Consider the following 567623-nt stretch of genomic DNA (forward strand, 5'->3'; position numbering starts at 1 on the left):
GTTCAGGGAGTAATAATTTTTGAATGGAAGGAACTTGAACAATTTTTAAAATTGAATGGTTTGTGACAAAATAGCGTATGAAATTCGTTTATAATGCGGGATGGTCAGTCACTAAAAGAAGTCGATAAACTTTAGTTTTTTAACTAATATCTATTCACGTTGGATTGAACATCAGTGGTGCAAATGACCCGACCTGTTACTATGACAACTCATATGAAAGTTAATGCCAAATGTGTGCAATTTGCACCACTAATGTTCAATCCAACGTGAACAGGATATACAAGATGTCTAATATTTCTCTTTTATCTCAGTATTTCGACTTAATTATTCAACTTTTATTGCGTTACATTTTTGTTGAAATGAATGTTATACAAGTTTTAGGGCAAGTTGTACGTACGGGGTGATTCACGAATAGTGTATTTAAATTGAAAAACAGCAAAGCACTCGTATTCTATGAGAGGGTAAATTATATTGTAGGAATAAAGGTGCTAAATCAGACACTATTCGTGAATCACCTTGTATAAAGCAAGATCAGGGTTAAATTGGGCTACATTGTTGTATTGTTGTTATAGAGTTGTTATGCAATTTAATCCTGATTTTGGTTTATACAACTCGCCCTTAGAAACATTGTTGCATGCATTTGGGGCACACACCCTACTTACAAAAAATAACCAAAAAAACAAGAATGGTTTTATTAGCCATCTTGTTTATTAATGTTTATTGATACTAACCGTTATATTATTATCATATTCTCCTGCAATTTTAAAATAATTTGGTTCGGCAGTGTTGCTGTTTATAAGGCTGTCCCAGAACTGGCTCCCCAGAGAAAACAGACATGTGCCGACAATAAAAGAGACTCTAAATTGACTGAAATAAATTTTCTGCTAGCTCAAATTATCGAGTTATAAACTTTTTAATTTCACCAATCCCGAAAGCTCATCCTCAGGCATTACTAAAAAATCCGATCGGTTACTAAACAACAACAAAAAATCTCTGATATCGCAAAAATCAATAAAATGTTTGGGCAACTGGAATTTTGACGTTTTCTGATATAATAATTCGTTGACGTTTATCTATCATCAACATTAAGACTTGACAATTGTAAAAGATAATAACTTCGAAATAAAACAATAAAAATGGCGATTCTAAAAAGAACCATTTATTTGAATAGGTAAAAATGTTAAAGCAGATGTTCGAAATGACTACCATTCATTTGTATGCATAATTGTGCTCTACGTAACAAACTTATTGTAGTAGCGTTAGTTATCATTTCTTCAGTAACTGAAACAAAAACCTCCTGAATTCGAACTCTCAGATCAGCCTCTGAATTTATGAGCCGCCGATAAAAAATGATAGATTTCAAATAACCGCAGAGAAAAAATCTAGTGGATTCAGATCTGGAGACCTGGCAGGCCAATGATGCGGTCCCGCTCGACCGATCCAGGGCTGTGGATATTGGTTATCTAAAATTTCCCGTACATTTCTGCTAAAATGTGCTGGAGCACCATCATGTAGGAACCAGTCATGTTCCTTGATAATTTGTCGAACATTTTGTACCACTTCAAGAATTTGAACTAAGGACCGACCTGACTTTTTCTTAATGATGGATTGTGATTCCCTAAAATTAGGCACTAAAAGAAAAATCTCCGTACCAGTGGCGTCGCGTTTGGCAATAAAGCGGATAATTTACCTATGCTGACAAATTTAAATGCTGCTCTTGTTTATCTTATAAATTATTTCCATTATCTTATAATAATAATAATGAAATGCACAATTATAATCTCAACGTGTAAAATTCATGAGGTATCATTTTTTGTTAAGTAGCGTTTGAGACCATAAATTGTCTACGCCCATGCTTTGACCGCTTTTTTGCATATGATTTTGCTACGACGTGACGGATAATTTGCAATGCTTGCTTTGATTTGGATTCTTTTTGATCACTTTGTATATTATTATATCGTATGATCAAAAAGTCTTTGGATCGCGGTAGCCATTAAATGTAAAAACCATCTATAGAATTATTTACTTCTACTGACCGTAGTTTTTATGTGTACTTCAAAGTAGTGCTAATCTCTCACGGAACTCGTTTAAACATAAACGAGGCGAATAAATCCAATCACCATTTTCACCACGATTTCCATTACTGTAGTATGATTTAATAATAAAAATGGTATGTTCTCTTTGAAACATTTTGAATTATAACCTGCTAACTTGAAAGTTGTCAAATAAATGTCAAAAATCATTAAAATAAATAATTTCCTAGATAACTTGTTAATAATTCCACGGCTACTCTGATCCAAAGACTTTTTGATCATACTATACGGTGAGCGGCAAAAGTATGGAATAAATTCATTAAAAATTAAACAAAATTGTTTTCAAAAAAATCTTTGGACTGGTCGATTTTAGTTTATAAAAATACATATTTTAATAGAAAATAAAATTCCAAGCAGTCATTTGTTTTCGAGTTATGACGTCATCGATAGTTTTTTTAAATAGAAACACTCTATTTTTTTTCTGGATTCTGATAGCCCTTTGAATTGTCTAAATGACGGTATAAAAATTTTGTTATCTTACATAAGGACATTTTTGAGAAAAAAAAATAATAAAGTTGGAAAAAATAAATTTAATAATGTACAAAAAGAAGTAAAAAAATCAAGTAGGTAAATCAAACAGTCAAATGTTACTGTCAATTTCATTCGTATGTGTTATTTGTTTTACAAAACGTTTTCGAAAATCACTCATTTAACAGAAACACAACGTATAGAAATTTTCATTTTGATTGGATGCGATAGATAAAACGGCAACAGGGGGAATTTCTTCATAAACTTCCTTATTGTCAACAAGCTGCAGGATGGCAATTCGAACATTTAATTCCATAATTTTAAGTACTTAGTAACACAGTTTTTGACTTATTTTTGTTCGTTATAAAATTTATTTTTTCCAACTTTATTAATTTTTTTCTCAAAAATTTCCTTATGTAAGATAACAACATTTTTATACTGGCATTTAGACAATTAAAAGGGCTATCAGAATCAAGAAAAAAAATAGGGGGTTTCTATTTAAAAAAACTATCGATGATGTCATAACTCGAAAACAAATGACTGCTTGGAAATTTATTTTGTATTAAAATACAGAGTGATCAACAAGAAACCAAATCAAGAGTGCTACCTCATCTTTTGTTTTATCGAAACGTATTTCTATCATTGATCAGCCGCTTTTATTTACTTGCTGTAAACACTCGTTTTGTTGGTTGCCTACCTCTCAAAAATCTATTATTAATTGCCTTTATAAATTTTTTGTAATTCATGAATAATAGATTTAAAAGCAAGTTATAATTAATTATTATTTATTATTGATTAGGGAAAAAACACACAGTTACACAAAATTCCTTCATAAGGCACAATCTTGAGTTACAAAATTTTAAAAATTATTATTTTTCACAATTCTTTGTTTTGTTATTTTCTGTAAGTGTAAAAGTTATTATTCTCTCATTTTTGGGTAATTGAGAACTTACTCGTATTTTTCTAGCAATGTTTAAAACATTTAAATTACTCCAAGGTCAAAAAATAAGTTTTCACAAAAACTGCTCAAAATGTTCTCCATTGTGGTCCAGACAGAATCAAACTCGCCTCTCATAATTTCAAAAACCCTTATGAATCTGTCAATTTGTTTAGGGTAATGTGTGGGTTTTATTTCTTGCAACACACAAAGGGAAACAAATTAATATCCTTCCTAAAAATTTTCTGATAAGTGCCATAACACAATTTAACTTGCTGTCTTAAACGCCTTATGAAAGTTGAGGGATGTTCCTTGATAATTTGTCGAACATTTTGCACCATTTCTAAAATTTGAACTAAGGACTGACCTGACTTCTTCTTAATGATGGATTATGATGTGCTAAAATTAGGCACTATAATTTTAAGACATTGATAAACTTGTTGATAACCAATACCATCAGGTTCGGACATCTGGCTTGAAATTCTTCGGTGTAAGGGGGTACAAAGTAAGGCCAGTCTTCATTTTCTTGTTTCACCCTCTTTCGAAAATAATCTAATAAAAATGCCTTCTCTTTAATGGTAAAACCCATTTTACAACTTATTCTGGGATAATTATTGCTTACAACTTCAATAAACGTCTGTAAACTTTGCCGAAATAGAAGATTTGTTTTCTAGGTTAAATCACTTAAATTGTCAACAACAACAACCTTGGATTTTGAAATGTGACATTTCAACGAAGCATCTCCGTACCAGTGGCGTCGCGTTTGGCAATAAAGATGATAATTTACTTACTCTTACAAATGTAAAATGTTGCCCTTGTTAATCTTATAAATTGTTTCCCTTATCTTATAATAATAATAAAATGCACAATTATAATTCCAACGTCTAAAATTCATAAGGTGTCATTTTTTATTAAATAGCGTTTGAGACCATAAATTGTCTACGCCCATGTTTTCACCGCTTATGTGCATATGATTTTGCTACGACGTGACCGATAATTTGCAACGCTTGCTCTGATTTGGATTCTTGTTGATCACTCTGTATGTATTTTTATAAACTAAAATTGACTTGTCCAAAGATTTTTTTGAAGAAAATTTTGTTTAATTTTTAATGAATTTATTCCATACTTTTGCCGCTCACTGTAGTATCCAAATTAAGCTAATATTAATAACGGGTGTTTTTTTAAATTTGGCGTCGTAGTAGGCGTTAAAGAGTTGATTGTGAATGCACTATTCGGGTAACGGATCACGGATCAGCTGTTTAAATCTTACGCTTTTATACGAGGGGTGCGTTCTCAATCGACTCTCCAACGCCAACTTCGACGCCAAATTTTAAAAAACACCCTTTATAGTTAACAAATTATTAACTTGTTATCATTTATTATCTATAGAATTGATATTTACATCTTTAGAACTGCTAAACGATGAACTCAGGTTGTCTGAGTAATTGCTGTGATCGGGTGAAAAGTCTCCCTCTCTCGAGTACTCTTCTCCACTGTCATTATGAATAATAATATAGGCAGCTAAAAATACAAAAATTTAATAGGGAAGTAGGAAGTACAGTTACGATCACGGAATTTCGTCAGTTATTTTACTGTCAATTGGAAAAAAACTTGTGTCGCCTAAGCTTTATTGTCATTATGACTGATATCCAAAATTTTTGTGACAGAAATTCTGTCATGCACTTTTGTTTTGATAAAATATTCAAATCATTTTTGGAACAAAGTTGGAAGATTTTTTAAACTATCGGATAGATTACAATTCAATGTCCTAAACTGTAGAAAAAAATTGTGAAAAAAATATTTTTACAATTTTGAATCAATATCACGACATTTTGTCATCATTTTGAGTGCTAAAATGAGCTACTTTTGCGCACTAGTGCTAATATGGACTTTCATTTTGCAACGATTTTTATATGTACAACAATTTTATTCAGAATTAAAATAAAAATTACAATTGGTTAAATTTGAAAAACAAATACCAGAAGTTACACGCGTCAGATATGTGAACATTCGAAGCTCCCGAAGACGATGAAGCAGTAACAGTTTCATTAAATTTCATTTTTTTTTCAATCTGAACATTCGAAGCTCCCGAAGACGATGAAGCAGTAACAGTTTCATTAAATTTCATTTTTTTTTTCAATCTGGGTGTTTTCCTGATCTTCTCCACCTACTAGCAACTTGCCGATCTTCTTTTTATTCTCTAAAGAATCATCTACGTATCTTTCAACTACATTTGAGGATTTCCAGGCTCCATGTCTTTTTATAACCGACATATCAGCTCCTGCATTAGCTAATAAAGACGCTGAAGTTCTTCTAAAGCAATGTCCAGTATATTCTAGGGAGTTCCAAAAAAATTGCAATAATACTTGGGAGACCACCGAAGGTATTGATGCCCACTGGTTGCACGGTACATCTTCTCTTTTTATAATTTATAAAAAATCTGGCATGAGGAGTATGAGATGGGCGCAGTGTTGCATATTTGCGAACCATATCCACCAAGTTTAGGTCTTTGAAATTTCCTTTTGTTACTGTGAACTCACGAGGCACTTTTGTTTTAGTGATCGGCAACATAATTTTCATAAATTCTCCTAAATCTTCTACATCATTTACTTTTAAATTGAGTAATTCTTGCCTCTGACAAGCTCCCGTAATTCCTATTATTAAACCCACCTGAAAACAAAAAATAAATAGTAACCAAACTTATACGACAAAAAAAACTCTTACTTTTTGCATTAAGTAATCTTCATCATTTGCTGTTGTAATAAACTTTTCAATATTTTCATTACTGAAGCTTTTGGATTTCTTGGCGCGATATCCTTCACTTTGTCGTTTCAAAAATGCGATCAAATTTGTGTATTTACTCAAATCAAGGTTTTTGTTGATTGAAATCATGGTTCTTAACATGGAATATACACTCCACAACGTTGAGGGCATCACTTTCTCATTAATGCAAATTACTTTTTGTTTAGACCTCCATTCTTCGAAACGGCTGTATGTTGTCTCGTAAGCGACGCGGGTTTTCTGGGGGATTAAATTTGAGACGGCCTCTTGTGCAGCAGCTTCAATACGCTCTAGAACGTTGTCTTCTTCTGAATCACTCATTTTTTTTCCAAAAACAGTTAAATAATCGCAAACTTTTAAAAATGCGACAATCTTCAGATCGTTTTCGTTGTTTATTATAAAAATGCCAGTAACCAACCAAATATTTTCAGCCACCTATCTTTTAAATTCAATTTATTCGCGGTAAAAATTAATATTTTACTTAAATTTTGGCAAAATTGTAAAACACCTTGTATGCAACTCGTTGCAATACTTCGCTTTTTTCGCACACGACGTGTTCACGTCTAGTGCGAAAAAAGCCTTCGTATTGCAACTAGTTGTATATAAATAGCTATTTAAAGCGCGCCGGAATAATAGTAGGTACGTCGAGCGGGCGCCAGAATAGCGTTGCCGTCGGCTCAACCAGCACCTGACCATCTCCACTTTTGACTTTTGTCACTTTTATTTAAAAAATAAACAGCGAGATCTTCTCGAAGCTTTTGGAAAGCAGAACATGTAAACATTTATTGATTAAAAAAAAAAGAAAAAAAACGTTAACGCACAAATAATTCAACAAATTAACAAAAATTATCAATGGAATTGTTCAAAGTGTTTTCCTTCGATCTTGAAAATTTCTTCTGGTATTTTGTAATTGTCGCACTGTATCAAGGGTCAGTTATTCTTCCCCTTAATTCCTCCACAGTTTCTGGTTGACCTCTTATGAGGTCGTAAACTTGTGTTCCTAAATGCCCCCATAAAAAAAAAATCGAGTGGTGTAAGGTCAGGACTTCGTGCAGGCCAACTGAATGGTCCACCCAACTATCAGGAAAGGTTTCATTTAAAAACTCTCTGACGTTGGCAGCACTATGGGCTGGTGCTCCATCATGTTGAAATATTATTTCTCCGTTGTCTCTTAAAGCATCCAGCTCCGGGCCTACCTCCATTTGAAGGAGATCCAGATATCTGTGCTGGTTCAAATTTCCATCAATAAAAAACAGCCCTACTAAGATGTTGCCTAAAATTCCAACCCACACGTTAACTTTTTTACGATATTGCGTATGTTTTTCTTGTGTTCTGTAGGGATTTTCTCTTGCCCAAACCCGTCTATTTTGTTTGTTAATTTTGCCATTCAACGTGAACGAACTCTCACCAGAAAATAGAATTTTATTTAAAATATTTCGTCTTCATTAATTTTTTCCATCCAGAATTCACAAAATTCCATTCTGGGAAAGTAATCACGGGGCAACAGTTTCTGCACATTTTTAATGTAAGACTTGAGTTTTTCAATCTTCAGGGCTTTAAAGCAGCTGCTTCTTTCTTGACGCATGAAATTCTTCTGCCAGATTACTAAGAGTGGTGGTGTCTTCTTCAACCGCCAAACAGAGATTCATTGTTAAATCTTCTGTAACAACATTTGAATTTCTTTTCGGTTTTTTGTGCCCAAGATTTAAGCAACCTGTTGTACGGAAAGCATTGTACCATTTGATTATAATAGTTTTACTCGGAATAGAGCGATCAGGATATGCAGTAGCAAAATTCTGGCTGATTTCTCTACTGGACATACCTACCTTTAATGAATGCTGTTACATGCTGAACACGTTCTTTAGTTGTAAAAACTGACATTTTTTAACAATTATTATTCACAATAACTTGTTAATAAAATGTCATGAAGTGAATAGTACATTTTTGTTCGCATTTCGCCTACTACGTTTTTTGTCAAATTATTTATTACGTCCATTAATTTCAACTTTGAAGAGTAAAATTAGTTGAATAAAACTGCTTGTCGTTGTTCAAACAGTATGCATTACGTAGTCTTATTAATGATTTATTACAAAAATAAAAATCAGCACCAAATCTGCAGTGGATCATAAGTTAACAGAGTGCCAAAAAAAGTCCAATTTACACAAGAACGAGTTGAATACAACGTTTTTTTGTTCGAAGACCCCCTTAAAGGCTCCAAATCGCTTAAAATCTTTAAAATTAACTTGACGTTTCGTTTTGATAAGTTGTCACAATTATCAAAATCCGTTCACATAGGAGAAAATTCTCCAATTGTGACAGTGTCGAACAAGTTAAATTATATGTAGCGTCAAAACTTTCCTACTTATTGGTTTGCGATTTAATGATAACGTTTTTTTTACCAGATCTGATGATTCCAAACATACATTATCTAAAACTGGTTTTACAATGGTTCTAATAATAAAATCACACGCTTTGTTTTTATGGTCTAAACACTTAAAAATAGGATTTTGTATTAGGAAAGGATACAAAAATGTTGTTAACTCTTCACAAATATTATCGCATTTCAGGTGTGGAAGAGTTTTAACAGCAATCTCAGATACTTGTTTTACTAGAGTCACGAAAATACCACTTCCATTAGGATATGTTAATCCTCCACGGTCCTGTAGAGCTATAAGTCTCAGTAAAGTTCCGGGAAGAGCAGTAGAAACCATCACAGAAATTTTTAATAGTATATCCTGCCAAAAATGCTACAGGGGCAGAATAAATGTTTGGATCTGGATCTGCGAAGTGTTTACTTTAATTTTGAATTTGAATACGAAGTTAGATTGGTAAAATTAGATCCCCATGGTTAACATTTGTTTTACTGCAATTTGGAAGAATAGTGTTAACACTCATCATTATTTTGTGCAATATTTGAGGATTTTGAGGCTTTTACAATCCCACAACGTAAAATTTGTCTCCATGCGTATTCGGCTGTTCTAGAATCTGTCATATCGTTGGATCCACCCTTTAGTCTTACATGGGAAAAAATAGCTTCTACTGCATCAGAAGTAAAAGATCTGGTCAATACATAATAGAATCCAACTTGAGAAAAAAGATATTTGACGCAGCGGTAGGTGCTATTAGAAGTAAATATCAAAGCATGTGCAGTTTCCTTTGACAAGCCACGCATACCTGCATTGTTAGAGCTATTCTGAATCTCGTCAACGTAATTTGGAAAGGTAACATGGAGCCAAAATAAACGTTCTGAAATATCCACGTATGATGCTATGTTGCTGTCTAAAGAACGAATGTACTGAGTTTTACTGGATACATTGTGAATTTGGAAGAATGCGATGGGTCCGAGTTGTCACTTCTTGACAGTTGGTATGAAAATCGTCTACGTTAACCAATGAAATAGACGACAATCTTTCGTTGCTAGATGACGGTTGTTCCATTATTCACCACTGGTTAATAATGAAAAATTATTTACCTGTCACTGGGCCAACGTAGAAAAACGAAACTTCTCAGTGTTCTATGACAACCGATAACGCTAGACTTTATTACTAGTAGTGAAAAATAGTATATTATATACCAAGTTGGAGAAGTTAATGATTATAGCCAGAGCGCCAAGATTAGAGCCCGAGGCGCGCCGAGGGTTGTAAGGCACGAAGGCTCTAAGGGACTTCTCCACCGTGGTTTATATACTATTTTTTTCACTACTAGATACGTTAAAACCCTTTCTGAAAATAATTACACTAGTTTACAAATAATTATTTTTTATATACTTTTTGTCAAAACCTTGTTTTTATGTTTAGTTGCCTTCTATAAAAGACAAATGATAGTCAAAATTTTCTTATCACCTCACAGTTTTTTGCTAAAAAATATAATATTTCTGCTTCTCTGCACGAATGCCTGCGATTTAAAGTGCATTGTTTTAAGACATCTGGTATCAGAAAGTGTCCTAAATTGTACAAAATGTATAATAGTAGATCGTGTAAATTACCTTCTGATCGTTTTTGTTGCGTTTGTGGAAAATTTATATTTGCAAAAAAAGAAGACCTATATCAGAAGCACTGAAATCAGGATATCTGCATTAATTTGGTTTTGCAATAACACATCAAGAGAAGAAATGGGTTTCACACGTTTTTTGTGAAAGCTGCAGGATAACTCTCACACGATGGGTATCTGGACAAAAAAAAAATCTTCGATTTGGAGTTCCAGTATTTTGGCAAGAGCCCGTGAATCAGGAAAACGACTGTTATTTATGCATGACACCGACTTTAGGTATAAATTCCAAAAACAAACATAAAATTCTTTGTCCTGATGTTCTGTCTGTCACAAAGTCGATTCTACATTCAGAAATCCTACCCCATCGTGTTTGTCTTTGAAAGAAAAAAATGCTTGGATATCTTTTAAAAATTTTGTCAAAGGATTTTTAGGAAATAAAAAGGATAACTAATATCAGGAAATTGTCTCGCAATTATTGCAAAATTATCACTAGATGGCACAGTGGTCCGATAACCCATAAAAACTGGGCAAAATTCCTAGCGCTCAAAATACTTAATTTTCATTTGTTGAAATATTTATAAGTTGTAAAATGTATAGAATTTATTGGGAAAAATTGATGCTTTAATATTTTTATGTACCTATTTAAATTAATTATTAGTTCATGTGTAAGGTCCCATTTAGAACCCACAAATTAGATTGAAAAAGTACCTATTTAAGATAGCTAATTGCTATTCTGTTTCAAGTATAATAGAATCTAGAGGCATTAATAGATTTTCGAGTTCCTGTTCCTGGTCATCCATATCATGACTATTTGCATTGCCGTCATCATCCTGCTCAATAGTGGGTTCTGCAAATAAAGCAACTACTTCTGAGGGCAACAGTAACTGCTGTTTTTTTCTTAATCTACTGCTCAAGCTTGCACTAGATACAAGTGGATCAGACGTTTCAAGAGACATGTGTTATACATATGAAATAAAGGAAATCAAATTATTATATTATTACCTATTAAAAACATCTGTCAAATTGTGAATTCTACTGTCCTTCCTGGCATGCATTTCTCTGTCTTTCTTATAAAATTTATTTCTAGATTCAGCCGCATCTTCTCCAAAATTTCCTAGAGGTAATATACTGTTTAATAAAATTTCTTTCCCATGAATTAAGACTTTATGGACGGATGCAGGCATGGGGTACCAATCATAAAGCTTCATGTACAAGTTTCCTGTTTCGCTGCAGTATTCTCCAAATAAATCTGGATTTAATGGATACTGACAAGCAAGAGCAATCAAAATATTTTTGAATCTTTTTATTAATTGTTCATCCACATCTGTTACTTCGGCAAATTTTTCTGTTTGGTTAAAAGCCCTACGTGGTGTATTGCCATCATTTGTGGTACCCGATCCGTTAGCTTTTGGCTTATCAATATTGAGCCCCATTTGTTCCCAAAATCTTTTTTGAATTTCTAATTTTCGTTGCCTAAATGTAATTTTTTGAGCTTCACCCCTGACCTGCCAGGTTCTCAGTTCAATTCTGTATGCAATGTGTAGGATGCATTCGAAGAACCGTATCCACGCATGCAAAGGACTTATTCCATATTGTAATGTGTGGGGTCTTGCTTTAAAGACTGGCGAACTAAAATTGGTCGTGCTTTGAAAAGTTTTGGGCGTTGCGCCGCAGATGGGACAAGCTTGGGAAGATTTGGTGTCAGTCAAAGCATTGAGGACTTTGCCATCAATTAGAGTCATATGCAAATCAAATCGTATCCGTAACCATTTTTCGTTCGAAAATATTATGTCCGTGTGTTGAAGACATCGGATTTCCTCATCTAAACTGATTTTTTCTTCTAGAATATGTTCTCTACTTTCTTTAACGTATTCGATTTTTAATGGTCTGCAAAACCGTATAGACTGCGGCGTGTAATTATTCCATAAAATTGTGTTAGTATTAGTTGCAATTAACCGCAGAGGAATAACTGTTGTCGCAAATATACTAGAATCATTTCGTTCGTTGTCATTAGAAGTAAATTTCTGATTATAATTTGAAAAACCCGAGCTTCCATCAAAACCATAACTAAGTACTAGAGTTGCTTCACAAAACGTTAAGTTCTTGTTGTTAAGATACTGCTCAATTACGCTGTTTTGTAGCTGAACAATACGTCTAACCGTACGATCTAAAAGATTACCTAAAGGTACTTTAGCTGTTGTTTCACTAACAGTAAATCCACTTATTCGGCACTCCATTTTTGCTTTTAATATTGTTGCATATGGTGGGTATATGTCCGCATTTCTTTCTTTACTTCCTATACGCATATTCATATATTGACTTTTGCTTAAATTATTATCTAATAAAAAGGACAAAGCTTCATCAGGGCTGTAGGCAACGGGAAGTTTTTGTGGGTTTGATAAAGTTTTTCTTATTTTAGAAGATAGTGAGGGAATCCGTCCCATTTGCTTTAAAACAGCAGCTAAATCTGAATTTCCGGAAACTCTTGCTGCGCTACTAGCAGCATGAACCAACATATCCGGGTCCTGATCGCATTCTGATACTATTTTAGAAACTAGTCTTCTTTTTGAGCGATCTGATTTTTGATGATAAGAAAGAGATGGACGGCCAACAGGAGCAGATGAAGATCTGGATTGCACAACAGGATGTTTAGGAGTATTCAAACACATTTCGAAGTAGTTCGTTAACCATTTTACATTTTGGCGAGAAAATCGCTCGAACGTTCTCTTACATCTAACCCATTTGGTTTGAAATTGTCTGCACAATCGTCTGCTCCTTTCAAAAATTAATTGTTTTTCGTTATGTGACATATTTTCTTTGTCCGAAAATTGATTTATAATATAGGCACGCACTGCGGAATCCTCTCTGCCTGATGAATGCCAAACTTCGAAAAGGGTTTGATAACTTATGCGTATGGCGTCTGAAAATGGAAGATTTTTGCTAAAGGGGCACCTCGGGGCAGGGAAATCTTTTACAAAATTTTGTGAAAGGGTTGAAACTACTTTTTGAACTAAAAATTATGTTGGCCTTCCTTGGCCAATTTAAAAAAAATTCTGTTAAAAACCATGAAAAAATGTCGTTATGAACAAGTCCTCAAATTTGTTTGTAAAAGCTTTTTATTCTGTTCTAATTTATGGCGGATATAATTGTAACATAAGGCTTACCTGCTTTTATATTATTCATGATTTAAGACAAGATATCAGTGGCGGCTGGTGCAGGGAGGGCGCACAGGCATTGCCCCCGCAATTCAAAATGGGAAAAACGGGAGAAACAAATATTATTAATTTTTTGAAAGAAATGTATTATTGTTTTGTTTGGATATTGTATACCGATGTTCCTATGTAGATATTTGCATTCACCTCAAAGTTTAATTGAACGAATTTGAGCCGATGCGCTCACCTTATACATTTAATTCTTGTGGACGGGCAAGCTCAGTGGCAGCCACGTAGCTATAGGTGGGCCAGGGTGGGCCCACCCGTGTGCCCACTTCGAAAAACTTAAGATACACATGGAAGTTTTGAAAGAAAAATAAACTAATTAGTCATTTACGATAAAAGTGTGATAACTTTAACAAATTGCAATAATATGCAAGAATCTACCGCACACAAATGTATTAAGTAGTTGGTATCCGATTTCATTTCTTCCTTATCGAGGCTGACTAATTCGGCTCAACAAAAATTGGTTCCGATTACGTACTGTCGAATTTGCAGTTTTAGGAAATGGTTCCACGAAGTTTGTATTATACAGAGTGATCAACAAGAAACCAAATCAAGAGTGCTAAATCATCTTTTATTTTATCGAAACGTACGTCGTATACTAATCAGACACTTTTATATCATTGCTGTGCACTCGTTTTGTTGGTTGCCTACCTCTCAAAAATCTATTATTAATTGCCTTTATAAATTGTTTGTAATTCATGAATAATGGATTTAAAAGGAAGTTATTATTAATTATTATTTATTACTGATTAAGGAAAAAACACACAGTTACATAAAATTCCTTCATAAGGCACGTAATCTTTGGTTACAAAATTTTAAAAGTAATTATTTTTCAGAATTCTTTGTTTTGTTGTTTTCTGTAAGAAAAGTGCTAAAGTTATTATTCTCACATTTTTGGTTAATTGAGAACTTACTCGTATCTTTTCTAGCAGTTTAATTAAAACATTTAAATTATTCCAAGGTCAAAAAATAAGTTTTCACAAAAACTGCTCCAAATGTTCTCCATTGTGGTCCAGAAAGAGTCAAACTCGCCTCTCATATTTTCCAAAAACACTTATGAAGCTCTCAGGTGAAATGGACTGCCAAAATTCATTTATGGTGAAAATTTCTTTAAGGTAATGTGTGGGTTTTATTTCTTGCAACACACAAGGGAAACAAATTAATAGCCTCCTTCAAAATTTTTGCAATAAGTGCCATAACTCAATTTAATTTGCAGTCTTAAACGCCTTATGGAAGTTGAGGGATGTTCCTTGATAATTTGTCGAACATTTTGCACCATTTCTAAAATTTGAACTAAGGACTGACCTGACTTCTTCTTAATGATGGATTATGATTCACTAAAATTAGGCATTATAATTTTAAGACATTGATAAACTTGTTAATAACCAATACCATCAGGTTCAGACATTTGGTTTGAAATTCTTCAGTGTAAGGGGGTACAAAGTAAGGCCAGTCTTCACTTTCTTGTTTCACCCTCTTTCGAAAATAATCTAATAAAAATGCCTTCTCTTTAATGGTAAAACCCATTTTACAACTTATTCTGGGATAATTATTGCTTACAATTCCAATAAACGTCTGTAAATATTTCCGAAATCGAAGATTTGTTTTTTAGGTTAAATCACTTAAATTGTCAACAACAACAACCTTGAATTTTGAAATGTGACATTTAAACGAAACATCTCCGTACCAGTGGCGTCGCGTTTGGCAATAAAGCTGATAATTTACTTACTCTTACAAATGTAAAATGTTGCTCTTATTTATCTTATAAATTGTTTCCCTTATCTTATAATAATAATAAAATGCACAATTATAATTCCAACGTCTAAAATTCATGAGGTATGATTTATTATAAACTAGCGTTTGAGACCACAAATTGTCTACGGCCATGCTTTGAACGCTTATTTGCGTATGATTCTGCTACGACGTGACCGATAATTTGCAACGCTTGCTCTGATTTGGATTCTTGTTGATCACTCTGTATTTATCTTTATGGTCAATGACTAAGACTGTTTTCGTCTTTTAGTCTTAGTGTAGTCGAATATTGAGAAGTAACTCGGTTACGGCGCGCTTTTCTTCGTAGTCTTATTCGTTGTTTAAAATTTTCTTGAAAAATGAGTGATAAGCGAACTCTGCACGACTATTTTTCTTCTGGTAAGAAGCAAAGAATTAGTGATGATGAAAGTCCAGTTCAAGATGAATTACAACAACCATCGACTTCTCGTACGAGTACGATTCCAGTAGAATGTCCCGTAATAACTGAAGTAAAATTAAAATCTGATTCTGATTTTGATTCGGATGACGATTCTATTGCCAATGATTTTTCATCTGAAACCGATCTGGATGATGACGATGATGAAAAATCAGAATCAATCGAATTTACCGAATGGTTACGTCGTGGGAACGAGTATAGCGCTACCTCAAATGCAGAAAAGGATGTTAACACTAAAAAGTCACCTGGACCAGCTGATCTTTCCCAAAGTCCTGAAGATGAACCCAAACAACCCGAATTAATATTATTTCCTCGTACAAAATTTGGTAATAAACAAAGACAGTTCAGCAGCGCTTGGTACAAACTCTATCCAACTTGGTTAGAATACAGTGTATTATGTGACGCCGCGTTTTGTTTTGTGTGCAGACATTTCTCGGTTAATCCCCCTGAGGTGTTTGTTAGTACCGGATTTAAAAACTGGAAAAGGGCCTTGGAAAGAGATTCTGGATTCAAAAAACATGAGGTCAGCATGGAACATAAAAATTGCCATTTAAAGTGGATCAATTATTCTAAAATAAGAGCAAACGCTGAAACTTCGGTTATGAGTCAAGTTAACGAGGCTCATAGAGCATTGGTAGAAGAAAACAAAGCATATATGACAATTGTCACTGATATTCTAATTTATACTGCAACACAAAATATTGCTCAAAGAGGAAACCGAGAAAATCTGGAGAGCTCCAATCGTGGTAACTTTTTGGAATTATTGGATTTGTTTGCAAAGCATAATCTGGTTGTGAAAAAAAAAAATTGTTGAAGAAGTTTCAAGAAATGCAAAATACACCAGTGCTCAAGTACAAAACGAGATTTTGTTTATTTGCTCCAAAATGATATTGGATAAAATAAGTGACGAGATTAGACGGGCCTCATGCTTTGCACTAATGTGTGATGAAACAAAAGACATTTCTAAGACGGAACAGATATCAGTGGTAATCCGATATTATTTAGATGGAACAATTTATGAAAGGTTTATTGGTTTTAGAGCAGCAAAAAATTTGGACGCTAAATCATTACTATCATATATCAAAGAACTTTTAAACCAATGTGGTGTGGATATGCAAAAGTGTATTGCCCAAACTTATGACGGTGCTAGTGTAATGAGTGGCCGTGTAAAAGGTGTACAAAAACTTTTTCGCGACGAAGTTCCTAGAGCAATATATGTACATTGCTATAATCACAGATTAAACCTGATCACTGTGGATATTTGCAAAAACCTCTCTCACGGTAAATTATTTTTTGACTTTTTGGAAACTCTGTTTGTTTTTATGTCTGGTTCTGCAGTCCACAGTCAATTTATTGAAACTCAACGACAAATTAATCCTGAAAAGAAACCTGTTGAACTAAAAAGAATTTGTTACACAAGATGGACCGCACAAGTTCATGCTTGTTCGGCAATTAAAACTCTAGTTACAGAAATTCTAGTTTTTTTAAACAAATTAATTGCAGACAAGAGTGATCGATCCGCAGAAGCTATTGGAATGTTGCATCAAATTGACTTTAACTTTATTTTTAACTTGTGTATGTATTATAAAATCTTAAATTTATTTAAAGGTGTAAGTGATTATTTTCAAAAAGTAACGTCGAATTTAAGTTCAGCAAATATTCTTTTAAAATCTGCCGAAGACACTTTCAAAACAATGAGGAGTAGTGACGATGAATTTTTATTAATATACTTTGAGGCAATTAAAATTAAAATGCCGAAACGATTTGAACATTTTGTTGTTAGTGAAAATATAAACATTGAAGACGAAGTGCCGATTGATCAGAGACAATTTAAAACGCGTGTGTATTTTCCTACAATTGATCTAATTTTAATGGCAATAAATGAACGTTTTAATAAATGTGCAAGTGTCATTAATGCATCTAGTGCTTTGCATCCCGAAAATGATGACTTTTTAAGTTATGAAATCGTGCGGCCTCTTGCTGAACATTATAAAATAGAACTTGACAGCTTAAAGGCAGAATTTACCATTCTTTGTAAAACTATAAAACAATATGAACTTGAAAAAAATATTAAAATTTCGAACATTATGCAGCTATTGGATTTATTAGAAATTTATAAAATCGTATTTCCTGAAACTTACAAATTAACAGTGATCACACTTACAATACCAGTGTCCCGTGCCGGTTGTGAACGAACATTTTCGTGTTTGAAGAGGTTAAAAACATATATTAGAAATAAGATGACCAACGAAAGACTAAACCATTTAGCTATTATAAACATAGAACGTTCGACCGCTAAAACTTTAAGTGCAGACGAAATTATTAAAAAGTTTGATGAAATGCATCGTAATAGAAGAATTATTTTACATTAGGTGAGCTTTTTTTTTAACTTTTATATGATTCTGTTGGCCCACCCAAAAAAAATTGTGGCCCACTCTGGGCCCACCTATTTTTAAATCCTAGCTACGTTGCTGCTCAGTGGAAACCCTGTCTGCCTTGCCATTTCTATACGCTTGAAACACAACCACTAACGTGATATTTAATATGTGTCAACAATGCACATTCGGGCCAGAAGCTGGTCGGCCCGAGCCAATTAGAAAAGATTTAATGAACGAGAACAATTTCGAACTTCCACGACACTTGTCGAATCACCCTCAACCGTCGATTCATATGATTTTGTCCGTTAACCGTTAGTTTTTATTGCAAATGCAAATACAGTTGCAATAATTTCCTGCTTCACATAAATGTGGATGTTTGCATTTTAATTTAGAGTGCACGTGTGCTGACATAAAGTGACAATCAAATAGACACTTGTAGTAAGTGATTTAGTTATTAGTGTAAAGTGTAGGTTAGGTAAGTTACAACAATGAATTCGGTTGCGTCGATTAAAAATCTTAAATCCGCCGGGGTTGGACTGCGTTTTGAAGATCACGTAAACATTAAACCGTTGGGGCCACCTCGTCCGAAATTGCAAATTCAAAAACAGTATTCGGTTAAAGGTAAAACCGTTTCTCGAAATTTTAATCCTAATATGTACAAACATGCAGATTGGTTGTGTGGTTGTGATTTCGTGTGTTTATTAATGGGGTCCAGTGATTTAGACCCAGCATGGGTACAGACCGGCGTAACAGATTTAAAACACTTAACTGAAAAAATAAAAAAACACTCTGTCAGTCATAAACATCTCTGTTGTTCGATTGAATTTGCTACTTTGGGTCACGTTGATATTCGAAATCAACTCAGTGCAGCTTATCGTTTTCAGGTACAAAAACAGAATGAACAAGTTAAACAAAATAGATATATTTTAGGAAAATTAATAGATTGTATAAAATTCTGTGGGGCTTTTGAATTAGCATTGCGGGGGCATGATGAAAAAACAGACAGTAATAATCCAGGAATTTTTAAAGGTTTGATAAATTTAATGTCCGAAATAGATGTAGTTTTAAAATCTCATATTGACAAATCTAAAAATACTGTTTTCTCAGGCTTATCAAAAACGATTCAGAATGAACTTTTAGAGTCAATATTGGCAGTAACGCAGACTTTAGTTAAGAAAGAAATTGATGAAAGTGATTATATCGCAATACAGGCTGACGAAACAACAGATAATGCAAATATTTCTCAATTAGTATTTATAGTGCGCTATGTCAAGAATGCACGAATTTACGAACGTTTTATGGGTTTTATAAAACCTCCAGGGCACAGTGCAGAAGATGTATCTCGCGTAATTTTGAAAGAATTAGAAAATATCAATATTGACAAAACACCTGACAAATTGATAGCGCAAAGTTATGATGGAGCTGCGGTAATGAGTGGTCAGAATAATGGGGTACAAGCCAAAATCAGATCCATTTACAAAAGAGCCATATTTACTCACTGTTATGCTCATCAATTGAACTTAATTTTAGAAAGAGCTGCACATCAAAATAAGCAGGTCAAAGTGTTCTTTGCAGACATTGATGGATTTTCAAGTTTTTTTTCTCGCTCATCTAAACGTACCCAAATTCTTGATTCCATTGTAGGAAAAAGACTTCCGCGGGGGTCAAATGTTCGTTGGAATTTTAGTTCTAGAGTGGTTACTACCGTCTTTAAATATAAAGAAGAGTTAACAGAGTGTTTGAATTACATAATCGAAAACGAGGATGACAAAAAAACTGTACGCCAATCGACTGGTTTGATAAATTATCTTAAAGATGCTGATTTTAATTTTTGGCTTCATTTTTTTAACAAAATTTTACCCCACAGCATGAAAATGCAAAAATATATTTCAGATTTTCAAAATGCCATTCAAAAAGTAAGGAGCGAAGTATATTATGACTATTATCAAAACGATAATGATGATGCCGCGATTCAACCAGCAAAACGACAACGTTATTTAGATAATAATAGACAAATGGCTCGAGAGATTTGTGACGTTATAATAACTAATATACTAGATAGATTTAGTGTTAATGATTATTTGGAAGCTTCTTTGTTATTTGAAACACAGTTATTTCAGGATTATGTTGTAAATTTTCCTGAAAATTATTTCACTTTAACAGTCAAAAGATTTAATTTAGAACCTGCTGCATTAAAGCAAGAACTGTCCACTCTTTATCGTAGAGAAGAATTTTATACTGCTAATGGAGCGCTTCACATATTGCAATTTCTTTGGGATAATAACCTTAATAATGTATTTCGAGAAACGGTAAAATTGTTAAAAATTATTTGCACTATTCCGATGACAACGGTCGAAAGGGAACGTTGCTTTTCAACGTTGAAAAGAGTAAAGACATTTACGCGAAATTCAATGGGACAAGATAGACTTTCTGCCCTTGCAATGTGCTCCATAGAGAAGGAACTTATTCAAAATACAGAAAATTTCAACGAACTAGTCACAAACCATTTTGTCTCTCAAAAGAATCGGCGTTTTGATTTTAATTATAAAACATTTCATTAAAAACAGATAATAAAAACACTAAGAAATAAATCAATTTATTCCATCCTAAACGATAAAATGGTATTTTATCTACTGTTTTCTTCATGGTAAAATGAAGTTTTATCGTCTAGAAAAATAAAATAATTACATTTTCACAAGTTTCTTTATTCTTTTTTAATCAAAATTACAAACGTCTGAATTGAAATAACCGGAAATAACATTGTTAATAAAAATTAAATGTGCACTTTTTAAACACTTTTCCACCACATTTGACAGTATTCTCGTTAGCGACATCTTTGCTTTTGATGAAGTTAACGACATCCTCACTTTTGATGAGGTTAGCGCCACTGCAACCAGGTAATTCGTTTGAAAATCCTTGACAATTCTTTGTGCTGCTTGTTCCCATCAAAATTCTGTTACAAATTTCCTTCTTATTTTCAACTGATTCATCAATGTAGCCTTCTACAACCGAATTCGATTTCCAGCCACCATGTCTCTTCATCATGAGCGTGTTAGCTCCAGTGTTCGCCAAAAGAGTAGCACTTGATCTCCTAAAGCAATGACCAGTGTAAGATTCAGGTAATGGCAGCTTTAAAAATTCCGCTATCATTCGGGGCATCTTGTAAAATGTGTTAATTCCCACCACTTGCTTTGTACATTTTTCATTGCGATAACCCAAAAAGAAACTCTTGGTTGGTGTATTTGCAGGTCTTAAATCACTATATTTTTTGTATAAAGCCAACTTGCTAACTCCTATTTTCGTATTATCCACAATAGTAAACATACGCTTCTTATTCGTTTTTGTTTCGGGAACTTGTATTATCAGAATATTATCTCGATCTTCGATATCGTCAATTTTCATTTTGTGTAATTCATCCATTCTGCATCCTCCGCCGATTCCCGTGACCAAGGCAACCTTTAGATAATTTACTTAATATTGAGTGAAACTACCATAATAAAAACACTTACCTTTATCAACAAGTAAATCTTATCAGGTGCATCCTCCAAAAATTTGTTAAAATGTTCCCTCTCTAACACATTTGATTTAATCGGTGTGTAGGTTGAGTATTCTCGCTTAAGGAAAGTCTTCAGACTTAAAAATCTAAAAAAATAAACGTTTTAATTATAATATTCAAAATAATCATTCTTCTTACTTTGATATGTCTACTTGTTCCTTGATCAGTACTCTTCAACTTTGAATAACAACTCCACAATGTTGAAGCCTGTAATGATTTGAATACATTACTTTTCCGCCAAATATTTGAACCTGCGCAAAACGGTAACAAATGTGGTCGTGATCGTCATCGAATCGGAGGAGCCCTACGTTGTGATTTTCTTTTGGCGGAAAAGGTTCGGAATGCAAACGGTGAGGGTTCCAGTTGGAAGAGTGCCGCAAATAAAACACACATGTGAGGGACGCAAAATACCTTTTATTAAAATGCCTGTAATAACTTTGATGAAAAAGAAATTGAAACGAATACAAAGGACAGAAATTAAGTTTAACGAAGTACAAGAAATAAACTAGTTGAGTACATCACAAAGATTAACGACAAGATGAATGCAACAATATTTAAAATAACAGAAAAACGGGCACATGACAGACAAAATGACAGTTTAAAGCTTGCAAAACAAGTAAACAAATTATAAGGCAGTTATTACAGACAGGGACGGATGAAAAACCCTCTTCAAAAACCGTATCCCAGGTATTACTCATATTTTACAATTCGATTAATTACAAAAACAATGTTTAACTCGGAACTACGCGGTCAAGGTACGCCTTCGGGAGCTTAGAGCTGGAGGTAACAAACTTTCGGCCACGAGGGGACTCAGAAGAATTATCTGAATCATCTTGAAATCAAGCGACGTTTATAGATATTCGGGGTATTAATGAACGTCAGACGATTTCGCCGACCAAGTAAGAGTGACAGAGCGTCTCGGGGTTGTACGATTAGCATCACCAAACAGCATAAGCGAATATTTAGCTCCACCGTCCCCAACCAACCGTTTCCGGACAAAACCCCGAAATCTCTATAACCTCGACGGAAGCTTCACGAAAACATCCCGCCGCCGCAGATGCGAAGACCTAGGTCCGTCTCCGCTAACGGTTTTAAATAACCGTAGCTTCCACAGAAATTTACTAAACAAACCCCACGACTTCCTGATTGTCACCTAGCTCCCATAGGGGCGCACTTACAACATTTTACTTTAACCTTTCCGAAATCTAGCAACAACACAAAGAAAAAAAAACGAGTTTAATTCAATCGAACAAGCGTAACATTTAAACGACGAGAAAATTCAGCAAAACAAAGCGCAACATTAAACAATGATAAATAAACAAAACAAAACGCAACATTAAACCATGCGCAAATAAAAGGGGACAAAACGCGAAGTGAAATAACGATAAAATAAAAAACGCTTTAACTGGCACAAATATCGGTCAGCAGCATAAATAACGAATACAATAATCGTTGGTAATGTTAAACAAAAAGAAGAAAATGGCGGGTCGAGTGCCGTTAAAATAAAATGTTAGTGAAGAAAAAAAGAAAACAAAATGGACGCTCGCGGTTCGGACGACGGCTCCTAATTTCCGAAATTACAAGATTACAAAAAAAAGGACCTCCCGGGAGAAACTTAGGGATAACGCTTAAATTTAACAAATGGGCGCTTCTTAAAGAAACAGCATGTAACAAAATGAAATCTACAACATACCCTTACCACGTGGTCCTGGTCCCAAAAACAAAAACAAAGGACAACGAACGTGAGATGAATAATTACCCGTGTGGATAAAAAAGGAAACTGCCGGGTTCTTCACGGGGACACAAAAATATTTACTCGGGACGGTAGAGTAATTGGTTCGGATTTAACTTACAAATTTGAGAAACTTGGATCGCTCTTCGCAAGGTGTGTTCGTTTCGAAAAACTAAACAAAAGTGCCCTACCCCCGTCAACCACCCGCGCGGGCCCGTTTCACCCCCCGCTATATTTCCGCTCGTAGTGCCTACTCTAGCCGCTAGTACCTTCACATTTGGCGCGCTGTTGTGGCGGTACCGGAAATTTAAATTTAAATTTTAAACTGGGTCACTACAAGCCTTATACTTTTTTACCTTTTCTGCGAAGTACGATAGCAGGACTTCTTCTGATACACCTTTTATGTTTCTGCTTTTCCTCCAGGCACAGAAAATATTGTATTCTTTTTCATACAACGATACAGATTTTCGCGGCAATAAATTTTCAATAACAGATCTGGCTTCTTTAATAATATCTTCAGGAACATACAATTCATCTTCATTAAGGAAAGATTGGGCCATTATTTCCTCAAAAATGAAACACTTTCACGACGCTTTCACGAAACTGCTTTTAACTTTGTTGATAAACAAATTATCTCGGTAACCGACTCCCATGCCAACAGCCCCCGCTTTGAGTTTCTAATGTTTAACATCCATTGTTGTTTTTCTGTTTTTGACGTTTTTTTGATTGTTGAATTTTTTTGACGTTTATAATTGTCATAATCAAAATAATTCAGTAATTCAATCGAAGTAATGGAGGATGGAATAAAATTTTGTATTGTACACGACGATAAAATTCACCATTATCTTCTCGAGCGTATTAGCCTCTCGGCTTACGCCTCGAGGCTTAAACCGCTCTCGAAGATAAAATAAAATTTTATCGTCTTGTATAATAAATAACTATTATTGTGCCCTTTTGATTTTTTTTTAATAAAGCTCCCTGATTGTGGATTAGGCCTATTGGGGAAACCACATTTAAAAAAAACGAGCCTTACACTCTACCTCTTGGGTGGTGAGGAAAAGTGTGTGCCCTCCCTTCTGATTTGGTCACGAGCCGCCACTGCAAGATATGACTATTATTATTACCAATAAAGTACCAATTCTAAAAGATTGCGCTCAGTCATCAATTCAATCACTTGACAAACTGATCATTTTGACAGTCTACACATCAGTTTCGGGTCAAAGCCGACTACTATTTTAGGGTGAAGTAATTGATTTGGTTATCGTAGATTAAGTTAAGGTAGAAATGACATGTTTTCAAAGAAGTTAAAAATATCCTCTTTTGGCCACTTTTTAGGGGTTATCGGATCACTGTGGATGGGTGTAAATATGTCTCTTAAAATACATTTCCTTCACTCGCATTTGGACTTTTATCCTGAAAACTTAGGTAGCACGAGTGACGAGCAGGGCGAGCGGTTTCATCACGATGTGAAATTTTTTGGAAATCGGCACAAAGGCTTTTGGGATGAAAATATGTTAGGGGATTATTGTTGGTATGTTCTAAGGGAAACTGCTGCATAAAATTATAAGAAACAAAGTAAAATAGGTCATTTTTGATTTTGTTGATTTAGGAATTACTCTTGTATTATTATTGCTAATGATTAAATAGTTCTTTAACTTGACGTAATAGAATTTTTTGAATAATTTTTCTAAACTCAGTGCCCCAAAATCTACAAGAAATTACAATTTTCAGCTAAGGTATATAAACCGTGTAAACCAGTGTTATTAATCAAATTATTTTGTCGGATGCGACGGGTCCGAGTTGTCACTTCTTGACAGTTGGTATGAAAATCGTCTACGTTAACCAATGAAATAGACGACAATCTTTCGTTCCTAGGTGACGGTTGTTCCATTATTCACCAGTGGTTAATAATGAAAAATTATTTACCTGTCACTGGGCCAACGTAGAAAAACGAAACTTCTCAGTGTTCTATGACAATCGATAACGCTAGACTTTATTACTAGTAGTGAAAAAAATATTTTTTTTGTAATTTGCCTCCATTTTGATTCTCTAATAGACATATTAACGAACGCGACGTCATCATCTGGGATGTCCTTATAGCCATTATTTCACGGAACATTTTACGAAAATTTTTAGGTTGGCAAAGCTTGATCCGTCATATGTGTCAGTTTAAATTACAAAATGTGCAAAGAATTATTTATCAGAATTTATCAGGGCACAAATTCGCGACTGTATTTTTGGCAATTTCACGTATTTCAGCGGGCGTACATGAAAGATTATCTTCCATATTCGTGTTTTGTGACAGAATTTGGATAAAACAAAAGGCGACTTTGAAGACTTGATCAAATTTTCCTTTTAAAAATTAAGACATTACCAACCGCCACAAAAATCCCTAAATCGAAGAAAGTAAACATTTTTGTTTAAAAACGGCTTAAAAAGGGAAAATTACAAAAAATAGTATAAAAAACTCGTTTCATAAGACCGTGAAGCACTCATTCTTTAAATAACTCGTGGCTAAGCCACTCGTTTTTTAATCTTGAATTCGTGCTTCAAGACTGGTCTTATGAAACTTGTCTTTTAATATACTATTATACAACTGACATTAAAAGTGACGTTTTTAGTGGAAGCTAATTTGATTAAAAATTGCTCTTTATAACTTACCGTGTTAAAAGTATTTTTTACACTAGTAAAAAAAAAACTTTTAACACTAGTTATTTTTTATTTATTTATAAATGTTAAAGTGGCTCTATTTGCCGCTTTTTCAATATCTGCGGGAAATCTGTCGTCGATATCGGCATCGTTAACGTCGTTTTCTTTGCATTCCATGTTTACGAATGCAATAATGTGAAATTGAAAGTGTTTTACAAAACGTATTAAAAACTTTTTTGACGTTTCTAATAAACAAATGTCAATACAAGACTAGCTACCTGATTTTTGCCGCAGAAATTAAAATAAACATCAAAAATACGACTGCGTTTTTTAATGGAATGCAAACCAGTTGTATAAAAAATAGATGTATGATGGACGTGTTAAAAGTGATTTTATTTTGTTCGTGGGGTTGGTCAACTCGCTGCGCTGGTTTCCCAATCTACCCCACTTACAAAATAAAATCTCACTTTTAACACTTACATCATAAATAACTATTTTATACAACTGACATTAAAAGTGACGTTTTTAGTGGAAGCTAATTTAATTAAAAATTGCTCTTTATAACTTACCGTGTTAAAAGTATTTTTAACACTAGAAAAAAAAAACTTTTAACACTAGTTATTTTTTATTTATTTATAAATGTCAATATCAAGTTTTTGACTTTTTTTGGAGTGTACCTATAGTGACATACCTTTTCAGTTGCCTGTACACAAAATCTAGTTATAAAAACGTTAACAAGAAAAGTTTGGTTATGCCATAGATGGTTATGAGCTACCGTTCTTTTTTATCATTTTTGCGAGCGTTAAATAACACCGCTTAAATAAAAACTTATGTGAAACAATTTATAAAATATCAAACTCATCAAACAAAACTGAACACCAACAATGAACAAAAATAAGATGTATAGTAAATTCAAAAAACTCCTGAACTGTCAAAATTTAATTTTAAATAAAATCCTGGTTTTGACTGTACTTGGATATAAAAAAATTTCGCTAGAGTGTACCGACATCAAAATCTAGTTGCAAAATATATTTAGGTTATGTTTTCATTTTTAATCATTGAACCACATTGAACTAAAAATGTTTTGATTCATTTATTGCTTCGAACGCTTGAAGTGAAATGCAGCAACTAAATGCATTAGAGCAATTTAATAAAGTTTATAAATAAACATGCGACAAACTGAAAACAGGTAACAATTTAAACAACACAACCAAAATCATCCAAAATAAACTAATCTGTTTCATTTATTCAGAAGAAAATTATTTAACACTTGATTAACACTTATCTCTCCAAAATTTTAATTTGTGAATCACAAGAACGAACATCAGTTCTTAGTTAACAATACTAGAGCGGCACAAATTTGTAATTTCTTCCCGTTATTATCACTTTTTTGTTTGTTCCTCATAATAATTTCTTATGGTCCCCTTCTCTCGCGCTAGTAGAACCACCCTAGTTCGTTTTGAACTTTCCATTTTCACAAAATACACTTAAATAATTTTGCAATTTATTTGACAGTCAATTTAAACAAATGAATAGTTTGAAAAATGAAAAAATCATAAATAACAACTGGGCAATATGAAAATAACTAGTGATTTAACCAACCTAACAACTGCAATTTTGATTTTGACAGTCCAGATGTTTATTGAATGGACTTTAGGTAATATTAAAGTTAATCAGAATCTGACCATTCAAATTCACTTGCAGAGTCAGATTCCACAAGAGATATAATGATTGGAAGAATATTGCTAATAGAAAAATTGCCCATGTATTGCCGCCAGTCATCCTTTACAATTTTTTCGCAGTGGTCTACACTTTTTTTCCACATATCAGGAGTAAAGTGTAAAAGAGCTTCTTCCCATACTCTCCTAACTGTGTTTGGAGATTTAGCCTGTTCTTCATTAATATGTTTATTGTAGTATGATTTTGTGAAAGCCCAAGCTAATTCAATTGGATTGTACTGGCAGTTGTACGGGGGGGAGTCGCAATACATCATACCCATGAGAATGTAATAGAGTATCAACTACGTAGGATTTTTTTCCTTGGTCAATTAAAGGTTTGATTAGTGCCCACGGTTGTTTTTTGATGAAACTCTTGTCGAACTCAATGTTCTTATTTTGTAACCAAGCTCTCATATCCTCATTATTAGATGTTGAGGTGATACGCTTGTCACTTCTCACAGAATGATAGGGTGCGTTGTCCATTATGACTATGCATTTTCCAGGAATTTTTTTCAAACTAGGTATTAATTGTTTTTCAACTCATTCTTTAAAAACAGCCCCGTTCATGGTTTTATGATAGTCTCTGTGATCTATGCGACTTGCTACAACCATCCAGAAAGCCCTTCGTTTTGTATCTTTTTGGGATTTGCTTTTATCTTAGATTCATGGATCCACATGTGAATCCGACTATCATTTTGGTAGATCCACGTTTCGTCAAGAAAAATGAACACTACCGATTCATCTTCTGAATACTGCATATATTTTTTTAGAAAAGACAGTTTTTGGGCCTTAACATATGGTTGTTCACAAAGTATTCTTCTGCCATTGCATTTTTTATAACGAAAACCCATTGATTTTAAAATTTTATGAAGTGTAGAACGACTTTTCGAAAATTCTAATTCTGTTCTGGCATACGATAATAAATCATTTAATGTGCAAAACTGATTTTTCTCTTGGAACCCATATATTTTCCGGGAAAGTTCTTTTTTTAAGAAATGGTAGTAAAAATCATTAAAATTATCTTTCTTTTTTCTTCCACCCTTATTGGCATCCGTTAAAACCTCCCCGTTTTCAAACTTCTTTAAAATCTCGCGTACCTGTGTTTCACTGACCTATAAATTATAACGTTTCCAAATTTGTGTAGAAGCGTTAATATTATTTGACCACAAAAAATTTTGCGGCCAATTTATACAGCTCTTTATTTAAAATTCCTGGAGTTAATTCTCTCCTTTCCAAACAATAATTAATAATAATACCCTGCTTCTCTCTGGCCGCTAACAGTATTCTTTTACGTTTCCTATCTTCTTCTTGTTTTAGCCATTTGGTCTAAGTATTATTTTGAATGAAAGAAAGCGAACCAAAATGAAAAAGTCAAATATTTATTAAACCTAACTTCAAATTTGAAATTTCAAATTTTTATGCCAACGTTAAAGTAAAAATTACTAGTCTCAGAACGGCAGTGCGGCAACTTACAAACACTTTGACAGTGCGGGAGTTTAATAAACGGATAATACCTACAGTCCATTCCATGGCCTCCTAGATCAAAAGAGACAAAGTCTCTTATAAGGCCAGTCGCATCGTAGAAATGTCTGTTTTTAAATGTCTCTCATTGACATCCCTTATAGTAGCTCCCTCTATTCTTCAGTCATGTACATTACGATAGGCGGCTAATTTTGAAAAATCAAAAATATTTGTCAATTTATTTTTACAAAATGCCATACGTAAGAAAGTGCTGCATAAAATCGTGTAATTCAAGTAATCCTGATGATAATGTTTCCTTTCATGCTATGCCTGCAGACGCAAATTTAAATTTATTGTGGAAAAATTTTTTACTAGAGAACACTGGTATGTACTATGAATTTAAAAGTGTAGAGTTTACTTCTCTATTTCGTAGACATGGACCAGATAACGGACTCTGCAGTTATATGTAGTCAACAATTCAACATTTTACTGCAGATAGTTTTGTACCAAAAATAAAACAGCGTAGACTAGGCAAGGGAGCAATTCCTTCCTTATTTAATGTTTGTTAAAAGTGAATTTTCAAAAATTAGTTTAGTAATATTTTTGTAGTTTTCAGACCAAGATCCAAATTTTCATACTGGTTCAGATCTTCTAAATTTAATCAATCCACAAAAATGTATGGAAAACATGTATAAATACTTCCAAGTTCATGATGTGAGCAATAGAACACAGTATATTCATAAAAGAGATCCGAACACGGCCCCATATACCGACGTTCATGATGCGAGACTTATTTGGTTAAATGAAGATTTTCCAAAATTTATTAACGATATTCAAACAACTTCAGCAGGAGCAAATATGAAAGGTTTAACAAAGGAAACGGCTGAAGCACTAATATTCACAGCAAGAAGCACATATCTTTGCGTGAAATATTTAATCCACGATCTTAACTTTTTTTATGTTTTGACAAGATCTTTTAGTTCGGATGCAGTTGAAGCTTTATTTTCAAATATTAGACTCCGAGGAGGTAGCAATGACCTCACAGATTGTAGAGCAGCTGAGCATGCAGTTCGACTAATTTTAAAGAATGGATTGATGAAGAGTGTGACTACATCTAATCTAAAATTTGGTCTAGAATACACTAGCAATGCAAAATTAATAGAAATTCATAATTTAAGTGCTCAGCCTAATGAAATTATCGTAGTATTACCCGACAACGTTATTGAAAAGTTAGAAAAATTACAAGCGTTTAGATATTCATTTAATAAAAATTATGTGGAAATAGGATCAGCAGCCACAGCTTTCCTATGTGGCTATTTAATTTTGAAATTGAAAGAAGGTGTAAATTGTGATATATGTTTGTCGACTTTATGTGATCCGTCACCTAACAAGAAAAGTCCCTTGTTAGAATTAATTTACAATCAAGATAGAGGAAATTTAAATTATCCAAACGAACGATTTATAAAATTAGTAGAATTTTTGGTCCAAATTATACAAGAAATCTTGCCATATCTTCCACATAAAAAAGTCGATTATATTTTGAACAAAATTTTAATTTCATACCTTTATATAAACCCCAAAATTCATAATTACACTGTTTGCAGTATAATAATAGGTAAATTAGTCTCTCCGGTACTAAGTAATTATTGTAATTCGAAGACACAATTTTTTAAAAAGACAAACATTCTTACCAAAAAAAGGAAACTTATGAAATTAAATTAATTAAGAAACTAATTTAGAATTACATAATCATGATTATTGTTTACTAAATAATTTTTGATAACTGGCTTATCTATTGTAATTAAAAAAAAATTATGATGATTTTATCGTTCTCATATCAGAATCCCAAAATTTATAGATTCTTACCAATCTAACCTTACGCTGCCAATTACCGAGCGATCATTTAAAAAAAATAAATCGAGTTTGCTTTGGAGCCTATGCTATAGCATGGGTTGCCATAGGTAACATGCCGACTCGATTTATTTTTTAATTGATCGCACCGTATTTGAGGTTATATTATTGAAGATAGGCAACCCTCCAGACCCCTTATAGTGCTGCCCTCTTAAAAACACGAAAAAGGCCTGAATCTAGCTAATGCGGCTGGCCTTATAAGAGACTTTGTGTCTTTCGATCAAGGAGGCCATGGTCCATTCCATTTAAGAATGCAGTAGATGTCGCTTCGAATGGAGAACGTTTCACACTATCAGATATCAAAATTTGACAGTAGTATCAAAAATCGAACGTTGCCTAGTGTAAACTTTTCTCTCATTTTGACCAATCAACAACGGGAAAATAGTCCCTATGCTATTCTACACTGCATACTTAAATGGAATGGACTGTAGTTTATTAATATTTATTTCTACAAAAATTATATTAAACCGATATTATGCAATGATCTTTTTTAATTCCTTATTTTTCTGACTATTGTTATCAATTTCACTACATTCTACCCGTCTTTTCCTGGTTGTGTTTTTTTGGTCTAGTATATAATTTAAATAATTCAATCTTATCATGGTCCTTTGTTTAATAAACATAGTAATTTTGTTTGAAGACAGTTTCCCACCCAAGCTTCGTAACCAAATTCGAAACCAACCCTTTTCCCTTGCGTAATGATATTGGCACATTAGTAGAATCTGTACCCTCATGTTTATGATATTTATTAAAAGTCTCATCCAATAAAATTGCTGTATCTAACCATTCCGGGCTTAGCTTTTTAATACCCCCAAAGACAGATGTTCTAGCCAAGATGATAGAGAATAACCACACTCTTGTTTACTTTCGTAAGTAAAAACACCAAGATTAGGATGTGTAGATTTAAACTTATATGCTACCCATCCCACCAAGTGCTCTATTGCGTCAGCCGCAGTTTCTCCATAATGGGTAATTTTTCCAAGGCTTGCATTTCCTGATAAAGTGGAGGAATCACTACTCGATGACAAAGATTTATTTTCCGTGTACTCGGCAACATCTAATGGTTGTTGTTCTACGTTCACATGACAAGCTTGCAGAACCCTTGCCACTACATATTCTTCTGGGGCAACATCTACAGTATTGGCATTGCTCTGGACAACACCAGGATTTTTACCTAAGTATTAATAAAAGATTACAATAACTCATTTTTGGCATGGATTGGTATTCAAACATACCGAGAATGATTAAACGTATTCTGTAAAGCGCATTCAGTGTAGTTGGGTGATCATCAAGTCCACCGCAGGTTCTTAATTGAGAAAAGAAATTATCTAAAGAATCCTGATTTACCTTATGTGTAAGAACACATGTGTGATAAACCGTATCTCTCATTCATATCCTTTCGTAAACATTTTAATGATGCCATTGATGTAAGAATTCCTTTCTGAAAAATTTTAAGGCTTCTTTTTCCAATGCAGCGCACGGTTTTTACGGTGTTATACATTTGATCGAAAATGATTGATTTTCTAAATGTAGTCCCTAACCACTTTTCGAAGGAAAAAAAGGAACTTCTGGTCTGTATGTGTTCATGAGATCAAACCAAGCATTGACTAATTCAGTAAAATCTCCTGTACTAACTACTAGTTGTTTGTTCACGTTGAGAGTGTTTCACGGAGCGTCTTGCACAGTACTTCGCCGTATAATATGGTACACAAATTAGTCAAATCTGTCGTCTAAAACCTACCAAACATAAAGCTACTTTGTAAATGAATAGTTTTACCCTTTGTTTCCAATCACTTAAGAAATTATATATAATTTTAAATTATACTTTACACAAAATACTTTCACTTTTGCTGTTCACAATCATAATTAATAACAACTACAGACCAATGAAAAACTAGAGGAAATTTGCAAAACAACTGTCACTAGTTGTGACATTTTACTAGTTTTAGGCCCGTATTCACCAACGCCAGTTAAAGTTAACTGTAGGTTAAAATATACGAAAACATTGTTACAGCAATAGGTAACTAAAGTAACGAAGCATTTTAACCTACAGTTAACATTAACGGGCGTTGGTGAATACGGCCGTTAGTTTGGTGCAATTAGGCCCAATTTTATAATCAGGCCGTTAACGGCCTGTTTGTTAAAGTGAACTTTAAAATAAAGTCCACTTTAAGTAAGCACTAAAGTCAAATGCATTTCATAAAACGATAGCAGCATTTTTTAACTAAAGTAACCTTTATCGATTCCGACAACCGTCGAGCATTATGTTGGTATGCCTGAATCTTCCGTTGTTACTGTATCCACTTCTACGCGTCTTTGTTTCGTGTTAACCACGTGAGAAAGTAAGGTTCTATTTTGTATGGTTATTGTTAGCCACATTGTCGGTTTTGCGGGTTTTTGCGTTTTTCTATTTATATTTTTCAATAATTATGGCTAGTGCCAAGAGAATGCGCTCTAATAATTATAGAAAAGAGGAAGAATTGTTATTGCTAGAAGAAATTAGCAAATTTTGATTTGATGTAACAAAGCCATCACAGTTGCTTTTGTAATCCGAAATCTGTCAAAGAAATCGAGATCATCATAGTGTTCAAAGTAATTTTTCCTTTGTCTGTAGACTTTCGTTCTTCTGACAAACAAAAATTCTTCATCTTCTGATGATGATGAACTTGATGAATTGTTGATTACGTCCATACTTTTTATACTAATCACAAATTTTAACACTGCAGACTGCACATCCAAGACGGCGAACTGTCATGTCTGCTCCACAGTGTGCTTACTTAAAGTTCCTTTAAATTATTTAAAGGCACTACAATGTCACTTTAAGTTAAAGGTACGTTAACGCGCCATTAAAATAAAGCCTACGATTATGAAACTGTTTCTTATACATAAAGGGACTTTAAAAATTTAAAGACACTTTAATTTTATTATGAAATTGGCCCTTAGATATACCCAGTAAATAGTTACAGTAGGTGCCACGAAGGTGGCACGGATATTGAAACTAATTGTCGCCAATTTGATAATTATAAGTGAAACACAAATGAAGCACAATTTATTAAGTGTAATTTTCTAATTACATATAATTTAGTTGTGCACACCGTCATTCACAACTATGGACCAAACTTTGTTAATTATAATTCGTAATTATGATTTATAATTATAAGTGATTGGAAACGAGGGGTTAGATACGCATAAAGTAGGAAAATGACTTGATGCTGGTGTTGCCCTAAACCTAAAGAGTACAATATAATAATTAGCATTTTCTTAAAACCCTACTAAGGCATTAGTTAAATGATTACTTGACTTAAATTTTCGCAAAAAATAAATTGAGTACACTTGATTTCAAAAAAATAGCGTACACCTAATATTTCCCCATGTAATGTTAGCTTTGTTTCCATGGTTACATTAAAGTGACAAAAACCCGAATCATCATTAAACTAGAAGGAAGGTAGCGTATGAAATTCATGTTGTCTAGGAAAATATTACAAAAATCGCTCCCAGCACTTGTACGCTATTTTTTTGACATAAAGTGTACTTAAAATTAAAAAAAAATGAAATGTCCGCAATTTTTTGAGCGGCAGTGTAGAATCGGCAATCAGATTCATTTGGAGACCCTCATCACTGCACCATTAGAGACGTACACGGGGATATTTTATTATATGACATAATGAGATTGACTCGAAACACATATTACTCTTCCACAGTCAATCCTCGATTTTGATTATTTTGAGTAGTATATCGGGTGTCAAAAAGGTCGGATAAACTTTTTAGCACATATTAAGTATTATTCATAGATTCCGAAAAAATAATAAAAAAATTGGTCCTATCTTTTTTTAATGGTATATGGCCTCTTTAACAGTTACAGAAAAAAGACTTGAAACTAAAAATTCCTTTGTTAGATCACTTAAGTATGGTATTAGTTGTATGGTTTACATTGTCATAAAAGTATTTTATGGAATTTTTGTATTCTATCTAAAAGAATAGTTTGATTTTAATCAAGTTAAAGATAATGGATAGTAGTATACTATACTTTTTTGTTCGACACTGTCAGAATTTGAAAATTTTCTCCTCGTGGACCTTTAAAACTCTCGTTTCACTCGAGTTTTAAACTGGTCCACTCATGCCAAAAAAAGCCCAAATTACACGCGAACTCGTTAAATAAACTACTATTATCCACGACTACTAAATATTTTTGTTGAAGGTTTTTTGTTGGAAAATTTTGTTACATTACATACATATTTTTAGAAACACTATTATTTTATTCTAACAAATATTTCATACAATACATTATTGTTCATTTATACACAGTACGTAGTTATCGAAAATTATAATAATCGTATAATATCTCATAATAATTAACACAAAAATCTATGTATCACGTATCTAATCTTACAAGATGATGCTTTTTATTTATAGTTATTATTAATTGTAATATGTGAACAATTGGTCAAGTTAATCGCAGGGATAGAATTAACATCAAAACTAATGTTTTGGTGATTTGTCGAAACATTTGAATTATATGTACATTGATTCGTTTGGTTTACTTTTGGTTGAATTGAAGATGATATTTTGTTGGCCGTATCGGTTTTATTTTTGACGGATTCGTCTATGTAGCCTTCTGCTACAGCGGTGGACTTCCATCCACCGTGTCTTTTGAGAGCAGTAATATCCCCGCCTGCGTCAACCAGTATTGTTGCAGAAGATCTGCGGAAACTGTGCCCAGAATATTGTTCTGGATTCGGTAATTTGAGGAAAGCAGCGATATCCTTCCCCATTTTTGTAAATTTGTTTATCCCAATTCACTGAGTTGTACATTTACCATTTTGGTAATTTAAAAAGAATGTGTCACTGGTTACATGACTTGGTCGAAGACTTATATATGTCTTGCATATTTTGTAAAAGTTATCCGTAACCCTAAGGTTTCGGCAAATTTTTGTCTTGGTATTAACCAAAAAAACTGATCCAAGATCTTGTAAATGGGTTATTTTCATTTCATACAACTCATTACTTCTGCATGCACCCATTACTCCCATTATTAAAGCAACCTTAAATTACAGAATGTAATGAAATAACTATGTGAAAGATTTACTTAATATCTTACCTTTGTTGCTAGGTATTTATCATCAGATGCTTTAGTTAAAAAGTTATTGATATCTCCGCTAGAAAAAGTTTTCGCTTTTTTAGGCTGAAAACCTTCTGATTTTCGTTTTAATAATGCTCGTAATTTTTTATAATTTTCTAAATTTATATCTTGATGTAAGGTGATCGTACTTCTAAGCATTGAATAATATTTAGGTCCATAGCGTTGAAGATTTATATTTTGTGGATAATTCAGTGAAGTATACCAACAAAGTTGATTCAGAAAATCAAGTGGTTTTCTTTTCCTTTTGCCAGTTCAAAAAAGATTCATAGGCCATATTATATACTTTCCTTGACTTTTCCGGCAATAAATTTAATGAGGCAACTTCAGCAGCTTCTCTGATTTCTGGTGGTGTTAAAGAAAAGTCATTTTCATTTTCTATATCCATTTTTAGTTTGTTTTTTTAACACAATTTAACACAAAATATCAAAACATTGAGAAATCTACGCACACGATAGTAGTTTATTTGACGAGTTTGTGTGTAAATTGGGCCTTTTTTGGTACGTGTGGGCCATTTTAAAACGCGAGTGAAACGAGCGTTTTAAAGGCCCACGAGTTCCAAAAAAGGCCCAATTTACACACGAACGAGTTGAATACAACTTTTTTTGGTTCGACGAGACCCTTAAAAGCTCCAAATCGTTTAAAATCTTTAAAATTAGCTTGACGTTTCGTTTTGACAAGTTGTGACATTTATCAAAATCCGTTCACATAGAAGAAAATTCTCAAATTCTGACAGTGTCGAACCAAAAACAATAATGTTGACAGGTTTGGGTCAAATTTGTTTTGTTTCAAAAGCTAGTTCGATTTATAAAATGTTTCGAAAAACATGGTATGTTAAGAAACAGATATACGACACACACATTCGAAGTTGGTGATGGCTCTGTGTAGATGCTGATTGCCTTCCAACCGCGAGTCCCGGTTTCGAATCTGGTCAAGAACAAATTTTTTTTTTAATTTTTTTTTATATGTACAGAACTGAATTGAAAATATTTAATGGTTTACACGATAAAATTTTAAAAACCAATAGTTATTTGTAGCAAAACAATATAATATTATAGCTAAATCAAGGAAGCTTCTGACAGCAGTGATTAATGACTCATTAATCACTGCCGTGATTAATGGGTATTATTAAGGTCGAGCAAACAGACGTATAAGGGGTACATTATACAATAGTCGTGGATAAAAGTGCTTTAAATGTGCAGTAGCATATGACAACATTGTCACAACATTCTATGGTTTCTTTTTCATTGTTGTAAATTTCTGGTTTCCAAGGAAACATTTGAACTTGATGCTAATTTCGACTATCGCTATTGAGGTAACATAGCGCAATGTTGCCGCTTTGGTCATTACTTTTTAAAGAAGTACTGGCTACACGATGTTTCCACAAAAAAAAATTCCTTCAAATTAGTGATCTCTGAAATACACCCCCCCCCCCCTTTGCTTAAAAGTTTATCCGACCTTTTTGACACACCCGATATACTTAAAGTTGTCTCCTCGAACACAATATCTTGTAAAATTTCTGGTGTAAATAACCAAATCTTCAGTGTCACCTCCATTATTATCTTCAACTTCCTCTACAACCCTATCTTCCTCAAGCAAATTATTCAGGTCGTTTTCAATATTATCATCATTCGAATCAATCAGATCCATCAGGTAATGTAAAGTGGATCTCGTCGTCATCGTCGTGGGTGGCGGCCACGAGGACGTTTTCGGCTATTCAACGTCGGTGGATTCATTTGAATGTAACAAATCAAAAACGACGTTCTGGAAAGGCATTGGTAGGCACAGATTAACATGGTGAACTTGAGGTAATGAATGCCAAGCTTCAGTGATGGCAGCCAAGAGCTCATCCCTATTGTGAAAAAGCACTTCTGCTCGTCGTAAAAAAATTAACCAAAAGTCCCTACATAAGAGTTGAGATTTGCGCTGCAACTAGGCCAGTCCAGGCCATTTATGTTATGGTTCTCGCATCTTTCTAGCACCCTGCGCGCTGTATGAACTGCTCAGTTGTCGTGCTGGAAGATGAAATTCCAGTTGGGATAAACAGCCTGCATAGAAAACGGCATAATGTTGTAATGATTTGAAGACATTACTTTTTCCGCCAAATATTTGAACCTGCGCAAACGGTAACAAATGTGGTCGTGATCGTCATCGAATCGGAGGAGCCCTACGTTGTGTCTTTCTTTTGGCGGAAAAAAAAAGAAAAGGTTCGGAATGCAAACGATGAGGGTTCCAGTTGGAAGAGTGCCGCAAATAAAACACACATGTGAGGGACGCCAAACTTTTATTTCATTTAATTATTTGATCCGCAATGACTTTGAATTTTTGAAGCGAGCAACGCAAGATGGCAACAAAACAAAATATAAGGTATACACGAATAAACAGCATTAAACGATGCAACACAAAATACATAATTTACCAAAATCGAAATAGCAAACGGTGAATTTTTAAAGAAATAAAGACAAACAAGAAATTAGACACAATGCCAAATCTCACGTTGCACTCGCATACGCCAAACGAACCGACAAAGTGGATTTTTGAATTAAGGTGAATGAACGAATTTTTCCCGACAAAACACAAAAATAAACAAATTATAAAACGCGGTTATTGCAAAACGGGACCGATAAAACCCCCATAAACAGTATCCCAAAGGCGGAATCTTTTCAAACTTCATAACAAATTTTTCTTAAACACGAATTATAATAAAATATTTCATTTCGGTACAGTTGAGATACGGGGACGCGCGATTTCGTCACGAGCCGTTTAAATGGAGATACAACAACTACAGAGTACATGTGTGAACATTACTACAACCTCTAACGCATGCGACACCTCCACGCCCTATTTCTACATCCGCATGCCGGTCGGAAGGGAGATGACGGGACACACAACTTCCATGTGTGGACGTGAATCTCACGCGTAGGTTCGGAGGGGACGAGGCACACAACTTCCATGTGTGTACGTGAATCTCACGCGTATGTTCGGAGGGGAAGAGGCACACAACTTCCATGTGTGTACGTGAATCTCACGCGTAGGTTCGGAGGGGACGAGGACAAAAGGAAAGGAAATTACGCTGAGCGAACGAAACTACAACGTGCAGTGATCTATATAGTCCCAATCATCAATCAATGCCTATCGAAGTGCGGAACATTTATTACAGCCCGTGACGAAACGAACGCTGATGTCGCTCTAAACTGCTTTCCCAATTACATGACACAAACTTTTCTTCCGATACGAACAAATTATGATTTTAACAAATTTGTGAATTTAGCATGTCAGAATTTAATATTTACAATGCTGTTCTACCTGCAAAACATACCTGTAACAACAAAACACAGTCCTGGCTCGAACAAAGATTAGTGTAACGCGTGAGACAAAGGGAAAATGTGGCGCCAAAATGGGACAGCGTCAATATCACTGATTTGCACCAAATCTCACGAGAAAACACTCCGTCTGTTAATTCGCGAATGAAAAGCGTTTAATTCAACAGCGGATGGCAGTGGGAATTAGCAAAAAACACGAGATTTTTAAACAAAACACTCTGCACGCACAAAACACGTCTTGCCTCCGGTGAGAGTGGAAAGAAGAGCGCGCTTTTTTTTTCCCACCATCCCTTCCGTCACTTCTTGACCATGGCCTACTGGATTCCATTTTTGGTAAACAAACCAAGGCCTACTTGGTAGCCGTGAAATGGAATTTTGAATCGGGGCACTACAATGTCTTCGAGAACCCTAATGTAAACATCACTACTCAGTGTCTCTTCCACAGGGATCATTACCCCAGGACTAGCAGCGGAAATCCATGCCCAGACGTTGACGCGAAAACGACCGCTACGTTGGATAATCTGGACATAAGGTTCTTCAACCCGACTGTTCCTGGGTCTGTAAACTCTTAAGCGGCCATTTGGGCAAGATTGAAAGACCTTTTCGTCAGAAAAACAATCTGTCTCCAAAATTCTTCGTGCTGGGCTACATACTGAAGGGCAAACCCCATCCTTATTTTTCGATGTAATGGGGCTAAGCCTTGGCTTTCTTGCTGCAACGTGGCTACGTAGTCCAATTTCTCTTAAACAAACGACGGCGGCGCCGTACCGTCCAAACCGATGCAGGGAATTTGATTTCTCGCATTACCTGTCCAGCGGTGGTGAAGGGCCTCTCTTGTGCAAAGGTCTCTATTCGCTCATCGTCAAGACGTGTGGAAATTCGTCGTTGCCCTGACCCTGCACATCGTTCTAATTGATGGTCTTTCTTCCAGTTTCTAACAATTCTACAAACTGTAAACTTTGGTATACCCAATTGTTCAGCAACGTACCGATAAGACATGCCATCATTTATCATAGTTGTTGTTCTACCTTTATCAAAAGAAGAGGGCATTTGGAAAAGGAAAATAGGAGTATAATTTATCAAAAGAAGAGGCCATTTGGAAAAGGAAAATAGGAGTATAATGTTATTAAACGTATAGAGGGCCGAAAAATTAAGTTAACGCCCGCGGACGAAGTTTGAGGCCCGACGAAGGAAGGCCTTTATTCGTCCAAGGGCGTAAAGGTCTTTCGGCCTGAGGTACTATTCCGGACACGGAATCTTGGCCACGACTGACATTTAACTGACAAATATGTGTGAACTGGCCTTTATTGAATATAACCCAACTTTTGACTCGATAATGCCATTTCCCTGCTTTTTTGATGTCACAAGAAAAACTTCAAAGTGATTTTTAATAATTATCATTTATTAATTTTACATCATTTTTTTAGAAACGTCTAAAAAATGTTGGCCAAGATTCCGTGTCCGGAATAGTAGGGTTGGCTTCAGAAAAAATGGGAACTGTCAGAAACAGTTCTGTCAGATTTTATTAAATTTGTATAGTTTGAAACGGCCTTTTAGAATTTAGGTTAAAAAAACTGCACTTGTGTGTCAGAAATACTACTGTCAAACAGACATAAATTGACAAATTAAATTTCCAATTCACATTAGGTCAAATTTCATTTCCCGTTTTTTTTTTTGAAGCCAACTGTACGTACAACGTTTTACGCACAACTACTCATCAATGTTAATAACAAATTTTAAATTTAAAAAGACCAGCCAGCAAATATAATCAAAAAATCGTCGTTGTCTCTGTAGACAAATTTCCCATTTGCGGGCTTTTTGCTTTGGTTTACAGCCCGCCGGGCCTGTAAAGTTACTTTACCGCCCGCCAGATGTAAAATTGAAGTTTCGTTCATGGTAACTAAAATGTAAACCAACTTTTCTAATACAGTTGTGCTGAAATGTCGGCTGCTCTATTTTTCATATCTATTAGATCAGCGACTTTTGCGTGGATTGGTAACAGACATTGACGATTTGTATTTAAATTTGAAAATAATCTAATAGCCTTGAAACAAATTCAGTAATATCTGTCATTTGTGTGCTAAATGTTTAAAATGTTATATTTGCTAAATTTACTTCGTAGCTTCACACTTTATCTTGACGCCTGACGTGAAGCGGCTGATCTTGCCAATGTAACAAAGCTAAAAGTTACCAACAACAGTTTAATAATACGATCCATTATTAAACTGTTTTTCATATAATAATGAGCCCATTAGTAACGCAAAGTTGCTAAAATAAACTTTTAAACTGTCAGCACGAATACTGTCAAATAATTAAAGGGAAAATGACAATAAAGCTGGAACTACATCGAATTTTTTTAAACTGACAGAAATTAGATGTCACACTTTTTGTGCTCCTAAGAGTACAGTGCATAAAAATAAAATCCGTCGAAATCGGTCGAAATTCGCATATCGCCAATGAAAGCCTGGCTCGTGTCAATTCTCATCATTCTGCACATAAATTGTGTTCTATGAGGTGAACTACACGGGAAGTGTATTGTTGTTAATCTTATTATTGTTCAAGTGTTGTTTTTTTTAAGAATTTCAGCAAGAGAATATAGTGAAGAATAGTATGTATGGGAAAGAATTCATTACTAAATACATCTCTGTGTAAAGCGTGCCCCAATGACGTCATGACTGGTTCTCTTTGACTCGTTTTTATTAACAAAAAATCTCGTGATAGGCAAATTTCGACCTTTCGACGAATTTTATTTTTATTGTGTACCTCACTGTAGCAGGCAAGCACATAATTTTTTTGCATATCGTAATGAAAGTAGCACTTTTTTAAACGAAAAATGGTAATGAAATCATTTTATTCCATCTCCTTGATTGTCAAAACATACCTACTTTTTTTTATAAATCATTTTAGGTCAAATTGCTCAACCTACAACAATATGCAAAAAAATATCGTGTACAACACGTCTCTTTTTTTCACTCATTTCAATTCATCACACTACAAATTCGTAAAAAAAAGTAAGACTTTCACAACTAGTTGTACAAATAACTATGTACTCGTACGTATTATCCGTTCACCTGACATCCGCACTGTCAGTGTCATTTTTTTTTAATCCAAATTAGTCGAATGTACAGTCGACGGACAAATAAAACTGGGACAAAAATGACAATCACATAAGTCAAAATTTACAAATTTGCATCGTTTAATTACGGCTTTATCACAAATAGGTTAACTTTGGTATGACATATTATATAGACACTGACAAATATATTGACAATTCAATGGTCTGATTTACACAGATTAAATTTTAAGTGTCCCAGTTTTATTTGTCCACCGACCGTACCATCGTGATCATAAAAAACGACTACAGTTAACTTGGGACGCCACTGAGATTTTTTGTAAATTAGGCTGAGTGAACGTACTGAGATTTGTCAAAGTTTGTCAACCTCAATATTTAAAATTTTCAAATCTGTGAAAATAAACCCGCCCGCAACACAGTGCTAGTGGTAACACCCAGTTCGGCAGCAATGTTTCTAATGGTACCACCATCATGTATTGTACCTTTATTTCCAAAACAAGAATAAAAAATTGTTTCACAGTCTAGGACTATGAGGGGCATGATGACCAACTCAATAGACTGGGACCAACGTGACTTCCGAATCACGAGATAGAATATAGCCTTTTTTTCCGCCCTGGATCGGAATCGAACCCGCGACCCTCGCGTCCCTGAGCCGAAACGGACTCCCTTAGGCTATATTCTACCTTAAAATAAATAAATACAACGTAAACTACAACAATTATACCTAATTACAATGAAAGATTTAAGTGCGACCGAAACCAAATAGTCTTCTACGTTTCTAAAGGGATAGTTTTCAGCCAGAACTTTCAGCCACTTCTTAGCTGCACGTACAATCGATGGACAAATAGAACTGGGACAAAAATGTGAATCACATAAGTCAAAATTTACGAATTTGCATCGTTTAATTACGGCTTTAGCATAAATAGGTTAACTTTGGTATGACACTGACAAGTATATTGACAATTCAATGGCCTGATTTACATAGATTAAATTTTAAGTGTCCCAGTTTTATTTGTCCACCGACCGTACTTGCAGTTAGGTTTTTTTGGTTCTCTGATGCCAGCGTGGTGCCGCGTAATGAAGGTCTCTGTAAAACTTTGTTTCTTCTTTAAATGCATCAGTAACTTGGATACACAGCGGTGATGACAGTCCAAACTAAAATGAATTGTGCCATGCTTATTTAGAATTATTTGTTTTAGGCAAGTCACTTTGAATTCTGTCATACATATTCCAAATGTTAATTTCAAATCTTGATCGTACAGTTGCGGCCGTTGAAATCTCAGACAGGAAAGATTTAAACACTCTGTATAAATTCCGAAATTTGATTAGCGTAAACAGGATTGTCATCAAGGATTATAAAGTCAGTGTCAGTATTTGACATATTAGGTCAGAATCGCGCGTAACTTTTGAAATGCCGCAATTAACTGATTTGCAAAAATGTGTTTGACCGAGGGACGGTGTGAGTATAAGAGCCATTGCGAGAGAAATTAATGTGGATAATGTTTGAGTGACATTTTGAGAAACGTCACTTTCAATACCATTTACAAAGCTAAAAGTTTGGCGTTGTCAAAGTGTCTGAGTTTTCAACGGCCGTAACTGTACATTGAGAATTCTTCTACCAACATAGTAGTTTTCCCAATAATCTCTTAACGGTTTCAGTTCGTCCGGAAAATTTTCAGTAATGATTTCGAAGGCAAATTATTCATCCTTTACAGGAACATAACTTAGTGCTAATAACATCTTACATTTTTTCTTATGTTCTCATTTTCTCCGTAGCATTCCACTAAATGCGATTTTTGAATTTTTTCCAAAGATTTTGGGCCAGATGGAACATGCATCCTGTAATTTATACATTTGGAAAAACCTCATTTATGGCGTTGATTCCGGATATTTCAAAATCGCTTCAATGCTTTCAGGTCTCAATTTCCATCAACTTCTCTAATACTCTCTTATACGTTGCCTGTTGTTTATTGTTTAATAGTACATATATCATAGGTAGAGCTCTGTTGTTGATCAATGCGTGAACAGTATACACTTGAGTGAAGAATTGTGGAGCTACCTCAAATATCCCATCAACGCACCAGTGTGGAAATTCATTTAGAAGTGCAATATTTCTTGCCGTGCCAAACATGATGATTCGATTGTTGTCATTATTACCAGAATCGTACAGTAAAAAATGTTTCCCTCTGTCGGTTTTTTTTTGTACTCTTCATTAATGTCAATTTCTGAAATATTCTTATTTCTGGTTGTATTTCTTGTAAGAATTTTATTTCTCTGACGCTGTATAGTACGTCTTGCAATCGTAACTTTGAATTTGGATACAAGCTTTTTCCGAAATATTACTGCTGCATGCTTGAATAATAGCCCTTGGCCTTTCTTCGGATGATACAAGCAGACTTTCTAATTTTTTCCCTAACAATTTGTGCTTCATTATTTGCTGGATCCGGACCGTGATTGTGCTCATTTGTTGCCTTCTTGTAATTTTCTCCCGTCACCAACAGCCTCCCCTTGCAACCAATTTTCGTGCATCGCCACGAAGTGGAATTGAAGCGCGCCTTACCTTTTCTACCGTCTGTCCATTCTCAAACTCGAACATAGGCAATTAACATTGTATTGAACGTTTTTGCTGATTCCTGCTCGCCAATTGAACTTACAGGTAAGGTAATGGTATCAACAGAAAGACAAAATTGTTGCGCTTAAAATGATACTAATAATAAGATGAAAGGTGCTATTTTTATTTTAAAATACTAATTTAAAACTTGGCGATTTTTAAATATGACATGCCATGATTTTCAAATTGGACAGCATTTGTCAAAAAATTTAGTGATTTGTTGGGTTAAGTCAGCGAATTTTGGTAAATTACTGTCAAAATTATTTACGGAAAAATGAATAGTTACTCCATACAGATTAAGACCAATTTCTCTATTTCTTTTGAAGTAAGTTTATGTAAATCGCGGATACTGAATATCCTCAGGAAGTACAAATATCATCCCTAAAAGACACAGTGTCATCAACAGATTTTTGCTGTTGATGAAGAAAGTAAGAGTGAAACCTGTTATGAAATACAGGAGCGTGCTAATGATCGTTGCTTTCTGTCGACAATCTGCTTCACAGACGAATCTACTTTTACACTAAATAACGAACCAAATGTTCAAAACACGCGATATTGGGCTCAAGAAAACCCTCGAGTATACTGGCAGACACAATATTCGGACACCCAATAAACCTAAACCAAGTACCTACAATTATGTTAACAATAAGCAGTAACCACAGCCATAAATCACTAAACTGCCCCTGGAATTTTACAATACGGTCTATCGTAAGAAATTCTTATAAGCGTGTTTGCAATCTCCCATTGATTTACAACCAACCGACCCTTCCTATTGTGGGACTAATTATGGGCTCTTGGCTTGGGTTTATTGGGTGTCCGAATATTGTGTCTGCTACAGTAAATATTCCTACTAGAACTCGGTATCCTCAAAAAATTCATATCTGGGCTGGGATTTTTAATAACATTTGAAATAAAGGGAAATTTAAATTCAGCAAATTATTTAGATTTATTATTAACTAAGGTAGGAACTGCATTGTAATTTTTTCAAAGAATTTATAATAAAAACTGCTTAAATTGTTAATTACTTTAATATCATAATTTAATTCTTTAATACATATTATTGATGTATCGAAATAATGGCATAATATCTATCAACTGAATGCACAGTGTTAATTGCCTATGTTCGACTTTGAGAGTGGACACCCGGTATATCTGTACCCATCACACAGCAAGAGTTTACCGTTTTTTTTTTTGCGACTTTATATATTCCATTGGCTTTGACTAATTTATTTTGTCGCTGTTATTTTGTCCGTAGCTGTTTAGTTGTAGACCTGAGTAATTTTATTTTAAGTTCATTTATTTTTGCGCTATTATGTCGCACGCTTTTTAGTCGCGTCGCTTTTTGTCGCGCGATATTTTAGTTGTTCGCTGTTTTGTCGCACGTTTCTAATCACTTTTCGTGCCAAGTGCAAATACAGCACGCGTGCTTGACGAATACCGTATGTTTCAAAAAATGTCTGGTCAAGTAGGTTCTGACACACAAAAGCACACAAAAATGTTGGCGCAACTTGAATAATTCAGGCGGAAATATGTTTATCACAATAATTGTTTTGAACGAACTGTCTTAAAATGACAATTTCAGGAAAAGCTTGAGAACGGTTCTTTTGAATTGGGGTTGGCGGCAAGATTTCATAATGTGTTCTGTGATTTCATACTGGAGTGCGTTCATAAATACACCAAATTGTTGAGCGAATGACGTCAGAGTAATGCAATGATACGTCCAAAGTACATAAACAGTATAGGTATGCTAGACTCGCACAGTGACACTGCGCATGCCCAGGGCTGGCAGTTTGTTACGTCACTGTTGGAAAACAAAGCCCCAAACTCGTCGTCTGTGCGTATGGTTCAAATGTAATTTCGGCAAATTACAACAAATAATGTTAAGGAATTAAATTATGCCATAATAAAATCATCTGAAACGATTTATTATTATGGATCTGGATGGGAAATCCACAACCCATTCGATAGCTATGGTATTATTTCAAAAATCTGCTGGCTCTTCTTCCACCATGGCAATACAAAGGGAAACCAAACGTTCTCTAAATGAATGCAGTAATATTCAATTTGAACAACAGATTTGTCATTGTCAAAAACCAAATTTTAGTCCAAGGTATTTCAAGAAACGTGATGAAACAATTAGTTGGAATGAATTTAACAACTTTATTTCTACAAATAAGGTTCTCGTGTCATCTGTTTACTGCTTACCGTTTATTAATTCACCGCCAACTGAACATGACACAATATACTCCAGGCTTTTACATTTAACTAAAATAACTGAAACCCTAAATCAGAAACATCTTGTAGTGACAGCAGATTTAGCAATATACTCTAAGGCTCAGGAAATTTTGTGGCTACATTCTGATACGTTAGGCTCAAAGATCAACATGCAGTTAGGTGGTATGCACCTTACAATGGCTTTCACAGCAAGTATTGGTATATGGAGATGGAGGCCTTATAAATATTTTTCGTGCCGCCGGCCGGAATTTGGTAAATTACAGATCTCGAAATCGTCCAGAAACACATGCATTGCCGGCCTAGTCCGGCTAAAAGTAGGGATTTTGAGTTGTCATCGGTTTCGGTTGGCATTTGTTATCAGAATTCTATCAAACGTCAATGTTTGTTCTGTGGATGGCTCGTTAAAAATGTTTTTCTATTTATAACAACGTACAAACTACAAAGAAGCAATATTTAACTAAAATGAATTAATTAAAATTACGTTTCGAGTCACTTCTTGAATATGGGCTGGTGTATTTATTACAACAAATGTTTCAGGAAAATGTCAAAAACAAAACAAATTAATTAAATTTAATTAATGTCAGGAAACAAGAGCGATGTTGATTTTAAAATTTAAATGTTTAAATGTAAGTGTTGCCAACACAAAAAAAAGTTCCTAATACCAATTATTAAAACAAGTGCTTTAACTTCCATTTAACAAAAATCCGCAGAAGTCCGCATGAAAAATTTTGTGTATCACACGTCCAGAAACTGTTTTGCGAGCATTCGTACTTACAATACTCGTCTATCGACTCGTATTGCAAACCGTACTTATGCTCGCAAACGTGCAGTTTCTGGCCTTGTGATACAAATAACTATTAGATAACTCCGGTCTATATGCTGAAAATACTTGTCGTCAAATGCTTCAGGGAAAACAATTGACCCGTGGCTGTCGGGGTTTGATATTGTCTGGAGATGCTCTCACCAGATCATTCCTAAAAGTAATGTTCGAAAGGGCAGTGGAAGCTAAGCATAAAGACGAGACAATATTAATAAGGGATTAACTTGTGATGATGCACTGTCGGAATTAAAGGAAAATTTAGATGAAATTCAGGAGACCATTCAAAATTTTAAAATTTATGGATGCCAAATATCCGACACATTCAAATACTGGTTAACATTTTTAGACGCTATCGACATTTTATTACAGCTATTAAGAGCTGAAAGAGACGCAAATTTTCAACTGCATCTTAATGCCGTTTATGAGACTTTGCCATACTTAGTAGCTGGTGGTCGTCATACGTATGCCAGATATGATAAGATTAAAAACTACTCATCCTGATTTCTACGAATATCTGGAAAATGGCAATTTTGTTGTTAAAAGGTCCTCAAACAAGAAGTTCAACTGTGTAGCATCAGATATGTCTCTTGAACAGACAATTAATAAAGATTGTGAAGGTTCCAGTTGTGTTATTGGTTTTACACAAGAAGAACAGACTTTGACAAGATGGATTGTTACACGACACATTGTTGGTGAATATGCAACAAAATTTGAAGAGGTAATAGAAAAGTCAACTACAGAGAAAAAGTACAGCAATACTCTGAAAATACGAGATGAAAAAGATGTCAAGCAAATCTTATATGTTGTAGAAAATTCTTGGATCAATCCGTTTAGTCTTAACGCCTTATCTAAATTAACTCACATAGCATCTGGAAAAATAGTTCCCGACAATATTGAGAATTCCTTAACTGAGTTCAAAATTAACGCTAAGTAGTTGTATGTGGCAAATTATGTCGAAAACGTTCTCACAGTAAACGCTACTGAAAGCTTTTGGAAATCCTTTAAAAAACATAAAATTGATACATTTAGTGACACCAAAATAAATTACAAGAAAAAGATAGCAAAGACATCCACGCTAACATCTGAATTGATATTTCGTAGAATTTTGAGTGCAGCTCGCCACAGAGATTTGGATTTCAGTAATCTTCGAAAATACGAACTCACACCAGTTCCATCATCTTTGTTTTTTGAAGATGGCTCTATGAGAAAATCACCAAAAGCCGAGTTGGGCAAAAAAATTAAAAGTTTTTGTCAACCTTTGTTTGAAATCAAAGATAGATTCAATTCTTGCATTATTGATGCCATGGGTCTACTCGTATTACAAGAAATTCCTAAAAAATCAGTAAAAACCTATTCGGATATAGGAAATATAATCTTCAAGAAACTTTTAGATTTGTTTAATAAAGACTGCGAAACTATTGTTCTTGTCTTCGATCGTTACAACATTCAAAATTCTACAAAAAATTATGAAAGGGAACGAAGAGGTGAAAGTGCAGCCCAAACTTATAATATAGTAGGTTCCAGAAATATTGTAGACTACAATAGTATATTAAGTATAAAAAACGGTAATGACAATGTTCGGATCGAAGACAATTGTTTGGAGGCGGAGCTTGCGACGACTCCAATATTGTCTGAGATCCGTACATTGTCATTAACGTTCGTCATGCTTATGAGATTTTTTGCGCGATTGAATATTTATTACAAAACATTCCTAACTAAAATGCAATGCGATACGACGCCCTTCACATCGTGTTGCCACAATGTCGATTTTTGTATCGCGTTTCTAAGGCAATCTGCAAACAACTACCGCCATTGCAGTTTTTGTGCGCAAATATCGCCAGTTGTGTTGAAAAACAAGCAGTAAAATGAGTGATATTAGTGATTACGAAAACGAAGTGGATATTGTAGAAGAAATTTTGAATGTGGGGTGCGTCACAAATAAAGAATTTTTGAAACTAACGACCTCAACGTGTAATTAAGAAGACAAGGAAATTTTGGGGTATGAAAATTTTGATAATACTAATGTCGCGGCAAGTTTGCTAATATTATTTCATTGCAGCGGCAAGGAATGCCGACCACAAGAGCCGTGTGAGTTTCCAGAAAATGCTAACATCTTGTCTTCAACTTCTGTCTACATAAATCAAGAATTTTCGAAACCAACGATCTCAATTTGTAATCAAGAAGACAAGGAAAATGCGGGGTATGAAAATTTTGACAATGCCAATGTCGCGGCAAGTTTGCTAATGCTATTTCATTGCAGCAGCAAGGAAAGCCGACTACAACGGCCGTGTGAGTTTCCAGAAAGTGCTAACATCTTGTCTTCAACTTCTGTCTACATAAATGAAGAATTATTTTCGAAACCAACAACCTCAATGTGTACCTAATCAAGAAGACAAGGAAAATGCGGGGTATGAAAATTTTGACAATGCCAATGTCGCGGCAAGTTTGCTAATGCTATTTCATTGCAGCGCCAAGGAAAGCCGACTACAAGAGCTTTATGAATTTACAGAAAGTGCCCCCACATCTTGTCTTCAACTTCTGTCTACATAAAAATTATTATAATAATCGATTAATGTTGAATAAACTTTACTTACCGTTCTAGAACACCAAAAATTACTTACCATCGAGTTTATCGTTAGCAACGAGTAAACAGAGCTTACCATCTTGGAAACAGACGTGGTAAACAACCAAATAGAGTACAATCGCGCAAAAAACATTTTTGCAGTCTTTTGGCAACAAAATGGCTTTGATAGAATTCTATCCAGTTATATCGAAGAACAAGCCACTTTCAAATTACCTCCAAACAAAGAAATTATCATTGCTGGTGGGTATGATAACAACGAAAATTGTTACACAATTACATGTGAAGGGGTTAAAGAACTTGTACATTTAAAATCGAATCATGAAGAAGCTGATACCAGGTTAATATTACATCTAATAGATAGGGCAGAAAATAAAGATAGAAGAGTACTCATAAAGGCAGATGATACTGATGTTCTAATACTTCTTTTATATTACTTCTGGGACAATTAATTGATTCGCGAGTGTAATGTATTTTTATTGTTTTCAAATGTCATAAATTCTCATTGTTCTCCTTTGTAAACTTCCTCCTAACTGCTCTAAAGCAAAAAATAGCAGATAACCAAACGTTGCCCTATACAACACATTCAATGTGACATTTCTTGAAAAATTTGTCAAAACTGTCAAAAGCAAAAGCGAAATCATTTTTAATTTGGAAGCTTTGGGGACGTCGTTTCAAACAATAAAATTTTGTATGCAACTCGTTTCTGTGCAAATTGGGCTTTTCTAATTGCCCGAGAGGCCAGATTGAAATACGAGCGTAGCGAGGATCCATTAATAATCAATCCTAAACTTTTTACACTTTGAACCCACTTGACATTTTCATTATTAAGTTTAATGGTAAAATTAGATTCAATGGTTATGCGTTGCTTCTCTGATCCTACTGTTAAAGCCAAAGTCTTCCCCGAATTAAGTCGCAAGCCATGGTCCGTTGTATAAGCAGCAATGTTAGCCAAATCAGAATTTAGATGATTTATAGCGTCATATGCATGGTCAATATGAAATGAATATTGCAATTGAATATCATCTGCATACATGTGTAATTTGCAATACTGTAAGTATTTTGGCAGATCATAAGTGTATATCGTCTTCCATTTAAATAACTTTTCATAAATCTCAAAGTACCAATATGTTTTAGCTTGATCAGTAAGAGATCAAAATGAACAAGATCAAATGCTTTACTTTGATCGAGCAAAATTAAAATTGAGGGCTTTGACTTATCCATCGCATGAGCTAAATCATCAGTTACGCGTAAGAGAGCTGTCCGAGTGCTATAGTTACCTCTAAAACGAGACTGTATGTCAGGTAGTATATTATTTTGATCCAGAAAATTTACTATTTGCACAGCCAAAAGCTTTTCAAAAAGTTTCGATAATGCGGGCAAAATACTGATTGGGCGCAAATCGCTAAATGATATAGGTGATGTCACTTTAGGAATGGGAATTACATTTGCAGTTTTCCATATTTTTGGGAATTCGCCAATTCGAATAGATTCATTAAATAAATTTCTGATTGTGTCTATGCAATACGGCATTACCAAGTTTAACATTGCAATGGAAATATTATCTGCACCTGATGCGTTAGTTTTTATTGTTCTCAAACTTTTTAGCAAGTCATCGTTCGTTATTTCTTTAAATGAGAACATGGCGCTGCTACTTAAAGGATTGTTGCTATAAAAATTTGCCGTATCCTGATTTATTATACATGAACCTGCAACGCTCAAAAAGTAGTTATTTAATTCCTCAGGCTTGCAAAGTGAATCTGGTAATTGATTCTTAATCTTATTTTTAGTATTTATACCCCAGTCTGATAAGTTTTTCCACAGTTTTTTTGCATCACCTTTACAGGTCTCCAAAATATATTTCATGTAAGCTCTTTTTTCACGGTTAATTGCAGCATTTACATAATTTCTCAATTCAACATAGTATTTACGACTTTCATTCGTCCTTTTCTGTAGATATTTTTTGTATGCCTTATTCTTCTCTCTAATCATTAATCTTAAATTGTAAGTTATATATGGCTTATGATTCTTTTTTTTATTAAATTGTTTTGGCGGTGCGTGTAAATCAAACAATGTAATTATGGATTTATTCAAAAAATTCACCTTATCGTCAATACTATCAATGTGAACTGTATGGGACCATGGAATGTTATGCAGTGCATCAAATGCAAAACTGCCCATATCTATATTTTTGATGTTTCTATGAGCAATTCACAAAATACCAGCACATGATCCGTGCACCCTATCATATCCAGTGTACCGCCATGTGTGCAACTCAATGAATTGGACAAACATATTACATCTATAAGCGATTCACTGTTTTCAGTAATTCTGGTTGGCTCACTAATTACCTGATGCAAATAAAAAGAGTTCATAACGTTAACAAACTTCCGTAATTCCTGTGACCTAGTATTTAAGAAATTTATATTTATGTCCCCACTAAGTACCGAGCGATCATTTAAAAAATAAATCGAGTTTGCTTTGGAGCCTATGCTATAGCATGGGTTGCCATAGGTAACACGCCGACTCGATTTATTTTTTAATTGATCGCATTTAGAGAAGATTCTACATTTGCATTTGGAGGATGAGAACAACCCCAAAACCAATTTTTTGCTTTCTAAAATAAAGAATTACCCACAACTATTCAAGGACCCCTTCGGGAGCCGACTTGTAACAAATTTTAAACTTATAAGATGACTTCACATAGCAAGCAACCCCCCACCACGTCCAACCCTATCTACCCTGACAATATTATAGTTTAGTACAGGTCGACCAGAACAGCTTGGCGAGTGACGCAGTGGACCGAAATCCCTCCTACTAGCGAAGCGCACTTGTCTGTTGGGTCTGGAAGTGTTTAGATCGTGTACAAACGGGCGAAAATCAGCGCTTCAAGTGAACAGCATGTCCGGGCTGTTTTGAGCAGATTTGCTTCATTGAGTGTACCGTACCTACAACCATAGCCATATCCTTGTCTTACAGAGACTCGCTCGTTTCCTCTTGTGCGCATCTCATACGCCAAGCTATTCTGGTCAAGCTGTATATGAATAGATGTATCCAAAACGTCCTGATTTAGCCATGTCTCCCCAACACCAATTATGTCGAAGTTACTGTGCAATCCCGTTTCCTTAAATGTATTAAAACAATTACCAGTCGACCTTATATTTACAAACCCGATCTTAAAGTTTAGTTTTTTGACTTCAAAATTACTGGATTTCCATTTATATATTTCACATATAGCCCCTCTTCTCTCTGCTGCGTACGTTCTCGTAAGCTGCCCAGAGTCTTCTTCAGCTGTTCCCGTTGCTTGGCAGTCTTATCAGTGGTGATACTAATATTAGGATAAGCATCATGAACTTTGCGTTTATTCTTCAGCACCTCAAATACGTGGTCGCGCGATCTTAATACGATTTTTAAGGGCTTGTCCAGATTTCCCCTTTTTCCAAGTCTATACATATGCATTAATGGAATCTGTCGGTATATCAGGTGCAATATTGCTAATAATCTCCGTTATGATACGTAGGTCAGCTGCACGTCTGTTAGCTAGATTTCCGGTTTGCTGTTCAGGGACGTTAAACATTATCAAATTTCTTTCCCTTTGCTGTCGATCCGTTATCTCGCCAATTATTTTTTCTGCTTCGTCTGAATTCTTTTCTTGTTTTAGCTGGATAATCTCATCTTGCAAAGATTTATAATAAGAGCCTCTAGTCGATTTATGGCATCAACAAATGACGTGTATTGCGTATTCTTCTTCTCACGACAGTCCTCACACTTGTAGACCACACCTGGTATATCGCGGAACGCACTCAGTTGTTCCCTGGGAAGTGATAAACACTTTGCATGATAAAAGCATGAACAAAAACCGCACTGCACTCCAGGCGATTTTGACCCCAACTGATGATCACATATCTTGCAAGAACTCATATTTCTTGAAAACTGGCGGATTATGATTACAAATGTTGAACAACAACGTAGTCTTTCACCAATTTCACTTATTTTTACAATAATTATAATTGTTCTCTCTTCCTTTTCTACTGGAAACGTTAAAAATGCTCGGAGAGAATTTTCAACGAGTACATTCGTCACACTTTCAACTACACACTACACTACAATAAAAGATTACAAAAACCAAGACGTTTAAATTTGAAATGTATACCAGCTGTCAATAATGTCCATAAAACAAACCGAAATAGGTACAATTCACAGTCTTGAAAATTTTATGTAATTTTTTTTTTTACAACTGAAACAGTTATTGTTGCTCACCCTGTATTAGATTTTCTAAAGCATTCTTTCAATTTATATTTTTTTTATGTAGATCTTATTACCATTGTTACCTACGGATCAACAGTCACGTTTTTATGGTCGACAAATTAGATGTTTTTCAATATGGATGGGACATAAAAAACGGAATACTTTCACCGATCACTGCGACTCAAGAACCAATTCCCTATGATTTGAGAGAACTCCTAGATCTGTTCTGCACTGAAAAAAATGCGATTCTTCAAAATGTCTGTGTGTCAAAGAAGGGATTTTCTGTTCTTCAGCATGTAAATGTTCCCAATTATGCCAGAATATTTGCAACCAAAGTGTGCCCGATGAAAGTGGTGATGAAGACGGTGCTGATTTTTAAATGTATGTTGCACAAACTAAACAAAATAAACTATACAGGCTGTAACAAAATTGGCGTACAAACTACTTAACTACCTTATCGAGGATGTTTAAATGTAGGTACATGAAAAAAATATGGAAAAAATGTCTCCGACAAAAAATCAATTATTTTTATTATTATTATTAACGGTAATAAAATGTAAACAAAGATATATTCGTACATCATTACCTTGCAATGTTACCTGTAGAGGATTAGTTTTTGTATGTGGTTTTATCAAGAGTTTTTGTATTATTATTTCAACAGTATGTAAATAGATGTTATTCTGGGCGGTTGTGTTTCTCTGAATGCTCCACCACCCACGGCCTATATAGTAGCTATTAGCAAGGAGTAAAATATCCTACAGTGGCGACGAGGATTATTATTTATTACGGGCTCGTTCAGCAGTGGAAGTGAGATCAGGCGGTCAGAATGACGAAAGAAGGGCCGAGGTCATCATACTATGGCCAGTTGCGGGAATTTAACCCGGTAGTGTCAGATTGGACAGTGTACAAACGGCGCATGGACAATTATTTTATTGTGAACGCGATTACGGATGACAACTTTAAGCGTGCAATGTTATTAACAGCACTAGACGAAGAGGCATACAAACTAATTTTTAATTTGTGTCTCCCGACTGCACCAGAGGACAAGTCGTTTACAGAATTAACCGAATTGTTCGATAAACACTTTAAAACGTGTGAATCCGCATTCGTGGCACGACAGAGGTTTTATGCAGCAACGAGGAATTCTCAAGAAAGTGCAGCTGAATTTGCAGCAAGACTCCGAGGGCTGGCGTGTAAGTGAATTTCCGGAAGCGGTTCTGGATATGACACTTCGTGACCGGTTCATCATGGGATTCGGTAAAGGACCGGTGCAAGATCGGCTATTTGAGGAGAAGATTTCAGTTTCTTTCGCTGAGGCCGTTAGTGTTGCTTCCAGAAAAATGGCAACACATTCCCTTCAACAACAAGTGCAAGTTAAGTTGGAACCCGAAGTTTTGAAGGTGTCACAAGGCAAGGGGAGCAGTAGGTTCAAACCACAGTTCAAACCTTCAGTCACTCCAGGAGCCCAGAAAAGTGCAAAAGGCGAGGTTAAGAGTCTGCAATGATGTAAAGTATGTGGCCGAGGTAATCATATGGCACAGGATTGTCGGTTCAAGGATTACAAATGTCATGTATGCGGGGTCCAAGGTCATCTGGTTCCGGTTTGCTCCAGGAAGAGAGACGGACACAGGGTCCAAAACTATATGGAAGATCAGGATGAGTCGATTTTTTGTATTAAGTCAGATGGTTTAAAACCCATTTATTTGCCAATAACGATTTTTAACAAACAATTTTCGTTTCAACTCGATTCGGGGGCGAGCGTTTCGGTTGTTTCGGAAGAATTTTGGCAGAGTAACCTTGAAGAGGTAGCATTAGAACCATCTAAACGTAATTTGTTTGTGTATCATGGAGCAAAGCTTGATACTATCGGTTGTTGTCAAATCCCTATAGAATACAATAACGTTGTAAAAGAGATAGAGTTATTTGTAGTCAGAAATGGGAGAGTTCCTATTTTAGGGCGAGACTTTATGAAATTGTACAGTATTGAGTTTATACAGAGTCAAATTAATAATCTCAGTTCGACTAATTTAGAATATTTAGTTAATAAGTATGACGATGTATTTTCAGAGGGATTGGGTACCTTTAACAAAGGGGTGATTACCTTGAAATTGTTAGATGAGGAAGTTACACCGAAATTTTTTCGGGCTAGAACGGTACCATTCGGATTGCGCGATAAAGTAGAGGCGGAATTAGATAGGTTAGTGAAATTAAAGGTACTAACTGCGGTGAATTTTTCACAATGGGCGACGCCTATTGTTCCTGTATTAAAGAAAGATGGGAGTATACGCATTTGCGGTGATTTCAAAATAACAATTAATCCTGTGTTAGAGATAGATAAATTTCCATTACCGCGCATAAATGATCTATTTGCAAAGGTGCATGGGTCGTGTGTTTTTTCCAAAATAGACCTGTCTCAAGCGTACAACCAGTGTCTACTGGACGAAAAGTCAAAAGCGTTGGTGACGATATCAACACATAAGGGTTTATATCAATATACGCGTCTTCCATTTGGAGTAGCATCGGCTCCAGCCAAATTTCAGAAAATTATGGAATCATTGTTGGCTGATTTGGAGGGAGTAGTTTGTTTCTTGGACGATGTTTTAATTTGCGGTAAGGATAAACAGGAGAGTGTGCAAAGAATTGAAGCGGTTTTGAGCCGTTTGCGTGAAAATGGATTAAAGGTATCGCCAAGTAAATGTACCTTTTTTCAAGACGAAGTTAGTTATTTGGGGTACAGAATTAACAAGGTTGGGTTGCATCCTTCGCGAGATAAAGTCGTTGCAATTAATCAAGCATCAATACCTGCTAATATCACTCAGTTAAAATCAGTTTTAGGTATGATTAATTATTATGGGAAGTTTGTACCAAATTTATCCACAATTTTGGCTCCGTTATATGAGTTATTAAAAAAGGGAACGACTTGGAAGTGGACCAAGGAGTGCGACATTGCGTTTAAAAAAATTAAGGAGATACTAACATCGGCGCAAGTGTTGACTCATTATAACCCAGACTATGACATTAAATTGTCCGTTGATGCGAGTCCCTACGGTTTAGGGGGAGTAATTTCGCACGTGATGCCAAACGGTAGTGAAAGACCCATAGCGTATGCATCTCGAACTCTATCTAGTAGTGAAAAAAATTGGAGTCAGATTGAACGAGAAGCATGTGCTATTATTTTCGCTTTAAAAAAATTTCACCAATATTTATATTGTAGACCATTTACGTTGGTAACGGATAATAAACCGCTGATAGCAATTTTTCACCCAACTAAGGGTATTCCACAATATTCGGCGAATCGGTTAAGGCGCTGGGCGATTATTCTTTCGAATTACCAATACAAAATTGAATATGTCAGATCGGATAGGAATTCGGCCGATTTTTTGTCACGCGCATTACCAACGAAAGGCGATGTCGATGACCATGATTCGGTGGAAACTGTCGAGGGAGCAGTAAACCACATAAGTGCGAATGTTGATTTAGACGAAATTAAAAGATCAATGAGTTTAGATAATACCTTAACAAAGGTGGTTAACTTGGTCAAGAAGGGTTGGCCCGGCTCGGTTAAGAAAGATTCGCAGTTGTGGTCTTATTTCAACATTAGACACCAGTTATCTCTGGATAAGAACTTATTGTGGTGGAATAATAGAATAGTAATTCCGTCCGGGTTAAGAAAAAAATTACTTTTAAGTCTGCATGAGTCGCATTTGGGCGTAGTCAAAATGAAACAGATTGCAAGATCTTATTTTTTTTGGCCGGGGATTAATCGCGATGTTGAGCGTGTAGTTGAAGCTTGCGAGGGTTGTGGGCAAAATCAACAACACCCCGCAAAGATCATATTGCATAACTGGAAGTGGCCTAAAGAAGTATTCAGTCGTATTCATATCGATTACTTAGGACCTTTTTTAAATAAACATTTCCTAGTAATTTTAGATGCTCATTCGAAGTGGGTGGAAGTTTTTCCCACTACGAATATCACAACGAGTTTCACAATTTCAGCGTTATATAGTGTTATAGCAAGATTTGGTATTCCTAGGTTAATTGTCTCCGATAACGCTACAAATCTCGCTACAAGTTCTGAATTTCAAGACTTTTTAAAGGCATTTAACATTAAACAAATCACATCTGCCCCATATTTTCCCCAAAGTAATGGTGCGGCCGAAAATGCCGTCAAAACAGTAAAGAACGCGTTAAAGAAGGCTTTCGCAGTTGTTAAAAATAGTAGTTTTAATGTGAATGAGGTACTTAATAAGTTTTTATTCGATTATCGAAATTGTGCACATGCAACTACGGGGTTTTCTCCTGCATTTCTGATGTTTGGTCGGAATATTCGCACACGTTTTGATATAATCTGCGATGAAAACGTTGAGCTTGCGGTTAAAAAGAAGCAAGGTATTCAGGAATTTCATTTTGGGGGGCGACAGAGGGCAGAGTTGCGAGTTGGTGACAAAGTAATGACGCGGGATTACAGGGGAGACAAGGGAACCAAAGTTTGGGCGAAGGCGATTATTAAAAAAATTATAGGAAAATGTACGTTTTTGTGCCAAGTAATTGAGACAGGGGCTATCTGGAAAAGGCACACCAACCAGATCAGGAAACTGAGACTGGAGGGTAGTTTGCCAGTTTCCGCACCTCCAGCTGAACCTGGAAGCGTGTAGTCGGCTCCGGGTAAACGGGAAGCTACGTCTCCAGCAGGGGTGTTTTCGCCTGTTAGGAAGCGTCTTAGACGGGAAGTGCGCCCACCGCAGAGACTTATGTATTTTTGAGACTTATGTATTCTGAGTGGAAAGTGTATTTGGATAGCAGGGGAGAGTTGTAGAGGATTAGTTTTTGTATGTGGTTTTATCAAGAGTTTTTGTATTATTATTTCAACAGTATGTAAATAGATGTTATTCTGGGCGGTTGTGTTTCTCTGAATGCTCCACCACCCACGGCCTATATAGTAGCTATTAGCAAGGAGTAAAATATCCTACATTACCGTAGTGGATTTAAAATAATTTTTTCGATTTCCAAATCTTCTAAATTCTCTATTATGCAAAACTAGATATTGGTAGTGAGTGATCTTGTACTTTGTGATAATATGTACGATTAGACGTAGCTGTCATGACAATTTCATACATATATTTCAAAATAATTGACCTGTTAAGTGCCACTTTCAAAGACCGCCAAATCAACAAATAAGTTCAATAGAATTTTTTTAACATTTTTCTGACGTTTACCGTAATCTCTTCTACACCGTAGTGCACCGTTAGTACGCCATTTTTGGGACACCCTGTATATTACAAGTATATTACAAGTTTCATCAAATGCTAAAATTGAAAAATAAAATGTCTTTTCAAAAGAATCATAAAAGAATAGATATTTATTTATTTTTATCTATTTTTATAAAAAAAAGAGTGTGTCGTAAAGACGCACGATAGAAGTGAAACTTTTGTATTACAGGAAAATCAGAATATTGTAAATTATCACTGATAGATGCAAGAGGCGGTGGCTGAGCCGAGATGCTAGTTGCTGGTTCATTGTCTTTATTATTTACACCGTTTTTTTCACATTCTGAACTGTCACTTCACTCGTACGTTTTCTCTCACGCCACGCTCTTGTTCTTTCTGCGCCTGACTTAAGCATATTTACAACAAAATTGTATATTTTAACGATAACACTAAACAATATCTATCAAAATGCGTAACTCATTGTTCATTTTTAATTAAAAGAGAGGACATTATCGACAAATGCCGTGAGTGTGACAAAGACAGAAGTATGTATACACAATTTTAAGGGATGTTTGTATCGTCTTAAACAGATTATTATAATTTACATAATTAATTAGACTCCAAATTAAGTGAGATGGAAATATTGGCGCAACCGTTGTGCGAAACAGTGTTTACCCCCACCACTTTTCGTCACACAAAAAGGTTGCCGATCAGAATTTCAAACCCCCCCATAAAAAGTTTCACTTCAAAAATTATTTTCTCAAAAAGTATACGGGCTACTGACTTAATTCTTTTTTTAAAAACTTTTACAATATCTTAGTTACATTTGACTCGCTGCATGTGTATCGAAATTTTCAACATTTCACATAAGTCCCAGCAGAATGAAGTTTACGATGCGCATTTTTGATTAATCTAAATTTATTAATTATTTTTTTCAAAACTATCGATATTTGCGAAATTTACGATTCACTATTGGAAGCGCTGTACTTTTTACTACAAATATACAGAAAATCATAATTATAGCTTCAATGGTTGAATTAACACAACGTTAAATGTTACGAGAAACGTAGTTTTTCGGACTACACCTCAACTACGTATAAAGGCCGTTTTCAAAGTTCCGTCCTATAGGGTAATTAGAGCCATATTTGATTCTGCCTATTCGGCCTAAAATGCCCTTTAAATACCTATTTTACCTTTTAACTGCCTGAACATGCCTAAAATGACCAAAAATCAATTTCATTTTTGCGGTTTTTTCCCAATTTTCGAATTCTGGGAAGTTTACGGTATTGAAAATGTAAAAGTGGTACCTCAATAAAATTTACAATGCTTTATGATTTTAAAATTTAAGGAGATGTAATTACTGAAATGTACAAAGTGCAGTACAATACAGGAATTACTTTTTCGCTTTTACGGTTGGGACCATGATGTCAGCGGTAAATACTCCGACAATACCTAAGTACCACAAACCATTAGACTGGACTGGCATAAATTACAGAGTTTATCTGTTTGCCTCTGTTCGAAGGGGTGCAGGTATACGCGGTCTAATGTTTTCTGATACTTAGGTATTGTTAGAAGCTTTAACGTTTATAAAATGGTCCTTGCCATAAAAACGAAAATTAAAATCCCGAAGTGAAACAATAAGAGAAACCTTAAGGGTGTCATTTTCTAAAAATTTAAGAAATATAAAATTAACCATCTCCTCTGAAATTTGGTGGGAGACGTAAATATAAGCATTACAAATTTGTCATTTCTCGTTTACTTTATCTCCGTGCAGTGGTCGTGTTTCTTGTGAACCTGTTTAAAGTGAACATAATGCCGAAACAAAAAATTAGTTTACGCGAAAAAATATTACAGTGGACAAGCAAGAAAGATTTATATGAAATAAAATCAACCCGAGAAATGTTTTGTAAAGCTTGTGGTAAACTGGTAAGTTAAGCATAATTAAAAATATGTCATTTTATATTTTTTACTTATTTGAAAATTTTATTTTTTGTAGTTTATATGCGAAAAAAAATGTCACTTGCAACAGCATGAGCAAACGGCCATCCATAAAGAGAACATTATGACACCGCTTCGGCAAACGTTGCTGACACAGAACTTGGAGGAATCGGCAAATAGTACATTCAATATGGAACTTTGTAACGTCTTTTTAGCTGCCAATATACCATGGCACAAACTACAAAATCCTGCGTTTCAGAATTTTCTGACAAAATATTGTGGTAGAAAAATTCCGGATGAGTCTACTTTACGGAAAAATTATTTACCAAAATGCTACAAAGATGTATGAACATACTATCTTTTAATATTTAATTTAAAATTATTTTCACTTTTAGACTATTGACCGCATTCGGAATGAGCTGGATCCTTTTAACATATGGGTTTCAGTTGACGAAACAACAGATGCACTTGGGCGATATGTGGCGAATTGTCTGGTTGGGAAACTTTCAGAAGATGAACCTGGAAAATCTTATCTTTTGGCGTCTAAACAATTAGAAAGAACAAATCATGAGACAATAGCTAGATTCGTAAATCAATCTTTAGGTAAGGGTTTTTCACTTTTTTAAATTTATTTTGATTTAAAATTTCTATGCGTAGAAATCTTGTGGAGTACCAGAGTTGTTGCTGAAAAGTTTCTTTTGTTTGTAACGGATGGAGCACCATATATGATAAAATCTGGTAGACACCTTAAGGTGTTTTATCCAAAAATTGTGCATGTCACATGCTTAGCGCATGCTTTAAATCTAGTGGCTGAAAAAATTCGCTATCAATATGAAGATGTGGATAATTTAATTTCGAACGTGAAAAAAATTTTCGTTAAGGCACCTTTGAGAGTTGAAATGTACAAAGAAAAACTAAAAGAAATGCCACTGCCTCCACAGCCAATTTTAACACGATGGGGAACATGGCTTCAGGCTGCTATGTTTTACAGCGAACACTTTGATTCCATTAAAGAAGTAAGTATATAAAAGATAAGCAAATTAATTGATTGTTAAACTGTTTTTAACTACTCACAGGTTGTCATGTCCTTTGATGGAAGTTCTGCTGTTGCTATTCAAAAAGCACAGTCTATAATGAAGAAACCCGGAATAAAAAACCAATTAATTTATGTTCGCAGTAATTTTAAAATAATCTGCGAAAGTATTACTCAATTGGAAAAAAATGGGTTACCTTTAACCGATTCAATCAAAATTGTTGAAAACGTATTTACCTCCCTAAAAAAATCTCCAGGCCCTGTAGCAGCAGTAGCATTAAAAAAACTTGAAGATGTTACTGAAAAAAATCCTGGATACAAATTTCTTCTAGAATTGGCAAGAATTTTTAGAGGTGAAGATGTGCCGGAACATGACACCAAAATGGAAGAAATTTATTACAAATTTGCGCCCATTACCTCTTGCGAGGTAGAAAGAAGTTTTTCAAAATATAAGTCCATTTTGGTGGATAACCGACAATGTTTTAAAGTAGAAAATTTAGAGCAATATCTTGTATGCAATGTAAATACGTAACAATGTAAATAACTAACAAACTTGTAGTATTGTATATTAATTAATAAAAAATAATTAGTAAATATCTTGTTGTGTGTACCTACTTAAAACTTTAAAAACACATTTTTTAATTTAATTAACCACAACTTTAAGGACCTAGTATGGCTTATTTTCAGTTTTTAAGGGACTATTTGCAGTAGTTTAAGGGACTATTTTAGGCACCTATTTCCGACTTTTTAATTGCCTAAAATCCGGGCCCTAGTGATAATAGTATATTATGATACAAGTTTATAAGGAAGCCTTTAAAGCACGCGCGACGAGTTTAAGAGCACGACGCGTAGCGGAGTGCTTTAAAGGCCCTTATAAACGTGTATCATACGCTATTTTTCATTATACCTGCACTACAATCTAAAATTATAACAAAAAAAGTAAATTGAAATACCTTTTCTGAAGTAATCTGTGTCATTAATCGTTGATATAGAAATGATCAATTGTTGTTGTTTCGTTGCTATTATAAATTTTCTATAAATGTCTATTTATCATTGTTCAAAATGTAGGTGAATTTGGTGTTACCTAAGCAACCCTTAAAGCTTTGTGTTTAAAAGGCCCTTTTTCGCACGCATTTTAGTGTCAAAAACAGGAATTATGATTCAGGTATAATAAAAAAATATTTTGACTATCATTTGTGTTTTATAGAAGGCAACTAAACATAAAAACAAGGTTTTGATAAAAGGTATATAAAAAAATTAATTATTTGTAAACTAGTGTAATCAGTCGTTTACCCGTTGCAACAGGTTTACGCAGTTCTTTTTTGCTTCCGTCAGTCCATTCGTATCCATATTGTAGTGTATTCCATTACTATTTTCCTGTTATCTTTAGTTTTTTCCATCTTCAATACATTTTTAACTTTTCCAAAAAAAAAACGTTCGAGTTTATTAAAATACCTTACCCAAATCCCATAAGTTTAAGTAGTCTTCTGAAAGATGATTTACTACCATGGAAGGGAACTCCGGGGTCTTTGATTTTTTTTTTATTTGATTTCAGAAAAAAATTGTGAAATAGATATTAATCTAATGGCACGTAAGCACTGAATGGCATTTGGTTTACGACCTGCCTTTCTTCGAATTTGTGAAAAGATGTTTTCCAAGGCATCTTGAGTGATGCGGGCACCTAAAACAAAGGCATATCCCTCACTAATAAGATTCTCACACAAATTTATACCGGGTTATTCTAAATGATTGTAGTCGAATTAGGCGTGAAAACTTAATGTAAAATTTATGGTTGCCGCTCCACATAAAAAAATCATCAAAATGATGTGTTAAATTGGGTGCAAAACAACTCAATATTTTTAAAATTGATTGTAGAACAACTCAATATTTCTGGATTCAATCGTTAATTTAACAAAAATAAATAAAATCCTCAACACCGCACTTTTCACCTAAAAAATGACAGTGACAGCGACACAACTGACAGTTCACATGAAAGCGGCAAAAACGTAATAACATGGGCATGGCCTACTTCGACTACAATCATTTAGAATAACCCTGTATATGACAGTGTTGAAAGTATTAATCCAGAATTTAGAGGTTTCCAGTAATTCTTGCAGCCAAATGTGGTGTGGTGGACAATGTGTGCAAATCCACGTAAAAATTCAACATTTTCCTCTAAATTTGCTGCAGTAACTGAACAAGCTTTTTTCCTACTTATAATTAGGGCATGCCATAAAGAAATAATATTTATAAACCATGCTGTTGTCAAGGCATTTCTACTTAAAAGTCCCAGTGCAACTGCTGCTTCTATCCCTGCTGCACTTCTTAAGGAAAAGAATTTGATTCATTTTTGCGTAATGATTATACAACGAGCACACTTTTATTAGTATTTTCATTATGTCATTACAATGACAGTTTAATGTAGAAGTATATTTTGTGAAAGATGCATCGATGTAATATCATCCTCCATTAAGACTGTTCAAAAGTTGCATGGTATAAAATATTTACAATCATCATGGATGAATTAATGAATATTCCATTGCTTGAAAATTTGGAAGTGGCAGAAATTGATAATGAAAACGTTCGTGTTCCGCGTACTCCACATAACCCCTTTCACACAGATCTCTCGACATTCAAACAAGAGTTTTAGTTGCCCTAAATTTTTATGCAAGTGGAAGCTATCAACCAATTATTGGATGTAGCAAATACTTAGATGTTTCCCAACCATCTGTTTGTCGTGCAATCAAAGAAGTTACGAATGCCTTAAATAATCCAGAGATATTTAACCGCTGGATAACTTCGAACAATTGAATAATGTTAGATTACATTTTTCACAAAAACATGGATTTCCTGGAGTAATTGGGTGTATCGACTGCACCCACGTTGCTATAGTATGTCCACCGGGCCATGATCCTGAACATCCTGAACATCTGTACATGAATAGAAAAAATTATAGTTTTCCCATTTATAATTTGGTTTTATGGCAGTACAATTGTAATTATTAGGGGCTGGGGTTGTGGTTTTGGCAATAGTGAAGATATTGTAACCTGGTCAGACAACAGACCTTCTTTTACAGTCCTAGGATTTATGGCGGTAGTTGCCTATTGTCGGGGTATTTAACTCCCTGACAACAGGGCTGGTAGTAAAACCAAATTAGAAATGGGAACACTATACCACTCAATTAACGTCCAATTAATCTGTGACGCAAATTTGAAAATTATTAACGTAAATGCAAGATTTCCAGGAAGCACACACGATGCCTATATTTGGGGAAGATCTAATGTACAACCGTTTTTAAGAAATTTGCATTCAGCGGGTCACAGGGATTACTTCTTATTGGGAGATTCTGGCTACCCTCTTAGGACATGGTTACTGACTCCACTCGAAGAGAACTATGATCCAGGCACTCCGGAATACAACTATAATGCGGCTCATAAAAACACGAGATGCAAAATTGAATGTTGTAATGGCGTCCTCAAAAATAGGTTTAGATGTTTATTGAAGCACAGAGTTCTGCATGTAAAACCCGCTAAAGCCTGTAAAATAATAAATGCTTGTATAGTTCTGCATAACATGTGCATTCAGTATAATATTCCTGTGCCAGATGACAATGACATCAGAGACGTTGACTTTGGTATGATGGGCGGAAATGCAGATGAAAATGATAATGAAAATGAAGGAAATGCCTATAGAAGAATTAATCCAGAACTTGCAGAGGGCCGAAGAGCAAGAAGACATTTAATTCTCAATAATTTTGTAAACTAAAATTTATTACAAAAATTCCTTATGTACTCGAATAATTATAAACAAATAGGTATAGGAACAAGTAATATTATAAACTCCTTTATTTAACTAATAAATATACAACAAAACATGTAAGAAGAACGCTCCAGTCTATATTAGGTAGGTAACTACAACAACACTGGCTGATCAACAAGATGTTCCAATGAATTGCTGATAGGTTGCAGCGCTGTAGTCTGCCTTTCTTTTGCCTCTACGCTTCTCCGCAGTAACTTCAACTTTGTTTCATAGTACTTTTCTTTGGACTATAATTTTATTTTCAAATAATTTTTGTATTCTAAGCTAGCATCGGCCGAATTTGATAAATAGCTAACTTTTCTAGTTTTCTTATGTCTCTCTTGTATTAAATCTAACTTTGGTTTTTTTGAGTTGGTGTAATAAAAAAAAGTTTTCCTTGACTACTTTTTAACTTGTATGTCAAGACTTTGCAACAGTGATAAATTGTTAGAACCCATAGCAGACGATAAACCTTTAATCTGGTGCAGCCTATGACATATGTATATCATTCCTTCGTGTACTGACACCAGTGATATCTACAGCTATCACTTGCTTCCACTTTGTGTTAAGACCCCGTAACAGGAAAACAGTTAAATGATTCCCAGTTTTAGCGTTGATATCACTGCTGTTGCCTAAGATTATTTGTCCAAAAAATAAAGCTTTGTTAGTATCATAACATTTTTGAAAACAAACAGTACCTACGCTGTTAAGCAATTCAAATTCAAAATTTATAGTTATTTATACATTAAGGGAGGTAAGTAATATTTACCTCCCGAATTGTTTATAATATTTTTTTCCCTACCGGTTAGAAATGTAGGCTGTGGATACCTCATTTGAGATGAGAAAATTCAACTTTCTCGCTAAGGTAAGAAAGTTAATCATGAAATGTTTATGGTAAAACCGTACCAAAATACAAATGTCAAAAGTGAAATAAGTTATTGATAAATGAAAGCCAATTCAATAAAGCAAGTTGGTAGATCAATCATACAATCTGGAAAATAAACAGATAAGCTAAAGTCCATTCAAAAAACATCTGGACTGTCAAAATCCAAATTGCAGTTGTTAGGTTGGTTAAATCACTAGAGTGGTTCTATTGGCGCGAGAGAAGAGGGCCATAACAAATTATTATATTATAAAGCCATACCTTCAACAAAAAACGTTTCTGATTTTAACCCAACTGTGGAGAAACAGCATCTTGCATTGTGAAAATGAAAATCAAATTAAAGCCGATTGGTTAACTACGAGTAGGTATATGCCGTTCACGATTATTTTAAACCCGCGATATTTTTTTGTTAGATTGGCGTCAGGTCCTGTCATATGATGTTTCGTTTTTAAATATTCGCATTGTTGTCAATTTCGTCATTAATTTAATTAATAAGAATTTACCCAGAACTGCCCTACAAATATGTATGTTTCATTTCAATTACAATTTTACGATTATTGTTCCTAATGCGTTCAATTATTTAAAAAATGTAACAACTTGGGAGCAGTGTTCGGTTGAATTATAACCTAAAATAGATTTATTAAGACAAATCACAATACTGCCAACTAAAATGTCAGATTTTCATAGATAGTCCGAATTTGAAATAATCGTGAATGGTTTATATGTGGATATTATAATTGATTTCATATAAATGTTCATCAAGTGAGCTGTGCATTTGTAAAAGCACCTTTAATTTAGTTACACTACAAAAGTCACATTTATGAAGGTCATGTCCAATAAATCTTTACATGGTAAAAATACAAAGACAAAAACAAATAAGAATTACTTTAATTTAATCAGTAAAAAGACGTAACATTGCTTTTGAAATCAGCAATGTTAAAATGGACAAAAACTGAAAATTAGTCAAATGGGGTTCGCGCAGAGCAAGCAACTTTGAAAGTCAAAGTCACTAGCTTTAGCTTTAATACCAACAGAAAATCAGATTTTCATGGCTTGCTTAGATGCACATTTATTAGTGGAGTAACGTTAGGTTTTTATTTCGGAACCGGTAGCAAGAGCTCGGATTTGAACGAAATTTTTTTAATGTGTTATAAATAAAACATATTAAAACCTTTATAGGTTAAAAATTGCCGCTCATTCTTTGTTTCATTAATTTATTGTTTATTTATAAGAACTGAAATTTTTCAGTTAGAAATCGTTATTTTCGCAAGAAAAATATTAGAGAACAATATAGAATGACTTTGGGAAGAGTATATTGTTATATTGAAACTTGTTTGGAATTAATTGTATGTGGAAAAAGAAGAACAATAGGCAGATGTTCGGTAGCCCGGTGTTGACCGGCTCAGATAGAAACACGTTCAGTTTGTCTTCTAGAGTCGCATAGTTAGCATTTTTTGAAGAAAATAAATAATTATTTTTAATGGATTTTGACAAAAAAGTGTTTAGTAATACCATGCGATCGAAAATAAAAAAAATCCAGAGGTCCGTGAGTAATACGCTTCAGTTGGCAACACGTAAAAATGTAATTCAAATGTCATCAGATGTCATTACAATGGAGAACTGTCATTATTAATTATTGACTATTAAAATATGTTCACTTCAAAGCAAAAAATTTTCATTGTGCTGTGTTACTTCAGAAACGGCAAATCGTCCTATTCAACACCTCTAGTTTTCCAGGAATTTCAACAAAAGTTTCCGGACTTTCAAGACACTTACAGTGGAGAGTAAAAAAACCAGACATAATTTTTGACATAACAGTCATAAGTGTGAAACCGCCCTTCCTACATTTAAACTTATTTAGACTGATTGTGACAGTTTAGTTAATAACTGTGCTGCAATCGTGTCAAAAATAAATTACTCTAGGATTTAGGGATATTCGATACTAGGTTGCCATAAATTTGGTTAGGTTGGGGCTATGTGGTTTCTGGTGGCAGACAAAAGATATCTCAAAAATGTAAGGCTGTGGCTAATTCCTTGTCACTGTTGCAAATTAATGACTAATGCCTCGGTAAGTGATAGATGATTTTTCGTTTCACAATCAATTTTGGTGTCTGTCGGCATATTTAATTGAACTTAATCCCTCAATTCATAGTAACCAACCTTAGGCATACAAAATTACTTCTGAAAATTCTAGTTACACGACGTTATTTCTCTAAAAGTTCGAAATACATATAGGGAGTAATTTATTTTTGACAAGGTAGTAGGTACGTCTGATCAATTCTTCAAATGTTCCAGTTGTCATAAACTGTCACATTGACAATAAAGAATGGATTATATTGAATTTTTGAAAATGTCACAGTTTTGATGTCCGTTTTTTTTACTCCTAACTGTACCAACAACTTGCCTTGATTATTTTGTTTTTTCATTCCTGAAAAACAACGTGTTCAAAAATAGGCCACTGTAATTGCCCACCATCATCAATTTTAGATGAAAATGACATAGAAGAGGATGAAGCCGGAGAAAATATTTTAATTTTATAATACACTCTTAATAAATTTTTACTTTCAGCATCTTTTGTATATTTTTTACGAATACCCGTCACAATGATCGTTTGAAGAGTTCTACTCACTTTGAATTTTAAGTAATTCATTGTCTTAGAATTTTTTTTTGGTATCATGTTGTATTGGTAGGTGCTATTTAAGTTATTCTTTGCCAAAGAATATCCGACGAATGGGTTTAAAATACGACTGAGGTACGAGGGCGTATTTTAAAGGATGTGAGTGCAACAAAGGAACTTTTTACACGTACTCTTGCAATATTTTATCTACGATCGTGAGATCATCGCACCGGTTTCAACATAAATTTGTATAAAATAATTATTATTGATTCAATATTTTATCAATAACCAAAGTCGTTAAGCAACCTACTTCTAAACAATGTTTCTAACAAATTGTATTGTTGTATTTTGACAGTTCTGTGCCATAAAACCGTGTACCAAAAGTTTTATGGCACGATTCCGTCAGTTCACTAAACGTAAACTTTGACAACGATTTTTAGTGCAAAAAGTGTACTTGTTACGCGATCGCAGATTAAAAAAATTAAATCCACGCATATGAAATATCATACAAATGTCAACTGACGGTCGTGTTATTCTAATAGAGTAGAGCGTCAAAAATCCGAACGTTCGCTAATCGCTAATCGCTAATGTTGCTCGATCTACGATCTCGTGGTGTTTCCGGGCAACACGTCTCGTATAATCGAGAATTTTCAATCCTCTCGTTGTATACGGGTAGACTATATCATGAATAAAATAAATAAATAAACAGGTTCCCGAAACCGACTGGGCGCATTCAGTAGCAGAGCGATTTAATGTGACGGTAATGTGACGGCTAGCGCAAAAATTTTTGTAAGTTAAGGCGGCGAGCGAAAATACAAAGGTTGGTATATTCGAATATACAAAGGTTCGTATATTCGAGATCGCCCTGGTTACTACAATAACCGCTGTAATACATGGTAACTAAAGAAAATCAAAGATTCTTATTGGTTTATAAAGTAATGAATGATATAGTCGTATGTATACATATAATATTTTCACTACTGTTTAGTAGTAATATTTGATAATCCGAACCACCCTCAGTCCTAGTTAGTTCGGATTATCGACGCTCTACTGTAATAGGACCACCCAACGGCCGTTTTATTGTGACAATATAATTCATGTATTACGTGATCATGAATGATCCAATGAAAACGCGTAAAGTCCCTAGTTGCATGGCTATCACAGCGATAATAAAAAAAAGAAAAACAAAAATATCTTATTTACTTTCGTCGTTACGATTTTTGATTGAAATAAATTTGTCAGTTTGACAAATAAATGAATAATTTTGTATTTCATTCATTATATTCATCGAATATAACACGTGGTATGATTAATCATCGATGATATTAAATTCGTGAAATCGCCAGTTCAATTTCACTCATAATATCATCGATAATAATAATATATTTTATATATTTACCACTAGTTATATTATACCTGATAATATGACCATCCGACGGTCGTTTTATTGTGATAATATGACCATCCGACGGCCGTATTAAGTAATTTATCCGTCCGTCCGACGGTCGCGTAGCCACTCCCTTATTTTAACGGAACGTAACGCGAAAACTCTCTAATGTTTAGTTTTTACCTGTTTTCAGTTTGTGTGTGTCACCTTCTGTTTTTCTTTGTGTTTTTTATAAACTTGATTAAATTGCTCCAGTTTTTTTAGTTGTTGCATTTCGTTTCAAGTGTTCAAAACATTTTTAGTTCAATGATTAAAAATGAAAACATAACCTAAATATATTTTGTAACTAGATTTTGACGTGGTACACTCTAGCGAAAAAATTTTATACCCAAGTACAGTCAAAAGCAGCATTTTATTTAAAATTTAATTTTGACAGTGCAGGAGTTTTTTGAATTACCTATAGGTAGTGTTACGTTATTGTGTTCTCCAAACTACTACAACCACAAGAGAAAACTTAAATCTCCCAACTTCACTGGGGGAAATTTAAATAACGATTTCGAGACTGATTGGTTCCAGGTCCGGCACAAAAACACACTTACGTCTCGAGAGCAAGACTGTCGAAGGTAGAAATGATGCTTCACAAACACGGTGTTATACCAGGTGTTGGACAGAAACACAGATGTAATAATAATGGTGTTTAATTTTCGTTCCTAGCTTTACAGTCGACAAATAGCTATTTAACTCCAACTTAGATGCCGCTGCGGGCGAAACACAGTCGTCTATGTAAAGTGATACTAGGATACAACCCAAGTGTTATTCCAAAATGAACAAATTAAAGTTTTGACCTTTGAGACTAATTTAAACTAACCAAAGTTAACAATATAAAAGCGAGGTTAGAAGTGAACTGAAGGTTCCCAAGATAACACGCTGAAGGCGCTTAAATACTAGTTAAATTCACAAACAGTGCCGGTACTACCAGGCTATATCTCAAAACTTACAAATGACAAATCAATGAAAATTAAACGAAAACTTCCCTTACACCGGGCCTGGGGCTTGAAATCCAAAAAGAGTCCCTGGAAGAGCGAGCTGGAGGAAGGTCCTCCGAGTCCTTCTTCCGCCGCTGGTCTATCACGCCGTCCGTATCCTCGGAAAGTCCTCGGGGTCCTTCCTCCCCTCGACCCTTCCTAGGAGAAGGCGTAAATTAGTCAGGTTTAGCCCCGGTGTAAAAAAGGATCAAATGATAATGAAAGTGATAAGGATAACAAAAAAACTTCCGAGAGCCAGCGAGCGCGTCGTCTCTGGCGAGGTCACTCCAGGTCTGATAACGTAGATCTACGTAAAAGAAAAGAGCCAAGATGGCGGACTGCTAAAAGAAAGACGCTGAAGGACCTTGCCAGATATGAGTTGCTCCTGGACTCGGGTTCCTCGGCCAGGGACAGTCCGGCGTGAGGTCCTGTTCTCTGGTGGGATCCTTGGGGATGACGCCGGCCCAACAGGGTGGTGAAATTAATCCGCTTAAGCGTAGGGTCGATGACCCTCGTGAAGGAAGCCTTTATCCGCCGCGACGTTTCGGTTGGAATTCCTCTAGGACGGTTTCCCAGCCGATTTGGTCCTCCTCCACGGGTTCGCCAGCACCTGTTGCACACTGAAAACACCCCCTAATCTCCCCCTTTGAACACAACACTCACACCCGGATCGGTCGTAACCTCTGACCACCAACTAGTCGAGAACCTCCGACATGGCGTCTGTTCCACCTTTATATATTTTCCCCTCCTCTCGCCGAATTGACGCGGCCGGTACCGGAAGTCGGGGTCCGAGAGCCCGTTCTGGAATGTTCTAGAACTTTCTCGCCTTTACGATTTACCGCGAAATTTAAATCGTAACAGTAGGTACTACAACTTCTAAAAATTAATCTAATTTTTTATATTTTTTAGGTTAAAATGCTACCTAACCATTGAATAAAGTGACCAAAGTGTCGATAATTTATAATTTTGAGATTGTTCTTGGAAGTAAACTAAGACTTCATTTTCACTTATTTTAGTCACATTTCTTGTTTTACACCATTTCTTGAAGTCATTATAACTGTTATTATATCTGGTTTGCGATTTTTCCGGCAACAAATTTCCTACGGTGGCAAGCGCTGCAGCCCGAATGTGAGGTAGTGTGCAAGAGATATTATCTGTATCAGACATTGTAAAGTCGAGATTCTATACTGAAATTAAAGTTTAAGATATACAGTGAGAGGCAAAAGTATGCAATAAATTCCTTAAAAATTAAACAAATTTTTTTCAAAAAAAATCCTTTTACAGGTCAATTTTAGTTTATAAAAATACATGTTTTAGTACCAAAGAAAATTCCAAGCAGTCATTTGTTTTCGAGTTATGACGTCATCGATAGTTTTTTTAAATGGAAACCCCCTATTTTTTTTCTTGATTCTGATAGCTCTTTTAATTGTCTAAATGACAGTATACAAATTTTATTATCTTACTAAGTAAATTTTTGTGAAAAAAAATTATAATGTTGGAAAAAATAAATTTTATAACAAACAAAAACAAGTCAAAAACTGTGTTAGTAAGTACTTAAAAATATGGAATTAATTGTTTGAATTACCATCCCCCAGCTTGTTGACAATAAGCAAGTTTATGAAAAAATTCCCCGTTTTAGTTTTATCTCAGCACCCAATCAAAATTAAAATTTCTGTTAAATGAGTCATTTTCGAAAACGTTTTGTAAAACAAATAACACATACGAATGAAATTAACAGTAACATTTGACTGTTTGATTTACCTACTTGATTTTTTGACTTGTTTTTGTTTGTTATAAAATTTATTTTTTCCAACTTTTTTATTTTTTTTCTCAAAAATTTCCTTATGTAACAAAATTTTTATACTGTCATTTAGACAATTAAAAGGGCTATCAGAATCAAGAAAAAAAATTGGGGGTTTCTATTTAAAAAAAACTATCGATGAAGTCATATCTCAAAAACAAATGACTGCTTGGAATTTTCTTTGGTACTAAAACATGTATTTTTATAAACTAAAATTGACCTGTCCAAGGATTTTTTTGAAAAAAAATTGTTTAATTTTTAAGGAATTTATTCCATACTTTTGCCGCTCACTGTATAAATAAATGTTAAATAGATTACTTTACCCTGTTTATATCAAATTTTCGAACAAACGTCAAATCTTCAAATGCCATGACAAGTTAATTAAGCAAATAACCCAGCCTACTATTCAATTCTCAAAATTTTCGTTTTAATCAGAAATATAACCATCCTTTTTTGACTTTTTTCTACGAAGTTGTGCGGGTAGGGAAAAATAGTATTCAAACCTTGTTAGGAAAGTGCTCTTGCAGACCTTGGGCACTTACAAACCTCGCCTACGGCTCGGTTTATAATCTTTGCCTGCGGTCTGCAAGAAAGCACTTTCTTACCTTGGTTTGAAATATACTATTTTTCACCTAAAGTTATTTTGAATTGCATAGTTTCTTTTTGATTGATTTATTTTAAATATTTGAATGATATATTTTATAACTAATTGATATAAAGGGAGTTCCCGTTAATAAAGGTTATTGTTATTATTATTATATTTATTATACAGTGCCTTTTTTTTAACGCTGGCCATAGGGATTTAGATGCTAAAAATTTTAGGGTCTGTTAATGAGCTTTTTAGTAGGAATTTTTAAGTGAAATTTGGTAGAATATTAGGTTATGTGGGGTTTAATATATTCGCTGTTTATTTAACAAAGACTTAAATACAAGTCACAAAAGTAAGCAGTGTATCTAGGAGAGAGGTTAGAGAAGTTGAGTCCCCGCGGAAACAAAACTTCGTATTAATTCATAATAATAATAATTTGTCTGACGTTTTACGGAGTTCGAGTCCTAGACTCATCTTTCCCCAATCTGACTGGCAGGCACCTACGCATGAAATGGTAGGGCTGTGTGACAGACTTGTCAAGTATCGAGTTACCGTACCCCCTAGCTGGTCGGCCTCCAGTTGCGAACCCAGCAGGTCGAGAGTACGGAAGGGGGGTTGTTTGAGAAAACAAATCGCGAGAAGAAAAGGGGGCTGCAGAAGGCGTCGTCGGAATGCTCCCGCTTATGCGTTACAACGAGGGGAAAAACTGCAGAAAAAAAACCCTCGTCGGAGCCGAAGAAGAATGGGGGAAACGCTCAAGAAAATAATTATAGACGAGACTATAAAAATAAACCCGGTTTGCTTACACTTTTACCTGGTCCTTGGAGCTGGAGATGGTCCTGGTGTGTGATCTGAAACATACTCGAGAGAGTTCAATTAATAATTTGTTTACAAGAGGCTACGCGTTACTGCGGAGTTCTGAAACAAAAGCAACAGACGAAACAACGCGGGGGACAGGAAGTGGTGGTTGCACTTCAGTCCTGTCGGAGGAGCAGACACCTCGGCCGTTTGTGGCGGAGTGGCAGGTGCTCGTCGTAATCGACGGCGTCGCGTACAAGAGGATTTGGGTGTTGGGCCGCATTCTCAAAGATCGTATTAATTCTGGCCGGGCGTCGATCTTTTATAGGCGTCGATTGGCGCCGTTTTGACGACGGTTGATGATGTGGCGTCGGCGGGAAGGTTTGACCAATGGAGGCTGTGACGGAGCGTAGTGCCGCAAGGTACTACTAGCGACACCACGAGGGTAGTAGCGGGGCGCATTTGTACTACCAATTTGGCGTAACGGGTAGTATTTGAATTTCCCTACATTTAGTATTTTATAAATCAATTTCAGTTCGGCCCATCGTACAAAACAAAATAATCAGGAAATTAGAGCAAAAATAAGTTTATTAAATTTACCACGTGGCTTGCCAAGTAGGCTGACGTAATGTAAACTCAACAAACGTCAAACAGTAACAATTTTCAGTGGACACCTTTTCAAATAAAGAAATGATTTAATGGGAGAGACATAAACATAAAACGTATGAAATCATAATTACATCAAAATAATAGTAGATTACATACCGAGGTGGGAAGTGTTTCATTCCTGTCGAGAGCTAAGATAGTTTACCAAGGCGTAGCCGAGGTGAACTAATGCTGGAGACAGGAATGAAACACATTCCCACCGAGGTTTGTATACTATTTTATTCGGAATCATTACATTTTTAGCAAATAAACAATTTATTTGATGCAGTTTCATTTCTACTGTTTTTCGACTTTCAGTAAGTATGCCACTGGAAAAACCTTATAATAGGGTGGAAAGTGGCCTATTACTGACCAAGAGAGGGAAGTAAAGATAAAAAGGAATGGTTAACTACCCGCCCTCGTATAAGGTTAGGAAAGTGCATATTACAATACGATTCCGAATAAATAAAATTCTACTTCAACAACTTTAATTATTTTTGAATTTTCATTTCATAAATTGTTCAAACGGTCTTCCATAGGCTGCAAGACACTAACCAAGACAATCATAAAAATGTTGTGGAACATTTTGTAACTGTCTAACGATTATAAAACCTTCTGGTCAAGAAATAATGAAATAAATTAATAGTTATTTATGATGTAAGTGTTAAAAGTGAGATTTTATTTTGTAAGTGGGGTAGATTGGGACTATTCAAGAAGAAAGAACCTGAGGTAACTCCTGTATCGGACATAAGGTGCAACAGGAAGACATCGAGCGAAGGACCGGCATCAAGCAAATCTAAAGTTCGACTTCGACAGCTGAGGACTTTGAGGCAACTGGTTCACCCCCAGACGACTGGCAATACTCAAGAACACCAGGTTAGTGGACTGAGCATCCCGTCTGATTCCCTTTCTTTTCAAAAAAAAAAAAAAAATTCAATTAATTCAAAATATCGAAATTTCTTTTGCAAAAAAAAAAATACATTTTTTCGCTTATTGATAGGTAATAATAAATAATCAATCGAATTTTTATGAGCACAGATAGCGACACTGATTCGAGTATCGAATTAGACCATTTAATCGATAAAATAAAACATTTAAGAATTCCCAACAACATTATGGCACCAAACAATGAAAGTACCTTCAATCTTCAATTGATAAAATTACATGTCGATACAGTTCCACAGTATCACGGTAATCTAACAACCTTAGAAATTTTTATTTCATTATGCGACCATTTGTTCAATACATTCGGCACAGACCCAACAATAGCTTCCTATCTATTAAGAGTAGTAATAGGAAAATTAACAGGTAGAGCCCAAGCTCTAGTAGCAACAAAAACCGAACTAAATAGTTGGCCCTTAATAAAAAGGACCCTAAGATCGTGCTTTGGAGATCAAAGAAATATCGACTGTTTAGAACAAGATTTAATCTTTTTGAGACCTTTCAAAAACGAGTCACCTTTGAACTTTGGACAAAGAATTCAAACAGTACGTAGCCAATTATCAGCTAAAGTCAATTCACTTAGTGTATTAGAAATGTCTGATGCAACCAAAACCATATATCTAAAACAATATGACAACATGGCACTTAAGACTTTTATTCGCGGATTAACAGGTACATTACAAAGTATTATTAGACTTCGAGATCCAAAATCCTTAGAAACAGCGATGAATCTGGTTGTCGAAGAACAAAATTTCACACAATTACACACAACATCCACCATCACAAATAAATCGCTTAACCCCACAGATTCAGATGCACGAAAGAAAACCTCCCCAACCTTCTTTTAACAACACACCTCACTTTACTCCAACTAACATAAGTTTACCTTACCATATGCACAACAATCAAACTCCACAAAGACCTTCTGTTTGTCTCCAGGGCACTTAAGTCAGTTTTAGTTGACTTAAGCCTACCTAAACGAAGAGCTTTGTTCGATTTTCTCCGTGATCCACAATTCGTTAAATCAAAATTGACTTACCTTTTTTTGCGGACCGCGAAGAGACCATGGACCGATTGGCATGGGTGGAATTCAACGATAATTTTGGACTTCGGTGCCACTTCAATTAAGTGGGTTTCACGACACGAGACGATGAGTACGAAAACTAGGTGTGTTCACAAGGACGGTCAAATTCGAAGTCTCTGTTTCTTCCAAAAATGTCCCTCACTCGCGGGGGAGGTTTCGTCAACCCCGATTTTGCACGAAATTGTGAATCGGTTAACGCGCAATAACCAATGACAGAGGGTGCAACTATTTTCGAATTGAATTTTTAAAGCTAACTTAAACTACGCGCTAAAACTAAACCGAACAAAACCAAACAAAATGAAAAGAACTAAAATTAACTATTTACAAAAGCCAACATTCTGCCCGCCAAAAATGCGGTGCATTTTTCTATTACTGCGAAGGCAGAGGGCACAATTTTACGACAGGCCGTCGAAAGCTGCCGCCGTTTGTTTTGACAGTCGCGACACGGATTACGCCATCGGCACCGGGATGGATGTCTTCTTGGATGTACGCTACGCGGTTACTCACGAATGTTTTCCATCTATGAGGGGATGAACGGAGCCAACCTAAGACGATCATCGAATCGGTCCAGGCGGTCACAGAAGCAAAACTACAAACGCTTTCATAGATGGAGCGCACATACTTGATTAATTTTGAAAGGAGTTGGGCACCGCACAATTCCAATTGGGGTAACGATCTACGTTTCAAAGGTGCAACCTTTGTTTTGGCCATCACGAGATTGACAGACACCTCATTATCCGCGGTGGTAACACGCAAATATACCGCTGCCGCAAACCCTATTTCTGAGGCGTCGCAAAAACCATGTAGTTCGCACGAAAGCTGCGACCCGATTGACAAGTGGCGATTTATTTTTATCTCCGACACCTCTGGTAATTGAGCGAGGTACTGTCCCCATCGGTCAATTACTTCTTGTGGGGGAACATCATCCCAGGACAGTCCAAGATACCATAGGTGTTGTATTAAATGTTTTGCAAAAAAGGTTAACGGAGCTAAAAAACCAAGCGGATCAAAAATTCGGGCAACTTCGGACAAAATGTTTCGTTTTGTGCAAGCACGATCTTTCAAATTTACCTTAAACGAAAAGGTATCAGGAGAAGGTAGCCATTGCAGGCCGAGAATTTTGATGGGCGAATTTGATTTGTCCTGATCGAATTCGAGAGTGACCTGGCGTAGATTCGGATCAAGATGATCGACGACGAGGGGCGAGTTGCTTGCCCACTTTCTTAATTCGAACTGTCCGATTTGCAACAATTTTATTAGCTGGTCTTGCAATTCAAGGGCCTCAGCCGTCGAATGACAACCGGTGACAATGTCATCCATGTACACGTCGGTGCGGAGAATTTCAGCTGCGCCAGGGAAGCGCCCTTGTTCGTCATCAGCTAATTGTAAAAGTGTACGAATTGCTAAGAAAGCAGCCGAACTAATACCGTACGTTACGGTATTCAAAACGTATTCTTCTAATGCGTCGTCTGGAGACGAGCGCCAAATAATACGCTGAAAGTCGCGATCTTTTGGAGAGATTAAAATTTGCCGATACATCTGGCGGATATCGGCAGTGAACACGACACGATGTAAACGAAATGTTAACAACACCTTGACGATATCCTGCAACAACTTGGGTCGAGAATACAAGGTGTCATTAAGTGACTGTCCCTTCGACGCTTTGGCGCTGGCGTCGAAGACAACGCGCAATTTTGTCGAACTGCTGTCCGATCTCAAGATGCAATGATGCGGGATGTAATAATTTTGAACCGAATTTTCAGGTAGCGGAGTTGCACGAGACATGTGATTCGAATCTAAATAATCCCGCATGAATTGGACGTATTCTTGTTGCAAGGCCGGGTTTCGAATTAAACGATTTTCCAGCAGGAGAAATCGACGTACCGCAATGTCGCGGGAGTTTGGGAATTCCGTTTTTTGAATTTTGAACGGTAACGCGACCGTGTATCTGCCATTTTCACCTCGCGTCACAGAAGCCGCATAAAGTCTTTCGCATTGAATATCATCGGGATTCGCGAAGCTTTCGTTGGGCACTTCCTCAACTTCCCACAAACGTTTCAAAGAGACCTCTAATGGTTCCGGCTCCATTATGGTGCAGTAAGTGTTTACCACCGATGGAACGCGAAAATCTACTGGGCCGTTTATCACCCAACCGAATATGGTATTTATCGCGGCGGGCTCACCTGGGTTTGTACCCAATAAAACACCAGGTCGAAGAAGAGTGGCATAAACGTCACCACCGAGAAGCATTTCGACACGATGTGGACTATTAAAGTCAGGGTCCGCGAGGTTCAAATTCGAAATGTGTTTCCAACGACTAATGTCCACGGGATTGGACGGCTGATCGCCGGTAATGTTGGGCAACACATGCGCAATGATTTTTTGCTGCTCGATTGAGGAATTGCGGGGCCGAATTAAACACTCTGAGAATCCAGGAGAAATGGATTCCGCGCCTGGATTAATTCCCTTCACGTGCATCTTCGAAGGTGTGAACCGCAACCCTAAACGACGAAGACATTTCTGCGTTATGAAACTACCCTGACTACAATTGTCTAGAATGACACGGACGCGATGAAAATTGCCACGCACATCTTTTACCTCGATGACCGCGGTTGCTAGTAAAACAACTTTGTTACCGATCGAACTGGTCAAGGTGGTTAATTGCGAGTTGGGTACGTTCGGCGCTGACGAATTTGTTTCGATCGAATTTGAACTGGAGGGCTGCGAAGTTGTTGACGAATTTTGAGTCGAATTTTTGTTGAAATGAAGCATAGTGTGATGCTTTTCCATACAAGAGCGACACGACGATTTTGACGGACAAGATTTTGATTGGTGAGACGAACGAAGGCAGTTGATACAAAGGCGCCGTGACTTTACCACTTCGAACCGTTGGCGAGGTGTTTTTGACACAAAGTCCGGACATTTGTATATGTGGTGGTCTCCTGCACAAACGGAGCAATTTGTCGACGGCGACGACGTGTCGACGAGCAAAACCGATTTTGTTTTTGATTTGGGATTTGACGACGCGATAGTTGTCGACGATTTTGAATTGCAATTCCCTAACGAATCAAGTACTCGGCACTGGCTTTCGACGAATTCGGCCAGCTGAGTATATTTCGGGACCTCGGCTGGTCCTAACGAGCGAATTTCGGCCTCAAACTGTTTCCGCGTTTCGGGATCCAGTTTTTCGAGTAAAAGTTGTAGCCACATGAAATCCTCTAACGAATGCGATAAATTTAGGGCCAGCAAGGCTGAACGATTTTCCGTGAATTTGTCGATTGTTTCACGTAGTCCCTGTGACGATTCTGATTTCAACTTGGGCAATGCCTGAATGTTGTTCCAATAATGATATGACAACCTTCGTTTGTTCTCATATCGGTCGACAAGAGCCTTATACGCTATCGGATAGTTTTCTTCTGACAACGTTAAAGCCTTCACTAAGTTCAAGGGTTCCCCCGACAAACAACTAAGTAGATATTGAAATTTTTCAATTTGTGCCACGTCTGCCCGAGAGTGAACCGCGTTGTTAAAGAACTGGATAAAAGAACTCCACTCACTGAAGTTGCCATTAAAATTGCGTAACGACAATTTCGGCAGGCGTAAGTTTGACGACGACGAAGTGCTTTGATTTGTTTCTGTTGACGCTGGACGATCGATTTCGGGAAAATGATTGACATAAATGGCTTCGATTTCATTGAACGCTTCAAAAAATTCCCTGCGTATTTGTTCTTCCGCGGCGAAATCCGGTTCAGATTGGGCCGCGGTGTGTGCAAGAATTGCCGAGTGCAGAGGTTCAAATTTCTCAAAAATCGATTGGGCGCGAGCGAACCGTCTTTTTAACAACGCACGTAAAGAAGGTTGTTCCTGCGAAGATTTCGCAACCTCCCAAATTTCAAACATTTGCGTCTTCAAACAATCCCGTTGGGCGCGATTCTCTTTTGCCTTTGCAGCCATTGTTGCTGATCAATTGAATACCAAAATTGTGAGTTTTTGCGATAGAATGCGGTGTTTGCGAACGAACAAAAGAAAACAGGTACTTACAATTGAACCGTAATAAAATCGACGCCAGTGAGACGGACCTTTTCCGGCCAAACCCCAAGTTGTCGAACAGATGTTGGGAAAACCCAGGTAGTTTCCCAGAAAAATGTCGAATTTTTTTTAACGCAACGCTTTCGAAACAAATAATTTTGTTTGTTTGGTTTTGTTTTAAATTGATTAAAACAATTGACGATAAATTTGTTAACTAGGTGACGACGATATGACTAAACAAACAAGGCGAAAAGAAAATAGTTGCACTGCGCTGGAGACCAATGAACGAATTTTGAAAATTTTGATTGACAATTTTAACAATGAAAAGTCACAATTAAACGACCAATTATGACTAATCCGGCTCGAAGGACCAAAAAATGTTTGTCTCCAGGGCACTTAAGTCAGTTTTAGTTGACTTAAGCCTACCTAAACGAAGAGCTTTGTTCGATTTTCTCCGTGATCCACAATTCGTTAAATCAAAATTGACTTACCTTTTTTTGCGGACCGCGAAGAGACCATGGACCGATTGGCATGGGTGGAATTCAACGATAATTTTGGACTTCGGTGCCACTTCAATTAAGTGGGTTTCACGACACGAGACGATGAGTACGAAAACTAGGTGTGTTCACAAGGACGGTCAAATTCGAAGTCTCTGTTTCTTCCAAAAATGTCCCTCACTCGCGGGGGAGGTTTCGTCAACCCCGATTTTGCACGAAATTGTGAATCGGTTAACGCGCAATAACCAATGACAGAGGGTGCAACTATTTTCGAATTGAATTTTTAAAGCTAACTTAAACTACGCGCTAAAACTAAACCGAACAAAACCAAACAAAATGAAAAGAACTAAAATTAACTATTTACAAAAGCCAACACCTTCACATAACCAAAACCAACAATTTAATCGACCCCCTATACGCGAAACACCGATGTACCAATATCCTAAACAACAAAATAATTTTCCTAGTCAACCCATTAAATTCACAACTCGACCGACCCCAGAAAAATTCTTTACAAACACCCAAGTTTTTGGCCGTCCAAAAAACGTCTTTAAGCCAACGGGGCAGGTACCTAGTAACAAACCCGAACCGATGTCGACAACATCCAGAAATCCCACTATTCAACGCCCATTCCCGAATCAAACTTTTACCGCAAGACCAAAAAAATTCATCTCAGAAGAACTATTCCATCAGGAAAACGATTTTTATAGCACCGATGAGCCGAGTACATCGACTAATAGGAGTCATAATTACGATTATCAAGAACAAACAAGTCACAACGAACAATATCCACATAATAACCAAACGGACCCTGACGATTACTTCTGCGACAACGAAGACACACAAAACCCCGACGATGACCTTGTACAAACCACCATCGACGAGTATCAAAATTTTCCACTAGTTTACGATTCAAATACGACGACGTGACCTGCGAAGTAAATAATTCAACCTGTTACAATTCCCTTCCTTACATCCAACTTTCATATCCACCCGTAAAACTGCTAATCGACACCGGATGTTATAAATCCATAATTAGACCCGGAATAGCAGAAAAATATTTCCCCTTCGACATCTATCATGAACCCTCAAAAATCAAAACCAGTACGGGCGAAAAACCTATTCGATTCAAGGCAAAAACACAAGCATTTCCTGAATTAAACAACGATAAAATAATAGAATTTTTGTTATTTGACTTTCATGAATATTTTGACGGAATTTTAGGCCTGAAAGATTTAAGAGAGATGAAACTGTCAATTAACCTCGTGGATAAGATCTTAACAAACGGTATAATGAAAATTCCATTCTATTATAGACAACCCGACGAAACCTGTCACACAGTCAGTGTAAATTCACACGAAATTTTGAAAACGAAACTCCCGGTCAATTGCAACAACGGCGACGTGATTATATTGGAACAAACCATCAACGATTTATACATTCCTGAAACTTTAACTACTGCAAAAGATGGATTCGCACTGATGGAAATTCACAATAGGACTGATTCAAGAATTGACCTAATTTTATTTGAACCATTAAAGACAGTAAATTTTTCAGAGTCAAACAAAGAACGTTTCGAAATCTTTCATGTCGAACAATTTTTTCCTGAAACAAAAAAACGTATGTGTAATAAAACTTCAAGAATAGAAAACTTGATCAGAACCGATCATCTTAACATTGAAGAAAAGGAAGCAATAACATCACTTTGCCATGAATTCTCAGACATATTTCATAAAGACGACGACAAACTTACATTCACCAATCAAATAAAACATCAAATAAAGACTTCGGAGGAAATTCCTATCCATACAAGGTCATACCGGTACCCATTCGTTCACAAATTGGAAGTAAAAAATCAAATAGACAAGATGCTCAAAGATGGAATTATCAGACCGTCACAAAGTCCATGGAGTTCACCCATTTGGGTAGTACCAAAAAAGATCGATGCAAGCGGAAAACAAAAATGGCGTATCGTCATAGATTCCAGAAAAGTAAACGAAAAGACCGTAGACGACAGGTATCCACTACCAAATATCACAGATATACTCGATAAACTTGGAAAATGTCAGTATTTTACCACCCTTGACCTCGCCTCCGGATTCCATCAGATCGAAATGGATCCAAATTCAATATCTAAAACGGCGTTTAACGTGGAAAACGGTCACTATGAGTTCGTTCGCATGCCATTTGGTCTGAAAAACGCACCCGCAACTTTTCAACGGGTAATGGACAACGTTCTCAAAGAATTACAAGAAAAAATTTGTTTCGTTTACATGGATGATATCATAGTTTTTTCAACCTCGCTTCAAGAGCACATTTCCAATTTGAAACTAATCTTCAAAAGATTACGCGAATGTAGACTTAAAGTTCAATTAGATAAATCCGAATTTCTCAGGAAAGAAGTAGAATTCCTTGGTCATATCGTCACGCCCGAAGGAATCAAACCCAACCCAAAGAAGATAGAAGCAATACAACGATTTCCTATACCGAAAACAGCAAAAGACATTAAATCATTTTTGGGATTACTCGGTTACTATCGACGATTTATAAAAAACTTTGCGCGAATAACGAAACCATTCACCACCTGTCTAAAAAAGGGCGCTAAGATTGAACACACAGACGAATTCTGCAGAACCTTCCAATTCTGTAAGGACATTTTATGTTACGATCCGATTTTACAATACCCAGACTTTAAGAAACCCTTTATACTCACCACCGATGCATCGAATTTCGCCATTGGAGCAATACTGAGCCAAGGAAATATAGGTACCGACCTACCTGTAGCATACGCGTCTCGTACACTAAATCCAGCTGAATGTAACTATAGTACCATCGAAAAAGAATTACTCGCAGTCGTGTGGGCAACAAAATACTTTAGACCATACCTGTTCGGACGCAAATTCGTTATCGTCACAGATCACAAACCACTTCAATGGTTATTTAACCTTAAAGAGCCAAATTCGCGGTTAGTGCGATGGCGCCTAAAATTAGAAGAATTCGATTATAAAATAATGTATAAAAAAGGAAAACAGAACACCAATGCCGACGCATTATCAAGAACAGAGATCAACGCGATTGAAAACGACAACACTTCTTCAGTCATTGCTAACGTCGGAGATACCACACAAATGATTGACGAATACTTAAAAAACGAACACCTCACTCCAGTATTCGAAAATCCATCATACATGGATTCTCCAATTCCACCTCCAGACCACTTGCGTAACGATGATATAACATCGAACATCAGCAAACCAACTCCATCAACAACGTTGAGCAATTCAGTCACTCACGGTTCTAAGATTAATATAATATCTAATATACAGATAAAACCCCCTGACAAAAACCCTTCAGATAATGAAACCGTTCATTCTGCGTTAGAAAATCCAGTAATTACCATCCCGATAACAGACAAGCCCCTAAACCACTATAAAAACCAAGTAATATTATTTTGCTCCAGAAACATACTAAAACCAAACGTTCAACAAACTACAATTTTTAATAAAAATCGCCTAACGATATCGTTACCTACAAACAACATCGAATCCCACATAATTAACGTAATAAAAGAATACGTTGATTCCAAACAGAATTACACCTTGTATTTCAAAACCCTAGAATTAGCCGATATTTTTAACAATGTAATTCAAAGCTGCTTTAAAAATTCCTCCTTCAAATTCACTAAGAGTACAATACTACTACAAGACATCGTAAATTCAGATCAACAAACAGAAAAATTAATATATCATCATCAAGGTAAGACCTGTCATAAAGGAATAAACGAAATGAAAACCTCAATTGAACGCAATTTTTATTGGCCGGATTTAATTAAAGATATTACCAATTTTGTTAACAACTGCGTGACTTGTCAAGTGAGCAAATATGAAAGAAATCCTCTAGTCTTAAAATTCAATCTGACTCCCACTGCTAGTAAACCATTAGAACACATCCATATCGATACATTCAAAATATCAAATAATTCATTTCTGACAATTCTCGATGCTTTCTCTAGATATGGACAAGCCTACCACATAGCTTCCTTGTCACCGATTAACATAATAGACAGTTTACTGGTCTTTATTTCCCATCACGGATTACCTAACAAGATCACAGCAGATCGCGGCGGTGAATTTAAAAACAATTCATTAGAAAACTTTTGCGAATTACACAAAATAGAGCTCCATTTTACGACTTCCAAAAACTCCAGTAGCAATTCGCCAGTCGAACGTTTTCACTCAACGTTAGCGGAAGAAATTAGATGCCTAGAAATACATAAACCCCACGAAAATATCACTTCTCTAATGAATTCCGCAATAACAGGTAACAGGTCATACACCATTCGAAGTTTTAAAAGGGCACCTAGAGTCGACTCATCCATTCGACCTAACGGATGGAAAAATAATATCAAATTACATACAAAATCATAAAGAAAAGACTAATATTATCTACAATCAAATTAAAGAAAAGTTAAATAATAATAAAGAAATTTTAATAAGCAAACTTAACGAAAACAGAGAAACACCCAAAGAATTCAAAACAAATGACCCCGCTTACATAACCACAAAAGAACGAAATAAAGCCAAACCTAAATTTATCAAAACGAACGTATTGTCAGATCAAAACGACAAATTGGTAACACATAGAGGTACATATCACAAATCTGCCACGAAAAACCCTCGGAAAATTCATCAAAAGGCCTTGTTTCAGAGAACGATTCAACATGATCTTCCTAATAACAATCCTAATAACATCGGTGAGCCCACTAATGACGAAAGACATTGAAGTGACACCAGTCGAGTCACATGTCCTCCCCTTCCACCTAGGACCAGGTAGAATAATCGAAAACCAACACACCTTCATCCATTTTATCGATACGAACTCACTATCAGAACTATTAGACGACACTATCAATCAATTCAAAACAATCAACAATACCTTTAATAGCACAACCCCTTCTAAAACAAATATCTACAAAAACACATTAGAAAACCTACTAACTCACACTAACCACATAATCACCGAAGCAAAGATTAAACTAATTAATATCAAACCCAACACGAGAAACAAACGCGGACTTTTAGACATAATTGGAAAAACGTCAAAGTTTTTATTTGGGACTCTGGACTCCGATGACGGTGAAAAATTTAATAAGGCAATTAACACTCTGCTCAATAACGATAAAATTCTTAGCAAACAAATCGAGTTACAAACTTCACTGAATAGTCACCTGATAGATAACTACAACAACACTATTAGTACTCTTAATAGAAATCAGTTATTAATGAAGACCAATCTCAACAACTTCCAAGACAAAGTAAATAAAGTATTCGAAGATGTAGCAGCCTTTACACGAGCACGAAATATTATTGAACAAATTCTTTTAAACTGCCAAACTTTAATAAGGTTCTTAGATAACTTAGAAAACGCCATAATGTTTGCCAAAATTAACACACTTCATAACTCTATTATTTCTACTTCGGATCTAAAGAAAATGCTCGAAACTCTGTCCAAGTTATACGACCAAAACAGAATTCCAACATTGAAAAACTTTATTTCTTATTGCCAAATCGCAAACACAAAAGTTTCTTTTTACGATAATAGAATTATTTTTTCAATCTACATACCTCTTCTTAATACAATCAATTTTGACTACTACCACCGATATCCGATCCCCCAAACCAATCATATCATTTTACCTCCAAAACCTTACCTAATATTCAGTCCAAGAACTTATCAATACGAAGACAAAGAATGTCCAAGTGTAGAAGGAACCTTTTTCTGCGATAACAAACTGACCTATAGCGAAAAGGACTGCATCACATCCTTCATGCAGAACTTGAAGAGCAACAATTGCCAATCCATACCGGTGTCCATAAGCAATACCATCATTGAACCGATAAAGAAGAATTTTATCCTGATTGTCCCGCATAAACCAATAAAAATCAAGAAAGTGTGCGAAAACCCCGGATACAAAATCATCGAAAAACCAAGCGTGATTCGCATCCCCCAACACTGCAAGATCACATACGAAGATTCAACATTCGCAAACGAAGAAAACGTCATCAGCGGAGAACCATTCATCCTACCTCAAATCAAGACGGAAGATGTATCAACATATTCCACAGTTCACCTTCTAAAACTCCATCAGATCAAGTTGGACGATATTACGAAACTCCAAAAAGAAGCAACTCTGGACCGTTCAACTCTAACGTCCAATCACGAAATTGTAACCCACAGCATCTCGACAATCTCTCTAATTGTTGTTCTAGCTAGTTGCAGTTTTGCAATCTGGACCGTCATGACAACAAAAAGGAACCTAAAAAGGACCACCCTCATCTCGAAAAAGGACCACTCTACAACCACATACGAGCCAGAGAAACCAGAAAAACAGCCTTCCGAAAACAACACCTCAGTGTTATTTTCCCACTTAATCAGGGAGGAGTTATATTAAGAAAACATATACACTATCATATAATTAGGATAAACATGTATAATCGTATCACTATAATAATATGTATATAAGTAATCTTAGTATCATAGTATCAAAGTGCAGACCATCCGTCAAAAGAAATTATCATACCATACAATTATAAATATGTGCATAATCGCATCATTATATGTATACAAATAATCTGAATAGACCTTCAGTCAATACTAAACCTATATACGGGGTGATCAAGAAGGACTGTTTAAGTTGGTAATACTGAATTGTGTTTTAAATCGTATAACAGGAGTAACTTTCGATTGTTGATGGCTTGTCGTTGTTAATGCTATACCTACATCAGATATTTGTCAAATAAACCAACAAAACATATCCGGTTGCAGCGTTGTAAATAAACGAATTAAAAAATTTTCTTAATTGTACTGCCAACTTGTCCTTCTTGATCACCCGGTATATAACGAACAATTGTTAACTAATACAATCATTCTTGTACTCAAGTCACTGTAACGCTGTAAAAATAAATAATTTTTTCTTCTTAAAAAATCTCATAAACGTAATTAGCGCAGCGAGTTGACCAACCCCATGAACAAAATAAAATCACTTTTTATACAACTGGTTTGCATTGCATTAAAAAACGCAGTCGTATTTTTAATGTTTATTTTAATTTCTGCGGCAAAAATCAGGTAGCTAGTCTTGTATTGACATTTCTTTATTAGAAACGTCAAAAAAGTTTTCATTACGTTTTGTAAAACACTTTCAATTCCACATTATTGCATTCGTAAACATGGAATGCAAAGAAAACGATGTTAACGATGCCGATATCGACGACACATTTCCCGCAGATCACGTTGAAAAAGCGGCAAATAAAGCCACTTTAACATTTATAATATATATATAATAATAAATAATAATAAATAAAAAAATAACTAGTGTTAAAATTTTTTTTTTACTAGTGTTAAAAATACTTTTAACACGGTAAGTTATAAAGAGCAATTTTTAATCAAATTAACTTCCACTAAAAACGTCACTTTTAATGTCAGTTGTATAAAAAAGTACTTTTTTCCGTAATTATTTTATTCTGTAGTATAAAATAAACTTAAATTGATTTATAAAATACTAATCTAATATTCTGCCAAATTTCACTTAAAAATTCCTGCTAAAAAACGTATAGTGTGTCTCCAGGGCACTTATATGAACCGGTTGTTGATAATAAGCGTACCTAAGCGAAGAGCTATGTTACGGGATTCGCGATTCAATAAATTCAAAAACGACTTACCGTTGGGGCCGGACGTCTGAATTTTGTTCGTGTCTCTGTACGTGGTGGAACCTGCTCTACGCGACTCAAACTCCATTGCAAGTGTGGAACTTGATCGGTTTTGATTAACACGAGAGTACTGGGAGTTACTTTGGTCGAGGCGCTACTCCATTTGGATCGTTGTTCTAACGTGTGCAGGTACTCCCAGTGATTCCAAAACTATTGATGCATCCGTTGGAGGAGTTGCCAACGGGAGAGACGATTAAGTTCGATTGACAGAAGGTCAGGCTCCGGCAAACAGGTAACGGGTGCCAACGTTAAAAAATGTCCAGGTGTAAGCGCGGTCAAGTCGTTTGGATCTGAACTAATTGCCCAAAGGGGTCGCGAATTAAGTACAGCTTCGATTTGTGTCAAGAGCGTGTACAGTTCCTCGAAGGTTAGGATCTGTTCGCCAATTGTACGACGCAAATGAGTTTTTACCGACTTGACTCCGACTTCCACAATCCGCCAAAGTGTGGCGCGGAAGGTGGATTGAATTCCCAAATTATCTGCTCTTGTTCTGCAGCAGCTTGCATTAATTTTTGGATTTCCCGGGCCGCTCCCTTAAAATTGGTTCCGCAATCGCTAACTATTCGGGTGCAACGACCACGGCGCGCTATGAATCGTCGAAGGGAAGCTAAAAATACCTCGGTGGACAGAAGAGAAGCTAGTTTTAAGTGCACAGCCTTAGTTGTGAAACACACGCACAGACACAAATAGGCCTTTGTGGACTTTGCCCCGCGACGACGGATTTGGGTAACAGCAAAGGGACCAGCAAAATCTACGTCAACGCATTGAAATGGTTTTAGCTGTTGCACTCCATGAGAAGGTAACGGGGCCATTGGTTGCGTAATGGCCACAGGGCGGACCCTGAAGCAGACATTACAGTTGCCTATCACCGAACGGATAACCCTTTGCGGGGATAAGATCCAGAAGTTTTGCAGCAACAAAAAATGGAGGGTGAAGATGAACTCTGTGGGCGTGTTCAATCACAAGTTGCGTGAAACGATGTGACCGCGGAAGTAACGCAGGGTGTTTTGCGTTGAAACTTAATTGGGAGTTAGAGAGTCGACCTCCAACCCGTATAATTCCGTTTTGATCAAGGAACGGAGCTAGTCGCCGAATCGGCTTGGCGCATTGTTGGCTGTTTTCCAGTTTGCGGATCGTGTCTTCAAAGGCCGAACGTTGCGTATGCTTGATCAAGACGTTCATCGCGGTGGCTTGTTCGTCGAGCGAAATTGGTCCGAAACGACGATTCGAATTTGAAGAAACACGGCAATTGTGAACTAAACGAAGAAGATGCGCTATGATGATTTTGATCCTTGACAACGACGAACAATTTTTAATTAGGCGGTCTAAGGCGTCTTCTTCGGTGGCGATTAACAAAATGGTGTGACGGGTTTCGCTGTTAATCATGGCTTCTTCAGGGAGGGAAGCCGTCGACGGTTCCTTGGCCAAAAATCAGGGTCTTGGTGGAGCCAGTTCGGGCCGCGCCACCACAAATTGTGATTTTTCACTTCGTCGGGAAGTAGGCCTCGCGATGCGCAATCTGCTGGGTTATCACTAGACCGAACGTGACGCCAGCATTCCGAAGGTACCTTGCCCTGAATGTACGCAACCCGATTGCTCACGAAAGTTTTTCAACGATGAAGTGACGCCCGCAACCACCCTAAAACTATCATCGAGTCGGTCCAAGCGGTCACGACGGTGATGTTACATTTGACGTACAATGAACTGACATAACAAAGTAGTTTTGCCAGCAGGTGAGCACCACAAAGTTTTAATTGGGGCAAAGACCGGCGTTTTAGCGCGGCAACTTTTGATTTGGCCATCACCGGGCTTATTGACACGTCACCGTTAACGTCCCCCTAACCACGCGTAAATACACGGCCGCGGCGTAGCCCATCTCTGAGGCATCGCAGAATCCATGTAACTCGCACGAGAGGTGTTGCCCAATAAATAGGTGACGCTTTAATTTGATTTCGGACATCCCCGGTAATTGAGATCGATATTGTTCAAGTGCGGTCGGTCGGTTTTACTTTGAAAGAAAAGACATCTTGCGATGGTAACCACTGTAGACCGAGAATCTTCACGGAGGCAACTGAATCTCCGGAATCAAAGTCGCGAACGTCCTGCCGGAAAGAGGGGTCCAGGTGTTCGATTAGCGGGAGGGCGTTGCTCGCCCATTTCCTCAGTTCAAACTGGCCACATTGTAGCAGCTTAATTAATTGCTCTTGCAATTCGAGGGCGTCTTGGACCGAATCGCAACCGGTGACGATGTCGTCCATGTAAATGTCGCTGCAAACTACGGCTGCCGCTCGAGGAAAACGCGATTGTTCATCGCTCGCAAGTTGTAGGAGCGTACGAATGGCCAAAAAGGGGGCCGAACAAACTCCGTAGGTTACCGTGTTTAGGTAATAATCTTTCAGCGCATCGTCAGAAGACGATCGCCAAATGATGCGTTGGAATTCCCGGTCGTCGGGTGCAATCGATATTTGACGGAACATTTGGCGAACGTCGGCTGTAAAGACAACTCGGTGGAGGCGAAAATTGAGGAGCACCCTGACGATGGGTGATATTAATAAAAATAAGCAAATGCTTCTAAGCATTTGCTACTTAGCATTAGCATTTGCTTTAAAGTAAAAGCTTTTGCTTCTAGCAATTGCTTGTTTTGGTATTAATAAAGAAATCCTCTTGACGAAAGCATATGCTAGTGGCTTGATAAGTAATTGCTTGCCGTTCAACGCAAGGCGTCAGGAAAATGTATCCAAAGTGGTGCCTTGTCTATAATTTTTCCCGTGACAAATTTTACAACATTCGATACAATTGGTTGACTTACTTCCATGAGTTCAGCTACCCCAGTCTGAGATCCTATAAAGTGTTTAACACTATTTATTACTCTATGAATAATTTTATTTTTTATACCTGAATCAGCCACATATCGCAACAATATTTTTATTTTCATCACCGAAGATAAAGCACCACCACGCGTTTCGTCATCGTCATTCCCAAGAAAATCAGCAATCCACTGAACACTTTTATTTCGGAAATGAAACCATTTTACATCATCTTCTCTTGTAATGGTATTGCCTTTCCTTTCTTTGTAAAATTTACAGTTTCTTGGCACTTGAAACATACTTTTATGGTGCTTTAACAGACGATTTATAACTACTAGTGCGACACGAAGGAGAATGTCATTTATCCTAGCAATTGCTTACTATTTCAAGCAAATGCTAAACTTTATTAATAGTAAAAGAAGCAAATCCTTATATCGTCAAGCAAATGCTTTCTAAAACGAGCAAAAGCATTTGCTAGTCAGGTTTCACTAGCATTTACTACACTTTTATTAATATCACTTAAAGCAATTGCTTATAAAATAGCTAGCAAAAGCATTTGCTACCTTTTATTAATATTGCCCAATGTCTTGCAAAAGCTTCGGTCCAGTATGCAAGGTGTCATTCAGGGATTGACCATTGGCGCACTTGGCGCTGGCGTCGAAAACTACACGCAACTTCGAGATAGCACTGTCCGGCTTTTGCACGCAGTGGTGCGGTATGTAGTAGCTTCGCGCTGTGGTGCCCATCGCGGGTGGCGCCAACGAGATATGACCCGCTTCCTAATAGTCCTGCATGAACGCGACATAATCCTTTTGAAGAGCGGGGTTCCGAATTAACCGATTTTCCAGGAGAAAAAACCGTCGCACTGCAATTTCTCTGGAATTTGGAAATTCTCTGGCCGATGTTTTGAACGATAACGCGACCGTGTACCTGCCGTTTTCACTCCGAGCTACCGCGGCTGAAAATAATTCCTCGCATTGCGCGTTGCTAGAATTTGCGAATGTTTTTTCCGGTACTTCCTCTAGTTGCCAAAATCGTTTCAACGTGAACTCCAAGGAATCCGAATCAACCGTGGTGAGACATGCATGAACCACCGACGGGGTGCGAATATCGAGGGGTCCGTTTATCACCCAGCCGAACACGGTGTTGATTGCAGCGGCTTCACCGGGGCGGGAGCCTAATAAAACTCCTGGTTTTAAAAGACAGGCGTAGAGGTCACCGCCGAGGAGCATCTCAACGCGGTGGGGAGTATTGAAATCCGGGTCCGCGAGTTCTAAATTGCAAAGGTGCTGACATCTACGGGACCGGCCGGCATATCGCCCGCTAATTGGGGTAGCACATGGACATTGATGGTTTTCGATTGGTCTGGTTTGTTTGGCGGCTGGATACGGCATTCAACAAATCCGGGGGAGGTTGACTCCGCGCCAGGGTTAATTCCTCTCACGCGAATTTTCGACGGTGTGAATCGCAGGCCTAATCGACGAAGATATTTTTGGGCAATAAAGCTGCCTTGACTGCAATTGTCCAAAACGGCTCGAACGCGCTGAAAGTGACCTCTAATCATCCTTTACTTCGATCACCGCCGTTGCGAGAAGCACAATTTTGTTTTCTATCGCCCTAGTCGGCGTTGTTAATGACGAGTCAACAGCTGACGACGACGACGATGTACCGGTGACGCGGACGGTAGCGTCGACGATGGCGCACCGAGAGTGGCCGGATTGGCGGACGATTTCTCGAAATGCAACAAGGTATGATGCCTCTCTTTGCACACACGACACGACGACTTCGAATTGCAAGCATTAGCATTATGTGCAGGGTGAAGACAATTGATGCAAAGTCGTCGAGACTTTACAATTTCAAACCGTTGTCGCGTAGTTTTCGGCGTAAACTCCGGACATTTGTAAATGACGTGCTTTCCAGTTCCCAGTGCACAATTTTGAGGTGACGAGTCTACTATAAAAACCGATTTCGCTTTCGACGTCGTGTTTACCTGACGAGACGAATTGGTTGTATTCGCAGGTTTCCGAGGTTTTCCTAGCGAATCCAAAACGCGACACTGACCTTCGATAAAGTCCGCCAATTGTTTGAATTTTGGAATCTCGGCTGGTCCCAGTGTACGTATGTCCGACTCAAACAATTTTCGAGTGTCCGGGTCTAATTTTTCCAACAGCAGTTGGAACCACATAAAATCTTCCAGCGATTCTGCAAGATTTAAAGCCATAAGGGCGAACCGATTTTCTTTGAACTTATCCGAAAGCTTGCGTAGTCCGGACGCTGATTCGGATGTCAATTTCGAAAGCTGTTTTAGCGTGTTCCAATAGTGGTATAATAGTTTCCGCTTGTTTTCGTACCGATCTACTAGAACAGCGTTTCTCAAAGTGTGCTCCGCGGAGCCCCAGGCCTCCACGAAAGATGCGTAGGGGCTCCACGGCCGCCGTCTAGTGCCCACTGCACCCTAAAGCTCCAAAGTTTATCCTCTCAAGAGTATGAAAAAGTAATAGACTTGATTTCCAATTCTACACAATAACTGATATTCGAAAAGCAGTGTGCAGCAGGATTTTGGTGCAGCCTAAAACAGGAGTATATAGAGCTGTCAAAGAAAACTGTTATCATCCTTTTACCCTTCGTAGGAACATATTATCCGTTCACTTGACATCCGCACTATCAGGTTGACAGGATGTTGGTAATTTTTTTTTTTTTAGTAGTCTTCCCCTTTCACCACTCCTGGCCCATCAGGTACCTTGCGGTCGGCTAATTGTTTTTTCCTCCTTCTCCCCTATTTTTTCCTTAGGTGGTGCGGCGGGCCTCGGTACTTTCCCCGGCCACCCACGCCCACCCTCTCCTCAATTTTTTTTATAAAAACAGCGACATTTCTTGACAATCTGAAGGAAAGTACTCCAATTTTCGTAGTCACCCTGTATTATAGCACTGACTAGTAAAAAAAAATTTTTTTTATTATTTAAAATAAACAAGATCAGCCCCCATATCTTCAAATCTAAAAAGTATAGAATTTTTAAATTATTTTCTAATTATTTTCTAACATGTGTTGACATTGCCCCATTGTGTGGTTCCGCGAATTTTGGGGTACCCGGGATAAGTATTCTTACTAATTTCCTTTATTACCATTTTTACTTTATTTGTTTTGGAACTAATTAGATAATGTGTTATGGGCTCCGCCATCTTAGATTTGACTCTATAGGGGCTCCGCGTTTAAAAAAGTTTGAGAAACGCTGTACTAGAGCATTGTACGCGATGAGGTAATTTTCCTCAGAAAGAGTTATCGCTGTTACCAGATTTAAAGGCTCCCCCGTCAGGCTACTAATCAAATATTGAAATTTCTCAATCCGTGCTAACTCCGGCCGCAAATAATTGCATTGTCGAAGAATTGAATGAACGAGGTCCATTCGCTAAAATTACCGTCGAAGGTACGTAATGATAATTTTGGCAACCGTAAGTTCGAACACGTTGACGAAGAGGAGTTGATCGAGTTGGGACTGGATGCGGGGCGCTCTACTTCCGGAAAGTACCGTACATATGCCGCGTCAATTTCGTCAAATGCCTCGAAAAATTCCATCCGTATTTGTTCTTCGGCTTCCAAATCGGATTCGGGTTGAGTGGCGACGTAGGCAATAATCGCGGAATGTAGTGGCTCAAATTTTTCAAAAATTGATTGGGCTCGTGCAAAACGTCTTTTTAGCAGAGCTCGCAATGCTGGTTGTTCCGTCGCGGATTGAGCAACCTCTCGAATTTCGCGTAATTGATTTATCAAGCTGTTTCTCAACGCAAGGTTTTCTTTTGCTTTTGCGGGCATTGTTCCAACTTTGTTTTGATGCGATAATCCGAAATGGGTAGTCAGGTAGCAAGGGAGGTAAGCAAAAGGGTCGGAAACAAGTTATAAATTTTCAACAATTCCACGACCGATAGGAACGAAATTACTACCTCTCTTTCGGCACTTGGCGAACAAATGTTGGAAAAACCCGAAAAGTACAATGAAGTACGTTGGTAAAGTGGAACCAGAAATATAGTGTTTTTATGGACTCTGGTCGATAATTTCTTTTACAATTTTGGGGTCACTTTTATTACCAACTTGAAGAGAGTTATAAATCTTCTATGACAGATGTTTTTGAGCCGTCTGAAAATGGACCATCGGAGACAAAGGTAGGTAGAGCCCAGTCGCGCGACGAGTGCCAGAAGTTTATTGCCCTGCCATAACTGACCCTCTCAAGTTAATGTACTCCATCCCTCATAAAAACACTATATTTCTGGTTCCACTTTACGTAGGTACCGTTATTTTTCAATTGATGATTTGCGAAACGAATGAAATGAGAAGAAATAGAATTAAAATACGAACTAATGATAGTGCTAATCTACTTGCTAGACGAAAGTGGTCACACTGCGCTAGAGACACTTAGTACTAAATTTTGAATTCAGTAATTACGACAACGAAACAAAACAAAAACAAAAAAACAAATTGAATGCTATCCGGCTCGAACGATATTTTTCAATGTATCCCATTAATGTCATATTCAGAAGTAAATGTGGTTCTAGCTGCTTGTTTGAAGAGCCATGAAGAAGTCTTGACATATTTCATGTGTCACAACTCTTAAATTATGCCTCTTTTTCTTTGTAAACTAATCATATTTAAGAAATTCGTAGAAATGCCATTTTGGGGAATATAAGAGAGTACAGAAGGATTCTTTAAATTACATTGTGTCTATTTCTTCTCATTTTTGTTGTCTTACATTTAATATTCAAAGTGCATAAATGATCCGAACAGTTTTTGTTATTTTTGCGGAGATTTAGCTATTCAGCAGTATAAGTGAAATATTACGTGTAGAATAGAAGAAGCGTACTATACTTTTATTAAAATTAAAAATCATGACAAATCTTGGATTCCCAAATATCTATTGTGCACGTTGTGCTGTTATAAGTTGGTTGAGTGACCCGAGCACTGTTTTCCCATTTGACGTTCCTATGCTTTGCCATGCGTAAGGGGACCATGCAATGGATTGCTATTTATTTTTTGCTGCAACAAATTAGTTGGATTTTCTGTCAAAAACAAGAGAAGCAAATTGCATATCCCAATACAAAAGGAAATGAATAGAAAAAAGTTCTAATTACTATCCCTCCGCCACCCGGCGGCACGGCAATTTTGCCGGAGTACATACACTATTACGGATATTACTATCAAGTAATAGTTCAGTGCTTCTCAACATAATTACCGGCGTCTCGCCTAATAATTTTATTATTATGAGTAAAATTTGTCTTCATTCTTTAAGTTCATTTGGTTTCAAAACCTGACGTGCTAGAAGTAATTTCTTTTTAACATTATAATTAATACTGGAAACTTAAAATAAATTGTATACAGGGTGATGAAAAAAAAAGTGCCCACGACTGAAACTTAAATGTCCTTTTCTGTCGAAGTATTGTGAAAATCAACACAAAAATGGTCTAAAAACATTCTTTTAAAAATTAAACAGCTTTCCTAACAGTACAGCTAAAATTCAAAAATTGAATGTTGCAAGATTGAACAAATTTGGCTTTTCGAAAGTGCCATCTTGTGACACTTTGTGTAAAAGTTGCTACCACATTTCTGGGCGCTCTGTACATACGCAAAGTGAGTCGTTTTTTGTGCCGGTCAGTGTAGTTAGGGTGTTTTTAGATTCGCAATATCAATATTATTAAACATACAATTTGTTAATCATCTTGGTAATATAATACCGTGCCATCAACAATTACTTAGACAATTCCACTAAGAAAATTTCAACCAATCAGCTTGTAGTATTTTGAATCATTGGACCAATTAGGAACGAATTACACCGATAATTTAGCATGGTCCTAAAATTATCGAAAAATTATCGCTGTAATCATCTCCACCATCCAAAAATTATCATATACAGGGTGATGAAAAAAAAGTGCCCACGACTGAAACTTAAATGTCCTTTTCTGTCGAAGTATTGTGAAAATCAACACAAAAATGGTCTAAAAACATTCTTTTAAAAATTAAACAGCTTTCCTAACAGTACAAATTGGCAATATTGCACTTTTTTTTCAAAAAAATATTATATTCACGTACTTCGCCGTATCTAAGAAACCAATGCTGATGACAGATTCTGTCACCTGCAGAAAAATAAAGCTGTCATGTGGATATGAAACAAAATTTTAATTTACAATAAATTGAACAAAAAGGTAAATGTTTCAATTAAATCAAATAATAGCTGTTCGAAATTTCTCCCACCAACTTCTATGCACAATGCTGCTCTTCGAACAATGTTCTCTTGAACCCTTTGAAGCATAGGAACATTTATGGTATTAACTGCTGCGTTGATTCTTTCTGTTAATTCCTCTAAGTTAGCAATCGGCGCAGCATGTACAAAATTATGGAGGTGACCCCAGAGAAAGAAATCACAAGGATTAAGGTCAGGTGACCGGGGGGGCCAAGCAATCGCGCCACCTCTACCAATCCATCTATTTGGATAAGTCTCGTCACACCAATCCCCTACCAAAATGTGGAGGGGCCCTATCCATTTGTAGCCACATTTGCCTCAAAATTGCAAGGGGCAAATCTTCAAGCAAAACTTGAAAGTCATTTTGTAAAAATTGTAGAAAATTTTCTGCATTCACTCTGGCAGGTTGCGTAAAAGGTCCTACGAGGTTATTATCAATGACCCCAGCCCACAAATTAATTCCGAAGCGGTGCTGATGTGCACGAGGATGCACAGCGAAAGGATTTTCAGTTGCCCAGATATGATTATTATGTTGATTAAAAATGCCGTCTTGAGAAAAATATGATTCATCTGTCCATAAAATGTTTTGAATAAACCTAGGATCGATTCTGTGACGTCCAAGTAGCTATTCACAAAATTCTACTCTGAGGGGATAATCACCTGGACGAGGAGCTTGCACTTTAACATAGTGATAAGGATGATAATGTTCGTCAGCCAGGATACCTTGTACCGTGCGATAGTCTACGTGAAACTCTCGCGCCAATCCTCCTATACTTCGTCCTGGCGCATTTTCAATTGCTTCCAAAATAGCTTCCTCCAAAGCTGGTGTTCGAACTTCACGAGGCCTTCCACGATTTACATAAAGAGGCATTATTTGGCCGTTTTCTCTAAACCTAAATCTAGACTTCAACAATAAAATTATTAGTAAACGGTTAATCATATAGATTTCTATTGTCTAAAAAGGAAATCTTATATCTTAGCGAAGAGTGGACAAATTTAATTTTGGATTTCGAATTCGTGTTTAGTTAAAAAATACTTTATAACGTGCAGGTTAGCACGGGCACTTTTTTTCATCACCCTGTATAAAAAGTGAAGAAAAAATAAAAAAAATAAAATTTGTTGTCCTGTGTTATTATTGCTTAATTACTGTTAGAGCGTATTATAACAAACAACATAACGAAATCTAACCAGGATATAGAATTATTCGCTTCAGGTTGAGTTTTTGGGAGAGGAAGTTGGACAGATCTTCTGGCTTGCCACAGATTCTTCAGCGCACGATCCACGTCATAAGTGAAAATCTGATCCAAAAAACCATTTACTCAGTGCTTGCCTCTATATTTTCTTCTTCCGGGTGATTATGAATAAGCTCACTGCTGATCACATTCGTTGGTTCGAAACCGAAGGTTTACACTTTTGCAGGGCAGTTTGATTTTTTATTGACAACCCCACCGAATTTCATCGTCGTTTAACTTCCTTGCCACACAAAACTTAAAATTATTCACTACAAGCAACTGTTTCTGTTATTTACAGATTCACTAGCAAATATTCAAATGGAACTAAAATTAGGATTCATTTTTATAATTAGTTGTTGGCCGGGTGGCCCGACTCCTTATCGGATTAGGCGGTGCCCGGATTGGGGATACTTGGGGGCCGATAAATTTGAGCGAGGATTATCTCAGGTACCGGACCCAACTCGGATACGCCCGGCCCACTCATGCCAAAAAAATGTTGGTTGTGGTGGATCCGCAACCAACGTGTGTGGCTTCAGAAAATAACTACACAACGTGTAAAGCGTAACGAGATAAAGGTTTATTAAATAAAATGTGTATTCAGTACAACGTATTGTGATGGAGTGTTGCATCAAGATGGCTTCCTTTTGCGCGTGCGCGTTGTCACGGTATATGCGCGCCGGGGTGCGCAGAACGCAGAATCGTTGAATCGCTTGAATATTCCAACACCCCTCCTCAACGATTATGCTCCTTTAATTGATGTTCCGTTTTAAATCCACAAGTTGGCATGCTTCTCGATGTTTTTTCAGTTTCACAGCCCCTAGTGGCTTCGTCATCATATCGGCGATCATCTCAGCTGTTGGACAGTATCGTATTTCGATAATTTTCTTCTTTTCCAGGTCCGTTATAAAATGATATTTCACGTCGATATGTTTCGTCTTGTTTCTAGACTCTTCGGTTTTTATCAACTTGACGGCGCTCTGATTGTCTTCGTAGATCCGGATCGGCTTGGTTTGTTCTATGTGAAAGTCCTCGAGTAGTCTACGTATCCATAACAGCTCCCTGCTCGCTTCTGCTATGTACTGGAGGGCCTTTGATTTGATTTTGGAGTATAGGCAAGGGTCCGATGTGCTCTGTTTGAAACCCAACTTGGTGAGAGCTCCATACAGTTTTTCATTCCATACTTTCGCAGCTTGTTTTAGTCCATATATGCTCTTGTTGAGCTTGCAAACTAATTCTTCCTTTGCGTCAACGAATCCCTCCGGTTGTTTCATATAAATCGTCTCCTTTAATTCTCCGTTGAGGAATGCAGTCTTCGCATCGAAATGGTGAATCTTGAGTTTTCGTTGTGTTGCTATCGCGAGCAACAGACGTAATGTTGTTGCTCTTACGACCGGTGCAAATACCTCGTCGTAATCTGTTCCGTATTTCTGGCTAAAGCCTTGCGCTACAAGTCGCGCTTTATATTTTATCAAGCCAGTGTTGGCATTTTTCTTCCTTTTAAATACCCATTTACAACCTATTGTTTTTCTTCCCTCTGGTAACGTGGTGAGCACCCAAGTGGAGTTTTCTGTCAACGCCTTCATTTCGTCATTCATGGCTCGTATCCAGTCGTGTTTGTCCACTCCGCTGAGTGCTTCCGTTCGGTTTTTCGGCTCTTCGTGATCCCTTACGATGTTCGCTTGAGGTTTGAATCTGTCAGGAGGTTGTCCTTTCGTTGGTCTTTCTGAAACTCTGACTTCTTGATTATTAAGATCATCGAGATTACCTTGAAAAACATATTCCTCGTCCCCAGTCGGTAGTAATTGCTCCAGCACCGAATCCATAGCTAGACTTTGTGTTTCTTCGAATTCGTTTAACGACTCTGATGATTCGTTTAACCCTTGATCCTGTTCGTTTTCGAGTTCGTTTTCAGAGATTATTTCTATATCTTCCGAGCAATTTACTTCCTGTCCACTTTCTGGAGTATTCTCATCTCTGTTTTCGACAATTTTTCTCCTTTCTGTACTTTTGTTCTCCTGACTGCTCCCCTTTTCGTTTTCTTCTCTTTTCAAATCTCGTTCGATAATTTTTACGTCACGACTGATGGTAATTTTGTCGGTCGCGGTGTCCAGCATTCTGTAAGCCTTCGATTCAGCTGAATATCCCACAAATGTGAGTGATATCGCTTTCTCGTCTAACTTTCGTCGTTTCTCGTTCGGTAGATGTGCATATCCCTTGCAACCGAAAATATGCAAATGTTTGACGTCGGGCTTTCTTCTGTTCCATAGCTCAAACGGCGTCTTGTCAACTGCTTTTGATGGCAGGATATTCTGTAGATAACACGCTGTGTTGACTGCCTCTGCCCAGTATTTTTTCTCCGTTTCCGCGTCGATTAACATGCACCTTGCAGCTTCCATGAGGGTTCTGTTTTTGCGCTCCGCCACGCCATTTTGGAAAGCTGAGTAAGGTGCTGTATATTGCACTTTTATTCCCATCTCCGTAAGTGATCGCTGTAGTTCTTTCGTGATGTATTCCCGTCCATTGTCGGACCTGATGACCTTGACTTTCTTTTCAAACTTGTTTTCGGCATATTTGATGTATTCATTGATGAATTTTGACACCTCTGACTTAAACTTTAGGAAGTACCTACACCTCGGTAAATCTACTGTAATCATCAATCATTGTCATAAAGTACCTTTTTCCACTTGGTGTTGCGTTCTGCATGGGTCCACAGAGGTCTGTATGAACTAACTCTAGTAGGGATGTTGCTCTGGTTGTAGCTTTCTTCGGAATTGGACATCTTGACATTTTTCCTTTGATACAGCATTCGCACACTTCCCTGATTCCACAATCTTGTATCCTTAAGCCCGTTGCCATCTTCTTTATCTCCAGCTTCTGAACGTCCTCAGGGTGCCTGTGTCCGAACCTTCGGTGCCAACTGTGTTGACAATTTGGTGTATGCTGGTTTTGTTTGACTGCCAATGATCTGTGAGGAACCCTCAATTCATACATATCAGGCGATAATTTTCCCGTGGCTATCACAATGTTGTTTTTAGAGATTTCGCATTGTTCATCCGTGAACCCTACCGAGTGGCCTGTTTTTGCGAGCCTTTTAACCGACAGTAAATTTTCTGTCAGATCTGGTACATACAGCACGTTTTCGAGGCTTTGACCGCTTCATCCTTCCCATTGAGGCAATGCAGTTCACCTCTCCCGATTCCTAAGACTTTTGCGCTTTCACCGTTGGCAACAGTTACGTCTCGCATCTTCCTTTTCTCCAAGGTTTTTAAAAAACTCTCATCGTTGCTCATGTGGGTTGTAGCACCCGAATCGATGTACCAAACGTCCTTCTGATTTTTTCTTTCATGAACGCTGAAACAAACGGAACCTGATCGCTCACTCTTGTCTTTAACCTCATTGACCTTTTCCCTTTTTTCATTGTTTGCTTTCCATTTTTTGTATTTGAAACAATCTTGTTTGAAATGTCCCGACTTTTTACAAAAGAAACATGATCTATCGGACTCTCCGACTGAATTTTTCTTCTGCGATGCCCTCAACGCTGTACTTGAATCCTCTGAATCCGGAACGCCTTTTCTCCTTTTATATTCGTCGATTAGTTTACCTTTAACCACGGTAATATATATAGACAGGTATTCCGTCAACAGTAGCTCGCTATGTGAAATCACGGCATGCGAGTGCTCGACGGTGTGCGAGAGAGACAAGTTATGAAAGATAGCTATAAGGAGTCTCGCTCTTCCATTAGTTTCGCGCCTAAACTGCACGTATTCGGCAATTTTCATTGTATTTCATTAGTTATTATTTTCCTCCTGGAAGTAATTCGGATCGCTACATCAGTCATGAAAACGTGTTTTGTGCCTATGTGCAAAAGTGGCTATATAAGCCAAAAAAACATTGAAAAAGTATCATTATTTCGTGTTCCCAAGGACAAAGTGTCTGAGTGGCAAAGACTTATTCCACGCAAAGACAAGGTGTTAACTAGCAATCATTTTATATGTGAAAAACATTTTTGAAAAGAATTTATACGTCGTGAAGTAAATACCGAACTGTATTCCGTAAGTACCATTTTTGATCAAGTTTTTAATCTAATTACGAGTAAGTATTGTGGATACATAAGTATGTACAGTAGGTCAACAAATTAATGTTGTGCAGTTCCTACGAACAATTGGAAAACACCTCTTTTTTCTATTTTCTTTTGTATAAAACTGTGCTAACACGGCTCTATATCAACGAGTCTTTGCAATAATCAAATTAGCATTTAAAAAAAATGGAAGTTTAAGTGTAATTGCTCTTGATTGTGACGGCAAGACGACATTACTTTTTTGACACAATACTGACTTGTTGTTTTGCAAAATTGTACCGTATGTTTCAAAAAATTTCTGGTCAAGTAGGTCCTGCAAAACAAAAGCATTAAAAACGTATGGCGCAGCTTGTCAAATAATAACTGAACTGTCAAAAACGTCATTAATTGCCGTAATAATTTTGTTCGCAAAATGTTATCTATGAGAATGATTTTCACTCCTGAACAACAGATATTCATGATTGAACCTTATCTTTCCAATGGTCACACACTTCACACATTTCAAGAAAGTGACAGTGTTCAGCAGAAGTGCTCGACCCAAAGTTCGTACTGAGGAAAATATTGACTGTCAAACGTGGAAGACAAACCCCAATTATCTCTCAGGCAACTGTCGCAGCAGACTGAGTTATCAGTGTCAATTTGTCAAAGGATTGTTCGAAAAGATCTTGAAGATTCAGTAACAGCTGAAAGGTACCGAGACAACATTCTTGATGATTTCACAACCAACTCCAACTGGCTCAAGGGTATTTTCAATAAGACGGGGCTACAGCACGGGAGACTTCGTTATTTGTGGCAATTTTTTGATGAAATCCATCGAGATCTCTGACCTGCACTTTCAATGTGCATCGAAGCTGAAGGCTATCATTTTCAACACTTGCTCTAGAGTAATTTAAAACACATTTATTGTTAATTGTTGTTTATTTATTTAGTTATTGTTGTTACATTACTTCTTTACACATATTGCCCGGGTTTATTTGCTTTTGTTGATGTTGTTGTTGCGCGGCCGTGCCGGCTACATAACCTAACTTTAATCCGAAGCAAATAAGCGATCGTCTGCGCCTCCGCGGTACTGCAATATGAAATCTTGGCGCCAACCCCAACGGCCAACCCCAATTCTCGTAGAATCGTAGGGGAAAAGAACCGTTCTCAAGCTTTTTTTGAAATTGCCATTTTATGACAGCTCATTGAAAACAATTATTGCGATAAACACATTTCCACCTGAATATTCAAGTTACGCCATACGTTTTTAATGCTTTTGTTTTTCAGAACCTACTTGACCAGAAATTTTTTGAAACATACGGTATTATACAGTGAGCGGTAAAAGTATGGAATAAATTCATTTAAAATTAAACAATTTTTTTTTCAAAAAAATCTTTTGACGGATCAATTTTATTTTATAAAAATACATGTTTTAGTACGAAAGAAAATTCCAAGCAGTCATTTGTTTTCGAGTTATGACGTCATCGATAGTTTTTTTAAATAGAAACACCCTATTTTTTTTCTTGATTCTGATAGCCCCTTTAATTGTCTAAATGACAGTATAAAAATTTTGTTACCTTACATAAGGAAATTTTTGAGAAAAAAAAATAATAAAGTTGGAAAAAATAAATTTTATAACAAACAAAAACAAGTCAAAAACTGTGTTAGCAAGTACTTAAAATTATGGAATTAAATGTTCGAATTGCCATCCTCCAGCTTGTTGAGAATAAGCAAGTTTATGAAGAAATTCTCCCTGTTTTAGTTTTATCCAATCAAAATTAAAATTTGTATACGTTGTGTTTCTATTAAATGAGTCTCATTTTCGAAAACGTTTTGTAAAACAAATAACACATACGAATGAATTGACAGTAACATTTGACTGTTTGATTTACCTACTTGATTTTTTGACTTGTTTTTGTTCGTTATAAAATTTATTTTTCCCAACTTTATTATTTTTTTCTCAAAAATTTACTTATGTAAGGTAACAAAATTTTTATACTGTCATTTAGACAATTAAAGGCGCTATCAGAATCAAGAAAAAAATAGGGGGTTTCTATTTAAAAAAAACTATCTATGACGTCATAACTGGAAAACAAATGACTGCTTGGAATTTTCTTTGGTACTAAAACATGTATTTTTATAAACTAAAATTGACCTGTTAAAAGGTTTTTTAGAAAAAAAATTTGTTTAATTTTTAAGGAATTTATTCCATACTTTTGCCGCTCACTGTATATGAAATATTACATTTTTAGTACTCGTTGTCGTACCCTAAATTAACAGACGATGCTGTTCCTACAATTTTTCCAGGCTGTCCCTCCTACCTTAGCAGAGAAGTTAACAAAAGAAGAATTATCTGTAAAACAGATTTGAATTTGTCAAGAAAAAAAAAAGTGAGAACGGATAATTTAGAAGGTAGTTAAATATCTTTTGTTGAAAATAATACTCGTCAAACTCTTTTATCGCACATTATAGGTTCTGGTTCTACAGAAAGTAATGAAAATAATACAAATATCACATCATGTTCATTATTTCAAGATCAATTTGAATCTATATTTGTCCAAATTTTACACAACTTAAATTCTATAGTTCTTCCTTCACCAGAATGGGCTATTCAATATGTCAGAAACGAATATCACAACTTAATTTGTTTTTCTGAATTGGTTATCACCGAAAAAGACAATACGGTTGTTAGAAAGAAGCTTGTATTGAGCAACTCCGATATTAAAATCTTTATATTTAATTACGAAATTAATCAAGAGGTGATTTTACCGAACAATTCCATAATTACACTCAGTACTTTTACAGATATTGTGGCCAAATTTAACAATCTTGTTGTCTGTACAGGAGGACTGCCCTTAAAAGATGCTCCATCTAATTTCACTAATTCTTTATATGTAGAAGACCATTTTGCAAAAGTTTGGCGCCATAAAGCTTGCTCATATTTTTTGTCTGCAGTTAATGATGCCAGTAAAAATACCACATGTGTATTTTGTGTAAAGATTAAAAAGGCTGTTAGGGATTTTAAATATTGTAAAAAAAAAATGGAAAAAAAAATACCAAGGGTACGAATGGCATTCCAACGTGCAGCGAATTTGCGGAAAAGGGCTAAATCGCTTAAAGTAAAACATCAAAAAATATTACAGGAATTAAAATCGGCCCGACAGAAAATTAGAGCACTGGATGAAGATGATATTTTAAACAAAATTAATAAACTAAATATGAGTGCTGCCCAAAAAATGCTTCTGAGCGAATGCATCAATGTATGCAAATACAAGCGTAAAACATCAAGAAGATATACATCAGAATGGTTGTTACTATGTTTGCTGTTGTATATCAGAAGTCCAGCTAGTTACAAATTTTTACAAACTAATGACATACTACCTCTCCCAGCAATATCAACAGTAAAAGGTTATCTTTCTAGAATCAATTTGAAATGTGGTGTGGATGATAAGTTTTTCGAATTATTCAAACTAAAAATGCAAGAAAAAAACAAGTATCAGCGACACGGAATTATTATTTTCGATGAAATGCAAGTAAGAGAATCTATTGAATTAAACGTAAAAAATATGAAGCTGTACGGAGTACAAGATTTTGGCGAAGATAATGTTCAAACTTCTAAGACATCGGATCAACGTGCTAATCACGCCTTAGTTTTTATGTTTTCTTCTGTAGCTGATCAGTTTTGCCAACCTGTCGCAATATATGCAGCAAAAGGTCCAACAAAAGGTAACTGATTATTGCAATCATAAGAAAACTTGAAAAGCATGGTGCGATTATCGATGCAGTGGTCTGCGATGGGGCGACGACTAACAGAAAAATGTGGAATGAGTTTGGAATTTCTGGAAAAATTGATACACCTGTTAATAAGATAACACACCCATCTGATGATAACCGATTTCTTTATTTCTTTTCAGACGCCCCACATTTGATTAAATGTTTACGCAATAGACTTCTTGATAAATCAGTACTTCGTGTAAGCATTAATAAAAAGAATTACTTCTAAATTGAATTTTGGATTATTTTAGACACCAGATGAAACTATCCGATGGAGTTGTTACGAAACAATGTTATTTTTGGATAAGCAATTACCTGACAACTTACGGGTTTGTCCAAAAATAACTGACATGCATATAAGGCCTTCAAATCTACACAAAATGCGGGTGAAACTGGCTGCTCAGGTATTTACGAGGGTATTCATAACTTATGATGGTTTTACTTCTAATAATAAACCAGGCAAAAATGAATAGGGAATTTTTCCATTTTTGAATTTTTTTATAAATACAGTTTAAAATTTGTAATGAAATGTGTTAGAATTATAAATATATACACATTAAATGTAATGTTTCAAGTTCCTGTAATATTTTAAATTTATCTAGTGTGTAAGAATACGTGGGAGGATTGGTGCAATTATTTTGCTTTCCAAGAAAAATTGTGGAATTCCCTATTCATTTTTGCCTAGTTTAATTTCGATGGGATGGGTACCTACCACGGTTACCTACATATATATTTTTACAATATTTAGATATTCAGCAATTCGGTCGCAGATGGGCTCGAACATTATAAAAAGAAGAGCAACAATTTAATAAACTGTAACGATACTATTTTGTTCACAAAACGAATAAATGATTTATTTGATGCGCTAAATCGACGATACTTTGCAGAGGCCATTCGATTGAATAGTAAAGATTTTGAAGTACTTTTTAAACTATATGTATTTCAAAATAAATTATCACTTTTTCTTTAGGTTTTGGAAAGTAATCTAAATTATTTAAACGCCTGGGAACAAATGCTTATAGATGGTCGAATTAAACAAGATGAATTTTTATCTAAAAGTACAGCTGAAGGCTTTAGAGTAACAATTTTATCTACTATCGATCTATCTCAATACTTGTTGAATATGGGATTTAAGTATGTATTAACATCTAAATTTAACCAGGACCCACTAGAGGTGAGTATAAGAACATATGACACTTGAAATAAGCTGCATGCAATTTAATAGTAACTTACACAATTATTATAGTAGAGTTACTTGCACGTTATGTTCTTAACAATTTATTGTAGATAAAAACAATGTCTACTGCATTTGAATGTTTCCATGATTTAATTTTTTTGATTTTTACCATGTAGGTTCAGTCAAAGTTGAAAAGAATGTTACCCCCATTGAACCAACCCCAGTCGGCATTATGTTGTTTTCGTCAATTTTAAGTTTATAAATAGTTAAAAATTACGAAACATACAGGATTCACCTTTACCTGAGGTTTAAATTAAACTGCATGGATTTAATTTATAAAATCACAATTATTTTACAATAATAACATCAATAACAGAAAAAGATCCTGTGTTAGGGGTGACAGTCTTTTCTACGCCGACTGTAGTAGTGGTATTTTTTACTGTTTGTACATTTCAGTTTGTTATGTTTGTAATGCACAGAATGTGCGTTTTTTTTTCAGAATTCGATAATTTATTTTTATGTATAAATCAAAATAAAATTGCACATCATTTTTTAATAATTTTAGAAATTTTTTGGCACCATTCGTCAAGCAGGAGGTGCAAATGATCATCCTACTTTCACCACCTTTCTTCAATTATACAGGATGCTTTCCGCTTATAATTTGTTGAAACCCCCACAGTTCGGAAATTGCACTGTTTTGAATTCAATGGGATCAGAGGAACCAAAATTAACTTTTGAAAAATTCAAAAGCATTTTTTCTAACAATAGGGACAATCATTTAGAAAAACTGTCAAGACAAAATTAATACTTTTCTAGAAGAAACAGATGTAGATGAAGAAGAAGCAGTTTTACATACCAGCCATGTGGAGGATGTATATCCTACCAAGGACACCGTGGATTGTATTATATATTATTTGACGGGTTTCGTTTGCAAAAAAGTGTATAAACAATCACAATGTTCGACTTGTCGTCAAAATTTGTATAAAACAGTACTGCAAGAAGCAAATGTGGTTGCTTCTTTAACAGAAATTAAGTCTCGAGGTGGATTGAACCATCCAAATGTGAACATTTTCAAATTTTTTCAACGTGTAGAAGCAATATTGAAGAAATATATTAATGCGGTTGATGTGTTTGACCGAACAATAGATGATGTTTTTTCGAGTAAAAGTTTGTTGATTGAATTTCCATGTCAAAGACATCAGGAAGATATAATTTCTAAATTACTCTATTTTTTTGTGTGTATGAGAATAAAACAATTTTACAAAACCGAATTTAAAAACTGCAATAAACTTTCATCAAAAAAGAAAAAAGAATCGAGGCTTCAATCACGGTAATTAAATTGTATTAAATTTTTCTAATCCCACCTCCACCCGGCGGCACGGCAATTTTGCCGGAGTACATACACTATTACGGATAATACTATCAAGTAATAGTGCAGTGCTTATCAACATAATTACCGGCGTCTTGCCTCCACATTTTGACTTTTTTGTGTTTTATGTTCTGTGTCAATGTTAAGGAATTTCCTCACGATATGACATGAGTATAATAATATACCTTTTTGAATTTCAACCACCGTTTTTCGTGATCCTACACAGTTGCGAGCGAAAAAACGTATTTAGAGGAAAGTTAGCGTCTTGGAACCTGGAATTCTGTAGTTCTTGCGTCGTTTTACTTCGAAATGTACAAGTTCCACGACGAAATTCCGATTCGCACTTAATTTTTCGTGATCCTACACAGTTGCGAGCGAAAAAACGTATTTAGAAGAAAGTTAGCGTCTTGGAACCTGGAATTCTGTAATTCTTGCGTCGTTTTACTTCGAAATGTACAAGTTCCACGACGAAATTCCGATTCGCACTTAGTTTTTCGTGATCCTACACAGTTGCGAGCGAAAAAACGTATTAAGAGGAAAGTTAGCGTCTTGGAACCTGGAATTCTGTAGTTCTTGCGCCGTTTTACTTCGAAATGTACAAGTTCCACGACGAAATTCCGATTCGCACTTAGTTTTTCGTGATCCTACACAGTTGCGAGCGAAAAAACGTATTTAGAGGAAAGTTAGCGTCTTCGAACCTGGAATTCAGTAATTCTTGCGTCGTTTTACTTCGAAATGCACAAGTTCCACGACGAAATGCCGATTCGCACTAAGTTTTTCGTGATCCTACACAGTTGCGAGCGAAAAAACGTATTTAGAGGAAAGTTAGCGTCTTGGAACCTGGAAATCTGTAATTCTTGCGTCGTATTACTTCGAAATGTACAAGTTCCGTGACGAAATTCCGATTCGCACTTAGTTTTTCGTGATCCTACACAGTTGCGAGCGAAAAAACGTATTTAGAGGAAAGTTAGCGTCTTGGAACCTGGAATTCTGTAGTTCTTGCGTCGTTTTACTTCGAAATGTACAAGTTCCACGACGAAATTCCGACTCGCACTTAGTTTTTCGTGATCCTACACAGTTGCGAGAGAAAAAACGTATTTAGAGGAAAGTTAGCGTCTTGGAACATGGAATTCTGTAATTCTTGCGTCGTTTTACTTCGAAATGTACAAGTTCCACGACAAAATTCCGATTCGCACTTAGTTTTTCGTGATCCTACAAAGTTGCGAGCGAAAAAACGTATTTAGAGGTAAGTTATCGTCTTGGAACCTGGAATTCTGTAGTTCTTGCGTCGTTTTACTTCGAAATGTACAAGTTCCACGACGAAATTCCGATTCGCACATAGTTTTTCGTGATCCTACACAGTTGCGAGCGAAAAAACATATTTAGAGGAAAGTTAGCGTCCAAGAACCTGGAATTCTGTAATTCTTGCGTCGTTTTACTTCGAAATGAACAAGTTCTACGACGAAATGCCGATTCGCACTAAGTTTTTCGTGATCCTACACAGTTGCGAGCGAAAAAACGTATTTTGAGGAAGGTTAGCGTCTTGGAACCTGGAATTCTGTAATTCTTGCGTCGTTTTACTTCGAAATGTACAAGTTCCACGACGAAATGCCGATTCGCACTAAGTTTTTCGTGATCCTACACAGTTGCGAGCGAAAAAACGTATTTAGAGGAAAGTTGGCGTCTTGGAACCTGGAAATCTGTAATTCTTGCGTCGTATTACTTCGAAATGTACAAGTTCCACGACGAAATTCCGATTCGCACTTAGTTTTTCGTGATCCTACACAGTTGCGAGCGAAAAAACGTATTTAGAAGAAAGTTAGCGTCTTGGTACATGGAATTCTGTAGTTCTTGAGTCGTTTTACTTCGAAATGTACAAGTTCCAAGACGAAATTCCGATACGCACTTAGTTTTTCGTGATCCTACACAGTTGCGAGCGAAAAAACGTATTTAGAGGAAAGTTAGCGTCTTGGAACCTGGAATTCTGTAATTCTTGCGTCGTTTTACTTCGAAATGTACAAGTTCCACGACGAAATTCCGATTCGCACTTAGTTTTTCGTGATCCTACACAGTTGCGAGCGAAAAAACGTATTTAGAGGTAAGTTATCTAAATCCAGAATTTTTAAATTTTTAAAAAGAGATTGCGGTACTATTCCCGTTGCTGAAATTACAAGTGGTAAAATCGAAATTTTTTCTAAACACCAAAGATTTCTCATAGCAACGGAGAGCTCTAAATATTTATTAATTTTTGTGTTATATGTCTGTGTTATATTATGTGAATTTGGAACAGCTATATCTAAAAGATATGCTTGCTTTTGTTGTTTATTTAAAATTATAATGTCTGGTCTGTTATGCTGAATATGAATGTCAGTTAAAACTGTACGATCAAAATATAATTTGTAATTGTCATTTTCTAAACAACTTTCTGGTTTATAAATATAATGTGATTGTGTATCCTTTATTAAGTTGAATTTAACTGCTAAATTCATGTGTATAATTTTTGCGAATATATCATGACGTTTTTATATTCGCTTTGAGCCAAAACGATGCAAGAAGAAATGATGTGTTCAATGGTTTCCCCTTCAGTTCCGCAAATCCTACATTTATCAATGATCGATTGTAAACCGCATATGTGTTTTTTATAATTTCTTGTATTTATAACACGATCTTGTATTGCAAATATAAAACCCTCAGTCTCAGGATGAATATACCTATGTATTTATTTTATCATTTATTGCTGTTTTATTTCGTCCCATTTTACAATAGAATTAGACGCTATTTGTCACAAAACGGTGAAAAGACCAAGTTCCAAAATGTGTACATAAACAACTCGTTTTTATTAATTTTTATGGCGACTTGGTACGCGACTCTGCAAACTCCCTATGGCTATCTCTCTCGCACACCAGTGTCGAGTGTTCGAGTGCCGGGATTTCGCGCTCGTCGGAATACCTGTCTATATATTACCGTGCCTTTAACGAACCCTAGCGTTAGCTCTGTATCTGGTCTGCTCTCTAATGCGGTAATCAATGTACTGTAAGTTTCAGGCAGGCTACTCAGCAGCATGGCCACGAAAAGGTGGTCCTTTATTTCCTCGCCAAGCGCCGTCAACTTATCTACCAAATCTTGCATTGTTGTAACATGTTGTTCCATGTTACCTGTTTCGCTCAACTTTAAATTGCAAATCTGCCTGAGAAGATATACCTTACTTGTTAGAGTCGATTTTTCGTGATAATTCTTTAATGATTCCTATGCCGCTTTCGCCGTCGTATCTTTACGTATATGGATGAGCTGCGAATCCTCGACGAGTAGCCCTATGGTTGCTCGTGCTCTGTCATCCCTTTTCTGCCATGACGCAGCTGCCGTTGTGTCCGCAGGTTTGTTCGTGCTAACCTGACTCCATAAATCTTCCTTCATGAGTAAGAGCTCCATTTTAAATTTCCAAACGGAGTAGTTGTCGTTGTTGAGCTTCGTTGTGTTTGCACGAAATAAGTCTGCCATTCTTAACCTTAAAATTTCCACGTGCACCGAATTTTACTGTACTTTATATTCACTTAATTGCTTAAATCTCGCCTTGGCCCATAACCTGTTGGTTGTGGTGGATCCGGAACCAACGTGTGTGGCTCCAGAAAATAACTACACAACGTGTAAAGCGTAACGAGATAAAGGTTTATTAAATAAAATGTGTATTCAGTACAACATATTGTGATGGAGTGTTGCATCAAGATGGCTTCCTTTTGCGCGTGCGCGTTGTCACGGTGTATGCGCGCCGGGGTGCGCAGAACGCAGAATCGTTGAATCGCTTGAATATTCCAACAAAAAATCCTAATTTACATACGAACTCGTTAAAAAAACTACTAATTATGAATGAAAAATTTTATAATTGCGTTAAAAAATGACACGTTACGGCACATTTTTTAACCTAAAATGCGTGCAAAAATGAACCGCTATGGCACTTTTTTTAACGCTTCTTGGCCGATTCCAAAATCACATATTTTATGAACGCAAACGAATGAAAAACTTGCACTTTTTTTGACAGACGTTAAAAAAATATTTTTTGAACTCATTACCTTCAAAATCACATTTCGCGACCGCATAGAATTTTGAAGCACTAGTGCGTGAAATCGACGTTAGCGCATTAGTGCGAAAGATTTTGGATTACTTTGAAGCACTAGTGCGCGAAATCGACGTTCCAAAAAGCATTCGCCCTTTTTGAGCATTCTGAAAATAATTTGACTTGATAACAATAAACTGTGGTTTACAAAACGCCATTTCTCCAATTTGGATGATGAAAATTTCGAAAGAGTGAAAATAAATCGCTATTAGTTCGATTGACACTTTGGCAAGCGCATGGACAACCGCCACCCTATTCACAAAGGGTATACGACAAATCAGACAAAATGTTCCTTTCAAAAAATATTGTACGAACTTCGATGCGAGAAAATTTATTCGGCACATTCGCGCAAATGAAGCACTCGCTTCTTCGTCGCCTGTGCCTCAAATAATTAATGCGCTCATGCACGAAAAAAATTATACGTTATCCCAAAATGTCTAAATAGTTTTTATTTCCTTTTGATTCAAAGCAAGAACTTACAAAAGTTTCTAGAAATTGTAAGTTTCTTTTGTTTTTATGATTTTTTATCATAAATTATTCCAATTATGTTTGAATAAAAATACATACTTTCAAACCGACTTATTTATTTTAATTAATTATTATTATTATTAACCGTTTGCGGTACACGGTAGCAAGATGATTCTCGGTTATTTTTCTTTGTGTACCTTTGAAAAAAAAAAAGATTGTCGTTGACAATTTAATTCATGTATAAAAAATCTCATAAGGCGCTGTGATTTTGTCACTTTGACAGCGGATAAAAGTTTGCCCTAACTTTTATCCGGCAAAAACACTCAGGTAACTTATACCTTTAGTTGCTAGGCATCTAGTACCTTTAATACCAAATAAAAAAAATAAATTTGTATTGTTCATTCATTAAATTGTCTCGCCGAATTACACTCGAGGTTTCATTTAGTCAGGAAAAATATTTATTTGCAACGCAAACTATTTGCTTGACAATTAGACTCGAAAAATTGGCAGGCCGTCGTGCTTTTATCGTGCCAATTTTTCTCGTCTAATTGCTAAGCAATACGTTTTCGTTGCAAAAAATATTTATCCGACTAAATGAAACCTCTTGTGTAATTACAGTCGAAAATATCGGGGCAGCCCAAACCGATAATAAACTTATTCCAAGTGACAAAAGGGGTAAAAAGGCACGATAAAAGAAAATTTAAAACATAAAAATAGGAGAACATATCTGTTTTTTTTACATATTTTACATCATTTTAAGAGACTCGCAATTTTCTAGATAAACTTATATTTTCATAGAGATTTTAACTATAATTTCAGGCGTGGCTTAAAAAATTTCCTATTATGAAGCACGCCCCGATTCCGTTTCATATTTAACATTTTTAAGAATGGAGTTGCAGCGGGATTCCTGTTGATAACAATTTAATGTCAACTTTGTTTTCAAAATAATTAGGTCTTTTTAAAAAGGTGCCGGAAGGCCAGCATAGTCTGTAACATCATTTCCAATAGAACATAACCTTAAAACTGATATCACGTAAAGGTACTTTTGAAGAACAAGAATTCCACAAAAGTACCTTTACGGGAATTGAAGAATGATTCGGAATCCGGCTTTTTTATTTGTTTGTGTTTGGGATCATTTCAAGGAATTTTGAGTATTTTTTAATCACCAATCAAGTAAAATCGGTTGTAAAAAATATTTCGCCAAATACTAAAGGGGCCACCCGATCCCGTTTCATAATTAACATTTTTAAGTATGGGGTTGCAGCGGGATTCCTGTTGATAACAATTTAATGTAATGACAACTTTGTCTTCAAAATAATTAGGTCTTTTTAAAAAGGCTCAGAAAGGCCAGCATAATCTGTAACATCATTTCCATTAGAACATACCCTTAAATCTGATGTTACGTAAAGGTACTTTTGAAGAACACGGATTCCCCAAAAGTACCTTTGCGAGAATTGAAGAATGATTCGAAATTCGGCTTTTTTATTATTTTGTGTTTGGGATAATTTCAGGTATTTTTAGTATTTTTTTATCACTAATGAAGTACCATGGGTACTGAAAAATATTTCGCCAGATACTAGAGGGATCACCCGATCCCCTTTCATATTTAACATTTTTAAGAATAGGGTTGCAGAGGGATATTTTGTGATAATAATTTAATGTCAACTTTGTCGCTAAGGTAATTAGGTCTTTTTGAAAACGCTCAGAGAGGCCATCATACTCTGTAACATCATTTCCATCCAATAGAACATAAATTTAAAATTGATATTTCGTAAAGGTACTTTTGTCTTCAAATTCGTGTTCTTACACGAATTCCCCAAAGGAACTTTTGCGAGAATAAAAGAACGATTGGAAATCCGGCTTTTTTATTCGTTTGTGATTAGTATTTTTAGTTTTGTCACTTATCAAATAAAATCGGTTGTAAAAAATATTTCGCCAAAAACTCGAATACAGTAAATAGCATTTTCGTCGATTGTTGACAGTTTTTATCCATTATTATTATAACTATCAACGTTTAGTGACGAAACATTTTGTCGCAATCTCCCTTTTAAAATATAAGTGTTTTTTTCGCACGCTTATTAGTTTGATTCAATGTCAACGATCCTCAAATTATCTTAAAAGCCTCGTGCTTTTAAACCCGTTGCCGTACTTTAAAGGCTTGCTGTATAATAATAGTATATTGGGATATAAGGTTAATAACTACATTATAACAGAATCGAGAAATAGTTGGAAAAATCGAGAAAAATTCGAGATTTTTCAACTTACGAGATTCAGTTATGGCATGGCACTTACTAACCGTATATCCCACAACGTTTTTCGCACAATCGCTTATACAAAAAGAAATGGCTTCGAAGTAATTTTTTTGACAGGAATATTTTGAACACATTAATGTCATTAATGACTTATCAGTTATCACTGTGTGATTATTGACTTACAGCATTAGGGTTGTACACTTCTGTTCACTGAAAAAGCATACACTTACATTTGGCTTGTGTAAATCAGATTTACCATTACCTGATGTCACTGTCATTGTCAGTGGCAGGTAATTGAAATAATTCGATTTCAGTCAGTAAAAGTGTACTTAATGCCTCCTCTAATGTTACTGTTATCAACATTATTCTTTATTTTTAAGGTTTATTGTTGGTTCTTTTAAGTCTGGTATAATCAAAATTGGTTTGTAAATTCTTACCTGATAACTTAATATGGGTAAACATGGAAACAAACATCAAGTAAATTTACACAGCCAAAAAATCGCAAAAATCTCTCTCAAGACTTATATGCTTTTTCCGTGAACAGAAGTGTAAGTTCAACTTTCAGATTGTGTCAACAACAATTTATTTTAAGTAGCTATAACAACACGATTGCGCGAAATATACTATTTTCGTTGTCCGTTTTATAAAAATTACAATATGTAATAGGTATATGATTTTATCGAAGAAATCATTCCTTCACCAAAATCATTGAATAATGCATGAGGTTTCATTAATGAATGATTATGATAGGTAACACAACAACCATTTGACGACCTACCATATACAGGTGTCCCAGAACTCGCGGATCAAACTTAGAGTTCGTTTTCCTTGATGGTAATGAAGGTAAAAAATGTTTAAAAAAATATTCAGGGTGCAACAGCTTTTTAGTTATGAATTAATCAAATTGATCTAATTTTCCCTTTACGAGAAAATTGAGTACCTTCCCTCAATTACCAAGCAACGTGTAATTCGTATGAATAATAAAATTGTTTTCAATATTTATCTGGTCGACTTGTCGGAACAGACGTCAAAAGTGACAGCTACTTTTGAAATAACCAAAAATAGGATAATTTCGCCAAACGCAGGCGAACAAATGTATAGAATCTTCATCAGGGAACGCAAGAAGTTTCTTCTTCCAGTAATGAATGAAATATGGTTTGTTATAATTGAAAATTTCCAGAGGGGTATGATGAATTGAACCTTTATTGATGGAAGGTAAAATGGCGACGTAGCGTCAAGTGAGTAATATTACTACCTTAAAAATCTTAGTAAAAAGTGAATTATCCAGGGTCTGTGAAGTGAATCGGAATCACAAGAAATTTGTCCTGACTCCTGTGCATCCACTCTGCGTCTGCAACGTATTAGCGCAGCTACACGAGCAGGACGCGTCATCGTCGAAATGAAAGAAAAGACTTTTAGGGACATTCTTGACATTGCAAAAAACTGGAGTTACACGTAGGTTTTGAACAACAGATCAAGAACACTGACAGTTCTGAAAGAAAGAAGACAAAACTGGATTGAACTAACCTATTATTTTATTTTAGCATCATTATTAGTAAAAATTTAAGATCAAATTTTATAACTTAAACGATGTAGAATGCAACAAATGAAATAAAAAACATGCAAAATAAAAAGAATAATTTATAACAACTGTCTAAAATGACCACCTTTCATATGAAGGAATAGGCGAGCTCGTTTTATTAAATTTTCCCTTGTCACTCGTAGCATATTCGTCAGTGTTTCGTGAATTTGGTCATTCAGTTCTTCTAAAATATCGATAGGTTCGCGGTAAATATAGTTCTTCAAATTCACTACTTCTACCGTCGTCATCAAAGGTCTGAAGAACAGCATCTTCAGTCTCTGGCGTTATAACTTCTCGCGGGGGACCACCAATTTCTTGTCATGTAGGTACCAAGGACCCAGTGTCTCCAGCGCGATCCACCAACCGAAGAAACACGTTATGGCAAACGTCGTGGAAAACGTATTGCATATTCTCTTGCATCCTCACGTGCATTGGCGCCCGCACTCTCCATAAAGTATGAGCATTCCGGCATACTCTGCAGCTGTATACAGGTCGACCAGAACAGCTTGGCGAGTGACGCAGTGGACTGAAATCCCTCCCATTAGCGGAGCGCACTTTTCTGTTGGGTCTGGAAGTGTTTAGATCGTGTACAGACGGGCGAAAATCAGCGCTTCAAGCTTCAAGTGAACAGCATATCCGGGCTGTTTTGAGCAGATTTGCTTCATTGAGTGTACCGTACCTACAACCATAGCCATATCCTTGTCTTACAAGAACTCGCTCGTTTCCTCTTGTGCACATCTCACTCGCCAAGCTATTCTGGTTAAGCTGTACATGATTTAAATACAAAGTTTGACAATTTCGAATTAAATTATATATAATTTGACGTTGTCAGAATCTTCATAGTTGCCCAAACATTTACTGGAAATTCCATACCATTCTTACTTGAATTATGTTGCTAGGCAATTCAAACTGTTGGTTAAATTTACCTGAAATTCAAATTAACGGCGTCCTTCTGATTGGTCAACCTTAATTATTCATTACAAATAATCGACTATACCCTGTACTTTTTTTAAACCCAATCGCTTTCAGTTATCACCAAAGAAAACGCACTCTAAGTTTGATCCGCGAGTTCTGGGACACCTGTATGTACATACTATGAAACGTTGGAAATATCTATTTAGTTTTTAATATTTAAATGCATGCGTATAACGGGTGACTATTAAAATTTTCACTTAGGGTTGGCTATGAATCATTCTTTGTTTTCCGTTGCATTTAGCGGTGCACACGAGTTCCCGTCAGCATAATATTTTATACCTGGGCTTCGACATAGGCCCTTTAATCCTGCACACGAATTCCCGTCAAGGTTAAAATGCACCCGAAATTCTAGACTCGAATTCCCGTCAGAAAAAAACCTTGGTTATTGAAAGCACTGTTACGAAAGTAAGATTCAATGATGAATCTTCTATGTTCTGAAATAAAAACCATTTTTGCGTTAAAATTCGGTTAATAGTGACAGTTGTTTGAGTTTTATTAGCTGACTTAGCAAAAATACGAAAAATCTGACACTGTCAAAGTCACAGCCGCCTCTTATCTAAGTATATAATTGTTGATCACATGGTATTTGTAACTTTTTAAAATTTTAAACATTTTTTTTTGGTCCACGTAATGGTAAACAATAATGGTACCTGGCAACGGCTAGAGGGGTAGGTAAGTAAGGGATTGAAGCGCTCTTTTACCCTTGACGGGAACTCGAGTTATGGATTATATCAGTTGATAATCAACTGACGGGAATTCTTGCATTACTTTATGACAAGAAATAAGTCAGACGGGAATTCGAGTGCGCCCGCATTTAGACATTTCAATAAATGTTTTTTCTCTTAATTTGGTTGTTTCAATTGTACTGACTGACATTTGTCGTTCGTTCTTGCGTGTGTCTAAAGTAACAGAAAAAATAAAAACTCGTTCAAAGCCAACTCCAAGTAATTTAGCGTTATCTTGTTTCCGACGGCGGACGCACAATACAGAATGTGAACTTCTTAAAGGAACAGTGAAGTTAAAAAATGTCATTTTTGGAAAATATCGCTAAAAAAATATTGAAGTCTATAAATAATATTTTTGTAATTTGCCTCCATTTTGATTCTCTAATACTAACTCTAATATTAACGAACGCGACGTCATCATCTGGGATGTCCTTATAGCCATTATTTCGCGGAACATCTTACGAAAATTTTTAGGTTGGCAAAACTTGATTCGTCATGCGTGTCAGTTTAAATTACAAAATGTGCAAAGAATTATTTATCAGGATTTATCAAGCAACAAATTCGCGACCGTATTTTTGGGAATTTCACGTATTTCAGCGGGCGTACATGAAAGATTATCTTTCATATTTGTGTTTTGTGACAGAATTTGGATAAAACAAAAGGCGACTTTGAAGACTTGATCAAATTTTCACTTTTAAAATTAAGACATTACCAACCGCCACGAAAATCCCTAAATCGAGGAAAGTAAACATTTCTGTTTAAAAACGGCTTAAAAAGGGCAAATTACAAAAAATAGTATAAAAAACTCGTTTCATAAGACCTTGAAGCACTCATTCTTTAAAATAACTCGTGGCTACGCCACTCGTTTTTTAATCTTGAATTCGTGCTTCAAGACTGGTCTTATGAAGCTTGTCTTTTAATATACTATTATACAGTCTGTGCATTCTCAAACTCGAACATAGGCATTAACATTGTATTGAACGTTTTTGCTGATTCCTGCTCGCCAATTGAACTTACAGGTAAGGTAATGGTATCAATAGAAAGATAAAATTATTGCGCTTGAAATGATACTAATAATAAGATTAAAGGTGTTCTGCAATTTTGCAAGTAACTTTTATTTGTAAGTCCATTACAGAGGGCGGGTGGTCGCCGTGGCGCCAAAACACCTGCAGTGTAATACCTAATCCTTGGGTCAGGTAAAATTGTCATTCTCTGTACATTTGTGAAGCGGCACAGACGTGTCCAGTAAAATTAAATTACATTTTTTATCTCTATTGCCTTGTTAATTGTACGGAAAGCAACCCCCAAGTCCAAATTCAACGTTAAGAAAAAAGCAGTGCAGTTTTTTCATTTAACATATGGTCCTTCGAGCCGGATTTGTGAGAAAAGTTCCCAATTTCAACACGGCAATATCGAGCCAGAGTGTCTCGATACGGAAGAGAATCACGTGCAGAGAATCAATCGAGGCTCCAGGTTCAGCGGCAGCAGTGTAAGCGAAGAAATTCCACCACTCCCCACCTGGACATCATCATCGTCTTCGAAGAGCAACGTGAGAAGCAGGTCCAAAAATCCTAGTGGTCCACAGTAAGTCCTACTTCCTTAACGCTTTTACCTGTTTATTGTTTGTTCACAAGTCAATCAAAGCCCTTGTTTAATATGACCGGACAATTACAAAAGCTCGTTCAACTACGCGGTAGACTTAAGAGCCGTCTCACGTTACTTCACAATAAATACATTTCGACGAATGCGTACAAAGCGGAATCGTTATCAATTTTGAATAATCGAATTGCGGGAGTAAAGTCACTATGGCAAGAATTTGTAGAAGCTCAGACGCAAATTGAAGATCTATCAGACGATCAGGATATAGAACTAGAGGAACGCGATGAATTCGACACAAAAATCTTAAAGGTCTTAGATGTTTTCGAGAGCGAAATTTCATTACGGTCTTCAGGGTCCGTACCTGTAGAAAGACAACCTTCAGCACCGTTATCCAACAACTTTCACTCGATACCGTTACCGAAAATCGACCTTCCGGAATTTACGGGCAAATTCGAGGATTGGTTACCTTTCTACGAAGTATTTAAGCCGCTCATTCATGAGAACCCTTCTCTAGACGACACGCAGCGTCTATTATATTTAAAATCGTGTTTAAAGGGTGAAGCTAAACAAGTAGTAGTTTCACTAAAAACAATCTCTGAAAATTACGAAGTAGCTTGGGAATCATTGCGGGAGAAATTCGAAAATAAGCGCATCTTAGTCCAAAACCACGTAAATGCGTTACTTTTTAGTTTAGAACCGGTACCGAAAAATTCACCTTCAGCAATTCGTAGTTTACTAGAGGCGGTAACGTCACATACCAAAGCACTTAAGGTCCTTGATCAACCGGTAGATCACTGGGATATTTTATTAATACAAATCATGATCTCAAAGTTAGACGAACACATTCAACGAGAGTGGGAAAAATCTTTAGAGGGAGACAGTGTTCCGCGATTGAAACAATTAGTTGAATTGTTAACAAAACAGTGTCGTCTAATGGAGTCAATGGCAATAAACAAGATACACATAAATTCAAAATCTAAGGCATCGGTGAAGACAACACACATAACGATTAACACGTCAAAATGTCCATTGTGCGAAAATCAACATAAACTTAACGCATGTCCTAGTTTTTTGTCTCTCTCGATCGAAGATCGTATTAAACAAGCCAGGACTCACAAGTTATGTTTAAATTGCCTACGGGAAAATCATGTAGCAAAGAATTGTTTTTCAAAATCATGTTGTCGCGAATGTAACAAAAGGCACCACAGTCTACTACATTTAGAAATGAGAGCATCAAACGATACGGAAACAGCGAATGTTCAAGTAGGTCCGTCAAACGCCAGTTACGTGTGCAAATTTTCTTCTTCAGAAGTATTGCTTTCAACCGCATATGTAAATGTAAGAGATGCAGGTGGAAAATGGCAACAATGTCGAGCACTCTTAGATGTTGGGTCACAAAGTAATTTCATTTCTGAAAATTTAAGCAACTTAGTGGGAACATCATTCAAAAATGTAAACATGCCAGTCTCAGGTATAGGTTCTCTAAACCGTAATGTAAAAAGGGTAACACAGGTAGAGATCAGTCCTCTCAACGACAGGGACAATACATTCGACTTGAGCTGCCTGGTAATTCCTAAAATAACGGAAAACTTGCCGGTAAAATCATTCGACAAGCGCCGACTAAATTTGCCAAATTTACGACTAGCGGACCCTTCGTTCAATAAAAGCGGTCCCATCGATTTACTACTTGGGGCAGATGTTTTCTGGAGTGTCATGTTACCAGAGTCAGTTAAAGCAAATCATAGCCACCCACATTTGCAAAACACTCAATTAGGTTGGTTAATAGGTGGGAGCATTGCAGAATCCCAATCAAATTTAAAAACGTGTGCAAATTTAGCAATAACACTGCAAGACCAGGTAGCCCGGTTTTGGGAAATTGAGCAGGTAACAACGACGGGTCCGCCGCGCACTCGGGTAGAAGCTTGGTGTGAGGAACATTTTTTAAAAACATATGCCCGTGAGCCAAATGGAAAGTTCGTCGTGCGTTTGCCATTCAAACAAAACGTTTCAAAATTGAGAGCTTCCAAAGACATTGCTACAAAGCGGTTCTTGCAACTTGAGCGAAATTTGATGAGACAACCAACGTTACGATCGGACTACGTAAAATTTATGGCGGAATATTTAAAGTTAGGACACATGTCTCCGGTAACCAATATAGACGCGTTTCGGTGTTACCTTCCACATCACTGCGTGGTCAAGGAATCAAGTACCACGACCAAGGTACGAGTAGTTTTTGATAGTTCGTGCAAAACTACTCGGGAATTTCACTGAACGAAACTTTATTGGTAGGGCCTACGATCCAACCGGATCTAGTCACCATATTACTGCGATTTCGATCACACCAATACGTTTTGAGCGCAGACATTGCAAAGATGTATCGCCAGGTGTGGGTCCACCCAGATGACAGGCGATATCAAACTATTTTGTGGCGCGAAAACCCAAATCAACCAATTATCGAGTATGAGTTAAACACGGTTACTTATGGAACGACCTCAGCTCCATTCCTGGCAATTAAAGTTTTGCAACACATTGCACAGCTACATCAAGATCAGTATCCACTCGCATGTAAACACATTCTGGAAGACTTTTACGTCGACGATCTGTTGACAGGTGCAGATTCGATAGAACAACTTCAAAAAATTCGTACGGAAATTACTCGCGTAGTAGCTGATGCTGGTTTCGAGCTGAGAAAGTGGAATTCAAATGATCCATCCTTAATTGCAGAACAGGCATTGGGTCCCACTTCACAATTAATAATTGACAAACAGGATACAAAATCCCTAGGTGTCACGTGGAATGCACACAAGGATGAAATCAAATATTCATTTCAGTTAAAGTCAAACACTACAGTAACAAAACGATCAATTTTATCAGTTATTGCGCAATTATTTGATCCTTTGGGGTTATTGGGACCTGTAATTCTAAAAGCGAAACTTTTACTACAACAAATTTGGGCGTTAAAACTCAATTGGGATGATCGCGTACCGGAATCCATTGAATCTACCTGGTTGTATTTTGTAGACAGTTTACCTGCAGTAAGCTCCTTGTCAATTCCGAGAAATATAAAATGTATAGTGCTTGTAACTTCCTAAGGAATTCTGACTTAAGCCCTAAATAAACCGAACAAAGACCCTAGTTGAAGAAATTTATTGTCATATTGTGCCTGTCAATCATTAGACGGTCTCCGACAAATATTTTGAGTACTACCCCAGGTAATTTTTTTCTCCGAGACCTCCTAGTGATTGACAGGTACAATATCACAATAAATTTCTTTAAGTAGGGTCTTTGTTCGGTTTATTTATGACTTAAGCCAAAATTCCTTACGAATTTAAAAATACTATAGGGAGCCCGTAAAATTAGAAATTCATGGTTTTTGCGATGCCTCAAAGGACGCCTATGGCGCGGTAATTTACATTAGATCTCTGGATGCAACAGGAGTATACCACAATAATATATTGTGTTCAAAATCACGGGTTGCTCCTTTAAAGGCTACAACAATTCCGCAACTGGAGTTATGCGCCGCGTTACTTTTAGCAAAATTGTACGTTAAGGTTCGAAACTCAATCAAACTAAATATCGATGGCACGTATTTCTGGACCGACTCAACCATTGTTCTAGATTGGTTGGCGGCTGAAACAATGAATGAAAAGATTTTTGTAGCAAATCGTATATCAGAAATCAGCACCTTAACGAACCCAGATCACTGGCACCACGTAGCCGGAGTCGAAAACCCAGCTGACGCAATTTCGCGCGGTTTGTCACCAACAGAACTAGTCAAGTCAATTTCGTGGTGGCATGGTCCAAACTGGTTAAACCAAGAGACGTGGAAGGAAGGCTTAGTCAAATGCAAAAGAGATTCGCGACCTTTAATTACATTAACGGTAACTGAAATGGAGGAGTGGCCAATCTTATCAAAGTACAGCAATTTTTCCAAACTTCTCCGGGTAATAACATATTGTCGACGGTTCATTCACAATTGCCGCGACGTAAAGAACAAATTAACTGGCCGTATAGAAATTTCGGAAATTCACGAAACAAAACTAGTCGTGTTAAAAATTGTTCAGTCAGGTGTTTTTTCCACCGAATTAAAATGCTTAAAAACCAAGGGCAGTGTAGGTAATAAAAGTAAACTAAAATCATTAAACCCCTTCCTAGATGAATCGTCAGGATTAATTAGGGTAGGTGGACGACTGACACACGCTATTTTAAGCATTGATAAAAAACATCCAATCGTGCTGCCTCATAAACATCATATAACGAACCTACTGATAACGGAATGTCACAAAATGCAGTTACATGGGGGACCACAAGCTACTCTAGCGGCAATCAGGCAACAATATTGGCCTCTTGGTGGAAAAGGAGTTGTAAAACAAGTAATTCGAAGGTGCATACAATGTAAGAAAACAAATCCTCCGATTTGTCATCAACAAATGGGAGATTTACCTGCCACTCGAGTGCAACCCTCTCGACCATTTATCAATACCGGGGTGGACTATGCAGGTCCAATTATTATCAAAGAAGGACGCGGTCGCGGAAAACGGTTAATAAAATCTTACGTTGCTGTTTTCGTCTGTTTTTCTACAAAGGCCATCCACCTTGAATTAGTTAGCGATTGTACTTCGGATTCTTTTTTGGCGGCATTTCGTCGATTCATTAGTAGGCGAGGTAACGTGACGACAATGTATTCCGACAACGGGACAAATTTTGTTGGAGCTAATAAAGAACTCCAAACGTTAAAGCAGTTGTTGAAGGATAGTCAATTCCAACACGAACTGTTCTCTGAGTCGTTAAAATATAACACAAACTGGAAATTCATACCAGCAAATTCACCTCATTGGGGAGGTCTTTGGGAAGCTGGAGTAAAATCGGTCAAGGGTCATATTAAACGAGTTGTGGGCGATACTAGTTTAACTTTCGAAGAAATGTACACATTTCTAACTCAGGTAGAAGCGTGCGTAAACTCCCGTCCCATAACACAGCTATCCACAGATCCCAACGATCTAATCCCGTTAACCCCTGGACACTTTCTCATTGGAGACCGACTAACAACAGTGTTGGAGCCAGATCTGACTCCAATCAGACTCAATCGTTTATCAAGATGGCAATTGGTCCAACGATTGCAACAACATTTCTGGAGGCGTTGGTCATCGGAGTATCTGCACCATCTTCAGCAGCGGTCAAAGTGGCAGGATAAGACAGACAAACCTTTTAAAGTAGGAAGTTTAGTGTTATTGTGCGACGACAATCTACCTCCATTACAATGGAAGCTAGGTAGAATTCAAGAACTTCACCCCGGAAGTGATGGTTTAGTGCGTGCGGTAACGGTAAAAACCTTAACTGGAAGTGTGCGCCGAGCCATAAATAGAATAAGCATCTTAATAGAATGACATTAGTCACATATTTGTAATTGCTTCTTTGAACCCTGTTAGTTATTAGTTAGATATTAAGAATTTTTTGTTTGTTTGTAAATCACTTTCTTTTTTTGTTTGTTTATGTTTTGATTGAAAGCGGTCCTTTCAAGGGGGCCGGTGTGTTCTGCAATTTTGCAGGTAACTTTTATTTGTAAGTCCATTACAGAGGGCGGGTGGTCGCCGTGGCGCCAAAACACCTGCAGTGTAATACCTAATCCTTGGGTCAGGTAAAATTGTCATTCTTTGTACATTTGTGAAGCGGCACAGACGTGTCCAGTAAAATTAAATTACATTTTTTATCTCTATTGCCTTGTTAATTGTACGGAAAGCAACCCCCAAGTCCAAATTCAACGTTAAGAAAAAAGCAGTGCAGTTTTTTCATTTAACAAAAGGTGCTATTTTTATTTTAAAATACTAATTTAAAACTTGGCGATTAAATATGACATGCCATGATATTCAAATTGTCAAAAAAATTAGTAATTTTTTGGGTTAAGTCAGCGAATTTTGGTAAATTACTGTCAAAATTATTTACGGAAAAATGAATAGTTACTCCATACAGATGAAAACAAATTTCTCTTGAAGTAAGTTTATGTAAATCGCGGATACTGAATATCCTCAGGAAGTACAAATATCATCCCTACAAGACAGTGTCATCAACAGATTTTTGCTGTTGATGAAGAAAGTAAGAGTGAAACCTGTTATGAAATACAAGAGCGTGCTAACCATCGTCGCTTTCTGTCGACAATTTGCTTCACAGACGAATCTACTTTTACACTAAATAACGAACCAAATGTTCAAAACACGCGATATTGGGCTCAAGAAAACCCTCGAGTAAATATTCCAATTAGAACTCGGTATCCTCAAAAAATTCATATCTGGGCTGGCATTTTTAATAACATTTGAAATAAAGGGAAATTTAACTTCAGCAAATTATTTAGATTTATTATTAACTAAGGTAGGAACTGCATTGTAATTTTTTCAAATAATTTATAATAAAAACTACTTAAATTGTTAATTAGTTTAATATTATAATTTAATTCTGGTAATTGTTCACTTTAACTACTTCTGGAATTTTCGCGTTTTTTCTGGCTAGACACCCTCAGGGCGTCCTCCTAGATCGTGTCCCACCATTCAAACCTTGTGCAAATGCCTTTTTTTTCTCTTGTTGTGTTTCAAGGTCGCGTCAAGGTCGCGCCAAGTCTTAGTATAACTAAAGGGTAAGGAAAATTTTCATTTGCACAAGGTTTGACTGGTGGGAAACGATGTAGGAGGACGTCCTGAGGCTGTCTAGCCAGAAAAAACGCGAAAATTCCAGAAGTAGTTAAAGTGAACAATTACCTTAATTCTTTATGTATCGAAATAATGGCACAATATCTATAAACTGAATGCACAGTGTTAATTGCCTATGTTCGACTTTGAGAGTGTACACCCGGTATAATATCTATAATAGCTATTTATGTAATAAGTACATAATATAGGTTTTTGTGGACGAGTCCTATAGTTTATGGCAGAGCGAGCTTGCGAGCGAGGCTAATAAATAGGGCAAGTTCACAAAGCCTAATTATGTACGAATTACATACAAAGCTTTATGTTCGATTGTGAAGTTAAGTTTCTTTTAGAGACAAAATTAATAGATTCTAAAAATTACGATAATTTCGAAGTGTTTTGTTTTTGTTTCTGTGGTTACGAAATTATTTATTACTATTTATTTGAAAGCGAACAGTGTTTGTGTTTGAAATACGAACTGAAATCGTCTTTATTTCTAGTTGTAATAATGAGCAAAGTAAGTGAAATTGCGGCAAAAGCTAAAGAATCTTGACTGGAAAGTTTTCTATTAATTCTATTCATTCCTGATTTAAATAAAATCAGGAAAATTTTGACGTTTATTTTGAAGTAATACCCAAAATTGACAAGCGGCCGTTTTACTATCTTTATGGACTAGTCCATAAGCAGATAGTTTGTGGACACTAAACGATATCATAAATCATGAATTATAATACAATCGAACATAAATAATATTTTCTTAACTAGCTGAATATCGGAGTTATCGCTTCGTTTAGTAATACGCTGACGTCACAATTGACACAACTCGCACGGTCGCTCATTGAATCTCATGGAATCTTAGTAATCTGATCGATTTACATACATCGATTTTTTTCTCCTACTTGAATTACTCTTAACAACCGACCACGCAGCAACAAACCATCTTAATTGTTCCTGCGCTGCGTTATTATTGTAATACAATTAATCAGCATTCCTAATTCAATCATAATTATAAAAAATACTACCTTGGTTAGGTGCAGATTTTTTCTTTATTAATTAACGTAAAAACAAGTACGATTTTATCGCAAAACTGCATAGATTTGCATTACTGACCGACATCAACCGACTGTTCGCTATGCAGAGCAGAGCTGGTGTGTCAAGAGTGACGTCACGCGGTAATTAAATTACTGATTTTGAACGGTTTATTTCTCACAGATTTCCGGGAAATATACGAAAATATACACAACTTAAGATTCTGCATCTATTAAGTAAATAAAAAAAAGGGCATTTTAACTTCACCGTTCCTTTAACAACCCATTTGTTCTTTCGCCCTGAAATACACCACTTTACCACCTAAAGGGATTTGTAATAGGGAATTACTAATTACCTAGTCCTGTTATTAATTTAACCATATATTCAAACACCATAGTCACTTAGGTTCTTGTTATGCCTAAATTATCTATATATTAATACGTGAAGGAAAACCTTTGTACCCCTTTTTAAGCAAACTGTGCGCACGGAGGAGTGTGAAATTTGGCATGGTTAAAGGTTATATGGAGGAGAAGTGCAGAATAGTTATTTAAGATATAAGTGTAAAAAGTTATCCTTTATTGCACGAACGGGTTTAAAATACGACCGAAATACGAGGGAGTATTTTAAAAGATGTGAGTGCAACAAAGGAACTTTTTACACGTATGTCTTACAACATTTTATCTACGATCGTGAGATCATCACACCGGTTTCAACATAAATTTGTATAAAATAATTCATTGTGTTACAATATTTTTTAGAATTAAGAAAAAAATAACACAGCTGCATGACCCCGGCGTTTGACCCCGAATTAGCTACCCCGCTTTTTTTTCTGTATGTGTCGTTCTGCTTCATTTACACCACGTTGAGGGTGTAAAGGAACCGAACTTTATTTTATGCTAGTTGGTAGATTATGAATTATTGTCCAGATGTTGCGGACTTTGGTGCATTCTTAGGATTAGGTAACTGCAACTGTCTTAATAAATTTTTTTGCATGAGATCGACCCCAACGAAGGGTCTCAAGTTTTGTAATGGCCCGCCTATAAAGTGGGAGATTTTTGTGTATATGAGACAGTTCAGAATTAAAGTTTGTTAAGGAAACAAGTCTTTGATTGCATTTTCTCCGATACGCCTTACACCTTATTTGAAGTTTGAGTTTCACTGGATCCTGACAGAGAAGTGAAAAGCTCAATATTAATTGATCAGAAGTGGGTTAAATATTTTTTCTTTAATAATTGGTTCAATATTTCATGAATAACCAAAGTCGTTTGAGAACCACGTCGTTTAGCAACCTACTTCTAAGCAATGTTTCCAACAAATTCGATTGTTGTATTCTGACAGTTCTGTGCCATAAAAGCGAAAAATCGTGCTCTAAAACTTTTAGAGAACGATTCCGTCAGTTTCTCTAAACGTCAACTTTGACAACGATTTTTAGTGCAAAAAGTGCCTACTTTTTACGCGATCGTAGATAAAGATAAAAATTTATCTATACAGGGTGTTTGAAAATTGCTAGTACAAAAAAATACTGGTAAATGGTGATGGTGAGTTAAAGTCATCGGCAAAAAAAGTTTTTAATAAAAGTCCTCTAGTTTTCGAGATAAAAATTACTAAAAATTGGGTTAAAATTGTTAGTACCATTGTTAGTTGCCAAAATCTTGCAAAAAAATATTAATTTTTCATATTGTTGTATAGTCCTTCATTATCACGCTTGGTTACCAAGGTTTAAAAAATACTGCCCCGCCTGAGGCGTAAAATATGCTGGGATAGGGTTACTTTATCCCTTTTGTTAAAAAAAATTAAAAATTGTTTTTTTGGATTTCTTAGGGCTTCTAGATGCCAGAGTTTTTTTTTTGTACTAGCAATTTTCAAACACCCTGTATATTAAGGCTAGGGCCACACTACAGACTTTTCATCGGCCGACAATTTAGTTGGTTCTTAATAAGTATGAGAACTTATGTGAGTGCGCACACTAAAGCGGTTGTAGTCGGCCGACAGATTGATCGGAAAATAGTTGCAAGGACTTCCCGATTCCCTTTCAACAAGAAAGTTGGCCAACTATTGATAGAGCATGGTGTACTATGCGGGCGCGCACATTCACCGACTATCCAGTCGGTGATCCACACATAATTATTATGCGTCCAGTGGCTCTCTGCAGTGCAAAAATTTTGATTTTTAATTTATGATTATGAAAGTAATAAAATAAAACGTGTTCAATTGAAAAGTTCATCAAATTGGCTTTGATCTTTGTCGCTATCTTTGTCTAACCGACTTAATTTACGATGTTGTTGTCTTTTAAAAAATAAAGTCAAAGTCAACTTGATGAACATTTCAATTGAACACTTGTTATATTGAACTAAAGGTTATTTGCAACCTATAAAAAAAATATGTCAAATCTCATATTTAATTCATATCGTGTAGATTTTATCAATGGTGCATAAGCAGTCGACCGATTAATAGTCGACTGTCTGCGCACCAACAGCCAACCAAACAATTTAGTTTGCCTTGGTTTGCCTGGTGTGCGCGGAAGCTACCCAATCGGACTAAATTATCGGCCAATTATTTAGTCTGTAGTGTGGCCCTAGCCTAATACGTGAAGGAAAACCTTTGTACCCCTTTTTAAGCAAACTGTGCACACGGAGGAGTGTGAAATTTGGCATGGTTAAAGCTTATATGGAGGAGAAGTGCAGAAAGAAATAAATGTATGTATAATATACAGGGTATCGCCAAAACAAAGACGAGTCCATAGCTCCCTTATTTATAGGAGGATTTTAATTATCTGTACACCAAATTAAATGGTTGTGAATAGACTACAAAATGGCCTACTAAATTCACGTAAAGCCCCAAGGGCTTCAACGTTAAACTGTCAAAAAAAAAATTTTTCAAATATGAACATATACTTTTTTATTCTGAAAGCAACGATGTATGACATGTATTATCTCAAATAAGAAAAAAAAAATAAAAAATAACGCTAGGTACCTTTTAAAACAAACGACGAGCACCAATCGAGAAGCTATCAAAATTCATTACAATGTAAATTAAGTTATCTGGAAAAACAAATGACAAATAATAACATATGGGATTGCGCAGAGCGCAGTTTAAGCATCGACGATAGTGGCGTTTATAAAACTTTTTTTTTGTATTTTTGGTATGTACCTAGGTATGATACATTGTTCTTTTCAGAATAAAAATCTCTATCAGAATTGTTAAAACATTATGTGTTCGCATTTGAATTTTTTTTTTGACAGTTTAGCCTTCAAGCCCTTGGGCCTATTCTATATTCTATAACTGCTCCACTAAATTTTAAATCCCGTTAAATTAAGTTGTCATAGCAATGACCAAACGACCCTATATGTGATTTTATTAGAGCTTTTTGTAGCCTATTCACAACAATTTAATTTCGTGTATAAATAATTAAAATCCTCCGATAAATAAGGGAGTTATGGACTCATCTTCTTTTTTGGGAACACCTGTATGTTAGAAATACTTACATTAAATCAAATTAAATAAAACATTCATTGTTTACGTTCATACACTGTAAAAAATTAGGGAACTAAATGTGGAGTGAATTTGAGCGAATGCGGAGTGGATGATTTGTAATTGATTTAATCCCCCTGCAGTGAAATCCACTCCAAGAGAGAGTTTATTTACATTATTTATAAAAAAAAACTCTTCGAAGTGAAATACAAAATTCTTTGATTCTTAGTGGTTTACCACCACATAAGTTAGTATTAAAAATTAATTGCATCGTTTTACTGATCAGAAACTTAAATACAATCATTTTTTCTATCGTTCGTATTTTTCAAATAGGTAATAGATAATATTATTGTATAATGACGTATCTGTAAAAAGAAAAAATACAATGAATAACGGTCGAATTTCGACCGCTGGGCGACCTCTAGTAATTAATTATTCGACTAGGTACTAATAACGAAATAGAGAATCTAAGATAACAATACTAAAGTATTGTTATTGCCTATTGCCTGTGAATTTGAACGGTCTCTAAACTTTAAATGACAAGAACCTAGACTTTACAGAACAATTAATTAAATTGTCCTGGAAGACCACCGTTTTACAACAATTAACATAAAAAAAATCTCCAAAAAGTTGTAAAATTTATACCTACTTGACTTTTGGGTTAATGAGAGTCATAAGTAAAAAATCAGTCGTGTTTAACGTGCCGGTTCGAGGGTATCACGTAAACACGGACGAATCAACTGTGTTTATTTCTAGGACGTAAATACAACTTATCCAAGCTGAAGACTCAGTTGTAATATTTATTATAATGCCATCAAAAGATGAAAACAATTACAGCGTAAATGAGACGTGCTCTCCTATCGACATATAACACAAAGACTGAAGCTAAATTCCTTTACACAGTCGACGGGGTGCGTTAACATAAACAAAACTACACATAAAAAGGCGTGGTACGGGGTGAAACGGGTGGGTCAGGCATCTATACTTGGGCCAACCAACAGATATAGTAATAAAAAAAAGGGGATGTGGCCTAGTTGCGTAGAACGATATACGCCGAAGCCTGTTTCACAATGAAGCAGATTCTTTGCCATTTGTCATTCTTATGTCTTGAAAAAAAAACTATTTTGTAATACAAATCGAAAAAAGGAAAGGAAAACAAACAAACATAAACACGTGGTCTAACTCCCGAAGTGAGGTTCAAACAAATGAGATGCCGGATGCCGTCAAGTAATTTTTGTGGATGTACATCAGGCTTTCGAAAATCTGCGCACGTGTTGAATAAGCCAATTGGAAGCTGCTATTTAAAATACGCGGGCACTAGGGGGCGGTTTTATTACTATATCTGTTGGTTGGCCCAAGTATAGATCGTATTGGGTCTGCACTTTGAATTCCAGGAAGCACGGCGCCAACCAATTCCTTAAAACTAATGCCATCACAACCCTTATACAAGGTGTCTCAGCTAAGAATTTCAAGCCTAATATCTGGCTTATTTTCGAACGGATTTTTGTGAAATTTAAAATGCAAATATTCTGGATGGTGAAGAGTAAAATCCCATTAATGCAATAACTCAAGTCTTAAAATAGTGATTTATGCAGCAAGTGAGTAAAGTAATACTTTTTTTACAAGAAGGAAAATTTGCCGCTCGAGCGAAGAGAGTGCGCAAATCCGCCGAGTAAAAAAAAAAGATACTTTACTAACGAGTTGCATACAAACATTTTTTTGGCGCCCGTAAGTTTAGATAATTTTTTCGACACTCAAAATTTGAAAATTTTCTCCTTTGTGAACCCGTGGACCTTTAAAACGCTCGTTTGACTCACGTTTTAAATTGGCCCACTCATGCCAAAAAAATCCCAATTTACATACGAACTCATCAAAAAATCTACTAATTATGAATGAAAAATTTTATAATTGCGTTAAAAAATGACACGCTACGGCACTTTTTTTAACGCAAAATGCGTGCAAAAATGAACCGCTATGGCACTTTTTTTAACGCTTCTGGACCGATTCAAAAATCGCGTATTTTATGAACGCAAACGAATGAAAAAACTTGCACTTTTTTTGCCGGACGTTAAAAAACGTGATTTTAACCTTTCGTTTCCAATCACTTATAATTATAAATTATAATTACGAATTATAATTAACAAAGTTTGGTCCATAGTTGTGAATGACGGTGTGCACAATAAAATTATAATTAAAAAATTATACTTAACAATTTGTGCTTCATTTGTGTTTCACTTATAATTATCAAATTCTTGCAAACTCCAAGGTTTTTACGTATAATTAGATAAAGTCTGTCTCAATTCTAAATTTCCACCAACACTGCATTCTACGTTGAAAATACAACCGGCAACACTGTTTGTTGAAAAATGCGTCAGATTGTTAGGTTATCTGTCAATTTCTGTTTTTAGCACTCAAAATTTTAGAATAAAGGGAAGAACGAAAACCTTTTTTAAAATGCAGCAAGTGACTAGGTAGAAAATGAAATTCTAAAAACAAAATAAACGTATGAACTAATTTTAATGTTTTCGAATCATATTATTTATGAAATAATTATATAGCCAACTTTGGTTATAAGAATCTCCAATTTAGAAATATTTTAATTTTGCCAACATAATTCAACAAGTGGTGGAAATTTAGAATTGAGACGAACTATAATTTGACCAATCAGATTAGCTGTCTTTAAAAATTCAAATTTATCAGGTAGGTTTTTTTGTCAAATGGACGCATTCGATGAAAAATTGGCGGCAAGTGGTTTCAACATCCATTACGCTTACCAATGATCTTATAGTTACATAGATGGGTAGACGAGTGAGAGGTATTGCGATGAACACTAGAGTGAGATGGGCAGAGCCGCGATCAGCTGGGTACGGGCAAAACATTGGGAACCGTCATTTAAAAACTACAGAGCTGGTCGATGTCTGCGTAATTTTTTGGATGTTTTCTAGTTTTAATTTTAGTTTTATCTTTTCTGATGATTCGATGTGTTAGAAAACAAGATTTTACAGTGAACAATTATTATTTGATACAATTAATTGACTTTTTCTAGTGTTTAGTGTATTAAGATAGCGTTACAGACTATCGTAAAAAACAATTACATGATTTAATTATTGTGGGTATACCCACAAAAAGTAGGTACCTTTTTACTGATTATTTTAATTATTTAGGTATTACATATAACAAAATGGTTCAATCTTGGTGTGCTTATTGCGGCAAAAGTATGGAATAAATTAATTAAAAATTAAACAATTTTTTTTTTTCAAAATAATCTTTGCATAGATCAATTTTAGTTTATAAAAATACATATTTTAGTGCCAAATAAAATTCCAAGCAGTCATTTGTTTTCGAGTGATGACGTCATCGATATTTTTCTTAATGAAAACCCGCAGTTTTTTTTTTCTTGATTCTGATAGCCGTTTTAATTGTCTAAACGACTGTGTAAAATTGTTTTTAACTTATTGCTTATTCACAATCGACATAAGAGATACCTAAGAATAATTTGTAAATTTGGGCAATTGGAAAATAATTTATGTGTCCATATAACTCGAATATGATTCTCCATGCCTTTTTGTACACAACAATAATGATCACTTCTCATAAGTTACGTAAAAATTAATAGTATACACCACGACGTATACACACTACATGTAACATGAATTTCTTATGCCTTATGTCAAGCTTATGTCCATTGTGAATAAGCACTTACATAAGGAAGTTTTTGAGAAAAAAAAATAAAGTTGGAAAATAGTAGTTTATTTGACGAGTTTGTGTGTAAATTGGGCCTTTTTTGGCACGTGTGGGCCATTTTACACACGAACGAGTTGAATACAACGTTTTTTGGTTCGACGAGCCCCTTAAAAGCTCCAAATCGTTTAAAATCTTTAAAATTAGCTTGACGTTTCGTTTTGACAAGTTGTGACATTTATCAAAATCCGTTTACATAGGAGAAAATTCTCAAATTCTGACAGTGTCGAACCAAAAAAAAATTGTATAACGAACAAAAACAAATAAAAAAATCAAGTAGGTAAATCAAACGGTCAAATGGTACTGTCAATTTATAATCTAAATAATGTAAGAAGTTCCATGTTAAATGTGACAATGGATGTGTAATTTTATTAAAAATAAAATTTTCAGCTAGTAAAAGTTTCGATTTGCAACAGAAATGAAAAGCGGATGTCAAATAAAGTAGTTTTGAATGTTCCTACTTTAAATTTTTTAAGCCGTTGCCATAAATGTCCATTAGTGCATATTTTTGCAATGGAACTTCTTACATTATTTTGAGTATACTTCGTATGTGTTATTTGTTTTACAAAACGTTTTCCAAAAAGGCTCAATTAATACAAACACAACGTAGGTTTAGAAATTTTAATTTTGAATGGGTGTGGGGATAAAACTAAATAATAAAAACTAAAACAGGAGAAATTTCTTCATAGACTTGCTTCTTGTCAACAAGCTGGAGGATGGCAAATCGAACATTTAATTCCATAATTTCAAGTACTTATTAACACAGTTTTTGACTTGTATTTTTCGTTATAAAATTTATTTTTTTCAACCTTTATTTTTTTCTCAAAAATTTCCTTATGTAAGTTAATTTTAATTTTTATACTGTCGTTTAGACAATTAAAAGGCGCTATCAGAATCAAGAAAAAGTATTGGGGGTTTCATTAAAAAAAAAAATGTGTTTTCGTTTTTTTTTAATACAATTTTTTTGATTTTCTGTTTCGTTATTTCAGAAGAATTAAAATTAAAAATAATGAATTATTATCGGTTAATTAATATAACATAATTTAATTTAATCTTAATCCATCGTATTACTTAAAATATCTAATTAATAAATAAATAGTTAATTATGTACTTAATTTGTACTTGCATTGTTTTTAACAAAATTTCTGTTACACTTTATTTCTGTTATTCAAATTGTCTTTAACAATTAACATGCATATCTCGTCGATATAACGATTTTAAAATTAAATTAGTAATCTGGCTAATACAAACGGTTTAAAAGTTGCCCGTACCCACGTGGTATCAATATCTCCTTCTTTGTCGCTCTTGGAATTTGTACGTTGTCACTCTCTCTCTCTCTAATGTTCACGACAATGCCGCATACGCGCAAGATATACCAACGCTTCATCTACCTATTATAAGATCGTTGACGCTTACCTTCGTGACACCTACTATAACTATTTACTGGGTACATCTAATTGCACCAGACTAAAACTAAAAGCGTCAAAACTAGTGACAGTTGTTCTCTAGTTTTTCATTGGTCTGCAATTGTTATTAATTATTATGATTGTGAACAGCAAAAAATTAAAACATTTGTGTAAAGTATAATTTTATAATTATAATTTCTTAAGTGATTGTGTTGAGTTTGGTAATTTTACCCCTTAGTGTTGCCATGTGTTGTGTTACATAGTACGCCCATAATTACCGGCGAGACGCCGGTAATTATGTTGATAAGCACTGCACTATTACTTGATAGTAATATCCGTAATAGTGTATGTACTCCGGCAAAATTGCCGTGCCGCCGGGTGGAGGTGGGATAGTTTTTTTTTAACGAGTTGTCATAATAAAGTATTTCGTGTTCGCTGAACCTGTATTTCTGATTCACTGAAACTCTGACAGATTGGAAACAAGGGGTTACATGTGTTGAATCACTTAAGATTTATATCAAAAAAATTGATCGTCAATAAAAAATGCTGCAAGAAGAAACTCGTTCTTGAAAGACGTCTGGTTTGCAAGAAAAAAGAAAAAAAACTGTGTTAAACGTGTCTGCAGATGCAAAAACCTATACGCGTATGAATCAAACGCGCACTACCGCCGAATTTTGGCCACCCCTCTTCGCAAAAACGCAGGTGACATACTTGACGTTCATCTTTCTAACCTTACAATCGCTTACAAAGTTAAGGACAACATTTGGACGTAATTTGTTATACTGGATGCTTTATTTCTTCCATAAAGGACTAAAACACGATCGGAATATTTTATCAAGGTAATTTAGTTTACGTACGCTTTCTGTGTCTTCACATAAATTGACGACTCTCTGAACCTTAAATTTTGCAAAGCCTACATTTGGATAGAGTTCCACGAGAAAACGAACTGTGCTATTAAAGTTTTGACGACACTTTGCATAGGTAAAAATTGTTTCCTTTTGCAACAATATTGAAATTTCTGCCATTGTAGTCTATTTTTAGAGTATTTTCAATAAATTTACACAATTTTACTTTTCCAATAAAGGCAGATTTTAAGGAATGTATAAAATGTTGCTTGGCAACTTTTCAACAATTGTTTCAAAAGGTAACTGATCATTTTCAATTTGCTAAACCTATTTCTAGTTGCACTCAGTACTAGGTAAGGGTGATGGGGTTTAATGAATGAGTATGTGCGAGAATTTTCTTACTACTATTGCAAAACTAATGCGATCACAACCCTTATCATACAAGGTCGCTAAAAAGTGTAGATACAGCTAAATATTTTCCGAACGGTTTAGCAGAGCTCATTGAAATTTGGCACACAGTATTTCATATTTTAGCCTTTTAGAGTGTATTAGTTTTTAATTAACCATAGGGGTATTTTTTTTTGTAATTGGAATGCAAAACGACGGCGACGTTGACACGTGTTCGGTGCTTGACCCTGGTTCCGAAAATACGAACTATTTAGGTACAGATTTAGTATCGAGATGTAATGTATCCTTTGTTTAAAATGTGAGGCCTAATTAGGGGAGTAAGTCGGTCAAGATTTGTACTCTAATGAAGTAAACGTTATTTTTTTTAGATTTTGAGCAGTATTTCTTACAAGCTGTTGATTGTTTGCTGAAAACGAAATGTTCATTTTGTTTTATTTAAATAATAATTAATAAAACGTATCGGTGTGTTATACTGGGTGCCCCAAAATTCGCGGAACAACTCAATGAGGCAATGTCAAGTCATTTTAGAAAATAACGAGAAAAATAATTAAAAAATTCTATACCTTTTAGATTTGAAGATATGGGGGCGCAAAAGGTGCAGCTTTGATCTCATTTATTTTAAATAATAAAACAGATTTTGACTATTTGTCTTTTACTAGCCAGTGGCCTATTAATTTTGAACGATTGTGATCAGGTTTGCAATTATTTTCTTCATTATTTCCAGCATTTCCAAGTAGTAATTTTATGTTCGTTTTACCTCAAATAGCGTACGGCAACACGGCTTTGATTTTTCCCTCTCATTTCAAAGGATACAACAAAAATGAAATATTTGCAGACTATTGGGATGCGTAGAATGTTTTTAAATGTTGCCACATTTAGTGTAACGAATAGGTCCATATCTTCTACAAAAAAGAAGATTGATTTTTTTAAACATTTTTACCTGATTTCTTAATGACTACTTAACAACGTACTACTATCTTGTTCCGCGAATTTTGGGGCACCCAGTATAATACACAGTAAGGTTTTGAAATGCACCATCATCAATCCTGACAAGACGATATTTTAATGTGTTTTGTCAGGAATTGCCATCGAGACCTGAAGCTGTGTCAGCAGAAAACCCCATCGACGGGCCCTGACTACTTGGTGGCGTCATAGCGAGTTCAGTGGACGATCGGCATCGGGACTAAAGTGGCAATAACGAAAAAGAGCCTTGAGTGCGCCCTAAGATTGGATTGTTAAAACGGAACAAATTGTAATCGACAATAAAAACTTAAATTTGCTTGAAAAATAAATATTACTGTGAAACTAATAGTTTAGAATTATTTATTGTGATTAAATTAATTCCACTAAAATATAAGTGCAGAAAATCCGCTCTTTAACTAGCTCTTTAAATTGTAAATTAATCGAGTGTTTACGTTGAAATGCTTGCCACTAAATAAACACATGTCGCGTGAGTGTGGACTTTAATTTTTAAATATCTGTTCCTTTTGCATGATGTGTGCATCGTCTCGTTGTGCAATTTGTGCATTTTGTTGAATTAATTCGTGCAAACTTCGACCAATTATGGAAAGCCATCCATCGTCTTTTTAGTTTAATTCAAGGTAAGTTCTGTATAAAATTAAGTACATACCTATAATTATGATTTTCACTTTGAGACTTGACCCAGTTTCCTATCAATAAAATTACCGCGATTTTGACCGTAGCGAATATTTTCAGGTTACTTATTTTCAATTTTTGTGTCATTTGTTTTTCATGATATCACTGTTATGGGACCTTTTAGTGGAGAGACAAATGCACTTTTCTTCTTAATATGTTTATTACTCAAAATACTTGATTTTATATTGTATCGATGTATAATAACTGACTTCTTAATACTAACGAAGTGTTAACAATAATTGAATTTGTATGAAAAGAATGTATGTCTTGTCGAGAGTGATGGTTTATATATACATAATTTGAATGGGTGATAAGCGATGTGAAAATGTAAGTGTTCGTGCGACCAAATTCTCTGTTTACAAGTTTACAGTTCCAGTTGACATTATTGTTGATATTACACATTTGTATAAATATAAGACAAAGAATTTGGTTTGTTCCGGGGTTGGTTGCCCTTTGCTTTCCGGAGAATGAAGATAATAAAATCAAATAATAAGCTTATATTTCCATGACATGGTAAAATTCTTATAACTAAAGGTTGATGTTCTATAACACACCTCCCTTTTGATGATTTTTGATGATGATGATGAGCGTCAAACTTAAATCGGATTAATGATAGTTTTTCACGGCTGGTGGAGTTTCTGGGTCTTAGGTTGTATGGATTTGAGACTACAGGTGGTCTTTCTTGTTCTGTTCTTGTTACGGTGTTGTTTTCAGTAGCAGGATGAAGAAGACGGTTGACAGCGTCAGGTTCAGAGAATGTTTGTTTCATCGGTGCTAATCTCACGAAGATCTGCCATGCTGATGGGATGTGGAATCATCACGACACTGTTTCGAATTTGATTCTTGCTGTTACGACAATATTCGATTAAGGGTGGGGTTTACCTGGTTTGAAATAGTCGAAAAACGGTGTTTTTTAAACATCCATATCTTTAAAACCACAACAGATGAAGGCAAGGTCCTTTTTTTATCTGAAAGATACGTCTTTCCTCTAGGGCCCCATACTTTTCTTTTTTCGATTTCGTTATAAATAACAATAAAATAAATTTCAATTTGAGGACTATGCAGGAAGCTGTAACACTAAAACCTAATTCGAAATTAATTTAAAAAAAATTATTGGGCCCTCAGAAATTGAATTTTAAAGCGGTTGGTGCCATCACCGTTTTTCCAAAAAAAATCACAGATCTGAAAAAAACGACAAAAATGTGAAGGAATTTCGTTCATTTACACGGAAGAAAAAATTGGAATGCAGGCAACCAGAAATTATTCTTTACCTTCAGGCCAAGTGGCGATTCCTAAAATAAGTAGGTATATTTCGGCTAGTTAGAAAGAAAACATTGTACCTGTAATTTAGGCAAGAGAACGAAGGGTGTGCTCTCACAGCCTTCGAACAATTGACACAACCAAGAATTGAGGAATATGGTATTTTTATAGATTCTGATTTTCCTTATTTGACAGCTTCCCCTGATAAGTTGGTTATTGATGAAGACGCTATTTTGGAAGTCAAGTGCCCATATAATGCTAGGGACTTTTGAGGTCACTGAGAAAAAATAATTAAATTTTTAGAAATATCGGACAGTAAATTAAAACTGAAAATTAATGATAATTATATGTATCAAATCCAAGGCCAATTACACATTACAAAAAAAGAAAAATGTTATTTTGTAGTATGGACAAGGAAAGGCCTTTGGTATGAAGAAATTTTTAAGAACAATGTGTTTTTGGAAGAGAAGAGAAAAAAACTTTGCTTATTTTATATGAATACCATGCTTCCTGAAATCTTAAATCCTCGTAAAACCCGAAAACGAAATCTGCGAAATATTTCATTTAATGATTTTGTTTGATTGGAAATTGGATAATTGGGTCTTCTTCTTTTTTCCCCTTTTTGTGTGATATTGGTTTTTGTTTTTCTACTTTTCGTTTCACTTGTATAAGTATAGATACATATACGTTTCCTATTATGTAGTTATTTTGGAGAATGAATTAGCGGTTTTGTCAAAAAGGTATTCCTAAAGCTCTATTTTTGAAAAGACTTTTAAAAAATTATCTGAGCCAGAATCACCAGCTCTTGTTTTGTCATACACATACACACATTATTATTGACTTATGAACAAAATAACAAATAAATACGTCTTTAAAGTAATAGTGCAAATGCACAACCAATAATAGTTAGTGTTGGTTGATTCCTACTTTAAAGATTTAAAACAAATTATACCTAATTTTTAGAAATGCAACCCTCACATTTTTGTTACTTTTGTTTGGTGCTTTTGTATATTAGAAAAAAGCAATTTCTCAGATCTTTTCTGCTTTTTTATTAATTCTGTTTATGTTTTGTATATTTATTATTTTTCCTTTAATAGTTTACGTTTATAAGTATTGTACATTATGGTGGTAAAAATTATTGTCCGCTTAAAAATATCATCTGCAAATATCGTTTATCATCGTGTGATGATGTGGACTGGGTCACTTGAACATAAGAAAATTTAGTGTAAGGTATATTTATACCGGGTGTATTATGAAAAACCTTTGGTGCTATAACTTCCTTATTTTTTATCCGATTTTAACAAATGATACGCCAAACAAAATCGTTTTAGAAACACTATAGCCCGACATGCTATGATTTTTTTTAACATTATATTTTTTGACAGACCGCAGCTAACTTTGTTTTTTTAAGTTGCACTGTATATTTTTTTATCTTTATTCTGATAGATGTTTATCTTCTGAATACATAAACGTTAAAATAAAAAATAAAAAATTTGTTTTTAATAAAAAAAATAGAATTTCCAAAAATCAAGTAACCATAACTTTACTATAGCAATTGTTTGAAATTACTTCCATTCTCTCTAAGGCACATTCGACACCTTCCCCTGACGCCCATTGCAGCGTTTAATAAAAATTCTAGTGGTATTTGTTCACATACTGCTACGATTCTTTTTATTAAATCATCTCTGTTATTGGCCGGAGTCAAATAGACATTGTCTTGAATGTCCATAGCTCTCTTAGTCACTTTGCAAAATTAGAATGCACTTTTATTACTGTTTAATGAGACTGCTTCATTTAAAAAAAAAAATACATCGTTTTTTGATTTCTTTTTTTTGCTTCTATGCATGAGCATGGTTGTTTACATTTTCATATTTAAAATAAAAATCTCTATAAAACTGAGCAAAAATAGTTAATAGTGCCATTTGAAAAAAAAAGTTGACTATTATTTATCAAAAACAGAATTCAAATTGTAGCCCATTTAAAACGATTTTGTTTGACATATCATTTATTAAAATCGGATAAAAAATAAGGAAGTTATAGCACCAAAGGTTTTTCATAATACACCCGGTATATGTGTGAAGATTTTTTGGTCGGTTTTGTTAGTATATCGTTAATCGTTATGTAGTAGTCTTGTTGAGGATTTTTTTGCTTTACATTTTGTGCATTTGTTTCTTGGTAAACATAATACTTAGTACATATAATGCATTCATTTTTGTAATGACGAACTAACTGGAACTTTTTTTTTGTTAAATTTTTATACAAAATATATGAAAATTCGACAGTTGGCAATGATTTAAAATGTCATATTATTGTCACTGCCAAAATGAATGAATTTTCAAAACGGAGTAAAACATCAATAAGCAAGCAGAAGAAGCAGCCCATTTTAAAGGCTTTCAACAAAATTAAGAAAGAAATTACTCATGGAGACAATGGAAACGTAAATACGTAAAGTACAAAATTGTAGAAGCAGTGGCGAATGTTTTTTCGGTAAATCCTAATCTAAAATAAAACTCTTCCTAAGTGCTGCACAGGCTTCAGTCCCAGAAGTATGTTTAGAATTTTAAATGAAGGACAAGAACAAGGCTTATGGGAAACTTTAGCATCCATGACATATCCACAAATATTGTTAATTTGGTTGAAGATTCGGATTCGGCAAAATGCAAAATTATTTCATTGTTACGTTCGTATTTGTGTAGTGCAACTTTGCTTTTTTCTTCAAAATAATTAATCACATTTAGTTTCACTATACTTTGAATTGGACCAGTTTTGACAAAACAAATGACGTGATCCACAACCTAACTTTTTAAAAGCCCAAATTCGCGGTAAAAAGATGTGTTCACAAGATAAAAGTTACTAAATTTAGTAACTCTAGTTCGTAATTACAAAAGTGAATTGATTATACAGGGTGGTCCCGATATAACCTGCCAGAAGAAATCCAGTAATAGGTGACGATGAGTAGAACTCATACACAAAAAATGTTTCTAATAAAAGTCTTTTCGTTTTCGAGATAAAAATAATTGAAAATTTGGTCAAAATTTGCTGTACGCTAATGAGTTAATCGGTTTTAAAAAGGTAATTCTGGTTACTTGGCTGCAATTTCTTTAGCAACGGTACCTGTAACACCTACGACATTTGTCAAGTTTAATTTTAAATTTGCGAATCCTTCAAAAAGTTATGAAATTCACAAAACAAGAATACGCCGATTTGCATTTACTCTATGGCGAAATACGTGGTAATTCAAGACCGGCAAGGCGACCATACGGCGAACGTTTTCTTGAAGGGGTCCTTCCGTCCCGTTGTACTTTTGTGGAGCTACATCTGCATTTATGTGAGGTTGGTTCTGACTGATTCCAATACGATGGCGTCCCCGATCCTCCATTTAACTCCTCTGGATTTTAATTTTTGGGGCCACACGAAAGATTTGGTATACGAAGTTGAAATAAATCCAAAAGGCCAACTCCAGAAACGCGTAACAGACGCCGCGAACCACATTCGTAAAAACCCAGAAATGCTGAATTCTGTTTATGAAAATTGGTACCGGCGTACTCAAATGTGCTTAAATGCCAACGGAAGGCACACAGAACATTTATTATAAAATCATTTTTCTAGTCTAGTTTACCTTTCATTAGTTAGTAGATATTCTCAGTTAGAGTTGAAAGTACGAATATGTAAAGTGTAAATAAATTTATTCAATACATTATTTTGGCTATTTAACCACAATTAAGACGATACTCTTATTACACAGTTCTTCCACAATTTTGCACACACTACCTCTACATTTATTTACACATTGAAGAACACCACTTTATTTATTGCTCATTCATCTCAGTCTACAAAATCAGCTTTTGCACCTAAATAAGCTGGTGAATTAACGCACACAGTGTACAGCGTTTTTAATAAATGTCATTAATTTGATTTAGTTTGTCAGATTTGAAATTTGTCATAAACGATTCAGGTACCTATGTTGCTTAGATACTGTCATCCTTACAAACACCAACAATGAATTCCTGAGTAGGTACGTATTTTTGTCGTCAGCAGCGTCGAATGGGTGTGGATAGGGGTTAATTTATCCCCATCGTTTTGGACCTAATGAAAAGGGGTTTTTTGGAGTTGTTAGATCCTTCTAATGACCCAGAATTTTTTTGGCAGCTTATATCGGGACCACCCTGTACATACATACTTACTTAGGTATGTACATACATTGCACAAACGAGTATGTACTCGTACCTATATCAAATAACAGTCTTATCAAACTGTACCAATTTATTCTTTATATTTTATTATTACAATTAAGGCAGAATCATCATCATCAAGATAGAAACAAAATATATTTTGCTGTATGCTCCCAAGGTTATTACATTTTTTAAACAATTAAACGCATTAGGATCAAAAATCGTAAAATTTTAATTGAAATGAAACATTCATATTTGTAGGGCAGTTCTGGGTAAATTATTATTAACTAAGTTAATGACGAAATTGACAACACTGTGAATATTTAAAAACGAAACGTCATATGACAGGACCTGACGCCAATCTAACAAAAAAATATCCTGGCCTGCTGCGTGTTTAAAACAATCGTGAACGGCTAATATGTACAGTCGTTGACCAAAATAAAATAGCACAAAGTGTTACCTTAGACAGTTTCACAATTCAAAAATTTGTGTAGTGTAACTGAGGCGTATGTGTCTCAGATTACAACTTGATTTGACTTGACGATTGATTTACAAAAAGTTAGGTTGTGTTTTTTCACTTGTCATTTCGTCACTGTCACTTTGTTCAATTGAATGATTCTGAGTTTTTGAAATATTGTCGAATGATGACACTTATCAGAATTGTTTTTTTATTTTTGACACTTTTGTTTCCTAAGAGATGGATTTCGCAAAAATATCGAATTACACAATGGAAATTTACTTTGTCCTATTTTATTTTGGCCAACGACTGTACGTAGGATTTTACCACTAAATTCACATTTGAACACTTTGGTTGGTTTGGGAGACGAAAATATCTAAAAGCTTAGTAATGACATTTGAGGATTATGAACTACGCCTCCGGCTGGTTCTGGCAGGTACCTAGACATTTCAGGTAAAAGTAGGCGAACTGAAGAGCCGGTTGTTTCATTTCAAATATTGCAACCCAAACTACACGAATAAACCCTACCCTTAAGCTTCCAGATTTAGAAGGGAAGAATTTTCCAAAATATGGGATCCAGGTACAATCACAACAGCAGCAACAAATTATCATGATAATAATGGAGACAGTTAATATTTCAATGAGGAGTCCAAAAATGCTATGGTGTTCGGCTAAAAATGGGTTGTTGACTTCTTTGGCTAAGATTTCATCAAATTGTTGAAGTTTGTGTTTGGCATGTCGGAGTGCATCGAGATCGGAGTTATCAAATTGAAGAGGTCGCATTTGTGTTGATTCAAGGAGATTTTCTTTCTCTATGCAGCAATTGTCATGGTTGATATTGATTTTTGGAATGTAGTTGGTGAAGTTTCTTGTTATGTTTGAACTTGCTGTCAAGGTAGTTGACATAGTGTAGCAACGACATGTTGGTTGAAGTTCAAAGATTCCTACTCCTTTTAGTGTGACGTCTATGATGTTTTCGGTGTTGGGTTGACAAGATATTGTTGCATGTACAGGTCTTGAAACAATGTAGATCCATTGGTTGGGGTTTAAATTGTGCCAAATTTCCATGTTGGCTTTGACCGATTTTGTATTGCAATCAGCTGGTATGTCCTTGAGGTCTTCAGTTCTAAGGCGTACTTTGCAGATAGGACGTTGTGAAGAAAGGAAGATTACAGGTACGGAGCACATAAAAGTTGATTCTGGGAGCTTTGTGCAAGAAGAAAGATCTCGCATCTGCCCATAACGTACTCTCGTCACGCGCAATAACAAATAAGGGTTTGGAGGATCAATGTAGGAAAAAATGTTTGTTTGATTAGATGAGGAAGGTAATGGTATTAATTTGTACAATGCAAAGCTTTCATCATTGACTAAAGGATTGTTGATTACATAAATTAAATTTTGGTTATAATATATTACGGAAATTTTACTTAAAGAGAAATAATTTGAAAATTTTATGTCATCGTCAATTGATATTGGAAATTGTAAATTTGATTGCAGTTGAATTGTTCTTAGTTCATTTCTAAGATTAGTTGGAGTTACAGCGAATGGATGTAAAATGTTTTGTTTGGCAAATAAAATTGAAGCAATTATTACGTCAAATTCTTCATTTAATTCTAAGACTAAATGTGATAATAAATCTATGTGACTTGTAGCACGTTCTGCAGTGATTAGTTGATTTACTTTTTTGTTACTGATTTAGTGAAATTATTGAATGTTTCGATATTTGCATTCAGCTAGCTGAATTCATGATGTGGATTTGTTGTCGCATCAATGTTAAAGTTTCAGGATTTTTATTTTGAAGTGTTTTAACAGCAGCAGAATAAAATTCGGCATCATTTGCGTCGGGTGCACCAATGAGCCATTTAAGTCCAGTAGAAATTCCGTTAAAGTTTTCACATTTTTTACAGATTTCAATGCTTTTAGGATATAACTCTTTAATAAAAGTAAATTTTTCTTGGTAAAAGCTTAGGTTAGTAAATGAAAGTAAAGATAAGAAACTATTGTATATTTTCGCGTTGCCAAGATTTTGATAAAATATACCAGATTTGTCTGTCATAGGAGTAATGGTGTATGGATCGGATAAGGACAGCGTCCCAGTGATTATCAAAAGTAGAATTTGAAGGAAAAATTTTTTTCATGTTTAGGACGAGTCTGTAACAAATAGTTTCAGTTGTTGTGCATTTCTTGACCACTTGTACTTGGAATGAGATTTTTCTCAGTTTCCACGTTTTCTTGCACTGTATTATCTGTAGTGCATTTATTATCCTTGGCATTTATTAACGAGAGAAGATTTTTTTTTTGATTCATTGCTTCCAGTATTAAAGGATCATCATCATCCACATTGCAGCTGTCAGAATTATTATTTTGGTTAACCATAGCCAACATTTTCTCGGTGCGTGAAATATGCGTGGCCGTCTTCATTGTTCTGAAAACCCAATATTTTTTCATTGCAAGCGTCCCAAGCGACATGAATATTGGGAAACATGTTTTCTTCTATTTAATATTCAAACAAATTATTTTAAATAATAAGATCATATCACATATAAAATGCAGTTATGTTGTTGCTCAAAACTACAGAAAAAAGCGTTTCTGTCAGAAGAATTAGTACAGAAAACGTCGCTTAAGTCAAACTGACACCAGACTACATTTCAACTTAATCGCCACATGACACAAAAATTATCATGTTGACTATTTAATTCAATTGTTTTTAAACATTTTTATTGTAAATTGTATTAAATTAGTCTTAAGTAACCATAATTATCAAATATAATAATTATTACGTACCAGTTTATTCTGCAGAAAACAATGAAACAAAACACACAACTTTCACCATCGTGAAAAGGCGGAAAAAACTGGCGCTTAAGCTGCAGTGTGACAAAACGATCATCGTCGAATATAAAACGAAGGCGTTTAGGCAAATTTAAATGCAAAAAAATCCGTTAAAACCCGTGGTGTCGCTGCATTCAATGGTACGGATAGATTCGGCTCAAGCTCCTCTTTCCAATGGTGTACTTGACTCAATTTCGATTTTTTTGTCGCTTGAGTCGTTTCAGCATGACAGCGTCGATAATGCCAGCTTCACATTTTGATGTCAAGCCAATGACAGGCCGGCCTAAATTTATTGTCCGCAATAGTACATTCAAAAAACATCTGGACTGTCAAAATCAAAATTGCAGTTGTTAGGTAGGTTAATTCACTTGTTATAGTAGTTTCTTTAATGAGTTCTTGCGTAAATTGGGCCTTTTTTGGCACGCGTGGGCCATTTTAAAACGCGAGTGCAACGAGCGTTTTAAAGGCCCACGAGTGCCAAAAAAGGCCCAATTTACACACGGACGAGTTGAATACAACGTTTTTTTGTTAGACGAGTCCCTTAAAGGCTCCAAATCGCTTAAAATCTGTAAACTTGACTTGACGTTTCGTTTTCACAAGTTGTGACATTTATCAAAATCCGTTCACACAGGAGAAAATTCTCAAATTCTGACAGTGTCGAACAAAAAATTAGTTATTTTCATATTGCCCAGTCGGTATCTGTAAATTTTTGATTTTTCAAACTATTCATTTGTTTAAATTCACATTGTCAAATAAATTGCAAAATTATTTAAGTACAGTTGCGGAATTCAAATTTAGGGCACTATTTTTCTGTCACTTCAACAAAATCTCTGTAAAGCACCTTCTACTGTCATCATGACTGACATTAAATCATCGCTTTGATATGTTGCCTACCCGTTATTATGCCACAAAAAGACAAAAACATGACAAGAGTAAAAAATAATGTTATTAACGTAAAGGTTGTTTTAGAGTATATATCATGATTCATGACATTGACAATAGTGCCCGAAATTTTAATTCCGCAACTGTAGGTACCTAGGTATATTTTGTAAAAAGGTTAAAATGGAAAGTTCAAAATGAACTAGGGTGATTCTATTGGCGCGAAAGACAAATTATCAAACAAATGATTATATTATAAAGCCATACCTTCAACAAAAAACATTTCTGATTTTAACCCAACTATGCATCTTGCATTGTGAAAATTAAAATCTAATTAAAGCTGATTGGTTAGCTATGTGGGTATTAGGGATGTTCCACCCACAATACATCTTTAGCGGAATCTGACTCGGATAGGTATGGGAAGCGATTTTCAATTTTAGTTGTTGAGTTTGTAACTTGTTTTCAGATTGTCGTATGTCACTTTTTCTAATTTTTTTCGTGTTTTATATAAACTTGATTGAATTGCTTCAGTTCCTTTAGTTGCTGCATTTCGCTTCAAGTGTTCAAAACATTTTTAGTTCAATGATTAAAAAGGAAAATATAACCTAAATATATTTTGTAACTAGATTTTGACGTAGGTACACTCTAGGGAATTTTTTTTATACCCAAGTACAGTCAAAACAAAATTGTGACGGTCCAGGAGTTTTCAAACCTATCATTTATCATCTGAATATTAATTTCGTTCATCATTCGTGGAGTGCATTCATAAGTGAAAGTCCCGGTAACACGCCGGGAATGCGTTAATAAATAACGCCCGGGCAGGTCTCCTGTCATTATTCCAGAATTTTGTATTTATAGTGTGGAACAAAATGATTTTCGTCTAGTTTGCTTTGGAATTTTTGCACATGTATGTTGGCAGAAAAAAGAAATCTCTAGAGTAAGTTTCATTTTTGTGGGTTGGCCCAACCTCCCGCCAAAATTTGACATTGAACTGTTGAGTTTATTTACTATGGCGGACAATAAATTTAGGCCGGCAAATTTCTGACATTTCAAAAAAGTCAATGCAAGCGACCATTTATTGTCATTATGACTGATGTGTCAGTTTGTCAAACTGAAGGTTTTCAAGCTGTTTGGCGTTTCCTTCGCCTTTTTCGTAACTTACAGATCATGACGCACTAACATAACTGATTTGTAGTAGCACTTCTCTCTGGTGCACGCTTCTTTTCCCAATTTTAATTTTGATTATCCCTGTCATGATGACAAGAATGACAAAAATCGAAAATGGGGTTAGTTGAACATAATGCCAGCTTCACATTTTGATGTCAACTCAATGACAGGCCGGCCTAAATTTATTGTCCGCCGTAGTACCTAACACAAAATAATTATTATGTGCAAAAAGGTGGTATGTATTGTGTCTTTATCCGACGAAATACAACTCCATTGATTGAACAAGGTTTATTGTTGGAAATACACAATATAAGGAACTAAACACACATTTTGTGGGACGCCACATTGACAGACGTTCTTTTTCTTGTTCTGCCAACCTCGCGCCGTAGAATTAACTAACTAACTTAACTTAATATACAGGGCTACTCACAACACTCCCATCTTCTTAATTTAATTGCGTACAAGTAGGACAATTACAAATTTAAGCGGGTAGGTGGTCTCTTTATCCTGTTTGATCGTCTAAGGAGATGACTCTGTTCAACAGGGGAGGAGACGTGGGTTCTATTGGAAGTTTGGGAAGATGTTCCGGGCGAGTTACTAGGAAATTCTTGTTGACTGTTGGCTGGATCTAGCTCAGCTGTCTTCGGTTCTTGGTTCGATGGTTTACCTCGGAAGTCGGGTGGTTCTTCTGTTGTGTTTTCTTCGAGATTCTCTGGGTTTCTAATGGGAATGGTTATTACAGGACAGTATTTGCTTTCAGGTGATCGGCGTGTACAAATCGAATGCGACCACAGGTCAGTACTAAATATGTACACCTACTTACATTTTTCATTACTTTCCCAGCAAACCAATTTCTTTCTCTGGTATCGTATACCCACACTATTTCTCTTTCCGTAAAGACTTTAAGGTCTTGCCTCGTGGTATTTTCGTAATTTTCGACTCTCGCTCTGTATCTTCTGTCCTCTTTATTAGAAAGTGTATTGGGTTTTAACAAGGTAATTTTTTTTCTTGGAAGTTGTTGAAATATCATTTCTGCAGGACTCTTCTTAGTGATTGAGTTAGGAGTAGTTTTATTATTTTATTATTATTGTTAAGTTATTCTTGATTGTATTTACTTGTTTTTCAATGGCTCCGTTTGAAGGTGGATAATAAGGTGGTGGGTGAATGCTTTAGATTAATCTCATTGGATTTACAGAAAATTTCAAATTCAGCCGTTGTCTGTGATCAGGGTTTCAGGAAGACCGAAACATACAAAGGCAGTTCTGAGTTTTGCAATAGTCTTGGCTGCCTTGGTACCTTGTGGCATAATAAAGACTTCTAGCCACCTCGTTCTGCTATATACCATCATGAAAAACTCTGTATTCTCCAATTTGAAGTAGTCAGCATGGACTCGTCGCCAGTTTTTGTTTGCTAGTGGCCACGGCATCAACTTGTTTTCCTGAGCGGCTGGTGCAAACCTTTGACATGATTCACAAGAGCTTACCATTTTCTCAATATCTTCGTTTATTCTTGGCCACCATACATCGCTTCTTGCTCGTAGTTTCATGCGTACGATGCCTGGATGTTGGTCGTGTAATAGATCAAGGACATACGTTCGAAGATTATTTAGAATTACGACTCTACATCCTAAGGTGTGTAGTGACTCAGTTTAAAATTTAAATTTTTTTAATTCCCGGTACCGCCACGAGAGCGCGCCAAATGGGAAGGTACTAGCGGCTAGACTAGGAATTAAGGGATGGGGTTGGTAATCTTGGCGAGTTGGCGACGCTGTTGAAAAGCGGAAAGATAGCGGGGATGAAACGGGCTCGCGCGGGTGGTTGATGGGGGTAGGTCACTTTTGTTTGGTTTTTCGAAACGAACAGACCTTGCGAAGAGCGATCCAATATTCCAAAAATCTGTAAGTTACATCTGAACCGATTACACTACCGTTCCGAGTAGATATTTTGTGTCCCCGTGAAGAATCCGGCGTTTTTTTTAATTCACCTGGGTAATTTATCCCACTTTCGTTGCCTTTTTTTTGTGTTTTGTTTTGGGACCAGGACCTCGTGGTAAGGGTATGTTGTAGAGTTCATTTTGTTGCATGCTGTTGCTTTAAGAAGCGCCCATTCGTTAATTTTAAGCGTTAAGCGTTTTCTTCTTATTTCTTTTAACAATCTGGTAATTTCGAAAATTCGGAGCCATCGTCCGAACCGCGTGCGTCCATTTTGTTCTTTTTCTTCACTAACATTTTCTAACGGCACTCGACCCGCCATTTTCTTTTTGTCTAACATTACAAGCGATTATTGTATTCGTGATTTATCTTGTTTACTGATATTTGTGCCATTTAAAGTGGTTCTATTTTATTGTTATTTAACTTCTCGTTTTGTTCTCTTTTATTTCCTCATTGTTTAATGTTGCGGTTTGTTTTTGCTTATGTTATCCTTGTTTAATGTTGCGTTTTGTTTTGTTTATTTGATCATTGTTTAATGTTGCGCTTTGTTTTGTTGAATTTTCGCATCGTTTAATGTTACGTGTTGTTCGATTGAATTAAACTCGGGTTTTCTTTATGTTGTTGTTAAGCACCGCTAGATTTCGGAAGAGTTAAAGTAAAATGTTGTAAGTGCGCCACTATGGGAGTTAGGTTTCAATCAGGAAGTCGTGGGGTTGTCTAGTAAATTTCTGGGGAGACCACGGGTTAAGTTACGGCCGTTAGCGGAGGCGGACCTAAGCCCTGCTCGATGCGGCTCTGGAATGCTGACGTGAAACCTCCGTCGCGGTTCTAGAGATCTTAGGTTCTTGTCGGTAAACGGTTGGTTGGGGAAGGTGGAGCAAGCTCTGCTCGAAGCGGCTTGGGAAGTTCATCGTACAACCCCGAGGCCCTCTGTCACTCTTTCTTGGTCGGTGAAATAGCCCGACTTTCATTACTAACCCGAGTATCTAGAAACGTCGCTGGTCTCAAGCCGATTCAGATTATTTTTCTGAGTCCCTTCGCGGCCGAAAGTTTGTTACCTCCAGCTCTAAGCTCCCGGCGGCGTACTTTGACCGCGTAGCTCCAAATTAAACATTGTTTTTGTCATTAATCGAATTGTAAAATATGAGTAATACCTGGGATACGGTTTTTTTGAAGAGTGTTTTTCATCCGTCCCTGTCTGTAATAACTGCACCATAATTTGTTTACTTGTTTTTGAATACATTACTTTTTCCGCCAAATATTTGAACCTGCGCAAAACGGTAACAAATGTGGTCGTGATCGTCATCGAATCGGAGGAGCCCTACGTTGTGATTTTCTTTTGGCGGAAAAAGGTTCGGAATGCAAACGGTGAGGGTTCCAGTTGGAAGAGTGCCGCAAATAAAACACACATGTGAGGGACCCAAAATACCTTTTATTAAAAAGGTCTGTAATAACTTTGATGAAAAAGAAATTGAAACGAATACAAAGGACAGAAATTAAGTTTAACGAAGTACAAGAAATTAACTAGTTGAGTACATCACAAAGATAAACGACAAGATGAATGCAACAATATTTAACATAACAGAAAAACGGGCACATGACAGACAAAATGACAGTTAAAGCTTGCAATCATTACAGGTGATACAGTCATTTTCAATGCTGATTTCGTTTCTTCTTAGAAAATACAGTGTCAGTTTCTCCTCTGATACATGGCTTGGCCATCCGTGTTTCGTGTATTCCAGAACTTTTATTAGCTCTGCGTCTTTTCTAGTTTCTTGTTGTACTTCTTCCGCAGTAACAGGTAAACTTCTAATATCTGTAAATGAATTGACTTCCTCAATATCGGAGTCTTTTTCCAACGGGAGTCTACTCAAGCCATCAGCATTAGCAACTTCTGAGCCCTTTTTGTAGTGAATCTCGTATTGGTACCCTGACAAGATAATAGCCCAGCGTTGTAGACGACTGTATGCTAGAGTCGGTAGGTTCTTCTTTCGATCAAATAAGGTCTTCAATGATCCGTGATTAACGTGAATTTTTGTCCAAATATGAATTTGTTAAACTTTTTCACAGCAAAAATGATAGCCATCGCTTCCTTTCCGACTTGAGAGTAGTTCCTTTCCGCTGAACTTAGTGTACACGAAGCACACATTATCGGTCTCACTTCTCCATCAATCTTTTGGCTAAGGATCGCTCCCATTCCATAAGCTGATGCATCTGTAGTGATGATTATCTCATTTTTAAGGTTATAGTGACTTAAAGTAAAACAATTTTCTAACAACTTCTTAGTTTTCTCGAATGCCCTTTTACATTTTATGGACCATTCAAATTTTGTATCTTTCCTCAGTAATTGACATAACGGGTGTAATTCAGACGATAACATTGGTATGAATTTTGCATAAAAGTTCAATAACCCTAAGTACGAACTTAATTGGGTGACATCTTTTGGAGGCGGGGCATAGCGAATGACAACACTTCAGTTACCCTATTATAGCATTCATTTTCATCTCGACCTGCTATAATAATATCGTCTAAATAAATATCTACAGGAAGGCCCTTTAAAAGTTTCGCCATATTACTTTGGAAGATAGCAGGAGCACTCGAAACTCCGTAGGGTAAACGAGTAAACTTCATCAAACCTAGATGTGTGTTGATTGTTAACAAATGTTGACTCTTTTTTTCTACTGGTAGTTGGAGGTATGCTTCAGCTAAATCTAAGATTATGAATACCTTTCCCCCAACTAGTGTTTGACAGATTTCATCTAAAAACGGAAGTGGATAATAATCCGTTCTTAGTGCAGGATTTAATGTTTTCTTAAAATCAACGCAGACCCTGATAGCTCCATTCGGCTTTGGAACACAGACAATTGGACTGGCCATTTCTGCGTGACTCATTCGATTGTCGATCATTGAATTCAGTTCTTTCTCTAACTTGTCCTTGATTTTGTACGAAACTGAATATGCTTTGTGGAATATCATAGAAGCAGCCTCTTTTAGGACCAGGTGTGCTTCTATACCAGTAATGTTTGTTCTCTTATCTTCAGCAAATACTCTTGGGAACTCAGTTTTCAATTTGGATAACCTTACTTCAGATGACTCGACTGTGGCGATTACATGGCCAGGATGGACGTTTGGGTGAGGAAGTTTCAAACAAGTTCTCCAATTAGGGAGTACGACATCAAGCCAATTGCGACCTAATAATGGTACAAAATATTTATCCGACTTGATAACAACTAAGGATAATTTGTAAATCTGACTATTTGACTCAAGGGACACAGTGACAGGTACAATTGCGAGCATTAAATTTTGGTAGACAATATCATTTTGAAACTTCATCTTTTTGTCAAAAAACAAAAAGTTTCTCTGTGTAATTTTGTCTTGTCAACGTTCTTTGAAAAATAAATATAAATGTCAAAACACCACGCCAAAAACTAATTTATTTAATTTTTAAACAAATATTCTATTATGGCGCCAGTCTCTTATTTCAACAAAGTGAAAATAATTACCATGCTGGAGAGAGGATTTTCTGAAGTTAGGATAGCTGATCAGTTGGGGCTCGTAAGAAGTTCCGTCAAATTCATAAGTCGAAAATGGAGAGAAACAGGGTCGTTAGATAGAAAAGTAGGTTCCCGACGTCCTCGAGCCTCAACAGAGCAAAATGACCGGGCACTGATTGAAGAAATTGAAAACTTAACTAATTTTCCCGCTTCTGTCCACACCGCTCGTCGTCGCATAAGAGAGACAAGGTTAAAAAAATTTTCAGCTGCCACTAAAATACGACTTACACCTAGACATAAAGAGGCAAGACTGGCATTTGCGCTGGAATACATGTTACGAGGAAACGATTTTTGGGAAAACGTAATATTTAGCGACGAAAAAGTTTTTCAGTCAGCTTCGAATGGACGAATGCGCGTTTATAGACCGAGGAATCAAAGGTACAACCCGAAATATGTGCACAAAAATGATAATAGTGGTAGATTCTCGGTAAATATGTGGGTTTGGGTTTCCGCAAAGAGTCCTGGGGTAATCGTACACATTGAAGAACGCCTTACAAGTCACATTTATACCAGGATTTTGGAAGAAATTATGGTGCCTTCAGTAAGGGTTGTCTATCCGGAAGATAACTTTGTCTTCCAGCAAGATAACTGTCCGGTGCATACCGCTCACAGGGTCTCAGAATGGTTTCAAAACCATGGTATCAACGTTCTTGACTGGCCGAGTTTGAGCCCTGACTTAAACCCGATCGAAAATATGCGGGCTACAGTAGTTAAAAGCATGAAAAGGCGCCGAGTGAGATTTGAAAACAAAGATCAACTCTTGACTGCAATTAGTGAGGCATGGCATGATTTACCCCGGCATTATTTTACAAATTTATGTCTGTCCATGCCCAACCGACTACTTAAAGTTTACGAGGACAACGGAGAAATGACTAAATACTAATTTCATAGTTTTGATGTTGTTTGCGTTATAATAAATATTTGCTAAATTGTTACTTTAACTTATTTTCATGAGAATGCTCTTACAAGTGGCTCGAAGTTGACAGAAAACACTGAAGTGAATGTCATAAACAAGACAGCTATTTGACATCCACACGTTCGTTTCACAAGAGAGCATCTTAGGCAATGACATTGACTACCAAAATTTTATGCTCGCAATTGTACCTATTTCTCCACAAGGTGATATTGGTAACCCTGCGACAGCTTCTAAACACGGACTGGATTTTAATGGTACATTAGAAAAATGTTTATCATAAAATTCTTCACATATTAGACTGACACCAGCTCCGGTATCGACTTCCATTACCCGAGACACATTATTGACAAAAATTTTACAAAAAAGGTGCTGATTTGACATTTACCTTATTAATTGATTAACTTAACTCACTATTCTCAACAGTTTCTTTTAAAAGGACTTGTTTCAATGTAAGAGCTGATGATTGTTCATCTTCGACTTCTTCATCTCCCTCTACCAAATTGACTTTATTTTTCCTTTTCCGGCAGACTTTTGACGTGTGACCCTTCTTCTTACAGACGAAGCATTCCCAGTTGATAGCTGGACACGCTTTGGGATCATGTTCCTTTATTCCACAACTAAAACATAGTTTACTAGTTTTTTCTTCGTGAGGTTTACGACGTTCGGTTTTTTTTGGTTACCTTGTTGACATTTTGATCACCTTCGGAAGGCTGTAGACTTTTAGTTTGTTCCTGGGTAATCTCCATTGACAGGGCAGTAGAGCAAGCATTCTGAAACGTGAGTGTTTGCTCCGACAGTAACTTCGTTTGTATGTGTTCGTTTCGAAGACCACACACAAGGCGATCTCGAAGGGCCTCATTCAGGAATGTTCCAAACTGACACTGCTGCGACAGCTTTTTCAGTCTTCGAATTAATTCACTGATCGACTCATCTGCGTTTTGACTACAACGGTAAAAATGAAATCGTTAGGCAATCACAATTTTCTTCGGGCTAAAATGTGCTTCTAATGCAGTTTTTAACTGATTATACGTTTTACTACTGGGTAAGTCCGGTGACACCAGATCTTTCGACACTGAATACGCTTCAGCCCCCATTAATGTTAAAAATAAAGGCACTTTTTTGTCTTCTTCAACCACATTGAACATGAACAGAAAGTTCATTCATTCCAGGTATGAACTTAAATCCTGCACACATTTTGTAACTTGCGTGTTTCAAGTAGAAATCGTCCCAGTGATCTAAGCCTAGCACGAATCAATTTATGCAGATGGGGAGATCGATACTTTGCACACATTTTATTCCCATTACTAATTAAAAATTCATCATTTCAAATTATATTGCTGAAATATCATCCAATCTCAAAACTGGCAATACTTGCTGTTGCAACACATCACATGCCTTCTCATTGATCTCAATATCCAACTTGCGACTCATTACTAAAAGTCCTTTCTTTCTGTCTTTTTTCCCAGTACAATTTCGAAAATGTTTTCTTAAAGCCGTCGTAATAAAATAACCTTGACAATTCGGACAAACGCTGTAATTTTTTTTAGACATGTCTTTCTTACGTCTGCAAACGAGCATATGTTTATCACTATTTGTTTGATTATACAAAAAATTTCCTTTTTTTCTAATTGCATCAATTAACCTCAAACGTTCTTTAGAACCTTAGACAGAAACAGTTTTCAATTCACACAGAGACTAAAACTATTGTGGTGCAAATGACTTATCTGTCACTGTGATAACTATAGTCGTTTTCAACGACATCCGTGCTGTCAGTGTCATTTTTAATATGTTGTGCAGATTGTACACACAAATTCATAACCAGCATTCAGACTATAAGAAAATCCTAGTTAAAAAAATGTCAAACAAGAAATTGAGGTTATGGTAAAAGGAAATTTATATTTCGTGAAACGTCAACAACAAACGATAAAACTCAATCTTCAACATGGTGTAAAACATGGTCAAACGAAGTCGTGCACGGATTCCGAATCAGACTACATTTTTTATCAGAAAAGATAAATAATAATTTGAATTTGTTAATTTGCCGTGCCAAATTAGGAAATTGAAAATTACTAAACTGAAACAGCAAGTGGTGCCAACATACTGTCATACTGACAGCACGGATGTCATTGAAAACGACATATGTAATAGGAAATGTCATGAAAAATGTGTAGCTACCATATCATACCTTTTGGGTAAAATAATAAAATGAGGATAAAAAACAGGATGAACTACGAACAAAACGACTGTAAACAGTTTTCTTTCATAACCTCACTTTTTTCTGACACATGCAGACACACTAAAAACAAAAGGTGGCGACGTTGTCGGTTGTATTTTCGAGGTAGAATGCAGTGTTGGTGGATTTTTGATTTTGAAACAGATTATACATAATTACAATCATTTTTTTGGCTCTTTTGGCACAAGTGGGCCATTTTAAAACGCGAGTGAAAGTCGATAGCGATGTCTTCTTTATCAATCATATTCCAAACAAGGTTTCTGCTTTGCTCGACCATTGGTTGACATTTTCTGTTGGTCATTTGCTTTATGCAAATATTTTGACGGACATCTTCAGGATAAGATTCCAGAAAAGCGTAACCCAAGTGACAAAATTCTTCTTCTACTCTTGTTGGAAATGCCCTGATTTGAGGATTTAAACCACTAATCTCTTCTTTTTGTAAGTGGAAGTAGAGGCATAACAAGTCAGTATGGCCACTTATGGGGCATATCAATAATTCGTGGGCAAATTTACAATCGCATCTGGTACACGCAGACGTCAGAAAATCACGACAGATTCTACTGTACCTCACTTGAATATTCGGCGAAAACATTTTGAATTAAATTAAAATTTAACACGCGCACAGAAAATATTCATACACTACTATGCAATGAGACTGAAAGTCGTCGACTCTTCAAGTACTCAACGAAATACTGAAACCTTTAACCCCCGACCCCAAAACTGTTTCGGAACTGATGGTAGGGGGAAAACATCCCAAAATTTACCACACGACGATAGCAATATTAACTTAAAAGGATAAAACTACCGGTCTAAACAACGAATCTTAATTTGATGTAATCCATTACTGGTTCGACTGGAAAAAAAAATCAATTGAACTTGAGAAAATACAAAACTGCAAAACTCACCGATTTGAGGAGAGACATCAACACATTCTTTTCTGCATGTGGGGCAACTGGGTTTATCATAGCAACTCTTTACATGCATATCCCAACAAGTTCGGCAAAGATAATGACCACATGATAAAACCAGCAAATCTCCATTCCGTATATGAGTTCCAAGTCGACAGATATTACATGTTAAAAAAAAATCACCCGTACCACCCACTTGTAAAATTTTGCAATTTTGATGGACACGTTTCTTATTTCTCGTGTAAAACTGGCATATATTTATTGCGTGCTTGTTTGCAACGGATTGCCTCTGAAAATATTGTCCATGTCATTTTTCCCGTTTTCAAATCAGCCATCTCTTCAACTTTAGAAATATGCATTCGCATTTGATGAGTAAATGTTTTGCACATACATATTTTGTAACTTGCGTATTTCAAGTAGAAATCGTCCCAGTGATCTAAGCCTAGCACAAATCATTTTATGCAGATGGGGAGATCGATACTTTGCACACATTTTATTCCCATTACTAATTAAAAATTCATCATTTCGAATTATTGCTGAAATATCATCCAGTCTCAGAACTGGCAATACTTGCTGTTGCAACACATCACATGCCTTCTCATTGATCTCAATATCCAACTTGCGACTCACTACTAAAATTCCTTTCTTTCTGTCTTTTTTCCCAGTACAATTTCGAAAAGGTTTTGTTAATGCCGTCGTAATAAAATAACCTTGACAATTCGGGCAAACGCTGTAATTTTTTTTAGACATGTCTTTCTTGCATCTGCAAACGAGCATATGTTTATCACTATTTCTTTGATTCTACAAAAAATATCCTTTTTTTCTAATTGCATCAATTATCCTCAAACGTTCTTTAGAACCTTAGACAGAAACAGTTTTCAATTCACACAGAGACTAAAACCATTGTGGTGCAAATGACTTATCTGTCACTGTGGTAACTAATAGTAAATGTCATGAAAAATGTGTAGCTACCATATCATACCTTTTGAGTAAAATAATAAAATGAGAATAAAAAACAGGATGAACTACGAACAAAACGATTGTCAACAGTTTTCTTTGATAACCCCACTTTTTTCTGACACATGCAGACACACTAAAAACAAATGGTGGCGACGTTGTCGGTTGTATTTTCGAGGTAGAATGCAGTGTTGGTGGATTTTTGATTTTGAAACAGATTATACATTTTACAATCGAACACGAGCGTTTTAAAGTCCACGAGTGCCATAAAGAGCCCAAGTTACACACCAACGAGTTGAATCCACGAGTGCCATAAAGAGGTCAAGTTACACACCAACGAGTTGAATACGACCATTTTCAACTCAAAAATTACTTTTAATTTTAAAATGTTGCGGATATAAATCAGATTTATCAACTCACCAATAATATTGTTTGGCACAGCTGTAGGTGCAGCTACACTAGCACTCGTCTGTTCATCTCCAGTATTTGAGGTTACGGGAAGCATATCTTCATTATCCGGATCTATATTCGTTTCTTTGCGTTCACCTTCCGTATTTGAGGTTTCGGGAAGCAAATCTTCATTATCCGGATCTATATTCGTTTCTTTGCGTTCACCTTCAGTATTTGGTGATGATGACCAACTCAATAGACCGGGACCAATGGCTTAACGTGACTTCCGAATCACGAGATAGAATATAGCCTTTTTAGTATAATATATTTTAAAAAATTGTTATTATGGTGTATTTATTAATATTATTATTACTACTATGTTTGTTCAAGTTTGCCTCCTCAACAACAAAACCCACGAGCCGCCACTGCTTTACACTAGTGGTCGTAGAAAAAATATTTTTTCGGCCTCCGTCTAAAAACACTGTTTTTTCATTCGTCTAAGTACTCTAAATCGTCTGGAAACTAGCATTTCCCTGCCTAGACAAGAAAATCGACACAGGAATTTTTAATGAAAGGTTTTAGGTTGGCAGCGCAAAATGTCAGTGTCATGTGGCATTTTTGTACAATTTTTTAAGTGTAAAATATTGATGTCGGGCAAATTTGAAATTTGTATCCTTTATCGCAAGCTGTACATTGTGTATAGCAGTAGGGGGGTATCAAGCGATGGGTTAGGAATAACAGAAACGACGACGACGGTTTTGAATATTTGAGGAACTGGTTGGTTTTTGTCGTGACACAGTCGCTTCTTGATTCCTTCATGTTGCCAATGGAAGAAAAATAAATTCCCTATCTGGTAATTTTTTAACAAAAATGATTATATTTTGCTTTAAATAAATTGTTGGCCGAAAAAATTTTGTGTATTACACGGCTAGAAAATTTTGCAAGTGCTCGCACTTGTGGGCAGAGGCGCCAGCCACAAACCATGCTTGCACTTGCAAAATGTCATTTTCTAGCCTTGTGACAAATAACTATTACAATGGGTGGGGTTTACCTGATTTGAAATGGTCGAAAAAACATCCATATCTTTAAAACCACAACAGATGAAAGCAAGATCCTTTTTTTATCTGAAAGATACGTCTTTCCTCTAGGGCCCCATACTTTTCTTTTTTCGATTTCGTTATAAATAACAATAAAATAAATTGCAATTTGAGGACTGTGCAGGAAGCTGTAACACTAAAACCTAATTCGAAATTAATTTAAAAAAAGTATGGGGCCCTCGGAAATTGAATTTTAAAGCGGTTGGTGCCATCACCGTTTTTCCAAAAAAATCACAGATCTGAAAAAAACGACAAAAGTGTGAAGGAATTTCGTTCATTTCCACGGAAGAAAAAATTGGAATGCAGGCAACCAGAGATTATTCTTTACGTTAAGGCCAAGTGCCGATTCCTAAAATAAGTAGGTATATTTCGGCTAATTAGAAAGAAAACATTTTACCTGTAATTTAGGCAAGAGAACGAAGGGTGTGCTCTCGCAGCCTTCCAACAATTGACACAACTAAGAACTGAGGAATGTGGTATTTTTATAGATTCTGATTTTCTGTAAAATTTAATTGTAAGGCCACTTTTGTTAACATTATGTATGCCTATTTTCAGCCGTTATGGCGTAATTTCTATTTTTGAACATAGTATTTTTTATGTAGCAATTGTTTTATTTGAATTTTTATTGCATTGCTATAAATAATTATTTATATAATATTATATAATTATAATAGATAACAACAACAACATTTATTCTTGACTGTCTCAATGAAAACGGTGTACACATTGAGCTTTGCATTAAAAAAAAAATTTCTACAACCGTCAAAAAAACCTGACATTTATGCATCCTTATCAAGTCGCAAAGTATGTCATTTTGACAGTATTTTAGCATCCAAGGACAATTTTACAAAAATTAAAAAATTCAAAATTTTTTAAATGGGGTTGTAGAAAAAATAGTGTTTGTATTTCGTGCGAAAGATGATTGTTTTGTTGGCGCATTCGAATGAGTTTGAAGTCTCGACCTGACGGTTTCGACTAAAAACTAAAAATAGTTATTTTTGTATTAAGTGCGCAAAATGATTGTTTTTTGTTGGGGCATGAGAATGAGTTTTTTTTTTAGTCGAAACCGTCAGGTCGTTTATTATACAGTCTGTGCATTCTCAGACTCGAACATAGGCAATTAACATTGTATTGAACGTTTTGCTGATCCTGCTCGACAATTGAACTTACAGGTAAGGTAATGGTATCAATAGAAAGATAAAATTATTGCGTTTGAAATGATACTAATAATAAGATTAAAGATGCTATTTTTATTTTAAAATACTAATTTAAAACTTGGCGATTTTTAAATATGACATGCCATGATTTTCAAATTGGACAGCATTTGTCAAAAAATTTAGTAATTTGTTGGGTTAAGTCAGCGAATTTTGGTAAATTACTGTCAAAATTATTTACGGAAAAATGAATAGTTACTCCATACGGATTAAGACAAATTTCTCTTGAAGTAAGTTTATGTAAATCGCGGATACTGAATATCCTTAGGAAGTACAAATATCATCCCTACAAGACACAGTGTCATCAACAGATTTTTGCTGTTGATGAAGAAAGTAAGAGTGAAACCTGTTATGAAATACAGGAGCGTGCTAATGATCGTCGCTTTCTGTCGACAATTTGCTTTACAGACGAATCTACTTTTACACTAAATAACGAACCAAATGTTCAAAACACGCGATATTGGGCTCAAGAAAACCCTCGAGTAAATTTTCCTACTAGAACTCGGTATCCTCAAAAAATTCATATCTGGGCTGGGATTTTTAATAACATTTGAAATAAAGGGAAATTTAATTTAATTCAGCAAATTATTTAGATTTATAATAACTAAGGTAGGAACTGAATTGTAATTTTTTCAAAAAATTTATAATAAAAACTGCTTAAACTGTTAATTACTTTAATATTATAATTTAATTCTTTAAAAATGTTGTTACACAGTCTAGGACTGGTTTGATGTATCGAAATAATGGCATAATATCTATAAACTGAATGCACAGTGTTAATTGCCTATGTTCGACTTTGAGAGTGGACACCCGGTATAATGATTTCGAAGGTACAACATCTACGAAATTTGGACAAGAGAACGAAGGGTGTGCTGTCGCAGCCTTCGAACGATTGACACAACTAAAAACTAAGGAATGTGGTATTTTAATAGATTGTGATTTTCCTTATTTGGCAGCTTCCCCTGATAGGTTGGTTATTGATGAAGATGCTATTTTGGAAGTCAAGTGCCCATATAATGCTAGGGACTTGACTACTTTTGAGGCCACTGAGAAAAAAATAATGAAATTTTTAGAAAAATCGGACAGTAAATTAAAACTGAAAATTAATGATAATTATATGTATCAAATCCAAGGCCAATTACACATTACAAAAAAAGAAAAATGTTATTTTGTAGTATGAACAAGGAAAGGCCTTTGGTATGAAGACATTTTTAAGAACAGTGTGTTTTGGGAAGAGAAGAGAAAAAAACTTTGCTTATTTTATATGAATGCCATGTTTCCTGAAATCTTAAATCCTCGTAAAACCCGAAAACGAAATCTGCGAAATATTTCATTTAATGATTTTATTTGATTGGAAATTGGGTAATTGGGTCTTCTTCTTTTTTCCCCCCTTTTGTGTGATATTGGTTTTTATTTTTCTATTTTTCGTTTCACTTGTACAAGTATAGATACATATACGTTTCCTATTATGTAGTTATTTTGGAGACTGAATTAGCGGTTTTGTCAAAAAGGTATTCCTAAAGCTCTATTTTTGAAAAGGCTTTTAAAAAATTATCTGGACCAGAATCACCAGCTCCTGTTTTGTCATACACATACACACATAAAATAATGTTGTTACACAGTCTAGGACTGGTTTTACAAATCTATGAGGGGCGTGATGACCAACTCAATAGACTGTGACTTCCGAATCACGAGATAGAATATAGCCCTTTTTTTTTCTTTTTTTTTTCGCCCTGGGTCGGAATCGAACCCACGAACCTCGCGTCCTTGAGCCGAAACGGACTCCCTTAGGCTATATTCTGCCTTATGAACAACATAACAAATAAATACACGTCTTTAAGGTAATAGTGCAAATGCACAACCAATAATAGTTAGTGTTGGTTGATTCTTACTTTAAAGATTTAAAACAAATTATACCTAATTTTTAGAAATGCAACCCTCACATTTTTGTTACTTTTGTTTGGGGCTTTTGTATATTAGAAAAAAGCAATTTCTCAGGTTTTTTCTGCTTTTTTATTAATTCTGTTTATGTTTTGTATATTTATTATTTTTCCTTTAATATGTGGAGTACGTTTATATTGTACATTATGGTGGTATAAATTATTGTCCGGTTACAAATATCATCTGCAAATATCGTTTATCATCGTGTGATGATGTGGACTGGGTCACTTGAAGATAAGAAAATTTAGTGTAAGGTATATTTATATGTGTGAAGATTTTTTGGTCGGTTTTGTTAGTATATCGTTAATCGTTATGTAGTAGTCTTGTTGAGGATTTTTTTGCTTTACATTTTGTGCATTTGTTTCTTGGTATTCTTTGAATTTAATTAAAAATTAATCATTCTTCATAAACATAATACTTAGTACATACATACTTACTTAGGTATGTACATACATTGCACAAACGAGTATGTACCTATATCAAATAACAGTCTTATTAAACTGTACTAATTTATTCTTTATATTTTATTATTACAATTAAGGCAGAATCATCATCATCAAGATAGAAACAAAATATATTTTGCTGTATGCTCCCGAGGTTATTACATTTTTTAAACAATTGAACGCATTAGGAACAAAAATCGTAAAACTTTAATTGAAATGAAACTTTCATATTTGTAGGGCAGTTCTGGGTAAATTATTATTAACTAAATTAATGACGAAATTGACAACACTGTGAATATTTAAAAACGAAACGTCATACGACAGGACCTGACGCCAATCTAACAAAAAAATATCCTGGCCTTCTGCGTATTTAAAACAATCGTGAACGGCTAATATGTACGTAGGATTTTACCACTAAATTCATATTTGAACACTTTGGTTGGTTTGGGAGACGAAAATATCTAAAAGCTTAGTAATGACATTTGAGGATTATGAACTACGCCTCCGGCTGGTTCTGCCGGTACCTAGACATTTCAGGTAAAAGTAGGCGAACTGAAGAGCCGGTTGTTTCATTTCAAATATTGCAACCTAAACTACACGAATTCGGAAATTTTCATCAGGTAAACCCAACCCTTAAGGGTAGTTGACACAACATGAAAAACGTTATTTCCCTAAAAGTTCGAATTCTAGGGAGTAATTTATTTTTGACACGAGAGTAACTTAAACGCTGTTCAAAAATCAAAAACCATTTTGGTGCAAATAACACACATTTTTCATGACATTTCCTATTAGTTATCACAGTGACAGATAAGTCATTTGCACCACAATGGTTTTAGTCTCTGTGTGAATTGAAAACTGTTTCTGTCTAAGGTTCTAAAGAACGTTTGAGGATAATTGATGCAATTAGAAAAAAAGGAAATTTTTTGTATAATCAAACAAATAGTGATAAACATATGCTCGTTTGCAGACGCAAGAAAGACATGTCTAAAAAAATTACAGCGTTTGCCCGAATTGTCAAGGTTATTTTATTACGACGGCATTAAGAAAACATTTTCGAAATTGTACTGGGAAAAAAGACAGAAAGAAAGGAATTTTAGTAATGAGTCGCAAGTTGGATATTGAGATCAATGAGAAGGCATGTGATGTGTTGCAACAGCAAGTATTGCCAGTTCTGAGACTGGATGATATTTCAGCAATAATTCGAAATGATGAATTTTTAATTAGTAATGGGAATAAAATGTGTGCAAAGTATCGATCTCCCCATCAGCATAAAATGATTTGTGCTAGGCTTAGATCACTGGGACGATTTCTACTTGAAGTACGCAAGTTACAAAATATGTATGTGCAAACCATCTACTCATCAATTGCGAATGCAAATTTCTAAAGTTGAAGAGATGGCTGATTTGCAAACGGGAAAAATGACATGGACAATATTTTCGGAGGAAATCCGTTGCAAACAAGCACGCAATAAATATATGCCAGTTTTACACGAGAAATAAGAAACGTGTCCATCAAAATTGCAAAATTTTACAAGTGGGTGGTACGGGTGATTTTTTTTTTAACATGTAATATCTGTCGACTTGGAACTCATATACGGAATGGAGATTTGCTGGTTTTATCATGTGGTCATTATCTTTGCCGAACTTGTTGGGATATGCATGTAAAGAGTTGCTATGATAAACCCAGTTGCCCCGCATGCAGAAAAGAATGTGTTGATGTCTCTCCTCAAATCGGTGAGTTTTGCAGTTTTGTATTTTCTCAAGTTCAATTGAATTTTTTTTTTCCAGTCGAACCAGTAATGGATTACATCAAATTAAGATTCGTTGTTTAGACCCGTAGTTTTATCCTTTTAAGTTAGTATTGCTATCGTCGTGTGGTAAATTTTGGGATGTTTTCCCCCTACCATCAGTTTCAGAAACAGTTTTGGGGTCGGGGGTTAAAGGTTTCAGTATTTCGTTGAGCACTTGAAGAGTCGACGACTTTCATTCTCATTGCATAGTGGTGTATGAATATTTTCTGTGCGCGTGTTAAATTTTAATTTAAAGCTTGCTTGTTTTCAAAGTCGTAATATTGTAAATTCGTATTTATCTCCACACCAACTTGGAGTGGCAACTAAGCTAGGATGCGAAGCAGCAATTCATACTACACGTACCTTTGTGAATAACGACCTAAACCGTAGCAAAGTTGTTCTTAAATTAGATTTCAAAAACGCATTTAACTCAGTCGAACGAGATTGTATTCTAAAAGAAGTCCAATGTCATACCCCACTTCTTTACCCTTATCTTTATCAATGCTATAGGAATCCTTCAACTTTATTTTTTGGTGATCATTTAATTTCTTCTTCTGTTGGAGCTCAACAAGGAGATCCTTGTGGTCCTATGATTTTTAGTCTTGCCATTCAACCAATTATTTTATCTTTGAATTCTGAACTGAATATTTGGTATTTAGATGATGGAACCCTAGCTGATTACCCAGAAGTAGTTTTGTCCGACTTTAAGAAAGTTATCAATTTATCCAGAAAAATTGGTCTTGAATTAAACTTTAACAAATGCGAGATCTTTAGCTGTTCTGGAGACACAGATTTAAAAGTCGTAAAGGATTTTCAAAATTTAGCACCAGGTATTAAAATTTGTGACCGAGGAAGTTTATCTCTTTTAGGCTCTCTAATCTTTGACCAAGGCTTCAAAAACACTGTCGAAAAAACTATTATTACAGTTGAAAATCTTTTAAATAAAGCTGAATTTCTTAGCAGACACGTGGCTTATACCTTAATCAAGAACTGTCTTTTCATTCCAAAATTTAATTTTTTATTAAGAACAACTCCTTTTTGGAAATTTTCTAATTACGTTAATTCCATTGATTCTTCTTTAAAGTCTTCTTTAGAAAAAATACTTAATTTACGTTTAACTGATTTACAATGGTGTCAGTCCACTTTGCCGATTAGATTTGGTGGACTGGGAATTCGCCGCATTTCCGATATTTGCCTCCCTGCTTTCCTATCTTCAGTTAATGGTGTTAAAAAGCTTGTTTCTCAATTACTAAATTCAAAGGATAATGAGCTTATTATTCACCATTATGATGAAGCTTTAGCAGTCTGGGATGTAGAAAATGAGAACGAAAGACCAACAATTCCACAATTTCAGAAGAATTGGGATAATATCAATATCAAAAGAATAATTGACAATGACTTAATCTTTAATTCATCTAGGGACTTGGCTCGTTTTAAGGCTTTGCAATGCAGAGAATCAGGATCTTGGTTACATGCAATACCTTCTCCTAATATTGGTACTCATTTAGATAACACTTCCTTCCAAGTTTGTATTGGTTTAAGATTGGGTTGTAATCTTTGTACACCTCATATTTGCAAATGCAATGCGAAAGTTGATGAAATTGGTATTCAAGGTCTAAGTTGTTCCAAAAGCAGTGGTAGATTTTCAAGACACACTGAAATTAATTATATTATCAACCGGTCTTTGACTTCTATTCATGTTAATTCAACTTTAGAACCAAACGGACTATCTCGTGATGACGGAAAACGCCCTGATGGGATGACTTTAGTACCGTGGATTAAAGGTCAACCTTTGGTTTGGGACGTTACTGTCGTAGATACACTTGCAGACAGTTACGTATTGAAAACATCTGAAGTCTCAGGTTTTGCCGCTGAAATGGCTTGCAAACGCAAACATAACAAATATAGTTCAATTATTTCGTCAAACTACATATTTGAAGGTTTAGCCTTTGAAACCTTAGGCCCTTGGTGCAAAGAAACAATAGATTTCATTAATGTCATCGGAGCCCGACTTATCGCGGAATCAGGGGATTCAAAATCTAAGAAATTCCTTTTTGAGAGGATTTCCCTTGCCATTCAACGTGGAAACGCTGCAAGCATTCGGGGCACTTTTCCAGATTCCGCATTATTATCGGAAATTTTCGCATGGTAAATTAAAAATGTTATTTTATGTTAAATTTTAATAAATGTTTTTAATCTTAATTTTAATTTAATTCAAAATGTTTTCGCCGAATATTCAAGTGAGGTACAGTAGAATCTGTCGTGATTTTCTGATGTCTGCGTGTACCAGACGCGATTGTAAATTTGCCCACGAATTATTATTGATATGCTCGATATGTGGCCATACTGATTTGTTATGCCTCTACTTCCACTTACAAAAAGAAGAGATTAGTGGTTTAAATCCTCAAATCAGGCCATTTCCAACAAGAGTAGAAGAAGAATTTTGTCGCTTGGGTTACGCTTTTTTGGAATCTCATCCTGAAGATGTCCGTCAAAATATTTGCATAAAGCAAATGACCAACAGAAAATGTCAACCAATGGTCGAGCAAAGAAGAGGCAAACCTTGTTTGAAATATGATTGATGAAGACATCGCTATCGACTTTCAAGATCGTAAGTAACAGTTTAAACATTTATTTTATACTCCTATTTTCCTTTTCCTAATGCCCTCTTCTTTTGATAAAGGTAGATTTTGATTGAAACTTTACATTAAATAAATATTCACCACGTGCTTACTTACAATCATTCCCTACAACTTACAATACTTAATGACAACGTCAATCAGTTCAAAGTAGGGTTGGAATCAGATAAGTGTTATTTCACATTAAAAGTCAAGACAATGACGTTGATGTCCCACTTTTTTTACCCGCAATAGTACTCACTTATTCACATAATTTTGATGTTTTTTTTATGTGGAGCGGCAACCATAAATTTTACATTCAGTTTTCACGCCTACTTCGACTACAATCATTTAAAATAATCCTGTATCTGTTCACGTTCGAATGAACATCAGTGGTGCAAATGACCTGACCTGTTACTATGACAACTCATATGAAAGTTAATGCCAAATGTGTGCGATTTGCACCACTGATGTTCAATTCAACGTGTCCAAAGTTTTTTCGGTAAATTCATTTGCAAGTGAGAGTATAATGAGTAGTAGAGTGAATTTTTTATCAATGAACCATAGGGATTGACATGGTGTAAACTTTATTTCATGTCCGAAAAATAATTTTGCAATTAGCAGCACCATTGACGCGAAATAAAGTTTATACCATGTAAATCTCTATGGTTCATTGATAAAAAATTCACTGTATAAAAATAATCCGGAATTAACAATCACCATAAACGGATTGAATATTTTAATGAGTTTGGTTGGGATGCAGCGTAGCCAACGTTAAATAACTAGCCGTGCTGAGAAAAAGGCAACGTCGCAATCGTTCAGACTGGCGGACCGGGTGAACCGCCGAACATCGAACACCAAACAAACATAAAGGCGCGTTTTTTCACGTTCTCAATAAATTGACATTGTTTATTAGGTGATTATTAGTATTACAATTCCCATCTTACCCCCATGGAGTGAAGAATTCATTATATCTAATTTTACACTGTCCAGCAGTAGCGGCTCGTAACAAAATCAGAAGGGGGAGCAAACTTTTTTTTACAGACAGGATAGATGTTTATAACAAAGGTGCTGTGCTACATACTTTTCCTCATCACCGTAGAGGTAGAGTGGAAAATGCGTTTTTTTACTGTGGTTTCCCCAGTAGGCCTAATCCACAATAAGAAAAATTCTTCGTAACAAGTAACTAAAAACTTGTGGAGTTAATTCTTCTCCTTTTATAAAAACTTTTACTTGAAGACATTCATTAATATAAATTTTTGTCTCAATATTTAAAAAAATTATTAAAATTCAATGTAAAAAAATATATAAGTACCAAATTCAACAATTTTATGTTCCCAGCCAATCAAATTAAGTTCGATTGAAAATGTTGTTATTAAATCATTAAAATTGTTTATTATATCTGCTTTCATAAAATTCCCTACTTCATCGTTTTGCCTTTTAGAAATTGTTTCACGCCTAAACTCTGGATCAGTTCTCTCTTTAATTGCTGGCTTTGATAGATAAGACGCTAAATTTGAAAACACGCTAGGAAATGCCGCATCTTTTAGTCTGGGGCTTTGTAAAAGCAATTGTTTACAGCTCCCATCAGGTTGCAAATGTTTATCATATAAAATCATATCATCAGAACTAAAATGTAATTGACAGACCACACTTGAAGCTGAAGTTTTTTCAAGGGATTGCTTTTAACCATGCTTGTTTGCGCTCTACATTTTTGGGAAATTTGAAAACACTTACACCGCGATTGTTCATTTGTGCATTTCTTAAAGACGAGTCGTAATTACTTTTACAGCCTGTTACACAACACCTACTAGGCATGTTTGAATAATATTTAAATTTTAAATACCTGTTACAAGTTAGAACCAACGATATTTCGTTTAACACATAAAAGTTAGGTTAGGTTTGTCTCGGTTTAACTTCCACCAAGTTGACGGCTTTAATTCCAGAAGAAAATGCACAATTTATTTCACAAACTCTATACTAAATTCCCTTCAACGTTTAAACAAGTTGGTAGCTTAAAATTTTGGAAATAAACAGAGTTTTCTGAAGTTAAAACGTTAAGATCACTGTCTACACACATGCAAATCTGCACAAACTGACTCGGTCCTAGGTCTGCGGGCATTGTTGCCAAATTTACTTGAGCACGGCTGGTTCATTTCACAGACTAAAGATCATGGAGGTAGTATTAACAGGAGGGAGCACTATTTGAAAAAAGCGGAAATGCCGCGTAAATGCGCAGTGCTATAAAGTGGTACTAAATACAGAGCGCACCATGTGCCTTTCCAGTGGCGTGGTAAAATTGGTATTTTTCGCTCTCTTTGCAATTCTTCTGAATTACAAAAAGTTCAAAAATAACAACAAAAACAATAAAACAACACCCAAAGACGAAAAAATTCATACCAAAACCACTCACACGTAAAGCTGAAAGTAAAATAACTGAAATGCCCAAATTCCCCAAATTACTCTTGTTGAGCACGCCACTGAAAAGATTCGAGCAGTGGCCAACAGTGTCATTAACGCTGGCGGCTAGTTTAAGAAGAGTCATAAAGTGGTACCAGAGAGTGGCCGACTGGTACCGCATCTAAAGCATTGACGGTATAGGGAATGCTCCCTCTTGTTAATACTACCTCCATGCTAAAGATATATATTGGGTATATAGACAGCCCACTCCTGCAAATAACAACATAAGTGGGTTTAGTTCTACCTTCCATCGCTTTTCGCGTGGTCGCTAGCGTCGCCAAGGTTCTGTAAAACCGCGCCAAATTTGATCTTTGTTTGAATGTCTGTTTTGTATGCAAATCTACAGTTTTACTCCGATTGTGATGAAATTTTGCACACTTGACCTTCAAAACAAGGGCAAAATTATTTTAAGCTGTGAGTAAAAGCTAGTATCAAAATAAAATAAAGAAAACAAAGAAATGTAGACAATAATTAGTATTGTTATAAAAACGTATTACAAATAACTACAAGATACATATACAATTAATATAAAAATATCGGTCTCGTCGGTACACATTTTAAATCGGATTCACCTCTACTTCAATCCGTCAGTTAAACGGCAATGGACAGGTCGGGACTCGGATAATGGTCAGTTGGGACTGTCTGGAGATTTGGATTGTTCATCGAAGTGTATATCACAAACCCGATAATATTTTTGCAGCCAGAATTTTAACCATCAGCTCTTCTCTGGCGATAGCAACTGCAACGCACCATTTTCTATACATTTATAACAAAGAAAATTTGCAGCTCTTATTACACATATTATTTATAGGCTCTGCCATTTCTATTGAAACACCACCTGTTGGATTTTTCCTAAAATTTAGCAATGTGTAACAGGTTCGGTTGGTTGTAAAACGGCTTTTAGTGAGAAATTTGAAATTTTGACATTTTCTAGTTCCTAAAACGTCAAAGCAAATCACTGTCAAAATAAGTATGATAAATTGATAAATCAATGATCTAACTACACATTTAGCAATTATTTATCTCGTCGACGCATCGTGCATTCTTAATATATATAATAATTTAATATAAATGTCAATAGAAATCTAAAAATTTTACGCCTGCGAGTCCTACCACTACAAATGTGAGTGAGTGGTTTTTAGCGTGGTTATCTGTCGTGGTTAGTGTTCCTGCTGGAAGGTGGAAGGAAAACTCAAGGGAAACTCAAAGAATTTTAATCAATGAACAAGGAAATTACAAAATCAAAGGATTGGCGCCAGTTTTGGAATCTTGAAGGATTTCGCCTCTCAGGTGTGATTGGATAATTCTGTAGACAGTAATATCAGATACCTATCTGGAAAAAGAAATTGGTATTATGGGGGTATATAGGCAATGTGGGATAAGATTGTAAGGATTAAAAAAAAATCAGGAGTTTGAGGAACTCATAATTGAATGAATTGGGGAAAAGTTTAAGTAAAAAAATAATTATTTTGGTTTATTTCAATGTACTTATATGTATTAAGTATTTTAATAAACTACACTTGCTGAAATGCTTTTTTTTTGAATATTTCTTATACTGAAACCACAGAGAATCGACGAAACTAACACGTAACCTCACTTTTCTGCTGTTAAAGTTAAATGAGTTATAAAAATTAATAACAAATAAAACTGCACTTAAAGTTTAGCTGAAGAGATGAAAATCAAAGTTACAATTAATTCCAATTTAGAACAATAATTTAAGGTTTAAGGTGTCCCCTCAAGGCGCATGTGCTAAGTGGCGTGTGATAAAAAGTGCGGGATTTAATTTTGATGTTATACCTAAATGTTAGCATTGTTAGCAAATGTAAATACGTTCTAAGCTGAAGACGCTGACGCTTTTTAGAATGATAGAAAAACACCTTTTTTTAACTTACGGAAAAGATTTCTGAAATTTCAACACAAATTTTTCCGACTGACCACATTGGCTGACTTAAATGCAGTTTATCATATAATTTAATAAGAGTTCTCTTCATGTCAGCACCCATAAGGACTCGTTTTTTTTCTATTTTGCTCTATTTTCGCGAAAAAACAATAAATTCTTGATAATTATTGGGTTATAATTGAATGAAAGACGCGTTGAGTCAAATATGACATGACATTCAACAAAAATCAAGATTGGCAATAATAGTCAAAAAATTACTAAACATATTTGCAGCGTTGCCAAACTGTCAATCAACAGGTGGTGTTTCAATAGAAATGGCAAAGCCTTTAGTTGTTTTATATCAATCACAACTATGATTTTAACCTCACAATTTACCAAATGTGTAACTAACATCTCACACCTCTCTCCACATCTCAAGTCCAAATATAGTAAAGGTAACTGTAATTTTTTCCGACACTAGCGCCACTGGCAACCTTTACGACGCGAGGCTAAACTAACCTCAACTTTACTTGAAATAGTGAGAGTGCACACCCCCTGGTTCATTTAACGTTGGCTACGGATACAGACAACATCTGACGGGAAGAAAATATGGAAAAGGACCTAAATTAAAAATTGGAAAGAGAATTACTAAGCAAATGCGTGTTTGTTGGAAACATTTTGTAGATGAAGATTTTATTCCACTGGTTTGGACGCACTGTCCACCTGTTTGATAGTTTCGAGGTTAGGTATGCCGCACAGCTTCCCCCGCGACGTAGCATTTGCTACTTGGGGTAGCATTTAAATAATTACATACAGTTGACGAACTTATATGCATAATTTGTTATATTCAGGTGCGATACACTGAATAAGTGAATAAGCCCATTTCTTGCGTTAAGCGTTAGCCATGACATAGCAGCGGGTATGTTGGCAATTTCTGCATAGATGTTGGCCTTCAGGTCTTGTAGGGTCCTTTGATGGTTGATATAAACGCGGTGTTTCAGAAAAAACCCACAAACAAAATTGCAAGGGGCCAAATCGGGCGAGCGGGCTCTTTATTCCAAATTGCCCGTTATTGAGGTGAGGCTCGAGTTCTTCGTCTTGTCGCACTCCTGGTTTGTCTGAACGTAGTGACCCATGTCATGTAACAATTGATTTCTGATCCGGGACAGGACCCAACATTGAAGCGATTTCGGAAGGGTTGCGATCACAGAATATCCGTTTGAATAGTAGACCTCGACGGCAAACGCAGGCTCTCCACTCTTCCAACGCATGATAGCAGCTGACAGGGATAGGGAACAAATTTTTAAAACCACGGCTTCCGAATGAGATCACTCCTAGTGACTTTAATCACTCCCGCCCCATTACGACCCCCTACAGTCTGAATAGCGCGCATTTCAAAAAAGGAAGTTAGGTTGTGGCACCCTGTACAATGCTAAAGTATGTGTTGTTGATCACCATTGATCACACTTGGTGTTAAAACTCAGCTGACGTTAAATCTCAATTAAGTTCAAACTTCAAATTGTCGATGCGCGCACAATGACATAACCTTTCAAAATGAATTTTCTTCATATTTTTTTTTTCGTTAGTTATTCGATGTTTTAATAGGTATTCTGCTAATCGGGGAGAAGACAAATCCAACAATATTGATAGGGATTGAATAAAATGGTCCGCGGAATTATAAGCGGAAATGATATTGAAAAAAGTAAATAAACATATACAGTCTCTCGTCGGCTAGACTACGCCACAGTATACCTTCTAAGCAGTAGTCGCACTCCGCAAAATATTTGTATTCAGTTGTAAGTCCGCGCTAGTTACTGCGCATAAGAGATCCAGTACCCCCGATTTAAATTCCTATCCGCAACTTGCGCGAAAGCACAACGGTTTCACAAAACATCAAAGTGCCGACGTCGAGTGCAGGGGGTGTGCACTCTCACTATTTCAAGTAAAGTTGAGATTAGTTTAGCCTCGCGTCGTAAAGGTTGCCAGTGGTAAAAATTACAGTTACCTTTACCATATTTGGACTTGAGTTGTGGGGAGAGGTGTGAGCTGTTAGTTACACATTTGGTAAATTGTGAGGTTAAAATCATAGTTGTGATATAAAACAACTAAATAATATGTGTAATAAGAGCTGCAAATTTTCTTTGTTATAAATGTATAGAAAATGGTGCGTTGCAGTTGCTATCGCCAGAGAAGAGCTGATGGTTAAAATTCTGGCTGCAAAAATATTATCGGGCTTGTGATATACACTTCGATGAACAATCCAAATCTCCAGATAGTCCCAACTGACCATTACCTATCCGAGTCCCGACCTGTCTATTGCCGTTCAACTGACGGATTGAAGTAGAGGTGAATCCGATTTAAAATGTGTACCGACGAGACCGATATTTTTATATTAATTGTATTATGTATCTTGTATTTGTAATACGGTTTTATAACAATACTAATTATTGTCTACATTTCTTTGTTTTCTTTATTTTATTTTGATACTAGCTTTTACTCGCAGCTTAAAGTAATTTTCCCCTTGTTTTGAAGGTCAAGTGTGCAAAATTTCATCACAATCGGAGTAAAACTGTAGATTTGCATACAAAACAGACATTCAAACAAAGATCAAATTTGGCGCGATTTTACAGAACCTTGGCGACGCTAGCGACCACGCAAAAAGCGATCGAAGGTAGAACTAAACCCACTTATGTTGTTATTGGCAGGAGTGGGCTGTCTATATACCCAATATATATCTTTAGTCTGTGGTCGAGTGAGACTACTGCTTAGAAGGTATACTGTGACTACGCTACTTAATACTACCAACTTAACTTCTACCAACTGTGATTTGGTAACAAACTATTGCTCGTCAAATGTTAGATGGCCGCTGAGATTCCGATGCGCAATGGTAACGGTAGGAGTGGGGACGTCACTTGTTCGAGCGTCGCAGCAGTGGAAACACTGGTATAGTCCTCCAAAATAGCTAAGAGCTCATAAAATTTTAGGGGTTTAACGAGCCATTATAAAAATGTTAACTTATGTCAAATGATTTATTACGGGATTGATAAACCGCCCAAACAACCGGCAAAACGACACGAGAGGCTAAATAACCCAGGACGATCCTTACCAATACGCATGCGTTAGTAACTTGGGTGCTTTGTTGTTACATGCTGTACTGCGTGCTGCGTGTAAGGCAAAGAACAGTAGATGAGTAGAACACAAACTAAAGATATAACTATGTTTTTAGAATATTTTAATAGGTCTATTATTGTATTCAATTTGGAATCGTTTATGGCTATCTATTAAAGCACTCGTAGTTTAATGGATCTCTAAGAAAATTTTTATCAATATTTCAGTGTATTATTGTCATTTACACCAAAAAACTTCCAATATTAATGTTCAAACTCTACTTTTTAACATATGTTGCAGATGTAGTTGCATCCGTTACCTTGAATTACCAATTACATAATACAAAATTCCCTAGAATTTGAAAATTTAATTTTTTTATTTAAAAATTTAAAAAAAATCTAAAAAATAACAAAAAATTCGCCTACAGGTCGTTTTCTAGACCTGGGATTCGTGCGCCAAATCAACCCTTATAAAACTCGTTGTCCAAACATTTCATCACAGTTTTTTTAGCAGCAACATCTAAAATCGTTTCCTCGGAAACGCATACATTTAGTAGAGTTATAGTCCATTCATTTTAAATCTTGGGTAAAGTTGTAAACTCAAAACGCCGTAAATTACGAAAGCGGCAAGTTTTCATTGTGTGGGTACTGTAAAGTAGTAATCCCTCTGTTCACATAAAATTGGTACCACGTCGTACTTTCACCATCTTATCGACGAGCAAAAGAAAGAGACCTTAAAGTATCTGCAAATAAAAAAAAATTAAAACATATTTTGCGATCAGTGACCAAAAAAATGTTAAGAGATTGTTGATTTTGTATTGGGAAATTTTGTATTTGAGAAATAAGATTACTAAATAAAGAAATAAGAGTAATTAATAAAGTATCCATTACATGTATACTTTAAAGTAAATTAATAAATAAAATAATAAAATACTTACATAAACAAATAGAAAATTAATCGTCATCTGAATCAAATTCACTAAAGTTGACTCAAGTTGCAAAAAACCATTTGCAACAGCAATTTTATGGCATTAGTCATTTGAAATTACTTTAAAACTGTACTTATATGGAAAATATTCAATCCAAACTATGATATTCTGGTCCCTTTGTGCCTTTATTTGCTTCAAAAATATGAAAAAAATGCTGTTGCAAATGACAAGTGGTTTTTTGCAACTTGAGTCAACATTAGATGATTCACCAGTATTGGCAACAAATATTCCAGCACATTAATAATAATTTGTTCAGACTGATAAGTCAAATGACCCAAACCACCTGACATATTGAGTAAAATTAAGGCACTGAATTCACTTTACACAACACAAGTTATTTTTTGAACGGTACAACTAAGACTGTAATTGTTTAGTGGCTTAGGGCCGGCCGGTCCTGTATTTTTAAAATTCGGGAAAACCCCATTATTATGTACTTTCTGTCTACGCTTGGGATGTCTTATTATTACCTGCACTCGTCGTATAGATAAGGTAAGCAGAACATATTTATAGTACCTAAAAACAGATGTTTTACCGACGAATGCAAATGTATGTTAAATAATGAGCCACCCAGAACACTCGATATTTGTCTCAAGAAAATCCGCGGATAAATTTAACTACAAGAACGCAATGCCCTCAGAAATTTAATGTTTGGGACGGTATTTTTAATAATAAAATTATTGGGCGATTTTAGTAGTAAATTTAAACACAAACATATTTCGACATTTTGATAAATGTGAATAAAAATGTTTCTAATAACTTGACCATTTAACAAATGTTAAATTTAATCAATTTCTTAATGAAGTAGGTACCTGAAATCACGCAAAAACTATTTTTCATGTTAAATTCCTATGGTCAGGTTTGGTAGTTGACACTCGGTATTGAACACAGTTTTAGATTCACTGAGTTTCGGACAAGTGTCAAAGCAGGCAAGTTTTATTACTAAACCCAAGATTTAAAATGAATGGACTATACCTTCAGGAAGGCGTGTGTGATTGGTTATCTTAAAATCGTTTTCATTTCAAAACTAATATACCTACTTCTCACGTTTGTTGTTGTAGAATCCTTGTTGGACTAAATATTAAAATTCACAGTTAACAGCTGACGCGCGAGTTATGGGACACCCTGTGTAAATGAGTTTACTACATAAAAAAGGTCTTTTATTGTATTGTTTCTTATTAGATACGAAAGTGTTGTTCTAATTTTTAAACAATAAATTTGCGATTTTTTCTAAGTCCGTGAACGTCAAATTTAAATAACGTGCAAAATTATAGGACTTGCGCACAAGTATGGAATGGCCTGGGTCATTTAGCCTCTCGTCAAAACGACCGGCCGGTGAAACAACCGTCCGTGTGCAAGAGGCGTAAAGAGCCGCAGGTAACAAGACCCTTTGCATTAGAAAGTTTTAAATAAATTGTCTTGCGGTCTTGTATCTTTACTTTGTATCTAGAATTCCTGTGATAACAGCTTTCGATTTTGTGCGTTTTCGGCGATATTGTTGATAGTTCTAGACGTTTATATTATTGCGTACTAAACCCCATAGAATTGATATGGAGCCAATTAAAGCATGGCGTAAGAAAATCAAATTTCACTCCGAGATTAGGGTCCAGCGTTATAGAATTAATAGGACACGGAACTGCAAAAATTGATTGTGTATTATGGCGCAATTGCGTAAGACACACAATTGACGTAGAAAACAGTTTTCAGTCAAGTCAGCCTTATCCCGAAATTATTATACAGCTTAATGAAGAAGACGACAGTGATGATGAATTGAACGATTTATGAGTATATGAATTTAATTAAAATTATACATTTTGCAAAACTGAAACTTGTTATTTATTAAATGGTAATAGATAGGTTGATTTAAAACTTTCTAATTCAAAGGGTCTTTTACCTGCTGCTGTTCACCTGGGCGGTTTGTCAATCCCGTAATAAATCATTTGACATAAGTTAACATTTTTATAATGGCTCGTTAAACCCATAAAATTTTATGAGCTCTTAGCTATTTTGGAGGACTATACACTCCAAACCATGGCTTTTAAAAGCACAGTGAAACATATTTATCGCGGAATCAGGCGATTCAAAATCAAAGAAATTCCTTTTCGAGAGGATTTCCCTTGCCATTCAACGTGGAAACGCTGCAAGCATTCGGGGCACTTTTCCAGATTCCGCAATATTATCGGAAATTTTTATATTAAATATAAAACAAAAATGTTATGTAATTATGTTATTAATATTTTAAATTTAAACGATTGATATGACATTATGAATTAGGTATATGGAATAATGTCTTTGATTTCGTAATACATAACAGTTTATTAAAATAATGAATAATTCTTTGGGCCTCATCTTACCGTATTCTGGGAAATTGTTTACGGCATTATGTAAAAGCGGCTGAAGCGCTGCGAATAACGAACATCTGTTTGTAATTGTAATTTAAGCGAACGGTCCAATCGACTCGTCCACCGACAAAATAGCAAGAACAGGTACTTCAATAAAATTTACAGTGCTTTATGATTTTGAAATTTAAGGAGACGTAATTATCAAAATGGACAACGTGTGTTAACAATAAGAGCAACTTTATGGGTGTCATTTTCTAAAAAGGAGAAATGTAAAAATTACAATGCCGTCGGAAATTTAGTGGGAAAGGTAGCTATTTATTATTATTTAGGTAATAAAAATTGCAGATCACAAATACATTGAAGACTCGCAATACGTCTTACAGCTACAGGATTAAAATCTCGTCGACAACGCGGAGTTAGAACAAGTCGATTTCTGTATCTGAGTGTACTTTTCAGAATTATACCCCACTTTACCGCTTTACCTTGTCGCACCTCGGTTCCACATCTTGCATCGCACTCCCTCTTCTGCGCATCCTTAGCGGCCATCTATGATTTGACGAGCAGTATAGGTGATCCCGTTTCGTCGCCGTGAGGACTATGGTATACTCCGTACGGTGATAGATTGCACGTTTTTAAATTCTAGTTCCAAAACATACAGCAGTGAAAAATACTAAACTCTCCATCTCAATTGTTTCACGTTATGTAGAAAACCATTGTATCCCTGCAGATTAATTCCCGCCAAACCGGTTTCTGTGTCTGTCTTCTGTCAAAAAACGTACAATCTACCAGAGTACGGAGTATACCACCTTTTCGATTTATTGTGGCTCTGTCTTTTCCGAACGTAACCGTGTACCCATTGTCGGTGACACTAGACACAGACAAGAGATTTTTTTGAAGATCGGGTACGCACAATACGTTTTTTTAACTTTATCGGATTTGTTACGCGTCGATTTAACTTCGTTTGTTCTGTCTCTGCACATGTGCCTTGTGGCTCCACTGTCGAGGTACCACGTTTTTCCCGAATTTGTTAACTCGGTATTACATGCAACTATCGTCATCGCGTCATTCTCGTTATTTTTGTTTTTACCGTCATTTTTCGGTTTCGACCAGCAGACACGGCTTTTGTGTCCCATTTTACCACAATTGTAGCATTTCAGATTTGGTTTTTGTGTGTCTTTTTTCGTTTTCGCCCGCCCACTTTTGGTCACTAGCGCGCTGTTTGAGTTGCATTCCTGATTGGAGGGGATGACTCTGTCAATTTGTCGCGCCTCTTCTTCGACTAACTTCAATTTTAACTTACTTTTTATCAATTTGTCTTTGGACAGGTCAATTTTAGTTTATAAAAATACATATTTTAATACAAAATAAAATTCCAAGCAGTCATTTGTTTTCTAGTTATGACGTCATCGATAGTTTTTTTAAATGGAAACCCCCTAAATTTTTTTCTTGATTCTGATAGCCCTTTTAATTGTCTAAACGCCAGTATAAAAATTTTGTTACCTTACATAAGGAAATTTTTGAGAAAAAAAATAATAAAGTTGGAAAAAATAAATTTTATAACGAACAAAAACAAGTCGAAAACTGTGTTAGTAAGTACTTAAAATTATGGAATTAAATGTTCGAATTGCCACCCCCCAACTTGTTGGCAATAAGCAAGTTTATGAAGAAATTCCCCCTGTTTTAGTTTTATCCCCGCACCCAATCAAAATTAAAATTTCTATACGTTGTGTTTCTGTTAAATGAGTCATTTTCGAAAACGTTTTGTAACACAAATAACACATACGAATGAAATTGATAGTAACATTTGACTGTTTGATTTACCTACTTGATATTTTGACTTGTTTTTGTGCGTTATAAAATTAATTTTTTTCAACTTTATTATTTTTTTTCTCAAAAATTTCCTTATGTAAGATAACAAAATTTGTATACTTTTAACAGTGTTTGTGGTGTAAATTGTTTATTTACATAAAGGTAAACACAAGATAGCAAAGGTTTGTTGTGAGACTCTTGAGGGAGTTCGAATTGATCGGATGTCAGATGATCATATGAATAATGATTAATTTGTCATTTTATCCCTTTTATAGCCTGGCTGGGGATGATGCGGCTCGCTCCGACGGCGCGCAGCTGATGATGATGGTAGGGGTCCAGCGATTAGATTCTCGCTGGCGACGGTAGCGCTCCGAAAGGATTACTACGGGGCGCTTTGGTACTACATCCGTGATTTATGCTACATACTGTCATTTAGACAATTAAAGGGGCTATCAGAATCAAGAAAAAAAATAGGGGGTTTCCATTAAAAAAAAAGTATCAATGACGTCATTACTCGAAAACAAATGACAGCTTGGAATTTTCTTTGGCACTAAAACATGTATTTTTATAAACTAAAATTCACCTGTCCAAAGATTTTTTTGAAAAAAATTTTGTTAAATTTTTAAGGAATTAATTCCATATTTTTGCCGCTCACTGTATTTATTATTTTTCTCGATTTTTTTCTGATGTAAGTGTCAACTTTTTTTACACATTCAAATGTAGAAAAAAAAGCTTTACAAGAATAGGCTAAGAAATATATAGTGTACTATTTAAAAAAAAAAGTTGACTGTCTTAACGTTGACATATGTCATCGTAGAGAAGATTTGACAACATCATCTATTGTAGTTTCACAAGCGATTTACAAATATATATGGTTTGCTATACTTTTTTCTTAAAACAAAAAAGATGTAGGGCCGCGAATACCAAACTGAATCACCCGGTATAGAGATGGAAATTATTCTGAATCATTTAAAAAAAAAATTGTTTTCCATTGGAGACTATCGACTGGTAAAAAAAATCCCTATTATGTTTGTGACTTTTTTTGCGAAAAAAAACGATCTCGAGAATAATTATGGTATTGCGAACCGTTAAAATTAATTATAGATTTATCTTTTACTTCTTAATGTGTTGGAAAAACAAAAAAAATTCTTTATGACATTAAAATTATTTCACTTTGAAAACCGTCTTATTTGTGACAGACACACCTCTACTTTAAAATTTAACACTGCAAGTTTTAAAATTCATTTGTTTTTCAGCTAATCAAATTATCACATGTAATATGTGTTAAGTAATTGTAACTTCAAAAAAACTCAGATATCTATCTTGTGGCCATATATATTGTGGAGATTGTGTAACGAGGAAATTGACTTGCAAAACAGCTGGAGCTGTACCTGACCACAGATGTCCGTGCCAAGCCTATTTTCCAACTAGATGGTTGTTCTGAAACCAAGTATCAAGTAGAGAAGCAAGTAAGAATTTTGGGTAAGAATTTTGCCAATTTCAAAAATCTTATAAACAATTGACAGTGTGGACGAGTGTTCAAGAAACTTTTTAACAGTAAATTTTATAATTAAGAATTTTTAAAATAACCGCTTTTTTCGAAAAAGTAATTTTTAATTTCCGAGATTAGACAAAAATCTAATTTTTTATTGTACCTGTATCATAATCCCTATTTTTGATACTAAAATGCGTGCGAAAATAGGCCTTTAAAACACTAAAGCTTTAAGGGTTGCTTAGGTAACAACAAATTCACCTACATTTTGAACAATGATAGACACTTATGTACAATTTACGATAGCAACGAAACAACAACAATTGACCATTGATTAATGACGCAGATTATTTCGGAAAAGGTATTTCAAAATCAACTTCATTAGTTTTTGCGCAATGACGTCATCACCAATTTTTTTTAAGAACAACCCATAGTCCCTGACATTGAATCCAGTTTACAAAATGTTTACACTCGTGTTACGTAAGGTAGCAAATTTTTTTATTAATGGTTTAGGTAGTAAGAAGGTCTATCGGAAAGAGAAGAAAGAAGTGAGAGTTGTTATTTAAAAAAATTGGTGATGTCATTGCGCAAAAACCTATGACGCTATTTAAACAAATTGCACGTCGCAGGATTGCATTTTTCGAAATAAAATCGACCTGTCCAAACGATTTTCTTAAAAACAGTACATAACGCTATCATGAATTTTATTCCGAACTTGACGAACGCACTGTGTAACTCACACGCAATGTAAGTAAATATGTACACTTCTGTTAAAAAAAAAAAGCGTACACGTATTGAGAGCTACTGTAAATGGGGATAAATTTAATTAATCGTTTCCAAGAAAACGTATTACTGAGATTATGTATGTATGTCAAATGTGTGAACACTGTTTTTTATAAATTTTTAAATTGTTAGATTGTTGAGAGTTGCCTTTTTCCATAAATTTGTGAATAAAAGTTTGAATTGTGTTTGTAGTAATTGGTAATACTTACCTAATAAATAAGGCAAAACATTTATACATATTAAAATCTCTGTAGAATACATCGATCAAATCCAGCTATCATCACGGGTTTTGTTACAGGTTTCTAAGTACCTAACAACAATTAAAAGATAGGTTTACGATATGGCAATTTAGCCAAAATTGTGCTCACCACTTGTACGCTTTTTTTCTGAATAGAAGTGTACTAACTTACTATTGCATTGACCCTTCGGAGCTTTCGTGATTTATTAATTCACTGCTTTTATTTGTACGGAAGTAATGTTGTTCGGCATTTTAACAACTTTATTTTTGCAGGTCTCTTTTCAAAAAGAACCGTCGTATAGAATCGTTGGTTATTTTTCTTCCAAGTTAATCATCATCATCATTTACGTTGTTTGAAAAAAAAATTCGCTGTTTAAAAACTTGTCAGCTTGTGCAGTTTTTAATTTTTATATAAAAACAATGAGTGACGACCTTCTTTCTTTGGATCAAATTATTGCAACTTGCAAAGAAACGAATATAGATCCGAATAATGCAGATATGCTTCCCGGAGCTTCAAATACTGGAGGTGAACAGACGAGTATAGCTGCGCCTACAGCTGTGGCAAACAATATTATGGGTGAGTTGATAAATCTGATTTATAAAAAAAAAATCCAATAAATAAGGTGCATTCTGTATCGGCCTTTATAATTTAAAGTTACGTTTAAATAAAACTTCTGCACGGTTCAATTTTTAAGTTTCCGTCAAATAACACCTAACGACAAATAATAAATTGGAACTGTAATTTCAAAATTATGATCTTCACCTATGGTTGGGTCTGCAAAATTGCAAAAAATCGAGAGATAGGCAAAACTAATTCTTTTTTATACAACTGACATTAAAAGTGACGTTTTTAGTGGAAGCTAATTTGATTAAAAATTGTTCTTTATAATTTACCGTGTTCAAAATATTTTCCTATAATTGTTTCAAAAAATTGAAATCCGTGCTTGAAGTGGGTCATTTTTTTACGTGTATTTTTTTTTGCATTGTTAGTAAGATCGAAACCATACAAAACAGTGTGTGAAATGCGATTTCACGCACACGACTATTTCTGTGTTTCACTTCACGCACTGTTTTTTATTAGTTACCTAGCAACATGGTCACTGCATTGAAACTTCCGAGTTCCTTCAAAAATTTGAATTTTTAATTTCAATTTTTTGAATCAATTATAAAAAAAATATTGTTTATATTTCGTGCGTGAAGATGTTTTTGTGCATTCAAAGGCTTATACTGCCTCGACCTTCGTCTCGGCGTAAAAGACCTTTTCATGCACAAAAAACACTCTCTTCAAGCACTTAATATAAAAATAACTATTTTAACACTAGTAAAAAAAAACTTTTAACACTAGTTATTTTTTATTTATTTATAAATGTTAATATAAACATTAGAGTTTGAGCAATGGCTAACATTAATTCCCTCGGATGTAGTCATCTTATTTCTCATCTTCACTGGAACATTATTGGAAAGGCTGCTGATATCATTGCAAGGTGATGAGACTCCCAACGTTGTAGGAGCTTGAAGAGAACTGCTGCTTTCCGAGGGTTTTTCTAAACTATAAGAATTCTCAAACAAAGACGATGAAGTTGCGCAGGTAGTAGGAAGAATATTGCATACAATTTGATTTTTATTTCCAACGTTTGATGATTTCCACCCTCCAAATCATTTTATCGTCATTAAGTTAGCTCCTGAATCTGCCAGCAGGGATGCTGCCGATCTTCGGAAGCAATGACCAGTAAATAGCTTAGGTTCTGGTAGTTTCAGAAGCTCAGCAATTTCACAAGGCATCCTACCAAATATATTTATGCCGACTGGCTGGACGGTGCATTTATTGTTGTAACATTTCAAGAAAAAGCGACGATGAGTGACATTAGGTGGGCGTAATGCAGCGTATTTACGACAATAAGTAACATAACTGCCCACAATACAAAAACTACGATTAACATTGGTTTTAGTGTCTGAAATACGAACTAATAATGAGTCTTCTAATTCTTCTATGTCGTCCACTGTCAGTTTACACAACTCTTCTCGACGTAAGCCGCCAAATAAGCCAAAAATGGTTGCAACTTTCACCATCAGGTATTTGGCATCTCGCTGCGCTCGTTTCCCAATCTACCCCACTTACAAAATAAAATCTCACTTTTAACACTTACATCATAAATAACTATTTTATGGTCTTTAAATGCCAAAATTTTCATTTTATTTTCAGTTGGTGTATGTCAAGTCAAAAACAATTTTTGTCTTTATTGTCGTCAACTTTTTTCAAAAATCGTACCACATTTGGAGCAAAAACACAAAGATGAGACAAGTAAAAATATTTCGTGTATTATCAAAACGTAAAATAAAAATCATTTACCATATTAATTAAAAGCGAAGCAGCACATACCTAATTGTGTTTAAAAATTTGGCGACAATTCAAATTACCTATGTGAATGTTTCTTCGAAATTAGTCGAGATTATGATATGATACAGTATCAAATTTGAGGACACATACATTTTTCGTTACCTTGTTTCAATATGTGCTGATTCACTTTTTGATCTAACTTAATCTCTGTGTGAATTGAAAACTGTTTCTGTCTAAGGTTCTAAAGAACGTTTGAGGATAATTGATGCAATTAGAAAAAAAGGAAATTTTTTGTATAATCAAACAAATAGTGATAAACATATGCTCGTTTGCAGACGTAAGAAAGACATGTCTAAAAAAAATTACAGCGTTTGCTCGAATTGCCAAGATTATTTTATTACGACGGCTTTAAGAAAACATTTTCGAAATTGTACTGGGAAAAAAGACAGAAAGAAAGGAATTTTAGTAATGAGTCGCAAGTTGGATATTGAGATCAATGAGAAGGCATGGGATGTGTTGCAACAGCAAGTATTGCCAGTTCTGAGACTGGATGATATTTCAGCAATAATTCGAAATTATGAATTTTTAATTAGTAATGAGAATAAAATGTGTGCAAAGTATCGATCTCCCCATCTGCATAAAATGATTCGTGCTAGGCTTAGATCACTGGGAGGATTTCTACTTGAAATACGCAAGTTACAAAATATGTGCAAAACATCTACTCATCATCATCAAATGCGAATGCATATTTCTAAAATTGAAGAGATGGCTGATTTGCAAACGGGAAAAATGACATGGACAATATTTTCGGAGGAAATCCGTTGCAAACAAGCACGCAATAAATATATGCCAGTTTTACACGAGAAATAAGAAATGTGTCTATCAAAATTGCAAGATTTTACATGTGGGTGGTACGGGTGATTTTTTTAATATCTGTCGACTTGGAACTCCTATACGGAATGGAGATTTGCTGGTTTTATCATGTGGTCATTATCTTTGCCGAACTTGTTGGGATATGCATGTAAAGAGTTGCTATGATAAACCCAGTTGCCCCACATGCAGAAAAGAATGTGTTGATGTCTCTCCAAAATCGGTGAGTTTTGCAGTTTTGTATTTTCTCAAGTTCAATTGAATTTTTTTTCCAGTCGAACCAGTAATGGATTACATCAAATTAAGATTCGTTGTGTAGACCCGTAGTTTTATCCTTTTAAGTTAATATTGCTATCGTCGTATGGTAAATTTTGGGATGTTTTCCCCCTACCATCAGTTTCAGAAACAGTTTTGGGGGGTCGGGGGTTAAAGGTTTCAGTATTTCGTTTAGCACTTGAAGAGTCGACGACTTTCAGTCTCATTGCATAGTAGTGTATGAATATTTTCTGTGCGCGTGTTAAATTTTAATTTAATTCAAAATGTTTTCGCCGAATATCCAAGTGAGGTACAGTAGAATCTGTCGTGATTTTCTGATGTCTGCGTGTACCAGACGCGATTGTAAATTTGCCCACGAATTATTGATATGCCCGATAAGTGGCCATACTGACTTGTTATGCCTCTACTTCCACTTACAAAAAGAAGAGATTAGTGGTTTAAATCCTCAAATCAGGCCATTTCCAACAAGAGTAGAAGAAGAATTTTGTCGCTAGGGTTACGCTTTTCTGGAATCTTATCCTGAAGATGTCCGTCAAAATATTTGCATAAAGCAAATGACCAACAGAAAATGTCAACCAATGGTCGAGCAAAGAAGAGGCAAACCTTGTTTGGAATATGGTTGATAAAAAAGACATCGCTAACGACTTTCAAGATCGTAAGTAACTTTAATGCTCTTCATTCGCAAAATAAAATTGCGTAAATTGGGTTCACTCGCGTTTTAAAATGGCCCACTTGTGCTAAAAGGGCCAAAAAATGAGTACAAAACATACGATTTCATTACAAAAAAAAAAAAAATGTCTTCTTTGTCCACTGCTATTTTCATTGTGCTCGTCAGTCGCTGATGACGGCGTTTGAAAGCACACAATTTATTGAACTCATTTTTTGTTAAATATCGTCCTAAATTTTTTTTACGAATTGAAACTACTAATTTTTAATCTTCAGGTAAAACTGCTTAGATTACACCAGAAAAGCAGGTCGCTCGAACTCTTTTCAAAAAGCATATTGAAGAAGGACGTCTTCCAAGTTTCAAAGAATGCCGTGATGCCGTAGAGGGATATGGAGGGAGCACTCTTCAAAAAAGTGGATACGACCGCGCTTTTCTGTAGACCTAATAAAAGGTCTCCAGATGAGCCGAGCGAAACCGAAGTTAACGCAGATATTTCATCTCTCCAGTGGCGTCCCTTTAACTTTTTTCTGGGGACAATTTTTGTAGGAATTGTAGTAAGACGACTGTAAATATTTAGTTCAAAATAAAAACAGATCAGAGTTATACAACTGAAAAAGTACAAAGACAATTCACCAACCGGTTCACGTGTAAAAAAGCAAATCCCAGTAAAATGACGGAACACCGACGCCTATGAAGCATCTGATGCCCAACGACTCTCGTCACGAAATTTCACGAAGTACTGGCGGTCATTTTAAAAGGCGTCATAAAAGGTCTCCGCACAGGTCTCGCGACGTGCCGCACCCTTTACATTGCCAGCATAGGCAGTGCTCCCTCCATATCCCTCTACGCGTGATGCACAAGAAAAATGTTCGTTTTCGACACGTAGAAATTTGGCTACTACCAAGACTCATGTTAGTAACGAAATTAAACGTCGCAAAGAGAAAATTTAACATGTAAATTACAAATATTAAAAGAATGCAGTGAAAGATAAAGTTTATCCGAGATTCGTTGTTTAGAGCCGTGGTTTTTGGTTCCGACATTGAGGTTCTATGTTTTCACTACTTTAATAATTAAGACATTTCAATGTATTATATTTCATTTATTCGTAGCTAATGTACTACATTGTTGGTATATATTTTTTAAGTTATTTAATTAAAGTCTCTATACAGGGTACATTTTTTATTTATTATCTAATCCTTCGAAAAAGTGAGTATTTAACTGTTCAGTTAGCAGGTTTTTTTTAAGGGATTAAAACATTCAAACCCCCTTCTAAAAATTTAAACAGAAAATGTGAGTCAAAAGCAGTCAATAAAAAATGCATTCTTTTATAAATACCCATTGAAAGCATCTTTTAAATGAGGGGTCATCTGATACGCTTTGGAGCCTTTAGGGGCTCGTCGAACAAAAAAACGTTGTATTCAACTCGTTCTTGTGTAATTTGGGCTTTTTTTGGCACTCGTGAACCTTTAAAACTCTCGTTTCACTCGAGTTTTAAACTGTTTTAAACTCACCGAAGGGGGAGGATTTTTTCGAAGGAAGGAACCTCCGCCGGGGCATGGATGTGTGTGTATGTCTATCAGGGGCTGACGGTAGGGTGGTGGAAGTTAGGGCGACACCCTTCCGACACCACCGCGAGGTCAGCAGGGTTCGAATCCCAGGCCGGATGGGCCATGGATGTTATGTTGTGTGCGTTTCGTGTCGTCCAGAAAAGGAGAGGAGAGGAGAGGGTAGACGTGGGTGGCCGGGGAAAGTACCCCGGAGCCCCGCCGCACCACCAAAGGAAAAAGGGAAAAAATTAGTCGACCGCAAGGTACCTGATAGGCCAATATGGTGAAAGGGGAAGGCTATATAAAAAAAAAAGAGTAGTCCAAATTATGTCGATTATTTTTCAAACTGGTTACGAATTATCAATTGTGCTTGGGAATGAATCCACGACTGCGTCAGCACGAGTGAGATTCCCAAGCACAATTGAATGAGTAAAACCAGTTTGAAAAATAGTCTACATAATTTGGACTACGAGTTGTAGGTATTCGGAGGACTATTCCATGAACCAACTTTGGCAATTTGGCAGCAAATTGGAAGAAGAAATTAACTCAGACATCGAAGAAAATGTTTCCAGCAACACAAAAAAACACGTGAGAACATTTGGTAGCTATTCTCAAGGCTGCATTCATTTGTTAAAAATTATCGCTGGGATCACTAGTGGTATTACCGATACAATTTCCACGAGTGGGAATATTCGGTCCAATTTTTTGAAACCATGGTAACAAATGTGTAAAATTGTTTTTTTTGGTCCATTTTTAACAAATGACAGGTGAATGGAATAGTCATATATTATACAACTAGAGGATTGAAAATTCTCGATTATACGAGACGTGTTGCCCGGAAACACGTCGAGTAATCGAGAATTTTCCATCCTCGAGTTGTATACGGGTAGACTATATCATGAATAAAATAAATAAATAAATAAATAAACAGGTTCCCGAAACCGACTGGGAGCATTCAGTAGCAGAGCGATTTAATGTGACGGCTAGCGCAAAAAATTTTGTAAGTTAAGGCGGCGAGCGAAAATACAAAGGTTGGTATATTCGAATATACAAAGGTTCGTATATTCGAAATCGCCCTGGTTACTACAATAACCGCTGTAGTACATGGTAACTAAAGAAAATCAAAGATTCTTATTGGTTTATAAAGTAATGAATGATATAGTAATTAAAATTAATACTAAAACTGAATAAAATGCCAATATGAGTCAGATATCTAAGGGAACTGCAGAATAATTCTGTGCAGCAATATTTATAAAAAATATTATCTATGCAGTGATTTTTTCTAGTGCTGAAGTTAACAACTAACTGTAAATTGTAACTGTTAAGTAAGTCTATTCATAAATTTGTTTTATAATATTTTTTATTTCATACTGTCTGGTAGATGTTCGATTACATTATCAATTTGAGTTCGGTAGGTGAGTTACAACAGTATCAGAGCCGGAAAGCTAGGTGTCGCTAAGCAACACCTACCGGACTGTTTTATTTTTATAAATCAAATCTGACATTGAAAAGTCAAAAATATTCAATGTAAAAAACAATAGCAACTGCCGTTGCTACAAGAAAAATGGTGATGTGATTTTTACAACATAATGTGATTTTTTCATTTTTGAAATAACTTGACCTGACCTAACCTACCGGACTTATGACGTAAATTATTATTCTTAAAATCAATATTAAAATCTCCTCCCAAGATAATATTTTCATTAGCATTTAAATCATGTAGAATCCTGTTTAACACATCAATGAAACTGACAAAATTACTTGCTGGTGGTTTGTACACATTCAGGAACACAGACTGGCTCTCACAAGGTCTTATAGCAGAAACTTACAAATTCTTGGCACAAATTGTTCAACTACTTTTTTAATTGAAACACCAGAAAATTTTTGACGCACAAGTATTAATCATCCACCATAACCATCTTGATTTCTGGAGTAGTAGGATTTTAAAACATAATTTTCAATGTTTAAAGCTTCGCACTCATTTATTAGTTAGCCAATGTTCATCCAGACAAAGAACTGTCGCAGCTGAAACAGTATCTATTAAAAATGATTGTATAAGCTAACAAACTTCTCCTGTGTAAAGAAATAGACAAAATAAAACTCTTATTCTAGTAACATTTTTAGAATATGTTATAATTTTCTAGTAATAATTTTTTTCAATTTGAAGAACTACTGTGTGAGGTCCACCGGATTTCTAAATTATAAAGGCGGCAGCTAAGGCATTTTCCTTTACAAATCTTTATTAGCTGGGAATCGCCCTCAAATGTCACATGATTTATATTGACAAATCACAACTCCGAATTGTTTGAATAGCAACCAATCATAATTTAATTAAGCGGAAATTTTTTTCGGGCGATTCTCTTCCGAATATTCCTCGGGACAGATATATATCGCCAGAAATTTTTTCTTGCAGTCCAACACTCGTGTTTGTCGCCCTCATGTAATTTTCTTGCTACAAACACTCGTGTGTGAGGACTGCTCGAAAAAATTTCCGGCAATATATCTGTCCCTTGGCAGTGGCGGCTCCTCCGAGGAGGCAACGGAGGCAGTGCCTCCCCAAATAAAATTAAATAAAAAGAAAATAAAAAATATAATACTTAATTAAATATTATATTAAATCATATTATTTATGAAGATATTTGCTTATTAAAAATGTGTTACAAGAAGATTTTAGCGGTTAGCATTTGTTGCTTTTGTCGGCCGGAGGCAGAGTTTAATTTAGCGCAGCATTGTTCGCTGCGCCTGACTAGCATCGACGCTCTCGGAATAAATCGTTTTGTGCCCGAGAAATGACTTCGGCCGGAGGCTTGCCTTGTTTACAGACGTCACAATTCATGTACATATGACCATCGCGGGAACGAACGCTATTGGGTCTCGAACTGTAGCCTAGCTCTAACGAGTCTTGACTCTTGACCACGCACCGGTGGTCGTTTACAATTGTAGATTGTAGGTGCTCGTTTGTTTTTGTTTTGAATTTGGAGTGGTGTTATTGGTCCCTGGTCAAAAGTCCGTGTTTATTATTTATTTTTATATTGTTTAATAAAATAAAGAAAGATATGGAAATTAAAGAAATTGCGAAGATGTTATTGATTAATTATTAAATCATCCATTTAATTCATTGTCTTACGACAAATTGTAAAAAGTCAAGATCAGCCACAACCAAATTTAACCGGCCTTATATGCGTAAGTGGAAAGCCGAAACGGTAATTTAACACTACGTGGTTACGTGGTATCAGAAATGCACACGACTAGTCGGAAGTGTGAACAAAAATTTGTTGTTTTGTTGGCCTTGCATGCTATTTGCTGTTGAAACAGAAAACACGGTTTAGTCGCGTTTAAGATTTAATGATCTTAAAAATTTTGCCCTTTGTATCGAACGACACCAAAAATGAAAATACAACAAATATTATGTACAGTCGCGAGCAATAAATTTTTTCGTCAAGGTCATTCTTTGACGCAATTGAAAATGCTCAATTGTAAAACAGTCGTAAATGTCCTAACCTATCATCATGTTGTATGACATTAATTGTCATTTTGTTCTTATTTTTTTGGCATGGGCATAATCAGGCAGGGAAATTTTTTAAATTTGTGATAATCTAACCAAATTTTGAAATGACATGGACGACCAAAATTTATTGCTCGCGACAGTAGGTTCATATCTTCTACAAAAAACAAGATTGAATATTTTTACCTGATATTTTTAGTTAACAACGTACTGGTAAGCATTTTAGGACACCCGGTATAGTATATTTAAAAAAATTATTATTATGGTGTATTTATTATTACTATGTTTGTTCAAGTTTGCCTCCTCAACAATAAAACCCACGAGCCGCCACTGTCCCTTGGTATATTATATGATAATAGTTACGAACAGTGGCTCTCAAACAGTGGAAACAGAGTTTAGTCAGTTTAGTTCAGTATAATAAAAAAAGCAAATTGAAAAAAATTTCACTAAGAAAAGTTGTTCATTTAACCTAGCTGTGTATCTCAGAAAAGTTTGTCACCTTAAACACCAAACACCCTGTATTACGCCTACTCTTTTTGGATACAACTTTAGTAAAACCTTCTACATCATCTTCAGTTTGCTGTTTATCTGATTCTTTAGAAATCTTCTTCCCATGTACTGATATAACAGCAGGTAAGTTTTGGTTTTTGTTCACAGTTGACAATATACAGTGAGGGCAAAAGTAACGCCACAATTCGATAAATCATAAACTGTTGAGTTTTGAAAAAAGAACAAAAATAGGTCGATTTTTAATTTCAATTTCACGTTTACTGACGTAACGTTTTTTTATACAGGTTTTCCTTGTCGAAGTAATGACGTCATCATCTATTTTTTTAAATAGCAACCTGTATTAATTCGCCAGCATTTTGCTAGGTTTTTTATCTGTCAACATGACACTATAAAAATTTTAATCCCTTACATTTAAAAAAACTTGAGAAAAAAATTGTTGAAAATTTAAAAAATATGTTTATTATTTTTTTAATTAATGATTAATTTATTAACTAGTTAGTACCAAAAGGCATTGCTATTAGGTCAGTATCATTTGGACTTGAAGAAGTAGTAATTTTTTGTTTGGGCACAAAAATCTATAAGCCTCATGACAATTATCAAGCGTTTAGTTACCTGCCTGACACAGACATTGGTGCTTCCAATGCGTCAAAGTGAAAGGCAAAGAATAGAAATTCTAATGATGCTGGGCTACGGGGATCGCATTAGAACCCAACAAAAAGTTTGTAATCGTTTTAATCAAAAATACCCTAAAAGGCCGCCTATCATTCGGTCAACTGTTAGCCGGATTGAAACAAAATTTAGGGAAACGGGAACTAAAGTAATGAACGAAGAAACAAGTCTTCAAGTACTTTTGGAAGTAGAAGAAAATCCGAATACTTCTAGTCAACAGCTTAGTGGCAATTACGATATTAGCAAATGAATAGTTTTATGATTCTTCTAAAGCGAAAAATGGCATCCTTACAAAATAAAATTGGTGCATGAGTTATCAGAAGACGATCCAGATAGAAGATCTGAGTTTTGTGACTCAATGATGAACCTATGTACTATGGATCCTGCGTTTGTTCGAAGAATAGTCTTTTTGGATGAGGCAACTTTTTGTCTTAATGGTTGGTTAATAGAGAAAACTAAAAAATATTGTCGTTATATTGTTCTATTATTATTGGGCAAGGCAAAATCCCCATTGGATGCAGAATACACAACATCCTGTGAAATTGAACGTCTGGGCAGCTATTGTTAGTGATCAGTGATCACATTATCGGGTCATACTTTCTTGAAGCACGGAGAATTTCTTCAAAATGTAGTTTTTCTGCGACTATCTGAGTGGTTTCCAAATAACGCTAATCCTAACTTAATTAACGAAAATATTTGTTTCCAACAAGGCCGTGCTCTTCCACATTATGCGGTCGATGTTAGAACCTACCTACAAAATCATTTGCCCAATAGGTGGATTGGTACGCGAGGACCTATGGAGTGGCCAGCCCGATCTCCTGATTTGACGCCACTTGATTACTTCCTATGGGGATAACTAAAGAATAAAGTACATCATAAATAATCGACCACAGAACTTGGAAGAGTTAAAAGAACGAATCAGACAAGAAACCAGCCTAATCACTCGCAAAGTTCTTCATAACGTGCAACAGCAGTTTTTATGTCGCCTTGCATGGGATAATTTAAATTTTACAGTTAATAATTGTTACTTGCTAGTTAATAAAGAAAATAATTTTAAACAATTTTTTTCTCAAGTTTTTTTAAATGTAAGGGGTCAAATTTTTTATAGTTACTGTCATGTTGACAATTAAAAGACCAATCAAAATTCTGACGAATAATATAGGTTGCTATTTAAAAAAAAATATGATGACTTCATTACTTTGACAAGGTGTTCCTTGTCAAAGTAATGACGTCATCATAATTAAAAAAAAAACGGCAATAAACGTAAAATTAATTAAAAATCGACCTGTTAGTCGAGGTATCTTTCAACCTCTGCCAACGTGCAGTGGGGTGATATATCGGATGTGTCAAGAAGGACGGACAGGCGTTTTAGTAGCATAGTAGGCATAGCATAACATAGACCCCGATTTTGTAGCAAAAAATGTTCTGCAGCTTAAAGTTAAAGAAAAAACTCCCAGAAAGTGAAAATGAAAATGGCAGCAATGCAATAGGTAACTAAAAACTACCGTATGTAGTTGTCTTGTTATGGTTACTTGTTTTTTTCTCTCAATTGTCTAATAACATTCACACTGGAATGCCTTCCGTTAGCAAAACGCATGGTGTATGTCTTTGCAGCTAAATGCCGCGTTATTTTCTGCAACACCAAGAGCTATAGTATATTTCAAACCAAGGTAAGAAAGTGCTTTCTTGCTGAAAGCAGGCAAAGATTATAAACCGAGCCGTAGGCGAGGTTTGTAAGTGCCCAAGGTTTGCAAGGGCACTTTCTTAACAAGGTTTGAATACTATTTTATTTTTCACTTTAGTATAATTGCATCATAACTCCTAGGATACGAAATACATAAACATGTCCATAACAACCGGGGAATAATAACAGGGCGTAATAAGAATAAGCGGGCGTAATGAATTCATAATGCCCTCATCAATTCAAAATTGCAAAGATGCCAATTTTTTTTTTTTTAAGAACACGTAGAGTGAAAAGTAAAATCTTGTTTGCACCACGGCGTCACCGAATGATTACGCCCATCGAACGATATCCATCTCTCGGGCTAAAGCTCTCGAGCTGGATTCATCGTTCTCCGGGCGTAATCATCGTTGTAACGCCCTTGGTGCATAAATAGCTACCCTACCGGCACAATTTCGTTGAAAAAAGTCAAAAAAAGATGGTTATATTCCTGATTAAAACGAAAATTTTGAGATTTGAATAGTAGGCTGGGTTATTTGTTTAATTAGCTTGTCATCGCATTTGAAGATTTGACGTTTGTTTGAAAATTTAATATAAACAGAAGTTGTAGTAGGTACCTACCTAGCTTATCTGTTTATTTTCCAGATTATATGATTGATCTACCAACTTGCTTTATTGAATTGGCTTTCATTTATCAATATCTTATTTCACTTTTGACACTTTTGACATTTGTATTTTGGTACAGTTTTACCATAAACACTTTATGATTAACTTTCTTACCTTAGCGAGAAAGTTGAATTTTCTCACCTCAAATGAGGTATCCACAGCCTACATTTCTAACCGGTAGGGAAAAAAATACATATTACGTTATTCATCTGCGGGAAAACTGTCACAATTTAATTGACATTTATTTTACAAAGGTTTTTTTTTTTTCGTTCCTACGATATGTTAGCAATGTTGCCGCGTTTGAAAACTGCTCCCCCACACTAAATTTCATCATATTTAACACTGACGAAGAAACGGATTTCCAACATATTCGTGAAAGGAATTTTTGAGGGCACTTTTGACAGTTGACACATACAATTACGTTCCCACATCAATAACAGAATCGTAGAGTTTTACAGGTAATTTAGTTGTAACTTCCAAAAGCTTTTGCCCGTTAGCGAAAGGCCAAAAACAATTTTTTTTTTCTTGTTCCATGATTACCCTAAATTGTGTACCTTCTTTGGTGTCCGTCCTTTTTGACACACCCGATATAACGACTATAGATTGTTAGAGTTTAGAGCCCGGTGAAGCGCTCGCCGAACCCGTGCTGAGTCACGCCGGGTTTCGCAATCCTGTTCATTATGGCCCCTCTTTCTCCAGCCCCGTTTTTGACTGGTCGGCTTGACGTCGGCTCGCTCACCAGCACGACGTCCGTCTGCTGCTGCCTTGCCGTGGCTTTCAGAAGGTCCTGGGCGCGGACGCAGCAGTTCAAGTTGACCTGCAGTACTTTTAACATCCCTTCCTGTTTCGGGCCGTCTTCGCCCGTGTCGTCGTGTTTACACTTCTGTTCATGGAAAAAGCATACAAGTCTTGAGAGAGATTTTTGCAATTTTTTGGCATTGTAAATTTACTTGATATTTGTTTCCAGGTTTACTCATATTAAGTTATCAGGTAAGAATTTACGAACGAATTTTGATTATACCAAACTTAAGAGATCCTACAATAAACCTTGAAAATAAAAAACAATACCTATAATGTTGATAAGAGTAACATTAGAGGGAGGTATTAAGTACACTTTTACTGACTGAAATCGAATTATTTCAATTACCTGCCACTGAAAATGACAGTACCATCAGGTAATGGTAAATCTGATTTTTTGTTCGACACTGTCAGAATTTGAGAATTTTTTCCTGGGTGAACGAATATTGATAAATGTCACAACATGTCGAAACGAAACGTCAAGCTAAGTTTAAAAATTTTAAGCGATTTGGAGCCTTTAAGGGGCTCGTCGAACAAAAAAACGTTGTATTCAACTCGTTCGTGTGTAAATTGGGCCTTTTTTGGCGCTCGTTTCACTCGCGTTTTAAACTGGCCCACTCACGTCAAAAAAGGCTCACTTTACACACAAACTCGTTAAATAAACTACTATTACTATTACACAGTAAAAATGTAAGTGTATGCTTTTTCAGTGAACAGAAGTGTACTTTTGGCGAACATCCGGGGTGCTCGCCTCCTTCGCGTTTTTTGGAGGGTTCTTGCCCCCTCCGCCTACTTTCTTTAGAGAAAGACCTTGCACTGTGTCGGACCCGCTGTGCGCCCAGCTCAGTAACACTAGTACCTGTTCCAAATAAGGCCCGCTCGAAAATAAGGCCCACTAATGATATTGACTTAGTTATAGAAATCTCCAAATATACGACAACATAAGGGCTTCGTTTAGCATGAGTGCATAAAATTCGTACAAATGACCGTACCAGATATGTTCAAATTTCGCGGTAAAATAACATTGCAAAGTTCACCCACCAGTGTTGTTAAAAAGGGGGAAAAGTAAGTGTAAGATTTTAAGGTATTTACAACAAATTTCTGTTTGAAAATAGCATTGCAGTATTCCTTGGAAAGTTCTTTTTCATTGCATGCATTTATTTCAAATCTGCTTTTAGCTTCTTTTCGTACCATATCTTATACCCTTTAATGTGAGCTTTATTCTTGAATTATTATTTTGACAGAAAATCAAATAAGGGAAGTTGGTATCGTCCCTGATGTGACACCTGTGAAATGATAAGTATGCGTATGTGCAAGAATTGTTCCGTTTGGTACCACGAAGCTTGTATAGGCCTAATAAAAGATAATGATTTGGATTATTTGTGTGGTTCATGCAAGTGAAAGTTGTTTTTATTTAAGTATTCTAGAGGAAAATGATGTTTTATTAACTTTTATCGAAAATTTAATGGGTGGGCCTTATTAAGCACATCGTACGCAATAAGGCCCACAAACAATGTTTTTTTGAAAAAGGAATATTTAGTGTAACGAATAGGTCCATATCTTCTACAAAAAAGAAGATTGATTTTTTTAAACATTTTTACCTGATCTCTTAATGACTACTTAACAACGTACTACTACGTTGTTCCGCGAATTTTGGGGCACCCAGTATAACATAGACTATTTTTTTCAAAAAATCATTCAAGGTCAGATGATAGTCAACATCATTTTTTCAAATAGCTTGGTATAATTTTTTATTCCTATTTTGAAAGAGATTATTTTTCTGAATCCAACGATGCCTCATGTCAGAATGCGCTTAATAGTAACCGAGAAAATAAATCAATAAAATCGCAAGTAGCAGCGGTCGTCCCACTGCGCAGTCACCTGCGAGTTGGTCAGCTGATTCGAGATCTGCGACCATTTGAACCCACGAGTGAAACTACTGATTCTTATAGTTCTATACTGTGATGTTAGTCGCAACAACATTCAGAGAATCCATGAAACTAATGCACTAATGCAATTTGGTTTATCTACGGCTGCTTGGATAAGACCTTATAACCACATTCATTTATAGTCATTTGAGTTGCGTAATGTAGTTCATTACCGCACTGGTTTCATTACATAACGCATTTTTATTTAGAAGCAAACAGACAAAATTTATTGAAAGACAACAATACAAAAGAAAAGCTAGGTACTTATTGTAAATACATAACACAGTGCTTGCATTTTGTTCGCCCAGTTGCCGGCATCGACTTCGTTTCGGTCTTCAACCTCTGGGCTTGGCACAAAAAGATTCACTTCCACTTTTAATGATATCATCTACTATTCTCTTTTGGGTTGCTCGCACAAGAGACCACTTTGTAATACACGCCATACTGGAAAAACGACGCAAACTGCAGTGACACCTCCAGAGAAGCTCGTCTCTTGCACTCCAGGTCGTCCTCGAAACAAGATCACACACGTTTCCGTTCCAGGTTCTGGTATTTTTCTCACTTGACGTCGGGGTAACCCCAATGTACATTTTTCGAAGTCACTTCACTTCCGAGAGCCGCGATAAGACGTAAACGACCCGGTTCTCAATTATGAAAAATTAAAAACAACGCGTTTACAAACAGAATTAGCTAGTTGTCCTGGTATTGAGCAAATTGTTTCAATCTTGTTGCTTTGATTTTGAATTAAAACGATTGAAACTGACATTTAACAATTATCAAAATATATTTTTGTAAATGTCAAATTTGACGTTTTTACCAAAAATTGTTTTTTTTTTTGTTAACAATTTGCAGCCGTAGATAAAATGTTGTACATAACACGTGGGCTAAAGCATATTACAGGAAACTCGTGTGATTACAGATGAACTCGGGCTAACGCCCTCGTCATCTGCAATCTTTACACTCGAGTCCTGTAATATCCTACTAATTATGTAAATAACTATTGTCACACTCCAATGGCGAACAGTGGGAGGACACTTGGTATAGTTTTTCTAAATATATAATTTGATGGATATTAGCAGAACACTCAATGTTGGTGCGTGCAAACCATTTCAGACAGGTTTGATGCTGGCTAGGCAAACCGCACTTGATTTTCAAAAAGAATATTTTTAGAGAGTTGCAATTTCAAATAAGTGTGATTATAGTATATTAAAGTATAAGTGGATATTAAAACACGCGCGATTTTTCGAGCACGACGGCGCAGCCGGAGTGTTCGAAATAGAGCAAGTGTTTTAAAGACCAGTTATCCACGAATACTTTACGATATTTTTTTTTAAATGTTAAATGAGTTAACATTTAGACTTCACGTTTCTCCGGGCCTCTCGGGTTTGGTGATGCTTCCATGGAAAACGCGCGATGTTGCCATGGAAAAGAGCGTTTTTTAAAGTTCGATTTAAACACGCTCAGGCGTGTTTTAAATGAGCAAAATTGGTTAATAATAAAAAAAAAGCAAGAGTTTCTTTTATTTTCTAGTAACACGATATTGTTTCTTTTCGTCATAGATACAAAGATACACATTATGAAAAACAACTCATAACTCCTTTGGGATATTTCAAATTTTTTCGTCCTCCACATTGTTTAGGTACAACAAACTCATGAGAACCAAATCATAGCAACCAGATATTCACGCAATTTTCCCTGCAAAATATTTTTAAGAAAGTTTTAACTTTTAAATACAGAGTGTCTCAAAAATGGCGCCCAATCTCTTGAGGGGTTAAACTATTTGAAGAGTTGAGTTCAATTTCGTTGTGAATTTTTTTTCTTTGACTATTTTCTATGTTATACACATTTTAAAATAAGCAAATTTGGCAACATCGGTTGGTATGCACAATCAACTAAACCAATTCTCCTTTGAGGTCAATGTTGCCACTGTTATTTTAGCGTATTTTGGTAGGTCATTACTCTAAAAAGATTTACTTCGGTGTTGTTCCACTACCTAAAGGGGTCTTGGAAAAAGTAACATTGTAAAGTAATTTATAATTCAGCTGTAAAATTTGATAATAAAGGAGATACATCTCTTTGAAATTACCACATTTAAGAGCAAGTTATACAAAATCTGTTGGTCCGATCAAATTTTGTATTGAGATTTACCTTCCCAGACTTCTATTCTTTAAGACCCTTAGGAGATTGGGCGCCATTTTTGAGACACCCTGTATAGACATTAAAAAATAAAATATTGTATGCACCACGGGAGATATTCATGTTTTTCCCTTCGGTTTATAACCACGTCAACCTCAGGGAAAATCATGTTCATATCTCCCTTAATGCATAAATATCTATTCTGTTGTTAGATGCAGAAGAGCAGTTCCAGATGCTCGAGACTTTAAAGGAGCACTTCGATTAATCACCCTATCGCAGTTTGAAACACAAATTCGCCATGGAAGTTACCAGCAATTTGATAGTGAATATCTTCTACGATATTACAAATTCATTAAAAAAAAAATCTCAAAACCTCGCAGAACAATTTGTGATTTCAAATGAAGGTAGGTACTGTTACGATTTAAATCGCCGCGCGCTTGTAGATCCTTGCAATTTTTCTAGAACGTTCTAGAACCCATCGCGACGGAAACGTGCACGGACTTCCGCCGAAAAATCTGCGCAACACGGCTGTTCGCAGTGTTGTTAGTGCCTGGGGTCAAGGCGACAGTGATCCAGTGAATTTGCAGGGCTAACGAGACATCGAAGTTCACAAGGGTCGGTGGAGAGGATTCGTCCAAGTACCACCGCACCAAATCGCCAAGCGGATCAAGGACTTCACTACGGAAGGTCTCCGGATCGAGCGCCTTACGGATCAAGATCTCGTCAGGTCCTGCCAGCCCAGGTCGTCCCCGGACTCACCGGAAGCTCCTGGGTCTACCCACCAGCTAAGTCCGGACGGAGCAGTGGTGATCCGTCATTTCTCTAGGCCGTGGCTTCCACACAATTATTCATGTTTAACGAATAGATTAACTTTCTACGTTTTCTATCACCTCTCATTTTTTATTACATTTTATTTCATTTATATTCAATGACCGACTCATTGTAAACATTTTTTTTGTACTCATAGCTTTGAAAGCAACGCTTCCAACATCCAACGCTCGCTCCGAAACGAGTGCTTCCCGGTCGACTCGAATGTAAAAATTGCAAAAAACACTGGCCCTTTGAGGTATTAAAAAAAAATCTGTCTTGATAATAATAAAATTTAGTTCATAAAATACAACTTCCCTGGGTTTTCCTCCATTAAAAAATAACGGAAAGATTTATAATCGTTGAAAATTGTTCCTACAAAATTCACAAATTATTGCAAAAATTGAAATATCAAGTGAAGCAATTGTTTCCAATAACCAAAGATCACTGCCTACTTGGTTTTATATTCGTTTATGTTTAACGTACGGTCCGATCAATTAAAAAATAAATCGAGTCGGCGTGTTACCTATGGCAACCCATGCTATAGCATAGGCTCCAAAGCAAACTCGATTTATTTTTTAAATGATCGCTCGGTATTAAAACAAAAAATTTTAATTTAATTTTCGTACAATAAATATTGTACGAACCACTTGTGTGAAGACATCTTCCGTTCGTTCGCGCATTAATTAAAGGCACTCGCTCCTTCGTCGCTCGTGCTTTAAAAAATGCGCTCATGCGGGAACATCGTCTTCCCGCACTTGGTTCGTAAATAACTATACAGCGTGTCCCAGAATTGGCGCCATACCCTTGTGTGACAGATACAGAATTGTTAAGGAAACTCATATTTGTAAAAAAAAAAAAAATGTCCAGGCTTCAAGGGTTTAAGAGTTAGAGACTATTAAAATTGACCAATGAGGAGACAATTTTTCAAATTGAACTTAACGTCGTTGAAAGTGAGCCATGTAAAAAATCTAAACCCAAGTGTTAACGAAGTTTGAATGATTTTTTTTTTTGACAATACTGACGTTTCTAAATGTCATAGATAGATGGTTATTTTAAAGAAATTCCATGATCACAAAAAAAAAACTATAAAAACCTTTATTAGAAACCATCGTATTTAATAACAATTAATTTCACATAAGATGTTCAAACTGCCTTTCACCCACTTCATACACAGAGTTGCTCGTCGCAGCAAGTTATTTTGAACATTTCGTAACATCTCAGATATCAGAGCCGCAATAGACTCCTGCAGTCTGTTTTTCAATTCTTCCAAAGTGTCCACTGGCTCACTTTGTATGTAGTCTTTATAAACTGATTCCACAGAAAAAAAAATCCATTCCTCGACTGATCCAGCTATGCGGATACCATGTATTCAGTACTTGCTGGGTTAACCTTGAATTTTGGGGAGGGACACCGTCATGCTGAAACCATATTTGTCTCCTCAAGTTTAAATCGATGTCTTCTAATAATTCCGGAAGATTGTTTTCAAGAAAATCTTAATAATCTTCACCATTTAGACGTCGAGGAAGACGAAAAGGTCCTATCTAAAAATACAAACATTACAAATCTTAGATTAAAGTGAAATCACTAAAGTTATTAGTATTACCAAGCGATCATCAATTATTCCAGCCCACACATTAGTACTAAATTTTTCTTGAAAACCTCTAACTCCAATAATATTTGGATTTTCATCCGCCCATAAGTGCCAGTTGTGAGTGTTATACATCCCTTCTCTTGAAAATGAGCCTTCCTCGGTAAAAAGAATATTCCGAGCGAAGTTTGGATTCATTTTGCTGCAACAATCATCGGCAAAATCCTATTCTTCTATGATAGTCTGCTTCTTGAAGCTGCTGAACTCTCGTATAATGATATTGAGAAGGATGTAACTGCTGCTCTTGAATAATGCTATGTGTAGTGGATTTCGAAGAACCAACCACACGCGCAATTACACGAACACTTCTTCTTCCACTGCTACTTCACGTGCCTGACGTGGAGCTCTAGCTACACCTTTTTTTTTCTGGCATTACACTACCCGTTTCTCTAATTCGACTGAGTAGTTTTAATATGACATGATTGTCGAGATGACGCCGATCTGGAAAACGAATGGCAAACTCACGAGCAGCAGCTGCTGCATTACGGTCACATTGGCGATAGAGGATGGCCATTTCTAAATATCCTTCATTAGAAAATGACATGACTGACAAAATTATGAAAAAACGTCAGTGCCAAAATAATTCATTCAAAATCACCATGATTTTACATGGCACGCTTTGGAAATTGTTGTAGTCTTTTAGGAAAAATGCTTCCTCATTGGTCAACTTAAACAATTCCTAGCTCTCTAATGCTTGAAGCCTGAACATTTTTTTTTGCAAATTTGGATTTCTTTAGTGATCACGATTCTGCTATTCATCGGTACGGCCCCAATTCTGGGACACGCTGTATTACTCATTTCGTCACTGTCTCATTGGCAGTTGTATATAATCCATTTTTGAATCAAATTCAAATTTTTCGTCAAGGGCGGACATTGTATCAGCTGGGAGTGACGTTTCTTCATCGGGCTGATAAAGGTCAACGACTCCAGTTGTCGACCGGCAGTAAATCCGGAACTCGCTGAAGGGAAGGAGGAAGAGCTCGACATCCTACCCTCACCGGAGGGCGGTGTAATCGTTCTAGCTTCCGAAAAAGGGTCGGCCTTCCAACCCCTTATAATTTCGCGTCTTGCTGTCAACGCTGTCGGAAGATTGGCTCATTGGGTTCACGTCAACAGGGAAGCTCGTGGGATAATTAGTTATATTTAGTCCGGGGTAAAGTAGAAGAAAATTAGACAGCATTGTGTCAGGTTTCCTTTTCAGATCGTGGAGTTTTCTTGTTTTCTTTTTGCAGATTGTATCATTTCGTTAAGTTGTGCTAGATAAGAATTGTACACTTCTAAGTTTCATTTCATTTTGTCGTAACCTTGTCTTGTAACAACAATTTCACGTGACAGTCTGTAAATAAAAACCTTTCTCCACGAATTTGTTGTGTATCATTTCCCGTACTCCGGGCAGTTCTTGCCTTTTTTTCAGCCTCAGTCAACGATACTCGTGGTTCGCATTGTAAACCGAGTCGAAGCCCACGACCTGTTCGTTATACCCCGGAACATTTCGGATTTGTAACCGGTAACTGTAACAGGGGGGCCCAGTTCGGAGGGTAATTTATAACATAACAGTACCTATCTTTCAGCCATTGGTAGCAGATCTGAAACAATTACTCGACAAATTTTAGGCAATCTGGGACAATTTTATTTTTCTAGGGTAATGTGGGCTGAACATTGAACAATATTTCCATGGATTTTTTGCTGCAAGAACAAATAGCAGATTTCATTTATTTATCAAAGTTCGCAAGTGACTGTACTTTTCAAAGCAATTTTACTGCAAATTGCCTAATTATAATAAAATAACAACCATTGAATTGTTAATTTTAGCATAACAGGCTTAAAAATCATAATAGGGGGTGCTTATTGTGGGTGTCAAGCGGCGAAGGTGACGATATCGGCGGAGACGAGTTCCTCCCGGTACCCAAAATATCCTAATCTAGGATGCAGGTAGCGAAGGGTTGGGGATTAGACTGCATTGCAGGGGTGGTAATTATCATCTGCACATTTAAAAAATAATTTTTATTCTAGTCATCCTTCCATTTTTGCTTTTTTAGATGTACTTATTAGTTTTCAAACATATACGTATAATCTATTCATTTTGATTGTGACCACTCCGTAGTAACTTTTCAGTTGCTAGGTTATTGATAGGGAATTTTAGATAACACTAAATCCAGTCGCAGTTGGCAACTCTCGGAGGCGCCATTTAGACAGAAACGTCACGCTCACAGAAGACAGAACGGAGAACGACTTGCGCAAACGTTTTTCAACGTACACTGTGCGCATATCTATAAAATTGAGTTTTGGTACAAAATTTTACAATTCAAAAAGAAAATACCACGTCGTCTTCTCAAAGTTGGGACCAAACGGTTAATATTGACTTGTTTCGAGACATTTATTGAAGCCAACGGGAAAACAACTCACAAAAACGAACATCACCAATAAAGTTAACTCTATTTGTGCTTTTTTGTTGTACATTTTGGCTAGTAAGTGTTGTAGTTTGATATCTTCTGCCTTTTCATCCCCTGTAAATCATTTTTTTGAACTTTCTGTCTGATTAGTTTTTATCTGAAAATATTTGTATTAATCAATGCTAATTGAAATGCTGATTACCTTTATACCAGGCATTTTTCGCGTTTGTCTTACTGCCAAATTACCATTTCCTTCGTTCTTCATTAATATCGAGAATTTCATGAGGTGATTTCGAAGTTTTTATGTTAAATAATCTGTACCTGGATATAACTCCACTTTTCAACAGACGTGATCACAGAATCAGACAGACGTTTTTAGTTTCTCCTACTTCAAATATTGATTTCCGTTATTAATATTGATAAATACATAAAAATCATTGCTTTACTACCATGGTCAAGTTTTGACAATTCTGACATTTTCCATCATGTTCACACCACACAAATATTTAGTGTAAAACGTATGCAGCACACAGCTAAACAGCGCCTACTATGTTTTTCGTTGTGGTCATAATCAAAGTGAATAGATAATATAGCAAAATTCAATTTGCAAACAGAGGAATGAGAAAGTTGAGAAACGACGTAAGAAATAAAAAGGAGACTACAAAAATTAATAGAAAAATATGAAAATGGAATACTCCCTAGAATAAATTTTGTACAAATAATTTCTTATCACAATAAACCTACGTTGTAATAATATTACAAGGAGCGTTTTAAAGGCCCACGAGTGCGAAGAAAGGCCCAATTTACACACGAACGAGTTGAATACAAGTTTTTTTTGTTCGACGAGCCCCTTAAAGGCTCCACAATGTCGAACAAAAAACATTTTATTTTAATATTTAGTAAATATTCCTTTATCTTGCATCAAAAATGTAAAAATATACCTGCCGCCTTCCTTAATCCTGCGACAATAAGCGGGAGCAACTCGTCTACAGATAACAGCCAAGTACCGACCACCTGTGGTGTAAACTGACCGCTGGGAGGAACTCGTCTACGTTCGACGATATACTCAGAGGATGAAATAGGGGTGAAGCGGCGTAGGTGAGGGTAGTTCCAACTCGAAAAAACTGTCTTTTTTTCTTAACAGGGTTGAAAATGGTAGTAGGGGTTGGTTTTTGTAAAATTAAAGTAGACAGTAATTTTCTTCTTGTTTTGTAGATCAAGTGTACAAAATTTCATCAAGATCCGAGTAAAAATGTAGATTTGTATATAAAATATACAAACAGACATTCAGTTTTATATATATAGATTGCAATAATGTACTTACAGAGACGCCGCAAAATCTTTCTATTTATTATTTTCCAAGTTAAATTGCTCATAAATCATGATTCACATGCACCGAGACCGTGTCATCTTCACGTCGCATCGTTCTCTAAAATTTTAATAACATACTTGGGAATTTCAAAATGTTCTAGACCGGTCAAATTAGGTCCGGTATATGGTTTAAGAATCCGGTTAATTTTTCAAACCCAATCTTCTGTGCAATATTGCCCGGCACGGGACGGGAATAATGCAATAATGTTCGGTCCACAGAAGACATATAGGCTCTGCCATTTCTATTGAAACACCACCTGTTGGATTTTTCCTAAAATTTAGCAATGTGTAACAGGTTCGGTTGGTTGTAAAACGGCTCTTAGTGAGAAATTTGAAATTTTGACATTTTCTAGTCTAGTCACTGTCAAAATAAGCATGATAAATTGATAAATCAATGATCTAATATTTATTCTTATATTCTTAATATAATTTAATATACAGAATCGCTACAAAGTATGGCAACAGTTAAATATCTCGAGAATGGTTTCTCGGAAATCCTTGAGATTTGGTATGGAGTTAAGAGCATTTAAATTCTATTCTTTGCGAATTTTTCAGTTTTATACCATCATTTGTTTTCGAGATACAAAGCTAACAAATTTTTCTTTAAATAGCAAGAGGGGTTAATTTTATGATTGTTGAAAAGAGATTTTTTTTTTGAGTTCAACGATGTATCACATGTAATAATTAGGTTACATAAGAACCCTAAAAAATTTTTTTTGGTACACGCTCCAAAATTGCCATTTTACGGATTGATTTGAATCCGTAAAATGAGTCTTTTCCGGATTTATTCCCTAAAAATTGCCATGACAATTTTTCCGGATTATTTTAGATTTACAAAAAATGTACCAAATTGTCGATGGTTTTAGTGTTTGTGACTGTAATAAAGTAGTATGTATACAGGGGTATTCACGAGTGATAATGAGCCCCACAGAATAAAAAATGCAACCTACAATACATTTTAATTTCAGTAGCCAGCTTTTTTCGGAAATGTAGTGTGGGTTGGATTTTTAATTCTGTCGGGCCCATTATTACTCGTAAATAACCCTGTATTATTACATGAGCAAGTAAAGAAGGTTTTAGTCTCAAAGTATTTAAAAATTACTTACTTTTTCATGGAGATAATATAGTAACGCATCTTCGTTTACAAGCACTACCCCGTTATTTTCTTTCCAGCGGTTAAATGTATCATATTCTTTATAATACCTGGCACGGAATTTTGCTGAAAGTAAACCCAGTTCAATTTCTGTTGCCTTTTTAGAAATATCTTCAGGATTTTGAAGCATTTTAAAAACTTTTCTGGTATTTTTTTAATGACAGAATTAATAAATAAACAAAACAAACTTGTTTCTATGGCTAAGCTAGAAGTTTTTATTTACGGTTGCTCTTTTTTGAACAACTTTATCGTGATCGCAATAGAAATTTCGTAATGAAAAGTCATGTGAAAGGTTTGGAGAGCTATTACCAAAAAATGTCGTTTGTCACACGTACCTAAAACGTTTTTGCGGACTCATCTGCTATTGCGGACTCATCTGCTATTCCAGACTCGGCTGTCGCCTCGTCCGGAAACAGCAACGATTCGTCCGCAAAAACAATGTTTTAGGTCCTTGTAACAAAAACAACTATTTTTTAAATTTAATTCAAAAATACTATCCATTTACTAAACTTCCGCACTGTCAAAGTGTTTGCAAGTTGCCGCACTGCCGTTCTGAGACTAGTAATTTTTACTTCAACGTTGGCGCAAAAATTTGAAACTTCAAATTTGAAGTTAAGTTTAATAAATTCGCTTTCTTTCATTCAAAGTACAGGGTGAGCAACAATAACTGATTCAGTTGGCAAAAAAAAAAAAATTACATAAAATGTTCAAGACTGTGAATTGTACCTATTTCGGTTTGTTTTATTGACATTATTGACAGCTGGTATACATTTCAAATTTAAAACTCTTGGTTTTTGTAATCGTTTATTAATAAAATGGTTTTCTCGTTGGAACATGACATAAAAGTCACCAAAAATCACCAGAATTTATTGCCAACTCAATCAGTACTTGTTGCTCACACGGTATTATTCACACGAAATGACTGAACAAGAAAAAGATATGAAACACAAAAGAATACTGTTAACGGCCAGAGAGAAGCACGGTATTGTTAAATATTGTTTGGAAAGAAGAGAATTAACTCTATTAACATAACCAAACTTTTCTTGTTGACGTTTTTATAACTAGATTTTGTGTACAGGCAACTGAAACTGTATGTCACCATAGGTACACTCCAAATAAAAGTCAAAAATTCGTCACTGACAGTGCGGGAGTTTAATAAACGGTTAGTAAATAAAAGTAGCTACCGTTTGAAGCTCTTTTTATTAAACCTATCAAACCGTTTGTTGGAATTCTTTGAAATTTGCTACGGAGTTATGGGCATTTAATTCTACAATTTGTAAATTTTTTTGAGTTTAATACCTACATTTGTTTTCGAGATACAAAGCTAAATTGATTTTTTTTAATGGCAACAGGGGTTAATTTCATGATAAAGAGTGTTTTTTTTTTTTTAATTCAACACTGTATCACATAATGACCGTTTCATTTTTTGTGTGTCATCAAAAGTGTCATCACTTCAGCACAGCTTCGTCTCCTATCACCATATCCAATCGTCATTAGAACTCCTATCCTCGGTTACACTTAAATGAGGCATTTTTATAATAAATAAATATAGTTTGTTTTTTAATTAAAGAACCACGACCTGTTGATTTAGGTTTGCAAATATAAAATTTTACAAAATTTAGGGAATTTGATGATATCTATTGGCTATTCCAGCCAACGCCTGTCATTTTTAATGTCCTTGAAAGTACACAAACTCGCATTTAACATTTGAACGTGTTATTAAAAATGCCTCGCAAAGTAAGACATTTATTAAACTCTCAAATTAGTTATTTTTGGTTGTTATTAACTTTATTAACATGCTGCGCTACTAATATCTTTAATAACCTCAATTTTTATATGATGAGATTTTTCACCCTATGTCAAAAGTGTACAATGTAGTCAGCTCTATTTTGGGTGTAAATTGCGGTGTTGTGGTTCTTTAATTAAAAAATAGACTATAACTAATTAGATTGTATTATTACATGTGATACATCGTTGAATTCAGAAAAAAAAACCTCTTTTCAAAAATCATAAAATTAATTAATAATTAATTAATGAAGGTTTAAACAAAGAATAGAATTTAAATGCTCTTAACTCCATTCTAAATCTCAAGGATTTCCGAGAAACCATTATCGAGATATTTAACTGTTGCCGTATTTTGAGGTGACCTGTATACAGTGCGTTCGTAAAGTTCGGAATAAATTCGATAAAGTTGTAAGTATTAATTTCTGAGAAAAATCCTCGAAGAGGTAAACTTTGTTTTTAAAAACTGCATGTTGTACAGTACGTTATTTATGTTGACAGCTTGTCATATCTTAATAATGACGTCATCAATAATTTTTTTAAATGACAACCCCCACTTTTTTTATCTTTTTCTGGTAGACCTTCCTAGTACTTAAACGACTAGTGAAAAAAATTGATACCTTACATAACAATTTTTTTTGAGAAAATGACTAATTTTAGTTAAAAAAATTTAACTTATTTTTTAATGTAAAAATTGTAATTAACCTCAAACAAAAACAAACAAACATTCAAGGTTAACAATAAAATTTAACGTAAATGTTGAAATTGCCTCCCGCCAACTATTTGGCACTCACCCACACTTTGTGCACTGCGCTCAATAATGTCGGGGCTTATTTGTTCTATTTAAGCGCGAAATCTCTGTCGTAAATTTTATACATTGTTTGGTCAATTACAATAAACCTTCGATTGTAACTAAACCCATTGAAAAAAAAAAAAATACGTTAAAAATTAAATTAAATTAATTGAAGTAAAATTTGTCATTTTCTCAAAAAAAATTGTTATGTAAGGTAAGTATCAATTTTTTTCATTGACCGTTTAGCCAGTATAAAGGCGTACCAGAAAAATAAGAAAAAAATGGGGGTTGTCATTTAAAAAAATGATTGATGACGTCATTATTAGGAGATAACAAGCTGTCAACATAAGTAAAGTACTTAACAATATGCACTTTTTAAAAACAAAGTTGACCCGTTCGAGAATTTTTCTCAGAAATTAATACTTACAGTTTTTTCGAATTTATTCCGAACTTTACGAACGCACTGTATAATAATTTAATACATATAACTGTCAATAGAAATCTAAAAATTTTACGCCTGCGAGTCCTACCGCTACAAATGTGAGTGAGTGGTTTTTAGCGTGGTCATCTGTCATTATGGTTAGTGTTCCTGCTGGAAGGTGGAAGGTAAAACCCAAGGGAAACTCAAAGAATTTTAATCAATGAACAAGGAAATTACAAAATCAAAGGATTGGCGCCAGTTTTGGATTGGATAATTCTGTAGACAGTAATACTCGTATCAGATATCTGGAAAAAAAAATTGGTGTTATGGAGTATGTGGGCAATGTGAAGTAAGATTGTAAGGATTAAAAAAAATCAGGAGTTTGAGGAACTCAAAACTCATAATTGAATGAATTGTGGAAAAGTTTAAGTAAAAAAATAATTATTTTGGTTTATTTCAATGTACTTATACAGGGTGACTGACGAAAAACCTTTGACGCTGTATCTTTCTTATTCTTCATCCGATTTAAATAAATGACACATCAAATGAAATAGTTTGAAAAACACTTCATTATTATCCTATTAGATATTTTTATCAACATCTATTTTTTGACAGACGATAGCAAACTTTTTTTTTTCAAATTACACTCTATATATTTTTTTATTCGTTCTTATTAAGAATCTTCTTCTGAATATTCGTACATTAAAAGAAAAAACAAAAAATGTATTTTAATTGAAAAAAATTGAAAATCAAAAATCAAGTAATCAAATTTGTAAACAATAGAAAATCTATTCTAGTTGCTCAAAATTTACTCAATGCTGTTGTAGACACTGTCGATATCTTGTAGAAATGCCCACCTTTGCATTCAGTAAAAAATTTCGGATTTTTTTCTGACATACTGGCACTATCTTTTTTTTAATTCTTTTTGGGTATCTGGTGGGGTCAAATAAACATTGTTTAGAAAGTTTCGAATGAATATAAAGAAATCCAACTGATTCAAATCTGGGTATCTAGCGGGCCATCGAATAGCTCCATGAGAACCCATTCATCGTTCACCAAAATGATTTAAATGATTTAAAAATACAAAACACTGCTATTGGTATCTCATCCAGAACGTTGCTTATTTCGTTTGATAATAAATAATATGATATTTTGTTTGATCGAGACTGCTATCAATAAAAAAAGGACCCACTAGTCCATTCTATCTCAAAAAATGCCACACCACACGTTAACGCTAAATCGTCTTTGGAAATTTTCTTCCACAGCAACATTATAATTATTATTATTATCAAACTGTTTTGACAAATGAATATTCAGAGCTTACTTAGTCATTTCGAGCATTTAGAAAAAACTTCTCTCTTGTTTATTTTGGTAACTTGATTTTTCAATTTTGTACATTTACTCTTTAATTTCTTGACTTTTGTTTAATGAATGTGTATAGTTCTTTGCATTTTTATATTCAAAAGACAAATCTCTACAATACTGAATAAAAAAAATTTACAGTGCTATTTGAAAAAAAGAAGGTGATGTTCATCTGTCAAAAACTGGAAGCAAGAATTTTTTTTATTTAGTTGGTATTGAAATGTTTTCAAAATTATTTCATTTGATGTGTCATTTATTCAAATCGGATAAAAAATAAGCAAGATACAACATCAAAGGTTTTTCGTCAGTCACCTGTATGTATTAAGTATTTTAATAAACTACACTTGCTGCTTTTTTAATTGAATTTTTCTTATGATGAAACCACAGACACTTACACGTAACCTCACTTTCTGCTGTTAAAGTTAAATGAGTTATAATCATTAATAACAAATAGAACTGCACTCGCTGAAAGTTCAGCTGAAGAGATGAAAATCAAAGTTACAATTAATTCCACTTTAGAACAATAATTTAAGATGTCCCCTCAAGGCGCATGTGTCAAGTGGCGTGTGATAAAAGGTGCAGGATTTAATTTTGATGTTATACCTAAATGTTAGCAAATGTAAATACGTTCTAAGCTGAAGACGCTGACGCTTTTTAGAATGATAGAAAGACACATTTTTAATTTAAGGAAGACATTTTTGAAATTTCAACACAAATTTTTCTGACTGACCACACTGGGTGACTTAAATGCAGTTTATCATATAATTTAATAAGAGCTCTCTTCATGTCAGCAACCATAAGGACTCGTTTTTTTCTATTTTGCTCTATTTTCGCGAAAAAACAATACATTCTTGATAATTATTGGTTTATAATTGAATGAAAGAGGCCTTGAGTCAAATGTGACATTCAACAAAAATCAAGATTGGCAATAATAATCAAAAAATTACTAAACATCTTTGCAGCGTTGCCAAACTGACAATCAACAGGTGATGTTTCAATAGAAATGGCAAAGCCTATACCTACTAATCCGGACACGGAATCTTGGCCAACATTTTTTAGACACTTCTAAACAAAATGATGTAAACCAACCATTAGTGTCATTAATAAATGACAATTATTAAAAATCACTTTGAAGTTTTTCTTGTGACATCAAAAAAGTAGGGAAATGGCATTATCGAGTCAAAAGTTGGTTTATGTTCAATAAAGGCCAGTTCACACATATTTGTCAGTTAAATGTCAGTTGTGGCCAAGATTCCGTGTCCGGAATAGTACTCTCGTGTCAAAAATAAATTACTCCCTAGAATTCGAACTTTTAGGGAAATAACGTTTTTCATGTTGTGTGTAACTAGAATTTTCAAAAGTAATTTTGAATGCTAAGGTTGGTTACTTTGAATTGAGAGATTAAATCCAAATAAATATGCCGCCAGTAACCAAAATTGATTGTGAAACGAAAAATCATCTACTTATCACTTAGAGAGAAATTAGTCATTTGCAACTGTTACATTTAACTTGCTGCCTTACATTTTTGGGATATCTTCTGTTTGTCACCAGAAACCACATAGCCTCCAACCTGACCAAATTTATGGCAACCTAGTAACAAATATCCCTAAATCCTAGGGAGTAATTTATTTTTGACACGAGAGTACTTCGCTCGGATTCACCGACGACGGACGCCCATAATTTTCAGACCGGGAACGGTTAAATTTAAGAATCGATGTGTACGGCTTATACAGGGTGACTGACGAAAAACCTTTGACGCTGTAGCTTACTTATTTTTTATACGATTTGAATAAATGACACATCAAATGAAATAGTTTGAAAAACACTTCATTATTATCCTATTCGATATTTTTTTCGACATATATTTTTTGACAGACGACAGCCAACTTTTTTTTTTTTAATTACACTCTATATATTTTTTTATTCGTTCTTATAAAGAATCTTCTTCTGAATATTCGTACATTAAAAGAAAAAACAAAAAATGTATTTCAATTGAAAAAAATTGAAAATCAAAAATCAAGTAATCAAATTTGTAAACAACACAAAATCTATTCTGGTTGCTCAAAATTTCCTCAATGCTGTTGCAGACACTGTCGATACCTTCTAGAAATGCCCACTTTTGCATTCAGTAAAAAATTTCGGGGTTTTTCCTGACATACTCGCACTACTCTTTTTTTAACTCTTTTTGGGTACCTGGTGGGGTCAAATAAACATTGTCTCGAAAGTTTCCAATGAATATAAAGAAATCCAATGGATTCAAATCTGGGGATCTAGCGGGCCATCGAATAGCTCCATGAGCACCCATTTATCGTTCACCAACATAATTTAAGTGATTTAAAAATACAAAATTCATGCGTGCCTTATGTGGTATGGCGCCGTCCTGATGAAACACGACTCTATTCAACACAGCTAATGGTATCTCATCCAGAAAGTTGCTTATTTCGTTTGATAATAAATAATATGATATTTTGTTTGATTGAGACTGCTATCAATAAAAAAGGGACCCACTAGTCCATTCTATCTCACAGCAACATTATTATTATTATTATTTCGAGCATTTAGAACAAACTTCTCTCTTGTTTATTTTGGTCACTTGATTTTTAAATTTTGTACGTTTACTCTTTAATTTCTTGACTTTTGTTTAATGAATGTGTATAGTTCTTTGCATTTTTATATTCAGAAGACAAATCTCTACAATACTGAATAAAAAAAAATGTACAGTGCTATTTGAAAAAAAGAAGCTGATGTTCATTTGTCAAAAACTGGACGGAAGATTTTTTTTTAATTAGTTGGTAATGAATTGTTTTCAAAATTATTTCATTTGATGTGTCACTTATTCAAATCGGATAGAAAATAAGCAAGATACAGCATCAAAGGTTTTTCGTCAGTCATCCTGTATATTTACATTTCGCGAGATAAGATTGTGAGATTTGGACATGAATGCTTGACGAAGATTCTGAATCTGACTGACAGCGATGACAGCTAATATTTGATTTATATCACACAAAAATTTGGTGGAAAAAGTAAAACTTATAAAGCTACCCATGGCTTGCTTGATCGCATCGACCACTCACCAAGATAAAGAATGGAGTATAGTCCGAATTTTAAACAATCGGGAATGGTATAATGTCCATTCAAAAATCAAAAAACCACCAACGTCGCATTTTCCTCGATAATTACTATTGGCAACGCTGTTTAGTGTAAAATTTGGTGAGACTTGTAATTTTGAGATTAAATGTTTATGAAGTGTTGTTTTTCTGGGCATGTTTAAGTCATATAACCAGTTATATGGTTTAAGTAAAAATAATAAGAATCAATAAATAAATGAAACGTGCTGCTAATCTATATACTGGGTGCCCCAAAAATTCGCGGAACAACGTAGTAGTACGTTGTTAAGTAGTCATTAATAGATCAGGTAAAAATGTTTAAAAAAATCAATCTTCTTTTTTGTAGAAGATATGGACCTATTCGTTACACTAAATGTGGCAACATTTAAAAACATTCTATGCATCCCAATAGTCTGCAAATATTTCATTTTTTGTTGTATCCATGGAAATGATAGGGAAAAATCAAAGCCGTGTTGCCGTACGCTGTTTGAGGTAAAACGAACATAAAATTACTACTTGGAAATGCTGGAAATAATGAAGAAAATAATTGCAAACCTGATCACAATCGTTCAAAATTATTAGGCCACTTACTAGTAAAAGACAAATAGTCAAAATCTTTTTTATTATTCAAAATAAATGAGATCAAAGCTGCACCTTTTGAGCCCCCCGTATCTTCAAATCTAAAAGGTATAGAATTTTTTAATTATTTTTCTCGTTATTTTCTAACATGAATTGACATTACCTCATTGAGTTGTTCCGCGAATTTTGGGGCACCCAGTATAGGTATAAACAAGGCGGTCTAAAGTTACAGGCCAGGACACTGGCTACGTTGCCACATTCTCTGGTAGGCCATTCCATGACCTACGATGTTCCTAAAATTTTGAAACCAATTCGACATTTAAAATAAATTTTGACAAGTCCTTGGTCAAATTCGTCAAACTGAATTAAAAGCGCCTTTTAAGTGTTGCGTACCAAATTGCAACTCAAATTATGCGTCTTATTCAAATTACCTAGGTACCTGTATTTAAGTTTCCATCAAATGAGGAAACGAACACAATTTGGAAAGAGATTTTAAAAATCGAAAAGTGAAGAAAACGCAAAAGCAGCCATGCTTGTGCTAAATATTTTAGGGTAACACATATAAATAGGGACAAAATGAAGCGACTTCTACCAAACGCGGTGCCAGTAACTTCTAATTACGAAGAAATTACATTTTGGGGAGAAATGATCAAAATTAGTAATGACCACACAATCACCGGGGAAAATCTTTTGGCTCTAAAAAGGAATATTGAAATGAGACTGGGAAGCAAGTTACAAGAAATGGGGTGGGATTTAGGTAATGAGAACAAAATTGTTATATTTAAGTTGGAAATGCCCACCTCGCGTTAGTTTATAACCAAATAGTTTCAATAGCCCGCAACACAGCAGAACATCTGAAATATTATCACTCAGTAATGAGCACCGTTATTTTTCTGTCCCCAAGGTGTATTTAAACTGTATATTACAATGCGATAATGCATTTTTGAACTGTCGCAAAATTAGATCGCTCATATTTGACAAATGCAAATTCAATGACAGGTTTAGTGGATTTCGAATTTTTTCACCAAATGTTGGTGAAGCAATGTTGCCAGACTGTGGTAGGCCATTCCATAGCACACTGTCTTTGATCAGTGTCATGGCCTGGTAAATGAAGATCGCCTTGGTATAAAACAAAGTCGGGTTAGTTACGCTACTCAAGAACGGCTGGACAGATTTTTATGATCTTTATATTGTTGGATTTGTCTCCGCCCCGATTAGCAGAATAACTATTAAAACATCGGAAAAATTTAAAAAAATAAATAAAAATTATGGAGAAAATTCATTTTGAAGGATATGTCATTTGTCATTGTACGCGCGCGCATTGACAATCAATCCAATCGATAATTTTGGACTGTGTTTGATTTTCCAGGTTACGAAGCCGTAATGCACTAGACATAGGAATATTGCGAATCAGTTAACTGCAGATGAACAAGAAATCGCACGAGAAGAGCGCCGCGTTAGTATGGCCCGACTTCGTGCTTCACAAAGAGAAGAACAAAGAGAGGCAGTACGTCAAACGGCTCAGTTGACAATGAGAAATCGTCGAACTAATCGAACAGATCAACAACGTGATAATCTTCGACGTGCAAGAAGAAATGCTTCAAGTGTTGATTTCAATCGAGTAGCGTTTCAATACGATTGCACAGTTGACTACAGCTCGCATCCTTTGGTTCGAATTGGCCCAATGAAGATTGTGTGCAACCATTGCGGTGCATTGAAATTCGCTGGAGAAATGCCTGGATTGTGCTGTCTCAGTGGCAAGGTGAAATTGCCATTATTGCCTCCGCCACCAGAGCCATTGCATTCATTGCTTCGTGGAGAAACACCAGAATCACGACATTTTCTATCGAACACTCGAAGATACAACGCATGTTTCCAGATGACATCATTTGGAGCAGACATTATCGAAGAACGCGGATTCAATCCGACGTTCAAAGTAATTTCTACTCGAGAGAGTAAACGTTCATCTTCTTTTGGTGATCATAATTTAGTAATTCTGACTTCGCCTTCGACTTTACAGATCCAAGACCAAATTCACCATCGAATTGGATCATTGCAACCGCTTGAAGACGCACAGCATAAATTCATTCAAATTTACTTCATGGGCAATATGGAGGAGCAACTTGATCAGCGTCAAACGATCAATACGGCAATGAAAAGAGCAATTCTTCAAGATCTGCAGCAACTACTTCATGAACATCATGCATTGGTTCGGTTATTCAAAACTGTGTTGGATCGCATGCCAAGTGATAACTACAAAGTCGTGATCAGAGCGGATAAATGACCACCGGGAACACATGAACCCCAATTCAACGCTCCAACAATAGATTGTTGGTGAAAACTTGGAAACGCGCGATATTGTGCTTATACGTCGCGACACTGGACAACTGCAACGAATCTACGAAACACACCGTTCATACGATGCAATACCCGCTGATGTTTTGGAAAGGAGACGATGGATATCATTTCAATGTCAAGATGATGAATCCATTGAGCGGTGAAGAAACTACCAAGAAGGTTAGCTCGATGAATTATTACGCCTATCGTTTAATGATTCGTCAAAATCCTGAAAACTATTTGCTGCGATTTCGGCGATTGCTACAGCAATATTGCGTCGACATGTACGTCAAAATCGAAACGGAGCGCCTCACTTTCATTCGGTTGAACCAAGCCAAACTGCGCTCGGAGGACTATATTGATTTACGCGATGCAATCAACACCGAAGGAAATGCAGCTAATGTTGGTCGTTTGACTATTCTACCGGCAACGTACATTGGCAGTCCGCGTCATATACATGAATATGCGCAAGATGCAATGAGATACAGGCTGATTCACGTAGCCCGTTCATTAGAAACGTTTTGATTTCCCAAAATTATATTAATATGAAAATTGGTAGTTGACTATAATCGACTACTCGAAGTTCAAATGATATATTTTCAAAATAGCGGCACTTCCGGAAACACCGGAAATCGATGCCATCTTTATTTTTTTAAATAGAAAGGCCCCATTTTGACTTCACATTTCGATTCTACGTTAACTTTTGAGTTTAGTACGTCTTTTTGTCAATACTTATCTGTCACCGTTTTTGACCTATGTTATCTTTTTTGCAAAAAAGTGAGGTTGCAGGGCTTCATTAAAAAATTTATAATTCCTGAACCGTGTGACATCATCAACTCCCAATCACCGTGCATGGTCGACAGCAAGTGTTCCAAGCGTTATCCACGAAATTTGACGGCCGAGACCATCACTGGCAACGATGGTTATCCAATGTATCGGCGTCGATCACCCGATGATAACGGTAGAACTATTACAACGAAAGTGAAAGGAAACGATTTCCCGATCGACAACATTTGGATTGTTCCGTATTCGCCACTTCTTTCCAAAACATTCAAGGCGCATTGCAACGTGGAGTATTGCAATTCAGTGAAGTCCATCAAATACATCTGCAATATCCCACTGTTGTACATTTGGCGGTGCATCTGGAGAATGGTCAACGAGTTTATTTCAACGCATCAAATGTTGCTCAACGTGCTGAAACACCTCCAGCGACAACATTGACCAGTTTCTTTTCGATTTGCCAAAGCGATCCGTTTGCACGAACGTTGCTCTACTCTGAGATGCCACGTTATTACACTTGGAACGCTTCATCGAAGAAATTTCAACGTCGGAAGCAAGGCGATAAGGTTCCTGATCATCCAGATGTGCGTTCTACTGATGCTCTTGGTCGCATTTACACAGTTCATCCGAAGAGTGACGAATGCTTCTATTTACGATTATTGCTGGTAAATGTTCGTGGGCCGACATCATTTGAATCACTTCGAACTATCAATGGTGTAGTGTGCCCAACATTTCGTGCTGCATGTCAACAGCTGAATTTGCTTGAAAACGATACTCATTGGGACATGACAATCGCTGAAGCAATTGTTTCTGCATCTCCAAGTCAGATACGCACATTATTTGCTATCATTATTTCGACATGCTTCCCATCGAATTCAGCTGAACTGTGGAACAAGTACAAGGGTGACATGTCAGAAGACATTTTACATCGAATTCGTGTCAGTTCAGGGAATCCCGATCTCGAGGCGAATGAGGAGATGTATAACCAAGCTTTGCTTTTGATCGAAGACATGTGTTACCTCATGTGCGGCAGTTTGTTAGTCAAGTTAGGAATGCCAACGCCAGATCGTGGAATGAATGACGCTTTCAATCGAGAATTGGAACGTGAACGTGAATATGATCGAGATTCATTGAACCAATCAGTTCGAACGAATGTACCACTGTTGAACCCCCAACAGAAGGAAGTGTACGATACCTTAATGAAGGCAATTGATGATGGAAATGGTGGCTTATTTTTCCTCGATGCGCCCGGTGGAACAGGGAAGACATTCCTCATGTCACTGATTTTGGCCACTGTTCGTGTGAGATCCGAAATTGCTGTAGCTGTTGCTTCTTCTGGGATAGCGGCCACGTTGCTAGAAGGATGCAGAACGACTCATTCAGCGTTGAAATTGCCGTTAAACCTTCAAACGACTGAAAAACCGACATGCAACATTGCAAAACACTCAGCAACCGCCAAAGTTTTGGTAGCAAGTAAAATCATCATCTGGGATGAATGCACAATGGCGCACAAACGAACTATGAAAGATCTGCGCAATGATTCGAGATGTTTTGGAGGCGCAATGATTCTACTGTCTGGCGATTTCCGCCAAACACTACCAGTTATTCCAAGATCGACCGCTGCCGATGAAATAAACGCTTGCCTCAAATCATCGACTCTGTGGCGCTATGTGAAGAAACTTTAACTGACGACAAACATGCGAGTTGCATTACTAAACGATCCATCTGCTGAAGATTTCTCCAAGCAATTGCTCACTATCGGTAATGGCCGTGTTCCTGTCGACGGATTGAGCGGATTGATTTCGTTTCCGCCGAATTTTTGTAATTTCGTCTCAACGAAGGACGAGCTCATCAAAAAGGTGTTCCAGAACATCATTGCGAACCACAAAAATCACAATTGGTTGAGTGAACGAGCAATTCTTGCGGCAAAGAACAAAGATGTGGATCACTTAAACTTCATAATTCAAAATCAAATCGTTGGTCCACTGCATTCCTTCAAATCTATCGACTGTGTAACAAACGAAGACGAAGCAACCAACTATCCAACTGAATTTTTAAACTCATTGGATCTGCCGGGCTTGCCACCGCACAATTTACAACTGAGGGTTGGCTCGGTAGTCATCATGCTTCGAAATCTGAATCAACCAAAATTATGTAACGGAACGCGTTAGGTGGTGAAAAAACTCATGGGCAATGTAATTCACGCGACGATACTCAAAGGAAAGTTCAAAGGTGAGGAAGTTCTCATTCCGAGAATTCCGATGATCCCAACCGATATGCCATTCGAGTTTAAACGAATTCAATTTCCGATTCGTCTTGCATTCGCCATGACGATCAACAAATCACAAGGCCAATCTTTGAATGTTTGTGGCTTGAATCTAGAAAATAAATGTTTCTCTCACGGTCAATTGTACGTAGCATGTTCACGTGTCGGCAAACCATCCGCTTTGTTCGTTCTTGCACCTGACAACAAAACGAAAAATGTCGTAGGTATATCAGGAGATGCTTCAGTGAAGGGAATCGACCAGAGTGTAACCCATCCAGCAAATAGTTTAATCATTTCGATTCACTTCAATAAAGAAAATTCCTTGCTCCCACGTGAATTACATTACATTTTTGTACATTTAATTTATTGATCTTAATTCATTTTGATTATTCATTTTTTCTTAATAAAAAAATTAATTTCATTCAGCTAATAAGTTAACACAGCATTTATTGATTCTGAGGCGGTACGAAGTTCGCCGGGTCAGCTAGTAAAACAATATGAACGAAATTCAAAGCAATTGAACTTTATTTTGAATCAAATAAATGTCATAATTTATAGTTACAAACATGGTATGAAAAAATATCTACCTAAAGTCCGTTTTTTCCTGCAAGACCCAGTACAACTTACACCGCTAAAATTTTGAAAATTCGCAGGATGTTGCAGGTGAGAAGTTAGGCAATTGGAAAAAGACATTGTATAACTGGTTGTTGGTTTCAAGGGGTTAAAACAATAATGTGAAAAATAATAATAATGAAGAGTTTCAAGCATTAAAGCAACAAGAAATTCATTATTGATTTTAAAAAAACTTTTAAATTCAGACAAACGGACAACCGATTCACTATCATCAGAGGAATCTTGTAAACTTATAATTAATGGTTCCATAACAGTTTCCATTAAGCCATCCAAGTTCCTCATTTTGTCTTCTTCTTTAATTACGTGTTGCACGCACTTTTCCCACCTCTCTGGTGTTATATTCTGGATACCTTTCTCTAGCAACAATCTAACGTCTTCCAACTTAAATGTTTTGTTGTTAGCAGCCACATAACCTTTTACTTGAGCCCAAATCATTTCTATTGGATTGAGTTCGCAGTGGTAGGGAGGAGTTCTCAGAATTTTGACGTTATGCGCTGCTGCTAATTCCTCAACTATATAAAGTGGCTGGGCTGGCTTATGAAGAGATACCAAATCTAACAGTTCACATTTGAGTAAATTATTTTCAAAAGGAATTTGTTTTATTTCCAAGAATTCTTTAATTTGTTCTTTTCGCCATGCTGAAGTTGGCCATTTTTCTAAAACTCTACTATGGTATGGAGCATTATCTCATACTACTACTGATTTCTGAGGAATCAAACTTAAGATTTTAGTGAACCAAGCTTCGAATTTTTCAGAATTCATCTCGTCGTGATAATCTCCACATTTAATTCCTTCAAAAACTAACAACCCCTTGTTAACAAAACCTTTCTCGTTTCCAATGTGTACCACTATTAGACGTTTTCCTCTTCCACTAGGATTTTTTAACCCGGCTGACAAATCTTGGTTAAACAGCTCTCTTTTGCTCATAACGTTCTGATCTACCCATATTTTAGATCTGACATGACCTGAGTTCACCCATGTTTCGTCTAAATAATATATGGTTTTTTTTGCTTTCGCAATTCTTTTATTTGACGTAAATATTTTCTTCTCCACATTACAATGTCCTCTCATCTAATAATATACTTTTCCTACCTCTCTTGATAAATCTGTTAATTGTAAAGATTACGCTTTTAATTAATCAAAATCTCATTTTGTTGTCTATTCACGTGAAATTTAGAGATTTTTATCATCTTATATAATTTGGATCTACTCATTTTTGGAATTTCTTCATTTTGTTGTATCTTGGCATGAATCAAATTTAGTGTTGGGGGAAGATTATCGAAAAAGAACTGGTGTACAGTTCGTCGTATTAAATACTTTTGATGTTCCTCTAAAATTAAAAGATCTTCACGTTGAGGTACTTTCGGTGCCAGTGTTTTTTCCTCGGCCAAAACTCTTTTAACTGTTCGCAAAGAACGACCTATTAGATAAGTATTTCTGCTAGTTTTCATTTATATAGAGAATAAAAGATATGTTATCTGTGTATTCGCAACACTTGCTTAATAAAACAGTTTTGTTAAACTGAGGATGATCGTGTTCTAGTCTATAGTCTATTTTTTCCTGGTAGGCGCGTGCGTGCGCATTTACAAAATCCTGCAACGAAATGCGACTTTCCTATTGGTTACTTTATTTTTCTACTTACACTAGAGAAATGTGCAATATTACAGTGTTCTGTACTGTCAATCAGGTCCAAGCTGCCATTTTTGTTTCATCGTGTCTTAGTTTTCCTTTCATGTTTTGTATGTATTTTGTGTTGTGTCCGTTTATTTATTAAAAAAACAGTTCTTAGTTCTTAGAGGTTAAGAAGTTTTTATATGTCAACAAGATGTCTTAATTTCGATCACCAAACGGCGTAAGTTGGATTTATGCTAACATCAAGTAACAGTTTTTTATTACTGCATATTTATAGCAAATTTCTCACAAGCCGAGAAAGAAATGATCGTTAAAGTATTTCGTGGGATCTCCAAGGATTTTGCCGAGTTAACCAAGACGGCTCAAATGGAAAAAACTGCAGATTATACTGGTATTGATTTCTGAGGTTTTTTTTTTTGTTGTATCACAGCTTAATTACTTTGTGTTGAAGGTTGTGGATTTAGAACCATTCAATGATACTTGGCGGAAGAAAAGAAGTGTGGGCAATTACAGGCACCGAGGAAACCTGATAGGAAATGGATGAACATCAAAAATATCTCATTCGAAAAACAGTGCACTCATTTTTCTCTGCAAACAGAATTCCTACAATTGATGCTGTGTACAGGGAAGTGCAAAACAATGAAGAAATTCCAAACATCAGTCGTTCTAAGCTTTATAATGTTTTACATGAATTAAAATTCAAGTAAGTACATACATTGTTTTCAATTAACTGTAAACATTGAAATCTATGTTTATTTCAAATAGCACAAATAACGAAACAGAAAAAGCCTGTTAATAGAAAGAGAAGACATATCTTGGCGAAGAAGATATTTACGGGAAATAAAAAAAATACGGCAAGAAGGGAGACCTTTTCTCTTGCAAGATACATGGTTATTAGAAATGATTGTAGTCGAAGCAGGCCTTGTCCATGTTATGAAATTTTTGCCGCTTTCATGTGAACTGACAATTATTGTGGATGTCACTGTAATTTTTTTTAGGTGAAAAGTGCGGTGTTGATTATTTTATTTTTATTTAAATTAACGATTGAATCCAAAAGTATCGAGTTGTTTTGTACCCAATTTAACTCCTGTGTGTATAAAATAAAAAATGTTGTACATATAATATTTGTTATCAATTTTTCCACGAGTTGATTCATAAACTTTTTTGTTTACATTTTACAAATAAAAAAAAAAATAAATCATAAACATGAGTTTTAATCTGCAACCACAAATACTGATCCTCCTAGATAATATGCAACCAAAAATACTAACAATTCCTGCATCCTGCTAAAAATCTTAGCTATGTGATTCTACCTTTCGGAGATGCGCACGCACGCGCCTACCAGGAAAAAATAGACTTTAGTCTAGTAAGTTTGCCTTTGATCTTTTCACTCATTTTTAAAAAGTAGAAACAACACATGTGACAGATACATCCCCTGCTAGCAGGATTAATTTATTGTTTTATTGCAAAATCACCGATTTTTAACTAATCCTATTGGATTATTTCAAATTTCCCGCCACGGCTTGGGCCTTGCAGGAAAAAACAGACTATAGGGTTTTTTAAATTTTACCAACCTAAAGCAACAGGTGGTGGTGTTTTGATTTTTGAATGAACTTGAGAGCGTTTTTAAATTCATCGATGGATCAATCGGTGGAATCAGTTTTCTACCAAAACGTTGTTATATTACTGTTAGATTTATGTTGAGCTTAAGAAAACACGTTTCTTTATTCACCAAAAATTTCATGTTGGGCTCAACCAAAATTCACCTTTCCCATCTACAATGGGAGTTGGTTGTTTGGTGAACGAATAGTGGGGGAAATGTCAAAATCGTGGAGGGAGAAAAGACTGGAGATGGCATTTCCTATGCTTCCCATGTTAAAAATCCGAACCCTCTAAAAGCACGTGCAACAACCTTTTATGACCCAGTCTACAATGCGCTAGACAAAGAAGCACAATGCGCCCGGAAGGAAGGCGAGGGAAGCCATTGGCCTAGCGTCTATACTCAGAAACCTTTTATGACTCTGTAGCTTTCGCGGGCCGGTACACTTATTTGAATTAGTGCCATCTCCAGTCTTTTCTCCCTCCACGGTCAAAATAGTTTGTCGAAGTCAAACTGTCAATGTCAAAGCAAAGCGAGGGAAAAACTGGAAAGGTGCAACATTATTCACGTATCCTTTAATTTTTTCATGAGTCTTTCTTCTGTTTAAAATAATTTCTTCATCAGAGGAAGTTAATAAATCATCATCTGATGAATCTTCCAAAGGCATTGTAATCCGTTTTACCAATATTATGGTCCCAAGAAGACTAATGTCGCACATTTATTCATATAATAATAATAGTCGCCGAAAATGAAAAAATGTTTAGGTTATGTTTACACTTCAGGTGTCATGACATTAGCACCAGTCAGCACAGTCATCAGTTTTCCACCAAATCCGTTTCCCTATTCATCACATTTTTGCACAACATAAATGTTCAACACAAAAAAAACTTATGATTGACAGTCCACCAATGTTGAAATTCACCGCAAAAAGTTGATGAATTTAAAAACGCTACCCTTATATAGACATGTAAGCGAATATATAGTCTTTGCCAAAGCCAAATAACCACCAACACTGCATTCTACCCAAAAAATCAACCGGCAACGTTGTACACTTAGATTTGATTGGTCTAGCATCCTAGTAATATCAAAATTGCCATTATACACTTAGTGTAATTTTGTTTTCACCAATATAATTCAACAGGTGGTGGTTATTTGGGTTTGGCACGGCCTATACATTTGAATTTCCAACGTCTACCGCGATGCCACTTATTCTGAATTATAGTCGACTCAAGTTGCAAAAAACCACTTGTCATTTGCAACAGCATTTGAACCAAATAAAGGCACAAAGGGACCTGAAAATCATAGTTTGGATTGAATATTTCCCATATAAGTACAGTTTTAAAGTAATTTCAAACGACTAATGCCATAAAATTGTTGTTGCAAATCCAAATTGGTTTTTTGCAACTTGAGTCAACTTTATATTATAATATATTTCAATTTTTGATTTATTTGAGAATTTCCGAACTTCGTAAGAGGCGTTTATCTGGGTTCATATTTCTTATTTTAAATTTGCCTTTATTTTGGAGGTTCCTCTTTTATTTAGGGACTTTAGACTTTAGCTGCTGGGACACCGCGAGGCGCGAACACGCGTTTTATGTTTTTATGTTTTTTGTTTTGGTGTTGGTCACTGTGTTGGTGATGGTGGGTGATCAAACAAGTAGGTCTGGAGTGCGGCAAATGAAGTTGTAAGTTTTCATTATGTTCATTATTGATAACATTTTTCATTTTAATGGCAATAGCCGCGTAAATGTAGTAGTTTGTTCGATTCCGCTTAAAATTTACTGTTTGAGAATGTAAAGCAAGTAGCGTCATTTTTAGGTTATATTAAATTTTTGCAAAATCGAAGTTTCTGCTGAACTTGTTTATTATTTATTGTGTTCTATTTTAGAAAATGAACTGTGCGGATCAAAGAACGTTGTGTGTGGTTTAAGAGACATGAGTAATCGTTCAGGATGTGGTACAAAGGATGTGCCAGCTTCGGAAGTCATTCGAGAAGACTTGAAACAATTACTAACTCACCACTAAATGGTAAGTTTTTAAGCACTTGATTATGGTATTCTCAGAATGTGATAAATATGTTCAGTGAGTGGATATGTTTCTAATTATCGCAGGTCATTGTTGCAGTAAATATTGCACCACATTGACAGCAGGTGAATTTTTTGACATGTCAGTTGCATTGTTTGTAAGAAACTACCATGCATTTGTACAGTGTAGTGTAAGATACCTCAATTTAATTTTCAAGAATAGGAAAGATTTAGGTACCTAATGAAAAGTGTAAGTTTTAAGTATGACCGGAAGCAGTGTTAACTAATATGTCACATAGATTTGCATACTGGAGGCAAGTGTATAAAAACAATGGGCTGTATCACGACACCGTTAAGTAAAGTCGTGATTAAAGTAAAATAAAGGGATATAGATTTATGTAATTATAACCTCTTAGAAAGAGATGAATTCGTCACCATGGTTATTAGAGTCGTGATTAAATTTAATAAGAGTGTCATGATACGGCCCAATTTTGATAACAAAGCAAAATGTTATTCTTGTTATCAAAGATAGGTAATTGTCTTCCAAAGCTTTTATAATCTTGCTGATATTTGACTACATATGCAGTCCTATATAATAAAATGATTCCCTGATTTGATATACCTAACTGGATATTACTGGATCAGATAAAGGGTAAAGTTGCTTTAGTTGTACCACTTATTACTTGGTCATGTTTAGACAGACGTAAAGAAATATTTATTTCTTACTATGACAATTAATGTTCTGCAGGGTGTAGTCTTGAAAAAGACTATTTTGCCGGCTTAACTAATTTTGAACATCATAAGTAAAACTTTGCAAACTGATAAACAGTGAAAATTGCAAAGTGATAAGTAGAGTAAGGTTGACTTAGTCGTACCCCTTTTCACTTTTTTGTCATAGTGCCCACAGATATTGAAATACATAATTGTTTAAAATTTTACTGGCAAATATGGCGTGATCAAGAATGACTGAATCCACAAACCACTTATACTATAGACGGTTAACGGCAACGCTGTTCATTTAGACAAGATTTGCGCCATCTGGTGTTTGGAAGCGTTGTTATATAGGAAGGGTGGAGGTATGGGGCGGTTAACTTTTAAATATAAATATATTTTTTTAAATTTATAATTAACTACGAAGATATGTAGAAATATAAATAAGAGTACTCGTATGTATATGATTGTATACATATTTTTTATTAATACATATTAGGTAAACTATCCAAAAATAAATAGGGAATTTTTTCTTTTTTGAATTTTTTTATAAACTACAGTTTAAAATTTGTAATGAAATGTATCAATAAGGAGAGGATTCTTTCTTACCAAATGTAATGTTTCAAATACATGTAACATTTTATATTTATCTAGTGTTTAGGAATATATGGGAGGATTGGGGCAATAATTTTGCTTTCCAAGAAAAATTGTGGAATTCCCTATTCATTTTTGCCTAGTTTATATCACATCAGCTATAGGTAACTATAAATAGCATTTCCATTTATTTTTTCCTACGATTCAAATACAGAGATACTGCCTCTTTCTTTACTGCATCATGACCTGAATATGGCCGACTGTTTTGCCCAGTATCGTGTTGCCCAGTTAGTTTTCTATGGACATCCTTGCACCAACTATGAACCAATGTTCGGCACGATATCTGAATTATTTTTTCAACCAGGGGTGCTTTATGATCACTACAAGTTATAAATGAAAAATCTACATTTTCGTAAATATCATCTTTGATTATATTTATTATTTGCTTCGAATTTGGTTGATCTTTCAAATGTTTTGTTATAATTTTATGTAAGTATATGAAAAAAGCAATGAGCAAAGGTTACGGTAGGATAACATAACCGTTTTGCCCATCTATTGTTGTACTCTCTCGCAACAAGTAAACTGTTGTTAGAGACATCTGAGGTACAAAACAAACTTCCTCTGCAAATATCACAAACCGTGCAGTGCTTCTTAATTTTTTTTTTTAAATAAATCCGGCCACAAAACTATAAGATAATTCACTCAGTTTCTCCGTCAGTGACTGTTTATTGTTATCTAATTGAACTGCAGGCTTAATAGACGTAGAAGGCACAAGTAATGATGCGGGAGAAAAGGGTGCAGACAATCACGCATGACGTTCAACAAAAATTGTCAAATTTCCATGGCATTCTTGATATTGCATTTTATTACTTAGTAAGTTAATTTTATCACCTTTGTTTTTTTTTTAAATTTTATTCTTTTTCCCCATAATGGCAAAACTGTATTTATGGATACAGAAAGATACGCTTGTTCGAAAATCACACCAAAAATGTATGGGTGCTATTTAAAAAACCAAAGTTGCTTGCCATAGCAGCGAAACAAAAGAAGATAGGAACAAAGTAGAAAGACCAGATGATGCAGGATAATACACCAATCAACTTTTATATTAAACATTTTTTCATAAATTGTCAAATTAAAAAGTTACAGCCAATATTTGATACTTTTGTTCCACCCTGTATGTATTTGTTATAAAACTACGAGGGGTCGTTTTTATATTCCCGGACTGGGCCATTTCCAATTTTAATTTTATTTTTTCATTACAATGGTTTTTAATCGCGTATACCTTAGTAATGTGTTTGACAATCTCGAGAACAATTGCAGCAGTATTAGTTCTAATATCTGTCAGTTTGTGTTGTCGCGTATCAAAATGAACAAACTTGAATATCGAACAGTTATAAAATTCCAAACAAAACAAGGAAAACCTCCAAAAATTATGCGTGAAGAAGTATTGGCCGTATACGGGGATGATTATTCTTCCAAATCGACTAATTGCGATTGGTCAAAATTGTTTAAGTATGGTCGAAAAATCACTGGATGATGATCTCTGCCAGGCAACTGTTTTTTGTGATTGGCAAGGAATTTTAATGACTGATTCTCTGGATAAGGGTAGTACGGTAACAGGAGAGTATTATGCAAACTTAATGCATCGCTTCAGAAATTCTATTAAAGTGAAAAGGCGCGGAAAACTGACGCAAGGTGTCCCGTTACTCCGCGACAATGCACCAGTCCTGAAGTCAAGATTTTCAAAAGGTGCCATTGCTGAATGTGACTTCGTAAAAATTGACCATCAGCCTTATAGTCGAGATCTAGCCCCTTGTGACTATTTGCCGTTTCCAAATCTCAAAAAAACCTTAAGGGGAACAAAACTGAGGGTGGATGACGAACTTAGAGCGGCTGTTGAAAGGCACTTTGCAGACAAACCAAATTAAGATTTTTATAATGGATTAAAAATGTTATTGAAACGATGTAATACTTGTATTCAAAAGCAAAAAGCCTATATTAAACAATACATTTTTGTCGCAGTTCTAATCTTTTTATTTCATGCCTAGTCCGGGAATATAAAAACGACCCCTCGTATGCTGTGTAATTTGTTAGAATTTTATGTTTTTTAACATGAGCATCTAGATTATATAACAGGATTTTTATAACAAAATGTACCGCAGCTCAGTACGTAAAATGGCACTAAATGCAGAGGATGCAATTTTGGTAGCAGCAGCAGCCTATATATTATTGTCTAGACCGCGCGTTAAGTCCACACGAAGATTTTGGGTACGACCATCTTTAACAGCGCGAAAACGATATAGTGGTACAGATCTTTTGGGGGATCTTGCAAAAGATGATGTGGACCCATTAACAAGTGAAATTCGAAATAATGAAACGCAAACGCCGAAGAAATGTTTCAATAACATGTTGTCCAGTGTGGCCAAGTCTGAACATGTTATAAAACAGTGTTTTAAAACATCGTTTGATCTTTACCGATAACTGATGGATAACATAAAACATGTTATAAAACAAGAAAAATGTTATAAAACACTGGGTTATATAACATTTTTTCTTTCGTTTTTCTAACAAGTTGTATAACTTTGCTATACAACATGTTTTGTTATACCGGGTGATTCAGATTGGTATTCGCGCCACTATATCTTTTTTATTTTAAGGAAAAAGTATAGCAAACCATATATATTTGTAAATCGCTTATGAAACTACAATAGGTGACGTTGTCAAATCTTCTCTACGATGACATATGTCAAAGTTAAGACAGTCAACTTTTTTTTTTAAATAGTACATTATACATTTCTTAGTCTATTCTTGTAAAGCTTTTTTTTCTACAGTTGAATGTGTAAAAAAAGTTGACACTTGCAATAAGAAAAAATCGAGAAAAAAAATAAAATATGATTTAATTTTTTCGAAAGTGTTATTTTCTAAAACGAGCTAGTTAGCCATGGAGACAATTGAATTTTGACATTAATAGCGTCAATTATTAACGTACCTACATTTAAATAAATAGCTATGTTATAACCTACATTTAAATAAATAACTATGATGTAACATCTGGCTTCGAAACCTAACTTCTTCCTGACTATACCGATTTGAATGCATACACGATGAAAATATGTAGTTGAATTTTGATACTGCATGAATAATTCGAATATTTGAATAGGTGACTATGTAAAATTCGAATAAGTGTAAAGTGTATTCTAATATTCGAATAAAGTAAATTCAGGATGGATGTCAAATAATTTTATTTTTTGGCTATGTAATTCTTAAAATAGTAAGATGCAGCGAACCAACATAACGCGAATTTAGCATAGTAAATTCAGTATGGATTTGGTATTTCGTCCGAGTCTCAGTTTTCTGGCCGAGGCGCACCCGAGGCGTAAACAAACAAGCTCAAATCATTTTATTTTTTGGCTACGTGGTTGTCTTGTAAATAGTGACATGCAGGGAACCAACATAATGCGAATTTACAAATGTTTGGCTAGTAAGAGCTAGTAAGCTCTTTAGAAAATAACGCTTTCGAATAAATTAAATCATATTTTATTATTTTTCTCGATTTTTTTCTGATGTAAGTGTCAACTTTTTTTACACATTCAAATGTAGAAAAAAAAGCTTTACAAAAATAGGCTAAGAAATGTATAGCGTACTATTTAAAAAAAAAGTTGACTGTCTTAACTTTGACATATGTCATCGTAGAGAAGATTTGACATCATCTATTGTAGTTTCACAAGCGATTTACAAACATGCATGGTTTGCTATACTTTTTTCTTAAAACAAAAGATATAGGGCCGCGAATACCAAACTGAATCACCCGGTATAGTCTGGACGCGCCTTAAGAAGCAGTGATTGCCTTGTCAACGCTTGTTGTGTTTATTGTTTCCTAGAATGTAACAAAAGTGCACGTGTGTACGTTATAACCGAGTTGTAGACCGCTTTCGCGCCTAAATATTGGACGTTAAAAGCAAGCGTTCGTTCTAACCGAGGTTCGTTATAAGGTTTGTTAATATAATATAGGACTTTCAAACGGGACTTTCAATTCTGTTTGTTATATCCGAGCGTTCGTTATAAGCCGGGTTCGTTCTAACCGAGTTCCACTGTACTCTTATATTTAATGTCATATCTACTAAACTTTATGTCAAAAGTCCTTGCAATTTCTTAAGTTATAATTTTGGCGTTCACTAATAAACTTAATTTTACTATACAAATACTGAGGTACAATCTTATTTTTTATTTTAAAAATAGTGAGAAGTGTATTGTACATAATCGTCTGCCTTGCCGTCATCAAGTTTAATACATTTAAAATAAGTGCAATTGGAGTGTATCTATTACATCTAAGTATAGTACGCATCGCCCTATTTTGTATGCATTGGATATTATGAATTTTATAAGCGGGTAACATAAATAAAATTGACGAACAATAATTTAAATACGGCGAAAATAATGCAATATACAATAATCGTCTGGTGTAAGTATTTAAGTTACTGCCAATTCTATTCAAAAAATATACTCTTTGTGACATTTTATTTAAAACATACATTGAATTATTAATGAAAGTCAGTTTCTCATCAAAAATGACCCCTAAGTATTTCATTTCAGTAACCCTCTCTAACAAAAGATTATTAATTTCTATTTGTATGTTGTTAAATTCTCTATGACTGTATCTACTTTGAAATATAATGTACTTAGATTTATTTATATTAATATTAAGGCTATTGTTACATAAATAAGAGTGAATATTTCTTAAATCATCATTGATTTGGTTAATAATGGTATAGACATTCTTTTCCTGACTTGTACAACATTGTGTCATCCGCAAATACAGTGGTTAACATACTTAATAATATCATTAACGTAAAGATTAAATAACAGTGGTCCTAAAACTGTCCCCTGTGGGACACCATGTTCCACTAAAAGGCTGTCACTTACAACATCCTCATACTTGACTTTTTGTCTTCTTTTTTTCTTGGTAGGCTTTAAGTTTTTTGAAGAATTCCTCAGCATTTTTTTTTGTCGAACGCGATAGTCTTGTTGCTTCTGGCCTTCTTAGTGATAACTTTGAATGACGCTTTAAGAATCCCGGGAGCCACTCTTTGCTTGCTTTTTTTTGGTCCTTCCAGCTATTACACTATCCCACCTCCACCCGGCGGCACGGCAATTTTGCCGGAGTACATACACTATTACGGATATCACTATCAAGTAATAGTGCAGTGCTTATCAACATAATTACCGGCGTCTTGCCTCCGCATTTTGACTTTGTTGTGTATTATGTTCTGTGTCAATGTTAAGGAACTTCCTCACGATATGACATGAGTATAATAATATACCTTTTTGAATTTCAACCACCAATGTGTTCTCCAAGTCCAAAATTTTTAAATTTTTAAAAAGGGATTGCGGTACTATTCCTGTTGCTGAAATTATAAATTGTAAAATCGAAATTTTTTCTAAACGGTTTTTCGCTAGATGGTTGTCCGAGCAATAACGCTTAATGAAGAGAAATCCTCATCTAGTGGCTAAGAATCCTTAACGTAAAGACCAACTTTATAATGCTTTCCGTCACTGAGCTCGATAGTCATTGATGTATCACATGCATATTCTTCCTTAGTCTCAATAACAAAAACAAGAAATTCTGAAGCATCAAGAAGCAACAAATTCCTCGTTGAAAGATTTTCTTTCCTAACATTTTTGGGTATTGAGTCGATGTTCATATATTTAACTATATCTTCAGGAGAATGTTCATATTCTATTTCGCTTGAAGTTAAAGCATGAATTTTCCTCATTAAATCACTTTTCTCTAAATAGTCTGAATCAGACCAGCCTTGTTTTAGCTCTTCAAAATTTTCATAATAAGCAAATCCTGAATTATTTACTTCTAGAATTTCCGAAGCCGTTTCTGATTCATCGTCATCAGACGATTCTTCTTTCTCTTCTTTCTCTTCTTCCATCGGTTTATTTAAATAAACAGTAACAGCAATTTCCTTCTTGATTAAATGCTCAACTATTAAATAGCTTACATCTTGCCACTCCAATTTATCCAAACCACATCCGATTTTAGGCATGGATAGACGTGTCCACCCATTCTTCAAACACAATTTACTTAATTTCTTTAAAACTTTTTCCATAACCGCTATCGTAGGCTTATCAAATCTTAGTTTTTTTTTGTTACCAAATAAATTCTATTTTTACCACTTTTTCCTGATGTAATAGAAATAACTTCTCCGATTAGTCTTTCGCCCTTTTCCAATAATTCGGATTTATCACTATATCTTGATTCAAATTCTTTAGCTATACCAGCGCTCATGCAACAATCAGCGCTTATACAGTTAACCAATGCATCTTCATCAACAGAACTAAAAAGACATCCGTCTTCATAATCAATATCATCAGATTCTAAATCTTTCCTAAGCCCTTGATCTTCTATTTTCTTCTTTTTAAATTCTTTTTTTTGTCTTTTTCCTCTACTTGTCTACTATTTTTATCTTCTTTTTTCTTCTTTTTTATCGTCCAATCTACGTCAGGAACCAAATTCTTCAGGCATTGAATCGTTCCTTCATCTATTTTATTTTCAAAAGACGCGCGTTCACCACTAAAAATAGTAACCATTTTTCCACTCTTATCTCCGGTTTTAACAGTTTTAAGCAATCCACTTCTTCCAACCTGAATTCCCCGAAACTTTCCTTTAATAAAGTCACCAATTTTAACTGATAAATTTGCATCTGGTAGAATGAAGCCCTCTCCTGTACCCTCATTTAATAAAATAAATTTATTGTATTTCTTTGCTTCAGGTTTTAAATCAAAACCAATCAAATTGCCAAATCTTTTCTCACCGTCAATTACCAAACGAGTCGTAAACCCAACACTATCATCTCCGACTTTAAGCATATAGCTGCTTACGTAAGTCTTCCTTGCCGCCATCCTCGACCAGGTCATCGAATATACAGTGAGCGGCAAAAGTATGGAATAAATTCCTTAAAAATTAAACAAAATTTTTTTCAAAAAAATGTTTGTCAATTTTAGTTTATAAAAATACATGTTTTAATACCAAAGAATATTCCAAGCAGTCATTTGTTTTCGAGTTATGACGTCATCGATAGTTTTTTTAAATGGAAACCCCCTATTTTTTTTTCTTGATTCTGATAGCCCTTTTAATTGTCTAAATGACAGTGTAAAAATTTTGTTATCTTACATAAGGAAATTTTTGAGAAAAAAAAAATAAAGTTGGAAAAAATAAATTTTATAACGAACAAAAACAAGTTAAAAAATCAAGTAGGTAAATCAAACAGTCAAATGTTACTGTCAATTTTATTCGTATGTGTTTTGTTTTACAAAACGTTTTCGAAAATGACTCATTTAACAGAAACACAACGTATTGAAATTTTAATTTTGATTGGGTGCGGGGATAAAACTAGATAAAACTAAAACAGGGGGAATTTCTTCATAAACTTGCTTTTTGTCAACAAGCTGGGGGATGGCAATTCGAACATTTAATTCCATAATTTTAAGTACTTACTAACAGTCTTTGACTTGTTTTTGTTCGTTATAATAGTTATTTATTTAACGAGTTCGTGTGTAATTTGGGCTTTTTTTTGGCATGAGTGGGCCAGTTTAAAACTCGAGTGAAACGAGAGTTTTAAAGGTCCACGAGTGCCAAAAAAGCGCAAATTACACAAGAACGAGTTGAAACAACGTTTTTTTGTTCGACGAGCCCCCCCAAAGGCTCCAAATGGCTGAAAATCTTTAAAATTAGCTTGACGTTTCGTTTTGACAAGTTGTCAAATTCATCAAAATCCGTTCACCCAGGAGAAAATTCTCAAATTCTGACAGTGTCGAACAAAAAAATTTATTTTTTCCAACTTTATTTTTTTTTTTCTCAAAAATTTCCTCATGTAAGGTAACAACATTTTTATACTGACGTTTAGAAAATTAAAAGGGCTATCAGAATCAAGAAAAAAAATTGGGGGTTTCCACTTAAAAAAACTATCGATAACGTCATAACTCGAAAACAAATGACTGCTTGGAATTCTATATTGTATTAAAATATGTATTTTTATAAACTAAAATTGACCTGTCCAACGATTTTTTTGAAAAAAAATTTGTTTAATTTTTAATGAATTTATTCCATACTTTTGCCGCTCACTGTATATGAAATATATTATGTCATATAGCTATAATTATCATCCGTACAAACAATGGAAACTTTTGATGTAGGTAACGTAGAAAGTAGAAATGAAATTTGGAAAAGGGAAGAAGGATCACAGAGCAGTATTATGCTCAATTATTGGGCAAATTTGACGAAACAATAATATGTTTCATAGCAACTCATATATTATTTTAATATGTGTAATGTGCCTATGGCCAGGTTTGGTGGTTGATACCCGGTAGAAACCGGGCCTTAATGTATTTTCCGGTAACACTATGTTAAGAAGATTTGATACTTCAGATATTGGACCTACGTTGTCTAGGTCCCGTGTCCTTAAAACTGACAGGTACAAATCGTCTTTGTCTTTATTATTTTCGGAAACTTGTAAAATGTTTCTCCAGCATTTTGCAATCATTTTTGAAACAAGACAATTTCATGCGCCCATTAGATTTATAATCGCATCCTTAATGGTCAAATTTTTCAGTGATTCGGTGATATTTGGGTCATTTGCTACAATGATGGCAAGAAGGCTTTTCCTATAATACGACTTTGTCAGTTTGATTACATTTCGATCCATAGACTGGATAAGTGGAGTAACATTTGGTGGTAGATACATTGTTACTATTTGCCCATCTTCATTCTTCAAATCTTCTGGCTGATGTGATGCAGCATTGTCTAACAGAAGTAAGGCTTTTATTCGGAGACTTTTACTTTTTAAGAAACGTTTAACCTACAACCAGAATATAAAAGGGCACACAATGCAAGACCGATTAATTAAAAAACTTACTTGGGGTACAAAAGACATATGAAACCAATTTTTAAAGGTGGGTGCTGTCATCTACACTGATTTTGAATGGTCATAATCCACAGGACAGGCAAATTTTTAAATGCTCGTGGTGTTTTGGCTTTAACGATAACCAGTGGTTTAACTTTATGGTTTCCAATAGAGTTGGTGCAAGCCAAAAAAGTTATTCGTTGCTTCTCGGTTTTTCGACCAGGAGCTGTCTTTTCGGGTTTATGATGTTTCGCCGCCAGCCGTTTCGCCGCTGGGCCAGTTCGCCGCGGCTGTTCCGCTGCAGATTTTTTTTTTAGCCACCTGTTATAGTTATTTTTCTATAAACCTTACTAAAAGGAGGATTTTTAGCGTTTCTTGTCAGTGTCATTTATTTATTAATGGATTAATTGCGTCGCAACGCCCCAGGGGGTTCTCTGATACCTGAACGTTAACGTTATATTTTTATGTTCTGAAAATTTGTTATTGTGTACCTACCTATCCAATTTTGTCTTTACCAAATCCTACAGGTACCTAACCTCGCCCTTAAGATTTTTTTAAATGGAATTTTAACGAGGGGGTATTAAAAATAGATTATCAATGACTCATTACGTTGATTCTTTGGAAACGACATAACGATTTAAAATTTGTTATGTATTTTTCTCACCTGGTCGATTAAAATACGTGTTGGTTGAGATTAATTTATTGGTCCGCGTGTTACTGCATTGGTCTCTATTATAGCTATGTACAAAGTTTTTATAAACAGGGTGCAAGTAACCTGGAAAAACCCCCGGTGTGACGTGACTCGTTTAGATATATTCAATTTTTCACCCAAGGGACACCAGATGAAGATAGTGGTACCGACCGTTACATTGTAATTTTACTCTAAAAATACTTTACGATAAGAGTCATTTTTGTCTTCTTCATAATTCTTGTCAAATCAGGTAGAAACTCCGAACGAATATTCAATCCCTCATCTGCATGGAGCGTTCTTAGTAAATAGTAGATTTAATAGTAAGTAACACTTGAGGAAATACAACTACATAATGCGGCTCTCTGTATTTGGTGAATATTATAGTTTTATTGGGCGGGCTTTCAGGGTCAGATATACAGTATGTCCCCGGATTGAGTTTACCTACAAGAGGGGAATTTTTTTTTTTGATTTTACGCAAAAACTTCAGAGGAATAACACTTTTTGCTTCATTTGAAACTCCCATTTCTGTTATTAAAAAGATGATTCAGTGCTCTGATTCTCTGATTGACATAATATAAAATAAATGCATTGTGTATTTTTTCTTCCGTTTATTATTTCCTTCATACATATAAAAAGCCGTAGTTGCTATGGTTTTTCTGGCTTTTATATCGGTTAAATTTGAAACGTCAAAATTTAGCCGGGTAAATATCTATCTGTCAAAATTTACTCGCTTCTGAATTTTTTGCAATCTATTTGTTCATAATAATTCAGGAAATAATCATTCCGAATACCCCGCTTGCATGAAAATAACCTGATTAAATTTTGACGTTTTTTGTCGCAACGTTTTGCTTAAATAAATATTTCTCGTAAATTTTCCACCCAAAATCCCTCATGCTACGACATATTTCTAAGCAAAACCTTTTGACAAAACGTCAAATTTTAATCGGTTATTTTCATGCACTTGGGATATTACTGTTGAGTATATTTTAAAACTGTAGCCGGTTATTAAAACTGACAACGTGTGAGTAAAATATATTGACCACAAAAGTGATTACATTGGTAAATAACTGGGGTTTAGGAAAAAGGAGCTCTTGTGTATACCGCAATACCAGTTCCTCTGGGTGGCAGTAGAGAAGAGATGAGAAGGTAGAGGTCTTCTGGCGATCTTCGTCCATGATCTATTCTTTTATTAAGGGCCGATGGCGAGGGCGCAAGACGAGTGGGTGGTGAAGAAGATCCCTGGGAGTGGGGTAGCGTGCGGAGTGGTGCGTTATGGCGCTACTGCGGTACTACGGAGCGCTCTGGTACTAAAGGGCGCGTTACAAAACTTATTTTTTCTTCAAACGTCCGTAAATTATGACACAAACAAACAGATTTCTGGTGTCCTGATTGGAGTACGGAAGGGAGAAAGAGATGCCAAAGTTCAAAAGACAACATTTATTGGGTCCTGAAATTACAGGGGCGGCTTGCCCCGTCTCTGCACCGCGCAGCCTGCGATATTGCGAGTACTGGTCACTCCTCGTTCGGGCTTGGATGACGTCGCGTGGTTCAGTGGGGCCGAAGGTGGCTCGAGGGTGGACAGTAATAATTCGTCGGAATGTGTGTGGTAGCCGCCAACGGAGCTTCTCTGGAGTCGGGGCTCGCTTCCTCCCTGGTTGGGCTTCACTGAGGGGTGTCTTCACGAGGTGGTGCGACTGGAGAACTGAGTGGTGGAAGTTGAGCGACTCGAGGGAGTCGTGGGTGTTGAGAAAATTGAGGCTCGATGGAATGTTGATTGAGACTGAAATAGAGTCCTGGAAAGGAGAGTCCTGCTGGTCGCCTGTGGGAACAGTGAAAATTTTCTAGCTGCGAGAGCCCGAGAGCCGCCATTTTGGTTTCGAGGTCGTACTTACTTGCGACGCTAGTACCGAAATTTATCCGTCTTCGACGTTTCCGGTTCCGATCCCTAAATGGTCGCGAGCCTGTCTTTTCGCCGGTTAATTTAATCGGTCCTTTGACCTTCGCCTCCGAGACGTTAGGTGCTTTCCATTTATCGTTTCAAGTGATCGGAGTAGATCACTTAAAAATCTTAAAATTTCAATTGATCTACCCTACCTACCCGGTGTCAGTTTGACGTTTGACATAACCTGAAAAGTTTCCAAATAAAATGCACAGATTAATATTGGTAAATTTAAACAATATTGTAATTTATAAAAGATTATTCATAATTTATTTCGTAGAACGAATTAGTTAATACTTTCTCATCGTCTGATAGTAGCGACACTGAAACGGAAAGTGATGATTCAGAATATGAATGTAATGCAATTAGAGTATGTAAAATAGCTCGAATAGAAAACTATGTTGAAAGCACTGTCCTCAAATATACGGATAAGGTGTTTCAAAGCCATTTTCGAATGTCCAGGACTATTGTATATCATTTTATAGGTAAGGTTTGATACACTTACAATCATTACAGTGCTTCTTAAACTGCAACTATAATTGTAGGTCGTTTGGAAAACAGTGGATTAATACCGGCACATGAATACGGTAAAGATAAAATTACAAGCACAAAAGGACTATTATTAACAATTTGGTACCTTAGTAACACAGAAACGTTTAGACAAGTCTCTGATAGATTTGACGTCTCCCTTAGCTCTGCACACAGGTGCTTGCTAAGAGTTTTGAAGTTCTTTCTCAGTTTACGTATAGAGTATATCAAGTGGCCCACAATGAATGAATACAGAGAAATTAGTGTAGGTTTTAGAATGAAACAAGGTATTGATGGTATCATTGGTGCGATTGATGGATGCCATGTTAGAATCCGAAGACCACAAGAACATCAAGAAGCATATGTGAATCGCCACAAGTATTGCAGTGTTTTAATACAAGGAGTTGTTGATCATCGCAAACGTTTTTTGGATGTTTATTGTGGTGAACCAGGGTCAATACATGATGCCCGTCTGCTACGTAAATCAAATATATACAGCAAAGCTCAGGATAATCCACAGTTTTTTGGAGAAAACTTTTTGTTAGGAGATTCAGCCTATCCCTCTCTTAGGTGGTTAGTTCCCCCATTCAAAGATAACGGAGCGTTATCTGCAAACCAAAAAATATTTAACTTTAAACATTCGTCCAGTCGAATTGTGGTTGAACATACATTTGGCCTACTTAAAGGTAGATTTCGACGACTACACTACCTTGATAATCTTAACATAAATACTGCTGTTCAGATTATAATGGTGAGCTGTATACTACACAACATATGTCAAATGTATAAAGATAATACACCAATTGAACTGTATAATGTACAAGATCAAGTTGACAATACACCTGAGCTTGGGCTGATTTTATTGTGTGCAACAGCAGACGAGAAGAAGTTTTTGCAAGAATGTTCCCAGAATAAATGCGAAAAATGTATTTTATTATATACTAATTATTATGTACATGTGTGACAATAAACTTTTAAACAAAATAAGTGTTAATTGCACTAAATACGACTAAATAACTATTCTTAAAACCAACATTGAAATATAGTAATGAAATAAAACAAAACATCTATAACTACTTGAACAACATAACAATGTAATATTGCTTGCATGAATATGACCTATTCTTTCATTAGTAATTGTTTCAGGATATTAATTTTTTCTTGTTCTACCTTCAGTTTTTCTTTTTGTATTGCAAGTTTCTCTTCATGTCGTTTTTGTCTTTTGGCATACTCAATTTTTTTCAAACATATGAAATCGCTTTGATATGTGATGGTCTTTTTTGCTCGTTTTTTGGTTGGCCCATTATTTTGCTCTTCAGATGATATGCTGACAGCGCTGTCATCTTCAGTTGTCAATTCAGTTGATGTCACAGATCTTGATGAAGAAGGGGAGGGAGCAACGTCTTCAATATGTAATAAATTGCTGGATTCTAGTGTATGTTCACATTTGTTGCTCGGTTTTTCACCCAATAAATCCATTTTTTCGAAAAAAAGAAAACGAGATGGTCCACGCCCAGTTTTGTTTTTGTGGTCTTTACAACTTTTACAACTTCTAAGTAAATTTTTCCATTTACTTTGGCAAGCATAAGAACTTACAGTAAATCCATTGCTTAAGAGGTCATTGATACATTTTCGAAAACATATCGCCGTTTTCGTGCGTGATTTAAGTCTTCCATGTTGGTCGTCATCGAATTAATCAAACAAATTGTTTCATCATAATTCCAGACATGGCGATCGGTCGTTCCAGTTGGCTCTAGATGTAAAACAAAACTATAAAATCAAATACCTATTACAAAAGAAATAAACTATTTTACCAATGTTATCTTGTGTCGGTTCAGGTAGTGGTTCAGGTAAATCAGCATTTTCATCTGGAATAATAAGCTTGATATATTTATTTTCCCCTATTGCCACAAGAGTCCCATCATTCATATCTATTAGTCCACAAGGCATTTTATACTCCTGAGTTCGATCTGTAGCAATTACACAGGTTTATAACAATTATTATACGGCAATGTAATACATACCTAAAGATTTTAATAGGTAAAACTGATTATCCAACACGTCAGCCACTTCCATGGGAATTATTTCTATATTTTTCATTATTTTAGCCATTGTTTTTACCTACAGTATAACTGAGTATAACAGAGCTTCAAACAACTATACACACCTATGCACTTGTTGATAACCTCAAATATAAAAACTTGGGTTATACTGGTTATGGTATTATTTACCGCCGTCCAATCACAGCATCAAATGATTCTACTGATCCTATTACTCGGTTCCAAAAAGGTGTAGCGTAAAGGGACAGGGGAAGGTAACAAACGGATCAGTTCGGTTCACTTCAGATCACGCAAATGGAACGCTTGTTTTAGGGTACGTTCAGTAAGAGTTACTCCCGAGTTACTCCGAGGTGTAAATGGAAAGCGCCTGTTATTACACTGAACGCTCGGACACTAATTTTAACTCGGCGAAACGGTACTACGTGTTGTTCGGTGGACCTGGACCTTTGCACGGAAAAGAGAACGATTTCTTCCGTTATCCGTTGCGGGTTTTGCGTAGGCGCTCTTCACTAATTAGTGGGGACGAATTTGCGGGTGGTTTTACCGACCGATAAAATCGTCACAGTACCTACCCAATTTTACAGAAATTGTTGAAAGTGGCCCTCATTATGTTCTAAACATTTCCTAATTCGTTTCTTATTATTGTTAAAAGATATTCTGCAGCATCTGCTGGTCTATAGTGTTGCAGCAGTTTCTTATTTCCTCCATAAGTTCCTCCAAAGTGTGCATTCTCCTTTTAAAAACTTCATTTTTTAGATGGCCAAATATACAAAAATCTAACGGTGTTAAATCTGGAGAACGTGGGAGAAATTCAGGATTTAATCTATTACTTATAATTCTATTGCCATAAAATTGTTGAAGATAAACCAAATTCTCTTGTGTTGTGTGAGCTGTAGCACCGTCGTGTTGAAAGTATCCATTCTGCAATTCTTGATCATCCAGCTGATTAATAAATATTTCTAAAATTTGTTCCCGGTATCTAGTGGCATTTATAGTTTCATGGAAAAATATCGGTCCAATTAAACGCCTTCGTGAGACAGCAATCCACACTCCAACCTTTACAGGATGCAATCGGGTTTCTACAAATGCATGTGGATTTTCTGAACTCCATATTCTATAGTTTTGTGAATTTACATATCCAGATAAATGAACCCATGCTTCGCCCGAAAAAAAACTGATGTTTAATATACTGCAAGCAAAGTTAATATTAAAATTGTTTAATTCAATTCATCATTACAAACCTGTCATCATTCAAATTGTTTAAAAACCAATTGCAGTATTCTAAGCGCCTCTCAGAATCACCTGGTCGAAGTTCTTGAAGTGTAGTGATCTTGTACGGATATAAGTTCAGGTTTTTTCTAACAATTTTTTGGCAAGTGGAAAGTGGGTACATCAGCCTGAAGCGATAACTTCCTGAGAGATTTTTTTGGGCTTTGTTCAATTCGTTGGCGTAAATCTTCAACAATTTCTTCATTGACTGGCGGTCTTCCTACACTTTTACCCTTTTCAACACTTCCAGTTGCCACTAATCTATCCACAATCCTTCTAATGTGTGCAATTAAATTTGCTTCCACGATGTTGCAATTTGGAAATTTTGCGAAAAATTCTTCCTTGCAAGCGTTTATCTAGTAAACCCACTCTCCATTCTGCAGGGTACCATTTCGGTAATACGACATCACAATGAAGGTGTTTTGCTCTAGCGATAAAACCATTGCGGTTTACTGAAAAGATTGCTTATTACTTACTGTAAACGTACGAAAATAACTGTCTTACCTTCGCAACTCCGTAACTTGTTTCTGGTATTATTCACAATTCACGCTTACGCGGAAAATCGTTTTAGTCTTGATAAAGACTGTTGAAGAAAATCACAAGGAAAACAACAAAGACACCGAACTCACAACTGAACTAAACTGAGAAACTGACGCTCTGACGCTAAAACGTATTTATTTGACATTTGTCATTTGACATCAATGACACCTAATTTACCGGCTTCAACGGCTTGACATAGTTCGGTCAAAAAAAATATAGAGCCGCACAATTCCACAGGACTCTTGATATATGTTCTTTTATAGACACTTTGTAGATATTTGATGTAACATTGTTACTCGATTACATACATTCATTGACCTGTGTTTTTTTTAACTAAACGTAAGGACTAAGTATGGGCAATGTTCGGAGTTAAATATAATATACAACGTGTCTCAGAAATAAGTACATTAATTTTAACTGGTAATAGAACTAGTTAATAGCAACAATATATTTAAATATATTTTCTTCCTAAACCTTATAGTTATCCAATTAAAATTATTGAAAGATTTGGCACAAATTTCGTTACCCGCCTATGGGGATTACTTGCTTCGCCGATGCCGATAAGCGAAGAACAAAAAACAATTTGCAAGAAAACTTTCACTTATTTCTTGCGAACTCAAGTAAGCGGCTAATTGCTACGCTCGTTGCTGTAACCTATTATGATAAAGGTGGAAGGAAAAAAAGAGAATCATACCGTAGATATTAAATGAAAACCATTTTAATAATAAATATTTTAAACCGACCCTAATGAATCGCCCATACCCAAATAATGACAAAATATCTCCTGAAATTAGTGTATTAATCCGTAAAAATTCTCATAAAGTCATTAGAGTAGTAATCATTAATCATTAACCATTACAAGAAGTGTTCAAAGTGACCGCCGCGCCGTTATTATCAGTACAATAATGAAGGCGCCGACGAAATGATTCTTCCACTCTTTCCAGCATTCCTCTGTTATTGCGAATTGTTGTGGCAGCACTTTCCAACCGTTTTCTTAAAACTTCAGTTGTCAATTGGGATCGAATATACCAAGTCCTTCATGGACCTCCACAAGATGTAGCACGGAAATTCTCTAGACCCGAGAAGCACACCAACGCTTCACCACACACCAACACAATATCTATGTATTCACTACTCGAAAATAAACTCGCCATTTTCACAAAATTTTAGCTTAAATCACAGAATCAACACGTAAACACCTGCCTTGTGGAGTCGAACAAAATTAACTAAAAACTACACCTCGGCTGCAGAGCGGAAAAACTGTATTCTAAAAACACAATGTTTTGAGTTGATTTTACAAAAAGTATTATTTCACGGTCACTGTCATTGGGTCAAATAACTAGAAAATGCGAGTAAATAGACAGCTCGTTAATTTATGGGGGGGGAAAATGCTGAAATGAAAATTATATTTCGAAAAAATGATACATACAAATTTTGTTGTTCTTGACGAGAACTGTCACTGGTTAAAATTAATGTACTTATGTCTGAGACACGTTGAATGCATAAATAAAATGACCGGTATACACTCTAGTGGTCTAAAATAAAATTCAAGTTTCTAGAAATGTGGGTTGCATACTCTGTAAATATTGAATCTATCATGACAGCTGTGATGAGATTCAAATGGCGGCGAAACGTCCCCGTGGGGAAAGGGCTGGCGGCGAATCGGCCGTGGCGAAACGGCTGCGGCGAAACGTCCCATCCCCGTCTTTTCTGTTAACGAAACAAATGTTCTATCTGGCAGAAGTTTCCAATATAAACCGGTCTCATCAGCATTATAAAGTTGGTCCAATGTCAGATCTAGTTCTTGGATTTTGTTTTTTAATTCTAATTTAAAAGGTTCTACAAGTTCCGGCTGCGAGGAAAGTTTTTCTCCAGAAATCTTTAAAAATCCAATACCAAAACCCCGTTTAACCGTTGTAGCCCTCACTGGCAGTAGGTAAATTCCTTCGGACTTTACTTTATTTCAGTGTAATAATTTTGCTTTTTCCTTTATCATTTCACCAGCCACTACAAGATTTTTATTTTGTTGAGTCGTAAACCAGTGTTATAGTGATATTCTTTTTTCCATCTTTGGTAATTCAGAGCTCTTTAACGTTCTTCTTTTCCCGGTCCAACATAGGTATCGGTCACAGCCTCTAAAATCACTTGCTTGTTCTTTGAAGGTGAAGTACTAAATAATCAACCCGAAAACTTCCCCAATAGTTTAAATCATAATCAGGATTGGTTCAATGTAGGGAGAGAAATTCGACAACGTATTGTTAATAGACATTTTTTATAAAATGTTATTTACGAACTATTACAAAAAATAGTACATTAGGATACAAGTTGATAAGGAAGCCTTTAAAGCACGCGCCACTAGTTTAAAAGCACGGCTAAGTATAGCTTTCATATTTTTGGCAGTTAGGCGATGGGAATTTTGCCTTACGATTTTTTCGCACTATGTGCAAATAGAACACATCTCGTGACAGTGCTGTGTAGTAAGTTCCCCAATCCTGGACTTTGATAAGAATGACATGTCTTTTCCAATAATATGCCGAAGACAGACACTGTAGTCGATTTCTTTGGAAATTTTCTTTGAAATATACCCTGCTATATAATTCACTACATTTTCTACATATTGGCTTAATTGCCAGAAAGTATTTATATAGTCATGTCCGAAGTCTGATACAGATTTGTTCAACACATCCCCTTCCGGACATGTAATTTTCTTTCTAGTTGCAGAAACATGCAGAATCTCAACCCCATCAAAAAGTCAGTTGCCATTCTCTGCTTCTTTGATTTCATGCCTTACCAAAAGACGCTTGTATGCGCTCTTGAATTGAAGTGCATTAGGTTTACTGTTGAACCCTCCCCTATTGCACTGAAAAATGTTTCAAGGTAATCTTGCGATAACTTGTATGTTAAGAGATACGTTAGTCCATGAGGTTTCAATGCATCGAACAGCTCGAACATGTTTTTCAAACAAATAATTAGCCCGTCTTTCTGTTGGACTTTAAAATGGATTTGCCATCTGCACACTTTAGGCTTTCAATGTATGATATGAAATTATCGGCATACTCTTTCAAGATTTGGTAGCTGTCCTTTGTTAATGGAGAAACAGAAATTTGCTGTGGGCAAGCAACCGCCAAACTGTATTCAATTTGATATCAGGGATTTGAGTTAAAAGACAAAAGACTTATACACATTTTCACTTAGCACTTGAATAGCTAACCGAACGTTCATTCTATTGTTCATAAAATTAATATGTTTTGGCCACGGTAGAGAATAATATAGGTAAGACGACGCAGCGTGTCCAGCGCTGAGATTTTGTCCCTCGAACGCTAGACATGTGCGAGTGAGAGATCAATATAAAGGATGGAAAAGGTAGTGCTCAGTCCAATGCACGTATACGAAGGACTGCTATTATTTTTTGCATTTGTTGCCTGACAATTTACAAATTTGCCGTAAAATAACAGGTATGCATTTAAAACCATCTAGTTTACATAAAATACGAGTCAAATTAGCTACACAGGTGAGGTTACAATAAAGTTTGCATAAAAAAATCTGAAGGATTGTCTAGATATTTAGTAATGCAGTAGCGGATTGATTAAAATATTATAAGGATAAGGATGATTATTTGAAACATTGAGATGTAACAATATTATTCTTTCTTAAAAATAGTGCATATTTAAAAATACGTTCTCTCTATTGATGCATTTGACCAAACAATAGGCGAGATTTTCTCTAAAAATATTGTATGCACTTGAATTTTCCTGTCAAATGCATCAACAAGAAATTATGTCAAAATTAATTTATTATTTTTTAGTGATGAGAATAAATAGTTATTTGTACTAGTTATGAAAGTCATACTTCTTTTATGAATTTGCAGTTTAATCAAGCAAATGAGTGAAAAAAGAGACTTTCATACCGTGTTATACACAATATTTTTTTGCAAATCGTTGTAAGTTGAGAAATTTGACCTAAAAAGATTTATGAAAAATAAAAAAAAAAGTAGGTATGCTTTGCCAATCATCTCCAAGGAGATGGAAAAAATGATGCAAAAAAGTACTGCTTTTATTACGATTTTTCGTTTAAAAAAGTGCAACTTTCATTACGATTTTTTGTTTAGAAAAGTGCTACTTTCATTACGATAATTATGCAAAAAATCTTAATATTACAAAACTGATTTCAAAAACAAAAAAATTGTCATAAAAAAAAGAAAGAGTCAAGACTTCAAGCGCAATAAATATTTAATATTTTTATAATCTCATTTTCATTTGATTTTGTTCCCTAAACTTTACTCCCAAAAACTGATGCAAAAGAAAACTGAATTAAGAGATTCAATAACAATGAATAATTAATAGGTATGCAAGGTACCATTAATTAATACAGTCTTTTTGAAATACGTTTGCTGTATTTACGTTAAACGTTAAAAGGTTAATTGCCTAGATACATCACTATTTAAGTCATGTTATTGGTTTATAATGTCGTTTAACGTTATGGTACTACCAGTAAACCTATTTAAGAACTCTCTAATCCTTGTTTGGTGTTTTTATATTAATTTACACGCCGAAATTAGTGAGCCGCTGCAGCACTACCTTTTCCGTCTCTTTCTAATGCGATCGTCTACCACTCGAGAGTCACTGCTTGGCGCTTCGTCGTTTTACCTTATATTATTCTCTACCGTGGTTTTGGCTAAGCGTAACCCCTCATTGAACAATGTATTCCCAACTTATGTCGTCATTCTCAGTTTTTAAATGTTTTCTGTCCTCTAGAATGTTCCGAACCAATTTAATCATGTACAGAAATCCAAGAACACAAAAATTTTCAGATGTTACCGGATTTTTAAAATATGGCTTAAAGCTGGAACCAAAATGGTCGAAATCTGCCTTGAAACTTGTGCACATACATACAATTTTAAAAATATCCAATAGGAATTTTCCAATGGTTATTTAGTGACATCGCCATAAGTACTTGTGGCCATTGGTACATTGGGTGATATTCATTAAAAATAGAACATACTTATACTTATAATTCATAAAATGTAACTAAATAATTTTGCAGAATTTAAGGAGATGCTAGTACTTAATGTAGCATTAGCATATGCTTAGAAAATCATGGAGAGATAAGTTTCTACTACTGTCTATATTCATAAAATACCTACCAAAATAGAGAGGTTACTCACAAAAATAAGCATATCCTTATAAAATCACAAGTCTGCTATTCATTAGACTTATAAGTCAATTGACTAAACTAGGCTATGCTTGTCATACCAAAAAATCAAAGAACTTGGGTGATATTCATAAAAAATAGAACATACTTACACAGGGTGCCCATTTTATCTCTTCCCGCCCTACGGTTTAGCAATAGGCAACACATAATACATTGCACAGATATCTTGGTGGAAATTATTTATTTTTAAAAATAAGAAACATAGTTAGCCAAAGTGAAACATTTAATATGCCACAAAGTGACATAACGCATAACCTAACAGTTTAAACTAGAGTTCCTCTATTAAACAGCAAAAGAGTAATTTAGAGCAAATTAGAGCAAATGTTCGAATTGTCTCTCATTATTTTCTTCACATAGCGCCACTCTCCGAAGAAAAGTTCTCCTAACTCTTGTTAACATTTCTGGCGTTATAGATCTACATGATTCAATGATTCTTTGGCGCAATTCTTCTTCAGTTTCAACTGGAGTTCGATACACTTCATTTTTCACTTTGCCCCAAAGAAAAAAGTCCAGAGGTGTGAAATCCGGGCTTCGAGGGGGCCACCGATGGTTTCTCGCAATAACTTGCTCTCCGAAAGCACGCGTTAGATACGTTCTTACATCTCTGTGATAATGAGGAGGCGCTCCATCATTCTGGAACCAGATTTTGCGTCTGATATCCAACGGAACTTCTTCCAAAAGTTCAGGCAGGGTGTTTGTTAAAAAAGTTAGGTACAGCCAACGCCAAACGTGATGGCGAGCGGTCGCGCAGGTAGAACACTCCCCTCTCAAGCATCATTCGCCTAAAGCAACTGGCAGGTCAGTGACGTACATAGACAGTTTAAATAAGGGGAACAAATGATAAAGAAAATTAAATTTGAAATAAAATTTATTCAGTACTATCCGAATAATGATTTTCTTCACTTTCATTCACTACTACTTGTGCTGCTATCGTCATTTAAATTTATTATTAATGGATTTATTTCCGTATGAATGTCTGTAAAAGCTTCATTTTCCAAATATTTTTGTTCTATGTTTATTACATGTTGGCAACGCTTTTGCCATTCCTCTGGAGTGATTTGATCAAACTCGTGCTCCGCCAGTTTCCTCACATCTTCCAACTTAAAAGTTATATTTTTTTTAGACACGTTGTTTTTTACGGTAGCCCAAATAAGTTCGATGGGATTCAAACCCGGATGGTAGGGTGGAAGCCGCAAAACGGTATGTCCGTGAGCAAGCATTACTTCATCAAATTTATTCCTAATATGACGTTTTTTATTTATTTTGATTAACTCGTATAACTGAGGTTTGAGCATGCTACGATAAAGTATAATGTTTTTCTCGTGCAACCAATTTATCATATCAGCTTTCCTAGAATTAGAATTAGGGGCTGCATGAATTTGAACATATGGAGCGTTATCGGTCACAACTATCGAATTTACAGGTAAATTTGGGATTAACCTTTCCTGTAACCATTTACCATAATTTTCAGAATTCATTTCAGAGTGGTAATCTCCCGATTTTGTACCCGACTTGAATATTAGTTGGCAATTAGGTATAAATCCCATGTCACCCCCTGCATGGACAATAATTAGTCGGGGCCCCTTTGAAATATTTTTAAATAAACCTTTTGTCGTGTCATCCGTCCAGTTTTTCGAAGAAGTATGTCCACTGTGAAGATATGTTTCATCAAGAAACACAATTGGCCGCTGTTGGGTACGAAAATACTGGATTTTGTTGACATACTTAATTCTTAGTGCTCTTATCTCCATCTTTTCTATTAAAATTTTTCTGTTGTTTTCGGTTTTTCTCCACTTGAAACCCATTTTCTTCAAAATTCTACGGAGAGAAGTTTCCGAAGCCACAATTCCCAAATCATCTTTGATTTTTTGTTGCAAATTTTTCACCGTAACACGACACCCTTCCGTTTTATGAAAATCATAAATAATCTGTCGAATATTACAACATTGATATTCAGGGATATCAGTTACCGATGCTTTTCTAGACCGCTTCTTTCTTGGGGTGGAAAATTTTGGAGTTCCGGTATTTGCAATTGATTGCTCCCCTTCTTTAATCACTCGTTCAATGGTTCGTATAGAAACACCTGATATACAGGGAGGAACAAAAGTATCAAATATTGGCTGTAACTTTTTAATTTGACAGTTTATGAAAAAATGTTTAATATAAAAGTTGATTGGTATAGTATCCTGCATCATCTGGTCTTTCTAGTTTGTTCCTATCTTCTTTTGTTTCGCTGCTATGGCAACCAACTTTGGTTTTTTAAATAGCCTTTTGTTATTGTAAAAGTTTTTGTGTTCAACTTTTTTTTATTAAGCTCTTAATAAAATAATTTTTTTACTTGTCAAATTTCCATGGCATTCTTAACTAAAAATGATAGTAAATAAAATAAAATATTTTTTTTTTTAAATTATCTATTTATTTATTTTTTTATTTTTTCTTTTTTTCCCCATAATGGCAAAACTGTATTTATGATTACAGAAAGAGGCGCTTGTTTGAAAATCATACAAAAAATGTATGGGTGCTATTTAAAAAACCAAAGTTGGTTGGCATAGCAGCGAAACAAAAGAAGATAGGAACAAACTAGAAAGACCAGATGATGCAGGATAATACAGCAATCAACTTTTATATTAAACATTTTTTCATAAATTGTCAAATTAAAAAGTTACAGCCAATATTTGATACTTTTGTTCCACCCTGTATAATAAAGATTTGTATTCAAAAATAATTTTAAAAAATAGGTTTAATCGTACCTGTAGCGAGCGATGTTTTGTCTTTTAGATTTTTTAACGTGTCCGACTCACATTTAACACTTTTAAAATATTTGAAAACGTTAAAAATTATTTCACGTGTCTGACTCCTAATGACAGGTTTTTTGCCAGGCGACGACATTTTCAAGAAAATGCAAAGAAATAAATCTATCACAGAACTTAAACCCTTGACAAAATAGGAAGACAACTAATGAGACGCCTATGCATAGTGTATTTGCCTCTGAGGACAAGGGTAGTAGTGGGAGTAAAAGTAAAAATGGGTTTGTGCGCAGGGTGTTCTCTCGCCATCACGTTTGGCGTTGGCTGTAGATTTGTCCTGTTAAATTACCCTCAAAAAAGTGTGGACCAATAATATAGTTTTCAAAAATCCCGCACCACACATTCACTTTAAATGTTCTATTTCGAGATTCCTGTATCCAGTGAGGATTTTCCTGGGAGTAGAAGTGAGAATTGTGTCTGTTCATACTACCATTATTCATGAAAGTCGCTTCATCAGTAAATAAAACAAAGGACAAGAAATTGTCATCTTGTCGTAATTGATCCCTTACAAATGCACAAAACTGCAGCCGTAGAACAAAATCATTTTCTGTTAGATGTTGTACAATTGTAGCATGATAAGGATGAAAACTGTTAGCACTCAAAATCTAAAAAATTGAACCTTTACTAATATTCAGTTGTCTTGCAATTTGTCTTTGGCTGAAGTGTGGATTGTTTGTCACGCTTTCTATCACTGCAACTTCGTTCTCCATTGTAGTAACTGTTTGACGCCTAACTCTTTCTTTCTTGAATTTCCCATGTTCTCGTAACGTTATTTCAAGATTCCTCAAGACGTGATTACTAGGAGTTCTTCTGTTGGGATAGCGTCTAGCGTAAAGTCGGATTGCTGCTTCATAATTCCCGTGAGATTCTCCTAGTATGAGCAACATATCCACTTTTTCGGAATTAGAGGGCATTTTTTTAGAATTTATAACTCCGACAACTATTTCCAAATTTTTGAAGTATTTGATGACTGATATCATCTATGACGGTAACATTCAATGCAACCTTATGAAAATTTTCAAAAACATTTTTTTTTAAACATAGCAATCTCCGAAAAGTAAATTGTGTTGCCTATTTAGTAGTTTTAAGGTGGGAACCGATAAAATGGGCACACTGTACTTATACATTTTTAAGTAAATACTTACATCGGTATTCATAAAATGTAAGCAAATACTTTTGTAGTATTTAAGAAGATGCTAGTACTAATGTGGCATTAGCATATGCTTAGAAAATCATAGAGAGATAAGTATCTACTACTGTCGGTATTCATAAAATAGAGAAGTTACTTATAAAACTAAGCATATCCTTATAAAATCACTAGTCTACTATTCGTTAGACTTATACGTCAATTAACTAAACTACCATGTTTGTCGTGCCAAGAAATCCAAGAAATTTCAAGACTAGACGAGAAAATCCGACCGAACGTGATTTCATCCAATTGTATCGGTTTTCTGTCGAAAATGTGCAGTGGTTGACGCAACATTTCTTAGGGGAAGAAGATGATGAAACTCGTGGTGGTGCAGTAAATTCATTCAGTAAAATGAAAATTTTACTGCGCTATATTGCAGATCCTGGTAAATAAATATACAGCGTGTTATTGAAATGCGTTAGTAAAATTTAAACGGTGATAGAACTCATCAAAACAAATTACTTTTCTATTTACCATTTTTTCGAAAACTCAAATTTATGCTCGAATTTATTTTCACCGTATTCCGTGTCATCGAGTCGTTTATGGATGGGACGGTGAAAGAACAACGGCTTCGTACGAAAAACGTTAACGCAAAAAAAGTAAATACGGCAAAAACCCAGGCGGATAGGTCTTGCAAAAACTTACTGACACAATTTAGTCACGTCCTTCACCTGCATGCGGCCGTGTTTACAATTTATTAGCAAGTGAATTTCCCGTAATTATCGTTTATAATGGTGAAGTACAATAATCCGGAGTTAACAGACATGGTGCTCATCTATGGGGAAGCTTTATCAAATGCTGGTGCAACCAGGCGTTTGTATGTAGGTACATGAAGAAATTTCTCGGTCGCCAAGTTCCTTGTCCACGTACCTTTGTGAGTGCTGTCCAGCATCTAAGGGATTATGGGACTTTTAGTCCTGTCCTGTCCTGCTGACGAAAAACCGAATGTTAGTTGCCGACGACTTGCATTACGAATTGACATTACCAGTTTTACAATTTAGAGAACGCTGCACGAACAGGGATTACATCCTTATCATCTTCAACGCGTCCAACACTTAAAATTCGAAGATCCATCACGTCGAATTGCATTTTGTCAATGGCTTCTTCAATAGGTCGTAATTGACCAGTTTTATCGCCAGCTCGTTCACCGGACTTAAACCCTTGTGACTTTTTTTATGGGGCCATTTAAAACAGATTGTGTATGAGAGGACTCCAGTTGACACATAGGCAATTCGATAAAATTATGACATGTTGATGAGAACTCAAGCTTCTGTGGCTCGAAGGGCACACAAGAGGGTGCATCGATTACGGAGGGCGTCATTTCGAACATTTAATTTAAAGGTGATCAAGTGTGGTGCGTAACTTCAATGTCACGCTCACTTACTACGAATAAAGAATTGGCTTTTGCTTGACTATCTAAGTTTTTATCTTCTTTCGCTTTTAATGTACGCACGGCGACATTGGCGGGTACTAGAATTTACGATCAGACTAATTAAAATTTTATCTGGGTTTAGAAAGATTTTTCGAAAAAATGGTAAATAGAAAAGTAATTTGTTTTGATGAGTTCTATCACCGTTTAAATTTTCTTGACGCATTTCAATAACATACTGTATACTTAGTAGTTACTAAAGTTTTTAACAAGAAATTCTATAGAAATCTATAATTATTGTAATTTACGAAATATACACAAATTCTCAGGTTTCCAGGTAGGTGTCGGTGAAGACATCGGAGTTAAGCAACCAACGGTATCGCGAACAGATCGGTTCGTAACTGGAAACATTCTGGAAAAAACCCATATATGGATTCGTTTTCCTCAAGTAAGTATAAGTTTTGAAATACTCGGAGAGTGTTAAAATCTGTGCTGTAGGATCATGCAGCTGTTGAAGCAGAAAAATACCAATGGCGGAATAAATTTAATGTTCCAAGTGCTATGGGTGCAACTGATTGCACTTCCCATCAAGAAGGTATCTCAAAATCGACACGGAAATGAATATATTTGTCGAAAACAGTTTCCTGCCATTAATGTACAGGCAACTTGTAATGGGAATGAAATGTTTACAAGTGTGAGCGCAGAATGGCCAGGTTCCGTCCATGACAGTCGAATGTGGAGAAACAGCCATATCTGTCGTGTGCTAAGATATTTTAATAATGTAGTACTATTAGGCGATAAAGGCTATGGAATTGAGAAATGCTTGTTAACGCCCCATAGGATTCCAGCGACCCCAGAAGAGATAGCATACAACAATTTGTTCAAAGGTGAAAGGGTAATTATAGAAAGATGCTTTAGGCAAGTGAAACAAAGATTCCCTACTCTGCAAAACACCATCAGATTGTCACTGGATTTCATCCCATCCCTTGAACTCTGATAAATGTGGCGTACTGCACATAGGTAACACTAACCCCAAACATACATATCACATCAACGGCAAGGAACTGGCCAGTTTTGACAACTATCGTGATCTGGGTGTTACAGTCTCCTTTGATTTGCCTTGGTCCAATCACATTCTAAAAATAACTAAGAAGGCCAACTCCATGCTGTTCCTTCTAAACAAGGTCTTCCGCAAAAGTAGTCCAGCAATATTTGCGAAACTGTACAAGACATATGTCAGGCCTGTCTTGGAATTTGCGAACTGTGTTTGGACTCCTGTTTTACAGCGGGATATTCAATTGCTTGAGTCGGTTCAACGGAGAGCAACTAGAGTGCCGTTTGGCAGAAGCAGACCCCAGTATACAGTCAGGCTTTCTTTGATGGGCATTCCGAGTCTGTCAGCTAGGCGTGTGAGAGGTGACCTCCTGGTAGTTTTTCGCGCCTTGTCCTCTGAACAATTCCCTATTAGGCATCTGTTTACTCTGCACGAAGAGGGTCGCACACGTGGACACTCTTTGAAACTATTGAAGGACAGGTTTGTGACAACTGCAAGACAGTACTTCCTTACAAATAGGATTTTCGACCCATGGAATTCTCTTCCACCAGAGATTGTCAACTGTAAAACCGCTGACTCTTTTAAAGCAAAATATGACAGTCTCTTAAAGTCTAGACGACCAGATGGACCATAATGCTAAGCGCTGCCTATACTGATAGCGCGGGCATAACAGGCTTCTGCCTCTGCCCGATCGCTGACTAATAATAATAATAATAACAGGGCTTCCAGCGACAGTGTAAAAAAATTATATGATTATATGACTTTGGCTACTATAAATATGACTAAAGTATGTATAAATATGACTTAAAAATAAATTAGGACCATATTTTTTTGTCTTCAAGTTTATTTGATTTAGAATAAAAAAGAAACCGTAATATTAACAATTATAATAAAATAACATTTTTAATTTACAATGCGAAAATTTCCGATAATAATGCGGAATCTGGAAAAGTGCCCCGAATGCTTGCAGCGTTTCCACGTTGAATGGCAAGGGAAATCCTCTCAAAAAGGAATTTCTTAGATTTTGAATCCCCTGATTCCGCGATAAGTCGGTCTCCGATGACATTAATGAAATCTATTGTTTCTTTACACCAAGGGCCTAAGGTTTCAAAGGCTAAACCTTTAAATATGTAGTTTGACGAAATAAATACTATATTAATAACTATATTTGTTATGTTTGCGTTTGCAAGCCATTTCAGCGGCAAAACCTGAGACTTCAGATGTTTTCAATACGTAACTGTCTGCAAGTGTATCTACGACAGTAACGTCCCAAACCAAAATTCTTCTAACAAAATATAAAAAGGAATTCTTTCTTCCGTTTTTTAATAAACGAATTGATTAAAGCACTTTTGCGTTTATTAAGGCTACTTTTTTTGGTTTCAGCAGCATCTTTGGTTTCCATATTTTTGATTTGCTGATAACCTTCCAAAAGACCTTTGGCTACTCTGACCTCTACTAGGTCTCCCTTCTCAATTGCAGAATCAAGTCTCTCACTAGCTTGCTGTAATATAGAACAGGCAGCTTTATTTTGTTGGAGGACATTGCTTTCTCGCGTTTTTAATTCACTCTCCAGAGCTTCCAAAGATTTTGATTCAGTAACGACGACTTCAACTGATGTTTGAATGGATTTTAATTGATCTCTTAAATGCTCTTCCTCACAAATTCTTTTCTTTGCTCCCTCATTCTCCAGATATCCTTGATAACTTTTGTGGGCTAAAGTTGCCATTTGAATCAGCTTCTTTGAGATTCGGGTCTGTTTTCATACATTGCGAGACCATCAATAATATTCAACCGGGCATTCAAAGTCCTACATAAGAGCCCAGTCTTATCATCAGTTAGAATTCTCTTCGATGTTGAAAAACCTCTCTCCACATCAGCGCTTCCATGAGATAAAGACAAAACCGCCTTGACCACTTTCGTGATATTAGCATATTTTAGAGTGATGTCATCTGCATGTTTAATTTGGAAAACGTCTTTCCAAAATTTTTCGATGCAGTTACCTTCACCACACGTCTGATAATTAATTACACATTTTTCACATTTCAAAAGAGACCACCCATTTGTAAGTAGAGTGTTATTTATGTCCATTAAAGGTAATTTCTCTGCTATTGCTTGGACATGACGTTCACTAGAGATTTTAATTTGGTGTGGTTGCAAAATACGGCAATATTTTAAAAATGAGCTGTCGTTAATAGATGACTTTTTAAGAATATGTTTGGCCACTGCAACATTATGGTCTCTTACACCTTTGTAAAAAGTAACGCGATCCAATTCTTTAAACTCCGGATTATTAAAAACCTTTCTGGTATTCACTCCAATGTTGATCTCTTCAAGAGGAAGGTAGTTACCAACATCAAAAATTTTAGCTTCCGAGTCATTACGTATATCAAAAGAAATATTATTCTTGAAAATCTTCGCAACAATGGTGTTAAACAAATTTAACAACTCATCTTACAAAATCTGTATCAGAGGTTCATCTTTTTGACAAAATCGAGTAAAATGGGTAATAGTTGAAGTACTTTCTACAATGAAATGCAATTTTGGTTTTAAACATTTGTCTGCCAAAGCTGTGGTGATAGCTTTGTATTTTGGCGTACTGGTCAACTGCTTCCTTTTGGACGGAATGTAGTTTTTTGCTCACGATTCTTTAATGTGTAGAACAAAATAAGTAGGAAGGTAAAAAATATGATCAAAGTCATATTTATTCCCAGTTTTCATCAAAAATATGACAAAAAATGACATCTAACGTAAAATATGACCAAATATGACAAATATGACTCGCTGGAAGCCCTGTAATAATCTCCCTGCATTACTTCGCACATTATTTTTTCTGCCGCACTCAGTTTCTTCGTTTTATTTCCTGTTATGCTTGCTTTTAAGTTGTTTCTTTGTTTTAACATTTTTTTTACGTCTGTGACTTTTCCTCTGTGACTTTTCCTAATTGCTCTGAAAACTTAATGTTATAATTGTCATTTTTCATGTTATAGATGTTTGTACTCACGTTCAAATTCTTTTTTAATTTGTTTTAAGGCCTTTAGCTTCTTTTCGCTCACCGACGGCACTTTACTTTTACTTAAAACTATGGGATATGTTTTAACCAAATTGGCTACAAACAATGGCTCATTAGTTTCTTTTCTTTTTAGTGTGCTCACTTCTCCATTTTCATTTTCGGATTCTATATCCGACATGGCGCTGACCTCAAGTATCAGAATACAGTTTACAGAATCGAAGTTTAATTATAATTTACAATGCAGGCTAATTAATTTTTTGAACGTCAAAATATTAATTGTCGATTTTTGAGAAATCTGTCGGTAACCAAGCAACATAAATAAGTACATACTTATATGTTGTAAGTATCTGTTCATAAGGATAAACATCTGTTTATGAATATGGATTCAAGTAAGTATTTACTTTTAGGTTGAACTGATACTTTTAAGTAAATACTGATACTTGTAAGTAGGTATCTGCTTATAAGTAGATACTAAAATTTATGAATATCACCCCTTATGTGATGTAAGTATCTGCTCATAAGGGCAAGCATCTGTTTATGAATATGGATTCAAATATACATATGCTTTTACGTTGAACTGATATTTTAACTAAATACTGATGCTTATAAGTATTTGATCATAAGTAGATACTAATTTTTATGAATATCACTCATTATCATTATCTTGTTGAACGTTGACCGTTCCACAATCCACACCGCCATGAAACTCATTGTCAAAGAAAACATTCGCCTCTTTAATTGACATTTCATCAACAACCAAATTTATGATTACTGGCTTGGAAGTAGCACGAAGAGCCATAGCATCAAATGCTTCCTTGGTAAAGCCTGGAGAGCCGTCAACTACTCGGTACCACTGTCGGACAGTTGAAGGATGTGGCAATAGTAGATTACGTTACGGAGTTCAGAAAAGTGGAAGTTTACTACACGAGTATGACAAGTTTAAGTACGAGCGTTAGCGAGTATTTAAATGCCATACGAGTTCACTAAAATCACTTTTCTGACGAGGAGCCTATACTATTTTTTCGCATTTAAAGAATATTTAAATTTTCGCCTTTTTAGAATATTAAAATTTGTTGGTAAAAAAGTTGAATATTACTCAAAATCGTACTGTAATGCTGTAAAGTGACCTATTACTGTACGATTTTGAGTACAGTAATATAAGTAGTTCGTTACCAGAAATCGGATTCAAATAGGCGTTAAGTAGGAAGCGGAGAATGAGTTCCCAAAACACTACTAAATCTTTATATCCAAATATATTTTTTAATTATAAATTAAGGTAAACAATATTTAGCAATATTATATTTCTCAATGACCTCTTGACATGTGCCTAACAAAAGTTAACGAAACCTGCAAAGATACAGAGTTATTTGAAAAATAACCACAGTAAAAATTTTTTTTTTTTTGGCTTTTTCTCAGATTACGGAGTATAACATATTCAGCTGTGACCTCTGTATCTCCTTGTATTGTTTTAATTATACTTTTACTGATGACTACGGAACAAATTAGTGTTTAAAAGAACAAATTTTCCAGCTGCGTTCAAAACAGAGTTTATGCGTAAAAAGTTGTTACGAATTTGTTTCAGAGCTGACTCATTTTTCAGCAAATAATTTAGATACGTGAATTTGACGGGGCATTGTTATCTTATTTAAGATTGTTTTTATTTGAATGATTGTGATACCGCTTTTATCAATACTAACCTCGCTCAAATAAAGAAATAAAAATTATTTACTTCTGAAAAGAACGGATTTTAATGCAATAGAAAACAACCCTGAAATCACGAAACAACGAAATGAACACTGGCAAAGCAGATCACGAATGAATGTACGCCTCTGACGCCGCATGGCCGGTAAGCGGTTCTACCTTCCCACCCTAGAAATCGAAAAATGGACTCGACCAACGTAGTTGCGTCTGCCGCGCAATTTTATTGGTGTGTTCTCCTTAAAGTGTTGGCACTATGTATGTATGTATGTACAAATCCTGGTGTAGGTACGTCTGCATCCTAGGGCTCAGTCTTCCCTGGAAAAATTTACTAAACTACTTTAAAGTAAATTTTCAATCAAGCGAATTCCTTATTTTTTTTGTTTTTATTTATAAATGTGGCTAAGGTAAACACTATAGCAATTGGACAGTTAAGGCCCGGTTTATTCACCTTCAAGTAAATTTATCTGGCCAGAAGTTGCTACGATTTAGAATCTGCTATTGGTAGATCCATGGTATAGTCCAATTTTTACCCTTTTGCGATGACGTCATTATTTAGTAACTTTACGTATGTTTGAGCTAGGATCAGAAACAAATTTGAATTGATCATAAATAACTATAAATGTGTCAAATTTGTTGACAATTGCTTGGAAAGGTTATGTTTGTCATCAATGTAATAAGTGAAAGAAATTAAAAATTCTCGCGTAAGAAAAAGACGACAGGGCAGAAAAGGGAAAACGAACATGGAGAGGAATAAAGGAGAAAACGAGCAAATAAGAATAGTATTCTGGAATGTAGCGGGAATAAAAAATAAAGAGAATGAGTTTTGGAAGTATTTGGGAGAATTTGACGTAGTGGGATTGGTAGAAACGTGGGTGGAAGAAAAAGGCTGGGAAAGATTGGAAAAGAGAATGCCGAGAGAGTTTGAGTGGAAGTGTCAATATGCAGAGAGGGAAAGCAAGAAAGGGAGAGCGAAAGGTGGGATAATAATGGGTGTGAAAAAGGGACTGGAAGAAGAAAACGGATCTGGAGTAAAAGAAGAAAGAGGGTTTATGGAAAGAACGGTAAAAAGAAAACAGAGAAAATGGAGAATTGTAACAATATACAGCAGAAGTATGAAAGAAACGAAGAGAATAATAGAAGAGCGAGTAAAAGAGCAGGAAGAAGGAACTCTGGTGATTGGGGGGGATTTTAATGCAAGAATTGGGGGAAAAGGAAGGCGGATGGAAGAACAACAAGCAACAATAGAAAGAAGACCAACAAAAGATGGAATAGAAAACGCAGAAGGGAGAGAACTGGTTAGCTTAGTAGAAGAAAGAGGATGGGACGTACTTAATGGAAACTGCATAGGAGACGAGAAAGGGGAGTACACGTATATTGGATCGAGAGGGGAGACAGTTATTGATTATGTTATGGTGAATGAAGAAGCATGGGATAAAATAGAAGAATTTAAGGTGGGAGAAAGAGTGGAGTCGGATCATATGCCATTGGAAGTGAGGACAAAAGGAAGAGAGAAAGAGAGAAGTATGAAGGATGTTAAAAGAAAAATTGTGAAGAATATTTGGACGGAAGAAGGAAAAGAAAAGTATAGAGCAAGACTTAGGGAGGCAAAATACGAAGAAGGAGAAATAAACGAAAAAGTGAGGGAGCTGAGCGAGAACGTAAAAAATGCAACAGAAAAAAAAGAGATAGAGATAAGAGAGAAGATGGGGCTGTGGAAAAACGAGTGGTGGGATAAAGAATGCAGGGAAGGGAAGCAAGCAGCAAGAAAGAAACTCAGAAATTGGAAAAAAGAAAAAGCAACGAAGGAAGAGTACAAGAGAGCACGCAAGAGGTACAAATTAGTATGCAAAGAGAAGAAGGAAAAGAAACGGATGGAAGAAGAAATGAAGATGAAAGGTATAAAGACGGAAGAAGAGGTGTGGAGATACATAAATAGGGAAAGAAAGAAAAAAGGAGAAATAGTGAGTGATAGAATTACTATGGAGGAATGGAGAAAGTACTTCAGTGAGTTGTTGGGGGGTGAGGAAAACAGACAAGAAAAGGAAAAGAGACAACACAGAGTGGGAGAAATAGAAGAGATAACAAGAGAAGAATTAGAGCAACAACTAAGAAAACTGAAAAGGAAAAAGGCACCGGGGAGGGACGGTATACAGAACGAATCGTGGATGTATGGAACTGAAAGGGAAGTTGATAGGTTGTTAGAGATAATGAATGGAGTGTGGAAGGGAGAGGGCTTCCCCCAGGAGTGGAAGGAGGGGATAATATGCCCCATATATAAGAAAGGAGAAAAGGATACAGCCAGCAATTACAGGGGGATCACGCTCCTTAATACGGCATATAAGGTATACGCGATGATTGTGGAAGAAAGACTGATGAAGGAAATGAATGAGCGGGGTGCGTTACCAGACGGGCAGGCGGGATTTAGGAAAGGTAGAGGGACTATGGACAACGTATATATCTTGAATCATATAATAGGAAATGAGATAAAAAAGAGGGGTAGCAAGATATATGCATTTTTTGTAGACCTGAAGGCGGCTTTTGATAATGTGGAAAGAGACTTACTGTGGGAATACTTGAGAAAGAAAGGGATAAATGAGCATCTGGTAACAAAAATAGAAGAGATATATGAAGAGACGATAAGTAGAGTGAGAGTGGATGGAAGAGTGAGTGAATGTTTCAAGACGTATAAGGGAGTAAGACAAGGTTGTCCACTAAGCCCCAGCCTGTTTGCAGCGTTTATAGGAGATATAGAGGAGATGTTCAGGAAGGGGCAGGCAGGGGGGGTCGTGGTGGGCAAAGAAAAAGTGTGGTCTTTGGCATACGCGGATGATTTGGTGGTGCTAGCGAGAGAGGAGAAAGGTATGAAAGAAATGTTGGGAAATATGGAGAAATATATGAGGAGGAAAAAGTTGACGGTGAATGTAGAGAAATCCAAGATGATGGTGTTTAGAAAGGGGGGTGGTAGGAGAAAAATAAATGAGTGGAGATGGGAAAAGGATAAAATTGAAGAAGTGAAAGAATTTAAGTATTTAGGTTATGTGATGAATGAAAGAAACACAGCAGCAGCACATGTGAGAGAGTTAGTGAAAAAAGCGAATAAGATAATAGGAGCGGTATGGGGGATAGGAGAGAGAAAATTTGGACATGACTTTAGAAGGAGAATAATGATGTTTGATAGTCTGGTGAAAAGCGTGATGATGTATGGAGCGGAAATATGGGGATGGAGAGAGCAAGAAGGGTTGGAAGGGGTGCAAGGAAAATATTTGAAATGGGTGCTAGGAGTAGATAGAGAGACACCGGGCTATATAGTGATGGAGGAAACAAAAAGGGATGGAATAAGAATAGAAGCAGGAAAGAGAGCAATAAGATTTGAGGAGAGGTTGATAGAGAGAGGAGAGTGTAGAATTTTGCAAGAGTGTCTGAAAGAAAAAAGGAAAGAAATAGGAAAAGGGGTATGGAAAGAGAGGGAGGCATATTTCGAAAGAAATGGTTATGCAGGAGCGGAGATAGAAAGAATGCGAGAGGGAGGCAGAGCAATGACATATGAATTGGTGCAGAGAGACAGAGATGTGCAAGTGCAGGAAAGAAGAACGAGAATTAGGGAATCTAGGTACAATGGGAAGTATGAAAAAATAATAACGGAAGAACTACCAAAGTACCTAGGAAGAGAGAGTAGAAAGGAGAGAGTGATAATAGCAAGATTTAGGTGTGGAAATGAGGAGAGAGCGAATAAATATTGGAATGAGGATAGGATTAGAGTGTGCAGGATGTGTGGAGAAAAAAAGGAGACGATAGAACATATGTTGAATGAATGCGTAGAATTGAGAGAGAGAGAGGAAAGTAGAGAAGAAATGTTGAATGAGGACGGAAGAGGGATCGAATGGATGAAGAAGGTTGAGTGGAGAAGAGGGACAATATGTGGGGAGGGATAATTGTATTTGGAAAGCTGCTAATTTGTTATTGTTTTGAATTATTTAGTTAGTTAGTTTTAGTTATTATATTATATTTTATTGTATTTTATTGAGTTAGTGGGAAATGTCGAAAATCGGATAATTTATAAACCTGTATAGGTATTAAATATACATACAACTAACTAATTAAAAATTCTCAAGTTGACAGGAGCATAAAATAACCTCAAAGTGACCATCAATAAATAAACGTGCCTTTTTTTTTGTTTTTTTCTGTTTCTGTCGTTTCAATAAAGAGAAAGCGAGGAAGGAAATCGTGACGTCACCTCAAAAGGGTAAAAATTGAACTATAATTACCGTTCAAATAAAGTTACTTGAAGGTGAATAAACCGGGCCTAATTTTCATATAAAAATTCATTAAAAACTTATTTTTGAAGATAAATAGTAAATGTCGGCTTAAATATAAAGCAGATAATCTGACTTTTATTCTGAATCATTTATAAATGGGAAAAAAGATCACTATACAAAATAATTGCCATTTAAATTTCAAATTGATAAAAACATAGTTATTGGACATATTTTCATAGTAGTTGGACACCTTAAATATTGGTTATTGGAGAGCAGCACTTGCTACAATTTTGGTTTATCCAGATACCAAATTAACGCCAAATTTTTGATGTTGTATATAAAATCTTGAAATTTAGTTTACAGGCTCTTTCGCTATCTGATGTTTTTCTTTGTTGTACACATTTCTGAGATCTTGAAATTTTGTTTACCTTATTGAAGAATCATTGTTGAAATCGTAATAAACAAACGTCTGTCCAAAATTTTTTAAATTCATCCCGTTTTTCCATATGTTTTTGAAAATATGGACGAAATCAAATAAAACAAAGTTTCGTTTTTCAGGATCTATCGGATTAGGGAATTGATCACTACTGGCAATATGCTTAAACATAGTGCTGTTAATAGAATGGTTAGCAGTAATTATGCATAAAACTTCAAAACCACACTTCTAAATTAAAATAATGATAGACTTTGTAATTTCAACCATTTCAAGGCCTTTAATGTTGTTAACAGGTAAAAGCTTTACTACTGCTTTCATTCTGCCAAAAGCAGAAAACATAATAAAGATTAACACTGTTTTTGGGACGCCTTCAGTGTTGGAAGCAAGATCAACTATACCTACTTTAACTCTTGTAATCAAAACGTGGAGAAATAAATAGATAATCGTCCAGTAAAGTACGAGAAATTTCACCTGGTCTTCTTCTATTCAAAACCATTATTTGACATAGCAAAACTTGTCCTAAGCGTTTCCATTTCATAAAGTCAAATCCAATATTTGTCAGAGAAGAAAAGTTCTCTTGAAATATTTTTTTACAATACTCTGTTAATTTTTGTATATCTGCAGGCTTAGGTAATTCCTTTTTGCTTTGGAATTTGTTAGCGTTGGCTGTATTAAGAGCATCTCGTGTGATTTCAATAGCAAATTCAGTCCGGTGTACCAAAACTCTCTAATATCTGCAGTTCTGGAGAAGAAGGATGCAGTCCCAAATCCTCTAAATAATGTCTACGAAGCCTAGAAATTAAGGTTGAAAGCACAGGACCTATTTGAAGAGCTACAGTTGGATATTTTAGTTTCGTGTCCGTCCGTGTTTTCTTGCTCGCATAAAACTCGTATGGCATTCATGATCAGTTTGTATTTAGAAGGAATCATACAATCCTTAAAATCTTTAACAGTGGTATCTTGTCTTCTAATAATTAGCAACAAACGAGCGCATCTGCGCATTTGAGTTCTACTATTCTTCATTTGGTGCATTGTTTTGTTTGATTTACTCATATAGATCCCTAAGCCCTGAATAAGTCTATCATTTTTGATAACATCGGTTACTTCGTCATTTTGCAAACTAAAAGTTGTTTTAACAACTTTTCATCGAAATCTAAAGATGTTTTACTTGTTATTTCATTTTCAATCTGGCGGATCCGTTTACGATAATCTGGAGCTCTCTTTGAGCATTTGAGGTGATGTTTGCTAAAATTCTTTCTTGCGATAAGAGCATTACAAACTGGACAGTGTAAACTTTCTGAAATTAATTGTAGAACTGGTTTTCGTACTGCAATTCTTTTGTGGGGTTCCACTTTTTCATTATATTCTTTATCACCTAATAGCCTAATGCTACGTAAAGCTTTTTGTTTTTCTCGACCTTTCAAACATACTAAATTCCTTACTTGGTCTTCATCCGAAAGAACTTTTTGCAGATGCCTTGCTAAACAAGTTTTCAATTTTCCGCAATACATACAGAAGTGTTGCTTCAGTGTTGTTTTCTGTTCGCGAGGACTCTCAGAGCATTGCTTTTTTTGAGGATTTGCAAGCGAACCACGACCCAGTATGGCTACAAATGTTCCCATTGATGTAATAAACTTTTACTCTCCTTGTAGAATTTCCTTTGGACAACATACTTCTAAATTGCAAGACAATCTCATTCCATCTCGTGATGTGTCACATATATCGTATGTTTCAAAAAATTTCTGGTCAAGTAGGTTCTGAAAAACAAAAGCAAAACGTATGGCGTAACTTGAGTATTCAGGTGGAAATGTGTTTATCACAATAATTGTTTTGAATAAACTGTCATAAAATGGCAATTTCAAAAAAAGCTTGAGAACGGTTCTTTTCCCCTACGATTCTACGAGAATTGGGGTTGGCCGTTGGCGTTGGCGCCAAGATTTCATATTGCAGTACCGCGGAGGCGCAGACGATCGCTTATTTGCTTCGGATTAAAGTTAGGTTGTTGCAGGAGAGGCTGGTTCAATTCATGATTGGACGCTATATCAAAGATCAACCCTATATCGAAGAATACAAAATAACAACATTGCCTTTATTAATGATGGTCATTTAATAGACGATCTTGCATATTCATTGTCACCGAATATACTTGTTGGATTTAAAGTTTATGAAAATTTAACAAATAGGCAACGGAATTTTTATTATTATTTAAGTTCTGCCCGTGGAGTTTTTGAAAATGCGTTTGCATTATTAAAGGGACGTTTCAGACGATTGTAATCTTTAGACACTGTTAAGTTAGATTTGGTCGCCTTATTAATTGTATCCTATTGCATACTGCATAACATTTGTATCAAATCAAACGATTCGTTACAAGAACTGTTAGACTTAACAGCTGAAGTAGACGAAAAAAGGAGAAATAATCCACATAATTTGCCAGATGTTAACATAGCAGAAAATCAACGCATGGCTCAAGCTAAGCGAATGAACATTGTAAATGTTTTACCACTTCATAATAGATAAAATGTATTTGGTTCGAATAAAATATCATCAATGTTATTGACAAAAATATTCGTATTTTTGTTTTATTAATTTTTCAGTAAATTCTTTAACATAATGAAACAGGTGCTATAACTTCCTTATTTTTATCCGATTTTAATAAATGATACGTCAAACCAAATCGTTTTTGAAACACTATAGCCCGACATGCTGTGATTTGTTTTTACATTATATTTTTTGACAGACCGCAGCTAACGTTGTTTTTTTAAGTTGCACTGTATATTTTTTTATCTTTATTCTGATAGATGTTTATCTTCTGAATACACAAACATTAAAATAAAAAATCAAAAATTTGTTTTTAATGAAAAAAAATATATTATTTCCAAAAATCAAGTAACCATAATTTTACTATAGCAAATGTTCGAAATTACTTCCATTCTCTCGAAGGCATATTCGGCACCTTCCACTGACGCCCATTGCGGCGTTTAATAAAAAATCTGGTGGTATTAGTTCACATACTGCTACGATTCTTCTTACTAAATCATCTCTGTTATCGGCCGGAGTCAAATAGACATTGTCTTGAATGTCCACAGCTCTCTTAGTCACTTTACAAAATTAGAATGCACTTTTATTACTGTTTAATGTGACTGCTTAATTAAAAAAATACATTAATTTCTTCTTTTTGTTTCTATGCATGAGCATGGTTGTTTACATTTTCGTTTAAAAATAAAAATCTCTATAAAACTGAGCAAAAAAAAGTTAATAATAATAATAATAATATATTTGCGTGTTATAAATCATACAATTTTACACACTGTCTACAAATACCGAAAAAAAAGCAACAATAAAATAAAGAGATATAAGTAAAATTTAAACAAAAAATCTATAAGGACTTTGTGAATGAATAAAACTCTTCAAAAGAATAAAATGCATTTTCAGTTGGCAATTGCTTTAAGTGTAGTTTGAAGGGTTTAAAGTCCATGTTTTTAAGATGCAAAGGAAGAGCATTATAAAATTTGACGCAATAATAGCGAGTGCTATTTTGTGTGTTGTGCAGTCTCGAATGAATGCTTAATAATAAGTTGTGGTGCCTGGTTAAGTGCGAATGGTTTAACGAGCAGTAGTTGTTTTTATTCTTGTACATATAGAGTACGCATTGTAGAATATATACGGGGTGGGGCATCGTATACACGCACGCGAGAAATCGCGACTTCTAATTAAATAAAATTGTCGAAATTTTTCAGACTTACCTGGCTATTGGTAAGGTACATTTTATAATTTTTTGATAATTTTTCACTTACAAACAAAGCCAAAAAAAATTAAAATGTAAATTTCAACCAAAAAGTCTAATTCGGATTTTTATACTAACCTACCCTGATTCACTTCCTATAATTATTTACGAAATCTACGGAAAAAATACCAATTAGATTTTGAATTAAACGCAGTTTTACATTTCAACTTTCAAAATCATTTTTATTTATGACCTGCTACTTGTGCTGTCGTAAATTTAGGTGACAATGGAAACTGTCAATTTTATGGCAAAAAGGTTTAAAACGGTCGGCTATACCTTTGTTGGGAAATTGTGCCCTAAATCACGCGTCTGGTTTACGTTTAAATAAAAAAGCGAATTATTTAGCTAACCAAGTCAAAATTTGTAATTGTGCCACCAGGGTTTGATGGGCTAGTAGATACAGATTCATTTAGTGTAAAAAAAAACTTTATAGGTAAATTAACAGTTAATTTCAGAAAACTAATAAAACTGTTTCGGCCTTATTTATTAACAAATTTTTTTTAAAAAATTCTCAAATATACTTTATCAATAATTAGTCAGGTATATAAAATTTCGCCAATTTTTTTTAATCAGAAGTCGCGATTTCTGGCGTGCGCGTATACGATGCCCCACCCGGTATACAGGGAACCGTTAATATCTTAAATGTTTTAAATATGTCTCTACAGTCATCTCTGTAACCAAGTCCACCCAGAACACGAATACATCTCCTCTGCTGGTTAAAAACTTTACGTAAGTGTGTAGAATGACTCCATACGAGAATAGCATAAGTTATATTACTGTGAACTAGGGCATGGTAGGCAGTAACAAGTGTTTTATCGTTTACTTCACTAATAGTGCAATTTGAAAAAAAAAGTTGACTATCTGTCAAAAACAGAACTCAAGAACAAATATTGGATCAATTCAAATTGTAGCCCATTTAAAACGATTTAGTTTGACACATCATTTATTAAAATCGTATGAAAAATAAGGAAGTTACAGCACCAAAGATTTTTCATAATACACCCGGTATATACCTATGAAATAACAAAATCTAAATTATATTATAACAGTAAGTATTGTAAAATTATTATAAATTCTATAACACATAAAGATGTATTAGAACTGAACAGTAAGTTATTAATAACACATGACATGACAAAATTTAAATTATATAGGTAATAGGACTACTATAAATTCAACAAACAACTATAAACAACAACAAACAGATCTACTTCTCTTTTAGCACAGTAATGCCATCTTGAAACAGTTCCAAAATTTTTTCCTGCCAATTTTGCTTGGTGCCTTTCATCAGCAGCGTTTTGCTTATTCTTACGTTTCCTCTTAATAGATGAAACACATCCTTCTGCTTCTGTAATAATATCAGTATCGGTCTCTTGAGTTGCTATAGTCTGTTGGCTTTCTACATTGTTGTGTGAATACCGAAGACCAGAATCACTGCTGCATGTTGCCACAGGTGTAATTTTTGGTTTACTGAATAATATTGTGCATTGCAGCAAAATACTCCCATTGTTAGCGTTTCTCTCCTGTTTTCTTGTTATGCTCTAAGACAGTCTTATATGCACGTTTAAGTGATTTTCACTTGGAATCACAATTCACAGCAGAGATTGGTTTATGCACTGTCGCGGATAGCGCAAATGCTATTTGTCACCAGACATTTTTTTCAATGTTGTATTAAATTTCGGGTAATTTGTTTTGACTAAATCAATAAATTGCATTGTTGTCTCTCTCGACCACAATTTTCCGTCTGATTCGGCCACTTCTGTTCCTTCTTCATTTGCTTTGTCTTCTTCAGTTATGTTTGTTACAATAACTGAGGAAATGGCGTTGAACTGGGCAAAAAAATTTCCTAAAATTGTACATGTTAACAGAGATTTCTTAAAGGAATATGGTAACTACCTCCAAAGTCATGACTGCTAGTCACGTGCGTTACAATATAATCATTGTCCTGACTGTTTTAACCACACTGATTGCACTTATACTCGTATATCAGACTTCCATCAGGTGAATTAGAGGGTATTTGGTCACTGTAATATTTAAATATTCAAACCAAGGATTCAAACAAACCTCATGACTTTTACTACAATTTATGTATTTGGTAGGGAAGCACCAGAATGCAAGGTAAAAAAAAAAATAGGTACTATCGCGGCCATCCAAAAGTGAACGTTTTTTTTTATAGTTTGATTTTTACTTTAAATCATAGGCGTCTTAAAATGTCAAGGTTTGACACTAGCGATAAAAAAATTATTGAAACTATTTTTTTTAAATGCCACATATCACTCCGATTCAGACAGCTAGGGCTATTGCAAAGCTAGAAGAAAATTGGTCTTTGGCTGCTGTGGCCAGAGAATTACATTGCAGTAAGACTTGCATCTTCAATATAAAGAGGCGTTGGCAAGAAAACAGGCGTGAGAGGCCCATACGAATAGGTGTTGAAAAGGTTTCTTTACTAAAGTTTACTTTCACTTTAATAATGTATTAATTACTTCTCAGTCTCATTTTTATTAAAAATTATTTATTACAACTTTTTATTATTAAAATAGTAACGCCTGCTGCACGAACGCCATTGAATACAGCCTGATTTAATCTAACGAAAAATACGAAATTTTCGCAAGTTATCGTTCACTTTTGGATGGCCGCGATTGAACTATCGAATTCATGAAAAACTAGTACAGCAAAATTTGGTTGGAGTAAATTAGGCTACATGAAAATGTCAAATATAAACGTCTGTCATTAGACAGTTCGAATTTAGCAATGCTCAACAGTGTTGCGATGACAGAATAAATTTTTGTACCAACTTTTAGGATCTTAAAGTACCCAAATTTACTAAATTGTACCACAAATGGCGCGAATTTTAAAATTTGCGTTTCTAGAATATGGTAATATAAATGCGAGTGTAAATGTGTTTACAAATGTGTACGAATAATAATAAAAAACAGCAAGAAAGTTATAAAAATATATTTTAAAAAATTAAAGCAAACAAACAAAATAGTACAAATGACACATTAAAAAAATTAAGACCATATTCAAAAACAAACTTTATTTATCAATTCTTTGGCTGTAACAAGTGTAAGAAGTTGAATGGGTTTATTGAAAAAACTAATACACTTGATAGTTTGTTGGTATTTTAGATTATAAAATTGCCACGGGTAGTTCCTTGGAAAGCCCAGACGAAAGAGAGCGCAACCAAGATGGCGATATCAGAGCAGGCGGTGGGGAATGTGTCGTTGGACAGCGTCCCCTATGGGCCGTTTTGTTACATGGCTTATTTTATAATTTTTGGGGGGTAATTGTAACCCAGTTTTAATATTCTCCTTAAGTGCTAATATATAGGAACAAGTAGTTATTGCTAACCTATTTCTCAGTCTATTTTTAATCATACTTAATTGAGAGAATACTCGCTCTGCTACTGCAGAAGAGTGTGGTAACGATAAAATTAATTTCACAACAGTCATTAAATTATTAAACATTGGTTCCCCGATCTGGTTTTTCATAGTAGCTACTTTAGTCCAGAAATCACTTAAATCATCACAGTTTGTTAATAGATCAATATCACTTAATAATTGCCACTCTCTATTCACCTCGTCAACATCTACAGCTAAATTTGGAAACAAATTTTGAAACTCCGAAATTGAGAAAATATTACCAGAACGTACAACAGACGGTGTAAATAAACTTGCATATAGCAGAATTTTGTCTTGAAAATTGAATCTCTTTTTTATCTGCACACATAGTTCTACATAAAAATCTAGACAGCGCAGTTTAAAATTGTGTAAGTCGGCTGCTGCTATTTTAAATTCATTTTCAGGATTCTTCAAATAGGCGTCCACTTTTCCACCAAAATGTATATTGTCGACCGACCTATAAATACTAGGATCTTTCACATTTATGTTTGCAATTTCATGATTTTTTATAACATCATGTTTAACAAAACATTTTAAAATTGATTTGTATAAAGAAGTAATTCTATTAAGAAGTAGTGGCATTTTTGGACTCTCACTCTGAAGTTCTTGATTTAAATCAGTAATTAGTTTTAAATTAAATTCTAAGAATTGTAAATATAACTTGAAAATATCATTCTGCAATGCATTAAAAATTGTTCGGGCTGCTGGCAAGTCGTCTCCCAAAGCAGCTTTTTGAAAAAATAAAAATAGTGACGGCCAGTGCTCCAATATTTTCTTCTAAAAACATTTCGAACTCCTTCAGTTCCTCTAGCCGTTTAGGAGAATGGGAAAAATAAGTATACACATCTCGTGCAAATTGTTCCACACAATTTGGTAATTTTTTGCATGCAGCACTAGCACACAGGTGAAGTGAATGACACCCACATCCTTGGATTACAATATGGGGGGAGATTTCCTGAAGTTTTGCTTTCACTCCTCCAAGGTTCCCCATCATTACACTAGCGTTATCAGCGCCAAACCCAATCAAATTATTATAGGGAATGTTATTAGAGTCCAACAACAATTTAATAGAGTTAAATAAAGATTTTGCAGAGGCATCACTCACTTCTATCAAATCAACAAAGTGATCTTTTACTTTATTTAGGTCTTTATTAAAGAATCTTGCAAGAACTACAAGACTTTTTTTAGTTCCGACATCTGTGGTCTCATCAATTATTATCGAAAACTTTCCTTTACGTAGTTTGTCCAAAGTTATTTTTTTTGAATATGGTTCTAATTCATGATTCAAGATATCTGTGGCTTTGTCTCTTTTAGTTAGCTATAATTTTTAGTTGTTATTCAAGTACCTGTCCATTTTCACAACACTACTACAACTATTTCTTACCGACTACTGACTAGTGACTATCTTCTTAGTCTTACTGCACTATGCCATTGCCATTAATATTAAAATATTGAAAATGATGAAATGATTGAAATGAACTTATAACTTATGTCAGTTATCTCAATTTTACAAAGACCTTGACACTTTTCACAGCCGACAGCCGACTAGCCCCGACTAGCCCAAGGCGACTAGCCGAAGCCGAGACGACGAGACGTTTGACACGATGACACGAATGACGTTAGGAACGTCAATGTTACCAATACCCCGAAAAATGAAAAATAAAAGAACCTTTTAAAAGTCAAATAAATAAATATCTACATCAAATTAAAAAAAAAAACAAAACGCCGAATTATTAAAATTGTACCAAATTTGCTATTGGGGTACCACTGTACTGACAAAATTTGCATTGTATCACATGTGGTACAATTGTACCAACTTCAGCAACACTGATGCTCAATCCAATGTCAAACCTATTTAGGTTATCTACTTGACATGTTTGACCATTTAACATAATGTATCTGTCACAATAGTGTTAATGGTAATGTTAATGTTAGTGTTAGCCAGAATGTTAATCTTCAGAACATTGGTGAAACGTTCAACCGTTCAACCGTTCACAATAATGGTAATGGTGATGTTAATGTTAGAAACGATGTTAAGAGATCCAGAAAATGTCTGGTTCTTTAACATCTTCGTTATCATCTACCAATCACCATCGAGAATTTCACGCACGCGCAGGCGCAGTAACAGTTCACGCCACGTTGACAGCTGTAAGAGTAACATTCCGTTAACATTATTGTGAACACTGGACTACTAACATCACCATTGCCATCTCCACTAACATTAAAACATTACCATTAACATTAACACTATTGTAACAGACCCATAAAGCACGTAGAAACGTTACACTACAACATTTTTGAAAAGTTTATAAAACTATGACGTTTTGCTGTACTAGTTTTTCATGAATTCGATAGTACATTACCTGGTAACAATCTTCTTCACTTAATGCTTAATACTTCTTCACTCCAATACGAACAGTAATAACAAGACGTGCCAACTTGCAACTTCGACAATTACACTTTCACAAACTCGCGCCTCTTTCAGGTTGACATTTGACAATTTTGACAGAAAATGTAAACAAACTCCAAAAACCACACCTCCGGCTATGGTGCTTGCAGAGCGAACACCAAACCATCGACTCTTGGTGCGTTCGGTTGTCCCCGATAGAGTGGGGTTGGAGTGGAGTAGATCAGTTGTCAAAAGTTGACGGAGTAAATAGTGCTGCACTTTCCGAACGCAAGCGTAACAAATGTCAGATTAATAATAATAATAATTATATGTCACACTTGTCATCATACGTAAGTTAGGTTATCTCATTAAAACACATCACTGTTTTTAATATATTTGTTAGCTGCTGATAATGGATTTGTATTTACCTGTAGTACAATATGCCAATTTTATATATGTTCGACGACTCTACGGATGATACGTTATTGAAAAGAGTATTTTGCGGAAAGGACGGTCCCAAATATGAATGATAACCAGTTCAAAATGCATTTTAGAATGTCACCTACTACGTTTGAAGATCTAATTGTTAAAGTAAATAGAATTATCAGACGAAATAATGCAAACATTATACGTGCAGGTCATGGCCTCCTAGATCAAAAGAGACAAAGCGTCTCTTACCCGGCCCGTCGCATTCGCAAAATGTCTGTTTTTTGGATTTGACATAAAGGGGTTGTACTGTAGGTCCATCTATTAAATTATTATGGAACATACATTTTACAAATGCAACCAGCATTACACTAAATTTTGAAACCATTTGAGTCTCTGATCTACTTTGTTCATGTCAAGCCATTTGCCAATGTGGTTGTCAATTTGAAATATATATTAGGCAGAATATAGCCTAAGGGAGTCCGTTTCGGCTCAAGGACGCTAGGGTCGCTGGTTCGATTCCGACCCAGGGCGAAATTGAAAAATGAAAAAAAAAAGGCTATATTCTGTCTCGTGATTCGGAAGTCACGTTAAGCCATTGGTCCCGGTCTATTGAGTTGGTCATCATGCCCCTCATAGATTTGTAAACCAGTCCTAGACTGTGTAACAATTTTTTTTTTGCACAACAAAATGCCGCAAATTAAAAAATGTTGCGTTATTGACTGTAGTTCTTCCGGATTAACAAAGAAAACTTCATTTCACTGTTTTCCCGCGAATTTAGAACTGAATTTACAATGGAAAGAAGCTTTAATCAATCATGCTGGTAGTACAATCTCTATGATTTTTTTTTTAGTAAAACGCCCATTTCGTTTTGTTTTTCAACAGATGTTGAATGTTTTACTGAAAGTTCTGTCGTCTGTGGTGAACATTTTTCAACAGATAGCTTTCTGACCACAACCAAACGGCGCATGTTAATTCCTGGAGCAATACCTTCCATATTCAAAGTATATTTAATATATTATTAGATATAATCTTACCATCTTGTAATAACATTTTTAGCACATCAATTATGAAGTTGATGATGTTTCTAACAATTTAACTTATTATGAAAATTTAGACGAGGAATATCAAAATTTTTGTGATGTGGGTACTCAAACTAACACGACGTCTTCGGAAATAAAAGATCTCTATTACACAAAGCATTGTTTGGCACAAAAATGCAAACGTTTACAAATTCGGTGCAATCGCTTGAAAGAAGAGCTAAAAATTAAAAAAGAGAAAAATCATGAAAGCTCAAAATGGCAATGTACTATGCAACAAATTATAACAGATGCCAACAACATGAATCCGCGGGCAATATTAATATTAGATCAAATTAAAAACTATAATAAAAAAAATCCAAGATGGTCAGAAATGACCATTCGTCAGTGCATTGCATGGCGATTTTGTTCTCCAAAGGGTTATGAGTTTCCCACGAATTCACTATTTAAACTACCTTGCAAAACAACATTGAAAAAATATTTTGGCATTGGAAATGAAGACTTAATTCGGAATCGTCTTATATGCGAAATTAAAAATTTGAATGCCCCGGAAAAAGTGTGTTCTTTGGTAGTGGATGATATGGCAATCAGGGAATCCGTTTATTATTCAAAAGCAGAACATCGTATATTTGGATTAGAGACAGTCACTAATAAATCATCTAACAAAATTGGAACTAAACCGGTTATTGCAAATCAACTTCTTTGTTATGTAGTTCATGGACTTTCAACAAAGTACGTTATACCAGCAAGTTATTACTTCCACAGGTAACTAAATAGTAAAGAGTTGTATAAATTAACATTAGATGTTTTAAAATTACTAGCTGATTGTGGATTTAAAGTTATTAGAATCGTGGGAGATAACCATAAAAATCACGTTGCCTTGTTCAAGCATTTTGGAAATGGAATGCTTCAAAATGTTATTGCTCATCCTTATAATCCTGGACTTAAATTCTTTATGAGTTTCGATTATTGTCATGCACTTAAAAATGGTAGAAATTTATTTTTGGATCATGATATGGCTTCACCAGATGGAATTATTACAGCAAATTATCTGAAAGAACTATTAGGAATTCAAGAAAAGTTAATAATTAAACCAGTTCGATATTTAACGAAAAAACATATTTATCCATCTAATATAGAAAAAATGAAAGTTCAAATATTTTCACCGCCAGTTACTGCGGCTCTACGATATATTGCTCATCATGGTGGAGAAGAATTCGCTTATTTCAAGGATTGTTCTGCAACGGTGAAATACTCGTATATGGAAAATATGTATAAGTTTTTTCAAATCCATGATGTTAGCAATAAAACACAACACATTCATCAAAGGGATGTTAATACTGCTCCATATACTAACATTGAAGATGTACGTCTTCTTTGGTTAAATGAAGAATTCCCACATTATATAAATGATGTTCAGTCCACTTCAGCTGAAGCAGGTATACAAGGCTTAACAAAAGAAACTGCTGAAGCGTTAATTTTTACTGCGAAGAGCACGTATCTATGTATCAAATATTTAATTAGTGACCTAAATTTTTTTTATGTTTTAACAAGAAATTTCAGTTCCGACGCTGTAGAATCAATATTTTCTAACGTTCGACTCCGCGGTGGTTCAAATGACCTCACAGATTGTAGGGCAGCTGAACATGCACTTCGACAGATTTTGAAAAGCGGTTTGATAAAAAGCGTAAACAACAGCAACATAATATCTAACACTGAATACATTAGTAATGCAAAACTGGCAATACCTCGAAATTCAAATGACACTGATGAAATTGTTATTACTTTGAACGAAATTGTTATTGAAAAACTTGAAAAATTATCTGTGTTTGTACATGATGGTTTTGAAGTTAATAGTTTTAAAATGGAATCGGCAGCTACAGCTTTTTTATGTGGTTATCTTATAATGAAAGTTGCAGAATCTGTGAACAATTGTGAATTGTGCTTATCAACGTTACGGAACACCTCTCCTGAAAAAACGAGCCCTTTGCTAGAATTAATTTATAATCAAGACCGAGGAAAATTGAACTATCCCAACGAAAGATTTGTAGGCCTAATAGAATTTGTGGTGGATATTATGATAGAAATCCTTCCCAGTGTTCCAAAAGAAAATGTTGATTTTATTTTAAAAAACGTTTTGAGTTCATATTTGCTTCATAATCCTGTATTTCAATGTAATGTTTATTATGGTATAGTTTGCGATACAATAATGAAAAAATTAATTCCCCCTGTATTGATAAATTTTTGTAATTTACACACTCAAAATATTAAAAAAAAATCTATCAATACTAAAAAAAGAAAACTGTTAAAATTAAATTGATTGTTAATTAATGGTATTTTATTTTAAAGGCTGTAAGCAGATTTTTTTTTGTTTTATAAAAAGTAATGAATATTTAATTCATATGACTGAGGTATCGAGGTATGGACTGTGTGGACTCGGTCACCAATGTCACTAGTTGAAATTGATTGTAGGCAACCAATAAGGCTCCTTACTGTGGCGCACTCTTGAAAACAAAAATAATGCCTTGAACTAAATATGCGACGGGCCTGGTAAGAGACGCTTTGTCTCTTTTGATCTAGGAGGCCATGCTCATTTATCTCCGAAGTCATTAATGGAACGGTTACAGATTTGCAAGGATGCAATCTAGCTCTCTGTGGCGTTATTTTCGAAGGACCAGTAATAAATGCAACTATTTTGGATGCAGACGTTTATTTTTGGACTGTTCGTTTTATTACAAGCGACTCAAGCGACTGCTTACAAGTTACAAGTCGGGGGTGAGATGGGGGTGAGCGATGAGGGTGGTTACCCCCCTCTCTAAATAGGCGTCAACATGCCGCCCCCCTTGAAGTTTACAATAAGTTCAATTTATACATAATAATTAACAAAATTACAGGGATATCAAATCTGTGGCGGTCGTGAAAAAGTAGGTAAGTCAAATAATTTCAAAAATGAGTTAACGATGTTTACACCTTAATAATAAATCATGGAGTTAAATAATTCAGATTTTCACAGTTTAAAATTTACTTATATTGAAAGCAAGTACAGGTAGAAAGAAGTTTCTATTTAATTACAGGATTTTAGGAATGATGTGGAATTTTGAATCGTTGCCCTGAAAAATTAACATTTTCGACTTACCTACTTTTTCACGACCGCCACAGAAATAATATAACATGTACATACATCTGACCTAAAACTACAATTTTGCTTAATTACACAATAAAATAAAAAATGAAACAAAAGACAAGAGAAAAAAAAAGAGAACCACTCGTTCGGTTACTGTTCGGTGAAACGCACACTTTCTTAATCGCACGCTTGACGACACCACTGATTGTTTTAATCGAAAGAACTCGCACAATATTATCAGCACCTGGATGCACTTCCACAACACGTCCCAGGCGCCACTGCAACGGGGGCAAGTTGTCCTCTACCAGAACGACCAACACTCTCTGAGCAAAAAAATTGAATTCAGGAACACACTACATTATAATTTATTTTATCTACGATCGCGTAAAAAGTAGGCACTTTTTGCACTAAAAATCGTTGTCAAAGTTGACGTTTAGAGAAACTGACGGAATCGTTCTCTAAAAGTTTTAGAGCACGATTTTTCGCTTTTATGGCACAGAACTGTCAGAATACAACAATCAAATTTGTTGGAAACGTTGTTTAGGTTGCTAAACGACGTGGTTCTCAAACGACTTTGGTTATTCATGAAATATTGAACCAATGAATTATTTTATACAAATTTATGTTGAAACCGGTGTGATGATCTCACGATCGTAGATAAAATGTTGTAAGACATACGTGTAAAAAGTTCCTTTGTTGCACTCACATCTCTTAAAATACTCCCTCGTACCTCGGTCGTATTTTAAACCCGTTCGTGCAATAAAGGATAACTTTTTACACTTATATCTTAAATAACTATTTCGCATGGGTTTCATAACAATCAATGAGAATCAGTGGCGCGAATGTTTCAAGATATTACCAACACAATCTATGAAACTTTGTTAACATTTTAATGTTATGGTTTGGGGATTTTGTTATCTAAGGATATTTAAAAAACTGCATTCTATCAGTGGATGTAGTCTCAACACCGTTCACGTTAGATTGAGCATTGCTAAATCGCATTATGTTGATTAGCTGCATGTCACTATTTACAAAACATAATTTCAGAGCCAAAAAATTAAATTATTTAACCTTGAAAAGAAAACCAACGTGAATGGACTTTAATTCACTGATGCCTATTTGGCATCTTTTTCAAAATGTGTGATGTGCCATATATAGGACACTGTGAGTCAACAGTCGAGAAACACTTCTTTATAATTTATAGTTTTAATTTAAAAAATAACTAATTGGTGTGGTACAAATAAAAACAATTTTGATTTTTTTGTATGCATAAATGTCCTTTGCATTTGACGCAAAAATAAAACGTTTTGCTTGTGCAATTTGGCATCTTCCACCTTGTTTGTGATGATTTGTTGTCGGCTTGTGGTAAATGTCCTACTCCATCAAGTCGGATTTCTTTGATGGGATTATGTTCTTTCCTTCTACTTGTAGTAGGCGTTGTAGGACCTGGAGGCGCCCGTGGTGATGATTGGGGAGACGATTCTGGTGAAGATTTGGGTGAACACTCTGCAGACGACGGTCTTCCACGTCTTTTTGAAACAGTTTTGATTTTACCCACCAAAATGAGACAGGACGCTACTTGATATCTAAATGTGAAAAGATCCTTTATTTCTTTCTTTGGTGTGTTTAGATCTTCAGCTTGTTGCCTGTATTCTAGCCATGCATTTGTGGATGCCAGATCAATACCATGTGCGAACATTCTCAATATCCATTTTTTTGAACGTATAAATGTTCTGTAGAGCGTTATAAGAAAATCCAGCTTGTCTACCCCGCCCATATTCTTATTATAATTCTGAATAACCTCTGGTCGTGTGCAGTGGTGTATTCTTTATTTTTTTTTTGTCCCACCTTTCGACGGTATCTTCATGACCAATGGTTTGGAAATTAGAAGCCATGGTCACAACTTGCGGTCATACCATCGAGTCATGAGGACTTGCCCGTCTCCACTAATAATTTGTTCGGGTGCTCCTCTTCCCTTGGCTTTCAATTGTGCCTCTGAAGAAAGTGGAGGTTTACCAAACCTGTCAACTCGTACGGTGCAGGAGGAATAAATGTTTCTACACACAACCGTAAAATTAACCGAACACGAGGTTTTTCAGAAAAATATCGATAACAAAAATTAAAAAAAAAAAAAAAAAATTGCAATTAATAACGTTTAATTATAAACATTTTGTACAAAATAAATTAGAATTTGATTTCATACTAAACACAAAGAATCTTAAAAAATTAAAAAACGAGGAAAAAGAATATTAAGCAAACTGCGAAAGGAAAAGCCTCAATCTCGAGTATTTCGTCCTCGAGCTTGAATGGCAGCTCTTAGTCGTCATGGCATACTTGTTATCAAAATCACATCCTCTGGGGTATCATCTCCCATTCATGCAGTAGCGCTTGTTCCAGCTGAACTACTGTATGGAACTCGCCATAGTTCTGTCTCATGCTTCTGCCTAGGTTGTCCCATCAATGCTCAATGGGGTTTAAGTCAAGGCTCATGGGTGGTCGCCGTAGCAGCTGAATACCAACATCGTGAAGATACTGACGCGTGATCTGGGCTATGTGTGGTCGCGCATTGTCATGCACAATTGCTCTTTTAGACACTCACGAATGTACCTGTCAGCGTTTATGCTACCTCTCCGCAACGTTACAAGAGCCGTACAAGCTGCCAAAGAAATGCCCCCCTATATCATCACATCTCCACCACCAAAGGATACTCTAGACTCAAAGCAACATTGAGCATAGCATTCTCCCGGTCGTCTAAACACTCTTTGGTGACGATCAAGTGAATACCGCGTGAAACGCGACTCATCTCTAAAGAGAACCCAGTGCCATTCGTCCATACCCCAGTCGGCATGCGTTCGGCTCTGCGTTTAACTTGAGACCAGTAGCAGGTGGATGAGATGTTAAATTGTTTTCCTTCAACCTTCTTAATACAGTATCGGATGAACTCACGGTACCACGAAGATCTGCCAGTCTCCTAGTCAAAACTGTTGCAGGAAGCGTCCGTTCTCGCAGACTTTATAGTCGAAGAAATCGGTCTTCCACTGCATTTGCTGCTCGTCGTCTTCCTTGTTCAGGTCTTCTTGCGTAAGAAGCTGTCTCCCTGAATCTTTGTATCGCATCAGATACCGTGCTTCTAGGGATGCCAAGCAAGTTTGCGATATAGCGTCATCAAAAACTAGCGGGGTTCGTTCTTTACGGGAACACTCAAACGGTCCACACCTGTGACACTGTGCTTATTATTATAAAGAGTAGTTGACTATCGTAAAAAGTTTATAGGTGTCGAACCAGGGTCTATGCATGATGTACGTCTGTTACGAAGATCGGCGCTGTATGCTCAAGTCCTCAGCAACCCAAATTCCATTGGTCCAAATATATTTATTGTTGGTGACACGGCATATCCCAATCCTCATTGGCTAGTAACGCCTTTTTAAAGATAGTGGCCATCTAACTCGTAAACAGAATATGTTTCACTATAGATTGTCAGCATCTAGAATTGCATTTGGATTGCCGGAAGGTAGATTCCGTCGTTTACGAAAATTTGATAACATCAGTAAACAATTATGTAAGGAAATGATAATGGCTGCATGTACCTTGCACAATATTTGCATAGATGCAAATGATGTAATATAATGTTCTACTATTAAAAATTTAATGTATAAAGAAAAATATAATAGATATATTCTAGAACAAAAAGTAAACTCAGATGCATGTGTAACATTAATAAAAAAATCAAAATGAAAATATGCAAAATTCTTGAAAACTTAAATATTATAAAACGATAAAACATTTTAGGACTTATTTTCGTGAAGATGTAGATATCTTTCAAAAAGTTCAACCTTTTTTGTCTTTACCTCGAGTTTTTATGCATGTCTTTTTTCACGTTTTTCAGCTTCTTCTTTTTTCAAAGTAATATATTCCTGTTCCGTTCTTTTATTATCTTTTGCCTTATGATAACTTTTTAACAAATTTTTCAATTTGTTTTGAACCATAGTTGCATTTACCTCATACTTCATACTTAACAACTCATTTGCAACATGTTCATATATGTCCTTTCGCTTTCTAGGATCATCCAGATAGTTTGTGTAATTGCCCATTGAATTGATGAGTCCCAGTACTTGATCATATTTCCACATGTATGTGGATTTCATATGTAAATTGGCATTACTCCCGTTTTTGTTTTTTTCCGGGTCCAATAATGTAATTATTTGGTTATCACCGGCACCGGCCAATAATAATACCAACAATCACATCCAACATTACCTTAAAATATGGTTAAAATGCGCGTTTGGGTCTCTACACCCTAGGCCAGAGGTTCCCAACCTTTTCTGGACTACCGCCCCTTTACAAGAAAAAAAAATTCCAACGCCCCCCCTTCCATAATAATGAATTATACCAAATATGAAAATATTGTTACATATTATCTATCTATACCTATTTTATCTGTTTATCTATCTATGTATTAAGAATCACAAAGTAGAAATTCATTAAAACGACCGTCAAATGTAATAAAAAATTGTTTATTAAAAATTTAAAAATAAAAACAAAATCAATAAGAAATAGAACAATTAATGAGATGGTTGAGGCTGGTGGAGTTTTAACAATTTGTTAATGTCGGGTTCCAATTTCGTTAACATCAGTCGCAAATCGCCCCGTTCAGTGATGTGCAGTCTGTTCCTTTTCTTAGATAGTAAATTGGCCACTGCACTGAAGCCACGCTCAACCAAATATGATGATGGAAATGCAATTAAAAATTTCTGTACTGTTGCCCACAATCCAGGGTAGAGAGTTGGTATCGATTTTTGAAGCCAGAACTCTTGGTATCCACTTTTGAATTTTACTTTTAATTCTTCGTTACTTGTGAGTTCTATGAGTTCCTCTTCTAAATTTGATGCTGCTGTATCTCCATTAGCGAAAGGATCCAAAACCCAACTCGGTATATTCATGTTTAAAATATCCTGGAATCGCTCCGTAAAATCAGCATGAAGAACATCCAAGTGTTGACAGTAATGAAGTAAATCTTCCTGTTTTGCAGAGACTGCTGACAATGTGGGAAAGTGGCTGTATTCACCTCTACCTAGGTTTCGTTTGAACAGAAGAAGTTTTCTCACAAAAGCAGCTATTACGTTTTTAGTTTAATTAAATTCAACTCATCACCTTGCAATTGTAAATTGACTTCATTAAATATTTTAAACAGGTCTGTCAAATAAGCGATGTCATTTTTGGATGTAATTAGGTTTTCGCGAAGTTTTTCGTCCCTGTTTTCAAGGAAGTCCAGTACCGAGTGAAATAAATTGAAAAAACGATTCAGAAAAATACCTTTTGAGAGCCAACGAACTTCTGTGTGCAGCAGCAAGCGAGTGTAATCTTCATCATTTTCACTACAAAGTTGGCTAAATAATCTGTCATGCAACGAATTACTTCTAATCTTATTGACTGCTCTAATAACATAATGGAGCGACGTATGCAGGCGTTCATTCAGATTTTTTGCAACTAATTGCTGACGATGAATAACACAATGTACAGCGAGTACATTTGGTACTGCTTGTTTCAAATGCGCTATGAAACCCTTATGACGCCCCGTCATTGCTGGAGCACCATCAGTAGCAGCTGACAAAATATTACCAAGAGGAATTTGTTTTTCTTGAAAAAACTTGTTCATGATGCTAAATATCGATTCCCCCTTTGTATCGGTTGCCAAATTTTTAGCAAATAATAACTCTTGACAAATTTTTTCTTCTTTTATGAATCGAACGTATGATAAGAGTAGTGCTTCGTTATTTGGTAGAGTTGATTCATCGAGTTGAATGGAAAATTTACAAGTCACTAAGTAATCGCATAATGATATTTCAACGTCTTTAGCCATTTCATCTATTCTTCTTTGCACTGAATTATTACTCAGAGGAATTTTTTTGATAATATCTGACGGTGTCTTATAATGAAGAACAGTTTTTATAACCTCTTTGACTGCCGGCAAGATTAATTCCTCGCCAATTGTGTGTGGTTTTCCTGCTTTTGCGATTAACAATGAAATGTTATATGAAGCTCGTAGTCCATCATCTTCTTGTTTGGAAGACGACGCAAAAAGGCTTGATACAGTTGGCTGTTTCGAATATTTGTTTTGAAGTTCTTTAAAATAGGATATATCCTTGTCCTTCCTATTAGGATGCACTTTATTCAAATGTTCTTGTAGCCTAGAAGGCTTCATGGCCTCATTTGAAAAAACTTTTTGGCAAATTAAACACATTGGCAATAATTGGTTTGTAGGAGAGTACGTAAAACCATATTTTAAATAGTCAATACTGTACTGCCGACATTTCTTCTTTGCTTCAGACATTTTGAAATATAAAATTTGCAATAATGACTTCAGCACTTATCACTCACAAATATGGATTATTATTAAAGTTTGTTTGTATCTACGTATACACACACACACACTTCAGAACAAAACTTCAGAACTATAAGTTCAGATCTGAGTTGGACGCCGGTAAGTCGAAAAACGACGGAAGGGTTGACAGAATTCAGTGACCAAAAAATCATGGTTTCTCACTCTTACACCCACACACAGCTATCAAAACGAGGATGGCCAGTTTGTTAGAGCGGAACGGAAGTTGCAACAAAAGAAAGTTGCACGTGCGGGTGTTAAACGGTGATTTATTAATTACTGATTTCTAAGAACCCGGGTTTACGACAGCCTACATCCTACAAGATGCGCCGACATTTCCATGTTTAAACTTTGTCATATCATACTCGTACGCCACGGCCGCCCCTCTTGACCGTCTTAACGCCCCCCATTTGCCTCTAGACTCGCTATCGCCCCCATGGAAAGCTCCAGCGCCCACTAGGGGGCGGTATCGCCCCCGTTGGGAACCTATGCCCTAGGCGGTCATTGAGGGGAAAGGGGACGGTAAAACCAATGAACGTGATGCCCGACCGTTTCTAGCTAGGTATCGATCTTGAATCGTCAAGTATAATATCGATTCTATGAAAATCGTTTTAGAATGAAATATGTGAATTTAAAAAAAGAACAATTAAACGCAGAGGATTAACTTTTATTTGTTACATAATTATGCCAATCTGTCACAGTTAAGGAATTCAAGAAAAGTAATTGAGTGAGGTGTTCTGGACTTAGCTTGTTTCTCGATTACGTTATTATATTGCCAGCGCGAGGGAAAAGCCTCTCTGATGGCGTCGACGTCGCTGTTACTGCCAAATACTTTTCAACTACCTTAAAAAGTTTAGGAAAGGATGTTCTGTTGATTTGCTAGTATTCTAGTGGATCTGTATTAATGTCGACTAGGGGTTGGTCTAAAAAAAATTTTTGTTCAGTTGGCATGGTATTGCTAAACTCTGTTTGTGAGGCCGATGCAGCTAAGCCATAAAACGACCGAAGCGCTGACAGATTCCAGTGCGTCCAAAACATTTCATGAATAATTAATTATTAGCAGAAGAATTAATATTTCTAAGAAGATGAACTTTTTGGATTTCCTGCTCTAAAGTAATATCCCTTACCTAGCATCTTCCAAACATCATGTTTTCTCACTTTTACGCCCGCACACAGCTTTCAGAACGAGGATGGCCAGTTGGTTAACGTAAGCCGAGTGCAGTATCTTCCCGACAAAGGAAATTTGCATATGCGTGTGTTAAGCGGTGATTATTATTGATTTATGACAACCCAGTTTTACGACTTAAGTGCAACAATATCAAAAACCGACTTTACCAACTGAATTTTCGTGATTGTTGACTTTGTTGACAAGTTGTTTGTGGTAGTCCCACAGACTATCGCTGTTGATGATCGTTTCGTCGGGTTTATGGATTTCTTCCTGTTGTTTTACAGAAATCGTGACTTGCTTATTATATGCTTCACGCATAAAATATGTTGCTCTTTGTACAGCTTCTGAACATGACAATGCACATGTGAAATGTATCTTCTTAAAACGTGGGTCTAGTAGCGTTGCAACAGACAGAAATTTTAAGTTTTCAATAGTACCAAACCTTTTCAATATTTGTTGAAGAATATTTTGTTTCAGCAACATACTTGTTTCTGAATGTGTTTCAGTCAGTTCAATTTTTTGTTTGAGACAGTTCAGTAATGGAATAACTTTGCTAGCGGTAATGTAACTCTCACCAGAAAGTTATTTTGTAATTGTAAAAAATGGTTTCATTATTGTCACAACATCTTTTATTATATCAATTTCTGCTGCTGATAAAATAGGAGGCTTTTAAAAGAACTGTTACTACATGTTCATACAAAATTACAAACCGTTTCAACATCAAGTATGTTGAATTCCACCTCGTAGTAACTGACTGCACCAATTTTAAAGAGTTTGACTTCCTTAAGTCATCATATGCAGTTACAGAATGTTTGAAAAATGTTATGATGTTTTTCACTTTCATACATATTAATTCAATGCCGTTTATTGCTAAAGCTTGTGTAGGTACTAAATTTAGCAAATGTGCAAAACAGTGCAAGTGTTTAGCTTTTCCAAAAAAGTCAGATACAGCCTTAACAATGTTTGCACCTCCATCAGTAACTATAGTCACAACATTTTCTTCACATATATGCCATTCTTGACAAATGTTAGATAACCATTGCCCTAAATACTCAGCTGTATGTTTGTCACTTAATTCAGTCACTCCTATGGTAACAGAATGTAATTTCATCTTGTTCATGATGTTACTCCCAAATAGCTTATTGTATTCATAGTTTCAGTCCACACATCACATGTGATTATAATATAATGTGCTTCTGATAACTTTGCTTTTTGAAATGTAGAAAGCAATTTATATTTTTCTTCCATCAGTTGAGTAATCATTTTACGTCCTGGTATTTTATACAGTGGAACTAGATTTTGCATTAGATATCGGAAATCTTCATGTTCAGTAGTGTTTAATGGCAGGTTATCTTTTGCAATCATAAATAAAATTGCACTAGTGATGCAGGCAGCTTTTTGTCCACCATCTGCAAATCAACATCACATTAAACATCCATAACTGTGTATGTACCTATGTAATAAATTAACCTTCATAAGATCGTATATTTGAAATGACATTATTAATTTGTGGTTGTTTCATTCTAAAGCCGGTACTTCTACTACTTTTAGGGAGTAGAATTGGGAGGTTCATAAAGTGCAGTAGATGAAGATGATATGGACAAAGGTGATGATAGATTGCTTGAACTGCTATTACCACAATTATCTGCAACTGATTCGTTGCCATCTTCATCAATTGGTTTCATTGTAGATGCTGGAGTTACAGTTTTAGACATCGAACATTCTTGTTTTGTATGTTGGATGGCTTCAGATTGCTAAATTAAATATTAAAATTACACATTTTTATACAAGCAACATTACATTTTTATACAAGCAACATTCCAACATTCAATTACCTTCACAGAAGCATCAGGATCAATTGATACCACTTGTTTGTGCTTGCGATTTAAATGATTAGTTAAATTCGTAGTATTGCCACTGCTTTTAACACGAATACTGCATAATCTGCATTGAACTTCGTTGGAATTACAGCTGTCCGTTTTTACTTTGAAGAAATATTTCCATACAATACTGGCCTTCTTAGCCTTTTTTGGGAACATGGTAAATGGTAATTTATCAACTATATTAAATACTCGATTACTCGACACTCACTACACTCAGACACCTCGACGTTTCACAAAACGCATTGCAACATAACCTATAAGCTTAAGGGTCCTCATCTCGAAATCGTAGCCCTATACTAAAGCAATGTAAACGCAAATTACTCCTAAAAACTTCAAATTTGAAGTTGAAAAGCTGCTCGACGGTTCTATCGATTCCTTTTGACATAATCAATTGCAGAGAAATCTTGATTTTTCGATTAAGGCAATAAATTGGTCGTTACGATTAAACAATTGTAATTTTAAAATTACTCCTAGCGGTCTCATTTTTAACTTGTTTGAGTTCTAAAGTAGCTCATTGTAATCATGAATGTGTAATCTAATGCAGAGAAATCTTAGTTTTTCTTGAAATCGGTTTAATTCTGACTCACGAGGCAAAATAAAAAATGAAACTCATTGCACGAAAGTGTGATGATGGCAACCAACAATATCAGCAGCCCATGATTTACAGCACCCATTAGTTGAGCTGGGACTAGGACCAAGGGGCCGGCCGACTTCTCTCTGCCCCGAGCTAATTTCCATTTTACTACCTGATGGTATTACTGTAGTTTCAATTTGGTTGTAGGTCGTAAAATTTTATGGTACTTTAAGTTAAAGATCTTGCGGCGCTTATAAATCCTAGTTTACCACTAGCAGGTAATATTTTAAGCAGGGTTGTATTGTACATTTGGTATATTTGCATTGTACGGCAAACGGCACGCGCCGCTTCCCAACCTTTTCAAACCCAACCATTGTGCCCGTTAATCGCTCATAATATCCAATAAAATTTTACGACCTACAACCAAATTGAAACTACAGTACTTCGAATACAAGTTATACTTTTAGCCAAATACCTCTTTATTCTTTGTTATTTATTCTTTTCCACACCACCACAGAGGTAGAGTAAAAGGCGCGTTTTTTTAACGTGGTTTCCCCGATAGGTATACTTAATCCACAATGCTGTAAAAAAATGTTGAACTTTATACACGACGATAAAATTTAATTATCGTCTGTCAAAAAATATACCGGGTGTATTATGAAAAATCTTTGGTGTTGTAACTTCCTTATTTTTCAAACGATTTTGATAAATGATGTGTCCAACAAAATCGTTTTAAATGGGCTACAATTTGAATTGTGTTCCAATATTTGTTCTTGAGTTCTGTTTTTGACAGATGATTTTTTTGCTCAGTTTTATAGAGATTTCTATTTTGAATATGAAAATCTAAACAACCATGCTCATGCATAGAAACAAAAAGAAGAAAATAAAAATTTTTGTAAATTCTAATTTTTTTTATTAAAAACAAATTTTTGATTTTTGATTTTAATGTTTGTGTATTCAGAAGATAAACATCTATCAGAATAAAAATAAAAAAATATACCGTCAACTTAAAAAAAACAAAGTTAGCTGCGGTCTGTCAAAGAATATAGGTAATGTCAAAAAAATCATAGCATGTCGGGCTATAGTGTTTCTAAAGCGATTTTGTTTGACGTATCATTTATTAAAATCGGATAAAAAATAAGGAAGTTATAGCACCAAAGATTTTTCATAATACACTCGGTATAAAATATAAAATACTAAAAATTACAGAGGTTTTAGGGCCAGTAACAGAACACGTGATCAGATTCAACCAATCGAAGTCTTGGTTTCATGGGTTAATTGCGCATTAAAATTTAATTCGAATTAAATATTTAATTCTTTTTCTATAAACTGGCCTTTAATTTAATTAATGCTGAATACGCGTAATTTAGTAATAGTTGCATGTTACAAAACGCCCAGATAAAAAATTTCTTAATTGTTGTACCATATATTTGCTCCAAAAGTCATCATCTTTTTAGACTATCCCATTCTTCAAATCTTTTTGTGTAGACGACAAAATAACACTGTTTTCGCTTTGTAATATGTAACTGGCCTTCCACTTGATACATATAAAGATGATTGTGTAGATTTCAATATATGTAATTCTTTTATCACTCTCGCCTGCATATTCAGTGGGATCGATTGTACGATAGCCAATCTTTTTCGCTTTGATAGCTTCTTCAATTGTTTGATCACTTGCTGGAAACGGATATTTTACTACGATTTTTTAAACATAAAAAACTAAAAATGTCAAGCTTTTCAACGGTATAGGGTTTGTATGGTCGAATGTGAAAATCTAGGGTGCTATCCTAAAATCACTAAATTGAGAGCAAATTTTCCGCTAAAGACAAGCTTGTTAAAAAAGCTTTCGACCAATGCAATAATAAATACGGGGTGCCATTTGAAAAAAATGAGTTTTTGACATTTTTAGTTTGTAATGTTTAAAACTGCTGTTGAGTAAACAAACACTCAACAGATGTGGCAAACATTCAGGAATCAAATAGCGATTCAGGAATCAAATAGCGTCAATCATTTTAATTTATGTGCAGTGATTTGGAAGGTACAAATTTTCAAACGGACCCCTGCAATTCTGGTAAAAAAAGCGCCACAGATCAAAAGCGACGGCAAATAAGTAAAAACGACCTCTATAGATGTGATTCATAATTTATTATAGAATCCAACAATGAAATCAAACTGAATAGGTTCCATTTAAAAAAAAAAACATAACTTTAGTGGGCCGTATGATTTCCCATTCATTAAGCCTTTCATTAGCTAAATAATTGATTAGACAAAGTGAGAGTATATGCCAAGCACTATGTTAGACAGAGACAAAACAATTTAACGACGTTCTTTAACTTTAATGAAAGGGAAATCATACGGCACATCGTCTTTATAATATTCGTTCCTGAGAAGTAATTTAATTAATTTCTAATCTATTCATTTTCATATTATCTGCTTCAAATTTTTGAAATCTATTATTATTTAAATTCTTAGCCTGTGATCCGAAAATAATCATTGTCCCATAAGTTTTCATAATTTTACCTGTACCTCTACCACTAGACCACTGTCTAGTAGAAACTATGAGATATCTCCAAAACTAAAGAAATAATATTTCTCGCCAAGAATATTTGCATTTTACAATCAAACTACCTGGAAGACCGCTCAGCGCACTGCACTTTGTGACCGTAAGGTAACTTCCGCTGAGAAGGTTCAGCTGTCATGATAGGTTCAAAGTATGCAACCCAAATTCCTCGAAACGTGAGTTTTTACTTCGAGATGAGGACCCGTACACAGGCTAACATTAACATGTTTCCCGCCTTCCCGTCATTACGATCTAGGGAATTCATTTTCTTAGTGTCAAATCTGTCACTGGTCACCTGTTGGTTACCACATCCCCTCACATCCAAAAGCAAATTCCACCATAAAAAAGGATAGACTATGGATTAAAGACCGTAGATAAAGAGAAGACGATACCGATACTCACTTCAAATCAGTATACAGGGTGCGTCTACTAAAACTTTATATCCGAATATCTTTTTTAATTATCAATTAAGGTAAACAATATTATATATCTTATGTACAAACCCCGATGTAGGTACGTCTGCATCCTAGGGATCAGTCTTCTCTGAAAAAATTTAGTTAAACTATTTTAAAGTAAGTTTTCAATAAAACGATTTAAATGTTATTAATTTTATTTTTTAAACAATGAATCATGGGGTACACGGTACCCTCCTAATTTTTTTGTTTTTATTTATAAAAGTGGCTATTATGGAAGTGGGTGCGTCAAGCTTAAAGAGGGGGTGAAGGTGAATAAATAATTTAAGCACATCCTAAATAATAACAATTAAAATATCTGCAATAAATTCAACAATGTAACACAATTAGCACCAAAGAAAATTTAAAAAATGTACTCAAAATAATTATAACTAAATAAGATGTTCAAAATTTATTTCGACCATTAACTTCCACACACCTTTCAATTCTGGAATAAAAACTCCGTGAAGTTGCAGTTGCAGGATCATTTCATATGGATGAAATTTCAAAGACTTTAAAGTTCTAATAATCGTGCTTTGTGAGACATTCAGTGTAGCCGCTACTGCTCTTGTGCTTGTGTGTGGATTTTCAGTTACCTAATCAACAACGGCATTTTGAAAGTTAATATTTTTGGGGAGTGCATCCCTTACTCGTGGCAATTCTTTAACACTGCCAGTATCTTCAAACAGCTTTACAATTCATCTGATATTCATTTCGGAAAATTTATCATTTTCTTGACGGGCCTGAAGAATTCTTGCTGCGGCTCGATAGCACCTGTGACACTCTCCATACGCAAAAATAATATTAATTTTCTCTTGCTGTGAGAACAACATCTTGTATAAAAGATTATTTCAAAGATTTCACAAACTTTTTTACTTTGACGTTGTCAAATAATAAATTAATTGTTTTTTTTTGTAAATCAGTAAGCCGTGAAGTACTTTTTTACGTAAATACACACTGGTGAATGAAGTCTGGAAATTGTCTTTATTTAACATTAATTTATTGGTCAATAATAAGCACTAGGATGATTATTAGGCAGAAAATCTACACAGAAACATTTGATATGCATGTTAAAAGTTATAATGTTAGAAAATGCTGAAAATAAAATTTTTTCATTAATTTTTTTCTTGAATATTCCTCTTCTGTCCAGATCCTTGTTAATTTTTGTAGTGCCTATGTAAAGAGGGCAATGCAGCCTTTATTAAGACTAAATATCATTGAGCAGTCATTTAAAATAACGAAGATATTCAAATATAAAGTTTAAGCAGACGCACCCTGTATATATGTTAGCATCACCCTCGCTTTGCTCCGACGCGCGACGTAGTGGGCTGACCGACCTTCCCCGTCCTAACATCCGAGGACTACCGACGGCACAGCCCGAGCGTCGATCGGGAGACCGCGCGAAAAATCGGGGAAGAACGATTATGATTATTCCTACGAGTACCAATGTGAACTATTGTCAGTAACACCTCCTGTTCAAAGAAGCAGAATAAAGTGTTAAGTGAAGCCTAAGATTTTTAATCTTTAACATATACCGGGTGATTCAGATTGCTATTCGCGCCCCTATATCTTCTTTATTTTAAGAAAAAAGTATAGCAAACCATATATATTTGTAAATCGCTTATGAAACTACAATAGATGACGTTGTCAAATCTTCTTTACGATGACATATGTCAAAGTTAAGACAGTCAACTTTTTTTTTTTAAATAGTACACTATACATTTCTTAGCCTATTCTTGTAAAGCTTTTTTTTCTACATTTGAATGTGTAAAAAAAGTTGACACTTACATCAGAAAAAAATCGAGAAAAAAAATAAAATATGATTTAATTTATTCGAAAGTGTTATTTTCTAAAAAGAGCTAGTTAGCCATGGAGACCATTGAATTTTGACATTAATAGCGTCAATTATTAAAGTACCTACATTTAAATAAATAGCTATGTTATAACCTGCATTTAAATAAATAACTTAACTTCTTCCTGACTATACCGCTTTGAATGCATACACGATGAAATTTTTTTAGCTATGTAATTCTTAAAATAGTGAGATGCAGGGAACCAACATAACGCGAATTTAGCATAGTAAATTCAGTATGGATTTGGTATTTCGTCCGAGTCTCAGTTTTCTGGCCGAGGCGCACCCGAGGCTGAAAACAAACAAGGTCAAATAATTTTATTTTTTGGCTACGTGGTAATCTTGTAAATACTAAATAGTGACATTTTAGGAACCAACATAATGCGAATTTACAAATGGTTGGCTAACTAGCTCTTTTTAGAATATAACGCTTCCGAATAAATTAAATCATATTTTATTTTTTTTCTCGATTTTTTTCTGATGTAAGTGTCAACTTTTTTTACACATTCAAATATAGAAAAAAAAGCTTTACAAGAATAGGCTAAGAAATGTATAGTGTACTATTTAAAAAAAAAAGTTGACTGTCTTAAACTTTGACATATGTCATCGTAGGGAAGATTTGACAACATCATCTATTGTAGTTTCACAAGCGATTTACAAATATATAGGTTTGCTATGCTTTTTTCTTAAAACAAAAAAGATATAGGGGCGCGAATACCAATCTGAATCACCCGGTATATATATTTAGTCTATGCTTCAAACTTCAATAATACTTCATCACTATCAGTGCAGTGCGCGAATTGTACAACATTTTAATATCCCAAAAATTTTGCGAAAATTCGATTCGATTTAGACCAAAAATAATTGATTCATTAGAAAATCAGTTTCTTTGGAATCGATTCAAAAAATCGATTTTTAAGCTACAGAAAATCGATGTTGTTAAACATCGATTCTGAATCGAACATCCCTATTTCTAGCAAGTTGAACGTGGAGTTTCGCGCTCAGGAGCAGCTCCGGACGGTGCTTTTGATCGAATGGAAAGCAGCTATTTATGCATGCTTAAATAAATTACAGACCACTGGCAATGTTGCCCATAGAGGTGCTATATTATCGATAGTTCCGCTATCGATAGTTACGATAGTTCCTCTACAAACTATTGATATTATCGATAGACTATCGATAGTGTTATAAGCTTTTATAAGATACGATTTTTTGTAAATATTTAATTAACTAATGCATTAACACAATAAAATATAATTAAATAACTAAATAAAAATTCTAAAAAAAAACATTCCTAAACGAAAGAATAGTAAATTAAATCACATTTTTATGTGATTTGCAGTGCAGTTGGTGACTTTGTTACATTTATTGTTCTCTTTAAAGTAGAAAAATAAGTCGTTGTTATTTTAATGTCCGACTATGTTGTTATTGAACGATAATCACACGGTTTTCTGATAGGTTATTAGATAAATAATCCTTTAGGGCATTATCTTCAAATAACAGGCTCTAGGCCGTTATAAAATTGTAGATCATACTATATTATGGAAAATGATAATAAATTTTAAATACAGAACCTTTATTAACGAAAAAGACAACAATATAACTTTTTTAAAGTAGAAGTTACAATTTTCAAAACAACTAGAACATCCAAAACTTCCTAGTTTGGCCGTGGAATCAATTGTACTCCCTGACGGAATGTTAATGCAAGCTTCTTTTAAAATGGTAGGTTTCTCTACACCAGCCACAATTGAGGCATTCATGTTTTTGGAACATTCGCTGTTATCTGCGTATGTCCCAGCCACAGATGAACTTTTCCAGCTCCCTAGTCTCATCAAACTCTCTAAACAACCCCTAGCGTCAGAGTGAAGTGTTGCACTTGTGTGTCTTAAGCAATGACCTGTATATGCCTTAGGATTAGCTAAATCCAAATACGTCGCAACTTTACAAGGTATTCCTCCAAAATGATTTTTACCTACGGGCTGCACTGTGCATCGTTTATTCCTATAGCTCAAAAAAAATCTATCCTTAGGTACAGCTTTGGGTCGCAAGGATATACAGGTGTTTTCAAAGTTGAGGCGTTCCTTGTAACACGAGGTACTACACATTATTCTTAAGAATTTTAGCCTAAATCTTCTTAGTAAAATGTTTGTATTAACGGAGATAATTGATTGTATATTTTTATTGTTTCCTAAAATTTTGAGTCCGGTCCTGTCCATATCTCCGCTGTACTAGATTAATAACTAACCTGACCCAGGATGGTGTCTTTCCGGAAATCGCTCTGCAGTACTCTCTGGACGCCGCAGCTGCATTCTGATAACGTGATAACCGATAACATTGCCCATACATTTATTATTTTCAGCTATAATATAACTAGTGGTATGATTATTATCGATGATATTATGAGTGAAATTCAGCTGGAGATGTCCTGCTTCAATTTCACGAATTTAATATCATCGATGATTAATCATACCACGTGTTATATTCGATGAGACAATATAATGAATGAAATACAAAATTATTCATTTATTTGTGAAACTGACAAATTTATTTCAATCAAAAATCGTAACGACGAAAGTAAATAAGATAATAATTTTTTTGTTTTTTATTGTCGCTGTGACAGCCATGCAACTAAGGACTTTACGCGTTTTCATTGGATCATTCATGATCACGTGATACATGAATTATATTGTCCTAATAATAAACCCATTTCCACTAATTAGATGACAACTACTGACAGTATTTTTGATTAACGTCCATTCTTATTTGATTTTTTTTTGTCAATTTCAATTTCTAACAAATCAGCGCAAATTCGAGCAGGACCGGTTTCATAAATTTCAAAAAAAATAAGTTATTGTATTTTCATTGCCGTACACATTTTACTAAGGTGATTTTGGCTAAAACTCTAGCACAACGCATACTATCACATGTTAAAAGGAACGCCTCAACTTCGAAAACACCCTGTATAATTCCTGACCACTTTCAATGCATTCATTTCGTTTTCTTAAATAATGAAAAAGCTCCTGGATTGACCGTTTTTGCTTTGGGTAATATCAATAATCACATGCGCACTCATATCTCGCACGTCGGTAAACCCCATCTTCACAAATTCGTCTCTTCTGCCCGCTCCAAATACACCTATCACTAAGATACCTTTCTCTAAAAAATACTTTTCAGTTGGTGCTTCTTGTAGAAATTTTAGAACTTGTTTACGGGTCAAAACCTTCGACTTTTTCGGTTGATAGTTTTTTTCAACTTGTTTGAGATATTGCTGCAATTGTACAAACTTCTCATCACTTCTAATCTTTTTCTTGACTATTAGTTCTTTCCGCAACATTGAAAATTTTGTCCAAAGGGAATTAAAGTCCTCGTCGAAAAATAGTCAATTTTGATTTAAATTGTAAATCATTTTACAATAGGAGAGAAAATACCATAAATAATTCCATTATACCCTCGAATTTTATTGCCCCTTTGTTGTGCAGTACCGACTCAAGGAACGGCAAACATCGGGTAAACTCCTTATTTATGGTAGTTATAAGACAATTTTTTCTCCTATTGTAAAATGATTTACAATTTAAGTCAAAATTGACTATTTTTCGACGATCAGTTTAGGAGAGAATAACTGCGACAAATCCTGAAAGTAAGCCATCACAACTGTTTCATTGATAGTGTTTACACAATTTTCTGATAATCAATCTTCAAAACGATGCAATTCTTTCTCATACACCTGTTTCGATTTGCCAGGGACAATGGCTTCCATGGCTTTTACGGCCTTCAGCAACACTTCTTCGGGAATAGGCTGTTTTTTTTCCATTTCGATTGAGAAATTTGTAAAATTGCTAGTATTATATGTATAAAATGCACTTCTGCAAACGTCAGAAAAATCGATACACAAAATCTGTTTCTTAGTTGCGACCAGACTAATTTATGTGCAAACAACCTTTGATTTATTGGTATAAATAAATCAAATCATTGTCAATCCAAAAACACACGAAACTAGTCGGACATTAAGTTTTGAAGGCACCACGGGTGTTATAATGATACGCCCTCGGTCGGCTTACTCCCCTCGGGTCGGAGGCCTTCGGGTTTCACTCTGCCGACCTCGCGCCTTATCAACCTTATAACACCCTTGATACCTTATAGTTGTTTATGTATCAAGGGCATTATGAAGATGTTTATGTTCGAGGGCAACCAGTTTAAAAGGTCGAGGGCCGCCAGGCCCGAGAGTTTTTAAGGTGCCCGAGAGCATAAACATCGAGTAATGCCCGTGGTGCATACAACGTTTTATATTTCACTGCATTTGAATTTGTGAACGTTTAAAAAATTTATAAATTTTGAATTTGATTTTGCTAAATTTCCTAGTTTGCGGTGCCTTGTATCTATGACGATTTGTTTGTTTTATTGTTTGTGAAATAAAACAGTGACAGTTGCATTGAGAATGGACGAAATAATTCCGAAAACTATACTAGAACGAGCCGATAAAGCTAATGAGAACTTGTTGCCCAGAAAATCTCGTCTGCAGTATGATAAGGAATATCATAACTTTGAGAAATGGATGCTAAAAAATGACTTAAAAGTTACGAAAGTTAGTGAAACAGTCCTAATGGGCTATTTTGAAGAATTGGTATGTATTTTGTACATTTTTAATAATTTCTGACAGTCTGTTTCCTTTATAGTCGGAGTCATTCAGCCCAAATTCACTCTGGTCGAAATATTCAATGCTAAGATCGACATTGTTAGTCTACAAGAAAATAGATATAAAAAATTGTAGTAGATTAGAAACCTTCTTGAAGCAACATTCCAATGGGTATATACCAAAAAAATCTAAAATTTTGACACGAGAGGATATACTAAAATTTATGAAAGAGGCTCCAGACGACATGTTTCTTCTAGAAAAGGTGTTAAGGTAGTGGATTGTGGCATTAACTAAAACATATTTCCGTTAAACACAGGTTGTTCTGGTGATGGGGATTTTTGGTGGCTTAAGAAGGGACGAACTCGTTAAATTAAATGTAGATGATGTAGATGACAGAGGTGCGGTTGTGGTGGTAAAAATTCGAGATACAAAAACTGGGGGCCCAAAGAGTTTTACGATTATAGAAGAAGAAGAGATGAACGCTTTAAGTTTCTTGCGAAAATATACCTCATTGCGGCCGAAGTTAACAAAAGAACGACGCTATTTCTTGGGATATCGTAATGGCAGATGCATTTCCCAAGTGGTTGGCAAAAATACTTTTGGAAGTGTACCGTCAAAAATTGCAAAATATCTAGGTTATGTCGATGCTAAAGCGTTCACAGGCCACTGTCTGCGTAGAACATCGGCAACTCTTCTTGTAGATGCAGGTGGGGATATGTTGACCTTAAAGAGGCATGGACAGTGGAAAAGCGATACGGTGGCATCAGGTTACATTGAAGAAAGTATGGCTTCGAAGAATAAAATAAGCCGTTTAATTGGTACTGGCAACGGTGAAGCTGGAACCTCCTGTGAAACTGGAACGTCCGGCGAAAATAAAATTTTATGTAAAACTGATGCCTCCAACCTGAATGTTTCTTCATTTAAACATAGTGTAGATTTAGGAAATTGTTCAATTAGTGGATCTTCATTTACAAATTGTACTTTTAACTTTAAATAAAATTGTAAACAATAAAATTGTTACATTTTTTGAATTGTATATAGAATTGCGAATGAGGGCATACTAAGCGGGCATTAAGATTTATACGCCCTAGGGCATTATAGCCTACTTAATATATCTCGTTGTCAAGGTATTAAAAACAAATAATGATTCAATGAAATATAAATAACTATTAGAAGTTGACGGCTGAAAATCGTGTTGAGTATTTTCCAAATTAGAAAAATTTAGATCCGTAGGTAGGTTCAGGTTCAGTTTCCGAACTTTCCATAAGCTTTTTTAACAATTCTTGAACACCCACTTGGGCCTGTAAAGAGTGCTCTCTGGAACGAAACCCATTGGTTTTGAATCGTGGATCGAGTAGAGTGGCAATTTGCAAACATTTTTTAGGGCCGGTTTTTCAATCGATGATTAACATTTTGATTAGCTAATCATTACTTCTTGATTAATTTCAAATTAATCATGGATAGCGTTTTTCAAACCAAAATTCAATTATGATTAGGTAATTAAAAATTAACTGAAAGTTTGTTACGTTGGCATTAACTTTTCTGTCAAATTTGACAACTTGGTGGTTTATGATTTGTAACAATTTCAAATTTAGGTAATTGTTTACTTTAGCTACTTGTGGACAACCTTAGGGCGTCCTCCTACATCATTTCCCACCACTCAAACCTTGTGCAAATGCCCTTGTTTTTCTCTCTTGTTGTGTTTCAAGGTCGCATCAATGATCATTGATCAATGTCTAAAGGGCAAGGAAAATTCATTTGCACAAAGTTTGAGTGGTGGAAAACGATGTAGGAGAACGCCCTGCGGCTGTCTAGCCAGAAAAAAACGCGAAAATTCCACAAATAATAGGTAAACTAAACAATGACCCAAATTTGTAATTTTGGTTCATCCTAATTTCCGCATTTTCTCCACCTACTGATTGTATTTCTACAGTCTATGCCCCTATAATACAATTAGGAAATCTTGCTATGTTAAAGAGAAATAAGTGAGAACAGAGTCAATTGCTTTTATTGTGCCCTAACAGTTGGGTATTAATCTCTAACCATTTTACCAAGGATAATTACATCCATAAAGCAATTGACTCTGTTCTCACTTATTTCTAGAAGTACTATAAAAAACTTTTGTTTACATTCGTTAATTTCATTTCGATTTGGGGGGATTTTAATATAATTTGGACGCAACGCCGCTAGAGCTCTACTTGTGTACACCACAAGTCTCCAGCCACGCTCCTATTGCATAAAATCGCAGACTAAAAAGCAACTGATTTTGAGGCGATAGACAGTCATTTCTGAAATAAAAATGTTGCTGGTATTTTAACTCCTGAATTTGATGCAGACTACTCCACAACACTCATCGGTTAGTTTGATAGGAAATAGCTTCTTCTATTTCTTCTAACAATCTTTCTACTGTTCGCGAAGACAAACGAAAGCGACTAAAAAAATCTTCTTGGTCCCATTCTTCGAAGTGATTGGGCCTAAAGCGTATAGTTTTTAGCCTTCGTGGCTCTTCATTACTACTATAAGCATTAACGTCATAAATATCATCAATCATTATAGTAGAGTGCATTAATATGCTTTTTGTGACTTCCGTGGGGGTTTTGTTGTTACAAGCTGAATTATATATAAAATAGAAGCTTATGTACTGAGGTTTCAAAATCCCAAGGCCGTCAAAAAACGTCCTGTCCCAAAGGGCATTAAACTTAAAAAGCGAGTTAGATAGATGATCATCAAGAAGAATAAATGCCAAAATTTTTGGTATATTTTTCACAAAAAGTTTTGTACAGCAAATATATTTTTTTATATTTCTAAAATGGTCCGTGATTAAAGTTAACATTAGTCTCTTACGGGAGAATAAAATCGAACAAAACTTTAAACCCCAATATCTCAGTTTCAGATGGTTGAAAATCTAATTCATTTTACACAATTTTTTCGTTTCCATCCCGACATCTCTAAAACAAAAGCTCTAATCAAAATTTTGTATTCTTCAGAAAAGTTTGTACTATCTTTTGTGTTCATACTAGTATCGGTTTTATAATTTTGTGAATTATAATAAAAAAGTTATATAATTTAATGCAATGCAATGTAAATTTTCGGCGATTCGCTATGAGTCGCTAGTACGCGTCCCCACCCCGGTGAACCATCTTTTATTGCACTTTTCTCCGTAGCTCTATTGCGCTCCGTTCTTTGACTGAGTTTACTCTTCATTCTGAAGTGTTAATGCTGTTTGATTGTTTGTTATTCTGGACAGCAAAGAAGTATAAAACAATAAAACAGCACTAAGAAGTTCAATTTGTGAGTGCATTTTTTATCCTAAAAAGTAAATTAAAGTGGAGGTTTGAGGCTTGCAGAAATTAACCCAAGAGATGGAAAATACAGACAGTACAAGTACAAGTTCTGAAAGTGAACTAGAATCGTTGACAACATTTAAGAGGAAACGCCAACCAATTTGCATTATATGTAAACAAGAAGGAGCGTCTTTAAATGTTACTGAAATATCGTCCCGTACTTTCCTCAAAAGTTTTGAACTTAGAGAAAGCGTAACAAAAACCTGTGAATCCGATATACATAAAATAATTACCGATATTAAAAGCGGGCAATGGAAAAATCTGTTTTGGCATAAATCATGTTATTTAACTTACACAAGCAAAAGAAATATTGAAGTTTTTAGAAATAAATATAAAAGACAAGAGCAGTATTTAGAAGCTGGCCTACAACCGCCTCCACCCATAGGTAGAACTCTACGGAAAACAATTTTTGATATAGCTAAATGTGTAATTTGTCAAAAAATGTCTCGTGCAAAACGATTATCCCAAGTTATGTCGATGAATATTAATAACAAACTTAAGAAAATTTCAACTGTAAATTCAAACGTACTAAAAAGAATAGGATCTAATGATTTAATAGCAATGGAAGTGAAGTATCATACAAGTTGTTTAATTACTGAGTTAAGAAAAGTGAAAGACTTCTCAACCCAAGTACCAACATGTAAAATCGACGTGAAAGATGATCAAGGTCTACAAGATATTTTAAAAATTGTAGATAAAGGTATCTCAAAAGGAAAGGCTTTTGCTCTGACATCTATATACAACAAGTACAATGAATTAAAAGGAATCAAATCCAAACGTGCTTTCACAGATGCTTTAAAGAGTCATTTTGCCGAAAAAATTGACATTGTCAAATCAAAGAATCCCAATGAATCATCAGTTGTCATACCCCAATTTGCAAAATCCGAAACAGTACATGATTATATTGAACCTACACAATTTTCCGAATCGTTATTTACTGGTAATTCAGAGTTATCACAAATTCACAAAATGTGCTGCAATATTCGTGAAGAAATTGATAGAATACCCGACTTTGTAGAATATAAAGACCTAAATATCATAAAATATAAAAATTATATACCACAAAGTCTACTTTGGATATTAAACCTAATTATTGGGGGGGATGATGATAACATCGGCTTATTGAATATTTGTCAGGACATTATTTATAACCGCTTTAAAGGACAAAAGTTAACACCTAAGCATATAGGTTTGGGAATCATGGTTCATCAAGAAACCAGATCCAAAAAATTAATAGAAACGTTACATTCATGTGGCCATTGCATTTCTTATAAAGATGTTTTGAGACTTAGAAACACAATTGCCCAGGAAGAGATTTTGAAATACGTGCAAAATGACAACTGCTACATACCACAACAGCTTGTTGAAAATCGATTTGTTCATTTCGCTGCTGATAACATCGATATCTTGGAGGAAACACTAGATAAATCTCCCACCTTCCATGGGACACAAATAGTAGCTTTTCAAGAAGGGCCTCCGAACAATAAGACTTCAACTTTATTAAAAATGTTGCCATATAATGTGAAGCTCAATATCCCTCAAGATTTCCATCTATTGCGCAAAATAAATTATAATAAGGCAGATAAACCGTTTCCCCAAATAAAGAATAAAAATAGTATTTTAGATGAAGATAAAATTGAAAATTTCATAAAATCTTATAATCTGTCATGGATTCTTTGTAGAACTGCTGGTGGTGAAACAAATCGAGAATTACGAGAAGAAGTAGTAATTGTTCCACAGTGGTCTGGTTTCGGAAAACTCATACATCAGGACGACGCACATGTTACAACTTATGCTTATCTTCCTCTTTTGCCTTATGTTGCTTCTGAGTACGACACTGTATGGACAACCATGCTCAAATGTGATCATATAGCCAAGAAACTAAATATGATTTACACTGTGATAACTTTCGATCAAGCTATTTATTTTAAAGCCAAAGAAATCCAATGGCTGAAATCGGAAGAATGTTCACATTTCATAATACGCCTCGGTGGATTTCACATAATGTTAAACTTTTTAAAAGTGATTGGACAACATATGTCTAATTCGGGGTTAAACGATGTGTGGTTGGAATCCAACGTATATGGAGAGGCAACCGTTGCAGGTATTATGAATGGAAAAAAGTGGAATAAGGGTATAAGAGCACACAAAATAACATATGAAAGCCTTTTGAGAATTTTAATACCCATGTTTGAAAAATGGTTAATTGACAGTAAAAGTGATTTAATTCACGTTCTTAATGTTTCAAGATTAATGGCAAATGAAGTAAGTAAAAAAATTAAAGGACGTGAATCCTTACATGATTTTTATCAAATCGTTAAAAGTTCAGAGGACTTGTTGGAAGCATTTGTTGAATTTGTTGATGATCAGTCTCCGACATTTAAGTTTTGGTGTAGTTACATTGAACTGGTAGAAATTTTGTTGGAGTTCCTATACAGTGAAAGAGTTGGTAAATGGGAATTACATTTGAGAAGTTTTAAGAAAATGTTGCCGATGTTTTTTGCTTACGATCATAACAACTACGCAAGGTGGGGTCCTGTGTACTTATGTGACATGTTAGAATTGCCAATTAAAGCTTCGGCTGTCCATCAGGAATTTTTAAACGGAAATTTTGTAGTAAAGAGGTCAGTTGGTGGGTTCAATAGAATTTCAGTAGATCAGGCTCTAGAACATGTCAATAAGGCATCAAAGGACGCGGGAGGAATCATTGGTTTGACGAAGAAAAGCACTAGGTTGGATGAATGGTATCTAAGTTGTAATGAAATTGGAGCAATAACGAATACGTTTTTGTCTTCGCTGAAACTAAATGTCTACCCTGAAAGTCAAAATATTGAAATGGGAAAACAGCGACTTGTAGTTGACGAACAGACTGTTTTAATTTTGCAAGAACAACTTCTTAAATTTGGAGTTTTTACCCAAAGTGCTGAACATTTAATTTCTATCTCTTCAAAAGAAATTTTTCCTAAAGAATTAGAAATATCACGGCTCTGTGTAAAAGAAAGAGGTGAAACTGCACTTGGTTTTTTTATTGAAACAATGGATACAATGGATTTTTATAAGCCATTGAAAAAATTAAATAAGTCTACTACTGTAAAACGTAAGCCTGAAAAGTCTGCTACTAAATCTGAGACATTGTTAGGACAACAGTTTCTACAGAAAATTTTGGCTGCAAAAGAAATGGGAAGAAATGTAGATTACAGCCAAATTTTCCAACATGAATTGACAACGTTTCCCATGTCTCTGACAATAAATGGGCAACTGAACACCCCATCCAATAAAAGCGCATTAGGCAACATCATTGAAAGTCATGCACAGTTTGTGAACAAGAACCTCCCAAACGTAGAAAACACTAAAACGTGTCATATATTTGATGGTATGTCGATAGTACAAAGTTTGGGGAAACCTAAACAGTGTAGAACATTTGGTGAATACAGTCAGATTTTCTCTAATATTATCTTCAAAAATAAACATGGTGCTCAGAGAATTGACGTTGTATTAGATCATTATAAGGAAAATTCCATCAAAAATGTAACCAGGAAGAAGCGAGGACCACAAACCGGCATTCTTAAAATCATTGAAAATTTAGACACTCCACTTCCTCAACAGTGGCATTTATTTATTCATTCGGTTCAAAACAAGAAACAACTGACAAATTTTTTGTCCGAACAGCTATTTCAAAATTCTTTAAGCAGAAATGTTCAATTTGTTACCGCTGGAGGTTTTACAAATGTGACAGATTTTAAAACAAATTTTCCAATAGACAAACACAGTAGTGACATACTAACGGCTAATCACGAAGAAGCGGATACTAGAATTATTTTACACGCGTTATCAGCAAAATTGTCTGGCTATTCTAGATGTATCATAGAATGCAGTGATACCGATGTATTAATACTTTTAGTACACTTTAAAAAATATCTTACGTCGGAATTATGGATGAAAGTAGGAAGAGCAGACAATGTGAGATATATTCCTGTACACGAAATTAACTTAAGTGAAGCTCTTTCCAAAAATTTGCCCGCTTTTCACGCCCTCACAGGTTGCGACACTACCAGCCAATTTGGAGGGCTTGGAAAAAAGTCTTGTTGGAAGATTTACCTGGAGTACCACCACTACTTAAATAGTGTGGGTGTGGATGATTTCTCCGACGATATTTTCGGTAATATGCATGACTTTGTCCTTAACCTGTACTCAAAAAATGCAGATATTACGTCAATTAATACCTTGCGTGGACTCATGGCAGCTTCGACATCATTTCCTAAGCTACCGCCAACGAAGGATGCTCTTAAGCAACATTGCTTAAGAGTGCATTATCAAACTAAAGTGTGGCTGAATGCCATGGTTCCTTGTCCACAATTACCTCCAATTGAAGAATTCGGTTGGTATATGGACGAGAAAGGCGAAGTTTTACCTGTTTTAACAACACTGCCTCCACTTCCAGAGAAATTAACAGTTTTAACTTCTTGCGGGTGCAAAAAAGGTAAGATATTGTTTTACTAATCATCCATAGGTCTACTAATAATTTGGTAATTTCAGATTGTGCAAGTAAAGTGTGCACGTGCAAGAAAAGTAAATTAGGGTGCATAGGTGCTTGTAAGTGCATGGCCCAGAAGTCCTGCAGGAATGCATTAACAATAACAGCAGCCTCATCACTTCCACCAGTTCCACAAAATGATTCAGAAAGCTCTGATGACGAGTGAAATTTTATTAACTTTAAACGTTTCATTTAGAATTCAATATTTATTTAACAGTATCATAACTAGGCTATATACATATTTATTATAATATGTTTATATTTTATTGATTGGTATTCTACGCGAGTTTATTTTGTTTCTATCTACCCCTTGGTTAAATTTGAAATATTGTATAAAGATAGATTTGTTATAATATACTAGTAATATACTAGTTATGAGTACATAAATCATAGTAATAATTAATACATAATATCCGGCGATAGTATCTGTAATGTGTGGAAGCGCAATGGAGCTACGGAGAAAAGTGCAATAAAAGATGGTTCATCGGGGTGGGGACGCCTACTAGCGACTTATAGCGAATCGCCGAAAATTTACATTGCATTGCATTAAATTATATAACTTTTTTGTTATAATTCACAAAATTATAAAACCCATACTAGTATGAACACAAAAGAGAGTACAAACTTTTCTGAAGAATACAAAATTTTGATTAGAGCTTTTGTTTTAGAGATGTTGGGATGGAAACGAAAAAATTGTATAAAATGAATTAGATTTTCAACCATCTGAAACTGAGATATTGGGGTTTAAAGTTTTGTTCGATTTTATTCTCCCGTAAGAGACTAATGTTAACTTTAATCACGGACCATTTTAGAAATATAAAAAAAAATATTTGCTGTACAAAACTTTTTGTGAAAAATATACCAAAAATTTTGTCATTTATTGTTCTTGATGATCATCTATCTAACTCGCTTTTTAAGTTTAATGCCCTTTGGGACAGGACGTTTTTTGACGGCCTTGGGATTTTGAAACCTCAGTACATAAGTTTCTATTTTATATATAATTCAGCTTGTAACAACAAAACCCCCACGGAAGTTATTTTTATGCATATATTGGAGCGCCGAGCACTCTACTATTATTCTTTGCTCATAGTTTTACTATTTTAATAATAAATTTTCAATAAATCGGCAATGTCACTTTTGACGTTAATCATTAAATTCCGATTAATTCACAGAACATCGTATGATTAAGTTAATCAAGAATTAACATGAACTTTTTTGTTAATCATAGGTTGAAAAACGGTAACATTGTGTTAATTACAAATTAAACCTTAATCAAAAATTAATCATCGATTGAAAAACTGGCCCTTACTTTCATAACTTATTAGTCTTTTACTCATCTCTAAAATCAATGCATTTGCCACATCGTTAACCTTCTCTGTTTGAAAGCTTGTCTTTATTGTACCGACATTTAAATATAACCCCTTCACCAAAGGTATTATTAAAGACCCTGTTATAATGTCCTGAAATCTTCTTTTCATGCCGCCGGCCGTTATCGACGGTTTTGCATGATTCAAAATCCGCCGGGAACGTAAAATTCCCGGCCTAGTACTTACAAAAGTGACCTTGACTAAAAATTCGCTAGGGAATGGGCAGGCAGCATTGAATATAGCCAACGAACTCCGTTTCGGCTCAGGGACGCGAGGGTCGCGGGTTCGATTCCGCTTGTGAAACAAATTTTTTACTTTTTAAAAATGATTTAAATTTGTCGGCATGAAAAATTTTGTGGATTACACGCCCAGAAAATGTTTTGCGAGTGCTCGTGTTGCTTCGCCTCGGCTAAACCGCCTTGGCTACGCAATATCACTCACTCGCAAAATATCATTTTCTGGACTTGTGATCCAAATAACTATTGTTGCACATTCAAACGGTTCCAACAGTTTTATAAGATCTTTTATTACAAGCCTTTCTCTCATTGTGGAACATTCTGGAGCATTGATTAATTTACTTAATGAAAGTAAAACTGCATCTTCTGTTTCTACCAGTCGCTGTAACATGTAATACGTGCTATTCCAGCGCGTCTGAACATCTTGAAGTAGTTTTAAATTTGTGTGTTTGCGTAACTCATCTGACGCTTGAACGCTTTTTTTAAAGAAAGTGACAATTGACCTGCATTTTTAAATCAAATCTTCAACTTTTTTAAAGCATGTTGAACTGTCAAATTTAGTGAATATGCAATGCATCTTATTTGAGTGATCCTCATTAAGGAACACGCGCTAACCATATTCTGAGCATTATCGGTTACAATAGAGATAACTTTACCATAAATTCTCCAGTTATTCATTATGCTCTAAAAAATAAATTTAAGAAGGGATATACAAATTTTAGGCTGTATTATTACTCACTATTATGGCCCGGTTGTATAAAGCTTAGTTAACATCGTGTCAGCTAACAAGGCGTCAAGTCGGAAATCCGCCCATTAGATTGGCTGATTCAAATCCAATTTTTTTAACAAGAACTTGACATCGCTTTATACAACCGGGTCTAAGTAAATGTTCTGAAATGTTTGCTGATGAATGGCTTTCTTCTAGGTTCTTTATTTCAAGGCCTGCATCTTTTAAATCAAAGTCATTTATGAAATGACATGTCACTGTTATATAAGATTCCGTTGTATAGGAACATGACCAAATATCTGTTGTTAAACAGACATATTATTATTCTGCAGTGTCTAGCGTATTATTCAATAATTGTTTCTTCGATAACACAATCTGCTGTTCCTCGGCAGTTACCAATCCGTGAAAATCTTGCATTAACTTAACTGCTCTTTCTGCTGTGTCGTTTACAGCTTTCAGGAATGTAACTTTACTCTTCGCTTTCAAATAGGCTGCATTTTCTTTCTATAATTCGGTATAATGAGGTCACTGGCTGAAAGTTTTCAAACAATAGCCAATGCATTTGCTTTACGACAGTTGTAGCTGTAGTTGTTTGTTGTTTTTCTTTAACTTTATTTAATTCCTTAAAATATAATTTTGATATCCATTAGGTGGTACTTAGTTTATTCTGATTTAATGAACACAAACTTTCAAAAGGAAAAAGCTTTGTTAAGAATAATCAACTCCAGAATTAAACAAATCTTGTTCATAACATCATAACATACAACACCAAATTGTTCATAGAAAAATTTAAAGGCGATTCTTGCAGGAAAATGTTGATTTTTTTTTCACTTAATTATTCTGAAACCTAGCTCTAATTAATCTTGTCCTATTGTTACGCCCAGCTTCTAATTCTGGATTTGCTCCAGCAAATTCTCCAACATCTTCATTTCTTCTCATAAAAAAGTTAGATAATAAATTACAATAATTACTTCATTGTAATAGAAGAATATTACCATCTACCGGACCAATCTCTTCTGTACCTTCTGGTGGTGGAATATTGTAATCGACACACAAATTATGCAGTTACATACAGGCGTTTACAATTTTCTCAGCCATTTCTGGGGATAATGAAGTACACGATGTTTTAGGCAACACCTAAATCGTGGTTTCAAAAGTCCATTACATCTTTCGATGAGACTCCTTATTTGTTTTATTGCTTCATTATACCTATACTCTGGAGTATCTTGCTGTGGTTCAGGTGTAACTGGAGTAAACCGCCATGGCCGGAGAGCATATCTAGAATCCCCTGCAAGAGAAGAATTCTTAAACTAAATTATATCGCGCGTTCAAATGAAATCCTGGGCTGGGAAGGCGTTGGAAACCGTCAACTGTTGTGCTTTTTTAAAGCGTAGATTAATTGGAGCATGTTGACAGCTAACCTAAAATTTAGAGTCAAAAATATTTCTTTTTTTTTTCTTTGCAATGTTTTACATTAAAAATAGAATAGCCTAACGATTCTTATTCTCGAAGCAAATATCTAAAAGCACCCTTTGCTGAAAACAAACATGTTCAATTATGTCCCGATTAAACATAAACAAATATCACTCGTGTCAAACGGCGGGAAATTCAAACTTTACACTGTTCTAAACGGTTTAATTTTTCCAACGCCTACTCAGCCCAGGATTTCATTTGAACACACGATACTAAACATATAAGTATTTGTGTACCAATCAAGTAATAATCTCTATGCTCCTCCCTATGTATTTGTCTCAACAACTCCTTCACTTGGCTATGATTCCAAATAAAAGAGTCATGTGTCAGGATAATTTGTCACAACATTCAAAATTTTAAGACTAGGATCACAAATCTGAAACAGTAAACATAATTAAAGTACAGCAGCATGAATAAACTAATTAGGACATTTGTTCTATCTTACCAACTGACAATTTAACGAATGATAACCCTTGCGGTTAACAAAAATATGTTCTGGCAATTGTGGGTTATTTCTTGCTGGTGGAACAATAGCAACGTGTGTATAATCAATGCAACCCACAATACCTGGAGATCCATACTAATGGTAAAATCTAAAAAAAAAAAATGCATAAAAGTGACATGTGTGGTCACTGAAACTGATGAATTTACTTTTGTCTGATTATTCTTCGGGCTTCCAAATTGTTAGTACTTGGGGCTTGTTCAAGTGCGTTGCTCACACTTTGTTGAGACATGCTGACGAAGCAATTGTATCCAATATCAGCCTGATAGCTGCCTGTAGCATAGATGCGTAGTGCTGCTAACACATAAATTTAAAACATAAAACAAATAATGCAGACGAAAAAAAACCTTATTGGCTTAATTACTCGAGTATGGATAGATAAATCACTGGGTCTTCTTTTTGGATGCATATAAGGTTCCACAACAGTCACAATAAAATTAAATAAATCCTTGGACACCCGAAACAGCTTGACAAATTGTCTTTCTGGCAATTCCCGCAAAGGATCTCCAGCAGCTCGCCTCAATGGTACATCTACTTGCTCCATTAAAATGACCTGTGTTGGAAGCAGTCATGTCGCAGCACATTATTTGTATTTTGTCATTGAGGTCCCAATCTAAAAGCGGTTTGGAAATGGCTAAGATTTGCTCTTTTCCTGACGAACTGTCTAATTTTGTCACAGCAAGAAGTTGTTCTTTCTTTTCATAAGTAATCGGTAATCACAATCGGCAGTCGTTCTTCCTTCGAACTTGTCCAACGCAGGTAACAATTTGCCGTCCCAGTGGATGGTCAAAATTTCGGGAATATTGTTCTGGAAATCGGTTTTTATTGCCTCTGCTCTATCCTTGCGTGCCTGTGTTCGAATTCGTTGTATTGAAGGCTTATTTATTGGAAATTCATCAATATTGAGATCCAATGCTTCTATTGCAGCCTGAAGAATGTAAACAGAGTCTCTTATGCTTAGCTGACATCTGTCTAAAGCCGCAACTAGCTTCGGAGTAACAAAATCTTTCCTGCCTCTTTTTACAGTAGGCGTTTGAGACGGTGTCACCGTGGGTTTATCAAAAAAAGGAGTCATTTTCTACGCTGGAAAAATGTTGCAAACAATTGAATTTCCATAGGTTGCTCTAAATATAAATTTATTTGAAGGCCCGTTATATTTCTTGTTTGCGTCTCATACAGCTTGAACGTTGATAGAAAAAAAAAGACTTTCTGTTGCGAAAGATCTCGGCATTAGGACGACCAGGAGACTCAACTCTTATATGGGTACAATCTATTGCACCAATCACTCTGGGCATTCTTCTCAGCCTATAAAAACTTAATTTTTAGCTGGGGTGGGCATTTTTATATAATGAGGCTTCAGTTGGGCTATTTTATGGACCACACGTTTGATAATAACACATACTGTGGAATTGCTGAAATCCACCGGTGGCCAAATATCGCATTGTCAATAATATCTGATTCAATGCCGTAACAGGTTTTCTTCTACGAGTAATGGGTTCGATTTCAGGGCCAATTAGGTCACATAACCAGAGAATAGTTTTTTTCAAAACGAAACCGTATTTTGAATTCCTGTTCGTCAAATAAATCAAAAGGATTTATTCTGCCTTGTAGGGCACGACTTCTTCGAGGAATTCTTTCTTCGTCTTCATCAGAAGAAGACAGTGATAAATCTGATATATCAGACATCTGTAAAATTTATATTTTTTAAATAAACAATAAAGTGAATACACAATAATTGTTTGATTCGTTACTTACCTTGTTTTATTAATATTTTGTCCAATTTATGTAAATGTAAACTATTATCCACTATTTCACCTCACTTTGACGTAAAAATGGAGTCAATTAATTTTTAATGGTGGTAGCTACCTCAATTAACTTAATGCCGTATTAGTCAAGAAGTTAATGGCGATTAATCGCTAATTGAGCTTTTATAAACTGATTTTTAATTTAATCGTGATTAACTAGCATTTAACAACATGTTAACTTAATTCTCATTAAATATTCTATTTTGGGTTTAATCGAAATTAGTGGCATACAAAATGAAGTTAATGGCGCATTAACTTTTTAATTTCAATTAAATATTTAATTTTCTTTCTATAAACCCGCCCTTAGATTCTAACAATTTTTTATTAAACGTACTTACGTCATCAAACAATGTATCCATATCAATATCCAATTTTAGTGTTTCAGGGAAAAAAATTATGATTTGACATAGATCATCATAGTTAATATTCCAACTTTTTAAACTTAATTTGGATACACTGTAAACCCAATCATCATTTTTATTAAAATTAAACAATTTTTTAATATACTGTTACGTTATAATTTACCCTCCCGAAACTGGGCAACCCTGTTACCGGTTACAAATCCGGAATGTGGAGGGGTATAACGAACAGGTCGTGGGCTTCGACTCGGTTTACAATGCGAACCACGAGTATCGTCGACTGAGGCTGAAAAATGGTGAGAACTGCCCGGAGTACGGGAAATCCTAAATACGGGTTCGGATCTAAGTAATCTTAAATATTATCTTTAAACACGTCAATACGTCTAATTTACTACTTTTCTAACAATTGTTAAATATAGGTTTTTCAAATCGCTAAACAATTGGTAACATCTGCATTTGCTGATTCAAGATTTATTAGTTTTTTGAACCATTTCTAATATTGTGTATAAAAATTGCAAATAAATTTTGTTTGTTATATCTGAAAACATGGAATATAATACTGCGGTGTAGCAATGTTCAGACAATCGAAGTATATCAAAATGAGCTTTCAGACTGTCCCATTGAGCAAATATTCTTCCAACAGCCGGTTCAATCGAAATCCACCGAGTTTCTGCCATTTTTGGTATTTTTAGGGGAGACTCTCCGTCGTTAATGGTACCGTAAAATTACCTAACTTGGGACGATTTTGACATCTTTAGCGCTGTAATTCCTAAACGATTTGATGAATGGCAATATCCTCTCCGGTCAATAAAGGCCTTTGCAATCATACGAATATCAAAGTTAGTCAGTGGAAAACCCAATTTAGACGCTGTAATAATTCCGTTTACAAACAATGTTTCTTCAGTTGGTCTTCCAGGTCTTCGTCCGTTTTTGGCGTTAAATTTTCTTTGAAGTGTTGATCTGGAGACACCATACACCATATTTCATTTCAGCAGCCCTGTATGAGATGTTTGTGTTTGTCAAGGCCTGCAGAGCACGTTCCAGATTTGTGTTATTATTGATTTTATTCGCTTTTTCATTAAAATGTCTCAATTATTATTTACTAAATATTTTTATTTCTTCAAAACTTTTCAAAAAACAAATAATATTTTTATACAGCAATGTTTAGAAAAATAGTGACTTTAAAAATAAGTAATGAAAAACATATGTCACAATTTAAAATAAGAAAGTTAAATACCATCCCACTTTAACTGCTTCTTTAAAAAATAAATATTATATGGCAGTTCATAGTCCCTTAAAGGCCTTTTCATTTGATATATCCCTTATTGAAATCGGACAAGAAATAAAGTTGCTAGAGCATTTAAAAAAAAATTGGATCATATTAAATATACGAGCTCTGGCAACCCTAATTATACACCTGCCTTTGAATCTAGAGTATTCCAGAAAAAAGTTCTACATCTTCTGCTTTAGAATTATACATTTGTTCAGAATTAAATCCTTTCAACATTTGCTCGGTAGGTTCAAAACTGGAGCAGCCTTCTTTTTCAAAAAGAAGAAACCACCTTAATCTCATGATGGCATCTACGCTGGTAATTGCCAGGCGATTCATTAGTTTGTTCTTAATAATATTATTCTACGCCAGCATTTGAAAATGGCAGACTGAGTAGACCGATTGCTACGGAGTGATCAAGAATGACTGAGTCTGTTGGTAACAATGAAATTTGGCAAATTTAAAATTTACCAACGAAGGTTCATTTTTGTAATAGTATAAACATAACCTGCATAACCAAGAATGTTTTTAATGTCATCTCAAGTTAAAAAATTCGATCAGTGCGTGGTCAGTGCCAATTACTAGACAAAAATCACCAGTATTTTCAATTATTTCATTGCCAACAGACTCAGTCATTGTTGATCACGCTGTAGTAAAGCTTGTTTGACACGATGCTAAATTTTGTAGAAAATTTGTTAGAAAATGAGAGAGACCCTCGACAGGACCAATGAATGATCAGGATCATAGTCTGTCTTTGTCAGATCCTGACCGTTCATTGGTCCTCTCTCATTTTCTAACAAATTTTCTACAAAATTTAGCATCGTGTCATACAGCCTTAAGTAATGAAATATGTTCGTAACGAGGTTCTCCTGTGGAGTTGGTTTTGCAACTTCTATCCAAAACTTTTCCGTGTCAGTTAAATTAATCCAGTTAGATCTAGGAAGGTATTTCCACTCCGAAATTGTTGCATCTACATCCCCACAAAGTGTTACAAAAGATGCTGCAATTTTTGTTATATCCGGTTGGCGTATTAATAAGGTGGCCGACTCTGGTGTTAATGAATTTAGCGTTTTCAGTACCGCCATATTTTCTGAAATTCTATTAAACATGTTTTACATCTATCACGAATAATATCAGGCAAGTGCTGCAACGTTAAATGAATAACTAAAATTGATTAAGGCCCGGTTTATTCCCCTTCAAGTAACGAATAGCAGATTCTAAATAATAGCAACTACTGGCCAGATAAATTTACTTGAAGGTGAATAAACCGGGCCTAAATCGATGTTCATTATACAGACTGATTTACATAACTTTCCGACCCTCACAAAATTTAAATACAGCCAGCAATACGTTTTTCATTCATAACTTGATCCAAAAACATGAATTATTTAAAACTTTTGTATGGTTTGGATATCCCTCACAAAAGTCTCAATTATAAAAATTTAAAAATTGCAGTAATCGACAATATTTCTTTTTATTTAAGAAACTGACTCATTATATCGTGCGATCCATTGAATTTGTTATTAAAGTTGGCGCTGGAACTGTTAACGCATGTCTAGTTTTGAACTATCGCGACAAACGTCTTATTTGATGACAATTGTAAAACAGAAAAAATTATAATGGTAATGTTTATTTCATTAAACAATGTTACAACAGATACTGAAAATGTTCACCATTTTGTTCTAAGCACAAACGGGCCCTTCGTTTAACTCCACTGATGGCATTTTGTAACATGATTTGATTTTTATTGATTTCATTCACTTTTTCAGTAATCTTTCGTTGCAGCTCTTCTAAATTTTCACAAGGTGTTTTATAAGTACAGTTTTTCAGATACGGCCACAAGAAAAAGCCAGCGGGAGTAAGGTCGGTGGCCAAATGTGTTCCATATTTCGGCTGATATTCTATTATCAAAAGACTCTTGTAAATAGATTTGTTGTCACTTTTGTTGAATGGCATGTCGCTTGCTGGAAATGTCCATACACCAGCTCATCATCCATAAGTTGATTTATGAAGGGAAGTAAAATTTCTTCTCGATATCCTTCACCATTTAGGTTACCTTAAAAAAAATTTTTTTTATTTTTTTTTAAACATTATTACCAATCAGAATGTTTGTCACTAGGTTCATTAATAATTAACTTAAAAAAACAATGGTCCAATTATTCTCCTTTGACTAATTGCTGCCCAGACGCCAATGGAAATTGGAATGATTTTGGTATTACTGCAATCTAAACGAATTTCCGGTTGTCAGCTTTGACAGTGTTGAAAGGCAAATTTGAAATTTAACATCAAAGATTCATTTTTGTAATAGGGTAAGCGGTACAGTTATTAGAGAGTTATTGCCAAGTGAAATAAAGTTGCTTTTATTTAAGGAACTTTAAATAAAGTATCCTGTATTAAAATTTTTACGTCGGGTTTAAACAGTGTTATTGCAACCTTCTCTCTTGCTTTATACTTTATTTTGACACATCCTCTATTTTGACAACATTGACAGATGTCAAGTCAAATACAAAACTAACCTAACAATTTGTGTACAACGTGTGTAACTAAAATCAACATAAACATGGAAGAACAATTAGAAATAGCCATCCTTGCGGGTGCTAACGACCAAGAAATTGAAGAGCTACTTCTCCACAACATTATTGGAGTTGAAGAAAATAACGCTATACAACCCGTTGAATTTAATTTAAATAATATGAGTGATGATGAAGTTAAAGCAAACTTTCGTTTTCAAAGAGAAGATATAATACGACTCAGAAATGCTTTGCGAATACCACAGAGAGTTATTTCTAACACCAGGAATAATGTGGATGGTAATGTAAAATATTAAATATATATGCTCAGCATAAAACAATATACCAAAAATTCAACATAAATAACACAAATAAATCACCTTTGCAGGAACCCTGGCACTATGTATGTTATTAAGAAGACTCAGTTATCCTAATAGATTAGTGGATTTGGCAAATTTTTTCAACTATTCTTCCCAATCACTATCCCACATAATTTCAACAATGGCAAATTTTATTGTTGAAAATCATGGACACCTTTTAGAAAATTTAAATGCACATCAGTGGCTTAATAGGAATAGATACCAACTATATGCACAAGTAATTTTACTTTATGTAAGCAGAACTCCTTTAATAAATATAATTTTTAGTCTATTGCTAACATGGGAGGAGCTATCCAGAACTGTTGGGGGTTTATTGATGGTACAGTTAGACCTATATGCAGGCCATCAAATAACCAAGATGAATATTATTCTGGACACAAAAGACTACACTGTGTCAAATATCAGTCAGTGTTAACTCCAGATGGATTGATAGTTAATCTAAAAGGAGCTTTTCCTGGCAGATGATATGACGCTGGTATTTTTCGGGAGATGAACTTGTATGAAGAGTTGGAACAGAATGTTCTGTTTCCAAATGGCGAACATTATGTTTTATATGGAGATCAAGCATATGGTGTTAGACGATTATTGCTGTCCCCATATCCTGGTCAACCGGCAAATTTATTACCCCACCAGATTGTGTTTAATAACACCATGAAAGTCCTTCGTGTCTCAGTTGAGTGGGGTTTTCAAAAAATCATATCTCAATTTGCATTTGTGGATTTTAAGAAAAATCAAAAACTACTTCTTAATGACATAGAAACTTTCTATAAATCTGCAGTCATTCTGACACATGCTTGTATGGAAGTCAGACTGCTGAATACTTCAATGTTATGCCACCTATTTTGGAAGAATATATTGTTTGAAAATTAAGATGCTATTAATAATATCACCTAAACCTCACTGAAATGAAATACCTCTATAATTCATGTCAATAAAACATATTAGATTTCAATAACTTATTAATCACTTCCTGTTGGGAATCAAATATTTTTTTATATTGTTCTGACTTAAACACAAACTTTTTTTCTGCTAGGGCAATATTCCTTTCGGCCACTGCAACTTTTCTTTCTTCAATTTTCAATCTTTTTTCTTCGAGTTCCATTTCCTTCAAATTTTTTTCTTTCAAATAGTCCAAACCACTTCTTCTCATATAAGAGGTTTTTTTGACTCGACTTCTTATAGGTCCTAGAAAATGTGCACATGTGAGAAATATGTACCTAGGTATTGCAAAAAATATAATTTTTATAACACTTAAAATATCAAGTAAATTCACATACCTAGAATGTTTCTTGAATTATTCTGGTTCTTAGGTAGAATAATTTGATTGGTAGATTGCCCAGGACTTTGTTCATTTCCCACACAAAAAGATTCATTTGGTTCTGTAGGGGGTTCCGGTTCAACATTTTCATGTTCAGATCTTTCTACTAAACAGTTATTTGTTTTGTAATTAAAACATAAATAATAAAGAAAAGCTTACCTTGGTTTTCATTAGTTACAATAGAAATTCCTGGATCATACTCGTGCTGAGACATGAAATTGGCGATATTTTCGGACTCGATAAAATTAAACGCTACGCAGTCTCTAGCTTCTTTCCCAATTTCTGTCTCAGCTTTTTTCTTCTCAATTGTAGTTTTTTTTTTCTTGTTTCTTGCTTCTTATGTCCTCCAATAGATCATGCACTTCTTGCAGCAGCACATCTTTTTCAGAGAAAGGTTCTTCTACACCTGAACTAAAATGTTTTAAATTTTAATTAAAATTTAGCAACACAACTATTTCACATAACTATAATAATTATGTACCTACCTCTTTTCATTCCTTGCTTCCTTACTTTCCCACTGAGTCAGCAACAGTTGTGTGTGCTGCCGAATGGTTTTCACGGAAAATTCGTTCTGCGTCACCTGCATGAGATTATTTTTAATTTCCTCCCAAACAGCACATCCGTTGGAAAATGGGTTTCGAGAAACTACCTCTCTGAGAAGAACAACATCGTCCTCGTATTTAAATCTTTGGCGTTTTTTGTCTTTTTCTTGCATCGTTAAGTATTAAGTAAAAGACACAAAAAAGTTACACAAAAAATCAACAGAAATAAGTGAAACTGAAATGACTCAAATGAACGTCTTTGCACGTGTTCACGTGTAGCGTAGCAAAATTTGTAACACAGAAGACTAGCCAAGAGAAGGGTTTACCACAACTGTATGCTGTTGACGTTAAATTGACAGCTCTTGACGTTAAATTGACAGTACACTTTTATGAAATGTCAAAATAAGGGGATTTTAATAAAAGAAACCTTTGCTTGCATTTAAATTAAATAAAGTTGGCCCGTATTTTAATAAAGGAAAATATTTAAGGGAACATCAAATACGCATGCGCAGATCTCAAATAAAGAAAACTTTATTAAAAGATCCTTAAAAGAGAGGTTGCAATAACTCTCTATTGGCCCCTTAAGGTTTTAAAGCTTTTCTTATTATATAGTAAAATATGAATATTACACCTATTGTCAATTGTTTGTACTTAAATGAATCTTATATGTTTATAGATAACTGTAAGCTAATTTGGAATAACAATGGTTATTTAAGTAATTTACGGCTAATTTTAAACCACACAATGAACACGAAGTTCAGTTATTGGCACCTCCGTAACTATTATTGGCATTCAACTTACGAGTGATTGGCCCATGTCTCAGGGGTAGGTACTTATGGCTTAGATGTATGATTCTGATAATAGAAGCCAGGAAAACTTACAAAAAAATATCCTTACTCAATTTTCCACCCTTTTAAATTTATTGCATAATATAAGCAACGACAAATTCTTATAAAAAAATTTATTGAAAAAATAACAAAGTTCTTATTGAAAATTCTGGGTTAGATAAGTTATAAAAAGGTACAAACTCACGTTGCTATTAAACATAATCAAAAATTAAAATTGATTTATTTTTTAAACCTTAAACAAGTTAAACATTCAAATTTGTTGTCATTTGATTGATGTAAATTAAGTCTCTTCATACATTTAACGTGATATTGCCTTTTGCAATTTAAACACTGTAAACCATAATTAGATTTCGTCAAATTATTTGTGCAACCAAAGCAAAGACCAAATGTTTGGATGGGATTTTTTTCCAGGGTTAACCCAAGTTCGCCAAGAATATTGTTAAGATCTTCTTCCTGAAATTTTGGAAGTTCAATATTTGATAAAACTACAACTTTTTTTGTATCTTCAATCGGAAACAATTGTTTCGTAACTTCTTGAATAGGTGTTTTCTTAATTGGGCTTTTCTTTTTTAAGTCAACATTATCACAGATTTTATTTGTAGTATCTTTGGCAGTCTTTTGTTTCTTATTTTTGGGTTTAACATTTTTCACAGAAATTGTCTTGGATTTTTCCATCCTTTTCCTCTTTCTTTCTTCTTTTTCCAATTCAGTTTGATTCTTTTTTTGTTTCTTGTCAATTTGTATATTTTGCCATTCAGCCGACGTCAGCACAAAAGGCAATTTTTCTGTTTGTTTTTTGTTGCTTTTGCCTTTCCTTTCTGGCGTGGCTGGCCAGTTTAAAAACCCTCTTATAATAGGTGATTTTTTTATTTTCAACAATTTTTTGGTTCTATAGGTTTCAATAAATTCTTTATCCTCATTTATCACATTTTTATTTGTACTTTCTATTTGAACTTTTTCAGTCTCATCGTATTTGGTTGCAAAGATTTCTTCAGTCTTCTTAACATTAGCCATGCTCAAAGTTGATTCATTATCAGCAGTTTCGTTTCAATCATTATTGTTAAATTCAATACTATCAGGGATCAGATCTATATCTAAGGAGATGCGTTCAACTTCTTCAGTACCAACGATAGTTTCAGTTAATACCTCGACGGAACTTCTTGGTGTGTGAGGTATATCTGTGCTTTGGAGATCTATCCCAATTCCAGGTGAGGTCGAAAAAATTATAGGTATATTGGATATATCAAAATATTCAGTGTCTTCTATGATCCTACTCGTTTCAGCTTCAACTTCTTCTTGCACAGTTACTGGGTTAACATCTGGGACCGAGTCGGGAACTACATTTTGTTTGTTGCTATTCTTTGTAAATTTTTTATATAATTGATACAGTATTAAAAAATTCTCATCGTCGATGTTATCGTCTTCTGTGTTAATATTTTGAAAAATTCCTATCTTTTCTTGTCCTACAATTTTTTCAAAATCCAAAAAACGGATAACGCAGTTTTCGTTAATTTGCTTGTTTTCAACTCTTGGTACGTCTACATGAGTGGACTTTTTATTTTTGCCTAAACACTTACTGTAATCTACAGCATCAGGATTCCAAGGGTATAATCCACTTGCTCTAAATCCATGACAAATTATTTCGGGTTTTATGTGTTTGAGGACTCTTTGTAAAATAGAAGCCACATGCTCTTTGGTTAAAGCACCTGAATGATTATCTCGCCTCCAATCCAATACTCCCTTTTTCCAGAACGACTTCATAGGCTTAAAAGCCGAAACGTCAGCGGGCTGCAGTATTCTCGTTGTGTTTGGATACAAAGCAATTAAAATAATTTTAAGTTGTTTACATAACTCACTCACTTTATAAGTTAGATGAGTTGAATGTCCATCAACGAATAAGATAACTGGAAATTTTGTGTTTCTCTCGAAAAGATCTTTATAAAAGATATTTGCAATGTACTCATAAAAGAGCTCGGATTTCATCCACCCATTCGATGAAATGCCAATTCCCCATGACTTTGGCACAGACATACTTATTTCGGAAGGTAATCGTTTGTACGGATAAATAATCAGGGGTGCTGTAATTGTACCTGAAGCGGCAAAAGTAAACAACACCGTCAAAGTGGATTTTGCCTGTCCTCTGTCTACTTCATACACATTCCGTGTACCACGTGGAGCAATCACCTTTTTGGTTTTGGGACAGCTGAAAATTGGTCTCGTCCGAGTTGAAGACACGTGTAGGATCGTCAAGGATTTGGAATAGGTCTTCCTCTTTCAAATAGGTTTCGATTTGTTGGAACCAACTACGAATGTCTGCCTCACTGACATTAGCACTAGCTAAGGTCACAGCTTCAGGTTGACGCTCTGTCAGTTCTTGGTGCCTTCGTAGAAAGCCTTTGTACCATCCTTCACCCGGATGGTTATCCTTAAAAGGATTCTGGCGGGGATTGGCCTCTAGAAAATGATGGACGCTAGCCTGGAGATCTTTCCACAAAGGAAAGAAGTTTCCTTTGTGGAAAGCCCTTTCGTAAACTTTCACGAATCCACGTTACTAAGAGGTTTTCTTCAACATTAGACAGAATTGGAGCAGGTCCAAATGATGTTTTAGAAAATTTTTGGCTCATTCTAAATTGAATAGTAGCACGGGGCACATTATATTTCCGAGTTGCAGCCTTTTTCGACAGCCCGTTCTCAATTTCAAGAAGTGCATTTTGCACATCTTCCGTGTATTTCTTTTGATAAACGTCCCCTTCAATTTTTTTCGGCATTTTCTATAGGTATGTTACGTTATAAATTACGCTCCCGAAACTGGGCAACCCTGTTACCGGTTACAAATCCGGAATGTTCAGGGGTATAACGAACAAGTCGTGGCTTCGACTCGGTTTACAATGCGAACCACGAGAAACGCCGACCGAAGCTGAAAAATTGGTGAGAACAGCCCGGAGTACGGGAAATGATACACAATCTTCCAACTAATCGTTTATTCAGATGTCAAACAATGAAAATAATGATATAAATGAAAAAGAAAACAACGAAGCCTGACTAGCCCTATGGCGTGTACAAAATTGAATAACCCTAACTCCTCGGAGGGTCCCCCGGGTCCCAGATATTCAACGAACGAGTACCGGCGAAACAGTAAAAAAAATTCCCTTCTTTAGCGAAGGAGGAAGGCCGACTGGTCCTACGTAACGTCGCTATTCGGCTACGCCGCCCGCATAAGCGGGGAGGTCCTCCAAGTCTTCCTTCGCTCCAAAAAAAAATTGAAGTTAAGATGTTTTTCTCCGGTACGGACCGGTGAAGAACCACGCGCAAAAAAATGTTCGGTGAGCGCGATACACAATTCCTGGCGAGGTCACTCACCGATTGATAATCGTTCGTGAATATAAAAACCCGACGGACTTGATAAGGAAATTTTTTCTTAGTTAATACGATTAATGAAATGACGCGCCTTATGACAAAACTGCTACTTTAACAGTGGAACAAATTATAATCCTAAACGCGATATACAAATTAAAGGAATTTGAGAGAACTTTTCACCCGTCGAAATAATGAGTGACAATGGAAATTTGACTATAGTTAAATACAAACGCTCAATTAGTTCGACGGAGTGACAAAATACAACCGAAAATTTTGAGAAGCTGCGGCCTGTAAAAATTGGGGTGTCACCACTGCTCCGGACTTGCTGGTGGGTAGATCCGGCACCTTCCGGTGAGTCCGGGGACGACCTGGACTGACAGGACTCGACGAGATCCTGATCCGCAAAAGCGTTCGGTCTGGAACCTTCCGTAGTGAAGTCCGTGATCCGCTTGGCGATGTGGGCGGTGGTACTTAGACGAATCGTCTCCAACGGCCCTCGTGAACTCCACTACGTCGTCTCGTCGGCCCTGCAAATTCACTCGATCACTGTCCCCTTGACTCTCCCCAGGCACTGACAACACTCCCGGCAAAAGGTCGTGAAAAATCCTCGCTCTGTCTCTGGTTCCCCCGATTTATAGCTTCCACCCCCTCTGTGCGCAGATTTTTCGGCGGAAGTCCGAGTACGTTTCCGTCGCGATGGATTCTAGAACATTCTAGAAAAATCGCGAAGATTTACAATCGCGCGGCGATTTAAATCGTAACAGTACCCTTATTTTGCACTAGGTGGATAGGTAATTTTCATGTCGAAAACCAAAATAACTACAGTGCATTCACTTTTGTTTTAGACCAGAGTAGGCTATGGAAATTTGGCGAGTTGTATGGTAAGACTGTGGCTGAATGACAATGTATAAGGCATTCACGATCTTTTTGGGACCGAGTTGGCTATGACCATATAGTGATTTTGTTGGCAGTACCTCAGTAATAACTAAATTCCCTAAAGGAAATTGACACTTTTTGTGTTAGGTTAGGTTGTTTTCAGTTTAGGGTTATATTTTCTGAATAGGTACATTGTTGCCGGATCTCTTAAATCTGATCTGTCCTTTTTAAATTAAATTAAATCGTTTAATAGAAATATTTTATCCTATAAAATTATTTTGGCAATTTTGACTGTTCCTTTAACGGAAATTTAAATTATTTTTACATACTTCATTTAGTTTCTTACGAATATTAAAATAATAAATCTGGCAATCCGGTGGCAAGAAAATGTCGAACAGACACTGACAGAAAAAAAAACTGCATCCGTTGCATCACTGAGTCAGTTAATCCAACATGAAAAGAAAAAATCATAGCCAACTCGGTCCCAAAAAGATCGTGAATGCCTAATACATCATGTATAATATTTGAGGTTACACTTTCTTGTCAAAATTCATGACCATGTAGCCAAGCATTATCATTTTCCTATTAACTACATAGTTTCGAGGACTCAATAATGTGTGTATTTAGTGATAAATGTAAATATTGCACAAATTTAAAGCTAATTTACCTTAATACTTAATAATAATGTCAAATTTGACACTGGCATTTTGAACAATTTTGGTTTTGTTATTTTGACACAGCCCCGATGCCAACATTTAAAAAAAATTAAAATAGCCTACTCTGGTCTAAAACAAAAATGAATGTATTATAGTTATTGACACCCTATTTAAACTAGTCATTGGCATGGTGTCAACAACTGACCAGAGACAATATTTCGACTAACAAATGGAAAATAACTTTAAAATGAAACAAGATGAATTAAAACTTCCTACAAGTTATTTATTATCAAAAAATCCCACCACGTCAGTCATTGGCATAAGGTGACAATAATTGTAAAAGATCCGCCGAGAATATACCAAATATTGGCACCCTAAAAACTCACGTTATATTGATAATGTATGGTTACAAAAGCTATAATTCGGTTTGTTATTTAATCTTTAGTTAAAAAAGACAAACAATATTGATGTCACAAACGATCCCGATAAGATATGACAATTTTTCGAACCTTCTACTCTAAAGAATTTCAGTGAAACTTACCTTATAGGACTCGACCACAACAATCGTTCGCCATTAGCGTACGTGCCAATCTTCGAACATAAAATTAACCAGGGCATAGTGTGCAATGTTGCCAAATAGTATCCAACTTCTCATAAAATGTGAAAACGAGCATAATTTCTTATTATTTGAAATAACTTCAACACGGTGCCAATAACTAAGGGGGTGACAACGACTGTACCGCTTACCCTAGTTTATTTATTAAAATTGTTTTTACAGTTGACATTTTAACATTTATTGTATCTAGGCTGCGAACGCTTGCCAGCTGTCTTCCTCGTCACATAACTGATATAACCTAAACCTCCGTTGAGTGCCAATTACGACACAAAAAACACCAATATTTTTCAATTGTTTCATTGCCAACACTCAGTCATTGTTGATCAGCCTGTACTAAACATGTGTAAACAGATAGACTGTGCCTGTCCGTTTTATTGAAATTTTTTTTATTATTGAAGTCAAAATAGTTGTTTGTATAGTTTTCCCGTTTCTAATTTGGTTTTACTAGAGCTCGTGCCAACTCTCATGATCGATGACGCAGAAACCAAAATGCGTACCGAAGCGCCTGTACTATTCGAACTAAAAACATCGGTACCATTTTGTCACGCTTTACAGATTTGTGAGCTAATTTATGTTGATATTTATTTGGCGAGAAGCCGACAAGTCCTTAGATAATGTCGGACATTCTAATCCAAATTCTTGAACAGTGTAAAATGCAAATTTGCCACCACCCTGAAAATTTGAACTAAACGACCGACGTTTTTACGTTTCACTTATCAAAATTGGGCTCCGCCTTCGCGCAGCTTTTGTCAAGGTCATCGATCATGACAGTTGGCACAAGCTCTACCAGCCTTATTGCGGGGGAGGAGTTAAATACCCCAACAATAGGCAACTACATACCACCATAAATCCTAGGACTGTAAAAGAAGGTCTGTTGTCGCGAACGCGTGCCGCCATGAATTTCTTCAGTTGATGTATGCCTAAAATTTTGTTGTTTATTCTTTATACTACAATTACATCATCAGCATTGAATAAAAAATTCAAATTATTGTCTTTTTCAATCATTAGGTAGGTATAGTTTTCCCATTTATAATTTGGTTTTATGGCAGTGCAATTGTAATTATTAGGGGCTGGGGTTGTGGTTTTGGCGATAGTGAAGATATTGTAACCTGGTCAGACAACAGACCTTCTTTTACAGTCCTAGGATTTATGGCGGTAGTTGCCTATTGTCGGGGTATTTAACACCCTTACAACAGGGCTGGTAGTAAAACCAAATTATAAATGGGAAAACTATAAATACATGAACATAAATTTATTCAGTTATTTATTGTTCAAAAACATGCAGCAAAATCACTTTTCTCATGTTTTACGAAACGGCCCTGGAGGGTAGGTACCTGACCGGGCTACACTATCTTCACGGTTATTGCCAAAACCACAACCCCAGCCTCTCATAATTACAATTGAACCGTTGAAAGACACCTGAAGTTGGATAACGCAGCCGATTGGGATATCGCTCTCTGTAGAGGCGTGCAGCCACCACAGGTCTGTTATTTGATGTCCCCAATACCAAATACATGTCTGCCTATTAATTATTTGGATAAAAAACTATTATTCAAATTTGAATATTTATTTAGCGGTGACAGATTTTAACAAAATTCATAGCACCTTGCATATGCACTTTTAAGCATTTTGCATTTTTAAGAAGAATTATAAAAATTTGAGATTTTTTTACTTTGCGGATCTCTACATCTAAGATCTTTTTTTCTTCTTTTCAAAATTATTTCGGGAGCCAAACACTCTTTATAAAACCGAACACGTTTTGGAAGCACAAATCTCTGTAAAATTCAATTACTTCCGTATACAAGTCATTTTTCGGTCCAGTGTATAGTACAAAATGACATTTTTGGCAACCTTAAAAGTAGGTCTAAAAAACATATTTAAGTTGTTTAATCAACTCCTCTGCATCTTCTTTCAGAGCCTCATCAGATATCTCTACACTGGATATATTTGTCCCATAATAATCTCTTTGCTGCTGCTTTTTTGCGAGAGTACATTGTTGGTCATCTTTAGCGTATTCAAGTCTTTTTACGAATTTTGGCTTACGATAAGGGGTCTCTTTACGCTTCATTTTATTATTCATTTTGTTAGCAATATAATGTTTTAAAATTTTTCCAGGGCTTTTTTTGAATGCTTTTTTCCAAGATGATAAATGCCATTCTTCTCCCTTGTTATATCGTGGACCCGTTAGGTAGGATCTAATTTGGAAATTGTCTCTTTGAATGAGGTTCAATGGTTTCCCCATATTAAATCGTGCCAGTATGCTCATAAACAATTCTGCTCGGTTGTTAGTCTCATTTATCTATGAGCATGTTTGTCTTTACCAAAACGTTGTGTATTGCAGCATAAAAATGGTGATTTGCCCCTGTCTCAGTTAACACTGGCGTTCTGTCACTAGCCACATCACCGACCTTGTCACACATACGCACGGTACATTTTTTACGGTTGCCAAAAACGTGGAAAATTGAATTCTTTAAATCGTCTTTAAGTTGTGCCACATCTCCATGGGCGTTTGTGTAAATTGCTTTTTGGGCGGTGTCTGTAAGACATTTTATAACGTCTTTTGTCAATAATGACGACAATGATACACGGTCGTATCAGTCTTCATTTTATGTAGATTTTTTCCGTAATTTTTTATGCAATGATTGGTGCACTCTATATTGGTTACCTTAAAATGGCAAAACATATGATTTACTTATACGTCGTGTTTTTCTTTTTACTTGCCTCCGACCCAGAACTAACCCTTTTCTGTATATTAGCATGTACAATTTATGATTCATAATATGAAAACAAAAATTATTAAATGATAATCTGAGGTCATCTTACGTGACCGTTGAGATTTAAAAAACAATATGAAAACTGTTTACTACATTTTTAAAGTAATAATTATTATGTATATTATACCACTCCTGATTCAGCATTGTAATTATGGCCATAACTCCTCTTAGACCAGCCGCCATCCAGAAATACGGTAATGTGTGCAACTCCGTCTTGATCTACATCACCTTTTTCTCTTGCTATCTTATATTCTTTCTCACCTGGAGCTTCCATTTCTTCCCACAGCGAATCTTTGAACAATTGCAACATGCAATTTATTTTTCATCTTTCAATTGCATCACATCTTGATAATTAATAACTTATTAGTATTACCCTTGGTATTACAAATCTACTCAGGTATTAAGTATATACTTATATACCTCACAATCGGTACTTACAAAGCCGAATCTTCTTTGAGTGTCAAAAAAAGGTTTTCCGGATAAAGGTGGAATGTCTAAAATACTTAGACGTTCCACCAAATGGGCATAACTACTCCCGGTTGCAAGAGTCCCCCACACAGCAGAAGTATTGACAACAGATTCGGAATCCTCTCTGGCTTTTTCGGTTCGTATTGATACACATTCGTCACAAACATTACATTTGTAAGTAAAAGTACTCACTAACTCAGACCGAATTTCTTCATGGTACATAAGTTTGCCACCTGTACATTTTTTAGAATGATCGTATTGTAACGATATTGTTTGCGACAATAAATAATGTATGTGCACTATTCTATACCCATTTAACTTAGGAATTTCTTTTTCTGTAGCGAATGAGAGTTGATGACTATTTACGCTAAAATACATGTTGGTGTAATACTACTAGGTATCTTCCATTTTTTACTCACGTTTCATAATCTGCTACTGAACCCCAAGTAAAATTATATTCTTCTCTCTCTGAAACATCATCGTTATTGACAGAAATTAACGTATGATTTTGAACTTCTGCTAATTTTGGTACATTGCTCTCCTCTGCAACTACTATGAAAAAATTAAGAAGCACTGGGAGAAAAATTAATCATACCATTCACAGCTTCTGATTTCGCAGGTTTCTCTGAATCACTCTCATCTCCGACTACTATGAAAAATTAAAAAATGACAAAGGAGTAAATAAATGTATTGATAACATAATTACATAACATTTTAAATTTACAATGCAAACATTTCCGATAATAATGCCGAATCTGGAAAAGCGCCCTGAATGCAGCGTTGCAGCGTTTCCACGTTGAAAGGGAAATCCTCTCAAAAAGGAATTTCTTTGATTTTGAATCGCCTGATGTCGCGATAAGTCGGTTTCCGATGACATTCATGAAATCGATGGTTTCTTTGCACCAAGGGCCTAAGGTTTCAAAACCATTAAATATGTAGTTTGACGAAATAATTGAACTATATTTGCTATGTTTGCGTTTGCAAGCCATTTCAGCGACAAAACCTGAGACTTCAGTTGTTTTCAAAACGTAACTGTCTGCAAGTGTATCTACAATAGTAACGTCCCAAATCAAAGGTTGACCTTTAGTCCACGGTACTAAAGTCATCCCATCAGGGCGTTTTCCGTCATTACGAGATAGTCCGTTTAGTTCTAAAGTTGAATTAACATGAATAGAAGTCAAAGACTGGTTGATAATATAATTAATTTCAGTGTGTCTTGAAAATCTACCGCTGCTTTTGGAACAACTTAGACCGTGAATGCCAATTTCGTCAACTTTCGCATTGCATTTGCAGATATGAGGTGTACAAAGATTACAACCTAATCTTAAACCAATACAAACTTGGAAGGAAGTGTTATCTAAAGGAGTAAATAACCGATACAGCTATTTTATTATAGGTTTGTTCCTACAACAGTACATAATGGTAGCGCATGTTTCTGACGGTTTTGTACTGTAGGAACCAACCTAATATTTTATAAACTTACCAGGAGAAATTATTTTATCTAAAAAATTTTTTCCAGCTGATTTTCTTGCAGCAGAAATTTTCGCTGATCTCGCGTGTTTTGAACGTTTTTTTTTTGCTTTGAAAGTACTAATCGCCTCATGGTTTACACAAACAAATCACAATATCGAAGCAAACACTGCATAAAACAGTATAAAACAAGAATCGCCTTTTTTTGCATTTTGACACAATGCTTAGAGTAGGGGGGGTATCGTCACTAAAAAGTTACCTTTTTAGTGACTTTACCGTAGGGAACCGCTTCGGACCGCAAAAGAAATTATTTTAGCTATCCCTCAATAGGTGGCAGCATGTCATGGGTCATTCCATAGACAACACAGTAAACCTATAGAACGCAAACTCCTATGCATTTTATCGGTTTTTTTTGAAACGCACCCACCACAAGCCGTCAGGGGACGCTGCCATCTAATAAAAATAAAAATCGCGGCAACTTATGCCAAAATTGAAAAAAAAATATATATTTTGACATATTAAGTCATAAATAATAAATCTACTGTTACGAGAATTTGCAGAGTGCAAAGGTATTTAAACCATGTGGAACTCGCCATAGATTTTCAAATCCAATTAAATATCCTGGGCATTTTATGGAATGGATTAAAAACACGGGTAACACAGCTACACTGTGTGTGGACTTCATTTTACCAGCAAATACTTCGGCACGAACAATAGATTGCTGAATGTGGCCGTACCCTCGACTCAATACAACTTCCCTCCTTTTCCAGTCCAGACTTACTTCCAGTAATAGTAAAAAAATACTGATAATTATATTTTAACTGAAAACTATTTTTTGTAGAATTTTCATCCGATCTACTGATCTACGATATTTCTACTGAAGACGCTATAAGTAAATTGTGTAAATCCTGTTTTATGTAGTAATGAAGATATAAATTCTTGTGAAAGTTTCAAAAAGAAAATAAGAACAGCTGAGCATAATCAAAATTATAAAAAGCCAGAATGTTAATCCAAAATTCGGGCTGCAATGTACCGAAAACGTTACATGCAAAATTCGATGTCAAAATAAAGAGCAAAATTTTGAAGGTGAGGAAGCCATAAATCTCTGTTTGTCGCAATTGAGGAAAAGAAACACCAGATCAAAATTTATAAAAATGCAATGGAAATGTATCGAAAAAAATTGAAAATAAAGCTTCAAAATAAATGTAGTCTTTTAATTTCATAAATAAATTATTTTGAAAATTAAAATAAATAAAAAAGCCAGGATATCCAGCTGGCTGTGTCTTATTTTGCACCTACCACAAGCCAGTAGATGGCGTCGGGACACAAAAAACTATGGGAGTTTGCGTTCTATAGGTTTACTGTGTTGTCTATGGGTCATTCTATAGTAAGCCGTAACGGTTACTTGAAATCCCAGCCTTAATGTAATATAAAGTTCTTTCAGAAGACATCTAAATCTTCCTTTTAGTTGACCAGATAATAATTTATAACATGATGTTAAATTTTAAAGGCACCTTAGGAGAAGTCGTTAAAATTTTAATAGTAACAGGACATATTAACAGGGTCTGTTAGTTTTTTAACACAACATCGCTTTACAGAATAGGATTTGAGATTTTTATGGCCGTTATTTTATAACATGGTGTTAAAAAATAACATATTAGTTATAGAATAGGCCTCATTCAGAAATACAATTTTAAACGTATAAATTATAGTTAACAAAAACACAAGCAAATTAGATTAGATAACTTAAATCTTTCTTTAAATTCTACATCTCTCCATTTCGTAAAATAATTTTCACGGACTCTAAGATGTTGCACTAACTGATGGAGTTCGAAGAAATCTTCGTCGTCGGTTAATTCGCCAAGATACTGAACGTTTTCCATCACCGTTTACTTTCCCTCGCAATACTTTAATACCCACGATCTATTGAACTGGCGTTAAACCGACTCGAACGACCGTTCACCAAATCTTCAAGTTAAACTCAAGTTCACAATTAAACCGCTTTCGTACAACGTCAAAACAGCGCTGAACGTCGTTCAAAATTGAACTTGAGTTGAACCATGGTGGTACAACTGGGCCTAAGACCGGAACTGTCGACACTGAACTGGTTTGATTGAACTGAACTGCCGGTTGTGATGCTTGGGTGGAGTATGATTCCTTCTCGTGCCTCACAGAGCGGTAGTCGAGAGTTTGGGTCAGTATTGCCAGTACAAAAAAATTAAAATCACCAGATTGACACTTCAAAAATCACCAGATCTAACACAAAAATCACCAACTTTAATTTTTTCAGAGTTCAGAGCCCTCACTCGGATACTCGTTCGAAGACATCTTCTACATGCTACAACTTTCTGAGATGGTTTTTATTATTTTCAGTAGGGTTTGGGATTACTCACCGACAATTTGGCTTTTACCATATATTTACTACATAATATACATATGGTTTTTACGGCAACGTCTTTACGAATACGAATACCACGAGGAACGAACACAAATCACATATCCATATGTGATTTGTGGACACGAATACAAGGTCATTGGATCATCTAATACCAACACCAACCATATAAGTACAAAAATCACCAAATCACCAGACAAGTGCAAAAATCACCAAATCTGGTGCAAAATCGCCAGACCTGGCAAGGCTGGTTTTGGTCGTTATCTACCGGGAATCGCTGATGCTGGAGGAAATTCCATTGGGATCGTCTAAGACCGGTAGGCAGTAGCTGGTGATGCCACCTTTAGGCGGTCGTTGGGTAATCTACCGATAGATGTATTGGTGGTTGCGGATGTATTGTTGGTTGCGGATGTATTGTTGGTTGCGGTGGTTGGCTTCCAACAGGTCGCTACACTGTAATCGCCTCGCTTACTCGGTTAGTTGAAGTATGTTTGAGGTATAGTGTTCCCATTTATAATTTGGTTTTACTACCAGCCCTGTTGTCAGGGAGCTAAATACCCCGACAATAGGCAACTACCGCTATAAATCCTATGGAAATGCCAAATACTTTCTGTTTCTATGGTTGAGGCTGGCTCTTGATTAACAATAATTGTTGTGTCTCGTTTAATTGGCGTATTGATGCAATTAATAGATTGAGCACAGGCACCTCTATCAGTAAAATCCACTTTTTTGAAACGTGAATCCGACAGCGTTGACATAGCCAACAATTTTATTCTTTAATGGCACCAAACCTCTTTTTTATTTCCGTTAATGTACCTTCTTTCATTTTCTTTGCAATATCTGTTACTGGATCAAGACCTGCAATCTTAGTTTGCAGACAGTTGATTATTGGAATTATTTTGCTACATGTTAAATAGGTTTCACCGCATATTTCTCTGGTAATGCTCTCTATTCAATTCAAAGTAAGTTCACGTCGAAAGTATCTGTCCTCCTGGTCAGAAATAGCAATAATATACTTGCAGAGAGTGAGCTTGAGTCAGCAAACATACTAGCAGGTTACATTGGTAGTGTCTAGTGTTTTCGTTACTTAACAAGTCAGTCCTCTACCCCCAAATATAGGACATAAAGTACCGCACTCTCTCGAAAACATTGAATTTAGTGAAGATGATATTCTGTCCTTACTTTCCAAAATCTCTGAAACTAGCTCTCCCGGGCCTGATAATATTCCGCCCAAGGTATTGAAAGTTTGCGCCCAACAACTTTATTGACCGCTATCTTTTATAATGTCTTCCTCTTTCCAGTCTTCATCATTATTCATGGTTAAAGGCAAACATCACACCTATCTTCAAGAAGGGAGATAAGACTAAAGCCGAAAATTATCGCCCAATTAGTCTTACATCGGTCTCTTGCACGCTCATGGAAAAAATAATTTAAAGCAAAATCATATCGTTTTTAAACTAACACGAATTAGTTGATAAAAACCAACATGGATTTCTACCTAAAATATCAGTTATTACGTGTGTTGCACTCCATGGACTATTGGACATCTTGCTTGTATAAGTGTCAACCTCTGGATATTCTATACTTTGATTTCGAAAAGACGTTTGATCGAGTTCCACACCGCAGACTCATTCACAAATTAGAACATAACGGCATAAGGGGAATGTTACTTGCTTGGATTGAAGCCTTCTTATCTAATAGGTCCTTCAAAGTGAAAGTGGGTAATGCTTGTTCTGGCAAACGCCCAGTTGTGTCTGGTGTACCCCAGGGATCGGTTTTGGATCCCTTGTTGTTCTCGCTGTATGTAATGGATCTGCTGTAATCTAATTATTCTCTCTACGCAGATGATTGTAAAATTTTTAATAATCCTTGCGAGTCTTCTTTGATTTTACAAAATGACATCAACACCTTGTCTGAAGGGGACAAAAAATGGTTAATACCACTGAACATTAACAAATGCTCCGTTTTGCAATTGGGCAAAAAAAACCTTTTCTTATAAAATTTTCACAAGAACTACAGTCAGTGAAAGAAGTCAAGGATGTAGGTTTTACAATCATAAGTGATCTGTCATGGTCCCCCACTTCTGCAAAATTGTAAAAGGGGCTTATACAATTATTTATCTTTTATTTAAGGCTTTTAATTCCCCTAAAGGGTCACTTGCTCAAATATTATGCAAGACATGTTCGTCTGATTCTGGAATTTGGCAATGTAATTTGGTGTCCTTGGCTGGTCAAAGATAAGAACCTATTAGAAGGGGTCCAACGAAACTTCACAAAAAAAAAATGTCTACATTAACAGGCAAGCCATGAGCGACTGGCAGAATTTGACCTGCCTCTCTTGGAGGAACGACGAATAACATCTGATCTATTAATTACATACAGAATCTTCAATCACGAATATGGCGAGGAACTGTTTTGCATTTATACAGGGAATTTTTTTATCGAGGAACCATATGGATTTAGGGGAGAGTGGGGTATAATGATCCCCCTAAGATTTAAGATGCCATAACATCGAAATTAGAACACTAAGAAATAATAAAAGAATATTAATACGCTGAAGATTAGTCATTGTTTCAGCTAACTTTTAGGCCAAACATAATTCCAAAAAGTCTTCTCATGTTTATTTGGTAATGCTTTTAATCAAAGACTGCAAAGTGATCATTTTACCCAAGTGTATGAGGTAAAACGATGAGGTAAAACTCACGGGGTTAAATGATCCCCAATAAAAACTCAATTTTATTAACAAATTTTGTATTGATTAAGTTTAATAAAATACATTCTTATACAAAATATTAAATCGTTTTAGAACCGGGCATGGCAAATGCAATAATACGTTGTTTCACTGGAACATTCGTGAAAACCCTTCTTGTGAATGCGGTGCAGAAAAAGAAACCATCCAACACATTTTGGAAGAATGTCCCCTTACTAAATTCCAGCAAGGTTTCTCCAAACTACATCTACTTACCGAAGACGCCCTAAATTGGCTACAACAAATTAAAAACATATAATTTACCATAATTATTTTATGAATTTCGAATTTTAATTGTAATTTTCTTCATACGAATATATATATACAAAATATATATTTGGAATTATACGAGTATAAGAAAAATTAAAGAACCTCTTCGTAAAAAGTGATAAATTTCAAAAAATTAAATTAAAATATAATGTTTTTCTTAACAGAAAATAATTTTGTCAGCGATAGACATAAATCGTAACAAAAATCGTTTTCATTTTCTTCCACTCCCGCACATTCATCATGAGCCCATTGCAAGCATTTAGTACATCTTATCCAACCTTCACCTTTAGACGAATTAACGTATTTTTCGGTGCAATAAAGACATGCTGCATCTGATTCGTTGCTTTCATCACTAGTCTCATCATTATCTTGTTCGATTGTCTTCTTGGTATTTTTTTTGGTTTTAGCATTTTTTTGAACTATTTTGGCTTTTCCTTTTGCTTTTTTTCTTTACTCTAATGCGTTTTTTGCCCGTTTCTCTTCTTCAAGCATATTTTTGTAAGGAGTGCTTGTAAGGAGTACTGTGCCAACCGATTTACGTTTGCGCTGGCTTCTACGTCCTTTGATTTTCGGCAAAGGATGGCACATACTAGGTGCTGCAGCAGAAAAAGAACTTGCAGAAAGAGAACTTTCTCCCTCGTTTTGTGGAAACGATGTTTCAGCAATAGTTGGCGGAGAATCTGGTTTTGTACTAGGACCTGGAGTAGGAGAATTGTGTACAACGGCATCGATAATTTCAGGTGCATCTTCAACGGCTTTTTCCTGAATGTTCTGATTCTGAGTTGTTTCACAAGATTCATTAGTATAATTTTGCTCGTTGCTTTCAATACTTTTTTTATTGGCCTCATCATTCTGCTCTTGAACCGCATTATTTTCATCATTGACTTCTTCATTATGTTCCTGGACCGCATCATTTTCCTTATGAACAGTGTCATTCTGAGGTTCGTTTTGTTCAGTTACTTCAGCAGCTGCAAAATCAATGTCAGTGAAAACATCGGGGTTGTACGGAAAAATTCCAGTCTTCTTGAATCCGTTAATTGCGTTAAGTGGTGTGCAGGCCTGCATGTAAGACTCGTTGAAGATGTGTGAGATTTGGAAAACGGTTACAACCCTTCCGGGGTTATTAGTAAGCCACTTTTCCAATGCTTTGTCATGGTAGTGATTGAGCGGGTACATAAAACTCACATCTAACGGCTGAAGTTTGTGGGTGGTGTGTGGCGGTAGACATAAAATGGTCACAAAATTACTTCTGGCTTTTTCGATGACACTTAAGTTTTTTGTGTGCGAAAGGTGGCCATCAAGAATTAGAAGGGCAGGATCCTCTTGTGAAGGCTTAATAAAGGAAAGAAAATGGTCAAACCATGCCACAAAAACCTCAACTTTCATCCAACCAGAATCGTTGCAATAGAAAGCTGTTCCCGGTGGTGCACCATCTTTCAACTCTTCTTTCATTCGCTTACGAGCAAAAATAACCATAGGTGGAACATAAGAACCAGATGCAGACATACAAATTACGGCAGTAGTGGACATACCTCGTTCTGCGGATTCAACTCTGCCAACTTGTTTTCTACCTCTTTGAGCTAGAACTTTACAATTTTTACCTGGGACAGTACTCAAAGATGTTTCATCAATATTAAGTATCCTGTGTGCTGGAAATTGTATTTTGTCATACCGGGTATCAACCACCAAACCTGGCCATAGACCCATTACACATATTAAAATAATATATGAGTTGCTATGAAGTATATTATTGTGTAATGTCATATTGACAGCTATAATTATCATCCGTACAAACAATGCCATCAGGAAACTTTTGATGTAGGTAACGTAGAAAGTAGAAATACTTTGAAATTTGGAAAAGGGAAGAACGATCACAGAGCAGTATTATGCTCAATTATTGGGCAAATTTGACGAAACAATAATATGTTTCATAGCAACTCATATATTATTTTAATATGTGTAATGTGCCTATGGCCAGGTTTGGTGGTTGATACCCGGTATATGGTCTTTAGCAACGTGAAAAATTTGGTTACGACAGGCCGGTTAAAAGCACGAGCACCAGCCGCTGATGTTGACTCAGGTGATCTTAGTGAAAGTTGAGGGTGCCTCTTGCGAAAACCTGTCAACCAATCTTTGCCAGCTAGACATGTTTCTTTGGAAAAGGGATGATCAATATTATTTTAATCTGCAAGCTGATAAGCAATCGATCTCACATCTTTAGTGGTGAGACCATACATTCTCCTTTCCATGTCAAGTATATGCGCAACCAATTCCTTTTCTTGTTCCTTAGTGAAAACCAGTCTTTTGCTTCCCAGTTTCTTAACAGCGTCTCTTTAAACTCATCAGCGGAACACCAAAGTTTCTGGCCGCAGTTTTGTAAGCTAAGCCACGACGGACCTCTTCTATTGCTTGTCGCATTTTATCTTCGTTCCATAACTGCCTCTCAGTTTTTCTTTTATATTTTTGAACCATGTTCTTATCTGCAACAAAAAATCCCTATAGGGGATGGTGGCCCAATAATCATCCCCCCCTTTTATTTTGTTGTTTTAATTTTTTTCAATGAGAAAAAAAAATAAAGTCGAGCAGGCAAAATGATCCCGGATCATTTTACCCGGATCAGTAAGGGATCATTTTGCCCCAAAAGTGTACACATTGCTTTAGATTATAGTAACTTGATGCCGGCTCGGTTTATTATTTTCGTAAACTCGTCAAACAGTAAGCAAAACTATGTGTTTTCATAAAAGATATTGCAACTCAATGTTACTATCACTATAACAACACTGCTACAAAAGTTTAAAAGCACTTACCTTAGATCAGACAGCATAAAAAACACGTTTTCACAATTATTTTTATGAAACGAACTTACCTCGTTCTCTTTCATTGGTCAAGTAAACATGGTGCCTCGACTGGCCGTAGTCACCCACTTGAACCACAGATGGAAGCATAGGTATTAAAAATAAAAGGGAGGGATCATTATCCCCGCAGGGATCATTTTGGGCCACCTTCCCCTACATGTTGTAAACTTTATTTCCTGTTAATGGTTTTTCTACTGCTAATTTCAAAATTATTTTTCGCATACTTGTAGCTTACTTAATTTTCTACAGGTTCTGGTAGTTTTTTTTTTCCAAGAAACACAATGGTCCCAAAAGGTGAATTTATGGGCAGCAATTTTGGGGGTCCATATTACTGGAGGATCACTTTTATTATTATAATATTAATAATTTTATTATTCGACCATCGATAAAAAAATTCACTGTATACTCAGCGATGACTTCCGACTCAAGAGGTCACAGACTTAAATTATACCACGAGAAATACAAAACCAAATGCAGAGAAAATTTTTTACCCAATCGTGTCTTTCTGTCATGGAACAGCTTAAGCAACGACATAGTCGAATCAAACAGTGTAAGCATTTTTTAAAATAAATGGCAAAAGCATCTCTTGGAAATTCGTGACCACGATTAGTGCTGTAGGCGGCTCGAATGGAGCAAACAGTGAAATACAGCTGTTGGAAATCCTACAACACTTGGGCTTGCTACGTAATTTCTGGGAACAAAACAGGCTCATGCCTCTGTTCCTCAAATTGATAATAATAATAAAGTACTGAAATTATGGGACAAATACGATAATTATCTACGGTTGGTAACACTGTTCGAGGTGTGACGTCAGCGGAGTGCATGGAATCACATTCCATGTATGAATGACCTGATTCATGTCAGAAAACAAAGAGATGTGCCTTATTTTGTCCCAAGCTTTTTCCATCTAGTATTTAAAGAGTATCGTTCCAACTTGTGACGAACCCCTGTGTCCATTATGTTCTTTCCAGCAAAAACAATAGGCTTCATAATTTTTCGCCCTTTCATACACTGTCAGGTTATAAACACATGGTTTTCTACTGTAGTACATTAGCGATACGTCCGAAGACGGTAACTGAAGAACACTTTGTAAATCGAATGTTACAGTTTGAAACGATTCTTCAGCAGCAGCCTTCTTTTTATCAAGATCCTTGGTTTCGCACACTCTACTTTTCTGACAATATGCCTGCTGTACTCATTTTGCAATAATGCTTTTGCTTCGTTGTTTGCTGAATCAAATTTGGAACACATGCAACACTGATCTTTTTTGGCACAAAAAAAGAAAAATTGTATTGGGTGCAAAACACCTTCTGATAAACAAATAAAGAGACGGGAGTTGTACCTCTATTTCTACAAACTTCCATACATTTTAAGAATATTTAATTTTGCATCTAGGGGCCTGTTTCATAAAAATAATAGAACTTGTCCAACAAGTACTTTACTACTCAAAAATTACAAATGTGACAAGTTATTGTTTCATAAAACTATAAGTCACTAGTGATTAGTGACAAGCGACAAGTTCATAACTGAGAAGCAAATGTTCCTTAAATTACTAGCGTTTTGTTTAATAAAATTACAAGGCTCATAAAATTAGTTAGTTTTATTAGTAAAAACTGACAAGTCAAGGGAGCACCGTACATTTTAATGAATACGTACTCGTACTAAATACGTCTGTGAGAGTGATGACACTGATGACTAATGAAGATGAACAAGTTGAAATTGTAAGACGTCCCAGAGTATTTAGAAAAAGAGTAAATTTTCGTTTTCAATCTTTTTTTGAATTTAATGAACGGTTTCCTCTAAGTTCTACGAAAAAGTACTATCTATTGCCATTGGACGAAACGCAAAGAAAGTATGCTTTGAGTATACTCGTACAGCAGCAAATTCAAGTAGCTCTGCCACACCGTGTCTCTGATATAAGTCCAGCTTTTTTCGCTACTATCTCCTAACTTGTAGACGTGGTATAAATTTCTTGCCAAGCCTTTTGTTTAGATTGTTTTGTCACTTGGGGTGTTAAAGCTCTAAATAAAATCTGTTTTTTGTATTAATTTCCTCTAGGAAAGTAACTTTAACAGTTTTTGCCATTTCAAAGAATTTTACAAGTTCTTGTCAAAAAACAATTGATCACCATAACAATTTAGGAAATTGTCGTTTGTTTGACAAGTAGTAAAAAATATTTCATTAAACACAAATTATAAGTACTTGTCGTTATTTCTATAATACCTTGTCATTAGTCACTAATCAACTTGTAAGTTTTATAAAACAGGCCCCTGGTATCGTCTTTTGCTGTCGATCTTATGAGGAAACATTTGAGGAAACGTTTCAATGTGTTCTTTGATCAGTTGTAACGCTTCCTCACTCGTTTTATTTCCAGGAATTTTTTTGCCTCTTGGATGTGTTCCCTAAAATGTGCCGACATCGCTTATATTAGTTAAAACCGTGTTAAGGATGAACTGGAGTAACAATCTCAGCAAAAAGTTGCGGAATTCTTATAATGCTATGAAACGTTTATTACGAGAAATCAATATTTGAAAAAATAGTTTTTAATTTTTGGAAACGAATTGTAATGAGTTGCAAGTAACTTTTGTGTTTATTTTCTTGATATTTAGATATAGTACTGCCGTTATAACTTTTTATCTGCTGCGCCCACTAAAATTGACCAATTAGAATCAAAGCCAGATTCAATCTGTACAACTTTTCATCACATTTGCCACGTAAAAAAGTTAAGGTTGGAATTTTGCTGTCAAGTCCACAATTATTGTTTTAGGTTCTAAAAAATTAAATGTCATTAAGACAATTCGAGTGTCAGAAATTTTACTGTGTAAATCAGATCGTCTTAACAACCTATTTGATTGGTAACTAAGAAAATGAAATGGGCGGGGCAGATAAAATGTTACGTTGTCCTTAGTATAGTCGAATCTTTTTTTATCACTCCCTATATAAAACAAACGTAACGTCCTTAGTATAATTACTTACATGTGAATTTTACAATCTTTTGACTAAGACTGTACGTGAAAGTAAACAAAAGCACACTGAATTTCAATTTTCATTGATTTCTGTTAAAGTTCTTAACGTAACTGCAGTAAAACGTGCGATATGAGTGTAATGTTGCATACCGACGTCAATTATATGCATTTTGTTCACTTTTATTGAAATTAAAACAGATACATAACCTCAAAAACCGTGTTTTTCCACATGTAATTAGCGATTACAAGGAAAATCCTCGACCAACTTTTTTTGTAAATTCATTAGAAAATTCTACATCGATACTTTATGTGTGAAAAATTTAAGAAAAATTGGCCTTTTTGAAATATGTTTTTTATCAATTTTTATGCGACCATTGCTCCATTTCTCATAAGAACACGTGTAAAATATCCCGAAACTTTAAAAGGTAATAACTTTAAAATTCCTCGACCAAATTTTTTAAATTTGGCACAGCATTTTAGAATGGCTGAAAGGACTATTGTACCAATTTTAAGCAAATTTCGCCATTTTTCAATGTTACTCCAGTTCATCCTTAAAGGTCCATTAGATAGACAAACCGTTTTTTTTTTAACTGCGCGCTCACTCTGATATTCTTATTACCAATTGTAAAATAATACTTTCTGGCAGCTACTCCTGGCTTTGTAATATTTTTTCTAGGTCGTTTAGGTACTTCAGTTTCAACGGTTTTGATTAAAAAATCTTTCTGACGCTTGAAAGTCTGTAAATTCCAGAAAAACTTACGTATTAAAATTCTCTCTGGTATTGAAAAATTGCTGTCACATTTAAATCGGCATTTGCTACAATCTATAGCTTTCGGTAGTTTAGCGGGTCGCAATCCAGATTTTCATGTAGGTATATGTTTTACACTTTGATTTGCGCTTTTTAGCTTAAAGAAACGCAGTCGATGGAACAAATCTTAAGTGGAAACCTGGAAATGCAACTATTTCCAGGTCCACTTGAGATTTGTTCCATCGACTGCGTTTCTTTTCTCTCTCCATCAAGTTTTGATTATTATTGTGAGAATTTGATGATTCGTATAAAGACTCACTATTAACCTCAGAGTCGGAATTAAAGTCATAATCATAAACAACAAGACGAAGTCGTATGTGTGACACTGTGATTTCAGGAGAACTCATTTTAGTTTAACTAACCACACCAACACCACAAAATAATTAATTACGCCAAATCAATTTTCGTTGACAGGCTACCACAACCTACTATGTCAAATTAATATTTTCTAGACGGAACAGCCTATGTGATTTAATAATAAACGCAGGTGATACTAGTTAGTGACTTTTACCTTTACTAAAAAACATCATGTATTTAATGAATTCTAAGAGCCGTTTGCCATTATACTAATTTCAAATTATTATTATTATTGAATAAGTCAACTAACAGACTACTGTCCAAATAAAAGTTGACTAAAACAGGAAAAATATGAACAGAATTCAGTAACAGTCAGCTACAATTATTACTGCTGTCCCATGTCGGGATACAATACTGAATAAAAACCATGTCAAGTATGCCGTTGCAATCGATCCAAATTACACGATAACAACCAGTATACTCGGAAGTGGCATAGCATGAAGATCACAAATATCATTAAAACAGTTAAACATGGAACACATTCTGAACGAAGGAGAATGATTAATGTCGTCGGACGGGCGATGGGATTGTCCACGATTAGTTGGTTCACTCTGTGACTCTCTTCTAGTAAGTGTCGCCCTCCTTGCGATTCCGCACCAGTCAGCATCTCTCCCATAGGACGGTCCACACGCCAGCCTCGCACGTATACCGGGTGTACCACATTAAGAACATTTGTATTAGCTCTAGGAACATGGAAATGTCTATGCGATCTTGATAAAATCTGAGGAAAACTGATGCACAGACCACTCAAAAGGCTGGAGCAGTCCACTTTATTGTGGAATAATTTAAAGAGGAAGGTCACCGTATCAAGTACCCGTCTAACTTTTAGGGGGGTAAAATTAAACCTGGAACACAAAAAATCATAATCAACACCAATTGGCGGATAAATTCCAGCTTCCTTAAAAGAAAGATATTTCAGAAATTTGTGTTGCACAGATTTAAAATAATCGTAATAAAAAAACACAATGAAAACAAGGTACTATATTTTCAGAAGGTAGCGCCATTCCGCTCCACAATTTTTCGCCTCGAAATTAAAAGAGAGGACATTATCGATAAATCCGTGAGTGTGACAAAGATAGAAGTATACATGTGAGCATTTCCACCAATATCGTCGGATGGCGGCATCAGCCGAGCCAAAAGGACCCTTTTTGTTAATGTTTGGAATTTATTTACTGTGGTTAATTATTAGTTTTTATATAATTTATTGTCGAACATTTTATGGACTTAAGTTAAGGCGTGGGATTTTTGTTTTAACCCCGATAGGGACAAGAGCAAGCAGCTGGGGGATTAAGCATCGAGCCCCAGCTGGGTCGTAAATGTCATATCTAATTATCGAGCTCTTGCATAAAATGTTATAGTTTTAGACTTTTTGATACATTCTGTAACACGCAGCCGAAGAATAAAGAGCTGGTTTTGAAGTGTAAGGTTTTGTTTTATTTGAAATAAAATCGTTAATCTAAAATACACAATTTTAAGGGATGTTTGTATCATGTCAAACAGATTAACTTAACATTGCTCGAAATTAAAAGAGAGGGAGATATATCTCTGCACCGTTGGCGATATCTTTGTGATACATAATGCAGCTCCATCTCTGTTTGCAACTTTGATAATTTTTAATACGGATTGTGATGCTAGGGCATGCCTGTGGGGAATGCTCTTTGAGACTTCTTGTGGCGATGCAGTAATTATTTAACCTAATTTTTTGTGGTTATTCGTGATTTTAACGTGCCTTCAAATAAAATTATATTTAGAGCAACCTATGGAAGTTCAATTATTTGCAACATTTTTACAAAATGACACAAGAATCGTCTGGTCTGACATTTAACGAAATAAAATTAGGTTAGAAAATATTTTTAATTTTTGTAGTGCATTCATCTCAGATTATTGAAATTCACATTAATAAATAATCCAAACATTATTCCAATCACAAATTTTTTGCTAACTAATGGCTTTTCGCCAATATACGGAAGATGATGTTTCAGCTTTCGAAATCTTTGTGAGGCATTGCTGCAAATTTTAGTTAATCTTCGGGAGAAAAATACCCCAAATTCGAATGGAAAGTCGAATAAGATCGCAAAATTTCAAAAGCACCAAAGTTAAGTAATTCGGTTTCAGTAGGTGTTTATATTGAATGAAAACTGAAACTGAACATGGAACTAAACAGACAGTCTGAAAGTACCCACCTTGAGCAAATTTACAAATAGTTAGTCGTATCAACTCATTTATTTCTTTAAACCATAAAAGATAACATAACATTAACATTGCTGTGAACACTAATAAGAACTGTAAATTAAGTATTGCACATAACCTCACACAATAGGAGATAACAATTTTATACATAACTAGCTGATCAGCTGACGACAAACGTTGTCAGTGTGTGAGGATGTGGTATATATGAGTGGAAGAGGCATGGAGTGCTGTGAATGATGATGGAATATAAAAATAACACAATACCAAACATTTATATTTTTAATTAATTGTAATTTATTTTTTAAAATTATATATTTTATGTTTCGACCGAAAACACTTTTTAAAAAATAATAACTTTATTAAACACAAGTTACAACATTAGATACGATTACGACAGTGACAGTGTCGTGCACAAAGATCTTAAGAAAATGCCCCCGTGTGGACGTTACGTTTGTTTTATATAGGGAGTGATAAAAAAAGATTCGACTATACTAAGGACAACGTAACATTTTATCTGCCTCGCCCATTTCATTTTCTTAGTTACCAATCAAATAGGTTGTTAAGACGATCTGATTTACACAGTAAAAATTTCTGACACTCGAATTGTCTTAATGACATTTAATTTTTTAGAACCTAAAACAATAATTGTGGACTTGACAGCAAAATTCTAACCTTAACTTTTTTACGTGGCAAATGTGATGAAAAGTTGCACAGATTGAATCTGGCTTTGATTCTGCTTGGTCAATTTTAGTGGGCGGAGCAGATAAAAAGTTATAACGGCAATACTATAAGTGACATCCACACGTTTACAGAAAGTAATAAAATTGACATGTGAACCAAATCTGAGTAGACAAAGTAGTAATATGATACAAACGAAATATTGGACATGTGAACCAAATCTGAGTAGATAAATTAGTAATGTGATACAAACGAAATATTAGAATTTTTAGATAACTGGTGAGAAAACTGAAGATAAAGAAAATAAATGGGCTTTACAGTAAAAAGTTACATCTGCGTTAAAAGCAAAGAAATAAATCAGCTTAAATTATTAGGGTCAGGGTCAGTTATCACTCGTCCGGGATGGTGCACTGTGGGGAAACTAGCTTATCACTGCACTGGGATAGAACACTCCTCCCTCCGTAAGTCTCTTCTTCAGCAGGTGGAGAAGAGTCAGAGTCTCCTTTTTGTGGACAATGACGCCAGCGGGATATCCCTTTGGTAGGCGACCTCTTCGGAGTGGTCGTCAGTTTCGATTCGAATTGAGGGTCTTCTCGAGATGTTGGACCTTATGTTGCAATAATTGAAGGTCTGCGGGCAACAGGAGCCAGGACGTGGGGGACCATCGTCAGAATGTGAGCCCTTGAAGTAGCCAACTAAACCTTTAAATGGCCGACATTTAGAACATATTACGTAGACAATTATTGCGACTACAACGATAATAGTGATGATAGCAAATGTGCTGAGATGTCGGTGCGCAAAGGATTGTTTCCCAAGGTTGTCCAGTTGATCCTTGTACTGATTTAACTTGAACTAGGCAGTTTTCAAATCATCTAGGTTTAACGTGTTAATTTTCAAAGGTTTCAGTTGATGACGTTGGAGGTGTGAAATTTTCGCAACACTGCCACTGATTTTTCTTCAGCCGTGCTATAAGTAGTAATAGTTGTACAAACTCTGTTATCTTTCCAACGCACGACTAAGACATCTTCGTCATTAGAAGTCTGAAAATCATATGATCCTCGCGATTGCTTAGCCATTTGTTTGGCGCTTTGCAGAGGGCACTTCTTTATTCTATTTTCTTGAATGGTAGCTGCTGCACAGTATCCTTCTTCTGCTAAATGTTGGAATAAATTTAGCGTAGAAAAATAATTGTCGAAATATAATTTGTATCCAGCGTGTGATGGAATGTTTGCCGATTTCATAAGAGAAATTACTACATCCCCTCCAATACCAAACTTTTTTACAGTGTCTGCGTTTTTTCCTACGTATATGTCAAAAGCTACCATATATCCTGTGCTGTGACATAGAGCCCAATTTTTAAACCCAAATCGGACGGGCTTGCCTCTAATAAACTGCTTGGCATAGTGCTTACCATAATATGGTATCATGCTCTCGTCTATTGACAAATGTTCTTCTAGCCCTCCATGAAATCTGAAATTCTGATTGAGTTCGGTAATGATAGGACGCAATTTACATAAGCGATCATTTTTGTCGATCGCACTATTGTCATTCAAGTGAAAATGTCTTAGAATTAGCTCGAATCGATTTAGACGCATACTCTCACATAAAATATTGGGTACATCGTTTTCTCTCGACCAATACAGTCGCTTGTTGGGGTATTTTCCATACCCTGATAATAAAAATGCTCCGAATACAACGTAAATTTCATCAAGCGTTAAATTCAAGGATTTGTTTTTCTGTAAAGCATATAAATTAGATTGACGTACAATTTCGCCCAAAATATTTTTAGTAAAAAATAAATGAAAAAAATTGACGGGTGTTTTACACCCAGTTGCTTCTTTACTTGGAGGTTTTAGAAAACAGATTTTATTTATTTTATAATTCGGAACGGAAGTTTTTCTCCAAGTTGTCACTAAGGGACGTTTTCGTTTTACTAGAGATGCAAGTGGAAGATTCATTTCGGGATCGCTATCCTCCGATTCGTTGTCATCACTTACTGTAGGAGTCAAGCTATCTTCATGAGAATTGGTTGGAATTTCTTTATCCATTTCACAAACTGTATGCAGCATTTTTCTACCAAGGTGGTTCAAATTCGCTTGGTGTTCATCATCGCTAGCATCACTGTCTTCGTCGGTGTCAGCACCATCAGTTGGGGGAACCGCGTAGATATTAATAATGCCATTATTATCTTCCGCATCCTCATCGTCTTCCAACAATTCTAGAAGCTGATGCAGCGCCAGACTGAAATGCAAATATCACAGTTTCATTGCTGACATTGCATAGTATCCGTTATAACGGATGTCAAAAATTCAAGTGTATATCTTGGAAACGGTATATGCTAAAATATGTTTCATGTTTCCATATCATAGGTTAGGGTATATAGCACACGTGGTAACAAGAGCAATAGTCAATTATGAATATTAATTGAAACAATAATGTTAAACTTACCCTCCTCCACGTGTATCATATAATGAGGGATCCATGGGGGCAGAATTTCTCCAAAACACACTAAAAAACACCAACAACCACACAAACTTATTCAAGAACACTTCAGTAAGCCCTTGTTGACACGAAAATTTTAATACATAACCTCAAACGTCAAAAAAGGCGCCAAATAATATCATCCGTTTAAACGGATACTATGCACTAATGGGTTAACCCAAAGACGAACGGCTTCATAAGAAGGACATCAGTCGCCTAACGTTGGAAAAATTCTTTCATGGATTTCTTTTGCTGTTTTTCCTTCCAAAAAAAAGAACTGGATCACACCACGAATTGCAATTTTATCCATTTTTCACAGTCACTCGACAATCTTAACTAAAAATAATGCTACAACAACAAATTACTGACGGAATTCGTTGAGATTTTACAAGTGTCATTTATAGGAAGCCTACTTGATGTTTACATATAAAGTTATGGCTGTCATTTTTTAAGACTATGCGAACCAAGTTATTCATCAAACTACCCTCGTATAATTAAAATTTTTAATAGTGGAAGTGGTTACTTGGATTTGTTCCTTAATTAGATTTTTAATTTCCCTATCGTCCTTTTCTAATTTATCTATACATTGATCGTAATATTTGCCATCGGATGCATCTAAATTTTCAGTTAATGTTTTCCAAATTGAGCCTAAGCCATTTGAAATTCCTCGTCTAGATCTTTCTGCAGTTTCTAATAGAATTTCAGAAAATTTATTGTCATGTCTTTTCATAGTGTGATCTAAAAACTGTACATGTGGTTTTAATCTAGCAAAGTTCAGAGTGGAAGTTTTCGTTGAAGTCAATTCAATTTCGGTTGCATTATGATTTGTGCTTCTAATTATTTTACATGGACCGTTATACTTGTTTTTCATCTTATTTCCTTTTTCTGATTCTCTAACATAACCTTGTTGATTAAGAGAATAATTTGGCTTATTTGCCTTAACGTGTGCATCAAATCTTGTTTTTGATTTTTCTTTGTTACTTTGTTGATTTGCAGCGACTTCTGGATATCGATATGAGATTAAATTATTTTTCTCCCTACCGCACAGAGGTCACTTTGATTTTTCTATAAATTTATAATTCTAATTTTTATTATGTCACCGATGACGTTTATATTTATTTAATTATAGAGTAAAATAGCTGAGTAGGCTGTGACATAAACATTTTTGTGTGACTCTGTCTTATTTCTTTCCGGTTAGGATGTCAATCGGTGTTTTCTCTCTATTGTCAGCGTTACCTGAAATCGCATCATACGCATCAACAATTGATTGTGAAAAATCTAGGTGGCTGCGGTTATTTTAGCTACTGAATATTATCTGTCAAAAGTGGGTGCGAACATTTGTGATAGTCATATTCGTCGCATTTTGTACTAAAACTTTGAAAAATATTAATGTAATACCGTTTTATTAATATCTGGTATTTCATTTATAAAGTGGACTTGCAATTTCTATATCTAAGTTTGTTCGTAGCGGGTTTTTTTTTTTAAATACCTAGTTACATCTGTATTTCAATTCAGGTAATTTTTCTTGCCAAGAAACGCCAGGGACCTTGCAATATTTTTTTTAGGTACAATGTCGTTAACTAGGCGAGAAATGTTTGAGGTTTGGCGCCAGGGAAAAACTCTTCAGCAAAAAAATTTATCGGTTTTGAAATTTGTGTCCTCACAACTAAGTGTAGAAGAATTTACCGATGATGAAGAACACAACTCCATAAAAAAAAACGTAAATGCTTTTAACAGTAAGGTCGCTCAATTATGGAAAGAATGTAAACGCACATCAAAGGTTTTCGAAAACAGACACCATCAATGGCTTGATGAAAGCATTGAATTTTTCAAAAGGGATAATGCAATGAAAGAAACAAATTCAAAAAGAGGTCGGCCTTTAAAAGATTTCAGTGAAGTTAGCGATCAAAGTAAGAGGCAAAAAATTTTACCATTATTAGAAAATTATTCGCTTGAAGAACTGGCTTTCGCAACACGCAAAAGCCTTGAAGCTTGTGGCAAGAGGGATGCTGCTAAAATCGTACAAGAAGCATCCACATCTTCTCCCAAAAGCAAAAGGGCGACTAAGATTAAAAAAGCCTACTATTCGAATCAGTCCTTACCTATTAAGTACACTCCAGAAGAAGCTCTTGCATTGTATATTGATGGCAAATTTACGAAAAAATCGTACATAATGATGCAGCAGGGAGCCAAAGCCAGAAATGCAAATATTTATCCCAACTATAATATTATTTTAGAGGAAAAAAATAAGTGTTATCCAGACAAAAAGGCTATTACCATAACAGACATTTCAGCTGAGGTTAATTTGCAGGATCTAGTGAATCACACGGCAAGAAGAATCATCCAAGTCCAGAGTGATGTTGTTACCCAATTCCTAAATGAGGCATCGAACGGTGTGACACTGTTACACAAATGGGGAGGTGATGGCAGTGCTTCTCAGTCTAATTATAAACAAAAGTTCAGTGGAGAAGGTACCAGTGAACCTAAAAGTGATTCAAATTTATTTGCGACATGCCTTGTTCCATTACGTCTTTCTACGAATAATGGACGCATATTATGGCAAAATCCTCGGCCTTCCTCTACACGATATTGCAGACCCATTAAGTTAATTTTCAAAAAGGAGACTAGCAAATTGGTTAAAGAAGAAATTCAAAATATAGAAAATCAAATTTCCGAAATTCAACCTACCAATTGTGGCTTAGGCAGCGAGCAGGTCGTTATAAAGCACAGTTTCAATTTGACTATGATTGATGGGAAAACATTTGGCGTTGTAAGTAATTCATCCAACCAGAGCTGTGGAATTTGTGGTGCAACGCCAAAGATAATGAACCAACTTGAGAAAATTTGGAGTCTTCAGCCGAATTCTCAGTTATATATGTATGGAATTTCAAATCTTCATGCGTGGATAAGGTGCCTAGAGTGTTGCTTACACATTTCTTATCGTTTAGATATTAAAAAGTGGCAGATCCGCGATGAAGATGAGAAAAAACAAGTAAAAGAAAGGAAGCAGCGACTCATAGAAACTTTGAAATCCGAGATGAGTTTGCTAGTGGATATTCCAAAACCTGGTTTTGGAACGACAAATGACGGGAACACTGCCCGAAAATTTTTCCGAGAGTATGCTCTATCTTCTTCCATAACAGGTCTTAATGAAGACTTTCTAAAACGTCTATATGTTATTTTAACGGCATTGTCATGTGGGTTTATGATTAACAACGAAGCTTTTGCAGAATACGCAAAGACTACTGCTAAACTATACGTGGAACTTTATTTGTGGTATAACATGCCCTCAAGTCTGCACCGTATACTTATTCATGGGCCAGAAATTGTAAAGGCAGCAACACTTCCAATTGGAATGTTTTCCGAAGAAGCTCTCGAGTCGCGAAACAAAGATTTTCGAAAGTATCGTCAATGCAATACTAGAAAATTTTCGAGAACGAAAACAATGCAAGATTTATTTAATGCTCTACTTGTATCGTCAGACCCTGTCATTTCGTCTCTGTCCCAATGTATTGGTACCCGATCACACAAACCTACATTAAATAAAGAAGTTCTGGAGTTATTACAAGAGCCAGAGAAGAGTTTGAACAACTTTTCTGAGAATGAAGATGAAAGATCAGATTAATAGAATAAAACGTTGCATTAAAAAATGTTAATATTTCCTATTAATAATAATAATTAATTAAAATACTATTATTAACACCAGAATAAAGTATTAATTGTGAAAATCAAATATAGCATCTAAATTTTCCTAAATAAATGTGTCATTTATTTATTATTTGTTAGATATATCAAAGTGACCTCTGTGTACCGGTTAGAAATGTAGGCTGTGGATACCTCATTTGAGGTGAGAAAATTCAACTTTCTCGCTAAGGTAAGAAAGTAAATCATGAAATGTTTATGGTAAAACTGTACTAAAATACAAATGTCAAAAGTGTCAAAAGTGAAATAAGTTATTGATAAATGAAAGCCAATTCAATGAAGTAAGTTGGTAGGTCAATCATATAATCTGGAAAATAAACAGATAAGCTAGGACGTAGATTACTTTACCCTGTTTATATCAAATTTTCGAACAAACCTCAAATCTTCAAATGCGATGACAAGTTAATTAAACAAATAACACAGCCTACTATTCAATTCTCAAAATTTTCGTTTTAATCACGAATATAACCATCTTTTTTGACTTTTTTCAACAAAGTTGTGCCGGTAGGGAAAAAATTGTATTCAAACCTTGTTAAGAAAGTGTCCTTGCAGACCTTAGGCACTTACAAACCTCGTCTACGACTCGGTTTATAATCTTTGCCTGCGGTCTGCAAGAAACCACTTTCTTACCTTGGTTTGAAATATACTATTTTTTCACTACTAGTCTCAGAAGGCGTCATTATTGACTCTCGAACCGACCCCAGAAGTAGAATTTCTCTCCCAAGGTTAATAATAATTTTCATTATTAACCAAGGTCAATAATGAACAGCCGTCACCTAGCAACGAAAGATTTTCTTTGATTTTATTGGTTAACGTAGACAGACGATTTTCAATTTTCATAGCAACCGTTGAAAAATGAGAACTCGGATCGTCGCATCGGACAAACAAATTTAATTAATAATTATTATTAGAAAGGGTTTTAACGGATCTAGTAGTGAAAAAAATAATATATACACCACGCTAGAGAAGACAATTTTAAGCCTCGCTTCTTTATTCCCCTCGAAGCTTCGCTTCTCAGGCCTCGGCTTAAAAAAATGTCTTCTCTACCTTGGCGTATAACATACTATTATCGCGTACAAATTGATTTTGTGTTTCTTGTGATGTTATAATTTCGTTTTCGGATCGTATGTGTCCGAAAATTAAATCTTGTGGAGTGAATTTTGTCGATTGACCTATTATTATTGTGGGATGTAATAACGAAATTTAAACCTTTCAAAACATTTTCCTTTGAGTGATCGTTATGATAAGATCTTAAGCAATCTGATAAGGTAGAGTGAAATCTTTCGATTGATCCATTCGATTGAGGTTGTGCTATTGAACTAAACTCGTAAGTGAATTTGTAACCATCATCATTAGGTGATTTTTGATAAGGTTGGTTATTAAATTCTAATCCTGAATCTGAATTGATTTGTTTAGGTGTCGTATCATGTCTAAGGAAAATATCTAAATTGTTGCAAACATTCTCTGCAGTTTTACTTGTGATTTCGACCGGGTCAAAGTTTACAACAGGAGTAATTAATTCTTTTTCTACCGTGGAAACATTCGCAATAGTAGTGTCCAATTTTTCATTATTATCTGTTACGATAGAATTTGGAATTTTTTCTTAAGAATCAAGTTTTAATTCGGAACAGATTCCTTCCTTTAAATGGGAATTTGTTTTTATTTCAATTGTTTGTACGGTCCGAGGTGGTATTTTAATTTTAGCTTTTCCTTTGTATTGATAACATAACGGAATATCTTTGAAATTCGTTTTTAATAAATTTTGCTTAAAATCTATTATACAATCGTATGTAGTAAGAAAATCTAATCCTAAAATTGCATCAAATTCGATATCAAGGTCTGCAATGTAAAATTTAAACAAGGTATCACTATCATTAAACTTTTCGTAGAAACTTTCGTTAACATTTATACGTTTGTCTGAAATTCCTTGAATTTTAAAATCTTCTTTATACTTTTTAGTGTTTTGTGGTACTATGCATGGCTTCATTATTGAAATTGCAGCACCGGAATCGATTAGAAATTTTTTCCTATCCTTACTTATAATATAAACTAATTTAGAATTAATCGAACAACAATTTTCAAAATTTAAAATTCCGTGGTACGAATAAATTGTTCCTGACTCGTTAATACGGGCGTTTCGTTGTGGGGATTTGGTGTGCCCAATTCCGCGTCCCTGTCGTAGTTTAAATGATTGACATTAGAATTTTGATTCCTTGGGTATTGAATAACAGAAGAACGTTGCTGATTCGGTTGGTGAGTGTTTTGATTATAATTGTTGGTACTCGCGTTATTGAACCGATTATTATTATTAGATGGTCTAAAATTCGATGTTGAAGCTGTTGCTTCGTTGAACTGATTTTGGTTCCGTTTATAACACGTACTTATCAAATGACCTGGCTTTTTGCAATAGGAGCAATATTTGTTGTCTGGTGTTGTTATACCAGAATGAGATTGATAATTTTCTTTTGGGACAATTTTATGATTGACCTGATTATGAGAAGATGGTCTTGAAATTTTGAAATTCTTTAAATAAGTGATGTTTTCTTCCTCTATTAAAAATTGTTCCGCTTGTTCTAGTGTATTTGGTTTTTGAGAACGAATTATTGAACCTAGTGGATCGCTAAGACCCGCTAAAAATGTTTTTAACGCCATTTTTTCATGCGACAAATTTAATGCGTTTCGGGCTGGTTGATTTAATTCGTTGTTCAGAGCTACGCTGCTTCTAATTCTTGTTAGCAAGTCCTCAATGCGTTGTGCAAATGCTCTAGGTGTTTCGTTAACTTTTTGAAAAGTTGAGTTCAAATCGCGAAGTAACCCTTCCGTGTCACGACAATCACCGTAATGACTAATAAGTAAATCTTTGATGTCGTTCCATTCTTGAAGTTGTCTCGATGAAATAAACTTTCTTGCTTTACCGACAAGTTTACTTTTAATAATAAAAATGATTGCATTTTGTTGATTTTCGGGAACATTCTCAATTGCAAAATTAACCGATTCGATAAAATCGAATAAGTATTCTGATCTCCGTCGTATTCGGGAATCATATCTCTTAAATCTTTTAAGTTGAATCCAGCCATTGTTTATAATTAGAAAATAAAATTTTCTTACAATGAGACAAAACGTCAAAATATGTTGCAAGATAGAAAAAATAATAAACAAGTACTACTTACAGTACAAGAGAAATCGTTTTCATCGATGCTGTTCGGGTGGTTTCTTCTTTCCAAAGCCCAGGTACTAGCTGTTCTTGATTTCTTCAAATTTTCTTTGGCGATTCTTCTCCAAGTAGTGTACAAGAGGTTTTCTCGCTTCTTCCCAGGAATTAGTTTCGCAAAGATTCGTTAATTCGCACTAAAGTATTAGAACACAAGACTAAATTTTTATTTAATCCGTGCGAATCCTACCGACTGCGCCAATTTTATGTTTCGACCGAAAACACTTTTTAAAAAATAATAACTTTATTAAACACAAGTTACAAAATTAGATACGATTACGACAGTCACAGTGTCGTGCACAAAGATCTTAAGAAAATGCCCCCGTGTGGACGTTACGTTTGTCTTATATAGGGAGTGATAAAAAAAGATTAACGACTAAGTGACATCCACACGTTTACAGAAAGTAATAAAATTGACATGTGAACCAAATCTGAGTAGACAAAGTAGTAATATGATACAAACGAAATATTGGACTTGTGAACCAAATCTGAGTAGATAAATTAGTAATGTGATACAAACGAAATATTAGAATTTTTAGATAACTGGTGAGAAAACTAAAGATAAAGAAAATAAATGGGCTTTACAGTAAAAAGTTACATCTGCGTTAAAAGCAAAGAAATAAATCAGCTTAAATTATTAGGGTCAGGGTCAGTTATCACTCGTCCGGGAGATGCACTGTGGGAAACTAGCTTATCACTGCACTGGGATATAACACATATATCGCTAATTATAATAATTTTACTAAAAAACAATATCAATCCCTTAACGCAATAGAGTGTACAATATTTTTTATTCCATCCTAAACGATAAAATGGTATTTTATCTACTGTTTTCTTCATGGTAAAATGAAGTTTTATCGTCTAGAAAAATAAAATAATTACATTTTCACAAGTTTCTTTATTCTTTTTTAATCAAAATTACAAACGTCTGAATTGAAATAACCGGAAATAACATTGTTAATAAAAATTAAATGTGCACTTTTTAAACACTTTTCCACCACATTTGACAGTATTCTCGTTAGCGACATCTTTGCTTTTGATGAAGTTAACGACATCCTCACTTTTGATGAGGTTAGCGCCACTGCAACCAGGTAATTCGTTTGAAAATCCTTGACAATTCTTTGTGCTGCTTGTTCCCATCAAAATTCTGTTACAAATTTCCTTCTTATTTTCAACTGATTCATCAATGTAGCCTTCTACAACCGAATTCGATTTCCAGCCACCATGTCTCTTCATCATAAGCGTGTTAGCTCCAGTGTTCGCCAACAGAGTAGCACTTGATCTCCTAAAGCAATGACCAGTGTAAGATTCAGGTAATGGCAGCTTTAAAAATTCCGCTATCATTCGGGGCATCTTGTAAAATGTGTTAATTCCCACCACTTGCTTTGTACATTTTTCATTGCGATAACCCAAAAAGAAACTCTTGGTTGGTGTATTTGCAGGTCTTAAATCACTATATTTTTTGTATAAAGCCAACTTGCTAACTCCTATTTTCGTATTATCCACAATAGTAAACATACGCTTCTTATTCGTTTTTGTTTCGGGAACTTGTATTATCAGAATATTATCTCGATCTTCGATATCGTCAATTTTCATTTTGTGTAATTCATCCATTCTGCATCCTCCGCCGATTCCCATGACCAAGGCAACCTTTAGATAATTTACTTAATATTGAGTGAAACTACCATAATAAAAACACTTACCTTTATCAACAAGTAAATCTTATCAGGTGCATCCTCCAAAAATTTGTTAAAATGTTCCCTCTCTAACACATTTGATTTAATCGGTGTGTAGGTTGAGTATTCTCGCTTAAGGAAAGTCTTCAGACTCAAAAATCTAAAAAAATAAACGTTTTAATTATAATATTCAAAATAATCATTCTTCTTACTTTGATATGTCTACTTGTTCCTTGATCAGTAAGGTACTCTTCAACTTTGAATAACAACTCCACAATGTTGAAGCCTTATACTTTTTTACCTTTTCTGCGAAGTACGATAGCAGGACTTCTTCTGATACACCTTTTATGTTTCTGCTTTTCCTCCAGGCACAGAAAATATTGTATTCTTTTTCATACAACGATACAGATTTTCGCGGCAATAAATTTTCAATAACAGATCTGGCTTCTTTAATAATATCTTCAGGAACATACAATTCATCTTCATTAAGGAAAGATTGGGCCATTATTTCCTCAAAAATGAAACACTTTCACGACGCTTTCACGAAACTGCTTTTAACTTTGTTGATAAACAAATTATCTCGGTAACCGACTCCCATGCCAACAGCCCCCGCTTTGAGTTTCTAATGTTTAACATCCATTGTTGTTTTTCTGTTTTTGACGTTTTTTTGATTGTTGAATTTTTTTGACGTTTATAATTGTCATAATCAAAATAATTCAGTAATTCAATCGAAGTAATGGAGGATGGAATAAAATTTTGTATTGTACACGACGATAAAATTCACCATTATCTTCTCGAGCGTAAACCGCTCTCGAAGATAAAATAAAATTTTATCGTCTTGTATAATAAATAACTATTGTTATCCCAGCTAACACAAACAAACCGGATGGTTTGCCCACTCGAGAGCATGCCACGTATAATTGTCCGTGTGAAAAACATGGTGTGCTCAAATCTAAGCCACAAACAGACATCGTTTGGCCTTGAGACTTATTGATAGTCATCGCAAATGCCAATCTTATTGGAAATTGAAGACGTTTAAATTGAATTGGCACATCTGTGGGTATAATAGGGATCCGGGGTAGTAATATATTTTCACCTCGAAATTTGCCATTTAAAATGGTGGTTTCGACAACGTTTTTCATTAATTTTTTAATAACTAATCGCGTGCCGTTGCACAGCCGTGGTGGGTTCACCACCTTTCCTGACGCGCAACACATCCCGGTGGTCTCATTTTTAAATTTAAGAGCATTACAATGCGGGCATTCCTTATCCATAGCACCAATTACCACTTTTGAATGAGCATAATATTGAATATTGGGCTCATACTCGAATGCTAGACGCAGGAATGAATCAGATGTAAATGATCGATGTACTTGTTGGCGTTGTTGATCATTTGCTCTGCGTCTATTAACTATAAAACGGCGTGCTTGTCTTTGTTCTAATCTTCTTTGTCCATTTCGTTCAGCTCATGCATCTCCTGATTCTGCTTGATGTACGTAATAGCGCCATGCTCTCACGCGCATTAGTATTATCTTGCTGTTGTTCTTCTTCTGTTCTTTGGGCTCTTCTATTTCGCATGCTTGCAGCTGTACGTGTTTGACGGTCCAAAGAAGCCCCTTTGCGTCTTTTTGGCATTGTTCACTGTTCAGAACACATATTTTTTTTTATTATTTTACGTACCTTTCACAATATTTCTCTTTTGAAATGATTTCACAAAATTTTACACACACTGAGAATCAGAATAATTGATGCGTGTAACACAATAAATAGCTATTTGTGTATTAAGAGCGCAAAGTGATACATTGTGGATTGAAATCGGCAATGTACATTTGCGCTCGCAACACACACAAGATTTTTTCTACAATCGCAACTATGACTACTACATATTATTTTATTTGGACCAAATCAATGTATAAACCATTCACGATTATTTCAAATTCGGACTATCTATGAAAATCTGACATTTTAGTTGGCAGTATTGTGATTTGTCTTAATAAATCTATTTTAGGTTATAATTCAACCGAACACTGCTCCCAAGTTGTTAAATTTTTTAAATAATTGAACGCATTAGGAACAATAATCGTAAAATTGTAATTGAAATGAAACATACATATTTGTAGGGCAGTTCTGGGTAAATTCTTATTAACTAAATTAATGACGGAATTGACAACAATGCGAATATTTAAAAACGAAACGTCATATGACAGGACCTGACGCCAATCTAACAAAAAAATATCGCGGCCTCCTGCGTGTTTAAAATAATCGTGAACGGCATATACTTAATACTTTCTTAAAATCAGAAACTAATTATTCACAATATTGACATTAAAAGTACAATAATTACGGTTTTTGAAAAGTAATCCATGCTCTGAAAGTGTGCATTCTGGTTCTTTTGCTGCACTTACAATTTTGGGAGGTGTACACGAAAACGCTTCCTCAACAGTTTCCCTTCCTTCTACAGGCTTTTGAGTAATGTTTTCTGTAAAAAGACAAAGAACACCGACACAAACTGACACAACAATTCTTTCTGTTTGTTCGTTGTCACTAGTTACAATAATCACTGGACATCTGATTTTAACAAAAAATTCGAAGAGCGAGCGTTTCATACATTTTTCCGCGCGTGAGCGACAAAGTGACAGTCCTCGGAAAACGTCAACTTTGCGTTGTCAAATGCAAGCGCAAAGACCTACTTTCGACATCGGTTGTAGAAAAAATCATTGGTGTGAGCCACAGCCATCTCTCCTTACAAGCCGTGAAGTTAAAATTGGCAACACCGCTTAGTCGCCTTCAAGTGGGTCTACGCGCCAGTCCGCTCAAAGCGCCTTATCTAGTTAATTCGTTTTTTGGTAGGTAACTTTTTTAAATTTCATATAGTAATGTAATGAATAAAGGATGGATAAAAGGGACACGTATAAAAATAGTAGTTTATTTAACGAGTTTGCGTGTAAATTGGACCTTTTTTGGCATGAGTGGGCCAGTTTAAAACGCGAGTGAAGCGCGTTTTAAAAGGCCACGAGTGCAAAAAAGGCCAAATTTACACATGAACGAGTTGAATACAACGTTTTTTTGCCTCTTAAAGGCTCAAAATTCGCTTAAAATCTTTAAAATTAGCTTGACGTTTCGTTTTGACAAGTTGTGACATTTATCAAAATCCGTTCACACAAGAGAAAATTCTCAAATTCTGACAGTGTGGAACAAAAAACATTATTAAGATTTCAACGATTTTAATACTTAGTACTATGGCGGCCAAAAAAAGGATGCAAATATTATTTAATATTTTTCGAAGGGAATCAGTGGGAATAAGGAAATACATAAATTAAATAATTTTTATATACAAGTGCGTCTTAAAAAACGCCGTAAGCCATATCTCCGTTATTTATGGCTCAATTTAAATAAAACAAAAATTGGAATAAATCACTTTAAAAACTCTATAAGATAACATAGAATTTTTTTTTCAAAAAGTCATTCAAGGTCAGATGATAGTCAATATTATTTTTTCAAATAGCTTGGTATATTTTTTTATTACTATTTTGAAAGAGATTATTTTTCTGAATCCACTGATATGCCACATGTTAGAATGCGCTTAATAGTAACCGAGGAAATAAATAAATAAAATCGCAAAAAACAGCGGTCTTCCCACTGCGCAGTCACCTGCGAGTTGGTCAGTTGATTCGAGATCTGCGACCATTTGAACCCGCGAGTGAAACTACTGATTCTTATAGCTCTATACTGTGCTGTTAGTATCTCGTTAAATTCTTTCAGTGTCGGAATGTTTGTTGTTTTGCAAGATGTTTCCCATTCTCTGCGGGATTGATAATCTAATTTTGACAACATTAACTGAATAAGAATTATATCCCAACTTTGTACTGGAATATCTAAATTTTTCAATATACTTAAATTGGTCGAAAGCCCATCTAACAGTTGTCTTAGCGACGCTGGCGATCCCTTTGTTATCTGCGGTAGATGTATTATTGTATTGACGTGCTGTTGTACGATAATCCGTTTGTTCTCAAACCGTGATTTTAATAGTATTTTACAGTAGAAGTCCGTTAGGATAGCCTTTACTGCCGAGCCAGAGATTTTGTGAGACGAGCTCGCAGAGCGAGTCGAATAATACTTGCAACGCTGTAAAGGCCCTAATGGACGTGTATTGTACAATAGTTTTTGTAATATCTCTATGATTCGTTCACAATTATCTTTTTGAAATACATTTTTTTCAACGCCATCGAAAAAACCGAATGATTAATAAGTGTGCGGAGGACGTCGTCATGTCAACCGTTGTTTGTGAAAAAAAAATTGTTTCAATGTTGTTTGTCAGATTTGTTCAACGCTTAACTTTCCGTTGAAAATAAATGAATGAAATCAATAAAAAATCGCAATCCAGATATGCCCGATGTCCGGAAGTGAGGTATCGTTATTGCCTGCAAAATCGCGCTTGTGTTAGTCTTAAAATTGTGAAGCATCATCTTCGATCTTGTCTACATTTGCTGCTGTTTGTCAGATTTGTTCAACACTTAACTTTCCGTTGAAAATGAACGACTGAAATCAATAAAAAATCGCGATCAAGATATTCCCGATGTCCGGAGAGCAAGTGAGGTCATCGTTATTCCCTGCAAAATCGCGCTTGTGTTATGGTGTTAAAAATCTGAAGCATCATCTTCGATCTCGTCTACATCTGCTAGTGGCATGCGGATTTCGATTAATTCAAGGTGTGTCCCATAACATTAAACATTAATTGTACCAATTGTAAAAAAATTGAAAAATAAAGGAAAGCTACCTTTAAGGATGAACTGGAGTAACATTGAAAAATGGCGAAAATTGCTTAAAATTGGTACAATAGTCCTTTCATCCATTCTGAAGTACTGTGTCAAATTTAAAAAAATTTGATCGAGGAATTTTAAAGTTATTACCTTTTAACGTTTCGGGATATTTTACACGTGTTCTTATGAGAAATCGAGCAATGGTCGCATACAAATTGATAAAAAACATATTTCAAAAAGGCCAATTTTTCTTAAATTTTTCACACAAAGTATCGATATCATAGAATTTTCTAATGAATTTACAAAAAAAGTTGGTCGAGGATTTTCCTTGTAATCGGTAATTATATGTGGAAAAACACGGTTTTTGAGGTTATGTGTCTGTTTTAATTTCAATAAAAGTGAACAAAATGCATATAATTGACGTCGGTATGCAACATTACACTCATATCGCACGTTTTACTACAATTACGTTAAGAACTATAACAGAAATCAATGAAAATTGAAATTCAGTGTGTTTCTGTTGATTTTCACGTACAGTCTTAGTCAAAAGATTGTAAAATCACATGTAAGTAATTATCTAAATATCAAGAAAATAAACACAAAATTTACTTGCAGCTCATTAGCATTACAATTCGTTTCCAAAAATTAAAAACTATTTTTTCAAATATTGATTTCTCGTAATAAACGTTTCATAGCATTATAAGAATTCTGCAACTTTTTGCTGAGATTGTTACTCCAGTTGATCCTTAACAACTAGATGTTACAAAAAATAGTTTTATGTAGCTAATGAACATAATAAATTTTAAACTAACCCTAATGAATCGTCCATATCCAAATAATGACAAAATGTCTCCTGAAATTAGTGTATTAATCCGCAAAAATTCTCATGAAGTAATTAGACGTAGAGTAATCACTAACCATTACAAAGTGACCGCTGTTATTGTCAATACAATAATGAAGGCGCCGACGATGATTCTTCCACTCTTTCCAACATTCCTCTGTTATTACGAATTGTTGTGGCAGCATTTTCCACCCGTTTTCTTAAAACTTCAATTGGGGTCGAATATACCAAGTCCTTCATGTACCCCCAGAAGAGGTAGCACGGAAATTCTCTAGACTCGAGGAGCACTCCCGACGCTTCACCATACACCAACACAATGTCTATGTATTTACTACTCGAAAATAAACTCGCCATTTTCACAAAATTTTAGCTTAAATCATAGAATCACGTAAACACGTGCCTTGTGGAGTCTGTATTCTAAAAACACAATGTTTTGCGTTGATTTTACAAAAAGTATTTTTTCACGGTCACTGTCATTGGGTCAAACAACTAGAAAATGCGACAAAATAGACAGTTAGTTAATTTATGCGGGGCGTCGTTTCCAGGATTTTGTCAGCCACCACCGCCACCTGGTCGAGATCGAGCCTGTTACCGCTGCTCGTCATCTGTTGCAGGAACAACTCCCGTAGAACCGACTCGTTGACGTACCAGGCTCTTCATATGCCTGAGGAGTTGCGAGGGTTTCTGGGTGCCTAAGGCGGCCTCTAGACGGTCAATAATATTGCACAATACTTTTATTGTACAATATTATTGTATGACCTCTCGAACCCAAACGATCAATATTTATTGCACAATAATATTGACAGCACACAAGCGTCAATACTTTGTGTTTTTTGAGCTCCTTTTTTTCACAACATCTTTGGTTGCGTCGGGATACATTTCCTTATATTTCACTAATAATGTTTCATATGCACTGTTCTTTTTATTCCGGTCATGATATTGTTTGCTTTTAACGTTCCATAGAGCTGGCAAATCTCTATACAGGGTGATTCATCTTTTACCGCCGGTGGCAAAATGACCCTTAAGAATTAAGAAAAAATTATGACATTTACAGTTTTGATTTGTCGAAAAATTTACTTTCAGCCGGTATAATTGATTTCAAAAAAATTTTTTTCTATGAGCAGATATTTATAAAAAACTTAAAAAAAAAAAATCATGTTTAAATTTTTGCATCAGAATGTGGCTAATGACGTATAAAATCAATATGTGCAACCCGTTTTGAAAAATCTTTGATAGTTTTTGAATTATATTGATTTTAATGGGAACATTGCTTTTATTGGTAGTTGTTGGCTTTTAGGGTTGTAAATTTTCCTTAACAATGACTACCCTGTAAAACTGACCTGCTTAGGTGAATTTACGATAGGATTTGTAAAGGGCCCACTGCTGTGGCAATAAAGACAATTGGGACATTATGTAGTAAATCATGAAGCAAATACAAATTTGAATATCAAAATGTGTTTATTTCAATAATACCATAAGCTAAAATTGATTTAACATGGTAAAATTGTGTGAAAATACCTGAGTGTGCATATGCCACAAGATTGAATAAATTAAACAACTAATAATTGAGAAAATGCCAAAATTTGACCTAATTAACTTATAAATTCCATTTTTTGATATTATGTGCCTTATGGATAATAAATTAGGTCTGCAAAATATGAAAGTGAAATAATAATTTTTAAGGTCAATTTTGCCACCGGCGGTAAAAGATGAATCAGCCTGTATAGGTGGATACATTCCATAATAAAATCTTTCTTTACTAATTTTCTGCTTCCCCGCCATGTTGAACGCGAACGTCTTTCTTCTTCGAATGCTAAACATAGACTAAACAATATTGCGCAATATTAACCCTATACGGTTCAATGAAAACCTATGGTGCAATAAAATTTAAACTCGTTCAATCTTTTCCTCAATCATTGTACAAACCTCAATACTTGGCCTAGACGGTCAATAATATTGCACAATTCGTAATATTGTGCAAAATTATTGACCGTCTAGGGGCCGTCTAACTCCTGGCCTGATAAGAGCTGTTTCAATTTCTGTGTCTCCGTCAGCGTCGTCCTACTGAGGATTTCGGTTTTTAGCTTGGTGTACGGAGCGTCGGCGTCAGGCTTGAGGATGAGATCCGCTACCTCTCCGGCGAGGTCGGGCCCAAGCGCGGCGACCACATGGCTGAACTTCATTTCTTCCCTGGTGATTTTGGGAGTAGCCAGGTTGAACCTAGCGTCTAGCATGGCGAACCACAGCTCCGGCTTATGTGACCAACAGGGCGGTAGCGTGAGCTGCGAGGCTGCGATTTGAGGCTCGTTAGGGTCGGTTCTGGCGGGCATTTTGGCGGTGCAAGAGTTCTTTTAATTGTGCGCTAGTTTCACGGTCACTGTCGCTCAAATCACGTCGGGGTCACCAGTTATCGCTTATTCTCGGTAGGGGTACGCAAGAAGGCGATTCAAACTTAACACACTATATTTGGATAACAAAAACAATATATGCAAATTAGACCGAACCACTTGTCGCGACGGTTGGGGAGTGAGAGAGAGATCCGTGCTCTTTTTCCGTTCACCCCTAACCGTCGTTGTGCGTGGGAGTAAGGGTAGCGGCAGATTTGAAATTGCGTAACTGTTTTACTAAGATTTGGCGCTACAGACCTTTAGCGGCTTGATAGGGTCGAATCCGCCACATTCAAACGTTGGGCGGTGTAAGTTGCAGTAAACCCTTCTTCTTGCAGCGCCACTACACTAGCACATTCTTCGTGTGTAAGATTTCTTGAAACCCGTCCTAGGGGATTTATTTTTGTTTACCTGGTTAAAATTTCCCAACTAAACCTTACCTAGCTTTTTTTACAACCAACAAAGACTAGTTTGACAGATAAAAAGGCACGTTTTTTTAGCCCACTTATGCATATTCCCAGTTTTTATGATAAACAGTTTTGTTAATCGCTTTAAAAATGTTTATGTTCGACTGTGACCAATATAGATGGTTTATGACGTTATTTTGAGGCCATAAACTACCACTTTATCGGACTAGTCCGATATTTATTATTCCAAATAATAAATAGTATTATAATAAATAAAGTCGCAAACCTGCTGTCATTCTACATTTACCTCATAGATGTCACTGTTATTTTTTTGTAATTTGAACAAATAATGCAGTCGAACATAAAATATTGTATGCAACTCGTCCATAATTGGACTCTTCTATTTATGGCCTCGCTCGCCCGTCCATAAACTCGACTCGTCCAATAAAGCATTACAGTACAAAAATAATAGAAATTATTGATTTCTACACGCTGTAACTACGAAACTATTGATCTGACAAAAAAACATAAACAACAAAAAATATAGAGAATTGTACGTTCTACATGTTTTATAATAACTTAGGTAGACGTATCTCGCACGGATAATAAAATAATCGCAGAAATGTGATTTTCCACCCCTATTCTCCAGTATGGCGGGGCGAGCGACAACCTCCCAAGGTCGCAAACTCGGCAATATTAATAATATTCCTAATAGAAGATACCTGCCAAGTATAAACTTTTCTGTACCTTTTGCAAGGTGGAGCCATTTTATGTCTCTATTGACTGGACTACTATGTTTAAATGAAGAAACATTCAGGTTGGAAGCATCAGTTTTACCGAAAATTCTATTTTCGCCGGACGTTCCAGTTTCACGGGAGGTTCCAGGGGGGCTTTATTTGAAGTCATTCGCAAAGTTGCGTGTGCGCAAATCAGCAACATGCGAATGGTACTGTGAACGGTCGCTTAGCGATATGCGCAATACCATTCGCATGTTGCTGATTTGCGCACACGCAACTTTGCGAATGACTTCAAATAAAGCCCCCCTGCTTCACCGTTGCCAGTACCAATTAAACGGCTTATTTTATTCTTCGAAGCCATACTTTCTTCAATGTAGCCTGATGCCACCGTATCGCTTTTCCAGTATCTATGCCTCTTTAAGGTCAACACATCCCCACCTGCATTTACAAGAAGAGTTGCCGATGTTCTACGCAGACAGTGGCCTGTGAACGCTTTAGCATCGACATAACCTAGATATTTTGCAATTTTTGACGGTACACTTCCAAAACTATTTTTGCCAACCACTTGGGAAATGCATCTGCCATTACGATATCCCAAGAAATAGCGTCGTTCTTTTGTTCTCTTCGGCCGCAATGAGGTATATTTTCGCAAGAAACTTAAAGCGTTCATCTCTTCTTCTTCTATAATCGTAAAACTCTTTGGGCCCCCAGTTTTAGTATCTCGAATTTTTACCACCATAACCGCACCTCTATCATCTACGTCATCTACATTTAATTTAACGAGTTCGTCCGTTCTTAGGCCACCAAAAATACCCATCACCAGAACAACCTGTATTTATCATAAATATGTTTTAGTTAATGCCACAATCCACTACCTTAACACCTTTTCTAGAAGAAACATGTCGTCTGGAGCCTCTTTCATAAATTTTAGTATATCCTCTCGTGTCGAAATTGTAGATTTTTTTGGTATATACTTTTGGAATGTTGCTTCAAGAAGGTTTCTAATCTACTACAATTTTTTATATCTATTTTCTTGTAGACTAACAATGTCGATCTTAGCATTGAATATTTCGACCAGTGAATTTGGGCTGAATGACTCCGACTATAAAGGATACAGACTGTCAGAAATTATTAAAAATGTACAAAATACATACCAATTCTTGAAAATAGCCCATTAGGACTGTTTCACTTACTTTTGTAATTTGTAAGTCATTTTTTAGCATCCATTTCTCAAAGTTATGATATTCCTTATCATACTGCAGACGAGATTTTCTGGGCAACAAGTTCTCACTAGCTTTATCGGCTCGTTCTAGTATATTTTTTGGAATTTTTTCGTCCATTCTCAATACAACTGTCACTGTTTTATTTCACAAACAATAAAACAAACAAATTGTCATAGATACAAGGCACCGCAAACTACGAAATTTAGCAAAATCAAATTCAAAATTTATAAATTTTTTAAACGTTCACAAATTCAAATGCAGTGAAATATAAAAAGTTTTATGCACCACGGGCATTACTTGATGTTTATGCTCTCGGGCAACTTAATAACTCTCGGGCCTGGCGGCCCTCGACCTTTTAAACTGGTTGCCCTCGAACATAAACATCTTCATAATGCCCTTGATACATGAATAACTATTAAACTCCTTGTGAGAAATGAAATATTTGATTTTGCGTTAATTTTGCGGCGCAGTGTATATAGATGTTTGAAATATCTTATTAAAAATCCGAAACCATACCCCAAATTATCATCTTATCATCAATACAGTACTAGGTATCAAGACATTGATCACATATTTTTACGTCTAGCCAAATCACAAGATGGAATCCACTATTATTCTATTAAATTTTTCAACGCACTTCTTGATTCTCATAAAAATGTACCCTCAAACCAATTTTTAAAACAAATAAAAACTTATTTAGTAAATAAAATAATTTACACTTTTGATGAATTTTTAAACGATTCTTCTAATGGTTTGAAGTGATTTGTTTTCTTTTTTTTTTTGTGTTCTTCTGTCGTTACTAGGTACTATCTATGTAATTGATTTTTCTTTTGTTTGGGACATGCATAAATACATTTATTTGTATATTAACAGGAATAAACAAATTATAATTAATACATTTCAGATTTGTTTCACAGTCTAGGACTGGTTATGAGGGGCATGATGACCAACTCGATAGATCGGGATCAATGGCTTAACGTGACTTCCGAATCACGAGATAGAATATAGCCTTTTTTTTAAATTTCGCCCTGGGTCGGAATCGAACCCGCGACCCTCGCCGAAACGGACTCCCTTATAAAAAATATTTTTTTAATTATTATTATTAATTTATTATTTTAATCATTATCCATAAACAAATGATGCCCTTTGTTTAGATACTGTTGCATTAGTCTTAGAACAAGAGCGTCAATTTTAGAAAGGTCTTCCTCTATCGGTTGCTCGCCTTGTCCTCTATAGAGTTCGACATTGAGGACATAACCCTCAGGTGAACAAAACTCGTAAAATTGTATTCCATATTTCGTTTTTTATTTTTCATGTATGTCCGGAATGACAGGCGACCATGAAATAATAATTACTGCTTTCCTTTCAAAGGCTTAAAGCTTTTAGAGCTTGAAACCCTGAGCTGTTCGGGACTGCTCGCGAATGGAACGCAGAATAAGAACGCACGAGCTTCTTCTGAAACTTGATCATAGTCGACTACTTTCAATCGGCTACGCAATTGAAAATATCTGTTCTTTCCAAAATTGTTGGCCACCATTTGTACTCTAGTATCTGTATTCCAGTACATTCGAATTCTTAGTAAACCAAATATCGCTATCAACATAGAGCATCCAAAGAATTTTGCAATTTCTCTGGGAGTAGTACCAAGCGATTTTCCAGTGAGTTTTACATGTTTCATGTTAGTAAATAAGGCAATGTTTTCTAAAAAGCTTAGAGGAATATATTTTGTAAAATACTGGAATGGGTCAAGCAAATCCTTTTTTTTTTTGCTGAATATTATCATTAAATACTTTTTTCACTTTTGTTGTGAAGTCCTGCTTCAATTCATATTTTAAGTTCTTTTTAGCAATTATATTTACCAGGGGTAAATTATCTTCATCACTAGTGGAAGAGCGTTGTTCTCCATCTGATTCAACATCATTTTCTGGAGACCCTGGTTCCTCCACATCAGAAATATCTTCTGCTACAGCCTCATTTTCCTCATTGTCGCTGAGATCTAAATGTCCTTCAGTGTCAGAGTCATCCAAATTCAAGCGATCTGCAAGTTCTTGCAGTTCATTTTGTGTCAAAGGACCTACACACAAAAATCAACATTAGTCTACTTTTCATTTGAAAATTGGAGTGTTATCGAAGTATTACCAATGATACACAAAATTGAAATGTAAATATCACTCAAAATAATGATTGGATTCTACTTGCAATACATCATATCCATCAAAAATACTTCCTTTATTCAGTTTTCATAATTAAAAATGTCATACTTACGTTTTTTATTAAATTCTGCCATCCTAAAGCAATACACGTTTTGCACGCCTTCTTTCAATACAATCTAGCAAGATTTTTCCTGTTTCAGACCGGCGCACAAATATGCTATTCATGCAGTTTAAGGTGTAAAGAATTTGATACGCTCAGTTGTAATACTAAAATGTTTTTCTAGAGCGTAAAATAAAATTGTTTCCCTCATGTAGCATATTTGATACTCGGGTTCCGAAGAGGCTAAATGATTGTAGTCGAAGTAGGCGTGAAAACTGAATGTAAAATTTATGGTTGCCGCTCCACATAAAAAAACATCAAAATGATGTGAATAAGTGAGTACACACCGTTCACACACGGAAAATAAATAAAAATCTCATCACCGCACTTTTCACCTAAAAAATGACAGTGACAGCGACAAAACTGACAGTTCACATGAAAGCGGCAAAAATGTAATCACATGGGCATGGCTTTCTTCAACTACAATCATTAACAATAACCCTGTATATTTAAAAGGCAAATATTTCAAGGATTCTGCCCTTTTTTAAAGGTAGAAGGCATACAATCTCATGTATATACCCTAATTAACCAACCTTACGGTATATAAATCCGCAAAATACTTTTATATTTTATTTAAAAAAATTGCATGCTTACTTAATGTGTAAATAACGTGTAATTAAATATTCAATTCAGTTTTACTGGTGCCGGAATTGCCGCTACTGCAAACAAATTGGGATGGAGCCGAGACGAAGACCCGGCCTAGTAACTTACCCGACATCAATTTAAACCAATCTGAATTGACCCGAGATACCTACCTTGTCCTTGTTAACCCACATAAGTCGTCTTCTAATTCTCGCAAATAGTAAATATAATTTCCAACATAAAAACACATGCCCTTTCAACTGGTAATGTCAAATTTCCATGTCACCTCATTATTTTTTCCGGCAACCCCCACCCTCTTCCACCCCTCGTAGTCGGATTGACTCCATTCGGTAGTTACTATTACAGAGTTATTTCCAATGGTAAGATCCGAGATTATTTTGTTAAAAGTTTCAGCAGTTATCGCCGTCGATCTATGAAGACGTAAATAACTTTATAAGTCCGCCATATTGGAAAAATCCGCAAATGGTAAACATCGTTTCCGACATAAAAACGCATGCCCTTTCAAACGGTAAAGTCAAATTTCCATGTTCCCTTATTATTTTTTCGACCAACCCCCACCCTCTTCCACCCCCCGTGGTCCGATTGGCGCCAAAAGCTTTTCAACTCGAGAGACCACGGGTAAGTTTGTGTTGGTCAAATTTGAAGGCAATCGGTCAAAGCATTTTTGAGTAATCGTGGGAGAACGAAAAGTGGGACAGACATACGCACAGACAGACATCATTCTAAAAACTTCATAAACGTGTTCAGGGGACCTCAAAACGTAAGGATCCGATGAAATTAGCAATTCGAAATTTGGGACCGATCACAACTTGCCCACCTTTGGTCGGGTAAGTTAAAAAAACTGTAATTTCATTTGTAAAAGAAAAACTATATTTACGTATAAAGAGTAATTGCCTCAACAAATGAGGACTTCCCTGCCGGACTCCCGAATTTTATTTTAACCTCTTCTTGGGTCTCCAGTTTTAACATAATAATGGGTTAACTGCACAAGGGCTGGCTGTGCTATCGATTTCGTAGGATTTTATAATTAAACGATTCAATACGCCTTGGGGGAAGTAAGTAATTCTAATTTCTCTTACGGCATTCGACACCTCGACGGTGGCTTCCCGCTCCATACCGAAGATCTCGTGTTCGTTGGCTCTTACTAACACCATGGCCGTCCACTCCATTTTATTTGATATATTACTACAAGCAAAGAATATTGTTACCGCGATGCACTGCTTTGTTTCAAGTTACTTACCGACATCTGCAATGAAACTTTCGAAATAAATTTTTCTCTGATAAAGCCATGTGTTTTTTTCGAACGATACTGAAATAATCGTTTTGAAAATGCATGAAATTCTTTTTAAGAAAAGGAAATTACTACAAAGAATTAGGGAAACGCATATACTCGTAAGACAACATATGAATTATAACATATGGTTGAATACTTAAATGAATCTAATTTTTTTTGAATTGTTTAGAATGCAGAAAGAATCATGTCATTCCGCCAGAAAAAGGTTTACTTGCCTTTCTCTGGTACATGTCCAAACAAGATACTCTGTTATCTATTGCTGATCGTTTTAATTTTGTTTCTTCAACAGTAATGCACTTAGTCAATGCCTTTCTTTACGTACTGTTACAATTAAAGGGAAAGTATAAATTTTGGCCCAAAACACAAGATGAATACCAAGTTATTTCTAATGGTTTTACCATGGTTTTACAAATTACCCCAACGTTGTAGCGGCCGTTGATGGCACACACGTCAAAATAAAAGTACCTGCTAATCAGCACGATAGTTACGTAAATAGATACCAAAGTCATTCCATCAACTGTGTGGGTATTTGTACTGCGAATAAGATTTTCACCTATGTTTTTGTTGGATACCCAGGTTCTGCGCATGACTCCAGAGTTTTTTCAAATTCATCGTTGGTGCAACATAAAACAATTTGGGAAGCACAAATATTTCCCAAGGGAAGAATACCACCAAATAGGAGACAGCGCATTTCCACTAAGATCGTGGTTAATTATTACTCCTTATTCGCGGAGAAATAACTTGACTAGAAAGGAAAAACATCATGATTTTTGTCTAAGCGGAGACAGAGTTTGTATTGAAAATACTTTTGGCATTTTGAAGGGGAGATGGGCACGACTGCAGTATATAAATACATACATATTCTGTCAATAAGGCGATTGAAATCAGTACAGTAGCATGTGTGCTTCATAATTTCTGTTATTTAAATAACGATGAGTGGCAGTATGACAAATATGAAGATATGTTGAATGAAGAAGAATATGTCAACAATAACAGAGAAGAATTTCGACTAGGAAATGAAAAAAGGAACAATATAGCAATGAATTTGGCAAACTAATCAGTACCATATTTTACTGTGACAAAAATATATTAGGGTGTCCAGAAAGTTTTGAGCGTTTTTGTGGTATTCTGTTTCACGATATAAAATAAATGTTGTGACGATCACTTGCGGTAGTGACGTCACGGGATTTGACGCCGTTCGGGTCGGTCGCCAGTCCCTTTTTGCGGCTGTGGTGGGACGCCACACGGCCGGGGTAGCTTTGCGGAGCGTACGGTGTCCGGGGGTCGGCTGTCAGGGCGCGGAAAAGGGGTAGCAAAACAAGCAGGTGTCGCAACAAGGGGGGCTTTATTTACACTATGTACAAAAAAGAAGGGGTGTTGGTACCTGGTGGCGCCGGAACCTTTCGGGGACAGTGTCCGTGACCTGGAGGAGTGTTCCGGGCGGGTGTCGGAGGAGAGCGCGGCTCGTACTTACTGTCTTTCCGGTCAGACCTGGACGCTGCTGGCTCTTCCTGTTCCGGTCGGACCTGGACGCTGCTTCCGGTTTCGGGGCGAGAGAAAGGAGGGTGCAAGGAAAGCGGGATGGCCGGGGTTCCCTCACAGCGGGAAGGAACGGGCCAGGAAGAAAGAAGAAAGCGGGAAGGCCGGGGTTCCCTTGCAATGGGAGGGAACGGGCCAGGAAGAAAGGAGAAAGCGGAGTCGGAGTCGGTTCGGGATCTAGACTAGAAGCGGAAAGAGGATCGGGATCGGAATGAGCTCTGCAGGCTCGGCGCGGTCCTTTTATTGCCACGGTGGGACTGCGCGCGGCCGGCGACTCGCGGCTGGGGCGGTGGGGGAGCTCGGCTCAGCGCGGAGTCCGGGTGCTGTCAGCCGGAAGAAACACGGGTTCCGGGGCGGATTCGGTCGACGCGGTTAAGACAGTTGGCTCCGCGCTAATTTTCTGCACCGGCTCGGAGAAAGAACGGAATTTTTCCGCCACCGGAAGCGTTTCTTAGTAACTTCGTTACAATGTAAAATCAATTGCTAATGTTTGTTAGTTATTTAAAATATGAAGTACAATTGTCCATAAACAATTTGACGTTTCTCAGTTAAATAATTTTCTATTGGTTACATTCTGGTAATTGATTGTTTGCATGGAAAAAGAACGAAATCGTAATTTAATGTTATATGAGTTTAAATGTGGATATTCAGCGGCAGCAGCCACAAGAAATATATGCAGAATTGAAGGTGCAGGGACGGTAAAAGAGTCTACTTGTCGGCGATGGTTTGCGAAATTTCTGAATGGGGAAGAAGGTCTTAAACATCAGAATCGTTCGGGACGAAAGAGTCCATCTTTTATCGTCGTGGAATTGAGCTTTTGGGACAAAGATGGTGGGAAGTTATTGACAATAACGGCGAATATTTAGTTTAATTGTTGTTTAATTTTTTAAGTAATAGATATTTATTTATCTATTTTTCTAAAAAACGCTCAGAACTTTCTGGACAGCCTAATATTTAATCAAATTATAAACTCTCAACAATAATAAATGAAAATGTTATTCTATTAAAAATCTTAAAAACACAAAACAAACAGAACTTAAGGATTTATTTTACTTTTAACTTTTCTCTGAATCTGACGAAGGGGTCCTCTTTCTTTTTTGCTTTATTAAACGTTCAAATTGGTCTAATAAACGTTCTCTTTGTTCCGTTTGCTTCAGTAGCATATTTTCAAATGATGAAAACTGTTTCTGTCTTTGTTCTTTATCTTCAGCATGTTGTTCTTTTAACAGGTTTATTAATTGGTTATTAGTACTAGCTGGTCTGTCTTGTGTGTTTTTCAGTATGAGTTAATTTCCATTTCTTATTATTTTTTGTAAAATAAAAGTCACATGTGGGAAGAAATAAAACAACCATTGTACAACACATTGTATGTGAAGTTACATTTCTTTTATTCCAAATTTAAACGTTCAGGTGGGTACATAATAAAAATAAAATTAAAATTAAAAAGTTGTATTTATTAAAAGTACATATTAAAAAATTAGGTAGCTAACTCTTCATTTCAAAAATTATTTGGTTAAAAGTTTTTTGTTTTCATAATATGTTGCAACTTTGATTTCACCACGATCGGTTCCCTCTGGATGTTATTTTTGGCACAGAATTTTTGGATCTCTATTGTTGAAGGATAAATCCCTTTCTTCAAATGAGAGTAGAACGTAGTTGTCAATAGTTTTATTTGTTTCGGTGTCCATCCTGAAATTATTAAAATTAACTTTGCATAAGAATCTTAAAAAATCATACTGGTCCGTGTTGTTTCTTTCTTGGGTTTGCCTTTCTTTCTTTTTTTTTTCCTCCTCTTCTTCCGTATCATCTTCCTCTTCATATTCCTCTTTGAAACTTCTTTTTTTCCTTTTTTCCCATCTTCTCTTGCTGCTATCTTCCTTCTGATATCTTTCTTTCTGATTCTTCATTTTCTTCTTTTTTTCTTTTCCTTATTCATTTCTTTCTCGTCTTGGTTCTTTATTATCTTTTTTTTTCTTCTCTTTCTGTTTTATATCATCTATTTGTCCCTCTGCTTCTATTTCTATGTGTGTTTCAACCTCTGCTCCCACTTCTGTTTGTATTTCCTCTTCTGCTTCCACTTCTATTTGTATTTCTTCCTCTGCTTCTTCCAGTACGTCTTGTGTTCCCTCTCAAACGATTCTCGTGGTGTAACATGATCCAATATAAATGTTATATCCTCATAATACCATAAGCTTGGAAAATAGATCTGAAATTTGTTTGTTTTTATTTTCTATATACATATATTACTTTCGGATTTCTCACTTCATCTTCCCCTTTCCCAGTGCCACAGTTTGCTTTATGTTTGCGATATTCACTTAAGAAGGTACCTCGAAGTCCATTAGATTTGGTTTTAATTTCAGGGATATCGTGTCAGATGGCCTTAACTTCAAGTTTGTGAACAGTTAGTGCAATAAGCAGACGTACCTCTGGAATAAATTTGTTCTTGAACCAACGTTTAAAAATTTCAGATGTCATCCATGCTGTTTTGGAATTGTCGCAATTTACAGGACAATTGAAGTTTTTGAAAGTTCGAGGATTTTCAGCTTTCCCTATGACCAACAACTTGACTTTATGACTTCCAGAAGCATTTGTACAAGCTAAAAATGTTACTCTTTGTTTCTCTGCCTTTCTTCCCGGAGCTGTTTTTTCTAATGACGAGACATATGTTTTATCAGGGAGGAGCTTCCAATACAAACCTGACTCGTCCGCATTGTAAATTTGTTCCAGACTGAGTTGAAGTTCTGTTACTTTTTTTGATAATTTTTCTTTAAATGGAGCTATTAATTCTGGTTGTGATGACAGTTTCTCCCCAGCAATTTTTAAAAATCTTATGCCGTAGCGTTTTTTAAACGTTTGTAGCCAACCATTGCTCGCACGAAAAGAACTTTCGTAAAATTTTGCATGCAGAGTCTTCGCCTTCTCATTAATCATGTCACCGTTCCCTTTGCTTCAAAAATCACTTATAAAGAGCTTTTTCCATTTTAGGATAAACTAATATTTTTAATGTTTTCCTTTTTCCGGGCCCAGTAAATGTACTATCTTGTACGAATATGTACGGACAATAATTAACAACAGTTAAATTAAATATAAATGTATTCGTAAATACGTGCCAAATACAACTAAAACACCCTCTCGTCTCTATTTCTCTAATCTTAATAATAGTTATGGTATAACAAGTCCCAGGCTCCAACCACTTAAGACCCCTACGTCGGGTGTTGCCCTTCCTTGGTGGGGATTACGTGACCTTCGCTGGCGTTTCCCGAAAAATGCGTAGTGTACACGGCCAGCCTGACACGAAGCCTGTCCTCAGGCTTCAAGAGACCTAGAGACAAACAAGAAAATTAGCTTTTCAAGGTATCATTGTATCGGGAGTACTTATCCATTGTAGTTGGTCTCATACTTCGTGCAATCATGAGATCCGTTGATCTCGTAATCGTAAAGTCATGAGATCCGTTGATCTCGTAATCGTAAAGTCATGAGATCCGTTGATCTCGTAATCGTAAAGTCATGAGAAATCTCGGAATCGTAAAATCATGAGATCCGTTGATCTCGAAATCATAAAATCATGAGATCCATTGATCTCGAAATCGTAAAAGCGTCCACCAGGACGAACAAATACTTGATGCTTGATACTTTCATTATTTAATAATTCGGTAATCATATCTCGTAATATAATTTTCTAAAACTCGGCCATCCTGTAATGATGACAAAGATGCGGTTGCTCATTACTTTTGATCTTTAGGGAGACCGTTTGGGTTTTTTCTAGTTTTGAATAACGTCGAGATACGAGTAATAAAGAATTTTTCCACTTCTGATAAATTTATTAATGAACATTTCACTTCTTTGTCAGGATCCAGTAAAAATTGAAATTCGAATAAATTGTAAGGCGAATAGAAGAAATGCAATCAAGGACGTGTTTCTTGAACAAGCTTTAATTCGAAAAAACTAAATTACATACAAAACCTTGCTACTTTATAGGCGAAACATAATTAAGACTTAAGACCCTTCGTTGGTGTCGACATCAGCAACAAAAAAAAAACAATTAAGATTGCTGCAGTTTTAAAATCCTACGAGTGCACCAAAGTCCGTAACATGTGAACGATAATTCATAATCTACTAAACATAAAATAAAGCTAGGTTCCTTTACACCCTCGCCGTGGTGTGACGAAAGCAGAGCGACACAAAAAAAAAGCGAGGTAGTTAATACGGGGTCAAGCGAACATGTCATGCAACTGGGTTGTTTTTTTTTTTCTAAAAATATTATAACACGAGTAGTCTACAATTTATTGCTGTCTCGGTTTTCTACACTTGCGGGCAAAATGTCCAGATATTCCGCAGTTATAACAGGCCGGTGTTACATTTTGTTCATAAGATTTTTGATAAAAATTATCTCGGCCCGATGTACTTGGTTTGTGCGTATTAATACTAACGTCTTCAATTATTCGAGAAAAATGTGCATTTCTCGGCATTTCACCCATCGTATTTAAATAAGCATATAAAGAATTAGCGTCGGTAGAACGCGCTGACCTGACCGTCCGTGCAATATTGGGATCTGTGATTCCGCCAATGACAGCATCAACTAAACATTCTTCTGGAATCTGTAACTGTAACGCTCGTAGTTTCGACAATTTTTGGAAACAATAATCGCCCAAAGTTTGCCCTGCTGTGGTCTCATAATTGGCGGCTTCTTTTAATAATTTAGAAAAACGAACGGACTTGTGCGACGAAATCGTTTCGAATATGTGCCCAGGTAGCATCGTATCTGGTCTGTTCGTTGTACCATTGGCTAGCAATCAGTCGAATAATTGTGTCGTCCCATCGATAACGCTCGGCTAAGCTATCAACTCGCTCTACCCAGTGTTCGATTCTTGCATCATCTTTAGCGGGGTCGAAAATGGGAATCAAGTACTCGTCTCCTGGATGCGTTGCCGTGCTTCGGGTGCTTTTTAATCGATTTATTTCCGCTTTCAAATCCTTTAGCTGTCGTTTCAAATTCTTAGCTGTCGTCGAAGAAGACGACGTAGATGAAGAAGTAACAGATGTGGATGAAGAAGCTGCAGACGTCGAAGAAGATGACGAGCTGCTGCGTCGACGTGATCTTCGTTTCGATTTACGCGACGATTTCTTTGTTTTCGACGACCTTGCAATCTTCCTTTTCACCATTATTAACTTTCGATATCACTTAGTGCCACTAAACACTGTAATATCCCACTTCTGACTTGTACGAATATGTACGGACAATAATTAACAACAGTTAAATGAAATATAAATGTATTCGTAAATACGTGCCAAATACAACTAAAACACCCTCTCGTCTCTATTTCTCTAATCTTAATAATAGTTATGGTTAACAAGTCCCAGGCTCCAACCACTTAAGACCCCTACGCCGGGTGTCGCCCTTCCATGGTGGGGATTACGTTACCTTCGCTGGCGTTTCCCGAAAAATGCGTAGCGTACAATCTATGCATTTCAAAATCTTTTGCCTTTTATTTTTTATTGAAGTGATTGTCGATTTAGCAACTCCATATTTTCTGGATAACTGTATAGGTGCTGCACCATGTTGTAATGATTCCAAGATTTAAGCCTTTTCATACAATTTTAGGTGTTTTCTTTTATTCTGAGACATTTGTGAAAACAAGCACAATACGCTTTCACTTTACAAAATATGTATGGACATAAAAAAAGGTTATTTTTAGTTTGGCAGAAAACCGTCACTTTTACGAAAATTATAACAAACACTCTCTTCAGAATCTTTGCTGAAGCTGAACTGTGGATACTGTGAAATTAACACTTAAGTACGCATGATGTCATCACGCAATGTGCGAGTCCCATAGAATTTTTGCTGATTCTGAATTGTGGATATTATGAAATAAACACTCAATGCAATCATGATGTCATTGCATTGCGCATTGGGTGAAGTCCCTATGTACGTTTTATGCAATTTACTCTAGCGAACCACAATTTGTTCATTATTTAGAGGTTAATGTTAATATTTTTGTGTTCATTGCAGTGGATAGTTCACCATATGGTATGTTCACTATATCGAGACTCTACTGTAATCTGATTCAGTTTGTCATATCTTTTAATTCGAAATTATCTAGCAGCTCCTCAAGTGGTTGTGTATGAGCTTCTTCTAAATCACAATAATTCGGTTCAATAAAAGAGTATGTGATAACTTTTTCTTCTTCCAATTCCACTGTAACTGGTGGCTCAGTAACAATGTTGACAAAGAGTTCTTGTGTAACACAAAGCTCAACTGGGTGTCCATCGTCAGCTGCAATACAGTCGTCTACTTTTAAAAAACATTGTTCCGTACTTTGACTGCTTGTGTTTTGATTATTGGTTAAAACTGACCCTGAATTTATGCCTAAAATAAACCATTTTAAGCGATACTGAAAATCTAAGGGCGATGGATGATTGTTGGATCCTCCCATGCCTGGAATGTACGCAAAAATTTTTTCAAGTACGTCTTGATTTAAACGAAAAGTTAAGATATAGTCGCAGCTATATTTCTGTTGTAGATAGTCGTACATATTTGCTAAAGATCTGTTGGTTAGTAATATACCTTTTTGGAATGGTAAAAGTTTTTTTGGTTTTCTAATTCTATACCTGTGGTCTATACCAAATGCTTGCTTTCCAGGACAATTTATTTCGTGAATTTAGTAAGTCGAACCAATCATTCATCAGCTGGACAAAATGAGATGTTTCTTCCCAGCTATTGTTTTTGAAAAACCCTTTTTCTCCACAATAAGCGATAGCTTTTGCTACCGTATTCGAAAATAGTTGTGCAGCAGGCCTAACACGCTGGCTTTCAGAACCTCGTTCATCTATATGATATTGACTTAGTTTGTGGGCAAGTGTTAATTCCGTAGTTGATGCTTCCAGTAGTTCTTCAAAATAGGTTTTGCTAATATATTTTCCACTTTTAACAAAACCTTGATCCAAATGATTCCTTGCAAGTTTTAGAAGGTGGGGTGCGTATGCGAAAACATACACATTTAAAGAATCATCAACGGGATGTTGAAATGAACAATTTTTGTCATGGCAAACATTTAAACTAGACCATACTTTCATATTAGTTGTGCCCATATCGCAAACCATTGCAACCACTATGAAACCAGCATGGTATAAAACTGTAATAATGTCTTTAATAATTTCGACTGTCATGAATTGATCAAATTTGTAGAACACAGGTTGTTTCCAACTTCCGATCAATCCACGGGCCATTACTACTTGACAGGACTTATGCGGTCCTATTTTTTGTTGTCGTTTCTTATTTATGTCTACCCTATTTGATACGTATACTTCGTCGAAGGAAAGTACGCATAGACGCTCCTTCTCAGGAAGATCTGAAGGCTTGGTTTTCATGAGCGTTATTACAGTCTTTAAAATTCCTTGATTGACATTAAACTTTGATGTCCAAGTTCTTAAGGTGGAAAGTGCCGGTAAGGGATAATTGTGACATGGCAAATATCGATAAGTTTTTGAGCTCACGCTCCGCAATGAAATTGCAACAGCAATATCATTTGCTGACCAATGAACCGTTTGGTTATCTGGCTTCATCAGTTTTTTTATTTGGCCCGCTGTAAACAATTTTTCAAGAGCATGTTTTTGAGCCAGAACAGTTTCTTGCAGTGTTTTATTTTCTTTTAACAAGACAGCATTTTCTTGTTCTAAAGGATCTACGTCAACTGGACGCGGTAAACTAGTTGCGCGAAAACTGGTCGCCGCAACATCGACGCGCGACAATTGGACGCGACGAAAATAGGTCTCGTGAGAATAATAATAATAATAATTTATTGTGCTATTACATATTAAATATGTTCACACTCGTCAACAAAAGAAATGAAATAAAATAAAATTTACATGTTTATATATTTATCATTATATTCCTGAAATGAATAATATGCTTTATTACACAAGAACCTTTTAATGCGCATTTTAAAAGGGTTGATATGATATTTTGGTCCCCATGATATTTTTTTTTCTTCCACCAATTCATACACATTCCACAAATCAACAGGATAACATGGTGATCTTCGTCGTCGTCGTCTGTCAAGACGGCCTAACCAAGTGTCCTCGAAGTAATTCAGTACGAGTAGCAATACATTTTCGTTTTCAACACAAAATTGGCTATCAAGGAGCTGTTCAAAAGCATCAACTACATCATTTGGTGGAACAAAAGCTAAAGCTGGCAGTAGTGGCAGTTGTAATGCAAATTCAGCATCTTGGCTGTATCTTACTTGCAATCCTGCTTGCTGTATTTGCCTCCATATACACTGGGATAAATGGAAAAAACATCCGTGTACTGTTGATTGTGGAAATTGTTGTAAAAAAGCATTTATTGCAGCTCGATCAAAATCTACCATAATTGAATCTGGCCGAAGGTTTGGTTTAATTGACTTCAACGCTTCAAGAAGTCGAATGTAGGCAGCCTCAGATTTATTAGGAACAAGGGCGAAGACAGTTGGTATTACATTGTTGTACTGTACACCGTGTATAGTATACAACTGGCAGAATAATTTCGGCGATGACTTGAATGTACCATCTGCGTACCAGCGATTACAACGATCCATAAAATCCAAGTTCCTTTGAGTTGAAAATAACAAAATTATGTCATCTCCAGGACCGCTGTCAAATTGTAGAAAAAGTTCACCATCTACATTCTTGTACTCTTCAGGAAGATTAAGTTTCTAGGATCTGCTGGTACATTTTCCGCTACTAATTGAGGATAGTTGAGCTGAAGATGCTGGCGGCAGACCAGAAGATATGTTAGCCACTACGGCCTGAGTAGAAAGCTCTATCTGTTTTGCCATTTCCTTCATGTTTGCTATGGCTCCTTTGGCTTGAACTTTTGCAGCATCAGGAATATGCAGGTGGGATGTACTACGAACCACTTCTTCTTGCATTGTATGTACCCTTCCTGGGCAGCGATTTTTATTGTAATCGGCACACTTCCAAATTGTCTTCTCTTAAATTGTTTTTTCTTTTTTATGGATGAAACCATTGTAAAGTAACATAGTACCCCTTTCACTTGTCACAAACTGCAGAGACATGTTGCACTTTCAAAAGTTGGGACACGTTTAAAATTACGGGATAGTTTTTCCATCTATACAGGGTGGTCCCGATATAACCTGCCAAAAAAATTCTGGGTCATTAGAAGGATCTAACAAGTCCAAAAAACCCCATTTTGTTAGGTCCAAAATAATGGGGATAAATTAACCCCTATCCACACCCATTCGACGCTGCTGACCACAAAAATACCTACCTACTCAGGAATTAATTGTTGGTGTTTGTAAGTATGACAGTATCTAAGCAACATAGGTACCTGAATCGTTTATGACAAATCTCAAATCTGACAAACTAAATCAAATTAATGACATTTATTGAAAACGCTGTACCTACACTGTGTGCGTTAATTCACCAGCTTATTTAGGTACAAAAGCTGATTTTGTAGACTGAGATGAATGAGTAATAAATAAAGTGGTGTTCCTCAATGTGTAAATAAATGTAGAGGTAGTGTGTGCAAAATTGTGGAAGAACTGTGTAACAAGAGTATCGTCTTAATTGTGGTTAAATAGCCAAAATAATGTATTGAATAAATTTATTTACACTTTACATATTCATACTTTCAACTCTAACTGAGAATATCTACTAACTAATGAAAGGTAAACTAGACTAGAACAATTATTTTATAATAAATGTTCTGTGTGCCTTCCGTTGGCATTTAAGCACATTTGAGTACGCTGGTACCAATTTTAATAAACAGAATTCAGCATTTCTGGGTTTTTACGAATCTGGTTCGCGGCGTCTGTTACGCGTTTCTGGAGTTGGCCTCCTGTATTTATTTCAACTTCGTATACCAAATCTTTCGTGTGGTCCCAAAAATTAAAATCCAGAGGGGTTAAATGGAGGATCGGGGACGCCATCGTATTGGAATCAGTCAGAACCAACCTCACATAAATGCGGATGTAGCTCCACAAAACTACAACGGGACGGAAGGACTCCTTCAGGAAAACGCTCGCCGTATGGTCGCCTTGCCGGTCTTGAATTACCACGTGTTTCGCCATAGAGTAAATGCAAATCGGCGTATTCTTGTTTTGTGAATTTCATAACCTTTTGAAGGATTCGAAAATTTAAAATTAAACTTGACAAATGTCATAGGTGTTGCAGGTACCGTTGCTAAAGAAATTGCAGCCAAGTAACCAGAATTACCTTTTTAAAACCGATTAACTCATTAGCGTACAGCAAATTTTGACCAAATTTTCAATTATTTTTATCTCGAAAACGAAAAGACTTTTATTAGAAACTTTTTTTGTGTATGAGTTCTACTCATCGTCACCTATTACTGGATTTCTTTTGGCAGGTTATATCGGGACCACCCTGTATATACGTCCGGGATTTCTTGTTTACCAGGAAACTGAATCGTTGTCTTAAGTATAATTCGTGTTAGTTACCTGCATTAATAAGTTCCACAATAAGGATTATCTTGTTTACCAGGAAACCAAACCTTTTTTGACCATCTAATTAAGTAATAAACCGAAATATTTACAAAGTACCGACAGCCGAAAACCTGTAATTTTGTAGTATTTCAGCACCGGCTTAAATAATCTTACCAGCAACTGTTTTCTTATTTCCCTCAATGTTTCTTAAGAAAGGAACCATCCCACTGATAAGAATAATACCTACTCTGGACGGAAGGGTTAGATAGGTAAAAATTATCCCTAACGAGTATTATAAAATTCTAAAGAAAAAGAGAACGTTTCCTTAAAGCTGTAACATACATAATTTTATTGATGCCTTTAATAAGGAATTTATGAAGTTAATTACTTCAAATATTGTGAAATAATTTCAATGCATGTCGCATGCGTTCACCGTCCAATTGTCGCACGCGTCCAATTGTCGCGCGTCCAGTTTTTGCCGTCCAATTGACTTGACACACTGCCGTCTCTATTCACAAGCCATGAACACGAAAAACTGGCAACAATGCGAAGTAGTCCGACTGGTAGTCTTCACAAATACTATCAGACTATAGTCCATTCATTTTAAATCTTGGGTAAAGTTGTAAACTCAAAACGCCGTAAATTACGAAAGCGGCAAGTTTTCATTGTGTGGGTACTGTAAAGTAGTAATCCCTCTGTTCACATAAAATTGGTACCACGTCGTACTTTCACCATCTTATCGACGAGCAAAAGAAAGAGACCTTAAAGTATCCGCAAATAAAAAAAAATTAAAACACATTTTGCGATCAGTGACCAAAAAAATGTTAAGAGATTGTTGATTTTGTATTGGGAAATTTTGTATTTGAGAAATAAGATTACTAAATAAAGAAATAAGAGTAATTAATAAAGTATCCATTACATGTATACTTTAAAGTAAATTAATAAATAAAATAATAAAATACTTACATAAACAAATAGAAAATTAATCGTCATCTGAATCAAATTCATTAGATGATTCACCAGTATTGGCAACAAATATTACATATTGAGTAAAATTAACGCACTGAATTCACTTTACACAACACAAGTTATTTCTTGAACGGTACAACTAAGACTGTAATTGTTTAGTGGCTTAGGGCCGGCCGGTCCTGTATTTTTAAAATTCGAGAGAACCCCATTATTATGTACTTTCTGTCTACGCTTGGGATGTCTTATTATTACCTGCACCAGTCGTATAGATAAGGTAAGCAGAACATATTTATAGTACCTAAAAACAGATGTTTTACCGACGAATGCAAATGTATGTTAAATAATGAGCCACCCAGAACACTCGATATTTGTCTCAAGAAAATCCGCGGATACATTTAACTACAAGAACGCAATGCCCTCAGAAATTTAATGTTTGGGATGGTATTTTTAATAATCAAATTATTGGGCGATTTTAGTAGTAAATTTAAACACAAACATATTTCGACATTTTGATAAATGTGAATAAAAATGTTTCTAATAACTTGACCATTTGACAAATGTTAAATTTAATCAATTTCTTAATGAAGTAGGTACCTGAAATCACGCAAAAACTATTTTTCATGTTAAATTCCTATGGTCAGGTTTGGTAGTTGACACTCGGTATTGAACACAGTTTTAGATTCACTGAGTTTCGAACAAGTGTCAAAGCAGGCAAGTTTTATTGCTAAACCCAAGATTTAAAATGAATGGACTATATCGGACTACTTCTAGTGGAAGATGCGGTGTTGCCGATTTGCATGGCACGGCTTGTTAAATAGAGACGGCAGTGCGTGACATCAGGCACAGCATCTTCTTTCAGTATACAAATTATTTTTGGGAATTTCTTTTAAAATTCTATACAGGGTGACTTTGAAGGTTGTACAGATATTTTAACCTGAGGTAGTACATATTAAAAGAAGGCAAAATAACCCAACTTGCCTTATGCAAATGCAAGATAATCAAAGGAACCACTTTGTTTGGGAGACGCTGAAAATTTTCAAATTTGGCGGGCAGTTTTGACGAACGACTAACCTAAAATGTCAAGTTTTTCTGTCATTCGAGGTTATGTTTGACTTTTATTGTTAAAGTGTTTTGAGTTTCATCACGAATTTTTGATAAAATTTGTCAAGTAACGTTAAAATAGTACGTCTAACTTATTCAGAAAACAACAAAGGCTTAAACAACAAAGTAAAAGGACTGTAATTGTGAGTAAAAATAAAATAAAACATCAAAGAAGTTGCTCGAAATGCCTGCCGCCGTTTGCAATGCAAGCTTCAGCACGACGTGCCCAAGAAAGCCGAACTCGATTCAGAATGCCTCTAGTTTGGCGAATTTCCTGAGCGGCGTTTTGAACTCGCAGCTCAAGTTCTTCAATTGTATTTACTGGAGTAGCATACACAAGTTGCTTCATATGTCCCCATACGAAAAAATCGCACGGGTTCAAATCTGGCGACCGAGGAAGCCACAAAATTGGACCAGCACGACCTATCCAACGATTTGGAAAAGGGATATCCATCCATGCCCTAACCTGTCGAGCGTAATGAGGCGGTGCACCGTCGTGAAGGTATCACATTTCTTGCCGAATTGCCAGAGGAACCTCTTCGAGTAGTTCGGGCAAAACTTCGCGTTAGAAATTGAAGATAACCTTCTCCATTCAAACGACGGGGTAATACATAAGGACCTATGAGGTGATTTTCAATAATTCCAATCCACACGTTAAGTGAAAAAGACTGTTGGAAGTAACGTTCTTGGATTTCATGAGGATTTTCTTCACTCCAAATGTGGGTATTTCGACTATTAAAAACACAATTTCTCGTAAAACCAACCTCGTCCGTAGCCAAAACGTGACTTAAATAGTTATTTGGATCACAAGTCCAGAAAATGATATTTTGCGAGTGTGAGTGATATTGCGTAGCCGAGACGGTTTAGACGAGGCGAAGCAACACGAGCACTCGCAAAACATTTTCTGGACGTGTAATCCACAAAATTTTTCATGCCGACAAATTTAAATCATTTTTAAAAAGTAAAAAATTTGTTTCACAAGCGGAATCGAATCCGCGGCCTTCGCGTCCCTGAGCCGCAACGAAGTCCGTTGGCTATATTCAATGCTGCCTGCCCATTCTCTAGCGAATTTTTAGTCAAGGTCACTTTTGTAAGTACTAGGCCAGGAATTTTGCGTTCCCGGCGGATTTTGAATCATGCAAAACCGTTGATAACGGCCGGCGGCATGAAAACATTATTATTTTCAATTTGTTTATTACGAAGCCATTCACAAAATCTAACACGCCGAGGTAAATCATAAAACATAGCGGCGACTTTCGTTGTCATGATCTCTAAAAAAAAAAAAAAAAACAATTGCAACAGTAAATAAACTTGACAGAAATTACAATTTGACGTTCTTTCCCAAAAAACGTGCAATTAATTAAGCAAGATGGAGCAACAAAATGGTTTCATTGTTCCTGATGATATATTAGAAGAGGCCGACGCGCGACGCCGCTACCTTTAATTTACTGCCTGCAAAATCTAAAGAAAGATATTTGAAAGTGTTGGAAAAATTTCGTGACTGGATGAGAAAGAAACACGTTGATGTTATAACGGAGGAAGTAATACTGGCTTATTTTAATGGGTTAATGGGAAAATTGGCGCCCCCGTCTTTGTGGTCTATGTATTCAATGTTAAAGTCGACCTTATTCGTTTATGAAAAAGTAGATATTAGCAAGTAAGTGATATTATTATCACAATATTTAAGTGATTATTAGAACTTTTGAATAAACGTGTTGAGCAATTCTAAACGAAAGATTCTTCTTTGAGTGGGGTAAATGAGTGGGCAAATGGTTTTACCTCACACTTTTACCTCACGTTGTCATAGGAAACAATATGAGTGAGCAAAATAAGTACTTTCTCGTTTTGTATCCCAGTGAGAAACGACAAGTTTCGATAACAGGATTGAACAAACAATTTTTTTGATGCATCACTGCATTTTACATGAACGCTTAAATTGAACGAATTTTGTAAAAAAAAAATCTTGTTATAAGTAAACCATCAGAGTTCACTTGATTAAAAATAGTTTCTAATTGTTCCATTTCTGCCATAAAGTCATCTGAAGGCTTAGATAAACCCCCTTCACTCAAATGGTCCACCCAGGAATATGAGCCCTGATTGGAACTAGTCAGTGAACTAGTAGGCTCTTTAAGTTTGTGGCAAATATAACCCGCCAAATTTTCCAAGCCATCGTAAGCAATACCCTCCAGTTCCATTACGTCAGGCTGTTGCTCTTGCTCGTTTATAACATTTAAAGTTGAAAAATAACGCCCACTCAGATTAACTTCGTGAATAGGCAAATCTGGAGTGTCATCTATTTCGACATTTCCATAAGCAGACAATGACCCCTCATTCTTGCCCAAGATATATGATCGGAGACGATACCTAAATTCAAGTGGATCAGGGTGATCATGTAGACCACCTTTAGCCAAAAAAGTTTTCCAATATGTCCTGATTGACTCTATACGTTAAAAGATATTTCACATTATATTTTTCTTGCAGGTCCCTAAACAGCAATTGTAGGGAAGTATTCGACATAATTATACCTGAAATTATTGATGATTATTTTCTTTTACTCCACAAACAATTGAAATTACCGCTTTGAAATGGAAGAAGGGACGACTTGTCTTTTACTCTTAGATTCCTTATAATGTTGGTCGATGATTCCAGAATACATTAAAGCAGTCGAACCAATCATTTATCTGTGGTAAAAAAATTGTAAACAATTGTAATTTATAGAACATAATTAATGTTGGACAATTACTAGCTTAAAAAGTTCGGCGCATTCCATCCAATTTTCACCTTCCAAATTACCATTTGTTCCACAGCGGGTTATGGCTCTGGAAACAGTGTGTGAAAACAATTTCGCAGCAGGTTTGACTTTTTGTCTTGCAGCATTCTTCAGATTAAGACTCTCTCTTGATATTTTATGAGCAATATTTAAGTCGGACACATCAGTCAAGTCCAAAACTTTTTCAATTACTGTTTTGTTGATTTTCCTGCCGTTAATTGTGAAACCCTTATCCACAAAATGATTCCTCAACAATTTGAGAAGATGTGGAACATCTGCTAATACATGAATTTTGTGGTTATTAGCAGGATTATCGAACCAAGTATTTTCGCAATTTATTTCTAATTCGTTTAAGAGAGATCTATTTCCACCTCCGAAGTCGCTTACCATTGCTACGATATGGAAACCTAGTGAAAAAAATTTTATTACTGAAGTGGACAAGTGATTATTTTTAGAATTTTTACCAGATTTTTCCACAAAATTTATTATGTTAAATTGTTAATTTACAATCATAATCATAAAAAATCGGCTATTTCCAATTTCCAATCAGTCCCCTCAACATGACAACCTGCACGTACGAATAGGGTTTCAAAGTTTCATCATTACTCTTGTCATATAGATATATATTTTCCGAACCTTCATCTCATCAAAAGATAAGACGCAGATTTTCTGCTGTTCAGTCATATCTGTTAGCTTAATTACGTTAAAAACAGGTTTCAAAATTCCAGGTGCTATTTTAATTTTTTTAACCTCAAGATCTGAGAGTGGATGGAGCTGGGAATGGGTAGCCTTTCTTTGAGAGTAATCTATAAGCTCGTGCTCCTGCAGAATAAATAACTATTGCTTTAGAAATTTCTTCTATGGACCAACGCGGACGTGTGGCAGGATTTTTAAGTTTTTTCATTTGTTCGGGTGTAAAAAGATTTTGGAAGCTTTTTTGATCTTCTTCCAGTTGTTGAACTTTTTGTCTAAGCTGTGCAATAATCAGATCCCGATTGTCAGCATCTGTGTTAACTCTAAAAAAATGTCCTAAGCAAATGAATTTTTATAATTACGTGTAAGTATTCTCAATTTGGTTGTATGTTGTAAAATTTTATAATACTTTAAGTTAAAGAATTAGCTCATAATATTCAATAAATTTTTACGACCTGCAACCAAATTGAGAATACTTTACATAAGATTTGTATAAAAAAGATATGGAGCCTTAGGACTGCCACAAACAATTTATAAATGGCCATAAACAATAAAGGAAAAAGAATAAGAAAAATGTACCCAGCGTCTCTAGTTTAAACTGCAGAATTATTATAATCACCAACACCAATTCTTTCACCAGCACCGTAGTTACTAAAAGAAATTATAAAAAGCATTATTTTGTGACTACACCGGGTGAGTATTGCTAATAAGTATAGGTAATAAGATCACCAACTTACTCTTTTGGGGAATCAACAAGGAGATTTTCAATAATTTTCGACCTACTCCTCTTTTCAGTTCGTTCTTCTCTTGCAGAATTTTGAGTAGAACTTACACTTTCACGCGGTTTAATATGTGGTAGATTTTCGGTTGGTTCTGCTTACGGTATCAATTGTCGGCAATTTTTAAATTTGTATCCCAAAAGTTCACTTTTGAGATTACGTTTGTAATGATTTTCAGTAAAATGTCTTGAGCACACTGTGGCATATTTAGGATTGATTTTGTCGGTGCGACGACAGGCGTTTGTCCAACATTTAATCAAAGTGCTTGATGTTGGAAATCTTAGGAACATTATGTCACCAGAAAATTGTTTGGACTGATTATCTGAATCACAGCCAAATACCGCACACCGCATTATTCAGGCACACAAAGACACGTAAGTCGCAAGAAAAACGCTGAATTTCACAAAAAGAAACCACGTTGCAACCACATTGTCAAACAAGTCGCTCTGATTTTGACTCACCGCGTGACGTAAGCAATGTGGTACCGCTTGCGCAGTGTCATATCTTCTTGTCATTGTATCATGATTGGCATGTGGTAAAGTCAAGACAAACTGTGAAAGGACTGCTAAATTTGGAAAAATAAATTCATCGTTAAAATTTTTCATGTGGGCAATGTACCTACCACCAAAATTCCTCTGTTGTTGTTTTCAGATGTTTTTCTTTGTCGTCAATGTAATAGGGTATTTTTCGCCATTCCATTGTTACTTCATCTAACACATAAGTCTGTGAAGTTTATAGTAGATCTATCTTTACCTAATGCTACTATAGGGTTTAAAAATTCAAAATCTTAGGTAGCTTTATGGGTTTCTCAGCTTCATTTTTTTATTATTATTAAATTTGATTAATTGCGAAGGGTAAACCTATGACGCAATCATGTTTAGTTTGACGCAAATGTAAATTAAATTTTATCTAGGTGTTTTTTAAATTTGTATATTCCGTCCACAGATACAGTATCTGGAGAAAGTCCGTTCCATAAATTTAATCTTCTATTTATTAAATAATGTCTCCTCACAGTTGTTTTGAAAGGTTCCTTTTTAATTTTGTATTTATGACCGCGGAGTCTATTTTCAATTGATAATAATTCAACATAGCAATTGGCTGGGCTGGGAGATAAATCGTGCGTGATTCTAAATAACTGTATTAAATCTGCCTTATCATATCTCCTGTTCAGTTGAGGTTGTCCAAGAAGATTAAGACGAGTTTCATAATTTAACCTTTTCAAGTTAGATGACCATCTCGTGACTTCATATTACACTTTATCTAACAACGGAAAGTCCTTAATTAAATGCGGACGCCAGACTGGAATTGCTAAGTGTGGTCTAATATACGTTACAAAAAGCTTTCAAACTAAACGCAATGATGGATTGCTAAATACATGCTTAAGCAAATATAATACCCTCCTAGCTTTGCCAGCCGCTGCTACACTGTGATCTGTCCAACTTATTGAGTTTATAACTATTATTCCCAAATCTTTTTGAGATGTTTTAACATTTAATTCAGATGTGTTAAGATAATATTCTTTCAACGGATTGGATGGGCTACTATGCAGCACACAGCATTTTGATTTATTTAGGAGAATTCGAGAGATGTTACTCCAATTTATTATAAGATTTAACTTTTCTTGAATATCAACAACTTGTGGGTTTCCGTAAACTGATATCATCAGCATATGCCGAGTAACAGTCTCCGAACTCGAACAATAAATCATTTGTATAAAGTAAAAACAAAATCGTTCCAAGCAGTCAAGCACCGATCCCTGAGACACACCACTAACGACTCACTTAAAAGACGACACATCTTTTCCCACTCTAACAGAGAACTTGCGATTTGATTGAAAAGCTTCGATCAATCTAAGCAAGCATCCTTCAATACCGTATGACCGAAGGTTCATCAGTAACAGTTGGTGAGGCACTTTATCAAAAGCCTTGCTAAAATCAAAATATATAATATCAGCGGATGTCCACTATCAATTATTTTAGTCCAGATATTCGTGGAATGCAACAGATTCGTCAGCACCGACCTGCTCGGCAAGAAGCCTTGTTACTGCACTGGAATAAGATTAGTATGTTCCATATGAGTTAGCAGCTTCTTTGCAATATTTGTTTCCATTATTTTGCAGCTTACTGATGTTACATACTCGTAGATATCGGCGTATAATTTATCGGATCTAATTAGCTCCTGAATTATACTGGGTGCCCCAAAATTCGCGGGACAACTCAATAAGGCAGTGTTATTCATGTTAGAAAATAACGAGAAAAATAATTAAAAAATTCTATACCTCTTAGATTTGAAGATATGGGGGGCGCAAAACGTGCAGCTTTGATCTCATTTATTTTAAATAATAAAAAAGATTTTGACTATTTGTGTTTTACTAGCCAGTGGCCTAATAATTTTGAACGATTGTGATCAGGTTTGCAATTATTTTCTTCGTTATTTCCAGCATTTCCAAGTAGTAATTTTTGTTCGTTTTACCTCAAATAGCGTACGGCAACACGGCTTTGATTTTTCCCTCTCATTTCCAAGGATACAACAAAAATGAAATATTTGCAGACTATTGGGATGCATAGAATGTTTTTAAATGTTTGCCACATTTAGTGTAACGAATAGGTCCATATCTTCTACAAAAAAGAAGATTGATTTTTTAAAACATTTTTACCTGATCTCTTAATGACTACTTAACAACGTACTACAGCATGATCAACAATGACTGAGTCTGTTGGCAATGAAACAATTGAAAATACTGGTGATTTTTGTCTAGTAATTGGCACTGACCACGCACTGACCGGATTTTTTAACTTGAGATGACACTAAAAACATTCTTGGTTATGCAGGTTATGTTTATACTATTACAAAAATGAACCTTCGTTGGTAAATTTTAAATTTGCCAAATTTCATTGTTACCAACAGACTCAGTCATTCTTGATCACCCCGTACTACGTTGTTCCGCGAATTTTGGGGCACCCAGTATAGCGGAGTAACTGTCGCTATTAGCCACCCAGTAGGCAGTTTGCCTGCCTTAAACGAGCATGTCATAATATTTGACAGTGGCAGTGACAACGATGAAGCGCAGTTCTTTAGGAGTTCGGCAGAAACTAGTTGATCAGGTCCATGTGAAGTATCATCTGAAAGCTGCCTCAAGTGCATTTCCACAATTTGTGGACAAAAATCAATGTCTGCCAACCTGCCTACATTCTACGAACCCATTACAGGATAAACATTAGCTGCCAACGTCAAGTTATAAGTTAAGGCAAAAGCTTCAGCCAAAGTGTTCGCTGTTTCAACAAAACTGGAGCACAAAGTGCCATTAGCCCCCCGTACTATGCCGGCCAAAAAATTTTGGCCGTCATTGTCTGTCAATAAAAAAAAAATTGTAATCCGTACTTTATTGTCATCATGATTACCGTCTTGATTATGAACGTTATTTTTTGGGTGGTAAATTTCAAAACTCAAAATTATTTTGTCATTTCTACGGTTGGCTTCAAAAAAAAACGGGAACTGTCAGAAAAAGTTCTGTCAGATTTTATTAAATTTTTATAGTTTGAAACGGCCTTTTAGAATTTAGGTTAAAAAAACTGCACTTATGTGTCAGAAATACTACTGTCAAACAGGCACAAATTGACATAAACTGACAAATTAAATTTCCAATTCACATTAGGTCAAATTTCATTTCCCGTTTTTTTTTTGAAGCCAACCGTACTATGTTTCTACTACACAGATGTCGGATTTTTGGAATATCTGAGCTTCAAACAGTTTAAATTGATTGTCAAAATGACAAGAATCGAAAGTGGGGTTACGATTTCTAAAGGTTTATTTACACTTTACTTGAATGTCAAGAAAGTGACGGCCAAAATTTTTTGGCCGCCATAGTACAAGGGGAATAGATACTTTACTGACAATGTGTTTTCTTGCATACAAATGAAATGCTTTTGGTTTGTCAAGGATTGAGTGCTCATGTTTTTTTTGCATCTCAGATGTTATGTTTAAGTTGGTTCGAAAATCTATGATGTTGCAACAAATTATCGTTATTTGGATTTTGTTTAAATTTTTTCCAAAGTTTTTTTTTATATTTTATTTTCCCAAGCAGGTGGTCATCAATCCAGGGCTTCCCCGGATTCAATTTTCTAGTGAATACTATAGTACTGGTATCAACATATGATCTGATAGTTTTTATAAAATTATCCCACTGCTTCTGAGGGCAGCCATAATTTATAAAATTCCAGTCAGCCTGAGAAAATGCTTTATTAAGTTTATCAAAATCGGTTTTAACGTAGGTACGTTCTTCTTCTTTCGCTTCATGATGAGCAAAAATTGTAAGTCGAATTTTTAGTGGAATGATCAGAGGTACCTATTGGACTAGATAAATGTATTGAGTTTATAAAATTTTCATCAGTTTGTTGTTAACATTTGAATCGTCTTCTTCTATAAAACATTCATTTTAGAAATGGAATAGAACAGTAGTACAGCCATTCCATTATGACGGACGGGACAAATCGGAAACATTTATTCAAAAATTAGTACTTATATTGAAACAAGATTTGACAATACTGTTCAATGTGATCCAATGATTCATTTTATTGTTAAGTTTTATCGCCTTTATTGTTTACTTTTTTTTTTTTTTTATTGCAAAGTTGAATGACGGACGGGACATGAACATAATGTTAAAATAAATTCTAAGTGTATTATCTACAAAATATGCGAAATTATTAATAAACCAAGTAGAATTGATATTACACTGATGTTGTAATTTTTAAATCAATGAAATGTAACAGTCACGTTTAAGAAATAGTGAATGAATAAGTGATTATTGATTTTTTTAAATCATGATGGACGGGACATGACGGACGGGACAATAATTACTTTCAATTTTAATATACTTTATTTTACCAACCATTACAATAAACAAGTACTTTTAACTACAAAACGAACAAAAATAACAATAATTCGTACTCCATTTTATAAACAAAGTTCAAAATTCAAAAATCGTAATAAGAAAACTTTCTCTTTATGAGTACTTGTCGGTAAAGGGTTTTTTACTTTTTTGAAGGCTACTCAATATTTTAGGACATTTGCACGCACACAACTGAGAACCTGATAATTTCAACTTTTCCTCCTGCTTTCTTCAACTTTTTCCTGAATCTTCTTTTACGAGCCCTTTCAGATATTCTTTTCTTGTTCGATAAAACAGCATTACTCTTCAATTAAACTCTTTCTCCTGCTCTTTCTACTCTTTTCTTTGAGCGTCATGTTATAGAAACCCTTCTCCCTTATTACTTGATGTAATCTTGTGTCAGTATCGCCGCGAAGCCTTTTTATTTTGTTTTTTGAATCTTTCTTTCCTCTTTGCATCCATTTTTGTCTATATGTACAAAAAATATGCATAAACCATTTATTAGGCAGATTTCGTTTATAGAAAGATAAAAAATGTAGCAAAAGTTAATGTAAATAACTAAAAACTATTATAGGAGTAATTTTTATATCACATGTTTCACATTATTATTTATTTTATGACGGACGGGACAGGAAAAATGGTGCTCTAATGTTCGCAAATGGCACCATATATTTTTTTTAAATAGTTCCTCTTCATATATCAGTCCTACTTTTAAACATAAAAGTAACAATAACCGATTCAAGAACATTATGGTTTATTTTCAATTATTTTGAGTTTTGCATGACGGACGGGGTACGAAAAACATACTTTTTGTAAACTTGTGTAAATAAATATGCATACATACCTTTGTAACAAAGACACACTGAACAATTACGCCTTAATTGTATGACACAAAAACATTTTTGTTACATGTCAAAATATCCGAAAACAGTAGCTACACAGCTACTAGATTTTGATGCGAATTAGAATCTTTCTGCAAGCGCTCTCATTACGAAAGTGTTTTTTCATTTAAATCAAAAAAAAATATTTAAACGTTCAGATTCAAATGTGATTTTGGACATTTTAAATCCAAAGTGACATTATTAACAAATCGATTTTCAAAAATAGCTAAATTCATTTTTTGTTGAAACGGTTTCATTTATCGTGGAATGGCTCAGTAGTATTCCATAATCCGACAAGCTATCAAATCCCTCTACTGCTGCTTCTCCACTGAAGTTAAGCAATCTGGTCTCCAAAGTAGTTAGAGGTCTTTCAGGGGCAGTATTTTTGCCAGTTTGGTGCTCTGCTAATTTCAGAACATTTGTCTTCTTACGAATATTATATTTACAATTTGCAAACACCGAATTTTAACGGTTCATGTAGTAAAAGGTAAATACATAGACTGCATACATACACTTTTTCATTCAGAAGAATTATTATTAGCTGGACCTCCCAGACTATTTAACCTTTCGGTCATCGAATTCCAGGTGGCCTCTAATATATTGGGATGTTCAGGATCGTTTTTATTATTCCATCAACATAGAGCCTGATACTGTTGCTGAGTCGTCTTGCATTTACGCTTGAGCATTGTTTTTATATACCCGGGACATTTTTTTAACTCTGAACATAGTCCATACTTAAACTCCATCCATTTTCAATATACACAACTAAATCTAGTGATTTTAGTAACTTTTGTGGTGTAATCATGGATTTATTAGTACTGGATACGGCAATACCCTATAAACGTATGTCGACTTTGAAAAAACATATCACAGACTTCGGTACCTTCCCCCATTTCATTCTAACCTGTATTAAAATGTGTTTCTCTCTGTTATTACAATACGTATGTCGGTTTGATGTTTCGCAAATGTCAATTTTGAAGTTTGAAATTAATTCAAAAGTCTGAACCTGTGGTCGGAACTGTCATAAAACTTCCTGAATTCGTAAAATAGAATAATTGCAATAATGAAAACCTGCAGAATTTGTTCTACTCCTTATAGTTCTTCAAGACAAGACTTATCTTTTCACTGGTATGTACCAAAGATAGACGATTCTTTACAAATACCGAAGACCTGGGTGAAAAAATGATTTCAGTTTTCCAAAAGAAACCTTCTTAAGACACAAATGGTTATCAGTGTGGAAGAGACGGTAATTGTTCACTTTAACTACTTCTGGAATTTTCGCGTTTTTTCTGGCTAGACACCCTCAGGGCGTCCTCCTAGATCGTGTCCCACCATTCAAACCTTGTGCAAATGCCTTTTTTTTCTCTCCTGTTGTGTTTCAAGGTCGCGTCAAGGGCGCGCCAAGTGTTAGTATAACTAAAGGGTAAGGAAAATTTTCATTTGCACAAGGTTTGACTGGTGGGAAACGATGTAGGAGGACGTCCTGAGGCTGTCTAGCCAGAAAAAACGGGAAAATTCGAGAAGTAGTTAAAGTGAACAATGACCGAAGAGACAATCAAAGTTGCAAACGATGCGGTTATTTGTTCAAAATATTTTCGGAATTCTGATTAGGATGAATGTAAAAAACCATGCAAAATTTTAAAAAGAGTTTGTATAGGTATCTTCACAATACCTTAATTTTCCTACCACACCCAATGCCCCCTTTAATCTCAATTTCGCAGAAGAACATTGTAGTGGCAACAGAGATAGAGCGTATAAAACTTAAATATGTATTTAATTTCTCTTTCATAACCTATTTACCTATTTTTAAAAATTGTTAGAAAATAAAACTACGGCTACTTAATCAGTACATTCGAGATATAATGCAGATGTAACAGTCGAGCAATTTAGTAGCCCTCGAAAAGCAAAACGACATGTACTCGTAAATATGATCCAACATGTTGACGAGCAAAGGGAAATACACTACGAATATAAGAAAACTGCGAAAACTCTAAACAAAAACAAGATAAGAAGTAAACTTAACAAAGTTGTATTATTTAATAATGAATAAATATAAGAATCTGTTACGACTAATATATATTTTGGTGTTTTTTTGTAAGTTTCATGGATACTTGTGAGTTTGAATTTACGCACAAATTAAAGTTAAGTGGTTCACAAAAATATAGGTAGTTGTTGAAGGCAGACAACTCTCTTCACCTTTGTAGTCCAAACCTGGATTTCCTTTTGTGAAATCTTTACCAACAGCATTGTCAGTGTTTCACATTAGAGTGAAAAATACCTGGCTTTAGACGAATTAGTCATTCTTAATATGTTCAAGTTCTAAAACAATAATACTTGATAGAGTTAACGGTTCAAATACTCTCGAACTATGCAAACTTCAGAGAAACAGATTAGAATAAAGATGACACGAATGACAGGAGAGTAATAAATAATTGATAGATTGAGAATTTAAACCAATCACAGTCGGGGGACTCGCTAAAGGATAGTGCTAATACCCAGATAATGCGTTGAGAGCGACAGAAATAGATGGTACGTCTTGTTCAACTATGATGGCTGTACACCGTATCCAGTACTAATAAATCCATGGGTGTAATAGGATACTATGGCGGACAATAAATTTAGGCCGGCAAATTTCTGACATTTCAAAAAAGTCAATGCAAGCGACCAGTTATTGTCATTATGACTGATGTGTCAGTTTGTCAAACTGAAGGTTTTCAAGCTGTTTGGCGTTTCCTTCGCCTTTTTCGTAACTTACGGATCATGACGCACTAGCACAACTGATTTGTAGTAGCATTTCTCTCTGGTGCACGCTTCTTTTCACAATTTTAATTTTAATTATCGCTGTCACTATGACAAGAATGACAAAAATCGAAAATGGGGTTAGTTGAACATAATGCCAGCTTCACATTTTGATGTCAACTCAATGACAGGCCGGCCTAAATTTATTGTCCGCCATAGTACAACTTTTTTCTACTGTAAATGCAATGTCACCGATAGTAATTCAGGTTATGTATATTTTGAAGAGGTTATAATGTTATATTGTCATTTTTGACAAATCTCTAATCGAGTCTCGCAATCAAGCAAAGTAAACTAGTTTTGAATATTTTACTTAAAACATGGTATCTACAGGTTAATATAATACCGGCATTGAAACCAGCAAGTAGGTGTACCTTAATAAACATGAACAGATTTTAACGAAAAGATTTCAGAGTAGGACACAGAGTGGAAGCATGATACCTACATTCAAAATGAATAGTGCTCCATTCTGTGCCTGTGCCCCCGATCCAGAAATTACTCCGTATTTTTCCTTCAGATATCTGTAGAGATTGAAGCTAACATTTTAAATAGATCAATTTAAATTAAAAGTGGATTTATCAACTTACGGCAAAAATTCACCCAACCATTCGGTAAACTGGCATCTTCCCCAAATTTGAACCATTTACTTCCCAAATGTTTTTAAAATACCGGTGAACACTTTGTTTTATTTCTAAAGTGAGGCATTTTCTCTTTATAACACTGTCTGTGGCCTCCATGATATTGCTACTTAATCGTATTTTTTTCAATAATTATAATCTGACAGTGGCAAATTTTTTGATAAATTCAAAACGCCCGCTTTGAATGTTCAATATTAGAAAAAATAAAACACTTTCATTGCAATACAAAAAAAGAAAATTCCCTAACAGTAATGTATATTGAAAATGGATGGAGTTTATTCCCTGTGTTCAATTTTAAAAAACACAGATCAATGCATTGTGAGTTGCTATGCAACAAACTATACGGAACACCAGAGATTTTGAAATAATGTTAAAAAATGTTCCGATTGATGGAATTGGTCTATCATGTGTTGCATTGGCGGCTCGTGACTTTGGGACTTGGCAGTGCTGCAGAGCCCAAGTTCAAGTATAATAATAAATAAAATAAAACGAATACAAACTATAGTAACTATACAGGGTGTTAGTAAATGGTTGGGAGTAAATTTCAGGATGAACTCCTTACGAAAAATGTGGCTTAAAACCTAAATAAAGTTTTTCGTTAAAATGAGTAGTTTTCTCAAAAAATAAAATGTAGTCCACTGTTGGAGAATTTCTCTAATTAGTTCATTTGTCTGCCTAAAATTGCATTAGTTTTGAATTTTTTCCACGTTTAAATTTTTTCTTTAAACCATTATTAAATCGTAATATGTATTTCAAAAAAAATACGGATATGCCAGAATACGTTTATTTTTGTTTTTTTCTTTTTTTGAGAAAACTACTCATTTTAACGAAAAACTTTATTTAGGTTTTAAGCCACATTTTTCGTAAGGAGTTCACCCTGAAATTTATTAACAACCATTTACTAACACCCTGTATAGGTATTAAAATAGGTAGGTACAGTCGGGACATTTTTAGTTGGCAAATTCCAGCGTATACCGAATGGAGCTTCGTGTCTAGTCGTCATAGCTGGATACAGAAACGCAAGAGCCAGTGGCGTAACATTTAAAAGACGTTAGTCGCGTAGAATGAAAATCAGGCGAGAAGGACCTGTGGGCGGAACTTAGCTTTGGCTTTCTCACTTAAATGCACTAAGTCATTAATACCACTATTTGTCCAATGTAAATCACCCCCATAAAGTATGCAAGTAAAGCAAAATACGCGATTTTTAATTTCACAGCCACAAATCCATTTGTATTTGCTGTAGATGTTCATGTTAAACTTTCGAACGTAAGTTTTTCGGCGACTTTTTGAGGAGCATTCGATAATTAACTCAGGTTTAGGACCTCCATTTCGTTTTATTTCCAGTTTTTCGTCAATACTTAAGACGGGAAAAGTTTTGATATTTACAATCCACTGAAAATTAGGAAGCGGCGGGCACGTGACGCAAAATCAATCCTAAATAAACGAGCCGTTGACTTGTTCATCTACTAATTCGCGTCACACTATCTGGCTACACGACTTGTAGCTCCGAGCCCATGCAAAACATGCATATAATACTTGACGTTCATTGGTCAACTCAAGGCCAAGTATGATATTCAGGCTCTGAAATGCATTGAAATGACGATTTTGACGCGTGTAGGTCGGCTGCAACGGCTACCTGACGTCACGAGGCAGGACACGGAATAACGAATGTATTGTGGATTGCCGATATAATACAAAGTAGTGAATGTTGATAGATTGCAGCCGAGTCTGACGAGTGAATGAAAAATGCATATATTATTTCCTTTTGGCAAATCTTGAATTAAAAAATACAATAACATAAATTATTTTTTCAAATTAAGAGGCGGTGCTGTAGCTCTGCAGCCCTTATTGAAAAACCGCCACTGTTTCTAATGCTCTGATTGGCATAGAATAACTGCACTATGTGTATTTCTTCTTCAAACAACTTGACCATTTTGTCAAACTGTCAAGTACTTATTTTCGTTACGTTGGTTACGTGATTACATACATGCATTGACCTGTGTTTTCTAAAACTGAACATAGGGAATAAGTATGGACTATGTTCAATGTTAAAAAACTGTCCCGGTATAACTTTACAGAGTCGCGAACTTTTCTTACCGCTTTCGTATCAGTTATTAATTATTGATTGTGATCAGTGTTATTTACTTATTGCATTTTCAACATTTACGCGGTAGTGACAGTAAAAAACATAAAAAGTACATGAACTATCATGAACATATACGTAGGTACTATAAAGTTGGCCGTTGTGCTACTATCCAACCTAAAATTGTAAATGTTTGCCATAACGATGGTTATCGAATTATAATGATAACGATAGGATTTAAGAAATACCAAATATGCTGAAATCGTTGTAGTTCAATAGCGACCAATGCTTAACGAGCATCACTATCGAACGGATAGTTGTTTAAGGATGAACTGGAGTAACATTGAAAAATGGCGAAAATTGCTCAAAATTGGTACTAGAGTCCTTCTGTCCATGCTAAAGTACTGTGCCAAATTGAAAAAAATTTGATCGAGGAATTTTAAAGTTATTACCTCTTAAAATTTCGGGATATTTTACATGCATTCTTATGAGAAATCGATCAATGCCCGTATATAAATTGATAAAAAACATATTTCAAAATGGCCAATTTTTCTTAAATTTTTCACACATGAAGTATCGATATCGTAGAATTTTCTAATGAATTTACAAAAAAAGTTGGTCGAGGATTTTCCATGTAATCGCTAATTATATGTGGAAAAACACTGTTTTTGAGGTTATGTACCTGTTTTAATTTCAATAAAAAGTGAACAAAATGCATATAATTCATGTCGGTATGCAATATTACACTCATATCGCACGTTTTACCACAGTTACGTTAAGAACTTTAACAGAAATGCAATGAAAATTGAATTCAGTGTGCTTCTGTTTATTTTTACGTACAGTCTTAGTCAAAAGATTGTAAAATCACATGTAAGTAATTATCTAAATATCAAGAAAATAAACACAAAATTTACTTGCAACTGATTACAATTCGTTTCCAAAAATTAAAAACATTTTTTTCAAATATTGATTCCTCGTAATAAACGTTTCATAGTATTATAAGAATTCCGCAACTTTTTGCTGAGATTGTTACTCCAGTTCATCCTTAAAGATAAGTTACAAAATAGACCCCTTAGTTGAAAACAACAAAAATTTTACAGTGGCTCAAAAATGAGTTTATCAAAATTCGAGTAAGGAGGAGAAAATTACAGCGACTATATCATTCATTACTTTATAAACCAATAAGAACCTTTGATTTTCTTTAGTTACCATGTAGTACAGCGGTTATTGTAGTATAATAACCAGGGCGATTTCGAATATACGAACCTTTGTATATTCGAATATACCAACCTTTGTATTTTCGCTCGATTAAATCGCTCTGCTACTGAATGCGCCCAGTCGGTTTCGGGAACCTGTTTATTTTATTTATTTATTTATTTTATTCATGATATTGTCTACCCGTATACAACTCGAGGATGGAAAATTCTCGATTACTCGACATGTTGCCAGAAACACGTCTCGTATAATCGAGAATTTTCAGTCCTCTAGTTGTATAATATATGAAAATCGCACGACACTTAAAAATAACCAGTAGAAAAACAGAATTCGGTGTCGTTTCTATAACAATATACTGGGTGCCCCAAAATTCGCGGAACAACGTAGTAGTACGTTGTTAAGTAGTCATTAAGACATCAGGTAAAAATGTTTAAAAAAATCAATCTCCTTTTTTGTAGAAGATATGGACCTATTCGTTACTCTAAATGTGGCAACGTTTAAAAACATTCCATGCATCCCAATAGCCTGCAAATATTTCATTTTTGTTGTATCCATGGAAATGAAAGGGAAAAATCAAAGCCATGTTGCCGTGCGCTATTTAAGGTAAAACGAACGTAAAATTACTACTTGGAAATGCTGGAAATAATGAAGAAAATAATTGCAAACCTGATCACAATCGTTCAGAATTATTAGGCCACTGGTTAGTAAATGACAAATAGTCAAAATCTTTTTTAATATTTAAAATAAATGAGATCAAAGCTGCACCTTTTGAGCCTCCATATCTTCAAATCTAAGTGGTATAGAATTTTTTAATTATTTTTCTAGTTATTCTCTAACATGAGTTGACATTGCCTCATTGAGGTGTTCCGCGAATTTTGGGGCACCCAGTAGAGATTTCCTGGAAATTTTTTGCACCCAGCTAACCCAACATGAAATTAATAAGTGGAAATTTTTTCAGCCAATCAAAATCATTTATTTATTAAAAATCTCATTTTTTTTTCCGTTGTCAGGGATATTTCTGTTATACAACTTGATTTTTTTTGTCAGAAATTTATAATTTAAGAAGTATAATGTTCGTGTCGTTACAATTTTCTTACCGAATATGCCCTCGTGCATTGATTAATATCCGGAAATTTTATTCTCATGCATTTCCAAAACGTAATTAGCCCTCGTGTTCCGCTCGGGCTAATTAATACGTTTTGGAAATGCATTCGAAAAAATTTCCGGAAATAATCAATGCACTTGGGATATTATAAGTGATAATTCGAGGAAGGAGGAAGGAGATGATTACAGCGAAAATCGCATTCATAAATCTACCATGCGATCGAAAATAAAAAAAATCGAGATGGCCATGATTAATACACTTCAGTTGGCAGCACGTAAAAATTTAATTCAAATGTCATTACAATGGTAATTTTCATTATTAATTATTGACTATTAAAATTTGCTATTACAATATGTTCACTTTGGAGCAACAAATTTTCATTGTCCAGCATTTCTTCAACAATGGAGAAAGGCTTGGTCCTATTCGACACATCAAGTTTTTGAGGAATTTCAACAAAAGTTTCCGGACTTTCAAGGCAGTTAACCAACAACTTGCCCAGAAAGTCTACAAATGCGTAAACATGTTTTTGGAAACAGGACTGTTCTGCGCAAAAAAGGCAGTCGACGACCGACAAAAAGATCAGCTGAAAATATTGAAGAGGGTGAACAAAGAATTATTGCAGAGATTAACTCAAGAAACTAACCTATCATTTGGTACAGTTCAGCTTATCCTTAAAAAGATTTGCACTTTTTTCTCTATCGTGTGTCTGTTGTGCATGAAATTACCCCTTAATAATAAGAGACCCCACAACCGACAACAACCTCTCATCGAAAACATTTAGGGCTAGAACGACTTTTTGTCTATCGAAATTACTGGGATACAGTGTTTGGTGATTTATTCGAAATGCTTTTCTCATTAGTTGAATAGATTCCGTCTTAAAAACTTATCTTAATTCCGTAAATTTGGCTTTCAGAACATTTTGGTCACTGGCGTCTTCTATAGAATTTGCATCAAACGACGGAAAAATAAAGGTTTAGCAGAGTCTTTTAATTTTATCCACTTATTTCGAATACATTTGGCAATATGCACCGTACCAAACATGATAAACACTGGATGGTCAAAATCGGGCATGTATACAACATCAAGATCCGCAGAATTTTGTCTCAATATTGAGAACTTATTTTGATTCAACCTATTGTTGTCTGAAATTATGCACAATACTTTGAAGCCACAGGTTTCGAGAAGTCTGACTACTTTTGCAGTCATTGTGATGTCATGCTTTTTACAGGAGTTAAATTTACAAGATACTCATAATTTGAAAATAAAGCCGAAATAAGGAAAGCCTGTATAGTTTTTGCCTCTTCTAGTTGATTTGAATGTTGGGCAAAACGTTTTAGTTTGCCAGAAATATATTCTACCGACTCTTTGACATAAATTTCGTCCAATTTGTAGTAGAACCCATCTATTAGAATCCTTGTTTAACTTGTCACCAATTAATTTCAAAAAGTGTTTGTTTTCTGACGCATTCTCAGGAGATATATTCAAAGAAGCTGTGAGCTGTTGAATATACTTTGGGTGAGGTAGAATAAAAATACATATTATTCTATCTCAGCGTTTCATAGCATTTTTTTCATTGTTCCCTTAAAAAAGATATTCGGCTGACTGTCTTTTCACTATCATCTTCTTGCATTAATTTATATTTAATTGTTTCAATTCTATCCGTCACATCCTTTATCACAGATTCCAGACTAACATTATAATGTTTATCTAATAGATGGTCAATTTTTTTTTCTAATTTTGACCATATATTCAGTTTGATGCTATCGAATAAAATAAACTGTATTTCGTTAACACAGAGTGAAATATTATGAAAATAAACTTTTAGTGTTAAATTTTCATGTCTATGAAATTTACATGTCATTGTCTCAAACTCTAACAGGTAAATAAGTGTAGAGGAAAGATGCCCAGAACGGGGTATTTAATTTTGTAGGTCCTCTAACTATTTTAGGGTAGCAAAAACTGCTGTTTTTTTAAGTTTCTTTATTATATAAACTTTATTATAAACATATAATATAAAGAAGTTTTTTTGAACCCATTAATTGCAGTCTCCATGGAACAAGCTTTTAAATATGTTTCGTAATATCCAATCTTCTCATTTAGCATGGAGCGAAGAGCCACCAATCAATGCTTCTGTGGTCCACGACTGTCTGTGGGTTTTTCTTTTATATGGAGCCATAATTTTTTCAGTTGTGTCAAAACGTAGGTACCTGCAGAACGGAAACTTTTAGTAATTTTTTTAACACTGTGATAAAATGGGGTACCCCATTTGATACTACCCCATTTTGTCAAAAGGTACAGTTTTTCTTGCAAACGTCACACATTTTTGTATAATTCAAATAGTATATTGTATATCAAGAGTTGAAAATGAAAGATTTCACACGAGTTTGCAGAATTGAGCCACAAGCCGTAGGCGCGTGGCTTAAGCAAACGAGTGTGAAATGGAATTTTCAACACGTGGTATACACGATATTTTTCCGACGACCACAAAAAAAAACGCTAATATTCGGTATTCCTTCAAACTTCAAATATTATTCGACAGAGCTGCGGACAAAACATACATTGGTGGCCATGGTTACTACAACTGTGTGCAATGATTTCATTGCGCACAGGCTAGAAGGTATCTGATTGGCTAACCAGTTTCATTGCACACGGGTTCGCTATTTGCATGCAACAGCCAACTTTCAATAATAGTTATTCGTGCGAATTTACGCACTTTTCATAGTGGTCGTCGGAAAAAGTGTTTAAATACCTAGTGTAATATAAACTACATTCATCAACACACATTAATAACACTTTACTTTGTTAAATCATGTAGTTTTACTTACCTAAATACTTCATTGAAAGTAAGCGAACATCCTAATTACACACATTGAAAACAATTTAAGCCGGTATAAAGAAAACGGAGTTACCGATAGCATTGCACAATATATTAATTCCTCTTCTCAAAAGGTGTCCCCAACAGCAGTTTCAAAAAATAAAGTTACCTACAGAACGAGTAAAGGGGGCTACCCCGTTTTATCTAGGTACCCCGTTCTGGCCACCTTTCCCCTGCTATTATTTGTCATTTTTAATTGTAAATCTTTCTTCCTTAAATTATTAAAACTTTGGAGTTTTTGTGCAACCGCGACTTTAAAAGATAGTGTCTGCTTTTAATTTTGCCTGTCCAATTTGTTCTTGACTTTCTGTTTGACGTTCTAAAATCTCCGTTCGACGACTTTCGGGACTTTTTCTTTTTGGAGCTGTTACTATATTTAAATATTTAGGCAACCCTGGACAGGAACCTGGTTTTAGTTTTGGTCGATCGTAGTTGAAGGTTTTCATATTTCCCAACTTATCTTTATAACAATAACTTGTTAAAATGCAGTCGGCTTCGTAATGCTTGATACACACCGCTGAATTTTCCGTGGGGGCGAAATTTTGCCGTGGCATACATACATTGCTTCCATTTTTCACTCAACTATGTGTCTTTCGGAAACTTGAAGACGGACGGACACGTGACCTTTGTCTTTAAATGTATTTCTTGGCATCGTGACATTCATATTAGAAATAAAATTTCAATAAAAGTTGGCACTAGGTAGAACTGGAATAAATAACGCCACTCTGCTCAATGTGGCTTACAATGATTAAAACTGCAATCAGTTCAATGTTGAATCTGAAAAAAGTAAAATAATGTCCAACAGTCTAGCCGCAAGCATCGACCTCCTGACGTCACGCCTCCCACCACCACATTCTCGCCTGGAATTAAAAACCGCCGTGATCGTTCGCTTCGTCGTGTAGGTACGTAACGGATTAAAGTTAGGTTATGCATCCGGCAACAAAAACAAATAAATCGGCAATTAACAATAATGTGTTTTAAATTACTCCAGAGCAAGTGTTGAAAATGATAGCCTTGAGCTTCGATGTTCTCATAAACACTCACCGATGTTTAAGGAGTTACCTACTTGCTCGCATTCTTCCTCAGTTCTGCTTTTCAAATCATCATCATCAATTGTGTGGACATGTTCCTTGAAAATGGTGTTTACTGAATCATCAAGATTAACAATAAATGAATTAAATTAAAATCTGGACCAACTAAAATTAAATATTCTGAAAAATTCCCATTTTCTTCGTAACATGTCTTTGACGATTTTTTTTTTCAAATTCTCTTACGTCCTGCAGTTTTTGATGATCAAATTAATTGCTGCATCCAACAATTTTTTGTTCTAAGGCGATACGTAATTTTTTTCCAATTTAATTTACTTCTCCAAATTTATTCAAATAATATTCACTTAGATAAATATTTGTACTCTTTTTATTACCGGGGGCACACACTATTGTATGGTTTCTTTCTGTCTTGAAACTAAAAGTATAACTTTATTAAGAAGTCACTTTCACCACTTAAGTTTTTACCTTTCTAAATTACGTAGCAGATTCACAAATTGCCCAAAAAGTTGAATTTTTTTTTCCTTTCGTTATTGTTTTGTAGCATGTCAAAATGCCACTATTCTTTTGGCCGGTGTAGGAGGCCCAAGCGATCCTACTATTGCTCGTGGGAATATCACATCGCTGCTCAAACACCTGGAGCTAGCAGAAAAAGCACGACGTCACATGACGATGCGACGCGCCCACCCTGCCGTCACATTTTTCGGGACGCTCATTTCGAGATCATTCAGTTTTGTTTATTTGTTTCATCATTCAGTTTTTTTATCGTTTCGCTTTTGAGTTTCATTTCGGAGATACTGTGCCAGCCATTACGGGGCGGCTGGAACAACACGCGTTGGCCCCAAAAATTTGGAGTTGAGGTGGCTTCACGCCTCGAGGCTGTCGAGCTGCGGCTTATCTTTTTATCGTTCTCTTTTTTCTTCTTTATTCTTTCCTTTTCCTTCAATTCCTCTCTTCTTCTTCAGAGCTCGGGTAACCGTACGGCAAAGTCAGTTCCGTTTCCCTTTCATTCCCGTGACTTTCCGGAACGTTATCTTCTTCTCTTCCTTTCCCCAACATTCTTCCTTTGTTCTTGTGTGTCCAAACCTATGAGATCCTGCGGAAAATGGCCGTTACCATCTAACGTGAGATACGCGCGGACTCACCGACACTTTACCGCAACAACATCCGTGAATTTTCCGGTCGGTGAAATCCAATGTAAACAAACCGGCGCCATGATCGTCCATCTGTCATTTTAGAGCGCACGTGTAGTACCGCCGGAAATGATCATTTAGATGCGCTGTCCGTGCAAACGTTGGGACGCCTTATTGCAGCGGAGAATAAGGTCCAGCCATTTAGTGTCGCGCTCTCCTAGACGCGGGGGTATCGAAAAAAAAAGTATCGTCAGCGGAAATCGAGGACTCGGTCGGCAACCGCCGAGCGGGCGGCTGTGCCGCAAGTCGCGGAAAGCGAATTTCGAGCGTGGCGATCGGGATCCGCAATCATCCCCGAGAGCGGATTGCCGATCCCATGGTGTGAACCATTTGGTGCTGCCAAATTTCCGGGGCCGCCGAGGAGCCCGCAGATTTTACCGTTTTACCGTTGTCGAGTGACCCCTCGCATCTAGAGAGAGAGGTAATTATCGTACATTAGCGATTTCGCATCACTAATACCGTTCATTAGGGGTAGTTCGATCCAGTTACCGTACCGTGAGGGAGTACCGGAAAGTCCTCCTTCAAAATTACCGTTGAGCAGCCCCTTTTAGCGGAAAGGTAATTACCGAACAATTCGCACTTTTCAATACTAACGTCCATTCGTTAGGGGTTGTTTGTTTAGTTGCTGGTTAGTTTGGTCGTTCGTACCGTCGTTCGTTCGTTCGTTCGTTCGATCGCATGTTTGGTCCCGTTCTTTCGCTTATGGTCCATTTTGTGAGGACACGTCAGGATCACGATTTGCGATTATCGTTTTCGGCCCAAATGTTAAACAGGTTTTTGATCAACCCATCTGAAGACTGAAGCTCGCAGATGTTAATCACGATTTTGATCAACCCATCTGAAGACTAAAGCTCGCAGATGTTAAACACTTCCAATGTTCATTTTCCGACTCTGCTTCCAAAAACTCAAGCAGGTCGTCCATATCAAGAGCCACGGGCGTAGTTGCTCCTTTGCCGCTTTGGTGATAGCATTCCGGCCCAAACGGCGAATCTCGAATCGACCTTCGGGGGTCACACTTATAATCTCATACGGCCCCTGTTTAGATTTATGCATAATCGAATCACGATGCATGAGAACAACATCTCCAACGTTGTACTGAACATTGTTACGTCGTCTGGTATTTACGGCACTCAAGTTAGGGGAGTTTTCTTTTAAAGCTTTCCTCACCAGCTCGCGATCTGCATTTATGTTGCGTATAGGCCGAATATCATCGGTCAGATTTTGTACCATCGACTGGACCAAAGGAGTTGAGGCCCTAATACCCAACAATGCCTGCAGTAGTCAGTCCGATTGTTTTTTGAATAGTGGTGTTCAGTACTAATTGAATTTTACATAGGTGGCTCGACCATTCTAACTGCACAGAAACTTCTATCCGAATTAAATTCATTATTGTCCGCATATACTTTTCCACCTGTACGTCGGGAGTAACAAAATGGTATTTAACACCCCATCGATCAAGAAATTTAGCCAGATCTAAATTCTGAATCGGTTATAATCCGTTTCGATGCCTCAAATAATGAAAAGAACTTTTGTATTTGTTCTTTCGTTTCTTTTGAAGTCAATGTTCTTATTGGTAGTAATAGGCAAAATTTGGTAAAAGCGTCAATGAAAACGAAGACGTGTTTATGACCATCTACTGTGGGGTGAGAGGTCCTAAACAGTCAGCGTGAACAGTCTGCAAGGGTTCATCGGGTTTAGGCGGAGGCTCGATATACCCCTACAATGGGCCAGTGCGAGTCTTCTTTTATTTAAATTAAATTTTTAACAAAATTTCTCATCCGTGGAAACCAGAAATGTTGTCGGATTGATTCTAATGTTTTTTCGGTGCCAATATGGCATTGTTCGTCATGAAAAATATGCAACAACCCTAGTCTACTTTGACGAGGCACGAACCAACGCAGAGTATTTGTACCGTCGGAATTCGACTCTTGATGAAGTAGCATACCGTCTTTTTCAACATATTGCTTGGGGTCTAGTTTCCCGTCTCTAAGGGAGGACAACATTTTTTGAACTTCTTCATTGCCTCTTTGCGCAGCACGCAACCAGTCGTTATGCGCCACACGACGAACGGAAACAGGGTTACGGCTAAGAAAATCGACGTGTGACAATGAACTGTCCCTACGGTATTCAAGGGCGAAGTTAAAATCCTCCATGTAGGACCACCAACGGGCTACTCGCGGTAGGATAGTCTTTTTGTTAGCAGTAGATTTGACCGCGTTGCAGTCTGTAACGATTACAAATTCGATCCCTAAAAGATATACACGAAAAAACTTCAATGAATTAACAATGGCTAACGTTTTCAATTCATACGAGTGGCTTCTGTTTGCATAGTAGGCTTGCTGAAATAAGCAATTACTCGAGTCTGCCCATCACATTTTTGTATTAGAATACCGCCGTAATCAACCGCACTCGCGTCAGCATGGAGCTCTGTAAGGAGCGCAGGATCGTAGATAGCAAGTAAGGGTCTACTCGTTAGATGAGTTACCACATATTCTCGCGCCTTATCTTGTTCGGCACCTCAAACAAAGGGTTCATCAAGCTTTGTGAGCTTAGTAATGGAAGACGTCGCTGCTGCAAAGTTGGGCACAAATTTTCGAAAGTAGCCAGCCAGCCCCATAAATTGGGGCACCTGTTTGGGCTTCACAGGGATTGGAAGCTCACCAACGCACGTACCTTGTCCGCATCAGGGCGAATCCCTTCAGATGAAATTTCGCGACCAAGATATTTGACGGCTGCAGGAATTTACATTTCGAAATGTTTAATGAAAACCCTGCTACTTTCAAGGCCTCCAATACTAATTGGAGAAACTCTAAACCCTCTCCTACCGTTGTAGACGGGATCAGAATATCATCGAGATACACTACTGCTATGGAATCCTTCAAGGCATCTAACGCATTCAACAAAGCCCTCTGGAACACTGCGGGGGCATTTGCGAGCCCGAATGGCATCCGCAAGTAGGCATAGTGCCCGTCAGGAGTAATGAAACCTGTTTTCTCGATCCCCTCGTCACTAATGGGGATCTGATGAAAACCGGAAGTTTCCAGCAAATTTGTGACTATTTCCCTAACAGCAATTCGTTCCGTGAAAGCAAGGCGAGGCGCCCGTCGATTGACTATGTGATTATCAATTAATCTTATTGTTAAACTTGCCGTTTTTATAGCTGGAACATTATACCCTGAAGTTATGAGTTCGGAATACGCATTCAATAGGGCTATGACATCACCGGCATACACAGAACGAACGTTCTGTTCCAATGTGATCGGTTACAGTAAACAATTCAGAGTCGTGGAATAAGTTGCAACCGATTAGAACATCGAAATCCAACATACCGTCCGGAACGATAATAAAAACCAATTCAGTACTCTTGCCTGTAATTTTCACTTTGGTTCTAAACTGTTCGCTCACCTCGAGAGCCTCCGCTGTTATGCCTTTTATGATCAATGGGCGACGAGAAATTTTGTGTTTGAACAAGATTCGGAACCTCTCGGAAATAAGCGATACATCAGAGTCGGTGTCGATCAACCCTTGCAAACCATGTCCATCCATGCATACCGACGTGGGGACAACCGATTTCCCGGTCGTATAGAAATTAACCCTACGCCGTTGCTCTATTGCAGCTTTAGTAAAACACCTGTCACTAGAATGGCCTGTTTTGGCACAGAAAGAGCAAACAATTTGATTAACATTGCTGGTTCCCGGACGTGACGCAGAAACAGTTTGCGAGTCGCTCTGTTTCCTAATATCTGAAGATCAGCAGTTTTTGCGTATGTGGCCCAGTTTTCCGCAGTTATAACATCTAAGAGGTTTACGATCATATTTTTGCAACTCGAGCTTGGGACGCTTAGGAGGGTTTAACTCATTCATACCGGTGTCAATTGTATCATGTGACCTCTTTGTAAAAACGGTAAGATAAGCTACCAGTTCAGCTACAGTTTTGCAATCACGACACATCGCAGCATCTCGTACATGCACTTCTTTTATGCCATGCACAATTAGTTCAACTAGATCTGTTTCCTGCCAACTAACCCGTAAATTTTTCAATAAATTTGTCTTTTTGTGAACGTAAAAATCGTAGGTATTACAAAGACTACTATTAAAGCATGCGGCCTCAGATAATAAGCGGTCTAGATTACGCCGGGGTGGAAAAGCATCGGAAAAATCTCTTTTAAACGAACCTGCCAACTCTTACCAGTACATCTACGTCTGACCACTCCAACTCTCCCTTAATACCCTCGACTTGTTGTAACCAATTGTTTACATCATCCGTTGCAGGGTGGAAAATTGGCAAATCCACCTGGTCTAGGTGCGGTTTGTTAGATTTGATGGCCTTCACTAAGTCAGCTAGGAGGATTTCCATTTCGACGGTGTACACACAAGTCCGTCTCAAGTCACACGAACAGCACTGGTAATTTTAACGTGGTGCACGAAGGCACTTCTGATGTAAGATTTATTTTGTGAAAAAAATACTCATAACAAATTTAAAATCTAGCACAGTTTAACGGAATAGGGATATGGCACAGCCGTGTGCTCCAGGCAACAGTCAGCTAAACAGTGCTGAGTGTTGACAGGCGGCGGTGCGGTGGCAAAGTACGTCTAGAACGTGTCTTTGTCAAAAACACAGGCTCTCGTTCCTAACAATATTAAAAAAAAAAAACATCGATTTTATTCGATGTATCGGCAAGTCTAAACATCGATCAAAACCATGTGTTTTATCCCATCCCTACTTTCTGTATCCCATAGTCGCTTAGGGAGTCACAGCCTCGACTTCGAAGCGTGGCAGCTGCGTAGGCTCACTGTTCAAACCCAGAGCGCACGCATACCCGCCGTGTTTGCATTTTATAAGACGAAACCCGCAGGGCCGTAGTTTTCCAAGCATTCGAAACTTTAAAAGTCACTTACACTTTGCGATTAGGAAATAATTTTTTGATATAAATTTTGAAATACCCGCACAAATAAAGAAAAAGAAATAAAACGTAAACATTATTTAATTAAATGTCAAAATTTGGGGCTCATTCATAATTATCAAGACAAAGTCTTCACTTTTCAGCTCAGGATGTTCAACTAAAATTAAATTCTGAGGTTTATAAAATGATACACATTGACTGTGCGCATTTCGTTGACCCATGCTTCAATACTACATTAGGATGTTCAACTGCTTCAGATTGTAAGTTAAATGGCGCTGCGATATTGCTCAGGTCCTTCCGTGTTAGTAAATGAACTCTCTGGATTGAATCTTGGGAAGAAATGTTACCACGGACTTCATCCAAAATATTACAAAACGTGATCTTTATGGTTATTTTCTTAGCAATTTCTTCTCTTTCGTCAGTGGTTAGGCTTAAATATCCCAAATCGGCTGTATGTCCAACATATGTATGACATTATAGTGACCACTTGATGTCCCAACACCTTTATTCCTGATGGACAGTATCCTCCTATTTTTTGGCTGCCTTGCGTTTTAAGGTGCCTCATTTTTTGACGTTCTGGCTTATAAACTCCAGATCTGTAGCATACATAATTGAGAGTTTTGTGTGATTTATATGTAATGACTCCACATTCTTTAACAAATTGCGACTTAGAATTTTGTTCTGTTGATGCTTTCCACACCTCGAAGTTTTCCTTTGTAGAAAATTCGAATTCTTCTAGTTAAGCACATTTCAATGTCATGAGTAAAGGGTGTTTTTTAAATTTGGCGTCGAATTTGGCGTTGAAGAGTCGATTGAGAACACACCACTCGTGTAAAAGCGTGAGATTTAAACAGCTGATCTGTTATCCGTATAGTGCATTCACAATCGACTCTTCAACGCCTACTTCGACGCCAAATTTAAAAAAACACCCGTTATTTGTAAAATTATTGTGAAGTTGGGTTTTCGAAAATTCTCTACAACTACAAAGGGGGCACTTTTTAGCGGCGTTGTTGGTAATCGAATCATTTAGTACATTTTTTCCACATAGAGGGTGTTAGCTAATTTCCTGCCAAACTTTAAAGAGAGCATCAGAATGCTGATCAGATTCAAAAAGTCCTCAGTCGGTTTTGGCTCAGCTGCACAGTTCGTTTTAAACGTGTTGACAAAAAAAGTACACCAACTCGTTGAGAACCACTGAAAATTGTATTATTGCAGTCACTACTACCGTAAAAAATTTAAGTAGGTAATATCGTTGGAAACGAAACTTTTTCTTAAGTGTGAATCTCAAACGATAAAGTAGCTTTAACAAACGTATCGAATCGCACAAAATGAATGTGTTCTGTGATTCTTCTAGTTCAATTTCTTCTTTTGACGAAGAAGAATATGTACCGCGAAGACGAAAAATTTATAGAAAAAGAAAAAATTATTTTGAGCTTTATGACGACGTAGATTTCTTCGACCGTTTAAGTTGGTAACACTGGATCGTATTTTAAATCGTATAACAGGAGTAACTTCCGGTTGTTGGTGGCTTGTCGTTGTTAATGATATACCTATATCAGATATTTGTCAAATAAACCAACAAAACATATCCAGTTGCAGTGTCATAAATAACCGAATTAAAAAATTTTCTTAATTGTACTGCCAACTTTAACAGTCCTTCTTGATCACCCGGTATATTTTTTTAGAGGAGGTTGCATTAAACCAAAAATTCAGTTGTTACTTACGCTCAGGTTTTATGCAACAGGAAATGTATTTATAACATTAGCAGACTTTATGGGTATTCCAAAATTATCTGCATCTCGCATTATCAGAATTGTCCAATGCCATTGCTGGCCTTCGACCACTCTATATTAACATGTACCAAAACCGTAGAGAAATGGAACGAACTGCAGAAGAATTTTATGAAACTGCAAGGTTGCCGAGAGTATTTGGGGTCATCGATGGTACCCTAATACGAATCGATTCACCAGGAGGTGACGATGCTGAAATATTTCGAGGAAGAAAAAATTTTTTCGCCATTAATGTTCAAGCCGTAAGCGATTCGAAACTTAAATTTAAAGATATTATTGCCAGATGGCCAGCATGATCAGACCATATTCAATAATTCCAACAAAATAGATTTTGAGAATGGCCGATATGGTAGATATTTCTTGATGGAGACAGTGGATATGCTCTAAAGCCATATTTAATGACCAAGTTGACAAATACACGAAACGAAGCAGAAGATTTATATAATGAATCAATAATTCGTACTCGAAATGTGGTAGAACGTCTATTTGGTGTGTGGAAAAAACGTTTTCCCATATTAAAATTTGGAATGCGTATAAAGTTCGAAACTATTATGACAATTATTGTAGCCACAACAGTTTTGCAAAATATTGCGGTGGAAATGAATGACTGGTTCCCTGAGGAATGGTTTGATGACATTGAGGAAGACGACGACGATTTAAATCATCCAGATGGGAATCTAGCTGAGAATCGTGGACAACACGTTCGTCAGCTACTAATTACAGAACATTTTGCCCGACTTTAGAAGTGAAACATAATCAAATCAAAAATTTTAATAATATAATAAGACATTTTAAAACATATGGTTTTGTAGTTGCTGTTCTTTCAATATAATTTCCGTGTCCATTATTCTCACCTTTTTTTTTCATGCTCTTCTTTGTTTTCTTATTTCGCTTTCCGCTTCAAAGTTTTTTTCTAATAATACTAACTTTCGTTTGTAAAAGTTTTCTTTGGTCTCCCATACCCTGTCGGTTTGTATTTGTCGGAGTTTCTTATTTGGTTTTAGTTTTAATTTCTTCGGAGTATATTCACTCCAATTTGAAGAAGTTTTAGGCATTGCATTCATATTTACAGTTTCTTCACTTACTAACTCCGTTACTTGAAGTACCTTCTGTGTATTAATTTCTGTGTCTTGGATATTAACATCATTATCATTATCGTGATCCAAAATTAGCGTTGTATCTTCTGCGCTATCGTCTAGATTATATTTTGACAATGTATGAGTATGTATTTGAATTAATATTTTCTTCTCGAGAAATTCTGAACTATGTAGTACGTCCACGTCGACGAGCTCGCTATCATAATCTACAACCGTATTCAAATTTATGGTGGGAAGTAGTGCTGCCGTAACGGCATCTAAATCGTAATTAACAGGTCGTCCACCACCAGTTTGTTTAATATGCTTTTTTTCTCTCCCACTTCTTTCCGGGCTTTGGTTTTAAGGTTGTCAAATTTTGCTTTAACTTCTTCCAATGTTCGCTTTGTCTGGAAATTTTTGCTGTTAAATTGGTTCAGCACTTTTAACTATGCCTTTCCTGTTGATGAAATTGGTTAGTATACTCGTATATGTCAAAAATGATCAATCTTAAAATTGGGTACCTTTTCAGATTGGGAAACTTTATTGGTTGTTTTGCATTCAATTGTATTTTTATATTTTTCAATATGTTCCAATAGACATATTTCTTCCTCTTTAGAAAAATTTGAGGATCGTTTTCGTTTTTTGTTGTTCATTTTCGAAGTTTTATCGGGTTCACGTTAGTTTTTTGTTGATCTTATTTGATTGACGTTTAATTGTAAAGTCAAATTTGAATAATGTCCCATTCAATATCAAAAGTACGTAACGCAACCGCACGCAAACTTAAAAAAAGATTTACCAACTTTGCTTGACGCCACTTTAACTAATGTTGATAAGTTTTTCTATTATGAAATGCAGTAACTTTATTTTTATGCTAAAATTTTCAAAATGGCGACGATGTGGGCATGTGTTACACCACTGAATTCAGAAAAAAATACTCTTCAAAAATATTAAATTTGACCTCCCATGCCATTAAAAAAAATCAAGTTGGTCTTGTATCTTCAAAATAAAAAATCTCTGATGAGATAACAAACACTTATACCTAAAACAATCTTACCTGTAACAAGAGAAACGGCTTTGTTTCGAAGGCTGGACACCCCTCTCTTGTTACAGGCTAGAGTGCCAACACTTTAAGGAGGACACACCAATAAAGTTGCGCGGCAGACGCAACTACGTTGGTCGAGTCCATTTTTCGATTTTTAGGGTGGGAAGGTAGAACCGCTTCGCTACCGGCCATGCAGCGTCAGAGGCGTACGTTCATTCGTGATCTGCTTTGCCAGTGTTCGTTTCGTTGTTTCGTGATTTCAGGGTTGTTTTCTATTGCAATAAAATCAGTTCTTTTCAGAACTAAATAATTTTTATTTCTTTATTTGAGCGAGGTTAGTATTGATAAAAACGGTATCACAATCATTCAAATAAAAACGTATGCCCCCATTTCTGAACGCAAGTGGTACGCCACTGGACAAAACTCCACGGACAGATTTGGATGACTCAACGTGTTCTCCTTAAAGTGTGCGGACTCTAACAACGACACGCCGCCATCTTTGTCATCACATGTCGCGCGCGCCAAATTCAAATGTACCGAAGTACGAACTAAAAAGAAGTACGACGAACTTTTTACATTAATTTATACACAAATAAGTGTATCAATTCAAAAAGGCCTACGGCTTCAGTTCCAGCGCCAACTTTAATAACAAATTCAATGGGTCGCTCGATATACACGGTGTCCCAAAACTCGCGTATCAGCCGTTAACTGTATACTTTAATATTTGTTCTAAAAGAGATTTTGCAACCATAAACATTCAAACACTAGTGGTTTCTAAACTAAAACCATTTTAAGTTAACCAATTAAACGAGCTTCCTTAAAGGTAAAATTACTACATATTTGCGTTTCGTAGGAAATGATGTTAGCTGTAGCAATTAAAAAAGTTGTGATTAAATGTTTGGCTAACTTTAATTTGTTGTCAGTTTGACATTTAACAATAGAAAACGAGAAAAAACTTCACAAAAAAAATTAAAGTAAGTATTCGAATCGACCACCCCCAGCTTGAATACACAGCCTTGCTCTTTTCAGTAAATTGTTCCTAACATTTTGTAACATTTCTGGAGTTACCACTGCCGTAGCGTCCCTTATTCTGTTGCGCAAAGTGTCCAGATTATTCACGGGCACACGGTAAACCAAGTTTTTGACGTGGTCCCACAGAAAAAAATCTAAAGGAGTAAGGTCCGGTGACCTTGCGGGCCAATTTCTGGGGCCCTCCCGACCTATCCAGCGGTTAGGATATTCTTGGTTTAAAAGTCCCTTACATTTGCTGCAAAATGAGGCGGTGCCCCATCCTGTTGGAACAAATGGTTTACATAATTTGCTAAAGGTACATGATCCAGTAGATCTGCTAAATTTTCTTGTAAAAATTGTAGATATTGTTCACCATTTAATCTTGCCGGAAATGGTCCAATCTACAAAATAGTTTAACCTGTATCAAGAAAACGCCGAGTGAAAAGTGGAATGCTTACTAGAGAATCACCGAGGATTTCTACTGAAATGATTTTGAAAACTGCGAATAAAAACTTCGTGCGGATTTTCTGTAGCCCATACATGAAAATTATGACTGTTGAAAGTGCCTTGTCGAGAAAAATAAGACTCATCAGTAAATAAAATGTTCTTAAGGAAAAATGGGTTTTCTGCATGTTGTTCTAGTAACCAGGTACAAAATTCTACTCGAGGTGCATAATCTTCTGGTAATAGATGTTGCACTTTAGTATAATGATAACCGTGCATACGATTATCCCGTAAAATTCTTTGTACAGTGCTTTTTGTAAGACCCATTGTGTTGGCCACATTTCTAATGCTTCTCGTCCCATCTTCATTAAATGTTTCAAGCACTTCATCTTCAGTATTAGGAGTACGAACTGTGCGATCGATACCACCAACACCTTTTCTGTTTGGTACTACAGAACGGCTGCTTCGTACCCTGTTAATTAGTTTTAAGATAACGTTTGAACTAGGATGTAGGCGATTTGGAAAACGTTCTCGATACAGCCTTTCTGCTGCTTTAGCGTTTCTTCCACTTTCATTTAATGATTTAGATCCACAGGCCAAATGCCTGAACCACGAAAGGCACTTGCGGCGGTTTCCACAGTAGCTGCTCTTCCATAAGCTTCTGAAAACAAAGAAGCTCGCAACCACTTTTCCTGTGCGCGAACATAGTAGCTCTGAAGCGGCTTAAAGAAAGCGACATCTAGTGGTTGAAGCCTATGGGTTGTGTGACCGGGAAGTTGAAGAAGATGAATATTATGCTCTCTTGCATAGTTGAGAGCTTCTAAATTTTTGCTGTGGGTCAAATGTCCGTCTATTACTAAAATCACTTCTTTGTCTGGTCCAGGTTGAACCACGGTATTAAAATGCTTCAAGCATTTTAGAAAAAGTTCCGAGTTACTGTATCCCGTATCAGATATCTCTACCAATCCACCTGATGGGGCTCCAATTGCTAACTCAGGTGCATATCGTTTTCTTTTAAAAATTAGCATGGGCGGAATATATGTATAGTCCAGCAGCATTTAGGCAACATACTGCTGTGGTATTAACTCCTCGCTCTCCGCTAGTGATCCCACCGACTTGTTTTTTGCCTCTTAAGGAGACAACCTTTGGCATCTTTTTCTGGACAGTGCTGTAACCAGACTCATCTACATTGAAAATGGTGTTGTTATCTTGTACTTATCCACCAATTGCTCAAGGATATCAAAAAAGTGTTGCACTTGTTTTCTGTTGAAACCTTTCGCCCTTGCGATTGAAGTAGACTCTGATAGTTCAGGATGGCGTCGCATGAAACCGTAGAACCATTTTTTTCCCGCCATACGTTTCTCATTGTTACATCGATGGATGATATGATTATTTTCAGCCAAGTCATAAGCTATCCTTCGTATGTCGGTAATAGTGAGACCGAACATTCTTTCTTCAAACTTCAAGATATGTTCAACGAGAAGGTCTTTCTTGGTTAAAATCAGTAGGTCTGCCTAATACTTTTGTCTGACCATTGGCGATTTTATTTTTATTCTCTAAATGACGTTTTAGAGTGGCTTTCGGTACATTATATCTTCTTTGGCTCTTATAGCTTTCTCTAAATCGGATTGAGACCATTTTCCATATTTTCCTCTCTTGGACATCTATTTAGAAAGACATACCAATGACAATAAAGTAAGGAAACAAATCGGTTCCTAAAAATGACCGGTCCAATTTCGGCAACTTCTATTGGTCCATTTTAGGAAACAACACATTTTTCATTGAAATTTGACCACAACAAATAACCTTTTGAAATATCATCGAGCAATTGACTCTCAGTTATCGCCAATAAACTGCAAATATGGGATATAAAAGGTGGAAAACCTACCTTTAAAGATGAAGGGAATATTCTCTTAGCAAACACTGTGAAATTTAGCTGTACACCACAAGAGTTTACTCTTCTGTGCCTCCACTTTCAAAGCAACCTGTGAAACGTGTGCAACGTGGCATTTCTTCCTTATCGGTAATGAGATTACAGATGTTGGCGTCAAATTTCAGCACTAATCATTCACAGCGGAAATAATTGAGTGGTCCAATTTTGGAGGTGGTTCAAATAAGGCAACTCTCCCCTAAATGTCGTCAAGAGTACAAGTGAATATGTAATCAGACAAATCACTAACTTTGAAAATGTCGAGACTGTTAGATGGTACTGGCGTTTCAAACAAATTACTAATTTTTTCAAATCTCTGTCCGTTTAGTTTTTATAATGAAGTAAAAATTTGTATAATATTGGTTATTTTCATTAAGTACTTTTTTATTTGTAGTAATAACAAAACTATCATTTGGATTCCCGAGATCTATACAAGTCTTATTATAAATGAATTTTGAAATAATGGATTTTTTATAAAAAGGTGTTACTTTGGCATCCTCTTCGTAAATGGATTTGTTACCATAAATACCATAATCCATTTCCTGTACTCTCTTAATTAGCTGTTCTAAAGGTAAATTTGAACATCTTACCAATTTCCGTAAACGACAAAAAAAATTCTCAAACTGGAAACAACCTAGTTCGTGTAAATCATGATTTTGGTTTAAACAATCTTCTGCCAAATGAACAAATGCAATGAACATTATATATTACTTGTTCAGTATCATATATTAATTGCATTTCCTCAGTGATTTCTCGCAAAAGATTGCATGCAACTTGCTTTTGACTAAGAGAACAATTTGGAGTAAGTAGTATCCTCATTCTTGTATGAAATTTTAGGAAATGTATATACATTTTATTGTTTAGCAAATCTTTTAACAATATTGGACCGGCATATAACATTATAAATCGGAACTCGGTGGCCTTAAATCTGTCAAATTCTTTGATGGATCTTGTTTTTCTATTAAAATAGGAGGGCATAAAAGAACCCATTCTTAACAAACGATCCGAAAAAATTGTTTTTTGTGAAGATGAAATTTTATGAGGAATACTGCCATTTATCCAAAGGTTTAACAATTTGCGCATGACACCTAAACATGCCATGTGCATTGCATTGTTAAAACCTAATACTAAAATGTTTACCAATTAGAATTTGCCGATCTTTGTTTATTTATGTATTATGTATTTATGTATTAAGGGCGTAATGAAGGCGTTTTTGGCCCGCGGAGTGACATTAGGGCTCGAGATGTCAGTCGAGAGCCATAACACGCTAGGGTCACAAACTCTAATTATGCCCGTGGTACATACAAAATTTTATGTCCGGTCGAAGTTTTGAATGTTATAATAATTTAGGTAGATTCAATTTTAAAATATCGACACAAAAATCAGGAGGGTGGAATAAGTCAGTTATTGTTATTACTGTAGTAACGGCATAAACAAGGGCGGCAAAAACTTTTACAGCCCTGGGCTATAATATACTGAATTACGCCCTAAAAACTAGACCATAAGTAGGCAAAAATCGCCCGATCGGATATAAAAATTTTAAAACAATTTATTTTAAAAAATTTAAAAATAAAAAGCAAGAAAAAACAAAAGGTAAACATTTTAGTATGCAATGTCGAAAACACATTTCAAAAGATAAAATGATAATTTGATCACTGGCGACTTCGTTCGGGGTATAAATCTAACGACTCTCCACTAAATGGAGAAATACCTATGTAATGTGCTTTGTCTAATTGATTGACAAAAGATTCATCCGTTCTTCTTTCACAATTGCTCTCTAAGAAAACCAATTTATGATTAATCCAACTTCCTTGAGCAACACACCGTTCACAATTATTGAACTATTATGCACTTTATAAAGGCCCTTGCCGGGGCATCACAAGTAAAACCTGAAAATAAATTTGAAATGTTTTTTGCCTAATACAAAATCGTCTCCAATAAATTTATTTATTTCTTCAATAAAGTGTGCAAAGTAATCATTGACCGCAAAAGGCTTACTATTGCCATAAAAAATAGTATTTAAAAATGGCTGAGTTGTAACATTATTTTTTATAACGCGCCCCGAAATTGTCCAGAATTGCATTGAAGTGCTTTTGTGTACTTGCACACCGTCTACATTACAAATAAAATTAATAGAGTCGTTATCACTGAAAATTTCACATAAACCATTTTCAAATTGTTTTCTTAAAGTGTTAGCTATTCTAAAATAGAAATATTTGCCATTAGAACCATTGATTGACAGTAAGGATTTAATATTATTTGTAATACGTGGTGTACCCAAAAGAGTCTTTGAACACATTGGTTACTGTGGATGATATGGTTTTAAAATTTTGAGAAGACTATCTAGCTGCTTATGATTAACATTTAAATTAGTTGCCCATTGTTTCAATAACAAATTTAATGAAGCACACTGGTTATGTTGGTTATTAAAATCTTTCTGTTGTAAACATACTACTGAAATTTGCTGTTGGAGAAAACTGATTTGTTGAGGGTAAACCCTCATTTATACGTGATGCACAAACACCTACGGGACTCAAAATAATGTTACATAAATTGTCAGATGTATTAGTTTCTAAATTTGGTGCAGGCAAGTTATCACATATTCTTTTCGTTTTAAATAATCTCTATTTTTTAATTTATTGTAATTAACAAGTTTTATTAGTTAGTTACTTTTTTGGGAATTTCGGATACTAATAGTTGGATTGTTGACAGCAGGGTTCTATGGTCAGATTTACCGATAGATGAAAGATAATCGACTTGACTTACCAATGCGGGATCATTTACCATAATTAAATCTAACGGTGATGGATTTTGATTCTGCCTAAAGCGCGTAGGTTTGGTAACTATTTGACATAAACCTGAGTTAACAAGGGTTTCAACAAAATGATAAGCAGCTGAATTATCAGCATAGTTTCTAATATTTAAGTAGTCTGTTGAGGACCAATCTATCGTTGGTAGGTTAAAGTCGCCTGCAATGAATAAATTACCAGCAGTTGCTGACAATTCGGATAGTTTATGAAATAGTATCACATCATCTTGCAGCAGGGCCCCAGAGGGTGGTCTATATACGTAGGCAATTGTAAAAGACAGTGTAGAGGAAGCGAGTTCAAGTATCGTAACTTCAGAAGTACTACATCGAAACGTAATGGATTTAGGTTTGAACTCATTTACAATGTTGGTTTCTATGTATATGGATGAACCGCCAACAGCTCTTCCATCACTGCGGTCAGTGCGATAAAGGGTGTACCCGTCTAAATCGTCGGGAATGCTATTGCTGAGAAATGTTTCAGTTATTAATAAAAAAGCCGGTTTGTGAAGTTGAACATCAATCTTTGCCATTACCGAAGCTAGGTTTGTGTACATTAGGGACCATTCTACTACTGCAGTTTATACTTTTTTGACTCGGTAATAGAAGGAATTCTTTTCATATATTTAATAGTTATGTTATCTTCCCCGTTTTCACGTCTAAGTTGCAATTCGGTACGTAAATTCTTTAGGTATTCCAGTTGTTTCGGGGTCTTGTCATCTGAGATTGAGATTGTACGAGGCAGGTCAGAATTAATAAGCTTATTTTTGTTTCTCAGTACTTCCTTTTACGATCAGATCATTAGATAAATTGACTTTAAGAGGACGCGTGTTAGATGAGTTTGGTTTGCCGATACGAATAATTTTCTGGGGAATGGCTTCCGGAGTATTAACGCTCATATCTTTGGTTTGACATTGTTCAGCGGTGCCGCTCGATTCCGGAACACCGTAAATAATTACCTTTTTAGCACGTATCATTCGTTCGACGGCCTCACTTGACTTGACTTCTTCAAATTGAAGAGACGATAGGTTCGCATTTTGCAACTCACTACTTTTTTGTTCTATTTTTTGCTCAATGCTAGCAACAATATCTCTTTTAAATGTCTTTTACAATTCATGGATGTTCAATGTTTGTTCAGCTTAGGACGTGCATTTGCTGCAGTAAATTTTTACATTACTGTTAGGGTTTACGTTGGTTAACACAATCGGTACTATCAAGGTCTTATTATTAACAACGAAGGTAATTCAACAGTTATCGGTTATTAGGTAAATTGTGGTCCACAGCGAGCTACTGCTTGTTCCACACTGCCGCTGTTCCCCGTGCCCGTCTCAAGGTCCAGGGTTGCCGGCTCAACACTCCGCTCCTAACACTCGGCCAACCTGACGAGCATTTGTCCTCAAATGTCTTGACTACCTAGAAGTTCATAACAATCATTAGTAATGTGGCCACAAGTATGCCTCATTTGTCTATTTTTTTTTTTGTCTCACTCTCTCCTTTGGTAACTGGTGTAGTTGTGTACCAGGGTTCCCATGTCCGCCTGAACTACCACCGACTTTACCACCTTTTTACTCTTTTTCTTGACTCGACGCGTAACTCTCACTCACAGACTTCCCTTTGTCCATCTGTAGTTACACTAACCTCGTCAGTTCTTTCATTCCTGTAAAACTCAACACGTGGTGTAACCCTCTCCCACAGACTTCCCTTCGTCCATCTGTAGTTACGCCAACCTTGTCAGTTCGTTCCTTTCTGTAACTCAACATGTGGTGTAACCCTCTCCCACAGACTTCCCGTCGTCCATCTGCAGTTACACCAGTCTTGTCAGTTTTTTCTTTCCGCAGCCGGTAAACGCTCCTGCCTGTTCGTACCACCCAGCTGGCACCTCATCCTTTGCATCAGTCAATACATACATACTACATCGTCAGTCCTAGGAACATACAGTCGCAAGTGCCCCGCACCACTTGTGCCTGCATATCTTGCGTCACGTCTACATCGCTCCGATCCGAGTTCCTCCCTGACTTTATATCGATCATTACCGATCACTTCCACAACCGTGAAAGGTCCCTTGAATTTCTCCTTCAACTTTTTGCTTTCCCCACCAGCTGGTTGATTTTCACCAACATTTGATCGAATATGTTATATGAAGGCCCTGCCTTACGCTTTTTGGTAACATATACGTCTTGTTTGGACCTATTTGCAATCAGCTAACCTATCGACTAAATCCTCAATCCTGGGTAATGGGTATTTATCTTTGACTGTCACCTCATTTAGAGCTCTAAAGTCGACGCACAATCGTTTCTGACCACCCTTTTTATTGACTAATACCACTGGGCTCGCAAATGGAGAACAGCTTTCACGAACAAATCCCGCATCCATTAGTTCTTGTACTTTGTTTCGTACAATTTCAATTTCAATTTGGGCAATTGGTTCGTTATTTGACAAAGTAATGATCATAGCCACTCCCTGCAATTGCCGTAGTTTGTCCAATGTTTTTGCAATGGAATCGCTATATTTCACTAAAAGGCGCGTGACGTCAGCGTCTGCGCGTATGGGATCATTTTGAACAACTTCCTTTTCGATGACGTTTGCGCGACTAAACTAAAAATTAATTCGTCGTTTATTCTGAAATAACGTATACCCGGGTTTTCAGTAAAATTTCTCCCAATTAAACAACGGCTTTCATATAGTATTTCGTCAATTACGTACATTAAGATAGTCAATTCTACTTCCGCAATCGTTGCTACACATTCAACTGCTTGATTGACAACAACACTATTTCCCAAAAACCCAGTCAATATCACCGATTTTACCAACTTAAAAGGTGCTAGATTTAATTCGCGAGCAATCGCTCTCAAAATCTAGAAATGCTGACACCGTTTCACCATTTACTTTGATTTTGCGCCAGAATGTATTGTTCCTGGCCTTGGCCCCTTCGATTAGATTTACATGACTGCGAGACTCTAACTCGATACTCTCGGCCGTTTCTTGTTTATTGCTTTGTCCCCTGTTCATACAGGCATATTGTAAATGTCCAATAGTTCCGCAACGATTGCATTTGGAATTCCTAAACCTGCACACCAATTTTTTATGCCCACTTTTGCCGCAACAAAAACATTTGATGTTCAATAACTGCTGTTCCTGTCTCGGTTTTGCCTGATAATTAAAATTTCTCATCTCTTCAGCTTCATTTCCGGAGAAGTGTTTACCAGAAAATGTTCGATCCCGCAAATAACTACCCAATGTTTATGTCGGTCATATTTGCCGCTTTTACTGCCGCCGTAATTCTCTCGTCATTAATTGCTCCGACAATAAGAGATATTTTGTCAGCATTGGTAAAATCACATTTTAACTGGTCGATTTTCGCGAGATGATCAAAGAAGAAAGAATACAGTAACTCTCCTTCCAGTGGTTTATGATTGGCAATTGACATAAATATCCCGTAAGTATCGCAAGCTGATTGAAAGGTAGTAGCTAAAATCGACTTCCACATGGACCAGGAAAACTGAGCCCACCCTGCTTCCTTACGCCTATAATTCTAGAACCATTTTTCGGCAGTACCTCGTAATTTATTTAGTGCCTGGTATTTAACCACATGATCGTCCCAATTATACGAAGAAGCGTGCTCGTCTATCATTCTCAACCACTCAACAACGTGATCACACTTCGGATCAAAACTCGGGATTACGTGGGCCAACACATTCGAATCTACCCCTTCACGAAAGGAACTGATGGCTGTACTTACGACCGGAGTTTCGTCAGTGGTTTTTGCGTGGTTGCGTTTCTGTTCTTTTTTTGGATCGCCCTTGTTTACCCTTCCTCTTTTTCTTATTCGCTTTCTTGGACTCGAAGCTCGAAGGACTGGAATCTGATGATGATTCCCGTCTTCGGCTTGAACTGGTCCGTGGACTACTTTTTTCTTCCTCCTTTTCTACCATTTTACTAAACGTGGCCAAACGGATGGGCGAGAAAGAAAAGTTTTCTCCCTTTCGATCCCACTTCTGATGTTAGGGTTTACGTTGGTTAACTCAATCGGTACTGTCAAGGTCTTATTATTAACAACGAAGGTAATTCAACAGTTACCGGTTATTAGGTAAATTGTGGTCCACAGCGAGCTACTGCTTGTTCCACACTCCGCTGTTCCTCGTGCCCATCTCAAGGTCCAGGGTTGCCGGCTCAACACTCCGCTCCTAATGGTACGTTTACATCTGACATTTGTATCCGGACATTTGTGTCCAGTGTCGGACACCCAATTTCAAGAACAGTTTACATTAGGTGAAATAAACGATATAAATTACATGACATAAATGTCAGTAACAAGCATATGATACCTCTCGATGTCCAAGATTGCAATAAATATCAAAGCCGTTTAGATCTAGACCAGCGATTTATGTAGCTACACATCTCGCTCCTCTCTCACTATAGAGGATTATTCACGTAAGATGACGAGCCTGACCAGGTAAAAATGAAACTCAAAAGACAATTCAGAAAGCAATCTCGATTCGTGTGTAAATTTGGCTTTTTTTGATATGAGTGGGTCAGATTAAAACGCGAGTCAAACGAGCGTTTTAAAGGTCCACGAGTGCCAAAAAAGTCTAATTTACACAAGAACGAGTTGAATCCAACGTTTTTTTGTTCGACGACCCCCTTAAAGGCTCCAAATCGCTTAAAATCTTTAAAATTAACTTGACGTTTCGTTCACATAGTCAAATTCTGACAATGTCGAACAAAAAACATTTTTTATTGTATTTACATTGATATTGTAATTTTGTCATAAGAGTTATGAAACTATCAAAGCGAAAAATTGCTGCAAGTATGCTTATTGATTATTATAGGTATATTCTTCGGTTGACATCGCAAATATCTCCGCCATCCCGACCAAAGCATCCCTTTTTTTAATTCTATCCCTGCAGACTTTATCTTCTACGTCCCACAGTACAGGCTTATTGTGGTACAAGTCAATTAGTTCGTCTATTTCTGTTTTTAGCCACTCTTTTTTTTTCACTCATTTCAGATAAATAATATACAATAGCAACAATGACAATAAAAATGATTCACAAATTGCAGTGAAATGCACTCAGTACTTATTGCTCGACAGTCGACACAAAAGTAGACCGCTAATCAACTTTAAGAACTTATCGCCGATATTCATGTGTCTGCAAAAAATACCCGTTTCCACCTATACCTCTAGAAGTGTCGATAGATATTGCAGACATACGTTACAAATGTACCGGACAAAAATTCTACCCCATTACATTAAGCTATAGCTACTGTCCGACATAAATATCATACAATAAGTGTCAAATGTAAACCTAGCATAACATTGCGGATCTCTTTTCTTGTTATGCCGTCCTCGGTTGTGAGACCTGTGCAAGATACATGTAAACAATTATTGCATCCGTCGCAGTTTATTGAAGGAAAACCACCAATAGACTTGTCGCAGTTAGCGCAAGCGCTCATTTACCTTGTCGATATTGAATTTGAACTACGTGGGAAAGAAAAGAGAAAAAAAAAAGAAAACAACCTTACGCCAGACTGGTATTTCGAAACGGGCGTTACACCACACAACTTTATCTCTCTATTACAAAGTCAAAATTTTTCGCCACTATTAACCACTTGAAATCGCTTAATTAAACGAGACGATAGCCGCACACTCCGCACAATCATCAATATTAATTTATTAAATGTATCGAAAATGTATTAAACGTCCAATAAAATATCGCACTCTTATCATTTGTTGCACAAAAATTAAAATCTTATTGCGCAAACACTGAGCGAATAAATTTGGCTTTTTATTGTTTCTTTTATGGTTTAGTACATTTTTGAGTATTTAAGAGTTGATGTATTTAATGAAAAGATGAGAAAGTGAATGTTAATGTTAAATAATGAAACAAAAAATTGAAATGGTAATAAACTGTTACACAGGTAAAGTAATTTCAAAAAACTCCTGGACTGTCAAAATTAAATTTTAAATAAAATGCTTCATTTGACTGTACTTTAGTATAAACATTTTTCGCTAGAGTGCAACCACGTCAAAATCTAGTTGCAAATTATTTTCATGTAATCATTGCTTTGAACACTTAAAGCGAAATGCAGCAACTAAAGGAACTGGAGTAATTTAATAAAGTTTATAAAAAACACAATGAAAAACAGAAGGTTACACCCGACAAACTGAAAACAAATAACAAACTAAACAACCAAAATCATCTAAAGTAAATTAACCTGTTTTATATTCAGAATGAGAAAAAAATTGAAAATCGCTTTCCATTCCAAATTTAAAATAAACGAGATCAAAGCTGCACCTTTTGACCCCCCATATCTTCAAATCTAAGAGGTATAGAATTTTTTAATTATTTTTCTCATTATCTTCTAACATGAGTTGACATTGCCCCATTGAGTTGTTCCGCGAATTTTGGGGCACCCAGTATACAGGGTGCGTCTGCTTAAACTTTATATTTGAATATCTTCGTTATTTTAAATGACTGCTCAATGATATTTGGTCGTAATAAAGGCTGCATTGCCCTCTTTACATAGGCACTACAAAAATTAACAAGGATCTTGACAGAAGAGGAATATTCAAGAAAAAAATTAATGAAAAAAAATGATTTTCAGCATTTTCTAACATTATAACTTTTAACATGCATATCAAAAGTTTCTGTGTAGATTATCTGCCTAATAATCATCCTAGTGCTTATTATTGACGAATAAATTAATGTTAAATAAAGACAATTTCCAGGCTTCATTCACCAGTGTGTATTTACGTAAAAAAATACTTCACGGCTTACTGATTTACAAAAAAAAAAACATAATTAATTTATAATTTGACAACGTCAAACTAAAAAAGTTCGTGAAATCTTTGAAATAATCTTTTATACAAGATGTCATTCTCACAGCAAAAGAAAATTAATATTATTTTTACGTACCTATGGAGAGTGTCACCGGTGCTATCGAGCCGCAGCAAGAATTCTTCAGGCCCGTCAAGAAAATGATAAATTTTCCGAAATGAATATCAGATAAATTGTAAAGTTGGTTGGAGATACTGGCAGTGTTAAAGAATTGCCACGAGTAAGGGATGCACTCCCCAAAAATATTAACTTTCAAAAGGCCGTTGTTGATTAGGTAACTGAAAATCCACACAAGAGCAGTAGCGGCTACACTGAATGTCTCACAAAGCACGATTATTAGAACTTTAAAGTCTTAGAAATTTCATCCATATGAAATGATCTTGCAACAAGAACTTCACTGAGGAGTTTTTATTCCAGAATTGAAAGGTGTGTGGAAGTTAATTGTCGAAATAAATTTTTAGCATCTAATTTAGTTATAAGTATTTTGAGGACTTTTTTTAAATTTTCTGTGCTGCTAATTGTGTTACATTGTTGAATTTATTGCAAATATTTTAATTGTTATTATTCAGTGTGCGCTTAAATTATTTATTCACCTTCACCCCCTCTTTAAGCTTGACGCACCCACTTCTATAATAGCTACTTTTATAAATAAAAACAAAAAAATAAGGAGGGTACCGGCTACCGGGTACCCCATGATTCATTGTTTAAAAAATAAAATTAATAACATTTGGATTCGTTTTATTGAAAAGTTACTTTAAAATAGTTTAGTAAATTTTTCCAGAGAAGACTGATCCCTAGGATGCAAACGTACCTACACCGGAGTTTGTACACACATACCTATTTGAATTTGTATTTTATTTTACCGAATGGTTCAGTAGTAATAGTTATTTACACAATTAGTGGGATAAAAGCAATATTACAAGATTCGAGTGTGAAGATTGCAGATGACGAGGGCGTTAGCCCGAGTTCATCTGTAATCACACGAGTTTCCTGTAATATGCTTAAGCCCACGTGTTATGTACAAAATTTTATCTAAGACCGCCCCGGATTCAATAGAAAAGGTAAATCTTATTTATTTCCGCCAGTTTCATTACACCACTCAGTGGAATAATAACTTACTTATCCCACTGAGTGGGGTAAAGAAGCTCACTTATCCCACTGAGTGGAGTAATGAAATATGTCCAGCAATGAAGTTCCTTATTCCACTCAAATGAGTGGGATAAGTGTCATTTATCTCACGGGATTAGATAAAAGAATTTTAAATAAGATAACAATGCCCCGTCAAATTGACGTTTCTAAATTATTTGCTGAAAAATGAGGCATCTGTGAAACAAATTCGTAACAACTTTTTACGCATAAACTCTGTTTTGAACACAGCTGGAAAATTAGTTCTTTTTAACACTAATTTATTGCGTAGTCATCCGTAAAAGTATAATAAAAACAATACAGGGAGATACAGAGGCCACAGCTGAATATGTTATACTACGTAATCTGAGAAAAAGCCAAAAAAAAAAAATTTACTGCGGTTATTTTTCAAATAACTCTGTATCCTTGCAGGTTTCGTTAACTTTTGTTAAGCACATGTCAAGAGGTCATTGAGAAATATAATATTGCTAAATATTGTTTACCTTAATTGATAATGATAATGATAATTAAAAAAGATATTCGGATATAAAGTTTTAGTAGACGCACCCTGTACATTTGCAATGTGAATAATGAATTTTGGTTACAGATTAGTAACCAATATAAAAACTACATTTACATACAACTAAATCTAAAATATAAAAAGTTATTTTTGTACAATATATTTGGAATGTAAATAATCAATATTTGTTGCATATTCGAAACAAATATAAATCCTACATTGACATACCGTATGTTTCAAAAAATTTCTGGTCAAGTAGGTTCTAAAAAACAAAAGCCTTAAAAACGTATGGCTTAGCTTCTCAAATAATAATTGAACTGTTAAAAACGTCATTAATCGACTGTAATTACACGAGAGGTCTTTTTTTGTCCGGATAAAATTGAATTTTTTTACGATAATTTGGTTGCTTGGTAAATTGACGACACAAACCACCCGATAAAAAAACGAGTTCGTAGGACGAATTTTTTTATCTGGTGGTTTGTGGAGTCAATTTACCAAAAAGAAACCAAATTAGAGTTTAAAAAATGAAATTTTATCCTGGACGAAAAAAACCTCGAGCGTAATTCGATGAGATAATTTAATTAATAATGATAGGTAGGTAATTATGAAAAATTGAATTGGCCATTTTGCACGTCAATTTATTACAAGCTGTGTCAATGTTTAAGATTGTTGGTTCGTTATCATAACAACAAACAATAATCAGGTTGGAAAAAGTTTGCCATGGAAGTTTAAGCACATTTTATCCAGATGCAAAGTTAGGGCTAACTTTATCCGATGTCAAAGTGACAAATGCATCGCGGCTTATGGGATTTTTTTACATGAATTAAATTATCGCCATAATAATTTTGTTCGCAAAATTTTATCTATGAAAATGGTTTTCTCTCCTGAACAACAGATATTCATGATTGAACCCTATTTTCGCAATGGTCACACACTTCACACATTTCCAGAAAGTGGCAGTGTTCAGCGGAAGTAGTCGACCTAAAGTTTGTACTGAGGAAAATATTGAGTCTGTCCAACTCAACGTCAAATGGAAGACGAACCCCAATTGTCTCTCAGGCAACTGTCGCAGCAGACTGAGTTATCAGTGTCAACTTATCAAAGAATTGTTCGAATGGATCTTGATTCTTGATGATTCAGTAAAAGCTGAAAGGTACCGAAACAAGATTCTTAATGTTTTCATCACTCAACTCTAACTCGCTCAGGGGTATTTTCAATAAGACTGGGCTACAGCACGGGAGACTCTTCGTTATTTGTGGCAATTTTTTGGTGATAGGTTGATCCATCGAAATCTCTGGCCTACACTTTCAATGAGCATCGAAGCTCAAGGCTATCATTTTCAACACTTGCTCCAGAGTAATTTAAAACACATTATTGTTAATTGTTGTTTATTTATTTATTCTTACATTACTTGTTTACACAATTTGCGCGGATTTATTTGTTTTTGTAGATCTAGATTCATCACCTAACTTTAACCTGTTACACCAAGGTCGAAGACCGTTGGTTGACCCGTAGGTCGAATGTTATGATTAAAAAAAGGGTTGTAACTTAACGACTTTAATCTTACCTCAGGGTGGGAGATAGCAACCCTTCTTAGTTAAGCGGTCAGGTACCTGTACCTGTACATAGGATTGTACATGTTCCCGCCCTTAAAGCTATCAGGGTTCAAGTACATAATGAGTCAGAAAGCTTATACAGTACATAAACTTGTATATAATAATTGATAATGAGAACAATTACGTATGTAATACATAAACCTGATAATTGTTACTGGATTAAAGCAGTGATATACAATATAAAATACATGAGTATGAAGACAAGATGAATAAGAAAGGAAAACAATTACTTACATATCATGGATCAAGAACGAAGAATGAGGTTTAGAATGCAGAGTCTTATTTACACTTCACTAGTCATTATATGTACACTACACTGTCCCTTCTTCGACGGGTAAAGGACACACCTTACCCAGCGAGCGCTTGAGAAGCCCTTGACTTGTCCTGACAGTGACGACTCTCATGTGGCCGTCGTTTCCTGGGTGGGTTTCGACGATTCTGCCAATTTTCCACATCAGAGGTGGGGTCTTGTCTTCAACGAGGATTACCGTGGCACCCTCTAAGTCGGCTGCTGTGGGTGCTTCCTTGTACCATTTTTGACGACTCTATAGAGAAGTGAGGTACTCGCGATTCCATCGCTTCCAAAAATGGGCTCGAATCTTCTCTATCAATTGCCACCTGGACAAACGATTCGTTGGGGCCTCGCTCCAATCCTGTTCGGGGAATGTGGTGTGTCTTTCCTATCAGGAAGTGGAAAGGAGTCAGGACTTCCAGGTCGTTAGGGTCTCAGGTTAGAGGAGTTAACGGTCTAGAGTTCAGGCAGGCTTCAATTCGCATTAAGAGTGTGTACAACTCATTTTGTGTTAACTGTGAATTGCCGAGTAAGTTTTTTAAATGGGATTTGATCGATTTTACGTTAGCTTCCCATAGGCCACCCATATGCATATGGGGTGATTTGGCTGGTATGAAATGCCAGTTTATACCTATGTTCGTTAACTCGGTATAAATTTTGTTTTGAGTTTCTTGTTTTTTAAGAAAGTTCCGTAATTCTTTTAATTCGTTATTGGCACCCACAACATTGGTACCATTGTCACTATACAAGTTGTGTGGATGCCTGCTTAACGCGCCAAGAAATTCTTGAGTGGTCAAGTCCGTCGCAAGTTCAATGTGAATTGCCTTCGTGACAAAGCATATGAATAAGGCTATATATGCCTTGTTTAGTTTTTTACCGCGCCCTCTAATTTCTTGGATATAAAATGGACCAGCGTAGTCGACACCCGTTGTTGCAAAGGGGCGCGCAGGTTGTACTCTGTGATTGGGCAGGTTACCCATTTTGAATTTTGCCGCTACCGGTTTGGCTTTAAAACACTTATGGCATTGATGTAACACCTGTCGTATAACAATGCGTGACGATACGGCCCAGTATTTTTGACGCAGTGCCGCTAAAGTGCCCTGGGGGCCGGCATGAAGATGCTGTTCATGAGTGTACTTATTAACTTAGTAACAAAATTGTTTTTTGGTAATAATATGGGGTATTTGATGTCATTGCTGATATTTGCGTTTTTTTACCTTCCGCCCACGCGTATGATATTTGAACTATCAAGGAACGGGTTTAAAGAAACTAATTTAGAATTGTCGGTTAGCGGTTTTCCGTTTTTTAATGCTAGAATTTCGTTTTGAAATTCAGATTTTTGAAGAAGCTGTACAATTGTCATAGTGGCTGCTTTTAGTTCGATTGTTGATAAATCTGATTCCAAATTTTTATCTTGTTTTCGACAGTTCTTTATAAACCTGAGCGTCCACGCCGTAACTCGTAATTTTTTAAATTCTGAGAATTTTTTGAGAAATTCTATTTCTACGTTCAAGTTGCAAATTAAGGTGGGTGCTCGTGATTCTATAATTTCCACTTGACTACCATTCATGTGTGATTGTGGCCATTGCTTTCGTCATTTTTTAAGAGTGGTAGGATAGGATAAGCACCTCGACTTAGAATATCAGCCGCATTGTTTTCGGTTCGAACGTGGCGCCAGTCTTGAGGTGAAGTTAAAGAAATTATTTCTGCAACGCGATTACTCACAAAAGTTTTTCGTGAGTTGGGTGAGGTGTTGATCCAAGCCAGAACGATACTCGAATCAGCACAAAATTTGACGCGAGAAATTGAGAGTCATATTGTTTTTGACTTTTGTGATTAGTCGCGCAAGTAGCAGGGCGCCACAAAGCTCTAATCGGGGTTGCGTGATGGTTTTTAAGGGGGCAACGCGGGATTTTGCACATATTAATCTGATGTCGTACTCGTTCGATTCATTATACGTTCGCAGGTATATGGCAGCCCCCAGCCCCGTGGCCTAATTGCGAGGCGTCACAAAATGCGTGCACTTCTATGACTTTGCTTTGTGAGCAAGGGTATATCAAACGCGGAATTTTTATTTGTTTTATATGGATTAATTCGTTTGTGATCGTTGTCCACGCAGAATGAATAGACATCGGAACCGCTTCCTCCCATCCCAATTTGACTGCCCATAGTTGCTGTAAAATTATTTTTGCCTTCATTACTACGGGACCGATGAGCCCAAGCGGGTCGAATATTTGCGACGTAACCGAGAGGATTATGCGTTTGGTTACCTTTCGCGGAATGTCGTCTAATTTGTGTTGTAATTTAGTATGTCCGTATTAGGATTCCAAAATAAGCCTAGAATTTTTGTGGGCAGGGGACGATTGCGCCGGTATGACCTGCTCTCAAACTACCTGTAATCCACAGGTACGATTGCGCCGCACAGTGGGCCGAAATCCCAAAAACCTGGTCACGAAGGTTGTTCGCTGGTTATTCGCGCTGTGAATAGCTGGTTTTTGATGAAATCTTGTACATAGAGGTTTTCAAGGTTGCTGGTTATGAATCTGCAATTTATTTTGCAAAAAAACAAAATGGCGAAACCGAAATGGCGACAATTTTTTTTTTAAATGAACAGAATTTTATCAAAATCAGGATATGAAGGTTTTCGAGGTCGCTCAATACGATTTGAATATTAACGTTTCGAAAAACAAAATGGCTGATCCAAAATGGCGGACCTTATTATTTAAAAGTTAAGAAATCGCCACCAAATCCGGTATTTGGGGTTTTCAATGACGCTGAACACGAAATAAGCATCTACTTGTCAAGAAACATAATAGCGGATCCAAAATGGCGTACATTTTTGTCCAAAAGTTAACAAAACCCCACCAAGCTCAGTATGTGGGAGTTTTCAATGTCGTTTAATATTAATACGAAGGGAACATTAACCTTTTAAAAACAAAATGACATTTTTTAAAGTTAAGCAAATTCAGTTTATGGAGATTTATAGGAATGTGCTCTATAGAATGTACTGGTATTCCACTGACATATTCATTTTATTCAAATCTTAAATTGTGTTTTACAAGCTTCTCGTTATCTATATAATATAAACACTGATATCAACTAACTATTTATTTAAAAAAAACCATTATGTATAAACGAACTATGTATATTATGTTAAAGATGAAACGCTACAGGTATGTACTAGTATATAGGTTCTTGGTTTTATCAATCTACAGCCCATGACGCCTTATCGAAGACTGCCCGTACCCCCTTTCGTTCTTCCTCTGTGGTCCGAGTCCTCACTCGTTCCCCGCTCGGGAGAGGCCGAGAGCGGTGACGTCGGGCTCCCGGGGAAGTCCTCGTTTTGGGATGTAGTCACCTCCCCTCGACCTTGGCGCTTACAGCTCGGCCATCCTGAATTCTTCTCGTCCTCGAGAAGGCGTGTCGGCGTGTCGATTTGTTTTGGTACCTAGAGATAAAGGGAAACTTATTACTTTTCGTATTCAACATCAATGGCATCCGAGTCGTCACTTTGACAGGCCTCGTAATGCTTCAATTTGTCCACTGAATGGACACCGGAGTAGGCCCTTTGGCTCCTCCGGGACCCTTCTAGGTCTGAGACAACATATCTATCATGTGGTAATACACGTTGTATTTTGAAGGGCCCCTCGTACTTTGGTAGTAATTTCTTGCTACTACCTTCGTTTGTCGTGCGAACCTTCCGCACTACAACCAGTTCACCCTCGTGAAACGTTTTTGGGACGCATCGTTTTTTATCATGGCGCGACTTTGCGCATTGTCCTGCGAGCTGAAGACGTTCTTCAACCTCGCTCCTGGTCTTGTTTACGTTTTTGTCATACTGATCAGTATCTACCTCGTTTGCAAGAAAAGCATCGTGCATGCTTCGTGGCACGTAGCCAAACATCAGCTTAAAGGGACTTTCCCCCGTAGCCTTATTTATTGTCGTGTTCAGTCCCCACGCTACCTTTGAGATCTCGTGATCCCAAGTTTCCTCGTCGGAAAACGTGGCCGCTATTGACGCCAAGAGCGTTCGATTGTACCGCTCCACTTGCCCGTTTGCTCGTGGAGTAGCGGTTGCGTTTAGGATATGTTTCGTTCCTAGCCTTTTGCAGGTTTGTTTAAACCTCTCACTTGTGAAACATGTTCCACGATCCGTAACCAATCGTTTTGGTACACCAAAAATTTCAATGATACGTTCTTTCAAAAATTTTTCTACGTGCGTGGTTTTCGTGTTTGGTACTGCTTTCATAATGATAAATTTTGTGAAGGCGTCCACGGCGACGATCAAGTACGCGTTTTTACGACGACTCTTAACAAACGGCCCTAAGTGGTCCAAGTGTAGGGTATGCATCGGCACACCGACCTTTTCTATTGGAAATAGGAATCCCGGACGTTTTCCGGCAGGCTCTTTATTATACAAGCAGCCCAGGCAACCCTTAATATACCTCTTTACATACTGTCTCATCCCGGGAAACCAATACGATTGTTTCATGAGTCCGAGCGTTTTCTCGAGTGAGAAGTGTCCTTTTGTGTCATGGTTCAACATGGTCAATTGGCGTCTCGCCGTTTTGGGCACCGCCCACCGTAAACCTTCGACCGTTTTCCGAAAAACGCGATTATTTCGTAAAACAAAATCGCCGTGTATCTTTTCTTCTTCGCCGTCTTGTGGGGTACGCAACAAAACTTCGCGTACGTACTTTAAGCGTTCGTCTTGGAGTTGCGCGGCCAAGACCCAATCGTCTTCACTAACGTTAATTGTGAAAACATCGATATCTTCAAGACCGACGGGTTTCTCGACAGGATTTCGGCTTAATGCATCCACATGGAGCATCTTCGCACCGGGTCGGTAAACAACTTCGAAATCGAATTCTTGCAGCGTCAACCACCATCGGCCGACACGCGGCAAAATGTCTTTTTTCGTGAAGGCCGTACGTAACGCGTTACAATCAGTAACAACGCGAAATTTAATCCCAATCAAGTACGTGCGAAACTTTTTCAACGTCTGAACAACCGCAAGTGTTTCGAGTTCATAAGAGTGATAGCGCTGTTCTTCTTTTGTCGTCTGACGGCTAAAGTAGGCAATGGGTTTCCAGTTTCCCTCTTGCTTTTGAAATAGAATGCCGCCTAAGCCCGTTTTACTAGCATCAGTGTGGACCTCCGTTTCGGCATCCACACTGTATATAGCGAGTAGAGGTCGTTCGGTTAGCCGCGCTTTTAATTCTTGAAACGCCCGGTCCTGTCTGCTTTCCCACACAAAATCCGCCCCTTTACAAGTAAGCATTGTCAACGGTTTCGCGAGTTGCGCAAAGTTTGGTATGTACTTTCGGAAGAAACTGGTGAGGCCTAAGAACTGCCTGACCTCCCGCACGTTCTGAGGGGTTTTGAAATCCTGGACAGCTTTTATTTTTGCACTTCCCGGTCGTACTCCTTCCGCCGAAATTTCATGACCTAAGTAGTCTACTTTTGTTTGAAAAAAAGAACACTTGCTCAAACGTAGCGTCAAATGCGCGTCGCGGAGTACTTTAAGGACTTTCTCCAAATCCTTAAGGCCGGCATCGTAGCTCGCTGTCGGTAATAGGAGGTCGTCCATGTATACTAACGTCGACGTAAATCGTAACGGTCCTAAAACTTCATGTACCAAACGTTGGAAAACAGCCGGAGCGTTGACAAGTCCGAATGGCATGCGTAAAAATTCGAAGTGCCCGTCGGGCGTAACGAAAGCTGTTTTTTGTATAGAACTATCAGCCATGTTTATTTGATAATAACCCGACGCCATGTCTAAACTCGTGAATAGCTTAGCGCCTAGTAGCCTGTCTATTTGGTCCTCGATTCGGGGAATTGGATACTTGTCTTTTACGGTGATTTTATTAAGTGCGCGAAAATCGATACAAAGCCGATCTTCGCCAGTTTTCTTCCGCACTAACAATATCGGACTAGCGTATGATGAATATGAATCGCGTATGATTTTATTTTCTTTAAGCTCATCGATAATTTTTCGAACCTTTTCTCTTTCCGTGTGAGCCAGTCTGTAAGGACGATACACGACCGGTTTATCGCTGTTTAGTTGAATCGACATTTTCGTCAAATCGGTCTGACCTAATTCGCTATAATTTTGGGCGAAGCATTCTCGGTACTGGTTTAGTAGTTTACATAGTTGGTCCTTGACCTCGGGTGGTGTGCTATAATCTACCTTTATTTCGTCTAAAGTGATCGGGTTACGCGCGGCATGCAAATGCAGGACAGTACTTACGTTAGTCGGATCATTTTCCTCACAACATACCTCGCCCCGTGCGATGACCTGTCCCCTCTTGTAGTGGATGTCGTCGTTTCCCAAGTTGATTATCGGTATGTGGCTCTGCTTTGTCGTCAGGATACCACTTGGTATCAGGTGTAATTGGTTCCCATAATGCCGACAGGCGGCCTCGATGAAGATGGTTCTTTCTTCGTCCCCCGGGTGTGTGTCGACTTCTACATGGGCGATGTGCTTGGCTGGTATTACAGTAGCTTCTTTCGCCCAGACAGCAATTTTCGTTGGCGAAATCCCCTCTAATATAGGAAGCGCCTGCTCCGGCACAACGGTGAGCGTTTCCCCCCGTATGACAACCATCACACCTTCGTGGTTAACAAACGGTTGGCCGATCAAGATTGGGATTTCTTGTACAGCATTCGGCACAACCAACGCTGGGACCTTGACCTCTACTTCATCGATGTTTAGGTCTATGTTGACCTCTCCGATGACTGCTGTCTCGGAGCCGCCAAATCCCTTGATCACTGCATCTGAATGTTTCATTTCCAACTGCAGCCGTTTCGCAGCGTCCTCTTTGATGAGAACCACCGAGCTTCCTGGATCCACGTAGCCTCTCATTGGGGTTTTGTTGACTCTGCAATCTACAAAGTAAATTTGTTGTGTCTCATTTGTCGTCGATATTGTTAGGGCACTTCCCGCCTTTTCCGTCCGTCGGCAATTCTCCGTTGAGTGCCCGAGACGGTTGCAACGTTTGCAGGACAGTCTCGGCCTAGAGCAATTGTTTGCTAGGTGGCCTTCTAGCGAGCAATTGAAACAACGAACTTTTCGGTTGCGCTGGTCGTGTACTTTTCGTTGGAGACGTTCCCCCCGGTGCACCTTGCCCCGTTCTACATTGAGCCTGGTCGGCTCGTCATCCATCTTGCGTTTTTCTGGTTGCCTCTCGTCACTAATTCGTGACAAGTATTCCTCGTACAGGGACTCTGGCGTCTCATAGCGCCCTGCTCTGGCCCCATTTTGTAGCGCTGTGCTGTGCAGTCCGTCGATTACACAGGACACCGCATCCTTCCCTGTAATCTTGCAAATTTGCAACGCTTCCAACTTGTTATAATAGTAGGTGGCCATGGATTCGTTGGGCAACTTCGTCCGATTTAGCATCTTATGCAAGCACGAGGCATAGTCCGTGTGTTCCGGGAATGCTTTCATCAGCAATTCTTTCCACTGTTGCCATGTGTAGTTAATAGTGGTCAGGCTGTCGTACCAGCTTTTTGCCAGCCCTCGGAGACCGTTTTGCATATGGTACGTCCTTTCTACATCGTCCCAACCGTGTACTTCTCCTAATTGGTCAATTTTAAAGATCCAACGGGACATTGTCATGTTGGGGTTTCCCGGCATGAACTCCGGGATACAGTCCGTCTTCGTGATGTATTTGATTTGACGGTTCTCGTTTCCACTTACGTCAGGAGTTCGATTGGCAGGCGTCTCTTTCTGTCTCAGCAGGTCTTCTACTAACGACTCCAGCCTTTGCAAACGCGTTTGTTCTTGTCTTGTATGTCCGTCTCGCGATTGTCCTGGGCGTTCTCGCGACACGCGACGTTCGCGACGGTACTTTTCGCGAGGTCTTCGTCCAACAGCTTCGTCGCTGCTTGATGAATGTCTGGAACAATGTCTTCGAGACCGAACCATAGTTTTTCGTTGTTAACTTTTAACTTAAACTGTTCTTTATCCCACTCCTGAACTAATATAAACACTGATATCAACTAACTATTTATTTAAAAAAAACCATTATGTATAAACGAACTATGTATATTATGTTAAAGATGAAACGCTACAGGTATGTACTAGTATATAGGTTCTTGGTTTTATCAATCTACAGCCCATGACGCCTTATCGAAGACTGCCCGTACCCCCTTTCGTTCTTCCTCTGTGGTCCGAGTCCTCACTCGTTCCCCGCTCGGGAGAGGCCGAGAGCGGTGACGTCGGGCTCCCGGGGAAGTCCTCGTTTTGGGATGTAGTCACCTCCCCTCGACCTTGGCGCTTACATATATTAAATTTATAACTACTAAAAGTCAGTAAAATCGTACATTAAATGGTTAATTTACATTAAAAAAGGTTTCCTTCATCTCCTGCTCATTTCATTTTCAAAAACTTTTTCCGCTTCATTGATTCAAACTATTTTTGAAAAGAAAAAAAATTATCTTCTTTCCAAATAAACATCATCTCCCATAGTTTATGTAATATCATACAAGTTATACAAAATATTAGAAAGTTTTAAAAATAAAGTATTAAAAATAAACGGTAGATATAATGAATTTATATAAAAAATTAGCAAAATAAAAAATTTATTATTCATTGTTTATGTAACACCGGTTCCCTGTTATCAGTATTTATTCAAAAATGCATTTTATATACACATACGATGTATATACATGCAAAAAAGCATTTATATACATGGCCTCTTAAACGCACTTGAATATTCGTTTGTTACACGAGCGTGCAAAATTGTGGCTAGAAGGCAAAAAGGCAGGTAAAGGCAGCTGCATTTTTGTATATTAAAAGGTAAACGTGTAATTAACATTAAGAAATTAGTTTGACCGTGGGACTCCGTGGGACTTTTGACTTTGCATCACATTTATCACAATTATCTGACGCGCGCTCGCGTTTAGTTACTGGACAGTGAATTGGTAATAACAAAATCAGTTCGGGTTAAAGGTTTTTTTTTGTTACATAACATTATTCTACTTAAATTTAGGAGAAGAATCCATTTTACACGAAGTTCAAATAGCAATAATTAACAATTGTACGCCGTTTTTAAAACGTAATATTTTTGCGCGGCTAGGACACGAAATGCAGGGTGCTCGACGCTCACTTTCCAAATGGAATATAATAATAGAAACCCCAAATATTTGCACTGGTCAAAAGCTCTGAAAGATTCTAGGGGGGCCATTACATATATTCAATAAGTAAAAAGTTCCTAAATGGGAATTTTGTTTGGAGACCTGTGACCAGGTTTTCGGGATTTCGGCCCACTGTGCGCCGGTACTAAATTTAATCCCTTAAAATGGGAAGGGTAATTAGGAAGGTACCTGTACCTGTTTGAAAATAAAGTAGGGGTAGTTGGGAATATTCGGACAGCGTTTTACTAAAATCATTAGTTTCGTCCAACAATATTCAAGTGATCGCTGGAATAAACGCTACAATGGAGAACATGCTTAGTGAACGTGGCAAGATTCTTGTAATTTTCGAAAATTTAAAATCCGTAATTGTGGAAGCACGGAAAAAGGTGTTGTATATATATTTTTTTGTAAATAAATGGTTTGTTGAGAATCTTTTATACTATTTGGTTTTCATAATTGCTTTTAAACATCGTTGGGGCCGTAGAGGGTTGGGGCCCACCATTACCTATTAGGTACCTGTATTTTATTAAGGGGCTTACAGAATCAGGGGTGCGGCGCAATCGTGCCCAGGTATTAACAACCACTTGGGTCGCCTCGGCGCAATCGTACCATCGGCTTAAAACAACCGCGTGGTGTGGAAGATAAACTGCATCGTTTTTAGGAGTGGTTTTAATTAATTGCATATGATTTAATTGAAGATACTCTTGGATGAATTTTGAGTATTCGTTTTTTCTAAACTTGAATCCAATTTGACGAACCCATGTATGTATTGATTTGACGCAACACTTAAAGTCAGGATTTTCTTCCATAAATCTTGAATGCAATGATTTCATTGTAAGGTGTTTTTTTTCAGCACACATTTTATAAACAATTTCTCGTATCGAACTTTGCATTATTGGGTTTATTTTGGTCTTCAGTTCTTTAATTTTCTTCGACATTGAAGCTCTGAATTCGCTATCAGATTTTGTCGGCTTCTTTAAGCGGTAAAGGGATCTTGTTGAGATCTTTAAAGCTTCAGCAGTCTGGGATACAATCATTTCTTCAGTTACCTTCTGGCCTTTTTTTTCGATGGATTGCTTGCGGAAATACTCGTACACATGCAAAATTAACTTTTTTGAGTGGTCGTTAAACCTTTTCATCATTTTAACGATTTATTATTAGCACTTTCAACAAAATGTCTCAATTTGACAGTTGTTTTTAAATTTTCAAAAATTGTCATGATTACCGAATTATTTGGATCTAGCACCGATATACGTATTTTCTAGTTCTTTTCTGTTTCATCCAAAGTCTTTAAGTTAGAAAAAGATAGTTTACTGACATGAACTCTACTAAGTTGTTCCGCGAATTTTGGGGCACCCAGTATACATAATTAAAAAAAAAAAAATTGTCACAAAAACACTAAGTTCTAAGGGTTGCTTAGGTAACAACAAATTCACCTACATTTTAGACAAAGATAAATACGCACTTTATAACAAATACACATGGACGAAACAAAAACAATTGACCATTTCTATATCAACGATTAATGACACAGATTATTTCGGAAAAGGTATTTCAATTTACTTTTTTCGTTATAATTGTATGGTACACGTTTATAAGGGCCTTTAAAGCACTTGCGACGTTAAAAGCAATCCGATTTAAACTCGTTGCACGTGCTAAAGCACGCTTGTATCATAATACACTATAAAGGCCCTTTTTAGCACGCATTTTAGTGTCAAAAACAGGGTTTATAATTCAGGTATAATAAAAAGTAAACTATCATACATTCATTTCTGTAATGACGAACTAACTGGACCTTTTTTTTTGTTAGATTTTTTTACAAAATAAATCAAAATTACATAGTTGGCAAAGATTTAAATTGTCATATTATTGTCACTGCCAAAATAAATGAATTTTCAAAACGGATTAGAGCATCATTAAGTAAGCAGACGAAGCAGCACATTTTAAAAGCTTTCAACTTTCAACAAAATAAAAGAAATTACTCATGGATATAATGGAAACGTAATGAAAAAGTACAAAATTGTAGAAGCAGTGGCAGATATTTTTTCGGTAAATTCAAATCTAAAATAAAACTCTCCCTAAGTCCTGTACAGGTTTCAGTCCCAGAAGTATGGCCTCCAAAATTGCTAAGAGCTCATAAAATTTTAGGGGTATAACGAGCCATTATATAGTCATTTATGTATTAAGGCCATAATCGACAATTATGTCCGTGGTACATACAAGGTTTTATTCTATTTTATAATTTCTAAAAGATTCAAACAAATATTTAGTATTCCTTAAAGGAAATCAACTAAAAGTTGTGTCCATGCAAATTTAGTTAGCTATGTTAGGGTTACTGTGTATAATATCTATGATTTTCTTTAATCAAATAATGATTGATACCATTGTTTGAATAATTAAACCAACCGTTGTTTGTCAGATTTTTGACAAATCTGGGCCATAAAGGCCAATTTATGCCCTCATTTCGGGGCGTATAAAGACGATTATTGACCAAAATAGAATAAAAAATATTAACTTATCTCAAATGCTTTATTACGGGATTAAGAAACCGCCCAAGTGAACAGCTGCAGACCCTTTGCGTTAGAGAGAGAGGAACCGTTGTTCTTTTCAGAAAAATAAAATTAGTTGGTAGTTTGAGGGTTCAGCCATAATAGTCGGTTTAAAATAAGTTAATATTTTTTTGTGCCTTCGGTCGGAATTTGGTAAATTACAGATCTCGAAATCGTCCAGAAACACATGCATTGCCGGCCTAGTCCGGCTAAAAGTAGGGATTTCGAGTTGTCATCATTTTCCCTTGGCATGATGGCATGTGTTACCAGGATTCTGTCAAATGTCGATCTTAGTTATGTACATAGCTCGTTAAAAATGTTTTTCTAAACGTAGAAACTAGAAAGAGGCAATATTGAACTAAAACGACAGTGATAAGTATAACATAACTAATACAAGCTGTTTATTTTAGTTTTCATTCATAAAAAATGTGTACGTTGACTTTTTAGGTTACCGCAATAGCCGAAGTTACACAAAAAGATTAATCCCAGTAGTGTACCTACACAAAAAATACTTAACATAATAGAAAGAACTGAACAAATTTTATTAAACAGGTACAAAAGTAAATATATTTATTTTAAATATACACGACAATTGATTACTTAAAATTAAAATTAAAGGTGCAGTTTGGACAATTTGAAATGTTTAAATTAGGTAAATTGGAATTGTTTACTTTTAGCTGTAGTGCTTTTCCAACCATCGTGTCGTTTTAATGTGGTTATATCTGCACCATGTCCGGCCAATACTGTAGCACTACTTCTACGAAAACAGTGTCCGGTATATTGCGAGGGATTTTGTAATTTTAAAAAAGTTACTATTTGACAAGGCATAGCGGCAAAAGTGTGGATACCCACAGATTGTACTGTACACTTATTTTTGGAATAAAATTTAAAAAAAAACGAGTATGTTGTATGCCTGGGGGTCTTAAAGATTTATACTTTTTAAGGATATTAATCCATAGAGGCTCTGTTATGCAGGAAGTACGGGGCTTTTTAGTTTTGGTGTCTGGAATTTTAATAATTATGACATCACCGCGATCTTGGACATCTTCAACCTTCATATTAGTTAACTCATGTCTGCGACATGCGGCACACATGCCTATTTATTATTAATGCTGCCTAAAACAAAATTTTTAAAGTAGGGACCATGAAGTAAAATTAAAATACTCACTTTCATCATGAGGTAGGTCTCATTGGGAGCCTCAGAAATGAATTTTTGAATGTCCTCAATTTCCAGTTTTGGATTTTTTAGGTACATATCCATCTTTCGCTCTTTTTAAAAAAGCTATCAGTTTCGTGTAGCTTCCGATGTTAATATTATTTTTAATATTTAATGTCGATTTTAACATGGAAAAAAATGCCCACAATGAGGAGGACCGTAAAGTTTTTGATTTGTGTTCAAAATATGCTAGTAAGACAAATTCATTGAAACTGTTTATGCCATTTTCATTGGACCACTTTATAAAAAGTTCGTATTCTTTCCAATATCGATTGGACGATTTTTTGGTTAACAAGTTGTCGATTACCTTCTGAGCCGTTTCTCGAATGTGAGCTGGTGTATCCATTATAATTTTATACCGAAACTTTTAGGAAAATGTCAGAAAAAAAAACAAATGAATTAAATTTATTAGGAAACAAGAGCGATGTTGATTTTAAAATTTAAATGTTTAAGGGTTGCCAACACAAAAAAGTCCCTAATACCAATTATTAAAAGAAGTGATTTAACTTTTATTTAACAAAAATCCACAGAAGTCGGCACGAAAAATTTTGTGTATCACACGTCCAGAAACGGTTTTGCGAGTACTCGCATTTGCAAGCCTCGGCTATCCGCTCCGGCCAGCAAACTTACTGGCACTCGCAAACGTGCCGTTTCTGGCCTAGTGATACAAATAACTATTATAATAGCTCATTACACCCCTAAAATTTTATGAGCTCTTAGCTACTTTGGAGGACTATACGTACAAAATTTTAAATGAAGGACCAGGACAAGGCTTATGGCAAACTTTAGCATCCATGACATATCCCCAATTATTGTTAATTTGGCTCTGAAGATTCCTTTTCGGACAGCGACGATAACTAGGATGAGTAGGAAAATGCAAAATTATTTCATTGTTACGCTCAACTGCCTTTTCGTATTTGTTTAATGTAACTTTGTTCAGTTTTTTGTTTTAAAATAATTAAATAAATTTAATTTCACTATACTTTAATTGGGACAAGTTTTGACAGAACAAATGACCTGACTCATAACCTAACTTTTTAAAAGCCCAAATTCGCAGTAAAAAGATGTCTTCACAAGGCAGAAGTTACTAAATTTGGTAACTCCAGTTCGTCATTACAAAAATGAATTTACTATAGAGAAAATGGCTCTGTAGCATATATATTTGGGAAAATATAGCCCAAAACCATAACAGAAACCTCATTCTTAACATGCCAGAACGTTATCGAGCTGTAATTAACGCTAGAGGAAACAATACATACAAGATTTCAGGAAAATAATCTTTAAATTTAGATGGTTTTTTCGATTTCTCATTTTTACTCGTGATGTTGAAAGTATTTCCCCATGGTTCAGCTGTTTTTGTTGTTAATATATTTTTTTTATGTTTCGAAACTTGCTTTTTTAATTAAAAAAATCAAAGTGATGAGTTAATTTTGGAGTTCAGTGTATTTCCACCTCTAACATGAATGGTGGCTTCACACCGTCTACCCATGCTGTTAATAGTGGACAGAACATCTGCTTGGTCCTGATTGTCCCAAATAGCGATTATCTGCTCAACATCTTCACCCAGCGTAGCTGGAGATGGCTGAAGAGCCCGGACTCGTCGTCCCATCATGCCCTACACATTGTCTTTCGGGTTAAGGTCCTGACACCTGGCTGGCCAGTGCACAGAAGCAATATCGACTTCGTCTAGATACTCGGACACAATTCTGACACTTGCATTAAAATGCTGGAAGATGAAATTATTCCCGATAAATAGGGCAAAAGGTAGGTACTATATATTGTTCCAGGATATCTGTTACATAAACTGTGTCCATTTGGGAAAAACATGCATGCAAATCGGTACGAGCCGTAGGACATACACCACCCCAAACCGTAATCGAGCCACCTCTGTAAGGCTGCATTCGAAGAATGTTGCATTGGGCATAGCGTTCATTTGGTCATCGAATTACTCTTACATGTCTGTCACGTGACTCCAAGCAAAATCTGGATTCATCTGAGAACAGTACTCGTGCCCATTCATTATCATTCCATCTGGCATGAGTTTTGGCAAACAAAATATTTTCTGTAGTTTAGTATAGTTTGCATACATTGGTTATCGCAATCTGTACTCGTATAGGTAATTTACTTGGGTCCGCAATACTATTTCATATTCGCCGTCCATTTTACTAACACTATATATCATTTTGCACTTGGTATCAAACTTTTTAATTAACTCTACCATAATCACGAAAGTGAACAAATGCACGTGCACTTAACCTCAAAACATTCCAATTAATGGACTAAGAAATCCGGAAGAATGCATAAGTGGTCTGCGCGCATTACCTCGATGTGCGCTAGTCTTATAGGAAATGAAACTCCAGTGTCAATCATAATTCATCCTATACGATTAACGCACCGTGTAGCGCCATACACATACGAAACGCAAAAATGCAACCCGGAGTCGAGCAGGGCTCGCGTCTGCAACTGCTGCCCTGTGGGAAAGCACACGATTACCTGTGCAGTTACCAGTAGGACAGCTCGTCGCTATTGAAGCGGACGAACCAGATTCACGTTGGCAGCCTGGACAGCTTCTGGAACCCTTGGGTGTACGACGGGGTTCTGGTAGGAGTCGTGGAGTACTGTGTGGTATTTCTTGGGGCAGGTGCAACAGGTTGAAGTGGATTGGCAGTTCTTGACCCGATGTCTTCCCAAGTAATTCAGATATGTGTACAGTGTACTGTAAACGGTACACCTGGTCTCGGTGTTCTTCAGCACTGCGACCGTGGAAGAGTGGATAGTCCTCGTTGCAGAATGGGCAAGTGTGAGAATCAGACCTGGTGGCAGGGTGCGCTCCAAGTGCACTTGGTGCTGGTGGACGCGTGCCATGTTTGGTGCAGAAAACTCTAAACACGGCGCTTAAGGTATTACGTAAAAACTTTTCATTACATTTTTTTTCCGCATAGTCTCGTCCAAGATTTCATTATTATTTCACATTTTACAACATCTATGGTGTTGAGGAGGTTTCAGAAGGTTCAGCAAACCTCTTTTTACATATCTGCAATGTGTGTAATTCAAAAACATTCTGTTAAACTTTTATTTTTAACAATTTTGCTGTATGTTGTTTGTCTACCGTGAGAATCAGGATGGCGCTGCGAGATTGATAAGGGCTAACGTCCTGCACATGATTGTACAGTGTGTAGACAGAACCAATCACAAGTGTCATCCGTTTCAAAAATGTTGTGTTACAGTGCTGTTGCCTACCCAAGAGAATTGCAACATTTTTTAGAAAAATGTACTACATTTGTATAATGCACTTAGACAATACACTTTCTCGAGCCAGTTTCTTGCCCACTACGGATCTGTTTTTGCGTCAGACTCGTCATCGTCCCTATATCTTTGAGGAAGTCCACCGATTTGGAGGACTTAGCTCCAACAAGGGCGATCTTTTCAAGTAACGTACTTTCCACTTCTGAGAGCCGAGCTTCAGCTTCTTGTTTGTACAGGGTTGTGTCGGCTTGGCGTTCGAGGTGTCGCTCATGCATTTTGGATGCCTGGCTAGCGCGGGCTTAGCAAGATAACTTCTACCACATCTCTCCCACTCATAAGTGCAGCCTCTGATTATTATTACTATTTATACCGTAGCCAAAGGTTCACACCGACGCGGTATCAATTTTTACCGTGGGGAAGGTTTCATGGGTGTTCTGAAATAAATAGAAACAATTTTTCTTTGTGATTATTTATTTGTCCTTTTATGAAGATTTCTCCTCTTTTCTCTGGGGAGCGAGTCCTGGGACACCTGTATTTCATTTATTTGTAACCATCAAGCATTGCTTGAACAATCCTCACTTCATGAATATTTCCGTTTTTTATAGCAGCATCTAATTTTTTATTTGCTTCTTCGACCATAGCTTCGGCAGCCCTACTTTGTTCATGAACAGTTTTCTTTCTTGAATTTATTTCAGACTCTGAGTTCTCAAGGGTTTTCTTTTCTTTTATTGCCCGATCTAAGACTTCCTTTTCTTTTTCCGTTTTTTTTATTCAGGGTTATTCACGTAAGATGACGTCCCTGATTAGGTAAAAATGCAATCCAAAATACATTTTACAAAGCATTCATTGTGTTTTGGTATTTAAAAATTAAATCAGAAATCCAAGCAGGGATTCTATTAATTTGAAAGATATATCTGTCATTGGGCAAGGTGAATAAAAATTAAACAAGTGCTTTTACTTACAATTTTTAAGTAAAAGCTATGTTTTGGTTGAATAAAAATTCAGCGTTTGCTAAAACTAAAAAGCAAAATCTTATACCTTAAGCTTAAACTAATTTTTCCAGCATTTACTGAAAACGGTGTGAATAAAACAAGTAAGAGCTGAACGTAATTAAGTAAAAGCTTAAATATTTTTAAGTCTGGTGTCCCTCTGGCTTAAAAATTTAGTCATGGCGAAACTGGCAGCGTTCATACACGCAAGATCTAAAAAATGTTATTCTCCAAGAGTTACAAGTCGCAATGAGGATTATGACAAGTTAAGTAGGTATATCGCTTCAGCGAAGAAAATGCACAATGGTTAGGGGAACATTTTCTGGGGCATAACGAAGAGACGAGAGGAGGTTCATTAAGTTCAAAGACATGGATGCAAATATTTTGATTCCATACTGATCAATTATTGTCAGTAATACCTTAGATACGGTAACCATTATGATATTCATAACTCCCTTGGGAATTATACTAGGGAATTATTAGCTATTTATGCACTAAGGGCATTACAACGATGATTACGCCCGGAGAACGATGGCTCGAGGGCTTTAGCCCGAGAGATGGATATCGTTCGATGGGCGTAATCATTCGGTGACGCCGTGGTGCATACAAGATTTTTTTCACTACTAGTCTCAGAAGGCGTCATTATTGACTCTCGAACCGACCCCAGAAGTAGAATTTCTCTCCCTAGGTTAATAATATAATAATGAACAGCCGTCACCTAGCAACGAAAGATTTTCTTTGATTTTATTGGTTAACGTAGACCATGACCAACTTCATTCATATTCGCTTCGCTTCTATATGGCCGTCTCAATTTAGCAAAAATTTGTTCCCGCAAAGTAGTCCATGAAACGTGCATCATGTGTCGCCATCTTCCGTCAAGTTGACAACTTATTCATTCTAAAGTTTAAATAAATTCGGGACTGTTTAGTTGTTTTTTTAACAAAATGGGCAGAAAGTGTTTTATTTGTGGAAATTTGAAGCCTTTTTTCCAATTTCCAAGCGATTCTGATCAGAGAAACAAATGGCTAAAGTCTCTTAAAAGATCTTGTAGTATTTTTTGAATAATAAAATTTCTTATAGAAGGTAGTTTATTAAATGGTATTACAGATCTCAACAAAATTACAGATCATCTTCAAAAAAAGTGACACTCACTAAAGATGCTGTCCCATTCGTATTTGTAGGAATTCAGATCCAAAATATGTATACAACATGCAAAATGTTTTCTTTGGTTATTTTAGAACCCTGTTGTTGTTTGTACGAATTCACATCCTGACCCAGTCCCCAGATGAAAATGAACCTGCTTCTTCCCTGCAAAACAATACATATACAATACAAATTTGGCAAAGTGATCTTTTATGTCACTTTTATCCACCATCATACTAGGATCTTTGTTAAGATTAATAGCCCTTCAAAATCAGAGTCAATTGCTGTATCCCAGTGATTCATTTGTAGGCATTATTGAGAATTGCGAATATAATACAAAAACTGTTAGGTACCATTTCTACAATATGAGAAACCATGTACTCATTTGCATGACTTGCTGTATGATCACCTCCTTCAAAATTCAGCGTTTTCCTGTGCAGACCACAAAGCTGCAGTATGCAATGTTATTATTAAAACAGCTGCGAAACCAGTCCTTAGTAATATTTTTGTAGAATAAATGGATTCTTTAAAGAGTAAGCTTGAACAGTAAACCACTGAGATGAAAAGTTTTGAAGTTATAAATAGTGCTCTTACCTTTAAAAATGTGTTTTGTTAGTGTTGTCATCTAGTTAAATTAAACCCAACATTTTCGTCTTCGTGTTTTTTTTTTTTAATGGGCTGATAACAGTAATAACATAAAAATGAGGCCATTGACCTTGACGTTAATGTCAAATTCAGTTGTAGTTTGATTGTTTGTTGAGGAGATGTCGCTAGTAGATGTCCATCAAATGGGAACATTTGATTGCATGTAAAATTCAAAATTGAAACGGCCATATAGAAGCGAAGCGGATATGAATGAAGTTGGTCATGCGTAGACAGACGATTTTCAATTTTCATAGCAACCGTTGAAAAATGAGAACTCGGATCGTCGCATCGGACAAACAAATTTAATTAATAATTATTATTAGAAAGGGTTTTAACGGATCTAGTAGTGAAAAAAATAGTATACAGGCTGTTTGATGAAAAACGCCTCAACCCATAACTTTGTTATTTATTACCCGATTTCAATGAACAAAAAAATCAAAGATATGGTTTTTCAAGCGCTACAAAACAGCCATAAAAAATTTTTGGCGTTATCTTCAATAACTAGCGATAGTCAACTTTTTTTTTTAAATGGACACATGTAGTTTTTTAGGCTTTGTCTGGTAAGGTTTCTTTTTCTGGATCCAATGATGTATTGAAAGTTATCATTTGGTTCATAGCTAACTGAAAAAAAAAAAACATTTTTTTGTGGTTCAGCTTATTATAAAATTTTTAAGTGCCGTGAAAAACAATCGGAATACAAAGTACGATAAATGTCAAGTTTTCATCTGCTTTTTTAAACTTTTTTTATTTAAGTATAAAATAACATTGTCAGTCATGCAGGATAGCAGTCATTTGACTATTATTTTATGTCCGAGTGTAATAAAAATTGTAATTAGTCAAAAACAAAAAGTTAATAGAAAAAATAATAATAATTAAAAAAAAAAAATTTTTTAATTATTATTTATGTTTTCCAAGAAAATAATAATAAAACTCTTCAAGATTGCACCTGAAAATTTTCAAACTCACACTTGACATTTGTTGCTATTTGTATTCCAATTGTTTTTCATAATAAACTGAACCACAATTAAAAATTGTTTTATTTTTTTTCAGTCAGCTATGAACCAAACGATAATTTTTAATACATCGTTAGATTCAGAAAAAAAAAACTTTATCAGACTGAGCCTAAAAAACTACATGTGTCCATTTAAAAAAAAAAAGTTGACTATCGTAAGCTACTGAAAATAACGCCAAAAAAAAATTATTTTATGGCTGCATCGTAGCGCATGAAAAACCATATCTTCGGTTTTTTTGTTCATTGAAATCGGATAATAAATAAAAAAGTTATGGGTTGAAGCGTTTTTTATCAAACAGCCTGTATAAACCACGCTAGAGAAGACAATTTTAAGCCTCGCTTCTCGGGGAATAAACTACTTCGGCTTAAAAAAAATGTCTTCTCTACCTTGGCGTATAATATACTATTATTTTTCACTATACGTGTTCAAAAAAAAAAAAACAAATTGGCATCTTTGCAATTATGAATTGACGAGGGCGTTATGAATTTATTACGCCCGCTTATTCTTATTACGCCCTGTATTATTCCCTGGTTGTTATGGACATGTTTACGTATTTCGTATCCTAGAAGTTATCATGCAATTATACGAAAGTGAAAAATAAAAATTCTTAATTTCCTTCAATGTAATATCAGAAGAATTCAACAAAAATAAAGCGACAATTCTCGAATTTACCACTAAAATTGTTTCCCGCATTGCTAAAACTGAACAATTTGTCCATTAAAATGCTGTTAGTACTAACGATTCTGCTTAAACATGATTTTGATGTCGCACTTTTTTCGTCTGACATGACATGACATTACATGACAGTTCGTTCAATTTAACCTCAACCATTTTTTTTTTTTTTTCATTTTATTAGTATGGAATAAAATTATTATTTATTTCAATCAAAATAGATTGTAATATAATAACACATGAAAAATAAAAATTTAAACAAGAACAAAATTTTAAAGGAAAGTAAAAATTAAATTAAAAAAATGTCATCCAATGAGGTGCTATGAGGAAGGGTGCCGCGAATGCTTGCTGCATTGCCCCGTTGAACGGCCAAAGAAAGTCTTTGACGAAGAAATTGTTTTGCTCTGACGTTGCCAGTTTCTTTAGCCAACTTAGAGCTGATGGTGTTGATAAAAGATCTAGTTTCTTCGCACCAAGGACCCAGTGTTTCGAAGGCAAGTGCCTTGAAAATAAAATTCGCAGCCTTTAATATTTATATATTTCATGTTTTTTACGGCAAGCAATTTCTGCTGCTGCCCCAGCTTCTACGGAGGTCTGTGAAAGATATGAATGGGCAAGTGTATCAACACAAGTTACATCCCAAATGAGACGTTGGCCCTTTGACCAAGGGGTGAGCGTGGCGCCATCAGATCTCTTACCGTCGTCACGTGAAAGATTCGTAGGTTCAAGTGTAGCTAGGATATGAATTGATGATAAAACTTATTGAATAATACAATTAAGTTCACTATGCCTTGGGAGCCTTCCTTTGCTCTTAGTACAGCTTAGACCATGAATTCCTTGAGCATTGACAAATGTGCGGCAGTTGCAAAGATGATTTTGAAATAGATCGCAGCCAAGTCGAAGACCTAAGCAAACTTGAAAATCTTGCAAATCCAAAAAGGTACCAATATTTTTTGAAGGAATAGCATCTAACCAAGATCCAGATTCATTGCACTGAAGCGCTTTAAAGCGAGCTATGTCTGTAACTGTATTAAATTGAAGTTCACTTGTGATAATTCTTGTTAGGTTAATGTTATCCCAGCATTTCTGAATATGTCTAGTCGATGGAAAGACAGAATTAATTGATGACCATTATTCCAAGGCTGTATCCAGGAGGTGAACTTGAATCGGAATGTCCTTAGTAGGGAGTAATGAAGACTGAACGCCATAGGCTGAACTCAGAAATGCTATATGGAATAAAATATTTTTCTAACACTAATATCTTATAGTGCATTTGAGCTCACACCTTGTGTTTCCTATAAAATACGCTTTTCTTTATAAAACACGTCGTCAGTAGTAACGTTTTTTATGAAATTATAAAACACGCCGTCAATAACAACTTATTTTATAATTATAAGATTGTAAAATAGGCAGATGCACATTATTCAAGAACATTTTATTCATAATTTTTACAGTAATTATTTCAAAATGAAAAGCACAATTATTGGATTGAAAACTCAGGTCTGTACTTGAGCTAGAACTCCCACATTCCTCCCTACTGCTTAGCTCAGTGCTCTTGTCAATAACATCTACTTCTTTAACTTCTGCTGTTTCATCCAATGCAAGCGTCCCACCACCGAAGACTTTTTTGGCAATCTTTACTTTCTCTTCAAAGGATTCTTGTCGTAATGTGAATTAACTTTTCAATAAAGTTCTGCACACTTACCTTCATATCAAGAAAAACCAAAATGACATCTTCGGTTACCTCCTTGATGCCTTTTTCATTCTTCCAGCCTTTCGTACGAAGTTCTTTTCCCTTATTCTTATTTCTTCTGGAATGTTTTGACACATTTCAACGATGAAAATTGTTTTTTTCAAAATTTGTTGATATTATTACCATAGTGCCCACGGCAATCTTCGCATTTTGTGTATTGTGACGCGCCTCGAATAATTTATGACCTTTTAGAATAATTTCTGAATTTATTAAAATTTGTGATAAGATGTTAGTGTTAGAAAAAATCTTGAAGACAACACGTGCTTTATAGTTTAAAAATCGTCTATAAAACACTTGTTATCTTAACAACTATTTATGAATCGCGTGAATTACAAGGTCAGTAACGACCTCGGGCAACGTTACTTCCCCTCGGGCCCTAAAGAGACCCACGGGATAGTACTCGTTGCCCTCTGTCTGATGCATAAATAACTATTAAGATTTCTCAGTGATCCAGGATTCCAAATAGGTATTGGAAAAGAGGAGGGTGTAGATACATGGTTTAACAACAAGTAAAACCATAACCAACGTTTTCCCTAGAATAGTCGCCAAAGCACATAATTGGATTCAATTTCCCAATAATGAGAATAGTTTTCAAGAAGCACTTGTTGAGTGGAGTGTCGACTATGTAAATCGGAAGGGTTACTGCAGCATACATGTGCAAGCTAAAGAAGAATAATTTACCAGCATTGATGCGCAATGGCCTGGATCGGTACATGATAGACGCATATTGGGAAGCTCATCTACTGGGTGTTTGAAAATTGCTAGATCAAAAAAAAAAACTGTGGCATCTGGAAGCCCTAAGAAATCCAAGAAACCCATTTTCAATTTTTTAAAACAAAAGGGATAAAGTAACCCTATCCCTGCATATTCTACGCCTCAAGCGGGGCAATATTTTTTATCTTCAAACGTCATAAAAGTGACAAATTGTGTCACTCAAATGACAAGGTAAAAGTGTCATTTTATGTAATTAAACACATAAAATAGCAAAATTGACTATTTTATGTGCCAAAGCACCTAAACTACAAAAATCAAAGAGTTCAGCGAAATCATTTATTAATATTTATTGTGAACGTACAATTATTTAAAACTGGGTTTTGAAAAAGACCACTTTCACTCACTTCACTTAAGTTATTGTTAATACGGGGTGATCAAGAAGGACTGTTTAAGTTGGTAACACTGGATCGTATTTTAAATCGTATAACAGGAGTAACTTTCGGTTGTTGGTGGCTTGTCGTTGTTAATGCTATACCTATATCAGATATTTGTAAAATAAACCAACAAAACATATCCAGTTGCAGTGTTATAAATAACCGAATGAAAAATTTTTCTTAATTGTACTGCCAACTTAAACAGTCCTTCTTGATCACCCAGTATTTCCCAAATTAAGTTTTGCAATCACATCAGATCCTCGGTCAGATCCACTGGTACTGGGTTCACTATTCGACTGGATGGTAATAAATTTTCAATTGAGGCTTTTGCTGCTTCAGAGCTGCCTCGAGCGGCGTGCATTCTAATTTGGATTCTGACATCATTGTGAATTTCTTTTCGGAATCATCTGAAAACTCTTGTAAACTTATTACACAGCTGATGACACTTTTAGAGTTGGTTTGTCTGCCTCACTGCGTTCAGCAGCCAATCTACCAGCCGCAGCACATAAAACTTCATTTTTGCTCCTCATAACATAATATACTATTTTGCAAGATCTTGGCAATCACAGAGTGACAATCGACATTTCTGTCATGTTAAGATTGACAAAAAAGATGAAAGCTCAAATTTATCCCCGAAATTATACCCGAACATAATTTATAAAGGTAGGTGTACAGAAAAACAAGAGCGGTGCATGAAGAATGTCGACACAGAATGCGTCTATTGATGGCTCATCCGAGCTTACGTTAGCAATGGCTCAAATTGGCCTGGTGAATTCGTTGTTCTAAATCACTTAAAGAAAAGTAAATATTTATAATATTAAGGAAGGCTTCTTTGTATGTATTTAAACTTATAGTCAAACAAAAAAAACTAAAATCCAAAAATATTGAAACCCGAACAGAAAGAAAATTAAACAATAATTAATTTTTTCTACAATCGTCAAAAAACGTGACATTTATGCATCGTTATCAAGTCGCTAAGTATGTCATTTTTGATAGTGAAAAAATATTTGTCAAAAAGTTTCCTTGGGTGCTAAAATATAACTATTTTAGCATCCAAGGAAACTTTTTGACAAATATTTTAGCATCCAAGGAAACACACGCATGAGCGAGTCGAATCAGTGACTGTTGAGTTCTCAGCGTTCCCTCTAATTTCCGCTGCAACATCTTCGATTCTACTTCTCAGCTCTTCGATAGTGTTAACAGGTGTAACATAAACAAGTTGCTTCATGTGGCCCCACAAAAAGAAATCACAGGGATTAAGGTCCGGAGACCGAGGGGGCCATAAGACTGGCCCATTTCTTCCTATCCACCTCTCTGGAAAATTCTGGTCTAACCACGTTCTTACCTCACGAGCGACATGAGCAGGTACTCCGTCGTGAAGGTACCACATATTTGGTCTCGTAAGCAAAGGTACATCTTCTAACAAAATTGCTAGGTGGTTATTCAAAAAATAGGAGACTGCATTTAAACGAGGGGGTAAGATGTAAGGTCCTATCAATTTGTTCCCAATTATTCCTCCCCACACGTTGACACTAAATCGGTTTTGAAAGTGTTTTTCCCGAATAGCATGTGGGTTCTTATCGGACCAGGTGCCCAATTCTTGAATCGATGGAATTAATTCTCATTGGAAAAATAGGCAAATTTTCTCATGAGAAATGCAAAAGTGTTCGGGACTTATGTCAGACGGATTGTTCCGGAGAATTATTTCACCTAGTGTTTATCATGGGAAAATAATTTTTTCACGAGAAATTCGACTGTCAAATGTGACACTTCTGTTAATACATAATTGTGTTTGTAAAAGAAAAAAATGGAAGAATTCATTGCAATCCAAATAATGGTTGCCCAAGCACAAAGACTTTATCTGAAATTAGACCCGTTTCTTCCAAATTGTCAACATATTGCATTTTTAAATTCTCATGTGCAATCATTTTCCAAACAGTTCAAGAATACAGATATGAGAACATTTTAAATTCCACTGGGAATTCATTTATGGGAAAATATTCTCAAACGAATATTTTCCAGTGATTTCAAGAATTGGGCCACAGATGAGTATTGCGAGCATTGAAAATACCATCCCTAGTAAAGGTTGTTTCATCGGTCGTTAGTAGCCTTTCGATAAACTGAGGCTCTTCATTTTTTTCTAGTAGCCACTCACAAAATCTAACCCTTTTGAGTAGATCTTCAGGTTTCAATCCCTGCACGAGTTGGATATGGTAAGGATGAAGACCCTGCTCTTTAAGTGTTCGCCAAACTGTATACGGTGAAACTCCCACACGGTAGGCCCATCTTCTACTCGGATTTTCTTCAACCAGGTTAAGTATTTCCGGCTCAGCATCTAAATTATATCGAATTCTCTTACGACCGCAGTCAGTAAGTAGTTCTAGGGCAAAATACGCCGTTTTCTCGAAGACGCTAGACACCTGCACTAAATGTGCTGTGGTCCGGCAATCTCAGGAGCGTAGCCAGGTTGCTAATATTAGGTGGACCACAGGTGGGCTGCTTAATTAAGTCATAAAACACACAAAAAACTTACCTTAGTGTAAAGCAATTTTTCTGTTATTATGACTGTCGTCAAATTTGTTGATAATTTCATCCGTGTTTAGAGCTTTTGCGGTAGAATGTTCAATATTGTTGCCAGATGATCCAGTCTTTCATCAGTCATTTGTTCTGAATATATGTTTTAAGTCTCCTCAAACAGGAAAATGTTCTCTCACAACCGGCACTAGAAACTGGTATTGTCACTGAGATTACTGTTAGTTGATACACTTGTTGAAAATAGTATATTATGTTATGAGGAGCAAAAATGAAGTTTTATGTGCTGCGGCTGGTAGATTGGCTGCCGAACGCACATGAAACCATTTTTGCTCCGAATAACATATACTATTTTTACTTCAAACCTTCATAACAAATTATTTAAGACATGTTAAGAAACCAGGTAGGAATTTCAAATGATTTAGCTAGTTTACTTTACTGCCGCTCATCAGCGGAGATAATAACTTCACGGACGCCCTCAGCGGAGATAATAACTTTATCTGCCACTCTCAGCGGAGATAATAACTTTATCTGCCGCTCGTCAGCTCGTTAGATGCCATGACAATGAAGTGACACTTTATCATTATCAATGCAGCAGGATAATGTCATAATTTACGGACGTTTGAAGAAAAACTATTTTATTTCCACCTTCTAAGTAAATGACACTTTATAGGTATTTGTGGTAACTAAGTAAATGGGTAATTACAGGCAGAGCCCTATAATATTTAGCAGGCACCTAGAAGAGACCTGTAATAGTTATTACAAGGCTCATCAAAAAATAAATAATCAAAACTAATTAAATGTTTTTTTTTTAAGTTTATTAGAAACACAAACAAATTTAACTATCAATTTTTAGAATTATATACATTAATAACGCATTTAGATTTTTTTTTGAACGTCATATGTAAATTTCCAGCAATCATTTTTTTGTTGTTGCTTTCAATTTCCAAACTAATATTTTTGTTGGAAACAGATACAACAGGTGTTTCGTTTTCTTTGTTACTAATATTACTATTAGTTTCAATCCCATCGCCACACTGAATCATTTTAGCAATTTTAATTTTATTGCACATTGATTCGGCTACATAATTTTCGGCAACTGTTGAGGATTTCCAAGATCCATGCCGTTTTAAAGTTAAAACGTCAGCGCCGGCATTAGCCAATAACGTAGCCGACGTACGCCGATAACAATGACCCGTATATGATGCTGCATTCTCTAAACCCAAATATTTCGCTATAACAGATGGAAATTTTCCAATTGTCTTTATACCTACTGGCTGAACAGTGCACTTTTTGTTTCTATAAGACAAAAAAAAAACGATCAATTTTAGTATGGCTTGGCCGCAATTTCATATATTGACGAACTAGATCGATGGGATTGAAACCATTTCCATCAGAAAGAATGGTAAATGCTCTACTGACGTGTGATTTTGTATCAGGAATTCTAACTACTATGACAGCTCCTTCATCTTTAACATGTTGCACCTTTACATCGCACAGTTCCTGACGTCGGCAACCTCCACATACACCGAAAATTGTTACAGCCTGCAATATTTCAATTTTAAAATTAAAATAATGGACAAAGCGATACAATATCTTACCTTCACCAACAAAAATTCTTCGTTTGGAGCCTCTTTTAAAAACGTTTCTACTTCTGCTCTGTTCAAATCGGCTGATTTTTTTGGCACGTATCCCAAAGATTTTGTTTTTAAAAAAGACGAAACTTTAGAAAAATCTGCTATATTAACGTTCTCGTAAGAGATTAATGTCTTCTTTAGCATCGAGTAAAACGCCCAAAGTGAAGAGGGTTTGTATTTCTCAGACTAAAAATCAACTAACTTACATTTTCATAAAGATATGCTAGAATTAAGTCTTCGTTCACCCCATTCGCCCCTTTAGCCTTGCGCCATTCGCAAAATATTGCGTATTGTTTCTCATACCGCTCTTTGGATCGGAGCGGTAATAGAACGGCACTTGCAGCGTTGGCAATTCCGCGTATATTTTCCTGTACCTCAAGAAAATCTCCTTCGAAGTCGGCGTCCTGCATTAAAGCCATTTTTTTCTTTTCTTCTTTTCACAACACTTTTCAAAACACTTTTCGCAAAATTTCTGACAGTATTTTTGTTGTTTATCTCAACACCATGACGACGCAGGTATAATTGCCCCACCGCCTTTCATTACAAAATTTTTATTAATACAAATAACAATTAAAAAACGAAATTTAGAGGTTGAAGGTGGAAATAAAAGTTTGTATGCAACTCGCTTAGCAATTAATCTTTACTGGGCTTACTGGCTTATGGGACTCGCTCCTTACGTCGCTCGTCCAACAAGTGCCAGCGCGCCCGTAAAGATTAATTTACTAAGCTTGTCACATAAATAACTATTATAAAGCATATCTAAAAATTGCAAAATGTTTGTAATTTTAACATTTTTTTCACTTTCAAAGCGCTCGATTGTTTGTGGCAAAATGATAAGTTCTGCTTTAAGGGCTTCCAAATTTATTTCATAATGGGCAGCAAGAGGTTCCACACACTCGTATTTTAAAAACACAGAACTTTCTGGATGAAAAACACACACAAGTCTAATGTGGGGAAAATATTCCTGTCTTAAAATGAGAATCTTCAAGCATTTCTTCTTCTTGAATACCGAGTTCTGATGTGATGAGATATTGTTCTAGTCGCTTTGGAATCTTTTTAATTCTTCTGGATGGCTTTGTGTCCTTACTTGGTATTTCGATGTTGTTATCTTCACAAATTTTAACGCTCTCTGAATATAATAATGCAAACTGTTTGTCATTTTGGCGCATTGTCTTCAAAGTGTCTTGTGTAGATTTTAAAAGAATATTTGCCTCTGTTAGATTGGAAGACACCTTTTGAAAATAGTCACTCGCCCCTTTTAGTAATTTTAAAATATTTTCATACATACATAAATTGAAAATAAAATTGACATTTATTTGATATAAAAATCCGCTTGCCTCTGGTGCCGGATCACTTTTATCTACGATTAATTTATTTTTCCGTTGACCGCTTGTTAATTTCAATATTAATGAATTCTTTTATCTAAATTATAGTGTATTAATGGACCTCATTAATACACTATTTTTCATTAATCAACGATTTTGCGATTTTGACGTTTTGATACAGGCAACCAGATATACGCATAAAAAACCAATGAAAAATGAAAATGACTCAGTAACTCTAACATCGTACATTTTAATACATAATTATTCTTGATTATTCATTACAAAATATTTAATATTACAATTATTTAAAGTTAAGGAAGGAACAGATAAATTGTTTGTGCTGTGAACGTCAGGATTTATATTCAGGTTCAAATCATTTTGGACGTTTTCAAAGTTGTTTGAGGTTATGTTGATGTTACCTGGGGCTTTGGAAGAAGAGGCTGTCTCGTTTGTGCAAAATAATTGTTTAGCAATGTTTACTTTGTTCTGGATTGAATCTTCAATGTATGCCTCCGCAACACTGGTTGATTTCCACCCCCCGAGTCTCTTTATTGCTGCAAAATCTGCCCCTGAATCTGACAATATTGAGGCAGAAGATCTGCGGAAGCAATGTCCTGTATATAGCTGTGGCTGATCCAGTTTGAGAAATTGTGCAACTGTACATGGTATTTTGGCAAATGTGTTGATGCCCACAGGATTTGTAGAGAATTTATTGTTTCTATAAAATACAAAGAATCGTGTGTGTTTTGTATGCTGTGGTCTCAGTGTTATATATTGTCTGATTAATTTTAAGAATGTATTTTGATCATTATCCACAACCGTAAAAATTCTTTTCTCCTTTGTTTTTGTTTTTGATCCTGGGATAGTGATTAGAAATTTTGATTTTAGGTCTTCAACATTATTGGTTTGTAACTCCAGAAGTTCATGCTTCTTTAACGCGCCAGCTATTCCAAAAATTAGTGCGACCTATAATACAAAGTGATTTGCTAGTACACATTTTAAACCCTTTGCTTACCTTGGTCATTAAGAACAAATTATTAGGAGCGTCAAGAATAAATTTTTGCACCTGCTCTTTTTCTAAGACTTTTGATTTTTTTGGAACGTGTCCTTCAGTTTGTCTTTTAATATACATTATTAATTTGTTAAATTTTCCTATGTCGATATTTTTCTTCACATAAAGAGTTGATTTCAGCATCGAGAATTTTGGCCAGAGGCTCGCTATTAAGCCTCTTTGAGCAATATTTAAAAAGTATGCCAGGAAGACAGGCTCCGTGTAATTTGTTATTTGTTGTTCAGTGCACCAGGTTTTAAATTCATTATAGGTTTTTTCGTACAGCTCTCGACTTTTTGCCGGTAGTAAACTGGAACATGCGTCGTTTGCACTGGCCATTACTGCAGCAGGTAGTGCAGAAGGGTTTTCTAGCTCCATAACTTCACTATTTGCAATTCACTTTTTCACAATGGCGACGTTTTTTGTTATAACTCGCATGTCATATTTTTGAATGGTAACTAGGTTTTTTTTAGCAAACGTGATTTTTACGTGAAATTGAATGTGAATGGAGTTAGTTGATGTCTTCTGACACTCTTTGTGGAAAAGAGAATAGAAAGTGTTGAAAAATTTTAAAATAGCCTACCCCGAGGAGAAAAAAAAAGATGAAGGTCTTTTATAAAGTGTCTCATCTTTAGCGAAAAAAGATGAAATTGGTTTTGATTTGACTTTAATTTGAAATTTTGTCACAAAAAAAAAAGTTTGCGGTCAACGAAAAAATTTTGTAATCAACTCGTTTGTTAATGGGCGATTAATAATCTAGTTTATTAAATAACTATAAAAATACAAGTATTTCAGTAATTAGTTGTTTAAATGCAGAACATGCTTGAACTTGTGCTGTCCATCGTGTTAATTCAATAGGTTTTCTTTTGGGATTTAAAAGCACTTGGGTTTCTATAAATTTGGAATGAACTGCAGAGCCAGATATGAAAACGTAAAGTGCTTCTAAGAGATCAAAAAATGTCTTTCCGTGGGCTAGGCTTTTGCAAATATCCACCGTAATTAAATTTATACGATGATTGAAACAATGCACATACACAGCTTTTGGAACTTCATCACGGAAAAGTTTTTGAACCCCATTTAAGCGACCACTCATCACATTTGCTCCATCATATGTTTGAGCAACACAATTTTGTAAATCTATTTTACATCGAATTAATAGTTCTTTAGGATAAGTTAGCAGTGCTTGAGCGTTCAAATCTTTTGCGGCTTTGTATCCTATAAATCGTTCATAAATAGTTCCTTTTAAATAATAACGTAACACTACCGAAATTTGTTCTGTTTTGGAAATGTCTTTTGTTTCGTCACACACTACAGCGAAGCATGTAGCCTGATTAACTTCAGCACTTATTTGGTCTAAAATCATTTTAGAACATATATATAAAATTTCATTTTGAATTTGCGGGCTTGTATACTTTGCGTTTTGGGGTAGATCTTCATCTAATTTTTTTTTTAATAATGGGATTGTATTTCGAAAAAAGTTTTAATAATTCTAAAAAGTTTCCCCGGTTAGAACTCTGTTCATTTTCACGATGTCCCCTTTGTGTAATATTTTGTGTGGCAGTACACATTAAAATATCAATGACGATTCCTAAATATTCACGATTCTTTTTACTAGAGCCAAATGAGCTTCATTAATCTGACTGGCCACAGATATTCTTGGATTTGACTTTACCTGACTATAGTTAATCCATTTTAGATGCTCGGAGCTAGTTTCATGCTGTTTAAATCCAGATTCTTTCTCTAAAGCTCTTTTCCAATTTTTAAAACCAACACTAGTAAACACTTGACTTGGATTTACTGAAAAATGTCGGCACAAAACAAAACGCACCGTCACTTAATACACTATATTCCAACCAGCTACGGTAGAGTTTATACCATGAACTATTAAATTGTCTAAATTTATCATTAAATTTCGTTCTCGGAAATAACTTCAAAATTGGTTTCGTGGTTCCATCAGTAACATTTTGTGAAATATCTCCTGGCCCTGGAGGTTGTTTGTGAATCGATGGCTTTTCTTTTTCACTTTGCTTATTTTTGTCCACCAACCATTCGTTAAATTCGGGAGATTTTTCATCATCTCCACCAGGGTCGGACTCTGAGTCTGATAAGATGTCACTTTCAAGTTGAAGATCTGGTGTACATTGAGGACTGGACACAAGAGCAACTTCAGTTTCGGCACTTTCAACGAGTATTTCAAAGCCAGGAGGCTGATTTTCAGTAACTTTTGTACTTGTTGATGGTTCCTCTGACGATTCTTCACTTTTTTTTTTGCTTCTTATGTGACGAAAAAAAATCTTGTATTGTTCTTTTACCACTCATTTTAATCAGTAACACAGTACCACAGTCCACAAAATAAAATGTCAATTATAAAACCAGACGGTAAAGACGAAAGAAAGAAACTGAAAGCTGAACCGGGAATTAACCCATATGATTGTTTTTTGACGACTAAGCAGTTGATAATGATAACGTTGTCGATAGCTTGGACGGGCAGGTCTGATTTAATGACTCAAGTATTTTTATGGGCAAAAATGTTTAGGTATGTAAAGGATATTGTTACTTTTCAGATTAGGTACTTATATTTCTTGTTCTAAAAAAATTTTTTTTAACATTTATTTAATTCAAAAATATTTTCTTAGTTTCCTTAACGTGGGCACACAGGTGGGCCTGCAAATTTTGGGGTGGGCCAGGCCCACCTAGGCCCTCCCCTGGCTACGCGCCTGGGCAATCTTCTTTCGGGAAATGCCTCCTGGTACAAACGTTAGGCTTCATGAGCGTTTCCTAAAGCTCTTCCATAAAATAACACCATGTCCGTCAACTCATTATTTGTGTAAGCGGCGTTCATTTTGGTAATAATAATGTACCGAGTTGTGACAGCTTGTGACAGTTTAAGAACATCAAATGTTTTATTTCATTATTGCTAAACAACGTGAAGTGTCTTTTTAAAATACCTTCACTCAGTGGCGCACTAACAATTTTAACCCAATTTTTAGTAATTTTAATCTCGAAAACTAGAGGATTTTTATTAGATTTTTTTTGCCGATGACTCACCATCACCAATTACCAGTTTTATTTTTGTACTAGCAATTTTCAAACATCCTGTATATACCTCGCGACTATCAATCGTCGGCACCAGTACCATCATGAACTACTTTTTGGAGATCTGGGTTACGACCTGCAACTCCTGCAGAAGTGGCCTCCAATAACCTACATAAAACAGAACGCGTCATTATTGAGCGGTGTTTTGGACAACTCAAGCGTCGATTTCCCGTCTTGCAGCATCTTATACGAGTAGGCACTGATAAAATACCTTCTGTTATTATAAGTTGTTTTGTACTGAATCACGATGATAAAGTTGAAGATTTATTTCAGAAAAACGATGATCTTGAGGCAGACGTTGAAGAAAATCAACTCGAAATTATAGCAAAGAAGACGTGAAATCGTGTGATAAAGCTACTGCTAAAAGCAAAAACTTAATTTTTATTCACACTGCCCATTGCATTTTTCGTTCATATTTAGTATTTGAAAAGGTTTTCGAACGATGACAGAACCGATATGATCCTACTTACCCATTACTTTTGTCATTTTAATTGATTGTTATTGTTATTTATTTGTTCGGCACTTCTAACCTCAGTTTATCAAGTCACTGTATTCACCTTGAAAATGTCTCTTAGGGCCGGTTGCACCAACGTGAGTTAAATTTAACTACAGTTTAAAATATACGAAAACATTGTTACAACAATAGGTTACCAAAGTAACGAAGCATTTTAACCTACAGTTAACTTTAACTGGCGTTGGCGCAACCGGCCCTTAACTGTAAAACTTGACTGGTTCGCCAGTGACGTGCTTTTCCAAAGCAATACGTGTAAAGCTCGTACGATTTTCTTTCAAATGTTGGAATTTTTAATATTTAGTTTCTAGTTTGTATGATTATTTACAAGTGAGGAACAAATAAAATATTCAATAATACACGTAAGGTAACGGGTTTTACTGGCTCCAGAAGGTGACAGGCTGGTCAAAGACTCGCCAGTCATATCTCTCTGTCCGCCAGTAAAAACCTTTTTACCATGTTTTTAATGTTAAATACTATAAATCATACTTTGTTGAGAAAGGTATTTTTCTCTCAGAACTTGACATTCATTAGGCTGAGGTTTAAAGATGTCTATGTTTATGTGTATTATGATAATGCAGGGTAATATAATAGGGATCCAGATTGCTTTGTGAATTGTCTTTTGGGTTGAATTTTTACCTGGTCAGAGGCTCGTCATCTTACCGGAATAATCCTGTATTTGGTCGTTTCTATGCGCCAAACCCGCCATTGGTAATACATTTTTTTGTTATTGGTACTATACTGGTACTATTTAGCTGTGGTTTGTAATGATATTTTTTTTATTGGTAAGCTATTTTGCTCATTTAAAACACGCCTGAGCGTGTATAAATCGAACTTTTAAAAACGTGCGTTTTTTTAAGTTTCCATGGCATCATCAACAATCCGAGAGGACCGGAGAAACGTGAAGTCTAAATATTAACTTATTAATGATTGATCTGACAGTTCCTTGTAACGTCAAATAAAATACTACTAACAAACGTTTCAAAAGCTTTAATCAAATATTCAACAATCTTAATGTTTTAAATGAATGTGAATAATATAATTGAGATTAAGTGACAGATTGGAAATTAATTTTGGTTTTTTTCATTTTCCATGACAACGAAAGGTATATTCATGTCACATCACTAATGTATTCACGTTTTTATTTCCATTTTTTGTAATATTTATGATTTCAAAGTGTACCAATAAAAAAAATAGCGTAAAGTATTCGTGGATAACTGGTCTTTAAAACACTTGCTCTATTTCGAACACTCCGGCTGCACCGTCGTGCCCGAAAACTAAAGCTGTCAATCGTTCTTCCACTGTAACACATATTCCCGTTCCACGGGAACTCACCCACCCCCAAACATTCACAGTAAAACGTCCAGTGCGCTTAATTTTATGAACATATTGTTCAGAAAATCGTTCACCAACTAGTCTATAAACCCGAATACGTCAATTACTGCATGATTAATATGTAGTTATTTTCATATGAGTAGCGCTGTCAGATCACTTTTCAGGTATGAGGCCGAAATTTGAAGCACGAGGCATCAGCCAAGTGCTGCAAAACAGGCCGAATACCTGAAAACTAACAGCGCACGAATATTGAATAACATTTTTCGTGTTGGTTTGGGCAAAGTCTTAAAAAACATTAATTTATTGTACATTTTGAGGTTATCTTTGACAGATGTCAAGTTAGATAATATGACCGGGAAAGTTTATATATTTAGTTATATACCACTTTCCCGGTTATGTACTCGTATCTCAGGAAACGAACACGAAAAAGTTTTTTTCTTCTGAAAAGACTACGTTTTCTCAAAAGTTGACATTGTTTATATGTTGAAAGGCGAAACGCAGTCTTTGCTCTTTATTTGCTTCTGACAAAAATATCTTATTGGCCGCACTTTGATTTCGTAGTTCACTCTCTTTTATTCTTTTTCGACTGGTTCTTATGGAACCGGGGAAATTGGTTTCCCCTTTGGTCTTATTGCGGTACTAAAAGCGTAATCCCTTAGAAAATTAACTAAACGCATATCTTGATCGGGGTTTGATATTGTTACGCCACTTTTGCCCGCGGTCTAGCTCTGGCCGAGAAGGTCGGGGTTCGGGGATCTCAGAAGATGATAATTTCACCGTATTATTTTGGTCCGCCAGTTCTGATAGATCCTGTATATTGCTCTTTTTTGTTTATATCTTGTTTTATCTGAAGGATTGATTTCATTTAGTTCTTTTGAAAAAACATCTGCTCGATCCAAAAAACAAACCAATAAATCCCGATATGTTCCTCTAATTACTTCATCCATATCTGTTAAAACCATTTTGTCAGATTGGAAATATACGTTCATTTTGTTGAATTTTGGCAAAACCCATTTTAAAAATAGAAAGTACATTTTTACAAATGGATCGTTTAAACCTTGATGGATTTGTTCAGCAGCTAGCAATTTTTCATTAAGGCACTTTTCATGAAAATACAGCGTTAAAGCAGACCACTGTTCTAAAACGCGGTTAACTACATTTTCTAAAGATAACCACCTTGTCGCACTTGGGTGTAAAAGTTTATGTAATTCTGTATCTGTAAACTGTTGAAATTGGATAAATTTACTTTGGCGTTTAGAACTACAGGGTGTCCCAGAACTCGCGGATCAAATTGAAACTGTATATTCCTTGATGGTAATGAAGGTAAAAAACGTTTAGAAAAATATTCAGGGTGCGACAGCTTTTTAGTTATGAATTAATCAAATTGACCAATAGAGCTCGATCTAATTTTCCCTTTATGAGAAAATTGAGTACCTTCCCTCAATTGCCAAGCAACGTATAATTCGATGAATAATAAAATTATTTTCAATATTTATCTGGTCAACTTGTCGAAACAGACGTCAAAAGTGACAGCTACTTTTGAAATAACCAAAAATGGGATAATTTCGCCAAAGGCAGGTGAACAAATGTATAGAATCTAAATCAGAGAACGCAAGAAGTTTCTTCTTCCGGCAATGAATGAAATATGGTTTGTTAGGAGTGAAAATTTCCAGAGCAATTGTAACCTTGAGGGGTATGGGAAATTGACGGGAGGAATATGATGAATTGAACTTTTGTTGATGGAAGGTAAAATGGCGACGTAGCGCCAAGTGAGTAATATTACTACCTTAAAAATCTTAGTAAAAAGTGAAATATGCAGGGCCTGTGAAGTGAATCGGAAACACAAGAAATTTATCCTGATTCCTGTGCATACACTCTGCAACGTATTAGCGCAGCTACACGAGCGGGACTCGTCATTGTCGAAATGAAAGAAAAGACTTTTAGGAACATTCTTGACATTGCAAAAAAAGCTGGAGTTACACGTAGGTTTTGAACAACATATCAAGCATAGTAGCAGTTCTGAAAGAAAGAAGACAAAACTGGATTGAACTAACTTATTTATTTTAGCATCATTATTAGTAAAAATTTAAGATCAAATTTAATACTAAACGATGTAGAATGCAACAAATAAAAAGAATAATTTATAACAAATGGTCAAAATGACCACCTTTCATCTGAAGGAATAGGCGAACTCGTTTTATTAAATATTCCCTTGCCAGTCTAAGCATATTAGGAATAACAGTAGCCAGTGTTTCGTAAATTTGGTCATTTAGTTCTTCTAAAATATTGATAGGTTCGCGGTAAATATAGTTCTTCAAATATACTTCTTCTACAGTCGTCATCAAAGGACTGAAGAACAGCATCTTCAGTCACTGGCGTTCTAATTTCTTGTCAGGTAGGCACCAAGGACCCAGTGTCTCGAGCACGGTACACCAACCGTAGAAATACGTTATAATTTGGATGTGGCAAACGCCGTGGAAAACGTATTGCATATTCCCTTGCATCCTCACGTGCATTGCGCCGGCACTCTCCATAAATTATGAGCATTTCGGCATACTCTGCAGCTGTATACATGATTTCAATACGAAGTTTGACAATTTCGAATCAAATTATAACTTGACGTTGTCAAAATCTTCACAGTTGCCCAAACATTTACTTGAAATTTCATACCATTCTTACTAGAATTATGTTGCTAGGCAATTCAAACCTTTGGTTAAATTTACGTGAAATTCAAATTTACAGCGTCCTTCTGATTGGTCAACTTTAATTATTCATTACAAAAAATCTATTATACCCTGCCCTTTTTTTTAAACGCTATTGCTTTCAGTTATCACCAAGGAAAACGCCCTGTAAGTTTGATCCGCGAGTTCTGGGACACCCTGTATATCCAAAGAAAGTGGTATATATTTCGAGCCAAGTCTTCACATGTCCTCGGTAGCTTTTTACAAGCTTCACTAACACACAGATTAATGGAATGGCATATGCACTTCATGATGGTTATTCCCGGACACTCAGTAGTAAGTCTGCTTGAAACCGAATTCTTCTCTCCCATCATCACGTTCGCTCCGTCTGAAGCAAAACCAATTATATTTTTTATGGGTATTTCCGTTTCTTTAAATGTTGATAGCACAGCTTCATATACTCGTAGATGCTCTGCATTTGCTTCAGGATTTGTGGCGGTAACAATTTGTATCAACTCAAAAAACTTACTACATACTTGACCAGAGTTTTGGTCAAAATATCTCACTACAATAGCCAATTGTTTGTTAGTTGATACATCTGTTGACTCATCAATTAATATGCTGAATTTCGTCTCGCGTAGTTTCTTTGTTAAATTAAGTTTTTCCGTTTCTCCAAGTACAGTTGCGGCCAAATAAAAGCGACCATTAAATTGACATTTTATGTCATCTTTATAAATTTTGGTTATTCTGGCTTTTAAAATGAAAGTTTCTCTAGTAACCAGATACCCATCCCTATGGCACAACATAACAGTGACGGATGATGTCAATTTGAAAAATAGTTTTTTTATGTTATCTCCTAGGAGATGATTTTTCAGGTGATTTAATATTTAATTCCGATTTACAATAGAAAAAATTGCTACCTAGTTTTATTTGGCCGCAACTGTACATTTGTAATAATTTCTGACATATTAAAATTATTTCCTCAATACATCAAAGTAACGTCAGATGAACTGAATCTGAACATCCCATCAGTATCTGAATTGCATCAAAGTGACAACTGTGAAAAATAGGGTTATTAATATGTAAAGGGTGTTTTACAACTTATGACAATGACATGAAGTTGATGTCCGAAATTTATTCGCTGGCATAGTACTCACCTACGATTCAATTTATACACAAAAAGAACTTGACTTCATTTTAACTTACTGAAAATATGTTCTTCAGTCTAACCCCTTGTTTCCAATCACTTAAGAAATTATAATTATAAATTATACTTAGAAAATTATACTTTACACAAATGCATTAATTTTTTGCTGTTCACAATCACAATAATTAATAACAATTGCAGACCAATGACACTAGACTAGTTTTGACGTTTTTAGTTGTAGTCTGGTGCAATTAGATATATCCAGTAAATAGTTATAGTAGGTGTCACGAAGGTAAGCGTAATGGATATTGAAACATTTCGACTTCCTTGACCTTTCCTCGATGATTTTTTTCCTCATTTGGTGTATTGTCGGTTGCCGCATAACCTCGGATGAAATTTTGCGGAAAAATACAAAACAAAAATAATGAGAATTTTTTTTATTTTTCATTTTGTTTAATTAGGCTCTAACGAGAAGCCGTACCTTCGGAAGGTTTTTCTGAATTAGAATTAAAACGATTGAGCACACTTCACTTAAATTTTAGTTAACAAATAATCGAGTGTGGTGGTGTTTGGTCCCAACAAATGATAGAAATAAATAAATTAATTTAATAACAGAAGTTGGTGGAAATTTGACCCAATGAAATTTTAGTCGCGGCCCACGAATTGAGATCTGATTCATGAATAAATGACTAAGCTGGGCAAATACAGAAGTTTCTGGCGCGAACAGCGATTTAGATTTAAATATCCCCAATTAAATTGAACCCGACGCGATGCCCTGGAATCTCATAGATCACCCTGGTCTACTCCGGTGGTCGAAAATAAAAGGGAAAACAGGTTCTAACAGGGCCAAAGGGTACCTCTTTTCACGTATCAGCTGGCCTAGTTTGGTCGCTGGCCCCCTTGGGGGTGACGCGGCTAATTTTGTGCTCTTACGCTGGACCACAGCTAATTGAGTGCGACGGACACTGGCGGTAGCTTCCCGAACTCGAGACTCCAAAACATAGATAATCAATGGAAATGTTTTATAATAATTGTATACTAGTTCCCATTGACAAGAGCACGTTTCCCCAATCGGTAAATGCAAGAAAATCACATACTTCGCAATAAAGAAATGAATTCATGATTCCAAAGTCACGTGGTCATCAAAAGCACAAAGAAAATAATATAATCTTTACTTTAGAACGATAAGGAATTAAATGCTGTTTGACTAATTAAATCGCGACTACCAATAATGTACAAGAATTAGAGAAATAATTTACTTTGTAAATGTGAAGCACGTGGTCACAAAATGGCTGCTGGAAATACTGAACGTACTACTTTGGAGATCAAACCCCGAGTGAATCAAAAAAGCCTTGTTTCCCGTTCCGCATTCGGTTTTATCATTTCTGACGCACCCCACTTTCGCAACCCCTACTTGACCAAAGTGGCCAATCAGCTCGGTTCTTCTTTACGCCGATCGTGACACCTTTTCGAAATCTCTAGAACTTTTGAAATTACAGTTTCCGTTTTTCCACCATTATTTTAAATGTTGCAATTTAGACTTTTGTTAGGACCAGACCGAATGTACAAATTTGTTGTTGAATTAGAAGCCTGAAAAAGAACACTAAATTACTGACTCTATACAATAATAAAAATCAGCACCAAGAATTAGACAGAATTAAAATGAAACAAACAGAATTAGAATGAAACAAACAGACAAAACAAACAAACAAATTAACCTTATTTTGAAACCTAAGTTGGGCTTGAAATGCCGTTATGTAACTGTCATATCATGCAACTAAATTCCATTGACCTGCTACTTCTAAAAATTGTTCTAGATTGATTTGATTCCCCAAAACTGTTCTAATTAACAATTACTTCGTAATTTTCATTCTCTCTCTCTCACTCACACCTCTGATTTCTACGACTATAGGGCATTCATTTTAAACGTTGGGTAAAGTTGTAAACTCAAAATACCATAAGTTACGAAAGCGGCAAATTTTCATTGTATGGGTACCGTAAAGTCGGAATCCCTCTGTTCATATATACCTGGCTATACCGTTACCGTCTTGTCCGTGTTTTTAACCGACTCCCTTTCTACTTTGCTTTGTTACGTTTCTAACTAAAAGTGCAAACGATTCTAGTTATTTTCTACGATAAAGCGCTCTGTTTCTAATTTGCAATTCTCGCCCTTTAATTACAAATATGCCACAAATTTGAGAATGCTAAAAAACGTAAATTAACCTAATGAACATTAATTTTGTGGTTCTCTCAACTTGAAACCTGCTAACATCAAATTCATTAATTCAATTATCCCCTGATTTTAACTGGACTCCCCAAATTGTCGAACGAGTAAATTTTGCAATGTTTCTATTCCCATAAAAACTGTTATCTTTGTGTTATGTTCGGACAGGACGCGTACCTGCATTTTCAAAGAAAGGTTGGCAGTTTTCACTTGAGGAATGTGGTGCCGACACGGCTTCAATAAAATTTACAACTAACCAGCATTTCCGTCGCAAATGAACGGTATTTAAAATATTTCGTTGAAATTATTTTAAAATTAAAATTATTAATTTATCGAACCTATTCGGACCGTTACAATATTGAAACCACTTGCCGCCAATTTTTCATCGAATGCCTCCATTTGACAAAAAACCTACCTGACAAATTTGAATTTTTAAAGACAGCTAATCTGATTGGTCAAATTATCTAATTATACGTAAAAACCTTGGAGTTTATTTTTTTAATTATAATTTTATTGTGCACACCGTCATTCACAACTATGGACTAAACTTTGTTAATTATAATTCGTAATTATAATTTTAAATAAACAATAAAAGCAAGCATATCTTTTAGATATAGCTGTTCCAAATTCACATAATATAACACTGACATATAACACAAAAATTAATAAATATTTAGAGCTCTCCGTTGCTATGAGAAATCTTTGGTGTTTAGAAAAAATTTCGATTTTACCACTTGTACTTTCAGCAACGGGAATAGTACCGCAATCTCTTTTTAAAAATTTAAAAATTCTGAATTTAGATAACACATTGGTAGTTGAAATTCAAAAAGGTATATTATTATACTCATGTCACATCGTGAGGAAGTTCCTTAACATTGACACAGAACATAATACACAACAAAGTCAAAATGCGGAGGCGAGACGCCGGTAATTATGTTGATAAGCACTGCACTATACACTATTACTTGATAGTAATATCCGTAATAGTGTATGTACTCCGGCAAAATTGCCGTGCCGCCGGGTGGAGGTGGGATAGTAAATTTATAATTATAAGTGATTGGAAACGAGGGGTAATACAAACACCAACAATACGTTTTAAAGTCGTTTAGTTATGATTACGGTAAATTTGGCAACATGTTACGTTCATTCTGATAGGTCCGCATGTCAGGCATTTTAGTGACAGCAGAGATAACAGAAATCGAACATGTAACCAACGTTAAAAAATGAAATCATAGCCTCCCCTTATGCCAAAACATCGTGAATGGTAAAATATACTGGGTCAGGTCAGGTCATAAATGATTGTTCCATCGTAGGTGGCTGTGCGCTATGCTTTAGGTGCGCCGCTACGCCCACTAGTTCAGTTTTTAAAAACACAAAATATTTTTAATTTTTGTAGTGCATTCATCTCAGATTATTGAAATTCACATTAATAAATAATCCAAACATTATTCCAATCACATATTATTTGCTAACTGATGGCTTTTCGCCAATATACGGAAGATGATGTTTCAGCTTTCGAAATCTTTGTGAGGCATTGCTGCAAATTTTAGTTAATCTTCAGGAGAAAAATACCCCAAATTCGAATGGAAAGTCGAATAAGATCGCAAAATTTCAAAAGCACCAAAGTCAAGTAACTGTTAACATAAAGGGAACAAGTAAATGGGATGTTACACGGTTAGTTCATATTCTCCATTCAGTTTCAGCATTTATATTGAATGAAAACTGAAACTGAACATGGAACTAAACAGACAGTCTGAAAGTACCCACCTCAAGCAAAGTGACAAATAGTTAGTCGTATCAATTCATTTATTTCTTTAAACCATAAAAGAAAACATATCATTAACATTGCTGTGAACACTAATAAGAATTGTAAATTAAGTATTGCACATAACCTCACACAATAGGAGATAACAGTTTAATACATAATTTAGTGTAAGTGTTGAAAATGTGCACCCTGTTCTTGTAAACACAACCTAGTCCTTCGTCTAATTGCATTAGTTACATTTTCTTAAGCAGAATATAGCCTAAGGGAGTCCGTTTCGGCTCAGGGACGCGAGGGTCGCGGGTTCGATTCCGACCCAGGGCGAAATAAAAAAAAAGGCTATATTCTGTCTCGTGATTCGGAAGTCACGTTAAGTCATTGGTCCCGGTCTATTGAGTTGGTCATCATGCCCCTCATAGATTTGCAAACCAGTCCCAGACTGTGTAACACATTTTTTTTTTTTTTTTTTTATTAATTTCATTAATTTTCTGTGTTATCCTATTTCGTAGTTCTGCCAAATCATTTATGGGTGTTGTGTAAATTGAATTTTTGATGTGTGGCCACAAGAAGAAATCACATGATCTAGGGGGCCAGTTGTTTGGTGTATAATTGTTTGGCTTATAATTATGTTGTTATAAAAATGGAGTCAAAATTTCATTTCTGTATCTTGCAGCATTGATATTTCCTAAAAAACATTGATTATTATTTAATTACTAAAACATTATTACAATTGTTACCTTCAAGAAAGATTAGACCAATAATTCTGTGTTGGCTAATAGCAGCCCAAGCTCCTACTTTCTGGGGGTACTGGGGTGTTTCAATGAAAAGTATTCAGAAACCATTGACAATATTCTAATCTTTGGGGGGATCAAATGGATGTAATTCTTGAACAGATATGAGACGGTAGGGAAATAGGTGAAGATTTTTTTCACAATTGAATGACAGGTACCAACAGACACACCAAGTGTTGTGATAAATGCTCAATTGAAGTGCCTGGGGCTTCTTCCATTTCTTGTCTCGCCTCTTCAATCACTTCTGGAGTTCTTTTCTTTGGCCTGCCGCTTGCAGGTTTTCGTCCCACAGATCCATTTTCTTGAAAATTCTTTAAGGAAATGTTTAATGTTTGTCGAAACTGCGTATATTCCACTGCAATGTCTGGGAATTCTTCTCCAAACTCTTCCATACATAACGCAAGGGAATACTGCCAAACTCCATCGATTTTCACACCATTTCGAAAGTAAGATATTACCATGAAGACTTTATGTTGTTCGGTGAAAGCCATTGTTCACAAAAATGTCGAAAACAGTAAAACACTGACGCAGATTTCGTTTTAGTTCTGACAAGAACTGATTTTTTGTACGCAAGACGAGGAATAAAACGAATAAAATCACAAACACAACTCAATTTGAAAACGGGAAAGAGAACGAATGTCAAATGTCAACATTTTAATATGAAATTGGGACAAAACTTACTATGCAACCTGTGTAACCCGGAGAATAATTGGTTGCCTACGAAATTGTCTACACTGTTAACAGAATTAAAACGTAGTCAACGCCTACTCTAAATATAATTATTTTTGAAGGCACGATAGTATTTTTCAGGTTATACAGAGTGTCTATAAAAGAACATATATCAAGAGTCCTGTGGAACTCGAATATATTCAATTTTTGCCGCTTTGTAGCATATTGTGGTACCAAATAAAAAAATTGAGGTTATGTAACTTTATTAACGACAGGTTCTTTGATTTTTACAATAAAAGCAATTAAACGCCTTCGTGAGGCAGCAATCCATACTCCAACCTTTATAGAATGCAATCGGGTTCCTACAAATGTGTGTGCTTCGTCCAAAAAAAAAACCTGATGCTTAATGATCTGCAAGCAAAGTTAAAATATGAGATTGTTTAATTTTATAAATATTTTAATTATTTAATTGTTTAATTTTATAAATATTTAGGTATTAATCAATCAAATCATATTCAACACTCAATTATAAAAGAAAATTTAGAAAAGCAATTTTATTTAAGAATGAAATCTATTTTAAAATCAAAATTAAACGGTACTAATTTAATTAAAGCAGTTAATACATATGCTGTTCCATTACTGACCTATTCTTTCGGTGTTATAAAATGGTCCAAAACTAATTTACAGAACATAAACATTAAAACTAGAGTTCTTTTTACCAAATTTAGTAAACACCATCCTAAATCTGCTATTGAAAGATTTAATTTACCACGCGAAAACGGTGGTAGGGGTTTTTCAAATCTAGAAATACTGCTACATAATCAAATTGCTTCACTAAAAAATTATTTCCTCAATAGAGCTCGTGATAACACCTTTTTTAATGCTTTGGTTTCAGCCGATAAAGGCTACACACATTTAAATTTAAGTGATAATATAATTTCAGATATTGTTAAGCCAAATATACCTGACACTATAGCAAATATAAAACAGAAGTCTTTACATGGAAGATACTTTAAAGAACTGGAACAACCAGAAGTTAATATTCAGGCCTCTCATGCATGGCTTAAGAAATCAAATATTCACCCTGAGACGGAGGGTTTTATATTTGCAATACAAGATCGTGTTATAAATACAAGAAATTATAAAAAACACATATGCGGTTTACAATCGATAATTGATAAATGTAGGATTTGCGGAACTGAAGGGGAAACAATTGAACACATCATTTCTTCTTGCACCGTTTTGGCTCAAAGCGAATATAAAAAATGTCACGATATATTCGCTAAAATTATACACATGAATTTAGCTGTTAAATTCAATTTATTAAAGAATACACAACCACATTATAGTTATACACCAGAAAGTTGTTTGGAAAATGACAGTTACAAGTTATATTTTGATAGAACAATTTTAACTGACATTCATATTAAGCATAACAGACCAGACATTATAATTTTAAATAAACAACAAAAGCAAGCATATCTTTTAGATATAGCTGTTCCAAAATCACATAATATAACACAGACATATAACACAAAAATTAATAAATATTTAGAGCTCTCCGTTGCTATGAGAAATCTTTGGTGTTTAGAAAAAATTTCGATTTTACCACTTGTAATTTCAGCAACGAGAATAGTACCGCAATCTCTTTTTAAAAATTTAAAAATTCTGGATTTAGATAACACATTGGTAGTTGAAATTCAAAAAGGTATATTATTATACTCATGTCACATCGTGAGGAAGTTCCTTAACATTGACACAGAACATAATACACAACAAAGTCAAAATGCGGAGGCGAGACGCCGGTAATTATGTTGATAGTAATATCCGTAATAGTGTATGTACTCCGGCAAAATTGCCGTGCCGCCGGGTGGAGGTGGGATACGATAAATTCAAATCATTATTACGAACCTGTCATCATTCAAATTGTTCAAAAACCAATTGCAGTGTTCTAAGTGCCTCTCAGAATCACCTGGTCGAAGTTCTTGGAGTGTTGTGATTTTGTGTGGATAGAAGTTCAGGTTTTTTCTAACAATTTTCTGACAAGTGGAGAGTGGTACATCAGTCTGAAGTGATTTTTTTGAGACTTGTTCCATTCATTGGCGGAAATCTTCAATAATTTCTTCATTCACTGGCGGTCTGCCTTCACTTTCATCTTTTTCAACACTTCCAGTTGCCACAAATCTATCCATAATCGTTCTAATGTGTGGTATTAAAATTGCTTCCACGATGTTGTCATTTGGAAATTTTGCGAAAAATTATTCCTTGCAAGCGTGTATAGACTAAACCCACTCTCCATTTGAAGGTGTTTTGCTCTAGCGATAAAACCATTGCGATTTACTGAAAAGATTGCATATTGGTATTGCTTACTGTAAACGTACGAAAATAAATGTCTTACCTTTGCTACTTCGTAACTTGTTTTTGGTATTAACAGTTCACACTTTTGCGCAAAAACGTTTTACTCTTGATAAAGACTGTTGAAGAAAATCACAAGCAAAACAACTAAGGCGCCGAACTCACAAACTGTCGCTAAGATTTAATTAATAATTTGACATTTGTCATTTGACATCTAATTTGCCAGCTTCAACGATTCGACATATAGTTGACTCAAGATGCAAAAAACCACTTGTCATTTGCAACAGCATTTTTTCAATATTTTTAAATCAAATCAAGGCACAAAAAGGCCAGAAAATCATAGTTTGGATTGAATATTTTCCATATAAGTACAGTTTTAAAGTAATTTCAAATGACTAATGCCATAAAAGTGCTGTTGCAAATGCAAAATGGTTTTTTGCAACTTGAGTCAACTTTAGATAGTTCGCTCAAAAAAAATATAAAGCCGCACAATTCCACAGGACTCTTGATATATGTTCTTTTATAGACACTTTGTAGTATTTCTGCTAGGATGTTCCCTATTGGGAAAACGAACTGCGTACTCCTGAGCAGCAACTGTGGCACTCTCATCAGTTCATCACACTGTCCATATAAGACAAGCATATCAAAATATTCTCAAGAAGTAAACATTAAGCGTTTTTAATGACTTTTGTAATTGTCAGAAATAATTTATTATGACATAATATTCAATTATTATGTCTTTGCAACAATCAAATTTGTTTCGATAGTTACTAATATAATTTTTTAAGGTAATTTAATATCTACACGCGATTGGTCAATTAAAAACGTTCTTATTTTAAAATCCAATGAGGATGGATTTTTAAAAATATTTTTCCTATTACTCCCAGAAGATGATGATTTCACCGTATTATTTTGGTCCGCCAATTCTGATAGACCCTATATGAGAGGTATGTTTTCTACATTTCTCAAACCACAGGGGAAATTGTTGTTTCAGGCTGAATTTTACATGATCAGCAATTATTGTGACAACTTTGTTTTTGTATTTAACTAAGGGGTAAATTTTTGAAAAACATCTTAATACATAATGCACAACATTAGAGAATTCGGCTGTTGGAATTACGAGGGAGGCCATACTTTTTATTCCGAATAAAAGCGTTGTTGCGTCCATCGCAGTCTTTTTGCGAAAATGTAGATAAACAATTTTTACAGCTAAATCGTTTTGCAACGCTTCGTACAATAAATCCGGCTGTATAGTTTACAGCACCCGACTCTATTTGTGCTGTAAATGGAAACTGAAGTTTTTTTAGTAGCTTTCTATCCAAGCCTGAAAATAACATCATATCATATTTTGCATTAATCCTTTTACTACTAAAATTAATTATTACCATTTGAATTGTGCAGTTCAGTTACAGGTGATAATTTCAGGCCAGTCATTGGGGTCAGAAATATATCGTCGTCCTCTTCACAGTTACGATTTATATCGGCACTTCTTAAATTTTACAAAAAAATATGCCGCATATTATTATTTTTAAATGAAAAATCAGTAGGATTCCTATCATAACCTCCTCTTCTACGAATAATCGAAAAAAATGTCTCCAATGGATCTTGGTTCATTCGCCTCGTAAGCAAATAATTTAGAGTGTTCTCCTGGGTTACTAATTCATCAAAAAGTAATAGGACCACCCGAGCCGGCAATGTCAATGAATGAAAAGAGGGGGCCAATTTTACTGCCGAAGTTTGTTTTTTCGTCTTATTGTTAGCTGCGGGGGCTATCTGGCCATCCATACTCCGTTTAATAGAGCCCACCCATCCCTCAACTGATTTCAGAGTGTCAATTATCCAATAATTTTCATTGCTTACTCCACTACGTGTTTTCTTTTTGGAATATAGGGTCGCGCTATTTAACGCATCAAAAATTTCATCAACTTTGGATATAAAATGTACAGTGTTCAAGGCAGTATCTGACTTCAGCCTACCGACTTCCAAAAAGGTTTTAATCGTTGCTGCCACTGTACCGCTTAATGTTGGAATTGCCAAGCGACAATTAATTTTTTGAAAAGAATTGGGAGTAAGATGGGACAAATTACGTTTTAACATATGCCTCGCTGCTTCAAGTTCCGAGTCGATTTTAAATGCCATTTCAATATCTGTTCATGATATTTTCTTTTCATTTACGAAAATGTCATTGTGTTTCCTTACCTGATTTCTGATGTGTGGATCATCATATTTAAAATACACCTTTTCATTATTATACTGATAAAAAGGTTCCGTATTGGTGATTCCCATATGTTTAAATATGGACTGATTGTTGGTGCACAAACCACAAGTTTTAAAATCAGTCAAACCTCAAATAATTTTGGAATGATCTTTTTTAACCTTCGCAGAATTTTCCAAGGTTCTGCCAATCCTCTTATCATGAAGGTTAAGGCATGTGGCCCATATAATTCAGTTCTTCCCAAGTTTCCTAAGTCCTACAAATTAATTCTAAAATTAGATGATACAAAATATTACAAAGACAAACTAGCCTCAAATCCTTCGATACAATCATGTGATTTATTATATTCTAATCCCTTTTTAATGCTCATCTCGTCAAATAGTAAGACTGTCAATCGCTTAGCTGTTGACCAATTGTCAGTAATTTTTTTCAGTTTAAAAAAAAACATGGTCGCTAAATCCTGGTCGTAATTCAATTTTTCCGATCCATCTTCTAATAGATCGGACGCCCGGCAAATTCAAACCCTCCCTTAGCAGATATTTGTAATTTGAATGGGAATTGTAAAATACTCCAAGTGCAAACTGCTTATCTTCAGGTGCCCATTTCTGCATTTGACGATGTTTTTGCATTTTGCATATGACGTGCATGTCTGCTGCTTTATTTTTGGTGTCCATGGTAAAAAGCTTCTTCCGACAACTCTGTAGGTTTTGTTTTAGCGTCTTAATTTTTGTGGCATATTTGTTTACATAGCTAGCTAATTTTTTTTTCTTGGTGTATTTACTTCATGTAAAAGCACAGACAAACACTTATTGGCCCTTTTCATTTTTGAATCGACGGTTGAAAGGCCCCCCAAATTTCCTTGCGCAATTTGTTTAGGTGGTGACGAAAATGAGTTGTCAATAAGATAGTTTTGCGGGACAGCCGAGTATATAAGTCGTCGGTACTCTTGGTTTACGAAATCTGTTTCTATGAAGTGATCTTGCCATATTTCTTTTTTCACAAATTTGGATGGAGACAATATTTGTGAGTTACCTGAAAAAAATGATATATTTATCTGATTTCTTTAATCATGTTTTTGCGTAATCAAAGGTATGTAGACTACGTCCACTGATAGAATGCATTTTTTTAAATATCCTTAGATAACAAAATCCTCAAACCATAACATTAAAATATTAAGAAAGTATCATAGATTGTGTTGGTAATATCTTGAAGCATTCGCGCCACTGATTCTCATTGGTTGTTATGAAACCCACCCGAAAAATAAATTATTTGACATTTCAAATATGAAATTGTCAGTTCTGTCAAGTGGTTTAAGCATTTAGATGTGCGATTTTTCATCTTTAGAGCTTTGTTTTGCGATTCTCTGGTTTTAAAATTTATTCGTTTTGATCGTGTTGCTGCTTTGATCTGTTCCGTTGCGATTTTTTGTTGATTTTTTTTAATTTGTGAAGTGAGTACTATGGCGGCCAAAAAATTTTTGCCGTCACTTTCTTGACATTCAAGTAAAGTGTAAATAAACCTTTAGGAATCGTAACCCCACTTTCGATTCTTGTCAGTTTGACAATCAATTTAAACTGTTTGAAGCTCAGATATTCCAAAAATCCGACATGAATGAACAAAATTAGAGCAATCGTACATTGATAACCTGAGGTAAACGTTCTGTGTAGTTGAAATGACAAAATAATTTTGAGTTTTGAAATCTACCACCCAAAAAATAACGTTCATAATCAAGACGGTAATCATGATGACAATAAAGTACGGATTACAATTTTTTTTTATGAATTGACAGACAATGACGGCCAAAATTTTGTGGCCGGCATAGTACTATGGCGGACAATAAATTTAGGCCGGCAAATTTCTGACATTTCAAAAAAGTCAATGCAAGCGACCATTTATTGTCATTATGACTGATGTGTCAGTTTCTCAAACTGAAGGTTTTCAAGCTGTTTGGCGTTTCCTTTGCCTTTTTCGTAACTTACAGATGATGACGCACTAGCATAACTGATTTGTAGTAGCACTTCTCTCTGGTGCACGCTTCTTTTCCCAATTTTAATTTTGATTATCGCTGTCACGATGACAAGAATGACAAAAATCGAAAATGGGGTTAGTTGAACATAATGCCAGCTTCACATTTTGATGTCAACTCAATGACAGGCCGGCCTAAATTTATTGTCCGCCATAGTACGTGCCTCAAGAATCTAGCATTATGAACACTTTAAGTGACATTACAAACGTCGAAAATGATATAGAGGTAATTTTTGTTCATGCATTAAATAGGAGTACAGTGGGGAGCACGGAATTTCGCACGCCAATTTGTACGTCATTAAAAAAAAACTATCTACTCTAAGCTTTATTGTCATTATAATCAATAATGAGGTGGGATACGCATGATATATGTGATCATGACTGATGTTTCATCTAAACTGTCACGAAACTGCCGCCAGTAGGTATCTCATTTTAATAAAATTAAGTCAGTGAAATGTCCAATGTGTGCGAAATTCCGTGCTCGCCACTGTACATATTAAATAATCTCTTGCTTGTGTTTAGCCATTTCCGAAAAACGCTGGATATTTTAATTTCAATAGCCAGCTTTTTCGGAAATTCGAAAATGTATTGTGGGTTGCATTTTTTATTCCGTCGGGCACATTATCACTCGTGAAATACCCTGTATTAATAAAACCTAATATATTACTCCTACTGTACTGAAGTTTTCTTTTGTCTTTCCTAAGTGCAAACATGCAGAATAATAATAAAACATCACGTGTAAACCTGCTCTTTCCATTTTTTTAAATTTCGCGCCGGATCTATTTGTTATAGCGTAAGTGAACATTTTTAGTAACATTTATGTCAAGCAATCTATGAGTGGACAGAGTTTAGATATATTTGTTTTCGCTGTTAATGTTAAAATTGAATTAACAACACTCATGCAATTAGAAAATGTACCTACATATTATATCTAAAGTCGGTACAGGTTGCAAAGAAGCATCTTGCTGCAACCGACATTGAGAAATTTGCCTAATGTAACGATGTTTGCAACGACTGCAACAGTTACTTGTTTGGTATGCGTCGGGATTCTAAAGTCTATTTTTTCCTGGTAGGCACGTGCGAGCGCATCTCCGAAAGGTAGAATCACATACCTAAAACTTTTAGCAGGATGCAGGAATTATTAGTAGTTTTGGTTGCATATTATCTAGGGGGATCAGTATTTGTGGTTGCACATTAAAACTCATGTTTATGATTTAACGATCATTTCTTTCTCGGCTTGTCAGAAATTTGCTATAAATATGCATTAATAAAAAACTGTTACTTGCTGTTAGCATAAATGCAACTTACGCCGTTTATTTGGTGATCGAAAATGAGACATCTTGTTGACATATAAAAACTTCTTAACCTCTAAGAACTAAGAACTGTTTTTTTTTAGTAAATAAACGAACACAACACAAAACAGACACAAAACACGAAAGGAAAATTAAGATACGATGAAACAAAAATGGCAGCTTGGACCTGATTGACAGTACAGTGTAGTAGAAAAATAAAGTAACCAATAGGAAAGTCGCATTACGTTGCAAGATTTTGTAAATGCGCACGCACGCGCCTACCAGGAAAAAATAGACTATAGTTAAATTTTTTTAACTGTCAAACGCACTGTCAAATTGCTGACTTTTAGGTTATGTGTATTAAACGTTCACCCTGTAAACGTTATATCAATTTGAGTGTCTCTCTATCACTGTGAAAAGTTTTAAGCATAATAAACACATGGTCATATGAATAATGTAAATGGTTAGTAAGTATACTTGTTTACTTCCAATGCCATTGTAAAACACGTTCTAATTTTCAGTGGTTGTGAGATAAAAGTGCCCTTGAGGGCGTGAGAATGTAGTGGTACGTACTATTGCGGGCAAAAAAAGTGGGACATCAACGTGATTGTCTTGACTTTTAACGTGAAATAACACTTATCTGATTCTAACCCTACTTGATTGACGTTGTCATTAAGCATTGTAGCACAGTATATTTACCCATTCAGTAGGGACAGCTAGGGTCGGCACCTTTGATGTTGAGATTTCCGCTTTTGAATTCAAACTAACCGCCAATAAAAGCTATGGTGTCGGTACCGTCGGCGACCGCTTGGGGGCGGGGGTGAAAATGGACAGGGGATGAACGGCCATGTTTTTTTTGGAGACACTTTTCGTCTTGACTGCAGAGTAGTGCAGAAGTACGGTGTATTCTTCTGTGTTCAAATTGTGCGTTTTTAGTTGTTTTTTTTTTCTTAATTGAACTGTGCTAAATGTCGCTGTCCAGCTTCTGTTTTTGAACTAGGTATGTGTTTAGGGTACTAAAATTAATTCTGCTTCGCGCGAAATGTAGTTTAACAATAATAAGAGACAAATGGTTCGCACGTGGGTTTCCACCATGTTTTACAAAATCCACAATTATCTTGACCATCCCCATGTATTACGCTTTTAACTTTTATAAGCTTGCGAAGGAGTGTAAGGCAGCTTGGTTCTAGTTTTGCTAAATTTATAAAATTGTACGGATCACGTTTTCCTTTGTTGTCAAAGCAGGTTTTACAATTCACTAATTTTCGTAAAAGAAAAGGACACCAAGTTTTAGCGTGTGTCTGTGGCTTTCACTTTTTTTTTATATAAGCGCACTCCCTCATTTTTCATTCCCTGTTTAATTATTCCGAGTGACGCTTTTGGTGTAATAAGTACCTAGTTATTGCTCAACACTTTAATCAAAATTTCAAAGTTTCCACTTCCATCCCGGTAGCAACCAAATGTGTTTATATTTCAGGTGGGTTTTTCCTTAGCTAGGGATCTACTACCGTTGAGTCCCGGCCGCCCTCCCTATTATTCAGGGGGGGCCCTTGTCGATGAACCGGCTCTAATAAGCTAGGGTCGACCGGACTATGGTTTTAAATTTTTATGTATGTGTTATTGGTTGTTACCACTTTTCCACCCCAATTTGAAAGTGTTCTTAGATAGCTCTGTCAACAAATATTTGTCGCGTTTCTTTTTTTTTTGCTTTTTCCAGTTTGCTGTAAATGTAAATTCTTGACCTTACCGCAAGGGTCTCTCTCTGTTTGAGGGGTTTTGTTTTTCCTCTAACCTCCAAGCGTTGAACACGACCTCGCGGCCCTCATAAAATTTGCACCCCAAGGGAGACCCAAAAAACCTAACGCTTGGCAGGACTTGTTGAATGCTGGGTTATACCCGAGCTCCATGGCACACTTCCGGAAATGTGATCAGGTCTATTTTCCCTGAGTCTGTGTAGCCTGACAAGCGCGTTTTGTTTTTCTTTTGCTTTGAAAAAGTCATGTTCACTTCAACCGATGAGTACCTCAATTTGTTGACTTAACGTAAAGCAGTTAGGACTTTTCCCTTAGCATTAAATCACGGGTAGGCGGGAAATGTTAAAGTCGTAAGGATAGGTGTCACAGATCACCGGACCACACAAAGCCACTCGCTCCTTCTATCGCGTATCTACCGCACATTGTAAATTAACGTAAAAAAAAACATGCTAAAATTCTCGTCTAGTGCTCACTCTCGCTCGAACGGTCCGAAGTAACTGTATTGTTTGTAATGTACATGACCCTTCTGTTCTTCCTGAATTTTTGATTGTGTAGTTTATGAAATCAGTTTTGTTCAATTTTCAATAACTGTGCCGTTCACGTTGTCACTTCGGACTTGTTCGTATTTTCAGGAGAGGTTTTTAGCGGAGCCTCATTCGGGGGTCTAGGCGAATGGCCAGAGCTCACCATTTTCCTAGAGTTCTAAATGAGTAGTCTTCTCACATTTGGGGAGACTTGGGTGCCCTCTCCCGAGACGTTTTATTATTCATTAATCCCGGCCTTAACAAAACTAATAACATTGAATAAATAGCTGGTTTTAATTATTGTGTTGTTTTATTTGCACTCTTTTGTGTGGTTCACAAACCCTGTTGGAACGAATCTGGTAATGTTTAATTTGTATTAAAAAAAAAAAACACAACGTAGGGAAATTAACCAGGTCCGATCACGCGCTCTTGGCCATTTTTGAATTTCGCGGGTTTTATTTTCATTGCGTATGTTGGTAGAAAAAAAAATGAGATGGCCGCTTGGTGGGAATTTTGAATTACCCACTTGGTTCATCACAATGTTTCGTCAGCCAGATTTTTTAATAGCATGGTGGTATTGGCGGTCCTTGCTAGAAAATGCCATAGATGGCAACACCATCGTTCGCGGCAATTTCATTCTTTGCACTCAGCCAGACTTGAGTTCTGAGAGAAAACGCCATATGCATTGACTAGGTGAACGACAAAGATGGACAATTGGAAAGATGCAAAAGTGCGCTACGGAGATTTTTCTATTTCTATGCGTCCGTTTTCACCATCGGTTCTACATGGTTGGTTTGCGGCAAATAGAAAGGAACTTAAGAAACGGAAAGAAATTTTCTTTCTATCAAGATACATGGTTCCAGTACTGATCTCTAAAGGTGTTTTTTTTTTTTTTTTTAATTTGGCGTCTAAGTTGTTGTTGGAGAGGCTATTGAGTCCGCACCACTCATGTAAAGGCGTAAGATTTAAACAGCTGATCCGTGATCCGTATAGCGCATTCACAATCGACTCTTCAACGCCAACTTCGATGCCAAATTTTAAAAAACACCCGTTGTAATATAGAAATCATGGCGTGAAGGCGCCAAAAACAGCAGCGCCACGCTACGAGCATCTTGTAAAGGACCGCCGCTGCGAAGACATGCATATTCGAATTTGGCGATAACCGAAACAGCTCCGTGTCCCTACTGAATGAGTAAATCTACTGTAATTGTAGGTTGTAGGGAATATTCACTACGTGCTATATTTATTGAATGCAAAGTTCCAATCAAAATCTACCTTTATCAAAAGAAGAGGACATTTGGAAAAGGAAAACAAGAGTATAAAATAAATTTTTAAACTGTCAGCTGGAATAGTGTCAAAAAAATGACAATAAAGCTTGAACTACATCGAATTTTTCAAAACTGAAATAAATTTGATGTCCCACTTTTTTTGCCCGCAATAGTACCATTACTTATTGATAACTAACGATAATGGAAATAAAGAATTCAACACAAACATAATTAAGAAACAATGAAAATAAAACTGAGAACATTTGCAAAAAAATGCAAAGACAAAACAATACAGGACAGCAGAATTTCAGTCATCATCAACTTCAATGACTATAATTTCATTATTTGATGTGTCCTCAAACATGTGTTGATCCTCCTCATTACAAGCAACTTCAATAGATGAAGTTGAAGCATCATCACAGCCATCATCACTTGACAAATTTTGTGAACTCATGGATGTATTGTCAGATTCTGCGAGTGACATAATTACTGGGGGTATGTCATGGAAACTTAAATTGCCCATAAGTTTTTTCAAATCTTTTTCAATTATTCTTTCACAATGCTCTACACTTCGGGTCCACATTTCCTGTGTGTATAAAGATAACGCTGTGGACCACAAATTTTTTATTACTTCTGATTTTCTGGAACGTTGTGACGGGAAATGTTTATTATAATATATTTTGCAAAATCCCCATACCATTTCTATGGGGTTGTAATGACAGTGATATGGGGGAAGCCACAGACAATTAAACATAGTAAGACTGTCTAGATCTATTCAAATTTCAGCGACGCGCGATACTAGCGACGCGCTAACGTAGGGCCGAACTAGATGTATAATAAGTTGCATATTCTTCAATTATTGCAATCGAATGTATAATTAGTTGCATACGGACATATTCTTTTGTTTTTATTTACCTATTTTTCATATTATGGTTTTATTTATTTAAAAAAAAAAAAACAAAGAAACAATTATCCAAACATTTTATTTCATTATTTTTAGTTTTCTTATAAAGTTTTTAATTTTGAAATTGTTTTTCGCTTATAACGATCCATGTAATAGATTATCTTTTCTCTGAGATTGAGTTCACAAATTTTGGTACGTTGAAAAACCTATAACACTTTGCCTGAGAATTTTGATGAATGTGCACGTTTTAGGACAACTTCAGGATCAGGAATCACAACTTCTGTAATTTCCATAGTCATTAAAATCTTCGAATTGTCTGGAAAAACTGTTATTTTGTGACACTGTGAATTTGGAACGAAAAACTGATGGGAATGGCACGGCACATCTATAAAATCTAGTTTTTTGAGAACTTGTAAAATAATTTTCTGAAAAGTCTTGACAAATTAGTGAATTTCCTAATTTTGAAGGAAGTATTCCAGAAGTATCTAAAATCTTTATCCACCTTTTTTCAATTCTGAAAATAACATTTTTTGTAATAACTTTTTTTTCGAAAGTATTACTTACCGAATACGAACTTTTTGGTCAAAAACTATTCGAACAAGTTAGTCAGGCTTCGACATCGCAGGTAGAAGAGTCTCGGGACAAGTACGAAAGTCGTTTTGGAGGATTATTTTATAATTTTTATCATAACGAAATTGATTGGCAAATTTTTGACAATGATAAATAAAGATTTTTGAAACGAACAAATTTGATTTTTTGAATAAATCAAATTTCCCGCTGTCAACGTAAATAGCCGATTCATCATCGACTAAATACGGTTATTTAGTTCGGCCCTACGCTAGGGTTGCGCTAGCATCGTCCACGTCTCCTAGGTTTTATATGGACTTTAACAGTCTTAATTCGTTATTGGTCTGTGGGGGAAGCCTTAACACATCTATTGAATTTTGTTGTAATAGAGAGTCTATTTCATATTTTCTTTTTGATAGCCTAATTGGCCTTATAATTTCATATAGTTGTTTATTTATTAACTAGCTGACCCGGCGAACTTCGTACCGCCTCAGAATCAATCAATGTTGTGTTAACTTATTAGCTAAATTGAATTAAGTTTTTTTATTAAGATAAAATGAAGAATAAAAATGAATTGAAATTTAATGATTTAATGCATACACAAATTTAATGCTAAGCACTATCTCCTGTGACGGAGATTATTGGTATTCACGTCACGTGATGTGCAAATGTGATTATCTCCGATGAATTTACGACAATTCATTGATAGAGTACTGAAAAATTAAGTTTTTTCGGTAAATTCATTTGCAAGTGAGAGTATAATGAGTAGTAGAGCAAATTGCTGTGTCCCGAGTTGTAACTAACTATACAGTGAATTTTTTAAGGGATTGACATAGTGTAAACTTTATTTCATGTCCGAAAAATAATTTTGAAATTATAGTAATATTGCAATACAAGATCGTGTTATAAATACAAGAAATTATAAAAAACACATATGCGGTTTACAATCGATAATTGATAAATGTAGGATTTGCGGAACTGAAGGGGAAACAATTGAACACATTATTTCTTCTTGCACCGTTTTGGCTCAAAGCGAATATAAAAAACGACACGATATATTCGCTAAAATTATACACATGAATTTAGCTGTTAAATTCAATTTATTAAAGAATACACAACCACATTATAGTTATACACCAGAAAGTTGTTTGGAAAATGACAGTTACAAGTTATATTATGATAGAACAATTTTAACTGACATTCATATTAAGCATAACAGACCAGACATTATAATTTTAAATAAACAACAAAAGCAAGCATATCTTTTAGATATAGCTGTTCCAAATTCACATAATATAACACAGACATATAACACAAAAATTAATAAATATTTAGAGCTGTCCGTTGCTATGAGAAATCTTTGGTGTTTAGAAAAAATTTCGATTTTACCACTTGTAATTTCAGCAACGGGAATAGTACCGCAATCTCTTTTTAAAAATTTAAAAATTCTGGATTTAGATAACACATTGGTAGTTGAAATTCAAAAAGGTATATTATTATACTCATGTCACATCGTGAGGAAGTTCCTTAACATTGACACAGAACATAATACACAACAAAGTCAAAATGCGGAGGCAAGACGCCGGTAATTATGTTGATAAGCACTGCACTATTACTTGATAGTAATATCCGTAATAGTGTATGTACTCCGGCAAAATTGCCGTGCCGCCGGGTGGAGGTGGGATAGTATTGCCGTTATAACTTTTTATCTGCTCCGTCCACTAAAATTGACCAATCAGAATCAAAGCCAGATTCAATCTGTACAACTTTTCCTCACATTTGCCACGTAAAAAAGTTAAGGTTAGAATTTTGCTGTCAAGTCCACAATTATTGTTTTAGGTTCTAAAAAATAAAATGTCATTAAGACAATTCGAATGTCAGAAAATTTTACTGTGTAAATCAGATCGTCTTAACAACCTATTTGATTGGTAACTAAGAAAATGAAATGGGCGGGGCAGATAAAATGTTACGTTGTCCTTAGTATAGCAGTAGAGACACCATTGACGCGAAATAAAGTTTATACCATGTAAATCTCTATGGTTCATTGATAAAAAAAATTCACTGTATAAAAATAATCCGGAATTAACAATCACCATAAACGGATTGAATATTTTAATATACGTTCCGTATGTCCACCAAACGACCAAATGCGGTGAGCTCGATTTTGACAGCGGTTGTTGTCGGTTGATTCGGTTTTGTTCTAAGTATCGGGACGGCGTGACGGCGATGGTTGGTTAAAGCGGTGGTGGGGTTAATAAACTGTTAAGGAAGATTTTCAGTCTGTACTGTCACTGCTGTCACTCTGTCAGTAAAGTCAGTTCTGTGTCTGTAGTAAAATGAATAGAGCGGAAGCTTTTTTTTTTCAACGAATTATTACTTGCTTCATCTGAAAGTTCGGTTGGGCAGCGAAAAAAAAAATAGACTGTGTCAGCAATTGAATATTTAAAAAATATATACAGTGACGGACAAAAAAAAGTAGGACAATGTTTTTTCGCTAATGTAAATTTGCTTGCCCTTTCTATGGTTACTATGAAAATATTTATTTATTTATTATAGTAACCCCGGTTTACTCAACTCAATTTTGGCTAAATTTCTTAATAAGACTTGTTTTGGCCGCCACTGTACATTTCCAAATAATCTTGTTTATTATATGGCAATAAAAAAATATTACATTCAAAATAAACAAATTCTATTCTACACTTCAATAAAATAGTCCTGCTGAGTTTTAAGGTACAATATTATGTTAAACTGAATATTCACTATTAGGAACACATCAAAATTAACATTGAGAAAAATCATAACAGATTATATAATATAAATTAAAAAAAAACAACAAAAAATGGCAAGTTACAATACCAATGATAAAAAAAATGGAAACAAACTCTTAAGACTAAAAACAATCATTTGAAAAATATTCCCAACAATAGCTATTTATGTAATAAGTACATAATATAGGTCTTTGTGGACGAGCCCAATAGTTTATGGCAGAGCGAGCTTGCGAGCGAGGCTAATAAATATGGCAAGTTCACAAAGCCTAATTATGTACGAATTACATACAAAGCTTTATGTTCGATTGTGAAGTTAAGTTTCTTTTAGATACAAAATTAATAGATTCTAAAAATTACGATAATTTCGAAGTGTTCTGTTTTTGTTTCTGTGGTTACGAAATTATTTATTACTATTTATTTGAAAACGAACAGTGTTTGTGTCTTTATTTCTAGTTGTAATAATGTGCAAAGTAAGTGAAATTGCGGCAAAAGCTAAAGAATCTTGACTGCAAAGTTTTCTATTAATTCTATTCATTCCTGATTTAAATAAAATTAGGAAAATTTTGACGTTTATTTTGAAGTAATACCCAAAATTGACAAGCGGCCGTTTTAATATCTTTATGGACTAGTCCATAAACAGATAGTTTGTGGACACTAAACGATATCATAAATCATGAATTATAATATAATCGAACATAAAATCGTTAATTCAAATGAAAATCGTACGACACTCATTAATGACCAATAGAAAAATTAGTTCACGAGCCATAGCCATGGCAACAAAAAAATTTCTTGGAAATTTTTTGTAGGTAGACCAACCTAGTGTACCTATATAAAAGTTTACTAAGAGTAGGGCAAACGTGTATATTTGACAACTATTTTTGATCCAAATTTATGTCAGTTTAATGTCATTAGGTCAGTAGCGTCACAAGAGTTTCTTTTAACGGATCAGCATAAATAAAAAAATAAAAAATACTGGAAAACCAAACCAAACAATATTTTATTGAACAATAATAAATATTTTTGCTTAAACATTCATTTAAATACTAAATACGAATCTATTGTTTTAAATTTTGAACCATATCCCTCATGGCATGACTCTTTCTGGACCATTTAATTTTTTGGCGGATTCTGATTTCCCTTTTTAATTTCGCAGTATAAATTTTTAAACGATAAACCATCAATTTTAGTGCAAACTTTGATTTTATGTTACAACAACGTCGAAATTTGATTGCCTGATAATCAGGATCGGCAAAAACTCCATCCTTTAGAATTTTCAATATATTTCCGCTGTAGCTATTTTTCTTTAAATATTTTTTTAAATTGGAAAATGCTTTTTCTACTAAAACTGCAGTCTGAAATGTCTTGTCCGTCACATAAAACAGACATCCTGCTTTGTATTCCTTTAGAGCTACAAATTTAGAATAAGGTCTAATAGTAATTCGTTTAGTTTTTGATCCTAAAGCCAACATACAATCCTGACAAATTTTTTGTTTCCTCATTGTTTTTATCATATATCCAGCACAATTATACAAAGCATTTTTTTCTCTCAAAGAAAGTTCATTTTGATGTTTATTCCAATCGGACGGTAATATCAAGTTTCTTTCTGTTTCATTATCATTATAATTTTTTTTCCTTCATCATATTCATAATTTGTGTTGTTGTTAAATGGCATGTCTAAATATTGAAAAACAGACAACAATTTCAAATCCTGTTTGAATTGAATTGCTGTCGGCACGGGATGTCTGGATCTTATTTGAGAAAAAACGTTCTCTAAACAGTCTTGCGAAAATCTCGAAGTTAATAAAAATGAGTATTTTTTTTCATTTAAAAATAAATTTTGAAGGTCTAGAATTGATTTCGTTGTTAAAATTACTCCCGTTTGAATAGGTTTCCATAAGGCCTTTCCATTTTTATCAGGAGCTACTTGTAAACTCGAAAATAATGTTATAAATTCGTTAAGAAATAATAGTGTTTCCTGATATACTCTCAAATTAAATTTACTTAAAGCCAGTGTCGTCGTCCGGGAACTTATCAGTTTAAACCCCTTGGAAACCATATCGATAAAAAATGCTGTTGTTAAAGATGATTTATCTTCGGTAGATTCTGCAGCTAATCGCATCCCACAGCTAACGTCCCAATTTAACACATTTAATGCATGGGAAACTTTCATTTTGTTGAAATGTCCCGTATTCAATAAATCGACGCTTAATTTTGGTGCAAATTTTAAATCCACAGTTTCTTCTTCAACACAAAATGTTTTTATATGCTCAATTTTCACAAGATTGCTTGGTAATTTGTATTTTTCTACAAAATATGGTGATAACTGTATACTTTTGTTCTGCACCAAACAATTCTTAATGTTTTTCAATAAATGTGGCCCATCTGCTAAGAAGTAGATTTTTCGTCCATCAGAAGGATTTATAATAAAATTTTTAGTGGCACGATGTTTTCCAGTTATTATTCCAAATTTTCTCCACATAGCTTGATTTGCAGCCCCCATATCAGAAGTAACAGAATGAATTGTTAACCCTATTTCAGTGGTTTTCTGAAAAATTTCTAATAGGATATCTCCTAGAATCATTCCGTTGGTGCTGTCTCCCGTGTATTAGAATGCGGTTATTTGCTTCCACCTGGTTGAAATTCCTCCCAGCATAATTACCAAAGCTTTACTGGCTACACCTTTATGTTGAGGGAAAGTAATATTGCCAACATATGTTCCGGTTTGAACGCAATAGTCTAATCCAGGCTTTATATCCATTTCATCCAAAACTAACATGCAATCTCTAACAAAATCATTATTGAATATCTTAATTTTCATAAAATTTATAACATCATCTAAAACTCCCGACTTAAACTGTAAATTTTGTAAATGATAATTTAATGTGCGAATTGCTGGAAATGGCAATTTCATTTTTCTCAACATGGTATATCCACTAGTTCCACATGCAAATTTAAGTTTCAGTGATTTGGTTAAAGTTTCGTTTGAACATTTTCTGAATTTTTTTTGTTCTAATGGCCTGAAGTTGATCTTCTGTAAAAACATTTTCCAATTTTTCTTTTAGTTCTCTATTTTGACGTTTTTGTAAGTAGAGGGCATTACTTAATTATTTGTTATTTACTTTCAAAATCATCAATCTCTTCTTTCAATTCTGAATTTTTTTTTGGAGATGAACATGAGCAAAATTTTCTTTAAATTGGTTTAAATTATCCGGTAACGCAGCACACATTTTTTCTTGTATGTTTGAATTTAATGAGAACTTCGGAAAGCCGAAAATAGAAGGTGCAGCATGCTTCTTCAGTACTTTCCCATAAATTTCCCACTGATCTTCTGAAAAATGGTCTGCACATATTCTTCCATTCTTCGGTGGCGTTCTATTCATGTGCTTTGTCCAAATAGAACGCTTATATGGGTTTTTCGGGATAGATTTGAAAATTATACCATCTTCGCTTCTGTTTTTACATCCTTCTACAAATAAATAGGCTGTGGTAAAAGTGATCCACCAATCAAATTGGATCACGCTGTTTGCCCTACTCTTAGTAAACTTTTATATAGGTACACTAGACCAACCTAACTGTGATTAATAAGTGGAAATTTTCTGCTGTCAAAGATGTTTATTAAATTACACAATTATTATTGAACATACAGATAAAAAAATTAAAACAAATCACTTAAAATTAAATATACAATTATTGTAATGAACATTCCCTCTGGAAAATACATCAGAACTACTTGAAGTTGTATTAGAATTAAGAACAACACGTGATTCAGAGTCGTTCCTCATACGTAACACTATCCGTTTATGATGTTCTGCATCCATTTGTAGGTAGGGACGTATTGAATGCGTATTACTATGCCCTGTAAGTTTTATTAGTTGTTCTTCATTAACTCTTTCCTTTGCTAAATTAGAAACTGCACTGGCTCGTATGGAGTGATTTGTGATCTTCACCGCTTTTGTGTCGATTCCAATTTTCTGAGTTAATAGGTTCATCCAAGTTGAAACGGTATTCCGTCCTACAGGCATATTTTTGTACCAGCCTTTGGAAGAAATGTTGCGCCAATTTGGGTTGGCTGTCAAAAATAATCTATCGCTGGTAATAAATCTAGTTCTTTTTTCCAAAAGTTTCTTAAATAATCTAAAAAGAAGAAAATTTATTGCGTTATACTGCAAGCAGCTCTAGTATTACCGAACTGGACATATCTCTGGAGAATTTGCGTTAGTAATCAACCATTTGCTATCATCTAATTTTTTCGCCCCTCCTTGACAGGTTTTCGTGACGACAGGATTGTACTCTATGCGTCCAGTACTAGCACCCTCGTTGTTCTTTTCTTGCGAAAAGTGGTGAAGACAAGATGCGCCAGCCTCTCCTCCCCTCCACGCAAGTTCGTAGCCAGCAATCAAAAATAATTTTTTTTGTAGTCCGGTGGGCGTATTTTCATCGCACATTTCGACCATTCTTTCCATTTCTTGTTTACTTATGGCTGCTGAGCTCAATTTTCTTTTCTTCGGATCCGTTTGTAAATTTCTCCGCTTGGCATCCCTAGCAGCTCGAGCGCTGCTAAATTCGACGTCGGCAAATGGATCAAATTTGACGTTGTGTTCCTTGTAGTAGAATTCCTGTAGTTGTTTGGCGGTGAAGTTCCACGTAATCTTCACTACTGACTCTTTATAGTCTTCCCCATCTTTCCGCTTCATATTGAAGCCCCAGTCTTTTAGCATATTGGCTAATTCATCCTTTGACGATGATTTTTCGAACTTGTAATTTCTTTCTTTGCAAAAACACTGAAACTGACCCCAGACGGAATTCTTGCTTCTCTTGCTGTTCGCCGGCGTTATGGAATCTACTTCTTTGTCGATATTTTCTAAACTTGCAATCCCAAAACGTGACATTTTTTTACACAACTCACAAAACTTTTTATTGTTGACAATTTTGTTTTTGGTTGTCACGACTAAGTATATTATGTTACAATTTGATATTTATATCAAAATTTAAAACAGAAATAGATTACTTCTTTTTGGGATTTGTGTCGTTACGATTTTCTTACGGAATATGCCCTCGTGCATTGATTAATATCCGGAAATTTTATTCTCATGCATTTCCAAAACGTAATTAGCCCTCGTGTTCCACTCGGGCTAATTAATACGTTTTAGAAATGCATTCGAAAAAAATTCCCGAAATAATCAATGCACTAGGGATATTATAAGTGAAAATTTACTACACTACTAAAAATAATACTCAAAAAATCACATTGCACAAATATTTTTGGTACAATAAGGAATTTCTATTATTAATCCCATTTCTTAACATTTTCTTGGAACCACTGGAACATCCTTTCCCTTTGTTCCATTCGTTCCTTATGACGCTTTTGTTTATTTTGATCTATTTCGTATGAAGAAATTGATTTGGATAGTCTTTTTTTCCCACTCGGAGAAAATTTTTCTTGGATCCCATCCTTTACAGTCTGTTGGTTCTCTGCCTCATTGCCACTACTCCTCTTTACACCACTACTGCTAGAAACTGTTAGCACAGGGTTGAAATGTGGATCGTGAAAATAAATTTCATGCATTTCATCGAAAAAAAGCCAATGCGTGGGTGCACCACCAGTACCTTTATTGGCAGTTCTTACTTTCTCATAAGTTTTTTTCAAATTTCTCCATTTTTCATCACATTTGAGCCCTGATTTATAGATCTTGTGTTCACGCAGGGCATGACTAATTAAGTTCCACATTTCTTTTTTTATTATACCTGGGAGACTTAAATTTTTCTTTGTGTTCATTGTATGTTGCAATCAACAACCTGATGGCATTTTCTGACCACCCAACAGTCTCAGTTGGTGTAGTCTCATTAAGAACATGGTGCTCAAGTGTACTAACCGTACTTGAGCAACTTGGTAATAATTGTGATGAATGCTGATTATCGATTGCAGACTTATTTGAAGGCGCTCTTGTCCCCCAAACTAAGCAACTTTTTTCATCAATTTGAATTTTGTTAAAGACAGAGAAGCAATAGTGGCTATCCACTACATTGTGGGACATCATCTGCGTGAAGGTGCCCAGTTCAGTCGAACAGTGCCCACAATGGAGTACTTTCAACTATAAAAAGCAATATTAATGATTATTTTAGTACTACCTATGTAAAATACATACCCCCAAAGCATCCATCATGAAGTTCTTATTGAGTGCCTCAATTTGTTGACTTAACGTAAAGCAGTTAGGACTTTTCCCTTAGCACTAAATCACGGGTAGGCGGGAAATGTTAAAGTCGTAAGGCTAGGTGCCACAGACCACCGGACCACACAAAGCCACTCGCTCCTTCTATAGCGTATCTGCCGCACATTGTAAATTAACTTGGAAAAAAAAACATGCTAAAGTTCTCGTCTAGTGCCCGCTCCCGGTCGAACGGTCCGAAGTAACTGCTTTGTTTGTAATGTACATGACCCCTCTGTTTTTCCTGAATTTTTGATTGTGTTGTTTATGAAATCAGTTTTGCTCAACTTACAATAACTGTGCCGTTCACGTAGTCACTTCGGATTTGTTCGTATTTTCAGGAGAGGTTTTTAGCGGAGCCTCATTTGGGGGTCTAGAGGAATGGCCAGAGCTCACCATTTTCCTAGAGTTCTAAATGAGTAGTCTTCTCACATTTGGGGAGACTTGGGTGCCCTCTCCCGAGACCTTTTATTATTCATTAATCCCGGCGTTAACAAAAATCATAATATTGAATAAATAGTTGGTTATAATTATTGTGTTGTTTTATTTGCACTCTTGTGCGTGGTTCACAAACCCTGTTGGAACGAATCTGGTAATGTTTAATTTGTATTAAAAAAAAAACACAGCGTAGGAAAATTAACCAGGTACGATCACGTGCTCTTGGCTATTTTTGAATTTCGCGGGTTTTATTTTCATTGCGTATGTTGGTAGAAAAAAACAATGAGATGGCCGCTTGGTGAGATTTTTGAATTACCCACTTGGTTCATCACAATACCATTCGGAACATTACACAATTTAGAACCACGTTTTGTTGAATTTGAACAACTCATAACACAACACCTATTACAAACCATTGTAATTTATCTAAAGAAACGTAATTGAATTCAAACGAAAAATATAACGAGAATAGGTAAAAACCAATTAAAACTATTTTTAAAACAAAGAGAATAAATGTTCAACGAGATAACTAGTGAATTGGCACTTGAAAAGCAAGATACAATTATTGACATTTAGTGACAAATGCGGGAAACAAATATTATTCATTTTTTGAAATAAATTTATTATTGTTTGTATATTGTATACCGATGTTCCTGTGTATTTGCATTCACCTCAAAGTTTGATTGAACGAATTTGAACCGATGCGTTCACCTTATACATTTTATCTACGATCATGTAAGAAGTAGGCACTTTTTGCATGACCAACTTCATTAAACTATGTTATGGCCATCCCAGATGTCGAAAAAAAAGTAAACCAAATGACAACTCGATGATGGACATATAATCTGTTTCAAAATCAAAAATCCACCACCTGTTGAATTATGTTGGCAGCGTAGAGGGATATGGAGGGAGCACTGCCTATGCTGGCAATGTAAAGAAAGCGGCACGTCGCGAGACCTGTGCGGAGACCTTTTATGACGCCTTTTAAAATGACTGCCAGTACTTCGTGAAATTTCATGCCGAGGGTCGTTGGGCATCAGATGCTTCATAGGCGTCGGTGTTCCGTCATTTTACTGGGATTTGGTTTTTTACACGTGAACCGGTTGGTGAATTGTCTTTGTATTTTTTCAGTTGTATAACTCTGATCTGTTTTTATTTTGAACTAAATATTTACGGTCGTCTTCCTACAATTCCTACAAAAATTGTCCACAGAAAAAAAGTTAAAGGGACGTCACTGGAAAGATGAAATATCTGCGTTAACTTCGGTTTCAGTCGGCTCATCTGGAGACCTTTTATTAGGTCTACAGAAAAGCGCGGTCGTATCCACTTTTTTGAAGAGTGCTCCCTCCATATCCCTCTACGGTTGGCAGGAAAAAAATCCCTAGAAGAGGTTTACTTTTTTTGGTTTGGCTCAACCTACCGCCAAAAATTGACATTGAACTGTTAAGTTTATTTACGTAACACAAAATAATTATTATGTACAAAAAGGTGGTAGCTACCATATCATACTTTTTGAGTGAAATAACAAAATGAGAATAAAAACACGATGAACTACGACCAAAACCACTGTCCAACAGTTTTCTTTCATAACCCCACTTTTTTCTGACACTTGCAGACACACTAATAACAAAAGTTGGCGACGTTGTCGGTTGTATTTTCGAGGTAGAATGCACTGTTGGTGGATTTTTGATTTTGAAACAGATTATAGATAAAATAAAGTATATATAGAACGCAAAGTAGGTGCCACGACCTGCTGTTTAATAACCGGCCTGTTCATTTCATTAAAAAAGCATTGCGAAAATGTTTCCGAGAAAGAGCCAATTTTCGCCGATGAGGGCGCCACAGTACGCGCGCTTCTAAAGAATAAAAATGCGGAAAAATATGTTTAGACATTATTTTAGAGTTAAGATTGAGTACAGTAAGTTCATATTTTCTTTCTAAAACAATACCGAATACAACTGAATTTTTTTATTTTTTATTTTAAATTCGAATGTTATTTGAACGAGAAAAACTTTCGGTGACAAAAACTTAAGATGAATAATATCCCCAAAAAGCGCCCGTACACTAGCGCTCTGCGGGGATCACTCAAATTACACTTTTGAACAGGCCGGTTATAATACAGCAGGTCGTGGTAGGTGCATTAATTGTGTCCTTGGTTTGCGTATTGGCTTGTGTGCACCGTCCACAGGCCGGAAGAGGGCGTTGTTGTTGTCAAACATAGATTTATTATAAGTTGTATCCTATTACACCCATGGATTTATTAGTACTGGATACGGTCTACAGCCATCATAGTCGAACAAGACGTACTATGGCGGACAATAAATTTAGGCCGGCAAATTTTTGACATTTCAAAAAAGTCAATGCAAGCGACCATTTATTGTCATTATGACTGATGTGTCAGTTTGTCAAACTGAAGGTTTTCAAGCTGTTTGGCGTTTCCTTCGCCTTTTTCGTAACTTACAGATCATGACGCACTAGCATAACTGATTTGTAGTAGCACTTCTCTCTGGTGCACGCTTCTTTTCCCAATTTTAATTTTGATTATCGCTGTCACGATGACAACAATGACAAAAATCGAAAATGGGGTTAGTTGAACATAATGCCAGCTTCACATTTTGATGTCAACTCAATGACAGGCCGGCCTAAATTTATTGTCCGCCATAGTACCATCTATTTCTGTCGCTCTCAACGCATTATCTGGGTATTAGCACTATCCTTTAGAGAGTGAAAATATCTAAAAACTTAGTAATGAATGACATTTGAGGATTATGAACTACGCCTCCGGCTGGTTCTGGCAGGTACCTAGACATTTCAGGTCAAGTAGGCGAACTAAAGAACCGGTTGTTTCATTTGCAACCCAAACTACACGAATTCGGAAATTTTCATCAGGTAAACCCTACCCTTAAGGGGCCTCATCTCGAAATCGTAGCCCTATACTAAACCAATGTAAACGTAAATTACTCCTAAAAACTTCAAATTTGAAGTTGAAAAGCTGCTCGACAGTTCTATCGATTCCTTTTGACATAATCAATTGCAGAGAAATCTTGATTTTTCGATTAAGGCAATAAATTGGTCGTTACGATTAAACAATTGCAATTTCAAAATTAGTCCTAACGGTCTCATTTTTAACTTGAGTTAAAAGTAGCTCATTGTAATCATGAATGTGTAATCTAATGCAGAGAAATCTTCGTTTTTCTTGAAATTGCTTGAATTCTGACTTACGAGGCAAAATAAAAAACGAAACTTATTGTTCGGAAGTGTGATGATGGCAACCAACAATATCAGCAACCCATGATTTACAGCACCCATTAGTTGAACTGGGACTAGGACCAAGGGGCCGGCCGACTTCATCTTTGTACCGAGCTAATTTCCATTTTACTACCTGACAGTGGCGGCTGGTGCAGGGAGGGCGCACGGGCATTGCCCCCCCAATTCAAAATGGGAAAAACGGAAGAAACAAATATTATTAATTTTTTGAAAGAAATGTATTATTGTTTTGTTTGGATATTGTATACCGATGTTCCTATGTAGATATTTGCATTCACCTCAAAGTTTAATTGAACGAATTTGAGCCGATGCGCTCACCTTATACATTTCATTCTTGTGGACGGGCAAGCTCAGTGGAAACCCTGTCTGCCTTGCCATTTCTATACGCTTGAAACACAACCACTAACGTGATATTTAATATGTGTCAACAATGCACATTCGGGCCAGAAGCTGGTCGGCCCGAGCCAATTAGAAAAGATTTAATGAACGAGAACAATTTCGAACTTCCACGACACTTGTCGAATCACCCTCAACCTTCGATTCATATGATTTTGTCCGTTAACCGTTAGTTTTTATTGCAAATGCAAATACAGTTGCAATAATTTCCTGCTTCATGTAAATGTGGATGTTTGCATTTTAATTTAGAGTGCACGTGTGCTGACATAAAGTGACAATCAAATAGACACTTGTAGTAAGTGATTTAGTTATTAGTGTAAAGTGTAGGTTAGGTAAGTTACAACAATGAATTCGGTTGCGTCGATTAAAAATCTTAAATCCGCTTGGGTTGGACTGCGTTTTGAAGATCGTGTAAACATTAAACCGTTGGGGCCACCTCGTCCGAAATTGCAAATTCAAAAACAGTATTCGGTTAAAGGTAAAACCGTTTCTCGAAATTTTAATCCTAATATGTACAAACATGCAGATTGGTTGTGTGGTTGTGATGCGAGTAATTCTCTATTTTGTTTCGTATGTTTATTAATGGGGTCCAGTGATTTAGACCCAGCATGGGTACAGACCGGCGTAACAGATTTAAAACACTTAACTGAAAAAATAAAAAAACACTGTCAGTCATAAACATCTCTGTTGTTCGATTGAATTTGCTACTTTGGGTCACGTTGATATTCGAAATCAACTCAGTGCAGCTTATCGTTTTCAGGTACAAAAACAGAATGAACAAGTTAAACAAAATAGATATATTTTAGGAAAATTAATAGATTGTATAAAATTCTGTGGGGCTTTTGAATTAGCATTGCGGGGGCATGATGAAAAAACAGACAGTAATAATCCAGGAATTTTTAAAGGTTTGATAAATTTAATGTCCGAAATAGATGTAGTTTTAAAATCTCATATTGACAAATCTAAAAATACTGTTTTCTCAGGCTTATCAAAAACGATTCAGAATGAACTTTTAGAGTCAATATTGGCAGTAACGCAGACTTTAATTAAGAAAGAAATTGATGAAAGTGATTATATCGCAATACAGGCTGACGAAACAACAGATAATGCAAATATTTCTCAATTAGTATTTATAGTGCGCTATGTCAAGAATGCACGAATTTACGAACGTTTTATGGGTTTTATAAAACCTCCAGGGCACAGTGCAGAAGATGTATCTCGCGTAATTTTGAAAGAATTAGAAAATATCAATATTGACAAAACACCTGACAAATTGATAGCGCAAAGTTATGATGGAGCTGCGGTAATGAGTGGTCAGAATAATGGGGTACAAGCCAAAATCAGATCCGTTTACAAAAGAGCCATATTTACTCACTGTTATGCTCATCAATTGAACTTAATTTTAGAAAGAGCTGCACATCAAAATAAGCAGGTCAAAGTGTTTTTTGCAGACATTGATGGATTTTCAAGTTTTTTTCTCGCTCATCTAAACGTACCCAAATTCTTGATTCCATTGTAGGAAAAAGACTTCCGCGGGGGTCAAATGTTCGTTGGAATTTTAGTTCTAGAGTGGTTACTACCGTCTTTAAATATAAAGAAGAGTTGACAGAGTGTTTGAATTACATAATCGAAAACGAGGATGACAAAAAAACTGTACGCCAATCGACTGGTTTGATAAATTATCTTAAAGATGCTGATTTTAATTTTTGGCTTCATTTTTTTTAACAAAATTTTACCCCACAGCATGAAAATGCAAAAATATATTTCAGATTTTCAAAATGCCATTCAAAAAGTAAGGAGCGAAGTATATTATGACTATTATCAAAACGATAATGATGATGCCGCGATTCAACCAGCAAAACGACAACGTTATTTAGATAATAATAGACAAATGGCTCGAGAGATTTGTGACGTTATAATAACTAATATACTAGATAGATTTAGTGTTAATGATTATTTGGAAGCTTCTTTGTTATTTAAAACACAGTTATTTCAGGATTATGTTGTAAATTTTCCTGAAAATTATTTCACTTTAACAGTCAAAAGACTTAATTTAGAAGCTGCTGCATTAAAGCAAGAACTGTCCACTCTTTATCGTAGAGAAGAATTTTATACTGCTAATGGAGCGCTTCACATATTGCAATTTCTTTGGGATAATAACCTTAATAATGTATTTCGAGAAACGGTAAAATTGTTAAAAATTATTTGCACTATTCCGATGACAACGGTCGAAAGCGAACGTTGCTTTTCAACGTTGAAAAGAGTAAAGACATTTACGCGAAATACAATGGGACAAGATAGACTTTCTGCCCTTGCAATGTGCTCCATAGAGAAGGAACTTATTCAAAATACAGAAAATTTCAACGAACTAGTCACAAACCATTTTGTCTCTCAAAAGAATCGGCGTTTTGATTTTAATTATAAAACATTTCATTAAAAACAGATAATAAAAACACTAAGAAATAAATCAATTTATTGTGCCCTTTTGATTTTTTTTAATAAAGCTCCCTGATTGTGGATTAGGCCTATTGGGGAAACCACATTTAAAAAAAACGAGCCTTACACTCTACCTCTTGGGTGGTGAGGAAAAGTGTGTGCCCTCCCTTCTGATTTGGTCACGAGCCGCCACTGCTACCTGATGGTATTACATACTTCGAATACAAGTTATACTTTTAGCCAAATACTTCTTTATTCTTTATTATTTATTCTTTTCCACACCACCATACAGATAGAATAAAAGGCGCGTTTTTTTAACGCGGTTTCCCCGACAGGCATACGCATAATCCACAATGCTGTACAAAATAAAATTTAACTATCGGCTGGCAAAAAATATACAGAGAGCGGCAAAAGTATGGAATAAATTCCTTAAAAATTAAACAATATTTTTCAAAAAAATCTTTGGACAGGTCAATTTTAGTTTATAAAAATACATATTTTAGTACTAAGGAAAATTCCAAACAGTCATTTGTTTTCGTGTTATGACGTCATCGATAGTTTTTTTAAATGGAAACCCCCTATTTTTTTTTCTTGATTCTGATATCCTTTTAATTGTCTAAATGACAGTATAAAAATTTTGTTATCTTATATAAGGAAATTTTTGAGAAAAAAAAAATAAATTTGGAAAAATTAAATTTTATAAAGAACAAAAACAAGTCAAAAAATCAAGTAGGTAAATAAAACAGTCAAATGTTACTGTCAATTTCATTCGTATGTGTTATTTGTTTTACAAAACGTTTTCGAAAATGACTCATTTGTCAGAAACACAACGTATAGAAATTTTAATTTTGATTGGATGCGTGGATAAAACTAGATAAAACTAAAACGGGGAATTTGTTCATAAACTTGCTCATTGTCAACAAGCTGGAGGATGGCAATTCGAACATTGAATTCCATAATTTTAAGTACTTACTAACCCAGTTTTTGACTCTTTTTTGTTTGTTATAAAGTTTATTTTTTCCAACTTTTTTTTTTTTTTTTTCTCAAAAATTTCCTTATGTAAATAACAAAATTTTGATACTTGCGTTTAGACAATTAAAAGGTCTATCAGAATCAAGAACAAAAATAGGGGTTTTCTATTTAAAAAAACTATCGATGACGTCATAACTTGAAAACAAATGACTGCTTGGAATTATATTTTGTATTAAAATATGTATTTTTATAAACTAAAATTGACCTGTCCAAAGATTTTTTTGAAAAAAAATTGTTTAATTTCTAATGAATTTATTCCATACTTTTGCCGCTCACTGTATAAAACATAAAAAATACTAAAAATTACGGGAGTTTTAATTTAATTAATATCATAACAGGACCAGACATTATTATTTTAAATAAACAACAAAAGCAAGCATATCTTTTAGATATAGCTGTTCCAAATTCACACAATATAACACAGACATAACACAAAAATTAATAAATATTTAGAGCTCTCCCTTGCAATGAGAAAGCGTCCAAAAGTGGAGATCGTCAGGTGCTGGTTGAGCCGACAATGGCGCTACTCTGGCGGCCGCTCGACGTACTATTATTTCGGCGCCCTAAAAATATTTTTTTCACAACTTTTTCGACAGTTTGGGATATTGAATCGTAACTCACTGTATATGTAGTAGTTAATAGGTATACCGGGACATTTTTTTAAGTCTGAACATAGTCCATACTTATTCCCTATGTTCAATTTAAAAAAAACACAGATCAATGCATTGTGAGTTGCTGTGCAACCAACTATACCGAACACCAGAGATTTTGAAATAATGTTAAAAATTGTTCCAATTGATGGAATTGGTCTATCATGTGTTGCATTGGAAATGTCACGCATATTTCTAATGCTCTGACTGGCATAGAATAACTGCATTATGTGTATTTCTTCTTCAAATAACTTGACCATTTTGTTAAACTGTCAAGTACTTATTTTCGTTACCTTGGTTACGTGATTACATACATGCATTGACCTGTGTTTTTTAAAACTGAACATAGGGAATAAGTATGGGCTATGTTCAATGTTAAAAAAATGTCCCGGTATGAGGTGCAAGCACACTGCTTTGTAAATGTTTCTATGGAAATGCTGGAGAGGAGTAAGGTTACGTTTGTGACTGACGGGCCACTTTGATTATTATTGTTGCTAAACTACCAAGATAATCATGTAATCACCTTTAACTCAGAAGCGTACTAGCAATTTTCACCAAATTTTCAATCATTTGTATCTCGAAAACGAAAAAACTTTTATAAGAAATTATAAAAAATATGATTTCTTCTCATCATCACCAATTACCGTTTTTTTTTCAAACTTATTTCAGAATTAATAAATATTTAGAGCTCTCCGTTGCTATGAGAAATCTTTGGTGTTTAGAAAAAAATTCGATTTTACCATTTGTAATTTCAGCGTCGGGAATAGTACCGCAATCTCTTTTTAAAAATTTAAAAATTCTGGATGTTCAATCTTTACTTCCCTCTACCCTGACTTAGTGGTGCCGGACCCTTTCGGCTACCTGCACTTGTATAAAACCGAAATATTTGTAGAATTTAAAAACCATCTTCAACAGACTCAATGCGCAAGTCAGAAGAGACCTGAACCGTTTCCGTGAGGAGCAGTGGATCGACTCTTGTCGACTCCTCGACTACCGGAACGGGAAGAAGTTCTGGACTCAATTCCAAACTCAGACTGGATAGAAAACCACCACTGTCCACCACCTCGTTCGGAACAACGCAATCATAAACACCCCCCTTGAAAAAGCAAATTGCTTCGCCGAAACCCTTGAACAAATCCACCAAGTCCCCAACGACTCTCACTTCAACGACGCTTTTTTCGCCTCCTTAACCTCCCCAACCATCCCCTCCGCCTCCTCCCGGAAGACGACTCTCTCGTCGTCGAGGTTCTTCCGGACGAGGTGGAAGCGCACATCAGGCAGTTAAAGAGCAAAAAGGCGCCGGGGCCCGACGAACTTAAAGCCCCCATATTTAAAAACCTCCCTCGGATTGCCATTGTTGCCCTGACAGTTGTCTTTAATAATTGCATGCGCGCCCACCACTTCCCCCCGGCCTGGAAACATGCCACCACGGTCATGATCCTCAAACCGGGAAAAGACCCAACCAAACCCCTTTCATACCGCCCCATTTCCCTCCTGAACATTGCAGGGAAGGTTTTTGAGAAAATCCTCTCAAACCGCCTAAAAAATTTCCTAGAGATCAACAACCTCCTCCCACCGGAGCAGTTCGGAATTCGTTCCGAACACTCCACCATCAACCCCATCCTTGAGTTTCACACGGACACCACCCGACATGCCAATCTACAGGAGCACACTCTTGCCGTCTTTTTGGACATAGAGAGGGCCTTCGACCGGGTCTGGCACGACGGGCTGGTCCAGAAACTCATAAAAATCCCAATAAACCCCAACTTCATCCAACTCATCGACTCATTTCTCTCAAATCGTACCTGCAGCGTCAAAATCCAAAACATTAAGTCCCGCCCAATCGCTCTTCAAGCAGGGGTCCCTCAGGGCTCCATCCTTCCCCCCTTCTCTACATTGTATACTGCAGAGATTTTCCTGTTACAGATGCCCCCCGGACGAAGACCAGACTCTTCGCCGACGACACCGCCGTGTGGACAAGCCAGAAAAACCCCGCGATCGCCGCCAGGATCCTACAGGGCCACCTGAATGACATCACCACCTGGACAAACATCTGGAGAATCAAGCCAAACCCGCTCAAATCCCAGTCCATCTTAATGTCCTATTCCGAAGCCAGGTCCCGCCACCAAGCCCCCCATCTCCTACTCAACAACCAGGCCATCCCCAAACTCCAACACTTCCGCTACCTCGGCGTCACCTTTTCCAAAAATTGCACCCTCAACCAGGACGTCAAAGAAACCCTCAAAAAATCCCGCAACTGAGCCAACCTCCTGTACAGGATTCGAGGGCGCATCCGTAGGTGCGATTCGAAAACCCTGTACCACACCTACAAATCCTACATCCGTCACGTCATCGAATACCGCGCCCCCATCTACGCCACCCTATACCCGGCCCTCCTCCACCAAATCTCCGCCTGCGAGAGAAGAATGCTCCTCAGGATCTTTCGACTCCTCGACAGGTTCCCCTCCGACAACCTCCACCAGGAAACCAACACAATCCCGATCCAATCCCGCCTCAAAGAACTCCAGAGCCGCTACGTGACACGCACCCTAAACTCCAACAACGCCCTCGCCATCCAAACCCTGTCCACCTCGTTTAAATACCCGTCACGAGACGGCCGCCTCCTCAACAGAATCCCGAAAATTCCAAAGCGCAAGCTAACACACCCCCCAACAGCTCTCCTCTCACCAGCCTACACCGACCTACCAGATGACCTCCAGGAGCTTGTGGACTCAACCCCCTTGATCATGCGGTAGCCGTCGACGACGCCAGGACTACCGGGACTCAGGACATCTACGCCGGTAAGCCCTTCTAACCCCCATTGTTCTCTTTCTGCTCTTCTTTCTCCATTCCAGATACTGAACAACAGAAGATAAAAAGAACAATCCAGTAGCAGAACCATCCACCCACAGGAACCTCAAGGACGCCCAGGACACCATCTGTACCCCCCAGCCCCATCTGCCTCACCTAGTATATAAGTTTTTGTTTCACCTAGCATAAGTTCACTGTTACCATCAAACGTTATTTAACTTCCATTGTATTCAGCTTTGTTTTTTTCCGTTCTATTGTATCATTTTGGTATTATAACCATATCATTGTCTAACATTAAATATAACATTGTAATTAGAATAATCCCAGCGCTGAAAAGGCCTTAAGCCTCAGCAGCGCCCCCTTGTAAAAATTTGCCATAGCCCTAAGAACGAATGAAATGTAATAAATAAGCTAGGAAATAAATGAAGTTGAATCTGAAAAATCTGAGAATTTAGACACTTGTAAATAGAGATTCGTAGAAGCCACACGTCTTTTATTCAGTCCATTGATTCGTTCTCTGTTTATTAGTCACTTGTTCAAAAACGCTTGAACACTGGATTTAGGTAACACATGGTAGTTGAAATTCAAAAAGGTATATTATTATACTCATGTTATATCGTGAGGAAGTTCCTTAACATTGACACAGAACATAATAAAACCCAACAAAGTCAAAATGTGGAGGCGAGACGCCGGTATTTATGTTGATTAGCACTGCACTATTACTTGATAATAATATCCGTAATAGTGTACCTATGTACTCCGGCAAAATTGCCGTGTCGCCGGGTGGTGGAGGGTTGAGATTGGAAATAAGGATCTACCATCCTTATCTATAATCTACATGTAGAAATTTCAACACTACTAAGTGAAGCTGGGTCTAAGTTCACAGCAGACCAATGTTGTGGGCGCATAAAGACATTAGTCGATGCATATAGAAAAGTGAAGGATCACAACAGGCAAAGCGGAAACGAAACTAAAACTTGTAAGTTCTATGATGATCTTGACGATTTGTTGGGAAAACTAGTGTCAAATTAAAAATACCATGCAAAAAGGGCAGGAAAGCAAAACTTGTAGATTTTTTACATGAGTATAACAAGAGTGAGGCTGAGAGAGAAGCAACAAGACTCGGAGAAAGCTGAAGACAGCATGATGAAACTAAAGAATTGATCCAAAAATTAATTTATGCCTTAACCAAAAAAAAGTGATATTAAGTTTGTCCGAGATTTTTTTATATTTTGTCCAACAGAAAATGGTTTTCGGTTTTATTACTTTCTTGATTGGATTCATTTACGTGACCGTTTTTTTAAGTTTTTTAGAATTGTAATTTATTTTGATACTGTTTTTTTTTTAAGTTTTTAGAATTGTAATTTATTTTTGTTATTCGTATGATAGTTTAATATGCATAATGATAATGATTCTTTTTTTAAATTTCACTAATATACCTACAAAGTGTAACTAAATATCTACTTATTTTGTATCGGGTGTTTTTTTAAATTTCACCTCGTGGTGGGCGTTGAAGAGTCGATGTGAAGGCACCACTCGTGTAAAACGTTAGATTTAAACAGGTGATCGGTGATCGGTAAACCGTAACCCGTATAGTGCATTCACAGTCGACTCCTCAACGCCTACTATGAGGTGAGATTTAAAAAAACACCTGATATACGCCTTCTGCAAAGCTGATCAACAATTCGTTGTCTAACAAATCTGCTCTCAGCTGCATTGTTCCTTTCTATATATGGAGTATTAGGAACCTCTTCATGTAAATTTTTCCGAATATACCTATTCCTCACCATCTTCCTCATGTTGAAGACAAATGTTGTGAAGAACACAACAACCTAAAATTGTACGATTTGTATCATGTATATCGTACATTTCTAACATCTTTAATTGCCGAAAACGTCGTTTCAACAGTTGATGACAACTGTTTATTGAAATGCACTTGTTGAATCAACATTATATTGTTGATTCAAGTTGCAAAAAACCACTTGTGATTTACAACAGCATTTTTTCAATATTTTTGAACTAAATAAAGGCACAAAGGGATCAGAAAAGCATAGTTTGGTTTGAATATTTTCTATACAGGGTGGAACAAAAGTATCAAATATTGGCTGTAACTTTTTAATTTGACAATTTATGAAAAAATGTTTGATATAAAAGTTGATTGGTGTATTATCCTGCATCATCAAGAAGAACTTTGGTTTTTTAAATAGCACCCATACATTTTTTGTGTGATTTTCAAACAAGCGTATCTTTCTGTATTCATAAATACAGTTTTGCCATTATGGGGAAAAAGTATAAAATTAAAAAAAAAAAAAACAAAGGTGATAAAATTAACTTACTAAGTCATAAAATGCAATATCAAGAATGCCATGGAAATTTGACAATTTTTGTTGAACGTCATGCATGATAATAAACAAACAATTTGTATATTAAACATTTTTTCATAATTTTTCAAATTAAATATAAAAATTATTTGGTTTATTATCATGCATGACGTTCAACAAAAATTGTCAAATTTCCATGGCATTCTTGATACATATTGCATTTTATTACTAGATAGATTTAAAAGTCATAAAGGAATTGCAAAATTTAGCACCAGGCATTAAAATCTGTGACCGAGAAAGTTTATCTCTTTTAGGCTCTCCAATCTTTGACCAAGGTTTCAAAAACACCGTCGAAAAAACTATAATTACAGTTGAAAATCTTTTAAACAAAGCTGAACTCCTTAACAGACACGTGGCTTATACTTTAATCAAAAACTGTCTTTTCATACCAAAATTTAATTTTTTATTAAGAACAACTCCATTTTGGAAATTTTCTAATTATGTTAATTCAATTGATTCTTCTTTAAAGTCTTGTTTAGAGAGAATACTTAATTTACGTTTAACTGATTTACAATGGCGTCAGTCCACTTTACCGATTAGATTTGGTGGTCTGGGAATTCGTCGCATTTCCGATATTTGCCTCCCTGCTTTCCTATCTTCAATTAATGGGGTTAAAAAGCTTGTTTCTTTATTACTAAACTCAAAGGATAATGAGCTTAATATTCACCATTATGATGAAGCTTTAGCAGCCTGGGGTGTAGCAAATGAGAACGAAATACCAACAATTCCACAATTTCAGAAGAATTGGGATAATATTAATATCAAAGGAATAATTGCCAATGACTTAATCTTTAATTCACCTAGAGACTTGGCTCGTTTTAAAGCTTTGCAATGCAGAGAATCAGGATCTTGGTTACATGCAATACCTTCTCCTAATATTGGTACTCTTTTAGATAACACTTCCTTCCAAGTTTGTATTGGTTTAAGATTGGGTTGTAATCTTTGTACACCTCATATTTGCAAATGCAATGCGAAAGTTGACGAAATTGGCACCCACGGTCTAAGTTGTTTCAAAAGCAGTGGTAGATTTTCAAGACACACTGAAATTAATTCCATTATCAATCGGTCTTTAACTTCAATTCATGTGAATTCAACTTTAGAACCAAACGGACTGTCTCGGGATGACGGAAAACGCCCAGATGGGATGACTTTAGTACCGTGGATTAAAGGTCAACCTTTGGTTTGGGACGTTACTGTTGTAGATACACTTGCAGACAGTTACGTATTGAAATCATCTGAAGTCTCAGGTTTTGCCGCTGAAATGGCTTGCAAACGCAAACATAGCAAATATAGTTCAATCATTTCGTCAAACTACGTGTTTAAAGGTTTAGCATTTGAAACCTTAGGCCCTTGGTGCAAAGAAGCCATCGATTTCATTAATGTCATCGGAAACCGACTTATCGCGGAATCAGGCGATTCAAAATCAAAGAAATTCCTTTTCGAGAGGATTTCCCTTGCCATTCAACGTGGAAACGCTGCAAGCATTCGGGGCACTTTTCCAGATTCCGCAATATTATCGGAAATTTTTGTATTATAAAACAAAAATGTTTATGTAATTATGTTATACTTAATATAATTATTTTTTCATAAATTTTCAAATTAAAAAGTTACAGCCAATATTTGATAGGTACTTTTGTTCCATCCTGTATAATTGGTGCGATTCTGTTTTAAAATTTACCAATATTGCTACATAACAAGGTTGTAGTTGCTATGATATGAAGTTGTTGATTGGTTGGATCTATGCAAAATCAATGTTGTTCAATAACAATATTGCTAAATTTTTAAACAGAATCGCACTAATTGTTTACTCAAGTAGCAAAAAACCACTTGTCATTTGCAACAGCATTTTTTCTATATTTTTTAACCAAATAAAGGCACAAAGGGACCAGAAAATCATTGTTTGGATTGAATATTTTCCTATATAAGTACAGTTTTAAAGTAATTTCAAATGACTACACTAATGCCATAAAAGTGCTGTTGCAAAGGGAAAGTGGTTTTTTGCAACTTGAGTTAACTATAAGTATAATTTAAAATAATTTCAAATGACTAGTGCCATAAAAGTGCTGTTGCAAAGGAAAAGCGGTTTTTTTGCAACTTGAGTCAACTATAACTCAAAGACAATGGTCATATCGAAGAATAAATCAATTTTCCTTGATTTTGTTGTCTAGTTCGTTGCGGGATAAGAAAACAAATTTGCCACTTTATTGTTTGGCGTCCGTCATTACAAACTATTCGCTTTCTTTATTCATTTTACAAATTTTAATTTAATCCTAATATCACATTTAAAATTACACTAGACACTCGTTCAGTCTGGGTTGGCATCTCTGTCCACCAACCCCCACCACCCACCATCATTCCTTCCACGTGACCACGTGTATCCGTTGGCGTCGTAGCGTCGTCGTTTCAAAATGTTTTGTGAAATTTGGTAGTTTATTAAGTTAACAGTAAATGCTTGTGTTAGTGAAATGTGTAATTCGAGCCCAGTCATCTTGTGCGATCCAGAAAATGGCGAGAGAACGAGAAAACCAAGGGGTACGTCCAATTCATTTTTTATGTTTTGATTTCGTCATGACCAAGAAAACTGTTTTTGTGGCTTGATTTTAATTATTCCTTGCAGGATAATGTAAAATGCAACATCGTACTCAATATCTTTAACTCTTAACTACTAACGTGTTAAAAATTGCCACTAACCCTATATGTCGCAGACTCACTAAGGTGATTGTGACCTATAAGTACGCACGAAAGACACAATTTACAGTAAAAATAGCATTACCCCTGCGTTGCACACAAAATACGGAATCGATTGACGTACCAATGAGTGCCGTTAGTTCGCTTTTTATTAAAAAACTTGCGACTTTCCTACCCCCATTTTGAGGTTAAAAATGACTATTATTTTGTCAGACGCAGAACCGTCGGTGGGTGGGAATTATGAATTTCTCACCTTGCGCAGGGGCCATGACCAATTCTTGCTGATCCACTCGCGACAATTTCTAACCTTGCGCAGGGCCCATTACGGCGGGAGTTATGAATTGCTCACCTTGCGCAGGGGCCATGTCTATTTCTTGCTGATCCATTCGCGACAATTTCTAGTCTTCTGCAGGGGCCGTCAGGTCAGGGTCGGGTTAGGGTCAGGTCAGGTCAGGTCAGGGTCGGGTTAAGTCAGATCTGAGTCGGGTCAGGTCAGGTTGTTTTTTCGGAAATGTACGGTCCGTCCGCATTTTTTTTTCTTTTGCCTTCTACACACCACCTTCCATGCTATGCAATTTTTTTCCTCTCCAAAATCGAGCGTACCTAATCGTCACAATCACCCTCAATTTCACTTGTTCATACAGTGTGTCCCCGGATAGGTGAAACGACTCTTGTAAAAGATAAAAAATTCTCGATTTAAATTTTCATTTTTTGGGGTTCAGTCCTGCTTGGTTAAAGACTAATTTCTAACATAATTTTAGTTTTGAAAAATCAAGTATGCCTTGGAAATTTTCAAAAAGACCTATATTTCTGTAAAGTGCCTTTTATGTGACAAATACGACAAAAAGTTATTGAGAAAAGTTGTTTAGAATCAACATTTAGGCCCCTATACCAAATTTTAAAATAATCGGCCAAATATTATTTTTCATCTTTTTAATGTTTATTTCACAAATCAAAGAATTTTATTTTTAACATTTCTCTTATTGTGAGTAAAAAAATATTCACACTTATTATTATTATTACAAGTTACTGGCTTAACACTAATAAGTTATAATTATTAAATAAAAGTAAATTAACACCTTAGATTAAATGGAAAAAATGAAAAATCATTGTTGGCCGATGATTTTGAAATTTTGTTTGCGGGCCTAGATGTTGATTCTAAACAACTTTTCCCAATAACTTTTTGTCGTATTTACCACATAAAAGGCACTTTACAGAAAAATAGGTTTTTTGAAAATTTCTAAAGCATACTTGACTTTTCGAAACTAAAATCCTGTTAAGAATTAGTCTTTATTTAACCAAGCAGGGCTAAACCCTCAAAAAAAATGAAAATTTGAATCGAAATTTTTTTATCGTTTACAAGAGTCGTTTCACCTATCCGGGGACATACATACTGTACAAATCTGGGATAACTTTTTTTTTTTGGGTTTTAAATGTGACTTCAAGCAGTTCAATTGTTGTTGTATTATCATTAGGCATTTTGCAGTAAAATTGCTTTGAAAAGTGTACTCCACGGCCTCCTAGATTCATAAGAGACTCGTCTCTTATCCGGCCTGTCGCATTCGATAAATGTCTGTTTTTGAAAATTCCCCATGGAGAAAATAGGAACATATAGAACGCAAACTCCCTAAACATTTTTTGGCCACAAAGCGTTTATCGCCATCTATTATCCTGGTGACGGTGCAAAATCACAGCCTACTGGATGAGTTTACCTTTCATTTGATTTTTTTAATCATTGCAAATGATCACAACAAATTAAAACGCCAGGAATACTTTCGATATTTTATTTTCAACCGTTTTTGATACAGTTCTTCTTCATTTTTATAAATACAGGGTTATTCTAAATGATTGTAGTCGAAGTAGGCCATGCCCATGTTATTACGTTTTTGCCGCTTTCATGTGAACTGTCAGTTGTGTCGCTGTCACTGTCATTTTTTAGGTGAAAAGTGCGGTGATGAGGATTTTATTTATTTTTGTTAAATTAACGATTGAATCCAGAAATATTGAGTTGTTCTACAATCAATTTAAAAATATTGAGTTGTTTTGCAGCCAATTTAACACATCATTTTGATGATTTTTTTTATGTGGAGCGGCAACCATAAATTTTACATTCAGTTTTCACGCCTACTTCGACTACAATCATTTAGAATAACCCTGTATTATTCCTAAATGCTACCATTCTCGTATCCTACCACTTAAAATTAAATTTTACCCCTTAATGTAAATAAATCTGCTTAAATTAACTATCTTACCAATAATTTCATCTACAATTTTATTTTTAAGTGACGAAAAATTAACATTAGATACTTATGTTTGCATTATTGTTGAAATTTAGCCGAAGTTATGTTACTCAGTATAATTTTGAAAATATTATGAATCTTATTAACATTTTTTACAAACTCTAAAAACTCACACTTGCCACTTTCTGCTAAATTTTTGTATAAATCCAGTAATCCTTCCAATGTTTTCATTCAATTTTTTTATGGAAGGAGGTGCTGTTTTTTTAATCCAAAAATGTTTCCAAAGTAGGTACAATCGCGGCCATCCAAAAGTGAACGATAGCTTGCGAAAATTTTCGTATTTTTCATTAAATTAAATCAGGCTGTATTCATTGGCGTTCGTGCAGCAGGCGTTACTATTTTAATAATAAAAAGTTGTAATAAATAATTTTTAATAAAAATGAGGCTGAGAAGTAATTAATGCATTATTAAAGTGAAAGTAAACTTTAGTAAAGAAACCTTTCCAACATCTATTCGTATTGGCCTCGCAAGCCTGTTTTTTGCCAAGGCCCTTTATACTGAAGATGCAAGTCTTACTGCAATGTAATTCTCTCGCAACAGCAGCCAACAACCGATTTTCTTCCAGCTTTGCAATAGCCCTAGCTGTCTGAATCGGAGTGAGATGTGGCATTTAAAAAAAAATAGTTTCAATAATTTTTTTAACGCTAGTGTCAAACTTTGACATTTTAGGACGCCTATGATTTAAAGTAAAAATCAAACTATAAAAAAAAAACGTTCACTTTTGGATGGCCGCGATAGTACATACATATTGCGTAAGTGTAGGACTCCTTTCCCCCCCGAATTTGTGTAAACTCCACCAACAAGAGGTAAAAAGTTGTTAGAGCTAGTGCCAACTGTCATGATCGATGACCTTGACAAAAGCTGCGCGAAGGCGGAGCCCAATTTTGATAAGTGAAACGTAAAAACGTCGGTCGTTTAGTTCAAATTTTCAGGGTGGCGGTAAATTTGCATTTTACACTGTTCGAGGATTTGGATTAGAATGTCCGACATTATTTAAGGACTTGTCGGCTTCTCGCCAAATAAATATCAACATAAATTAGCTCACAAATCTGTAAAGCGTGACAAAATGGTACCGATGTTTTTAGTTCGAATACTACAGACGCTTCGGTACGCATTTTGGTTTCTGCGTCATCGATCATAAGAGTTGGCACGAGCTCTACTTTTGCAGTTTCCAAGTTTTTCATGAGTCCTGCTGGTTGCCTGTGGGAACAGTAAAAATTGTCTAGCTGCGAGAGCCGCCATTTTGGTTTCGAGGTCGTACTTACTTGCGACGCTAGTACCGAAATTTATCCGTCTTCGACGTTTCCGGTTCCGATCCCTAAATGGTCGCAAGCCTGTCTTTTCGCCGGTTAATTTAATCGGTCCTTTGACCTTCGCCTCCGAGACGTTATTACACTGAACGCTGGGACACTAATTTTAACTCGGCGAAACGGTACTACGTGTTGTTCGGTGGACCTGGACCTTTGCTCGGAAAAGAGAACGAGTTCTTCCGTTGCAGGTTTTGCGTCGGCGCTCTTCACTAATTAGTGGGGACGAATTTGCGGGTGGTTTTACCTACCGATAAAATCGTCACAGTACAATCGCGGCCATCCAAAAGTGAACGATAGCTTGCGAAAATTTCCGTATTTTTCGTTAGATTAAATCAGGCTGTATTCATTGGCGTTCGTGCAGCAGGCGTTTCTGTTTTAATAATAAAAAGTTGTAATAAATAATTTTTAATAAAAATGAGACTGAGAAGTAATTAATACATTATTAAAGTGAAAGTAAACTTTAGTAAAGAAACCTTTCCAACACCTATTCGCATTGGCCTCTCAAGCCTGTTTTCTTGCCAACCCCCCTTTATATTGAAGATGCAAGTCTTACTGCAATGTAATTCTCTCGCCACAGCAGCCAACAACCAATTTTCTTCTAGCTTTGCAATAGCCCTAGCTGTCTGCATCGGATGAGATGTGGCATTTAAAAAAAATAGTTTAAATAATTTTTTTATCGCTAGTGTCAAACTTTGACATTTTAGGACGCCTATGATTTAAAGTAAAAATCAAACTATAAAAAAAAAACGTTCACTTTTGGATGGCCGCGATAGTACCTACCCAATTTTACAGAAATTGTTGAAAGTGGCCCCCATTATGTTCTAAACATTTCCTAATTCGTTTCTTTTTATTGTTAAAGATATTCTACAGCATCTGCTGGTCTACAGTGTTGCAGCAGTTTCTTATTTCCTCCATAAGTTCCTCCAAAGTGTGCATTCTCCTTTTAAAAACTTCATTTTTTAGATGGCCAAATATACAAAAATCTAACGGTGTTAAATCTGGAGAACGTGGGGGAAATTCAGGATTTAATCTATTACTTATAATTCTATTGCCATAAAATTGTTGAAGATAAACCAAATTCTCTTGTGTTGTGTGAGCTGTAGCACCGTCGTGTTGAAAGTATCCATTCTGCAATTCTTCATCATCCAGCTGATTAATAAATATTTCTAAAATTTGTTCCCGGTATCTAGTGGCATTTATAGTTTCATGGAAAAATATCGGTCCAATTAAACGCCTTCGTGAGACAGCAATCCACACTCCAACCTTTACAGGATGCAATCGGGTTACTACAAATGCATGTGGATTTTCTGAACTCCATATTCTATAGTTTTGTGAATTTACATATCCAGATAAATGAACCCATGCTTCGTCCGAAAAAAAACTGATGTCTAATAATCTGCAAGCAAAGTTAATATTAAAATTGTTTAATTCAATTCATCATTACAAACCTGTCATCATTCAAATTGTTTAAAAACCAATTGCAGTATTCTAAGCGCCTCTCAGAATCACCTGGTCGAAGTTCTTGAAGTGTAGTGATCTTGTACGGATATAAGTACAGGTTTTTTCTAACAATTTTTACAATAAAAGCAATTAAACTCCTTCGTGAGGCAGCAATCAATACTCCAACCTTTATGGGATGCCATCGGGTTTTTTTTTTCTAACAATTTTCTAACAAGTGGAAAGTGGTACATCAGCCTGAAGCGATAACTTCCTGAGAGATGTTTTTGGGCTTTGTTCAATTCGTTGGCGTAAATCTTCAACAATTTCTTCATTGACTGGCGGTCTTCCTACACTTTTTCCCTTTTCAACACTTCCAGTTGCCACAAATCTATTCACAATCCTTCTAATGTGTGCAATTAAATTTGCTTCCACGATGTTGCAATTTGAAAATTTTGCAAAAAATTCTTCCTTGCAAGCGTTTATCGAGTAAACCCACTCTCCATTCTGCAGGGTACCATTTCGGTAATACGACATCACAATGAAGGTGTTTTGCTCTACCGATAAAACTATTGCGGTTTACTGAAAAGATTGCATATTACTTACTGTAAAGGTACGAAAATAACTGTCCTACCTTCGCAACTCCGTAACTTGTTTCTGGTATTATTCACAATTCACGCTTACGCGGAAAATCGTTTTAGTCTTGATAAAGACTGTTGAAGGAAATCACAAGGAAAACAACTAAGACACCGAACTCACAACTGAACTAAACTGAGAAACTGATGCTCTGTGACGCTAAAACGTATTTATTTGACATTTGTCATTTGACATCAATGATATCGAATTTACCGGCTTCAACGGCTTGACCACAGACCATCAACAGAATTAAGACTTTCAAAACCCGTATAAAACATGGGAGACACTGACAACACTAGCGCTGCTCTAGCCTTAGGCCAAACTAAATTACCGAATTTACTCGTTAATCCGATCGGGAATTTCCGTTTAAAAAGAAGGTTGATTTGAATATTAATTAATAATGTCATCAGTAATTTTGAATTTTCTAATTTCTGTCAAGGTTTAGTCAATAAATTTTATAAATTCTTCTACAAAATAAATTACTCCAAACCAGTATCTTGAGATAATTTTTCGTAATCTTTTTATTTGGTAAGTTATCTTTTTCTTTTTGAAAAAGTACGAAATATGGTTTTTCAGATCGCAATTTTTATTTTATTTATTTGGATATGGGACAAATTAAACATAAATGCTTTGTAAACAACAAGATCGGCGATAAAAAAATAAACATTTTAAATTTCAAAAATTAGAAGAACAAAGGAAACGATGGATAGAAGCTTTAGGTAAATGTTGCACCACCCTTCAAAACAGATAATGCCTTTACTTGCGAGAAACATTTTAGCAAATACGCCCTGCCGTCGATTTTTCTTCATGAAGACAAACAAACTTCAATAAACAATGTTAGACCAGCTGAACAAATTGAAAATTCTACGATTACTGAAAATCCCACTGTAGAGAATCTAATCCTTCCTGTTATGCCTAAGGCCCAAAATAGGCACCCAACAAAATCTTCTAGTGTGTTGCAAGTACTTGAATGCAAGAAAGTTAGTAGTCTTACTGCAAAAGGTAGAAACATTTATTATATGGACCGATATCAGCAAAAAACAATTTCAAAATTAAAAAATCTTTTGCACGATCCTAAAATTATCTCCAGAAATTTTAAAAGTTAACGCAAAACCAAATTATTGAACTAATTCTACCCTTCAATTCAGTTTCACTCGCTTTTTAAACTAGCCCACTCATGCCCAAAAAATCCCAATTTACACACAAACTCGTTTAATGAACTACTAATTTGTTGTATATGTTAGAATTTGTATTAAAATGTTTAATACTTAATTAGTCGTTTTTATTTTTTTTTTTTTAGATAAGTATCAATTTAAATCAAATTGAAAAAAAATAGGAAGCTAGTCAGATATGCAACTTGTTATACATTAGTTTGGCCTAACGCTCGGGCAGCGCCACTTGAGCTTGTCACCAAAAATGTAATCCCTCTTGACAGTCTTGCTAAAGTTTAATTGTCTGTGGGCTTGACCACAGACAATTAAACTATAGTAAGACGTCGCATTGCTACCCAATTTTTGGAAACACGATTCCAGCGCGGCGCGAGCAGTTGGCCGAACTAATTTTATAAAGCATGCTTGATGAAGTTGTTTAAATTAATAATTTTGTCCTCATTTAATATTAATTTCAAATGTAAAATGTCTTTAAAATGCACAACGTTTTATTAATTATAAGAAAAATTAACAATAAATGAATCACATTAAAAACTAGAACCAAAACTAAAATTAAATATTCAGAAAATCCCCATTTTCTTCGTAAGTAACATCTCTTTGACGATTTTTTTTTAAATTCTCTTCTTACGTCCTGCACAAACAACCTTGAGCTGAAGGCTCCTGAACGGAATGCTGGAATCAGCTACCTCAGAGACAAATGCAATTGGGGACGGACAAAGACGATTACAAATGATAGCTAATAAAAATGGAGGGCATCTTGAACCATATCTGGAAACTCATAATTGAGATAGGTAATCTTCAAAACCAGAATTTTTGCATGTCTTCATGTTATGACGCACAACTTTTGAGTTAGGACTATCTCTGCACAGCAAGAGGCCTTCATCTTTTCTATAAATATTGGGTTTTTCACTGGTATATTAATTATTTAAAAAACTTAATAACTCAGGAAGATATGAACGAACAAAATTTGTACCGTTTTTTTCGGCCCACTGTGTATTTTAGTTTCGATTTTAACTTGTCATGCTCCTTAAAAGAATAGGTGCCGGGGGCACACACCATTGTTTGGTTTCTTTTTGTCTTGAATTGAAACTGAAATTATAACTTTATTAAGAAGTTTCATCACTTAAGTTTTTACCTTTATAAATTACGTAGCAGATTCACAAATTGCCCAAAAAGTAGAAAATGTTATTTTTTCCTTTCTTTATTGTTTTCTTATTGACAATTTCTCAATACTGAAAACGTTGGCTATTGTAATTACTTTCATTTAATAAATGGCACTAATTCCTACCTTTTTATTCACAGAAAGTCTTATATCTTTAATAAGTACATTTTTATTTTTTTCAGAAAAGTGTCACATTTGACAAATATTTTTTGACTGTTTTAAATACAACGGTAATAATCGAAATTTTACGAATAAATTCGACGGAGTGTTTTGGCCAAATGCGTGCGGAGCAGCACCGTCGAAGCTATTCCAACATTATTATATGGGATTGAAGTGTCTTACCATAGTTTAATTGTCTGTGGGCTTGACATAGTTCGGTCAAAAAAGTATAGAGCCGTACAATTCCACAGCACTCTTGATATATGTTCTTTTATAGACACACTGTACTATTAATTTTTACGTAACTTATGAAAAGTGACCTCAGTGAACATTATTGTTGTGTACAAAAAGGCATGAAGAATCATATTCGAGTTATATGGACACATAAATTATTTTCCAATTGCCCAAAATTACAAATTATTCTCAGGTATCTCTTATGTATTTCTTATGTCTTATGTCCATTGTGAATAAGCACTTAAAGTTAACTGTAGGTTAAAATACTTCGTTATTTTAGCTACCTATTATTGTAACAATGATTTCGTATATTTTAATCTGTAGTTAAATTTAACTCACGTTGGTGCAACCGGCCCTAAGATATTAAGATAAGCCTTCACTATCTGGTCAAATTTCGCACTTAAAATTTCTCCGTTTACTTCTCAAACCAAATCTTTTGCTGTCATATTATGTATTTCTAATTCCTTTAATAAAATGTGTATCAAACTATAGTGTAATCTCTTGGTTTTGAAGTATTATTCTTCTTTCAATTTGTTGATTGTTTTCTATATAAATTTTGCTTGATTCCTTCAACAACAAATTTAACAGTAATAGCACCGGTACTATAGGCTCTGCCATTTCTATTAAAACACCACCTGTTGATTTTTCCTAAAATTTAGCAATGTGTAACAGGTTCGGTTGGTTGTAAAACGGCTTTTAGTGAGAAATTTGAAAATTTGACTTTTTCTAGTTCCTAAAACGTCAAAGCAAATCACTGTCAAAATACACATGATAAATCAATTGTCAAACTCGTTGTCTGCGCTGATTTTCTACTTCTACTCGTACTAATGAGATCAGCGCAGATAACGATCAAACTATTTAGCAATTATTTATCTCGTCGTCTCATCGTGCATTCTAACTTCATATTAAAATATACTAAATGTCAATAGAAATCTAAAAATTCTACGTCTGCGAGTCCTACCACTACAAATGTGAGTGAGTGGTTTTTAGCGTGGTTAATTGGTCATCTGTCGTGGTTAGTTGTTAGTGTTCCTGCTGGAAGGTGGAAGGTAAAACCCAAAGGAAACAAAAAGAATTTTAATGAGCGAACAAGGAAATTACAAAATCCATCACAAAAATGTCTTTTTTCTACAATTGATCAAAAAGCGGGTGTTTACGCATTAATTTCAGTGCGCAAAACACGCGTTTTTTTCACCGTTAAAAAAAAAATTTTGCGCACTGAAAAAATTTTTTCTGACATTTCTAAAATTCAGAATAAACTAAGAAGAAAATTTTATTGAAACAATTATAACAGGCAATTACAAGTCAACATTTATTATTTTGATATTTAAAAATTAAAGTTACAAGCAGCAAAATTACTTCCCGATATAATTCCCGATTCGAGTGAACCCTGTAGCTTCCAAATACCATTATTAAAACTGTTCGCTGACATGGAAGGTTTGACTAAGTTTGAAATGTTGTCAGTTTTATTTCCCGATTTATTCAAGGGTTTTAAGTTGCAAGTCGACGTAGATGGTTCAGAAATTGTTTTTGCGGAAGGTTGAATTTTATTCGAAATTGCAATTTTGTTATTTATGCAGACTTCAATATAACCCTCTGCTACATTGCTACTTTTCCAACCACCGTGTCGTTTTATTAGAGTTATATCACCTCCTGCATTTGCTAGAAGCGTAGCAGAGCTTCTTCTGAAGCAATGCCCAGTATACTCTTTAGGATTTTCTTTCTTAAGGCATTTCGCAATTAAGCTTGGTATTTCACCGATTTTGTTAATCCCCACATTTTGATTGAAGCATTTTCCTTTGGCATACTTTAAGAAAAGCCGTTCACTTGACGCGTTTGATGGACGCAAACTTTGGTATTTTCTAATAAATCTGATATTATCCTCATTGGAAACGGTAAAAATTCTCTCAGAATGGGTTTTTGAATCCGGCACCTTCACAATCAGTATTGAATCTTTATCTTCAACATCTGATAACTTCATTTTCACTAATTCATCTCGTCTAAGAGCACCAGCGATTCCAAAAATCAATATCGTCTACAAAAAAAAAGACAAATAGTAGCTCAAGTTATAAGTAAAAAGTTACTATACCTTCATTAGTAAAAAGTTATCGTCATCTGCCTCTTTCTAAAATTCGTTGATATCTTTATCGGTCAAAACCTTCGATTTTTTTCTTCTGTATCCTACATTCTTGTTTTTTAAATACGGGACTATTTTGGGAAACTTTCTAACATCAATATTTTCTTTTATGTTTAGAGTTGCCTTTAACATCGAAAAAAGGGACCACAATGTTGATGGCTTCAAAATCTTCGACTTTTCCTCTAAGTATGCTAACAGAACGTTTTCTGTTGTGTTACTCATTTTTTTAGAGTCACACCAATGCCGGAAATCGGTGTAAGCTTTTTCATACTGCGGTCTTGACTTCTTCGGCAAAATACTCGCAATCGCTTCATTAGCTACTGCTTCTACATCATATTCAGAATCACCGGAGTCTTCCATGAGTCTGCTAGCGTCCATTTTCACAGAATTTACAGAAAACACTTGGAAAGCGACACTCATTCAGATGACAGATTTTTTTTTTTATTTACATTAGTAACTACGGAAACCCGTGCAACGATAACTTAAAAAAATAATGGTGCCTTTTATTTATAAATTTAATATTTTTTAATAATAAACTTGGTATTTAAAGCTGTGCAATTGTAGAAAAAAAGTTGTTTATATTACGTACGCAAAGTCAGTTTTTTGAGCTTTCGAATGTATTTTTTGTCTCGACCTGACGGTCTCGACAAAAAACCTAACATTCTCAAGCTCAAAAAACCTTTGCTTTGCGCACTTAATATAAAAATAACTATAGTCTGTTCTATAGTAAAGTATTCATTGTCTTTGTGAAACTCGAATATGTTTCGGGATAATTCCTCCCTAAAAAAGTGGTCGGTAAAGATTGCGAACAGAGGATTGACGCCAGTTTTGGAATCTTGAAGGATTTCGCCTCTCAGGTGTGTTTGGATAGTTCTGTTTCTGTAGACATTAATATCAGATATCTGGAAAAGGAAATTGGCATTGTGTACACAAGATGTGGCGTAAAATAGTAAGGATTTTAAAAAATCAGGAGTTTGGGGAACTCAACTCATATTTGAATGAATTGTGGAAAATATTAAGTAACAAAAATAATTATTTTGGTTTATTTCAAAGTACTCGTATGTATTAAGTATTTTAATAAACTACACTTGCTGAAATGCTTTTTTTATTTTGAATTTTTCCTCTAGTGAAACACAGAACGAACGAAATTTAAACGTAACCTCACTTTTCTGCTGTTGGATTTAGATGAGTTATAATAACATATAAAACTGCACTCGCTGAAATTTTAGCTGAAGAGATGAAAATCATAGTTACAATTAATTAATTCCAATTTAGAACAAGAATTTAAGATGTCCCCTCAAGTCGCATGTGCCAACTGGCATAAGGTAAAAAGTGCGGGATTTAATTTTAATGTATAAATCTATAAATGTTAGCAAATGTAAATACGTTCCAAGCTGAAGATTATAAAGGACGCTTTTTAGATTGATTATATAGTGGAGTAACGATAGACAAAAATACGGCGTTATTTCGGAACCGGTAGCAAGAGTTCCGATTGTAATCATTTATTTTTTTTTATGTCATGAATACAAAATACTAAAACCTTTATAGTTTAAAAATTGACGCTCATAGTGGGAAATACACTCACCGGCACAAAAAGCGAACTCATTATGATTTCTTTAATAAATAATCTTGAAATTATATTTGTGCTTATTTTTTTTTATAATAGTTAAATTGGGATATTTTCAAAGATCGGTAGTGCTATGGTCACCATGGCAACCGAATTGTTTTGTTTAAATAAATTATTGAAAAGTTTGCGCTACTTCCATATTGTGTTTTTGTCGGTTGTATTACGTGTTAAAATTTTTAATTTGACAATAGGAGATACTAATTCAAAATACTCTTCAAATTTTGACAATCTTTTATAACATACAATTTTTTTCTAAAAAATAGCTTTTATCATTGTTCATTAAAATCTTATTTTCTGTGTTTAATGTTTTGTTTGTCGGATATTCTTTGGCAAAGAATAACTTAAATAGCACCTACCAATTGAGTAAGAGTTGCTGAAAGTAAAAATTTATTAAGAGTGTATTATAAAAATTAAATATTTTCCCCGGTTTCATCCTCTTCTATGTCATTTTCATCTAAAATTGTTGATGGTGGGCAATTACAGTGGCCTATTTTTGAACACGTTGTTTTTCAGGAATGGAAAAACAAAATAATCGAGGCAAGTTGTTGGTACAGTTGGGAGTAAAAAAACGGACATCAAAATTGTGACATTTTCAAAAATTCAATATAATCCATTCTTTATTGTCAATGGGACAGTTTATGACAACGGGAACATTTGAAGAATTGATCAGACGTACTATCGCGGCCAAAATACTTTGGTCGTCACTTTTTGACACTTCAAATGTAAATCAAGTATTAATGTCAATATACATGACAATTTCAAATTATTCTTGTCAAAAATATGGCACCTTCAGTTTTTGATAAATATAGAATCGTCTTACTTGCTTCTGAAGGTTGTCTAAACCGCGACCACGTTGATCTTTTGCTTTTGAACCCTGCCTCCGCAGCTCGGATTTACCCCACCCGTATGACACTGATAGATTAAAATAATTTTGACAGTAGTAAAAAATAAGGTTAAACATACTTTGCTTTACAATTGAATGTCATTTATGTCACATTGACGACCAAAGTATTTTGGCCGCGATAGTACCTACTATCTTGTCAAAAATAAATTTCTCCCTATATTTCGAACTTTTAGAGAAATAACGTTTTTCATGTTGTGTAACTAGAATTTTCAGAAGTAATTTTGAATGCCTAAGGTTGAATTGAGGGATTAAGTTCAATTAAATATGCCGACAGAAACCAAAATTGATTGTGAACCGAAAAATCATCTATCACTTAGCGAGGCATTAGTCATTAATTTGTAACTGTGACAAGGAATTAGCCACAGCCTTACATTTTTGACATATCTTTTATCTGCCACCAGAAACCACATAGCCCCCAACCTAACCAAATTTATGGCAACCTAGTATCGAATATCCCTAAATCCTAGAGAGTAATTTATTTTTGACACGATTGTAGCACAGTTATTAACTAAACTGTCACAATCAGTCTAAATGAGTTTAAATGTAGGAAGGGCGGTTTCACGCTAATGACTGTTATGTCAAAAATTATGTCTGGTTTTTTTTACTCTCCACTGTAAGGGCCTTGAAAGTCCGGAAACTTTTGTTGAAATTCCTCGAAAACTAGAGGTGTTGAATAGGACGATTCGCCGTTTCTGAACTAACACTGCACAATGAAATTTTTTTGCTCTGAAGTGAACATATTGCAATAGCAATTTTAATAGTCAATAATTAATAATGACAGTTCTCCATTGTAATGACATCTGATGACATTTGAATTACATTTTTACGTGTTGCCAACTGAAGGGTATTACTCACGGACCTCTGGATTTTTTTTATTTTCGATCGCATGGTATTACTAAACCCTTTTTTGTCAAAAACTATTAAAAGTAATTATATATTTTCTTCAAAAAATGCTAACTATGCGACTCTAGAAGACAAACTGAACGTGTTTCTATCTGAGCCGGTCAACACCGGGCTACCGAACATCTGCCTATTGTTCTTCTTTTCCACATACAATTAATTCTAAACAAGTTTCAATATAACAATATACTCTTCCCAAAGTCATTCTATATTGTTGTTAGTATTTTTCTTGCGAAAATAACGATTTCTAACTGGAAAATTTCAGTTCTTATAAATAAACAATAAATTAATGAAACAAAGAATGAGCGGCAATTTTTAACCTATAAAGGTTTTAATATGTTTTATTTATAACACATTAAAAAAAGGGGATAAATTAAACTAGCACCAAAATATTAATTTGTGACCAAACCGAAGACCCTAACTAACTAACTTAATCCCATAAATTTATTTTTATCTCGAATTAACTAAACTGTCTCCTTACATTTGTCTTCAAATTAACAGCAATCTAATTGCTCAATAAATAGTTGAGCACCTTCTATATGCCGCCCAAAATCAGTTTTGTTCTTAAATTATATACATTTGCACTAAAATAACCAATGTGTCCCCAAAATTAGTGATTTGTCACCAAATAACATATTCACGGCACTTTTTCCAGCACGTGATAACGATGTATATTTTATTCTGCAGTAGTCACCAGTATGGTAGCAGCAAATAATTTGCCAAGTTATCAAAAAATAGAAAGTGCTGATCATTTTATAGTTTTGATTCGCAAATTTAATGAAAAATGCACTGGAGAACGGGTGGGGACAACACCAACGCGTGCGTAGTACTTTATCATTCAGCTGACACCCGTTTACATCTGTTTTGAGCTGCAAATGCTGCAATATTTCGTTGTTACAAATTAAGCTTGTGTGTTTCTAATCTAAAACATGGAATCAGGCAGTTGTGAAGGTGTCGCAATTCCATCGACAAGTTCAGTAGCCGTGCAAAATGAAGTGCCTTTACTTTCTTCGGGCGAAGAGGGCGACTTGGAGGATGAGGCGGTTATGCTGCCAAAGAAAAAACGGTCAGACAATAAAGTGTGGATATTTGTGGAAAAGTTTGAGAGTATAAAAGATGCCGAAGAAGCCATCAAAACAGCAAATACATGGTCATCTTTGCGTAAGCATGAAGTAGAGGAAGGTATGAAAAAATATTATAGATGTAACAAAGTTAAACGTAAAGGACCTCAATGTGCGGCGAAGATTTACTTGCTTTTTGACGCAGCTTCGGATGCCGTTTTAATGTATCGTACAGACAGTGATCACGATCACGAATCAAACACGCACTCTAATTATGGGTTGAGTCCTAAAGTCAAAGAAGAAATAAATAAATTATTTGACCAAAAGCCATAATGAGTGCTTTAGCTAAAGTTGAAGGCATTAAACTGCCAAAAATGTCCCAATTACGAAATTACCTATATGACCAACGTCGCTCTAAATATGGGAAGCCAACCATTAGTCTCGGTGAACTAGAGGCTTGGTTATCGTCGCATTCAACTGTTCCTGAAGATGACGATGAAGTTTATGTCCTTAGGTATGAGATTGAAGAAAATTATTCACCTAAATTTCGATTTGCGCTATCAACAAAATTTCTGTTGCAATTAGCTTGTGGTGTGAAAATAATTCATGCAGATGCCACATACAAGTTGGTGTGGCAGGGATTTCCAGTGTTTGTCATTGGAAGTACAGACAAAGATAAAAAATTCCACCCGTTTTGTTTAGGAGTGGCAACTTCTGAGGAAAAAGACGATTTCAAAATGTTATTTGATGCACTAAAAACTAATATTTCAAGTGTATTCTCATGCAGTCTACAACCAGATGTTGTGGTTTGTGATGCGTCCAAAGCTATCCAGAATGCCTTTGTAGAAATTTTTGGTGCGGAAGTCACGGTGAGGATGCGCTGGGCCCACGCCAAACGAAAGATCCAAGCCCGCGTGGAACAAGTGACAAGAAAGGAGGTCCAGAAACAACTATTGGATGATGTAGATTCTCTGCAAGCAGCTACTGATCCTGAAATATTCAGCTTGGCGGCAAAAGCATTTCTGCTAAAATGGCACAGTGAGACAGATTTCATAAAATATTTTGAAGAACAATGGCTTATTCAGAATCGTAATTGGTATTTGGGAGTTAATCTAGGATCGCCGGCAACGAACAATGCCCTAGAATCGTTCAATAGAGTCATAAAAGACGAACACACTCTTCGTGAACGTTTTCCGATATCACGTTTTTTGGTCGTTGCTACCGAGATGGTAAATCATTGGTCTACGCAATATTCGAGTATCTCAGCTGAAAATAGAGTTTTTGCAACAACGCCAACGCCTATCCTAAGAGAGTGGACTCGATCCTACCAATGGGCTAAATTGCAAAAAAAGTTGTGTTGACACGTAGCGATGATGTTTTTAAGTACTATGACGTACCTGGTGGAAAGGCTGAAACAATCGAAGAATTTCAAAACAAATGGACAAACTTTAACGAGTACAAGAAACAATTCTTCAGCAAGTGGGAAGTGGCCTTGCCCCTAAATAGTAACTGGACAGATGGAAAATGTGACTGCCCTATGTTTTATAAACACTATATGTGCAAACATGTTATGGGATTAGCAATACGTCTCAAACTTACAAGTCCGCCACTTGAAGCCAAAAATGTGCCCATTGGCCAGAAAAGAAAGAGGGGACGCCCTACCAAATCTAAGCCGGCACTTATTATACAATAATAATAATTTATTTTTGTCATTTGTATCACTTATATTTTATTACAAATATATTTTGTATTTTGCTATAAGTAGGTATACTTAGTATTTGTTGCTTTCAGTACTGCCCTAATTTAAGGACCCTTAATAAATGACTTATAATAATATAAATTAAATAGGGGACGCTTCAAACTATTTTTTGATGTTTGATTTCTTCTTCTGATGACGAAACACATAAACCAAGGTTCGCGTTCAAATAGTTTAATAATTACAATTTGGTGATAGATTATAGATATTCTGCAGGCACAGTAATTTGTTGAGTAACCAATTACATTTAGTGATGACCGGAAATAAATAATCTGATATTCGCATTGAAATAGTTTGGTGTACACAATTTGGTGACAGATTAGATATTTTTGAGACACATTAGATTATTTAGCAACCAATCATATTTAGTGGTGGCCGTAAATTAATAATCAGATATTCGTATTGAAATAGTTTGGTGCATCCACTTTGGTGACAGATTAGTTATTCTGGAAAGAAACTAGATCATCTTGTGGCTGAAAAGAGCTTAATTTTGTGCTTGATTAAATCATACCCTTAAAAAAATTTCGTTCAAATCCGAGCTCTTGCTACCGGTTCCGAAATAAAAACCTAACGTTACTCCACTAATAGAAAGACACCTTTTTTTTAACTTACGGAGAAGATTTCTGAAATTTCAACACAAATTTTTCTGACTGACCACATTGAGTGATAAATATTTGAAATGAAGTTTATCATATAATTTTATAAGAGCAGTCTTCATGTCAGAACCCATAAGGCCTCGTTTTTTTTTCTATATAGCCTATAGAGCCTATATAGGCTCTGCCATTTCTATTGAAACACCACCTGTTGATTGTCAGTTTGACAACGCTGCAAATGTGTTTAGTTATTTTTTGACTATTCCTATTATTGCCAATCTTGATTTTTGTTGAATGTCATGTCATATTTGACACAACGCGTCTTTCATTCAAATTATAAACCAATAATTATCAATCATATATTGTCTTCTCGCGAAAATGGAGCAAATTAGAAAGAAACGAGTGCTTATGAGTGCTGACATGAAGAGAGCTCTTTATGATAAATTGCATTTGTCACCCAATGTGGTCAGTCAGAAAAATTTGTGTTGAAATTGCAGAAATCTTTTCCGTAAGTTAAAAAAGGTACCTTTCTATCATTCTAAAAAGCGTCAGCGTCTTCGCCGTCTTCAGCTTAGAACGTATTTACAGTTGTTAAGATTTAGGTATAACATCAAAATTAAATCCCGCACTTCTTATCACACGCCACTTGGCACATGCGCCTTGAGGGGACATCTTAAATTATTGTTCTAAATTGGAATTGTAACTTTGATTTTCATCTCTTCAGCAAAAAATTTCAGCGAGTGCAGTTTTATTTGTTACTAGCTTTTATTCGCGGCTTTGCCGGCATTTTTCAGAATGTTTTGTCTTTTTACGAAGAATAATTAGAACTTTACTGTAGACTACTTTTTTCTTCGACTATATAAACAAAAAGATCAATACGATAAGAAACTAACACTATGATCACTTACCAATTCATGAAAATACGCCAACATAACACTTTTATTTTCAGTTGTAACCTTATTTATTATTATTAGTTTTGAGTTCCTCAAACTCCTGATTTTTTTTAATCCTTACAATCTTACCCCACATTGCCCACATACCCCCATAATACCAATTTCTTTTTCCAGACATCTGATATTACTGTCTACAGAATTATCCAATAACACCTGAGAGGCCGTGGTATAATCACTTGTCAACTTTGAAAAATAAATGAAATCTGCTAATTGTCCTGGCAGCAAAAACTTCATGGAAATATTGTTCAATGTTCAGCCACATTACCCTTGAAAAATAAAATTGTCCCAGATTGATCTGAACATGATTATACTATTGGGAACCAAAAAAGTGGGACATGAACATCATTGTCTTGACTTTTAATGTGAAATGACCATTATCTGTTTCTAACCCTACTTTGAATTGACTGACGTCATTAGGTATTGTAGGTTGTTGGGAATGAGTGTAAGTAAGCACCTAGTGAATATTTATTTAATGCAAAGTTCCAATCAAAATTTGCTTTTATCAAAAGAAGAGGGCATTTGGAATAGTAAAATAGGGAGTATAAAATACATTTTTAAACTGTCATCTAGAATAATGTCAAATTTCTATGACTATTCCATTCACCTGTCATTTGTTAAAAATGTACCAATAAAAACACTATTTTACACATTTGTTACCATGGTTTCAAAAAATTGGACCGAATATTCCCACTCGTGGAAATTGTATCGGTAATACCACTAGTGATCGCAGCGAATATTTTTAACAAATGAATGCATCCTTGAGAATTGCTTCCAAATGGACTTACGTGTGTTTTTTGTGTTGTTGGAAACATTTTCTTCGATTTCTGCGTTAATTTCTTCCGATTTGCTGCCAAATTGCCAAAGTTGGTTCATGGAATAGTCTTCCGAATACAACTCGTAGTCCAAATTATGTAGAGTATCTTTCAAACTGGTTTCACTTATTCAATTGTGCTTGGTAATCTCACTCGTGCTGACGCACTCGTGGATTCATTCCCAAGCACAATTGATAATTCGTGACCAGTTTGAAAAATAATCGACATAATTTGGACTACTCGTGGTATTATACAGTGTCCCCAAAAAAAAAGACGAGTCCATAGCTCCCTTATTAAGGGTAGGGTTTACCTGATGAAAATTTCACAATTCGTGTAGTTTGGGTTGCATTATTGGAAATGTTTGAAATGAAATAAACGGCTTTTCAATTGGCCTACTTTTACCTGAAATAGGTAAGTACCTGCCAGAAGGTGTAGTTAATCAGCAAATTTCATTACTAAGCTTTTAGATATTTTCGTCTCCCAAATAAACGTTCAAATGTGAATTTAGTGGTAAAATCGTACGTACGTATGTTTATGTATAATAAGATCTGTGATTTTTTTGGAAGCACGGTGATGGCACCAAACACTTTAAAATTTAATTTCCGAGGGCCCCATACTTTTTTTTTGTTAATTTCGAATTAGGTTTTAGTGTTACAGCTTCCTGGATAGTCCTCAAATTGCAATTTATTTTATTGTTATTTATAACGAAATCGAAAAAAGAAAAGTATGGGGCCCTAGAGGAAAGACGTATCTTTCAAATAAAAAACGGACCTTGCCTTCATCTGTTGTGGTTTTAAAGATGTGGATGTTTAAAAACACCGTTTTTCGACCATTTCAAATCAGGTAAACCCCACCCTTAATCGGAGGATTTTAAATATCTATACACCAAATTAAATGGTTAATAGGCTACGAAACGGCTTAATAAATTCACGTATAGCTCCAAGGGCTTCAAGACTAAACTGTCAAAATATTTTTTTTCAAATGGGATTACATACTTTTTTTTAGTAATTCTGATAGAGATTTTAATTCTGAAAACAACAATGTATCACAGGTATAACTTCACATAAAAAAAAATTACACTAACTTTTGAAACAAATGACGAGCATCAAGCGAAAAGCTATCAAAATACGGTGCGATCAATTAAAAAATAAATCGAGTCGGCGTGTTACCTATGGCAACCTATGCTATAGCATAGGCTCCAAAGCAAACTCGATTTATTTTTTAAATGATCGCTCGGTACATTGCGTTATAATGTAATAACCAAATTAAGGTAGCTGGAACAACAAATGACAAATAATAACATGTGGGATTGCGCAGATATGCCGCCAATGTTTAGCGCAAAATGGAACATAGAGGATAGAAGCGTTTTTTTACATTTTTTTGGTGAAATTTTTGGTATTTAAGTGTATACTTGTGATACATTGTTGTTTTCAGAATAAAAATCTCTATCAGAATTACTAAAAAAAAAATATGTAATCCCATTTGAAAAAAATATTTTGACAGTTTACCCTTGAAGCCCATGGGGCTATACTTGAATTTATTAGGCCATTTTGTAGTCTATTAACAACTATTTAATTTGGTGTACAGATAATTAAAATCTTCCGATAAATAACCGAGTTATGGACTCGTCTTCTTTTTTGGGGACACCCTGTATATGACAATAATTAAAGGCAAAATGAGAATAAAGCTTGAACTGCATTGATTTTTTTAAAACTGACAGAGGTGTAGAACATAATAGTATATTATGTTATGAGGAGCGAAACTGAAGTTTTATGTGCTGCGGTTGGTAGATTGGCAGATTGGCCGAACGCAGTGAGGCAGACAAACCAGCCAAAGCACATAAAACCATTTTTGCTCCGAATAACATATACTATTTTTTCTTCAAACCTTCATAACAAATTATTTAAGACATGTTAAGAAACCAGGTAGGAATTTCAAATGATTTAGCTAGTTTACTTTACTGCCGCTCATCAGCGGAGATAATAACTTCACGGACGCCCTCAGCGGAGATAATACCTTTATCTGCCGCTCTCAGCGGAGATAATAACTTTATCTGCCACTCGTCAGCTCGTTAGATGCCATGACAATGAAGTGATACTTTAGCTTTATCAATGCAGCAGGATAATGTCATAATTTACGGACGTTTGAAGAAAAAATTTATTGCAAAAATAAGTCTTGAAATAATTAAACAAAATAACGAAACTGTAGTAATTGATATTTTATTTGACCGACATCGGCATCTTTCACCTTTTGAAGGCGTCTTGGCATCTATATGTATACTTCCTCAATATATTCTCTCGGTATTTGATGCTATGTGTTGGCAATACTTTGTACCAATTCTTCCCGGTTTTGTGGCAGAACTCGATTATTAGTCTTCTTAGTCACGATTCCAAAATTGTTTAGAATTGGGTTCATGTCGGGCTCCTGCTTGGCCAATTCAATGTCGCCACATTGTTCACTTGCAAAAAATGTTTAATAATATGAGCCGTATGAATTGGGCAGTTGTGTTGGAAAGTGAAATCAGTGCCAAAAACTTGAGTTACTGACGGTAACATAGCGTTTTGCAGAATATCTCGGTATACCATTACCATTAGTCTGTCCTCGATAACTATACACACTCCACAGGTTATGAATTTACGACAGGACTATCAGTACGGAGTCCCTGGCTCAGGCTCTCTCTTCACGATCGCTGCATCCAGCGTAGACTTGACAAGTGGAGGTTTGGCACCTGCCAGCCTCAGCCAAAAGGCAATTCATGTTATACTCTGGCAGTCTGGCGTATCCCTACGCAAGCCGTTGCGTCACCACAGCTGCCCTCGTGTGTCATTGCAACAGGCACTTGGAAATGGTCATCCCTGGACGTAAATCTTGCAGTTACTCAACAACATACTCATTCGCTACTTGGGGAGTAGTTCCAGTACCACTTCGCCATTGCGCGCGTGATACGAAAATATTCTTCCTAACATTATTAACAATAAAATTCATTGGTATGATATTGCCCAGCAGGTTGGTTATCGCAAAAGGATTTCCACATATCACTTCATTTTGGAATTTAAGTTTTTATCATTTTTCACATTTGACAGTTAAGTTATTCACACACACACTTTTAAGTTACAAGAGATGTTGGAAATGGTCGTCGTTCTGTTGTGGGCATAAAGCTACTCGTCTTTTTTTATTTTCAAAAATATTCTCTAATGTACGAGCATCAATATTTTGACAATGATGTGTAATTTCAGCTATTAATTCCCCCCGTGTATGTAATTGCTGTTTGTATACGTTAGCTTTTAACCATACAAATATTGAGAAATCAAGTGGCGTCAGGTCAGGAAAACGAGGAGGCCATTCTGGGTTAAGTCCTCAACTTATGATACGGTCCACATAAAATCCTTCCAAATATGCCAAATTTGCTCTTGTGGTATGAGCTGTAGCTCCATCCTGCTGGAAATAACCAAATTGCAGCTCCTCATCATCTAACTGGTTCATAAAAACTTCCAATTTTGCTCCCTGTACCTCGTACCATTTATTGTTTCATGGAAGAAAACTGACCCAATTACTCACACTGCCAACCATATGCCAATCTTTATGGGATGCAAAGGCGTTTCTTGGAAGACACGAGGATTTTCTGTACTCCAAATTCTACAGATCTGTGAATACCCTGAAAGATGCAACCATGCCTCACTTGAAAAGAATGACAAATCCAATGTTCTGTTATCATTCATGTTGTTTAAAAACCAGTTGCAATATGCAACACGACGTGGATAATCTGCTGGTTTCAATTCTTGAACCAATGACACTTCATAAGGGTTCAAATTTATCCATTTTTTCATAATTTTCTGACATGTGCTCAGTGGTACACCTGACTGCGCTGACAGTCTCGGCAATGACATTCTGCGATTTTGTTCCACTCTCTGTCTCAAATCTTCAACAATATCTTCACCAACTTGAGGCCTTTCCGACGACTTTCCCTTAGAAATATCTCCAGTTTTGTCAAATCTATCCACAATCCTTCGAATGTGGGTCATTAAAGATTGTTCCTCTACGTCTAAATTAAGAAACTTTGCTAGATGTTCATCCTTACATGCTTGCACACTATAAGACCATTCTCCGTTTTCATCTCTTGTAGCATTTCGATAAAATGAAATAACAATGAAAGTATTCTGTTCCACAGTGTACCCCATTGCAATCCTAAAAATCCTTTTAATGCTAAAAAATGTGTCTAGAAAAAACTGACAATTAGAAGAGAGAATTTAGAAGAGAACACGGTTAACCCGAAAACAAATTTACTTGAAACTTACGGAATTTTACTAACCTAGCCTTGATCGCTGTTGTATACTCGTCGTTGTCTGCTATGGTCGTCTGTGGTTTTAACTCTTAATCACAGCTATTAATAAAGATTGATTTTCATTCGAAAGTAAAAACCAAACAATAAAAAGCGGCAACCAGTGATTTGACACTGACAGTGACTTTTACAGTTTCAGTTGGTCAGAAGCTCACTCATGCCAATATTCCACTAGGTACAGTGCACAATCGAAACAAGCCGGCACAACTTCATGGCCTTGGACTACAAACATTTATACAATGTGTCCCAGAGTTGCGAAAAAGCTCCATAACTTGTTTCTTATTAAAGATATCAACTTTTACTCGTACTTTTTTATAGATGATAGCTACGCTTCTACTGCACATTCGGAAAATATTGCGGTATATATAGAGTGTGTCTCAATATTATAAAAACACAAGTTATGTTTTTTCATACGAAACCTACCCAGTTTGATTTTATTTTTGAATTCTATGCTAAATTATGAATCAAATTTATACAGGTCGTTTTTAATTATCTGTCATCATTTTTGATCAGTACCAGAATTTCGAATTTCGGGGGTTCCTTCGAAAATTCGTACCTTCCAAATCGTTGCACATAAATGAAAATGATTGATGCTGTTTGATTTCTAAATGTTTGCCGCATCTGCTGAGTGTTTACTCAACAACTTGCTCAGTCGCATATGCCTACTGCGATTTTTTAAACATAAGGAACGCTTTTTTGACAAGCTTTTGAACAATATAATGTTTGTATAGTCGAATCTGAAAATCTAGAGTGCTATCCTAAATCGCTAAATTTGGTGCAATTTTTCCGTTAAAAAGACAATACAAAAGTCTAGTAGGCCTAACAAAAGATAATCACACAATATGGTCATTCCATAAAGATTTGTTTTTGGATCAACCAGAGCAAACACGTTTAGCCCATACTAGTTGGGCTTGCTGGGGATGTATTGTTTGAAGCCACATCGACCCCTGAATGCTTCCAATTTTTCGTCAATTGTTGCATACTCGCTTATTGTTTAGTTGTCAATACAGCTCTGCACAAATCTGTCAAAAACTTGACGGATTGGTGCCAGTTTATCTACCAGTTTTCTCTCATTCCTGGTATGAATATTGTCAAATCTCATACAATTAATAATAAATAAAAATCGTTCTTTCGAGATCGTCAGCCAAAATCTTTCTACGCCAACTGCAGATTTGTCTCACAATTATTTTACATTCAGGCCCGGTTTATTCACCTTCAAGTAACTTTATTTGAACGGTAATTACCATGGATCTACCAATAGCTGATTCTAAATCATACCAACCACTGGCCAGATAAATTTACTTGAAGGTGAATAAACCAGGCCTTAATCTGCTGCTTTTCAAGCAACTAGCCAGATACAATAAACCAATTACTGCTTTCATTTCGATAATGCCTGTAGGTCTGGCCGAACTTTCACGTACGTAGTTATCTAACAATCAGGATAAAGCCCGCTATTTTATACAAACACCAGCACTGGCGCCTGGTCTCACAGACCAAATCGTTGTTTTCTCTCTCAAAGAAACTTTGTCAACGATCTCGCACGGACATCACAAAACTGATGCTTTTAGGAAAAGTCACTGACGCGCAGACGATAACTTCCACCCACTCCAGAAAAATCACATGTTATGTGGAGGTGGGGTCTCACAGACCAGGCGCCAACTCCGGAGGGTTAAAATATCTCCGTAAGAAATATTTTATGTTGTAAATCCAACATTTTGAAACGTCACTAACAATTAAAATAAGTTGTTAACAATGTTGCCAACCTAATTTTAAAGTCAAAGCCAACTCTAATTATAAATTTAAATGATCTCACGGTATTTATTCAGAAACAACAGTAAGGCCCGGTATTTCAGTCGTGGGTTAAACCAAAAAAAAAAAGGTAAACAAATTGTCTGGTTAGGAGTATTTCAGTGTCGGGTTCTACTACATTATTATATGGCGCTGATTTTTGTCCAAAAAAGCTTTAACAGCTGAAAATAAGGATTGTACAGAACAGTTTTCTACTTCTAGTCCAGTCAATATAAACATAAAAAAGGGTCCGACCTTGCAAAAGGTCATGTAGTTCTGATTTTTTAATATGTTGTTTGGATCTCAGCCAAGAGTAAAACACCAAATTTGCGAAAGACTTGTGCGCGCTGCTTGGTAGCCAAAGAACAGCAACATTTTTGCACTATTTTCAGTTTTTGCTCAATATCTCCTAAGATATGAGTTCCACAGAAAAAATTGAAGTTACCTTTTTTAAACTAGATTAAATTCGGCACACTTTGAGCATGCAGCAGTTTCCGAGATAGAACTCTTAAAAAATTGGGTATTTTTTCAAAGAAGTGAATTTTTTTTGTTTACGTCTCTTATTTTATTAAATATCGTCAAAAATACTCGCCCCATGAGAAAAGTCATGGGCAATGAACTTGAAGTGTGTTTATTTAGCTTTAAATTGAGATCTCACGGGCAGCTGCAGGTCCAATGCTTCTTTCAAAAGTGGCATATAACCGAAAACCTCGAAAAAAGGGAATTTGGGAAAAATAAATAAAAACAAGTTTTCAGCGCATCAAACATCACATATAGGGCCTAAACCGATCAAATAAGTTATTTTAACGTAATTTAGTATGTGTGGTTAACAACTTGAAGGGAGTCTGTGAAGTCGGTGGAGAAATACTGCCCTCAGCGTCAGACTTGTTCTGGTTCTGATTGTATGGAAAATCATCGAACACCCCAAGTATGCTCGTTTCAAACGGGTTCCTGGAGCAGGTGACAAGTGGTCTTGATTTGGATCGACCAAGAATTATTTTCCTCTCAATCATTGGCGCGCTTTAATTTGAGCTCCGGCGGGTACATGTCCTGGCATATACAAGTATGTTTATCATGAACACCATTTTTACGGTCCAGCTCACTACTGGAGATTCTACGCACATGTGCCAATCCACCGTAGCTTTTCATAAACCACATCAGCAATCAAATCTGACCATAGGCCAGGCCAAAATTTATCGGATCGGCGGATTGTAAAATTTTGTTCTATGAATATCTTAAACTCAGTTGGATCCATCCGCTGTTCTAGAGCCATCATATCTTGCAAATATAAGTGGGCACTCTTTGTGAAGAAATAGTGACCAACTGAATGAAAACAAGGTAGCATTTTATCGATAGTATACAGATGAAGGTTCTTAATCACCCTGACGCTCTGCCTGCATGAATAGTTTTACGGGAGTAGACGTGTGAAACTATTGGTTCCACAGTTTTGATTACCTTCCAAATTATGCAATGCAGTTTTGAATTTGGCTGTTAGGCTTTGGTAAGTCCTATTTTCCTTTACAAACAAGATGAGAGACCTCTCACTATCACGTAGCTTATTCTCAGTTTCGGCTCTTTCTTTCCTAGTCAAGTCTACCTCTTCCAAAACAATGCCAGCCATTATCAGATTAGTCAAAATGTGTGCTCGTACAGCTCGTGAATAGGCATGACCATTCAGCATCTTGTCCAGGCCTGTGATCTGTATAAATAGTCATAAATAGCGTCTTCAAGCAACTCCCTGCCATTATTGCACCGATACAACCCATGAATGATATGAGGAGATGGAACTCTCCAAGCCAATATCTCTGGCCTTAAAGAACAGTAGTTGATCAAAAGTAACGAAGCAGGTTTTTTGAAAATGACCTTTACTTCTCTGACTGGTTTCAAAAGGTAACATGAACACTGTATCGTAATCAGTAGGTGGGGTGCGGATAAATGAGAGGAAAATAATTTTTGAGCCATAAAAATCAAGACCACTTGTCACCTGCTTAATGAACCCGCTCCAAAGAAGTATACTTGGGGTAGTTGATGATTTTCCATACAATCAGCACAAGTCTGGCGCTGTGGGCAGTATTTCTCCACCGACTTCACAGACTCCCTTCAAGTTGTTAACCGCACATACTAAATTACTTTAAAATAACTTATATGATCGGTTTAGGCCCCATACGTGATGTTTGATGCACTGAAAACTTGTTTTCATTTATTTTTCCGAAATTCCCTTTTTCGAGGTTTTCGGTTATATGCCACTTTTTAGAGAAGCAGTGGACCTGCGCTGCCCATCAGATCTTTAAAGCTAAATAAATACATTTCAAGTTCATTGCCCTTGACTTTTCTCATGGGGCGAGTATTTTTTACGATATTTAATAAAAAAAAGGAAATAAACAAAACATTTTCACTTCTTGGAAAAAGTACCCAATTTTTGAAGAGCTGTATCTCGGAAACTGCTGGACGCACAAAGTTTGCTTAGGCCTCAAACTGAAGTGAATTTAATCTAGTTTAAAAAAGATAACTTCAACTTTTTCTGTTAGACTCATATCTTAATAGATATTGAGCAAAAACTGAAAATAGTGCGAAGATTTTGCTGTTCTTCGGCTACCACGCAGCGCGCACAAGTCTTTCGAAGTTGCAAATTTGGTTTTTTACTCTTGGCTGAGGTCCAAAGAACATATTAAAAAATCAGAACTACATGACCTTTTGCAAGGTCGAATGTTTATATTGACTGGACTATTCTACAAGTTCAGCAAAATTATCTTTAATCTTTCTTTGGTCTTCATTGTAAAATCTACAGTTAATGACAAGACTTTTTGTTGCGATATCAGTTGTTCTATTGTTATAGAAAATTTCTGTTTCTTTAATCTCCTACATTCTTTGGAATTGGTCCTCATAAATTATTTGTAATATCTGTAGCCGTAGTTCTTTTCAATCTCATGCTTTTCACAACTTCAGGATTCTTGAACACCTCTTCTTTGATTAATTCTGTGAGGTTATCTGCTAATGAGAACAGCAGATCATTTTCACAAGAAAAGTTACAATTCTAATTTCCGCTTCTTTTATTTGCTCATTTAAAGCTACCTTTGGTGTTAAAATAGATTTGATTTTGTGTTTTCTTTAAAGCATTATATTTCTCAATATGTAATAATCTTGAAGAAGCATGTCGTTTTATATGAAAACTTCCCTCTCGAAGAACAATATTTCACACTTTTGTGTAATATCTATGAAGTTGTATGCATCTTTTCCATTGTTTTTTAAATTTTTGTTTGTAAGTTTTTCTTTTCTTATTTGAACTAAAAGCAGCCTCATTCCTAATGTTATCATCAATTTCACTACTATCACAGTTTACTTCAATCTCTTTGGTATTGGTACTACTACCACATGCAACATACCTACAATTGTACATACTTTGGAAATTAGAATTGCCTACCTCCCTGACAGAATGATTAAATTACATTTCTTTTGTATTTAGGTCCACAGATTCAACTACCATAGCAACATGATTATTATTAATACACTCACCGGCAGAAAAAGCGGAACACCATTATTATTAAAAAATCTATCGTCGCGGTATGTGGTTGCTCTTTTTCAATCAGTCTCTTGAAACCTTCTAACAGCTCTGTGACGACTAGCAAGAGGAGCCTCAATAGCATTAGCTCCATAACGGAAACAACAGTCTTCAGAAACCAAAGCTACTGCTCTGGCAATATTTACACCAGCTAGAGGCATTTTTTTACATTCTGCACTTAAATTCGAAGTTAACAACAATACAAAATTACAAAAGTTATAAAAATCTAACCAGGTTGCTTGATTATTATAAAAATGGTAAATTAAAGAAAAGAAGGTTTTTAAGCAAAAAATTTGTTTTTATGCGAAATTGCTAATAAAATAGCCTATGCTAATGCTCAAGGTTATGTTTGCTATCATTGCCTCTTGGTCAAAATACATCAAAATAGGTATTATGGGAATAATTTGTTGTTAACTAATTAGTGTTCCGTTTTTTTTTGCCGGTGAGTGTAGCATCTTCATTCTTCTTAGTACGTGTACGTGTCATAAACCTACAATCAATCCCCTGTATCAGCCAGCTGTCAGAGCTATTGTTAAATTATTTACTTATCCATTTTTCATACAATCATATATTGACAATGAAATGTCAAATTGACGATTGATCTTGACGGGTTGACGAAGACGGGGAAAAGAAAACAGAGAAAACGTGAACGTAGGAAGCGAAGCTGGACTGGACTACCAACTCACACACACCACCAACTGTCCAACTATGATTCACATTTCACTGTTTTACTAAACTAAATTAACGCGCTAAATTCAAATTTCATTTTTTAAAATAATGAAAAAAATTTAATTACCCAAATTTACAAATTGTACTAGATTCCTTGTAGAGGTGCTAGGGTACTAAAATAATGGTCATTGTACTAAATCTAGTACAATTGTACTAAAAAAGGCAACACTGCAACAAGTAGTGGGGGAGTTAAAATAATTTACCGGTTTCAGTGTAAAGTAGACTCAGAAATATAGTGATTTTATGAGGGATGGAGTACTTTAACTTGAGGTGGTCAGTTATGGTAGGGCAATAAGCTTCTGGCACCCGTCGCGCGACTGGGCTCTACCTACCTTTGTCTCCGATGGTCCATTTTCAGACGGCACAAAAACATCTGTCAGAGAAGATTTATAACTCTCTTCAAGTTGGTAATAAAAGTGACCCCAAAATTTGTAAAAGAAATTATCGGCCTAAGTCCATAAAATCACTATATTTCTGGGCCTACTTTAGTAAGCCTTGGTTTACATTCACAAAAGTTGGATGGTAGGTGAATCATAACTGTACTGCTATAGGGTAATATTGCCATAGTGACATGTCAACAACAATCAACAAATGAAGGACAATATTGAACTTTATTCATTATTAATTCAAAGAGACGGAACTAAAAACAATAATAATTACTTAAACAGACAGAGCTATGCCATAGTAAAAATGAACTGCACTTCGTAGCATCAAGTGGTACGTCCATAATGATGAGGGGCTTCTTCGACTGTATAAACAAATAGATAAATACACTACGAAACTACACAATGAGGACTTATCAGTTCATGAAAATACGCCAACATCACTTTCATTTACAGTTGTAACCTTATTTAGATCCTGCCATTGTTTGAATGTAGTGGATAGAACTTTATTTAATGTGTTGTGTCATGGGCAGAAAATATTGAAGAGGAAATTGGAAATTTTTATTCAGTTGCTAATTTTCTTCACGATGGCGATGTGGGGTTGTAGATATTATTTTATTTATACATAATATAGTTTTGTTTTAAAATTAAAAAAATTTCTTCCAAATCGGGTGATTGGAGAATTGTCCCGAGAACTGATGCAGCATTTTATTTGTTTATTTTTTGTTTTTTTGTTTAAAACGCATAATAACAACTTGCGTTGGTCATCGCGTTTACCCATATTTATAATTTTGGTTTGTGATTTATGGAAATAAATTAAATTACAAAAATTTAGCGTGACTATATTAGTAATTTCTTTTTTTTTTCTAATAAAATTTAGCAGAAGTTACAACTGTAACTAAAATAATCGTGCAACACAATCTATTGGTACTAATAACTAATAACTTGTAACTTGTATTTTGTAACTTGTAAATTCTTAAATAGGTATTGTGCAACGGGCCCCAGGTTAATAAAATGACCAGTAACGGCCATAAAACTTTTGGTATTTACCGACGTCCAACAATCCGTTGTGAGGATGATAGCGTTTACATCGTTTACTATACTTTTGGTTTTGTTGAAAGCTTCTTCGAAAGCCGCGGGAAGAACCATATTTGTTACTGTCTTTCTGGGCGGTAATTCATAGCATGGGTTAAGAACAGCTACGAATCGTCTAAAACCATAGTCTTCCACTAAAAAAAAAGATGGGTGAAATTATTTTTTTGTAAACATCAGCAATAAGTTATCATTTTTTTTACGTCCCGTAATTCCTATCTTCCTTTTCATATACTCGTACCTTTCATGGACGATTGGACCATTTTAGATTTAGGTGTAAGAGTATTTTGACTCTGCTGAATTTGACTACATTCTTGTATTTTGAGAGTTGACATATCCTCTAAGATGGAAGTATGCTTCATGAATGAAAAAGGTTCTATCAAGATGAACATCTAAAGTATTCAGAAACCCTTGACAATATTCTAATCTTTGGGGAAATCAGCAGGATGTAATTCTTGAACAGATGTGAGACGATAGGGAAATAGGTGAAGATCTTTTCTCACAATCGTGTGACAGGTACCAACAGACACACCAAGTTGTTGTGATAAACGTTCAATTGAGGTGCCTGGGACTTCTCCCATTGCTTGTCTATCCTCTTCAATCACTTCTGGAGTTCTTTTCTTTGGCCTGTCGCTTCCAGGTTTTCGTCGTTTTCGTTGTAGTGAATTCATCTCACATTATTAAAATTCACATTAATAAATAATCCAAACATTCCAATCACAAATTATTTGCTAACTAATGGCTTTTCGCCAATATATGGAAGATCATGTTTCAGTTTTCGAAATCTTTGTGAGGCATTGCTGCAAATTTTAGTTAATCTTCGGGAGAAAAATACCCCAAATTCGAAAAAGGTCGCAAAATTTGAAAAGCACCAAAGTCAAGTAACTTAACATAAAGAGAACAAGTAAATGGGATGTTACACGGTTAGTTCATATTCTCCAATCGGTTTCAGTATTTATATTGAATGAAAACTGAAACTGAACATGAAACTAAACAGACAGTTTGAAAGTACCCACCTTAAGCAAATTGACAAATAGTTAGTCGTATCAATTCATTTATTTCTTTAAACCATAAAAGAGAACATAACATTAACATTTCTCTGAACACTAATAAGAATTGTAAATTAAGTATTGCACATAACCTCACACAATAGGAGATCAATTTTATACATAATTTAGAGTAAGTGTTGAAAATGTGCACCCTGTTCTTGTAAACACAACCTAGTCCTTAGTCTAATTGCATTAGTTACAGTTTCTAAAACAATAGGATTATTATTAATTTCATTAATTTTCTGTGTTATCCTATTTCGTAGTTCTGCCAAATCATTTATGGGTGTTGTGTAAATTGAATTTTTGATGTGTGGCCACAAGGAGAAATCACAAGGAGTGAGATCATATGATCTAGGGGGGCAGTTGTTTGGTGTATTACGGCTTATAATTCTGTTGTCTTAAAATTCGGCCAAAAAGTCTATTGTAGCCCTTGTGGTATGAGCTGTAGCACCATCCTGCTGAAAGTAGCCATAAACTAACTCATCATCATGTAGCTGATTTAAAAATGGAGTCAAAATTTCATTTCTGTATCTTGCAGCATTGATATTTCCTAAAAAATATTGATTATTATTTAATTACTAAAACATTACAATTGTTACCTTCAAAAAAGATTGGACCAATAATTCTGCGTTGGCTAATAGCAGCCCAAACGCCTACTTTCTGGGGTACTGGGGTGTTTCAATAAAAAAATGGATTTTCTGAACTCCACATTCTTGTATTTTGAGAGTTGACATATCCACTAAGATGGAAGTAGGCTTCATCAGTGTAAAAGGTTTTATCAAAGTGAACATCTAAAGTATTCAGAAACCATTGACAATATTCTAATCTTTGGGGGAGATCAGCTGGATGTAATTCTTGAACAAATGTGAGACGGTAGGGAAATAGGTGAAGATCTTTTTTCACAATTGAATGACAGGTACCAACAGACACACCAAGTTGTTGTGATAAATGCTCAATTGAAGTGCCTGGGGCTTCTTCCATTTCTTGTCTCGCCTCTTCAATCACTTTTGGAGTTCTTTTCTTTGGCCTGCCGCTTCCAGGTTTTCGTCCCACGGATCCATTTTATTGGAAATTCTTTAAGGAAATGTTTAAAGTTTGTCGAAACTGCTTATATTCCACTGCAATGTCTGGGAATTCTTCTCCAAACTCTTCCATACATAACGCAAGGGAATACTGCCAAACTCCATCGATTTTCACACCATTTCGAAAGTAAGATATTACCATGCAGACTTTATGTTGTTCAGTGAAAGCCACAAAAATGTCGGAAAACAGTAAAACACTGACGGAGATTTCGTTTTAGTTCTGACAAGAACTGATTTTTTGTACGCAAGGCGAGGAATAAAACGAATAAAATCACAAACACAACTCAATTTGAAAACGGGAAAGAGAACGAATGTCAAATGTCAAAATTCTTATATGAAATTGGGACAAAACTTACTATGCAACCTGTGTAACTCCGGAGAATAATTGGTTGCCTACGAAATTATCTACACTGTTAACAGAATTAAAACGTCGTGAACGCCTACTCTAAATATAGTTTTTTGCATTCACTCTCTAAGATGACTATTTTGCGGATTCAAAATACTCCGCAAAATACATCTTTAGGGGACAAGTACGCTAGTTTAGACACATGAAAATGGATTTGACAGTTTGTCGCAAATTGAAAGCTATTGCCAGTAAATGAAAAACCACTTTCTCTCTCCTCATTTACAGCAGCAATTAGTGAGTCGGAAGCGTAAGATGTAACTGACGTAGACGTTGATGCCCCAGCTTCACAAGAAGAAAGTAACCAATTCATTGATGAACCAGCAACTTTTTCTCCCAGAATTAATTTTGACACTTCTTTTCTTTTCAAACGAGTCCTTAATATAGCTTTCCGCTACAGAAGACGATCGCCAACCTCCCAGCCTCTTCAAAGTCACGAAATCCGCCCCGGTATCAGCAATGAAGGTTGCTGAAGTTCTTCTAAAGCAATGCCCAGTGTACATTTCCGGGTTCGGCAGCTGCAAGTAGTTAAAGGAATGTATTCCAACCCTCTGTACCGTGCATTTCTGATTTCGATAAGCAAAGAAGAAGTAGTCATGTTGCACGTTTAGTGGACGAAGTACTGCGTATTTTCTATATAACTCCAATGCATTAACAGCCTCACCATCTGCTGTCACCGAAAATACTCGTTTGGAATGTGTTTTTGTATCCGAAAGCGTAATAAATAAAGAGGAACCCTGTTCCACAATGTCACCAACATGCAGAGAATGAAGTTCCTCTCTTCTGCACGCCCCGCAGATCCCGAACAGAAGAGCGACCTTCATCAGCAAGTACACATTATCGTCAGTCTCCTTCAAAAATGTGTTCACTTCCTCTCTCGTTAATACTTTAGATTTTTTTGCCTCGTATCCTACTGCATTACGTTTCAAAAACGCTATAACTTTCAGAAACGCACCGATGTCAATATTTTCCTTTACATTCAAAGTCGCCTTCAACATCGAAAATTTAGACCAGACTGACGATGGTTTCAGGACTTGTGACTATAAATAAAAATAAACAACTAAAAATACCGAACTGCAAACTTATTATATACAGGCTGATTCATCTTTTACCGCCGGTGGCAAAATTGACCTTAAAAATTATGATTTCACTTTCATATTTTGCAGACCTAATTTATTATCCATAAGGCACATAATATCAAAAAATGAAATTTATAAGTTAATTAGGTAAAATTTTGGCATTTTCTCCATTATTAATTGTTTAATTTATTCAACCTTGTAGCATATGCACACTCAGGTATTTTCACACAATTTTACCATGTTAAATTAATTTTAGCGTATGGTATTATTGAAATAAACGCATTTTGATATTCAAATTTGTATTTGCTTCATGATTTACGACATAATGTCCAAATATCTTAACAATAAGATTTATTAGAGGATTTTTATTGCTACAGCAGGGGGTCCTTTGTAAAATCGAAGAAATTCGCCTAAGCAGATCAGTTTTACAAGGTAGTCATTGTTAGAGAAAATTTACAACACTAAAAGCCAACAACCATCAATAAAAGCAACTTTTCCATTAAAATCGATTTAATTCAAAAACTATCAAACATTTTTCGAAACGGATTGCAGATATTGATTTTATACGCCATTAGCCACATTCTGATGCAAAAATTTTAACATACATTTTTTTTGAAAAACAGTTTTTTATAAATAGCTGGTCAATAAAAAAAATTTTTTTGAAATAAATTATACCGGTAACAATGAAAATTAAAGAAATGGCTCGAAGTGTCCTCCATTTTGCTGTAAACATCTTCTTACTCTCATTTTCTTATTTTCAAAAATATTTTGTAACATCTGTTCATTGATGTTACGACAACAGTTGGTAATCTCTTCCATTAACTGATTTAAATTATTCATTTGTCGTTTATACACTTCATTTATCAAGTAGTCGAACACAGAAAAGTCTAAGGGAGTTAAGTCCGGCGAACGCGGAGGCCATGGCGTATTTGTACCTCTACTTATGACACGATCAGCGAAAAAGTCACTTAAATACTGTAGATTTGCTTGAGTTGTATGCGGTGTCGCACCGTCTTGCTAAAAATAACCATACTGAAGCTCTTCATCATCTAACTGGTTAATGAATTCATTCAAAATTAATTCCCTGTATCTCTCAGCATTAATAGTTTGATGAAAAAATATAGGACCAATAAGTCTCCTGCGCGAAACTGCAATCCATACGCCAACTTTCATTGGATGTAAGGGGGCTTCAACAAACACATGTGGATTTTCAGAACTCCAATAGCGAACATTTTGTGAATTAACGTATCCTGATACATGACACCAAGCTTCATCTGAGAAGAAACTCAAGTCTAACAATCTGTCATTATTGAGATTATTCTGAAACCAGTTACAATAATTTATGCGGCTTTCAGGGTCATTAGGCAGGAGCTCTTGTACAGTTGTTACTTTGTACGGGAGGAAATGCAAGTTCTTTTTAACAATTTTATGACGTACTGCGAGGTACACCAGTCTGAAGAGCCAGTCTTGTAAGGGATGTTCTTGTATGTTTTCAACTACATCTTCCATCACCTTGGGACGACCTGACGATTTCCCCTTTTCAACACTACCAGTAGCAACAAAACGATCAACAATTCGATTAATGTGAGCTGCAAGGGACTTTTCTAAAATATTTTGGTCCGGGTAGTTGGCTAAAAATTCTTCTTTTTTTTTAAACAATAAGTAGACCAGGAACGCAAGAAACAACAAAACAAGACTTCGAAAGCGGAAATGAGGTTAAGTTGACTTCGTGTTGACAGCTTGTGAATATATTTGACAGTTTGGCGGATTTGGAGGTTAGTAGTCGACGAATTTAAAGGGGTTGGCAAATTCAAATTCCAGAGCCCTCTGCGATCCCACATTCTTTTATAGACAGTCTGTACCTTTCGTTGTCATGGAAAATGAAAAAAAAAACTAAAATTAATTTCCAATCTGCCACTTAATCTCAACTATATTATTCACATTCATTTAAAAGTTTAAGGTTGTTGAATATTTGATTAAAGCTTTTGAAACGTTTGTTAGTAGTATTTTATTTAACGTTACAAGGTACTCCTGTCAGATCAATCATTAATAAGTTAATATTTAGACTTCACGTTTCTCCGGTCCTCTCGGGTTGTTGATGATGCCATGGAAACTTTAAAAAACGCGCGTTTTTGAAAGTTCAATTTATACACGCTCAGGCGTGTTTTAAATGAGCAAACTAGGTTACCAATAAAAAAAATAAAATATGGGTATTATTGCAAAACGTAGCTTGATACGTGAGATGCGCAGATAGAATGAGAAATCCTACTTGCAAGAAAGACCGAAAATGCTCTCACGGCTTCGTTTACAGTGGGTCTCGCCCCACTACTTCCCACAATTTCACTGCACATCTATTTCTCAAGTATCAAGCTATATTTTCCGACCTGTACGTAATCGACTAAAGTAACACGCTTAGTGGAAAAATTAAGTGTATTAACGAATCTAATAATCAAAAATTAGAGCAAATGCTCGAAATGTTTGCCATTAGCCTCGATACAGAGTGCTACACGACGTTTCATATTTTCAAAGACCTTTTCAAGAATTCGAGGTGTTATTCGTTGACATTCTTCGACGATGCGACTTGGCAGATCTTGCAAAGTATTAATGGGGTTTTTTGAAAATATATTTTTCAAGTAGGGAAATAAAAAATAATGGTGTAAGGTCAGGCGATCTTGCTGGCCACAGACCTCTACTTATAATTCTGTCATCGAAGAAGGTAGCTAAATGGTTTAAACTTGTTGGAGCTGTATGTCCAGTCGCCTCGTCTTGTTGAAATAACTCTTGTTGCAGTTCGTCGTCGTGGTTTAGCCGAGGCGAAGCAACACGAGCACTCGCAAAATTTTTTCTGGACGTGTGTAATCCACAAAATTTTTCATGCTGACAAATTTAAATCATTTTTAAAAAGTAAAAAATTTGTTTCACAAGCGGAATCGAACCCGCGACCCTCGCGTCCCTGAGCCGAAACGGAGTCCGTTGGCTATATTCAATGCTGCCTGCCCATTCTCTAGCGAATTTTTAGTCAAGGTAACTTTTGTAAGTACTAGGCCGGGAATTTTACGTTCCCGGCGGATTTTGAATCATGCAAAACCGTCGATAACGGCCGGCGGCATGAAAAGAATATTGGTCTAATCAATCGCCTTCCAGACATGGCAATCCAAATTCCAATTTTTTACAGCATTAGCACGTCTTAATAATGACCTGCTAACCCGTGCCAACGTATCTTGATCGTTGCGAATTCGTTCTGAAGCAATCATGATTCTGTTTAACAGATCATCTTGATTATTTACCGTAGTTTGTAACACCATAGATTTCATGTAACCCCACAAATAAAAATCGCAACTGTTAAGATTAGGAGAACGAGGAGGCCACGTAGCTCGTCCGCCTCGTCCAATCCATTGGGGTCCGTATGAGACATTCAAAAAATGACTTGCCATTCAAAGTACTCGTAAAAGGCGCAGGAGCACCGTCATGCATGAACCACATGGCCCTCCCCCCAGAGGAATTTCCTCCAAAAGACCTGGCAGATCAACATTTAAGAAATTTAAATTGTTCTCCTGTTAGTCTTACTGGTAACACAAACGGTCCTATAAGATGTGTCCCAATAATATCGACCCAAACATTAATGGACAAACGATGCTGGAAACGGCTTTAGTGAATGACGTGACGATTAACGTCAGTCCAATGGTGGGTATTGTGAAATACAGGGTGATTTACGAGGAATAATGAGCCCGACGGAATAGAAAATGCAACCCACAATACATTGCAACAAAAAGCCGGACATCGAAGCGGTAAATGTCCGGGTTTTTCTCCTGATGAATTGCGGGTTGCATTTACTATTCCATCGGGCTCATTATTCCTCGTAAATCACCTTGTATTTGAATGCTGCTTATAAAGCAGCATTCATCAGTCATAAGAATTAGGCAATGGAATAGAGGATTTTGGTTAAACCTTTGCAATGGCCATTCACAAAATCTTTGCCTGTGAGAATAATCATTTGCGCTCAGGCTTTGAACTCGTTGCAGATAGTACAGATAAAGAAAGAAGAGATGCAAAATTTCCTCTTCCACATTCACCATTCGTGCATTCCGTCCTCGACCTACGTCTTCCTAATTTTTTGGTAACACAGAGCCGGTTGTACGCAAACGTTGTGCTACACCAAAAATGATTTTCCTGTCTCGGACTCTCCGCTGAGGAAAACGTTCTGTATACATACCTTTGGACAGCAGCATTGGCATTTTCGGTACATTCTGCGTAAAATGCATAACTGCATACTGCTCCTCAATAGAATATTCGGGCATTGTAAACGATTGATAGATAATGTGAAAGTGTAGACTGTGACAGTAGTAAATTTAAGTATAGAGCATTCATTTTAAATGTTGGGTTTTGTAATAAAGCTTGCCTGCTTTAACACTTGTCCGAAACTCAGTGAATCTAAAACTGTGTTCAATATATTCGAGTCCAAAATTAAGGAATGGTGGGATCGAGATAAACTTTTAGAAGACCAAGTGGAATCATTAATATTTGTTGCCAATACTGGTGAATCATCTAGTGAATTTGATTCAGATGACGATTAATTTTTTATTTGTTTACGTATTTTATTATTTATTTCTTACTTTAAAATAGAGGGTGCGTCCTAAAAAACGCCGCAAGCCATATATCTGTAATTTATGGCTCGATTTAAAAAACAAGAACTGAAATAAATTACTTTGAAAACACTGTAAGCACAATATAGACTAATTTTTTTTCAAAAAGTTATTGAAGGCAGATGATAGTCAACTTTGTTTTTTCAAATAGCTTGGTATAGTTTTTTATTCCTATTTTGAAAAAGATTATTTTTCTGAATCAAACGATATGCCACATGTTAGAATGCATTTAATAGTAACCGCGAAAATAAATAATTAAAATAGCATTATTGGAGATTTTTTCTTCGACAAAAGTCAGGTATACTATGGAAAACAATCCTAAATGCAATAACATTACTTTCAGTTTCTATTTTATTTAAATCGAGCCATAAATAACGGAGATATGGTTTGCGGCGTTTTTAGGACGCCCCTGTATATGTACAGATGTCCCAGAGTTGCGAATAAGCTCCATAAGGTCGTTTTTACTTATCTGCCATCGTTTTTGATCAGTGGCACTTTTTTTTACCAGAATTCCGAATTGCAGGGGTCCCTTCGAAAATTCGTACCTTCCAAATCATTGCACATAAATTAAAATGATTGACGCTGTTTGATTCCTTAATGTTTGCCTCAGCTGTTAAGTGTTTACTCAATAACGCGTGCTTGGTCGCATATGCCTACTGGGATTTTTGAAATATAACAAACTAAAAATGTGAAAAACTAATTTTTTTTTTCAAATGACACCCCGCATTTATTATTGCACCGGTTCTTTTTTAAATTTTTCAAAAATCACGTCTTTTGCCATTGGTCCTTGTACTCGTATCACTGTAGCCAACTGAGTTGCTTTTGTGCGTTTTAATTTGATATTTTTGGCTACATGGTTATTGTCTAATATTTTGTCTTTGATTAAATCAATTATGTAGTTCATTTACCAGGGAAAATGATAAGTTGTTTTTACAAATGAAAGAAATAATTTTAATTTCGGCCTGCCGAACTTGCTTATTTAACGTTATTTTCTTGCCAGTATTTAAAATGTTGTCAATTTTTAAAGTTATTTAAAAAAAAATTGTACTTTTCTTTATGTGCGGTGGAATTTGCATGACGTTGTAAATGAAACTTACTCCTTATCACTTATCACCGAATCGCATACTTCGCAGCAGTTCAAAAAAAGATCCGGTTTGATTTATAAAATCAAAAGTCTGCTCCATTAATGCACGTTCTAGATATATTTAAAAAAAATTTCTTTAAATATTTGGGAAAAAGGAAGTCTTCTTGGTATTTCTGAAGCCGCAGTTAATAAAGTTTTAAACAATTTAGTCTTATATTATGTGAAGCTTCATTTGGAAGTTTATTAAGTAGTTTTTCACATTCACTGCCCAAATACTATAAATATATAAATATTATAAATGATTGTAGTCGAAGCGAGCCATGCCCATGTTATGAAATTTTTGCCGCCTCACTGTGAACTGTCAATTTTTGATGATTTTCGATGATTAATCATACCACGTGTTATGTTCGATGAGACGGAGGGTTTTATATTTGCAATACAAGATCGTGTTATAAATACAAGAAATTATAAAAAACACATATGCGGTTTACAATCGATCATTGATAAATGTAGGATTTGCGGAACTGAAGGGGAAACAATTGAACACATCATTTCTTCTTGCACCATTTTGGCTCAAAGCGAATATAAAAAACGACACGATATATTCGCTAAAATTATACACATGAATTTAGCTGTTAAATTCAATTTATTAAAGAATACACAACCACATTATAGTTATACACCAGAAAGTTGTTTGGAAAATGACAGTTACAAGTTATATTTTGATAGAAGAATTTTAACTGACATTCATATTAAGCATAACAGACCAGACATTATAATTTTAAATAAACAACAAAAGCAAGCATATCTTTTAGATATAGCTGTTCCAAATTCACATAATATAACACAGACATATAACACAAAAATTAATAAATATTTAGAGCTGTCCGTTGCTATGAGAAATCTTTGGTGTTTAGAAAAAATTTCGATTTTACCACTTGTGATTTCAGCAACGGGAATAGTACCGCAATCTCTTTTTAAAAATTTAAAAATTCTGGATTTAGATAACACATTGGTAGTTGAAATTCAAAAAGGTATATTATTATACTCATGTCACATCGTGAGGAAGTTCCTTAACATTGACACAGAACATAATACACAACAAAGTCAAAATGCGGAGGCAAGACGCCGGTAATTATGTTGATAGGCACTGCACTATTACTTGATAGTAATATCCGTAATAGTGTATGTACTCCGGCAAAATTGCCGTGCCGCCGGGTGGAGGTGGGATAGTTGTATGAAATAAAATAATTACTGTCTAATTTATTTATTTATTTATTTATTTACTGTCATTTCCGCAATACATAGTTTGAACATTAAAAGTGCAGTTTTTCTGGTGGTCATATCTAAATTCTAGACAAAAAACAGCATTTTAAAACACGTTTCCCAGAACAGGGTGTTTTAAAAAATTTAAAACACGTTTTGGTATCTCGAACTGTTGCAATGAGAACTTCTCCAAAATCTTGGATATCGTTCACAGTGAGGTCACATAACTCCTCGCGCCGACATGCTCCAGCAATGCCGAAAATCAAAGCAGCCTATAAATTCAGGGAAAATTATTACTCATTGTTTTAACAACCAAAACATACCTTCAAAATAGTACATTATTATACGAGTTTTATAAGGCGCTTGATTGTGACACGAGTTGGTTGTTGGAGCACGACGAACACATTTTGCAGAGTTCTTCTCTGCGGCATGCTCCAGAAATGCTAGTAACCAACGCTGTCTGTAATATGAATGTTAAATGTGAGGACCACGTTCAAATAAATAAAAAATAATTACCTTCATGAGTAAATATTCTTTGTTTGGTGCATTTATTAAGAATGTTGTGATATGTTCATCATCAAGAATTTGAGTTTTTTTAGGACAATGATGTTCGGTTTGCTTTTTTAAAAGGGCCATTAATTTTGGGTATTTCGAAATGTCAGCATTATGTTTAATGTTAAACAAGATTTTAACATACTGTATATTGACCATAACGACTTCTTATGTTCGCTTATTTATTGGAAATAGGCCAATAAAACATTTTCAGTATAATTTTTTATTTTTTTCTCTTCACACCATTTAACAAATGAATAATGGGTATTTTCATACCTGTGTCACAATTTTATTTGCAATAAATTATTCAGAGCGTCATTTCCTGTATTTCTAATTTCGGGTGGTGTACATTCCAAGTCTTCTTCGTCCGAAAACATGTTTGAATTGTTTTTTTTACTCAAAAGCTTGTATTTTTGAATTTGGCGAAAACCTGACAGTTACTTAACTTAAATGATCAGTTAACCTACGTTATCGAAATCACCGACTTGATTTTTTCTGACAAATTACACAATGACAAATATTTTCTGACCGAAAAATATAAATACAATATTCGTTGAAGGCTGAACAAATATGATTTCTGATCCAGTGGATAATTTACGATATTCATTTAAAAAGTGAAAAAAAAACTGCTCCAGATCTTCAAACTGTTCAATCAAATCAAAAATCAATATAGGATCAAAATGTTGCGATGTACTTTATGTCGAAAAACCTTTCTGAATTGCAATCTGAAAATACAAGATCCTTTGCAGCAAAATTATTTATGTGGCTATCAACACTGTTTACGTAAATTTTCCAATGTATTCAGTTTGAAGAAACACATGAATAGCAGTAATCATTTGGTTGTAGCCTCAAATTATATTAAGACAAGAAACGTTTGCGTAGACAGTGACTTAAGTAATCGAAGTGATGTATCTCAAAATGAGAAAGATGATGACAATGCTGCAATTTCTGATTTTGATGAAACAAACAGTAAAGATATACTAGTTCAATTTACAGACGCAGATCTGACTCGATTTCTCTTTAAATTCATTGGTTCCTTGTATTGTAATCCCTCCATAACAATAAATCTTGTCCAGGAGATAATCTCACATGGTTCTGAATTGATTGATAACCTACTAAACTATATTTAGATCCACCATCCGGCGGCACTGCAATTTTGCCGGAGTACATACACTATTACGGATATTACTATCAAGTAATAGTGCAGTGCTTATCAACATAATTACCGGCGTCTCGCCTCCACATTTTGACTTTGTTGTGTTTTTATATTATGTTCTGTGTCAATGTTAACGAACTTCCTGACGATATGACATGAGTATAATAATCTACCTTTTTGAATTTCAACTACCAATGTGTTCCCTAAACCCAGAATTTTTAAGTTTTTAAAAAGCGTTTGCGGTACTATTCCCGTTGCTGAAATTATAAGTGGTAAAATCGGTTTTTTTTCTAAACACCAAAGATTTCTCATAACAACGGAGAGCTCTAAATATTAATTTTTGTGTTATGTGTCTGTGAATTTGGAACAGCTACATCTAAAAGAATATTGTTGTTTATTTAAAACTATCCCTCCGCCACCCGGACATAATAATAATGTTTTTTCACTACTAGTCTCAGAAGGCGTCATTATTGACTCTCGAACCGACCCCAGAAGTAGAATTTCTCTCCCAAGGTTAATAATAATTTTCATTATTAACCAAGGTCAATAATGAACAGCCGTCACCTAGCAACGAAAGATTTTCTTTGAATTTATTGGTTAACGTAGACAGACGATTTTCAATTTTCATAGCAACCGTTGAAAAATGAGAACTCGGATCGTCACATCGGACAAACAAATTTAATTAATAATTATTATTACAAAGGGTTTTAACGGATCTAGTAGTGAAAAAAATAATATATACACCACGCTAGAGAAGACAATTTTAAGCCTCGCTTCTTCATTCCCCTCGAAGCTTCGCTTCTCGGGGAATAAACTACCTCGGCTTAAAAAAATGTCTCTACCTTGGCGTATAATATACTATTTTATTATTATGTCGTTTTATCATATTATTTATAAATTTTTGTCTGTCTCTGACCTTCTTTGAAATTCTTTCAGTTTTTCTAAAAACACAAATAAATTTGGATGTGGTTTGTACATCGAGTCATTAAAATTATGATGAAATGATTCACATGTATTTGTAAATAGTGTTAAAAATGTATTGAAAAACATTGGTGGCGAAATTACCGATGGGATTTTACTCAAGGGGGATGCGCAAAAGATTAAGGTAATTTACTGGTGGCGAGATTACTTGTGCCGATTGGTTTTTGGTATTGTCGAAGCTGTCATTCTTGCAATATGATGATAATCTCTTTTTACATGTTTCTTTAGATCAGCTGAGTGAGCTTGGAGAGCAGATTTACAGACCTTGCAGAATGCTTCTTGAAAGTATTTAGTATCTCCCCTGCATAGCCAACCTGAAAAAACAATGCAATATTAATATATGACAATAGCTCCGCAATAATTATTATGTTTGCTACATTCCTGCATTTTTCTTACCTCTTGCCCAAGGTTCATTCTCCCAGTCCCTTCTGTAGGTTCTTAATTTTTCTTGTTTTCCCATTTCTATCCCACATAAACATCTAACTCAAGTTGACGACAGTCGCCGCATAATACAAAATACAAATGCTCACCCAGAGATGGAGAGATGAAAATCACAGATGAAAATAATGCTTGTCGTCACTCGTCAACTGTCAAATTGTCATTTGTTAATTTAATTACTTTTGGTAGTTACTAGTAGTTACTAGTTTTTGCAACCAACAATGCAGACGCATTTTTAGAGTGGCATGGACACGCACACACCAAAATTCATTAAAGAAACAGAAACGTATTAAATATTAAAGTCCAAATCTGGCTAATCAATAATAATCGCCAACATATCGCCGTGATAACTTAAGAATTTAACATTAATTGTGCCAATGTAGCTTTTGCTTCAGATTTTCTGATTTCTATTTGTTGCAATTTAACCAAATGTTTTTTCAAATCCCAAATTTTGATCTCCTTTTCGTACCGAAATCTTGCCAACTTTTTCTCTTCATCTATTCTTAGGTCAATCTGTTTTTTTTTCGTGCTGCGTAAGTTCTTGTAGTCTCCTTTTTTTTAAGACAATTATCTGTCGATGATGAATTCTTTTTCTTTTCTGTAAATTTATTAAATTTAGTTAGTCACGAACTATTTGAAAATGTTGTTACACAGTCTAGGACTGGTTTACAAATCTATGAGGGGCGTGATGACCAACTCAATAGACCGGGACCAATGGCTTAACGTGACTTCCGAATCACGAGATAGAATATAGCTTTGTAACAATCCTTTGGGTATCGGTGTCGTCGTGGGTCGACAGCTGCAGCACCTCCCGGGTTCGGGCTTTACGTGGAGCCACTTATAACACTTCTTCGTGTATCGGTACCCCAAGTTGGATGGTACTTGGTCATGATACGCTTAGGATGTTTGGGAAGGGTTCGACTCCGATGCAACACGGTGGAGAAAACACAGGCTTTATTCAGTAAAAATATAAACAAACAACAAGGATGGGTTGAGGGAGGACTTTCGTCCGACTCGTCCACCTG

The 567623-nt window shown here is 35.5% G+C and overlaps 5 protein-coding genes and 14 long non-coding RNA genes across 24 annotated transcripts; 6 read left to right on the forward strand and 13 right to left on the reverse strand.

The window, feature by feature from the left end:
* Positions 1-3329: 3329 nt before the first annotated feature.
* Positions 3330-4618, reverse strand: LOC138141305 (uncharacterized). 2 transcript variants are annotated; one of them, XR_011163068.1, is made up of 3 exons: positions 3953-4549; positions 3515-3897; positions 3330-3462 (listed from the first exon to the last, which is right to left on the reverse strand). It is a non-coding gene; the product is annotated as an uncharacterized lncRNA (long non-coding RNA). The 2 variants fall into 2 exon arrangements; XR_011163067.1 differs by having other exon boundaries at positions 3330-3897; positions 3953-4618.
* A 9591-nt stretch (positions 4619-14209) lies between these two features.
* Positions 14210-15471, reverse strand: LOC138140171 (uncharacterized). Its single transcript, XR_011162448.1, has 2 exons — positions 14402-15471; positions 14210-14344 (listed from the first exon to the last, which is right to left on the reverse strand). It is a non-coding gene; the product is annotated as an uncharacterized lncRNA (long non-coding RNA).
* A 5287-nt stretch (positions 15472-20758) lies between these two features.
* LOC138132176 (uncharacterized) lies at positions 20759-21799 on the reverse strand. Its single transcript, XR_011160010.1, has 3 exons — positions 21769-21799; positions 21584-21716; positions 20759-21530 (listed from the first exon to the last, which is right to left on the reverse strand). It is a non-coding gene; the product is annotated as an uncharacterized lncRNA (long non-coding RNA).
* Positions 21800-60508: 38709 nt separating this feature from the next.
* Positions 60509-64086, forward strand: LOC138140635 (uncharacterized). The gene is made up of 5 exons (XM_069061674.1): positions 60509-62262; positions 62333-62617; positions 62670-62877; positions 62932-63290; positions 63351-64086. The coding sequence occupies exons 1-5, from the start codon at positions 62149-62151 to the stop codon at positions 63837-63839; spliced, it is 1455 nt and encodes a 484-aa protein (XP_068917775.1). The 5' UTR covers positions 60509-62148; the 3' UTR covers positions 63840-64086.
* Positions 64087-123103: 59017 nt separating this feature from the next.
* On the forward strand, positions 123104-129333 carry LOC138137621 (uncharacterized). The gene is made up of 3 exons (XM_069057123.1): positions 123104-126603; positions 126701-126735; positions 126867-129333. Exons 1-3 carry the CDS (start codon positions 125896-125898, stop codon positions 128908-128910), a joined length of 2787 nt encoding a protein of 928 aa, XP_068913224.1. The 5' UTR covers positions 123104-125895; the 3' UTR covers positions 128911-129333.
* Positions 129334-147341: 18008 nt separating this feature from the next.
* Positions 147342-458862, reverse strand: LOC138132203 (uncharacterized). 4 transcript variants are annotated; one of them, XR_011160015.1, is made up of 4 exons: positions 458448-458718; positions 458073-458391; positions 457473-458018; positions 147342-147356 (listed from the first exon to the last, which is right to left on the reverse strand). It is a non-coding gene; the product is annotated as an uncharacterized lncRNA (long non-coding RNA). The 4 variants fall into 4 exon arrangements; XR_011160014.1 differs by having other exon boundaries at positions 457473-458407; positions 458448-458720; XR_011160012.1 differs by having other exon boundaries at positions 457473-458391; positions 458448-458719.
* Positions 188892-193926, forward strand: LOC138133901 (uncharacterized). The gene is made up of 3 exons (XR_011160560.1): positions 188892-192037; positions 192090-192745; positions 193033-193926. It is a non-coding gene; the product is annotated as an uncharacterized lncRNA (long non-coding RNA).
* Positions 208089-209218, reverse strand: LOC138122285 (uncharacterized). Its single transcript, XR_011156417.1, has 2 exons — positions 208611-209218; positions 208089-208548 (listed from the first exon to the last, which is right to left on the reverse strand). It is a non-coding gene; the product is annotated as an uncharacterized lncRNA (long non-coding RNA).
* Positions 211075-211638, reverse strand: LOC138122317 (uncharacterized). Its single transcript, XR_011156431.1, has 2 exons — positions 211259-211638; positions 211075-211205 (listed from the first exon to the last, which is right to left on the reverse strand). It is a non-coding gene; the product is annotated as an uncharacterized lncRNA (long non-coding RNA).
* On the forward strand, positions 229177-230386 carry LOC138141385 (uncharacterized). The gene is made up of 4 exons (XR_011163127.1): positions 229177-229484; positions 229542-229655; positions 229716-229967; positions 230030-230386. It is a non-coding gene; the product is annotated as an uncharacterized lncRNA (long non-coding RNA).
* LOC138132212 (uncharacterized) lies at positions 244813-245810 on the reverse strand. The gene is made up of 2 exons (XR_011160016.1): positions 245686-245810; positions 244813-245612 (listed from the first exon to the last, which is right to left on the reverse strand). It is a non-coding gene; the product is annotated as an uncharacterized lncRNA (long non-coding RNA).
* LOC138132191 (uncharacterized) lies at positions 245840-265415 on the forward strand. The gene is made up of 5 exons (XM_069049602.1): positions 245840-245957; positions 246013-246217; positions 246278-246946; positions 247003-261153; positions 261204-265415. The coding sequence occupies exons 1-4, from the start codon at positions 245940-245942 to the stop codon at positions 247047-247049; spliced, it is 939 nt and encodes a 312-aa protein (XP_068905703.1). The 5' UTR covers positions 245840-245939; the 3' UTR covers positions 247050-261153; positions 261204-265415.
* Positions 301462-306204, forward strand: LOC138141572 (uncharacterized). Its single transcript, XR_011163191.1, has 3 exons — positions 301462-304815; positions 304868-305089; positions 305144-306204. It is a non-coding gene; the product is annotated as an uncharacterized lncRNA (long non-coding RNA).
* LOC138133865 (uncharacterized) lies at positions 362167-363391 on the reverse strand. Its single transcript, XR_011160549.1, has 3 exons — positions 362809-363391; positions 362624-362756; positions 362167-362570 (listed from the first exon to the last, which is right to left on the reverse strand). It is a non-coding gene; the product is annotated as an uncharacterized lncRNA (long non-coding RNA).
* Positions 442665-447851, reverse strand: LOC138133859 (uncharacterized). The gene is made up of 2 exons (XM_069051850.1): positions 445850-447851; positions 442665-443017 (listed from the first exon to the last, which is right to left on the reverse strand). Exons 1-2 carry the CDS (start codon positions 447497-447499, stop codon positions 442796-442798), a joined length of 1872 nt encoding a protein of 623 aa, XP_068907951.1. The 5' UTR covers positions 447500-447851; the 3' UTR covers positions 442665-442795.
* Positions 458863-487326: 28464 nt separating the features above from the next.
* On the reverse strand, positions 487327-488330 carry LOC138132252 (uncharacterized). Its single transcript, XR_011160036.1, has 2 exons — positions 487586-488330; positions 487327-487524 (listed from the first exon to the last, which is right to left on the reverse strand). It is a non-coding gene; the product is annotated as an uncharacterized lncRNA (long non-coding RNA).
* A 14654-nt stretch (positions 488331-502984) lies between these two features.
* Positions 502985-504890, reverse strand: LOC138132181 (uncharacterized). Its single transcript, XM_069049590.1, has 2 exons — positions 503706-504890; positions 502985-503654 (listed from the first exon to the last, which is right to left on the reverse strand). The coding sequence occupies exons 1-2, from the start codon at positions 504407-504409 to the stop codon at positions 503186-503188; spliced, it is 1173 nt and encodes a 390-aa protein (XP_068905691.1). The 5' UTR covers positions 504410-504890; the 3' UTR covers positions 502985-503185.
* Positions 504891-525177: 20287 nt separating this feature from the next.
* LOC138132225 (uncharacterized) lies at positions 525178-527656 on the reverse strand. 2 transcript variants are annotated; one of them, XR_011160022.1, is made up of 4 exons: positions 527507-527656; positions 526884-527454; positions 525391-526831; positions 525178-525325 (listed from the first exon to the last, which is right to left on the reverse strand). It is a non-coding gene; the product is annotated as an uncharacterized lncRNA (long non-coding RNA). The 2 variants fall into 2 exon arrangements; XR_011160018.1 differs by lacking the exon at positions 525178-525325 and having other exon boundaries at positions 525343-526831.
* Positions 527657-531948: 4292 nt separating this feature from the next.
* On the reverse strand, positions 531949-533061 carry LOC138137301 (uncharacterized). The gene is made up of 2 exons (XR_011161686.1): positions 532322-533061; positions 531949-532267 (listed from the first exon to the last, which is right to left on the reverse strand). It is a non-coding gene; the product is annotated as an uncharacterized lncRNA (long non-coding RNA).
* Between the last annotated feature and the right edge of the window lie 34562 nt (positions 533062-567623).

This window comes from Tenebrio molitor, chromosome 1, assembly GCF_963966145.1.
Source record: "Tenebrio molitor chromosome 1, icTenMoli1.1, whole genome shotgun sequence".
NCBI lineage: Eukaryota > Metazoa > Arthropoda > Insecta > Coleoptera > Tenebrionidae > Tenebrio > Tenebrio molitor.

Coding starts and splice junctions, on each gene's coding strand:
- LOC138132181 (XM_069049590.1), bottom strand. CDS start 504,409: ATGTCACGTTTTGGGATTGCAAGTTTAGAAAATATCGACAAAGAAGTA. Junction 503,655..503,705: donor CCAGAGATATGTCCAGTTCG/GTAATACTAGAG, acceptor TCTTCTTTTTAG/ATTATTTAAGAAACTTTTGG.
- LOC138140635 (XM_069061674.1), top strand. CDS start 62,149: ATGCCGAAACAAAAAATTAGTTTACGCGAAAAAATATTACAGTGGACA. Junction 62,618..62,669: donor TACCAAAATGCTACAAAGAT/GTATGAACATAC, acceptor TTTCACTTTTAG/ACTATTGACCGCATTCGGAA. Junction 62,878..62,931: donor ATTCGTAAATCAATCTTTAG/GTAAGGGTTTTT, acceptor TTCTATGCGTAG/AAATCTTGTGGAGTACCAGA.
- LOC138133859 (XM_069051850.1), bottom strand. CDS start 447,499: ATGGTTCGGTCTCGAAGACATTGTTCCAGACATTCATCAAGCAGCGAC. Junction 443,018..445,849: donor AGGTCATCGCACGGGGCGAG/GTATGTTGTGAG, acceptor CTTTATCTCTAG/GTACCAAAACAAATCGACAC.
- LOC138132191 (XM_069049602.1), top strand. Junction 246,218..246,277: donor TATTGTATATCATTTTATAG/GTAAGGTTTGAT, acceptor CTATAATTGTAG/GTCGTTTGGAAAACAGTGGA. Junction 246,947..247,002: donor TACATTTGGCCTACTTAAAG/GTAGATTTCGAC, acceptor ACTGCTGTTCAG/ATTATAATGGTGAGCTGTAT.
- LOC138137621 (XM_069057123.1), top strand. CDS start 125,896: ATGTATCGCCAGGTGTGGGTCCACCCAGATGACAGGCGATATCAAACT. Junction 126,604..126,700: donor ATATAAAATGTATAGTGCTT/GTAACTTCCTAA, acceptor GTCAATCATTAG/ACGGTCTCCGACAAATATTT. Junction 126,736..126,866: donor TATTTTGAGTACTACCCCAG/GTAATTTTTTTC, acceptor AAAATACTATAG/GGAGCCCGTAAAATTAGAAA.